Source organism: Pseudogymnoascus destructans, assembly GCF_001641265.1.
Source record: "Pseudogymnoascus destructans isolate 20631-21 unplaced genomic scaffold scaffold_8, whole genome shotgun sequence".
NCBI classification, from domain to species: domain Eukaryota; kingdom Fungi; phylum Ascomycota; class Leotiomycetes; order Thelebolales; family Thelebolaceae; genus Pseudogymnoascus; species Pseudogymnoascus destructans.
Window position 1 is genome coordinate 422 of NW_020167527.1, and position 474,090 is coordinate 474,511.

The window sequence follows — 474,090 nt, forward strand, 5'->3', positions numbered from 1 at the left end:
GGTAGTGGTAGTGGTAGTGGTAGTGGTAGTGGTAGTGGTAGTGGTAGTGGTAGTGTAGTGGTAGGTAGTGGTAGTGGTAGTGGTAGTGGTAGTGGTAGTGTAGTGGTAGTGGTGTAGTGGTAGTGGTAGTGGTAGTGGTAGTGTAGTGGTAGTGGTAGTGGTAGTGGTAGTGGTGGTGGTGGTGGTGGTGGTAGTGGTAGTGGTGGTGTAGTGGTAGTGGTGGTAGTGGTGAATGGGGGAGTCTTGGGGAGACTTGGGGGGTGTTGTCACTCTAGACACTCTAAACCCTCACTAACGTCAACTCCAGTTAGCACTCTGGCTAGCAAGTGAACAGTTGAAACGGCCGAAGCGAGAAATAGAATAGGGGGGTGGAACCTACCAGTAGTGCTGGGCTGTTCCTACCGGAAAAACGACACGACAGTACTCCGTACACTACAGGAACTGGTAAGTTAGATATCCCAACAACAACAACAACAACAACAACGACAACAACAACAACAACAACAACAACAACAACAACAACAGGGAGAAACATTTTGTCTCGGAAATTGAACTTTTTTTGCGAGACCCAAGGCAAAGACATTTTGGTGTAGTTGTAGTTTAATTCCCCCATCAGTCAACCCAGCCCGTTATCCTATTTTTGTCTTGTCCTCTCCACCATCCAGCCTCCTCTCCAACCAGCCTCCTCTCCATCCAGCCTCCTCTTCACTGCATTTTTCTGTGTCCATCTCTCATCTTTCACCCAAACAGTTCTACCGCACCATAACCCTCCTTATCCCCCCCTTCTCCACTCGAAACATTTTTTTAAGATTACACATCACGTGTTCCCCCAATGACCCTCTAGTTACGATTTATCTGAGCCGAGAACGCATAGGTCGGTATAAGACCCCATCATCCTCCCCCCCTACACCCTCCCCCCTAGGTCTACACCTCAACATCTCCCTCGCCACCCCCGTTCCCTCTCCTCAATCTCCGCCTCAATCTCCCTCAACCTCTCCGCCACATCCCTCAACCCCCTCTCTCCCTCCTCCTTCTCCCCTCTTCTCCTCTTCCACACTCCGCTTCGCCAAATCCAGGGCGCCTTCGAACCATTTCCCCAGTCGTGCGTGGGTCATGTAATTGCGTAAAGTGCTGTCCTCAGAAGAGAGGTCAGAGAGGAGGGGGGCGCGAACGCCGGAGTCGAGGGAGCTGTAGCGCGTGTCGAGGGTGGGGTGGTGGTGGAGAGGGAGGAGGGGGTGTAGATGCGGAGGCGGGAGGGGGTTTCGAAGAGGCCTGTTTCTTGTTAGCTTTTGCCCTTGTACTCTCATTACTGCACGCAAACTGCGGCGGGGGGAGGGGGAGAAGAAAAGGTAGAAAGGGGAAAAAACTCACGATCCCGAATACACCCCTTCAACGTCCTATACAGCGCCGTCCCTCCAACCTCCACCTAACCTCCTCATCACTCTTCGCATCCGTATCATTAATCGCCGCCCAATCATCCTCAACATACACCTCCTCCACACGCCCTGCTCCGCCAACTTCAACTCCTCCCCCTCCGTCGGTCCAGCAGCATTCAGCGCCAAAAGCGCATAATGGAACTCCTCCCCCCCCAACACCCCCCTCCCTCCCCCTACTATCCGGACCGAGGAGCGTCAACAGATCCACCACATCCAACGCCCCCATCGCCTTATGCTCAAGCAGCCAGCCTAGCTTCTCATGCAGCACCGTAGCCAACGCCGTTTTCCCGCGGAGAGAAGGGTTATCATAAACCTCGAGCGCAAGCTGTCGCTCAGCTGTATCATCAATCGCCCCCTTCACCGCACCGCGGACATGCTTATGCACAAGTCCCTGAATCCTAATAACCTCCAACTGCGCCTCCGTCTCCCTCATCTCCTCCCCCCCTCCGCGACCCTCAGTCCACTCGCCGCTTGCCCCGCCAATCTCGCCAGTTTCCCAATGCTGAGCTGCACTTTCTTGCTCCACAGGTCGCGTTCGCGGTGAGGCCGAGATCGAGGAGTTCGGCTGCGGCGCGGTGGTAGTCCTTCTCCTGCGTGACCTCGTTGATCCACGAGACCTTCGCGTACTCCTTTTTGCTGCGCAGGAAGGCGGTGAGGTATTTTTGGTGCGTGTCGTTGTCGCTGAGCAGCGCGAAGAGCTCGCCTTCTTTGATGTAGTACGAGTACAGCGACTTCGCCCACTCCATGCCGAAGAGGTCGTAGTAACCCTCTACCTGTGCTTGCAGGCGGGCGACGCGGGCTTTGAGATCCGTGGCGTCGCCGTCGGGTGCGGATTCCGTTTCGGCGATGGCTTCGTTGGTGCGTTGGATTTCCTCGACGATGAGGGGGACGAGGGTGTCGAAGACCCTGTGTTTTCTCCGCTAATTCGATGCCCTCATCCACGAGCCCAATCTCGGAGAGGTTGTAAATCTGCCCCTCCCGCACCTTGAGTACGCGTGCTGCATCTGCAAGCCCTGGCTGTGGCGCTTCTTGTCTCCTGGCCGAGGTACCAGCGGTACTTCTCCGTCGTGGAGCGGCAGGCGAGATCGAGCATCTCGGGGCACTCGGTACGGATCTTGTCGACGACGTCGGGGTCGGGTTGGTTTTCGCCGGCTGCGGGGGCCAGTATTGTCGCACTATTCCGATGGCGAGATCAGTCTGCCTCTTCGCGTTATCCGCCGTATAGAGCTTGCACGTCCACGGTTCCGGAATGTCGTTGTAGTTTTGCATAAGGATCCCGTTCTGGACATCTTCGCCCTGGAGCCCGTATAGAGCTAGGTTTTCGGTCCGGAAGTTGTAGGCGCCAGCCAAGGCCCCGATGAGGAGATCATTAGCCTCGCTGAGAAGCTCGACGATCTTGTGCTGGACGAGCTCGGACTCTTCGTACCTCAACTTTACAGCCTGGAAGGCCCAGGGAACAACCATCTCGAAGCGATGGATGTCGTGGATAAAGTAGTGGCGAACACGGTCTACCTCCCCAAATTCCTTTGACGGCATTAACTTGTACTCCTCGTGCAGGCACTCGACGATGTCGTTCCATAAGCTGCGCTTTTGGCCGGCGGGTTTGGAGCTGATGAGGGTATCGTAGTTGCTCCATGCACCCTTTGCACCGTTTAGTTTCTCCGCGTCCCATAGGAGCTTCCACTTCGTAAGACGGTCAAGCTCGACATTCATCTTCTTGATGTGCGTCGCGAGACTGTGCAGTGCCTGTGCCCGTACCCGTAGATTATGTTCAATCGACGCCGGGATAGAAGGAATATGCGCTGTCGTAGAACTCAAAACCTCGTGACTAAGCTGTAGGGCGGCCTGGCCAACTTCTTCGGGTGAGAATTGTATTTCTGGCCGTCCGGCGAAACTCAATGGGTTGTTCTCGAGAATGCCAAAGAATACCGCTTGGTCCAGCTTGCTCTTAGCCGTGACTTGTGGCGCCTCCCCTGCCGTAAACTTCTTCGGGTCTGTCGTGGCAATACGGATTATACCACCACCCTTCACCAGGAGAACGACAGCTGGGAATTTGGCCTTGTGGCGCCTCGAACGGCTGTCTTCTGTGCCATGGGAGGGTGTATGTGGCTCCTCCAGCCCAGAGCCGGTAATCTCCACACCGGCGTCGGTCCTGAAGTCTACGACATCCTCGAAATAATTGGTTCCCGCACGGAGTTGTTGATCTGGGGATTCTGGTTCATTGACCATTGATGTCACCACGACGGCGCGGTCAAAGACGACAAATGCTGCAACGCCTGGCTTTGGCAGATATAGTCTCGGCTTGGACGTGGATGTGCGGCTGACTGGAGTTGAATAAGAGCGGAGGTGGTGAACGTTGCTGACAATAATCTCCCTTTGACGAAGGAATACCTGCACAAGGGCGTAGTGGCAAATCCCATGCCCACCAAGAGACGTTAGCATGAGAAGCTCCGTGCCATTGTCGTCGCGGTATGTCAAAGCCGTTGAATCTTCCCTATCGCTGGCTTGTGGTGCGAATGAAAAGTCGAGGACTTCAAAGGACTCAAGGTCCAGGCTCTCAAGACTCTTGTCAGTGCGCTTCAACTCGTCCACAATCAACTCCCTGATATCGCCTTCTGCCTCGAGGGTATTGTGGCCGCCTCGGTGAAGACTCCAAGCTTGTAATCTGCCCTTCGAAGATGCGCTCACAATATCACGCTCTCCAGGCTTCAACGACGGACCAGCTCTAGCAGCTGCCAGGTCTCCACGCCAAGAGGAGCTGCTGAGGGCGTTCCTAATGCTTCCAAATATCCCTCCATTGCCTGCTCCGCTCGTGCCGCGCAAGAACTGGACAGATATCGCTGGTCTCCCCTGGCCGTCCCGTACGCTCATATACGCCAACCTTCCGCTGCTGAAAGATAGCAAAAAGCCAGCCGACTCGGCATTCAGGATCTGGATCACAACCTCCCCATGCAGCAGGCCCGAAATCGTTAGCTCGACGCCATGTCGCGGTTGCTGAATGAGGTCCAGGGTGGCTGCGCTCGCGATCGACTCCCAGTATGTGATCTTGCCGCTTGAGGGCATCACCACGACGAGGCCAGGTTCGGGAGTGCTTGCTGAGGCAGAGACTAAGGATCCGAGGGGGAGATGCTCAGATGTGTGTTTCGCTGGGTAGGGTAGGGCGAAGGTAAAGGTCTCTGGGGTCGTGGTGTTGAGAGCGTAGGGCCAGACAATGGCATGGGTGGTTGTGAGAGCGAGGGCATAGCCACTGTCGGAGTATATCGCGCCATACTGTCTACCTGTACATCGAAGGGTCAGTTCATCCTTTATTCAATCCCTAAGATATCCATACCTGTAGTCGTGGATTGTAGGCGATCTGGTAGAGCAGGAAGCCTGCTGACAGTGTAAACATCATTGCTTGTCTGTGACCCCGTTAGCATCCAACTCAGAGCTGTCAATCCAATTAAATCATTTACCAAAACCGTGCTTCCATCTCCCTTGCCAGTTCTTTCGGTAGTCTTGGGCTTCTTGCCTCTAACCGTGAGATCGCGTCTTATTGTTCCCTGAGGTTCTGCGATGCTCTCGTGCCGGGCGACCCCCGGTGCTGGCTTCTTCGCCTTGACCTCCTGCATCTCAGGGGCAGCATCGGGGACAACAAAGGTATTCTCATGTAAGCTGCTGCGTTGCCGTTTGGCTTTGGGTTGTAGCGCAATATTCTCTGAAGATGTTGGGCGCGGCCTGCGCCTGGCGTTGCGAGTATTCGCAGCTGGAGTGCTGTTGGTCGTCGCTGGTGAAAACATGACAAGTTTGGCCCTTTTTGAGGGTCTTGAAGTTGTTCGACTAGTGCTATTGATAGCTAGAGGATGAGGGGATTAGAGATTTCGCATTGTTTGTGTCGAGATGTCGGTGGTTGGTTCTGGTGTTTACATTGGTTTACATTGGTTTGTGTCTGGAGCTCACAACGGAGTAATATTTCTCGTAGCCAAGCGAAACAACGCAACAAAAGTATCATCTACAACAGGCATAGCCCAATGATCCTGAACATAATAAATCGTTATCGGATATATAATTACTCTGCCATAATCAATACGATAGTATATTCTGAAATTGTTTATTTGGCATCAATTCGGATTCATTCTCCTCTTCAGTTCTGCCTCTCCATCGCTTGTTTCCCCAAATCGTCGTCATCGTGTTACAGACCAGACAAACACACAAAACGGAGCCTCAACAACGACGCATGGACCCTCTCATAACAAAATCATACTGGACGACCTAACACTAACCCTTTTTAGCGCCAGGCACAACCTCTTGATATATGTAATTTCCGACTACAAACAATTATTTAAATATGATGAACGGAATTAATGAACCTAAATAGTTAAAAGACAGTAAAGCCCACATCCACATCAGCGTTCCAAGTACCATATTCGTGCCGTGGGATTATTAATGTCCATGGAGAGCCAGAATTATATAGACACTTCTAAGTAGATTAAACATGCAATACAATGGGAGTTGAAGTTTGAAGATATGCGGTAGTGACACCAAGAAAGATAATATTTATTTATTCCTTTTGGTTGGAAACATATACCATTAGCTTCCGAAGCAACGCTATCTATCGCATCCAGCAATCCAACTATTTGCCTACTGTAGCCCTTTGTTTTTGGAGTTGAGACTCGTAGCCATAAATACAGTTCGCAGACATGACCCATCATATACCCCTATATACCTCCCACACAGATACCCCCCCAAACGCCTTCGCCAAAACTTTCATCAAATCAACAAACCACGCCAGACAGACTCTAGTGTGGATCTAAGACTCCAGCCAGTCTAAGAAGCGTGGAGTGAAGTACGACACAACAATCGTAGCACCAGCCCTCAAAATGCCCTCCGTAGACTCAAAAGCCATAGCCTTCAAATCAAAGACACCTGCCTTGGCAGCTGCATGGATCATGGCGTATTCGCCGCTGACCTGATACGCCGCGACTGGCATATCCTTCCCGATCTCCTTAGCATCGCTGATGATATCAAGGTACTGTCCAGCAGGCTTGACCATAATAATGTCCGCCCCCTCAGCAATATCTCTGTGCATCGCGCGGCGCGCCAACCCACGTCCTCCGTGGGGGAGTTGGTAGCACTTCCTGTCTCCGAACGACGGGACGGATCCAGCTGCGTCGCGGAAGGGTCCGTATAAGCAGCCGGAGAACTTGGCAGCGTAGGACATCAAGACGACTCTGTGGGCGATACCCTCTTCGATGAGCTTGAGCTTGATAGCGCGGATACGGCCATCGTTCATGTCTGACGGAGCGACGCAGTGGGCGCCGGCCTGGGCATATGCGACAGCGACATCGGAGATACGATCAACGGACAACTGATTGTTCAAGCTGCCGTCATCGCGGAGGATGCCGCAGTGACCGTGGGATGTGTATTCGCACAGGCAGACGTCGACGGTGATAAAGAGTTGGGGGAAGCGCTGGCGGAGAAGACGGATGGCGGCCATGACGGGGCCTTTTGGGTCGTCGGCGGAGGTGCCGAGGGCGTCTTTGGAGCCGGGGGCGAGGGGGACGCCGAAGAGGATCACGGATTTGAGGCCCTTGCGGATGAGGGGTTCGAGGTGGGGGACGAGTTTGTTGATGCCGCGGCGGTGTTGGTCGGGGAGGGAGGGGATGATGGATTCTTCGTCGTCCTGGTCAGATACGAAGAGGGGGTATATGAGCATTGACTGGAGGGGGGTGTTGTTAGCAATTGAAGTCAGCATTGGGTGAGTGAATGGTCGTGTGCGAACCTTTGTCAATTGTCTCTCGGCTTGCCACGAGCGGGCAAGGGGGTGAGAGTATCCGCCGTGCAATTGACTCGAGATGTCTCCGGAGATGCTGACGCTGGTTGCGCAGGTGCTGGCGTATGACATCGCCCTGGAGACGTGCGATCTCCGATCATCAATGGTAGAAGAGGTTGAGAGGGGACCGCGGGCAGGGCGTCTATCATCATTGGCGTCCCTGAACGACAGATCTTGAACGAGGCTGGAGAACGACATGGTGATAGTGCGAATTCGACGAGCGAGTGCAACAGTGAAGGTATCAGGAAAGAACTTTGCAAAGACTCCGGAAAGCGTGGGGTTTAGAAAGAAGTCAGCGAACATGCATGGGGTGATGGCGAAAAAATGTCGTCGGTGACAGCCGCACTCATGGGGGTTACAGACGGACGGCGAGTGCGGCATGAAGTTGCCGGGCTGGCACGCTTGTTTTGGAATTCACCACATTTTAATTGGCCGAGGTTTCCGAAAGTCCAAACATTTTTCATACCGTAATCGTCAGATCCGCCTGGTCGCTTCGCTCCCAGTCGGAATAAGCAAGTTGGGACAGTATTACTATATTTAAAGTGGTCGCTAAACCTACCACTTTAAATATAGTAATACTGTATAACGTAAGTCGTGGCGTAACGGTGGCATGGCGTAACGCGGTGGAATTTCGAAGAGAACATAACAAATCTATAAATTTAACTACAATCAACGATAATACATGATCCACCGTCGCTCTCTGATTGTTCCCCTGCTTCTTCCTCAATATACTCGTCAATTTAAATGTCTGAGGAGGCGTGCTTATCCTTTGTTTTGCGCTTTTTCTTACTTGGGTTATGTGTCGCCTTTTCCGCCTACACAATTCTTGCGTAGAAACATGAAAGTGGCCCTTCAGAATAACCCTTTTCCCCTCCATACGTACCGTACCGTACGTCGCTTTATAACTGATCGCAGGTTGTTGGCATAGAGTTGGTGGACAATGCTAGGTGCTAGAAGTTGCTCTGACGCAACTGTGAGTTTTTGGATGTACGTCCGCACCGGTGTTGACAGCACCCCACCACCATTAATCGTCGTTGTAAGGAGCGCATTTGCAGAGCATAAGGTCATCCCATCTGGGGTGGAGCTGTTGATAAAGACTCGGGTCAAAAATATCATACTGATGTGGTGTTTTTGGTCGAGCAGCGTACGCAATGCTCGCTGGGGATTAAAAGGAAGCAAGCCAGCGCCACAGTATGCTGACTCAATGTTCTGATGGTTTCATATATCAAGCCGTGCCTGGATGTATGCCTCCATCCATTCATACTTCTGTATGCACGCAAGTTGCGCTTGGTTGAGTTGTAATGGTGGGTGCACCAGATGTGAGAATCTAGCCACCCAAGGAAGGGATGAATTTACTAAGACAACACACTGTCTTAGGTAACAGAGCCAAAGGGTTGTAGCTTAGACTATTCCACAACGTAGCAATCAGGTGTGTGATGTAGTGAAGTGGTTCAGACAAGTTGCAACAAATGTTGAGTCTGGGAACTCAGGGGTAAGTCAGAGGTTAACACCTCACTGACTTTTCAGAAACAAGGAGTAACAAGATGAATGCTTGGAAGCTTGGAAAAGACGTGGAAGTATGTGATAGTCGATTTACTGTATTGTCTGCTTGCCCTTTCTTAAGGAAAGGGCAATCCTATTTATGCTAAAGGAGTGTAGTTCTCTCATTTTCCAAGACTTTCCATGACTTACCAGGCTTGGTAACTGTAGTCGATGTAAGAGAATCCCATAGAACCATCTATTAGGTTCGTAGCCTATAGGAAGTAAAAGGAGGTCCAAGGTCAGAGTACCCCTATAGACAAATTATGTCATAGACAAATTATGTCATAACTTAACCAATCTTGTGGGTAACTAAAGAGCGATGACATGTAATGAATCATAGAGGTTCGTAGGAGCTTTTAGAGCTATCGTTCATGCTCCTAGGCCTCTAGTTGGTAGAGATATGTCATGTGGTAGTATGAGTGATGTCATGTAATGAATCATAGAGGGTTGTAGAGATATGCTATGTGGTAATATCGGCCCAGTAACTAAGGAGCAATGACGTGTAATGAATCATAGATGGTTGTAGCAATCGTTGAGTAGTATTGCTCTTGTTGTTGGTGTGATAAGCCAAAATATGTATAGTGACTTGTAGGTTTGTGTCATACTGACATTCGTTGCACTCAGTTTGCTATCAAACTCAAGAGCAAACTTGGAAATCTCCTCCTCAAACCTACAAGTCACTATACATATTTTGGCTTATCACACCAACAACAAGAGCAATACTACTCAACGATTGCTACAACCATCTATGATTCATTACACGTCATTGCTCCTTAGTTACTGGGCCGATATGACCACATAGCATATCTCTACAACCCTCTATGATTCATTACATGCCATCACTCCTTAGTTACTGGGCTAATACTACACATGACATACCTCTATCAACTAGAGGCCTAGGAACATGAACGATAGCTCCAAAAGCTTCTACAACCCTCTATGATTCATTACACGTCATCGCTCCTTAGTTACCCACAATATTGGTTAAGTTATGACATAATTTGTCTATAGGGGTACTCTGACCTTAGACCTCCTTTCACTTCCTATAGGCTAGGAACCTAGGAGATGGTTCTATGGGATTCTGGTTAGTCATGGAAAGTCTTGGAAAATGAGAGAACTACACTCCTTTAGCATAAATAGGATTGCCCTTTCCTTAAGAAAGGGCAAGCAGACAATACAGTAAATCGACTATCACATACTTCCACGTCTTTTCCAAGCTTCCAAGCATTCATCTTGTTACTCCTTGTTTCTGAAAAGTCAGTGAGGTGTTAACCTCTGACTTACCCCTGAGTTCCCAGACTCAACATTTGTTGCAACTTGTCTGAACCACTTCACTACATCACACACCTGATTGCTACGTTGTGGAATAGTCTAAGCTACAACCCTTTGGCTCTGTTACCTAAGACAGTGTGTTGTCTTAGTAAATTCATCCCTTCCTTGGGTGGCTAGATTCTCACATCTGGTGCACCCACCATTACAGTATGCCAGTAATGTTCACTGCCGTCGGAGAAGACCCGCTACCCCTCACGCCTGACAACCATTATTCAAACCCACAAATTCCAGACCCATGCGTGGAAGTGTCATGGGAGCCAATGACGTTCCCAACAGTCAACCATAATGTTTCCATTCTTGAGGCCCTTGAGCCCATCGCTAACATTTGCTCAATAATACACATGCCGTACTGGACGATCGTTGAGCTGGAATATAATGATGGCCGAGTTTATGAAGCAAAATCTCTACCAGGAACGGTTGGAAATCAAACGATGCTTTATCACCACGAGGAGACCCCATGACATAAAAAGATGAGCCAAAGAACACTAACTTGAATGTTCGATCCTGCCCAACACCAGTCTGGAGCATCTATGGTGATTTCACCACAAGACTGAACAAACTACCTAAAAGAGTTCTCATTTATTAGCCCTGGCTGTCGACTAGAATTAGGATTCGGCACTGAAGGCTCTCTACATGAGACAGTAAACGCCGGTACATCAGCTGGAGTTAAGATCCAGAATCATAACGGGACCGAGGTTCTTACAGTTTCACACCAGGGCTTCTTAGGTTCGAATGATGTCTTCCATCCTACAGCGTCAGGGGAGAAAGTTGGAGAAGTTTAAGGACATTCAAGAACGACTGTTATTTCCAGGCAGAGACCCCAAGGGTACTTTTAAACAGGGCTGCATAAGCCATTAGAGAAATAAGACCGGAGGGCATCCCATCTACTTCTGCCCAGCTTCCTGTCTTCACCAAAGTTCAACAAGCCAAAGCGTCCTCCTGGGCATCCTGACATAAAATACCGCCATTGGAAGGTTGACACAGTAAGTGCAGTTTTTGGTGTTGTAAATGCCATTATTTCTAACGGGATGTGTGGGGCGCCAATCGTTGATTGCAAGACAGGTGGTGTACAGGGTTTTTTTCACTTGTCAGATGGGCTCAACTGCTATGCTGCCCATTTGGATGATTTAGTTGCAGAAGGATGGGAAATTGCTTAGTTAGCAGGGATACTCGTGCGAATGGGTTGAAAGGGGCAGAGCATCACTAAACGTCGTGGAAGAGGTCTCACATAATCGCCGACAGGTCTCTGCATATCCGGGACCTCTATACCATGTGTTAGTATATTGACGAGACTGGATTTTGTCGTCGGTACGTATGCGATGGCCTGGTCAATGGGAGAAAAGGCAAGGTGGCTTTTATCCCGTGCCTCAGAACTCCTACGCATTGGGTTTTAAGCCCAACCCCTTCTGTTACTCGGGGCGTTTGGGTAATAGTTGTAACCAACTTTTCGCTTCGCTCAAGGTTGGAGTAAGCAATGTGAACGCGCCCGAAGCGAGAGGAAGCAATGTGCACACTGTCAAATTGCGACTGTAAGTACCTACACATAGTAATTTATATGTAAAGATACCTAAATAACCTATTCTACGAAATTATCACTTCCTTACTCCCACTCACTCCCACGCTCGCTCCCACGCTTGCTCTCATACTAGCTCTCACACTAGCTCTCATACTGGCTCTCATACTGGCTCTCACACTGGCTTTCATACTCTCTCTCAATTTGGGGGGCTTCTGGGTCAGGAATTGGCTCCTCAAACTCTGGAGGAATTGGGAGCCCCTCTTCGTAGAGCTGGGCAATCATCTTCTTTCAGGCACGCTCTTCCTTCCGTGCCTCAATTCCTGCCCTATGAAGCTGTTTCCGGGCCTGGTTTAAGGCCTGGCGGGCTACCCGGGCTTCTTTAGCTATGAGCTTCTAGGCTTGAAGCTCAGCTTTCTGGGCCCGAAGCTCGTGAGCATGAGCAGCTTGAGCTCACCTCCAAACTGAAGGCGGGCCCGGCTTCGGCTTGCCCGCTTCTTCGACTCCTCAACCTGCCGCCGAGTAGTATATAGGTCAAGCTCTATAAGCTGGCCTGAGGCTACAACCTCTTCTGTTCCAGTAAGCCAGTTCCTATAGCTCTCTTTTGAGGGGCTACTAAAGCCCTCCGGAGCCCGGTTTTTCCAGTGCTGTAGCCCCTCTTCTACCTCCTGAAAAGTTGAGGGTTTTGGGGTAGAAACCCGGATTGGTAGGGTAGTAGGCGTAGGCGTAGGCGTAGGCTGTGAGTAGGTGCGTAGTTTCGTGAGGGCTGTATTACAGCTTATAGGCCAAATACCAGCTTTCTGGAAAGCTGATATTATAGTAGACTCCTTAAAAGTCTGCTCCCGAATGCATGTGAGATCTCTCATGAAGGATTGTAGGTCGTAGGTAACGTCCATATCCCGTATGGCAGTAAGCACAGCTACTTGATGCCAGTGCTTATAAGGCTGGAACACTCCCATGTCTAATGGCTGTAAAACGTGTGTAAGATGTGAGGGAAAGGTGTATATAATAATGTTGTGTTCTTCTGCTGCAATGATGAAGTCATGGCTCGTATGGCTTACATGAGAGTTGAGTAATAGAACCCTTGTATCCTCTGAGGGTGTATGCTTAGCAAAATGCTCTAGCCACCGAAGAGCAAGCTGGCTATTTGAAAACCCAGAGTCGGAGAGTAGTACTAGCTCTGTGCCTTCAAGGTTGGCGTGGTACCAAGAATCCATATGTATTTTGCCCGGAATGATAAGTACTGGTGGTATGACTTTTCCTACTGCAGACACAGCCTCAAGGATAGTAATAGACGTACAGTTTTCAGGGCTTGGAGTATAGAGCTCCTTTGCTGTTCGTGGCACAATAACCTTCTCACCTCCTGGAATTCCAATTCTAAAGCCAGTTTCATCCATATTCCAGATTGACTCTGGCTTTATACTACACCGTAGTGTAAACTCAAGGTAGTCTCGAAACCAAATTATAATACTAGACCCATCTTGAGCTTCCGTACGTAGCTGTGCAATTGGCTTCGTAGTAATAAAGTGGAAGTCTTGAAGCTCATTCCGTATATATTTTGTAAGCCAGCTTGGTGAGGGTGGTGGCTTCGGGCTCCGGAGCTTACAGACAGCAGTAAATATCATAGCTCTCGTAGCTCCGAGCCCTAGGTAATATTGCTCTAGAATCCACTTCTTAATAGCTTCTGTCTGGGCAGTAGAGAGCATCTTATTCTTACCCCCTCGGGGTAGTGGTTGGGCTAGTTGGCGGCGGCTGCTTGAGCGTATAGTTGATGTAGGAACCTTAAAAATCCGACTAGCAGTAGTTGCTGTTTCAGAGGGGTTCTCTGCTAGCCATTTACAGGCATTTGATAGAGGAGTCCCTTCCATTAAATGAATTGCATAGATTTACTATATAAAATAGTATGTGTAGCTATGGTAGAAGTTTTATTAAGGAGTGGCGGTGAACAGACGCACGTTGCGACGGAGCGCACATTGCTTCCCCTCGCTTCGGGCGCGTTCACATTGCTTACTCCAACCTTGAGCGAAGCGAAAAGTTGGTTACGACGATTAGGCCCTCCGAATAACATAAATAATACGTAGGCTCCGTAGATAGTGTAGTAATTCAATTAATCTATTACTGTATCCTACTGTGAAGCTTCTGCTCCGTTGCCCGAAGGATTGATTACGGTAGTCGGAGATTACCACACAAATCTGTGTGTAGTTCCCCAACAATAACAGCGTAGCGGCCGTGACACGCGGTGGCGACACGCCTATCATCTCGCAAAACCTACCCGAATAGTGGCAAGCAATCTAAAAGACGGCCACACATCCCCCAACCTCAAAATTCTAATTCTAAATAATTTGTAATACCCATCCCCCTCCCCAACAAACCCTCTAATCACACAATGGGACTCATCAACGACGCCTCCGGCGCCGTCGGCGGCGCCATCGAACACGTGAGCGGCTCACTGGGCTCCAGCGTAAAATTCGACACCTCATCCATCCCCTCCCAATCCGGCAAAGTAATCCTCGTCACCGGCGGTACGTCTCTCAGCCTCACCTCATTTCACCCCGCGCAGCCTACTAACACAACCCCCAGGCAACATCGGACTAGGCCGCGAAACCTGCCGCGTCCTCGCAGCACACCAGCCGCGTCGGATCTACCTCTGCGCGCGCACCGCCTCCAAAGCAGAAGCTACCATCGCGGAGTTGAAAGAAGCGCAACCCGATGCCCCGCTCAGCTTCCTCCCGCTCGACCTGGCGGATTTGGAATCCGTGAAGGCGTGTGCGAGGGCGTTTGTAGCAAAGGAGGATAGGTTGGATGTGATGGTTTGTAATGCGGGGATTATGGCTGTGCCGGAGGGGCTGACGAGGGAGGGGTACGAGGTGCAGTTTGGGACGAATCATGTGGGGCATGCGCTGCTTGTTAAACTGCTGTTGCCGGTGCTGCAGCGGACGACGGAGGTCGAGGGGGCGGATGTGAGGGTCGTGACGTTGTCGTCCGTGGGACACCACTTGGCGCCGGCGGAAGGGATTGAGTTTGCGGCTCTGAAGGGGGAGATGGGGCATCTTACGACGTGGAATAGGTATGCGCAGAGCAAGCTGGCGAATAGGTTGTTTGCGGCGCAGCTGGCGAAGAGGTATCCGGGGATTATGAGCGTGAGTGTGCACCCCGGGGTTGTGGCGACGAATCTCTACAGTGAGTTTGTGGGGGGTGTGGGGCTGAGGAAGATTGGATACTGGTGGTATAAGGCGCTGTTGTCGGTGTCGGTGGAGGAGGGTTCGAAGAATCAGCTGTGGGCTGCGACGAGTCCGAGGGGGGGGTTGGTGCCGGGGGAGTACTACTTTCCGGTTGGGATATTGGGGAAGGGGAGTCGGCAGGGCGCGGATGAGGAGCTGGGGAAGAGGCTGTGGGAGTGGACTGAGAAGGAGTTGGAGGGGTATACGCTGTGATGCAAATAGAAAAAGACTACGACCATCTTACACCCGTGACCGGCTCAATTCTATTTGCCTACAGCTTACTATAACGCCAAGGCTGCATCCCCACGGCATCCAGCCGGTACTCGAGCAATTCCCATCCCACATCAGCCAGAAACCCTCGTATATGCCCCATACCGGCCAAGCTATTTCGGGAGCCCCAACAGCATCTCGATGTTTCGCTTTGATTCCTGCTAAAGGTATGACAGCATGCCCTCCCCCCCCGCACATCCCGTATCCAGCGCACAGGACCCCTCATACAGGTTACCAGCCGATCTCAGCTCCGAGCAGCAACGTCGCACGCCGTAACCAAGCGTGGATAATCCCTCCGAACGGACTCGACGGCGCCGATCAGCTCGCTCAAAACGAAATGCGCAGACCGCCCGTGGGCAAGCACCGGCTGGTCGTGTCCGTGTTGTGGAAATAACCTTTATTTACCGCACCACCTTGGCAGGAATGAGGCTAAGGTTGGGGTGTGTGGTGAGAGCGCGGTCTAATTAGCCCGCACATCACGATGGGGGGGATACGAGCGAGGCACTCACGTAAGAGCGTACTGCGCAAACTTCCTTTGGCGGGGGTAACACGTCGTATACACATACACCCAAGTCTTGAGCTGAGATGCATTATGCCCCAATTAGCCTGCTCGGTCGGTCACTGGGTTTAAGCCATGGAGGAGGGGTGAGAAAATGTATATAACCATGAACCTCCTCGTGGTTGGGAGATATCTCTTTGCCCACAGCTCACACACTCTTCCCACGCCTTAAGACACCAGAAAAGTTATCAAACCGCCAACATGGTCCAAACCGCATTCACCCTCGTCCTCGCCACGGTAGCTACCCTCGTCAGCGCCTCCCCGGTCACCCTCGACAAGCGCTGCGGCACTACCATCCTGCCCTCCACGCAGATCCAGCTGAAGCAGAGTCAACCAGACACCTCCTTCCCCAACACCGCGCTCACCGACAAGTCCATCTCCATCTCCCAGGGCTCCAACGGCTCTAGTAAGTCTTCCCTCCCCCACTCCCACTCCACTCCTCGTCCCTAGATGGAAGAAACTAACACCCCCCACCAGACAAAGTCAACGAGTTAATCGCCTTCACCGGCGCCGTTGGCGCCTTCGGCTGCTCCCTCGGCATCACTTTCCCCACCGGCTCCGTGATCACCCAGTCCGGCGGCCCCCCAACCCTAAACGTCCACACCGTGCCCACTCCGCTTCCCGGAAACCCAACATTCAACAACATCCACCCCGCCGCGACGCTCTTCGGCACCGTGACCGTGCTAGCTGGCCAAAGCACCGTGATTAACAGCAGGGCCTGCCCCACTGCGGCGGAGGGGGGGCTGGCGTTCGTGTTTGGGTATGCGGATTGGCAGACGCAGACGAGTAGTGTGGGGTGGACGGAGTATGTTAACCCAGCTAATGGGGCGGGGTTGAGGGGGGTGTTTCTTAACTTCAATTGTTAGGTGGGTGGGTGAGGGGTGGTGCTAGAGGAGGAGGGGGGAGGGTAATCAGATTGTTCGGTTTTCTTGGGGGGAGATGGAGTTCATGGGATGGGTGGATTGGGGAGTTAGATTGGTAATTTTTTGGATTAGATGAATGAAATTATGTCAGTTTTGGTACTAGACTTCTTTGGCGATGCATAATGTGATATTCCTTCCGTCTGAAGAATATGGAACATTTCTTGGGAGACACAACCAACGTGGATCGACTGAAACCCTTCTAGACTTCCGTCTAGAAGGGTTTCGTCGGGGGTTTTCTGTCGATCCGCGTCGGTTGTGGCACCCGAAGAATCTTCCATTTCTTTAGACGGAGTTACATCCCTTGTGTGGAGAGCCAGATGATGAATCTCCGATGTATTGGGGATGCCATGTATTACCTCTTGAAACCTGTATGAATATGTATGGCAGTTTCACGTAATACTATGCACCACAGCAGGACGTTGGTTGTTTGTGTTTGAGGTTTGGTTTTTATGTTTGAGGTCTTGTGTGATACTTGGTGATATCACGCATATTCGCAGGTTCTGGAGTTTCTTGATAGATTGGGCCAAGACAGGGGTCCATCCACATATCGATGCAGGCAATGACGTTACTTTTGGGAACGAGTTTATGGGATTTGGCCATGGAAAAATAGACGGAGTAACGGAAGAATTGCGTGAGTTGCTTCTAGAAATGCGTGGATTATAGAAACATCTACTCCATATATAAATATTTATATTTAGATATCACTCACATCTTTTAACTTATTTATTTATATTTATATTTAGATATCGCTCATATCTTGTGACTGAGAGCCGCGACAAAGCTATGCCACACCGTTAAGAAGTTCGTTCCTGATCATGACAAGTCTATACTCTCCCAGCTCAAGAAAACCGCAACATAGCCATGCAAAGTATATCACAACACCAAGCATCATCCAAGCATCATCCACGTAACCCCTACTTCTAACATCGTAAAAATCCTGGTATTGCTATCAAAGTCTACCTCAAACAAACCCAAAGGAAGGGCTCTAAAAAAAAGTAAAATCCGGTGTCCGTTTAGTTTACTCGTAATGATTATCTCGGGGTATCACCTTTGCCAAACGCCGTTCTCCGTCCCTAATCTCGTGCTGTTGAATTCAAGACAGCCTCATGGGGATGGTGTCCTGAAGCTTCTGCTTGTCATTGATGTTTTGAGAAGTCGAAACTCTCAACTCAACCAACACATGCATACCACTCGAGCCCACCCCATCCAGCCCGCCTACACTCAAACCCCCTCAAGCCTTCCCCCCCTTCCTCTTCTCCGCCTCCGTCTCCGTCTCCTCGCTCTCCGCATCTGCCTCCGCATCTGCCTCCGCATCCCCCTTCTCCCCCTCAGCCGCCACATCCGTCACCTCCCCCCACCCCAAATTCGCGCGACTCAACCTCCCATTCCCCGCCGCCGCCTCCCTCTCCTTCGAGCTCACAAGCGGACTACTCGCCCCCGCAATCCCCGCAATACTCCCCGTCACGCTATCCGCCCTCCCATGTCCAAGACGCCCACTATTAATACTCCCGCCATCCCCAATAATGCTCTGTTTGTTGGTGTACAAGCTGTTCCGCTCGCTGGGTAGCGCGGGCGCGACGCCGGTGGCGGAGTAGATGCTCGCGCGCTCGGTGCCGATGCGGGCTTGTAAGGCGGCGCTGGTAGTAGCGCTGGGCGGTGCGTCGATGTTAGCGCTGAGCACGCTGAGGGGGAGGGATTCGCGGCTTCCGCCGAAGAGGGAGGAGGGCGCGAGAGCGCGGACAGAGGCGTCTGTGTCCATTGACCGGCGGCGGCGGCGCTTGGAGGAGGAGGCGAGCGTGAGGATCGAGGCGTTGTCGGTGAGGAGGTTGTTGGCTGTGGCGGTGTTGTAGGTTGCGGGGTGGCCGCCGCTTCCTAGGGGAGGGGCGAGGTGGGAGGGGAGGGCGGAGGGAGGGGGGGAGGTGGGGAATTGGTGCGTGAAGTGCGTGGGGTTTGTGCTTTGGGTTGTGCTTCCGTGGTGGCTGTGGTGGCTGTGGTGGGGTTGGTTGGGGCCTCCGAGGGCTGCTCCGGTGGAGTGGACGGTTGTGAGGGTTGTGGTTAGGGAGCGGAGGGATGGTGCTGGGGAGGAGAAGGTGCTGTCGGCGCCTCTGCTCATGCTGGGGCCGCCGATGGTGGGGGTTGTGCCTTCGGCTGATGATGCGGCGTGCGATTGCGCAGCGAGAGAGCGTGCGGCGTCTCGTTCGGTCGATACGGTCGGCGCGTTGGATCTGTATCCGACGGTGTGGGATGGAAGGTCGTCAATGGATGATCCGAATGATGGCTCGCCGTTGCCATTGGAGGAAGCGCTCGCCGTACGCCTTGTCGGGATGGTAGATGGGGAGTGGCGCCCATTTGGTGGTGACATATATGGGCCATTGTTCTTTTTCTTGGATTGGGTCTTCAGAGCGTAGCCATTGCGTTTTCCGTTTGAGCTGTCGTTTGCGTCGGAGGATGAGGTGTTCTTGAAGTTGGCCAGTTTCTTCATCCATGATGCGAAAGGTCGTCGGCGCCCTTGTCGGTCTGGACTATGGTCAGCTTGGTTCTTCATTCGTAGCTAGTGGAGCTGCTGAGCTGCTCCGCTGGACAGTTCTCGAGGCTGACTGGGGGGAGTTTGGATAGGGCTTACCACGGTGCGGAGGAGTCGCCTTTGGTACTGTATCAGTGGTAGCCATGATTGCAACAATAGCGTCTATCGATGCTATCGGCTATATCCTGAGAAGCGGGAGACGTTCTAGTAGGTTTCGGGGAGTGAAAGTGATGATCCAAAGGTTTGCGACAAAGAGGCTGCCGGAGCGCATGGGTGAACTGGTGAACTGGTGGTGTTGTGGTCACAATAGAGTACCGAGTGTGCATGTGGATGCAGGGATTGGCTCGCGCTCTCACTTCGATATTCGGCGGTAGCCTCCACCCATGAATCGAAGACCACTTTTGATAGACAACTTCACGTGTAATATATGCCAAGTGATGCAGTTTATTCGAATCAAAAAATTAATATACTCTCAGATCTCATCGTCGATGGTTTTTAGGGCATAGGCGGTGTTGGCGCGATACAAGGGTCTTTATTTATAGCAATTTATCTACACGTATCTTACAGAATCATACACTATCGGACTGTGACTCCGGCTTTTCGTTTCCATAATATCGGATCAAATAATCTGCTCCCATTCCCGCTGAAATGACTCCGCCCGTATACAAGCAGCCATTGACAAACCACCACCAACAGTTCTTAGCATCCTTGAGGTTGACTCTCTTGATCATCACAGCAAGCGTCACAGCCGCGCCTCCACAGCTACCGATGAAGAAGGCCGGCCCCGACCCAGCCGCGAATCCAGCCGCAGCTAGGAGCCCAATCTGAGTGACGGCCAACCCAGAGAGAATCGCCTTGGTATCCTTATCGTGAGCGAGGGCGATGCTTTTAATCCCAGCTTTAACGTCGTCTTTGATATCCATGTGCGCATAGACCATGTCGTATAAGACGACCCACGCGTTATTCGACGCGTACAGCAAAGCAGCGGCAGCCAGGGCCGCGTTATTCTGCAGCAAGTCGACGCCAAGAGCTGGGAAGCCCATGATGGCGCCCCAGGAAAAGGTTAATCCCAGGACGAGTTGCGGGTAATATGTGATGCGCTTCATGAGCGGGTAGCTCGCTACAAACGCCAAACTCGGGATGCCGTACCAGAGGCACTGCGTTGGGAATTGCAGGAGGATCGCGAGACCTGCAAAGAGCTGACTGCCAGTGAAGACAAGCGCTTTGAATGGAGTTATGGCACCACGCGCTATTGGCCGGAGACGCGTGCGGCGCACGTGTGGGTCTAGATTCCGGTCCCATAGATCGTTGATTGCGCAGCCTGCGCCGCGCATGATGATGGCGCCGCTGAAGAAGAGGAGGGAGGTCCCGACGACGGAAAGGGGTGTAGCCATGGGCATAGCGAGGGGTGCAGCGAGGAGAGTGGACCACAGACAGGGCCAGTACAGGTAGTAGGTTCCTGTTGGCTTGTCCAGGCGGACTAATTCCGCGTATGGCACCCATGATGCTGGGAGGACAGAGAGGAGACCGGTCGTTGGTGGAGTGTAGGGTGTCACCGGCAATGCATCGGGATCTGCTGCCTCTGCCACTGCTGTTGGGGAGGTGGCGGTCTGCAATACTGATAACTGGCGACGGCTAGTGAGTGCAGTACAGACAGAAGCAGCTTTGGGAGGTCTAGCACGAGAGACGTGATGGTTACTGGTGACTAAGGAACGGAGGGGTTTTGCAGCCCTGGTGTATGCTGGCCAAAGCAGGGCATTGCTGTAGCCTCTTGGGAGGCCGCATAGTGCCTGCTTGACCAACATGGCCCTTGTCCCCTGTATCAGTGAAGTTAGTATTATGCTTTATCAATCGGACGTGACAAAGATTATGGCGCTGGATGATGGCTGAGTAGCCTCGCGGTAGCAATCAGAGCAAGAAATAACAACATAAACTGTATGAATACACCCTCCATATCCAACAAAATAAGTAACGAGCGTCCATTGTCTTTTGAAAGATCTCCTGGAGCTCGTCTCAAGCTTCCCCATCCTCCTCCGAGGAATCCCGTGACTTCTAAAACTTGAATTGAGAGCCAGAAGCTGGCCAAAGGAGACAATAAAACGTTATAATATCCTGTTGGAATGCACATTCTAAATAAAGATCTATCCACTTACAAAGTGACAGGGTTTTTGTCTCGGCGATCTATGGTTTTGATGCTGGAATTCATCATCCCATCACTGAAGATTCCCAGTTGTGGCCAAAGCACCCTAGCAAGACTCAGGCTAGCCTGGTTTGGATGCTCCAAACATTGCAACTCTTACCTCGAGCTCACGGATGCTTGCCTCGGTGGTAAACGTCTTATTACAATCGCACTGCGCGAGTTTACTCTTCAAATAATCTTTGTCTTTACGCAGTGTTTACCGTCTTGCCACAACGCAACTAACGCGAGCTTTCCCGACGTGGTTTCATCAATTTATACACGTCCCACTTGACAGACAACCTTCGAACGGCGCAACCACAGCTCAACTTTACAACCACAGTCTTGTCGCATTCACTACAAACTCCAGCTCTCTACATTTGCCTCCATCACCTCACCCATGATGAATTGCTCTCTGCCATAACTTTCGCGCGCTGAAGTGAAGGGGGGCTTGGCCGGAGATCATACGCGTACTCATCTAGGGACCAAGCAAGATGCCTTCCAATCTCCACCCCCAGGCGATGTTCGATCCCATACCGCCGGATCTCGACCTCAGCACCCTCGTCGAGAAGACGCCCAACTTCGACTATGTGATTCGCATCTCCACTGACCAGATCAGGGAGCTGGGTCTACAGGAATTCGAAAAGCTGGTCCTGCTGCATGTTATCCAGGGCGGCAAACCTCTGGTCGTGGAAGGTTGGGAGAGTGATCTGCCGCCGTGGCTGTACAGCTCGACCTGGATGCAGGATAACTTGGGCAAGAAGCGTCAGTATCCCCGCCTTACTTCAATATCACTTGCTAACATTCAGTAGAGGAGCAAGTTCGAGACATTACAAATCATACCAACATCCCCATGACAACCGGCCATTACCTCAATTCTCTTGAAAAACTGACGAGGCAATGGACGCCTACGAACTTCCGCGACCTCAAGCGACAGCGCCTCTACCTCAAGGATATCGACTGCCCGCAAGCATGGGATCACCAATTACGCGAATACATTCCCCAGACACTCCTCTACCTCAACAATTGCGTCGGAGAGAAGGGTGGCCCAGGATCCGTGCATGAGAGGGACAAATATAATCACCTTGTTATGGGGCAAGGAATTGCTCCAGCCGGCGACTTGATGAGCAATCTACCACCGGACATGCGGGCGGAAAACATGATGTGTTATATCGGCCACGAAGGGACCTACACCCCCGCCCACCGAGAGATGTGCGCAACAGTTGGGCAGAATATCATGGTCGAGACGTCTGATGTAGGCAAGGGCGAGACGCCGGGAAGCTCGATCTGGTTCATGACCGAGACGAAGGACAGGGAGGTTGTTAGCGAGTACTTCTTGTCTATGCTTGGTCACGATATCGAGGTTGAGAACCACTTTGCCCAGATTGTTGCGTGGAAAAAGGCGCCCTTCCCGGTTTACATTGTGGAGCAGAAAGTGGGAGATTTCATTCTCATTCCACCGCTTGCGCCGCACCAGGTCTGGAATAGGGGCACGCGGACCGTGAAGGTGGCCTGGAATCGCACGACGGTAGAAACGCTTGAGATGGCGCTCTCCGAAGCCTTGCCACGTGCCCGCATGGTTTGCAGGGATGAACAATACAAGTGCAAAGCTATTGTATTCTACTCGTTGTTGAGATACTACACCGGTCTACAGAAGGCGGAGAAGGAAGAGGAGTCTGGTTTCGGCGCTTACCAGTCAGAGCCGGTCAGGTTTGCTCCGAGGGTGAGACAGCTACAGCGAGACTTCAAGCGCCTTTTTGGGCTCTACAAGACGATTTTAGTGAGCGAGATGTTTTCCCCTGATATGCCGAAGGAGAACAATGTCGAGTTTATTCAGTTTGATAGCAACGTCACCTGCTCTTACTGTCGGTGCAACATCTTCAATCGGTTCTTGACTTGCAAAACTTGTGTTGGCGAACTCGAGAATGGCGACGAGGATACGTATGATATATGTATGGATTGCTACGCCATGGGTCGATCCTGTGCCTGTTTATCGAATCTTCAATGGGTTGAGCAGTGGCGCTGGCCCGAGTTAACTAAACGCTACGATGTATGGCGTGCGATGGTCTTGTACATTGATGGCTATGTGGATAACACCTCACCTCAAACATTGGAGATAGAGAGAAAGTATTCTGGCAAGAAGCCGATTGCTCAGATATGCCAAGAACAACTCAAAAAGAGGCCATGGCGCGACATAACGAAGCCACATGTACTTGATCCGCTTCCTGGCGACTCTGATGTAGAGCCAGAAGCTGATGACGAAGGTCGACCAAAGAAGAGGAAAGGCAAGCGGCAGTCTCTTGCTGGGAAGAAGCGACAGTCAACTTGCCATATCTGCAAAAAACTCGAGGCGGACTGGAAACTTGCTTTCTGCACTACCTGCCCACTTTCGTATTGTTATGGTACGCTTTGGCGGGCTTTCGACATCAAGCCAGAGAAGATCATGGAGACACTGGACTGGCAATGCCCGAAATGCCAGTTGATCTGCTCCTGCGGCGCATGTCGTAGACTGAACTCATCCAAGCAGATTCCCTATCAGCCGAAAGGCACATTACTTGGCCACGACACACGCATGGTCGCTGATCCGCGCAGTGTGGAAAGCTTGGTCGATTTCAGCCGCACAAACCTCGCTTGGTTGAAGGGGGAGGAGGATACAGCGCCGAAGGATTCGGTAAGGATGAAGAAGTTGATGGAGAAAGCGCAGGCTGAGAAGTCTCGTGACGAGACGCTGGAGGAAGATTCGGAGATGGGTCGGCGTATGGACAGTCAGCATATGGATATTCAGCCTGTGGGCGATGCGATCGACCCCGCGCTGCTATCTGCTGGGGATGGAGGGGCGCCTACTGCACCGATGTTTGGAGGAACAGACGTTTCCAACCTACCCCCGACCATCGATGTAGACGCGAACCCTGCCTTCGTATCCCCAGCCGACTTAATGAAAAATCCCGACTACTCCGTCTACCCAGGCCCACAAGGCATCCCTCGTGAGCGCATGATGGGGATAGGGTACTACCAGCAGCGCAACGACGCCGACAAGATCCTCTTCGACGCCCCCGACGCCACCGCCGACGACGAGCACCAGGACGCCGCATACCCGCGCCTTCAATCCGATACTGAAGATGGGCTTCTAGTGCAGCCGAACAAGAAGCGGCCGCGCGAGAGCCTGAAGGGACGCGTGGATGAGGCGCATTTACAGTTCCAGGCTGCGCAGAAGAAGCAGAAACTCACTGATGCGAAGAGGGAGGGGAAATTCTTCATGACGAAGAATAAGCTTGAAGGCGGGAAGCCGTGTAAAGTCAAGTTGCTGTTGCCGAATCATAAAGAGTTCCTGGGGAGACTGGAGGCGTTTGATGAGGAAGAGGAGGCGCCGAGACATAATCCGAGACCGGGAAGGAGGAGTTTGGCGAGGAAGGAGCAGGTGGCGGTTGATTCTACGGTCGTTACTTCTAATGTTCGCGAGGATGTCGTATACCTTGAGGACGATGAGGAGGAGGAAGAGCTGGAGATCAACACTATTGTTGCGGTAAGGCGTAATCCTCATGTTTCGATATCTGCTCCGCCGGAGAAGGAAGATACCATCGTCGTCGAGCTGCGGAAACCAAAAGGACGACCACCCAAATCCCAGGTTTCAGGACCTGCCGTTCTTTCGCCCACCCTCAGTAACAGTCCAGAGGCCCAGAGGCGCGGACGCGGTCGACTACCGCGCAGATCCGACGTTACTGAACCTGCGTTCGAGCCTGTCCTCAACAACAGTCCAGAAACCCAGAGGCGTGGACCCGGTCGACCCCCCAAATCCCAGATTCCAGAACCTCCATTGCCCGAACCCCACCTCATCAGCGGCCCAGAAAACCAGAGACTCAGACCCGGTCGACCGCGCAGATCGGACATTGCTGTTACGGCGGATCGCACGCCTGAAAACGGCATCACCTCTACAGCAGCAGCAGCAGTTGGGACGCGAATTCGAAGATCTGGGATGCTTCAGAAACCCGCAGTGCCAGCAGCGCCAGCAGCGGCTGCGACTGTCGAACCAGCTAGTAGCAGCCAGAAGAAACCGCCCGGACGACCACCGAGCAAATCTACATCTTTGGGGGTGGATGAGGGAGTACAAGCTAATAAACATCCGCGCTCACCAGAAGCACAAAATATGGAGGCGGATACGAGGCCGGAGAAGAAGAGGAGAGGGTCTATTCTATTCGTTTCCGATGATAGCGATGAGGTCGAGGAGGTGGAGATCACCAACTCGTTTACGGCTGTGAACTCTGTTCCCATCAAAAAGAAGACAGGTGCGGAGAATACACCCAAGGAGACGACGCGAGATGAACCTATCGCCATCTTCCCACCCCGACCGAACTCGACACCAAAAGACGCCGCGCACAGCCCGGGTGCAAGGCCTAGGAGCAGATACATGGACGGAAGCACATCCCTCTCCCCACGCCCCGCGCAGGGTATGAGTACAGATAGTCCCATCCGCTTCGACGGCGGCGACAACGGTGGGGTTGTTTACAACGACAACGACAACGATGATGGGGGATTCTTCTCCTCGCACTCCTCGCACTACCACTCCGCCACCCCTGACGTCGCGGAAGAGCAAGAACGACGCCCCCCCGCCTCAGGAAAAGCGTCCAGCGCGAGCAGTGTCATTTCAAGCAGCTACCGGGATGCGAAGATGGAGGCGATGCGTCTAGCAGAGGAGGGAATGGAGGAGGAGATGGAGAGGGCGAGGGTTAAGCGTGGTGGTGTACCTAAGCCTGCTGCGGTGGGGGGTGGGAGCGCGAGTTTCAAAGCGCAGTTTTTCGCTGAGGAGTCAGTCTCACCACCGCCGCCGCCGCCCCCAGTTAAAGCTGCACCAGTTACAGTTCCGATGACGAAGCTTGGTGAGACTCCCGCCGGGCAGCAGCCCGGGAAATCGGTGACTCCGGCGTCGAGGGGGGGGAGGGGCGGGATGCAGATACGCCTCCCTCGCCATTCGGAACCGAGGGGTGAGAAGGTTGGGAAGGCTGGGAGTCCCACCTCGGAGGAGTCGTCGGATGATGATGAGGATGAGGAGATTCCCGCGCGAAGAGTCGTCCCTGCTAGAGAGGGGATGAAAGGGTTGGGATTTGCTAGGAGGGGTAGGGGGAGAGGGAGGGGAGTATGTAGGGGGGGTTGATGGGGGAGTTATGTTGTGTGGGTGCACGGCACAGCGTTTTCTAGTTTTTGTTTGGGGGAGATAGAGGTGTTGATACGGAGAGATGAGAGGTTACTGACGGGGTGGAATGGGGAGTAGTAGGCTTCAAAGCTTTATCTGGCTTTTGTGGTCTGGTTATGTATGGGTGAGTAGGAAGCGCAGGGGTCAGAGAAGATTAAGGGGCCGATATACTATACGTCCAGCTATCAAAACTCGCAGAATCAATGGGTTAATCGAGCAAGTAGTCAACGCCCCCCCAAACTATGGAAGTGACCCGAGAAGTGAATGATATCCAGCCATCTCCATCTCCAACTCCAGCTCTGCAAACCACCATCCAGAGTAACACCCCATCCATCCAAAGGTGCCTCCAAAGTCCACTAACAAACGCATCACCTCCCACCCATCCCTCTCCCAAAAAAAAAAAAAGGACAGAAAAGGGCAATCCGCGCTCCGGATCTCCCAAACAGGCATTCGCAGCAAGGTAGTAGTGGGGCGGTTGAACGCAGAAAGTGATACCGAGAGCGGAACACCCCAACATGGTCGTCCGGCGGGTTAGCGGCAGGATGGAAACCGTGAGATATGATTGTTTGTCCTCCCTCTGTTTTGGAACCGCCACAATGGGGCGGGGGTGCAGGAGAAATCTAGACGCGTACTCCCCGGGGGGATATAGGAAGGAAGCGGGGGATCGATGGGTATAGGTAGTACAGAGGGATGGAAACGTGAGGTCCTGCAGAAAGGGGACACCGAACGGGGGAAATACCGCCGCGATGGGTCCTTGGAGCAGTATGGGGGACTGGATATGGAGTTTCCGGCGGCAGGAGGCCGGAATGGTTGTTAGGGAGGTGAGAGGCAAGAGGCGACAGATGTGAAGGTGGTACAGAGACCCAAGACGTGTTTTTCTCGCAGAAATGTGAAACACCATCGAAGGAGGCAACAATAGGATAGCAGTGTAAGATAGACGGCTTGACGTGATAGTACCGAAGACGGCGCCTTAACGGCAGGGGAAGTAAGGGAGGAAGGACGGCGAGGATCGTGACAAATACAGAGTGGTGCTGAGTCTAGGCCGGATATTCCTGCAGCAAAAAACGCACGCATACCTCGAACGGGCAAATACTGCCGCAAAGCCGCATCTCATAACTACGATGGAGCTTGAACCGACCGATATGATGTGACGCGACGTCCTCCGGCCGCCTCAACGGCCGCTCAGTAAAGCAAGGACGGATACTGGGAAGTCGATCCGCGATGAACTTCAAAATGCAGGGGAGGTAGCATCCAGCTCCAAGCTCGCAGAACGCACGAATCCCACGGATAGGTACAGAGATGCGATAGCGCGTCTCCCCATCAAGGCAATATCGCCATTATGGGCGCCACCCGAAGTAAGGGATCAGCGTTGGGGCGACGAGCGCGACAAATTCGGAAATAAAGAGTATGATAGATGCTGATACCGAACTGGAGCTTCCAGAACGCGTGAGTCCCGCGGGTAGGGACAGAGATGAGATGGCGCCCCTCCCCTTCGAGGCAATACCGCCTGAATGGGACATAACTGCTGTGGAAATTGGTTGTTGGTGTGAGCTTACCAAGCACCAGGATAGAGGAAGTAAGGGGGAGGTGTTGGGTTATTGGGTGCTGACAATGCTCAGTAACACTCCCACCATTGTCAGCACCCAATGGTGGGAGTGTTACTGAGCTTGAGCTCTAGGATGCTGTGATGGGAACTCGGAAGTAAGGGGTAGTGAGGGAGGGAGGATGACAAATGCAGAACTCGAACGCGAGAGAGTACGTGAACAGGACCGAGGCCCTCGAAGCCCAGAAACATGTTCACCCCTCCAAAAAAAGAGATTTGTGATACCTACCATCCATGGACGGGACACATAGACTTTGACGAGATATGACAGCCCAAAACCCCCTCCCCCCACCGAAAACGGCCGAGAAAAACGTGTCCTCACCCTTGCCGCCGCGAAAATAGGAAATGTGGAATGTGATAGGTGGGCTACGTCCCGAATACGGCGTGAGAAAAACGTGTCCTACCTGTCTGTACTTAGCTTTCAATGAGACCGAAATAATGTGATATGTGACAGCCCACATCCCCAAAACAGAACTCAGACTCGCGAAAAACGTGTCTACCCGAGCTGGGAAATATGAGATGTGACCGCGAAAACGTGCTCCCCCATCGTCTACCTCTAAAACAAAATGATATGTGACCAAGCCGCCCTACGCACGCCGCAGCAGACCCCCCGCCCGACCCCCCCGAAAACGTGGAGACGGTTTGGGGGCGGCACAGCGAGACTTGGCTGGGAATGAAGCGAGATGAGTGTGAGATGTGAAATATGATATGTGATGTGATAGTTATGACGTATTTCACATACGAGCTGCGCATACAAGCGAGCTGTGCACGATGACACCAAAACGCGTCAACTTGACAAAAGTCAACTTATGGCAACACCAACTCAAGCTAAATAATCGAGAGGGTAGAATACTATTAGCTATTCAAGCACTTAAACAACCTTATTTGCAGAGCAGAACATTAAGAGTGGGTTCCGAGCAACAGGACTAGTTCTATAGGAGCTATAGAATGTCCTTTCTCACTTGAATCTACACTTAAGAACTCCAACCCCTCTAATAGTTGAGAGTGGCAATTGGACTTCAAAGACTCCTCAAACTATAAGGGAGTTTGATTTTCAAACAGAGCATATTAAGAACCGTATCGTACGACATTAGAATAGCTCTCCTAGCTCAATTAATGACGCACTAAGCCGACTTGCTAAAGGAGCTTAGGTTATAATACATTCTGCTGTTCTACTTAAGGCAGAAGTCAAGGCTCTACAAGCAGCAAATGAACAGAAAAAGAGGAGGGAAAGGAAGCGTAAGAGGCGTACAATGCAAGGGGGTAGTCTCTCTGTACGAGAGGGAGAGGATACACCCTCCGTATCTCGTATATAGATCCGAGCACATCCATCAGTCGCGAGACACGGGTCGTGCGTGCGTTCCTTTGCTTCGGATACGGACTGCCAACGCATATGGATGTGGATTTTAGCATAACCGCGCGCAGCGCTGTTGGGAGCGAGTCTCGTCACATCACACCGGTCACGCGGCTATCACAATCACACCACCCCTTCCGGTCCTCCGGGTCGGGTTCGTAGCACCGTAAGCTTACAGTCCCGACGCAGGACCCCGAGACCCGGAGCGCGACGCCACGCGGGGTCGTCGGGGACTTTAGATCTTGGGAGCGTCAGCGCGCCATCGTGGGAGGGGATGTGGTAGGGGCGTCGTACTGCATTGTGTGACAGTGTGTGACAGTGTGTGACGGGACGTGGTGGTGGGAGGGGAGTAACCTGGGATGTGTGGTGGTGTTTGTCGACGCACTTTGTCGACGCACACACGGCACGGCTGGGCTGTGGATGGAGCAGGCTGACTACAGTGTGGTGGGCTGGAATAGAGGAATAGAATAGGGAAGGTGCGTTGTTGGAGGCTGTGGGCGTGGAGATAGCCGTGCGTGCTGTGCTGGGGGGGCTGAAAGGAAAGGGTGCTGCGTGTGGCTCGATGCGGACACTGAGGGGTGGAAGTGATTTGGCGTGTGGTTATGGGGAGGCTGTTTGTGTCGGGAGGAAAGGGGGATCGGCGCGGGTTTGTTACACAGCCAGACTTTGTGTGTGTTGGTCGGTCGGTTGGTCGTTGGGCGTGCCGTGCGTGCATCTTTCTCACTTGCAGCACAGAAAGTACAGTGTGCGAGTTTGATGAGAATGAGAAAAAATCGAGTTTCCCCACAATCCCTGCACGCACCACGCCCGTTTCAGATGCCGCGATGACAGTTTATAATTTACTTCTCCACTGTTCCCCAGGTCCGTCAGTGCGTTAAGTTAGCCCGGCTGGAGTTGCTGCTGTGTTGTTTGTTCCTCCACAGTTGCAATCGCACTACCAAACGCTACTAACACCACTAACACAAACTACTAACACAAACCCTCCCCCCTAATCATCCCCCTAATCATCCCCCTAATCATCCCCCTAATCATCCCCAGCCACCACCATCCCCACCTGCACCACTATCCCCATACCCCGCACGCCCTCACCTCCCATCACCTCGACCTCTTCCCCACCCCTCTTAGCAGCCACGCAGCTCTCAGACACTCGACACTTCGTCAAGACACACTCTCGAACGGGAGGAAATACGCGAGCCATGTGTGGGTGAGTGAGCAGTGGGAGTGAGGAGTAAGGAGTGAATGTTCCAGACTATTTACGGATAGTCACCTGGTCTCTGCCCCTGTGCCGATGCGGGAGAGGGAGGGAGAGGGGTGGGCATGGGATCGCAAGGGCGTGGGATGGAAGGATGAGATGTCTCGCTCAACCGTAAACGAGGGGATAGGTACTTTTGCTTTGTCTTGCTCTGTAGTTATATTGCGTCACTCAGTGGAGTCTGCCGCTGCTGCTGCTGCTGCTGCCGTTGCGGGAGGGAGAGCGCGTGGGAGGCGGATGGGATGTCTCGTCTATATGGGAGCGAGAGGGAGAAGGATGACATGTCTCGTCTATGTACGGAAGTAGATGGATGCGATGTCTCGTCTATGTACGGAAGTAGATGGATGAGATGTCTCGTCTATGTACGGAAGTAGATGGATGAGATGTCTCGTCTATGTACGGAAGTAGATGGATGAGATATCTCGCCTATGTACGGAAGTAGGATGAGATATCTCGTCTATGTACGGAAGTAGATGGATGAGATATCTCGCCTATGTACGGAAGTAGGATGAGATATCTCGCCTATGTACGGAAGTAGATGGATGAGACATAATGTAGATGTGATATCACCGAGGAACGCCTAGCGTAGGTTTATCCGAGCCGGTGCAATGAGACGCTCTGAGCACTAGCTCGGATTATTGTCCAGCCGGTCTGCGCACATCCGTCGCAAAATCGGCCGTTAGTTAATCCGAGCTGTCACAACGAGTCGCTCGCTCCGTTTGCTCCTTGCGCCAGCCGGATTAATGTACGACTGATTTTGCGCAACGAGTCGCTTCCTGTGCGCTCGTTGCGCCAAACCGGCCGTGAGTTAATCCGAGCCAGCTGGCGACTCGTTGCGCTAGAGCTGGGTCGGATTAATATCCGGCTGATTTTGCGCACATCCGTCGTAGGACGTGCGCTAAATGGGCAGGCTTGGCACGTAGGAGAGGAGAGCAGGAGAGTGGAAGAGCAGAGCGGAGGGTAGCAGAGCGGAGGGGAGCACATGTTCAGCGTGGCCACCCCACCGAAAGTGCGCAAAACCATTGCTCGGTATGCGACATTTGCGCATATTTGGCGTGTGGCGGTGCGCCTCCAACCAGCCTTGCTGACTACTACTAGTCAGAGGCTGAAAGGACAGGAGGGATGGGAACAAATGCTGTCGCCGTGCCATGAGCAGCAAGGCGACAGCTCACGGCGGCCGACACGCCGAGAAGTGGAAAAGCGCACGCTAAGTGTCGCTTTTGCGCACTTCCACAGGTGTGGCGGTGCAAGGTGCGCCACACCTTGCACTACTGCACCACACGGCCTCCAACCAGCCTTGCCGACCGTTGTAAGGCTGATAGGGAGGCTGGGGAGGGAAGGGAGTAAGGCTGGCCGCCTCACGGCGGCCGACGGCGCCAGGAACGGGCACAAGCGTCGCATAGCTTGCGCTCGTGTGCGTTCTCACAACTGTGGCGGTCGCTAGCACCACCACTCTGTCAGCCTTAGGCGCACTTGAAGGCACAAAGGGGAGAGGGAATGGGGACAGGCGACTGCGCACAGCGGCAGCCGAGAGCACCGAGAACGCGCACAAGCGTTACTCGGTGCGCTTCTGGGCGGATTTTGGCGTGCGCTTCTTGCGCAGATTGATGGGTGGGGAGGTGCAGTCACGTGCGCTGCGCCATCACGCCCGCCTCACCTAGGCCGGCTTACTTGTACTCACTTTCCCACTATATCCGCGACACCATGGGTCCGCAAGGTATCACACACAGGCACACAGACAAGGACGGGTTTTTTTTGTTTCATGTACGTAGGGTAAGGGATGGGTGGGAACACAGCATGGTCGAGACTGAGCTTATCAAATAAATTAATCTGCTCACCTAGTTTTTTTGTGGGATAGTCGTTTTGACGCACTTCCGACATTCCGCCATACCCGTACAGCAGATCGTCAGTCACCCACCTCCCGTCTCCTCTGCCGTTGATAGCGATGCTCCTGCGTGTGTGTCTCATGATGACACTCCCTACGATCTGCCTCCTTACAGCACCCTCCCTGTCGCCCCTTACTTGGTACACCCTCACACCCTCAACTCACAACACCTCTCATCAATTAATACAGTATCTCATCACCACCCAACAATCCCACACCCCATCACCGATTCCGGACCCTCCCTCCCCTCTCCAGGTTTTTCTTCTCTACAACACCTTTCCTGTATCCTAAAAACCAAAAAATCGACATTATTCGCCACCATCAGTCCCCTATGCTCCGTCCCGTGCCGCCCTCCCTAGTCGCTCTGTACTGTACCCCTTCGCCGTGTATCCGCAGCCGTACCGTAGCGTTAACGTAACGCCAAGATGTGGTGTTCGTACTGTACGTAGAGGAGTGGGTGGAGGACAGGAGAGGAGTGGATTGGAAGCCGAAGTGTACGTACATGTCCCTCAGTCCCGCGTTCGCATCGCATCGCCCCCCTGGCACCCTCACAGCCCAGTACTGTATGTAGGTTATTTCGCATTCCAAGCAAGCAGCGTATATCGTATAACCACCGCCCATGAATGGTTAGCACAAACATCCAGCTGCCCACAACAGGACAAGCCCGATCGGATATCAGGGCTGTACAGTACACAGACACAGCCAGCCAGGTAGGACGATGACCAGGACAGGGCAGGGTATGATGCAGATGTGAGAGGATGCGGTGTTAGCCGTACACCCTGGGCGAGTACTGTTTGGTCTTTGGCTCTGGATGTTGTGGGATGGTTCGCGATGGTTCGCGATGGTTCGCGATGGATGGGTTGCTGCACATCTGACTTTGTTGGAACTGGATGGGTGGCCGATGATGCATGCGCGTGGGTTTGTTGGGGTCCTGTATGTGGGAGGATGGGAGGGAGATACGCACCCTCACTGGTTCGCGATGCAGATATGATGGTGTCGGAATCCACGCCATCGCACCCAGCAAGGCGAGAGAGATGCTGCGCGTGGACGGAAGGCTTTCCCTCCCCTCGCCCATTCGTCCATATCACCATCATCATAGCTCGCCACCCCCCAATGACGCCAACACGGGTCGCTGGGTTGGACTACCACGACGCGCACAGGTGGGGTACCGGTGGTCGCTTCGGGAACGAAGGGAGCGAAAGCCTTCGGTGCAGATTGCAGCCGACGAGATGCGGGTGAGACATCTGGATGGCCTTCTCCTGCGCCTGCGTGCGGGCCTGCGTACAGACCAGAAAGCAGACTCGTAAGCGAGAGTCGGAGAATTCGATGGCCGTTATGCATGGTATGGTATAGTAGATTGTCGCAGATTGATAGTGGAGTGAGACGACGGAATGAGGAAACAGAGCCCACACCACCCTGATCGCCGGCTTGACAGCATCCCCGATCTCGAATCCCCCACTGTCGATGGGCTGTGAGGGATGTGAGTGGACGGAGGGGGTGGTGGTAAGGGGGGGTAGGGGGGGGGGACCCCCACTTTTTGGCACGTACTCGGCTCGAAGTAGGAGAAAAGTTAGAGATGGAGACCGGGAATGGGGTATGTACAGCATGTGTGGTGAGCGCGTGATGAAGAAAGCCCGACAGGGACGAACGACAACGGCGAGCGACAACGGCGAGCGATGGCGTCGGCGATGGCGTCGACGATGGCGCCCTCGGTCTTCCAGCTGCACAATCTATAGAGCCCACCCCTTCCCCCTCTGGGTTAGATGCGCGCGCTATACCCCCCCTCCCCTCCCGAGACGTGCTTAGCGACAGGCCTATGCGTGCATGGACCACTGGGGGAGCTGGGCGGACGCTTTTGGGTGGGAGTGCTCGGGAGGGAGATGGGCTGCTGGACTGGACGAGTATCCGCGCATACCGCGCGCAGTAGGGGTACGCCAGATCGCTGGGGGGGTTGGGGGTGAGCCTGATTGAGCCTGATTGAGGTTGTTTATTGATATTAACGATTATGCACGACACGACACAGCACAGCACAGGACGACCCCCACTCCGGCTGGTCTGTGTCCCTGTGTCCCTGTCTGCTGTCTGCTGTCTGTCTGCTGTCTGCTGTCTGCTGTCTGCTGTCTGCTGTCTGCTGTCTGCTGTCTGCTGTCTGCTGTCTGCTGTCTGCTGTCTGCTGTCTGCTGTCTGCTGTCTGCTGTCTGCTGTCTCCCTCTCTCCCTCCCTCTCTGCCTCCCTCTTTTCGCACCAAAACGCACCTGTCCGCTTTAAATGCCCTCTCTCCCGTCCACCCGTCCACCCGTCCACCCGTCCACTCGCACCGTGATTGGGGATGTGGAGCAGACCCTCGAACAGATGGAGTGGCCAATCACAGTGTGCAGTTGGTGGGTAGACCAATCACAGACAGCGACGTAGCACACCCCGAGTTGCTCGCTTACAGCGCGTTGTGGTGTGTGTCGTTGTGGTGGGTGTCGTTGTCGTTGTGGTGGGTGTCGTTGTGGTGGGTGTGTTGGTGTTGCCCTGCAGCTGAGCAGTTTCGCTAGTGGGTCAGGTTTTACACGAAATCGGCGTGGTGCAGGTATATAGTGCCAAGCACTGTCGACACGGGGGAGGGGAGGAGGGGAGGGGAGGGGGGAGGGGGAGGGGGGGAGGGGGAGTGGTGGGTACCGGGATACCTATGACACTTATGACTGGACACACCACTCGCGCCATTTGATGCTGCACCTGCCTGGCTGGTCTGGTTTATGGGTGAGACAGCCATGGGAGCTTTTTCTTATTCCCCGTCTGATGGATGGTCTTTTCTCTATTCTCTTTTCTCTTTTCTCTCTTCTCCGCTCTCCAATGTCTGTGCTAACACTGTAACTACCTCGCGCACAGGCCCTGTCCCCATCCCATCGCCAAGTCTTGCCTCTTTCCATCTTACCCATCCGCTAAACTTATCTGAGAAGGCACTAGCATGGCTGCACCCGCTGCACCCACTCTTCTGTCTCTATCTCCACCCTGTCTCCACTCTTCTGTCTCTGTCTCCACCCTGTCTCCACTCTTCTGTCTCCGTTTCTGTCTCTGTCTCCACCCTGTCTCCACCCTTCTGTCTCCGTTTCTGTCTCTGTCTCCACCCTGTCTCCACTCTTCTGTCTCCGTCTCTGTCTCTGTCTCCACTCTTTTGTCTCTATCTCCACCCTGTCTCCACTACTGTAACCTGCTGCAACCTGCACCTGCTACCCCCCTCGTCCTCGTCCTCGTCCTCGTCCTCATCCTCATCCTCATCAGCCACACCCCCCCCCCACCCCACCCTATCTCCACCCCTCCCTTCCTTCAACCTACACTCCAACTGTCCAGCTTTTGTATATCTTCACCCTCGTCCCCATCCCCATCAAACCCACCCACATTTCATCTCTGTCGCCTTGCTTAATATACTTATCTCTCCCACTCTCTCTCTTTCTTCACACAGGACGAACATCCACATCCACGTCCACATCCACATCCACATCCACATCCACATCGCATCAATCTACCTCTACTGCCTTGGCCCCAATACCGCCGCTACTCCTGCACCTGCCGCCGAAGGGAATGATACCATCTGCACCTCACCTGTCGTCAATCTTCCTCCCCAGCCTTGCCTGTTCGCCATAGCACGCACCCACGTTGTCTCATATCGTCATCAGCATCCACCTCACCATCGCTCACAAACATACTTCATCAACCCTCTCACCCACCTCACCTCACCCCACCTCGTCCACAACCACAACCACAACCATCACCTACACCACATCACCCACCCACAACCACCCACAAACAACCACCCCCAACCAACACAATGGCCCAAGAAATCGACTGGTCCCCCTCCTACTGCCTCGCCTGCGACCGCCAAACCTACACCTCAGCCTACTGCTCCGAATCCTGCCGCCTCGCCGAATACGAATCCTCCGCCTCTCCCTCCTCCCACTCCTCCTCCCCCTCCTGGCCCTCCCACTCGCACACACCCTTCCAGCTCCCCTCCGCCTACGACTTCTCCCAGAAGACCTCTTCCGCTGTCCGCCCCGCCGTGCACGCACGCCCACACTCCCAGCCCCAGCCGCGCCAGCAGGCTACCTACTCTGTGCCAGGCCTCCAGACGAGGCCGGTGCTCACCCCGAGTTCCAGCCAGAGCTCGCTGTTCTCGATGCAGAGTGCTGCGAGTGTGGGAGAGGCGGTGTCGGAGGAGGCGAGGAGGGAGTTGAGGGGGTATGCGAGCGCGTTTGATCAGAGTCGGTATCAGAAGAGGCAGAGCGCTTCGTAGAGGGTGTTTAGTTGACGGCTTTGGCTTTGGCTACCACTCTACTCTTTCGGGCGACTATGCTTCACCTTCACCACTACGTATTCTTATATCTTTTAACTCTTACGACTTATCAACGACTCACGAACCGGCGCATCTCCGCACATACCCATACCACACAACAACGCGCCATGACACGACCACGCACACCCCCCCCCCCCCCCCAATCCATCATCGGTTTGGATTGGGGCTCGCATTTTTCCACTTCTGAACTGTCTTGTCTTACACTTATCATTTTACATCCGCATCATCTTTGGAGGTTTTGCCCTATCTGTCCATCTATCTACACCAACCGGGCTGGCATCTTTGTCCGTTATAAACGCCGACGAGAAAGAGATAGACGGCAGGTAGGAACTAGGGACTGGGGATTGGGAACAAATCGGCGTTACAGCATCGGGCTTTTTTACTCGCCACTTTTTTATATTTTACACCGTCATCATCATCAGAGAAGAAGAAGAGAGAAAGACGACGAAGATTACTTGTACTTGCATACCCCGGCGCCTATCATCAGTCATAAAAGTACCCCCATCTCTCCATACACCACCGGGGGGTTGCTTGCATTGCATAATTTCCTTTGTTCGGGCTTCTGTTCTTCTGCTCAGCTTTTTTTTTGGTGGGAGACAGACAGGGAAGGTTGCATTTATTTTTATTGGGCATCATCATGGGGAGGGGGTCATTCATAGGGAGGCATCGGGATCGGGAAGCGAAGCATGGGGGATATCATACCATTTTGTATTAAGCGTACGCGCGGGGGATTTTGTGTTTGGGAGGGGAGAGGAAGGGGACAGAAGAAGGAGAGAGGGGGAAGGAGGGTTGTACGCATACCCTTACGGCGACCCTTGGCCAGTCGGTCAGGCGATCTTAGATAGCAGATCAGATTAGGCATCAGCGATAGGTGCTTTGTCAAGGAAGAGATTTTGTTCTGTCGCTTTGTTTGTCTTTATCTTGTGAACTGTTGTGAACTGTATTGTGTTGTGATTTGATACCGAGATGTTAACGCAAATGATAGATGATGCCCCGCGTCCACGCCCACAAATACTCGCCAACGCCTCGCCACGTTCTATCACCCCCCTTACCGCGGTTCCGAATCGCCTGGGGATAGTCTTCTCCTTACTAGCCTAGTTTTCGAGATTTGTCAACCAGCTCTCCCTTGCATCCCTCACTCACCACCGTTAAGGCGGCCGGGGTCTAGTATACTGCGCTGTCGTGCCATCACGATGCAGCGCGCGTGCGGTGGTATCACTCTTCTGTGTCTACTGGGGAAGGGGCATCAGATCACAGGGTTCCTGCGCGGCGGCACGATTTCGGTGCCGTCTACAGGGCGGGATATCAGTCCTGATCCCATTCTTTTGGAGGAACGGGGTCCTCTGTGGGACGACCACATTCTAGGCATCTTGGCCTTGGTAGGGGTATCTCATCCATCTCCCCGTTTTCAGATCTGGAATTGTTGGGGATGAACAGGTCCTACGCATCCTAAGCTTGGTAGCACATCTCTCTTCTAGATTTCTGCGTTTGTCATCATCAATCCCCCCCCTTTTACGTCCCTCAACGCCCATCCCAGGGCTCGCCTCATTTCCCCATGCAGTTGCGCGTCATTGCGGTGCTCGTGGGTTGTTGTGTCCGCGGGGTGGGAGATGGCGAGGACGTTACAGCGGCACAGCCCTCGTTCGGGGGGTGCGTGCATTCCTGTCTCTTTTGTGGGCGTCCCGCGCTGGGCGCCACTTTCTTAGGTTGTTGGGATCGAACAGGGTCTAGATATTCTGGCTTGGTGATGTTGGTGTTACCATCGCCTTTCTTTCTCCTCTCGCTCGTCGCCCATTTTCACGTCCCGCTTTGTCACCATCAACACCCCGCCCCCTTACTTCCCTTAGAGCCCATTCCAGCACCCCGTTGCAGAGTATTGCCGCGAGATAGCCATGTTCGTGCCCCTACGGAGGAAGAATCTAGGTGGTTTCATATGCATGCGGTTCCAGCCCATTACAGCGGTTATTCTCCTCCCAGTGGTGTGTGGAGTTTCTCTCCCATCTGCGGGAGGACACGTTTTGGGCGTCCCGGCTGGGGGGAGGGTGGTAGCACATCACTCTTGCATCTCATATCTCCTGCAGCTTATATCTCGTGCATCTCATATCTCTCTTACATCTCCATCCTGGTCGTCAACCTTCCCCCCTTCCCCCTTACTTCCTAGTACAGCGCCTGTTGAACTACCTAGCATGGGGAGAGGAGGAGGATTTGTAAGATCCTGCATGCATGCACGACCATCCCAGTACGGCGGTGTTGGGTTGGTAAGCTATTGATGCTGCAGCATGTATGCATGTGTGCATGCGGGGGGACTTTTGGGGATGGGATCATGGGGGGTTTAGACCGGGGGGGGGGTCTCTTACGGTCTCTTCTATTGGACTGTTGATGTATGTCTCGGATGGCGGCAGGTTCTTCGGCGTGGCCGGGGTGAGGGGTTGGAGAGGGCGGGGGGAGGGGGCGGGGGGTGGTCGTGTTTCCTTGTTGGGTGTTTGGTTGATTGGATGAGGGTGGGTGGCAGTTATGGGAGGAGGGGAGAGGATGGGAGGGAAAGGGGGAGGGAAAGGAGGAGGGGATGGGTCACGTGTGGAAAAGGGGGAGAATTTCAGGAAGAGGGAGAGGAGTGTCCTGGGGCACGATGCTAAGAAGGGGGTAACACCAGGATGGATATAAAACTTGATATTGCACTAACGCTACGGAGAAAAACGAGAAGTCGAGGCAGAAGGACCAGGCCTATACTACAGTCTCCAGTGCGCTAGCTACATGAGTGCACTGTCGCGCGTTCTTGTTGAAGAAAGTTGAAGAACTAAAGAAACAAAAGACGACCTTCAAACTCGGAGACGACGAAGAAATCCCCCTGACAAAGACAGCAGTGCCCGCCGGTGCCGACTAATACCCCTATTGTCCACGTGATACTCCCACAAGGAGTCGCTGTAATTCAGGGGTGTTTTCAATTGCGAACTCCTCCCGAGGTAAGCGTCTTTAACGATCATTAATCGCGACATTGCAGATTGGGAATCCGTCTGTGCAAGAATCCAAAGCCCTTACTTATATGGGAATCCGCTCCATATTTCAAGAGTCGAGACGTTGTCCAAACAGAAGCGTTGTCTACACGTGGAAACCGTGTCAAATCTGGTGGTTTCTTCCAGTCACCGTCCTGGCGTAGAAGATATTCATTGCCCTTGAAGTCAACATTGACAGTGCAAGTCTTGTCGGTGGGATATGGAAACGTGATCGCTAGATTATAGAGTACGTCGGGGACAGCTTAATATGAAATTCTGGGGGAAACGGACGTTCCCGTGCGTGAGATATGGTGGACTTTTACGCCCAAAAATGACAGGTTTTCCCCAGGGAACTGTCCAGCTTCCCAGTTAGCTCACGAGTCAGACAGTGGCGCCAGGCTATTGAAAGCCACTGACTGAGCTCAGCTGAAGCCCAGGGTGTTGGGGGTTTCCCCCAGGCCTACAAATAGCGTACGTAAGCCCGTAGATTAGGCTGTAATCCACTGTACTCTACTGTGAAGCTTCTGCTCCGTTGCCCGAAGAGGCTGATATATGATGTTTCTAAGCTTTGGAGGATTCCAATTACGATCGCCAATCTCACAAACTCTCGCTGACGACGCCATCTCCGGTCTGCATGCCATACATCAGTTGGGAGTATTGCAGGGTGATCCAGCAGCCCGGAACATTCTCGCCCACCCAGATCGGCCAGGAATTACGTGCATTGACTTTGAACGAGCCGGGTTCGTACGCCCACGGGCGGTACTCGGAACTCTATCTCCAAATCGGAAACGAAAGCTTGGCTGGTCTCACGAAGAAGGGAAGTGTCAGAATGGAAAGAGCAGCAAGAAGATACCTGCATCAGAGATAGGTCAAGCTAAGACGGAGCTGGCGAGATTGGTGGTGAAGTAGGAGTAGTCATTTCTACAGATGCCGACCTCATTCGGCCCGGAACGCGTATCCCGAAGAAGTCTGATAGCAGGATGAACTCTCTCCGGAAGTCGTCACTGATGAGCCTCGACACCGACATTTCCGTACGAGACAGTGCCAACTCAGCTCACGAGTTCAATAGACACAAATCACGAGTTCGACGCAGGAAGCCACCTCTCATTCCACAATTTCGACGCCAATTCCGGATGTGAATAACGCGGCGAGATCCGGTGGATACTCGCCGGGCGGTGCTGTCATACTGGATGCAAGACTAGGGCAGACACGAAGAGCTCGAAGACGTCGAAGTATGGGACAAGACCTGAGCCAGAAATGGAAGGACGGCTGCTAGGCGAGTTTGTGCCTGTCGTGTAACAGCTCACACATTTCACAGTAGTGAAAACGAAAGCAACACCCCAAGTCCATGTATGCCCGTTCTTGCTTATGCCCGTGATCTTAGCGCTGCCGGTCCTGCAGAGCTCGCGCTCTCTGCAGGTATAGTCGCCGAGGGCCACGAGGTAGTTGTAGCACGCAATTACGTCGTCGACGTCGGCGACGTATTCGCACCCCTCGCTGGGGGTGCGGCAGCGGGGGGTCACTTGTGTGAATTCATCGTCTCGGGGCGCGACTGTAGATGGTGTGTTGGTTTGCTGGGGTGATATAATGGGGGCGGGAGTGGGTGATGTTATGGGGGTAGGTGTGACTTACGGGCTGAGGGAGACGTGGTGAAGAGCTGCTCGCAAGCCGAGTTCTTCGAGGGAGGGAAGGCGTTTTCCTAGGGTAAACTTGGGGTAGGAGGCCGATGCCACTGCGATCATGGATGCGAGAGCAACGAATATTCTAAGAGGAGCCATTTTAACCATTTTTGTAACGGGAGTCTGAAGTTGGAGTTTTGGGAAGAATCGGACGGGGTGGGGTGATATTGAAATGAGAAGGGATATTCTACGTTATTTAAGGGATTTCATTGTTGTGCTTGCATTTGGGCCGTGATCCTTCGATCCTACGCTCACACTGGTGCAGGCTCGTGGGTTGAATGAATATAAAGGGGGTGCCTATTGTGCCCTACTTGCGAAACTGACCTGTATTCCCACGATTTTGGAGCGAAGGTTGCCCAGAAAACGCATTCCACACATCAATACAAACTCACTCTGATACTTAGCAATGATTGGTCCCTCCGAAGAATAGCTTTGGCGACAAAGATTCTCTTGGTCACCTAGATTCGCTGTTGGGCAGAATTATGAAATCATCGCTCTATTTTCTTCTCCATCAAGTTTGGCTATAACTCGGCCGACGTGAGCCGAAAGCCCCTTCATCCATGTCCTGAGCAGTGGGTATATGATCCGAAAACGCCTGCAAAACAATATCCCCCTTCCCAACGCCTCCCTCCCAAAGAAGCAAAACGCCCCCAACTACCTACTCCTTAGGCTCCTTGGGCTCCTTCTTCTTATACTTCCCCCGCTTCCCGCCCACAATCTGCGTATCGGCATCATCGTCGGCCTCCCCCAATTCCTCGCCCACCAGATTTTCAACCCCCGTCTTCGTGATCTTGTCATCGCTCACATCAACCGCCTTACGCGCAGCATCAATCTCAGCCTTGCGCTCAAACACCTCCTCGATCTTCCCCAGCTTCAGCGGGTCCTTGCGGCACGCGAACTTGAAGTCCTCGAGCTTGACCTTCTGCCGTCCGGCCAGCTGCGCGGGGCGGTCTGCTTCAAAGCACAGCTCAATGATGAAGTCGGAGAGCATCTCGTCGAGCACACGAATTGTGCCGGGGAGGGAATTTGGGACATCGCCGTGGGCATAGAGGAGCATTTGAACTGGAGGGGGTTAAAATGTGAAGTTTGGCAGGGGTGGGGGCGTACGCACGTTCTTGGTCGGTGAAGTTCTGCTGGCCGCGATTTTTGGCGGCGCGAGCCCGGGGCTCCATGGTGAAGTTAGCGGCGAATAACTGTACAAAACGGACACATGTAGAGGTGATTGGATAGTGTATAGAGTAGAGTATAATTTACAAAAATTGCTTACCGGATTCTTGTGAGGTGGTCGAGGGGCCATGGTGACGTCGGCGTCGGCGGGACGATTTCCCGCGTCTCGGTGAATTTGTTGTTGCGGTACCGAGAGACTGAGAGGACAACTTTGTTGCTTGCAACCAGACCTGCCGGGACAGCAGATCAGTTACAAGAAACGGCTTCTCAAGATGGTATGCAAGGTTACCTTTATACCCAGGAATTTGATGCTGACAAACAAACTAGACGGCTCTTTTTAACTTCCAGTCTTTGTTGCTGGTGTTCCTCCTCCTCATCTGCACAAGCGCGTACGCCCACCAGCTGTTTCCAGGGATTATGGACAGGAATAAGAATGGGTAGGTCGCACAACCACAGGTTGAAGATTGATAACTGACGATCGCAGTGTCTTGGGTGTCTTCTGGAAATGCGCGCGGATAGGAGAACGGCTGAGCCCGTATATAAGTATATGTTGCCTGCTCATGGCTGTAAGTCATTCATGCAACCTCCCATGGCCCAGACTGACACCAGATAGGGCTCCCTTCTCATTGGCAACTAAAGCGACTGCGATTAAGAATACTGGCGTTTGGGAATTCACATGGGAGATATACCATTATAGTACGGTATCGATGAGGGACTTCGATGAGAGCATCATAGTCATAATGAAAACGAAGATATTGTGTATATCAGTGTATACTATCGCCTACAGCCATTGAACTATGCATGTGTTTTTATTATTGTGGTATCGATTCAGTTGAGAGCGATGCCTCTGAGTCCTCCCAGATATCTCTGCTCTCCTTCTCCACGGCCTTCATCGCATCGGCGACGACCTGCAGTTTCGCTACCACATCAAGAACTCCACCATTGACCCGCTGGAAATACTCGTCATTGGCTTCTCTCCTTTGGCGGGCCAAGCGTGTGTCTGCGTCCGTCTCCTCGTCCAACGCATCCGTATTCACATCCACCGGAATGCTTCCCGATACACCACTTGCACTCTTTCCTTCAGTTTCTTCTCTCCCTTCACCTGGCAACAAAGAGCCTCGACACCACGTAGCGCTCCTGTCAATGGTCTCAACCGCATCATCGGCTCCGCTCCTGACCCACGCTTGTGCCAATGCAATCTGTGCCATCCGAAGACTGTCCAAGGCCTTCGTATGCTCTGGACCAAACACTTGCATGCCATTGACCGCATTAATCTCAACCTCCTCCAGCGTAGACTGCATCTGAGCCCACAACGCATCCGTCTTATCCGCCTGTTTCTGGCTCTCGGATTCCATGCGGGGCAGGGGACGTGGGATCGTAGAAATGTTCGTGGGGTCATTAAGGCCTTCCCCATTAACACGAGGAACATGCCAATTAGATCGCTGGCGGGTGAGTGGAATGCGACTTCCATTTGAGGATACTGTCATGGCATTGGTGGTTTGCGCAAGGTTTGTGCCCATTTGGGAGGGCCCTGCCAGTGAGATGTTGGAGGCATTTTGAGAAGGTGGCCCCAGAAATAGGGACGGAGGAGGTTCCCTCAACCTGCCCTTATTTGTAGGCGTTTGAGACATGGTGAGTTGGGAACCGTCCTGTCATTATTGGTTTGCATGGTCATGGTCAGTCCTATTTCACGCACGAATCCCCATACCTTGGGAGCTTGACGAGGCTGCCAAGCATTCTTGCCTCGCGAAAGATCCTTGCCGAGCCAGGCCCCAATTTTTCCCACATCACGTGATGCTGAGGAACCGAAACCCTAGTCCCACCACCGAATATTCTTCGCGAAGTTGTATTTCGAGAATCAATCGACAAACGCCAAACCACACCCTCCATTTCTCGCGATCAACACATAAATCGGTATGTAGCGCCTGCATATCCCCCATTCCCAAAAGACATTATTATTCGCGTTTACAAAATCCTTTCGACCGCCTTCGAGTAACGAAACCCCCCCGTCGACAACCGGCCAAGACCCTCGCGAACTTGAATATATTAGCTAACCTACGACTTGTGCAGCAATCATGGGTAAAGGAAAGCCTCGTGGTCTTAACGCCGCTCGCAAGCTCCAAAACCACCGCCGCGAGCAAAGATGGTCCGATCTGTCCTTTAAGAAGCGCGCCCTCGGAACGGCTTTCAAGTCCTCCCCATTCGGTGGCTCTTCCCACGCCAAGGGCATCGTCCTCGAGAAGGTCGGTGTTGAGGCCAAGCAGCCCAACTCCGCCATTCGCAAGTGTGTCAGGGTCCAGTTGATCAAGAACGGAAAGAAGGTTACCGCTTTCGGTATGTTCGCACACGACGATATGCCCAGCGGACAAACGGGATGAGTGGAAGGCTAACACATGATTCTAGTCCCCAACGATGGTTGCTTGAACTTCGTCGACGAGAACGACGAGGTCCTGCTTGCTGGTTTCGGTCGTAAGGGCAAGGCCAAGGGAGATATTCCCGGTGTCCGTTTCAAGGTTGTCAAGGTCTCCGGTGTTGGTCTTTCGGCATTGTGGAAGGAGAAGAAGGAGAAGCCGAGATCGTAGATGCTTCCTTGTGCTTGGTACGACAATGGGCAATGGGTGTTATTTTTGCGATACATGGGCTTTACGCGCGCTCGGATTCATGATAGCAATCTAGAGTAGCGAATAGCTACAGAAGGTCACCAAACAAGAGACATTCACGATCATCCGTTGTGTGTTTCGTCGCCTGTTTTCTACTGTGAGCAGCAGGTTGGCTTGTGATACTGCTAACCATCGATTCAGAGCAAGACATGGCTTGTCGATTTCCCAGTGACTACAGCCCTTTCAGTGTGACATGGACATCCTCGACCAAGGGCAGTGAAAGTTATCTCCACCTCTACTCATCATTTTTCTTACTTCTCTTCATATTTCCATCGTTAAGTCAAGGCATCTTCTGCAGTTCTCTGTACCACCCATAGAAGGCCGTCTGTTACAACTTTGGTAGAGCTACCACCACCTCGCCGTTCTCGATCCAAGGATCACTTCTCCAACGTCTGTCTTCGGATGGATGAACCGAGTTTAGAGATCTAAGGACGGATCTTGAGCAGACAGCCGCCCGTCTTGGGAGGTATGTCGTAATGAGGTGCAACTGTTTCGTTTGAGTTGAACGCTGCCGCCCCATGTGCCACTAGGCGGATGGGGGAACTGGCTACGTTCTTAGTAATGATCCATACATACCTTCTATAGTTGGGGAGGTTTTGAATATAATTTCGTTTCGTCGATACACCTATTTCTGTGGCGATTACTTCATTGTGAGATTTGTGGTATGGGTCCTGCCAAAGAGGTAACTCTGAATTAGCAAGTCTTTGTTCTTATGTTCGAATTAAATGGTCTGATACTCACAACCTACATTTTTAAACCACGAGCTATCTTTGTGTGGCTTCACAATCGCCATTCAGGGTCTCTTTAGGCCTTTTACGCAACCCTATCGCCACGAATTTTGATACAGACTGGATAACAAAATAATATATAATACGATTAATGCCTCCCAACCATTCCCCTCTTTTCCATATTCACTCTCCATACATCCCACTCGACTTCTCAAACCTCTTGACTGCCAACACTCACTATTGGATATCTTCCACCAAAGCACAATTCAAAAGATCCCATTTCAAATCCAACATTATCACAACCCAAACCCCAAAATGTCCGCCCCAGCGACATCCCTCGCTCCTCCCCCCACCTCTCTGGACAACTTCACAGCCGACCTCTTCCTCGCCCTCCACTCCCCCACAACCCCCCAATCCAGCCTCGCCATAACCCGCGCCTTCACCCTCATCCTCCGCGCACACAATCTCTCGTCTCACCTCCGAATCACCCTCCTCCACGAGCACGACTCGCAACAATCATCCAGGGACCAAGTTACATGTGCCACCGATTTCTCGATGCACGACGCTGAGGCGGGGGAGATGGTGCCGGTTGCGTGGGCTGTTAAGGGCGGGATGGTGGTTCCGGTTGAGTATTTTCCGGGCTGGGGAAGAGCGGCGGGGATTGATTTTGAGGGGGCGATGCTGGGAGACTTTGTTAGGGAGTTTGTGGGGGTTGTGAGGGAGTGTGGGCTTGAGGGGGTGGTTGGGTTGAGGTTGGTGCGATAGATGGAGGTGGGCTTGGAGCGAGGAGTTTGGGATTTATACGGTGCTATGGTGTTTGGGTGGCAAATTTATGAGGGAAGTGTGATATTATGGAGTTCAATTTGGAATAGAAGGAGTCTGCTGGTTAGGGAGGTGTTTTATGTAGGTAGTATTTAACCTCCGACACATGGATAACTGTTACATACGACCATAGACTCGATAGAATTGGGAATCCCGTCCTTTGTACTAGCAACTTAGGGGAGCAATTTAAAGCTTGAAAGAACCAAACCCTTTAGCACCTTTGTCATTTATATCACATCTACTTCGCCTGCAGCGCCTTATGCAATTCCTCTGCGAATTCCCCCAGCTGACTCACAAAAGGACAGTGATCCATCTCAATCTCTACGGTTTCCATCCCACAATCCTCTGCCTCCAGCCTCTGCCGCTCCGGTATTGTCATTTCTGCATAGGAAATACGACCCTTTGATCTTCGTCCTCCACAAGTCGCCGACATCCCGCGGCATCTCCGCACGATTCGCATCCAACGCCGCCACGAACGGCGCCGCCGCCTCAGGGACATGCTGTTATAGAAAACCTCGTACGGCGACGACCGAGGGGTCGACGTGGTCACGATCGCAGTCGATCGTGAACCAGGTCGACCCCTCGGTCGCTCGGATCGCGTTCAGGAAGCAGGAGATGAGGATGCTATGAACCAGCCTGACGCTCTCTTCGGCGCTGGCGGAGGCGAGGAACTCGTTAGCAGCGAGAGCGACGGATTGCCCGGATACGCTGTGGCCGACGAGGCAGACGCTGTAGCCGGCGTCGATCTCGGCTTGGAGAATGGCGCGGATGTGTGTTATGTTGGCTTTGAAGGAGGGGGAGGGTCGTGGTGCTCGGTCGTGGGGAGTTTGACAGGTACCACACGGTAGCCGTGGGCCTCAAGGTAGGGGGTAATTGGCTGGAGGTGGAATTTGGTGTGCTAGCTGCTAGCAACAAAGATGATGCTTATCTTCGCTATGTTTGTGACTCTTGATGTAGAGGCGAGAGGAGCTGAGAGAGGTGAGGACGCCTTGGGTAACTTTGGGATTTTTATACTTAGTTCCTGAAACCGCACCTAAATCTAACGTTATAAGCTAGCTATGAACTAGGATATCGACTGCTCCTAAGTGTAGCGTATACGATTTTGGAAGGATTCGCTACTTTAATGGTGGGGGGCGTAAGAAATACATAAACTATGGTATGTTATAACATGCATGTTGTATCACGTAGGCACCTACAAGGCGGGGTATTCAGTTGCTCCTGGCTGCTGCGTCACTGGTTATCTTAGCTATGCCATTTATAAGGGCATCAAAAATCTTGAGGGCAGGAACGCTCACCCACTAGTCTAAATGCCACTGTCTTGAGTTGTATTAATCTACTGAAAGCTTGAGTTCGGTGGACTCGTTGCTGGGTGGGTGACCACCGGCGAACCACTGTTGTATGTTTTTGGCTCTTTTTTGCCGTTTTTATATGTTGAGATATATCGGCCCCTTGAAGTTGAAGTGAGTGCTGGAAGGGTGGTGAACATCGGGAGGGTCGATGGGATAACTTTGGTGTTATACGATTTCAGAGGATAACAAAATAGGCCGCAGACTAGAATCCAAGTCACATCACAAAACTTCTGGCAAACAATCAGTGTAGTAGACATGAACTGACGTTATAGCGTGGTATTTTAATGCTCGTCTCTACCGGTGGCCCAACCAAACGCCATGCTTTCCCCTCATCCTATACAATGCAATACAGCCATGCAAGGCGTAGAGGACCTAAAGCCGCATTATTTTAAAAAGTCATCAAGCTCTACCGTCATCTATTCCTCTCTTGGCTCCCTCGGCTCCCTCGGTTGTCCACCTCCACGTCCACCGCGTCCGCCCCTCTTTCCACCCCTTCCTCCACGCTCCCCACGCTCGCCTCTCTCGCCGCCCTCTCCACCTGCGTTACTTCCTATCGCGTCGGTGCTGCCAAGAGTAATCGCGGCCGTGGCCAGACGCTGCGAGAGATCGATTTGTGTGCGGATGGTGTTGGTGAGGTAGGAGACGACAAGGATGTCTTGGATGTGGTTGTTGAAGTCGCGCTCGATGTCTGCGGCGTCGACCTTTGGTGCTAACGAGAGGGCGTTCATGAGGAACTGGCCCAGGGCGTTGTTTGGCTCGCGCTCCTCGTCGAGAACGGACGAGACGTACTCGGAGACGCGTTCTAACAGGTCCAGAGTGTGCTCAATCGCTCGCTCGAGGCTCTCAGCGTCTGTGACGACTGGTGCTGCGCGGGCATCGACGTCCTTCGCGCCGGAGATCAGCTCGAGGCCGCTCTTCTCTGCCTCGCCGTATCGGATCTCGTATGGGACGGGGATGAAGAGACAGCTCTCAGCCGCACGCTCGGCATTCACGCCTACGGGTGCACTGATGTAAGCCTTGGCCTCGATCTCCTTGCCCGCCTCTGTCGAGACGGTCAAGTGGATGGCCGGGTGTGGGAAGGTGCCGGTCTCGGAGCTGGCGAAGAAGTTCTGGATCAGAGCGCTGAAGTTGTTCAGCTCGAGGCTGGTCGTGTACCATCCAAGGAGGACCTCGCGCGGGTTGGCCTTCAACTGCAGCGCAAGCATGTTCTTCTGGTATTCGACATCGACCTCGACCTGCTCCTCTGTCTCGGTGTGGTTGATGGCGAAACAGTTGCGGACCTCGACCTCCATTCCATCTTCGGAGCGGACACCCAGGAGGGCACCGATAACGCGGTTCGATGCCGGGTCGCGGCGGAGAGCGTGATCTAAGATGGAGAAGACGACCTGGTGGTCCAAATGAGCATAATTTCAGAGCTTCCTGATATGTACAAACAAACCTGTGGCTGGACGATAACATTGAGCGGGGCGGTGGTGGGTTGAATGCCAACTGCCGCGGGCCCGAGTGGCCTGGCGAGATGGAGAAAAGAATCAGCTGCGACCGCCATATTGTGCGAATGGAATGGATCTGTTGAGATCGTAAATGAGTTAGGCGTGAGGCGTCGTGGGGGATCTCCAAACTCTTTCAACCTCGCCGTCGCCGTACTAGTCAATCTTTTGCTGTGGGTGCCAAGAATTTAAGCCCTGATCGCGCTAAGATAACGGAGAAGGATACCAGGCCAGAACGACCCGAGAAGCAACGACGGGCGTGGATATTTGGGAATAAACTCAACGAATTTATTTATTATTGGGGTTTTATGGGGGTTACAAGCTATTCCCTTTCTTTTGGTTTAAATAACCTGAGAATCCAGCCAGTAACGGGAAAACAAGCGGAGGAACGCCAGCATTCCCCAGGCCTGACTCTATTCTTTCGACCCCTCCTATATGAGAGTTTAGATTTACGGCTGCTTTCTCCTCAACTAATCCATGTATTGGAATAATATCTCTTCTCCATATTAAACTTATAAACCAGTCCTATATGGAGCATATCCGGCTATTAATCCCCCATTCCATTACTGAATGAACTCGCGAACGCCCGACATTTGGAACTAACCACCCACTTTCAAAAGGCAGCGTAGGCAAGTACGACAGAACTAGGGAATAAGCAAAAATCATAGGATGGAAGTCAGCCTGGTGGTCTCGTGGTTATTATAGTGCTGCCTCGCCTTTCCCGGCTTGTATTTCGAGCATCAACCGTTCCTTCCCTGCCTATCATACCAAAGTAAATACCCCGCCCAGATAATGCTGCATATATATCCCTCCCCCACCTTCTCTTCGTCGTCAACCCGAACACATCTACGCACAACCTGAACATTACAGCATCCTACAACTGAAAAAGATTCTTTCAAGATCTCGAATACCATCATCTCAAAATGAACCCAGGATCATGCCCCAAGTGCGGTGTTGCCGGTGACGGAACCAAGGCCTGCGGCTCTTGTGGTGCTGTAAGGCTTCATCCTATCTGAGAGCCATGGGTTCCCGCTAACATCGTCACAGAGCTGCCCAAACTAAGAGTATAATCTCTTTTCACACTGTCTTGCCTCCTCGAGAGCGACAAAGCACGAGAAGGCTCGCAGTGATGGCTTTTTGACTTGGTTGCGACGCTAGTCTGTTGGTTGTTTGTTTCATTTATGGTATACCGGGGCTGGTTTACGAGAACAAGACATGATGATTCGGATGGAAGATGCCCTTCTTGTAAATACCTTCTGAGTTTTACAACGCTGATTGCCAATGCTACATCATCCATGGTCGATATCCTTTGCAAGCAGCGGGAGCTTCGAGGCAATCCCATGTGACTTTTTATGAGATGTATGTGATTTGACCTCTTCAAATTCCATTTATCCAGTAAACCCGACCAAGCCCTATGCCATATTTAAAATAATCATATTCCTCTTATGCCTCCCGTAAACTGCTTGAACCAACTCAAAATGACATTTTGACGGGCGCCCACCATAAGACGCTAAGATAAGACACCGTCGGGGACCCCAGCTATCGCCAATAATTTTCTGAGAATCTAATCGCGGCGCCAAAGCAAGCTTCCCAGCCACATCAGACAATGGCATTTCACGGCAACAGAGGCGGCGCTCGAGGTCGAGGGTCTAGCACAGGTGGCCGTGGCGGTCGCGGGGGTAGCAGCAGAGGTGGAGCAAGAGGAGGAGCCCGTGGTGGAGCGCGAGGCGGAGGGGGAGGCAGAGGAGGTGCTAGAGGTGGTAGAGGCAGAGGCAGAGGGAAGCCGATATTCGACAGTGCGAGATTAGCAGAGAAGTAAGCTTGGAGCTAATTGGCATACTGGTGGTACAGTTGCTAATTCCGCATAGTGACGAAGAAAGCGACAGCGAGGAATATTCGGACGAGTCAGCTTCTGAAGAAGAGGCCTCGGACGAGGAGATGTCTGACGACGACATTGTCCAGGCATCGGCTGTGAAGCCTTACGCTGCGCTCTTGCAAAGCCTCACGGCGGATTCGGCACCGGCTGCGAAGCGACGTAAGCTCGATACATCGTCTGGCCAACAAGTGGCTCAGGAAAGCGAGGATGAAGAAGAAGAGATTACCAACGTCGACGACGTGGAAGAAGAGGAGGAAGGGCCGGAGACTGCAGTGGAAAGCGCTCTAGACGAGGATGATGACGAAGATGCCTCCGATCCGTTCGAGGCCAATTTTGCCAATCCTGACAGCAATGTCCTCTCGAGGAGACTTAACAACCTGAAGAACGGGGTGTGGTCGCCGAAAAAAATCATCGTGAAGAACGTTGGGAGGGCTGTCGTTGCCATTCCAGAGAAGGATGCGCCAGAACAGGCCACACTACCTGCGGCAATTAACAGCCCGTCTGGACTCGTCTTGAAGAAGAAGCTTATCGACCCAGTCACGAAACAAAGGGCCTCCTTCGATCCGTTAGAGCAGAATATGGCGGCCTCGATTTTCAACTATCGTGATATATTATTCTGTGACAGGACAGCAGCTAACGCTGAGAACCTCCGCCGTTTGACATGCCTGCACGCTGTCAACCACATTTTCAAGTACGCTTCCCACTTGTCCATCCCTATGCTGCCCACTAACAAATCCCAGGACGAGAGATAAGGTGATCAAGAACAATGCTCGCCTCGCCAAAGAAGAGGGCAATGAAGATCTGGATCTCAGAGATCAAGGATTTACGAGGCCCAAGGTCCTCATGCTCTTGCCGACAAGAGAGTCCTGTGTGCGCATGGTGAACATGATCAACAAACTATGTGAGCCTGAGCAACAGGAAAACAGGAAGCGATTCGACGATTCATACGTCGACAAGGAAGAGAAATTCTCGGATGATAAAACCGAGGATTTCCGAGAACTATTTGCTGGAAACGACGATGACATGTTCCGCCTGGGGCTGAAGTTCACTCGCAAGACCGTAAAGTACTTTTCCCAATTCTACAACTCCGACATAATCCTCGCCAGTCCCTTGGGTCTACGCATGGCCATCGGCACCGAAGACTCCAAGAAGATCGACCACGACTTCCTCAGCTCCATCGAGCTTGTCATAGTCGACCAAGCCGACGCGCTCCTGATGCAGAACTGGGAGCACGTCGAGTATATCTTCTCGCACATGAACCAGCAGCCCAAGGAGGCTCACGGCTGCGACTTCTCCCGTGTCCGCAGCTGGTATCTAGACGATGCCGCGCGTTATTTCCGCCAAACCATCGCCCTCTCCGCATTCAATACCCCCGAGCTAAACGCCCTCTTCCACTCCAAATCCCGCAATTGGCGTGGCAAGGTCCGCATCGGCGCCACCCACCAAGGCGCCCTTCAACAGCTCGGCCTCCGCGTAAAGCAGACCTTCTCCCGTATCGACGCTCCCTCCATCAGCGCCGAGCCTGACGCACGCTTCACCTACTTCACATCCGCGCTCGTCCCGGCGCTAATGAGGCACAAGCACGATTCTGCCGGGACGCTGCTCTTCATACCCAGCTACCTCGACTTTGTGCGCGTGCGTAACTACTTCTCCTCCTCGCCAACAACGGCTACCCTCTCCTTCGGCTGCATCTCCGAGTACACCTCCGTGCGCGAAGTGGCGCGCGCACGCTCTCATTTCCTGACTGGTCGGCACAGCGTGCTGTTGTATACGGAGCGAGCGCATCATTTTCGGCGGTACCAGATTCGGGGGGTGCGGAAGGTTGTAATGTACGGCTTGCCTGATAATCCGATTTTTTACAAGGAGATTGTGGGCGGGTATCTGGGGAGGAGCGTGCAGGAGGGTAGACTGGAGGTGGGGGAGGGGAGCGCGAGGGCTATGTTTAGTAAGTGGGATGTGATGAAGTTGGAGAGAGTTGCGGGGACGGAGAGGGTGGAGAAGATGGTTATGGAGAAGGGGGATACGTTTGATTTCCTGTAGAGCAAAGGAGGTGGTGGGTGTTACGTTTAAATAAAGTTGTTGTATAACCTCTAACAGCACTCGGGGCAATCTTGCAATCTATCATTTATATACTTTGAATTCAACTAACGTTGTTATACATTCTACCTACGTGACAAATCATAAACCTCTCAAGTTCGAATTTGACTTCTGGTCAACTGGCGTATATCTCTCCGCCAACGCCTCCCTAACCGACTTGTTCAGCGGGGAAGCCGCGTCGTACCTTTGCTTCAAGGCCCTCTGCACATCTGTCAGCCCATCTGCCTCCTCGTGTCCACTCGTCCTTCCAATGGCGCTCTCCACAACCTCTTTGCCGCGTGCGACAGTCCTCTTCACTGCCCCAACGACGCCCTCTTCCGTAAGCTTCAGTCCTTCTGCAACCTCCGAAGCCTTTGCAGCCTCGTGGTGTGCCGCGGCCCGCACAGCATGCTCGGCGACCGTCTCAGTAAGACGCAGTCCTTTCTCGATCTCACGTCCCTTCTCAACACCCTTCCTCCAGGCCTCCCTAGCCACAGGCCCCGCATTCTCGAGGCCGTGCTCTGCCTTGTCTCCATAAATGCCCTCTCTCTTGCCAATCTCGTGAGCTGCTTCAGTGCTTTTCTCCCACTGCCGCCTTGCAGCGTGGGCAGCAGATTCTTCCCCGAGTCTCAGCCGCTCCGCAACTTCATGAGACTTCTCCACGCCCTTCCTCCACGCCTCCTTCGCGGTCGCACTCGCATTCTCCAACCCATGCTCGGTCTTCCCCTCAAACTTCGACTCCCTCTCGCTCGTAGCACTCAGCGCCCTCGATGCCGCCCTCTCAGCCGCAACCCTGGACCCATCAAAGCCCATCTTCGCGCCGTGCCTAGCCCTCTCAATCGCCTCCCTAGCAATCGGCCCCGCCTTATCCTCCGCAAGCTGAATCTCCTCTCTCGACTTCTCCAGCCCCGTCCCCAGCGCCTTAGCAACCGCGCCCTCCATCCCCTCCTTCACGTTGCCCCACTCCGCGCCCTGCACCCAGCGCACTGCGTTCTGGATCTCCGCGTTCCAGCGGTCCTTGGCCGTCTCGACGAGCGTCGCGCGGCTCGTGCGTCCGGTCTCCAAGTCGGGGGCGGAGTAGGTGAGGCTTGGGTCGGAGAGGAGCAGGGTGTTGAGGAGGGAGGATTGACTGCGTAGGTTTTCGCCTTGCGCGTTGCGGTTGCGCTCGTGTGCGAGGACGGTGAGATAGGCAATTCCGAGTGTAAGAGTTACGCCGCTGGTCTGGGAGAGGTGGTTAGAATTTTGCTGGGGGGTTTTACGTAGTGGGGGTTGCAATTGGGGGACCTACGAAGCCGGTGGTGAATCCCATCGTGCGGTTGGAGTGGTTAGAGTGGGTAGTAGAGCTTATATAGACACCAAACGGACACTGTATTTTCGCAGGAGTTCCAAACCCTAAATAGTAGCCTGGCGTATAATGTTGTCTACCAATTGAGTCTTTGAATCATTGAAGTGGGAGAAATAGAAAAGAGTGACGTCGGGATCAATAACTTGGTAGCTCCCCGCAACCTCGCCAAATTCACCCGAGCGCCAAGAAAATCGCGGCAGCCCCAATCCGGACATATCAAATACATTTTTTGGCACACGAGCCGCATACCACGCATCCGTCCCAACGCCGCTCCCTCGCACCACACCACCGCGAGGCCCTACATCACGTCCGCCGGAAGAATATTTGCGAGGACTTGACCTGAGGGGTCGGAATAATCTGCAATGGCTGGAGGGCGCATGAAATACCGCCATCTCGGGCGCACATCAGCACACAGACAGGCACTTCTCCGTAACCTGGTCACCTCCCTCTTCACACACGAATCCATCCAGACGACATGGCCGAAGGCAAAGGAGGCGCAGCGGTTAGCTGAGAAACTGATTACGCTGGGGAAGAAGAACACAGAGGCCAGCAAGCGGAGAGCGCTGAGCATTTTCTTCGTAAGTGCTTTTGGATACTCCTATCCCATCCAGATACCTGGATTGGGTTGTATGGAGGTTAGATGGCTTCAAAAGGCTAATTTAATATAGACACCACACTCCCTCCTTCCTAAACTCTTTGGACCGCTTCGCGAACGCTACGCCGAACGCCCGGGTGGATACACAAGGGTGCTGCGCATCGAGCCGTTAAAGGGTGATCAGGCGCCATCAGCGATCCTGGAGCTTGTCGATGGGCCAAAGGACATGCGCTTTGCCATGACTGCAAGGACGCTGGCTAGGGTTCAGGAGGCTGGCCAGGAGGTAAACGACATGACGGCGAAGAATATTTTGAAGGTTACGCGGTACAGACCAGATGCCGACGCAGACCTGCAGAAGATGGTGGCAGATCTGAGGGATTTGGAGATTGAGGACCCGAAGAGAGAGAAGGGCGTGGAGAAGAGGTGGGGTGGAAATATTTAAGGGTATTGAGGGAGAATGATGTTCTGCGAATATGTATCAATACTGGAAGGGAAATAGTGCAAGGCACTTTGTATGTACAGATTAGGGACGGCGTCTATTGTGTCGATTAGATTTCACATGGAAGTTTATATTGTGGATTAACATATTCAAGTCACATAGCGATGCATATTTGAGGTGATTTCACAATCTTCCATTTATTCATAGTAGCAGGGTGATCCGTCATCCCAATAGCCCACCGCGGCCCCTTTTGACACCATTCCCTATGCGAGCTCCATCTATGGTACTACCGAACGCCATCATTGACAAGATATTCGCCTGTGGTCCATTTTAAATTCCAAATTCTTCAGGCAGTTGGTGGTGGCTTGGGGGGTAATGGGCCCATGTTGCCAAAATGTGGGAGATGGTTGTTATTCTGATTCGGGATAGGAACAGGGTTTTGATTGTTGATTATCCCTTGGTGAATCATGGGCCTCGGCGGCATATGTGGTGATGCGTGATAGGATGGCAAAGATGCATTAGAGCTCTGGCGGCTCATGTTATATCCAACGCCGTTGCCGAATTGCTGAGGAGTATTATAGCCAGTATATTGAGGGTGGGGTGACCCCTGGTGGGGTAAGGGTTGCGGCATCGGGGGCCCATTGTTGCCCGGAACAAATGACTGGGTCTTGGGATTGAAGGCGTGCCTGTTGAAACTTCCTGGTATTGGGTGCTGACTTTTGGGGTCGGCCGGGTTGATGGTGCTTGGCAGTTGTCCATATGCGTATGGGATTGTCTGCCCAGCTGGCATGGGTCCGCGAGGCTGGAAGGGTGCTTGATAGCCCATGTGGGGCCATGGCCCTGCCTGCTGCGGAGAGTTTTGCATCATAGGACCGTATGGAAGTACAGATGCGCCGTGGTTCTGGTAGTTTGGGGGGCTAGACCTTGGGAATTGCTATCATGGATGTCAATATCTTGGTTATAAATATATCATCAGTTGGGCTTACCTGTGGCATCTGGTGATAAGCTGTAGGCGCGCCTCCAGCAACCATAGAAGGGTGGAAGTGCGGTGGAGTAGGGCCGTATTGTGGCGCTGCCGGGCCTGAGAATGAATTCTGCAGCACGTTGGTGTACTGCGGGGCACCTATGGTTCCAGGCTGTGTAGGTGTCCACGGCTGTGGCTGTTGTGGAGGAAAGAAGGGCGTGTATTGAGACCGGACATCAAAGCTCTCTGAATCCGTACGATGCTTTTTAACCATCTTTCCTCTCTTAGCTTTTCCAGAAACTGAGCTAGATCGCGAAATGTCGTTGCCATCTTCAGTGTCTATATTTATAGTCAATACACAGGTAGCAGCAATTTTCACATGCGCTTGCTTACCTGGAGTTGCATCGCCGCTCTTCTCTGTGTTTCCAAAAATCCTCTCTCGGGCTTTGTTATATGCAGCTTCACGTTCCTCACGAGACAATCTAGAAATTGTCAGTGTCATCAACTTAGCAATTTAAATAGATGCATTGAGCATACTTCTCTTTTGCAGACAAAGATTTGTCTTTTCCGTCACTGCCCGTCTCAGAGGTCGGTTTTGAAGGGCTACCACCATTGTCACCCCCCCTGCGCATAATTTTCATTGCGGGAACAGTCGGAGGAGGTGTATGTCCAGTAGTTGGAGGATTTGAAATACTCGTGAGTGACTGCGGTAATCGGCAGAACGGCGTCCGGAATATACGGACTGAACCTGCCACAGCATCAAACTGGTGGGTCATATGGTAATAATCGGCCAATTTGTGGGTTAGCATTCTACAAAATGAATTGCAAGGTGGTAGATCGATGAAAGGTTCCCTAGACGAAGTCATGTTAGTTTGTGCAACAAATTAGATCCAACCAATGCAAACTTCAAGGGAATTGCAAGTGTTTAAGATGGAGAGAAACCTACTTCGAATCCTTGACAAATTCTATCACGTCCTGTTCAAGTCGCAACAGAAATATGCGATCCTTTGGAGATTCCAAAGCTTCTATAAGTTTCTCATCGGGAGTGTGCTTATAGAAAAGGTTGAATCCTTCTGCAGCTGCTACAGGGCTGGCCAGAGGCTTCAAGCTGAGATCACCAGCTACTGGGGGTCCAGACGAACCGCTTTGAGGAGTCATAATTCCTTGGGCTCGTGATTCGAGAGCAGGGATTACTGCCCTCCTGTCTGCAATCTCGTGTGTTTGGGCGCGATATGCGCGAGCTATGATTTGAGTTAGAGAATCTGCGCTTATCGTGGAAAACTCAGTCTGGCTTACCGGCAGCTTCTGACCCGATTCGGGAACCAGCTACAATAGAACCACGGCCTGAACACGTATCATCGTCTTCAGCTGCTTTTACACTGGCACTATCATCTGGCCTCAACGATTCTTTCTCGTCCAAGGCAAATGTTGTCCCAGAGGTGATGCTCTTCCCATCAAGGCTCGGTGGTTTTGTCCAGGCATCTGATCCAGAATCCGTGCGTTGAAAAGGATATTCTGCAGACCCCTCTCCAAATATGTCTCTTTCTTCTCCGTCAGCATCTGTGCCTGATCCGTTTACAACAAGGCTTGGAGCTAGGCTAATCGAATTGAATGTGTCCGCCAACTTCTCATCAGCATTCGCCTGTTCATCCGACTTTGTTCCGCCATTGGTTGTTTGTTGTCTCGAACTACCCGTAGCATTCTTGCTACTACTTTCATTTGTCTCTGACAAAGGAGCATTTCGTGCGGGGTTCGCCGCCGCCATTTTAGCATAGGATAATGCAGTATTCTCCTTTACCTCGGAAGCAGCAACCTAGTAATAGTTTAGTGATTGTTCTGCCCCGTAAACTCGAGCTAAACGATGCTGATAAAGGCGGATGATGTCCGTGTGAGGGGTTGCTGTGGTATCCAGAGCAGGACTCACTTCAGCAAACGACAATTGATTCTCGGCTTTTAGCGGCGCAGAGGCCATAGCGATGTGAATAACGCGCTACAGATCTTCAACTAGATGCGTGATGTAAAGACACAAGTCAGCACGGATCGATTCTTACTTGGTGAATGAGTGCGAGGATCGACAGTTTCTCCAGGATTATATTAGGGCAGGTTGTGATCGACGTCGCCCGTTTGGAAGGAAAGAAAGCCTGTAGGCATTGTAGGAATCGTAAAACTTTCTTATGTGTAGTTGATCATCCGTTGGCGAAGGGGAGGTGAAGTCGAAGCCTGAAGGTCGTCGTTTGCCTGTGTCTGGCGAGATGGTACAGCGTTGTGCCCCAGTTTGTTGAAGTTGAACGGGCGCCAACACAGTCGTCGAGGCAATCGAGTCCTCCAAAAGGTAATAGACAAATCGTCCCCTTGATGCCCTGGTATTCAAAGGTATTTTGTTGGGATAGTTGGAGCAAGCTCAACTTCCCTATGCATGAATTCCAGGAGGTTAAGGTAATTCTCTTGATCCTGCTCCCTCGAGGCTGTCTTTAGCGCCTCGGATCCCTGCAACCTTTATACCTGTGGTACAGCAGCGGCACGAGGCTTTAAGGCAGCCAGCCTTCCCTGCCAAACAGTTCAGAGACATTCAGGGCGACTGACGAAAAAGACAAATTGTATTCACTTCAGCTATCGCAAACTCGCAAAATTACGTCGACACTGACCAATTTAACCTGCCCAATGAACTCTTACAGAGGTTCAACGATTGGCGCGCCCTCCAAAGCTACACCATCCACCCTTTGCCAGAAATGCTTGAAACGAGGGCATTATAGCTACGAGTGCAAGGCTGTTGCGCAAGAACGCCCATATGTCTCAAGACCTTCGCGTACCCAGCAACTGTTCAACCCAAAATTAGTTCCGAAGCTTACGAACGATGCGCCCCAAGACCTATCCGGGAGCAAAAGCAAGCAGGACGAACAAGCAGCAAAGACGAAGCTAGAAGAAGATCGTGGGCGAAAGAGAGACCGTGACAGCCGTGATCTTGACAACCAGAGCGAGCCTAAGAGATTAAGGTCGACTTCATCGAGATCTTCTGTGTCTGTTTCAACGGTGTCTACAAATGCGGAAAGGTCACCACCACCCAGTAAAGACAGAAAACGCGATCAGAGGAAACGGCGTCGCTCATCCCCCGGTTTTCAAGCCGACGAACCTCGCTCTTCTCGGGCCCACGGAAGGAAGGATGAGGGCGATATCCCGAGCGGCAGAGGTCGCCGTACAAGTAGGAGTTGGTCCCGTGGCAGCTATTCGTCGCATTCAAGGAGTAGATCCCGGTCACCAAGACGTGATAGATTGAGGGAGAAGCCGCTCGGAAGGTATTCGCGAAGTCAGACGCCGCCTCGTCAGAAAAGAGCCCACTCACCAAAACGGGTTGGTGAGCAAGACCAGCCCCCGAGGAGGAGTATGGAACGCACGGGACCTATCGACGCTACAGGCAGAAGAGATGCGGGACAGGCCAGGGAGTTTAATGGCCGCAATGACACAAGAGCATATCGTGAGAACCAAGCAGAAACGGCACCCCCTAGAAGGTCACGAAGCCCGAGGAATGCGCGTCTAGAACGGTCTCTAAGTCCATTCAGCCAACGGGTGGCTTTAACCAGAGCTTTGGGAAGATAAATAATTAATTGAAATCTTCCACAGCAGCGTTCTTTGCAGCACAATGGTGCAATGATATACCTTTAGACGCCAGACCCCCCGTGCAATGTTTCCCCGCCAGTGACGCCTGAAAATGCTATGATACATCGCTCATGAAGTTACACCATCATCTCGTCGTCCTTTTCTCGCTGTTCCTCCAGCTTCTCCTCCTGCTCGCGCAGTCTGGCGCCCTCCACAAGCGCGATGCCTTCCATGCCAATCTCATCCCCGCCTTGCTCTACAGCTGCAGCTGTAATAGGCCCGCCGCCAGTCTTATCGCCAGCATTTTTCTGAGCCTGCCCAATCCTTTCTCTGACCAGTGCCGCAATCGCATTGTCGGTTCGTACATTAAGGATCTCCAACTTCTTGTCTAGATCGCGCTTGAGATCCCAATTAGGTTTCTTAGGCTGTAATTTGAAGATATCAACGCCCTTGTCATCCTGCTCTTCCTCCTGTGTTTTCTTGCGTATCTCGGCTTCAACCTCTGCTGCTTGTTGTTCGAGAGTATCCTTCTCAAGAGATAGTGTAGGCGGTGCCTCAAACCCAAGCTTCGGGCCTCTGGTTTCCGGATCATAATTGCGCCCTGACAGATGAAGTTTTGAGACGTCTGGTGAGCCTGGGGGTGAGCGGCGGGGTGATGCTGGGGCTGCGTCTTCGTCGCTAGGTTGTTTGCGCTTCAGAGATTTGAGCTTCGCGAGGCGCGATTTGCGCTCGTCGGCCGCAGCACCAAGTGAGCTGTGTGCAGCAGACATGATATGAACTATTGAATAATCCTGTCCCTTTGTTTTGTGTCGCATTAAGCGGGTTGTGGTGTGGATTTTATTTTGGAGCGAGAGCCTCAAGGTTCCCGAGCCGCCCCAATCGCGGCGCGAAAACCTTAATTTCTGCCGCCGACGTCCCTTGAATTTCTAACCTCGTTTTATTGACGGCTTCAACCCAACCGGCAATACGAATCAACACCGGGAAACTCACAGCGAACTCTCTGCAAAAATGGAATGATACTTTGTCGCTCAATATTTTATGCCAGCCATAATCCGTCATAGCCCGTTGGGGGCAGGCTTGTCGCTAGCTGATCTTAACATCCTGCCGTTTCTTGCACCGCGACTCCTGCAAGCATGGCCAAGAAGCCGTCGAGGACAGAGGGCCCAAAGCACTGCCAGTGTAAGATTAGAGAGACCTGCTACACAGCCTCTGAACGGTCACGGCCAGTCATCGAGTGTTAGTGCTGCTTCCCGACAAGCCCCCCCTTCGGGAGACAGAACTCGCCATCCTCAATCACAGTATGGGCCTTCCTATGAGCGGATTGATGGCCGACGAGGGCCAACAATAACGCGGACATCAGCAAAGCCTCCAGCTCTATCACCGGTTGATAATACGAGATTTTACCCTCAAAAGCATACAGGCGATATTGCCAGCAGCAACCAAGACCGCTTTACCCTCACGCACCTACATCAAGAGACCACCGACGAAACCTCGCTAAGACAAGATGAATCCTCCAACCTCACTCGCGAAGATGTTACAGGGTCATATTTTAGCGAGACGCATCTCGACATGTTGAGCGATTTCTTGAAAGCAAATGGGAAGGACAAAGATATAGAGGATAGCAGACAATACCTCGACCGTCATTGGGAGGTTTTCTTTGATGGGATGCGGAATGAAAATCAAAGCAAGCATAGTGGCCATGGCTCAAAACGCTCTCGACAAATGGAATCGATTGCCAACTTTGATCCAAGTGTGGATATTTACGATTTACAGCTCGAGTGGAAGAATATACCACGGAAATATCGGCGAAATTACTGGCCGGGACTAATGCTGGACATCTTGTGCAAGAGACCCGACGATGCCTTGAAATTCCTTGTGGCTACCACTTTGGCCGACCCGCTTCCCAATAGGGCTTGTATAGAAGACTCTTTGGACTACGTCGTCGAGTATCACCTATACCGCCAGAGCCAGTCGCCTATCTCATCGAAGAACTTCGCTGTGCTTTTTGAAGCGATCAACGATCTACTTACCAGGTTTATAACAAGTAAAATCCGGATATCGAGCTACGCTATATATCACCTCTGCAAACATGCAGACCGTCTTCAGGCAGAGACTTTGCTTGAAACATTGAGCCAGCGGGGCCAGGAAGCCAATCCAAATCTGCGGCTACATTTTGTCGATTTCTTAGCACGACGAGGAGCAACGGATTCAGCAGTGACGTTGCTAGGGTCGATGCATCGCGATAAGGTAGTAGACTTCACAGAGCCCCGAGTTGCAAGTATCTGCGCAACACTTTTGAGGTGCAGCCAGCAAAACCCAGAGGCAGTCTATTCCGAATCGCATATCTATTCATTCCTCCTTGAGTGGGGCATCCGGCCAAGCATTATCTTCTACACTATACTGGCTCACAATGCCTTTGAGTCCCGGGATCACGAGACTGCTTGGAAGATTTATGATATGATCATAGAAAACGACATTGTACCTTCGGATCACACATACTCGATATTCCTGCATAATGCGAAATTGCGCAAGGACCAAGAGGCATTGGAGAATATTCTGAAAGGCGTTAAGGCGAACAGCATTAGGAACGAGTACGTCGCAACGGACTTGCTACATGCTATGCTGCTTATACACGAAAACCAAGCGCGGAATCTCCGTGGGGATGAAGCCCGAGCTTCATCTGAATCGTTATTTCAGCGGATGGTGTTGTTATACAGCACATACTTCGAATTGGCTCCCCTCGAGGACTTGGCACCGGAATACTTCACCATCGACAGAAAACTATCTCCTGAGGCTGAAGGTAGACGAATGCACCCTGATTGTGTAACGTTGTCTCTCATGGTGTCAACTGTGATACGCTGCAGAATCGAGCAGTCTGAGCTACCTCTGTTTTATAACCGTTTCAAGAGTCTTGTCGATGCTGGACATCCCGATTTCGTTAATGTTGCCACGGAAGCTAACGTGTTCAATGCCTTTATCAAGGCCATCGGAAAAGACCGGGATATGCTGCCGTTCACGACACAGATTCTGGGAGACATGCTTGGCGCCGAAGCTTCTGGAGTAAAGGCACAATCTACGGATATCGAGTCAAATGATCGCAAGAGGATAGTCTCCCCAACCGTCCAAACATGGTCTATCCTGGTGCACGCGTTCATGACACAAGGTCAGCCCCGCGCTGCCGAGAAGCTTGTGGCTATGATGAAGAGGCGTGGCGTGGATCCAAACAAGGTCACCTGGAATACTCTTATTACGGGATATTTGCAGATGCAGAACATGGCTGGTGCTATGCACTCCTACGATCGTGCCAAGGAGGAGGGCTGGACAATTGATGAGAGTATATGTGGCCATCTGGGCCTATCCAAGCACCAGATAATGCTTGATCAGCAGTCCGAAACTATGCCGCGGACGGCAGAGTCTGGGAGGCCCCGTGGGGAGTCGGAGGAGCAGCCAGAAACTCATTCTCCGTTTTGGAAGCCTGATGGGATACGCTCCCTTCGCCGTGCTGAGTTTCAGACCGGTGAAATGCTGGACTTCTTGCTCGGCGCTGAGTTAAAAAGAGTCGAGATTGTAACGAGGATTGAACGCCTTCTAAGGGGTGCAAAAGGAAACCCGGAATTAGCCGGTAAGAGGTCGTTGCGTCTTAAAAAGGCTTCGAGCGGGTTGAAGAGGCTTGAGAATCTTGTCGATGGCCGTTTGTATGGGTTGGAGAAGGCATCTGGAGTATGATGTGTGTGTGTATGTATATGTGTATAATATTATATCGTGGAGTATGGATATATAGGAGCGAGTGTTTATTCACGTGTATATTTATTTAAATATATTTAAATATTTTATGACTCGATTCGTTATTGGAGATATTTTATTTATATTCACCACCATTGCGTACCGCAGAAACCAGACCTCTAGGACATATTTACTCACTCAGTGGAATATATTATCAACAATACAGTAATCACTGCCTATAGCGGACTCGGCTATAGCGGAAACCTCCCAATACCGGACCCTTTCCTACAATCACGCGAATTTTGTATAGCAATACCGCAAACCTCCTTATACCAGAATTCCGGCCAAGATCCTTAACTTCCGGTATAGAAAATGGCACCTCCACCACCCAAAAAGCCTCGAATCTCAATTACGAATGCACAAAAGCAAGCTTTACGAGCTTGGTACTATGATCCTACAACTCAGAGCACAAAGAAGACTTAGATGCTTCAACTTGGTAGAATGATCAATATGGACATACTTTGAGCTCTTCGACTGCAAGTGAAATACTATCCTCAAAATACGCCTCTCTCGACACTACTACTTCTACAAAAGCATTTGATAATACCAAGACGACAAGGAAACCAAAATGGGAAGTGTTAGAGAAAGCTCTTAGAGAATGGGCTTTACGATTTGATGCTACTCATGGCATTATTACAGGAGATCTTCTACGGATAAAAGCAACAGAATTCTAGATACAGCTACCATAATACCATGGACAAGATTGCCCTACATGGAGTGAAGGATGGCTTGAAGGGTTTAAGAAAAGCGAAATACCTACCTTGTGATGTTTACAATATGGATGAGACTGGATTTTACTAGAAAAAATTACCAAACTTAACAAAACTCGAATTACAGCTAACTGCTATAAAAGTGACAAAGTTCCAATTTGGTTTATAGAACTGCTAAACAACCAAGATGTTTTACTCAAAATCATATCTCGAATCCTGAAAACCTTAGAATACATTAGCAATGGAATTCAACAGCATGGATGAATCATAATTATTGCCAAGATACATCGTTTGGGCGAATTCGAGTCGCATAGTTATATTCCGTAAATTTATTTTCACATGCGTCACGCTACGTAACTTCCTCCCCCTACATCCTCCCTTGGGTTTTGTTTTTGGATCATCGAGGCGCAGCCTGAGTCAGATATCAGATATAATTTTGATATAAAAGCTTATATAGCATCTGGGCGGCTGATGACCTGCGCGCCGAGTACGGATACTGGGGCGGGCCCCTCGTGTCTTTTGTCTGTGGAGTAATTGGCGGGTTATTTGAGGCCGGTTGCAATAATGGAATGCTCGTACTAGGTACTAGGGTACAGCTTGGGGCAGCCTCCGGTAGTTGAGCATCGGCGGGAATTTCCACAGTTTTCCACCTTCGCCCACCTTCACGCGATGTACCTGCAACAGTCATTTTTTGTACCAGAGTACACCTTACTCCGTCTCTCCCACCTCGTTGGTGCCCGTGCCTGTTTTGGGGCGAAACGATCGACTCACCGAAACGATCGACTCACCAGCGAAACTCACCCAGGCCACTACCACACACTACCGAGACTATATGGTATAACAAATGGCGTGGTCCCCGACTGACACCAGCTCTGAGCTGAGGCTGTGATCATCAAGGTTTTTTAAAAAGAGGGGCATTTGTGGTCCTGCTATTCCTTCTATCGCTGCTGATAATCCTACGAGTACCAAAGTGGTGCTCCATCCGTACGTACGTATCACTTACTGTACACTCAATCTCCTGGTCGCCCCCACTATCACGTTCTCTCATCCAACGCGAGCGATCCCTATCGAATTGTCACAAAGGGGTCCAGAGCTGACCATGTATATATAGCTTGAATTCGGCTTTCTCTCCCCTGGCCCCTCTTAGCAAGAGAACGACCTACTTACTTCGACCGACGTCGGTTGAAAATTGGATAGCCATTCCCAGCACATGGCGAGTCAGTGACGTGTTTGTTTGTGGAGACGCAAACTAGAACCGGTTTCTATTTCGAATTCGAATTGGCTCTACCTGCCTCGGCCTAAACCTCCCGATAATTGAACGGGAATTGACGACCCTTTCAACTTCCATCCCATCTAATATATCGCCATAATTATGGCCTTCAGGTCGAGAATCACGAGGGCTGTGGCCTACGGATCTGGAGCTGCTGTCCTCGGTGGCGGTGTCCTATACTACACCTACCGCCCACGAAACATCCCGGGTCTCGAACCGGCGGCGGTGCCACCTCCCGGAGAGCTCCCGCCGAGGTTCCCCAAGGTCAGGTCGAGAGACGAGCAGATCGCCAACCTGAAGAGGAGCGGAGGAATATTCACACCTACATCAACCGCAATCAAGAATGTATTGTTAAATCCGACTGAAGGCGATGAGGTTGCCACCACTACACCCCAAGATGACGATATCTACGATCTCCTCATCATTGGTGGCGGTGCGACCGGTGCCGGTGTTGCGTTGGACGCGGCAACGCGCGGATTGAAGGTCGCAATTGTCGAGAGGGACGATTTCAGTTCCGGTACCAGCAGCAAGAGCACGAAGCTTGTGCACGGTGGCGTGCGATACTTGGAGAAGGCGTTCTGGGAGATGGATTACAACCAGTACAAGTTGGTGAAGGAGGCTCTGCGCGAGCGCAAATACTTCTTGGATACCGCCCCCCATCTGTCGTCGTGGCTCCCAATCATGTTGCCGCTGGACAAGTGGTGGAAGGCACCATACTACTGGGCTGGAACCAAGGCCTACGATCTTTTGGCTGGGTCCGAGGGAATTGAGAGTTCGTACTTCTTGACCAGGAGTAAGGCTCTTGATGCCTTCCCCATGCTGAAGAGGACGGATCTCATTGGTGCGCTTGTCTACTACGATGGTGCGCATAACGATTCGAGGATGAACGTCTCACTGGCTATGACTGCAGCATTGTACGGCGCGACCGTTGTAAACCATCTCGAAGTTACAGGACTGAACAAGGATGCCAATGGCCAGCTTTGCGGCGCACGCGTCAAGGACCTTGTCCGCGAAAAGGATGGCAAGAAGGCGGAGGAGTTCACTATCAGAGCAAGAGGTATTGTCAACGCAACCGGCCCATTCTGCGACTCCATCCGTAAGATGGACGAGCCCAGCATCAAGGAAATCGTCGCCCCCAGCTCTGGAGTACACATCGTGCTCCCCGGATACTACAGCCCGTCGAACATGGGCTTGATTGATCCCAAGACCTCTGATGGCAGAGTTATCTTCTTCTTGCCTTGGCAGGGAAACACCATTGCCGGAACCACCGATGCCCCTACCACGATCCAACAGAACCCCATTGCTGGCGAGGATGAGATTGACTGGATTCTGTCCGAGATCCGTCACTACCTCGCCCCAGACATCAACGTTAGACGCGGTGATGTCCTCGCTGCTTGGTCCGGTATCCGCCCTCTCGTCAAGGACCCCAAGGCCAAGAACACCGAATCCCTCGTCCGTAACCATCTCATCGATATCTCGCAATCTGGCCTCTTGACCTGCGCTGGAGGAAAGTGGACAACTTACCGTCAAATGGCCGAGGAATGCGTCGACGAAGCCATCACTACTTACAAGCTGAAGCCAACCCGCGTCCTCAACGCCCCATGCGTCAGCGGAAGCACCCAGATCGACGACGGCGCAACGCTAGATGGATCATGCCAGACTCACCAAGTCAGACTTATTGGCGCCCACGGCTTCTCCAAGACCCTGTTTATCAACCTAATCCAGCACTACGGCATTGATACCGACGTCGCGAAGCACCTGACTGGTTCATACGGCGACAGGGCCTGGACCGTTGCTGGCCTTTCCGAGCCCACTGAGAAGAGGTTCCCTGTCCGCGGCAAGAGACTGTCCCCGCTGTACCCCTTCATCGATGGTGAGATTCGCTATGCCGTCAGGCACGAGTATGCCCAGACGGCCGTCGATGTTATCGCTCGCCGCACTCGTCTGGCGTTCCTCAACGCTCAGGCCGCTCTCGAGGCGCTCCCGGAAGTCGTTGATGTTATGGCCTCTGAGCTCAACTGGGACAAGAAGAGACAGGAGCTGGAGTGGACAGACAGTGAGCTCCCCCCCCTCAGTTAATGATTAGTTATTAGTGATCTAACATGTGAATGAAGGCTTGAAATTCCTGGAGAGCATGGGACTCCCTAAATCGAAGCTTTCGGCTACGCGTAAGGCTGTTGAGAGCGGAAAGCTGGCCTTCAAGGACTCCGATGAGTATAAGATGTACTCGAGACACAACGTGCCAAGTGAGCCGTTGGCAACCGACGATGGAGAGAGCAAATCTGAGTAATAGATCCAAGGGTTAGAGCGGGAGTGCATGTCAGATGCCAAAGATAGATCTTTCGGGTGTACATACTGTGTTTGTAGAGGTAGATGTATTCACTTAATACTGCATGGCAATGGATTAATAATACCTCGGATATGTCAAGTAGCGTGTTTATATGAAGATTGAATAAGAATGCAAATCACGTGACTACTGATTGGGTACTGACTACGGCATAGCTGACCATGGGGACCGGCAGATTTAAACAATTTATTTTTATTTATCCAGCATAATTTGTCACTCGAACGACGTTGTGCCGCCAAGCGCGAATGGAAGCCAGCATGTGAAGCGAGGCTACTGATGTATACCCGACGGGCGGTCACGGTTACATTGTAGTCTAACCAAGCCTCGGCAACTTCCCCAACTTGCCCCGCAATATGTAGACCCCATGTTACCGAAAGGCCGTGGCGGATATCACATTGCCTGAAGCCTATGGTATTTATGTAGCAAAGGGGGCGCTGTTTGTCATTTTTGATCATACCATTATATCATTATATACCAATCCTAAATAACTACTTCTCGATCAAACCGGACCAAAAGATAATACCACAAACACCTCTTTCCCATCCTCACCCCCTAAACCGCAATCATGGTCCGATCCGCCCCCAGCAAGAGATGCTACGTCCTCGGCGTTGGCATGACCAAGTTCATCAAGCCGCGCGGAAAGGTTGACTACACCGAGCTCGGTTTCGAGGCCGGTGTCAAGGCCATGCTTGACGCCCAGATCAGCTACGACGATGTTGACCAAGGTGTCGCCTGCTACTGCTACGGTGACTCCACCTGCGGCCAGCGCGTCTTCTACCAGTTCGGCATGACCCAAATCCCCATCTACAACGTCAACAACAACTGCTCCACCGGCTCCACCGGCCTCCACATCGGCCGTGACGTCATCTCCAACGGTGGCGCCGACTGCGTCCTCGTTGTCGGCTTCGAGAAGATGAACCCCGGCTCCCTGCAGAGCTTCTGGAACGACCGCGAGAACCCCACCGGCACCTCGGGCATGATGATGGCGGAGACCCGCGGCGTCACCAACGCCCCCGGCGCCGCCCAGATGTTCGGCAACGCCGGCATCGAGTACATGGAGAAGTACGGCGCGTCGAACGACGACTTCGCCGAGATCGCGCGCGTAAACCACGAGCACAGCCAGCGCAACCCCTACTCGCAGTTCCAGCAGGTGTACACGCGCCAGCAGATCCTCGACTCGCCCACCATCTTCGGCCCGCTCACCAAGCTGCAGTGCTGCCCCACCTCCGACGGAGGCGCCGCCGCCGTCCTCGTCTCGGAGGAGTTCCTCAACTCCCGCCCCCACCTCCGCTCCCAGGCCGTCCTCATCGCCGGCCAGGCACTCACCACCGACGCGCCTAGCCTGTTCAGCAGGAGCTCCATCGACCTCATGGGTTACGATATGAGCAAGGTTGCTGCGGAGATCGCGCTGCGCCAGGCTGGTCGCACTACCGCTGACGTCCAGGTCGTCGAGCTCCACGACTGCTTCTCTGCGAACGAGATGGTTACTATTGATGCCCTCGGCCTATCTGAGAAGGGGAAGGCCCACGAGCTCGTCCGTAACGGCGATATCACCTACGGCGGGAAGTACGTCATCAACCCCTCTGGAGGACTCATCTCCAAGGGCCACCCCCTGGGCGCCTCTGGTATCGCGCAGTGCGCCGAGCTGGTGTGGCATCTTCGTGGATGGGCTAACAACCGTCTGGTTCCCTCCGGAACCAAGGTTGCGCTGCAGCACAACCTCGGTCTTGGTGGTGCCGCTGTCGTCACCGTGTACGAGCGTGCCGATGGCCAGACCGCAACCAAGGTCTCGGATGAGCAGGTTGGAAAGCTTAACGGTCTGGGTTACAACCCGGCTGTTGTAGCGAAGGGGTTCACTGCTGAGCAGGCGGCGAAGGTCAGGAGTAAGAACCAGAAGAGCGCGTGGGCGCTTGGTGAGGCTGAGGCGAAGGTTTTGTCCCGCTTTTAGATGAAGTCAGGGGATAGGGGAGGGAGCGAGGGATGTTGTATTTTTTGTATATTTGAAAAAAATTGCTAGCCATGCTATGATGAAGTAGATATTGATATTATATTATACCAGATTATGAATATTTTGACTTTTACGAGCTGTTCTGATGAGACGTGATCTAATGTTTACAGTACCCGTCTCATTTTCTCTACTTGTACGTATGTGCTCCTCCATACAAGACAAGTTGAAATAGGGGTTGCATACTTCTCATATATCGTGTATTTACAACTTGAATCAAGCCATTTTTCAATTCGGAAACTTGGCTACCACGTACCCCCACTTCTAGCATTACGCAAGATCTCCCTCGACAACCTGCGCATATGGTATCGCCGCTACTGTCTGGATTTGCTGTGGTGAAGGTATCGGGGACATCTTATCCTATCTGGCCTTCGTTTTACCTTCTATTGCTTCACTCCGCATTATACCATTAGCCTCGAACATATCGTCTTGTAAACAAGCTCAGAGGAAGCTATGATGGAGGCTTTGGTTGATAATCGTTCCTTCCACATATAAGGCCAGAAAGTTCCGAGGAAGCTACAATGGAAGCTTTGATTGATAATCGTTCTTTCCGTGTATATAAGACCTAAAATTTCCGAGGAAGCTACGATTGAGGATTTGCTTGGTAATCGTTCTTTCCATATATATAACACCTAAAAGATCCGAGGAAGCTACGATTGAGGCCTTGGTTGTTAATCATTCTTTCCATATATAAGGCCTGGAAATTCCGAGGGGGCTACGATGGAGGCTTTGATTGGTAATCGTTCTTTCCAGATAGTATTTGCAAAACTTATTATGAACGATTTAATGCGTTGTCACTGATGTAGGACAAGGTTTGGACACGGTTCTGATTCGATGGGCAGACTGTAGTATCAATCTATTGATAATAATACTTTTGTTTTATTTTTGCCGTTTGATTTATAGGGGCTATCAGCACGTCTAGCAAAAACATGGTAAGAATGACACCACCACCGTTCTCGAAGGTTTCAAATCAAGTTACATGCAATGCTATGAGCATCCTCGTTCTCAATAGGACTAACACAGAATGCACCTCTGGTTATTGTTTGTAAAAAAGAAAGGGGTGGTGGTGAAAAAATTGTAAATGGATAGGGGGTAAAAAAGGGGTCGAAAAAATAGGTTGTGGGTAAAATAAAACAAATCATTGAACAATTATTACGTGCTTTACCATAATTCATCCCATAAACAGTAGCACAACTCACATCAGTCATGAGACATCACATGAGGTCTCCCCCTTTACGAGCTTTGAGCTCTGTGCGTGCACCCTCCAACGAGCCCCTCGGCTCCGACGTGGCTCAACCCCCTCGTTTCCCGTATATTTCGCTCTCCAAATAAGCGCCCAGAAAACATTTCATGTTTCCATTTCATTCCCCACCCCCTCAGCGGCAAAGATAAGATAACCCACGCCCGACCCCACGGTCCTGTCGATTAGCGCCCATGGACGTGGGCCGTAGTCACTCTACCGAGCGCGAAGCCGTTGGCCTGCGTCGATCGGGGTGACGTGTATGGAGCCGCTGAGTTGGGTATCGATGATGCGTGGAGGAGAGGAAGAAGAAGTAGATCGCCACCGGCGCGAAGCCGTTGGCCTGGATCTATCCCCGGGATCGTGTGCATGGACGACACGCAGAGCCGCCGCCGGGGTGGGGGAGTGACGTGCATGAACCTGGGCGTTACGCCGATGCGATGCAGGGACGCTTGCCCTCCCGTTGGCTGGTCCGGCCGAGGCGCCAGTCCGGGTTCTCGGGATAGGGTTGGTTGGTTGGTTGGTGGCGGGGTCGGTAGTCTCGGGCGGCTAGGGGCCGGCTTGTGAGAGGGCGACGAGGGGGGAGGGCGCGTGGGAGACGGAAATGGCATGATGGCATTTTTGAGATGCTGATGCTGATGCTGATGCTGATGACGATTATGATGGGGAAGAGGAGGAGGGCGCGTAGAGGGGCGCCGCCCCAGCGCTTCGGGGCGGGAACCGACTGGTTGGGGGCTGGGCGCTTAGGGGGCGTGGTGGGCGGCTATCGTGCCACGACAACAGGAGCACCACCATTACCACCACCACCACCACCACCACGACTAACCCATAACGTGGTTCAACGGGATAAAATCACGGCGGCTAGAGAGTGAGAAGGAGAGGAAAGGGACGTAAAAAATAGAAAAGGAAATGACGTGAGGAGAAGGAGAGGGGAGAGACGGAAATATATTTTAGATTTTGATGAGAGCGGGAGAATATGCAAGATACCGTTTTTACGCGCCCACGCTGGTTGATGTTTGAGTGGCACTTAACTTAACTGGACCGCATGTTCGTCGAGATCGTGAGTTAGGGCAGGGTGTTTGTAGTCGCTCGGCCAGTGAAAACGCAGATGTTTGTGATCGCATCGACTTGGTGCTTCTTGGATTGATGTTGTCATCATCTCCTGAGCGTCAGCGCTGACACCACTGAAGGAAGTCAATCTCACAGGATGCGCATCACGTGCCGCCCACCATCGCACCCATCGCATCCATCATCCATCCCACCACCCAAATCCCCACCACAAACACCATCGCTTACCCACCATCGCTTACCCACCATCGCTTACCCACCATCGCTTACCCACCCTCGCGTCGCCTCGCGTCGCCTCGCTCGCCTCAGCACGCACCAAGCGCGGAATTCTCGCGGCCCCCCTGCCATCCCATTCCCACTCGCATCCGCACCGCCTTGGCGAACGGGCCAGCGTTTAGGCTGTTCTCCCATCCCATTCAGCGTTGGGTGGTTTGGTGCTTAGGAACTCTATCCCTGGTACTCTATCACTATCAGTGGGCGCGAGACAAGGCAAGGGCAGCCGGCCAGCGGGCAGTGCAGGGATGGCGATGGCGAAGGGGAGAGCAATCTGGTGTTGTGGCCCGGGGGGGGGGGATTAAGTGGAGGGAGGAGGGGGATGGGGCAGGGGGTGGGTGGCTGGGGGTTGTGCCGAGGTCTGTAGTGGGTGGGTGGGGGGCGGTGAGGTGAGGTGAGGTGAGATGCAGGAGGGCTGTGATGGGATGGGATGGGGCGGAGAAGGGAGGAGTGCAACCCTGCCCCTCCCTGCTCACAACCAACACCACTGCCTCCCACCGCATCGCTGCCTCTGCCTCCCTGGGTACTCCCGCCCCTTTCGACGTGAGGGGTGGGTTAAGCGCAGGAGTGAGTGGGATTCTCCGTCAGCGCCCTCTCTCATCCCCGCGGCGCTACTGTGCGTCAATCACCGTCTCCACCCCCGAAGCAAGGGCGTCCTATCACGTTTAATGGTATAGAGTAGACCGGGTTTCGAGAATAAACCTCTCCTCCCCCCCCACCCCGAGCCGTGGATCTTGAAACGACAGAGAGAAGAAATAGAACCAACACCGTCCTATTTATAACCCCCTTCCTCTGACGTTGGACCTTGGCGCAACATTGGGGGCGATCGGACAAGAGCGAGGGTGGGGCAGATCGTGTACCTCCTGTCATTTATGCACTGAACTGTACATACTCTACAAAGACAGAACTGAGATGACAGATAGGGGTAAGCAACAACCAAGCCCACCCCGCTGGCTGCCGCTGACGAAGTGACACGTCCCTCGCATCTCTCTCTGCAGATAGTCAGGGCGCCAGCCTAGCTCGGCTCAGCCCTGGTCTGCTCGGTGATGCATCCCGTCTCGTTCACCTGCTTCTTTCTGCCTTCCTTGCTCTAGACGTGGCTGCATCCGCCCATCGCGGCTGCGGGCGGGTGAACCCCTTTCCCCCCCTCCCTCTTCTCTCCCATCCACCAGCGAGCCAGAAGGGAAGGCCAAACACAGCCCCCTTCCCCGCTCACCTCTCACGGTTACCATACTACGCTACGCGTAGTATGGTACAGCACAGCACAGCACAGCACAGCACAGCACAGCACAGCACAGCACAGCACAGCACAGCACAGCACAGCACAGCACAGCACAGCACAGCACAGCACAGCACAGCACAGCACAGCACGGGAAACAGCTGAGTGAGCAGACAGTATCAGTGCAAGAGGGAAGGCCTCCCAAAACCCCTCCCTCCCTCCCAAAACCCCTCCCTCCCTCCACACAACCCCCCCACCATCCCCAATCCCGTAGTAACCGCCGCGCCGCATGACCTCCCCCTCCAACCCATCCCCTCCAACCCATCCCCTCCAACCCATCCCCTCCAACCAATCACACACTCCCACTCCCGCCTCACCAATCCGCAACACCCTCCCTGCCCAACGCCGGCGCCACTGCGCGCACGCCCAGCCCGCGGCAGGGTATGTGGAGCTGCCGTATCCGCCGCAGGCGAGGGTACGTACAATCCTGTTTCGCTTCCTGGCCTGGTGCTTGTGGAATGGAATACCTGGGTACGTACTGTACATGGTTGGGAAAGGGGAGGAGAGGTAGAGGCAGATGGGAGGGATGGATAGGAGGGATAGGGGGATGGGGGGAGACGGCATGGGGGGACGGCATTCTTCAGTGCTGTGTGTGCTGTGCTGGTACCGTTATGCAGTGCGAGTACAGTGAGCGAGTGAGTGGTAACAACACCACCACCACCAGCACAGCAGCAACAAGCGCATCTCTGCCTGTCTCCGTGCTGGTCACAGACCGAACCACCACCATCACCACCATACCGCCTGCGCTACCATGCGTCTACTCCCCCCCTGTGCGCCGTCTGTGTGCAACACCCAGGCCGAGGCAGACGCGGGGATAAGGCGATACGGGCGCGTGATTGCGGGCGATAGCGACGTGTGTGTGTGGGGAGTGGGCGAGGGCGAGTCGAGGGTGAGCGTCTGCATGTACTGTAATGGATGTGTGGTGGTGGGGAGGAGAGGGGATGGACGGGGGATGGACGGGGGATGGACTGGGGATGGACGGGGGACGGACAGGGGGACGGGTGGGGGGACGGGTCGGCGTGGCAGTTGGGTGTGTGTGGCAGGGGAGGGGTGACTGGGTGGGAGGGGATACGCGGCCCGTGCTGAGTTGAGGGGGTTGAGAGCGCGATAGGCGCGGGTGGGTGGGTGGGTGGAGCGGGCGAGCGAGGGGGGTTTGGATGGGAGGGAGTGGAGGGAGTGGAGGGAGTGGCAGGGAGTGGCAGGGAGTGGCAGGGAGTGGCAGGGAGTGGCAGGGAGTGGCAGGGAGTGGCAGGGAGTGGCAGGGAGTGGCAGGCAGTGGATGGCAGGGAGTGGATGGCAGGGTGGGAGTGGCAGGGAGTGGACGCCAGGGTGGATGAGTAAGTTAGGCAAGTTAGCAAGTTAGCAAGTTAGTGAGGAGGTGCCGTTTTTTTACCTCTTGGGATTGCGGTCATATACTAAAAGGATGGCAGGCGGCAGGCGGCAGGCGGCAGCAAACGCAAGAAAGTACCTTACTACCCTCGGCATTGTCCAGCTTGTCAGCTTGTCAGGGAGTAGCCTTGTTCACATAGTTGGGGTACATCCAAATAGTTAGAGTACATCAACCCCTACTGTCTCTACACCTGGTCAGCAAGTACCACACCAACGTGTGTACATAATCTAGCGAAAAGCGCTAGTTAGTGCCGAAGGCCGATTAGGGGACGCCACTTAGTCACTCGCCGCTAAGCCGCTAACATTCGCCGCTAACTCGCCCAACCAACTGGTGGTTTTTCTTACCCGCGCGACTCTTTCCCGACTCTTTCCCTTCCCCGTCGTCGTCCCTTCCCCGTCGTCATCCCTCCCCATCGGCCCCATCGTCGTCCCTTCCCCTCCCCTACACTACCTACACTATCTACACTACACTACGCTACCTACACTACCTACACTACACTCAGTCCACTACCTACACTACACTACGCTACCTACACTACCTACACTACCTACACTACACTACCTACACTACACTACCTACACTACACTACCTACACTACCTACACTACACTCAGTCCACTACCTACACTATCTTCACTACACTACCTACACTATCTTCACTACACTACCTACACTATCTTCACTACACTACCTACACTATCTTCACTACACTACCTACACTATCTTCACTACACTACCTACACTATACTACCTACACTACACTCAGTCCACTACTTCTCTCCGTACTCTCTCCCACTCATAGTCACATCCCCTTCCCCCTTCCCCCTTCCCCCTTCCCACTCGTACCACCCACCAACTCCTCCCATATTACCCGCGACAGAAAAACAAAACTTCAACTTCAATTACCTAGACACCCTCATCCTATTGTATATCCTTCATCTTATCTCAAATCAATTCATCCCTCTCCAATCATTGTCTATCGTTCGTTCCCACTTGCCGCCCATTTCACACTTCTGCCTGCACTTTTACCGCGTCGGCAGTCTTGTCGCGAAACGAGGCGAGGGCCTATTGCGGGTATTCGAAGCGCCGGCTTATGCTAGGGGCGCTGCGGCGGGAACGAAGGTCGACTCCCAGTTCTTGGGTAACCACCTCGACACCTCGACACCTCGGACACACGCACACTCGTTCACTCCCCTAAAACACAAAACAACAACCTCGTCGTCGTCATACTTGACACCGCCAACGTCTCCATTTAATAATTCCCTCTTCCTTGTATTCAACTTTTCTGGAAACGTTACATACTACACCGCCAGGAACAACCTCTCACTTCCCCGGCCACCAAGCTTTGTTCCTTCCGTCGCAGAAACAGACGCCAGCCGGCATCGTTACGTCGTCAACCTGGGGCTGTGCAGAATTCTTTCCCACAGCTAGCCGCACTTCAACAAAGAACCTCTCACCCCCCGAACAAACATCTATTGTTCTCCACGCTGTCGCAGCTCCGAGACAGCGTGCCTCCCGTTGCCAAGATATCGTCCCTCACGACGGTCTCCACGACGGCGAAAGAAAGGAGCCCCAGCTCGGTACAGCTGGAGCTTGTGGTACTCGCTCGCGAGAGCCTACGAGAGACGGGACGCGTCTCGAGAGACCTCACAGACACCATCACCGTGGAGAGGCCACCGCGCACCAAGCTGCCCGACCCGACCAGTCCGACTCCTCCGGCTGATCCTGCCATCGACGACAGCGACAGCAAGCGTCCGCCACCAGCCGACGCCATGACGGCCGTCGAATCACATACGGCGCAGAGCCCGTTCCTCGACACGCCCGCGGACCCACCGACGTTGCGATTCACCGCTGTCAACAACCGCGAGGCACTGCCATCCGCGGCGCCGACGAACAATGGCAACGGCTCGTCGCGGAGAGCTTCCGAGGATCGTCCTGAGCCACTGGCCCGCACCACTTCGCCAGTTCCCGAGAAGCTGACCATCACCACGACAAGTACGCAGAGAGACAATTGGGCCGACACGGTCAATGGCGACAAGGCTGCCGGCAGCCAGAGCGTCCCACCACCTCCCACCTTCCCGGATGGCGAATCCTCACATAAGCGCAAGCGGTCTGGCTCTGTGGAACGCGACAGCGCCCAGCCGTCCAGCTCCAGCTCGTATCACAAGCACAGTCTGCCAGCACTGAAGCCGAATGAGCAGCGGAAGGGCTCGCCGAACAGCCCCTACCCCGACTCCGCGCAATCGAGCAAGAGAGATGCACAATCGGCGACGCGTGATCCCTATGCCACACCCCAAACGCCGTATCCGCACTACCCCGAGGGGAGCCGCGAGAACAGCGCCGCGTCGTGGTACTCGCATCAGATCGATAACCGGACCCCTGTGGACGGAGGGCACTCTGCCGCTTCGCAGCACCACATGAGCCCTGATGATCAGCTCCGGGAGGCGCTGCAGCGCGAGAACAACAGCGATGGGCAGGGTAATTACAGCGAGACCAGCCCGGCGCAGAACAACGATCATGGTGCGCCTTACCGAGGCGAGTATGGGCAGGTGCAGGTGGACCACAAGAAGCGGAAGCGCAATTTCAGCAACAGGACAAAGACCGGCTGCATGACCTGCCGCAAGCGCAAGAAGAAGTGCGACGAGACGAGACCTGAGTGTAAGTCCCCGCGAGCTACTGTACAACCTTGACTATATCTAATTCGTCCTGAAGGTAACAATTGTATGCGTGGTGGGTTTATCTGCAACGGCTACCCGAGTCGTGGCAATTGGCCCAAGACGGAGCAGAAGCAGGGACCCGTCCCTCTGCAGTCCAAGGACGGCTACGATGCAAGCCCAAGCCAGTACCAGCCGCCGCCGTACCAGCAACAGCAGCAGCCCCAGCAACCCAAACGCGAGCCTCTCCCATCGTATCGCGGCCAGCAGCTACGTGTTGATCCCCTGCAACCGCCCGCTCGGCCAGTTGGCGCGGACGAAGACCGGGGCGCCTCCACCAACCTCGGCGCCTCAGTCGGGAGCCCCGACAAGAGGCTCTCGGCCATCTCGTACACGCAAGTTAATACCTTTCCCACACCGGTAAGCGCAGTCAGCCAGAGCAACTACCCCGATCGTCTTTCTCAAATGGATTACCAGCGCATGCCTCCTCTACTGGACCAGAACCGCAGCGAGCATGACACTGGGACTCCGCAATCGGCACACTCGGTCCCGCACTTCAGCATCCTCCACGCCTCGAATACCAACAGCCCGCACCCGCACACGCCGCAGTCCACGGCCGCCCAGGACGCTGCGCGCCTCGCCCTCTCCCACCCGGCCTCCAACTCGCGCCGCACGCAGAAGGAGGAGATGCTCGCGGGCAACAACTTCTTCCCCTTTGACCGCGAGCTCGTCCTCGAGCGCGAGCGCTGCAACGCCGCATCGTGGCGCTTCAATAACAGCACGAACCCTAATAACGGGAACCTCCCCGAGGACCGCTCCCGTCTCTTCCGCGACATCCTGCAGCCCAAGGAGCTGGCTAGCATGCCGCCGCACCTGGCATCGCCGGTGAATCCGCAGGGGTACGTGGGCGAGCGCTGCGTCGTCGCGGCGCCGTTTACGTGCGATTACGGGTATAACATCGTGATTGGGCAGGACGTGAGTATCGACCGCAACTGCACGATCCTCGACTGCGCGTCGGTCAAGATCGGGGACCGCTGTGTGATTGGACCGAATGTCAGTATCATCACCACGACGGTGCCGATCGATCCGAAGAAGCGGCTGGGCAGCAAGGGCCCGAATCAGGGGAAGCCGATTATCATTGAGGAGGATTGCTTTATTGGGGCGAATGCTACGATTTTGCCGGGGATCACGGTTAAGAGGGGGAGTACGGTTGGGGCGTGCTCGGTTGTTACGAGGGTGAGTTTTGCGATATTGCTTTGGTGAATGAATGAACGGCGGGCTAACGTATCATAGGATGTACCACCCTTCACAGTCGTCAGCGGTAACCCAGCGAGGGTCATGCGCGGCATCTTTCAAGTCCACGACTAACCCCCTCCCATTGACTCCGGAGGAGGTCGCTTAAGGATAAAAACGAATATTTATATACATAATACCACCACCACCACCACCCCCACCCCCCGTCCTACAAAGGCGGTAATATGCTTAGCCGCTCTTTCCTCATTTTCCGGTGTTATGATGGCAACTTGGCGGGTCCAATTCACGATAGTCGCTCTCTCTTTTGCACTCCCCTCCCCACTATTCGTTTCTCGTGTGAGGACCGGATATATGACGTGGGATGATGAGGGGGCAGCTTAGGAAGGAAGGGGAAGGGGAAGGGGGTGAGCGGGAAAAGGAAATGGGAAAGGAAGAAGGGAATGAAGGATGGATGGGAATAGGGAGCGGGAGCGCCCCACCACCACCACGAGAAAAGAAAGAGTGAAAGCTGGAGAGAGAGAAAGCTGGGAAAAATCTCGGCCTATTTCCGGATTTTTTTTACTACGTTTATTGTCCTGTGCTGTCATATCTTATCTGCTTTTATTGTCATCGTCGTTATGTGTGTGCTCTAACCCCCGTTTTACTTTTTTATGATGGGACGGGATGGGATGGGGCAGATGGGAGACGGGTTTTGGCGGGATGGGAAATATCAAGGAAGGAAAGGAAAGGGATGGGACGGGGATGGCGGAAAGCATCGCAAGGATTAGGGAAATATTATTTTTTGCTATCTTTGTTGCCTCTTTATTCGTTTGTTGCTCCCTGCTTTCTGGATGTTTTTGGAGACGGACGCGGGGAGGGGTATTGAGAGAGAGGATTTGGGGGGTGGACTTGCCAGGATTTGTTGGGGGTTTGGCTAGGGAGGAGAAACAGGGTGGGGGATGGAGAGAAGAGAGTGGCTATAGTCGTTTTAACTTAAGTTAACCTTTTTATACAAGATTCATAAAATGGAAGGGGGATTTTAGTGTGTGTTTTTGGGGGTGATGGGGTTTTATGTGGTTGTATCTCCCTACACATCTATTAATCATCTTCGTCTTAGAGTAAGTAACCCGTCTTCTCCTCCCGCTTGCACCTCTGCCCATCACCTCTCCCCTCCCACACCTCAGTACCCCTATAACCGACGACACATGCATACAAACCACCTCACCTTCCCACACCCACTAAGAACCCCCCCCCGGGCAAATTCTAAATCCAATCCATGTCACCCGTAACCCAAGCCATCATCAAAACATCCACCCAACCAACGAAAAATCAACGACACAATAAGATATTCACACCGGGAACATGATTAGCACGCGTTGTGAGGGGGTATTGAGCGAGCGGAAGGCGGCGAACGTCGAGGGGTGGGAGGATGGGCGTGGTGCGGTTTTTTCGAGGTTGCTGGGAGTGCGGTGCCGAGAGGGTATCAATGATGGCGGGTAGGAGTGGTAATCAGCAGTAAGTAGTACTCTTATTCTCACCGTCGTGGATATCTTGTTGTCACCACAAATGGGGAGAGAGCTTATATTGTCTACTCGTCTTCCTGAGCCGAGGCGGCCTCATTCGCTGCCACTGTGATCCTGCTGGCGTTGCCCGCCACTGTTCTGTTTTTCTCCCTTCGTCTTTTTCAATAGGTCAGAAAATAATGCGAATCGGATGAGGCGTGCATGGTTTGGATTTATTTATTTATTGAAACACACGTGGATATCTGATACGACCATGTGCCTGACTATCTTCTACCTTCCCCTTTTCCAGACATCATCCACTACCCCCCTTCACCCCTCCACATCCTAAACGCCTTCCCAAACCCCCCTCCCCCATCCCCATCTCCATTCCCCCCCTTCTTTTCCCCCACCTCACCTCCCCTCTCCATCCCACCAACACCCTCCCCAACCCCAACAAGCGGCACCATACTCGGCCTCCCATGCGCACACAAGAACGGAAACTTACACCCCCCCAACCTCCGCACCAACCTCTCACACTCCCGCGGCTCAAGAACATCATTAAACATCACCGCTCCGCGACAAGCACGCGAATTCAGCATCTCTAATATCCCCGCCGGACAACCCTGCATGCGCGCCACCCAATCTGGGGTAGCTTCTTCCCCACCATCAATCTGCTCTGCGCCTCCATTTCCCCGAACCTGACGTGACGGCCCAGCACCACCCCTTCCATCAAACCCCCACACCTCGCGCCGGACAAGTTCAATAGCCATCTTCGAATCCAGGCGGCACCTCTCCGCGATCCCAGGCGGTAAAGCCGTAAGTATGACTTTATCCATTCCCTCCCCCGGCGGGTTCGGGGGGCGAATGCAATACAGTACGCCCCAATCCGCAAAATGCTGTCGATGGCGCTCCAGCAACTCTGATTCCGCCGCCGGGACTTCAAAGACGATGTTCTTCTCCAGCCTCTCCACACGGACACCAGGGACCAGCTCATCATGCCCCAGTCCCGGCGACGGTGAAGGCGGCAGGCAGAAGTCCGCCATCAGCGCTTCGATGCGACACCGCTCATCAGCAGCGTGCTGATCGATAATAACGAGCATATCCTCCCCACCCACTTTACCATCCGTAGACGCAGCAGCAGCTGGCATCCGTGCAAGTATGAACTTGCGATCGACCTGCGCGATGACGCGAGCGCGCTGGAGTCCCGATTTCGAGAGGCGACCGGTGGAGCTGGTGGCGCTGACCTGGAAGGAAGGGCCAATGGCTGCTTGAGTGCAGGTGTGGTGGTGGCCGTGCAGGATGCTCTGGGTGTGGGTGTCGGTCCAGTCGGGTTGGATTTGGGGGATGGGGGGTTCGGCGGGGGGGAAGACGGGGTTATTCCAGTTGGTGAGGATGCTGTTGAGCCAGGTTCTTGGTTGGTGGGGTTGGGTGGGTGTGTCGTGTGCTGTTGGACCGTACTTTCTGTCGAGTGTTTGGAGTCCATAGCGTGTCTCTGAAGTAGGCTTGCTGCTCAATTTGGGGGTTTGCTGTACCAAGCCAGTGCGCATGTTGACGAAACAGTTTTCCTTTGTAGTTGGGTCTGTCCAAGGGACAAGTTCGTCTTTCTCTATACCGGGAGAAGGAGATTCGCTGATAGGCACTTCTTTTTTGGGGGGGTTTGCAGGTCGCCTGGTTGGCTTTGCCACGTCCATGAAAGGCAGCTGGGATACCGTGCCTGATTTCGAAATTTGCGGAGTCGCCCTGCGCAATATAGGCTTCTCTATCTTAGAAGCAGAATCCTTTCCGACCCCTTTTGGTCCCGCCGGAGCATGCTTTGAAGCCTGGGCGCCTTTTGCTGCTTGAAATCCGTCGTCGACATTGGATAATTCTCTCTTTGACGTCTTGACAAGCGCTGGAACCCTTCCACTTTTGACCCTAGGCCATATATCAAACGGCGATGATGGACGAGGACTTGAGTTCCTTGTCGGAAGTTTGGTGATTGCCCTTTTCTTGGGTGAGCTTGCGGCAACACTCGCTGGACTCTGCGGACGAGATCCAGGCATATCGTAAACAGCTTGAGCAGAGCCTGATGGCTGCAGCCCACCTATGTCAACTTCGCTGCTTTCAGCTTTGCGCTTGGACGGCGAGCCAGGAGGTCGGATAAACTTGGGAGTAAAGTTGTTGCTCAGGAGAAACTCCACAATGACAGCCTGCAGTAACTTCGTAATGGAAGTGAGCGTTTTCTCATCGTCAAAAACATCTTCAACGGGGTCGTGGTTCAGTGTAGGCCCATGAATATCGATCCTCATGTAGAACATTGGCCATCTGTCGACCCCCTTTCCAGACCCCTTCAGCTCCTTGTTGGTAAAACCATCGCTTTTATATCGCCTGTCCTCTGCCCTTCTCTTCTTCTCCGTCTCATCCAGCTGGGGAAGGTCATCCACTATACCAAATGATGAATTGGCAAAAAGACGATTAACCTCTTCAAACAAAATATTGCGTCCATCTTTGTTGCTCAAAGGGTGTATCCCAAAAGACATGAATTGAATGCCTTTGGTGGGTGCAGGATCAAGTGAAATTCCGCTTCTGATGCTCACTGTGGATGTAGAACCGCTTGCAGACACCCAAGACGACGTGTCCACTGAAGGAATGAAAGACGCTTGTGCGAGAGTGCTGCAAATATGTGATATCAGAGCACCATCGTCATTGATATCCCTGCGCCTTGAACTTATGCGCAAAGTTCGCAACTTAGTATTGGATGCAAGCTCTTTTATGGTCACAGAAATCGGACCCTGCCATGATAATATCAAGGCCGTGACTTCTTTTCGACGCGAGTCCCAGTCTTTCGGATTTCTTGACGACTCTGCATTCTCAATAGCACGCTGTTTGACCCGGACCGGCATGTCACCAAAGAGGTTCCGCACTGTAACACGGGTGCCATGGTTTAATGACACTAAATGCTGTGCCTCAGGAGCCGGGGTTTGACGAGATATAACCTGGGATCTGGACAAGCTCATAGAATTATGCGAGCGGTGCAGATGGTGATGCGAAGTGATAGACAGCAATGACAGCGCTGCAAGAGAAGCCAGGAAACAGCCTTGGGTGCCATGCGTTTCAGTATCACTGCCATGTTTGGAGGTATCTATATATATTAGAGCTCTGCCGATTACCAAACTGAGTTTCTTACGATGAAGTTTTGCCAACCCGCCAGCTGGTTGGAATTCGGCTGGTGCTATACCCAGCCCATCATCTTCGACTATGCAGCTGCCATGACCATAGTCAACCTGAACATCGACCTTTCCTGCTGAGGCATCAAGGGAATTTTTCAGTAGCTGAATGATAACCCCATTTACCGATGTGATGGAGACGGAGGATTTTATCTGGGCAACAACTTCAGGTGGCAATGGAGCAATAGTAGTTGAAGAAGCCATGCCGTTGCTGGAATCTTTCAATCGCTGTAATGAATGCAATGCCAAAGCCGACGGATGATGTTCCTTCCGTTATTCAAAGGCTGGATATTCGCCATCGCGTGGAAAGAACGAAGGGCTCAAATCCGGTTTGTTTACATGGCAATCATCTCAGCAGTAAGACGGAGCAATTACACAATACTGGCAGACAAGCAACACTTCAAGCAGAGAAAATTAAAGCAACAGATGCTGTCAATACCATCAATCTCAAGTGGTAACATCGAGTGGCAATTTATAATGCGCTGTCCTCCAGGGTTGGCGCTTTGAACAAGGGAACGGCCGTCGTGAAATTCTGCCGGTTGTCATGTGAGGATGCCCTCACCGCCTTATGTCATACCAGGATGACAGCCCAGTCACGTGATGAGGGTAGAAACAACACCAACAAGCTGACAACAGATCCAGTCAACGACAATATGAGAATGTGAAATCTAGACTTTTCTATTGATATCAAATTCTACGAGCGCCCCAAAGATATTCTTAGCTCTTGTTACTCCACGTGAGAAGCTCATGCAATCCGCTCTTCTGCCTGGGCATCGGCTAACAAACGTTCCAGCCAGATGAAATGGACGTATATCGCCCCGTCTTACCCAGCCACAACACACAGAGAAGCGCTCCAGGTCCTTACTACAGCATATCCCACAGTGGCTTGCCAAGCCCAAGGACTCATTTGCAGACGCAGTACAATTAACCCCAGAATAGGAAACTTAAGAGCACAGCACCCGTCGATCAAAAAAGCCTTTCTTGGCGTACGGTCTGAATGGTATTCCTAATTTTACTTCTGAGGCAGACGATTTCGGTTGGAGGAGGAAGGGAAGTAAGGAGTCCTTCAAATTTGAAGTACTTCGTATTGTGAGTTTCGTGGGTTTGCTTATTGCTTCATCCTTAACTGGAGAATTACGAGAAGGCTCGATGGGCGATGAATTCCCTACGTACTTCCATGTGTTCAGAAGTCTGGAAATACCCAGGGATATGGACGTCAGGTGCCACGGGAAGATTTGCAGTTGACAGGCAGGGAATACAGTGCTTGGGGAATACAGTGTGCTCCGTTCCAGGCACCTAAGCTTCTTCACCACATCGGTTATGGGTTTATGGCTGAGAAAGCCACGACCCCCCATGTTGCATCCTTCGAGCAGAAGCGTAAGGCTGATCAGAGAATTTTCTCACTCAATATGGCTCATAACGACCCTTCAAAAACCAATGACATCTATCATCACGCTCTAAACCCACCCCTCCAGGTCAACGGTGGAGACAGCTGAATCCAATGTGGCTTATCGTAATTTCTGACAGGTAGATCTGGCCCTGTCTCCACCGTGGTTTCCCCGCCGAACCGCTCAGCTGCCTCGCGATCCATTGCTGTCGGGTCAGCAATGCCTCCGCAAGCCCAGCAGGGTCTGACACAACGTTGTTCCCAGGCGCGATCATCATGGTGCCTGCCTGGGCATGCGGGTCGCCCGCTCATTGGTTTGACTCGGGGCGGGTGGGCAGTGCTGTCCCTCAATTCACAGAATAGCTCAAGTCAGCTACGCTCACACCCCTCTCAAACCCTGATCCATTTGAGAGTTGAGAAGTGATAGGGATTGGCGTGAGTACTAATATTCCCCAAGTCCATCTCTATCCTTCTGCTTTTCTTTTTCTCTCCATCCAACTCGAGTCTTCTCTATCCATCTTGTCATCTTCAAACGCTCTTTAAACCACCCCTTACCTTTTTCTCAAACCACCTAACTCCAATCAATATGCGTTTCTCCGTCCTCCTTGCCGCCACCGCGGCCACCATCGTCGCCGCCCAGGCTGACCTCGGAAACGTCCAGAACTGCAAAAACCCCCAAGGCCTCCTTGACTGCGCTAAGCCCTACTTTGTGGACGTCAACAACTGTGGCTCCAACATCCCCTGTCTCTGCAAGGCCGCCACCGGCGGACAACAGTGAGTCTCCTCCGCCCCCTCTACCAACCACCCAAACTAAACCCCACCCAGATGCTTCACCAAGTACTGCCCGGAGGTCACATTCCCCTACTCAGCCGAGCTCCAGAGCGAGTGCGGCAGCAGTGGCAGCGGCAGCGGCAGCGGAACTGGTAGCGGAACTGGCAGCGGTAGCGGCAGTGGCACCAGCTCTGGCAGCAGCACCGGCTCGACCAACGCGCCCACGAACTCCAACTCCAACAACGCTCCCAAGTCCGGCGGTGGTGTTCCGGGTGCCGGAGCCTCCATCTTCGCCCCCGCTGGCAGCCTCCTCGCTGCGATCGTCGCTGTTGCGGCTATGTTGTAAGCGGTGTGTTGGACGAGAGTGTGAGGGACAGGGCAAGTGGGCTGCGCGTGTTGTTTTGGCGTCTGCATCTGCTGCGGTGTTTTGAGACCCGTTGAGCTTTGTACGTTTTTGTTGTTGGATTTTGGGGAACAGATTATTTGGACTGAGTGCTTGGGGAGACTGTGAGAATGTGTGGGGGTAGTTTTCTATGACTTTGAACAACTTCATACGCGATGCTTATAAAAGTGTTGTGAGAACCCATGAAGATCGTTTCATTTCATTCCATTTTAAAGTCCATCCATGCATAATGTCAGTAACACCCATCAAACTTCTCCATCAACCTGCTACTCGTCACTCATAGCCACTGCGTCCCATCTCCTCCGTCTCAAAACACCCCATCCTCAAAATCCACAACCTTCAGCAGCTTCACCAACGGCTTCACACTCTCCACAAACGCAAGATGCACCGGATCCTTCTCCAAATAATACTTCCGATCCGCCTCCGACACAAAATGCGAGATAAACGCATGCGTCAATCCTCCCTATCAATCATTAGCCTTCCTTATCCCCCATCCCTCCCCTCCCCTCCTGCGCAAGAAGAGAGCAAGCAACTCACATCATGACCCTCCGGGCTATTATTCTTCCCCCCCATCCCATTAAACACATACTGCTGCCCATTCTCCGGGTGACGACACGTATTCGACAGGTTCAGCATGCGCTTGCAGATCTAGTGTGCTCGTCAGTCACTCAGGGAGGCTGTTGGTTGCACGTGCTTATCGATAAGGCACCTGGGAGGATAGTGGACATACGTCATTGACGGCCTCAGCGTCGGCGTCGGCGGCGAACTCGAAGAGGACGATGTGGACGATCGTCATGGCTACCTATTTACGTTCTTAATCTGAAAGGTAGGTTGTACGAGTAAAGCGGTATTGGGTGAGGATGAGAAAGTGTTGTTGGAAAAGGAAATGGGCGAGCCGGAGACGGTAGTCTAAGACAAGGTTCTCGGCTACCAGGTGTCTGCCAACTTTCTAAGCGGGCGGGGGGCAGGAACGAACGGATAACAACAACCTTTCTTCTTATCAGGGAAGGGACGTTGGATTTAGGTTTGCTATACCGTCTGTGGATGGAAGGGGCGATCGGATCAGGTTGGGTCGTGCTTGCCTTGATGGGCAGGGGAGGGCGGGTCTGGATGGGGAGGGACGCGTCGGGAGCAGGAGGAGACCGGAGGAAGGTGCGACTGGGGATGACTGGGTTGTGAGAGATGGAGGGTTATACAGTGAGTCAGTTGCTTTGTTTGAACGTGGGACGTTTCGCGTGGTTGTGTAATTTGTGTAATGCTGTGTTCAGTGTATGTAGTCTGACTATCCAACAAACACTTTCAAACGTTTCCGCGAACAATCCAACGCAGCGGGGGCTGTGCGAGGCTGTACGACAATCCCAGTACGGTGCTGCCATGCGGACTATCCATAAATATTCATTTCTGCTCCAGTCTCCCTCTCTTGCCCCTGAGTGCATGCACCGCTTGCGCTTGCCTGTGGCCATGTATACGATCTTGCCCCCCCCCAAACTGGCAAGCATCCAATCGCTCCTTCCCAAAGTAACCGTCTAGGTATAAGATCAAAGCAGCCATCCCAACCGTTCCCATAGCCTAACTTATTAAGCATCATATATAACAGTCGTTCCATCCTGCGCAGTGTCCAATAGCTTCCATGCGCATGTAATGCCCTCCTTCTTGAACTCCGAAATCAAATGATTAGCGATATTCTCAAAGTTGTCCGTTGCCAGCGTCATGATAGTTGGTCCGGCACCGCTCAGGCAAGTACCCAAGAGACCCGGGTGCGACTTGGGCGATATGCTCTGTAGGATCTCTGTCAATCCTGGGATCAAAGTCTTGCGGTATGGCTGGTGGATCTTATCCTGCATCGACAGGTAGATGAACTCTGGGTCTGGCGGCGATTCACCCAGAGCCGTAGGCAGGAGCGCCACGCGCTGCAGGTTAAACACGATATCTGGTCTAGTATAGCTTGTCGGCAACACCTCTCTCGCCTTCGCCGTCGCGACCTCGAAGTCCGGAATCACGACGATACACCTAATCTCCGGCGCCCACTTGAACTTATGGAAGTGCCCAATGTTGAACGGTGGCTCCGGGGGGTTCAGGCCCGTATCCACACCGCCGGTGTTGGAGAGGACTTCGGATATCGGGATCTCGAGGCGCGCGACATCAGCGGGCTTAAGCTCGTTGAGGTAGGTGCCAACAAAGCCACCGTAGAGTGTCGCAGCGATGTTATCGGGGTGGCGCTCGACCATCAGGCAGTAATCGAGGATGCGGGCCTTTGAGAGGCCAAGCTTGCCTGCTTCATTGGCGAGGACGACGCCGGAGACGACGGCGGAGCCAGAGGAGCCGAGGCCGCGGCCGAGGGGGATGGGGTTGATGACGTGGACGTGGGTGTTCTTGGGGAAGACGCGCTGGCCGTGGCAGCGGAGGACGTAGAGGGCGACTTTCGTGATCAGGTTGACCTCTGGGTCGAGGGGGACGTCGGGGGCGCCCTGGCCCTCGTAGGTTATGCGGCAGTTGAGGGGGAGGGAGCTGGTTTCGGAGGGGTCGACGGTGACTTTCAGCTCGAGGTACATTGAGAGGGCGAGGCCGATGACATCGAAGCCAGGGCCAATGTTGGCGGAGGAGCAAGGAGCTCGGACGGTGAATTTAGAGGCGGCCATGGTTTCTAGGTAGATGAGGGCTTGTTCGGTGCTGCGAATTGAAGCGATTGAGAGGCGATGAAAGGGTGCCCTCGGTAGATAATATAATAAAAATGGTGGTGTATATTGCTTTTCCGTCACCTTACCATGCTCGGTAGAGTTCGCGGGAGGTTGATATCCACTATCTTGGTCACTTGAGGTCTGTGGCTCGACTGTGAGGCTAAGAATTTATTTTGGCGGGGAAGAAGTTGGCGCCCATAACCCACCCCACGGCTGTCCGCCATCGGAGAATCGCTCACGTGCGCGTAAACATATTCTAGAATGCGATTCCCCAGAAAGAACAAAATAATATTACTTTATCAATTGCTTAAGATGCATGGTTTAAGGTACAGCTAGTGCTATGCACAACTGCATGACATAAATGGCAGGTGCTCTTGTGCTCTTGTGCTCTCTAGTTGTTATGCGTCTTGATGACGAGAATATTATTCCAGAATCCCCTAAGTTGTGCCAGCAACCATTACAAAAAGCCGCCCAGATCGGAACCCAAATATCAGCGCCATTCCATTGATCGTTATTCGTCATGATTCAACTTTTCCAACCAGTCCTCAAATGTCCTTGCCGCGTCTTCAAACTGCAGATCATTCATTAAATGATGACCGCTTCCCTCCACAGAAGCAAACTCCACCTCCCCCTTTTTAATATCATACCCATCCTTCCCAATCTGTTTCAGCGCCCCAGCATACTCCGCCGTCGTCTTCTCCATTAACTCCATCTTCATTAACTGATCCAGCTCTGCCGCCAACACAAACAGCCTCATACCGCACCCTAGAAGCACCCTCCTCGGATCCACATACCCGCGCCACATCGTACTAATGGGCCACCTCAGACTCTCATACTCCGGCATGAGCTTCTCAAATGGCTTCACCCAATCAATCGGGAACGATGGACAAAAGAACGCCGATTTAACCAGGTCGCTCGACGATAGCGGCGACCGCGGATGCAGCCAGTCCCGCAGGAACATCCGCGGCAGAAACAGCGGATCCAGAGCCCACCACGCGCGGTACACATGGTCACTACACCCACTCCATTAGCACAACTTCCAACCATGGGGAGAACAGAAACTTACGCCCCAAAACTCGGCGTCCCAGCCAGCAACGCCAAGGCCTGTACCCTCGCCAGCTCCTGGTCGCAGACGATCTGCACGAGCCCTCCGCCTGAGCTATGGCCCGCTAACACAACCTCGCCGCGCGCACCGTACAGCGTCTCCAGATGCGCGATGGCGGCGCGGATGTCTGTCGCCAGGGCGTATGCAGTAGTCAGGAAAGTCATGCGGAGGAACCCGGGTGTCCATGAGTGGCCATGCCCGCGGATACTTAGGGCGTGGACGTTATACCCATGGTTAGCGAGGAGGTTGAGCCACGGCAAAAAGACGGCGGCGCAGCCGAAGCCGCCATGGACGAAAAGGATGGGCGATTCGAGGATGGGGGACTGGACGATGCGGGGACGGGTGAGATCGGGGGTTGCGCTGAGGAGCTCGAGGGGGCCGGAGGGGGTGGCGATGAAGGAGCGTGTGATACCTGCGAGGAGGGGCGTGGCGGGTGGGGAGGAGGAGGTCCAGGAGAGGGTCCAGCGGTTTGAGGAGGGCGTTGATGGGGCGGGCATGGTGCATTAGATTTTGATAGAGAAAGAAGAAGGGGATTTTAAGATAGGAACAAGGACGCCGTCGTAGTACAGAAACGTGAGACGTGAGCGCGAAGCTGCTGCTGGCGATGTTATATACCGCTGCGCCGCAACTGGCAGGCGGGGTACAGGGACACAGACGTAGAAAAAAAAAGTGAGAACGATGGGAGTCTAGCAGAAGGCGCGTCGTGAGAGTATGCTTGCTTGCATGCGAAAAGGCCAATTCCGACGATGCCGGCTCGGCGCGCGGGAGAAGTGAACAGTTTGAGGAGAGGAAATGCGACCTACGACGTACAGGGTTGGGAGATCACGAAACTGGGGGACAAATGTGTATGGTACAGGTGGTTGGAGCTGACAGGCGACAGCTCGTTTGCTTATTCGCAGTGATACAAATGAAAGATGGCTGGCTTGGCTCCTTGGGGACATGTGCCGACAAGGGTTGGGATCATGGGAGTTGAGTTGGCACGTGATAGATAGAGGGCTTTGGTGGAAATGGAGGAAAGTTGTAATATTTTCGTACATTAATTCCCAGCTAGTACAATTCTGACTTTCCAGCTGGCTCTGGATTCTGTCATCTTCAAGTGCTCAAGGCCCTATGACCGGGGATGAAGAGGCGCAAGTCATCGCCAGGTATCTAACCAGGAAATTTCGTGAAAGTGGTGATATGCATAATTACAGTCTATAGTCTCCAAAACTATCTGTCTGTCTGTCCGTCTGTGCAAATGTGAGTTATGGAGCCAATCGCTGCTGCCCGGTTCCCGCAAAACGCCGCCCAATGCCGATGCGCCCTCTGTATGAACAGAAAATAAGTGGTATATCAATGTAATCGTTACGCTCAACGTGATGCTCTAGTCTAAACCATGAACGACTCGCCGCAACCGCATTCATCCTCTAGTATAATTGTTAGTATATAGTCTATGGTATTTCCGCGGAGCCACTTACTTATATTAGGGTTCTTGAAGACAAATCTTTCACTGAGCTTGTCCTCCACGTAGTCCATCTCGCTCCCAATGATGCTGAACAAGGCCTTGCTATCAATCAGGACCTTCACGCCGTCCTGCTCGACCGTCTCGTCGAATGCTCCCGCCTTGTCAACGTACTCAAGGTTGTATGAGAGGCCACTGCAGCCACGGTTCTTGACTCCGACCCTGATGAGCTTGGGTTCGGGCTGGCTGAGCAGGTTCCGTATTTGCTGGATAGCTGACGGTGTGAGGGTGATTGCCGCCTTTCGAGCAGCCCGTAGCCTCGAGCGAGACTTTGGCTTTTCTTGTGTCGCTGGTGCAGCGCCTGCGGCCGCGGAGTTGTTTGCCTGGACAGGCTTCGTCTTCTGCGCCTCCTTTTCGGTGATGGCTATTTCCGGTTGTGCTGCTCCTACTTGTTGCCCAGGTATCGGCGGTGGCATTGTGTTGTGGAGTTGCGGGATGCCTCTCCCGGTGGAGGTTTCTCGGGTGCCGCTGCTCCGCGGGGGTGGCGGCGCTTGGGGTTCGAGGGAGTATGCTTGGTATGTGCTGGTTTGCATCTTGCGCTTCGTGGACATGCGTGCAGACTGTGCTTCGGACACTCGTCTCATTGCGTGGCGGCATGGTCGTGCTGGTGTTACTGACGAGGCAAAAGCGCATTGGAACAGCCTCGAGGTTGAGGAAGCCAGCGGCGTCGCAAATCTCGGAGTTGTCATCCTGTGCGATTGACAGGTGCTTGGTCGGATGAGGTATTCGTATATTAGATAAATATAGTATTGGTATTTGGACGAAAAGGCTCTGTCTACTTCATGCCAAATTGAGGTATTAGTCACCAGTTGGGTTTTGAAGGTTGGTGGATAGTTAAAGCAAGTTACTGTACGATGATGGATGCTGGTCGGCTCTGTTCATGGACTTCCACGGGTAGCCGTGACCAATCAGGACAGCGGGTTTGTCATCCCGTCTACCCTGTAAACCCAGTCAATAAGTGGCGGGGCTATAAAGGTACACGGGGGCGATTGCGTACTTAAATGTTCCTCAGCCTCGTCGCCCAGGCTGTCCCGTCTTACTGATTTTGCCCCGACGACCGGATTGCGGGCCTTTGTGGCTTGTTGTGGCAGTGGGAACACACGCAACGTGCGTGTTGATGGAGATATAATTTTACCAGACATCGACAATAGAAATCTGCCCATTTTCCCACTCGGTCCTTGCTCTTCCATTGCGTGTCTAACTAGCGCCGAGCTCGTGGCTACATATAATTGGCATGAGTTATGGAGCCGTCGCCCCTCACCCAGCAGAGCAGACCTGAGGTGTTTCAACAGAAGATCGTCGAGCTGTACGACGCACTCTTCAAGGTAACATTCCGTGCCGGCTTACGCACTGTCGACGCCAATGATTGTATGTTAACTCTTCATCGCAGGATGAGCAAAGCGGCGACAAATCTGAGGGATTCTGGACTGAGTTCTTCCTCCTAAAACCGGACCTTGCGACGCTGAGGCGCATACTGGCTGGATTAAGTCCCTCCGACCTGCTCAACCTTCAAGTTAGTCGCCAGCAAGCATGCTTATGAACAGGACTTACATACTATAGAATCAAACACGAAGCTTATTCCCTCGGGCAATTAAATGCATCAAAGCCGGAAGTGCTCCGGCAGATACCCATGCTCTCGATGTAAGACCATGCCCCGCTCCGACAAGGCTACGGCTAACATACCCAGACCCTTACAGTACTTTTAGCTTCAGTCTTGTCGAAGAAATATAACAACCCGAGTTCAGACATTATAAATGTGCTTGCGGGTTTGGACCAGGTAGACTCTGTCTTCACAGAGTTCGTTGCGGTGCTGGATAATACAATTCGGACAGGGCGCTCTTGTATGCACCCCTTATATACTCTCCCTGATCCAGCAGCACTGACACATTGCCAGTGGATATACGGCAAAAGGCCATCGAAGTAACATTATCCCTGACATCCGGCGCATATCAAACGAGCCTCCTCTCGTATTTCACACATAGGGATTTATTCCCGTCACTGATGAAGGTATGGTTTACCCACGCCTCCCTCGTTCAATAAACTAACCTGGCCAGTTTATACAAGATACTGATTCTATAACCCGAACCTTTGAACCATTTACTCTCCTTGGCTTACTAGCGAATTACAATAAGTTTGAGTTCCAAAATCCATACAGGTTACGGCTTGAGGATTTCGTGAACGAGGCCGCAATACAAAAGATTATCACATCTACCAGCGCCACATGCTCACGGTTACGGACAAAATATCTGGCCGTCCAAAATGACCTCCCAGAAGGGTGGTCACTCGCATCAGCGTTCGGCATGCTCGGTCTCGGCGGCTTAATCGGTGCGAAGCCAGCAGCGCTAGTGATCGACCCAGAAGTCGCCAAGAAGATGTTCGCAGAACTGTCAGTAGCTCCCTCTATTATCCATGGCATCTCCTAACTCCACCACAGTCCCGGCGCCGAAGCATCCGTGCTCCTCGCCACCTACGACTTCGTCCACTCCAACAAGCTCTTCTGCTTCAACCTCGTCACCCTTGAGCTCGAAAACAAGCAATCCGAACCCCCCATAGCAAGCTTCATATCACTAACCTCCTACCTCCTCGAACACGCCTACATCTCGACCCGCACCTCCCTCTACGCCCGCCTCAACCTCCTCACCATCCGCCTCCTCGTCGAAGACCCCAGCCTCTGCAAACGCATTTGCAGTCCCGAGAGCAAAACGCCCATCCGACTCTGCCGCCAGCGCTCCCCGTACCTCCCCCTCATCCGCGGCGATCGCGTGCTTGCTACCGCCCTCTTAGATGCTATGATTGATGGGATCAACCATAACCTCCGGCGCCGCCTTGATGTCGATCTATACGCCCTTTTCCTTGATATCCTGCAGCGCCTGGTTGCGCACCTGGCGCGCACACGCACTCGCCTGCCTTATCACTGGTCTGAGCTCTTCCGCTCCCTGCTGACGCTCATTCGCTTCATGGCTACGTACGCCGCGGATCTAGCGGGGCTACCACGCATCGACGCGCTGCAGGATGCGTTGGTGAATCTCATCGCGCTGGCGCTGTCGGCGGGTGAAGCCTTCCTGCCTACACCAGCGGCGTACGATGATCTCTTCTACAAGCTCGTAGAAACAGGTGACGTGCTCGTCAAATTCAGCGAAGCGTATGGACTTGCAAAACGACCTGGCTGCTCGATCGGGACGCTCGTGAGCGTTAGCGCGCATTACAAGGAGCTGTTGAAAGATGGGGTTCGTGGGAGCGGGGTGAGGAATCTGACGAGTGCGCAGGTGGCGCAGGTGATTAAGCAGGGCTATGAGACGTTGAGTATTCAGACGAGGGAGGGGCTGGATGGGTGGGAGAAGTATAGGGAGGCGGATGAGAGAGTGTTTTTGAAGAAGGTGGCGAGGGCGGCGGTGGCGGATGCGAAGATGTTGGTTGGTGCGCCGTGAGAGTAGATGGGTTTTTGTGTATAAAAGGCGTTTGAATGGGCTGGGATGGGAAGCATGGGCCACGAGTTTTATACCAAAAACAGAATCTGAATCTGAATCTGAATCTGAATCTGAATATGAACAGAGACACTCTGGAGGGGTCTGCATATCCTGTGTCCCCGATATGGAACTGACAAGTGTCATCTCTTATGAGTTTTCATCTTAAGTCTTTACTCAATACTACCAGCAGGCAAACATTCAGCCGCATAAACTCCCTAATCTCCAAAAATAGAACCATTCCCATCGAACCTCCAGCAACCGGGCACTCTTATCGGAGCTCCAAATGACGGATAACGATAAGCGCCGTCAGCAACCGCCAACCAATCGCTCCCCTCTTGGCGGGAACCCTGAAACGGCGCGGCGGGAAGAGTAGACGCCGCGTTGGCAGTGGGTTAGTTGGTGGTTGGCGGTCGTTGCTGCGTTGGCATGCACTGCCACGGTAGGATGGGTGTTGGTTGGGAGGTGCTCATATTTGTCCGTATAACGTCATTTCAAGAGTATGCGGGCCGACGATTGGGTCGCAAGCGCTGTCAGGTTCCAGGGACATGGAAACAGAAACGGAGAGAGCACCACCACAACGCAAGAATGCTGTGGCGACAAGGATGGCTTCTACATTCTAGCTTTGACTCTGAGGAATGTGGGCACAGCCATTAGATCGCCTTTGTGGCAGCCGTCACTTGATCCGGTGATGGTGATGATACTACTATTGTCTCGGTGAAAGCCGGGGAGATTGCGACCTTGGTGGCCACTCGCTCGTCACCCTCTTGGATGGCGGCGTCGTCATCTTTGTTGTATAGGTAGGCATGTTCATTCCATTTTTTTCTTGCTGTTGTTCATTGTCGTCGTGTCCGCGGAGTTGAGGAGGGAGAGGAGGAGAGTGAAGAACCCATGGCGTGTCAGACGGAGCAACCCTTGAACGGATATTATACGCGCCAATCTCGCGGCCTATAAGCTTATTAACATAACACAAACCCCTGATTCTGTTGGAACTTAGCTTGGGCCTCAATCCACCGTCATCTTGCGTTGTCGCGCTTGGTGAATCAGTTGCGGCCTTTCCCAAGGAAACGACTGGCCAGCAGTGCTCAGCGCCTATATTTATCCCAGCGGCTTGACGGCTCGACGGCTCGACGACTCAACGACTCGACAACACACAAAGACAAGACGTTGGAGATTCGGCCTGGTGACCTAGTAGGGGCTTGAAACACTAAACATCTAACAAAAGAAATCGCTTTGTGTAGTAACTGGCGCCGAGTCGCTGTCGCGTTTATTGGGGTACGCACGTGGTGGTGCGTGGGTGACTGTGAGCTGCAATAAAGAGGCGAGTGACTGCAGTTCGCCTGCGGTTTCTCAGTTATTCACCACGCATGCAGGCCATTCGATTGTTTTTTTCTTTCTCATTGTTATTGTCCTTGTCAATTGTCATTTTTCTTTACAATACAAATCACGGCCATTCAGATTTCCTATTGAGTCACCATCATGCACGGTTAATACCTCTCCGACTACAATAATTATTTTCTTGCTTCTCATATACTCAAGATCAGAGATCACAACACACAACCATTCATGCGTTAGTTGCTACTGATAAAATCTTCATTTTCATTCTGTACAAAAACACACTTCATATACTAAAGATGTCTACCTTGGCTGGCCTCAGGAGCATCATGGCACACGTACACATGCCTCCCTCGAAAGCAGACTCCTTTCCCCCGCTCCCGGGGAACCTCGACGCCCGCCATCACGATTTACAGGGCGAATACGCCCGCGACAGCAACGGCCATATCGCACCCGACGCACAATACACTCCATACCTTGGGCTGAGAGCAAAGTTATCACAGGTGTGGATCAACAAATGGACGATCCTGCTGCTGCTCGTCCTCGCAAGAGTCCTCCTGGCCATCCAGGGCCTTGATAACAACATCGCATCCGCCAAAGCCAAAGCTCTCTCGGCATGCACGAGCGTGGAGAATGTGGGCAGCGCTATGGCTTCGATGCCTCACTACATGTCAGGGGGCGTCAACGCCATGGCTGCCAGCGGCGTAACGAAAGCCGTAAATGGTCTTATGAGCATGTTGATGCTTGCGGTTACGGGGGTCGAAGAGATCGTTCTATTCATCATCAACATGATGACCTCGACTTATATTTGCTTGATTACGTTGGTTGTTGGAGGAGCATTGCACGCCGCCTTGGAAGTCATCGATAAGGCAGGCCAGTTCCTCAACAAGACCTTGGGTACCGTTACAGGCGAGATTACGGACGGCATTAATGGTTTCCAAAGCCATATGAACACCTTCCTCAAGGACATCGCTGGAGTCACCGGACTTTTCGGGGGCAAATCAAGCCCGCCAACCATCGATCTCACGTCAGAGATGAACAAGCTGAAGAGCATCAACTTCAATGCCGCCAACCTCGACACCAACGTCAAGGCACTCGATGCCAAGATCCCAGACTTCAGCGAGGTCCACAACTTCACCAACAACCTGATCCGCACGCCCTTTGAGGAGATCAAGAAGCTGATCAACGCGTCGACAATCGGGTACAGGTTTGACAAGTCCGTCTTCCCCGTCGCCCAGAAGGAGGCTCTTACCTTCTGCTCCGACAACAACGGCATCAACGATTTCTTCAATGGTCTTTCTAAAACTGCCGATGTCGCCCGCAAGGCTTTCATCGGTATCGTCGTTGCCCTGGCGATCATCGCCTGTGTGCCCATGGCCTACCGCGAGATTCGGAAGTGGCGCATCACCAAGCAGCGCGCCCTGCTCATCCAGAAGCAGGCGTTCGACCCAATGGACTTGATGTACCTCGTCGCGCGCCCCTACACCTCAACCGCCGGCATCAAAGTAGCCTCTAAAATGAAGACCACTAAAAAACAGGTTCTCATGCGTTGGTTCGTCGCGTACATCACCACCATCCCCGCCCTCTTCGTCCTCCTCCTCGCATTCGCGGGCTTCTTCTCCTGCCTCTGCCAATACATCCTCGTGCGCACAATCGAGAAGGAAGTCCCCGCCCTAACCAACCAAGTCGGCGACTTCAGCCAAAACGTCGTCCTCGCCCTCAACAACGCGTCCGAGCAATGGGCCACCGGCGCCAACAGCGTCATCACCTCCACAAACACCAAGATCAACACCGACGTCTTTGGCTGGGTAACCACCTCCACCACCGCAGTAAACCACACCCTCAACGTCTTCGTGGACATGGTCGACAGCCTCCTCAACGAGACCTTTGGTGGCACCATCCTCTACACCCCCATCCAAGAGAGCCTCAACTGCCTCCTCCTCCTCAAAATCCAGGGTATCGAGAAGGGCCTAACCTGGGTCCACGATAACGCCCACGTCGCCTTCCCGCTTTTTGAAAAGGACGTCTTCTCCCTCGGCGCGGCGGCTTCGTTGTCGGGTGAGCCGGATGCGGAGTCCTTCCTCGCGTCGCCAGGGTCGAGCGCCTCGGATGATATCTCGGGGGCTGTTCAGCACGTGGTGGATTTCATGTACAAGACCATCCGCGAGGAAGCCATCATCGCCACCGTCCTCTTCGCCGTCTACCTTCTCATCGTGCTCACCGGCGCCAGCCGCCTCATGGTCGGGCTCATGACCCGCGACAAGACGCGCGCCGAAGGCGGAGGCGCCCCGGCGTTTTCCCCGCCGTATGAGGAGCGTGAGATGAGGCCGGCGGAGTTTGGCGCGTTTAGAGGGGAGGTGGAGACGCCATTTCCGAGGGATAATCAAGATGGGCCGTGGATGGTGGGTGCGGTTGGGGGGGAGCAGCTGGAGAAGGTCGGGCATGTGGGACATGGAGCGCAGAGGAGTGTGGGGGAGGCGAGTGTGGGGGGGCATGGGAGGGCGAGTAGTTATGGGTTTGTGGGGGAGAAGGGGGGGTGAATAAAGGGTGATTTAGATTTTTGCATGGAGGGGGGTTGGATGGCGTTTTGGTGGGGGGTAATCTTCAAAGGGGGGGTGGTGTGGAGTTTGGGAGTGTATATGTATGTAGAATTTGGTGCCTATAATTTTTTGCACCTGGTGGTATAGAAACATGTGTCGTGTGCTTGGGGCGGAGGGATGCAGAGGGAAGGAGGGTTAGGAATAAAAATGAGACGTAAATAACAAGAATTAAAACGGACTGCTGGAGGTGGCGACTGCGATGGTGCTGTGGTTCTCCATCCATACATTTTCACCCCGGTTTCCTGTTCACAAAATGCCTTTCTCTTGTGAGTCTGGGACACACAGCACAACCAATTCGCGAGCACAGTTGAACCCGAAACTGTAATTGTATTATCTCGTATCCCCATATTTGTGTATCCCCCCTCACGCCTCAACCTTCTTCGTAAACGTCACCTTCTCCACCGCCACACTCTCCGCTCCCTTATCATCGGTCTTAAGCTGATACACGTACAGCGTGAGCGAAATCCCTTGGACCTATATCACAGTCAGCCCCCCCCCCTCTTACAGCAAGGAAGCACACTCACATCCATCAAACAAAAACTCGCCTCCCCCCCCCCAACCCCCGTCCCACTCCCCGGATTCACAAAAAACCTCTCCCCATACTCATACGCATCGAACCTCCCCGTCCCCCCCAACAAAGCACATCAACATCCAACCTCCTCGCCTCCGCCAACAGTGCATCCGCTTCCCCCGGCACCACCACACTAAACCCCTCCAAAAACCCAATTTTCAGACTCCCATGCGTTGCTACGCCGGATAATGGCAAGGAGGGGGCGTCGGCGTCGAAGCGGCCACGGACTAGCTTGAGGTCGGGGGAGATGGAGCGAAGGTAGGTGTAGGTTGCGCTGTCGGTGAGGTTGCCGAGACAGAGGGTTTGTCCGATTTTGCCGGGGGTGAGGAGTTTTTTGAACTAGAGGGGGAGGGTTAGCTGGGATGGATTGGTGGGGAGGGGAGCGGGAGGGGAGGGGGAAGTGCCTTTGCGGGAATGTCGATTGCGCGGTCGGGGATGTGGAGGTCGCCGATTACGAGGACGAGGCGGGATGTCATTTTGGGTGTGGGCGGCGCTGTGGCCAGTTGGTGGTGGGCGTGGTGTTGGTAGTGTAATGAGGGGATTGGAGGGTGTGTGAGGGGCGTGGGTGAGCTGGGTTGAGGCTATGGTGGTGGTGGTGGTGGTGGTGGTGATGGAGGGGAGCTTGGTGAGATGGATGCGAGCGAGGCTGCTAAATACAACCCGGCTCGTTTCCCGTGAGGGTGACAAGGCTGCGTGCGCCACAGCACAGCGGAGATAGGACAGGGACAGGCGTGGCTTACGTAGATGTCACGTGGCACTAGAGTAGTCTCACCATCCATTCTTCCTATAATTAACTGCAACCCTTTTTATACAATATTGATACTTTAGAATCACCATTGACTATTCTAGACTACGTAACGAGCACAGTCTTCCGAAAAAATTGGCGCGGCGCCGATCGAGCGCCCGACCGACCCATCGATAACATGCCCATGTGTTCCATCCGACAACAGTACCACTCATTCCGTAAAATCAACCATCAACATCCCATCACAACCGTTAAAAAACATCCCATCATTTCGGCGGCACATCCCCGCATGCGGAGGGTTGGCTCCCCCTTGCAGTTGAGATCGTAGTTAACTTCGCCGCGGGGGCAACCATGCATCAACAGTGTGTGTGTATCGCGAATTTTATATGCCCGGCGTCTCCGTAACATATTCACAGGCGGGAACAAGTCACTTCTGGGCGCGGCCGCTCTTGACGGTCTGGATGATCTGGTCGACGACGCTGGGGTCGGAGAGCTGGTTTCACATTAGCCATTTGCCCGTCTACAAGGAATCAGTCGGAGGATGGAACTTACAGTAGTGATATCTCCCAACGAGTCCTCCTCGCCCGCCATAATCTTCCTCAAGATCCTACGCATGATCTTTCCACTACGGGTCTTGGGCAGGTCGGAGACGATGATGATGGTCTTGGGCGCCGCGAATGGGCCAATGCTCTTGCGCACCTGTAGGATGAGGTCCTTCCTCAGCTGGTCGTTGATCTCGTTGCCGTCCTTGATGGAGACGAAGGCGTTGACAGCCTGGCCGGTGAGGTCGTCAGCAACGCCGACGACGGCGGCTTCGGCGACGGCGGCGTGCTCGATCAGCGCGGCTTCGATCTCGGCGGTGGAGAGACGGTGGCCGGAGACGTTAACGACGTCGTCGACACGTCCGCGGATCCAGTAGTAGCCGTCGTGGTCACGTCCGGCTCCGTCGCCTGTGAACTAGATGGGGGTTAGGTTTAGCTATGGAATGGGAGCATCAAACTTACGTAGTATCCTGGGTACACGGTCAGGTAGGTCTCCATGTAACGCTTGTGCGCACCCCAGACAGTGCGGGCCATGCTGGGCCAGGCGTGCTTGAAGGCAAGAACGCCCTCGACATCGTTGCCAGCGACCTCCTTGCCAGAGACAGGGTCAATGATGGCAGGCTCGATGCCGAAGAATGGAAGGGAGGCACTGCCGGGCTTGGTGGGGGTAACGCCAGCAAGCGGGGTGATGACGTGGGAGCCGGTCTCGGTTTGCCAGTAGGTATCAACAACCTGGCACTCCTTCTTTCCGACGGTGTCGTGGTACCACTTCCACACATCAGGAGCGATTGGCTCACCGACCGTTCCGAGAACACGGAGGGTCTTCATCTGAGCGGTGATGTGCTGGTCGCCGGCGCGCTTGAGCAGTCTCAGGGCGGTGGGTGCGACGTAGAATTGAGTGATGCCGTGCTTTTCAATGGTATCCCAGTATCTGGAGAAGTTGGGGTACGCGGGGGTTCCCTCGAAGACGACCGTGGCAATACCAAGGAGCAGTGGTGCGTAGACAACGTAGGTGTGGCCGGTAACCCATCCGACATCACCAGCACAGAAGAACTTGTCGGTATCATGGATATCGAAGACGTACTTTCCAGTCATAGCCGCACCGAGAAGGTAGCCACCGGTGCTGTGCATGAGGCCCTTTGGCTTACCAGTGGAACCAGAGGTGTAGAGGAGGAACAGAGGATCCTCGGAGTTCATTGGCTCTGGGGCAATGTAGGCGGGCCACTTCTCGACCTCCTCATGCCACCACCAATCTCTACCGGTGGTCCATGGGACATCGGCTCCGGTGCGCTGGTAAACCAGGCAGCTGGTGACATTTGGGCACTGCTTGAGTGCGTCGTCCACAATCTTCTTGGTGGCAATAACCTTTCCTCCACGCTTGCCCTCGTCGCTGGTGATGACAACCTTGGACTTGGCGTCGTTGACACGGTCGCGCAGGGAATCGGCCGAGAAACCAGCGAAAACGACGGAGTGCACGGCACCGATACGCGCGCAGGCAAGGAATGCGACGAGTGCCTCCGGAATCATGGGAAGGTAGATCGCAACAGTGTCGCCCTTCTGGACGCCCATCTGCTTGAGGACGTGAGCGGTCTTGCAGACCTGGCGGAGAAGCTCGCCATAGGTCAGGGTACGGCCCTCGTTGGGCTCGTCAGCCTCGTAGATGATGGCTGCCTTGTCTGGGTTCTTGATGGCGTGGCGGTCGACACAGTTGTATGAGGCGTTGATCTCGCCCTCCAGGAACCACGCGTTGTCGCCGTCGTTCAGGTTGCCGGTGTGGACGGTCTGGAAGTCTTTCGACCAGGTCAAGTGCTCACGCGCGTGCTTGCCCCAAAACTTCTCTGGCTCCGTAATGGACTCTTTGTACATGGACTCGTATTCCGAAATGCCTAACGCGTAATTAGTATTGGCGCACACATAGCTGAGGAAGTCTAAGACGCGCTTACCATCGATATGGGGCTTGCTGGGGTGCTCTGTTTTGAAAGTTAGCTGTGCTACATTCTATAGCTTGTACTACAGGTGTCATTGTGTTCCTTACTCTCAAACAACTTCGTGGGTGGTGCTGCGAACGAGGTTAGCCACGGTAGTTCTGGGGAGCTTCATCTACCCCTCCATGGAGGGTACTTACGGTATGTTACAACCTCGTGCGCCTCGACGACCACGGGGCCCGCGGTGGGGACAACATCGCCTTCAGACATGGCGAAGGTGAGATCGATGGGTATAGGTTCAAGTGTTCACCGAAGTGAGAAAATCAAGGTTGAAGTGTTGAGCAGCTTGGCTGTGGAAGAAGGTAGCGGTTAGTGAATGGTTGACCGAAAATGCGGGGGTACTTTAAACGTTGGGTGCTTCTGTCTGGGGGTCTGGGCACCGATAAGGGTCCGATCGGGCTTGGGGGCTTGGGGGGGGGCGACGTCGGTCGTGCGGGTGATAAATGCAAAAGCCGAAGGGTCTTACGGAAATTGTTTCTGTGTTCCCAGATCTGACCTGACTTGATGGGGTGAATTCAGAGGTTGCGGCTGCGTACGCGTGGTGATTGTGGAATGTGGTGTTTTGGTTATTGTTTGTTTTCGTGGGTCTGCGACAAGGTGAGCTCTAGGTTCGCCCGTTTGTGCGGAAGAAGATGCGAGATACAGGGAGAGCTCGAGGTAAACAGAGACAGGATGCCGATGAGAACAGAGAGTTGAGATGTATCTGGCAGAGGTCATGTTAGAGAAGTAGAAAGGTATGCTTACGAGGAGGTAGAAGTATAGAGATGTGAGGTTGGTGAGGGTGAAGTGAGGGTGAAGTGAGGTGAAGTGAGGGTGAAGTGAGGGTGAAGTGAGGGTGAAGTGAGGGTGAAAGTGAGGTTGAAAGTGAGGTTGTAAGGAAAGAAAGGTGGAGGGTGGGGGAAGGAAATGGAGGAGGAGGGGAGGACGGGTGGCAATATGTAAGTTATAAGTTAGTACTCGAGGTAACTTAGTTGTAGTACTCTATAACTTTGGGAGGGGATGTGAGACCTTGTTGTCCTCATGCACCAACATCAACAACATCGCATGTATTTCCATTATATTCCAATACATAAAACTATGTTCATTCGGTGGATACTTGTGCCTGTAACTGCAGCTGTAGTCATCCAGCTCAGACTTCATCCAGCTCAGACTTCATCCAGCTCAGACTTCATCCAGCTCACACCTCATCCAGCTCAGACCTCATCCAGCTCAGACTTCATCCAGCTCAGACTTCATCCAGCTCAGACTTCATCCAGCTCAGACTTCATCCAGCTCAGACTTCATCCAGCTCAGACTTCATCCAGCTCACACCTCATCCAGCTCAGACCTCATCCAGCTCAGACTTCATCCAGCTCACACCTCATCCAGCTCAGTCAACTACAACCAACATGAACGAGTACCTCAAGCTACGCCAAGCAACCTGCACAAACCTCAAGGATATGTACCAGATGCGCCATCACCATCGCATCCCTGGCTTGGCTTGCTGTGGTTCTCCTCTACCAGTGCTTCCGGGTCCTTTCCCCATACGGCCTGGCCCATCCGCAGGGCCACCGAGAAAATGGAAGCTGTCGGAAATGGAAGCTGTCGGAAATGGAAGCTGTCGGAAATGGCACTAAAGAAAGGGATCTCACACTAGAAGACCTTCCTTACAGCCCCCCAGAAAGCTGCATCCTGCGGATTGAACGATGGGCGATTTATGTGCGGCGTCGAGCTTCTTACCATCCTCACCACCACACCCACTCCGATATTGCGCCTACAGTGCGTGCTATACGGAGCAAATACAAACCTCGAGAGAGAGTGTTGTCAAGGGCTGTCGCAATGAGCACTCCACCGCGTACCTCGTTTCATCAGGATCACACACACCACACCCTTCCAACCCTTCCAGCCTCTTCTCGCCCATCCTACACATACACAGCCGTCTTCCCTGATTTACACAGCTCACCCGCCGCTTCACAATTCTACCGAACCACGATCCTCAAATCCTCCGTTCTCCGGTAGAACGGTAGAACGGAAGAACAAGCACCCTCTGCGCGCCCCATTGCCGAACAAGCTCCACCCGACTCCCCCCTCCCCCCCCGCACCACACCCCACCAACCGAGCGAGTCACGGCATACCATGTAATTCTTCCCGTCGTGCGATGAAAAAGCCCTGGGATCACCAGAGAAAACGCCTCTGTTGCGTCGGCTATGCCCCTCCTAGCGCTTGGCAAACCTCGGAGCTACTCACGCCTGACCTGCATGAAATGCTGTTGGTTGTCTTGTTCTGCCGGTTGGGGTAGACGCTACGCGCGGGGAGGCTGAGGAGGGGGAAACAAGCATGGATGCTGATGCAGTGCGTGCAATTACCTCCCGTGCGACCTCTCCCATCCTCAAACCCGTATCTTCTCCGTCGACATTCCGATCCAACAGCCTTCGTTCGTTGCTCTCCTCTCACCGAAACTGTGGCGCAGGAGAATGACTGCTTGTGGAACGCAATGTCGTGGTTAGTGGGGGGTGGGGTAACGATACGCAAATGCCCCGTCAGCCGTGCCGACAACCACCAACAAAGTAAGTGTGTGCCGTCGCTAACGACCGTGGTGCAAATGAAGATGTTATAGCAATTGAACAAACATCCAACACGCTCACACGGGGGATCTTTATAACCTTTTATTACGAAGAGCCAATATTTCCTTGCAGGCACCGCACGTTACATACAGGGAATCTAACACCACCAACGAACCCTCTCTCCACATTAAATCCCATGCCTTCCAGAATGGGTGTGGGAGAGGTAACACAACGCAGACCCACTGCGAGCCACCACACGTTGCACCTCATAATCAAGCTCTAGCAGCTTCACGCCTTACCTCCCCATCACCTCCCCTTGCCTCCTGCTGCCCTCATCTACCACCACCACCAAGCCTCCAACTAAATTACAAATTCCACTACAGTGTTGTACGCACTCCCGATGTCGCCGCGACTTCACGCACCAGCACTGCTGCTGCCATTTGACAACCGCAGCTGAGACCGTCGCACGGGAAGTTGGATGCATGAACCAACTGTCGGACAGCAGATGGTTCGGCACCTAGGGTTCCTGGAGCTGATGCGGCGGCCTCGGCGAGGCCGAGTATGCGATTGTCCGGCTAGGTCTGGGTAGTGGCGGCAAGTGGTGTTGTAAGTTGTTGGCCATGCATCGGCACTCGCGCGAGTCGGTGGAATTGCTATTATCAAATTCTCATCCCATAACCCATTCATCTCCATCTCAATCTTGATCCCCCCAAGCCCCCTCCCATCACCTCAACCCAGCTCCAGCTCTAACCCCCCACCCCACTCCCTTCCCCATACCCCTGCCTCCTTCGATCCCTCACCTCCCTCTCCTCCACCTCGGGACTCGACTCATAACTCGAATGCCGATGCGATTGATCCTCTGCCGTCGCGGCAACCTGACTCATACTTCCACCACCACTGTGGCTGGTGCCTCTGACAGCGGACTTGGAGGGAGACGTGCTGGTCGTGGTGTGACTACTACCTATAGTCGTCCCTCCGCATCCGTGCTCAAGCATCGCTTCTCGGTAGCGTCTGTTCTGGTTACGGTGCTCGGTGCGTTCGCGAGAGGTTTTCTGGGCAGCGGAGAGGGCGGGGCCGCGGGGGGGATGGTGTCTGGGTGTGTTAGTTGGTGTTAGTTGGAGTTGGTGTTGGTTGGGGGGGGTTGGGGGGGAAGGGAAAGGTAAGGGGGGAGAGGGGTGTGAAAGCGTACCGCCGAAATTGGGCTTCTGCTCCGTGTTGGGAGAGGTGTAGATGGTGGCTTCTTCGTACCTGGCCGCGGTTAGGGGGCGTGTTGGTGATGGAGATTGGGAGGGAGAGGACGTGCTGGTTTGTGGATTCGCCGCCGGGGGAGGTGTCCATTAGTTTGGTGTTTGTGGGTTGGGGCATTTTTGCGCTTTCAGGGGCTTATGGAGGGTGTTTAAGATGGCTAATTGTAGAGTTTAAGTCGCTGTGGAGTAGAAGGTTTTGGATGCTGGAGATTGATATTTGATCTTATCATTTTTGGTTCCTTAAGTGACGTAGGCACTACGTCTTGATGATATGTGACAGCGAATCAACGAACTCTTCCCTACGTTTCCCATCAGCAAACCCAAAAACAGCGCCTTGAAATGATAAAAGATATTCCCATCCTTCGAATCCAGATTACAACCTCCATAAATCACCTCAACTCTCACATTGAAAACATCATATATCACATGATATTATCACGTGATATTCTCTTTGTGGTTCAACCTGAAACAACCACCATCCTTTCACTTCTCCTTCCGCCCAACAAAAGAAAGCCACCGAATCAAATTTAGAACAATGACAAAAAAACATGTTTCTCTTTTCTTTCATCTGCTAGCCTTTAGCCCTTTCATCTTTAAACCTGTTTCATTATCACTCCCTCTCCACGCATCGATTCGTCATTCCCTCTACCGTACCGCCCGTCAATGCGTTGGCGTTAAGCACTCCGCAGCGAAATGATTCGCTCACAGCCCTCCGTTCTCAACAACCACCGCCCAGACACGCATATAGCGCATCATTACAACCGGTGCGGCCACAATCTGCAAACAACACTGCCGGTCCCCTTTGGATTGGCGGTGATGGGGGTGCATAGGTGGGTTTGGGGAGGGCGGGTTGATGGGTTTGTGGGAGAGGTCAGGTTGGGGCGGTGGAGAGGTAGGTGATGCGTGGTGCTTCGTGATTCTTTCATTCGGTATTTCTGGGTCATCAAGGCGGCCGGTGAGCCACTCGTTTGGCCGTCTGGAGGCGTTTTCGAGGTGCTTGGCGCTGAAACATTGATGGACAAAGCAGGTCCATCGGATGACTCGAGGGGTCGCTCCAACGAGGGGGCCTCGTCCATCCCACGAGGAATCGAAGCGTCGAGATGGGCTTTGTCGGTGAGCGAGCGGGGGTTATAAAGGCGCTTGGGATTCCCATTCCCATTGTGGTGCCTCTTTTTCATCCTCGACAGCAGGCACTGTAGACGATTCTTTGAATAGGCTGGCACTTTTCACGAATCCTCGAACTTTCTGCGATATATATTCTTTCTCTGTACAATACAAGCAAACGTACTTGCTTGTTCCATTCACTTCCTGTTCGATTCTTTGCTTTATATTTTTGGGACGCCCACTTCCATATATCCCCTCCTTTCGCCCCCAACACAAATACAATACAGCTGCTCTGGAAGCACGCATCACGATATTTACATATCATACCAAACTCGATATATCAACAAAACTTTCAACATGAAGTCCTTTTTCACCACCTTCTTCCTGGCCACTATGGCTACAACAACCTTCGCTCACATGGAGATGTCGGACCCGCCGCCTCTCCGTAGCAAGTTCAACAAACTCGCCACCAGCCCCGACTACAGCATGACCTCCCCCCTCGACGCCTCCGGCGCCGACTTCGCCTGCAAAGGCTTCCTCTCTGACCTCGGCACCGCCGCCGGCGGCTCCGTCGCTTCCTGGGCTGCTGGCTCCGAGCAAAATTTTACCATCGTCGGTGGCGCCTCGCACAACGGCGGATCCTGCCAAGCCAGTCTCTCCTTCGACAGCGGCAAGACCTTCAAAGCCATCCACTCCTACATCGGCAACTGCCCGCTAGTCCCAAAATACATGTTCACCGTCCCAGCCGACGCAAAGGCGGGCCCAGCCGTCTTCGCTTGGACCTGGTTCAATAAGGTCGGGAACCGCGAGATGTATATGAACTGCGCCAGTGTCACCATCACAGCCGGCTCGGGCACCCCAGCTGTCGCCTTCTCGGCGCGTCCCGATATGTTCGTTGCGAACACCGGCACCGGCTGCACGACCCTCGAGTCTTCTGATCTCCTGTTCCCCAACCCAGGACCAGACGTCACCAACGACAGCGCCGGCACAGCCGCCCCGGTAGGATCCTGCGCCAGCGGCTCTGGCAGCGGTAGTGGTAGCGGAAGCGGAAGCGGCAAAACAGCCCCCGTCTCCGTAACCCCCCCCGCTTCCGTCGTGGCCCCAACAGCCCCAACAGGCTTCACAACCTCCATCATCCCCTCCTCCACCAACACGGGACAATCCGGATCCACCAACCCCAAAACCCCCACCGGCCCACTCACACCCTCCACGAACGGCGAATGTGGCGGACCCCAAACTTGCGCTGGCTCGGCATTCGGCCAATGCTGCTCCAAATACGGGTACTGCGGCGTGACAGCCGGGCACTGCGGCGAGGGCTGCGATCCCACCCTCGGCACGTGCGGTAGCGCTGGAGCTGCGGGGACAGGGCCTAATGGGACGGCGCCCGTGGTGAGCTCGGGGGCGGCGAATGCGACGGCGAATAGTTTTTTAGCTGTTTCAAACGCCGCTGGGGCTGGTACTAAGCCGGAGGCGGGGGAGATGGTGACGAAGACGGAGACGGGGGTGGTGTATAGCACGGTTTATGTGACGGATAAGGCGGTAGCGACGGGGGCGCAGCAAGCCGCGGTCAATGATGTGGGGGGAAATTCGACGTTTCAGACTGTTACGAGGGGTATGTAGGCGTCGATTCGGGGGAGGGGTCGACCTGGACTAACTCGTGCTTAGCTGAGACGGTGCCGAGGAGCGTTATTACGGTTATCCCTGTGGTGCCGGAGCCGGCGTCTCTACATACCGGATAGGAGGAGTCAGCGGAGTTAAATATACGGAAACATAGGCGCAGAGGTTGTTAGTATTCTGATTCTTACAGTATCTATTTTTTGGTGGGAAGGGGGAAGGGGGAAGGGGGAAGGACGGTTTTGTTTGATAGCTTCTTTTTTGGTTGGAGTTTTTTTGTAGATTTTTTTTGGGGCAGTCATTGCCTAGTTGGACATACAGATTGATTATAGTATGAATATATTTTGTCCTGAATTCTCGATTCTCAAATTGCTTTGACTGCTGTGATCTGTACTGTACGGTTTTGAGGAGGTAAATGTGAGAATCGAGGCACGGACCACCTGCAGATGGACTCGGCGATCCAAGGTCGTGGGCCAAGTCGATCGGGGTGTACATTTCGTTTTTCTCAATTAAGCATAGAAAGCTAGCAATAGAGTATACCATACAGACAAAATAAATTTCATTCCCAATTATGACCATCGCAGTATTGCGCCTCGTCCAAGGCGGGACATTCTATCCGCTGCGGGTGTTGCTATAACAACCCTGCTTATCTATCTCCGTCCCTCATTTCACATCTATAACCACTCTGCAACCTTGCCAAAGTATTCTTACTGCATAGCGCAACACGATACTCCGTCTTTATTCCGATATCTCATACCCAGCGCGCGCCTCAGACTTGAAAAGACTTGAAGTACTGAACGATCGCGCCCAAGCAAAGTGGTATACGAAGGGCCCTGAATCTCGCGAAGGCTGTGCCTCAGCCTCGGCACTCTGCACTTCAAATGCAGCTACTCACGACCACACCCCATACCAGAGCTCCGATGCACCTCTCAAACTTCCTCCTCGCTCTCTCTCCCTCGCTTCTCCTCCTCTCATCCTACGCTACCTCGGCACACGCACACAGCAATGGCGCCGCCCTACCACCCCCCGCACACCTCCCCGAACCGCAGGTCATACAAAGACGGCAGGAGATAGCAGCGCGGATAGGGGCGGGGACGAAGCCGGTCAGGGTGAAGAAGATGACGGAGAATGAGGGGGAGATGTTTTTTAATGAGTATTGGGGGTTTGAGGCGCAGGAAGAAGACGAGGGGGGACAACAGGGCGGGGATGTTTTACGGCGGGAGTACGAATCTGAAGACGACGGAGCATGGGGGAACGCATCAGCGCTCTTCTCATTTCGGCCTGCATTTGCTATACACGAGGCCGAGTCCCCCTCCCCCCGCAACCTACCAGAAGCGCAATCCCGCCACCAGCGCTCCTCCCGCGCCCTCGCCGCCCTCCTCAAGCGCGCCTTCCAATGCCCCACCGGCACCTCAGCCTGCACCTCCATCTCACAACCCAACTACTGCTGCGCCAGCTCCGAATCCTGCGTTTCCATAACCGACACCGGTCTCGGCCCCGTCGGCTGCTGTCCCTCCGGCCAATCCTGCGCGGGAGCAATAACGCACTGTGCGTCTGGGCAAACGGCGTGTCCCCAGAGTTTGGGGGGGGCGTGCTGTGTAGCGGGCTTTGTGTGCTTTGATGTTGGGTGTGTGAGTAGTGTGGTGGTGACGTCGATTACGACTGTTACCCAGACGCCGCTGGTACCGAGTACGACGAGCAAGCCTGTTACGACGACGCCGTCGAGTACGCAGGTGGTGACGACGACGGAGGGGCCAGCGCCGCCGGTGAGGGGGACGGGTGAGAGTTCTACTGTCGCGCCGCCGACGACTTCTCTTACGTCGGATGCGGAGGCGTGTCCAACGGGTTTCTATGCCTGCTCGGCATACTTCCCAGGCGCAGGGTGCTGTCGTGTAGGCCGCGATTGTGCGCAGACTTTTTGTCCGACGACGAGGTCGGTGACGGTGATTAGTGGGGGCGTGACGGTGGCGGTGCCGGAGGGGACGGTGGCGACGACTGCGTCGGGGGCGGGGAAGTGTGCGAGTGGGTGGCAGGGGTGTGACGGAGGGGGGTGTTGTCCGGGGGGTGGGAGTGCGGGGTTAGTTGTGTGAGTGTTGGGGTGGGGGCGACGAGTGTGTTGGCGAAGGGGGCGGAGAATGGGGTTGGGAAGGGGGGGGTGTAGGGGGTTGGGGGGTGGTGGTTGCGGTTTTGGGGATGTTGGTTGGGTGAGCTTGGTGAGTTGGGAGTGAGTTGAGGGAGGGCTGGAGCGGAGTCTCTAACTAGGGGGATGTTGGACATTAGAGGGTTATGATTCATGAATTATTATTGCATTGGGTGGAAGTGGTTGTTATCGTCGAGGCTTGGAGGATATGAGAACTGATCTGAGGCGGCTTAAGCGGATGGCAGGTAATCCAGCATGGCACAGCTCCTGTTCCGATATATGTACCTATAGCGAGCAATACTTCCAATTATAATGAATACGACCTAGCAGCTACTACTTGAACTTTTTTTTTTTTTTCAATTAATAGCCACATGCTTTCTTGTATGATATTCGCTGGAAACTTGGGTCGGGGGACGCCTCGGCCCCGCGCCAGTGTTAAGCGGACTGGAAAAACGTTCCGCCATTGATGACGGAACTTTTACTGGGAGCTTCCCGGAAATTCAAGAATTGTAGGACGGACCTCCGACAACACACGATTACAGTCCACCAGCGACATAATACACCTACCTACGCATACCTGTGCATGGCTCTCTCGCCATAGAAAGCACACTGCGAAATCCGCACATCCGCCAGCCCACATCCCTTCATGAGCTTCGCCGGGCACCTCAACCTGTAACCACACTCCGCGACTCACCCATCCACGAAGCCGGCCAACCCGAGGTCAACTCACCACAATCCTCCCAATGGCATCCGTCATCTCCACCATCCGCGGCCTCACCAGCGCCTCCTCCCCCGTAACCACAGCACCACTCCGCACCTTCTTCTCCGCGCAACCCCTCGGCCTCCGAACCGCCGGGCGCCGGCCTATAAGCACATTCTACTTCTCCGCCAACAGCGGCGCGCGCACCGCTCTCCGCCCTACAAACCCCTTTTCAAAACTACGTTTCCAGCCTCTCCGCTCCCGATTCTTCCACTCCTCGCGCCCCCGCCGCACCGGCGGTGCCGCCGAAGCCGACGCCGCGAATGCCGCGAAGGAGGGCCTGAAAGCGCCGCTCACACTGGGTCAGCGCATGAAGAAGCTGTCCCGCGAGTACGGCTGGTCTGCGCTGGGCGTGTATCTCGCGCTCACGGCGCTGGATTTCCCACTATGCTATCTGCTCGTACAGTGGCTTGGCACGGACCGCGTGGGGCGCTGGGAGCACGCTGTCGTGTCGCGGGTTGCGCCGCTGATTCCGGCGGTGGTGAAGGAGCGGTGGTATGCGTTTAAGGCGTGGATGCATAGTGCTGAGGAGACGATAACGGGGAACGATGATGTGAGTGATGCGGTTGATATGGCGGGGTGGGGGGTGGAGGAGGCGCAGAGGGAGAACAAGAAGGAGGCTAGTTTGGGGACGCAATTGGCGCTCGCGTATGCGATTCATAAGAGTTTTATCTTTTTGAGGGTCCCGGCGACGGTGGCGTTGACGCCGAAGGTGGTCAAGGTGTTGAGGGGGTGGGGGTGGAATATTGGGAAGAGGTCGACGAAGGCGGAGAAGGCGGCGAGGAAGGCGACGAAGGAGGCGAAGGGGGTGAAGGATGTGAAGGTGGTGAAGGAGTAGGGGGGTGGAGGTGTATGTTATGATTATTTTGGGCGCTTGGTGGGGTTTTTAGATGGGAGAAGGGGATGTATAGACTTGATGAGTCGATATGTAGTTGTAAGTACTGTATCCGTATTGGACGTGGAAAATGAAAAATCCCAACAGCCGCCGCAGAAACCACAGACATTCCCCAGACGAAGTCACGCTTATTGATGCCCCTCGCTATAGACAAAGTTATTCAGCCCTTCATGGGTTTTAAGTCGGAAGCTTTTGCCCAGCTCCTACGAATAGGGGTCACACTGGCCGCGCATATCACGTCCATATAGAAGGAAGCTGCAACCCACCCCCCGCACCTTCCCTTATTCCATCTACAATCCAACCTCAAGATCGCTCCTTCCTCACCACCCCCAACCCACCCACTCATCGCACCTTCTTATCTCCAGACACAAGAGCCCCATCCATCTCCCGTCCATAAAATCCCCATCAAAGCCACGATGCCCTCTTCACCTCCATCAATACAAGTCTCATACCCACCACCACACTCACACATACACCCACCAACATTCTCACATCTCACGCCGCACAAACACCCCTCACACAACCCCCATCACACAAAATGGCTCCTCTCAACCCCCCAGCCGCGCAACACGGGCGCCGCGTCATGTTCGTCAGGCGCCGCATGACCCCCCCACCCCTCTTGGGTAGCTACCTTAATTACATCCTCGTCATAATCTTCATCCTCCTCTTCGGGAAGGTCCTCTCCTTCCTCTACACCGCGCATCTGCACTGTGCTGAGCATGATGGGTTGATGTGCTGGAACACACCTCCACGGATTACGGATCTCGATATCTCGGATATCGACGCGGGGGGGGTTAGTGGGCGGGATATCCCGCCGCCCTGTGAAGGGTCTTTTGAGGATGGGGCGGCAGTGTGTAGGAAGGTCGTGGATGGGGTGTGTGTTGCCCATTCGTGTCCGGAGGTCGATGGAGTTGGTGAGCAAAACACCGCTCCGCCTACTGAAGAGCTATCCGGGACACCGACGGTGGATAAAGCCAGTGCATGGTGGTGGCGCGCACAAAGAGTCCAAGGCAGCGGCGCTGCCTGCACCGGGGCATGTAATCCTGACGGCGACGGAAAATTGGTAGACCTCCACCCCCCCCCCCCTCCTCCTATATTCCTCCGCTAACTAACAGCTTCCAGGCTGTCAAGAGACAGTTTATAGGAGACAGGTTTCCCCCGGTGGATATAGCGGGGATGCAGACCCTCTCATCCAAACCTCCCCCACCCGCCACAACGACGACGATGCCGCAGATCAACGGGACGCTGACGAATGGGACGCGTGTGAATGGGACGCCGACGGCGGAGATTCCGCTGGTGACGAATATTAGGGAGAGCGGGCAGGCGAGGGGGTGGTGGGGGGTGTGGCGTGGAATTCGTGTGCTTCTTCTGCGGCGCTGTTGGGGTTGGTGGCGATTGGGGTTGTGGTTTTGTTGTAGGGGGGTGGTTGGTTGGGGTTGAAGGGGGGGAGGTCTTTCTTTGAAGGGGGTGTTTTGTTTTGAAAGGGAGTGATGTCTTGCTCCTAAAGCGTTGCGGATTTGTTGAGAGGTTGGATGGGTTGGATATCCGGCTGACAGCGGCGTTGAGAGGTGTTGGAGGTTTGAGGGGAGATAATGGAATTCCTTCTTTTAATGGCGTCTTTGGAATCTCTTCGTTGGAGTCGCGCCTTTTGAATCGCTTCTTCTGAGCCTTCAAAAGGCAGCACCTGTACCAGATATTCTCGTAATTATCCTCTCCTCCCCCTAGTCGTGCACATGGGAGCATACAAACCCAGAGTAATTAGCATCATATTGAATAGTATACATCTCGTTAGATTTCATACAAGGTATCCGTATCCCACACCTCCCTATCCACCACACCACCCTACCTCACCCCCGCCCCCACCCCCGGAAAACTCCTCGCCGTCAACAACACCCCCTTCACCGCCCTAATCTCCCTCTTCACCCTCCCAATCTCATCATCCTCATCCCTCTTCGCCCCAAACGCCGAGCCCGCCCCATACGAGAACGTCGGCGGACTATACATCAACGAATCGAGATACTTCTTGAGATCATCAATCCCATCCTGCAAGTTACTCGACTCACGCAGCTCCGACGCAATCGTCAAATCAACATCCGACAATATTGCCCCGATATTCGCTGCCTTCTTCGCCTGTGCCTCCGCTACTGAGATCTTCGGCTCCTGAGAGGGAGAGGAGGGGCGCGAGGGGGGGGGGGAGGTCTGCACCCCGATGTCGCGGTGGAACATCTCCGTCGGGTCGCCGTCGGAGTCCCCATCGTCCCTGTCTTCGTAGCGCTCTCCCTGTGCTAACACTGGTTGGGGAACTTCGGAGACAAGAGGCTTCAGCTTGCCAATCAGGGTGTCGAGATGCGCTTGTGCGGCTGCGGCGAGCTCGTGCCGGGAGTCGGAGAGCGCGGAGGACATGGGGGCGACGAGGTAGGTGGAGGTGCCGTAGAGGAGGGCGGAGAGGCCGCCGAAGAGGTAGAGGGTTTTGAGGAGGCGGGAGGCGGTGATGAGGGGTGGGGGGAGGGGGGGGTGGTGAGGAATTCGGGGTAGGTTATTATGGGGGGGCGTCGCGGTAGGGGATGGGGGTCTGGGGTTGGGGTGCTTGAGGTTGTGGGGGTGGTGGTGTGGAGGATGTGACGGGTTGGGGGGGTGCTTGGGTTTTGGGTGAGGCCTGTATTGAGTCAGTTCGTGGTTTCCGGCTTGGGGGGGGTTGGAAGTCTTACTTGGGATTCTGGGCTTGTAGCCTCCAGGTTGCGTGTGATGCCTAGTAGCTGATGTATTTCCTCACTGGTCAATCCCTTGCCTTCCAAAAAGGCAACCTTCTTGTCCGTACTCGCATCCTTAACGTCATCTTCCTCGAGGAACTTTCGCGCATCCTCCAAAACCGACGACCTGGGCTTTACCTCAGGCGACGACGACTCCGAGGCTGGCTTCTCTGAAGCTTCCGGCTTCATCTGCCATGACGGCACGCCTCCTTTTGGTTTTGGCTCGCTATCACTCATGGTGCTGTTTGCGTTGAACGTTGGCAAGATCGCAAGAGTGGCAATGTGGTGGTGTTGCGAGCCGGCGATACCCAAAAGCTCACATGCCTCGGTTGATGATCGCTCTAACTAAGCTAAGTTAAGTTAGTTACCTTAGCTTAACTAAGTTAACGTACTTCATAAGTAAGCTGCGCATACAAGTAAGCTGCGCACACCCCACCAAAATCACGAAATCTACCCTATTCAACCAGTCATGCCTCAACCAAATAGTGCCCAATTGGCCTCCAAAGAGGGCCGAATAGCTCTTGCGATTAATTCATATAAATCAGGCTATTTTACAAGCATTCGTGGTGCTGCAGACGCGTACGACGTACCTGAATCGACATTACGGACGCGCTTGAAGGGCACGCGTCCGCATAATGAAATACGGTCTACAAACCTCAAACTTACGGATACGGAAGAATTAACGCTTGTTAATTGGATCCTATCTATGGATGAGCGAGGCTTACCAGTTCGTACGGCTTCAATTCGAGATATGGCTAACTTATTACTTCAAAAACGGACCGGTACGGACGCGTCTCCTCCGCAACAAGTTGGCGTCCAATGGCCATATAACTTCGTACGACGCCATGACTCTTTACGGGCTTGTTATAATCGCAAATATGATTACAAGCGTGCCTTATGTGAAGACCCGACTATTATTCGAGACTGGTTCCGACTTGTACGAAATACAGTTGCAAAATATGGAATCCGGGACGTGGATATCTATAACTTTGATGAGACGGGCTTTCAAATGGGTGTGATTTCGACCGCAAAAGTCATTACGGCCTCTGATCGTACGTCACGGCCCGTAACAGTCCAACCTGGGAACCGCGAATGGACTACGGCTATTGAGTGTATTAATGCGGACGGTTGGTCGCTTCCTCCGATGATTATACTTAAAGGCAAACTCCATATCTCTACCTGGTATATAAACGCTTTACCGTCTAATTGGGAAATTGCGGTTAGTGATAACGGCTGGACTACGGACCAATTAGGCCTTATTTGGCTTACAGACGTCTTCGAAAAACATACAAAGGATCGTACGGAAGGAGTATATCGACTTCTTATTCTTGACGGACATGGAAGTCATATTACGGCTGAATTTGACTTGTTTTGCAAGGACCGTAATATCATTACTCTTTGTATGCCTCCGCATTCCTCACATTTACTTCAACCTCTTGATGTGAGCTGTTTTGCGGTCCTAAAACGGTCATACGGGCGACAAATTGAAGATCTTATGCGGGCTGGAGTTAATCATATTGATAAGTCTGATTTCCTTCAAGCTTATTTTACGGCCCGTACGGAAGCTTTAACCTCACGTACGATCCGTAGCGGGTTCGTAGCTGCTGGATTGGTCCCGTACGACCCAGAACGTGTTCTCTCAAAGCTTAATACTCAATTACGGACGCCTACCCCTCCTCCTCCTCCTACGACCGAACAAGCGCCTTGGGTCCCAGAGACGCCACACAATATACAAGAGCTAGAATCTCAAGCTAAGGCAATTGGAGACTTTGTACAACGCCGTACGGCCGGGTCTTCAAGTCCTACAGATCGTGCAGTTCGGCAGTTAGTTAAGGGCTGTCAAATGGCTATGCATTCTGCAGTCCTCCTTGCGGATGAAAACAAGAAGCTACGGGCCGCGAACGAACGCCAGAAGAAGAAGAGAGCTGTACGGAGGTCGTATATTGCTACGGGAGGTGTTTTGACAGTCCAGGAGGGCTTGGATCGATCCGTAGCTGCAAATATAGAGCGTACGGGTCAGTCTACAGGTGGGGCTCAAAAGCGACAAATCCGCGCACCACGGACGTGTAGTATTTGCAGATCACTTGAACACACGGCCCGTACGTGCCCAGATAGGGTTAATTCGAATTAGATTGGTTTAATAATAGTAATCTTAATTTGTTGTTGAATTATTAGTTCCTAAAGCCATGATTTTGGTGGGCTGTGCGCAGCTTACTTGTATGCGCAGCTTACTTATGAAGTACGTTAGTTACTTTAGTTGCTGATGTAATCCGGGGATGGGAGGACGATAAGTTAAACCCTGAGCGTTAAGGCAGTAACTAACTATCTCTTTTAAAAAAAAGATATATGTTTCCCTGAAAATTAAGGTTAACGCATTTCATAGGCGAAGCGATCACCAGGGCGAAGCGATCACTGAACTTCCCACCTAGAATTGAGAAATTAATTCATAATATATTCCAAAAATGTGTGTGTATCCTTATAGTAGATATTGAAATATAAAGACCTAGTCTAGATTTCAGTGCCTAAAGTTAATATCTTAAGAACTAGTTACTGAATAGACTGAATAGATTATTCCTAAATGATTAGGTTAGGTACAAATTGAAATACGTTAACTTATCCATAATTTTAATTTTCATGTGGTTAAAGGCAGAATTTATTTGCATGTGATTGAGGGCAGTTTCTAGTTCACGCACTAAACCCCAAAACAGTCTAGTCCCGTAGCTTACGGTTCATCTTCATAGACTTTGCCGGGGTTCTCCCTCTGATCTCCTCCACTCCATCCACCCCCGTCCACCCCCGTCCACCCCCGTCCACCCCCGTCCACCCCCGTCCAACCCCGTTCCACCCCCATCCAACCCCATCCAACCCCATCCAACCCCATCCAACCCCATCTACCTCCATCCACTCCATCCACTCCCTCCAGTCCATCCACCTCCATCCACCCTCCATCCACCCTCCATCCACCTCCCACTCATCCTCTGCCCCTACCCCATACCAATCCCATACCAACTACTCTATCCCCACACTCCACTATTCTAACCCTCCTACCCTCCACCCACCCTCCCCCTCCACCCTCCACCCTCCACCCTCCGCTCTTCTCCGCCTCCTTTCCCAAAACACCCCCCCCCTCCCGATTGATCCCACAAGTTCAGGTTCATTATCTTGGTGTAGCTAACCCTCGTTCATTTTGTCCTCCTCATCAATTTATCCCCCCTCGCTCATTTTGTCCTCCTCATCAATTTATCCCCCCTCATCAATTTATCCTCCTCCATCCCTACAAAACAAAACATCTCCCCCCGCCTCATATTGCCTGAAACAGACAACAGAGAACAGAGCATCATCATCTGTGGCAACTCGATTCGCGCTTGCTTCGAGTTCTACTTCAGGTTTCTGGCCTCGAGGGTCGTGCCTTGGTGACTGTAACGACGGCCACCATACATCTCCTCCGCCGCTTTGCGTCTTCTCACGACGAACGCAACCTGTGTCTTTGACACCCACCCCTCCAGGATCGTTACGGTTGGCGCCCATGCTCGCCGTCCAACGCCCCATGTCGAAGCTGCCGCACCACATGTTATTTGGCTGTAGGTTTCTCCCCCATTCGAGACTGCTGTTGTGTTGTGTTGGAAGAACCGTTGCAAGGGCTTTACTGACACGTTTGCCCAGACTCCGTCGATTCCTCAAACTCCTTATACCGCTTACCCTCACCCCCGCCTCTTGCGCCGGGTCCGTCGTTATTAGATGACACCGACACCCGCTTCCTTGACAGCTTCTTCGACGGAGTGAGCTCCGACCAGTATCTCCTCAACGATCCGAACGATGCGTGGAACTATGACTGGCAAGACCTCCCCCCCGACTTCCTCGGGACCACCTCCTCATTCGGCCCGCAAGTCGAACCCGTCACGAACGATATCCAGCACCTCACCTTCCCGGAATTTAGAAACAGCCTCGGATTCCTACCAGAACAATTAAGTCCATCAGAAGATGTCATGTCCGCAGCCTCTGCACTACGAAACGGCAATAATAACCACCAAAACAACAACCAAAACAACAACCAAAATACCCACATCAATGGCCACCACAGCAATGCCTTCATGGCCCTCGCCTCGCGCACCCAACACACGAGCCCACCCTTCAACAACCACGGCCTAATAAAACCCGAGCAGCCCGCCCCGCAACAGCGCAAAATGTCCAACCGCCCCGAAGACTACATCCGCCACGCCTCCATGAGCGAAGCAATGTACGCCCCCAACCCAACTTCCTACGCCCCCCACCCCTCCAACAAAAAGAAAGTCGAGATCAAATGGGGTTCCGACTCCGGCTTCAACACCGGGCGTCGCTTCGTGGCGCCGCCGAATACGATAACACTCGATGAGATCGATGAGAGCATTATTAGCACACTAGAGTGCCTGCAGCCAGGGAGTAATGTGAGTACCCGCGCGTCTAGCCCGCGGGGGGGGAAGATGCCGCAGGGGGGGGACAGGAGGTTGGAGATGATTTCGGAGGGCGCGAGGGATGATGATGAGGAGAGGCCGAAGAAGAGGAAGAAGAATAAAGGAAAAGAAGGCGTATACGAATCCGACGCCCTCGAGCAACCCCAAAGTACGCCCAACACCAAACTCCCCCGCAAGCGCCGCCCCAAATCCTTCGGCACCCCGGGGAGCGACACACCCAACCGCGCACCCCCCCCTGTCCACAAACGACTAAAACCCACGACAGGGATGTCCCTATCGACTCCCAAAATGGCGAGGGAAAACCTGACGGAGGACCAGAAGCGGGAGAATCACATTAAGAGCGAGCAGAAGCGGCGGACGCTTATCAAGGAGGGGTTTGAGGATCTGAATGAGCTTGTGCCGGAACTGAGGGGGGGAGGGTTTAGTAAGAGTGCTGTGTTGATTATGGCTGCCGATTGGCTTGAGGAGTTGGTGGGGAAGAATGAGGGGTTGAGGGGGATGGTTGCGGAGTTGGAGGCGAGGGGGGGGATGTGAGAGAAATGGGGATCAAAGCTGTGTGTGGGTATGATGAGAAACAGGGTGTGAGACTTTGTTTTGAGGGGGGATTTTTCGGGATTGGCGTTCGGGGAGGGAGATATCCAGGGGGGAAGGAAGGGAAACAAGTTTAGGCTTTTCAAGAAGTGTAATTAGTAAAGACTTGAATATGAGGAGGTGGGGAATTTGGAGCGGTTTATGTACTCTGAACTGTGGTACACTCAAAAAAATCAAAACATGGATTCTTGCTACGAGCACAACGTCTTCTATTTCCCCCCCCCCCAACCTGTTAACAGACTCCAACCACCAACCCACCCACCCACTACACCTCCTCAACCACCCTCCCAGCAAACAACCTCCCAGCGGGACTCTCCACCATCTCCGTCGGTACATAGATCTTATTCCCCTCCTTATTGCTGATCCAACGCACATAAGCGGAGTTAGGCCTTCCCGGCTCGCCGTCGGGACCGACCTCGCCGGTGAGACCGTTCAGGTCGCGGCGGCGGGCGTTAGTTTTGGGGGCTTGTTTTTTGAGGAGTTTGTTGATCGTTTCCATCTGTTGGGGGGGGTATTAGTAGAGGGAAGATGGGAGGGAGAGGAACGGGGGGGAGGGGATGTACTTTTTCTTCTTCATTCCGCTTCTCGCTGAGGTTCTTGCGGCGACGTGCCATTTCGGCGCGGCGCATGGCGTGTTCTTCTGCTGTGAGGTGTTTCTTGACTTGTACCTCTGTGACGGGGTTAGTATACTATGTATTATAAAGTGGAGTATAGGGTGGGCAAGACGAACCATCGGGTAGTGCCATGAGGTGTCCACTCCCACTCTCATCAAGCCTCGCTCGTTGTCTCTTCGTTAACTTGCTCAGGTCGGGCGTTGAACCTCTGCTCCCCCCACCAGCCTCCTCATCACTATCAAGCTCATCTTCTTCCTCTTCCTCCTCCACCTCGATCTCCTCATCTTCTCCCTCAGCATCCTCATCGTTGCCGACCTGCATTGTCTCCTCATCCTCCTCATCCTCGCTCTCCAGATCGCTCAATTCCTCATCATCGCTCGGCTCGGTCGTAGCCACGACCCTAACATCCTTCTTCCCCGCAGTCTTAACAGTAATCGAATGTTTCTCCTTCGTCGGCTTCGAGATCTTAAGGGTAGGAGGCGGCAAGCCAGCCATCTCCATATCATCATCCCCATCCGCATCTTCCTCCCCCTCAGCATCCTCATCAAGATCCATATCCTCATCCTCCTCCCCCTCCGCATCCTCCTCCTCCTCCTCATCCCCCAAATCCTCCATCTCCTCATCCTCCTCCTCAGTCTCGCTCTCAACCACATAACTCTTCTTCACCCCCCTCGCCCTCGTACTCTCCCTCGTCTCCCCCGCAAACCCTCTCCCACTCCCACTACTCGGCCTCCCACCACTAGTCCGCGACGACCCACCCGTCGCGGCGCGCAGCTTGCTGGCGGGCATCTTGACGGTGAGGCGGAGGGAGAGGTTGGGGGGCGATGAGGGCGGGTCGTTGCGGGATAGCGTGGCGCGGGAATGGGAACTGCTGTCTGGATCGCGGCGCGCGCGAGACATAATAATATCTGAGGTGCAGTCAGCGGCGATTGCTTCGCGGGCTTTGAGGGCTGCGGAGCGGCGGCTCCGTCCGGTCATTGTGGGATGAGTGGAGTAAAGTAAAATGTAGGATAGGATGAAATGTGTAGACGGGTAGGGTGAAATGAAGTCGTGTGCAGGATATGGGATTGGTTGATAGGCAGGAATTGCAGGGTTCGTGACGAATTCACCAGCTTCGACATGCGATTAAATGCTAATGCCGTCGTATAATCCATGTTCGTGTTGTGGTCTCGCACGCACACGAGAGGTCGTCAAAGAGACGTGGACTATCTTGCAAACGGCTTACTTCCAAGCGCATGCAAGGCCACACACACAACAGGCTGTAGTCGCACTTGGTCCCGGCCCCAAACATATTTGGCGCCACAACCAAACAAAGATGCAGGAATCGGGGATTGGTTGATTGTTGGGACACTGGGGGATGGGATCCTTGCTGGACAAGACAGCGAATGGAATGCGCGGACTCACGTGTTTCGTGCTTCGTGTTTAAATACGATGTTCCCTGTCCCGCTATGTATTTCGGGCAGGTTTATCTTGTTTGTTTACTTGATTCCAGTTTGATCAGGGCTTTGCTTTCTGGGCGGGTGATGGATGGCGGATGGCGGTTCTGATACGTTCTTTCTGGGCGAGAGACTCGATTTGGCCTCAGAACGCTTACTTGCAGGTGGATGATATGCGCGAGTATGTCGGCAGCCCGTAAGGAATGATGTACACTCCACAGAGAAACCAAATAACCGGTCGAGTTGCGAATTGAGATGCTGGTGATGTCAAAAACGTGAACTCCCAGACATTTCCCGTGACCTCCCTACCCAAAGCCCAGATGTTCCAGACGACGCGCCCCAGCACGTGACATATTTAGAACTTAAAGCAAAGTAAATTGTAGCCTTATATTTCAGGTATCTATAATATGTGATTCCACCTTGGTACTACAGTCAACTCCCGTTAAGTCGATACAATTGGTGACACGTGTAAATATCGTAAAAGTGAAAATATCGTTATATTGGAATGCCAAGTATTATGTAATCCACCTATCCAATGTCTCCTGAACCAATGAATTAAGCTGAATTGCCTCAATTTCACCCTCCAAATGCTCTAATGCCCTGAGGTGATTGGCTTGGAGAGCATCCTGACACTCCGTCATCATTTTGAGTAGGATCACTAAAATGCTCATCCAAAATCTCCTGTAGTATACCCTCCTCATCTGTTGTAACTTCTGTATTGTTGATTTGCTCGTCAATAGGATTTAAAAAGTTCGAAATAGTGTAATGGTGGGTGCACCAGATGTTAGAATCTAGCCACCCAAGGAAGGGTGATTTTACTAAGACAAAACACACTGTCTTAGAAAAAGAGCCAAAGGGTCGTAGCTTAGACTATTCCACAACGCAGCAATCAGGTGTATGATATAGTGGAGTGGTTTAGACAAGTTGTAACAAATGTTGAGTCTGAGAACTCAGGGATAAGTCGGAGGTTAGCACCTCATTGACTTTTCAGAAACAAGGAGTAACAAGATCAATGCTTGGAAGCTTGGAAAAGACGTGGAAGTATGTGATAGTCGATTTACTGTATTGTCTGCTTGCCCTTTTTTAAGGAAAGGGCAATCCTATTTATGCTAAAGGAGTGTAGTTCTCTCATTTTCCAAGACTTTCCATGACTTCACCAGGCTTGGTAACTGTAGTCAACATAAGAGAACCCCATAGAACCATCTCCTAGGTTCCTAGCCTATAGGAAGTGAAAGGAGGTCCAAGGTCAGAGTACCCCTATAGACAAATTATGTCATAACTTAACCAATCTTGTGGGTAACTAAGGAGCCATGACGTGTAATGAATCATAGACGGTTGTAGAAGCTTTTGGAGCTATCGTTCATGTTCCTAGGCCTCTAGTTGATAGAGATATGTCATGTGTAGTATTAGCCCAGTAACTAAGGAGTGATGTCATGTAATGAATCATAGAGGGTTGTAGAGATATGCTATGTGGTCATATCGGCCCAGTAAGTAAGGAGCAATGACGTGTAATGAATCATAGAGGGTTGTAGCAATCGTTGAGTAGTATTGCTCTTGTTGTTGGTGTGACAAGCCAAAATATGTATAGTGACTTGTAGGTTTGAGGAGGAGATTTCTAAGTTTGCTCTTGAGTTTGATAGCAAACTGAGTGCAACAAATGTCAGTATGACAAATAGCCATTGAATCATGTATATTGCCAGCTTGGATAACTTGTTCGTATAGTTGTGAAAGGTCTATCGGTGTAATTGAGGTTGGAAGAGTGATTAGAGTTGTAAGAAGTGTTGATTTTCGAAAGCAATTGTATATAGTTGATTGTAAAACTTGTTGATTCCAGCTTCGTAAGATCCAGCGAATAAGCTTGCTTGCTTAATCGGATCCAGATTCAAATTATAACATTCAAGCATAAAACAGAGCCATTGTCGACGGTAATAAGCTTTAAGAGATTGAATAATGCCTTGATCAAGAGGCTGGAATCGACTAGTACTATTAGCTGGAAGCCAACAGATCTGAATATTAGGAGGTGGGGGACAAAGCTCAACACCAGATATGTGTGCAGAAAAGTTGTCCATTGTAAGAAGGACTTGTCAAGTAAAGCCAATATGTTGATAAAATGCTTGAAGCCAGTCAATCATAATTGTTGAATTCATCCAAGCCTTTTTATTCCACCTCCACTCAGCTCCCATTGTAGATATATTAATATTGCGTAAAGATCGAGGTGTTTTTGCTTTGCCGATAATCCAGATTGGAAGCCGGTCAGATCCAGAAGCATTTGTACAAAGAGTAAGTGTAATTCGAGCTTTTTCCTTCTTGAATCCAGGTAATGATTGCGATGCTAGTCCTCAAGATGGCATCATCTTCCAGTAGAGCCCAGTTTTGTCCATATTATAGATATTCTTGTCATACTGACATTTGTTGCACTCAGTTTGCTATCAAACTCAAGAGCAAACTTAGAAATCTCCTCCTCAAACCTACAAGTCACCATACATATCTTGGCTTATCACACCAACAACAGAAGCAATACTACTCAACGATTGCTGCAAACTCTTTTACTACATCTGTTTATGCTACATACATCACGGCATATCATTTGGACACTCATTGAACAAGTTATTAAGAAAATCTCCTCCTTAAGGGGGTGGGCCAATACTACCACATGGCATATCTCTACCAACTAGAGGCCTAGGAACATGAACGATAGCTCTAGAAGCTTCTACAACCCTCTATGATTCATTACACGTCATCGCTCCTTAGTTACCCACAAGATTGGTTAAGTTATGACATAATTTGTCTATAGGTACTCTGACCTTGGACCTCCTTTTCACTTCCTATAGGCTAGGAACCCAAGAGATGGTTCTATGGGATTCTCTTACGTTCACTACATGATTAGCAAGCTAGTTGTGGGTCGCACTTGATTTCTAATACATTTACCAAGCCTGGTTAGTCATGGAAAGTCATGGAAAATGAGAGAACTACACTCCTTTGGCATAAATAGGATTGCCCTTTCCTTAAGAAAGGGCAAGCAGACAATACAGTAAATCGACTAGCACATACTTCTACGTCTTTTCCAAGCTTCCAAGCATTGATCTTGTTATTCTCTGTTTTTGAAAAGTCAGTGAGGTGCTAACCTCTGACTTACCCCTGAGTTCTCAGACTCAACATTTGTTGCAACTTGTCTAAACCACTTCACCACATCATACACCTGATTGCTGCGTTGTGGAATAGTCTAAGCTACAACCCTTTGGCTCTGCTTCCTAAGACAGTGTGTTGTCTTAGTAAATTCATCCCTTCCTTGGGTGGCTAGATTCTCATATCTGGTGCACCCACCATTACACATGAGGCCATTGGTGAACCTTACCAGAAAGGATCAGATATTCGAATGGACTCATGCATGCCAAACTGTATTCGAGCTGTTGAAACAAACAGTCACAGAAGCTCCTGTCTTGAGGCATTTCGATAGAAACAAGACAGCCTATGTCGAAGCAGATTCCTCAGACTTCATCTCATCAGGAGTCTTGTCACAAAAAGATGATCAAGGGGTTCTACATCCAGTTGCATACTTCTCAAAAAAGCTAGCACCTGCAGAATGCAATTACGAGATATATGACAAGGAATTGCTTGCAATCATCAGATGTTTCGAAGCATGGAGACCAGAACTTGAAGGGACAGATTTTCCAGTCCAAGTCTTGTCTGATCAAAAGCTTGGAATACTTCATGTCCACCAAGAAGCTGACAAGAAGACAAGCTCGATGGGCTGAATTCCTCTCTCGATACAACTTCCAGATCATCTATAGGCCTGGGAAGCAAAATGGAAAAGCAGATGCTTTGACTCGAAGGCCTGGTGACAGACCAGAAGGCAATGATGAGGATGATCGACAAAAGCAACAGCTTCAGGTGTTGCTACCACCTTCGAGGCTACATCCAGACATTCAGAAACTCAAAGAACAAGGCCAAACAGCTCAGCTAGCTCCAGTGGAAACTCATATCAGAGAAATGACAATTCTTGAGAAAATCCAAAAGTCTCAACTGGAAGACAAATTCTGCAAGGCTACACTACAGAAGCTTGAGAATGGTGATCGAACAAGCAAAGAGGTTGCATTGGCTTATTGCGAACTCAAAAACGGCATGCTAGAATATCAAAATCGAGTTTGGGTGCCAGAAACCATTCAGGTGGACTTGTTGAGAGAAGTTCATGAACAACCTTCTATGGGACATCCAGGAGCTGGAAAGATGCTGCGAGTCATGAAACAGCACTATTACTGGCCAAACATGGACAAAACAATAATTCGATATATCAAAAACTGCCATAGTTGTCGAAGATCGAAACCATCTCGAGATTCCTACAATGGACTTCTACAACCAATCCCTATTGACAGTCGACCATGGATGGATATATCAATGGATTTCGTGACAGGATTACCACTCTGTGAAGGGAACAATGCTATCTTGGTTGTTGCATGCAGGTTGACGAAAGAAAGACATTTCATTCCGTGTTTCGCTGGGCAAGAAGGGACTACTGCAGAAGCTACAGCACAGCTCTTACTTCGACATGTATGAAAGCACCATGGTCTACCAAACTCGATAATATCAGACAGAGGTCCTCAGTTCATTGCAGAAGTCTGGAGTTTGCTCTGCAAAATTTGGAAAATTTCAGCCAAACTTTCAACTGCCTTCCACCCAGAAACAGATGGACAGACTGAGCGATTCAATGCAGAGCTCGAACGCTACTTGCGAGCTCATGTGAACTATCTTCAAGACAATTGGGTTTCATACTTGTGCATGGCGGAGTTTGCTGCCAACAGTTTGCCATCAGATGCAACCAAGACAAGTGCGTTTTTTGCGAACAAGGGCTATGAACCAAGAATGAGCTTCGATACAGAGCAGCAAGCATATCACGAAGCCAAACAAGAGCACAAGAACATAGCTCAGACCATGGCAAAGGTTTGGGAGTTTCTGCAGGATGAAATCACGCTCTCGCAAGCAAAAATGGAACATTTCGCAAACAAGAAAAGGAAACCTGCACCACGCTATCAAGTGGGAGACAGAGTATGGCTTTCAACTCGAAATATAAAGACACAGAGGCCATCAAAGAAGCTAGACCACAAGCAAGTGGGACCTTTTGAAATTCTAGAGCGAATTGGGCAAGTTGCATATCGGCTCAAACTTCCAAACAGCATGAAGATTCATCCAGTATTTCATGCCAATCTATTAAGACTTGACTCGAATGATGCAATCGAAGGGCAGCAACAGGAGCCAGAGCCTCCAGTCATTGTCAATGGCGAAGAGGAGTGGGAAGTGGACGAAATCCTCGACTCAAAAGTTATTCGAAAGAAGCTTTTCTACAAGGCAGCTTGGAAGAACTATCCACCAGATGAGACATGGTATACTGCAGAGAGCTTTGAAAATTCTCCAGAAGTTACCCAAGCATATCACAGAAAATACCCTCAGAAACCAAAATGAGAGCTGGAGACGATTGTTTTTTTTTTAAAATGGGATTTCTTGATCAGGAGATCAACTCTGGAGTAGGGGGGGGGTAGTGTTACGATATCAAGTGCGCCTTGCAGCTCGAGTGGGGGTTCAGGGGTGTGGGGAGCTTTCCGGGGTTGGAGCGAAGTTTTCAGTTGTGGAGTGAATTCTCAGAACTGGTCTCGCTAAAGAGAATTCACTCCACAATAGCTGTATATAGATCGAGCCACTGCTCGAGTGCTCCTCTTCTCTTTCCTTTCTTCTCTAGATTGAGTTTAATTCATAATACCCAACTGGCGCCCTATGCCTTGGTGAACCGTGACACTTGGGTGGCTAGATTCTCATATCTGGTGCACCCAACATTACAATTCTCCTCCTCAAACTCGCTAGCAATTGTCCGAAGCCCTTTCATCTCTTCTTCAAATAATTCCGGGATAGATCCTGCTTCGCCGTGATGTGTATGTATCTTAATATTATGTCGTGATTTAAATTGTGTAAGCCAGCCAGAGCTAAAGTTGGGAACTGGCTGATCTGCATACTGTGGAAGCCTTCTCCAGATCTCCCTCGCCTTTTCTTGAAGTATATCACCAGATGTAAAGCCACCGCAGCTATCAATTTGTCGCTGAAAGTTGTAGAGAATTTGGTTGAGGCCATTGGCCAGTTTGTAATGGTGGGTGCACCAGATGTGAGAATCTAGCCACCCAAGGAAGGGATGAATTTACTAAGACAACACACTGTCTTAGAAAACAGAGCCAAAGGGTCGTAGCTTAGACTATTCCACAACGCAGCAATCAGGTGTGTGATGTAGTGAAGTGGTTCAGACAAGTTGCAACAAATGTTGAGTCTGGGAACTCAGGGGTAAGTCAGAGGTTAACACCTCACTGACTTTTCAGAAACAAGGAGTAACAAGATGAATGCTTGGAAGCGTGGAAAAGACGTGGAAGTATGTGATAGTCGATTTACTGTATTGTCTGCTTGCCCTTTCTTAAGGAAAGGGCAATCCTATTTATGCTAAAGGAGTGTAGTTCTCTCATTTTCCAAGACTTTCCATGATTACCAGGCTTGGTAACTGTAGTCGACGTAAGAGAATCCCATAGAACCATCTCTTAGGTTCGTAGCCTATAGGAAGTAAAAGGAGGTCCAAGGTCAGAGTACCCCTATAGACAAATTATGTCATAGACAAATTATGTCATAGACAAATTATGTCATAGACAAATTATGTCATAGACAAATTATGTCATAACTTAACCAATCTTGTGGGTAACTAAAGAGCGATGACATGTAATGAATCATAGAGGTTCGTAGGAGCTTTTAGAGCTATCGTTCATGCTCCTAGGCCTCTAGTTGGTAGAGATATGTCATGTGGTAGTATGAGTGATGTCATGTAATGAATCATAGAGGGTTGTAGAGATATGCTATGTGGTAATATCGGCCCAGTAACTAAGGAGCGATGACGTGTAATGAATCATAGATGGTTGTAGCAATCGTTGAGTAGTATTGCTCTTGTTGTTGGTGTGATAAGCCAAAATATGTATAGTGACTTGTAGGTTTGAGGAGGAGATTTCCAAGTTTGCTCTTGAGTTTGATAGCAAACTGAGTGCAACGAATGTCAGTATGACACAGTTCGATTTCGTTGTCGAGTTGTTGTCGAGTTGTTGTCGAGTTGTTGTCGAGTTGTCGATGTTATGATGGTCATAGAGGTCATGATGCCAGTCCAGGAAAAGTAATCTAGATTGAATCTAAAGAGAGAAGAAGAAGAAGAAGAAGGAAGGAAGGTGAGGCTATTTGTCATACTGACATTTGTTGCACTCAGTTTGCTATCAAACTCAAGAGCAAACTTAGAAATCTCCTCCTCAAACCTACAAGTCACTATACATATTTTGGCTTGTCACACCAACAACAAGAGCAATACTACTCAACGATTGCTACAACCCTCTATGATTCATTACTATTCTTTGTTTCTAAAAAGTCAATGAGGTGCTAACCTCTGACTTACCCCTGAGTTCTCAGACTCAACATTTGTTACAACTTGTCTAAACCACTTCACTACATCATATCTGGTTGTTACGGCTACAGTAACATGATGTCATGGTTACAGGGCCAGGGCCTAGTAACGTGACGTGTGAGTCACAGTGGGAAGCGGGGTAGGCTGCCATGTGACATGGCTAATGGATAGTTGCAGAAACCAGTGGATATTGGATAGTTGAGCTATCCACGAACTATCCTGAATATCTAGCTATCCGCCAACTATCCAGATTACCCATGAGGCACGACGCCACTATATAAGTAGATAGTATTTCCTTAGATAGGAGCTTCGTGCTCAACTCAATATAGTATTCTTTACAATACTGTAACGTGTTACTTGGAAAGCCTTTGTGTCTAATCCCCTGCCTCCTCTGTCAAGTCAACCTTACGCAAGAAACCTCTGTGTCTTCTATCGTTTAGAAGTCAGCGTTACACTGGTGCACCCACCATTACACTGACCCTAAACTGATCCTCCCAAAGGAGTTCCATGAATATCTCGATGTGTTCTCAAAGCAGGGTGCAGATGAACTCCCCCCTCACTGATATGCAGACCACCACATCGTCTTAGAACAAGATTCAAAATTAGGACATGCGCCCCTTTACAACATGTCAAAGGAGGAACTTGATCTTGTGAAGAAATATATTGACGACAACTTGTCGAAAGGATTTATTGAAGCTAGTAAAGCTCCCTTTGCCTCTCCTGTCCTTTTCGTCCGCAAACCAGGTGGCGGACTTCGATTCTGTGTTGATTATCGCAAGTTAAATGCCATTACAAGAAAAGACTCATACCCGCTACCCCTCATCGATGAAACATTGGCTCAGATCACAGATGCCAAATATCTTACAAAGATTAACATTCGTCATGCATTTAATCGGATCCGTATGCAAACAAAAGAAGATGAAGATCTCACTACCTTTAAGATGAGATTTGGATCATACAAGTACAAGGTCCTCCCTTTTGGCCTTACAAATGGCCCTGCAACATTCCAGCGATATATGAATGAAACCCTTAAGTACAAATTCTGTGTACTTTTTGAACCACTTGACAAGCAGGCTCCTCTTGGGCTTGCGTATGCTGCTGTGCAATAGGCTTTGTAGTGATAAAATGGAATTCTAGAATCTGGAATGCCAGATATACTTAGTGAGCCAGGTCTGTGACGGTAGAGGCAGTGGGCTCTGTAGGTGGCATACTGCCCCGTAAACCATATGCCTATTAGCTCCTAGCCCTAGGTAATACTGCTCTAAAATCCATTCCTTAAGGGCTTCTGTCTAAGCTGTAGAAAGCACCCTATTCTTACCCCCTCGTAACGGCTTCTGTAGGCGTAGGCGGCCGAGGCTTGACTCTATGGTCGACCTAGGGATGTGGAAAATCCGACTTGCAACACCTGCAGGTTTTCTAACGGCCATTTACAGGCATTTGATAAAGGAGTCTCTTCCATTATATGAGTTACACTTAATTACTATATAAAATACTATGTACAGGAATGCTGAGGGTTTTGGTGAGGAGTAGCGGTGAACATATGCAGGTTGAATTTGAGTTGCCGCATATTGCTTCCCCTCGCTTCGAGTAACCATAGCTAGGTCTACTGCACAAAACCCATCCTATACAAACAACACACAACCAGCTCCTACCAGCTCCTACCTACCTCGCCACGATCTGCGACAATACATCCCATAAAGAGCTCCAATGTCACTATAATTCACAATATTCACAATATTCACAATATTCACAATATTCACAATATTCACAATATTCACAATATTCACAATACGTGCAGATGCATCGCACTCACTTGGAATAGCGCAGCATCGCATACGGGAAGCGCAAGCCACTCACTTCACTACCCCGCCACCACCGCACCGCGAAGCTCCAACCCCTCACATCATGGGGCAACAACCAAGGAAACCCAGCCAGTCCGGTGACAAGCACCCCATCGACGATGCAGCCGCCACAGCTACCACGGCCCAGGGCGATGACCTCAATAGTATCCGCGGGGATGAGATCAATCCCTCACCACCACCGAATTCCGAGCTCGTCGGTCAACCAGCCGCTGGATTAAGCGCTGCGCAACAAATACTACCTGTCACTGCCGCTATTGTGTCTGAGAGCGTCGATGTTGTCGATGCTCCCAATGTGGCGTCGCCGACGACAGAGTCCAGGCCTCCAGAGAGCCACGAGACCTTCCTGCAAGGGGCCGATCCAACGGGCCGTAAGTCGCTCCAAACCCCCTTCCTTCCCTTCCCTCCAACAAACGCCACGAAGCAAGTAATCCGCGTAGACGGCACCGAGCATATAAGTACAACCAGCTAACCCACGCTCCCCGCCATCCAGTCGCCAACCCCGCATTAATCGTTCGAACCTCCGCAACCCCCCCCTTCTCCACGCCCTTCGCGGACGCCAATGCGCCGCCGCCGCTCTCCCCATCCAGTCCCCCCAGCCTCGCCTTCCCAACGCGCAGCAACACCGAGTTCATCGCCTCCTTCCCCCAGACCACCACCACCACCACCACGGGCACCACAAACAGCAGCATGCTCTTCATCCCCAACGACGCCGGCGCCGCGCACCGCCGCCGCTCCATGGCCAACACCCCCGCCCTGACCGAGTACGAAGCGGACCTAACCAGCAAAGACCGCCTCAAGCAAAAAGAAGCCGTGCGCGCCATCCTCGCCTCCAAAATCCGCACCGACTGGTCCTTCCCCGACAAAGTCTCCTCCACCGCGCTAGAACCCTCAGAAGACGCCCTCCCTGAAACTGACGACCCGGCAGAGCAGCTTACGACCTGGGTCGAGCGTGCGGACTGGCTGAGTGAGCTCTCCGAGAGCGAGGATAGCGACGCGGGACTGGCGCAGACGAGTACGAATTCTACGAGCGGATCGGCCAAGGCCCCTAAATCTAAGAAGAAGAAAATCAACCCCTTCCGCTTCGACTCCCCCGACGGCGTGGGCGAGGCGCTCCGCCGGTCAGCGGACAGGAGAAAACTCCATCGCCAGCGGAAACTACAGGAGGAACTGGCATACAACGAGGGACTGCGCTGCTTCACCGCTCGCCGGAACGCTTGGACGAACGCGCGGATCGTGCGGCGTCCACGATGCCCGCCCACATCCCCTATCTCACCCTCTGCCGAGAAACCCCCCGCCGCCGCCGACGACGATGGAGAAGCAATCCTCGACACCCTCGTCCCCATCGCCGCCCCCCTCCTCCCCCCCTCCACCCCGATGCGCCGCAACATCACCAGTCGCGCGCACAGCACCATCTACGACAAGGTCGTGATACAGAGCCAGACCCCCATGTGTCCGATTAATCTGCAGACTGTGGTGAGTAGCTGCGTGGACGGGTGGAAGAGGGATGGCGAGTGGCCGCCTAGGGGGACGGAGCCGGAAGCTGCGGTGGCGCGAAGGAGGGGGGATGCGGCGGGGCAAGCGCAGAATGGGGTGTGGAAGAGGAGTTTGCAGAAGGTTTTTGGGAGGGGGGCGTGACGGAGATTGTGTAGCGGGGTGGGGGGGCGGGGTTGGATGGCGTTTTTGGGGTGGGGAGGGATATTGTTTAGGCCATGCATGATTTTATGGGTTTTGGGTTTTGGGTTTTGAAGATGGGGGCGGGAGGGGGGTTGCGTGTCATATAGTGGGTGATATCGTATTGTCTAATACTTGTGCTGCCCAAAAGTCGGGAGGCGAACTGCTTGTGGCTGAGGAATGGTGGTAGTAATTTACGCTGATAGGATTTTCTAGCTCTATTCCTGGGTAAACTGTCTTATTCGTTGTAGCCCTAGGTGATTGTGAATGGACACTTTTACTATAGATAGATACTGTTGTTATGCAGTCTCCATTCACTTCACACTTTTGGACAGCGCGCGTGTACTCATACCTGATATCGTATTCTCCAACTCCACCTCTACCACTAAATATTCTAAATTCTAACAATCTTAAAAACTCCCGGTAAATGCCTCCCTCTTCCCATCTCTACATATCCACAACCCTCCCCAATATAATACACATATAATACACATATAATACGCCCCTTCCCCAATCACGTCAACCCCCGCATCAAAACGCAAAACCACTCAAACACCCACTCCCTTCCCCACCTCCCTCTGCCTAACCCTCGCACCCTCCTCATCCACCCCCTCCTTCTCCCTCCCAAATCCCATCGCAGTCTTCTTCTTCCGTCCCTTGCGATCTCCATACCTCTCATCAAACTTCCTAATCGCAGCAAGAGTCGCCATGTCCTCGCTAACACTCGCTGAAATCTCCTGGATCGCGATGTCGAAATGTCTCTTCCCGATCGTCCGCTTAGCGGGGTACGACAAGTTCTTCGACAGTGCAGAGACGTCTTCCCCTGTCGCGGCGGAGGAGGCGGCGCATGCTGTTGCAGTAGCGGTTTCCTCGCGCACGCACGCCAACGCCGCGGCGACGCTGAGGTTCTTGAGGTCCGAGCCAGAGTAAAACGGCGTATTTGCCGCCAGCGCCGCTAAATCCACCTCATCCTCCAAATCCTCTCCCTGGAGATGAATCTTCAGTATCGCCTCCCTATCTACCTCAACAGGTAGATCAATCAACAGCCGTCTCGGCAGCCGTCTCAGAATCGCCTCATCAAGATCAAACGGCCGATTCGTAGCGACCATAATGAAAGCGGAGAGATCGTTCATCCCGTCCCATTCGCGGAGGAATTCATTGATGATCTCGCGATGACTCGCGCGCTGGCTCCCTGCTCCTCGGTCGCCGAAGATCGCATCCGCCTCGTCGATGAAGACGATGCAGGGCGCCAGTTTCTTGGCGAGCGAGAAGACGGCTTTAACGTTCTTCTCGCCCTCGCCGACGTACTTGTCGTAGATCTCCGACCCGCTCACTTCGAGGACTGTGGTATCGCTTTCCTTGGCGAGGGCTTTGGCAAGCATCGTTTTGCCCGTACCGGGGGGACCGTAGAGGAGGACTCCGGGGATCTTGTCTTTAGCGAGGACGCCGTAGGAGAATGCCTCTGGCCGGACGAGGGAGAGGCTCGTGAGAGTCTTGAGGGCGTCGATGGTGTCTGCCGGGGCGCGGACGTCGGAGAATGTGACTTTGATGTTTTCGGGGTGCACGACTCCGCCGAGGAGTTTCTTCTCGCGCAGCGTGGCGTTTACCTTGATCTGTTTGCGTTTTTGGTCGGCGAGGGTGTCTTTGAATGATGATGCGGTGGTAGATGACGACTTTTTCCGATCGTCTTTCTTCATCCAGAGCGCTTTCTCTTCGTCGCTAGCAGCGATTATGTCGTAGGCGGCGATGAGGGAGGAGTTGCAGGCGTGGGTGTGGTCGATGGATGCGGATCCGATCATGACTGTTGCGAGGCGGTGGACGCGGGGGTATGGCCAGATGGACTCTTCCAGATCTTCTACCATTTTGGTGTGTAGGTCGCTCCATACTTGGGGTTCTGAGGGAGGGGCAACGTTGCGTGTTGATAGGAAAATTTCGAGGATGTTGTCTATCAATGCTGCAGCTTCTCCATTGGATAACTTGGAAACCATATCCTTCAGGTGACGAATATTCACACGGCGATTGCGGTGTTTTTCGTCAATTTTTAGGGCTTCCATGTCCTGGGTCTTTGCTGGGGTTACCATTATGGTCCGTTGGTCGCCGAAAACAACGTCGGATTGGAGCTGGACTATGGAGTCGAGAGTGGTCGCGGGGACTGGGTCTCCTGCTGTCGTGGTTCCGACAATGGCAATATGCCTTCCTTCCAGCCACCTCTTCTTAACGATGTCGCGCAGCATCTTGAGGATGTTAATGCCGGCATCGATTTTGCCCATCTCCTTGTACTGGTTGATTTGGATGATAGTAGGCTTTGGTGAAGGAGTTTCTGTGCTGCTGGGATCCGCCGTAGATGCTGCGGCTGCTGACTTAGCCGCATTGTTATATGAAGCATCAACAAGCGCTTCCAACGCAGCAGTGAGCTTAAAATTAGACCAACTCTCCGAAGATGAAGTAGACCGGGTTGGGCTTTGATTGGGTCCTTGGCCGAAGAGCTCGTCGAATGACATTGGCTTTGATAGCGACCTTTGGGTACCAGCACTGGGTATGATAGTGAGACCGCGAAGTTTTGAACTGCCAGCTTTCAAGGCTGAAGTCAATGCCGAAAGGCTAGGCAAGTCTGGTTTTTGGGGATCCTCCCCCTCGTCCATTTCCAAATCTTCTTCTTCTTCTGTCCTATTCATCTCCTCCTCGTATCGACCAACTTTGTCCAGCTCATATCCAAGTAGAGAGGTTGTGCATGGGGTCCACGCTAGGTTCTCTCCCATGTACTCTCCGACTATTTGTGCAATATCATCCGGGTCCAGCCTCACCACGTCAGCGTTCAACTTAAACGCAACGGTATCGACAACCTGGTTCATAAACCCGCTTGCATCACGCTGCGGACACTGGAGAAGAATATCAGGCCTAATTATCTCCTTGGGGTCGACTCCTTTGGGCGGCCGTATCGATAATATAGCTTCAATGTTTGACTGTAGTTCCTGAAAGACAATGTTCTTCATGCTATAACGAACTTTTTGGTTCGGGCCCAAAGCAGAATCCGCGGCATGTTCCTCCGGTTTGGGAGCTGGCTCATCGCCAGTCTTTATAGTCGCCGGTTCGACAGGCTCCTGCTCTTTTTCAGGGGCGGTTCTGTCCTCCAACAATAATATCCGCTCCACATTGTCGTTCGCCCCACTGGGTCTTAGGTTGTGGTCCAAAAACCAATCCGGCAGCACCATAGGGGGAACCTCCTTTACTCGTACATTTCTGTTCGCTCGTCGCGCCGCAGACCCATAATCGCCTCGTTTCGTCCGTTGTCCGCTCGTCGCCATATCCGTTTTCGCCACAGGCTCACTCGGCGCAGGCTCTCCAGGCGCTGCATTCGACTCCTCCTCCGCCGTATTATTAGGGCTTCCATTTTCCGCGCCCGTCTTCGGATCTGCAGGGTCATCAGGTATCCGGTAGGCAATGGCCGATCTGTGGAAATTTCTCGACGGCAGAGGTCGACGAACGCCAGCTATGACGCGGCAGGTGCGCCATAATTGGGGTCTTCGAGTCGTTCGAAGGGCTCCCCATGCGGCTGCATGCATTCGATAAGATGAACGCCTCGTAAGCGCCGGTTTCGTGCAATTGGGTTGTGGCGACCAATTCGGTGGTCGGTGGAATATTTGGGATGGAAAGGGTTGCGGCTCTGCGGAAAGGCCCCACTAGCGGCAGTAGTGGATCTTTCAGATCGCCAGGCTACTGGTACATACCGTGCTTTTGTATCAAATACCGTAGAGAACAGAGGCAATTGACAAGATGGTCGTGAACATTTGGAAATTCGTAGGTTTTTGGGAATTTCTTTTTATTCTGTGTCTTATGTATAACCCCGACCTATATTGATTTAATGAGTATTGATGATGGAAGTATAGGGGACTAATTTCGATATTAATTAATTTCAACTGAGAATTAAAATTCAAGTTGAGATCAAATAAAGATGAGATACGGTAATATTGACACAAAAATGACATTTATAATACTAATCTGTCTAACCTAATCGTGTCTATGGTTCTTCCAGGGTGATTCTCGTACGCCATGCCAATTGACCAAGTTGCTTCACACCTTACATAATCCATCCTCTATACCCGCCTGGCATTTCTCGAGTACGCCTCCTTTTTGGATATTTCCTGGTTTACCAGACCCAACATCATATTGATTTTATGCTGCACCTCTGGCGGAGCTGCCCAGTATAAAGTGGACAAGAGATCACGATGGTTCCGAAGCGAAGTAGTGTTTGTAGCTTTAGAAGGCCCCTCTTGATACTGGAGGTCATGGTTCGGAAGGAGGCGTGTAACGAGATTCCGTATCTCTTTTGCCTCGCCAGCCTCGCGCAACTGCTTAATAGCCGAGTGAACAATCTTCAGAAATATATGGAAGCATTGGTCTTCGGAATCAATGGCTGAGGAGAGTGCACCATCCAGGTCATTGATAAATTCTGGCGAGGTGGCCATCATTTCGCCCCCTATATGAGAGAATCCGTAAGAGGCGAAGAAGTCGAAAAATGTTCCCACAATCGAACCATAGCGACGCCAGCCCCATACCTGAATCAAGTGATGGCATCGGCTAAAGGTTGCTTGGTAGTACTTATTGAAATTTCGGGGTTGCTCTGTATCAGACGCATACAACTCGAACAATCTTTTCGCTATCTTTTGGGGCAATACCCAATTCTCTGCCGTTGCGCGATACCTCGAGCGTGTGACGAGGACCCCAAGCTCATTAAATTCCATGAGCGGGAGCAATGAAAATGCTGAGTACCATGTTTTCTCAAGTACCCGAGCATCGCCTTCTATGCTTATATTTTCTAGCAACTGCAAGTTGACAGCATCCCAAAAGGTAACGCGTGGGATTCGAGCCGCATGCATGATATGCATTAGTATTACCCACGCCTGGGTAGGGCTTTCGGAACTTTTGATGCCTGCTTCGCGCGATGCAAGATATTGGAGGTCGTCATATAGGCTTTGCACCGACGATAAGCCAACAATAAAGAGCAGCTTCACCGAAGTTGTAGCTGTTCTTTGCAGCAAAGTTTCCAGTTGGCCAGTGGTACGTTGGCTTACATTGCCACCATGTGTTGCCGACATCCGAAGCGTCAGGAAAATAAGAACAACCTCAAAAACAGACAAATCCATGATTCGGCGATTATTGAAGTCATCTCGAAAATCCAGGGTGCTGACGAGTACCTCGAGGCATTGCGTGAGTCGTTCCATGACTTCGGTCATGCTTTGCAGACACATGTCCTGCTCTTCGCGACTTTCAAAAGCCAGGGTGTTTTGGAAATAGTCTATCATGAATAGCATGCACCGGACCGTATCTTCTTCCACGTCGCTCTTCACTCCGTTCAGAGATGCCGTACCGAACGAATTCAGTCGACTAACAATCCAGTCGAAGTATATACCGATTTCCGACGACACATTGGCATCCCACACGTCCCACTTTACGTGCTGCGTGCCAAATTGAGCTGAAACATAGCCTCTGGGATGGCCATAACACCTAGAAGATTCCGTCCCAATGGCCTTGGCAAGCGTTCCTTGGCCGATAAACGTAGATTCGTGAAAATAAACCCCTGATCGTAGAGGGAAGATATCGAAATCGATGGGATAATCGGTATCAGCACCACCAAGTCCGTATAGCTTGCCACCATAATCATGTACGGCCTTAGACGAGGTCGGTATTTCGATTGGAGCAATAAGCATAGGTTTATCTGGTTGCCGAAACCTCGCTGCAGTGGCGTCGAGTTGTTTAGGAGTGCGTTTCCTTTGGCGGCGAGCTTGCGGAATGCCTTTGTCGACAATATTTATTATTCCCTCCCCGTCTCGATTTCCAGTTTCTGCCTCTGAAGTGCCATTCCTGTTGCCAACAAAACCTTCGTTGGCCAGAAACCTGGCGAGAGGTATGTGGTTTTCTGTAGCAGAGCCATTTTGATATCTTTCGTACGACTTGTCTAAATTTCGTTTCGTAGATCCAAATGCCGACCGGCGATCACGATTACTATAATCAGCTTCGGATATTTCAAGCTGCGCAGATCTTGGCTGGGGCGCCGAACGCGGGGCACGATTGGAAGTCGGCCTTGTGGAGTATTGTTTGCTGCGTTTGTTATGCCCCAATTTCACACGCGATTCTACCTGTGGGTTCGTAGACGCCCAAGATATCTTCGTTTGGTGATTTGTGACGCGAACCTTTGGGTAATTGCCAGGGCGTCTTGTTGTGCGGCTCACGGCTGGTACCTTGACGGTATTCGACGAGAGGCTCCTTTGATTTCCGGATTCTTCAGAGATAAGGGGTGACCTGGGGGTAAATGATGGTGTTCGGTATTTCGCATGTTTCCCTCTCCATTCTCGCAAGACAGTCTGGGCATCGATAGTATCTTCGCGATTATCGAGCCGTACAAACTTTCTGACTGGTCCCTGTCTTCCAAGCGCATGTCTGGACCCGGCACTACGAGCAGCAATCCGAATGAACCTTGGTTGATGCGTAACAGGTTCACTAAAATTAGGCATGACCTCTTGGATCTTGCGCGGCGAAGGTCTTGATCGGGAAGTAATCTTTGCCAAAACTTCTTGTGCCAATGATGGCCCATTAACCCTGCTAACTGAGCTCCGCTGTGTGGAAACAGGTGAGCGACATGGATCTGGAAGCAATTCCGAGATTCTGGGTTGGTAGGAGGGTGTACCATGCGTGGGCTTAAATAAAGAAGTGACGACCCTTCTTTTCTTTCGATTTCCAACGTTAGAAAAGAGGGTTCGTTGGCGCTTCCTTGGTACAATCATCGGGTCAATTGCATTGTCCTCAGTCGCAAATCCAAAGTCCGACTGAGTAAAAACCGACTGGGAATCTTGACCCGACTCTTTGACAATCCCATGGCTTCCAAAGTCTTCCTCATCGGACTCGTCGGAGAGGAAGCCCAGCCCCGTTCTTGGATTAGCAGGAGCTGAAGCCGTCATTTCATCAGCTACCCTCGGCAGGGCTATTCCCCGTCGGATTTCAGGCAGAAGTGGCGAATGATTGAAGCTGTCCCTGGCTGCTGTTCTAGGTGCATTTTGTTGAATCCCCCGAGTTTGTGGATTAACACGAATATGCGATGCAGGAAGCACTCCTCTGAGCAGCTTTCGCACCTTAGTGGGCTCTTTTGGTGGAGACGACTGAGGTGCCTCTCCTTCACTGCTTGATATAAAAGGGTCATCTCCAATTACACAAATTTCATCGGAGTGATCATTTGTGCGCTTAACAGAGCTCGTCGCTGGTGTCGGGAGATCAGTAACTCCTAGGCGATGTCGTACATTGCAACGGTTTGCTACAGATTCTACAGTCATATCGGATCCACGCCCTGAGACGGTTCCTTCTGTGGTGCCAGCCCAGGCAGTGAGTGACGGGATAGGAGGGCTCGTCATAGGTGGCGACTGGGGTACATCAAAAACGTCGATTATTGTTGGCAAGGGGTTTTTGGATGCGTTAGACGTAAGTTGGGAACCGTTTGGCCGCGAATGGGCAGCACCATGAGTTCGTTTGCGACTACTATTGCCGATCTTTTTGGTGCCAACAACGCCTCTACGCGCTTGATCTATAAGAGTGCTTATATCGGGGAGTTCGACGTCGTCTGAATCTAACCCGTCCGACCTGAAGCTTGACGGAAGTGACTGTAGCCCATCATCAACCTCCACAGCAGATCTATGAGCACGTCTAGGCGATGACATCAAATTTTGGCTTGAGCCAAAAATGTCGTAGCTATCTTCGATTCCGGTTTTCTGACTGTCTTCCTCTACTTCGAACTCGGTATCCTGAGAATCTCCATTCTGAGGTGCGCCTTGGGTCGTCTGTTGGGCCGGTGTGAACCGCATGGGTCGTAATCCTCGCGCCATAAAGTCTCTGCGGTGACGCTCACTGTCTAGAAGATAGGGGTGCAATTGTATCTCCGTTCGTGGTCGAAAGGAGCGTCGATAAGCCGGTTCGAAAGTATTCGCATCGTCGAAGATCAACGTCCCTTGGTGCCTGACCTCCTCAAAGGACAGGCCCAGTGCTGCATAGGACCCCTCGGACTGCTCTTCGTTACCTGGCGGCAGGATGCTAGATCTGTAAGGGCTTTGCGTTGGCGTTGAACCCAATGAAGAGAGGCTTGAAGTGGGCGATGACAACAGGCCAACATAGCTTCGAGATACCTCTTCCTGGGCTGTGTTTTCTACTAAGCCAGGAGTGCTTTGCCTCACCGCTGCCAGCACCGGGCTGGACTGCGGCTGAGGGCCCTGCCTGGGCCCCGAGCCGGCCAACGGGTTTGGAGAACTGCCATTTTGCAGCTGTGTTCCAGACCGTATTTCCGGTGGTAGTTCTCCAGTTACGAGCTCTTGGGAGATCACATTAGTCTGGGAACAGTTTGGATGCTCGCCGAAGATGTCATCTACAGATGTAGCTTCTGTCTCCGCTTCAACATGAAGTAGGGTCGGATTCACGTCAGGTATTGCATCAATATCGTCGTGTTGCTCGGGATTCAATGTAGTTTGCGAGTCCAAAGAGTCGTCCTCTTCATCCGAGTCGGGCACAACTCCTATTTCCTTCCAAGTAGTCGTCATTGCCGGGATTCATCGTGGCCCTATTTGAACACATGTGCCAAACATATTCATGGGACAACGTTAATTTTGTGAATCTTTAGATACTGGAGGACGCGTCCAGGTTCGGTTGACGCGACTAAAGTATACGCCGCTTTACGTTCCCGTTAGCTACCCCCCACAAATATAAAAGCGGCAATGTCCCGAAAGTTAAAATATTTCGGATAAATTTATCGCCGGGATCACGTGAATTGTTTTTATTGAAATCGCTCCAACGTCGAGGATAGTCAAATCACGAGCATCTCGCTGAAACGTATGTACAATGTCCAAAGGTCGCGCGTTCATTCCAGTTGTCTTTGCGGTTGGTTTTGGAGTTGCCAATGGTATGTTTGCTTAATTACATGATTTGTCACATGTGCTAAAAGATACAAGCTCTCTGGGCTTTCGGTCCAGCACTCGAGGAGCAAGCTCAAGAGCGGGCGGAGAAGGCTAGGTTTGTTGCTCTACTTATTACATTATATTGAACAATGCTGATATATTTTTAGGAGGCTAGAGGAAGGTGAAAAGCCGCTGGACAAGGAGGTTACCGCATCGATAAAAGCGGCAGCTGATGCTAGCCGTTCAGAGGCAACTGCTGAAGCTTTGCAAAGCAAATCAAACGTTTGGCAGACAGCAGCAAAGTTCTGGGATAAACCTTCAAATGTTTCATCCCCCACCAATGAAGTATCGCAGACAATTACGAAGGACCAAAGACCTGATGAGTCGTCCAAACAGTAGCTGAGCTGGGCTTAGAACGGAAGTTTGACGTGTCACATTCGGAAGAGCGTTGTATTATGTTAGACTGGGTCATTTTGCGATGGGAGGCTCTATGTCGAGTACATCCTGGTGCTTTACTGGGGAGAGTTCTAAGCATATAAGTGTATAATAGGTGGATGTTGAATGACGGTTTTTCTCCACTAGCTGGGAAAATCGACCACGAATTAATAGCCATTAAACGGTTAGAGACACTCCTGGACCCTGCCGCAGCCTGGAGTGTTTACGGCTGCTGCGAATAGAATGAAACTCAGATACCCAAAGCTATGGATAGCCTATGGGCTCTGCCGCAACTTTAAGTGTTTACAGTAATCAATAAAATACGTGCTCTTGATAACTGAAGGCTATGATTATTATATTGTAGTATTTTAATAAGCTAGTTACTTGTAATCTAACCTTAAGTAAAAAATTATATCAGTTTTAATCGCAAGGATCAATTATCACCTGTACAAGGGTCCCTTGGGACAACAAGTATGTGTCAGCCTCGTCATTGTTTACTGTAAAGGACTTCTTGGCGAGTAGGGCAGTGGGAAGTCACGGGAAGGAATATACGTAGAATCCTGGTCTATTGATACGAAGACTGAACGCTGACCCTCCTCCGAAGGTCCGCGTTCCTACTGTGTCCGGACCGACATGCCTCCGTCTTGGCACTGAAGGGCACGTGAGTATTGCCCGCACGTGATTCAGTTCGTGACATTTACAGCGTAATCGCGGGGAAATGCAGCCTTGCGTTGCAGCCTTCCAATCAAGTCCTGTGCATCACACTTTCAACCCAACCAGGATTTGAACGAACTGTAAGGTGACGTCGATGACGTTGGTTTGCTAGAGAACACACTGAACAACAGCATCAAGCTATTTCGTCTTCGCTTTCGCATTTCAAGGCCGCCCTGTGGCACATTGGGCATGTAATATAGCTCCGTTCTGTACTATAATGTAGCGTTGATAAGAGAATCAACATGTCTGCAAGAGCGGGAAACGAGGAGGAGGATGGCCATAGTGACCAAGGAAATGACCTGAAGACCCTCCTATCTGGGGAGCAGCGAGAGGGGTTTACCTTTCTCGTGGCAGATATTATGGAGCTCATGAAAAAGAGGACCTTGGATACATTTGATGCGTCTTTTACGTCTGAGAAGCCTCAGGACCCAAACCTCGAAGGCCGGAATCCGAATGCGGATCAGAATCAAGCTTCCAGTGAAGAGCAGGAAAAGGCTCAAGCTTTACGGGAGAAACGAGAAAAAGAGATATCGGGGCCAAAGATGCAAGAGCTGAAGAAATTAGCATTGCAACACTTTCAAAAATGGGAGATGTCTGTAGTGGGAAGAGTTGGGGATGTCCTCAATACCCCAGAGGCTGCGGGTAGCAAGCGCGAAGAAGCAAAGAGTTTCGTACCTGCAGCGTCAGGCCCTGCGGCGAGACCAGAATACAAGGTTGTTGGGATGTCTGATATATTCAAAAGTGCGTACCCATTTCTTCCTGCATTACCCCCGTTTCACCTCTCCATATATGTCAGTTCCATCCAGTGCTGACAGACTTTATTTCTGAAGAATCAAAAGACAATGTCAATACCGAAGAACCTGACGAAGAAGACAATGACAGGGCTGACGCAGCTCTTATCCACATTTATCCACCAGTATCAACTACATTGCTGTCACTGCCGAAGAAGAAGCGGGTTCTCATATTGAATTCAACCCTTTTGCTGCTACTATCACTGGAGCATTATGAAGCCCATTCTAGAATTCTACTCCTCTACATGGCTTCATCGCTCCATCTACCACTCGAGACCCTCACTGAAGACGAAGTCAAAATTGCCAAAACACTTCTTGAGGCGGCAGAACACATGTCCGCGGAAGAAGAAGCCAAGAAGAGAGGCGAAGAGAACCAAACGGCACGAAGATGGAAAGTAGGGCTTGCTGGAATTGCAGGAGCTGCTTTAATTGGAATTACAGGTGGCCTTGCTGCCCCTCTGGTAGCAGCTGGACTCGGGACAATAATGGGAGGTCTCGGCCTCGGCGCAACAGCTGCAGCAGGCCTCCTCGGTGCACTGGCCCAGAGCGGAGTTATAGTTGGAGCGTTATTCGGAGCCTATGGTGGGAGGATGACTGGACAGATGATGGACTTGTACGCCAAAGAGGTTGAGGACTTCGCGTTTCTTCCGCTGCGAGGCTCAACGAGAAAAGCAAAGAAAACTGCAGAAATCCCCGCCGAAGATAGACGACTGCGCGTGACGATCGGTATTAGTGGGTGGCTTACCCAGAGAGAGGATATCATCAGCCCGTGGAGAGCACTTGGTCATCAGAGCGAGATATTCGCCCTCCGATGGGAACTGAAAGCACTAATGAACCTTGGTACATCCATGGAGTCTGTTCTGAAATCTGCAGCGTGGATGGTGGCAAAGAAAGAGATCATTGCGCGGACAATTTTTGGAAGTTTGATGTTCGCTCTCTGGCCACTGAGCTTTTTGAAAGCCAGCAAGGTTTTGGACAATCCATTCAGTGTTGCGAAGAACCGAGCGGATAAGGCGGGCTTGGTGCTTGCAGATGCAATAATCAACAAGGCACAGGGGGAGCGGCCAGTAACTCTGATCGGCTACAGCTTAGGCGCAAGAGTAATATACTCTTGCCTGATGTCCTTGGCAGAAAGAAAAGCATTTGGACTTGTCGAATCCGCGGTGCTGATAGGCGCGCCTTGTCCTTCTGATGCTCCTTTCTGGCGCGCTATGAAAAGTGTTGTCAGTGGAAGGCTTGTGAATGTCTACTCTGAGAACGACTATATTCTTGGATTCCTATACCGCACCAGCAGCATTCAACTTGGCGTTGCTGGCCTACAACAGATTGGAGACGTCAGCGGGATTGAGAATGTAAACGTTAGTGGTATAGTTTCTGGCCATCTGAGATATCAATATCTTGTTGGCGTTATCCTTCAGAAGATTGGTTGGGAAGACATTGACCGTGGGGAGGTGGCAAGGGAAGCAGAAACGATTGCCTTGCTTGACAGGGAGGATGAGGAGAAGCTACGAGAGATAACTGGTCCTGATGAGGATCTTATTGATTTCGGCGAAGACAAGCCAGTTGCTGAGGCGAAGACTGAAAAGGACAGGGATGACTCTGAGCAGGATAAATCTCGGGTCAACATAGACGAAGACGTTAAGTCAGTTTCTAAGACAGACGAGAAGAGCAAGAATGAAAACCCAGAGCAGGATAAATCGCAGGCCAACATAGACAATTCGAGAGAAATCACAACCCTGGGGAAACACGTTCAGCAGGCCTGAGCGAACAGGAGCTGGGGAGGACGACGACAAGCTGCATGAGCCAATTGAGCAGATGCACTTCTGAGGTTGTTTATTTATGTTTTTGAGATTTTAGTACATGAGAGTTTAGCTAGGATACCAATGAATTTATGTCTCCCTTTGCTTGTGATGTTACAATTAGTCCTTCTTATTCTTAACGACGAAGTATTCCCCAGCCGTTCTGTTAGCTGTGGAGAGCGGTTTCCACTGGCGATCCATCTTTTGGGGTTCGCTCTCTAATCTCCTTGGCCTCTCGATCTCCTTATAATTTATCTCTTTGGGTTCGCCCCCTCTTCTCCTTGGCCTCTTCATCTTCCCTTTGAACTCTTCCTGTGCCAATGCATCCTCGAGCGTTTCCAGACCAATAGTACGTTCTGCCAACGCCTCCTTAGTCTCTTCGCGGATAGCCTGGAGAGGCTCTACACCCGTAGTATCAACCTTTTGTATCTCCCTGACAAAGTGAAGTTGTGATTCTAGCATTGCGATCATGCTTTCTTCCTCAGCAGCATCTTTTGGTTGTGGCAATGCTGACAATCGGAGGAGGTGAGAGAGTTGCGCAGGCGTGGTTGAGGGCGTGGTAGTCGCATCTGAGGCTGACGGAAGGAGAGATTGAACAGACCAGCTGGGTTTTGAGAGGAATTCCGCCGTGTCAGCTTCGTTTTCTAGTACTCGTTTGGCGGAGTATGTCCTTGTCAAGGATGTTCTAGTTTTTGGTGCAAATGCTGCGAAGCGCAGACTCGCCCTGGAGCGAAGGCATACTGCCCCTGGCATCATATACAATATATATGGCGGCTATAATAATATTAGCCACGCATCTCCAATTAGGATATGTTCATTCGTACCTTTCGATGTTGGTCATGGCACCTTGATGGGATTCTGATGTGAAAATGACGCTAAGGCGTGAAGTATCCATGCCACCGCGTCAGAGCCAAGCTTGGCTTGGTGCGACATGTGAACAACCACCCCTCCTTTTGATACACTAAAGTCCAACAAACACAGAGCACACATAAATAATCACATTTAGGGATTATCACATCCTCAAAGTAAAATGGCACAAGATCCACGTGCCCTTCTACAGAAGGTATGCTTCATCATTTGCGTCCTATATACCCCGCAGCGCTACAACCAGAAGCTCAGACTGACACCGACTCCAGGCGGACAAGGCAGCATCAGGAGCTGGCGGAGGCTTCAGTATTTTCGGCGGGCGGGGAGAAAAATGGGAAAATGCAGCAGATCTCTACACACAAGCGGCCAACGCATTTCGAATGCAGAAGATGAGTACGTCGCATACGAACACCTAGACATAACCAGGATCCCACTAACCCTACGCCATAGCTAAGGAAGCTGGCCAAGCGTTCGAGAGCGCGGCCTCTATCCAGTTGTCGAAGCTTTCCGAGCCGGACGATGCTGCGAACACATATGTCGAGGCGTTCAAGGTGTACCGCAAGTCGGATCCGCTGGATGCGGCGAGATGCCTGGATATCGCCATCAACCACTACACATCAAAGGGCAACTTCCGCCGGGCAGCAACACATAAGCAAAATCTCGCAGAGCTCTATGAGCAGGAAGTAGGCGACCAGAAGAAGGCAATCGAGAGCTACGAGCTAGCTGCTAGCTGGTTTGAGAGCGATAATGCTGAGGCGTACGTAACGACCCAGACTATCCCGATAATAGACTTCGCTAACATGTGCTTGTTCAGATTGGCAAATAAGCTGTACCTCAAGGTTGGGGACCTAGCTGCTCTCGATGGCGACTACTACAAGGCGGTCGAGCATTTCGAGAAGGTGGCTACCTCCGCCGTAAGCAACAACCTCATGAAGTGGTCTGTAAAGGATTACTTCTTGAAGGCAGGCCTCTGCCTGTTGGTTATTGGCGATATGGTTGCTGTTAACCGTGCCTTCGAAAAGTACCGGACTATGGATTCTACGTTTGCGAGCACCAAGGAGCACCAGCTATTGGTTGACCTGGCTGAGGCAGTTGACGCAGGCGACCAGGTGGCATTTGGAGACAAGCTGTTTCAGTACGATCAGATGAGCAAGTTGGATAACTGGAAGACAGCGATTCTGTTGAAGATTAAGAATGCGATTGAAGAGAAGGAAGAGGACTTCTCATAGAGAGATCGGGGGTGGTAACGACGTCGGTAGCTACGGCGTTGGTTTAATTATTTGTTGGTTGGTTATTTGGAGCAAACAGAACAATCGAGGTTCCCATGGTGCGCCTTGTTTTAATAAAGGAGTAGGCTTATTATTTAAACTAACTCGCAGTCATTCTTCCTGTTATGCCTTTGTCATGAAGGCAGCAATATCCCAAGTGATACCTTCCTACCCACCCCTGATAACGCCAAACAATGCTAAGCCGAGAAGCTGAAAATCTGCCAACGGATATTACAGTCAAACTCAGGCGCCTCCCTTCTTCGCAAAGCGACCCAGTGCAGGTCCCAGTTCCTGCTCCGCCTCCTTGATCTTCTTCTCACTCTGACTATTCCTCAGCTCCATAATCTTGAGCTTCTTCTCATCTATGATGTTCCTGCCACCCTTCTTCCTGAGGTATTTCCTCAGACTGCTATTCTTGCCTCTCCCTCTATTCTTGACATCAGCCAAAAGCTCCGCCGGTGCCTTATCCAGATCCTTGTCAGCCTTGCGCTGCTCATCGGTCTGGAGATTGAGGTTTCCGATGAATTCTGGGTTAAGAGAGATCATCTCTGGTTGCAGCTTGTTGAGCAGCGTCCTGACCTCGGTCTCCTGTCTCTGCTTGGTGTTCTCGTATGGGTTGATTTCCAGAGCATCGTAGTTGGCCTCTCCGGCTCCTGGTACGATGATCGAAGAGAACCCAGCGTCGTGAGATACACCGAGGACATCCTCAAACGGACACCAGCGCACGCGCTCAATATTCTTACCCTCGCCACCCCAAGCCATATATGGGCTTTGGACCTTCTCTTGGTCCAGAGCGTGCTTGGTGAACAGGCCGCGCCAAATCGAGGTCTGCGTCCCCCAGCCGATTGCCGTGAGGCCAGTATCTGAGATAGCTACGGAGGAAGCGGGTCGACGGGTAAAGTAGCTGTTAACCTCCTTGAACATGCGGATATCCCACACGGACATCTTCATGTCCTGGCCAGTGGAGACCATGTAACGTCCCTCGCGATCGATATCTATCGAGCGGACGGGTCCGCGATGAGCGAGAAGTTTAACAAGAGGAGTGGTAGAGTTGGGCGACCAGAGTGTGACGGTGCCGTTTTGGTGACCCATGTGGAGGATTGCATTGTGGGGGTTTTGTTTGAGCGAGGTGGGGGATCCAAGGCGGGTTGGGATTTCGATAACAACTTGCCCAGTTGACGTGTCTTGGTATTTGAGATACCCAGCATTACCCTGAGTTGTATTAGCAAATTGACTGTAAATATTGACTATTTAAACTTACCACCGTAGCTAATAGGTAGTGGTATGGGAGGAACTCCATGTTGGTGACCTCAATATGCTTCTTCAAGCAATGTATCTCAACGCCGTGGCTGTCGTATATGTAGACATACTTTTTCTGCGCAACCGCAAACATCTGGTTATTGTGAAGCCACTTCGCATCTCGAACTGTCTCTCCGAGTTGCAGCTCGCATCCGAGCTTCCCATCGCGCCAGTCCATTGTTGCGACATGACCTTTCCTGCCTGCAAGCAGCAAGCCCCTTCCGGTTCTCGTGTAGTCGAACACATACGGTCCTAGGCTATCCAGTTTCAATTCAAACCCCTTCTTTGCGGTTTCGAGCGCTACGCTGCCCTTGATGTCGTCCTGCTTAACTTTGTACGTCCTTTCGAGGTCATTTTCCGGTTCGAGGAACCCCCCCTCGTTCTCGAGCAGGATCTCGGCATCCTTCGCTTTCAATGTCGCATTTTTGTATTTGCTCTCAAGAAGCTTGAGATTTCCTCGTAATTTCTTGTCTTTAATTCCCTTCACGGGTATTCTGCGACCGCGGCCATAGTCTCGTTGCGCCTCTTGCCGCCTCCGCAGCTGAGATACTTGATCTTTTCCGAAAGCCGGAGTGCGTTGCGTCCTTATCGGGCTAGCATTATTCGAGCTGACCTCCGTGACCGTGTTGTCAATTGTATCTACAGCGTCCGACATAGCGGAATCTTAATCGGCGTGGTTTTGGGAAATGTTCGTGGCTCTCGTCGCAAGAAGAGGCTGGATTGTGAACTTTTTTGGTTGCCAAGATTTCGGGGATCTAATCGCTCTTATCGGGCAGCGACTCGCGCACAGATAATAATTTTTTGGACAGAGACTGGACTTCCCCACGTTGACGCCCCTCCAAAATCCGTAGCAGTACACGATTTCTGCACGTCAAGGTGGCCTCACTAAATTTACCGTACAGATTCAAAGCCGGAGGCAGCGGCAAGATGCCTGCAACTGTTGGTCACTCCCATAGGAGCACCACTAAGGTGGCGCACAAGTCTTTCAAGGCGCGCAAATCCACCAAAAGTGCCTTGAAGGAGATTATGAAGGGTATGATTTTGGTACAACATTAAATAATAAATACTGACATTTTATAGGTAAGGTCCAAGATGGATCCTCAGCTCGGAAAACTCCTCACCAGCAACTTATGTCGAAACTGGACCGACGAAACCAGGCCCGCCAGAAGCAACTCACCAAGCACAAGGAACACCTGAGGGACGGCAGCGTATTCAATGGCCGCGAGGGCGCACCGAGAATAATTGCGGTCGTACCGCTCTGCGAAGATGCAGACGCCGCCAAAGCTGTAGAGAAGCTGAACGGAAGCCTGGATGTCGAAGCTGAGGTTCCAGAGGAGGGTATCTGTCGCACCAATATCGATCGGTTCAAGCAGAAGATCCAATATATTGTTCTTAAGAGGGACTTGGCGGCTTGCATGGACGCCTGCAGAATCGCGGATTTTGTCATGGTTATCTTGTCGCCAGAGCAGGAGGTGGATGATCTAGGAGAGCTTATTCTACGAAGTATCGAAAGCCAAGGACTCTCGACACTGCTCACTGTTGTGCAAAACCTGGACACAATCGAACCACCAAAACGCCGCGGCCAGGTTCAAGGATCCTTGAAATCTTACATCACACATTTCCATCCCGAGCAAGAGAAGGTTCACAGCTTAGACTCAAGGCAAGAGTGCGCCAACTTGATGCGATCCCTGTGCACCACATCACCAAAGGGCGTAAGGTGGCGCGAAGACAGGAGTTGGATGCTGGTTGAGGACGCACAATGGCCGGAAGTCGATGGCGAGAATGTCGTACTCACAGGTATTGTCCGTGGCAAAGGACTCAAGGCCGACAGACTCGTTCAGGTTGGCGACTGGGGCTCTTTCCAGATCGACAAGATTGTCGCAGCCCCTCTTGCAACGAAGAAAAGCCATAATAAGACCGAAGATATGACTGTGGACACAGACGCATCAGAGGCGGAGAACGTTTTGGATAGACCAACAGAAGAGCAGGACGACCTTGACGAACTGGCCCCTGAGGAAGTTATGATGGACAATACTGACATTGATACCGGAGTATCTGTCGCGGGAACCGAAAAGCGAGGTGTGCTACTTGATGATCACCACTATTTCTCAGACGATGAGACACATTTGCCTGCTGCTCCAAAGCGCCTTCCAAAGGGTACATCGAATTACCAAGCTGCTTGGTACTTGGGCTACGATGGATCTGAGGACTCTGATTTCGAGGACGTTGAAGAAGAGGATACGGCTATGGAGACACAGGCTCTACCCCAGGATGGTGTTGAGGGGATGGCTCAACGTGAACCGACAGAGTACGCCGCGTCAGAATACCCCCAATCGGAGCTGTTCTTGGACAGGTCGGCAGAGCAGGAAGCGGAGCAAATCGCTGCCTTCAGAAAGAGGAAGGTCAACGAAGCAGACGAGGACGCTGAATTCCCAGATGAGATTGAGCTCCAACCTCAAGTTCTAGCTCGCGAACGTTTGGCCAGATATCGTGGCCTCAAGAGCTTACGGACAAGTCACTGGGAGGAAGATGAGGATAGGGTTCACGAGCCCGAAGATTGGAGGAGGCTTCTGCAAATACAAGATTACAACTCATCGAAGGCCCGTGTTACTCGCGAGGGCCTTGTTGGTGGTGTCCCGGCTGGTGCACGCGTCCATGTGTACCTACGCAACGTCCCTCTGAGCCTCCGCGAGTCGTTCAAGGCTTCTAAGCCAGCGACCATGTTCTCATTACTACGCCATGAACACAAGCGCGCAGTTTTGAACTTCAAGATCACGCTCAGCTCAGACTACCCAGAGCCCATCCGCTCAAAGCAAGAGATGATCATGCAAGTGGGCCCAAGGAGATTCGTTATTAACCCAGTCTTTTCCCAAGCTGGCAACCCCCAGAATAACGTCCATAAGTTCGATCGCTTCCTGCACCCAGGTCGCTCGGCTGTGGCGTCCTTTATTGGACCTCTTACCTGGGGCTCCGTTCCTGCATTATTCTTTACTCGCCCGTCGGCAGAGACTTTGGCTTCGGATCCAAAGGCAGCTGAGATGCCACTCATTCTCATTGGAACGGGCACATCTCTTCCCCCATCCTCCTCCCGCGTCGTCGCCAAGCGCATCATCCTCACTGGCCATCCATTCAAGATCCACAAGAAGCTTGTTACCATCCGTTACATGTTCTTCAACCGTGAAGACGTGGAGTGGTTCAAGGCCCTGCAATTATGGACCAAGCGTGGCCGCAGTGGATATATCAAAGAGCCGCTTGGTACGCACGGATACTTCAAGGCTACATTCGATGGCAAGATCAACCCACAGGATTCCGTGGGGGTCAGTCTGTACAAGAGAGTCTGGCCAAGGAACGCGAGGGTATGGAGGGGAGTTGATGGGGAGGTGCCTAGCCTAGTGGAGGATTTGGAAGGCATGGAATTGCAGGATGCGGATATGGACGGTGGTGTTGCGATCTAGAGATAAACGGCATTCGGAATGCTCATGCTTTTATGACGAACCTAGAACTATTTTCTCAAATTGACAAATTGCTCACAACTTTCCCCCCTAGACCCTTAGGGCTCTACTTCTAGTCAATTACGCATTATAACCCCCATCTCCATCCATTCCTACTCCTTTGGGGCATCCTTAGGTGGTGATGGAGGCCTCAACTCCCTAACGGCCGGATCTAGGCCCCTAAGACAGCACTTTTGCTCGCCCCTAGGAACCACAATCACCATCCAACCTCAATCGCACTTCTAAGAGACAGCAGAAGACACTTAGTACTAACAATGTGCCCCCTCTACACCTTAGCTTAGGTGAAAGCGCGCCTAACAGTCACGAAACAACATGTCATACTGACATTCGTTGCACTCAGTTTGCTATCAAACTCAAGAGCAAACTTAGAAATCTCCTCCTCAAACCTACAAGTCACTATACATATTTTGGCTTATCACACCAACAACAAGAGCAATACTACTCAACGATTGCTACAACCCTCTATGACATACTGACATTCGTTGCACTCAGTTTGCTATCAAACTCAAGAGCAAACTTAGAAATCTCCTCCTCAAACCTACAAGTCACCATACATATCTTGGCTTATCACACCAACAACAGAAGCAATACTACTCAACGATTGCTGCAAACTCTTCTACTACATCTGTTTATGCTACATACATCACGGCATATCATTTGGACACTCATTGAACAAGTTATTAAGAAAATCTCCTCCTTAAGGGGGTGGGCCAATACTACCACATGGCATATCTCTACCAACTAGAGGCCTAGGAACATGAACGATAGTTCTAGAAGCTTCTACAACCCTCTATGATTCATTACACGTCATCGCTCCTTAGTTACCCACAAGATTGGTTAAGTTACGACATAATTTGTCTATAGGTACTCTGACCTTGGACCTCCTTTTCACTTCCTATAGGCTAGGAACCCAAGAGATGGTTCTATGGGATTCTCTTACGTTCACTACATGATTAGCAAGCTAGTTGTGGGTCGCACTTGATTTCTAATACATTTACCAAGCCTGGTTAGTCATGGAAAGTCATGGAAAATGAGAGAACTACACTCCTTTGGCATAAATAGGATTGCCCTTTCCTTAAGAAAGGGCAAGCAGACAATACAGTAAATCGACTAGCACATACTTCTACGTCTTTTCCAAGCTTCCAAGCATTGATCTTGTTATTCTCTGTTTTTGAAAAGTCAGTGAGGTGCTAACCTCTGACTTACCCCTGAGTTCTCAGACTCAACATTTGTTGCAACTTGTCTAAACCACTTCACCACATCATACACCTGATTGCTGCGTTGTGGAATAGTCTAAGCTACAACCCTTTGGCTCTGTTTCCTAAGACAGTGTGTTGTCTTAGTAAATTCATCCCTTCCTTGGGTGGCTAGATTCTCATATCTGGTGCACCCACCATTACAGCATAGTAGACAAGTTTGTGTCCTCCTACAAGCTCCTAGAGCATCGCACTTTCGCCTACAACCTCTATAACAAGGTAGTTAGCTTTCTCACTGCCTCTCTATATGTAGAAACTTCTAACTACACCCCTATCTACCTTAGAAGCTTAGCCCTCACTAGCAGCTACCTCTATAGGACCAAAATCTATTAGCTAGGCGGATGTGGCTAAGACCCTAAAAAACTTAGAGGCTTCTCTTTAGGGAGCTAGGGCCCCTAGCTCATCTGTTTCTAGCAGCAGAGTGTAACGCTGACTTCTAAACGATAGAAGACACAGAGGCTTCTTGCGTAAGGTTGACTTGACAGAGGAGGCAGGGGATTAGACACAAAGGCTTTCCAAGTAACACGTTACAGTATTGTAAAGAATACTATATTGAGTTGAGCACGAAGCTCCTACAGTCGAGTCTCGATAAGTCGATTCTCGATTCGCGGTAAGTCAATATATTTCAGTGGTCCAAAATCCCCTGTTTGTAATGGTGGGTGCACCAGATGTGAGAATCTAGCCACCCAAGGAAGGGATGAATTTACTAAGACAACACACTGTCTTAGAAAACAGAGCCAAAGGGTCGTAGCTTAGACTATTCCACAACGCAGCAATCAGGTGTGTGATGTAGTGAAGTGGTTCAGACAAGCAGTGTTCCCATTAGTATAATACTTAAGTATTCGGGCCATTATGATACGGGCCGTATCAATACGGTACGGGTGAAGCTTGATATGATACTAGTGAGCTCTGTATCAATACTTAAGTATTAATACGGGCAATACTTAAGTATTTCATGTAATGTTAAAAAAAATTGAAGCTGTAAAAACTGTATACTCTATAACCCTGTGAATTTCAGAACATATTGAACTAGCTAGATATCATAGTCATCGCTGCCTCTTGCAACAATGTATCTGGGAGTGTTGACAGCTCATCATCTACAAACGGCAAAGCTGTACTCTTATTCTTCTTAAACCAAGACTTCAAGCACTCAACAGCTTGAATTGCCATAATACCTAGCCTGTTCCTACGGTCGGAAATCGTGATTTTCGCACCAGAGAACAGCCTTTCAGGCGCTGCAGACATTGAGGGTATTGATAACAAATCTAATGCCATTACACTTAAGTTTGGAAATGTAGCCCGTTGAGTAGGCTCAGCCCACCATGCTCTCGCATCATCAGTTTTAACAATTGGGGCTTGTAAATACTGAGTATATTCATCTTGAATAACGTCAATACCCCGCTTTTGTGTACGCCATGTAAGAAACTCATTCGAAAGCGGCTTCTCAGTATCTTCACCTTCAACTTCTGCGATCTCTGCACTAACTGCCAATGCTTTGTATTTGTTGACCCACAGCTCCTCAACCTTGACACGTGCTTCAGCAACCCAATCAGCCTCCCATTCTGATTTGAAGTAAGTCCACTTCCATTGTGGGCATAATACTAACGCCGCTGTATATGCCGAAGTCCTGTCTGTCATACTGTAGTATTTATCCAACTTCTTCCACCCAGCATTACAACAAGGACCAAGGAACGGGTCCATTGCATAATCATTCTTCGCAGTTTCAAACACGTGAAGTAAGAAGTCCATCGATTGGAGTGTTAAATCAATGCTCGAGGCATAACCTTCTGTAGCAAGTGTTGCATCTGCAAAGTTCTTGAGAATACAGGCCATATTTCGAAGGTCCTGCCAGTCCCCTTGTGAAACTACTTAAATATTAGTAAATAATTAAATTTAAGAGACATAAATATGTACTTACGGAGGTCATTCTCATTCTCCTTGAATTTTACGCAGAACAGTTCTATAGCATGTTGTACCCGTAGCGCCCGTTGTAGCATTGAATACCAGCTATTCCAACGTGTTGAATTATCTCTCAACAAACATAGGTTATTGCTCATCAACTTAAAGCTGGCGATACGTTGTGGGCTGTGTTGGATATAAACTACAATGTTATGTAGTTTACCAAGTGGACCTTTCTTTCTCCACTGCTCCATCTCTATTTCTGTCGGCGACGACAATAGCTCCGTATTATTATCCTGTGAGAGGTCCTCCTCATCACCTGCAAAGAGAAAGGCTTGAACAGCGAGGTTGATCACATGGCCGTTACACCGTAATCTATGTCGCCTAGGGTCCCATATTATCTCATGCTCCTCTTTCAGCTTTTTCGAAAGCTCCTTGATCATTGTATCATTATTTGTTGCATTGTCCATTACAAAATAACCAACTTTTGAAGCAATGCCATAGTCGTTGATAACATCAAGAATTTCCACAGCTTGGTTCTCACCAGAATGCTCGCCATTAACTTCTCGTAGTGCAAGAACAGAGTTATCTAGATTACCAGTTGCTGATATATAGTGAGCGACAATGCCGAGGATTGCAAGGGAATTTGGAGAAGTCCATAAGTCCACTGTAAAGTGTATATTTGTAAGGGCAGCTTGAACAGCCTGTCGAATGATGACCTTCTCTTCTGTATATTTACGAAGGACCCAATCGTGAATTGTTGTCGAGCTATGAGGCAGCCATTCATTGATGGCTGGATTTAAATAGTGAAGCATGCTATATATATATTAATAAAAGCCTTAAATCATGAAAGGTAATACTACTTACGTGCGGAACTCGGGGATTGAAACCATTCGGAATGCAATTCCACATGCTACTATCCAGCGCACATAGAGATCTTCAAGAACACGTGGATCTAAAGGCCTAACAGCAGTGACATCGTTGAGTCTACGGCGTTTATGATTGATTGTGTGTGGCCTGGCAAAGGCTACAGCTATTGTGGATTGATATCCATCAATGCGTTGCTCTTGTGGTGTTTTCAAGTCAATGGAATGGCGCTCCTTTAAGTGCTTGATGATGATATTAGTGCCCCCACCAACAGTATACTCCTTAGAACAGAACTTGCAACACCAGGACTCCTTGCCGTAGATATTGAAGGTTATTTCATAACGTCCTACTTTTGTAAAGTCCCATATCGGTGATGTGCGTAGCTTAGCTACCTTTGACGTAGTACGGGAGGTAGATTGGGACGGAATAGAGCAGCCAATAGTTGATGAGGTTGTAGTATCCTGTTCAAACTGATTAAATTGTTCACTTTCGATAGTAGATACAACATCAGAAGGTTCAGAAGCCATGATGTAGGCTGAATCATAAGACGTAAGGATAAAATGCAGAGTTTTCACGACGACCTGAAAATTGTGAAAGGATCACGTGAAATACTTAAGTATTGCCAGTATAATACTGAAGTATGGCCAGCAATACTTAAGTATAATACTAGCGGCGAAGAGGTGTTATGATACGGGTCGTATGAATACTTAAGTATAATACGGGCCCGTATACGAGAGCCTCCCGTATACGGGCAATACTACTGAAAACACTGCAGACAAGTTGCAACAAATGTTGAGTCTGGGAACTCAGGGGTAAGTCAGAGGTTAACACCTCACTGACTTTTCAGAAACAAGGAGTAACAAGATCAATGCTTGAAAGCTTGGAAAAGACGTGGAAGTATGTAATAGTCGATTTACTGTATTGTCTGCTTGCCCTTTCTTAAGGAAAGGGCAATCCTATTTATGCTAAAGGAATGTAGTTCTCTCATTTTCCAAGACTTTCCATGACTTACCAGGCTTGGTAACTGTAGTCGATGTAAGAGAATCCCATAGAACCATCTCTTAGGTTCGTAGCCTATAGGAAGTAAAAGGAGGTCCAAGGTCAGAGTACCCCTATAGACAAATTATGTCATAGACAAATTATGTCATAGACAAATTATGTCATAACTTAACCAATCATGTGGGTAACTAAAGAGCGATGACATGTAATGAATCATAGAGGTTCGTAGGAGCTTTTAGAGCCATCGTTCATGCTCCTAGGCCTCTAGTTGGTAGAGATATGCCATGTGGTAGTATGAGTGATGTCATGTAATGAATCATAGAGGGTTGTAGAGATATGCTATGTGGTAATATCGGCCCAGTAACTAAGGAGCGATGACGTGTAATGAATCATAGATGGTTGTAGCAATCGTTGAGTAGTATTGCTCTTGTTGTTGGTGTGATAAGCCAAAATATGTATAGTGACTTGTAGGTTTGAGGAGGAGATTTCCAATGTTATCCATCATGTGAGGTTGCAGCCGTAAGCGCTAGCCATAGCACTAGCACTTAGCTGTAACACAGAGCAGCTAATGTAACCTCCTATGCTATAGGCTCTAGCTATAGCTATAGGACTGCCCTAAAGCAGGACATAAGACTCCTTATTACAGTAGAGCAGGGTGCTCTACTCTAGCGACCTAAACCCTTCGCACTACGCTAGGAACTTAGCACTAAAATCACTAGCCTCACCCTAGCCTTAGTCCTAACTATCACCCCTATACATTGTAAGGATACCTTCTCGTCTCTCATTCTAGGGAGTAGACTCTGGGTAGCTGCGGGGTCACGTGTGATCATTTGGGTGGGCTAACCGAGTCGGAACTGAGTCGGATGGGTTTCGGGTACTTGAGACAATCGACTCACGGGGTTCCCCCATCATCTTTTTTGTATCCTTCGTAGTAGGCCTATAGGATAGCATCCGTTTAGCCTCCGACTCGCACTCTCATATGCTATTACTGTGAGCTGGGTGCCCTGTGTCCTTAACACTAACCAAAACCCAGAATACCTTAAGTCTATAAACGACAAGAAAACTTCAGCAGATGAGTCTAAGAAGAGAGATGAACTTTAAGATGATTTCCTTAGAGCTTAAGAAGATTTCAAGAGAATGGGCAAAACAGCTAAAGAAAGACGCTAGTCTGTGCTATCAAACGGTTACTAAACGAAGACATGGAATGTAGACACCTACATCAAGTTCTAACAGCTGTTACTAAATGGCTAGGAATATGCTTAGTCGATGTTGAAGGCTATTATGAAGGACTACTTTATGCTTTATGCTAGCATCTACATTCCTTAGTAGTATATAGGCCGCTAGCATCTGGGGGAGTGGCCATTTTATAGAAGTCGAAAGCGGCGGCAGGCACGTGCACGCGCGTTCCCCGATTAGGGCTCGAACACCACGATCTCTAAGTTATTATAAGAAGTAAAATGGGAAGTAACCGATCGTAAAACACTATATAGCCTAAGAAAGCCATAGCTTCCGCCAGCGCTATAGGGGCTCTAGGTTAACGCGACATAGTCCCGGAGGATACCTACTCTATATTTTCGCAAACTAGCAGTCGGGGTCTAGGTCAAACACCCCTACACTCCCTTCAAAGACACTATACTTTGTTCAAAGACACCTATTTCTAATTTTCCTACTATGTTACCACCTGCTACCAAGCTACAGAGCTGCAACTCCGTAGCAAGGCCGTAGGGCACACTACACACCACACTCGCAGTGGCTCATAACATCAGACCAACTGGTCCTGCATACACCCCCTTTCGGGAGAAGCTCTTAAGGCACCGCCCTCTACTAGCAAACCTAACACCATCCCAACTGGCGGGGAAGGCGCTTAGTCAACGGGCCTTACAGCCACGCAAACACGCAAGAACTGCTCTCTAGGTCATATTCTGTACATAAACCTATAGCTTAGCACGTCCCCATACCCTTCGGGAGGTCTTAGGGACGCGGGTTACACCCGCATCCCGCTAGACGTAAATAAATATCATCATCATCATCATCATCATGCTTTTATAAGGCGTCTTAGGAAGAAAAGAATATGATCTAACCTGTTACAATGATAAAACGCCCAAACCTTCTTTAGTGCGATCTGTGTTATCCGATAAGATTAGATCTTGCGATCCAGGAACAAGGAACGGGAAACCACGTTGTGGCTATAATTTTGGTCACTATATTACCAATAAACCAAGAAACTAATGCCCTGACTCATCTAGATATTAATCCTTCTATTTTTTTTATATTATCCATTATATTACAGTATTATCAAGCCATCCAAAAATAAATATAGTATCACGTGTCGAGTGTGGGAGAATTGATTCGCGTGGGTCGTTTCGTATCAACCTTGCAAGGTCTTGGATATCCTTCTCTACCCACCCCCCTCGACTCCTCTGCAACCGCAGCAACTCGACACCACTGAACCATCCTTGGGGTCGATATAAACAGGCACCATAATGCCTCACTCTACAGCGACGACCGTGAAATCGAAGTCGAAAGCCAACGGCAATGCTGTCGCGAAGACTGCTAAGGGGAACGGGGAGAAGGCCGCGTCAACACCCAAAGATAACGAGAATTATGAGCATTTCTTCTGGACATACACCGAAGAACCGCACCGAACGCGGAGAATGGCTATTATCAAAGCCCATCCAGAGGTACGGGCACTCAATTGATCCTCCCCCTCCTGCATCCACTAACAGCCCCCCCAGGTCACCAAACTCTGCGGTCCAGAGCCCCGAACCAAATACATTGTCACCTGCGTCGTCGCCCTCCAAATCACCTGCGCCTACCTCCTGCGCAACACCCCCTTCTTCTCGTGGAAGTTCTTCCTAACCGCCTACATCATCGGCGCGACCGCAAACCAGAACTGCTTCCTCGCCATCCACGAAATCAGCCACAACCTCGCCTTCCGCTCCCCGCTCGCCAACCGCCTCTTCGCCATCTTCGCAAACATCCCCATCGGCATCCCCTACTCCGCCTCCTTCCGCCCCTACCACCTCACGCACCACAAGTCGCTCGGCGTCGATGGGCTGGATACCGATATGCCCACCGCTTTCGAGGCTGTGTTTCTGGATTCTATCCTGGGGAAGGCGTTCTTCTGCACGTTTCAGATCCTGTTTTATGCGCTGCGCCCGATGATGATATACCAGATCCCGTTGACGAATATCCACTTCCTCAATATCGCCGTGCAGGTCGCTTTTGATATCGGTCTCGTCAAGTACGCTAGCGGTAACGCCCTCCTCTACTTCATCCTCTCCAGTTTCCTGGCGGGGAGCCTGCACCCCCTCGCCGGCCACTTCATCGCCGAGCACTACGTCTTCGCGCACCTCTCCCGCGAGGCTCGGGACCCACGCACCAAGCTCGACACCCCCGTGCCAGAGACGTACTCGTACTACGGCCCCCTGAACTTCTTCACCTGGAACGTAGGGCTACACAATGAGCACCATGATTTCCCCGCCGTGCCGTGGAGTCGGCTGCCGGCTGTGTATGAGATCGCTAAGGAGTTCTATGAGGATCTGCCGAGGCATGAGAGCTGGGTGTATGTTATTTGGCAGTTTATTTGGGATAAAGAGGTGGGGATGAGCTGTAGGGTTAAGAGGAAGGAGGGGGGGAGGAAGGTTGGGGGTGGGGCTGTGGCGGCGGCGTGGACGGAGCAGGAGATTCAGGCTTGATGAGATATAATACGAAGTGTATATGGCCGTGGCTATTTACGGGGTTAAGTGTACTTGTACGATCATTTTCACTGTAAAACTAGAGTTAGTTGCATACGCCGTACGTTAATTCACAAGATAAAAGTTTCAAGTATTATCAGGCAATGACTCGTATTAGAATTATGGAATCATGATCATGAATCCCCCCTCCTCGTAAAGAACCTAAAAAAAAGATGCTGTGGTGGTCGAAAGAACTATAAAAGGAATTTGGAGCCGGTAGAAAACACGAAGCTCATGCAGGGCATTCAACGTACTGTGGACGCATTACCAGTACCCTAGCCACCGCGCTCGCTCGCCATCTTGTACGTAGGGGCCTTAAAAGTGCATAATAGGAAAAAGAGAGAGCCGATTTTGTGTTCTCATCACGGTAGTAGTGATTTCTGCCAAAAGCACGCCCTGTGTGGGTGTAATGGACATGACATGACGTCCCTCTTCGCAGCCTCAGCTTTTTATATCCCAAGTCGTCACGCCGAAAGAAGCACGTAGGGGTCTGTCTGAGCGCGTATAGGTTTCGAAAATGCTACAATCCATCCCTCCATCGTCACATCGCCCCGGAGCTCCTCGATACGTGGTCTGGATCGCCAGGTACGCGTTGGGGTATATTCAGTCTAGAAGAAGAAGTAGGCGATCAGGAAGGTGAGGAGACAGAGCGCGGCGGTGATGTGAACGGGGACTCCCTCTTGCGACGTAGTTCTGATAGCCGCCTGTGCTGCTGGGACGACTTCGTCGACGCCTAGGGCGTTGCCGGCCTTGCGTAATCTCAAGCCGCCCTCTTGGCCGTATGAGGCAATCGTGGCTTGTGCCTGCGACAGCTGGGCCTTGAGCTCCTCGACTGAGTTGGGAAGGGCGGAGGAGACGGCAGCTGGGATCGCCTTAATGTTCTCCTTGGCATTGGCCTTTGAAACGGCTGGCTCGGCGGTTTGCGGAGAGCTCTCGGCCCTGAGTTGTGAAGATTTGGAGTCAGAGACCGATCTGTTGCCGGTGGCTTCGGAGAGGGGTGCCGATCGTTGAGGCGTGGATTCTTCTTGGTATGGGGAGTGGTAAAGGGGAGCAGCCGCATTGGGAGTCGTATCGTTCTGGAAGGCCAGCAGTTAGAACTGTAGATTCGGTAGAAGGAGCCAGTAAAGGGGACTTACGAGACTGGTGTTCACACCGTTTCTAAGAGGCGTAGAAACAGCTGGTAGGTTCTGGCCGGCGCTCACCTCCGCAAGGAAGACGACTCTAATCTTCTTCTCCTGGATCGACGACTTCTCTGCTTGATCGATTTGCTGCCACTGCGACTGGGTTAGGGGGCTTCTCCGACATGGTGGGACAAGACTGTCTTACGATCTGGGAAATGTTGGTAAACTCCTTATCAGCGGTGACTGCCACAGATTGCACAAGGAACTTGTCGCGGCATCTCGTATCGGCAGGTGGCTCGACTTTCATGGCCTGTAGGAGGACTTTGTACGACGGTTAGTGGACAGCGCATTTTCGGGTGCGCGGAGCGAGCTGAACAAACCTGAAACCTCGACTTCCTTTCCCGGCTCTATCCTGCCAGAGTTTGGTCTGACGCAGTACCTGTAGATGTTTGTTAGCATGACATGGCAGAAGTTGCGCGCTGGGGGGTGGTCGCATGGATCGCATACTGTTTTGGTGCCGTAGTCTTGACCTACAGATTAAATGCGTCAGTAATATACCTTGAAGCACCTAGATGGAGACAATACCTTGAATGCAATGGGAGTAAGGTTCGGGTTCCTGATCTTGAGGACTTGCGACACCTCCCTTGTGAAGGGGCCTAGAACTATCTTCAGTTATCCATCCTAAACTGTTGGGGGATCGAGCCACGTACGGTGGAAGCCGAGCTCTTGCGGATCGATTTCGACGGACATATTTGCGAGTTTCGTAGAGGCTGTAAGGTGTAGGCTGCGTTGAGTAATGCGGCGCGTTGAGTAATGCGGCGAGCAGAGGTTGAAGCTCCAAACTTTGGCTGGATAGCGTTGAGGTTGATTGATGTTTGGGAGTAGGTAGCTGAGGCGAGAAGTGGATCGGGGGTGGACGGGGGTGGAGGGGGCAAGATACAGGCGGGCGAGGGAGAGTTTTGTTGCTGAAGATGCTACTATATAGTATTGTAGGTGACCGCAATCAATAAAATGTACGAGGAGGAGGAAACTTGGAGAAGAAAAGGTGAGGAATAATTGATCGTGGGGAGGGCAGGCAGTAGTTGTGTTGGATTCTACGAGACTAAGAGGTCGGATCTCCGTAGTATTGTACGGTATTACGGCGGGTAATACACCCTTCCCCCAGATTTCTTACACATGACGTTACCCGGAGGCGAAAAACGTGTTTGCTCTGTATGCACATTTCCACCTTGGTGGGTTGTGGGATAGGATACAGCTATAATGATCGTTCTGCATCTTCCCAAACTTCACCAGTCACTCAAATAGATAAATAAATCTAGTCATCTTCAGGCTACGATATACAACTTCGATATTTTATTTCTCGATCCTTCTCTTATCTTCCTCCACAACACTACCCAACGCTACCCCGCTGAGCATCCACAACCATGGCATCGTCTGACCTCGATGTCCTCGTGGACATGGGTTTCGATAAGGAGAGGGCCGACATGGCAGTCAAGAAGACCGGTGGCCGTAAGTTTGTTTATATACACCCTTACCCTTGTCATAAAAAAACGCCATTCACTGACTTTCAACCAATAGTCCAAGGTGCTCTCCAGTGGCTGGAGGACAACCAGGACAAGTCGCTAGAGGACATTAAGGCCGCAGCTGCATCAAAGAAGGCCGATGCCGCCATCGAAGATGCGAACGAAGAGCCACCCGCACTGCAGGAGGGCGAGGTAGCGCGATCACTCATATGCAACGGATGTGAAAAGCGCTTCCGGAGCACAGCACAAGCCGAGTTCCATGCTTCGAAAACGTGCGTGAGCCTCCTTACCTTGCGATACCTCATTACAGCTTCACCCATTCCAACTTTACGATACTTTAACCTATCATACTAACACCCCCACCCAGTGAACACCAAGACTTCGCCGAATCAACCGAAGAAATCAAACCCCTCACCGAAGAAGAAAAAAAGGCCCGCCTCGATGAGCTCCGCACCGCCCTCGCGACAAAACGCGCCAAGCAATCCGCCATCGACAAAGAAGAAGCCAAGCGCAACGAGAAGATCCGCATGAAGTCCACTCGCGAGGTGCAGGACGCCAAGGAAGAACTCGCCAAGAAAGAGCAAATCAAAGAGGCCTCCGCAAAGCGCAAGGAGAAGCTCAATGACATCGCTGCCAAGAAGCGCATCCAGGAGAAGATCGCAGCTGACAAGGAGGAGCGGAGAATCAAAGCCGAGAAAGCGAAGGCGGAGAGGGAGGGAAGGGCGCCCCCTGTTGATCCTCCGGTTACGGCAGCACAGGCAGTGCCGGTGGTGAAGCAACCGACTGCGAATCACACGGAGGCAAGGCTGAGGCTGCAGACGGCGAAGGGGAATATACAGAAGACGTTTGCGGCTGAGACGACGCTGTTTGAGGTTGCGGAGGCGATCTTGGTGGAGAATGGGACGGCGGTGTCGAGCTTCACGCAGAACTTTCCGAAGAAGACATATACGACTGAAGACTTTGGGATGACGCTGAAGGAGGTGGGCCAGGTGCCGAGTGGGGTCTTGATTGTGAAATAAATTGGAACAAAATAGGTTCTATCAGAGGGCGGATTCAGATACGGTGGGCTGTAACCATGTCTTAAAAGAGAATGACTTGGAATGCCTCATGAATCAAACGAGAATGAAGAAAGATAATTATAGACACTTCAAACCCAGTGTGACTAGCTGGTTGTCATAAAGATGTATCTTCTGTGTTGTCTAATAATTTGCAATATGAGAAACGCTAGCAAAACAGCAGCCATAGTTGGGCACTTGGATATCTTTCCATTTTCTTCTCCACAAGGTCATTAGACATATCCGATCCCTTCCAAAAACGCCAGATTTGGCCCATCACAGCTTCATGCCGTTGAACACCCCCCCCAAACTCCTAACAACAAACCCCTGACTCACCTATCCACCCGCCTCAAGGACCACTCATCCTCTGCCTCTTAACCTCATGCCCCCCCCACCCCCCACCCCCCCATTCATCGGCACCTCCCCCAACGGCAACCTATCCCCTGCCCCTCCCACATCACCCGGCCTCTTCCCCACCATAGTAGGCGGTTTATAACTCCCCCTATTCCCCAACGGACTCGGGCTCCCCGGCGCCCCCACGCGCCTCGTCGCATCAAGCTGCGGATTCACCACATTGATATTACCCCTCACCGGCACCACAGCAGCCGTGCCCGGAGGTTGGTTGGGTGCCTGCTTAAAATTCCTATTCACGGGAATCGTTTTTGTATGATCGATACCGGGAGTCTTCCGGATGGAGGGGGACTCGGAGTGTGGGTTAAAAACCGCGGTTTTCGGAAGGACGGTGGAGGAGCCGTCGGGTGCTTGGCCGTCGGTGGGCAGCAGAGCGGCTTTCGCGGAGAAGAAACCGATGGGGGGGTTGCCGTCGGGAGGGGGGTGGAAGGGTTGGTTGGTTGGGTCGGAGTCGGGGTTTTGGGGTCTGGTGAAACTGGGGGATGCTGAGCCGTTTGGTGGGGGAGGGGGGGTTCGTTGTCTGTTTGGCTGGTTGAGCACTCGACCGTGTCCTGGGACGGCGCCTTGGGGGATGCCGGTTGGGTTCGCGGTTGGTGGCTGCGGCATGGCACGCCCGGCGCCTGAACTTGACCTTGACAAGCTGCCATTTGGTGTTTGGGGCTGTGATGGGTGTTGTGGACGTGGTTGTGGGGGACGAGCACCAGCCATCTGGGCATTGTTTTGAGGTTGCGGCCGAGATGGAGCTTGCATCTGCTGTGGTCGAGATTGAGGCTGTCTAGCCTGGTTCGGCACAGCATTGTTATGTGCAGACTGCCCAGCTGCTGTTAGACCAGGGCCATTAACTGGTCGACCAGGACTGTTGTGACGAGCCGCTGGCGGAGGCGCGTCTGGGAGCGCTATCTCGTCAGGATGGGAATCAGGATCGTACGCCGAAGTAAAGTCAGTCTCGTCGAATGCCCCATCATCAAACTCATCCTCAAATGACCCCCTAGCTGTCGGGCTTGAAATCGAATCCGGTTCCTGCTTGAAAACCGGGACGTCAGGCGCTGTTTCCTCTTTCTTCGTAGCATAAGTCCCATGCCTATAAAGGTTGTCGACTTCCCATTTGGTCGGCGCTACTTTCACTTTAGTCACCTTGGCCAGGTACTCCTTGTCGTAGATACAATTCCCCAGGACATTTCCAAAGTTCCTCAGCGCTCTTTTCATAGCATCTGTCGTGCCTTCCTTTTTCGCCTTCTCGAACGCGGCGGCTTTGCCCTTGCAGTTTTCGATATGCCCGTAGCCAATGTCCTCGTGGAATGTCCCATCTCGCAAGCTGACTCGGACGATGACGGAGAGGCCCAGGTTGACTTTGCCTGTGGTAGGGTTCTCGTCCAGGAAATCCACCTGGAGATCCTTGATTTGACTAGACCAGCCGTTGAAGCCAAAGACTTCGTTGGCAAGTTGGATGCATTTGTCTGCTGGGATATAGTGTAGCTTCTGGCCTCCTGGACCGGATCTGGATGATATGTATTCTGGGCCTAACTGCTTTTGTAACCTGCTTTGGAGACTGGCAATCTCTTGAGCTGTGTATTCGGATATATGTGATTTAACTTCTTCAAATGGATTCGCAGTATTATTCCCGCCATTGTGCTGGTCGCCTGGCCTGCAAGACATTAGGGATCAGCTAAATAAGATACAAGTCTCCAGGACTCACGCGGGCATATCGGCGACGGTAACTAGCAAGTGGGATATAGCAAATATATCGAGACCATTGATGTGAGATCGTCTGTGTCGTGGGTTATCTCCTAACTCTGGAATGGAGGCCTGTTGACATTGGGGTTACAAGTCGCGTTACGATTCCCCACTAGAGCTCCAGGTAGACACGAACCATATGCGCGGTCAGGTGATCATACGGACATTACTTGGCCTCTGGTTTGGGAAGTCCATTCTCAGATCACGATTCGACTTTATTCTAATTAATCATGTCGAATCCGAACACGCCCGCCGCCCCTCGAGGCGGGCTGTCGCTCTACGCAAATCTACTCGATCCCTCATCCTCATCCAACACGGCTGCCATCATATCCCGCGCGCCTGTCGCATTCAACACGGACAGTGGCGCCGCAGACGACGAAGCTTCAGCGAAGAAGCAACAGATCAATGCTGGTAGATATTGAACACCCCTCTAGGCATTCTAGCTTGTAGACCTTCAGAATTGCTCACGTTTGGTTGCTTTGCGAACGAATAGCCGCACTACGATTTCAGCCAACTAAGCGTCCGCAATTATCATCGCAGAAGGGAAAGCCAAAACCCGGATTCCCAAGGCCCTCTGCACCTGTCGATCCGGATTCCAACAAGCAGACTGCTGGCAGTACTGCCCCTCCGTCTAGACCCCCCGCGAAGAGCACATTGGCCGACTGGGCTGTGGCGGGGGAAGACGAAGATGTGAATGGATTCTATGGTGGCGGAGAGAAGCGACAACGCGGGGGACGCAAACGCCGGAAGAAGAACCGCGAGGAATACGCTGTTGCGCAGGACTGGGATGATATATACGACCCCTCACGGCCGAGTAGTTACGATGAATACAGACACAGCGATGAGCAGATCCGGGAGGTGATGGAGTGGAAGGATAGGCTTTATGCCCATCGGAAGAGTAGGAACTACTATAGTGATATTGAGAGTGATGAGGAACCTGCACGCCCAAGCATCAGCAGTAAGTATTCCTGTATTCAGTCGTGGATAGTCACTAATTGCGTACAGACCAATTCGCCCCTCCCCCGTCCTTTGCACCACCCCCGTCCTTCGCGCCTCCATCGAGTTACGCACCTCCCCCTCCACCACCAGACGGCGCACCCGAGTCAGCTCCAGGGAGATCATCACCCGCCTACTCCCCTCCACCACCACCGGAACCCCTCCCAGCAGCCGTCATATCCCGGGCCCCAGTCCGCTACAACCTCCCCCCCGCCCCCTCCGAAATCCCCGCCTCAGAAGCCGAACTCGCCCTTGCCCTCGGCGAAGGCGCCGACGAAGAGGAATCTTCTGGCGACCAGCCACGCTCGAGCCGCCCCGGCCAAGCCGGCTTCGCGCAAAGGTTAATGTCCAAGTACGGCTGGTCCAAGGGCAGTGGTCTTGGCGCCGATGAATCGGGGATCGTGAACGCGCTACACGTGCAAGTTCAGAAGCGGAAGAAGAAACCTGATTCCGAGGGCGGCGGGTTTGTGGATCCACAGGCTATCGGGAAGATAGTAGGGGGCAAGCGTAAGGCGGCTGCTGGGGAAGAGGGGGGGGGTTCGGCGCGATGTCCGAGGTGGTGGTGTTGGAGGGGATGGTGGATGGTATGGATTTAGACTCCGAAGTGGAGGGGGCGGGGGATGGAGGGATCATGCAAGAAATTGGGGAGGAGTGTGGAGAGAAGTATGGGAATGTGGAGAGGGTGTTTATTCACCGCCGAGAGGGGTGGAGGGGGACTGTGTTTGTAAAGTTTACGAGCCAGTTGAGTGGGTTGAGGGCGGTGAATGCGTTGGAGGGGAGGATGTTTAATGGGAATACTATAAGTGCGAGGTTTTACGACCCGGAGAAGTTTGAGGAGGGCATTTACGAATAGGTTATTCCATGTTTAGTCTAAGTAGTGGTTGTTTAGGCTGCTAAACCCAACAGCTTCTTACGCTGCTTAAGCCACTGTGATACCTTCTTCTAACACACCTGCCATGTGGACGCTAACCAAGTCTTTGGAGCTGCCACACTTAGTGGATGCTCATGGGGAAATTCAAAGGCTTTCGGATTGCCCTTCCATATTCATCTATCATGGCCGGAAGTATGGACCTTGTAGTGGTCGACTGAGGAGACATTCATGAATAGCACGGAGTAGCGAAGCCATTCTCCCCAGACAGTTATTTACAATTACGTGCTTATTATCCCCCTCGCGCTCTACAATTTCGCAGAGAGAAGCCGTTTCTAACGATTCACCAACTTAATTATGACGACCACTTGCGGAGGCCGAAGAGATTGGCATATTCTTAATATTGCACATGAGCTTGATGATGTTTCTTGTAAAATTCCTCCGGTCCCTCTCAGTTGGGTTGAAGTCGTCGGTCGAGACGTTCCCACCCATATTATACAGCACAAACCGAGCCATTGGATCGAGTAAATCGTTAATATTGAAATGGGACTCCTCAGAGGTAGGATCCCTCTGGTCATTAGGACGAGCCTCTTCTATCCTAAGTAGGCGTGCTTCCAGTTGTGCTTGATGTTCGGCGCGAGTTTGTTCACCAATCAAGGATTGGTGTCCCCATCTATCTCTGAGCATCTGGACGATTTCGTCTAAAGAAGGAACGAGCCTCGCGGTGTCCGTGACACGGTTACCCCCACGGATCCAAAGCCCCACTTGTTCTGCTTGAAGTAACCGTCCTAACATGCGTTGCTGAGTAGTGGCATAGTAGACTGCCATGAGAGAAGACGTTAGGATAAGTACAAAAGCTCCTCGAGCAACCCAATGGGTCTGGCTTAACGAATCTAATGATAATCCCGTAATAGCAATTTGGGCTACAATAGCTGCCTAATCGATGTCAGTGAAGTCCCAAGGGGTTAATGGATAGACAAACAGCTACTGAAATCATAGTGCATTCATCAAGGATCGATTTTTTGAAAGTCGTCGCATCCTCTTCTTTGAGTTGGCCCAGAACCTGGGCTTCTATTCGCCATGTAGCGCGGCTTCCAAAGAGAAAAAGGAATATGCTAGAAGGCCCGTATAACGTAAATAGATGAAGGATCGAATAGCAGACCTGGCGAGTAAATCAACGGTATCAAGCGTGAAGCTTGAGGAAAGGATCAAAGCTGAAAGTATATCGGCCATCCCGAGGTTTCATGGAAGTCGTTAACCGGTAGTTAGAATTACTATGAGTCGGGAGACTTCTAAGTATCGGAGGGACTGGAGGAACGGAAGCTGAAATATTATGCCCTGTCGCGGCGGCTATCGACAAAGTAGCTAAGCCAATCATTCCCTCCTGCACACTGCAATAGAACACGCCTTTCTCTCATGGAGTTTCAGCTCTAGCGTTATTTCTCTATAAAAAAATTATAAGTTTTGCTAGACGCTTAGGAGTCGCTGTCTTAGGCGCACTTCCGAGTACGACACCTCACCAAGCCACGCCCCTGTACGCTCGAGTATAGAACCCCTATAAACGTACGCTCCTCTAAGAACCAACAATCTACTTACATAGTAGCGTCGTGCCAAAAGGAATAGTTTGAATAGCACTCTCTCTTTAAGAGAGTCTCTTACTCATCTCACTATTTCCACACAAACAAATCACATGTTAAAGCCATCTATAACTTTAGAATTTGATTTTTTTTAACTTGTTGTCAAAACTTTTTATATATACAAACTTGTTCCCCTTAGCACATCACACACACACACAGATAATTTACCCCGCCCCAGCAGCAGCAGCAGCAGCAGCAGGCAAAACCAAAAGCGCTGCTGCTGCCGCTGCTGATATTTGTATCTCCACTCTCCGCATCTCGCTTCAAGCAGGAATCGACCAACAAATCCGCTGAGCCACCCCGTCCACCCGCTACATGCGAACTCATATGCTCTGAGTATCAACGCCAAAACGCTTTCCATCCATAGTCTGCCCAAAATAGGCCCTTCCCCGCCACGCCGTATGTGTATTGAATCTTCCCCATATCACCCCAAGATATCTACATGTGTCCCATCCATCCATCCTTCCCAGTACTGTTAAATCGCAGATCCTATCCTGCGGCCAAAAGTTCATATCGCCGATTTCCGCTGCGCCTCAGAGCGCGTCTTCACGAGGTAATTCATCACATACTCGTATGTTAACATCGTCGTCGTAGCAGCAGGGACAGCACGCATCATATTCGTGCCCATCCCCGCGTAAAACGCGCGCCACCCCTCTTCTCGCAGGATTGTCTTGGCGGTCGTCACGATGCCCTTGTAGCGGGGTAAAGCATTCTTCGCCACCGCAGCGTTCGACGGGCCCTCCGCAGTTAGGGGTTTGAAGGGTGCGTATTCGGTTGACGGGCCAGGTGCGAGTTTCCGCTGCGTCTGCAGCCTCGTCCGGATTACCTCATGCGGGTAGGTAGCGGAGCTAGCCATGATCTTGCTGAGGACGCTGGCGGAGAGGATGCCGATCCACTGGGACTTCTTCTCGCCGTCGTGGTGGACGCCCATTCCCTGGCCGGTGAATTTCTTCTTTAGGAACTCGTAGGCCGGGAACTGGACGGCGACGTGGGTGAGGCCGAGGAGGGCGGGGGTGAGGCCCGAGTAGAAGGAGAGGATGCCTTCGGTCTTGTACATCTTCCAGAAGGCGTCGAAGGTGTTGTTGTAGTGCCAGGGGGGGCGCGAGTCGTGGGATGATGAGGTCGCGCTCACCTGTGACATGAGGCGGGTCTTGACGACCCAGATGGGGTTTGTGCAGAGCGTTGAGCACGAACCCGCGATAATCGAGGACCAAAAATTAGTTACGAACTCTGAACCTATTTGCGACGGTTAGCTCGGATCCCCGCGGAACGACAAGAACACCCCCCGCCCCTCCCCCCCCAAAAAAACGAAAACCTGCACATACTATCTGTAGTCGAAATATACGTCTTCGCCTTCCCATACACCGTAAACCACACCGCCCAAGTCGGCAAATACCCCAAAATAATCGGCCCCAACCCTCTATACAACCCCCTTATTCCCTCCTCCGTCAGAATCACCTTCCCCGTCCCTAACATCCCATTATACACCGCCGCCTTCTGCGGGACCTTGAGCCTCGCCTGCGCCGCCCGGAACCCGCCCTGCGCTTGCAGTTTCGTCTTGATCACATCGAGCGGACACGTCACGATGCCGGACATGAAGCCGCCCGTCGCGCCCGCAAACGCATGGAACGCCGAGTCCGAGCGGTCCGTGATGAAGCGGTCCCACGCCGTGGCGGGGACACGGTCATCGTCGGCGGCGTCCCGGCGGGATGGCGTGGAGGCGCGGGGGAAGTGCTCGGGCAGCGGAGAGACGAAGGACTCGTGGGACCCGATCGGTGTCGGCGTGCTGCTGCGGTCGTGAGGCATGGTGGTGGATGAGGCAGCGGGGTGCGGCGCTGCGGGTGGAACGCGAGAGGCTGCTGGAGGAGATGGGCAGCTGGGCCTCGTCGTGGGCGAGGAGCGGTGGTTGGAGGAGGATGCCCTGTCTCGTGCCTCGGTGTGCGGGGAAGACTCCCACGCAGCACGCCTGTGACACGGAGATTAATGGTTGTCGCAGGCCATTGACGTGGGGAGCTGGATTGGGTATTTGGTTATGTTGGTATGCGGAGAGGGGGAGTTGGTCCCTTTTTGGTTGATAGGTGACGATATCAAAAATGTTGGGGGTGAGTGAGAGAGAGGGCTTTGTATGGTCGTTTCGGTGAAGCTGTCTCTCCGAGTTCCGTCGCTTGGTCTTGGTAGTTTGATGGGCGTGAAAATACCTTGTGTAGGTAGGAACCAAGTAATTTAGGAAACAAGTAGAAAACAAGTAGGAAACAAGTAGGAAACAAGTAGGAAACAAGTAGGAAACAAGTAGGAAACAAGTAGGAAACAGTCATGGATAAGGACGATTATCGGAGAATAACGGACGCCGATTGGCTACACCCACCAATTCTCGACTCCGTGGTATTACCGTAGTACATAACCCAAGTCCCCCCCATCCACAACCAAAGAAAATCCACGCTTACCCATATTAAGCCTAGATCCAAAATCCATCCCGAACCTTTCTTTCGCCTGTGTCATTGCCAATCCACGACGACGACGACGACGAAGACTGACGACGAGATCCCCCCCCACAGCGAAAGAACATCATTGACGACGACTGCCATCATGTCTCAACCATCCCTCGCGCCCTACGTGCTCAAGCGCCCCTTCCTCCAGCGCTTCCTCACCCCCTTCGCCAACTGGTACGCCAATGCCGCCGGCTACAGAAAGCTCGGGTTGAGGTAAGGTCCTCCCCAACCCCAATTGTCCCCGCCGGATGTCGTGGAGGGAGCATAAAATCTAACAGTCTGTGTTACAGAGCCGATGACCTCATCCCAGAGGAGTCCGACGTCGTTCTCCAGGCCATCAAGCGCCTCCCGCCCAAGGAGTCCTACGATCGCGTCTTCCGCCTCCGCCGCGCCTTCCAGGTACGCATACTCGCTGACCACACTTCAGTCGACGTAGGATATACTAACACCCCGCTGCAGTGCTCGCTCTCTCACCAGCTGTTGCCAAAGGAGCAGCAGACTCCCCCCGAGGAGGTACTTATGCGCCACCCCCCAACCGGGACGAAGAGGAGAAGGCTGACACATAACAGGATACCCCATACCTCTCGCCCATCATCCGCGAGATCGAGGCCGAGCTGAAGGAGCGCAATGATTTGGATTCGCTGGCTGTGAAGCGTCGTTAAGTGTGAGGAGAGGAGGGGTGTGTGTATAAAGGAATAGAGGGAGGGGGGAAATAGTGGATGTTTTGGATGGGGAGAGCCTGGCTTTGTGGGGGCCAGTGTTGTATTGTATCGGGTTGATCAGAGAGATTTGAAGCTATAGATGAATCAAACGATGTCGTTACAGAATGGATGCGGTGGTTTGGGGGGGGGGTGTGACTGGTTTGTGATGTTTGTAAGGTGTGTTGTCCGCCTCACATGACGCATTGATATTTGGGATCACGTCCTACGACCGAACAGTTGCCTTGTAAGAATGCCGGCCTTCAATGGAAATATAATATTTTTGTTACATCTCGACGACGATGCTTACGAATTCCAGCAATCTCATTGGCTTTAACCGCCAAGGAGACATTACCGATATTGTCTACAAATGCCACAAATGAGGCTCCAAATATTACCCTTCCAATTATCTCACATTCTCTCATCAGCATTCTCGTAATAAACATATCTACAGAGAACGAGCGCCGAGTAGAACCACCCGGCAAGTCTGTACAGGCTATGACCTCCCCACATCCCTAACGACAACACGCAGCAACAGCCACGCCGTCAACCTAGCATACCCGAGAAAGTGAGAGGAAAAAGACAGGCCTCGCGCTCTACCCCTCTAAAACAGCGCATCATCCATGAGGCCCTCCCGTCTCGTCCGTCAAACTGTTATACAAGCCAGCCAAGTAGAATGGCGACTTGAGTCCCCCATTCACATCCCATCCTCATCCTCATCCTCGAGCCCCATCTGGTACGGTAGACATTCCTTCGCCCCTGTCCACTTCCAGTAAAATCCACCAGCCAGCCAGAGCGTCAAGGCAATCGCCCAATCCGCCCATCAATATCATTCTTCATTCTTCATACAAACAGTTTTTTCCCCTATTCTGTACAAAAAAACCACCCATTATTCCGCCGCCGTCCCGGATTAAAATAAAATAAAAGAAGAAGAAAAAAAGGTATTAGCGCGGCTTCTCGTCCGTGTCGATGTGCCAGACGACGTAGTTGGGGAGGCCGACGACTTCGTATTTCGCGCGCTTGGCCATCTTTGCGAAGCCCTCCGTCTCGGCCTGGTTCTCGAAGGCGTAGCAGGGGAAGTTGATGCCTAGGGGGGAGTTAGGCCTCGTGCTTCTTGCCAAGTCTAAAGGGGAGGGGACGTACCAGACTTGTGGACGTCGGCTTTGACGACAATGTTGACGCCTCCAATGCCGTCGAGCTGCCACTCGACGTCCTTGTCTTCGCGATAGTCGCCTTCTGTCGTCATATACCGCCTGCCGGTATCATAATGTTCCTTGTAACCTGTCCCTACCATCAGCCTCATACCGCACACATAAGAAAGGACACCTCTCAAGCCTACCTTCCACAAGAATATCATCCTTCGCCAACTTCGCCGCCAGCTTCCTCCCCTTATCCGTCTCAATCCACGAATTATAATCAAACCTGCCCTCCACATCCACCATCTTCCCATCCACCTCCTTATACCGATGAAACCAGATATTCGGCACAATCACATCCTTATCATGCGCAATCAGGTCCTCCAAGACCTCCGGCGCGCTCTCCGCGATATCCGCGTCCCGCCAGTACACCCACGAGTGCTCCGGCTTCATCGTCGCATACAGCAGGTAGTTGCGCGCCCGCGCCATCGACTTCCGCCGCGGCGCCTGCGCCTTGAACCCGTGCCGGTTGTCGACGTCCATGCCCACGATCCCAGCGGCGCCGAAGTCCTTCTCGATGATCGTCACGCTGTTGAAAGATACGCTGTCCTGGCGCTTCTGGATGCGCTCGAGCTCGGCGGAGAGAACGGCGAGGGTGTCATCTGTGGAGTCGCCGACGAGGAAGCCCAGGTCGATGAGGTGGTGCGGGTAGGTGAGTTGGGAGATGAGGTCGAAGTATTTGCTGAGGTAGCGGGAGGCGTCGCGGAGGGGGGTGAGGAGGAGGACGCGCTCGCCGTTGGAGGCCGCGGTGGGGGTGGAGGTGAAGGTGTTCATGTCGATGCGTTGGATGCTGGATGAGTTGACAACGATGGGGGCGTGGTGGTTAAACAGCACCGGCGTCTGGAGATTGCGTGTCCACTCGCTGTACTCATTCGCCGACATATGCATGGGCGACTTGGACGGTCCCCAGCAGTAAAACCTATTCCCATATCATCAGCAAATATCCATATTTTTTTTTTCTCAAAAGGGGTCATAGTTGAAAGATTGCGCCATAACTTACCTCTGCATATCCGCCGCCGAAGCTCGAATACTCCTCCATGTCAAAAGCACAACCCCAAACAGCGCCACTCCAAGCAGAAACCTCGTCCTCGTAACGAAAACCCACACCGCGCGCGAGGGCGGGAAGCGGGAGCGCGCCGACTTCCACGTCGTCGCGCCGCCTTTAGGGAGGAGCATGGGATTGGAGAGCGGGTCGCCCGCGGCGAAACGAAGCAAGGGGGTGTCGTGGCTGAACGAGGGGTCCTTTTGATGCAAGGGGTGGGGTGTTTGTACGCCACGAGGGGCAGGCGTGTGATATCAAGAGTTGGAGTAACGACCGTTGGGGGGATTGGGAAATGAATTGATGACGAACTTTCTTGTGTGCTGTGCTGGGCGAGGCTGTCGTCACCCTTGAAGGAATGATGCCAAGCGCTCGATTTGATGAATTAATCCGAGACGAGGCTACTGTAGGGTGGGTGGCCTCGAGCTGGAGCTGGTGCAGCAGAAGAAGTACGTATTTCGTGGTATCGGTGGTGGTATCGGTGGTGGTATCGGTGGTGGTATCGGTGGTCGTATCGGTGGTGGTATCGGTGGTCGTATCGGTCATAAGCGAGAGGATGATAAAGCCATCTGAGAGATTTCTCTCGAGCTTCCAGATGAACAGTCTAGCGAATATATCTAATAAGTATGTAATGTATAGAACCACCGTTCGTCCAACGTTGTACAATACAGAAACAAATCTTCAACAACAACTGCTACTGTTGACCCGTCGCGCCTGCCACGTTTTTCTCAACAGGGTTCATTTCAAATCAGGCCCTTTCGTGTACTACATACTCGAGTACTCGCTCACGCAATCACGTGAACCCATCTCCCCACGTCACGTCGTCCTCAAGGTAATCACCCATGGCATCCCTCGCCGGCCATATCTCGAAGCTCAAAGCTAAGGGAAGATGGAAGTGGAAATACGGAGTTACATGTCTGATAAACCCTTTATAAATACCACATCCAGAAAGCATGTCAGGCATAACCACATAACACCTCAAAGGTCCGTATGTAGTTCCCAAAGTAGACCCCCCGAATGGGAGATGGGGTTTGATGGGATGGGGTGATGGGGGATGGGGTTGATGGGATGGGGTTGATGGGATGGGGTTGATGGGATGGGGTTGATGGGATGGGGTTGATGGGATGGGGTTGATGGGATGGGGTTGATGGGATGGGGTGATGGGAGATGGGAGATGGGGTGATGGTGATGGGAGATGGGGTGATGGTGGCGTCCTTGGATGACATCAGAGGCGATGCAGGCGTTTGTGTTTATTTTTATGTACCGAGTACGGGAGTATGCACTAGACAGACGACGTTAGCTGCGGGCACCATGGTGAGACCGTCCCCATCCATCTTGTTTCGCTATGGAGTCGAGTCGGCTTTGGTTGCGGATGCTTTTGGGGACAGGGGGGATGTACTGGCTGTGTACGGAGTAGTGTACACCTGAGTAGTGAGGTACGAGCACATGACTGGACGACGAGCACATGACTGGACGACGACGCTCGGCAGGGGTATGATTGTGGATATGACTGGACGACGTGGATGATTGTGGATGATTGTGGATGACTGTGGATGACTGGACGATGTGGATGATGACTGGATGATGACTGACGAAGCTTGTTTCTATTGTGTACGGTGTACGGTGTACGGTGTACGTATAATTCCGATAGTCCTGTACAACAGGTTTTTCCCCATTGTGTCCGTCTCCTGCTACTTGGTACTGTACCTCATCCTACCTCCATCGGTACCTGACTACACACCCCACCCGCTGCCAATTTCCTCGTACCTGAACCACCTTGTTGTGGTGTCTTGCTATGTCTTTGAGCCCTACCATTCCCAGTCCGTCGCTCTTTCCCTCCTGAGCCCTACCATTCCCAGTCCGTTAGTGCCTGTCCCTGTCTCCTTCTCCTCTCCCTTCTCCTCTCCCTTCTCCTCTCCCTACTCCTCTCCCTACTCCTCTCCCTTCTCCTCTCCCTTCTCCTCTCCCTCCCTTCTCTTCCTCTCCCTCTCCTTCTCTCCTTCCTTCCTTCCTTCCTTCCCTCCAAGCCAAATATTCCATCTGCAGCGACTTCGTCCGTCCTGCCACTTCCCTTTTTGATTGTGAGACTTGTTCACACGACATTCGTTTAACTACATATCGTCTTCAACTCTTCCTTCCAACAACTTCAATTCTTGGATCCGCCTTCTTCCAATTCACTCCATCCCGAGTTCATTTTCTTCGCTGTTGTACCCCACACACAGCCCATATACTTCCCCTAACGGATAGACAGAAGTAATCAACTTTCCATCAAAAGGTATTATTCCAGAACCTCCAGATCGAACTCGCAGATACCATCATCATCATCATCATAATCATCGTCGTCGTCATCATCATCATCATCATCGACATCAACATCAACATCACCTCGCGTCGCTGCCATCCTCTGAATCAATTCGTCGACGCGCCATCGCAGTCCCGTCCCTATCCGCAAAACACAATTTGACACATCAATTGACCACACAACTGACACTTCCTCAGTATCCTTCCTTCACAATGCTCGCCAACTACTTGGTGCCGGCCCTCGCGGTCCTCGGCATGGTCTCTGCCGGTGAGTTTTTCTCTACAATAACTAAAGGGGCAGAATCTTCGGGTTCTGCCACCGGTCAAAACAATTTACTGATTGAACCTCTCTACAGCTCCCACAAACCCCGTCTGCAAGCAAACACTGGTGACCATCAGCAGCCAGTCCGATGCTGATGCCCTCAGCGGCTGCACGACCTTCACCGGTAACATCGAGATCTCCGCCAAGGTCCCATCCGGAAGCATTGGTCTCAACGGCATCCAACAGATCAACGGTGACTTGATTGCCAACAACGCCGTCAAGCTGACTGCCCTTTCCGCCACCTCGCTCGGCTCCGTCAGCGGAACCATCAAGTTCACCAGCTTGACCACCATGTCCAGCCTCGAGTTCCCATCGCTGTCCCAGGTCGGCGCCATCTCGTGGACGACCCTCAATGCTCTCCAGTCGCTCACCTTCACCACTGGTGTCACCAAGGCCAAGTCCGTCTTCATCACTGATACTGCTCTTACCACCCTCGACGGTATCAACCTTGCCACCGTCGACAGCTTCGAGATCACCAACAACGCCTACCTCCGCAAGATCGACACCCAGGTTGGCAACATCTCCCAGGCGCTCATCATCAACAACAACGGCCCCAACTTGGAGCTTACCTTCCCCAACCTGATCTGGGCCTTCAACATGACCGTCCGCAACGTTTCCAGCATCAGCATTCCTTCCCTGACGGTTGTCAACTCCACCTTTGGTGTCTACGGATCCTACATGCAGTCGGTTATTGCCCCCAACTTGACCAAGGTCGGAGGTGACGTTGCTTTCGTTGCCGACTCTTCGTTGACCAACATCTCCATGCCTCTTCTCCAGACCATCGGAGGTGGTCTCTTGATCGCCAACAACAGCAAGCTTCTGGACATCACCGGATTCAACTCCCTCAAGAGCACTGCTGGTGCCATCAGCATCTCCGGAAACTTCACCAAGTATGTCCTTGCGGCCTCCTAATAACGTAAATGAACAATGCTGACAATTTCCACAGGGCTGCCTTCCCCGCCCTCGCCGATGTCCAGGGTACGTTCAACGCCCAGACCTCGGCCAAGTTCTCCTGCAACGACTTCAACAAGCTCCACGATGCCCAGGTCGTCAAGGGTGACGTCTTCTGCCAGGCCCAGAGCGACAACGTCCAGGACAAGCCCACCGGCTCCACCAGCGGCCAGACCGACTCCGGAAGCAGCGACACCAAGAAGGATGCCGCTGCTGGCCTCAAGGTCTCGAGCGTCTTCGTTGTCGGCATGGCCGTTATTGGTGGTCTTCTCGCATTGTAAATGTAGCTATTTTTTTCGCGAGAGAGAGAGAGAAGGATATGAGTTGTTGAGTCGAGGATGGCGTTTTGTCGTCGTTTTTTTTTGTTATTAGTAGTGCAGTCGAGCTAGACAAGGACATAATATGTTACGACCTCTTCGTTGTGGGACCTTCTTGAAGTGTTGTGAGAGGGGTGGGGTGGGACAGCGAAACTCGGGATTTGAGGCCGAGAACTATCTGTCTTTACTTGCCATGCCTTTAGGACTCGTTGCTGGGGAGGATCTATCATTTTTCTGTGCATGCTTGACTTGACATTCGCTCTGCTCTGATGGTTGACGAGATGGGTGCATGATTGTGTTGTGGCATCTTTCTCTGTATTGTGGTTTTTGTTGACGGGCTGGGTGGGTAATGGGAGAGGAGGGGTTATCATGGGGGTGAGGGCGTGAGGGAGGAAGTGAGGAGAGGGGAGAGCGGGGGGGTTGCGTAGGTTGAGTCGAGGGAATTGCATGATAATTCCTGTATGCTTTTTTTTATTGTAAACTTTTGACTTGGTTGATTGATAAGGAGGGGTTAAGAGGCGCCGGTGTGTGTGCGAGCATGTGTATATGTGTGTGTATGTACAAAGTTATGGTAATGTTAAATACCCAGCTCATCGCCTGCGAATCCGCTGTTCTGTCCCCGTACTTTTCAGAAAATACCCCAACCAGAGCCAGCATGGAGCCCCAAACTTGATGGTCCTGGAGTACGTGCTAGTGTTTATAACTGGCACCAGCATCAGATTCGGCGAGGCGCATCCGTAACCGCTATTGAGGTGCCGTGCTGTGCTGAGCGGGGGGATGGTTGCCGTCGTCAGGTTCCTATCAGCGATATGCAGTCTTGTCGTCAGGGCCTTGGTGCCATCTAGTTTCCTCGGCGTATTCCCATCTATCCCTCGATGGCCAAGCGGGGCAGCACTCCTCTGGCAGCATCCTGGTTGCGTAGAAATGTAAGAATATTTTTTGCCCGCGAGTGCTTTGTTGGCTATGATAATCCTTGGGTGAGTTGGAATGGGACGTCGGGGGTAGTAGGCGGGGGGAAACTATGATGTGGTGTGGTGTATGTCCTCTTCTACGTCGACATTGTGGACTCTGTGGACTGTGTGGAGGTCTGTGTTGGGGCGTGGGCTGGGGATGGCTGGGTTTGAGGATTTTGATATCGCGGTGTTAAGGCTCGGGGTGGGGTGGCTGGGGTGGGGGGGTTGATCTGGAAACCGGTTTCGTTCCTCTAAGAGCCTAGAGCGCGGTGGTGTAGGGCGGATGGTGTTTTGATAGAGGTCTTGGGGGAGGGGGGGGGAGGGTGGGCAGAGCTTGTGAGAATGGGCAGAGGTGATACATAGCCAGTTGTCTGACTCCTGTGTCGTCCCTTTGATATCTAATATAGTATTATAATACTGTACCACTTTGGACTCACTTTCATACCCATCCGTTTACCAACTACTTTCTAGCAGACGACGTGCAAAACACCAGAGAAAGTCGACCTCACTACTACAATACCATGCTATCAATCTGATTATCTGTACCAGCATCAAACTCCGTGAGGCGCATAACTAATCGCAGGGACTCGCCTCTTCTAATGAGGTGCTGGGTGAGGCTATATTCGAGGAGGCAAAAGGTCGCCTAGAGCAGTTCATCGCACAGTTGCCTCTATAAGGCGGTGGTGGCAGCTACGTTGTTGCGGTTGATCTGAAAGCGGGACTATCTTCATTGTTGGTGTAGGATGAATGAATGGTCAGTGGATCGAGGTGACGGGTGATATTAAATAGAGGGCGCAGAGGTGATACCGGCATGGTCGGCGCTGCCTGTTGAGAGCGGGTGGAATGCTGGGTTTGTGGAAAGTAGGATGGAGGGTTTAATAGCTGATGTAGCTATTAGGAAGGTAGTGGGGAGGATGGAGACGCCGTATCATGTGAATAACAGCAAGTGTATATGCACAGTACCAACCTTTCCTTTCCATGACAGTAGTAAATCCCAGTCGCAGACCCCCATTATGCCCCCCTTGAATCGACTTATAACCCGCATAACGACCACCTCGACCCCTTACCGTGCCATACCTTGATAGTTTCCTGCCCGATTTCGAGGACGAGATACGTGTCCCCGATGATAATAAGAACGGAAGAGGACGTGCAGATAATGATGCCGAGGCTATGGAGGCTGGTGCGTGTGTAGTGGGGGGAGAAGAGGTGGAAGGGGAGGGGGAGTTGTTGGGGCAGTGGCGAGGGTGCTGGGAGGGTGTTGGTTGGTTGCTGGGGCGCTTGCTGGAGCTGATTAAGGGGGTGAGGGCGGCGGCAATGGTAACGGAGGAGGGGGGAGGGGGTGGGTTTGTGCTTGAGCTGTTTTTGGCTTTGGATTTGAACACATGTCCAGGGGAATAATGGAGGGGGAGTGTGTGTGTTCGTATGGGATAAGTACGAGGTACTCTTTCTTGGTGGCCGTGATCGAGGGTGCCACTGGTGGTTGATGAGCTGATAAGATGTGAGAACCGGGGGTTCAGGTGACCGCTGCCATGACTGTTGGAGTGCAGTTGATTTGACCTGGATAATTGCAAGATGAATAGAATAGATGACACCTGATTTCCCGGCTTTCCCGGTTATACATACTGAAATGTGCGAGAGGGAAGACACATGAGAGGGTGCTGGTTCTAGGAATGCAAGACCTCTGGCTCTCCGGTTGTTCTGGACTCACCTAGTCCCTTGGGTTTTTCTCCTTCCCCTCCTCGCATGGGATGACTAGAACTCTATTAAGTCGGCTATCCACTCTGTATCCACTTCATCTCCATTTCCTCATGCTACTAACAACGCAGTAGTGCTTATTCCCAGCAACCAGCTTGAGATGTATTAGCTGACAATGTTAAACTCAACTCTACGTCTGTGATAACCAAAACATACTCACGAAGCCAATAAAATCACTCAACAGTCATATCACTTGCAAACAACTTTGATAGCTGATATGGAATTGCAGCTGTTGTTCTAAAATACTACCAATTTTGGCCAAGTACGCCTTGGCCCCAGCCGTCGAACTGTCGTGTAATCCCCCAATTGTTCTGGAACAACAAGACAAGACGCCATGTTGCGGCAACCACTCACTTAGCCGTCTTAGCACACCACACCATATACGCCACATACACCACCCCTCATTCAATGTTCCTGTCTCTAAAGGAATTTTGGCTAAATACCCGTTGCCAACACTACCGTCGTCGAATCGAATGATGGGGTTGAGTCGGACTTATTGAACAGGGTCTAATTTCGACGGGTTGTTGGTGTCAAAACACACTCATACCCTTCACCTGAGTCCACAACTCTGCCAATCACTTCCCATGTCCGCCGTTGAACTTCTCAAAACAGACCTGGGTAAATGCGTCTAGGCAGAGTAGTGTCCAATTATTGAAGCTTGATTTGGTATGCACGGCTTCTTGGTATGATTGATGGCTAAATCCTCGGGAAAAGGCAGATGTTCCATCACTCCCGGGTGGCGCTTTTGAGCTGTGCATACAGGTTGGCTTGCTCAGTCGGCTGCTGCCGCCACCAAATTATCACAACTTAGCAGAGCCAGCGGTGAGATTTTCATGCCAACCATGTGATTACACAAACGTGGTTCGATATCCTAACTCACGGCCCGGCTGAAAGATGCCTAGCTTCCGAAGAACATGAGAAGTAGCAAATATAGAGAGCCAGAGTCAAGGCACTTCACAGGGTAAATACTGCACCCCGGCACCTTAGCCATTCCCCGGACATATATGGGCATGCATCGCCTCGATTTGGGGGAGACCGGATTATCGAAGTTGGTTCTTCCCTCTAGTTAGGCCTTGAATTCGACAGCTACTAGCTCCCTTACCAGTGCTCCAAATTTATACCCCAATTGCTCTATTTTGCTCATCAGTATGGTGAAAGCTCCAGAAATCGGCGCCAAAGCCGCGGAGGACAAGGCCCAGGTTGCCCAGGCAGAGGCACCGGACTTTGAGAAGGTCTATTGGAGGTCAGAGCCTCACTTGAGGAAGCTCTATTCCCTTGGTTTTGTCTTGATGATTGCCTCTGCTACCAGTGGTTACGATGGGTATGCCTCCCTAATCCACGCCACTCTCAAAAGGAGCTCCTCAGAAATCCTCAAGCTTAACAACCTCATACGCAGGCTCTTCATACGGATGCGCACTACCTTAATTAGCTCCTCCCCTACTCACCCTCAGTTCACAAACTCACCTCTTCAACGCCCCAACCGCCCGTCTAACCACCTCCTCCCCCTGACACAGCGCCTCGACCCTCACCTCCTCCACCTCCTCGAGCTTCCCCACACTCCCAATAGCAGGTTTCGCTGCATCCCCAGGACGGAACTGGCCTGTGCCGAGGGTGGTCCAGCAGACTTCGGTGTAAGATCCCGGACCAGGGTAGCGGCCGGCGCCGGCTGCGAAGATGGCGGTTTTGCAGGCGGAGAGGGAGGAGGGGGGAACGAAGAAGATTAGTTTGTAGCGGGTTAGGGTGGTGGCGGTGGTGCTAGCCATGGTGGTGGTTTGGTGTTGGATTGGTAGAAGTTGGTGTGAGGTGGTGGATAGAGTTGGTGTGAAGTCGTGGAGGGAAGTGGTAGGAAAAAGTACTATATGTAAGTCGGCTTACAGCCTAGCTCCTGAGAAGTGATTGACGGGAGCGCTAATGCGGGAGAGCTAAATGACCCACAACCCACTCCCTATACGGCGACTCCTCGTCCTTCAGCTTCATTATTCAGCCTCGTCGCGTAAGAGTGCTCCGCCCACTAAAAAGGGATCCTACGCTAAGTGATGGTGGCGATGTTAATCGGACCTCATTTCTAGTGTTCCAGCGGTTCCCAGGTCATTCTCGGGCAAGCAAATACCCCTATACGATGCTGAGGACGGTGCTACAGGTACTTCTTACGAAAAGGGCTCATATAACGCTCCCAACATGGCGTCCGTTTAACTGCAAACTCTTGACCAACAAGGCTCCTCATTAGCTGTATTAAGCTCAGTTTCCCCATCTACAGACAGGCGGTCTACGAGGACAGCGGAGACCTCTTTACCTAGAACTTCGGTATATTCGCCTAGATCATCACTACAGCAGCAGCAGCAGCAGCAATATCGACTTTCACAAGAGCGAAGACGACTTTGCTCTCAATCATTCGTAGAAGATGCTCGTGAAGCGATACAACAGTAGAGGCTCACGAAGTGCCACAACAATTGCCAACACAAGCGCAACAGGAACCGCAAGGAAACGAGAATGACATCCTGCCATCTCTGTGGTCTAAAATTGTTGAAAGGCTCCTCATTGTGGCAGTTCTTGCGTTCATTCTTGGGCTTAGGGGTATGGTCCGCTGCAAAGGACTACCAGGACTGGTGCAAGAGTGAACAGGTAGGCTCCTGTATCTGGCATTATAGGGGATGAAGCTGACAAGAGCATCGCCTAGAGCATTAGTCATACCCTCACCGATGCCTGCACACTTATCATAGATCGGCCATTACCCCCACCTCCTGGACTGAACCAGGTGTTTTAAGGGCATTAGACGGCGAGATGGTGAGAGTGTTGACGCTTCCGCTTGGAGCCACCTGACAGATAAGGAGTTGAAAGCATTTTACTCGGTGATGCTCTTTAGCTTTAGCATGCTAGCGATAGGGTTTAAAGGCAAAGACGTCGAATTAATTGCCTGCTCAGTTTCTATGGGTTATCTCATAGAAGAAGCATAGTTTACGGTGCCTTTAAGGAGCATATTTCTCATCATATACTTTATATGGGAGCCGTCGTTCACATTTCACTTAGGGTATGTATTTCTCTTGATGGACCAGACCTTTTTTCTAGTGGATGGAGGCGACGAAGAACCACCGTGGATAGGCCTGGCTGTGGTACTTAACACCTGCCGTATCGGATACACGAGTAAAAAATCCAGGGGGTTTCAATATCTCATGTTCTACGTCCGTTCTACTCGCTGGGCTGAGTTGCAAGGACAGGCTCGTGGCTATGTACTGTACCAATTTTCGACAGGCATACAGCGGGTAATACAACATTTCTTTCTATATCGATATTAAAATACATAAAATGGTTCCGGCCTTTAGTCGATTTGGTGGGCTCCAGCTAGACTTGGGAGTCGAACACCACACCGAGATGAGAATTGTAGCCACGAGAAACATGGCATCCAAGATACTACAAGACGATATTACATACACTCTTTCTTTTCCTTAACTCGGCTTGTATTGCCACCGCTGTAGATGACGAACAAGTCCAAGCTTGCAACTTCATTATTGCTTCATTACCAGCCTCCCCAAAGCATTATTTGATTGTATCAGGTTCAAAAGCACTTGGGAGCATGCATTAATTGATATTGTGGCCGTATGGTGAGGCGCTTCGCATTATGGGGTTTGCGTATGTGCATGGCTTGATGCATGCAGTGCGGGAGGAGACACAGGTGCAGGTTATAATGAATGATTATATGTTGACGAGAGCTCCGATTGAGCTCTTTATTCTAGCCTTTACTTAATAATTTGTTTGCTGTTTCGATCTGTCCGTTTGTTTGCCCCCTATCGGTCTGCTTGTATGTTCAGGGTTAGATAGGAGGCGAACCCTTTGTTCCTATCTTCCTTATAAGAAATCGAATATCCCTTAGCCCTGTAAATAAAACAACAAACACAAAACGTCTACCTTTTTTTACAACACAGATTACTAGTAATGATCTGAACCATTTTGAACTTCTCCCTAGCCAACACTTTCTGTCACTATGAAAGGTGACAATACCGCCTCCCCTGGGAACAGCCCATCGAGCTCATCGTCAAGCTCATCGAGCTCAAGTACATGGTCAAAAGTCCCAGAACAAACCCCAGAAGATGCTCGTCTGTTTGACTATCATCTCGACCTTTTGAGGCCCGGCTCTGCCCAGCGAGGATTTCAGGATGTCACGACGACACCGGTATTTTCCATGCCTGTTCTCAAGCAAGCCGTAGCCGAAGCTATTGCCGCCGGGGATTCCTCACCAGCATTTCCACAATACGGTCTACTTGCTGGCATGGCTGAAGGCGCACCAAATGAGTCAAAATCCAAAGAGGGAGACAGGTCATCCATCCATGATCCTCGAGTCTTCTTCAATGTTGCTGCTCCATCGAGCACTTTCATCTGTGGCTCTCAGGGTTCCGGCAAGAGCCACACGCTCTCATGCTTGCTGGAGAATTGCTTGATTCCGTCTGATGCCAACAAGCTTCCCCGCCCCCTTACTGGCCTTGTTTTTCATTATGACACCTTCATCTCAGACGGGGGTGGATCCCCTTGCGAGGCGGCCTACCTATCTTCGGATCCGAATATAAAAGTGAAGGTCTTATGCTCGCCGACAAACTATCGCACGATCAAAGTAAGTTCACTGACGTCTTCTACCCATTTTGATTTCCCACTGACCTTTGCAGCGAACATACCATGCCTTCAGCAACATTACAGTTGAGCCGCTGCGAATCAGCGAAGAGAATCTCAACACAAAGCGCATGCTCGATTTGATGGCTGTGAGCCGCGGCGACGGGCCAATGCCTCTGTATTTGCACGCCGTCTACCGCATCCTGCGAGAGATGCGAATCGAGCAACAGGAGATGGGAACGGGCTTTAGCTACGCCACGTTCAAGGACCGCGTTGCGAAAACAGAAATGACTCCAGCTCAACTCAGTCCACTCACACAGCGACTTGATACTCTTCAGAGTTTCATGCCGAATACCGAGACTGGAGTCTTTATCCAACAGCGAAAGGGCAAGTCGATGAGACAGTATGGAAATGACTGGACCTCCAAGGTATGTGGGTGCGTTGTGATATTTGATCTCTACCTTCTAACAGTTATAGCCCGGTTCTCTTACTATCGTCGATCTTTCATGCCCCTGCGTCACACCGGAGGGGGCTTGCTCACTGTTCAACATCTGCCTGAGTATTTTCCTCGACCAGGACACGGCGGGTCGCCGGGTGATTGCCTTGGATGAGGCACACAAGGTAAGCAATAATATTCGAGGCAAAATCCCTGTTCTAACCCTCAGCTTTAGTTCATGAATGAGTCGGCCGAGGCCCAGACCCTCACGGCGACGCTGCTCACCATAATCCGATTGCAACGCCACCTCGGCGCCCGAATCATTATTAGCACGCAAGAGCCCACCATCTCACCGGAGCTCCTTGACCTTTGCTCGGTTACCATTGTTCACCGCTTCACGTCCCCTGAATGGATGAAAAGTCTCAAAGCGCACCTAGCAGCAGCGGCGTCCGACATTACTGATCCGGAGCCCGATGCGGGCGATCGAGACACAGAGTCGATCCCAGGGGCAAAGGTCCAGACGGCGAGCATGATCTTCAAGAAGATCGTTGGTCTTGAAGTTGGAGAGGCACTTTTGTTCTCGCCCAGCGCAATGGTTGGTGTCGATGTGGCGAGCGGAAGTGGCAGGTATGCAAGGCTCGGGGCGGGGTTTCTGAAGGTCAGGGTGAGGAGTAGGTTGACGACCGATGGGGGCAAGAGTATTTTGGCCGCATAGAGAAACCGTGATAAGGTGTTGGATTATTGAGATAAACAGCTACTATAGCGTATGAATGAAGTCAGCCGTCCTCTTCAGAGTCTATTCATCAACCGTCTGTTAAGTTCCTCTGCAAACCCACAACTCTCTATGCTCTCCTTATCAACCTTGTGATTATCGCACCAGCATTTATTGTTCCCACGTTGATACTCATGGGTAACTAGCGGACTACGTTCAATTCTCTCCACAGAGAACTGCACGTCGACAGCGTCCAGCTTCAATTTCGAGAAAACTCGTAGCGGCACTTGCGTACAAATCCACTTGACAAAATCCGCAAGACAAAACGGACACTTGCATACATATACTCTTCGCCACCAGTGCTCTGTGTTATTCATCATTATTTCCCACCCGTGATTTACGGATCTGGCAAAAGAGAACTCGCAGTCGTCTGAAAAAGGAGGTATGAACTTGTTGCGGCCAGTTGTAGGTCTAACGATAGCGACCGGACCATCGACGGCTTGATAAAAGTCTCTGGTGACTGGAACATGAATGCGGACAGGCAAAACACGTTGTCAAACGCGAGGCATAGGTTTGCGTAGAAATTGGGACGGGCTTCGGCGTAGATTTGGCGGTTTGTGAGCAGCCAGATGAGTGGATTGGCAGTTAGTTTGGCTTTCGAAGAGCGGGGTTTGCGTTTCTTGTTGGTGGGTGGCAGAGGGGGAATAGCAAAGCTAAATCTGGCAACTTGCTCTAGTGGACCAAATGTGAGGGAATCTGCGCATACGAGAATTGGCCCCGAACAAATGGCAACGGCTTCCCAGATCATGCATCGTACTTCTGGAGGGAGGGTGAGTAATGAGGGCCGTTGAGAGATTGTTCCGTCGGCGCCTAACGCGAATTAGAACCCGGAGAAGAATATCTATGGAGCTTACTACCTTCCATTGCTTAAATAGGTGTTCCTGCGGGAAGCTATAGAAATTCTTGTTGGTCATTGAGATGGCAATCTCGAGTAATAATGAAAATAGGAGATATGGAGATAATACATACCACGCTATACGCTGTAACCGAACCGGACTTTCTGATTATAGCTGCAAAGATTTCTCATCATCTTGATTGTGCAGTTTCCCGTCTTCATTTTATGTCTGCCTGTTGATAATGGATGCGGTTGTCAGTCGTACACCCTGACCACGTCAAGCCTCGAGTGTAGGAATGGCCAAGAGACTCGGCCTTCTTACAAAAACAGCGTATTCGAAATATGTATGTATCTAATAACAAGACCCTTTTTAGATGACTTCCCAATATTACATACCTGACTCATGTATGCACACCCAGACGCCAGACCCTCAATATGAATACACCGCCGCCGCCGCCGCCGCCGCCCCCACCGTCACCCACCTACTCCTTCCTCACCCTACTACTCTTCGCCGCCTCTCTAACCCTATCCTCCTCCTCAGACCTCACAACTTTCTCCCCCTCCGCCCCCTCCCTCGCCGCCTTCTCCCCAAGCAGCTGCTTCACAGTACTCTTCGACTCCGGCGCCGCCAGCGCCCCATGCCTCCGCAGTGACTCATTGCGCCAGCTAATCTGTCCCCCGTCTGCCTCGCGGTGCATCTGCGCATTGCGCTTCGCTGCTGTGATGGATGTGCGCGCGTATCTGCCCCTTGTTAGCCGGCACGCGATAGGAGTGTGGGGGTGGCGGCATACACGAAGAGGAGAGTGGCCATGCAGAATGCCGCGAGGGGCGTGGCTATCGTCTAGCGGGTAGAGTTAGCAGGCGGCGCCTATGCGTGTTTAAAGAGTCTGGAGAGGGCAATTGCATACCCGAGCATTGAGATTGTATTTACGTCCTCCCATAGTTGCGGTGATGATGGGTCGTGTGTAGACGAGGCTGAGGGTTTCACGACGGGCTGTTGTTTTGCTTCGGGAGCTACCCCAAAGTACCAAGCTAGTTTCCCCAGATCTCGGCAATCGGGATTTGGCATCTTGGACGACAATCGTAGGGATGTGACTCAAGACGCGATCTCATGAATCACTCGGTGAAGGTTCTGCCGAGAGGATTGGTATTTATAAGTATGTGCATTTCGCATAATTCATTAATGCTACCGCTATAAACAAGAAACTACAAACGCTGCTATATAAACTACCCCCCTTCATGGCTCACTCTCCGCTACATATGGAGTCTCCACTGGCCTCTCAGCCTGAGGGATGCGCGCCAAATGCCTCCTCACTACGCCGCCACGCTTGTGGCTGAACTCGGCTTGCTCGATGCCGGAGTGGACGGCCTTGAGGCCGTGGAGGCGCTGCTTGATGGCGGGCGAGAGGCGGTTGTAGGCCTCGACTTGGTTGACGAAGGCGGTGTCGCCGCCGGTCTCGGGGGTGTCGAAGACGTAGAGGAAGGTGGTTCCGGGGGGTTGCGCCTCGTAGGAGACATTGCGGCCGGCGAAGAAGTTGTCCAGCTCACCTTTGCTGCCGACGCGGTGGACGAGGTGGATCTAGGGGTAGCCCTCTGGGGCGCCGGAGGTGGGGGGATGTGGTAGCGGACGAAGTAGCTGCCGAAGTTGAGGGCGTCTTTGATGGGGAGATCGGCAAAGTCCTGGTCACGGAATGCGACGACCTTGCGCTGGGCGACGAGGGCGAGTTGGTCCTTGCCGGCGGCGGAGAGCTGGCTGAGTTGCACGCCGCTGACTTCGGAGCCGGTTGCGGGGGCCAGCTTGGTGTATTTTGCTACCCTCGACAAGGAGATCCTTGAAGGTTGGGTCGGTGCCAACACCGTGATCTACGTGCTCGAATGGCTCGAGCGGCGCGTACTTCTGGTCATAGTAGTAAACCGGAAGGTAGTGTGGGTTTTTTGCTGTGGTAGTTCCTCCCTCTTCGTCGATTTGCCTGCGGACTCTTCGGGCTGGAGCATCTGCCGATGTCTCTGTTGAGCCTCTGGTACTGCGACTACTGGTGCTTGCTTGGTGACGACTGGAGCGACCTGCTCTTGTTGGATTTCTGCGACGGAAGGAGCCATTTTGAAAGAGTATTGTTTTTTTACTTTGACGTGTTTGCGGCATTGAACTGTTGTGTCACGACTGAAACTACCCCATCAACCTCGTGGGCGACGGTTTTATATAACCGCCATTCATGATATTTCACTTGATGATTTTGTCGGCCATCACGGCGTCTGCAAGCACCGCGAAGTCTTTCGCAAGTTCATCATATTTCGACCATTCTTTGCACAATCCGTGGACGGGATGGTGAGATTGGAGAAGATACCGACGGCGTAGTCGGGCAATCTACTAGCGATCCGTGGGTTCGATTTCAAAGAGCGGCTCAAGAGCGATGGTGCGTTTCGACGACGTGTTTCGAACAGAATCACGGCGAAAGTTGTCACGGATTCACTGATGAAAGCAGGGACATCGTGGATCACGTCGTCGATTACGAGCTCGATTTGACCAGGAAACGTATCCACGAGAAAACACCATCGCGGTGGTAGGCGTCGAAAGTTACCGTCGCCGATAATTTAGTGTATTTCGCACATCTTCCAAGTTACAGATAAGAGGAGTAAGTCGCATCTTTCCATATGGTCTCAGTTTGCTACAGATGACGTTATTTGAGCTGCTTATCCATCCAACTGCATCGTGGAATAAAGTAGTGAATTGCTGGAGTAAATTCCTACAGTAACGTCTTCGGCAATCGGCAATTGCACCATCATGAGAGTTCATGTACGGCAGTTATGTCCGCCTATATCCCCAGCTAGGCAATTCAACTACTCCATTTATTATTATTCTTTATTTGATTATCATACGGCAATGATACTGTAGTCCCCAGACATTAAATAGACCCCGAGTTATGCGACCATCAAGATGTTGCGTCACATGACCACGCCCCCTCTACACACCCCCTACAGTGCGAACAGGGGTATGGCTTGCTGGGGGGTTTCAATGTCTGTTGCTCCATAAAAAGAACATAGAGCATGTCTTATAATACTCTAGCATTGTGTATAGGTGCTCGTACATACTGATCTTCGGCATCTGTCTGGCTTTGGTCAACGGCATTAAGACAAATGGCATTTCACATATTTCAAGTTGAACAAACGGATGAACCTCTCTCAAGCGCCCTCCCTATCACTATCTCTGAAGTTACTCCCTTACGGGCCTCTTGGCTTAATTGGGAACTCTACATGCAAATGCCGGTTCCCACTATCCGATGATGGCATCCTAAACTTCAATGACGAAGATTCCAGCGTATTGTTGATCGTGTTTCAACCAATTGTCAGCATCCATACGCACGTCCTCCCCAGACCGAGACCGGATCCTCATGTGTCGTCCGCGTGTGGAAAGGGATTCATGTCTGAATACAACTCTGTAGCATGGGCATGCACCCCACGCCGGCGAGAGCCGGCCAAGGATGGAGTTTGGGAGCAAGTTAGACATTTCCTTGTCGTTTCTTATCTTTTCATAGTTCCTCTGGGCGGATGGTAAGCCTTGGCAAACGATGCATCGTCAATTTTGTTGGAAACATAGCCCGAAAATCCCTATCTACGGCAGTCCCGAGACTGCGCCGGGGGTGCACGTTGATCACCTCATATGCCGAGAGTATTGTACATGCCTCTCTGTCCACCTCTTGATGCTACATGTATAAAAATATATAAACCCTTTCCTCGTCATTCATGGAGTGGCAACACGGTCGAGAACTGTGGTAGCAAAAGCTCCAGATAGATCTTCATCCCAACAAAAATGGGTTCAGCTTCAATCGGAAGCAGACGCGGGGATGACTCCGACAGAATGTCGGTGTCATCCGAGGGAAAGCCGGGCGTCATTCCTGGAAACCTCCTGGACGGCGTCCAGATAGTCACCAAGGGCGGCAACCTCGTCACCAAGGATGGCGTCTCGACGCAAGAATCAGACACCAGTCCGTCGACCAACGTGTTTGCCGACCCGGAGATTAGGGACCTCTATGTCAAGATGTACGAAAAGGCAAGATACGAGTGTCGCCATGTATTTGACGCAGACCTCACATGGACCGCCGAGGAAGAGAAGAAACTTATACGTAAGGTTGACTGGCGAAGTAAGATATGTTGCCATCCCCTTAAGTTGGATATTGCTAAACTACGATATAGTCTGCTCATGGGCTTGCATTATGTTTTTCTCCCTATAACTTGATAGGGGGAACATGGTACAAGCTGTCTTGGGGACGCTCTTCAAGGACTAGCACCTCAACACAAATGGTAAGTTCCCAAGTGCGCTATTCCCTTCAGCCATTAACATTCAACCCCAAGATTACAACCATGAAAATACGATCTTCGCCGCGTCTTTCCTAGTCGCCGAGCTGCCGTCTCAACTCGTATCGAAGAAAATCGGCCCCGACATATGGATTCCGATGGAGATCTGCCTCTGGTCGATTGTCGCCATGAGCCAAGCCGCCATGACAAGCCGATCAGGATTTTTTGCAACGCGTGCACTATTGGGTATCCTCGAGGGCGGTTTCATCCCCGAACTCATCCTCTTCCTGAGCTACTTTTACACCTCCAAAGAACTGCCTATCCGCCTAAGCTTCTTCTGGACCGCGCTTAGTGTAACTGGCATCATCAGCTCTCTCCTTGCTTTTGGGATTTTTCACCTTGAGGGTGCCCATGGAGTGGCTGGCTGGAAATGGCTGTTCTTACTGGGAGGGCTGATCACTCTTGTAATTGGGATCGCTTCATTTTTCATGATGCCCGCTTCGGCCGTCCAGACGAAGACTTGGTTTAGGCGGCTGGTTTACTTCCCGCGAGGAGGCTATTCTGGTTAACCGCATCCTGCGCGATGACCCCTCCAAGGGATCCATGATGAACCGCAAGGCCATCACACCGTCGCCTCTGGCGCGGACTCACAGACTATGATCTGTGGCCAGTACATATACCCCTCTCCCATTACCAAGCACGAACTCCACTAACTTATCCCAGATCTACGCCCTCGGAATAATCATCTACACCCCCCAAAACCTACCCAGCCTCTACCTAACCCTCACCCTCCGCTCCTTCGGCTTCTGCACCTTCAACGCCAACCTCCTCATCATCCCCCACACCGTGGTCCACATCTTCACCCTCCTGACCATAACCTGTTTCTCCGGGAAATTCAACCAGCGCGCCCTTGTCGCCATCTTCCAGCTCATCTGGACCCTTCCTGTCCTGATCTTCCTGGCTGTCTGGCCGGGGCTCATCAGTAACCAATGGGGCACCTACGCCGCCACCGCCGTGCTACTGTCGTACCCGTACTGTCACGCTATTGTTGGTGGCTGGGTGAGCTCGAACTCCAATGATGTCGCCGCGCGCGCTCCATCTCAGCATTGCTGTACAACATGTCTGTCCAGCTCGGTGGGATCTGTACGACCTTCGTGTACCCCGAGGATGATAAACCGTACTACCGCCGGGGCAACAAGGACGTTGATTGCGACCAATGTGTTGGGGATTGGGCTGTTCTTGTTTGCGAAGGCGTATTATGTGTGGAAGAATAAGGTGAGGGACAAGAAGTGGAATGCGATGACGAAGGAGGAGCAGAATGATTATATTGCTAGATTTTAGATTTATGCATTGAGGCGTTGGATAGGGGAAGTGGGGGGGGTGTTTAACTGGTCTGGATTAAATAATACCATGAGAATTACTAAAGATATTAGTTTGATGCTGCATTTCGTTAGGTGAGAATATTAAATGTCTAATTTATCACACATATGCGTCCTGTACTGTAAGTGAAGCCTGGCCAATCGGAAACCTTGCCATCCTGTAGGTGGCGTCTCCCCGCTCATGAGTCACATGATATGGAGGCGTCAACAAGCTCTAGCAAGGACTACAGACCATATATATCATATTTATAACACCTAAACGGCTCTATTCTATATATATATTAGTGTATAAGTTACCATGCCCCCATCCGCAGACCTAGCAACCCAACCCCCGGCCGAGGCACCGCCTAAAACCGCCCCGAAGCAAGCGCCGCACGCTCAGGGCTCCGAAGAGAAGACCCCCTTACAAGCCATAAGCCATGGCATTTTGATGGACGGTAGGAACTAAATAGCCCATTACCATATCCCCCCCAGAATACGGGCACGTACTAACTCCAACAGGCATCCCAACCTTCTCCTCCCTTGCCGAGCACCGCAAACACATCCTCATCCACACTGCCGCCACCTTCCGCGACTTCGCGCGCAAAGGCTTCACCGAAGGCCAAGCGGGCCACATCAGCGTCCGTGACCCGGAGTTCGAGGATTACATCTGGATGAACCCTCTCGGGCGGCACTTCGGTCTCATGACAGCCGGCGACATGATCTGTTTAGATATGCACACCGGTGCGGTCGTAGGTGGTAACAATGTACGCGTCCCCTTTCCCAAATTTATATATTGTATGGTTAAAGCATGTACCGGCGTCCCCCCCCCCCTTGCTAACCCCGAACCGGACCTAGACCCGCCCCGCCAACGCCGTAGGCTTCCAAATCCATTCCGCGATCCACAAGGCGCGGCCGGATGTCGCGGCCATCTGCCACGCGCACACGAATGCGGGCCGCGCGTGGAGCGTGTTTGCACGGCCGTTGGAGATGCTGAATCAGGATGTTTGTAATTTCTATCAGGCGCATGCGGTGTATGCGGAGTATGGGGGAATTGTGTTTGCGGAGGAGGGGGGGAGGAATATTGCGAGGGCTTTGGGGGAGGGGAATAAGGTGAGTTTTCTCTCTATTTTTTTTATTTCTTCGATTTTGGGGGGTTTTGAGAGCGGGAGGGGGAGGAGAGGCTAATGAATGGGGAACTAGGGAGTTATCCTGATGAACCACGGGTTACTCACCGTCGGCCACACAGTCGATGAAGCGGGCTACATGTTCGGCCTCCTCGACCGCGGCTGCCGTATCCAGCTCGACGTCGAGGCAGCGTGTGCGGGTAATCCGGGGCTGAAGCGGAATATCATTTCTGACGAGGAGGCGTCGTATAACATGAAGATGGCGAGTGAGAAGCATGTTTTGTATCGGGAGGCGCAGCCGGATCTGGATTATATCTTTGAGACGCAGGGGATGGAGGTCGTGGCGAGGGGGGTGGATAATATGGTTATTGATGGGCCGGGTGGGGATTAATACGGTGGGATGGATGCTTGAGTGGGTTGTTTGTTCGGCGAGTGGGCGGTGGTGAGGAGGAGCTTTTTTGATAACAGTACGTATCCTTATGTCCTCGTATATAATCACATATAGACCAATCTAAAAATATATCAAGACGGCTAGCCACGGCGGACATCGCTATAAAAACGCCGACACCGTTCCACTCTCGCTACTTAAGAGCGAAATCCGAAAACCGAAAGACCGAAATCCCCACTGTATAGATTTTTGATAGTGGGGCGGGTGGAAGTAGCGTGGATGTTTGGAGATGGCAGGGTTCATCCGGTTAGGACGGGATCGACTTTTTACCGTATGCACAAGGTACGTACCGCTAACGCTCTCTTGCGTCATGGTTTGTAGAAATTAATTTTGAAGGAAAATGGAGGCGATGAGGATTGAACTGGATTGTTAAGCTGGGGGATTATGGAGAAAGAAGTAAACGCCTAAAATCTATGGGAAGTATATATGTTTTATAACCACTGGTTACTATTTCAATATCCAATATATAAAACCTCCCGCGCTGAACTGGCGTGCCGAGGCAAGGCACGCCGAGGCAAGGCACGCCAGTTCAGCGCGGGAGGTTTTATGTTCTAGCCTAGCCTCGTCCCTGAAAAGGTTTAAGACGGTCTGGTCCATGACACCATTCGCCCATTCGAGCCAGAAAATTGGCCACTTCATTAAGGAACTCGGCAGAGATTGCCTCTTATTTGATATAAATTCCACATTGCTAGAAAGATCTCTTGCCCTGCACTAAAAATACTCTCTATGTCGCTGTTTACTACATGTCGCTGTTTACTACTAAGCCTTTTCCTTCCGCTCTTTTCTGAATCCATCGCCATAAGCTCGACGGTGGGGCGATAAATAAAAAAGGACATCTTTCGAAACAGAGATATAGACAACCTACCTCGCCCACGGCTGCTGATCTCTCAAACGCAGACAAACACGGCAAAGGGGTCCCTCGAATATATTTGCTCACCACCTGGCGATACGGTGACCAGATATGGACTCCACCGACCGCGAGCTCGCCGCCGCAGGCGCAGATATCCCCTCCGAGCGCCCCCCGATGACCAGCGGCCGCCAATTGAGCCATGAAGCCCAAAGGATAGGCTCCGGATACTCTTCGAATTCCTCCTCCTCGGATCAGCCATATCCCAACCCTGTTGGTCTGAGCAGGACACACTCGACCCAGACGGACCTCGAGCGTCGCCATATGTCTATAAGCCGCATACAGACAGCGCGGACGCAGCACAGCAGCACTGTGGGGAGAGGAGTCGAGTATAAGGAGCCCAAGAAGCCGCTGCCAAATTTTGGGTATGGGAAGTCTTATCCGCCGCCGCTGCCGGCGAAGGAGGAATATGTCGTTGAGTTTGACGGCCCGGATGATCCTCTGCATGCGCAGAACTGGCCGCTTAAGAAGAAGTACGTCTGATCGACTGCGCTCGAGTTTTCTCGTACCATGCTGACCGTTTTTTGTAGGCTGTATACGGCTGTGATGCTCGGTCTTACCACGCTGACTTCGGCGTTCGCTTCCAGTGTTTTTTCGGCTGCGATTTCTGCTGTCTCAAAACAATTCCATGTCGGAGAGGTGGTTGGGACACTCGGTGTATCTCTCTATGTTCTCGGCTTCGCTACTGGACCGACGCTGTGGGCGCCGCTGTCCGAGTTGAAGGGACGACGACTCCCTATTCTCATCTCCATGTTCGGGTTCGCCATTTTTCAATTCGCAGTGGCCGTCGCCAAGGACCTGCAGACGGTTCTCATATGTCGATTCTGGGGAGGATTCTTCGGTGCATGTCCTCTATCCGTCGTTGCGGCAGTGTTCTCGGATATGTTTGACAATAAAACGAGAGGACTGGCAATCACGGTGTTCTCCGTGACGGTTTTCAGCGGTCCGCTCATTGCCCCATTCATTGGAGGTTTCATCACCGAATCTTATCTTGGCTGGCGCTGGACCGAGTACATCCCTGGTATCATGGGAATTGCGTGCTTCATTCTGGATCTCATATGGTTAGAGGAGACCTATCCCCCCGTCGTCTTGATCGAGAAGGCTGCGGAGCTTCGTCGCCGAACCAAGAACTGGGGTATCCACGCGAAACAGGAGGAAATCGAGCTTGATTTCAAGGAGCTCGTAACGAAGAATTTCAGTCGTCCTATGCGCCTGCTCTTCACCGAGCCCATTATCTTCCTTCTCTCACTCTACATGGCCTTCATCTACGGCCTTCTCTATCTCTTCCTGACAGCCTACCCAGTCGTCTTCCAGGGCGTCCATGGCATGTCGCCCGGTATTGGCGGCCTGCCATACTTTGGCATGGTCATAGGACAGCTGTTCGCTGGAGCCTACATTTTCTACATCCAGCCGGCTTATAACCGCAAGCTGGATGCGAACAACGGCGTCCCGATTCCCGAATGGCGTCTCCCTACCGTGGTTATTGGAGGTGCCGCTTTCGCTATTGGATTGTTTTTCTTTGGCTGGACGGGATATACCAAGAATATCCACTGGATTTTTCCCACGCTGTCGGGCTTGTTCACCGGATTCGGTCTTCTGACAATCTTCCTACAATCTTTCAATTATCTCATTGACGCCTACCTCATGTTGTAAGTTTTGTCCAGCAGCCCCTATCAATATGTTAGACTAACCATCTCAGTGCCGCCTCCGCAATCGCAGCAAACACCTTCCTCCGTTCCCTCGCAGGTGCCGGATTCCCCCTATTCGCTCGTCAAATGTTCAAGGCCTTGGGAGTAAATTGGACTGGGACACTCCTCGGATGTGTGGCCATGGTGCTTGTGCCAATTCCAGCGGCTTTCTGGTACTACGGAGAGCGCATCCGTGCAAGAAGCCCTTATGCTCCCGCCGCTGCCCTAAACCTTGGTGAGGATTCTCATGACGAAGAAGAATTGCAGGGAGAGGCCGATTCTCATGGTGAAGGAGCAGGCCTTGAGGAGGTCGAAAAATCACGTAGCAGCGAACGCAATGCTCGTACCAATACTGGTGATAACGCTGTGTAAAGTCTTGTCTTGCGTCGATGCCAACTGTGTAGAATCTGTGTTGGGGGTTCGTATCAAGTTGTATAAATCGGATGGTTAATTTGCAGTATGGGGTCTTTTAATTTTGGATACCAGTTAGCGGGCACGGCTTCGTCTTGCCATACTTAGCAAATTTATAAAGATATTTGATTGACAAGATTGCATTGAAACATACCGATGAAGCGGGACGTCGTAGTAGAGTTGCTAAGTGACACCTGTAAGATTAACAACAGCCTTGCTGCAAGGCTGATGACGCTTGGACCAACAAGTACCACCAAAGGCCCCTCTGTCATCGGTCGTCCTCAGACCAGCCTCGTCCGATGGCTACCCTTGCCAAACATCATAAAGATTGACTTCACAATACCGCCAGCATGGCTGACAGAGCCCAAGACCCTCTAATGGGTGGGGATGAGCACGACTACGATGACCCCGAATCGGTCAGCGAGCACGACTACGATGACCCCGAGTCGGTCAGCGAGCACGAAGACCCAAGTTCCACACCCACCCTCTTCGTCTGGCTCCTAACGCTCTCCGCCGGCATCAGCGGCCTCTTATTTGGCTACGATACAGGCGTAATCTCAGCTACCCTCGTCTCCATCGGCACCTCCCTCTCCTCTCGCGCCCTCACCACCCTTGATAAATCCCTAATCGCAGCATCCACCTCCCTCTTCGCCCTCCTCGTATCTCCCATCAGTGGTCTCCTCGCCGATTCTCTGGGGCGCAAACGCGTCATCCTCATAGCAGACCTTCTTTTCATTCTCGGTGCGCTGGTGCAGGCTGTCGCGACGTCGGTATGGATTATGGTCGCTGGCCGATCGATCGTTGGTCTCGCTGTCGGCGCAGCGAGTTTCGTCACGCCGTTGTATATTGCTGAGTTGGCGCCGTCGATGTTTCGGGGGAGGCTGGTGACGTTGAATGTTCTATTCATCACGCTGGGACAGGTTGTGGCGTATCTGATTGGATGGGCATTTGCGGAGCTGGGTGGGGAGACGGGGTGGAGGTGGATGGTGGGGTTAGGTGCGTTACCAGCGGCGCTGCAGTGTTTGGTTATGATTGCTATGCCCGAGACGCCGAGGTGGCTGGCCCAGGCTGGACGGACGGAGGAGGCCAAGGCTGTTTTGCAGAAGGTTTTCGGTGCTGCGGATATGAGGAGGACTGTTCAGCCGGTGATGAAGGCTATTGAGCGAGAGGTGCGACAGGAAGAGGAAGCGAAGCGGGAGAGGGCTAGAGGGTCGACAACGAGGGACGGGGGATGGTTCTCTGACAGCTGGTCTGAGTTGTTTGGTGTGCCTGGGAATGTCAGGGCCTTGACCATCGCATGTTTATTGCAGGGTCTCCAGCAACTATGCGGATTTGTGAGTTTCACGCCCCTTTTCCCCAAGCACTACTAATACAAACAGAACTCCCTAATGTACTTCTCCGCCACACTCTTCTCCCTACTCGGCTTCGCCACACCAACCCTAACCTCCCTCTCCGTCGCCGCCACCAACGCCATCTTTACCATCCTCTCCCTCCTCCTGATCGACCGCTTCGGCCGCCGCCTCCTCCTCCTCCTCTCCATCCCCGTCATGGTCTTCGCCCTGATCTGCTGCGCCGCAACCTTCCACTACATCATCCTCCCCACCGACACCAACTCGCACAACCCCTCCGTCGACGCCCCCCCCCCAATCACAAGCCGCACCTCCCCCCTCCTCGTCGTCGCCTCCATCATCCTCTACGTCGCCGGCTACGCCACCGGCCTCGGCAACGTCCCGTGGCAGCAGAGCGAGCTCTTCCCCCTAAACATCCGCAGTCTCGGGTCGAGCCTGGCGACGGCGGTGAATTGGGGGAGTAATACGGTGGTGGGGTTGACGTTTTTGCAGATGCTGGATGGGTTGGGGCCGAGCTGGACGTTTTTGATTTATGCGTTTGTGTGTTTGGTGGGGTGGTTTGCGATTTGGTTGGTTTATCCGGAGACGAGGGGGTTGACGCTGGAGGAGACGGGGGAGTTGTTGAAGGAGGGGTGGGGTGTGCAGAGGGGGGTGGGAGGTTGGGGAGGGGGGTGGGGGCGGGGGCGGAGGATGGGGAGGGGTAGTTGGTGTAATATATTGGTCTGTAATGTAAATTGGGAACGTTTCCCAACTCACCTTAATTCCGATATAGACCAAATTTTATATTGCTTAAACCCGCAGCTGCACCGCTGCAGCAGAGTCTTGCGGTTCAGTCTCTAGCCTAACTCTGACGGATAATAAGTTTAGTGCGTGGCACTGGGTGTCAGATGCGGCACCCGCGAGGTCCGTCAACAACCATGTATTTATTACCGTTGAGTATCGCGTTTCCCTGTTAAGTTAAGATGCAGGGGTTTGAATCCCAATTTATTTTGGTATTTTGAAATATTTTTATTTCAATAACCTCTTGAGTGCCACTGTAGAAAGATGCACGACATACAGTAGTACTGTTCGTTGCCTTTTGTCCATATCTGTGGCTTTCAACACACGTCAACTTTCCCCCTGCGTTGCTGCATCAAGAGCTATGAACAGCTGTCAGATTAAAATGTTATTTATATTTTTGGGGTACCTCTATTCTCTATACCCTTCTAAAGTGTATATCTAAAAGTAGGGGCCCTGTCGCCCATCTTCGCAATCTCGTCATCGTTAATGTCCGCACCATCGCTCTCATCCCTATCCCTCTGCGCATTAATCCTCGCATAGTTCCACCTCAGCGTCAGCACCGCCGCAATACCCAGGGACACAATCCCAATATTCAGCGCATGCCCCAAGATAAACTGAGGCTTGTCCCTCTTACGATAGAAGTTCGACGCCATCGCGCCGGAGAGGTTACCGATTCCGATTTGGAAGCCCATTCCCGCTGCGCGCTTGTATGAGCCCGCCAGGTTGTTAGCAATCCATGTAATGTTTCCAGGAACGGCCGGGTAGATGCCGCATGTTGTGATGAAGACGCCGGCGTAGACAACTCCGGGGATACCGCCGTGTGCTGATGCGGCGAGCGCGATGATGAAGCCAACTAGGATCGCAATCATGGGCCAGAAGATGTACGGCCAGCGGGAATTCCCGGCCTTCGCAGCGCGGTCGGAGAGCTTGCTGGTGCCGATGCACATAATTGCGGCCGAGATATAGATGGGAATGGTAAGGAGTTGCGCGGTGGCAGCCTTGTAGCCGAGTTGGTTGATGATGGTGGGCAGGAACAGGGAGATACTGTAAAGGGGGCAGACAATCCCGATGAACATCATCGTGCCTAGCCACACCTGCCAGTCCAGCACTGCGGCCTTCACGAAGCGCCACTCGAACTTATCACTCTCTGCAATCATCCTTCCGGATCTCTTGCTGCCTTGGTACTTGAGGCGGTGGGATGCCCATGCACGTTCCTGGGGTGTGAGGAATGATGCCGTATCCGGAAAATCGTACATTATGAAGTACGCGCTAGAAGCCACCACGACTGTCAAGAGGCCCTCCAAGATGAAGATCCAGCGCCAGCCCTCGTAGCCACCCACCCCATCCATCTTAGCGATAGCAAAAGCCAGCAGCCCGGAGAAGGCGCCGGCCATGGAAGCGGCGGAGAAAAAGAGGCCTTGCCGGATGGCTAGCTCCTCCGAGCAATACCACATTGTGAGATAATATGATACTCCGGGAAATAATCCAGCTTCAGCGAGACCTAGGAAGACACGGACGGAAATGAGGCCGGCGTAGTTGTTTGTCACGCCTAGACATATGGTGCAGGTGCCCCACGCAACCATTATGGATGGCAACCATACTGACGGACGGAGTTTCTTTAAGAGGAGGTTTGATGGCAGCTCGAAAACTAATTGAGTCAGCAAGAAGGCTTCAACTAAAAGATAAACAGGGAAGTGTCCAAGATTAGGTTATCTTTTTGAAAGGAACAATCGCATCGAGAGAACAAATGGAAATATACATACGAGCATACGTGAAAAAGAATACTGTTAGGCAGAGAGCATACTGAGTATCAGTCAAGCGTAGGTCCTCTGACAATCCCTGAATATTGGCATTGCCAATGTTTCTGTAGTCAAACTTCCGTCAGCCAAGAAACACACGGTGGAGCCTTCCCCATACTCTCGCCACAACGAACACCAGTCGCCACTCAAAGGGGAAGGTGATAACTTACCCTCTATCCAAGAAACTCAGCAAGTAGAGTAACGCAAGTACAGGAATCAAGCGCATGTCCATTTTGCGAAGGACGGCAGCTCTATCGACGCCGGAGAAGTCGGCATCAGGACCATCCCATTGCCCTTCGTCCTTCACAGGGGCCGAATTGGTTATCACACCAGGTTCCTGGTGCTCGGTGTGTACCGCATCGTGGTACGGCTTCTCCCTATCGGAGAGGGAGGAGTCTGCCATGCTTTTTTCGTGTTTGGAGGTCTTGTGCGGCGAGGTCTGGGTAAAGGATCGCGCAACACAGAGGAATGATATCAAGGTCTGAGAACTGGGAAAGGGTGTAGGGGAAACAGGGGACCTTTTATTTGATACAGAGGATGGTATCACCACCAGATGTCTTGTGTTCCCCCGCACTCTCCCCACGTCTCCTCGCCTCCGTTCGTGGTTGGAGCATCTCGTTGGCCATCTTCTCCATCATCATCACATTCCCCGCGTTCTCCACCTTCTCCGCTTCAATATCTGGGGATTGCGGAGGCGGAACAGGTCCGTATGACGGCTCGGGCGCTGAAATCCAAGACTCGCGCTTGCTTCTGAACAACCGTTCGACTAGATGTTGGTCGCAAGTTTACTCAGTGGGGACCTGCCAAGCAATATCAGGTTTCACATGCCATTTCACATTTCATCTAGACTGTTAGACTGAGGTTATCGTTATATTTCAGTTGGCAGGCGGAGGGGTAGTGATTAGCTCTCCAGAAGAGGAATAAGGTGAGCGGCTCAACAATTATTGGCTGGATCGGCTAAGTTAGATCTCTTAGATCTTGAGATTTGAGGTGGAGAGCGCGTACATAGTAATTTAGCAACTGAATTACTGTCGCAGTGTGGTGTCGGTGTGTATTTTGATGTGTGGGGTGAGGAGTGCGGGGTTGAGGAGTGCGGAGTGCGGTGGACAAGCCTAGCTCATCTCCTTTCCCCATCTTCCCCCTTCCCTCCCCCCGCACTCCAATTAGAAGGGCCAGGTCACTTGGAGTTGTGTAAATGCCAATTTAAGCTACGCCGAAACTAGCAAGTCCCCCACCACGTCGGTTACAAGATATTGAAGTCTCACAATGCTGTACCACCACCTCGGACCACCTCGCGTTACTCAGACAGATGTCAACCAAATTCCGACGCCAGGATCACAGCAGCTAGGGTGCGAGCTTCTGTGCCAGCTGTATGGTAGATTCGGATCCCGAAGCTTGAATCATCTCAAACCAAATATTGATACGGAGTATGCAATTAACTATTCTACTTGATACATGTCTACTATTTGTCACGTCCACCTCCAACCCCCCTTCTACTAAGCGGTCAGCTCCTTGATCCTCCTCTCGATTTCCGGAATCTGCCGAAGCTGGAGGTCCAGCTCATCCTTTTCATCCTCTAGTTCAAGCCATTTCTTGGCATCCAACTTTGTGAACACAAACTTCCCGTGCCCATCAAACTGCAGAATCCGCGTGTGGTACTTCCACAGACTCCTCCTGTGGCTGACTGTCATGAGCGTGATACCGAGGCTCTTGGCCGTCTCGTACATGACCTTCTCTGTCTCGAGCGTTACACTCGACGTGCATTCGTCTAGAATGGCGTACTTGGGCTTATGGTAGTACAACCGCGCCATCGCGATGCGCTGTTGCAGCCCACCGGAGAGCGTCTCACGCCATTCCGCCTCGGCTTCCCAGCCATCTGGGTACGAAGCAACGAGGAACTCAAGGCCGAGGACTTTAAGAATATCGAAGAGGTGCGCGTCCGTCACACCCTTGGCTCGCATATGCCTCACAGAGTCGGGATAGATGACTTGTTGACGCAGGGAGCCGCGACTCAGATAAGGGCGCTGGGGAATGTAGAAGATATCGGAAAACGGCGGCTTGCGTACCGTCCCGCCGTAGACGGGCCACAGGCCACCAAGGATGCGGAAGAGGGATGATTTACCACAGCCATTCGGCCCGACGACGAGAAGGTGGTCGCCGGGTTTGAGGGAGAAGGAGAGGGCTTTGACGAGAACATCGCCGTTAGGTGAGATAATTGGCCTATAATCGTAAGTAAGGGGTTTTGAAACATTTCCGATAGAAAACTTACACGTTAATGAACTCAATGTCTTCGCTTTCAACGACTTTGCCTCGCCCGCGAAGCATCGCCGCATTCTCCTCTGTGCTAGCCGAAGAGACGAGTTCCTTCTCAAACTTTCCGGCTTGAATGTCGTCCATAACATCCAATAGCGATGCCACTCTCGAGGTATAACCCGCGAGCTCCATAACTTCTTTGTACGAAAACATTACGCGGCCAAACGCGTCAGAGGAGGACAGCAGCATTCGCCTATTGGTGACGAAATTCTGTGTCCTGTCACCCATAGTTGAAGCTGCTGGCGCCCCAGGGATTTTGACGAACACAGGGACACTGCAGAGTATTAATCCTAGAGCACCCCACACGTACTTGAGCACGTAATCCTCCATGATTCCGTGGTAGAATCGTCGCCGTAGGATGTAATTGACGTGCTTAATGAGCGTGAAGTAACCCCTGTCCAGGGTATCCTTCTCTGCTTCATGTCCGGAGTAGAGAGCAACCTCTTCCGAGTAATCTATTAACCGAGAGTGTTGGAAGCGGAACTCTCCCTCCAGCCGCGCTTCTTCTGCGACGTATTTTCCGAACGGTGGCGTGAGCATTCTCATCACACTGGCTGATAACTGCACGAGCAGAGACATGAAGAACAAGCCTTCACCTCCAACGCTCCGGGATAGCGAATAGTTGTAGATGCTCTATAGACCTGTTAGCACATGTCCTGGCCTCCACATGATATATACTTACCATATCCAATATCGGCTTCGCCAAATTAGAGTACAACTCCGCCAGACTATTCGAAAACTTTGTAACATCAACGGTGATTAACTGGTCGGCGTTCTTTATCCGATCGTCAAGTGCTGAGATTCCGTAGAAAGTCATATTTGACAGATATTTGTCGTGTATATGGTTTGTGAGTCGGCTTCGATATTGTAGCGCGAGTCTACATTGGTGATATGATAACTTAATGCAAGTTAGCCCGCATTCCTTCACTTGATATCACTCACTTACCATAGAATTGGTGAAGGTCGCCGGCACGGCAACCATCATCCACCAGACAATCCCAATCAGGAAGTCCTTCCCCTTCCCACGGACCAGATTGCTGACAAGCTTTCCATCCAAATCCGCCACGTATACACTGAGGAGCGTCCGTACGACAAGAAAGAAGCTGTGGCTTATGAGTAGCCTCACTTCGGTGCTCTTCCATCCCGGAATGATAATCTTCAACAGCCTGAACAGACTCTTGAAGAACTCCCGGTTCAGCTCCACCTTCTTCCGCCTTTGGTTCGGATCGTCGGTTGCAGCTGTGCCTCCATACTTCTTGGACTGGCTATGCCGTATCGAGGCTGCCTTCTGTTCGTTTATAGCACTCCGTATCCGGTTTATGAGCGATATGAACAGAGTCAGATAAACGGTTCGTGATATCGCCGTGCGGTGTTTGAGGTATAAGGTTGTGAGTTCTCTAATAATAGACTTGACTGTCCGCTCAGGGAGAATCTTTGATTGTGCAGCCATGGCTGGTGGCCCTCAGGCTTGGAAGGGGCGGCTCCCTCGAGCGTGGGGATGACGTTGTGCTCGTACCCAGTCTCGGCCGTTGCCATGCACAAACTAGGCCTTGGGAAGATTATTCCATTGGTTGCTCCAACAAGTCGGTACTCGAGTGTTAACTACTCTTCTTTGCGCAGAGCAGTCACTGCTAAATTTCTAGCTGTAGCGATGCGTTGAGGTGTTGTGTTGTTGAGAATAGGGCCTCCTCGGCTGCCAATTGTGAAATCCGGGGTACTGATAAACGTCGATTGGTTGGATTCCCGTTCATGACATGTGCTTATGCATTGATGCCTTAATCGCAAGGCTTCAATTTTTTTTTTTTGGGACAACTCTAACCATCAAGGATTTTATGGTAGTCACCAAAAGCCACAATTTCGCGGATTTGTACTCTCTTTACAACACAACAGTTCACAAATTAAAAATTGTACAATATGGCTGAAAACTTTTACGACGAGATCGAAATTGAAGATATGACCTACGATGGGACCCTGCAAATCTACCACTACCCATGCCCGTGTGGCGATAGGTTCGAAATCGGCGTTGCGGATTTACTGGACGGTGAAGATATCGGTGTCTGCCCCAGCTGCAGTCTGATGATTAAGGTGATATTTGAAGTGGTAAGAACTTTGAAAGAAATGTGTAAATTACCCCTCTAATATGTATCTAGGACGATCTTCCTCAACCCCCACCTAGTCCTAGCCAAGCTGCCCCTCCAGTGCCGGTTTGAACATCAAATGAAAGAGAAATGAAACCAGAACCAATATTGAGCGTTGCTCAACGGCAAATCGAATGAGATATTCTCCAGGGTATGGGCTGTCCAAATAACAAGAGCCGCAACGAGGCCAGGTCCGAGGAGTCTAGCTGTTAGGCCAACATAAAGCGCCCCGACAGGCTGGATTCTGAAGGTCTACACCAGGAAGGCAGTCCAAAAACAGGACGGTCTCCTGTGAGGGAAGTAAGTCAGCATGGGACGGATAGACTTCCGATATAGTTTCTGAAGACGGTACTCGTGCCGCCCCAAAGTCCGAAGAGGGGCTGTATCTAGCTGAGGATTGATACTACCAAGCCAATAGGATTTATCGCCTTTGCTCTAATTCAGTAATTGGGAGTCTCTATTTCAATGACAGTTGCTGTAGTCACTACTATCATGCATAGTCCCTCCGCGGACTTCGGGTATGGCTGGTGGGAGAGATGATGGCGTGGACTAGCTGGATGCCTGATAGCTGTTGGCCTCAGGAGTACGCTACAGTTGCAAAAGAAGTAATTTAGACAGAGCCTTTGGTTAAAGCCACCATACACAGCCACTTGTTTCATTTATTGTGTAAAACGTTGGTGATCTTTCTGCCAGCTTCTGCAATACAATACATAAATCCTTGATCATACAGTGGAACAATCCGAGTTAGTCGATGACTTCCGTAAGATCAACGCCGACCTCCTTCTCCAACATCTCGTTCAGTGTTGATCCATCTCTAATATAAACCCATTTCCCTTGGCCCCCACCCTCCTTCTGGTTTTGCGACTCGCCCGAAACAACCCAGTCGTAACGCTTCGGTCCTGATATTGGGGACGAAAGCCATATCTGCTTGTTGGGCGGCTGCTTGTTGATAACGTATGTGCCAATCGGAGGGAATATAAGAGTTAAAACGCCAGCCTGGAGTTGCTATTAGTATAATGGCGTGTGATAGCGGTTGAAGGGAAACTTACGCTGTACTCAACATCGACATCTTCTCTGGCTTCTTGAAGCTCTTCAAAGGTTGCCACAAGATGGTCTATGCAAGTATCTGCTGCCTCGTGGTACTCCTCGATGGTGAGTTCCGTGGGTTCGTGGGCCTTTGCCTCGGGTTCTAGGGTCTTTGCTGGTGGGTTGTCCGTCTCTGGGTAAATGCCCTTCGAAGTGGCTTGCGAGCATGATAAATTTCTAACAGGGCCTGATATGCATGACTTATTGGCGGCAACCACGGGCAAGATTGTCTTTGTGCTCAGAGCTCGAACTGCTGGTACCTGGCATCGTTGTGACGTAAACAGAACATTGCGGTTTGCCAACCTGGATATTCTGAGAATGTTGACGCGCGACATGGAGAATATAGATGCCCAGCCGGTAATACAGTTCTTGGATAGGTGTCTGTGAGAGCAACGGTCGTCAATGAGGAACCCGTAAGGTGAATTTGTGACGATGCCGAGCCCAAGCTCTCTGGTGCTCCAACCCCACAATGTCGAATGGTACCCCTGCAAGCGACTTTTGTAGATATCTCCGCCTTGTCGGCGAGGGGCCGATGGGACAATCAGTCGCCTCTTAACGCAGAAAAGCTCTCAGGTGAACACAAACTCGTACCTAAAAAAGGGATTTTGTGTTGGAAACCGCGTCGCTACATCTTTACAACTTAACCTTTGGGCTTGGTCAAGATGATTAACGCCGTTCTTGTCTTCAACAACGCTGGGCAGCCGAGGCTGACGAAGTTCTACACCCAACTGGTTCGCATCGATGGCTCGACCTAAAACACGTTTGGATGCTAATACAGACAGGAAACAAGTGTACAACAGAGGCTGATCTCCGAAATATTCACGCTGGTCTCAAATCGCTCGCCTGGGTCCTGCAACTTTCTGCCACTGCCACCCCTCCTCTCCTCTCAGTCCACTCCGTCTCATGCGGCTTCCACAACACCATCAAATGACGTGCCGTCACTCGTAACATACCGGCACTATGCGACACTCTATTTTATCATTATATCCACATCGACCGAGTCGCCTTTAGCACTAATCGACCTTATCCAGGTTTATGTCGAGGCTTTGGACAGGCTATTTGAGAACGTCTGCGAGCTAGATCTTATCTTCAACTTCGAAACTCTACACGCAACACTGAGCGAGATTATCGTCGGGGGGGTAGTGGTGGAAACGGGGCTGGATAAGGTCGTCGAAGGGGTGAGGAGTCAAGGGAAGATCCCAAGGCGGCCGGTAAATGAAGGTGGCCTGGGAGGCGGGTTCTCGTCATGGACAGGCAGGTGAAAGTCTCAACCGAGCAGGAAATACCACAAAGACGTCCCCTGGACGAGGCCGGCCGATGAGCGGGCTATTGATTCGGGGTTCTCACTCATAGAGGGCGACATGGAGACATATGGAGAGGAACCACGGGGGTCTCATAATTAAAGCCCCAAGGTCTCCAGGATGGACCAACAATATCGTATAACTATCTCTCTACGCAGCTCCAGAGTAGAGTTTATCTCATACAGGAACCAGGCTCCATAAATAATACAAAAAGCCAACGCCCCAGATCAATATAACTCCTGGCCCTCTATGCAATATTTCCACAAGATCTCATCCCCGACTATTGTACATTTGGTTTAGAACCAGCCCCCTCTGCTCCTTCTCGTCGCTGCCCTCTTTCCGGCTTCGTCGTCCATATTGAGCCCGTCAATTCGCGGAATTTGTTTCGCAGCTGCAACTGGTAAGCTTATCGTCGTTATGCAGGATTGGAAGTACTGACCCCTTGAAATGGTTCATTTTCTTGCTTCCAGTCGGCGAATAATACACCGTAGACGGTAACAACTGCAGGCTGAATTAGACAATATCCCATAGCTCCATACGAGGCCACATACAAACTATGCTGCCTAATTGTGCAATCTTCACAGCCTTTGTCCACTTTGGCCTGGCCCACTTCAGCTTGCTCCTTCGTCGATATCGTCGTTCCAAACGGAATTGATGCTTAGTAGAGAGCTTCTCGAAATCCGGCGGCCAAAGTCGCTTCGCCCTATACACATTCGTATCGATATAGGTCGGTCCTTTCTCCAGGGCCCTCAATACTGGCGTGCGAAACATCGTAATTGCGCTTCAACACAGCTCAGCATTTCAGATTTGGCCTTCGATATCCGTGAGGCCAAAACTTAGTGCCAGGACCACAAGGCTCACCGCCTAAATTTTGCCGCGGGGAACACCACCGCCCACCACCCACCACCGATTTTAGTGACTACAACCACAGCCCCTCTTCTCAGCTTGTGACTTGTCGCAAGGCTTCGAAAATATAGTAGGATAAGGCCTGGCAATACTGTCAGGACTTCTTCTATCGACTCGCCAATATGGCAGCTTCAGATGCTGCGGCGAAAGCCTTAGACGATCTCCATCTCTCAAAAACCAAAGAATTGAAGGGTGTACGTATAAATTCAGCTATGAAAATGTTTCCACCTCTGACTGTTACAGACTGAGAAAAGAGACTCTCTTATTGCTGTCGAAAAGAAATATCAAAAGAAGTGGCAAGATGATGCGGTTTTCCAGCCAAATGCTCCAAGCATCACCGATATACCCCTCAGTGCGCTATCGGCCAAGGAAGTCCGCGAGAAGCACCCGAAATTTTTCGGTACGATGGCTTATCCATACATGAACGGTACTCTCCATGCGGGCCACAGTTTCTCTGTCAGCAAGATCGAGTTCACTGCGGGATGGGCAAGAATGCAGGGCAAGAGAGCTCTGTTCCCCATGGGTTTCCATTGCACAGGCATGCCCATTAAAGCCTGCGCAGACAAGCTTATTAACGAGATCAAGCTGTTTGGCAAGGACTTCTCTGGATATTCTGAGGAAGATGAAGCCAGCGACAAGTTGAAGGAGAAAAGCCCGCCCGCACCAACCTCTGCTCGTGAAGATGTCACAAAATTCACAGCCAAAAAGGGAAAGGCTGCTGCAAAGGTCGTGAAGATGAAATATCAGTTCCAGATCATGCGCGCCCAAGGCATCCCAAATGAGCAGATTCACGAATTTGCCGACCCAAGCCATTGGCTGGACTTCTTCCCCCCGCTCTGCAAGCAAGATCTTACCAACTTCGGCTGCAGAATCGATTGGAGGCGATCCTTCGTCACCACCGATGCCAACCCCTATTACGATTCATTTATCAGATGGCAAATGAACCGTCTTCGCGAACTGAAGAAAATCAAGTACGGCAAGCGTTATACAATCTACTCTCCCAAGGATGGCCAGCCCTGCATGGACCACGACCGAAGTGAAGGCGAGGCCGTCGGACCACAAGAATATACAGCTCTCAAGCTGAAGGTGTTGGAATGGGCACCAGAGGCGAAGAAGGCGGTCGCCGGTAAGCTGCCACAGGGGTCAGATGCCTTCTTTGTGCCAGCCACTCTCCGACCAGAGACCATGTACGGTCAAAACTGCTGTTTTGTAGGGCCCAAGATTACCTATGGCGTTTATAAAGTGTCAGAGAAGGAGTACTATATCATCACCGAGAGAGCTGCCCGCAACATGGCGTATCAAGGTGTGTTCCCGGTGAACGGCGTTTATGAGAAGGTTGCGGAGGTTACTGGTGCGGACTGCGTTGGCACTCTTGTCAATGCTCCGCTATCTATTCACACGGAGGGTATTCGAATCCTCCCTATGGATTCCGCCTTACCCACCAAGGGTACAGGAGTTGTTACCTGTGTACCTTCGGATTCTCCAGATGATTTTGCCACGATTATAGATCTAGCAAAGAAGGCTGAGTACTATGGCATCAAAAAAGAATGGGCGGAGTTGGAAATCTTGCCTATTATCGATACGCCTAGCTTTAGCAACCTCACTGCTCCGTTCTTGGTTAAGAAGCTCAAGATTGCCTCACCAAAGGACACAAAGCAACTTGAGGAGGCAAAGGAGTTGGCATACAAGGAAGGTTATTACCAAGGTACCATGTGTTACGGTCCATTCACTGGAGAAAAGGTCGAGGACGCGAAGCCAAAGGTCAGACAACAACTGCTTGACTCTGGTGGTGCCTTCGCCTATTCCGAGCCAGAGAAGCGTGTTGTCAGCCGATCTGGAGATGACTGTTGTGTTGCGCTAATGGACCAATGGTACTTGGATTACGGAGAGGAGTCCTGGAGGAAGGTTGCGCTTAAGCATGTTGACAATGCCGATGGAAATGGCCTCGAGACTTACTCGCAAGAGACAAAGAATGGCTTCGAGGGCGTTCTCAACTGGCTCAACCAATGGGCGTGCGCTCGTAGCTTCGGTCTCGGATCCAAGCTCCCATGGGACCCTCAATTCTTAGTCGAGAGTTTGAGTGATTCTACGATTTATATGGCTTACTACACCGTTGCCCATCTCCTCCACGGAGACATCTTCGGCAAAACTCCAGGTCTTATCAAGGACCTCAAGCCAGAACAGATGACTGATGAAGTCTGGGACTACATCTTTGCCCGCCGCGAGGTTAGCGAAGATGTTCTTCAGAGCAAGATTTCCCTGGAAGGCCTGGAGACGATGCGCAGAGAGTTCGAGTACTGGTATCCTTTGGATCTCCGAGTATCTGGAAAGGATCTGATCCCCAACCATCTCACTTTCTTCATCTATATCCACATCGCCCTCTTCCCTCCGGAATACTGGCCAAAGGGTGTCCGTGCCAACGGCCATCTCACCTTGAACGGTGAGAAGATGTCGAAGTCTACCGGAAACTTCATGACTCTCGACGAGATGGTTAAGAAATACGGAGCTGATGCCAGTCGTATCGCTCTTGCTGATGCCGGTGATGGAGTCGCCGACGCCAACTTCGAGGAAGATGTTGCCGATAACAACGTCCTCCGTCTGTTCACATTAAGAGAGTGGATCGAAGAGCAAGTGAAGGAGCAGGAGACCCTCCGCACTGGCGACAAGAACGACTTCCTCGACCGTCTGTTCGACAACGAGATGAACGCCATTGCCCGCGAAGCTAAGGGACACTTTGATGACACCAACTACAAGCTGGCTCTCAAGTCTGGCCTCTACGACTTCATCGGCGCCCGTGACTTCTACAGAGAGGCATCTACCGCTGCTGGCATCAAGATGCACAAGGATCTTGTCTTCAAGTACATTGAACTCCAGGCACTTCTCCTCGCTGTCATCGCGCCCCATTGGTCCGAGTACATCTGGCTCGAGGTCCTCAACAAGTCCGCAACTGTCCAGGATGCTCTCTTCCCAGAGATCCCAGCACCAGATGCCAGTCTGTCCGCTATGCGCGAGTACGTCCGTACCACGGCATCCAACATCACTTCAGCAGAGGCTGCTCAGCAGAAGAAGAAGGCAAAGGGCAAGGATATCAGCTTCGACCCCAAGAAGCCCAAGAAGCTTACCATCTTCGCCGCGAAGAGCTTCCCCGCCTGGCAGGAGAAGTACATTGATCTCGTCCGCGAGGTCTTCGACCCCTCCACCAAGGCCTTCAACGACAAGGAGCTCACCCCCAGGATCTCAAAGATGGGAGAGATGAAGAAGGCAATGCCTTTCGTGCAGGGCCTCAAGAAGCGTCTCACCGGAGGAGAGAAGCCAGAGACTGTGTTTGACAGGAGATTGGCATTCGACGAATCAAAGACGCTGTTGCAGATGGTTCCTGGATTGAAGAAGGCGGCTGGATTGAAGATAGTGGATATTGTCGAGGTTGCTGAGGGTGGGGCTACGGGCGTCCTGGTTGGTGGTGGGGAGGCTGCTTCCCTCCCGCCGCCTGCTGCGGGGGCTGTTCCTGGGGTCCCGACTTTTCACTTTGAGAATGTTGAAGAATAGATTCTAGATATAAGCAAAGAGGTAGTGAGTAGTAGTATAACGTAAAAGTTGTTTAGATGCAGTCATAATTGAATCTGTTGAAATAACAATAACAATAACCACATGTGATCATTTCCTTGGCTACCATGGAGTGATGCTCCCCAGCGATTTACGTGTGTACCCGAGTTATTCCACCATCCAGCGATAGGGGTTGAAGCTCTACCTTATCCAGAATTCTCACAAGCCGAGGTTCGTTCCCCACATTTAAGGTCCGCCGTTGCGTTGCCGGTGCGTTGTGTTCGGATAAGGTTCTTTGGTCCCAAGAAACCACATTGGTTTCGTTTATAAACCCCAAGGTCCCAACCTCCTCAGCATTGACAGTAAACAGCATCTAACGAAGACATACCATACCATCAATTCAGAAACCATCATCAACCACACTCACACCGCGAAACCAACCCCATCCACCCCGCCAAAATGCCACCCCCCTCCAAAGTCGCCCCAACTGGCAAAGTAACAACCTACACCGGCCCCAAGACCTTCTCCCACCGCCTGATCGGCGGCCTCATACTCTTCTACTCCGTCTCCTACGCCGCCAAGGGCTACATCATCCCCGGCACCGCGCTGTACGAAGCGCTGCAGAAATCCTGGCCGGGCGGCGCAGTGCACTACTTGTGGCTGCAGGAGAAGATCGTCATCCCCGTCATCGCGATCCATGGCGTTGAGACGGCGATTATGGCGTATCGACTTGCGGGCGCGGGGGTGGGCGCGGGGAGTGGGCTGTGGTGGAAGTGGATTGCGAGTTGTTTGATTGAGGGGGTGGGGAGCCATCAGAGGCTTTCGGCGTTGATTAAGGGGGAGTAAATGGAGGGTGAGGAGCTGGGAGAAGGTGCATTTATGGTGGGATAGATGTACGTAGTTATGAGAATTAGAACTTGGGGAGAGAGAACAACGCCGTATAATTGCACCCTTACATTGTATCTAGTGAAATAGAAATAGAGGACTAGCGGACAACGCTATGGTATGGTATGTACAGATTGATTTATGAAAATTTCCAAAGAGTGTTTGTCCCGAAACCCAGGGAACCCGAGAAGACCTATTATGTACGCAATATTAAAACAGTGTTATAAAAAGAAGTTTCCAAGCTATCCCCGTCCGCCTGCCAGAAGTGATGACGACGATCTCTCCGATTTCCAAACTCCTGCTTTGCCCGATAACTTGCCCCGTGCTTCGCTCGATCGTGGGTATATTTAAGTGTAGATTTCGATATTTGATTATAAGATTATATATAGTGGTCCTCCATTATATCCCGAGCCGGTGCTGGGCTCGACATAAATGTGTAGATGATGCTGATTGTGTGTTTATTCCTTGCTCTCGTCGCTCTCGCTCTCGCTCGCGCCGGGGGTGGGTGGTCGTGCGCCAGGCATCGGTGGTAGGTTTGTGTTCTGGGTGGGGGATGGGATGGGCTTTCTGGCCGTGCCGGGGCGGCTGGCTGTCTTGGGCCTCTCGGCGAAGCTGGGGGCGTTCAGGGTCTTGTCGTCTTGAGGGTTGTCGAAGGTGTCGCCGCTGATAGCCTTGCGAGAGCGAGGGCTTGGGGCACGGTCGGGGAGGGCGGAGGTGGCCTTAAGGCGCTCTTCGGTCTCGCGGAGTGCTTCCTCGAGGGCTTTGAGTTCGGACGTGTGTGTTGAGACGAGTCTCTTCCTTGAGTGTGTTAGTAAATGTTGAGCCGCTGAAGCGTCGGTCAAGGGACTGAGGGAAGGCTGCATACTTTTGGTCAACTGCAGCATCGAGGTCTGCGATGCTGTTGTCCATCTTGAATAAATCGTCTAGAGTGATGGAAAAATGGCGAGCCATGGTGGATTGCGGTCGGCGTCCGCTGGGCTTCCATTCCCTGTCCAACTCTTCGTCTGAGCGTCGGGTAATAGACATAATGGGCAATGAGGGGGTGTTGGGTGTTTGGTTGTATGTGAGAAAGTCGCAAGACAGATCAGAGGCTAGAAAGTTGCTTAATGAACCTTGTCGCAAGATGGTATAATAGAACTACCCGACTTGATAAAATGTTGAGAAGAACAAGAAAGCAGAATTATAGAGAGGGGGGGCAGGGGGTGATTTGGGAGTGGAAGGAGTGGAAGGGGAAGGTATCAGCAGTCGGTGATTATTGAAGCCACTAATCCGGGGTCAGGTTGCAAGAAAGGGGCGGCGGGGCTAGCGTTAAGCGTCAGCAGGAGAATGTGCAAGTACGAGAACGGAAAGGGGATGCGGGGAGATGAGGATTTGATATTTAACAAGAAATAGAGCGGTATCTATCCATCTGTGCCGTTTTTATTGGTATGGATAACTTATATGATGATGAAGAGATGAGATGACGACGTTTTGTCCAGTTGATCTGATTGATCTGGCCTGCACGTGATTAGACATCCTAAAAGTTTGTCTCCTCGTGCACCTTCCAACTACAACACCAAAGAGAAAGAGAAAGAGAAAGAGCCGACCAATCCACCCTCGAGCCTACCGAACACACTTCATCTCAGGATTTCGAAGCCGCAAAGGTCGTCCCGTTCAAAGACGATCTGCTGTTGCTTCGAAACCACCCCCCAGAGTCAGCCGTGGCTCCTATTCACCCTCACGCACGACGCGACAGTCTCCTCGACGGCTGGCGGGGAGGCTATCGTGGAATGAATAATATAACGGCCTACACTCCCCTTGAATCGCTACTACTGTTTCAATCCTTGGCCGTCTTTGGGACCGAAGCGAACGTGTTCGCACGAATCTCGGACCTCCTCAAGAACAATATCCTCGTACGAGATGGCGACCGATACGACCCAGGCCGACTCAGCCCTGATTCCCTTCACGAACTGTATCTGCAGCTACTGCGCGAAGAGCTGAAGAGCGAACTAGAAAGTGAGACACCTGGCGACGCGAGCCCGTCAAAGAAGCGCAAGATCCAGAGCCCGCCGCTCCCGACAATCAAGGATGCGAAGGAATACAGTGGAAAGCTTCCGCAGCTGGTAGATAGACTATATGCAAGATACAGAGATCAAACCATACAGGCCATTCGGGATGACGAGCGGAGATACGATGTGCTCAAACGAGAGCTCAAGGAAATCGAGCGTGGGGAGTGGGACGAAAGGATCATGAAAGACGAACGACGCGGGCAACAAACATCCAGCGAAGATCCCCGGCGGGCACCAAGTGTACCAATTGTCTCTGAAAAGCCTGAAAGGCCCGCGTCCCGAGGTGCAGAACTCCAGACGGCACCAGCAGCCTCTCCGCTGGCTTCACCACGGACGGAGCAAAGACATGAAGGCTTGGCAATCAGCGACGTTCTCAGCACTCAAGAAGTTCCCGCATCGCCTCGACCCCTTGAAAAGGATTCGGTGCCTCGTGTACGGAATGGAAATGTCCCACCCATAAACCACCACAGGACGCCTAGCATCGACCGCCCCCATGGACCTTCTCCACTACAACCGGACCAAAGACCGCCCTCTCTTGACCGAAAGTGGGAGAATTACCAACCTCCTCCAACCCAGCCATATTCTCCTCATACTCCGACTCCACACGGATATTCGCCTTACCCACAGGGGCAATATGCCCCGGTGTATCCCCAGCGAGGCTCTTTCTCTGGTCCTTTGCCACCCGCTCGCGGCCCAGTTCCTTCTTCCCCTCACGCGGCACAGCCTATAGTCTTGCCGCCTTCAGGCCAGCAAGGCCCTGGCTCCCCAGCAAAGCCCTTAGATCAGTTAGCAGAAGTGGCTGAGCAACAATACCGACCGCAACAGCAAGGCCAGGGGCAACAAATGGCTCAGTACCCTCGAACCCCTGGCCAACAAACGGGACCATACCCACCCGGTTCTGGCCTTCAAGTGTCCCAATATTCCCCAGCCCAGTATGCTCAACCTCCCCCACAGCAACCATTCAGAGGCAACGGGCAGCATCCGCAAGGGCAACTGCCTGCACACTGGAACCAGTACCAACAGCTTCCACCTGCAAACTACTACCCTGCGCCTGCTCCACAGCCCGGGCAACGGCCGTTCCCAGTTAGGCCAGAAATTGCACAGCCGGAGCAAAGGCAGTACAACTCGCCATACAATCCAAGTGGTGGCCAGCCTCCGGCTTTCAAATCAGCCCCCGCTCCCAAGCCTCTGCTACGCGATACTCAACCAAACACACCAGTTACAAGGCCGGTTCTCAGCACTGGAAGGGCTACCAGATGGACACCAGTGGCGACTCCCGGAACTCCCAAAGCATCTATTTCCCCCGATGCACCAGCTTTCGAACCTCTGAGCCCGCAGCCCAAATCTTCTACCTTGCCCAAGGACAAGGCAAAGAAGCCTCGTGGCCGACCACCCCGCATCAGGGCTGGCAGCACAGCCTCGCCTGCGCCGCCGCCAGCACCACCATCGCAAGTTGCAGATGCCAAGGTGAAGAAAGAAACGCCTGGCCTCCGCTCTCTCCAAGATCTCGCACTCGCTACTTCCGCCGAAGACACGGCAGGAGCAACAACCGACGAGACCCCCGTCCCCACTTCCTCACCTCTTCGCAAGCGCAAACGCAGCCCTGCGCACGCACCGTCAAAGCCTCCTACCCACGTCCTCTGGACGCGCAACTTCTCCAGAATCTCGGCGTCGGCACTCGAGCGTATCGGTGCCCACCGCTGCGCGAGCACTTTCGCCAATCCCATCAAGGAGCGCGACGCGCCGGGTTACAAAGATGTGATTCTACGCCCGCAAGACTTGAAGTCGATCCGCTCTGCAATCACGGCTGGCTCACGCGCTGGGCTCGCCGCGGTGGCTAGTATGGATGAGGAGAGTGATAAGGGGCAAGCGAGTCTGCAGCTCGCTATCAGCGAAGAGCTCGTGCCGCCGAAGGGTATCGTGAACAATGCGCAGCTGGAGAAGGAGCTCATGCTCATGTTTGCGAATGCGATCATGTTCAACCCCGATCCTGATCACGGCTTCGGCCGCGCATTCTCAGCGAGAAAGGGAGCCCTTGCGGAAGTTGAAGATAATAGAGGGTATACGCTTGATGAGGATGGAGTGGTGCAGGATACGAGGACGATGTTTGCGGATGTGGAGAAGATTATTGGGGAGCTGAGGAGCGCGGAGCAGAGGAAGAGCGAGGAGAAGGAGGGGCTTGAGAGGAGGGCGAGGGAGAGCGAGAGTGTGGATGATGTGGACCAGGAGGGGCCGGGGAAGAAGAGGAAGAGGGGTTAGGTGGTTGATTCTTGTACGATGATGGCGCGAATTGGTGTGCGGTTGGTAATTTTAGGGGGGGGCTCTTGGTTAGGCGCAGTTGCTAACGGGATATGGCCCAATAAGCAAGGATAGTAATTCCGTTGAGCTGTGTGCTTCTGTAGAATTAACCACATACGATGGGGCGACAATATATATTTTGAACCTCTGCTACGTGTGTCTTCATGTTCGAGTTCATACAGTCCAATGTATGAAATAGGAGCATGCATACGGATGTGGCGTAGTTCTGTTTCCCACGACGCTTGATCTTCGGAACTAACAATGCATCATCCATCTGCCTTCTTCAACCAAGGCATTTTCCACTACAACATAAACTCCACGACCTAAAATGCAGCCACGGCTCCCATTCGACTTCTCACACGCGCCTCCCTGATGGCTCTTAATCGAACAACCAGAGTCCTGGCCGGATGGAATCGATGAATGGGTTACGGGCCTACGAACCTCGGCTTCGAACCTTTTTGGCCGTTTTCCACGAGCGTGAAGATGCCTTTATGCAGGAAGGCAGGCTTGATGAGAACCACAGACTCTCGCTGCCTATGCGGGAAAGCTGGGAGAGTGGCGATTTCTGGGTCGTGTATGCTGCGAGCAAGAGTTTTGCTTTTTATGCGGTATTTTGGAAGTATTTGGATACGCGCTTTTCTGGGCCTGCAGCTGAATTAGATGGGGATGAGTGGGAGAGGAGGACTGGGTTGCTGGATGAGGAGGAGGTTATGGAAATTGACAGCTTTATCGACCAGAAAGTTGATGAATTGAAAAACTCCGGTCTTGGCATGGGAACCTGGCTAAGTTAATTTAGCGTATATACGATATTATATATGAATCTACCCCATATTAGAGCTATATTTCCCCATCTCCCTGATCCGAGGCCCATAAAACCAAAAGACGAACGGGATCGGAATATTCAACACCGAGACGATGGCGAGCACACTGAACGCCCAATCATTCCCCAGACTTCGGAACATCGACGGGACAATAAGCGGGAATGCAGCAGCGAGCACGCTTCGCATGAATGTGTTTGCGGCTACGGCGCTGGCGCCCCATCGCTGGAAGGTGTCGACGAGGTAGTTTAGGGCGCTGGTGAAAATTGTGTAGTAACCGAAGCCCATCATGGTAACTCCTATTACGGCTGCTATCCATGGGAGCTGTGGGGAAGCAGTCCATCCTATGATGAATAGTCCGCCGGATAGAATAACTGAGGCAATCATCATTGGCGGCAGTCGAGCCTCGGGTACCGGTTTGAAGTCGTTGGCTTCGTAGGCGATGTTATAGTATTTTTGATTTAGGGCGCTGAGTGCTGCTCCCATAATGATTCCTATAAGCACACCAAGGAACGGAAGAGATCCTACGAGCTCGTTCCATCCTCGTGCCTCTTGGAAGATGATGGGGAACGACGCCAGACTGGCATAGAACGTTCCATAGATGAAAGAGGAGTAAATAGTAACTGAGAGGCAAACTGGCGTCAGTAGCATCTGTAGAGGTCGCAGGCCAAACTTTATAGCGAGTGCCTTGATGGAAACAGCGGTTTCTTCCCATTCAGCATGCAGGGCCCAGTTCCCCGTGTTTTGTCTCAGCCTGCGTGCCTTTCTAACGAGCAATATCGGCACATAGGATTCTTCGATGAATATTAGACCTGGAATAAGTATCGAGGCCTGCAAGATGCCGGTAGTCTGATGCTTATGTTAATTAAGTTCTTCGCGCAATGATTCCCGGAACTCAGTTACATACATATTCAGTCCATCTCCAATTTGTGCCACTATAAATAATAGCGCCCCCAACGATGGGTCCCAGGGACTTGTAATTCTGTTAATGGCAATCAAATTTGCAGATCTGCTTCAACCTACCGGGCCTCCACAGACGGCGAGCGTGTAGCCGACAATAGCATTTCCCCGTTGAGATGCATCCCATATGTCAACGTAGACTCCTCCGGTGCAGGTGATCGGAGCAGCTCCAAAGAATCCCGTAAAGAACCGAGTAATCAGGACGGTTTGGATATCCTTCGCCGTCGCCGTCCCAAATGACATCACGATGGAGACGAAGAATGGGATCAAGACAGGCCATTTCCGGCCGTAAACCTCTGACAGCGGCGCCCAGAGTAGCGGTCCAAATCCCCAGCTGTTTGGTAAATCAGCAGTGGTCACTATGATACCAGTAGCTGGACTGACCCCAAGAGTAAGAGACTTGTCCCGATGATGGCCACATCTGGTGACACATTGAACTCATCGGCGACCTTGCTATTGGCAGGAGAGTAACTTATAGATCGATTAGCAACTTGGATACAACTTTGGATTCACAAGCTTTCTAACGCTGTGCTTGCCCACACGGATCCGAGGCTTGTCAGACTGTAAAGACCGCTCGTAACCACTTTTCTTGAGAACGACCAGTTCAGTGGGTTCGCTGTATCAGAAGGGCCATCGAAGTCAACAATACTGCCTTCGCTTGAATCATCTATATTGTCATGTGCAGCAGTGGAAGGCGACTGCCGCGAAATCTTCTCCGAGGGTGGTAATTCGGCCATATAGATAATTATTGATAATCAAAGTTTAAAGTTTACACAAATCCGCCACCGTGACATCCTTTATAACCCGAGCACTAAAATCTCACCAATGCAGGGATGCACAGACAGGAAGGTAGTGAATGGGCTTGATACTGAGAACTGGAGGTAAAGCTACTCTAATAACGCATGGAAGCTAAGGTGAAAGCGGTAGCGGCGTGATGGTTGGTGTCGGCCCTCTGATATCACGGGTCGGGTTAATAATTTGCCTGTTTGACGTCCATCATCCTCGACTCGACAACCACATGAGCCTTTGCTGTAATTGTCATATGCGCCATATTTTAATCTGGCAATGGATTGAAATTCATACTGGACGCAGTTTATTTTTTCTTGCGTCGGATATTGCGTAAGTTCTTTGCAGGGCCTTTCTAATACAGCACAATGGCTTCGACTGAGGGACTCGCACCGAGAGGCTCCCCTTGACTTGATGGACAACGCAACATCGCGTGACAAAGAAGATGCGTGTGTTTTATTATAATATAATATAATATAGTATATTATATTATATTACATAACAATACCCATGACAGCTTCGATTCTTGCTTTCCTCTCCTCGCGCGCTTTGGATATGGGAATACCATAAACTGCGTGATCATGCCGCTGTAGCCTCATTCTGCAAATACCACGACTTGAATCGGATCCCGGGGAGTGGCGGGTTGCACAGCCAATCAAATGCAGCTAATATCTACGACAGGATTGACGGGCCAGGTGAGCGGTATGCGAAACGGTGTCCGAACTTAGTGCAAGGCAAGGCTCCCAATATGGGGATGGTAACACCCAGGCATATTCGGCTTCAGCTAATATTTAGCACTGGCCAATTATGGCTTAAGTTCCTTGGAAGGAACGATACGAGACCTTGGCCAAAATTGGCCAAGGTCTTGTATCTATTAAGGTTGGATCCCTGGGAAGTGAGAAACGATGGAGGATTTCGCTACTGCTATGATTTCCCAGCGTCCATATAATTATGCTCCCAACCCTGTGTGGAGGAATCTATGACCCAGTTTCTCTGAGAATGCAGTCACGAACCGAAATTATGACCTCTTGCCAGGTCCTCCTTTTTGGCGACTTGGCCATTCGTTTCGAAGACGAGCTTCGCCAACTAGTTCACGTCGGGGGGAATGAGAGTCTTCGTTCGTTTTTCGATCAAGTTAGCTATGCTCTTCGGCAGGAATTTGGAAATCTTCCCCGCAGCCAGCAAGATCTATTTCCCCGGTTTACTACACTTGTTGATCTTGTCTCAAAGTTGGCGGAAACAGAAGGGAACCCCGTTTTGAGATTTACCCTTCTTCCAGTTTGCGAAATAGGCCAGTTCATTAGGTAAACTTGGAAATCCGGCCTTCCATGGACAAAATACTGACGAGACCCTGATAGATACTTTGGGGAGGGGTCAAGGCTGTACCCCAGTGCCACCGACAGCTACTGTTTGGGGCTCTGTGCAGGTGGATTTGCCGCTGCAGCTGTCAGCACATCCCATACTTTGGCGGAGTTGATCCCGGCAGGAGTCGAAGCTGTTATAACTGCCTTTCGAACCGCTCTCTGCACAGTAGGAATTTGCAATGATATAGAAGGGCCGAATCATGATAGACATCATCAGTCTTGGTCTGCGGTGGTAAATATCCAGGACGACGAAGCTTCTAAATTGATTAAACAATTTATTTTAGAAAAGGTGAGTGAGGACGAAGTGATACCCAACAACGACGGTTTAATAGGGGCTAACCAAAACCGTTGATCAAGGGTCTCCCCCATATTTCTAAACCGTATTTAAGTGCCATAACACCGTCGAATGTAACTATCAGCGGTCCTCCAAGCATCTTAAAGGAGTTCTTTGCAGCATATTCCTTGAAATTTTACTACATACCTGTCGAATTACCGTACCATGCGCCTCACCTTTTCCACCCGCGCGACGTTGATGAAATCATCTGCCGGTTTGATGACAAATTACTTGGTTCGTACAAGCCACGAATTCCCATTTGGTCTCCAGCATCTGGCAAGCCCATTCTTGCCGAAAACTTCAAGGCTCTGTTACATAAAGTCGTGACAGACACCTTACGCGGACCAGTTCAATGGAAGAATATTCTTGAATCAACCGCCAAGCTCCTCGGGTACAGGGATTTCCAAGAATGTGCAATCCACGCGCTATCATCCAATGCTTCCTCTCTCCTTTCATCGGCCATCTCAAGGGGCACCAAAATGCTCGTCACCGTTATTGACTTGTCTGCGAAAACCGGATCACTACCGCAACCTCGGAGACACTGTGGACGTTTGGACCAGTCAAAGATTGCCGTAGTTGGGTATTCAGGTCGTTTTCCAGACTCGGCGTCAAATGAGGAATTTTGGGAATTGCTGCATGCCGGGAAGGATGTCCACCGCCTTGTCCCTAAAGATCGTTTTGACTGGGAAGCACATTATGACCCTACTGGAAAAACCAAAAACACCAGTCGGGTCAAATATGGCTGCTTTATCAAGGAACCCGGGCTATTTGATGCTCGCTTTTTCAACATTTCTCCAAGAGAAGCTGAGAACACAGATCCAGCTCAAAGATTAGCCATCACAACTACCTATGAGGCTCTTGAAATGGCAGGAATGGTGCCCAATAGAACGCCATCAACGCAGCAGGACCGCATCGGCGTCTTCTACGGTGTCACCAGCGATGACTGGAGAGAAGTTAACAGTGGCCAAGATGTAGAAACCTATTTTATCCCCGGTGGAAACCGTGCATTTGTTCCAGGGAGGATTAGGTATGACATTTTGAAATACTGAGTTCGTATTTACTAATTCCAGATGATAGCTATTTTTTCAGGTTCTCCGGCCCCAGCTTAAGTATAGACACTGCTTGCTCCTCTAGCTTCGCCGCAGTTCAAATTGCTTGCAGTAATCTGTGGAGAGGAGAGTGCGACACTGCCATTGCAGGTGGAACCAATGTTCTGACGAACCCCGACAATTTTGCTGGCCTTGATCGAGGCCATTTCCTAACGACTACAGGTATTTTAACCCATCATTATAATAGGTCAGGTGAACCAGTTTAACCATGCATTTTCATAGGCAATTGTAATGCTTTTGACGATAAAGCTAGTGGCTATTGCCGCGCTGATGCTGTGGGTTCTGTCATTCTCAAAAGACTGGAGGATGCTCAAGCGGACAATGACCCTATTTTCGGTGTCATTGTAGGGGCATACACAAACCACTGTGGACAAACGGATTCCATCACTAGACCTCATGAAGGCGACCAAACATCTGTCTTCAAGCGCATCATTCGACACGCCAATGTGAACCCACTCGATATTAGTTACGTCGAAATGCACGGAACAGGGACTCAAGCTGGAGATGCGACAGAAATGAATTCTGTATTATCAGTATTTGTCCCTGAAAGGAAACGAATGCCAGATCATCCTCTCTATTTAGGTTCAGTCAAAGCCAATATTGGCCATGCGGAATCAGCATCCGGGGTCACTTCGCTCATCAAGGTGTTGATGATGATGAAGCACAATGAAATCCCACCCCATTGCGGAATAAAAACACGGATTAACCACAAATATCCCCTCGACCTGAAAGAGCGAAATGTTAATATAGCCGCTACGTCCGTTCCTTGGCATCGAACTGCTTCTGGGAAGCGGTCCGTTTTCTTGAACAATTTCAGTGCTGCAGGAGGTAACACAGCCGTACTCTTGGAAGATGCTCCAGTATTATCACATTCAAACGATATTAGCAGTGATCCTCGCAGCACCCATCTCGTTGCCATTACTGGAAAGTCTGCAAAGTCGTTGAACGATAATATCAAGTCTCTTATTAAATTCCTTGAGCTGAATCCAGACACCCCGCTACCTGCACTATCATACACGACTACAGCAAGGCGAATGCACTACTCACATAGGACAATCTTTTCAGGATCAGACATAAAATCTATCTCAGATGCATTAAAGAACAGGGCGGCAGATTCGGACTTGAAGCCACTTTCAAACACAGCAAGCAATCCAAAAATAGCATTTGCTTTCTCGGGCCAAGGCAGCCTCTACTCCGGCATTGGAAGACAATTATTTGAGTCCCATCCTGGCTTTAAGGCGAATATACTCCGTTTTGATTGCATAGCACAGCAGCAGGGATTTCCAAGCTTTTTGCCTGTAGTTGATGGCACTGCTTCAGATGTAGATGGTGTCGAGACTGTCGCAGCTCACCTTGCCCTCAGCTGCATACAAATGGCAATTTGTCGCCTTTGGATCTCATGGGGTGTTCAACCGAATTTAACAATTGGCCACAGCCTAGGAGAATATGCCGCCCTACAAGCTGCAGGTGTTTTAACACCCAGCGATGTCATATATCTAGTCGGTACTAGAGCCCAGCTATTGTCAAGCCACTGTCGCCGAGGAACCCACACCATGTTGTCTATAAAGGCATCGTCAGATGATATTAAACCCTGCTTGGTAGAATCAGCTTGTGAAATAGCCTGTATTAACCAGCCTACAAATAATGTGATTAGCGGACCGAGCGAGGAGGTAAACCGTTTAATGCTTTCGTTTCAATCGAAGGGTTATGAGTGCATCAAGCTTGATATCCCGTTCGCCTTTCATTCGGCCCAGGTGGATCCCATTCTAGAGGGATTTGAATCAGCAGCCGGGAGCATTCGTTATCAAATTCCATCATTACCGTATATATCGCCTTTACTCGGATTAGTTATTTCAGATGGGTGTACATTAAACGCATCATACGTCGCTCGGGCATGTCGAAGTGCAGTAAATTTCCAAGGAGCTCTGAAGTCAGCTGAAGAAGCCTCCCTTATTGATCACCAAACTATCTGGATCGAAATTGGATCACACCCTGCATGCTCTGGCATGATCAAAGGGACGATCGGTCCACAGTCGACGACAATTCCATCCTTGAAAAAAGATGTTGATACGTGGAAAGTCCTAACTAGAGGCCTCGAAACGCTATATCTCAACCGCGTTAACATAGAGTGGAATGAGTGGCATCGAGATTTTAAGAGCTCACACACTGTTCTCCAACTCCCAAGATATAACTGGGACTTGAAGAACTACTGGATCCAGTACCGAAATAACTTTTGTCTTACCAAAGGAGAGGGAGCAGCGGTTATTGATGTGCCTCCTGTCGAGACGAGGCCCAACTTTGTTTATTTGTCACCATCTGTTCAACGTATCCTAGAAGAGCACCACGCTGCGGACATCTCGAATATTCTCGTTGAGTCAGACATCCAAGACCCGCGGCTGGCACCTGTCTTTCAAGGCCACAAGGTCAATGGCACACCTCTCGGCCCCTCAGTATGTTGCACCTCCAATAAATTTGTTTTTAATTACAACTAATCGTTTCCAGTCTCTTTACGCGGACATTGCCATGACGATTGCCAACTACATGATGAAGGAAATCAATATGCAAGGTAGCGATACAGGCCTAGACATTGGAGGTATGAAAGTCGACAAGCCTCTCATAGCACTTCCGGCTGGTAATCCGCAGCTGTTCCGGGTTTCTGGGTTGGCTAATTGGGCGTTAAAAACCATTTCACTTGCATTCTACAGCGTCGACGACCAAGGCGGCAAGAAAGCGGACCATGCCACATGCCATGTCAAACTCACCTCCAACCAAACTTGGCTCCAGGATTGGAAACGAAATGCGTATCTGATTAAGAGCCGGATCGCTTCCCTGCAGAAAGATGTAGACGGAGGTGAGTCAAACAAGCTAAAGCGCGGACTAGTCTACAAGCTATTTGGGGCAATTGTAGACTATGATAATCAGTACCAAGGCATGCAAGAAGTAATTTTAGATAGTAATGAGCTCGAAGCTACGGCGAAGGTTACATTCCAGGTCGGCGACGGAGGTTATTGTTTCAGTCCTCATTGGGTAGACAGTCTTGGGCATATTGCTGGGTTTATTATGAATGGAAATGACAATGTTGGGTCCAAAAACCAGGTTTTTATCAATCATGGCTGGGACGCAATGCGCTGTGCAACGACTTTCGCGCATGGCAAAACTTATCAAACGTACAATAAGATGCAGCTTGTGGAAGGGGCGTTGTATGCAGGGGACACATATATTCTTGAAGAAGGCAATATTGTTGCCATTTTCGAAGGTGTTAAGGTATGACTTGCTATTTTCCATGAAACTGCGGTTCATTCTGATAGTATATAGTTTCTAGGGATTCCACGAAGAGTTCTAGATCAGGTTTTGCCTTTGAAGCCCAGGGTAGTAAAAAATGCTGCCGTGCCTCGAAGGCCAATGGCGGGTACCAGCCCCATCTCAGCAGCAAAGCAATTGCCAAAGCTTCCAATAGCACCCGGTGCAAATATTACCAAGCTCACATCGAATGATATCATCTCTCAAGTCATGGCAATAGTCTCAGATGAGGCCCGCATCGACCCATCAGAACTCAAGCCCGAGACGGAGTTTGCAGATTTTGGCATTGACTCTCTTCTCTCTCTAACAATACTGGGTAGATTGCGGGACGACGCTGGGCTCGACCTGCCATCAACACTTTTTGCAGATTATCCAACCGTCGAGAAGCTCCAGAACTTCATCGGTGTGGACCGGAGTCCATCCCTATCGTCGGTATCTTCAAGTCAAGATGATATGGACGTGTTGACAGCGGAGCTAGTATCTGAGCCAGACACCGACAGGGTTGCTGATATTATCCGCAGCACTATCTCAGAGGAGACTGGCGTTCCCATCGAAGAGCTCACCGTTTCCGCCAGGCTCTCAGAACTCGGCATAGATTCTCTCCTTGCCTTGACAACCATGGGCAAGCTCAGCGAAGCCCTCGATATCGAATTGCCACAGTCACTCTTCGTCGAGAACGACACATTACACGACCTTGAACTAGCGTTGGACATGACGATAAAGCGCACAAGCATCAAGATTTGCCCCAATGCCGCGAAACTTCAGACCATTCAGGAAGTCAACAACGTCGACACAGCTCCTTACGCAACCTCAGTCCTCCTCCAAGGAAATTCCAAAACACCAACAAAGAAACTCTTCCTGTTCCCAGACGGCTCCGGATCCGCTACATCATACAGCTCCCTAGCTCGCATCTCTCCCAACATCGCCGTATACGGCCTAAACTGCCCATGGATGAAGACGCCCGAAGACATGACAGTCCCACTAGAACAACTAACTTCCAAATACCTCCTCGAAATCCGCCGTCTACAACCCCACGGCCCTTACTACCTCGGCGGCTGGTCCGCAGGCGGAATCTGCGCCTACGAGGCCGCACAGCAACTGTCCCATGCCGGCGAGTCGACAGCACGTCTCATCCTCATCGACTCTCCCAACCCCGTCGGGTTAGAAAACCCCCCGCAGCAAATGTACGATTTCTTCGATAGTCTCGGGATTTTTGGCGAAGGCGGTAAGCCGCCCCCGAGCTGGCTTCGGCCGCATTTTGACGCGTTTATTCGCCTGCTGGATGAGTATAAGGTTAAGGCCTTTAATGGCAAGTTGGAGACGCATATGGTGTATGCTCGAGACGGGATTTGCAAGTTGCCGTCTGATCCTAGGCCTGAGATTCGCCCTGATGATCCGAGGGAGATGCTGTGGTTGTTGAATAATCGGACTGATTTTAGTGGGAGCGGGTGGTGTGAGTTGGTGGGGAGGGAGAATATGAGAATTACGGTTTTGGATGATGTGAATCATTTCACGATGATGGAGGCAGGGCCGGAAATTGGCAAGTTGAGCGCTTTTATTAGGAAGGCTGTGGAGTGAGGTATTGTTTCTTTTCGGATATTTTTGCTTTTGGGCAAGGCAGATGAGAATCTAAACGCAAATTTATTTTTCCTCGAATCTAAATATATATATATTTGAACCTACAGCCGAATCAATTCAGGCAGAAGCCGGAATCCTTTGAATAGACCGAATCGTTCAAGACATCCCTTGCAAAAGCACGGGATGTCTCCCTATTCCTAGAAAGAGCCATCACAATTATCCAAGTGACACAAAGTGAACTGGGGTGTCTGCCTCTGCCTTGGCCACAAACAAATCCAGCTTGGGTTTCCGAAGGACATGCCCAAGGTCTATACTCGGAATAGATGTCATCGATCACTCAGGTCAGTATTATGGCCAAGCCAATCCCACAAAAATCGAAGTTAAAGATAATCATTCCATTAAGTTTAATTCAGGCAATAAATTTTAGCTACACACGCCCCCCGAAACACCTTAGTTATATATTCCCCCCTTCAAACACCAAATTCCAGCAATACTAGCAACATTAGCAATACTAGCGCTTGACTGCCAGCACAGCCCACCCCAGAAGTCGATACACAACAACAATCCCAATCAAGATCCCCACCCAAGTGCCAGTCTGACCCGTGTGCATCCCAAACGTTGTAAGGACCCCCTTTCCAGAGATCATGCATTGCGAGGCCAGTTCCGTAGTATACATGCAGTGACAGTCCTGGTCGCAATTGTACGTTCGGTCGGCGAACTCGTTGACCAGCAGCCCCTGAAAGACGTAGGCCTGGTAATCGATGTAGTGGAACAGGTATTTCCAGAAGACGTTCAGGAGAGGCGTGGGGATTAGGAAGCCGCCGACGCACATCCAGAGCCCGTTCACGAAGGCTGTGAGTGCGAGGGCGACGACGAAGTTGGGGAAGATGGAGGACATTAGGACGACTAAGCTCTCTGCGGCTACCATGTCGAGGAACACCCACATGACGAAAGTGAAGAATGCAGGAGCGGTATTGTGGAAGCCGGTAAGCCAGTATGAAATGCATGTAAAAATAAGTGCAATGCCGAATAAGTATGGGAGGCCAATTATGAAGTTGGCGACTGTGAAGGCGGCGGCACCGTAGAGGCCATTTGAGCGCTCTTTGATAAAAGTTAACCTGTCTTCGAGGAATGATGGCACGTAAGCGACGGCCATGAATGATAAGAATGAAGCGCCAAAGAATATAGCGTTGATGAAAGGCTGGATGGACGTCTGGGCGGGGCTGAGGCGTAGCCAAACTGTCCCGCTCATGATGGCAAGGCAGCTGTACATTGCCAGACGTATTCCGTATGCCACGACGTCGCGATAGGACTTGATAAAAGAGCGATGAACGAGAGTAACTGTGACCGCCACAAAATTGGCATGGGAGCTAGTCTTTGAATTGTGTGTTCTGCCTTCACCCGCAGTTATGAGATGGGAGGTGATCTGGCTGGAAATCGCCTCGGAACGCGGACTAGAAGACCAGGCGGCCTGAAGCTTGGATAATTCTTCTTCTGCCTCAACTGGGTCGGTTCCGAAATCCTTGTTAGTCAATTCCAATGCATGTTCCGCAGGGTTCATGTGCAATGGCACTGGGTAGTCGATCTCCATATAGTATGGAACCACATCATCCACAGGCCCGAAATAGTGCGGCTTGCCTGCTGATAGGAGTAGCAGCTTATCAAAGAGTGAGAACGTTTGTGTAGATGGCTGGTGGATGCTGGCAATCACAATCAACTGCATGTCCGTCAGATATCATCGGACGATGCGTATTCGCCTGACTTACATTGTTTTGCTTTGCTAATGTCCTAATGAAGGAGACAACCTCGAAGCTAGCTGCGGAGTCCAGACCACTGGTTGGCTCATCCAAGAACAGGATCTTTGGCGCCGTAATAAGTTGGCTTGCTACGCTGACTCGGCGCTTCTGCCCACCGCTGATGCCCTGGCGGATTGGTGTTCCAATGATGGCATCTTCCTGTTTCCGGAGACCAAAGGAGTCAATCAAGCCATTGATTCTCATGATACGGTCTTTCTTGGTGAGACTGCGGAAGACCACATGTCAGCATGCCTAGTTGGGCAAGTTGGAAGTGAGTGAGGCTTACCCAGGGTTTGACAAGCGTGCAGCAAAGTTCATAGTCTCTCTGACCGTCAAAGACCCAATCAAGGCATCCTCTTGCTCAACGTAGGTGCTCATCTTCCTGAACTCGTTGAGGGACAAGGCGTCTCCATTGATGGAGGCGATGCCAGTGGTATCAGCTCCAGAGTTGTCGCGTCTGGCGAGGGAGTTCAAGAGAGTTGTCTTTCCAGAGCCACTTGGGCCCATCAAAGCACACATCTCGCCTGGGTGGGGCTCATGTCAGTATACAAATCCAACGTGGTATAACAGGGAATAGTATCAGACCAGCTAAGACAACTCCATCCACGTTCTCTAAGATTGCCTTGGGCTGCTTGGTGGCCCGGTCCTGCACCGTTACTGTGACATCCTGCCAAATGAAATGCTTGACAGTAGTATTCTTCAGCTGCGCGTGATGCTCATAGCCTCGCTCAGAATCTGACGAGAACGCGTCTGGGGCCACGCCGCTCTTCAGCTGCGTCGAGGGATTGCTGCGACGCCCTGGCATCTTCAGTCTGCTTGGAAGTGGCCAACGGATATTAATATTCACGGACAGAAGTAGGTCCCAGTTCAGGGAAACTAGCCGGCTTTGAAGAATGACTAGAAGGGGTATTCATGCAAATTTTATTTTGAAATCAGTCAGAACGTGTAGTAGGGTTTGGGCGTTTGCTGTGGAAGCCGCGAGTGAGGGGTTTAAGTTTGACAAGACGTCTCAAGAGGTAGGTGTAAGTCAGATGAGACACGGGAAACGATACCAAGACACAGTAAATCCACCTGGGGAGTGATTCACGGCATGAGGTATTAGAGCAAGCAGGTGCCAGACGCCGACTGAGGCACAACCTCTTCATTCGCACGCGACTGAGACTAATATGTAAGCTGAGTGCATACATACAAACGAATAAAACGTCTATGAGTATCTTCCGGTGTACAGTTCAGAGTAGCAGTGTATCTGTTTATCCGGTCATGTTTGGCTGGGGTTTTCAGCGCCAACTCCCTCATAACTGCCTTCCCAAAACCCACCTTGGCTGCATGTAGGATTTGTCGCGCTGGCATCATCTACAGACAATGAATTCCCGAGTAGATACCGGCTTGCTACATCCATACTGCTGTCGTTGGATGATGTCGTTGGATGATGCCGTTGGATGCCGTTGGATGCCCAGATGAAAAAGTGAATATGTAACAGAATAAGATGATATGTAACATCTCGCATACAGATAATACAGATACCCGTCTTGCATAACCACATTCCCGCGCTGTAGCTTCACTTTTGACTGGCCACAAGGGTTTGAGGTCTGACAAGACATCACCGTGGAAGATTGTCTCCTAATAATTTGTCCCTTGCTCCCTCCCTTGCTCTGTGACCCGTTCCTTCCTTCTCTTCAAAACAACTCCAGGTCCGGCAAGCCCGATGCGGCGTGGAAGAATGTTACACTGGTCTCACCACATCACCATCCCGTTACACGATCGAGGCCCCATCGGAATTTACATGAATTGATCAACTCTGTTTCCCGGACCGGGATCGGGTTACTATGCAGCTGGCCCCAAATGTTGGAACGATCCCCTTCCCTTCCGTAGTGCAAGCCACCCGTGGCGATGTGCTACCCGTACACAGTCGCTGCATCGAAAATCGCTCGCATTCAGACCATCATGGGAATGCGCATCTAGAGTCTTAGAGCAGTTCATTCACCATTCGGGCTTACTTTACCGTGCGACGTGTCAAAACGGGGTTTCTAGAAGATGGAGGCAGCGCGATGCAAACGCTGCGGAGGAATTGAGATTTTGCATGGGCAGGCCATGGATACTATTTACGGCCGTACTATTTATCATACCAGGCCTCTATTATCAACCCGCATTGGGCGTCTATCACAGTGTTGGATCTCATGAAAGCCGAAAGCCCAAGGGATTCATCCTTTGGACAAGTCGAGGCGGCTGTCAGGTCAACTTCACAAGCATGTTCATCTATCTAAATGACAAGATTTCCGTGAAGTGGAGACAAATGAGAGGCACATGAGGTGCAATGAGACGTCTAGAGACATGTGTATACTCGACTATGTTATGTCTCTGAGCTTGCTTCCTCTCACATGCCAATGTGGATTGTTATAATTTTTTTTTCTCGAGGACCCGGCACATGTTTGCAGGTGGGAATCCCACGCCAAAACCGCCAGCGGCACCGGGCGATCTGATGCCGTTCCGGATCCCAGCCAGTGCATATCAACGAAGCGCTAATCGGTACATGTGAATGTATCCTCTCCAAAAATCTCCAAAATCTCCAAAAATGAAGCAAAATCAAATAATTCAAATATAAACACTGTCTTCTCGTGCTCAAATTGATTTACCCCTCTATATTATTGTGCATATCCCCATACTCCCCATACTCTCCATACTCCCCATACCCCCCCCTTTTCCCCCCCATACTCCGGAAAGCGGCGAGGGACGGACATGGCCCAGCGAGTCCATATTAGTGGGCCAAGACCCTGAGCCTCGGTATATCCAGCCAAGATTTGGGGTTTTTGGGGTTTTGGATGATGTAAGTGGGTTCGCCATTGGAACACTGCACGACAACTGGTCAGATGCTGATAAAATTGACCGAGGGCCGATTATCTCCTTTGAAACTCCTATAATAGACTGCTGTGCCCATTCCAAGAAGCTATTCTAACCAATATACCCCATCTCCATTTCTAGTACCACTCGCTCAAAATGGTTGCTCCTCCTCCAGACTGGGTCGCGAAGTTGACGCCCTCCGGGCCGCAGGGCAGTGAGCTCCTCGCAACGGAGCGTGCGAAGAGTAACATCAACATTGACAAGCTGTCCAGCTTCATGTTCGGCAAGGAGGCTTTGGAGAATGAGGCCAAGATCTTGGCCATCCTCCAGTCGGAGAAGGTGTTCGACAAGTCGCAAAATGCCTTCATGGGAAGAGTCGAGAAGTTCCCGGTTGCTCTCGCCAGGGCGAAGAAGCTGAGGCAGCTGCAAGTCAAGCACAACTGGAGCATCGACGACTACAGAGTCGCCGATGGCCTGATCTCCGAGCCCGGCCCATACGGACTTCACGCATCTATGTTCTTGGTATGTTCTTCAGAGTGGTACCCTTACCTACAGTGCATTACCTAATTTATCTAGACTGCCCTCAGAGACCAGGGAACTCCCGAACAACACAAGCTCTTCCTTGAGCCAGCAGAGAACTACAAATACATTGGTTGCTACGCCCAGACCGAGTTGGGACACGGCTCCAACGTTCGTGGTCTTGAGACCACCGCGACCTGGGACCCAGCCGACCAGACCTTCGTCATTCACTCTCCCCATCTCACTGCCTCCAAATGGTGGATTGGCTCTTTGGGCCGCACCGCAAACCACGCTGTGGTTATGGCGCAGCTCGTTCTCAACGGAAAGTCCTTCGGACCACACCCTTTCGTTGTCCAAGTCCGAGACTTGAAGACTCACCAGCCCCTCGACGGTATTTACGTCGGAGATATTGGACCAAAATTCGTAAGTAACTGCACGGAGGCCAATAAATGGAAGTACAGAAGCTAACAGCCGTATTAGGGATACAACACCATGGATAACGGTTTCATCCTCTTCAACAAGGTCAAGATCCCCCACGTCAACATGTTGGCAAAGTACTCCAGCGTCGACGTAAAGACCAACAAGTATGTCCGCCCAGCAGCTGCCTCGTTGGTTTACGGAACCATGACCTGGGTTCGCTCCACCATTGTGCTCCAGTCTGGCCAGACCCTGGCAAGAGGTGTGACCATCGCCACCAGGTATTGTGCTGTTCGCAGGCAATTCCAGGACCGCGATGATGTCTCCAACGACGTCACCGAGAACCAAGTTCTCAACTACAGCATGGTGCAATTCCGTCTTCTCCCTCTCCTCGCATCCACCTTCGCTCTCCACTTCACTGGCAAGGCCATGATGGAGATGTACACACAGAACCAGGAGAGGATGAAGAAGGCTGTTGCAAATACCAGAAGAGGAGCTGGCCCAGAGGAGCTTCAGTCAGGCAGCGACATGCTTGCTGATCTCCACGCCACTTCTTGTGGTCTTAAGGCGCTTGGCAGCACCATTGCTGCTGAGGGTCTGGAGGTGTGCAGAAGAGCTTGCGGTGGCCACGGTTACTCTCAGTTCTCTGGTATCGGCAGCTGGTATGCCGATTACCTCCCAACCACCACCTGGGAGGGAGACAACTACATGTTGACCCAGCAGGTTGCACGCTACCTCCTCAAGTCTGCACGTGCCGTCCTCAAGGGCAAGGCACCCGCCAACGACACCACCGAGATCTTCCGCACCTTCTTGGACGCACAGGACAAGGGCTGCGCCTTCGACATCCTCTCCAACGACGGCGATATCGTCGCCGCCTTCGCCTGGCGCACATCCTACCTCACCTTCGAGGCCCTCAAGCACCGCGACGTCGAGAAGCAGTCGTGGAACTCTCTCCTCGTCGACTTCTGGCGCCTCTCCACCGCGCACTCGCAGTACCTCGTCGTCAAGAACTTCTACGACGCCCTGCAATCCTCCTCCCTCACCTACGAGCTCGACTCCGTCTCCATCACCACCATGCACCAGCTCTTCCGCCTCTTCGCCCTCAGCACCCTCGAGAAGGAGGCCTCAGAGTTCTACTCCTCCTCCGCCCTCACAGTCCGCCAGATCCAGCTCGTCCGCACAAAGTCGGTTATGCAGCTCCTCGCGGACATCAGGCCGCATGCCCTGCGCCTGGTTGACGCGTGGCAGTTCCATGATTGGCAGCTGGACAGCAGTCTGGGCCGCAAGGATGGAAAGGTTTATGAGGATATGTTCTACAGGGCTAGCCAGCTGAACCCGCTGAACGGTCTGACTGTAGACCCTTACCCGGAGAGCGATGTGTTGATCAAGAAGGATGAGACGAACCGTGGCCTCCAGGCTAAGTTGTAAAGTGGGGTCGATGAATGGTGGGGATGTGTATATGGGTCGTTCTACAAGTTTTCTTTTGTTTATGGGTTAGATGATTTAGACCGGTTGGGCGTGTAGAATAAACACAGGGGCGGAGGCATAAGGGCATGTTTCGATATGTATATATCACGATACAATAAAATAAATATTTCATAATAGCTATGTTTTAATTTGCAGGTGGTCGAACCAAAGGCGACTTAGCAATTATTGCCTCTTATTTGTGTCCTTTTGGTTACTATTATATCGCCAGTTGATCAAGATAAATGATAGCGGATATTCCAGACCAGCGGTCAAAGAGCCAATCAACCAAATCAATCCGATCGACGAGAGCCAGCAGCAACGGGCGCTACTTCGTAAGCCGCTGACAAAACCACAGTTAAGCTTAACATACACCCCCATTATCAAAAATGCCAAAATCACCACTACATACTTCTAATACCACCTACCTAATATCATGACCATATAACCACATCACTATGCCCCGCACCCCCGAAGCCGAATCCTTCTTCCACGCCGTCTACGCCGCCATCCAAGAGATCCCCCCCGGCCGCGTAACAAGCTACGCCCACATCGCAAAACTAATCGGGACTCGTAAGGCTTCCCCCCTCCCCCATCTTCCCCCACTCCACAACTCCCCAAACCCACATCATGACCTCAGATCATGACCCCAGCTAACACCCCCACAGCCCAACGACCTCGCCAAGTAGGCGTATGCCTCAAACTCCTCCCCGATGATCCGGCGCAGCGGTTTAATAACCAGACTGTACCGTGGCAGCGCGTTATAAGTGCTAAGGGCATGATTTCTCCACGGCAAGTCCCCCATCTACTCTTGCCCACTTCTTCAGTATCATTTTGTTCGTATTTGGTGATCTAATACGGGAACAGCGGTCATCCGTCAGGTGCAGCGAATCAGGCGACGGTGTTGAGAGGGGAGGGGGTAACTGTTAGCACAGGCGCGTTGGGGGAGTACTTGGTTGATTTTGGGGAGTTTGGGTGGTTCCCGAGGCAGTTGCCTTCGGATGTGGAGGCGGGGGTGGAGTTGAGTAGTGAGGAGGAGGATTGAGGAGGGTGTGCACTGTGTGGAAATCACGGAACGGTGATCAGGATGTATGGTTAAGCCAAGACTACGTCCTGGGGCATCAGTAAACGCTGGCGCATATCACATCAGACAGGAACATCAGCTTATGTGGCAACTGGCATTACTCAAATGTGGATTCTAGTGTTGGGGATCCTCCACTTATATTGTCTGCCTTTGCCGGCTAGGAGAATATGTTATAAGAGCTAATGTATTTGAATCAATCTGACCATGTTCCGTACCCCTCACGCTTGCTCTCCCTCGCTACTGCTTGCCCCCTCGATAGATATAACACCACCAAAGGCATGGTCCCTCCCTTCCTCCTAACTGGTACTATTGGCCAAAAAAAAGGAGCGCCTCCGTTCCTCTTTGGCCAGGGTTTTTTGTCGAACCTGGGTGGTGATGCCCATATTATCGACCGTAACAAAGTATCCAGTCAACCATTTTACCCTCTGGTTCTCGCCTTGAACCGCCCAAAGGCTAGCCCGCCCCGCAGACCTCATGCGTAATGTTCTGATGTCCTGTTGATGCAACCTAGCTATGCAATGATATTTTTTTTAATTCGATGGTGCAACCCCCGGATGATATCGATACATATTTGATGTCTGCAGGGATCAATAACTCCGCGTGGAGCGTAGTACCCATATGCCCAAGGTGGCATTCACCTGGCCTCATCTCCGTCTGCGGCCGGGCGTTGTGGGCCAGTTGGAGTTTGGCTCTGCTGCGCTTGGGGGTGAGGGCCGTTGTGTTGGTGGTAGCCTTTGTTGAAGCTACCGTTTGGTCCTCCTCGCTGCGGCTGACTATACTGCGGCATCTGGGGGCTGGTTCCAAATTGCTGTCCCTGCGGCGGATAGACACGCATGTTTGGCACTAGCTAATGTTAGAAAAGTTCAACCGGTTGTGTGCCATTAACTTACTTTGTCCTGGAGGTTGTTGAGCATATATTGGTTGTCCATACTGCATGCCTGGGCTCATTCCGTATGCCTGTTGCCCTTGTTGAGAGCCGCCTGGCATCATCATGGGCGCAGAGCGACCGGGGCTAGGGTAGCCGTTAGATCCCGCCATGGGTGGTGGGGGTCCATTTCCTTGGGGTGCGAAGTGTGCCTGGTTTACAGGGTACAACATAGGTGGGCCCGGAGCCATCAGATTCGGGTTTCCAATGAAAGATCCGGCTGGACCCTGAATCATGACAGGACCGCCCATGTGGGTCGGCTGTTGTGGCATAAATTGATGGCCACCAGAATAAGATCTAAACTGCGCCATCTGAGGTCCACCTGGACCTACGGGATATTGCATTCCAGGTTGCTGGAAGGACAATTGTGCAGGCTGGCCCATTGGAGATGGATACGCCACGTTCACCTGCGCCAGGCGAGGAGATGCGTATGATTGAGCCGAGTGAGATGGCACCATTCGATGGTCATCGTTCGAATGGAACTGAGCATTCTGTTGCATGGACTGGTTGTTGTGCATATGAAGGGGTGGTTGTCTTGGTGATGGTCTCTGGGTATGGGCACCCTGCTGCAAGTGGAACGGCAGCTGATGCTGATGTGCAACTTGAGGATGCGCCGAGGATGGCTGTTGTGGAGACATTGGCTGTCCCGAAAAGCGAGCGTTCTCGAACAGTTTAGCATAATTCAAGTTCATTGTCGATGATTGTGGCTCGTCGTCTTTGAGTTGTCTCCAAGTTGGGGGGGTATCATAGGCTGGCTTAATCCCGCCATTCGAGGACCAGTCGCGACCTTGAGGAGGCGTCTCCTTCGCTAAGCGCTCAATGATGTCCAGGACAGGTCCATCAGTCTTGGCTTTCGAGGGTGTGCCTAGCTTTCTGCGTAGAAGAGTTCCTGAGGCGGATGGGATGCCCTGACTGGCTGTAGCAGATGCCGAACGAGGGCTGGATGCATTGCTTGGGTTGCCATTGGGGTTAAAAGCCGCAGCAAATGGACTTGGGCGAAACTCATGGCTGTTTGGGTTAAGCTTTCCAAGTAGAGCCGTCGCACTTGTTCGCCTCGGAGCCGAAGTATCAGGGCCATGGGCTGGTCCTGTTGGCGGCTGTCGGGTATCAGCCCCTGGAGCTGGTGAAGCCAGTACATTCTTGCTTTGCTCAATATTTCTCAGCCTCGTCGATAAGGGAGGTGTTGGGTGTCCCTGCTGGGAGCCTGAAACCTGAGAACGAGTGGAGCGATCCTGTCGGAACGGTTGGTTGTTGTGGTAGGGCCCTTGAGGAGGATAACCGCCACGCCCTGGGGCTTGTCGGTTCGAGGTGGCCGAAGTGGATGCGGTTCCAGTGCCAGCGCCAGAGCGTTGAGTTGTCCTCTGATCCGAGGCTGCTAACCCCGATCTCGGGACCTGAATGGCGTCAGCCTTCATCTGTTTTTCCTGCTGAACCTCTTCCGCCTGACGTCTAGCATTTTCTTGAATTGCACGCTGCTTCGCTGGGTCCTTCGCGATAATGGCAACTAGATCATTAGGAAGGGGTGAATGCAATTTGAAACTAGAAGCAAACGCCTTGAGCTCCTGCAGTTTCTCCTCTTTATCTGCCTTTGCCTTGCTCAAGCGCAGCTTATCAGCTTGTGTCCTTTGTTGAGCCGCAAAACCACGAAACGCTGTAACAACATCACGCTCGACTGTCGCAGTTGCATTTGGCGTGGCAATTACCTTTGTATGAGGCGATGCTGCGCCACTTGCAGATGTCGATGTATTCGTGGGAGTTGCCTTCGGCTCTGGTGTTACTACAGGACTGGACTCCGTGGTGGTAGGAGGGGCCGATACCTCTGGTCCACCAACCTTCGGTGTGTGTTTTGGCTTGGTAGTACTCGTAGATGGAGCTTCCAAAGGGGGTCGTGCGAGCTGTGATGAGATAATGGCTGGGTCCACGGGTGCGCCACTGACAGTTGCCTTTCCTGAAGGGGCCCTTCTGGCAGGTGGTGTGTACCTATCAGCCCGGCCAGTCACGGATAGTGGAGGGAAATCCTGCCTCTGAACACCGCTGTATCTGGAAGTCGTTGTTAGTGCGACAACAATTCAAACAGCTGCTAGATCTTACTTGTCCTCTTCATCAAGGCCACTGTCGTCTACCGCGAGGTTGTCTGCCACCCGCTCCTCCTCAACGTGTCTGTTGTTGGCCACACTGTTTTCAATCTCTCTGGCCTTTCTATCGGCTGCTGCATATCGCTTGCTATATTCTGGGTGACTCTTGTCGATCGCTGTGGTGTAAATGGTCTCATCATAATCGGTCTTCAACCCGAACAAGCGCTCGTTCACTGCAAACTGATCCCAGCCACCTCCGGATTGCTTGCCGGTGGACTCAAGAGCCATGTTCACGGGGATGTTTTCATCTGGTACCCATGGCTGCAAGACACGCTCACCTTGTTGGCGATTGCCCGAGATCGCGCTGTCAGTCCGGAAACCTGTAGCAAGACACCCCCTGGTCAGTAGAGAATATGACGGCTGTGGGAGTGGGTTGAGTATACCATTTCCATTTCGCTGCCTGGATTCCCCCGAATCTTGCTTGGAGAAAGACATGTTGGGCAGGTCCCTGTTTGGCCTCGTAGACCCGTTCGCGTTGTTTATTGAAGCAGGGTGTTGTTTCGGCGGGACCATCTCCTGGTCAAGGATAAGCCTGGCGTGCGTAATGCTACGTCTTCAAGTTCACTACTGCGCTATGAAGAGAGATTCGCTCCCACCCCTTATGGGCGACGTATTGTTGTGAGGTTCGATAGTTTCATAAGCTTGCGCGCTGCGAGCCGAGTAAATTATCAACCACACTGCGGAAAGGGTCAGCCAATTTCCTCGTTGCCGCGAGTGAACGTGCATGGTTCGTGGATGGGGTTGAGTGCCAGGAATGGGAATACTAACCTCTTGCAAGGGACGACAGCCTTCTCTTTGGGCAGCACCTTCAGGCTGTGGAGTCAGGTCCGCCTCGTTTGTATTTATTCGGATGGAGCTCCCTCTCGCCCGAATTGACACCAGAAGCCCAGGCTTTCTGGAGTGCTGGCTGTCTATTAATGGGGAAAGTAGAGTTAGCAACTTTTCCTTCAAGGTGTGCAGCTCCTCATCGTCACGGATGAATTTGTGCGAAGGAGTGCGAAAGGGTTTGAGCTTTTTCCCCGTGGTGACGAAGAGACAGGAGGAGCACGCTCCAGGTGGGAGAAGCTCACCTTAGGCCAATGTAAGCAGCTGAGGAGGACCAGAGTATATCTGGCTCTGCATTCGAAGAGGTCGTTGATGTTGACTGCCCTCGTGGTTGTTCCTGTGGGAATGGTGAGGATGGGCAGATGAAGTGGTATGAAGATGCGCTTGGGGATTGTCGTTGTCAATTGGACAGCCGGGGCGTGCCATCTCGCTCTTTTTGCAAGGGTGCGGTAGCGAGCGAGCGTAGTAGTACGAGTAGCCAGCCAGCGAACGAACTCTGGCCCGAAACGACAGTGCATGGTCTAAGAGTAACAAGTCCAAACCTCACGAAATAAATCATGAAACAAAAGGCTCAAGGTGGTAAGTTTTTGTGTAAATCAACAGGTCAAAAATAGCAATTTTCGGTATTCTTTCATATAGCGCAAAGCAGGAATACCCAATATCTGGTACTTAATACATATAGTAGTGTAGTTTAGTAGTGTAGTTTAGTATTGTAGTGTATTTAATACACATAGTAGTGTAGTTTAGTAGTGTAGTACTATATCTACCCTATACATGCGGGATATGGCTCTATTCCACTTTCTCGTCCTCTACAAATACAGTACAGACTGGACTAGTATATCGCGTCTATACTACTAGGATTGCTATACTAGGATTGCTGTACTACTATACTAACATTGCTATACTAGGATTGCTATACTACTATACTAACATTGCTATAACTACTGCTATACTAGCATTTCTATACTAGCATTTCTATACTAGCATTTCTATACTAGCATTGCTATACTAGCATTGCTATACTAGCATCGCTACTAGCATCGTCAGCACCGTATCTCTGTGTATATATACATGCTCCATACGTATAGACGTCGTGCCCATGTGACCACAGTCTCGTTGTCTATACCTACACCTGAGAATTAATACCAGCAAGGCTCGCTGGCTCTATTCTCTATTCTACGTAGCAGGCTTGATGAATCGCGATAGTTTAACAGTATAAGGATCAGTATAAGGATTATCTCTATCTTTATTACGCCAGAGATAGCAAAGTCTGGTCTCGTGATATGATCATCCCCCACTCCTAGAGGTACCTGCCGTTAACTCAATGCCGTTAAGTTAAACAGTTGAGCTGCTGCGGCCCGTATCTTTTAAAACATCCAATCCAGCAAGTGACCCCGGATTCTGTCGTAGCGAATCTCAGCCGCGCCAAGCATTAGCGACGTCTCCCCCTTCACGCCCTGGTATATTCAACAGCCAGAACGAAGAAGTCAAGACAGATTGTTCTGTGTCGCATTCACTCACATCATCCCATCAACCCCTCACTCTATCCGACATCTCCACCAAAACTTCGTTGTATATCGTCTTGTTGCTCTGTACACGTGGCTTGTTTTGATTTCATCACCCACACGTCGCAGCGACCCGGCCGGAGATAATGGTCTGTTGAAGTGCCACCGAGTCCGCGAGACACCAGAGAGGTTTGAATGATGCAGGCACCTCAGCCCTCTCAGCGCTCAATACAACGGAGGTTGCCCGCGGCAGATCCAGGGCCGCCTCCAAGCATACCGGCTCGGGCTATGTCCCCTACGTTAGTGTCGCAATCCAGGGTTTCCACCACCTCGGCGCGAACAACTGGTACTGGGAGTAGTAGCCGGAGGCAAAATGTAGGATGTGCCCAGCGTCTCTTGGGGTGAACTTTGGTGATCTGAACAAATCTAACGTGAATCATGCAGGGCGCCACGCATGGGACCAATTCGGGTCCCCCACTGTCACAGATAGAGAAGAGCGTCACCCACCTTCTCGTTGCAACGAAGCAGCTCCTCGAAACATTGACGCGATGGTCCCGGCATGAAGCAACGGATACAAATGTGTCTGATGTCTATGTGAGGCTTGGATATGAGTTTAACATCGCTTGTCGGGCCTTTGCTGCCATCGGCGTGGATACTTCCGACCTTGGAAATGTGCCAGAACTCTTGCGCGAAATTCTGGAGTCGACACTGAGCCAGGAAGCCAGCCCCGAAGGCCTAGACCGATACCTACCAAAGATTCGAGACATAATCATCACTCTACTTCATGGGTTGAAACGCAAGCAACAGAAGCTACGACAGAAGCAGTCGAAAGAGAGTTCTTCCCATAATTCCGAGATCAACGTCCCGAGAAACACAAGCACGAGCAGTGTTGCCAGTGCGAACACGGGCATTACTACCCTTCTGAATGAAGGGATAGACCCAAATTATATGCCAGACGACAGGATGATTGTCGATGGCAAAGTAGTCACAAAACCAGAAGTCAACCAGGTCCCGCCGCGAGGATCATCAATGTCGACGTCCCCGCAACGTCGTGGGGTGCCCCAAAGGGGACTTTCATCACGCCACTCCATGTCCTCAGAACACTCTTCGTTATCAAGCACGACGATGCAAAATATGCCAGTTCTCGCTCCCTTCTCGGGGGACGAAGCCGCATTGCCTCCCAGGCCTGGCTCTGGAGATCTTACTATGGATGCATTCCCACCACCACCACCTCCGCCGCCGCCGCCTCCGAAGCAGAACGCACTGGCTGCGTTGCAAAGGGGGGGCGATCTTGAGCGGAGAGCATCAAGAAGATATTCGGCATATCATATATCCAAGCACCTAGGTGCTCAAGCCCCCATGCCGATGCTCCCACCTCAAAACTCCCCTATACCAAATCGCGGCAGAGACCTCCGCGAGACAATGAATGCTGTCCGCGGGCGTGGATCAACTGTGCATAGTAAGCAGCTTTCGACCAGCCCAGTTATTACTGAAGAAAATTCAAACCGAGTTCCAAGCCGAATTTCAGAAACTACGGAACCTAGTTCGACTGAAGAAACCCCAAGCGCAAACACTGATCAGCAAAATGCTGAAGCTAAGACGCCTCAAAATAAAGGCCGGAAAGCCAGTAACGACCTCGATTGGCAAGGCTCCGCAGAAGCAAATCGGATTTCGGGTGCCACTCTACAAGGGCCGCCAACTGGTGCTTTGCCCGTTTTCGCCCCTGGTTTATATGAGGCCAAAGAAAACGATGCCCCTTCCACCCCCATCACCGCAGCTAGGCAATCACCAACAACCTATACGGGGCCGAGCGAGAATAGAGAATTTGTGCCAGAGCAGTCTCCTCAGCCTGGTAAAGAGCTTACTCTATTCCTACAATACAAAACGAGAATCAAGAAGTTCGTCATGGCGGATGGCTACAATGATCTGTCCATGGCGCGACTTCAATTGGCATTTATCGAGAAATTTGCATGGAATACGCATAATAACGGTGTGGACTTGCCGGAAATATATATACAGGATCCCGTGTCCGGAGTTCGACACGAGCTTGAAGATCTCTCCGACATCAAAGACCGTTCAGTTCTGGTCCTTAATGTCGAGGCTCTTGATGAGGTCAAACGCCATATCGATGAAGGTCTGGGAGGGCTGAGGAAAATGGTGGAGGGAGTGAAGATAGCTATTGATGACCAAAAGGCGACAATGCAAAGGGTATCCGAACGCCAACAAGATGCGGCTAAAGAGATAACCCGTCTTAGCATGATGCCCCAGATTGCGGCACCGCTCCCAGAACCTTCCGCCAGGGGCATTCCACCCCATTCCCCAAAGAACGAGGGTAACAAGGCCGATATCAATGAGCTGCAAAGCCTGCGCAGGAATTTGGCTGTTGTTAGACAAACCTTCTCATCTTTTCAGGCCAACATGGAGAGTTCAATGTCTGCCATCCGGACAAAGGCCAGCTCTGTGAGCGATGCAGCGATCAGGGCTGCTGTTCCAAACATGAAGAACGATTCTGGTCGTTCATACGTCAATACTGGAAAGAAGACACTCAATGACGACTCCGATAAACTTGTTGGCCGTGTGGATGACTTGCAAGATATTGTCGAAGACCTACGCAAGGATGTTGTTCTCCGTGGTGTCCGACCCCTTCCACGCCAACTCGAGGGTGTCGCCAAGGATCTTTCTATCGCAACACAGGAACTCCGGAAAATGCAAGAATTCCTCAAGCGTGAGCGGCCAATCTGGACCAAGATCTGGGAGAAGGAGCTTGAAACCGTGTGCAACGACCGTGAAGAACTCACCATGCAAGAAGATCTGGCCACCGATCTTCAGGACGACTTAGAGAAGGCAACACAGACCTTTGCACTTGTGGAACAAGCAACAAAGGAACAGATGAAGGACCTTCCAGGAGGAAACCCTGGTGGTCGTGTGCCGTTAAAGAGTTTGAATCATGTCACGCTTGCTGACCCGACAGTCGCCAAAGAGGGAGTCTTGGGCGAAGTTCGAGCACTACAGCCGAACCATGAGGGTAGGCTAGAAGCCATCGAACGTGCAGAAAAACTACGACAGAAAGAGCTTGAAGGGCGGAAAGGAGGGGAATTTCAGAAAGAGCTTGGGAATTTTGTCGAGGGAGGGAAGCTGAAGAAGGCCGGTGGCTTTGAGGAAGTCGAGAGGGCGCGAAAGGCGAAGGATGAAAAGGCACGAAGAGAAGTCTGGGAGCGGCAAAACGGAATCACACAAGCCGACGCAGATATAGCTCCCCATCTTCCACGGATAGCATTGGAGGGCGAAGATGAGCTTGGTGTACAAGAGGATCAACCACCGGTAATATAACGGGCCTAGGGTGGCATTGTAAGAGAGCACTTTGGGAAGACTTTAATATTGTTCGAATGGCAGTGCTGCATCTAGATGGGGGATGCAGGTTCTTGGTAATATGGGTTTCCCGTCCATTGAGCAAGGCGTTGGGGAGGATTTGCGTGGGTTGGGCTGCGTCTACACTACGAATTTGAAATCTATATGATAAAGTATCATTTTCCCTGGCCTTCAGGCCTTACATAGTGAATAGAAGACTATTTTAATGTGCATTAATGTCGCAGATAGAGTAGAGTCGAGCTTGTCGAGCAATGCCCAATCACTAGCGCTAACGACGCTAGTGAACCCATACCAAATATTTTAGGGCGGGCTGCATCGTGACGTGGGGTATCGGCAGCCCCTCAAAAGTAGATGCTTCTCCATCGTTGACTTTCCATAACCAACAATCTGCGTAGATCCTTCTCGTCACATTCGTGCAGGTAGCATTCCCGTCACTGGGCACACTTGACGTCGCATTCAAAGCCACGTACCCGAGATAAACAGATTCTGCAGGAGCCGCGGAGTGGCAAAATCGATAAAGAGTGGCCCAGCTCTCTCTCTTTCATACCTTCCCAGAATCCAGCCTCGTGAACACAGCGACAGGATTCGTGAAGTGGTTATTTCAACACTCGCATCAACTTCATCGCGATAATCAGAATGGCAATGCCACATTCCGGCGCAGGGGATTCGTCAACGGCACAGAGAGGCGCAACTGCCGTAGCGTCGAGTATTTCACAGACGACTGCCGTAGTGTCGAGTAGTTCACAGACGACGACAATTCACTCGACAATTCACTCACCGTCAACACGACAACAACATCCTGTGTTAAGGCTTCGTGGAGCAATGAGGAGCCCCGGAGGGAGGAGCGACAGGAGGATACAATGGGCAGAGGACGTGATTGACAATGAAGGCCTGGGAAGGAAAAGCAGTAAAGGTATGTCGCACCCCTTCCGCCATTCACCACTTCTTCATACCAGTTATCCAGATGAGGCGTGCACGAACAATAACTAACAACAATACAGTCTGCTGTATCTACCACCCTCCAAAAGCCTCAATCGATTCCTCCTCCGACGAGAGCTCCGACTCCTCATCCTCCGACTCCGACAGCGACGACGGATCCGCTCGCCCCGCCGGCGGCAAGAGGCGCACCAACGCTCGACACAAGCATGCCCACGACCACGACCCCAGCGGAGAATGTCACCATAATGGGAAAACAAAGAAGTCACGGAGGTCGCGAAGCCCGAATGCATACGAGAAGATTCCAAAGCCGAAAGAGAGCGGGCCTGCCTAGATGGACAAATTGTTTATGAATGAAGTTATATGAGCGACGTTTTGTATGAAGTTGGGGGTACTGGATAAGGCGTATGGATGGGGATAGCGTGGCGATGTACATACTTCCGCTGTATGGAGTGATTATGGCAATTATCGATTCTCGGTGAACTCAGGAAATGGATCAGCAGGATTATTAAGACCGAATTGCAGAAGTCAATAGAGCAGATACAGAATCAGTATTCTATGGGGCTTCAATTGCTTCATATTCATACACCCACTGCCCACATTTAAGGGCCCTTTGCCCAGCGCCTGATCATACAGAATGCTCCCTGGCTAAATCGTTCAAACGACAAATCCCCCGTCCATCCGTCCATCCCATGTGTTCATCTAGATATCACACATATATCCCCCCTACCCATAGTTACCGTACGCCATAGTCGCTGCAGAATCCTTCCAGCTCTTAAAACACCCCGCCCAGTAAAAATATAATCCCACTTATGCACCAACGCCAGGCACAGCTACTTTCATCCTCCCTCCTACCAAACCGCGTCTATTCCTCCCAGTACGCCCTCGTCCGAGCCAGTTCAGCTTCAATGCCTTACACAGCCGGTCCATCTTGTCCTGCGCCACTTCATCCTCAACCAAAGCCGTACTATATCCCCTTGCTCTCCCTCCGGTTCCAGTGTCTGTAGGCGTTGCCTGTTTCTGCACCTTGACCTCGCTGCCATCTCCTGCAATAATGCCTACTGCAGCAAGAACACTCATGCATTGCAGCATCCTACCTACTGTCTCGGTAACGTGCTTGGAATCTTCGGCATTGACTTCCCTCTGGCTTGTCGTTGCACCAATCGTGCTTCCTGATAGGCCCAAACCGCTACCTGAGAGCATAGGGCTAGGTGCAAACGGTCTGGTGGACTGTGCATATACAGCTTCTCGTTGGTCACTGCCAAAGCTAACATTGCTGACACCGCGGCTTCTTGCGCCTACGCTGTCACTGCCTGCCCCGCTGCCATTCAGTAGTGTTGTAGATTGCGAGCCATACGACGAGAATGCAGGGTCGAGAGACATTGCGGTCCCTGGCCGACCATCTGGCGGAGAGGTGGACAGCGAGGATGGGAGTATTGGCGACTGCGAATACGACGGCTGAGAAGGGAAATTGATGCTCTCTAGGCTCAGGCGAGAGAATAATGTCTGTAGAATCTCGAAGCGCGGAAGAATCACTACGTCTCTATAGGTGGTGAGAACCAGGCGACGGATAGAGAGCAGAAAATGTGCTGGTACTGGGGTCGGGTTGCTGCCGCCGTGGGATAGGCTTGATATCGGCAAGGCTCCCCAGAACTCCCTAGCAGCTGTTTTGCTCATCAAGGGCCCGCATCCTTCAAACTCGAGATCAAGGGGTAGAAAGACAGATTGCAGGTTAGGAAGTACAGACGTGAAAACGAAGAGCCACATTTCGACAAGGCGCGGGATTAATCGATCGTCAGTAGTTACACGGAGGGTGGCATCGATAGATAGGAATCCTGTGGCGAGCAGATCGCGGATATCATCTATAATAAGATTTGGTGCACGCTTCACAATGCAGCGTTGAATATGTATTCTGCATTGGCTAGGTTAGACATAATTGAAAAGGTAATAAGGATCACTTACGAGACAAGTCGATTGAAATCCTCGATTGGTAGTTTCAAGTCCTCTCCCTGAAATACAGCAAATATCTTGCTTTTCAAAAGTGGCCACGCATCATCAGGGCCCATATTATTCAGCCCATACCTGGCCAGGTCAGGTATATCTCCCCCATATATGCTGGCCGGATAAGCTGAGGGCGGCAACCCTGCATAAGGCAACAGCGCAGCTGTAGAGCTCATAGACGAGGTGCCAACCCAGTCGCTGGTGGCTTCGCTCTCCCTTAACACGGACTCCTGGAAGCTGTGGTTGGCAGCGCTCTTTTCTTCTCTTTTCTTTTCACGTAGCGCACGGCCACCATGGCGGAGATCGAGACCGCTCATTGACTTGCTAAAACTCGTTGCTGTTGGACCCGGGCTAGGGGGGAGGTTGAAATTGTAAAAGCTGCTCGGCGCATTTGGGTCTACAGGCCGCGAATTTGAGTTCGCAGATGATAATGGTAGGTGGTGGTCATCCTTTCCACTTAGCTTCTGTTTTTGTCGTGACAGAAAGTGGTGGTGCTTCTTTTCCTTTCCCGGCTCCTTCTCGGCCACAGAGGTGTCGATAGGGCGAATAGTAGCACTGCTAGAGTTTGCAAGACTGTACATACTACTCGCGCCACTCATATTGGAATCCGCCAGGTTGTGAGTACTCATGTTGCCTCTCTGGGGCTGATGGGTGCCGAAACCCAACTTGCTCGGGCTGCCCATCTGCTTATCCTTGCTATCTTTCTCCTTCCCGAGTCCACTTAGCTTTCCCGGCCGCGAAAAGAGCTTAACTTTGCTTTTTTCTGCCTTTGCTGGCTTCTCAGGCTCCTTATACTGTTGCTGTTGCTGTTGTTGCATGGACTCAACAGTCGCAAGGTTCGGGCTTGTCTGCGGGCTCCTCGCAAACACCACGTTTGCAGCTGTCGTGGCCGCATTCACACTACCACCAAGAAGTCCATTGCGATACACCTGCCCACTATGAACAAGTCCCTGTCTGGCCTGAGGCGCACCAAAGCCATTCTGACGCTCCCCAGATGCCTCCGTCAAACTCAATAGCGGTGGGCTCACAGGCCCGCGTGATGGTCGCCTTTGTCCGCCGTATACATTCTCTACCGGTAGGGTCTGGCTGCGTCTCCGCTGGTGGTTCTGATGCTGCATAGCAGCTTGGGCGGCGATCTGGCTTGCGCTCAGAGCCTGTTGCGGAGATTGGGCCGGATCCATTATGGCGGAGCTGCCACCAGGATTGGGGCTGGGAATAGAGATTGTTGGTATCGAGGGTTCAAAGAAGCCCTGGGTATGTGCGTGTTTTCGTTGGTGCACGCGAACTTCGCCTGTTGATGGGCTGTGCGGTCGCGGCGAAGAGTCGGAATGAAATGGCGGAACCGGTGGCTGTATAACTAAATTGGGTTCCCGGTAGGGGTAGCTCAGATTGCCAGCCTTTGAAACCGGACTTTGGTATGAACTGTCGTGAAAGGCGTATGAAGACTGAGTCGGAGGCCACTCGGGCGATGCATCCTGGGGATTGTCTGCGCTGTATGTATAACGCCCAGTCGCGGGCGAGGCGGGCTCTAAATCGGCAGATTCGACTCTACAGATTTGTTGGCGCGTTTGCTGCGATGAGAGAGAGGGCGAGGATGAGGCTGCCATGGGATTGAAAGCTCCAAGTACTCGCTGGCCTGTGCTTGATGAGGCTGACGGTTGCATTATGCGCGTTGTCTCGAACGGACATGGGTTGGAAGGACGAGATAGTGGGGGTAGTGCTAGGCCACTACGAGACGATTTTTGACATCAGCATAGTCGAGTAGCCGTTGCTGATAGTATAGAGAAGCAGCTCTTTAAATGTTGTTGTCGGCGATGTAGCAGAAATATCAAGGAAGGAAAGGGTGGCGCAAGGAGGAGGATTCAGCCAACGTTGTGTACAAACAAACGACACTTGCATTCTAGAGCGACTTTCAAGGTAAAAGGTAAGTTACTTGGTTTCTTGGTTCCAAGTACCCCACTACCCACCAGCCAGCCCACTTTACTCTACTCAATACACCCCTCATTCCTCATTTTTAACAACAGCTTCGAACGACACCAACATAAATGTACGATATACATATATACAGCTGTTAATATTCTCAGACAAGCTTCACAGACAAGCAGCTCGCAATGGCAGACTCATCCCAGACCCTTCGTGCCACTTATAACTCCCCAACAAACCCGACTTTCTCACACACCGCCGAAATACCGTTCTCAACCTCAAATACCACCTCCGAACGCATCAGTTACCTCTCCGCCCTTCGAAATGAAACCAGAAAACTGCAAGACCTGATCAATGCAGAGTTGACGACCCGGATGGAAAATGACAAGGCTCAGCAAGCCTCCGACTTGGCTCCTTCGGCCAAGAACAGCGTAGTTGACGAAATCGCAGAAGAGGAGAACTACGGCGAGGAGGTCATGGAGGAGATTTAAAAGCAGTTCACTCCGTCTCTGCATACGCATACTTGTCTTCAACTCGGCATGGTATTATCTCTGCCCTTGCCCTTGCTCGGCGATTCACTATTCTATACAATAACGCCCCGCGTCATGAAACTGTTCTATTGAGGCCGCGCCTGGCACTTCCTCCATTCCTCTTCAAAGCACCCAACCCGCCGTCAAGGTTCACACCCCGTTGCACCGCACGCTTCGAGCAAGCATAATGCACAACTGTATTGTCTGGCAGCACGGAGACAACACTGCGACCCAGGCGCTTGTGACACACGCCGCACACCCGTTCTTCACCAACAACAACGTGACGGTTTCTACCACTGCCAGCTCCGACTGCGTTGAAGGAACCAGTCGAGTCTGCTCTTCCATCACTCCCCTCGTCTTCTCCTAGAAGAAGACCTGCTTGAGCCCTGACCACCTCGGATTTCCTCAAGCCAGTGACAACTCGTGCCTCGTTTACAACCGAATTCGCAGCACGTATCCTACCGCAGAAATAGCTTTCCAAATCTTTAACTAGAAGGTTGGCGGGGATTAATGTTAATGTGTTTGATGCGGGAAGCCTCGAGCCATGCTTAGAAAGGAGATCAAGCGCTGGCACCCAATTTGGCTCTTGGGGTGGTGGAGGTGTGAGGTACAGTGACAGGAGCGTATGGTATATTGATGGCGAGGAGTCGGTGGAATTTGAGGTCGATTCAAGACGATTGGTAGATGAGTCGGAAGATTGAGACTGGAGATAAACAGAATTGCAGTAACTAAACGTATCGAATAAGATTAGTTATTAAAGGAAGGGGAGGGGTTAATCACATACTTTTCGGCCTTCTCGAAATCTTTTATTTTAAATACGTAGATCTCCAAAGCTTGTTTGTGCTGCTCCATGCTGCTGAGAACCACAGCTTGGGCCTCGTAGAAGTCAGGGTCTGCTCTTTAATTAGTACCATTTCTCCATTATGCTCATGGTTACGTACCATCGCGGGGTATGGATCCAAATGCCTTCAAGGGAGAGTACTGTTTACTCAAACGTAAGAAGGCAAGACACTGCTGCATTAGGGTCTTCCAGGTCTCAGAATCTCTGTCCTTTCGACTTGATAACCCCTGTATGTACGCATTGGAGAGTCGGTTGTGAAAGCTTGGTGTGAGGTCATTGAGTTCATTGATCACATGCTCCAGATACTTTACAACGAGGCTGGCATCAATGCCTTCCAGGAAATCCACGACTTTATCTCGCGGCAAGGTCTCCGCATTCTCCGTATCCGCAAGAAAGACCTCCATTCCGAGATCCGGGTCAGTTCGTAGCGGCCATTCGGCAAACTCAAGGATGAGATCAATTGTATCAGGCTGCAAATTCTGGAGGTACCCAACGGTCCTTTGAGGCCCTTGGAGAGTGGGGCCTGGTTCTTCTGATGTTTCGGCCTCCCCGAACCTCTTTAGAAGTTCTAGAGCCTCTCGGTGTAGTTTTTTTCCGTGGAAGAAGTCCACAAGGTCGTTGTAGCGGTTATTTTCAAGTAATTTCTCGTTAACCACATCCGGTTCACAAAAGTTGGGCAGACGGAATAGTGATCCAGCGAGAGAAGGCTGGACGAGCATATATGCTCTGAAAAGTGTTGTATCCACAAGCTTGGCAGTCTCAATCAGTTTCTGCTCGATCTCGGTGTCTTCTGATGAATAAGGAGACACAAGTAGAGACTCGAAAGCCGCCTTGGAGGTCCCATTTTGGGCACTGGCTGGATGGATTTTCAATCCCCCGCCCCCTGGTTCAATAAATCGTTGTAGACGGGTTCGGGTGTCGACCAGGAACGCGTTGAGCTCACGGACAGCAGACACCAAATCCTTCCCTTCCAGCCGGCCATCTTCTGCTTGCTTGGTTTTAACGCTTGCAGTTTCGCTACCGTCAGAGTCGCCCTTTTGGCCAGGCTTAAGGGACGTTATTGATGCGGCGTCGGAGAGAGTTTTTTTGTGCTGTTTCATAAAACTATTAACGAAGCCTTTCATGGGTGATCCCACGGTTGATAGATCTGCTGCTTGGTCGTCTTGCCCTCTCCCATCCTCATCGTGGTCACCCTCGTCTTCAGGCTCCTCGGGATCAGGAATAGTGGACAGGTTCCCGGCGATGACTTTGGGGTACAGCCGAATGACTCTTTCTGGGGGCGCAGATACTTCTGTGAAGAGTCCAAGAGCAGCACGATATTTTCGTTGGTCGAATAAGAGCTGCGCCTTCTGCATTTTTATCTCTCTTAAACGGCCCTCTTTATCTTGCAGGAGAGCATCCTCCAGAGTGTCCAGGATTGTAATCGCTTCATCATATTGGCCGCCGTCAACCAACTCAGTGATCTGAGAATCGTAATCCGTAGCTTCCATTCTCCAGATGCATCGTTCACTAGCCACATGGAACCCTTTGCCAGCATGTGAGAGGCTTACTGTTGGAGGAGGAAAGTGTAATATACTCGCGCTCGGCAAACTCACTTGCTGGAGGACCGATAGGGTCTCCGGGTTTCGTATTTCAAGGACCCCCTTTAATGCCGGCTGTAGCGACAGCAAATATGGATATGAATATCCTATTGACTCTGGCGCTTGCTGCCATGGGATTTGCCTTTTTTCAAGTGGCTTTCCGGATGTATCTGTAAATAAGGAGTTGATATCCTTGGCCAACAATATTTCACCATCTCTAAGACGAGTGATGAGAGGCTTGGGCGTGTATCCGCCGAGGCCCATGTATCCCATACTGGTTGACCCAACACCCCCAAATCGGCCAACATCAGAAGCCCCAGGGCCTCCGATAGCTCCCGGTCCTACAATGTCCTCAATTTTCTGGCTAAGGATATCAACAATCACGTATCCAGTGTTCATACCACATATTATTTTTGTCGCAGATGCCCAACTCAGTGTACGAATAGCGGCAGCAAGAGTGATCTCGACAATGTCTGGGGACAGCTCCGATTCGTGCCATGACCACACGAGGAGTCGCCGTTTGACAGCAACACCTAGTCTAGATATGATCTCAGGTATTCCGGTGGTGGTATCCTTCACAATATTTGACGTGATCGCGAAGGTTGTGGCATTTTTAGTCTTCGGTAGTTGCTCCTGAAGCTCGTAGGTATTCAGGTCGTGGATGGAGACGACGTAGTTCGAAAGGGAAATAAGTATGTTGGCCTCTTTAATTCTTGACAGCTGCTCAATTGCCCTTGGTGAGAATTTCTCGAGCTCACGAAGGAGGTCTACCGGTTTTGCGGTCGAGGGCGCCGTAGGCTCCCCCGAACTGGGCCCCTCTCTATTGTGGTTTTGGACGTCGACTGTAGGCTCGTTCACCCGATATATTCGAAGGCTGCCAGTACTTAGTCCAGCTATTAACCTATCGCCTACCGATATGTTAGTAACGTATAGATTATGGGGTTGTTATCAGGTAGTCCCAACCATATGCGAGTATGGATTCGATTTTCGACTTATCTCGTGCCTTGAGCTCGACTATAGGCCGAGCTATAAAGGCGGATAGCATGGCGTTATGCCAGCCTTTAAACACTTGATATAGACGCCCAGCAGCACGATCATCGAAGGTATACGGTTATTGTTGCTGTATCATGGTGAATATGTTTCAGTGTTTATGGCGAGGCGCAAAGGTACACTCCTTATCGTTGGGAAGCTCCAATGACGTTGCCGAGGCGAATGGGGACGGCTGGCGAGACCCGCCATACGCTAAGCTCTACCATGCTACAGGCTCAAAACATCATCCTGTGCCAACATCTGGTTTCACCGAGACTTCAATAATAGATATTCTTGGAAAATAATATTAACCTGGCTATAGATCATGGCACTCGGGTGTTTTATTTGAATTTATTAGGTTTTCTGACTTGCAATAACATTACTTCTCATATCTTTTTGAACATATAAGAATATTACTACAAGACGGGCTGGATTGATGTATTTTCATTCAGCATGAGATACCAGTCCAGCTCGTTGGAATACTTTAGGGCGAGCCAAACTAATAATTGCTGGTCTTGAAAGGCTTAAAGTAAACAATTATCAAAAGCAATCAAATATCACGAGATGGAGTGTGGGACTCATAAACAATCAGATGGTATAAACGCGCCTAATCTCGAGTCAACCGCTCATGCTCAGATCTAAACCATGTTAACAGTGATGTTGCCACGCTACTAATCCATAACTATTGCGATGAGAGCGATGGGATATCTGCGCGTGTTCTCTCTTCGACCTGGCCCAAGTCCAGATGCAACCGATTATCCTTTCCATTTCCGCCAACGCCAGCTGTCTTGCCCAAGCCCATAGCAGCCCTAATCGGTGATATACAAAAAATATAAGCGCCAAGTAGCGACACCATCGCCATCCGTCTGAGCCAACCCAAACAAACAGAGACCAAATAAAACGCCTGCGCCGCACCTGTATATCAATCATTTGCCACATCTCCACAATCTCTAACAATGAGCCGCTACTGCCCATGAAGCTATTGCTCCCCGCGCTCTTACTTCGCCAGCACATCATGCAGGACCCCCTTTTTGTCTCTTTCCACCAATCCGAGGACTGGGCTTAACCTTGCTGCCAGTATTTGCTACCTGGCCTTGAGTTTGACCCCCAGCCTGACCCGCACCCCCTTGTTTTCCTGGTGGAGCGCCATTAACATGACTCATCTCCTCACTGGGCCTCCTGCGTTTGTTGCTGGTATTCGGACTTGTATTTGCAGACACCCCACTGCTACTTCCTTGATGGGACTGCTGTAATGCCATTGCTGTAGGCTGCATATTCCCCGACCCCATGTTCATATTCTGCATTGGGTTTGTACCATCTGGCAGCGAAATCTGAGCTGCCGCTGGGCTCGATAGTGTAAATGCGTTTAAAGATGGGGTCCTTGATCCCGGAGGGAGGGTAGATGGGTTTAGGGAAGCGGCCTGTGAGACGTGCGCAACGTATTGATCGAGGGCAGAGTAAGGAGCAAGAGACGAATGTTGATGCGAATAGGAGAAGAGGGGGTTCATCTGACCCATGACTTCTGCCAACTGCTTGTTCTTAGTACATGGTTGTAAACGTGAATTACGTCGACTTACCTCAAGGAAGCGGAAGACACTGGGTGTGATGCCCATATTCAATTTAACTTTTGAATCCGGGGTATCTATGTCTGGAGGTTGACTGGGTGGTGATTTCAACGGCCTTGCTTTCCCCTTCTTGTTAATTTCTGGAGATTGTTTACCATCAGCTGGCGCATTTTTTTTTTGCCAGTCTTTCTGCCATTCGTGGAGTAGCCGTGCTGCATCGACTACCTTGGTTCGTGGGAGGTACTCTTCGTGGTTGTTGGTTTCGAACTCTAATAGTTCAATCATCTGGTTGGCATCGAACTGAGCCTTCAGCTTTCCATTGGCAACCAACTAAACTTGATTAGACCCATAGGAACACCGAATTCAAGCCGATTTGTTTGCACTTACTTGTGAGCCGTTCTCGAACCAATAAATGAAACTCGACTTCTCACTCGAGATATAATTGCAGTGATTTGGGAGCTCCTTTTCGGTCCCCTTTTCCATAATCAACTGCATATTCTTCACCCCACTCTCAAAATGTGTACAAAAGTACCTCGCCAGCGCTGGAAAAGTGATCTCATACTGCTTCGTAGTTTGCTCGTCGACAATCCACACTGAATGGCGCAATACCCCTATAGGAGAGAAAAAAGTCTCCACAAAGTTGGTCCAGTAACTGAGATCGCTTTGTTGTTTAGTTGCCTGCGCGTTCAGTTTAATAAGTTGATTAAGTTAAATATATGGTTGATTTCCACTTACCACAAACTGACTGAGGTGATCGCCGAATTGCATCAGTCTCAGTAGGCATTGGCCTTTTAGCATTTGATTCCGTGGTCGAGCTTGCATCATTGCCGCCGCCGCTGCTGCTTGTTGGTGTTGTTGATGTTGGTGTTGTTGTTGTTGTTGCTGCTGCTGAGGTGGAGGTTGCTGCTGCTGTGCCGGAGGCTGCTGCTGTTGCTGCTGAGGTTGAGGCCCCTGTTGATTCTGTGGGGCTGGAGTTTGAGGTTGTTGGGCAGCAGCAGCTGCTGCTGCGGCTTGTTGTTGCTGCTGATGCTGTTGCTGCTGCTGTTGCTGTTGATGCTGTTGTTGTTGGTGCTGCTGGTGCTGCTGTTGCTGTTGATGCTGTTGCTGTTGCTGTTGCTGGTGTGCATGTTGTTGCTGCTGGGCTGCGGCTATTTGGAGATTTTGAAGTTGCTGGGGGTTCATTTGGCTTGGTTGGCCTTGACCTCCGCTGTGAGCCCCAGAGTTTTGCATCTGTTGCATGGCTAGGAGTTGCTATAGCACGAATATATGTTAGCTGTTACACTTAACTTTCTCGCAGTATGGAACAAGAACAGGTTACGTGCCTGGTGCTGTTGGTGCTGCTGCGCTTGGGCCTGCTGTTGTTCCATGGCTTGCGCCTGTTGCTGTTGTTGCTGAAGGTGCTGAGGGAGCGGAACCGGTTGCATCCCTCTCGGGACAGCCTGGCGCATTGCAGCAAATTGCACGGCATTTAACCCCGGGCTCATCCCGTTCACCATATTCATTGGCATGCCGCTATTATACTGCTGGGCCATAATCGCCTGTCGGGCCGCCTGGCGCGCTTGGTTCTGCTGCTGGAGAAGGTGCTGTTGTGCCATTTGCTGCATTTGGGGAGTGGCGACTGTGACGCACATTAGCTTGACACTCTTTCTCTGTGGTGACTTGTAGGGGAGTCGGGGTGTCTGGAAATCAAAGGGTACACGTACAGGCCATCTGCGGCTGTTGTTGTTGCTGTTGATACATGGCTTGGCTTGGTGTTAAATGCTGTAAAGCGTGCGCATTCGGTCCGCCAGGTCCGTTGACCCCCGGAGACATACCCGACATCATTGTCCCTGGTTGACTGACTTGTGGAACTCCTGGCCCAGAAACACCCATATGGAAGGTTTGTTGAGGCATTCCAGGACCTGGTGGACCGCCTTGCTGGATGTGCACTCCGGCCATCTGATGCCCCTGTGCAACTCCTGGATACTGTGGCAACCCAGTCGGATGTGGAGAGTACGATTGCGCGACGCTCGTCATCATTGTGGTTCCCACTGCGCGCCCGTGAACGGAGACCCTCTTGATGTCCTGAAGGTGATCTGACGATGCGAATAGATTAGCTCACGTGACATGTGGCTGGAGTGTCTCGGACCCGTTTGAATCGTTCCCATTCTGCCATGCTGGACTTGGCCATTTTGGCGAGAAATGGGAGAGCTGCGGAAACCGGAGTTCAGCTATGACCCGACAAGGGAAATTACTAGTAAATTGTATGTAATTCTCCCCATCCGGCCATACCCCCCACGGCGTTCCTTTGTAATCCCCCACGTGACGTAGAGCCGCCCTTTGTTCCCTCTGTAGAATACTGGCCTTTAATTAATTTTTCTACTCCAGTAAGTGCTTCGGAACAGGGCGAGCGAAGGGACTAACTTCTGTACGCTCCTAATTTGGGTGCGTACAGAAGTCACTTCTGTCGCAATATTTTAAAAAATTGCCAGGTAGATAGATGTGTTTGCTACTGTAGGTAGCTTAGTTACCCGTCAAACACCTACCGGCAATTTTTTGAATATTGCGACAGAAGTGACTTCTGTACGCACCCAAATTAGGAGCGTACAGAAGTACTACATGGAAAATCAAAATCGTGGCGTCAACCCGAAGAGTGTAGCAGTCGCAAAATGCACCTTCCTTACTGTAAAATTCCAAAGGTACTTAAATTTGTATGTAAATTGTATATAAAATGAAGTACCTAAAAAAATCGAAAAAATTAATCTTCCATTTGAAGCGCATTACCAACTGCCTGCATATAAATCTGCTCTGCCGAGAGCTGGAGTACAGTATTTGTAGCCTCAGATAATTGACCAAGCCACCACGCAACTAGCTCCTCAGATTGGGGCATTCCTACTAGATCTGCCTCAATTTTATAGAATCTAGACCTAATTAAGTCTAGATTCTCCTTTATCTCAAGCTTCTGATTGGCTAGAGCACGCTCCTCTGTAGTAGGTGCCTGAGGCACTACTAAATTTCCCATTGTCTCATATACCTCAAGGGGTTGTGAGGTCCGGCGCTCGGAGGAGCTCCTATTTCTCGCCAAAATGGCTAAGTCCAGCATGGCAGAATGGGAACGATTCAAACGGGTCCGAGTGTCTCCAGACGCCTAGTGATTTTTAAGCGAGTTTTGATGGGACCAAATATAAATCGCTATTGCCGCAGATAATTTTTCTTTCTACTACCACAACCAATTCCTACCTCTCTCAGCACCCAGCACCATAACTGGAACTGGATTTAAACATGTGAGGCCATCCAATCGTCGTCTGAGCTACGGGTATGTGATCTTTTTATACATCGCCCTTCCCTTTTTCCTTCTGATCTGGAATGATGAGAGCAATATTATATTGTCTTCTTTCCCAGAATTAATCGACCATGATTAAAACATTGGGTCTTCCAGACATGGTTGACCTGCTACTTGCCAGTACATTCTGTCTGACCCAGATCACAATTAATCTGCAATTGTTCAACCAAATCATCTTGTTTTGGCTTACCATCTAACTAACTTGGAAACAGTACAGTATTTTTCTATTGCGAATCCAAACTTGCTACGATCCTCGAGCAGTTTCACAAATTCATTTGAATGTACTCAATAAGAGCTGCATGCTCTTCTTGAGGATGTTTCCACACCAATCTGGGTGCTCTCGAATTCCATAATGGACGCAAAAGGTCAGTGATAAAAAAAAAATCTGTTATACTCCCTACCATGTCATGATGAAAACCGTACCACATTCGCAGTTTCTACTCGAGCTTCATTTGAACCTATTTCGAAGCAGATGAGGGGCATTTCTTCCTTGGATGTCTGAACATGAACAACATTACCATTGTTTCAAAAGTGTCATAGATGAATCAGTTTCACTAACAGCACAGTAGGCTTCTCGCTCTCTTTGCAGTTCACTGGTGGTTCATCTGCCACAGTGACGAAACTCCTTTCGAATACAGGTAGCGACGTTCTTTCGGTGTCATTTTCCTTATTTGTAAATTCCACTTGCCAAACACTCTGGCCCTTACCTCCTTTCCTTCGTGGATCGGTTCAACCTATGGTATAGGCCTATTTTTGCGTGCAAGAAGACCAATGCACAGATTACTCACCGCGACGTCCAGCCTTCGTGGCAAAATGGGCGTAAGAGGTCCTACATACTATTGTCAACATGATCCTTCTACCGTGAAAATTGCTGTCTCGGTTTCTCAACTGGAAACGTGAAGCGAGTTGTAAAATTATTTAGATTATCAACATGTTCACAATATTTTAATTGAATCTACTTTAAATAATATTGTGCAGCTTATGTAGTGATAACTTCAAAGTAGATTCAATAAATAATATTGTACAGCTTATGTAGTGATAACTTCATTGGTTTTCGCATTGAAATGATACATCCTTGCTCCCTTGCTTCTAAATATCACCATTGGTATTTCCCTCTCCCATGCTGGTCAGTCCGCTGACTAGTCCCAGCATTCGTCTGCCAAGCAGATCGTCTTCGCTTGCCAAGCTGACTGAAGAGCTCTTCTTGCGTGTCAATCTTCCCCTATCTCTACGTGTCCTCCTGCCCCTCGTTGCGCCCTCGTCCGATACCCCTCCCAAGGTCTCCTGGAGAAGGCGTTCCTTTAGTTCTTGCTCGGCCCTTAATTTCGCAGTCAATGGCATCCTCATTTCCAAGGCTTCGTCGCCAGAGGATTCGGTGCGATTGTGGTGATAGCCCGCGCCACCCCCCCTACCAAACCTAGCATCTCCGCCCTGGCGGCGCAAGCCCGTTGCTTTAACCCCAGAACTCACTGTGCTAGATGTGGTGGCTTTCATTTTTTCGTTTGTATCGGAAAGCTCGAAGAGCTCATCAATCCAGCGCGCGCAACGGAAGATGTGATTCCAGCCCTCAGGGAAGGCAGCAGCAAATTGCATAAAGCCATGTGAAATCCCGGGTATCAAGGCCACCTCTACCACGTCCCTGTCGTCGAATTCCTTTGCTAAATGCTCGCCCCTCTCCTTTTCCTTCTCGTAAGCTTCGGCCTTGGCTTTCCGCAACCGGCCTGCGAATATTACGGTGTCGTCGACCAAAGGATCGCGCTCGCCTGTGAGGAAGTATGTTTTTGGAAATCGAGCAAGTAATGCTGGCGGGGCAAGGGTGGGAGAAAGGTAGTAGTCATCGGCGAACGAAGGTCTGTTGTGGGGTCCAACGTAGAGCAATATCATGGATCTCATTGTTGCGGGGTCGAGGATACGGTCATTGATATAGGATATCATAGATGTAATCGCGAGACGGGTGCCTGGTGTCGGTGTTGGTGGCACCAGAGGTTCTTTGTTGGGATTGGGATGTTCGGGAAGTGAAGCAGAGCCTGGGATCGACCTAGGACGCACTTTAGGAGATAGAGCTGTAAAATCTTCGCCCTCGGAATGATGGGGGGTGCCAGCGAGATGGTTATATTGCATGCTCTTTAGTCGCAGCATGTCCCGGTTCGTCTTTCGCATCCGGCGGTCTTTGAAGAGAGACATATGCTCCTCGCTCATCCAATTGACAATATTGAAATCCAAGCCCGGATATATCAAGATGAGACCCTCGGGCATTGGCAGTGGAACTTCGCTGTCTGAGGAAATCGATCCAGAGTGCTCAATGATTTTGAGCACTGTTCCCGTTGCAAGGTTCCCCCCAGCACTGTCGCCGCAAATCACGATTTTTGGCATCACTTTTCCAGACAAACCGACAAGTCTACCACGGCTAGCGACGACCGCGCGATAGACATCGAAACATTCGTTAAGCGCATAAGGATATGGATACTCCGGTGCCTTTTTATAGTCCAAACTGAGCACTGGTAAGCCAGTTTTGCCAGCCCATGCGAATAGTTTATCATCATGGGCTCGTGGATCCATGGCGACAAATCCGCCACCAGGAACGTCAAGAACAATCTTGGTGTGGTCCTTGAGTGCACTCAGAGGCCCATCAAAATATAGCCATGCCTGCACTGGTTCTCCCCCTGGTCGTGGTATGCGTATTGCACGCGGTGGGTACTTCATAAGTCGTGGGCGTAACAATGCTGAGACAAATTTGAGGTACGGTGTGTTGCCCTTATTCCAGCTCACCCTGAGATGATCCAGTGTCAACATCCCTCTCACTTTCCTTACTTTCTCGTCCGCTCTCTCCGCCGCTATCAGATAGTATAATGAGAAGATGATGCTTGACAAGTCCCGGAGCCACTTCCTGCGGATGCGCATAGCAGTCCAGAACCCGGCATCGAGTGCGGTCGTCACCCATGTTGCACGGAAGTAAGAGCGAGTATAGAGGTTCGCAAGCGGCTCGGGGCATTCGAGATCGAGGAGAGAGTCGAAGTTGCGAGCGATGTACAGGTAAAGCAGCGTGATCATTACCGTTTGCCACGGGGTGAAAAGGCCAGAGCATGCCCGCGAGAGCTTGCGGAGTTTCGGAGGTCCATGCTTGTTTCCTCTTTCACGGTATTAGTATAGGAATAGAAACGGGGAATTGAGGCTCGAGGACTTACTTAGCGAGATAAAAAGACCAGAAAGAAACGACTACAAGCACATGGAATTTGCGAAACTGCACTGACGGCCGACCAAGGACGTGGTCAAATCGATGAGGTCAGCTTGAGGGTTCTCGAGTTTGCTTGTGAAGCTGGAGGCATACCAATCATACTGGCGACCGACTTCTCAATGAAGAAGGCAGCAGCCGTGCCTGGTTCTGCAGCTATACGTGGCGAAAGGAGGGAAGAAAAGAAGTTATTCCCTGCCCTGGCCGTAGGTTGACCTTGCAGTTATTCCATCAGAAAGGGCTACCCATAGCACAGCAAGCACAGCAGAGCATTTACTTTTTGTAGAGCCAGACAAGTTGGAAGTTTAGGCGATCGGCATGTGCATGAGTAGTGATGGCACTACTGAGGATAGCACTACTGAATATATGTTTATACTCCGTAGAGACCTCCGTATCTCCGTATACTCTTTCCTTAGTTGAACCGTTGTAGGCGGGTGGTTGGCAGTGGGGTCGTCATGAGACTGAGTTATAAGTAAGTTTGCATGTGATTGAGGGCCATTTCAAGCTTGGGACTAAGATCAGAGTGGAATAGGTCGGTGTATGTACTCCACCTCGTACCTCGCCCTTCACCGTTCATCGTTTTGTGGAGGTTCGACCCCATAGCACGTGACCATACGCCCAAAATACAGTCTCAGCCTCGCCAAACGGCCCGTCATTGCTACCCTAGCTTCCACCACTCGAGCGAGCCAAGAAAGTTTACACAACACCTCAGTTGCACCACACTGGGCCAACGCTTTGAAAATGGCAGACACACCACCAACGACGTCATCCCCAGGGGGCACCCCTTCTTCCAGCGCTTCCGAGCAAGCGCGTATTCGCCGAGAGCGCCGTGAGGCTAAAATAAAAGCTGGAGGGACGTCGAGGTTAAACAAAATCACAGGGCTCGGTGGTGGCTTACAACGAGGTTCGTTCACAACCTTGCTGGCAATGTTCAGCGCAACGTTCCATTTCTGACTGTGCCTCACAGATATAAAGCCTGCGGCTGCAGTACCCCAAGTAGCATCCGTCTCTCACGCGGACCCTGACGAAGTTGACATCAGCGAGCACTTTTACGAACCACCGCCGAATATCCGCCCCCAAAATGCTCCGCCGAACCCCAATCGTCCATATCCCGGCCTGTCATCGGATCCTAGTCAGTTGGATGACCAGGCTCTTCGAGCCATGATGCTCGGTTTCCCCCCGCCTAACGGAAGTTCTCAACCCCAATCCAACCCATTTGGTGGACCACCGAACCCGTTCGCGGCAATGGGCAACCCTGATGGCACCGGTGATCCGGCCAATGATCCCATGATGGCTATGCTGCAACAGATGATGGGAGGTGAGCCAGGAGCTATGCCATCCTTCCCTGGCCTACCACCTATGGGGTTTCCTGGGAACGATGCCAACGGAGCACCGGCAGTAAAGACATCCGCTTATATATGGCGCATCGTTCATGCCATATTTGCCTTGGGATTTGGCCTATACATCGCCTTTACTACAGAGTTTGGTAGAAAAGCTGACCGTCTGAATGGCATGGAAAGTGAGATAATAGATCTGAGAGCATTTTACGTGTTCGCAACAGTGGAAGCGATACTGCAAGGAACTCGGTTTATCTTCGACAGAGGACAAGACAGCCAAACTGGAATTATAGGGACGGTTTTGCGGTTCTTGCCCCAGCCATTTGGAGGATATCTTCGGATGTTTATGAACTATCGAAGTATCTGGACTACGACAAGTGCCGATACCTTGGTTGTGGTGTTTGTTCTCGTGGCTGCTAACCATTGGAGAATCTCCAACGAGGATGGTAGCGGGCTTTTCGGCAGCACTCATGGTATCAAATTAGCCTAAAAAAAATTGGTTAATAAGGCTCACAGAGGACATGTTTGAATATTTTATGTGCACTGTATTCGCATCGTAGTTTATTATTTTGTCGTTTAAAAGGGTTAATATGTCAGATAAGTTGCCAACTTGCATCTCAAGTTGAGCGAGCAAGTTAACATAACGTAGAGTACAGTCAACTCCCGTTAAGTTGATACAATTGGTGACACGTGTAAATATCGTAAAAGTGAAAATATCGTTATATTGAAGGGCAAAAGGTTTATATACCCTGCATTTGACGTGATAAGTTTTATATACCCTACATAATATGAAACCCCCTGCGACCAGTAAAAACCCCCCAATTCCCCCCCCGTAGCCTCCCGTAGCCCCCTCGCCGTCGCCCCCTCGCTGTCGCTCCTTTCGACGGCCTCATTCGGCCCAGTCGTAAGGACTCTCGACCAGGCGTCTAGGTCGAGGTAGAGCTGACCGTTCATAGGAACGGTCAGCTCGCCAAGAGAAGCCATCCTCGTGGGCCTGAGCCGAGCTCAGGACTTCCGATGCCTCGCGACGAGGGCTTCCGAAGAGTCGTCGAGTGCCTCAGTGAGGGCAGCGGCTAGCGAGTCAGCTGGGACAGCGAGGAGGGCGACGGCGAGGGGGAGCAACCGCGAGGGAGGCAACGCGAGGGAGGGAGGCAACGCGCCGAGCGCGTTGAGTGGTTTCCTGCTTAGTAAGAATCACCATGGTATATAAAACTTATTTATGAACTTACCGGGTATATAAAACTTTTGCCCTACTCTATCCCTGCACCTCTGGGGAAAAGGAATTGAACCAATCACAGTCATCCGTTTCTAATCTCCACCACAAAATAAGCGGGTCTCCTGCTCGATAACGTCATATCTGGGCTTTTTTATGGCTTTTATGGATCTTATCGCTTTATCTTGACCCTTGTGACCATTGGATGTATTAAAGTGGGTCTCTATTCCCTAGCTTCGGCCACACTTCCCGTGTTCCCGTGCCTCAAAAGATACTTTTGGTTATCCAAGCGCGCTGCAATCCACTACGGTAGCCGCCGTACCACTACTACTAAGATTACTGAAGCTCGTCCCGATTGTCTACAGTCAACAACAACCTCCTCTTGGTCCCATCGCTGTCGCCTTCAATCCTCATCGCCGTGTGCATCTCTGCTGCTTCATCAGTCACTATACCCATACGCCACCACTGCGCACTCTGTCGATGTCTGTCCGCCCTCGGTCTCCCGCTCTACACTCGCAGCATACGCTATCCGACCCTCTTTTGAGTTCGCCCCGTCCGTCGAACCCGCGTTGAGTCTCCCGCAAGGCTCTCATGCCCAAGCGGTGACTGAGAAGCGTCAGCACACGCCGTCTCCGCTCTCGAACTCTCCGTGTATCATCATTTATCGGGATTGTATATACACGGACATCGCATACTTCACTCCCCGCACTTGCCACAATCAGACACTCTATCGCCACTCTCCTCGACCGTCCACCTACTGCCTCCAGCTTCATATGAGTAAACCACCAGCCACCTCACGACTCCACCGCTCACACGACCTCCTAATCACCCCTCCGCCACCATGCGGGGCCTCCTACTCAACCACTCCGACCCCAAAGAGGGCTCCAGCCACTCCCTGACCTCCAACTCCCCCGGCTTCTACGACACCCCCGCCTCCTTCAACGGCGAGCCCTTCTACGAGAAAACCCGCCGCCGCTCCTTCCCCCACCAATTCATCGACAGCTTCCGCCGCGACCCGAACCGCCACATCATCAACCCCCTCGGCGATGTCGATCACCAGGACTGGGTCTACGACCCGAACCAGGCCATATTGAGGACCGCGAACACCAGACTGGCTAGGAAGCTGAAGGGCAGGCATCTGCAGATGATTGCTATTGGTGGGTGTATTGGGACGGGGCTGTTTGTTGCGTCTGGGCGCTCGCTCAATGCCGGCGGCCCTGCGTCGTTGCTTATCTCGTTCTTGTTGACGGGGTGTATGCTTTACTGCACGGTTCACGCGCTGGGCGAGATGGCTGTGTTATATCCCGTTTCAGGGTCTTTCTCGGCGTACTCGTCTAGATTTCTCGACCCGGCTTGGGGATTTGCTATGGGCTGGAAGTGAGTCGACTCCTATTCGATAATGATGAGTTTTACTGATTGAAGCAGCTATGCCATGCAATGGCTTATTATTCTTCCCGTGGAAATTATTGCAGCTACTATAACGATAGAGTATTGGAATAAGAGTATCAACCCCTCAGTATTTGTTACGGTGTTCCTGCTGCTCATCATTTCGATCAATCTATTTGGCGTCAAAGGCTACGGAGAAGCTGAATTCTTCTTCTCGATCGTCAAAGTCGTCGCAATAATCGGCTTCATCCTGCTGGGCATCATCATCAACTGTGTTGGTGGACCCACCACCGGCTACATTGGTGGCAAGTTCTGGGTCGACCCCGGACCCTTCCATGCCGGTTTCAAGGGCCTCTGCTCTGTCTTCGTCAACGCTGCCTTCGCCTTCGCTGGCACCGAACTCGTCGGACTCGGCGCGGCCGAGACAGCAAACCCCCGAAAATCGCTCCCCACAGCCATCAAGCAGGTCTTCTGGCGCATCACCCTCTTCTACATCGTCAGCCTGACCCTCGTCGGCCTCCTCGTCCCCTACAACGACACCCGCCTCCTCACCAGCAGCCAAAGCCGCGGCAACAGCGCCTCCAGCCCCTTCGTCATCGCCATTGAAGACGCCGGAATCGCCGTCCTCCCCTCGGTAATGAACGCCGTAATCCTCATCGCCGTCCTCTCCGTCGGCAACTCCTCCGTCTTCGGCTCCTCACGCACCCTCGCCGCCCTCGCCGACCAGGGCCAAGCACCCAAGATCCTCGGCTACGTAGACCGCAAGGGCCGCCCTTTCGTCGCTATCTGCGTCTCCTCCGCTCTCGGATTCATCGCGTACGCTGCTAACTCCGATCAGCAGAACGCGGTTCTGAATTGGATGCTTGCTCTCTCGGGACTCAGCTCGATCTTCACTTGGGCCTCCATATGCCTCGCGCACATCCGCTTCCGCCGCGCCTGGCGCATCCAGGGGCGCTCGCTCGACGAGCTGGCGTTCGTCTCGCAGCCGGGGGTCGTGGGTAGCTGGATCGGATTCATCTTCAACTGCCTCGTGCTCATGGCGCATTTCTGGACCGGGGCGTGGCCAGTGGGCTACGGTAACATGACGATGGGAGCGCAGGTGCGGAATTTCTTCGTGGGGTACCTGGCGGCGCCGATTGTGATTGTCATGTTTGTGGGGTATAAGTGGTGGTATAAGACAAAGGTGTGGAGGTGTCATGAGATGGACCTTCAGACGGGGATTAGGGAGTTGAATTTGGCGGAGATGTTGAAGGTGGAACGGGCGGAGAGGGCGGAGTGGCCGAAGTGGAAGAGGTATTATCATGTTATTTGCTGAAGGACCCCCCCAAAGGGGGTTTGGCATGGATTTTTATGGCTTATGTTTTATTGGGGTGGAAGCGATACTTTTTGGGGGGCGTGGTCGGGGCCGGTAAACGGCGTTCAGGGTAGGGAATAATCGTTGGTTCTCAAACCACCGCCTGGAGGCGGTTGGCGAAAGCGAACTGGGACGCGAAAGCGATTATGGGACACTTCCGGAGCGGACTCGCGACGCGACCGACCATTAACACGACTGACAACGAGCACAACTACAACCACAACTATGCCGGTAGTTCAAATGAATAAAAATGAAGCTCTTTTAAATGCCATTGAATTTTTAAATGGAAACCCAACAGAGAAGAGTGCTACAGTAGCACGGATGTACAGAGTAAACCCAAGTACACTCCGGACTATACGACTACGACAACGACGCGCATCACCACAACGCACCGCTGTGCCACGCGGAGGCCAGAACAGAGTGCTGTCTGATGTACAAGTTACAGCTATACAAAGATATATCCAACGCTCATACGAAAATGGGTACGGTGCAACTAAGCCTATGGTGTTCAGTGCCATCTGCCAACTACGTGCAGCAGAAACTCCAACGCGTGCACCACCGTCACAACGGTGGTTCCAGACATGGATTAAGACACAACAACACAACTTCCATACAATAAAAACCTGGCCAATTGAAGCAGCACGGGTTGCATCTCATGAAGTATCAGCTATTAAAGAATAGTTTTATGAATTTAAAGATGTGTGTAATCAACTAGATATTACTGCGGGTGATATCTACAACTTTGATGAAGTTGGATTCCATGTAGGAATGAGCACTGGTGAACATGTGTTGGTACCATCTACAGTAAAGGAGGTAAGTTGTTTCTAATATTTATAGCTTTGTTACAAGCTCCAGAGAACAGACAAGGTCTTACAGTTATAGAGACAATTGCAGCTGCTGGCATTGCACTTCCACCGTTCCTTATTATACAAGGAAAATTACACATGGAAAGTTGGTACCATGACAATCTACACAGTGATGAGAAAGTTGCAGTATCCGATTCTGGATATACAAACTCTGAGCTTGCAATGGAATATTTACAGCATTTTATTCAACATACACTGTCTATAAGAACAAAATTGTTAATAATGGACTCTCATATCTCACATGAAGTTCCAGAGTTTATAATACTTGCACATCAACACAATATACACTTACATGTGTTTCCGTCTCATCTTACGCATATTCTACAACCACTAGATGTTACTGTGTTAATATAAACATTGGCACCAACTTGTAACTCAACAAGCAATCCATAATTTTGATACAGATTATAATGTTATATCTTTCTTTAGAGACTTGTCTACTATCCATAAGCAGACATTTACAAAGGGTAACTGTATGAAGTCTTTTAGAGATGCAGGTATTTGGCCACCTAACTATGAAAAGATTCAAGAGAAGGTTGCTATATATGCAAAACCAGAAGTTTTAGAAACACCACAACGCGCATTTCAAGCAAGTTATGATCTTTCAACATGGAGTCAAACATTTGATAAGATCCTTAGTTCACCGTCACGGCAAAAGTGGGCGCCTCCTTATACTGAAATCCAAACTCAATTAACAGAGGCTGAGCTGTTCCGGTCAGAGCTTGTACAAATTACTACTATTATGACTGAGCAACGACAGCAGAAGGTTAGAAGTCGGAAATCTATTCAAAAAGGTGGTGCTATTACAGTTGAACATGCACGGCAAAGGATTTATGAGAAGAAGGTAAAGGAGCAACTTTTAGAAGAAGCACGGGAGAAAAGAGAGAGAACACGCATGGTGAACATTGAGCGTAAGATGCAGCTCCATGCTGGCATCAATGCACAGAAGGCAGAACGTACATGGAAAAAGGACCTACATGAATTTCAAAAAAGTAACCCAGACACGGAGCCACCAATTGGCTTACGTACAGAAATCATTGACCTGGACGTTACACAGAAGAAATGTAAGGAGAAGGAGGAGGAGGACTGGCTGTTAGCTGTCACGGTTCACCAAGGCATAGGGCGCCAGTTGGGTATTATGAATTAAACTCAATCTAGAGAAGGAAGGAAAGAGAAGAGGAGCACTCGAGCAGTGGCTCGATCTATATACAGCTATGTTGTTGTGGAGTAAATTCTCTTTAGCGAGACCAGTTCTTGTAAGGACACAGGGCACCCAGCTCACAGTAATAGCATATGAGAGTGCGAGTCAGAGGCTAAACGGATGCTATCCTATAGGTCTACTACGAAGGATACAAAAAAGATGATGGGGGAACCCCGTCAGTCGATTTTCTCAAGTATCCGAAACCCATCTGACTCGGTTCCGACTCGGTTAGGCCACCCAAATGATCACACGTGACCCCGCAGCTACCCGGAGTCTACTCCCTAGAATGAGAGACGAGAAGGCATCCTTACACTACCCCCCTCCTGAGAGAGTGCTTTGTCCGCAAGGCACGCGGCTAGTATCATGTCCGCAACGTCTCCGAATCGTCTCCGTATCGTCTCCGTGAACGGAGCGTTTCTTGTTATCATAATGTTGGCTGGTAATTGCGTCCGGAACAACTTCGTTTGTCGTGTGTGTCGGGAAGGTGCTTTGTTTGCCACCGTAGTCATCCCGAGGTGGTATCGCGTTAGGGTCCGTGTGGCATGCGAAACTGGAGTTCGCTTTTGTTGGATCTCACGTTCGTTCTTGGGGTCCGAAACAGTACCGGAAGGTGTCCGCTACCCGTTTGAGTAGAATTTTTGTAAAACGTGAAAGAAGAAGTGGCTGCGCTAACCCGATTCGGCGTTCATTGTTGTAAGCCAACATTTGAGTATTCCGCTTCGCCCACTTCCTCTTGTTTTTACCTTACAACAACAACGCCAGCAACCCTCCCACCCGAGACCGGTAAGTGGCCCCTCCCTGTCCGTTTGTTTATGATACTGATAGATTGTATAGTATACTCCAATCCAAAGAACAAGTAGGTGATGGGAGCGCGTTGGCGCAGTGTTGATAACTTGTGCTGGGCTGACGGAATCACAGATTCCAAATTTGAAGATGCCGGTTCCCACCCCCCTCCGGGGCTCTTACTGTCGCCTTCCATGTGCTCTGTTTGCACTGCCTTCAGGCCAAAGCCCGTGGGATCCAGTCCCACGACTGCGTCTGGTCCCCGACCAGTTCAAAGTGTGGGTACTGCACGTCGCAGCACTCGCCTTGCGTCCCGGTAGGTTTTCTTGTGGGGTTCGGAGTTTGGTTTTTGGTTGGCCGTTGCTGACTTTGGTGAAAGCTGCCCTGGTTCCTTGGGGAAGAATTTGCGGCCCTCCTGGCCACCCAGAGCGTGACCTCTACGAGGAGGCACGCGCCACTCGGGCTGCCCTCGAGTTGGGGCTGGCCGTGAGTAGACCCCCTTCCCCTTGTGACTCGGTGTGGTTCCGATGCTGACTCTGGGCAGCAAATTCGGTCGTCGCTGCGCCGTCTCCGGACGGAACAGGAGAGCGTTCCTGCTCTCTTGGGGGAGTTGGTGGCTGCTGTGGGCAAACTGCCCACCGCTGCCGCTCCCGCGGTCGCTCCGACTCAGGGTGATGGAAGGAGGGAGGGGGAGGATGGGGAAGTTGGGGCGGCCTATGGGGCCTAGGTGGGGGAAGACCTTGTGTCGGAGGGGACTCGGGCCTGGCCCTTCGCGTGGGGTCACTTCGACCCTTCGTCTCTCATGGTGGTAGCCGCTTGTTGCGACGCCGGTGAGACGTTTGGGAAGGGTGGCTCCTGCAAGGGTTACGCTGGTGAGTGCGCCCTGGCTCGGAGGGTATTTTAGTTTAGAGTCGCAGACAGCAACGACTCTGTTTCTTCCGCTTTGTCTTTCCCTCCGTGATCGTAGTTTTGTTCCTTTCCCGTCTCCCCTGCCGTAACCCCTCCGAGTAGTTCTTGAGGTGGACCTGGTAAATCTGGGTATTCCGTATGAAACTCTCTGAGTTTCTGGGGAGAGTTCATGAAGTTTGACGCTGGGTACCACTCCGGGTCCAGATCGTATCCGACCCAACTAACCCTGTATTGTAGTTGCTTCCGGTGGAGCCTTACGGCGAGGATCTTTTCCACTTCCCATTCCTCTATGCCATCTATCACTTCGCTGCTAGGCTCAGGCGGATCCTGACCAGGTAGGGGGTTGTTCGGATCCTTCATGAGGACATCTGGTGAGAACACATTGTGTATTTGAGAACCGGTAGGTAGTTCCAATCAAAACGCGTGCCCAATCCATTCCAGCACCGTATATGGTCTGACCCATTATTGGCCCAACTTGCGGCTAGGGTGAGAGTTTTTCAAATTTTTGGTCAATAGTGTAACGCTGACTTCTAAATGATAGAAGACACAGAGGTTCTCTTGCGTAAAGGTTTACTTATCAGAGGAGGCAGGGGATCAGACACAGAGGCTTCAAGTAACACGTTACTAGTATATAACAAATACTGTATTGAGTTGAGCACGAAGCTCCTATCTAAGGAAATACTATCTACTTATATAGTGGCGTCGTGCCTAGTGGACTCCTGGGAACTCACTCGAGTCCTCGGAGTCCTGGACTCTTAGGATTCTTCTCATCATCCTGCGAGTCCGTCACGTGCCTAGTGGACTCCTGGGAACTTACTCGAGTCCTCGGAGTCCTGGACTCTTAGGACTCTTCTCATCATCCTGCGAGTCCGTCACGTGATACTTTCGGAACTACTATTCCCCGCTGCCCCTCCAGGTAACAGGGCCGGTCTCATGCGACCTCCCTCCTTCCTGTCCTGTAGTTGGCCAGCCTTCTTGTTCCGTCGTAACAAATAGGTACACTCTATTCCCTACGTCCCAGTTGATGGCACTTCGGCGTCGATTCGTGTGCTTAGACATTTTCTCTTGTGCCTTTGCCATGTTTTCCTTTGCGTGGACCCATGCGGTATGCATTCGGTCTGCAACCGCCTTGGCTTCCTCAAAGACGGTTTTCCATACTGTCTTTGATTTTGCTAATTAGGGTGACACGATTCTCATTTGTCATACTGGCCACTCGAACTTGGCCGAGAGCTACCACACATAGTAGAACAAATTGAGGACTGGAGTTACCGAGGACGTTGTATAAAAATTCTTTATAACGTTTTGTTTTTCCAGAAGGTTGTGCCGTTTGTAACATCTCAACAGCCTCTGAAGTGCGTAGTGCCTCTGCATCGCTCAACCTTCCGAGTACTGAGAGGTTCTTGCTAGCGCCAGCAAGCCTATCCCAAGCCTCTTCGGTATCGAGTGGCTTGTAACGAGAATGCTTTTCCATCACGCCAAGGCGATGATTGAAAGGGCTGGGAGTTCCGATGGAACATAGGGACTGATGGTAGATCGATGGTAGATTGATGACATCAAATGCCAGCAATCTTCCCTTTTTAAAGGGAAGATTGCTGGCATTTGATGGTGATCTTGAGCTGATGGTGCCCTTCAAAAGAAGTTGAGAGGACGATGGTGGTTTAATGAGGGATAGTCCGATGAAAGTTTGGGATTACAGACGTTAGGTTGATGGTAGATTGATGGAGATAATGTGGGAGATTGTGTATATGCCAATAAGAGAACACGTGCCACTAGCGCGTCCAATCATATTACACGAGCCATGAACAATGGGTATCGCATCGTATCCGCACCCTAGAGCGCTTCTTACTGTACGAGAACTACATGGTTTAGACGCTTTCCCCAACGTTCTTACATCCAAATGCAATGAATGTCTCCCTTCAATTGTGCCGCTATTCCTGTGCTGATGCGCCCTGCTGCAACTATGGGCTGCAGGTTCGTCAAGCAGATCTTAGAAATCTAGCCTGAAAACTCTCAGTCTCACATCAATCCTGCACAAGGCTGCACGATAAATCGGTCTCGCCAGCATCTTCCCCAACACTGTCTTGGAGATATGTGCTTCTCTCCGCGTTGTTTGTATGCACCCTTGGACCTTTTTGATTTTTGGATTTCATGATGCTGCAACCGTAGGCTGCTGGTGATCCTGAACGAAGAAGGACCAGCTTCCCTCACCCCCCCCAACCGTTGTTGGTTTACAGGGGGGTTTGGTCTTCAATTGACACGGGCAAAGAATTGAGAAATATATAAGGGCGTGCGATTCCCCAGAAGTTCAATCACAACCTCTGCAGTCTTCAAATCGTCACTCATCTTTAAGCTTCTTACTTTTGTCTATATCTCCCACCACGCATATCAAGCCAGCTGCCAACACTCCACTCTGATCATGGCTCCAACAGAGAATTCAAATCGGCCTTTCGCAGTGCAATCCAAGGCCAGCCACCCCACCCAGTTCCCCGACGATGAGCGATGAGGATGCTAGTGAGATTCTCGCCGCTATGAAAATGCACCCCACGTCTCCAGACCCTCATCGGTCTGAATTGTTGTCTTTCGCCCAACAGTTCTTGGACATTGTCAAGTCTCTCAATTCCGCGCAGAGCGCCCCCGCAGTGCCTGCTGCCGCAAACGACGTTGAAGCCAAAGACCCTCCAGCTCGGGCTTCCAAGCTTGAATTTAAAGCGGTCAATGAAGTGTTAGTCTTCGTAGCAAGTCCAATCTTGAAGGAGCTAACACCGTTTATGCAGTTGGGACGCCAAGGCATACAAGTATAAGGTCGTAGAATCAGTCACGCCAACGGATGAAGCAGATGAACTGAATCAATATGTGTTTGTGGTTCGTGGACGAATTGGTTAGTTTCTCAGCCCACAGTGGAATCCACCTACTTACAAATATATCCCAGACAAGGATACGAAAATCACATACCATGTTGATATCAAGTCAGAGATGTTGCGAGATGCATTGAGAAACGTCTTAAAAGATGCCCACGCAGTCAGTACAAAGGAGAACAATCTTTCGGTGAGTCCATACGGTCTACGTCTACCATGCAAATTCGACTGCTGACACGCGCGCAGGTTGAGCAAAATCTCTTGTATCACTACATCCCCGAGCTTGAAACATGCCGAAACTGGAATGGCATCGATTTCCAGGACCAAGCTAGCGCGACGCACGTCAGTCTTCTTCTCAACTACCTGAAGGAGAAGTATCCAGAACTCAAGTCACTTCTCAAGACCGGCGAGATCACATATGACATGCTCTGGGCACTGTTCAGACCGAACGGACCAGTATTCACCACCTGCCACGGAACCCACAAGCCGCGTTGCGTGAGATTCGATTTCGGTGAGGAGAAGAAAACCAACTCTGGGTTCATATACTGGAAACTCGAGTGTCGATATCTCGATTTTGATGGGAAAGAATATGGAAACGTACCAATCGAGCTAGGGATCCCTAAATTTCGCGGAACGAAACGAATAAACCTCCTTGAAACGTTTCCGCTCCAGCATCACCCGGACTCTATTAAGGTAAAGGCTAACCTTATTGAGAATGGTCGGAAGTTCATGTCCCTAAATGGATCCCACCATCGCAAGTACAACGGCCTGGCCTTCTTCATGGATGACGGCGTCCCTGTGGAGTTTAATGTCGATGGCCGAGTTATGATTGATGCAAAGTTCTTTCAAAAGATCAATCCCAACTATTCCCGACTAAAGATCACCGAGCCAATCAATTCACTGGCAGAAATTGATCTATTTAATAACTGGATTGACATTTCCAACATTTGTGATCCTGCAAGGGAGCCAGCCGTCTGGTCCAGTTACAAGCAGTAGTACTGTTGACCCAGCCGACGTGTCCGAGGACGACTTTTTGATTTGCTGTCCCACGGTACGAGGGTTCAGCTTTGCAGACAAGCAGTGGGGTAAGAGTACCTTTTTCAAGAACGAATTATTGCAAACTAACTATAAACTACAGCTGAATTTGCAGTGGCTGACCTCGACGAAATCCAGTGGTCCTCTGATCCTTTCGATTGTTTGGTGATTAAGGATGAGGACAGAGAGGTGATCATGGCCTTGTGGAGGCTCGCAATGGTCAAGCCACCAAGAGTCGGATTTCTCATTCGATGACTTCGTTTCAGGAAAGGGGCGAGGCCTCAACATTCTCTTACAGTATGATGGCTCACTCCCCACCTTATCACATGCGCTAACTCTCCATTAAGTGGCAACCCTGGGCTCGGAAAGACCTTGACAGCTGAAGCCGCAGCCGAGCATCTAAAGAGGCCGCTGTATTCGGTACGGTGCCTAATCCCATATCGCATTAAGATGTGACTATTTAGATTTCTGCTGGAGAGTTAAGTACCGATGCTGCAAAGTTGGAAGCACAGCTTAGTCAGATCTTTCAGATCGCAAAGAACTGGGGTGCTGTTCTTCTCCTAGATGAAGCCGACGTTTACTTCGAGCGACGGTCAAACCATGACCTGATCCGTAACAGTCTGGTTGCGGTATTCCTCCGCAAGCTAAAATATTGCGAGGGTATCATGTTTTTGACAACGAATCGCGTCTCGCAATTCGACGAAGCAATCCTCAGCCGGGTACATATCACATTGAGATACGATGACCTGGACAAAGATACCAAGGAACAGATATGGAAGCAATTCCTTGATCGGGCCAACACCAGTCAAAGTCCCACCAATGTTAGTCGGTCGGAGCTGAAGAGCTTGACTGCAGGCAAATACAATGGCCGCCAGGTAAGAACCCATACAAAATCTCCCCTAATGTCTGTCTTATGCTCACTATGTTTTCTACAGATCAAGAACATTGTCGCAACAGCCCATGCTTTGGCGACGAAGCAAAGGTGCTGCATACGTTTCGCACACCTTCAAAGGGCTGTCGCAATTAATGAGAGATTTGTGCAGGAGTTCTATGTAGTGTGCGTCACGGGGGACCTACCCCATCGGTCCCCCGACCCCAGACCGGACCATGGTCCGGTCCGGTCTGAAGCTCATAACCCACGGTTCCCCATCGGTCTGCCAAGAAACCGGTCACGGGACTAGGGTTGGTTAACAATCACGTGTAGATAATACGTATAATGACTTATTTTCCATGTGCAATTTGTAGTAGATGGCAATTACTATAATTATTGCTATAGATCTATATTACGCCATGACCCCTGAATTTCCCGACCAGACCGAGACTTATTACGGACTTGGCTCAACTCAATTGTTTCAACTACTTCCCCCTGAGGCAACTGGGCCCTATTGTCATTCTATGGCCTTGCAAGTGAAGGTAGGGTGTAATCACACCCGTCTTGGCTTGGGGGTAGCCCCTCTAAATCTTCTAGCTCCGGGTCAATTAAGTCAAATGTTGATGTATTAGCCTGACTTTGGTAACGAACTTGGCGGCGTTGCCCTCAGTGCTGGGGCTGTAATCACTGTACCCTTGGTAACGTATAAAGGCCTCGTTGTGATTGAATAAAATCAAACCAGTCTTGGTTCCGCTTTGTCCTATCACAGGTATTTGGCTGCCTTGGGTTACAGTTTGGAATATACTGTAGCATCATCTTCTCTTGGATATTATCAATTAGATATTCAAACAATATTTCCTCATCATTCACATAAGTTGAATCAATGATATCTGCAACAGAGTAGTGTTCAAATAGCTGTTCCTGTTCAATTTTCTGGCGGTAGAAGACAAGCATGAAGGATCTTGGCCATTGCCTCCTCCTCCTCTTCCTACAAACGGCGCTCTTTGCATTCAAGCTTGTCCTAGTCTCTAATAGAGGGACCACTAGTCAACCTTACGCAAGAAACCTCTATGTCTTCTATCATCTAGAAGTCAGCATTACAGGATGGCCCCTAGATGTCGCTATGTATCCTGTTAAGGGGGGCCATCACATGCTCTAATGCCTTCTGATTAATAACCTACATACTCTTATTAAGCAGGCACTCTCTACACGGGTCCGCAAGGTTACCGTCAACCATGGTGTAAGCCAGTCTTAGACTCCTTGAGCTTAGGTGTCTAAAGCGCTAGTGCTAAAGCATGGCTTCTTTTGGTAACATCGCCACTATGCGCAACGTAGTGATGGCGCTTTCCTAGGTGCTGCTAAGGATGTAGGAGGGCCTGATTTAATTAGCTACGCTAACGACTTGCCCCCTAAGCTCTAGGAGCATCTTGCTGCCACTAGTTGTCCTTGTCATGATACCCCTATCCTAGAGGTAGGGGACCGAGATGAGGCTTCTAGTGAGCTTCAGTACATATAGTACCTTGTAGAGCTAGATACGGCACCTGTTGCCCTTAACAGCTATTTCGAAGCTAACAGCTCCTTTAGCAATGGCCTGGATTTCCATCCTGTTTGCTAGTCTAACTAGAATCGGCTTGTCTAGGATGGTATAGCTGACAAACGCCTCTTTAGCATACGTCATATAGCAAGAGCAGCCTAAATCCATGATCTAAATCCTACTTTAGGCCTGCCTGTCACTAACCTAGCATGTATCAACACTACAGAAGTCATTGATCATGGCGATCCAGGACGTCTTGGTGACAGGGGCAGCCTAGATGTAGGCTGTGTTCGCCCCCTCTAGTAGAGGCAGTGACAACCCCTTTCTACTGCTAGGGGCAGCAAGGGGTCTAGTCAACTGCCCTGCCATCTTTGGCTCTCCTCTCTTCTTTGCGTTATAGTCCTGGCGAATATATCTAGTCTTCCTACAGTGGTAACACGTATAGGTGTCCTTCTAAGAGGATTTGTCTCTGTCACCCCATCTACTGTCTTTGCCCCTCATATCTCTAGTATCTATAGAGGCTTGCTAGGCAGATTTGGTGACAGGCTTTAAAGCCTTAGTCTGCTCCTCGATATCGACAAACTAGCCGATGATATCTTGGTAATCCGTGATTTTTGCCACCCTAATCTAGGTGCTAGCAATGTCATATTTGCTGCTACGGCTTCTTATAATCACTAGGAGCCAGCTGACCTTCCTTAGTCTGAGGGCCTGTCTTCTAGCTCTATTGCTACGATACCGTCCTAGAGCTGGTTTAGCATCATAGCGACATCAAACACCAGTGTAGTCGCTAGCGGAAGGTAGCTACTAAAGGCCTCATTTTTCGAGTCTAGCTGCTACAGCCCGTCGTAAGCATGCACTTAAGCTTGTCCTAGACCTCTCTGGCTGTTATGAGATAACCCAGTTGACAATCAACGGGATACAGCTTTCTAGAATGATTCTTCTAGCTCAATTGTCACAGAAGAAGGCGAGCTGCTCCTTACAGACAGTTACGACTCTGTAGTCTCTTCCTTTTTGGGCTTATCGAGCTTATATTCGAGCATAGCGTTGATGGCACTCTAGACTTTCCTGTCAATAAGCTCGATCTAGATTTAGAGAGCCCAATTTCAATAGTTAGACCAGACTGAGACTGCTCAATGTGTTCTAACTCCATTTTTGTGAGCCGTTATCACTTTCCGGCTTATGGAGCTGAACCGCCACAGCTAAGTCAATGGTTTACTTTACAGGCTTCTTTCAGCGAGTAGCTTAGACTCTCACTTTTTTGATGTGAGACTTCAGAATCAATTCCTTGGTTCAAATACAAAGCTTCCTAAGTGTCGCTAGGCTCATAACCTGTTAGGAGAGGGACCGAGATATTATGACAATCGTGTGATGTTTTGGTGACTAGGCCTTCAGCTTTTGTGCAATGGGCAGGAAAACTTGACAGTAGACTACAGTATATAGAATGAATGGATTGAATTGAATTACTACCCTACTAATGGAGCCTACATATTATTTATGTTATTTAGAGGGCCTACCTAAACACCCTAAGTAACAGAAGGGTTTGGGCCTAAAACCTAATAGAGCAATTTAGCAACTGTTACTGTTACACTTTTAGCGTGTAACAGTAACATATTTGGTAAGGCGTACCTAATGCCAAGGTGCCTACTCTAGCCCTACATGCCCAAATAGGAAAGGGGACTGTCACACTATAACAGAACTCTGTCGCACTATGACAGAGCCATTTCTAGCCTAGTAAATTAGTAGTGTAGTTAGCCATAATCAACAATTTGAACAACATCCTATGCTTGAAATAGGTGAATACTGTATATTACTCTATAATAACTATAGAAGCTAAACCTCACAGCATCTAGCAAACTGCCTAGCTTGCTATGCGGATAGCAAGCCAACTCTCTAAACTTATTAGAGAGTCTATTAAGAGCCCTAGCCCTGGCCTCAACCGGCTTAGCCTGCCCTAGCCCTGAGAGGAACCCCCTAACTTCCCGCCTATCCTATCTATAGATTTCCCCCTCTCCCCTAAAGGGCCTAGCCAGCCCCTATGACAACAATGGCACTACTAGCACTGCCCCTAGCATCACCTATGGCGGTCAAAACCATATGACTGCTAAGGACATGCTCTTTGTCATGCGGCTCTACATTGAGCAGCAGGCCACATACAGCCACTAGTCTAACCAAGCATTTTAGAAGCGGATTGCCAAGCACCTTATGGTAGACTGGGGAAAAGAGCACCAAACCTTAGCTAGGCTGTAGCCAAGCTTGTCTGCGAGCATAGGGCGTATATCGCTAAGCTTGATAGCAGTAGCAAGACACCTAGTCGTCTATGACAGATGCTCTAGACTCCTAGATCACCATGCTTGATGCTTGAGAGGAGGTCAAGCAAGCTCGGCAAGAGGCGTAGGGCACTGCTAATGTAGAGACAACTACATTAGCAGCCTAGTAGCAGGCCTCTCTTACGCTCTAGGTGTTACGATATCAAGTGCACCTTGCAGCTCGAGTGAGGGTTCAGGGGTGTGGGGAGCTTTCCGGAGTTGGAGTGAATTCTCAGAACTGGTCTCGCTAAAGAGAATTCACTCCACAACAACATAGCTGTATATAGATCGAGCCACTGCTCGAGTGCTCCTCTTCTCTTTCTCTAGATTGAGTTTAATTCATAATACCCAACTGGCGCCCTATGCCTTGGTGAACCGTGACACTAGGCACACAAGACACAGCTCTTAAGAGCTGCTTCTCATGCCTACTAGAAAGAGGACGAGGAGGACAAGAGCAGCACTGCCCCTAAGACCCAAACCCTGCAACTACAGACCCTACAACCTAACGATGACGACCAGCCACCCTAGCACCAGTTATAGCCCTCGAGGGGGATCCTATCGCTATAGGACTTGAACACCTCTTTAGCATTGTCAAGAGGGCTGCGAGTCAGATAGGCAGTGCCCTAAAGGAGGAGGAGAGGGAGGAAAAGGATGCTGCTGTCGAGAAGCAGCTTAAGGACCTAGAGTCTAAGGTTAGCACTGTTAACGACAATGTCACACAGATGCTAGCGATGATGCAGTAGAGGGGGAATTAGGAGGGGAATTAGGGGGAGGGGGGACAATAGGGATGTACATACCTATGATAGATAGGACTCTACTATAGGTGGAGTTAATCTAAACTGGTTCCTCTACTCTCGCCCCTGTAGGCATGTCTGCACATTCATAAGCCAGACAGTGACGACTGTCACGGTTCACCAAGGCATAGGGCGCCAGTTGGGTATTATGAATTAAACCCAATCTAGAGAAGAAAGGAAAGAGAAGAGGAGCACTCGAGCAGTGGCTCGATCTATATACAGCTATGTTGTTGTGGAGTGAATTCTCTTTAGCGAGACCAGTTCTGAGAATTCACTCCAACTCCGGAAAGCTCCCCACACCCCTGAACCCTCACTCGAGCTGCATGTCATACTGACATTCGTTGCACTCAGTTTGCTATCAAACTCAAGAGCAAACTTAGAAATCTCCTCCTCAAACCTACAAGTCACCATACATATCTTGGCTTATCACACCAACAACAGAAGCAATACTACTCAACGATTGCTGCAAACTCTTCTACTACATCTGTTTATGCTACATACATCACGGCATATCATTTGAACACTCATTGAACAAGTTATTAAGAAAATCTCCTCCTTAAGGGGGTGGGCCAATACTACCACATGGCATATCTCTACCAACTAGAGGCCTAGGAACATGAACGATAGCTCTAGAAGCTTCTACAACCCTCTATGATTCATTACACGTCATCGCTCCTTAGTTACCCACAAGATTGGTTAAGTTATGACATAATTTATCTATAGGTACTCTGACCTTGGACCTCCTTTTCACTTCCTATAGGCTAGGAACCCAAGAGATGGCTCTATGGGATTCTCTTACGTTCACTACATGATTAGCAAGCTAGTTGTGGGTCGCACTTGATTTCTAATACATTTACCAAGCCTGGTTAGTCATGGAAAGTCATGGAAAATGAGAGAACTACACTCCTTTGGCATAAATAGGATTGCCCTTTCCTTAAGAAAGGGCAAGCAGGCAATAACGTAGGTCATGGCGTAATGGGGGTAATGGCGTAATGGGGGTAGTGGGGTCAGAACCACCCCATCAAACCTACAACCCTATTAACTACTACTACTACTATGCTAGAATGGTCCGTCAGAAGAGTATAAAGGCTCAAGAACGCGAAATTCAAATTCAAAAAGCTATATTAGCTATTAAATCAAATCAATACAAATCAATATATGCTGCTGCAAAAGCTTTAGGGCTACCAGAGGAGACCCTCCGCTGTCGCATAAATGGAAGGCACACACGTGTAGAAGCACGCCAGCACCAGCAACTCCTATCAAAAACTCAAGAGCAGACCCTCTCAAAGTGGATTAAAGAGCTTACTGGAAGTGGTTAAGCTCCTAGCCATCGGATATTACGTGAGGTTGCAGAGGAAGTCCGGTGAAACAAGTGTCGGGTCTTCCAAACCCAGGTGAGCCGACCTACAGAGTTAGTTGACCAGCTCAGTCAGGTCAACTACCAACCCATCAAACCTGCTATAGACTGGCAGACTCGGCTATTTCTAACTAGTGGCTTGGCAGACCCCATCAAACCAACCGGCTCAGCAGCAGATCCGACCAACCCAGCAGACCCGACCGACTCAGCAGTCCCGACCGACTCAGCAGACCCGACCAACTCAGCAGACCCGACCAACTCAACAGACACAACCTCAAATCCCTAACTTACCTCTTGGGCAAGAGTGGGTGCCACGGTTCATTCAAAGGCATCCTAACTTACGTGTTAAGTTAGGAAGGAGGGTTGAGGCACAAAGGATGAATGGGGTCACAAAGCAGGTGTTGAAGGCGTGGTTTGACGCGTACAAGAGCCTCACAACAGAGCTAAAAATCGAAAATCACAACACCTACAACATGGATGAGACTGGGTTTTCAATTGGAACAATGCAATCAACAAGAATTATCGTGGATTCAAGCCTTAGGACGCGTTTTCAAGCCCATCTAGGCCGGCAGGAATGGGTGTCTGCTGTTGAGTGCATCTGCATGGATGGAACAACCACCGACCCCCTCATTATCTTCAAGGGACAGAATATACTACAGAGCTGGATTCCAAAGGAGGTTATAAGCAAATGGCACTTCTCTGCAAATACAAAAGGGTGGACAAGCAATCTTCATGGATTAGAGTGGCTAAAACGCGTTTTTGAGCCCTCTACAAGAGCAAAAGCAACACTTCCAAATGGACAACTACAACAAAGGCTCCTTATTTGTGATGGCCATGACAGCCATATAAGCGGGAGCTTCATATCACACTGCATACAGAATCACATATCGCTACTTATACTACCTCCACATACCTCTCATGTGTTACAGCCACTTGATGTTGCAATTTTTGGACCTTTGAAAAAACACCTCACAACAGCCCTCTCGCACCTTAATGAGGCGCAGCTCCTACGCATACAGAAAGCAGAATGGATGGATGCATACATACAAGCAAGAGCAGCTGCATTTTCAAATTCAAATATAACTTCTGCTTGGAGAGGGAGTGGGCTACAGCCGTTCCAGCCACAAACAGTCATACGTGCAGCGACGCTTCCTACAACAGACGTAGCAGAACGGCCAAGGACTCCAACAGAGCATGATATTTTTGAGAAAGTATTTTTGAATAGCAGTCCTCTTCATTTTCAGACACTTTACAAAGCAAATACAGTTCTCTCTTCTACAATAAGTCGTGGTGGTGTTTTGAACACTCCTACAAAGCGATATATTCATAAGTTAGCAGATGAGACAGAGAGGCTTAACACACGCCACATACTACAGCAAAGAGAGACGGATAACTTGCGCAACATAATTCAGAAAAGAAGGGAGCAAAAGAAGGGTAAAAGAGCTGTTTTGAAGGGTCAATTCCACATCTCTACAGAAGAACTCCGGTCGCAAGTAGCAGAAGCAGAAGCAGCAACAGCAACAGCTTTACAGAGGCCTAGAACAACACCACGACTTATAGAGGAAGCTACAATTGAGGAAATAGACAGAGAGGGTGAAGAAGAGATATATGACAGCGATTTAGATGAATTAGCCTAGTAGTAATTGAACAATTTCAATTTTTTAAAGGTGGTAGTGGTTTGATGGGGTGGTTCCGACCCCACTACCCCCGTTACGCCATTACCCCCGTTACGCCATGACCTACGTTACAGTAAATCGACTATCACATACTTCCCCGTCTTTTACAAGCTTTCAAGCATTCATCTTGTTACTCCTTGTTTCTGAAAAGTCAGTGAGGTGTTAACCTCTGACTTACCCCTGAGTTCCCAGACTCAACATTTGTTGCAACTTGTCTGAACAACTTCACTACATCACACACCTGATTGCTGCGTTGTGGAATAGTCTAAGCTACAACCCTTTGGCTCTGTTTCCTAAGACAGTGTGTTGTCTTAGTAAAATCATCCCTTCCTTGGGTGGCTAGATTCTCACATCTGGTGCACCCACCATTACACTGCAAGGTGCACTTGATATTGTAACAATGACAAAGTATGTAGCAACAGGCTGCATACCAGCCCTTAGCCCCTTGCCAAAGGCAGTATACGTCTAGCTTTGCTAGACAGAGCTAAAGACTCTCTCAACCTCAATCCTAACAGAGGACAGAGTAGTGTTCCATCGCTACTAGTCCTTAGGCTAGCTAAACCGCCTAAGCAGATGCTCCAACAGGCATGTAGTGCTAAAGGCAGCTGAGTAGGCTAGGTTGCCAAAGACATAGAGGGTCTCATAACCCTCTATGGTCACCTCCTTGATACAGAGCAGGGGAATCAGCTGGCATGGTTCCTGTTCCGTAAACCAGAACAGGCGCTATGCATTACCTAGGGGCAGGTCCCCTAGGCAGAACGACTGGTGTTCATAAATGAACACTAGCTGCTGAACCACTCGTAGCAACTGCTGCTGCTGCTTAATTAGGCAGTGACGATACATTGTCGCTGCCTAGGCTGTTGCTACCATGAGCAGCAACAGCAGGAGCACCTCCCCCTCATCCCACCCTCATCCTCCTTATGTGTTACCACCTAGTGCTAGTCTTTGGCCTCGACAAGGAGGGCTTCTAAGTGCCTTGCGATGAGTGTAAGGACAGTTCGAACCGAGGCTGACCTTCAAGTCTGCAGAAGTATCCAAAGTATAATGTGAAGACTTCGATACTCGAAGCAGTAGGACAAGGTATAGTAATTCAGGCTCCAAAGCATATAGTTACTTTATACCACAGGGGTCAAGTGGTGAGACTAACAGGTTGGCCAAGTGGTTCGACTCGAAGTAACGTAACTCGTGGCGTAACGGGACGGATGGCGTAACGGGACGCTTTGCCAGAGCCACCCGCACCCCACCAAAATAAGGTCACATGACCAAAATTAAAACGTTAATAACTTTTGTAATAACGTAGGTCGTGGTCAGACTGGCTACATGGCCAGACTGGCTATTAGTACCATCACATACAAATTTGTATGTGGAGGTACTTATGCTTGCGAAAATTAGAACCTTAATAACTCCTTTAATAAAAAGGCTAGAGCATATTCCTTGTATATATAGGAACTTTAAATAGTCATCTACTATATCTAAAGACGCTAATAATACTAGTGTCTTTTTACATAAGTTACTAAAGGTTTTAACTTTTGCCATATAAATTTTTAGTATAGCAAATCTAAAATTGTTAATAACTACCTAATAAGGCTAGCTTACATGCTAGCGTTTTTAATTATAACGTATAAGTATATAAATTATGTAAGTTTAATAACATTAAGCTCTAGCAAGTCAATTAAAGTAATTATTACAAGTTTGAATTATATATCACGTGATGTGAATTTGCTTGTGAATTTACCTGTAAAATTGAAATAGCCGGTCTGGCCATGTAGCTGGTCTGACCATGATCTACGTTATTGCTAGCGCTTTGATATATAAACTATTGTTATATATAGTCCTTAGTTAACGTAGGTCGTGGCCATACCGGGATGGTGGGGTAAGCCACCCCTTCAAAATATGAGCAGCTTCGAAATAATTGAAAATAGTTCTACCATTACCATGCTAATTCATCTATATCACTGTCAAATAGCTCCTCCTCACTCCCATCATCAATTAGATCAATTATAGATGTTGTAACTTGTGGAGTTGTTGATATTTTCGACTTTTGTGATGTAGCTGTTGTTGCTGCTTCTGCTTCTGCTAGTTAAAGGCACATTACTGCATCTACGCCATTGCTGCATCTACGCCATGACCTACGTTACTCTCTTCTACAATAGTTAAGTCGTGGCATTCTCAACACTCCTACAAAGCGATATATCCATAAGTTAGCAGATGAGACAGAGAAGCTTAACACATGCCACATACTAATGTAGGTCGTGGCGTAGATGCAGCAATGGCGTAGATGCAGTAATGTCCCTTTACATACAAATTCATATGCAAAGGTACTTTACACTTGCAAAATTAAAAGCTTAAGTAGCTCTACTAATAAAAATCGTAAGGCTTAGCTACTTAATATATATGTTCTATATAACGTACATGTATAGCGAAAGCGCCAAACAAGTGAAAGCGCCAAAATTATCTACCCTCACGACAAACATTGCGATAAATCTACCACAACATTAGAAATCAATTGAAACTACTCGGAGTCCTCTTCCTCAGAGGTGTCTATTACAATCTGACACGTGCGCGCATTGTGCCCAGTCTCACCACACTTGCCACAGCGACGGGCACGGGTTTCTTCCCTTGGCTTCCGACCACGGCTTGCCCTTATTTCCTGCTCTACCTGCTGCACAACATCCCTCTCATCCTGTAGCTCTTGCGCCCCTTGTTGACTAAGTGATCCTCCTTGCTGTAGTCGTGTTTTCCTAGCTCTCCGGCGCTTGCTCAGTACTTCATTTGCCTGTCGTAGGTTTTGGTTCTCTCCCTTTAGCAGTGCTAATTGATGCATTATTTGCGATGCACCCTTTGTAAACTGGTCAACAGCTGCATAGATTGAGGTTGGAGAGCTATTTTGATGGCGTGAAATCCGAGTTTTAATAAATGTAGACTGTGACATAGCTTCAATTGGGTTGTTTGGTGTCTGAGAAACCCAAGGTTGAGCAGTACCTGGGCGGGAGCTTGGAGGCGTTGGTGTCCTTAACTTAAGATCAAGTGTAGATATCACTCTCTCAGGGTCAAATGGAAGAAGCCCTGCCCCTCGGAACCCGCCTCGAATGTTACTTTCCGTCATTGTAGTGTTAAATGCAGCGTGGAAGGCAGGAAAGAAGTCATCCTTTGTAATATGAGAAATATGAGCCTGCATCATATCTTCAATTTGCCGACCATAGGCCTGCTTTAACGGGCCGAAACAGCCAACATCAAGTGGCTGGAGTAGATGAGAAGAGTGAGCAGGCATACAAAGCGTAATAATGTTGTGTTCCTTGCAGTACTCCTCAAACTCATCTGAGTGGTGGCTCTCATGACCATCAAGGACTAACAAGCGATAACCACCAACACTCCGGGCCTTTGTATGCTTCTCAAAGTGCTGAATCCAATCCATGCCTCTCTCGTTTGTAGTCCAGCCATTTTCAGTAACAGAAATCACCCAATCGCTTGAAAATCCACTATTCTCATACCAAGATGTAAGGTGGTTTTTGCCTGCAACAATGATAAATGGTGGTACTGCCCAACCTTGAGAACTAACGCCTTGGATTACTGTAACCCATTCCCGATTACCAGGCTGTACCTTCTTTGCTTTTGCCCGCCCGTCTGAGCTTGTTACAACCATACCAGTTGAGATAACGCCCATCATAAACCCAGTCTCATCAAAGTTGTAGATATCTGCTTCATCGATACCATATTTCGCAATTGTGTTACGCACAAGCTCAAACCAGCCATTAATAACTTCTGGATCTTCGCACTTAGCCCTCTGGTAGTCGTATTTGCGCTGAAAGCGTGTCTGGAGCTCTACACGCCGCTTAACAAAGTTTGAAGCCCAACGCGACCCAACGCGTGACGCGTCGCGTGTTGCAAGTAGTCGACTTGCCATATCTTCAACAACAGACAGCCGAGGAGGAAACCCTTTGGCAGCTAGGTCGAGTATATACTGAACAAGGACGGACTCCTCTAGGTTAGTTAATTTCTGTGAGTTGGCTTGGATATCGCGTCGTGAAGGTACACCTTCTAGACGACGACCTAGCTTGCGGTGGTCCACAGAATAGATCCTAGCAGCAACTCGAAGGCGTAACTTTGGGTCGCTTTGCATAGCCTGGATAGCTAGCACTAATTGGCTTTCATCGTTTTTATGGGGCATGTTTTGTTGTTGAGGAATTTAACATTTAGTTGGGGGGTTTGGTCACCGCATCATTTTGGCGCTTTCGCTTGTTTGGCGCTTTCGCTATACATGTACGTTATAGCTTTTTATAATATATAAGAAGTTTAGCAGTGCTAGTTCCATGGTTATTATTCTATTAATATAATAAAATATCCTGTATAAATATTTGTATAACGTAACTCGTGGCGTAACGGGACGGATGGCGTAACGGGACGCTTTGCCAGAGCCACCCGCACCCCACCAAAATCAAGGTCACATGACCAAAATTAAAATGTTAATAACTTTTGTAATAATGCTTATAACGCTTAATCCTCTTAGACTATTACTCTTTATATCATACTCTAACATGTGTAAAAATGCTAGTAGTACTACTTTTGTTTTACAAAAGATAATAAGGCTTATATTTTACTATATAAAATATAAATAACTACTTAATAAGAAGAGCTTAACGTAGGTCGTGGCCATACCGGGGCCATGGCCATACCGGGATGGTGAGGTAAGCGAGCACTTAACTAACCCATCAAACCCATCAACCAACACACCAAACCTATCAATTACCCCATTATTATGGTACGCAAACGGAGTTTAAAAGCTCAAGAACGCGATATTCTAATACTTGAAGCAGTAGCTGGAGTAAAATCTGGTTTATATAAAACTGCAAATGCTGCTGCAAAGGCCTTACATCTAAGGCCTGATACAGTTGTTAGCCGCATTAAAGGGCGACATACCTCACATAAAGAAGCACATTTAAAACATCAATTACTCTCCCAAACCCAAGAAAAGACCCTTTTAAAATGGATCAAAAATCTTACTGCAAGTGGTTACGCTCCTAGCCATCGCATATTACGTGAGGTTGCAGAGGAAGTGCGGTCAAACAAGTGTCGGGTCTTCCAAACCCAGGTGAGCCAACCTACAGAGTTAGTTGACCAGCTCAGTCAGGTCAACTACCAACCCATCAAACCTGCCATAGACTGGCAGACTCGGCTATTTCTAACTAGTGGCTTGGCAGACCCCATCAAACCAACCGGCTCAGCAGCAGTCCCGACCAACTCAGCAGTCCCGACCGACTCAGCAGTCCCGATCAACTCAGCAGACCCGACCAACTCAGCAGACCCGACCAACTCAACAGACACAAACTCAACAACCACAACTCCAACTACCTAACTTACCTCTTGGGCAAGAGTGGGTGCCACGGTTCATTCAAAGGCATCCTAACTTACGTGTTAAGTTAGGAAGGAGGGTTGAGGCACAAAGGATGAATGGGGTCACAAAGCAGGTGTTGAAGGCGTGGTTTGACGCATACAAGAGCCCCACAACAGAGCAAAAAATCGAAAACTACAACACCTACAATATGGATGAGACTGGGTTTTCAATTGGAACAATGCAATCTACACGAATTATAGTCGATTCTACACTTAGGACACATTTTCAGGCACATCCAGGAAGGCAGGAATGGGTCTCTGCTGTTGAGTGCATCTGGAACAACCACCGACCCCCTCATTATCTTCAAGGGACAGAATGTACTACAGAGCTGGATTCCAAAGGATGTTATAAGCAAATGGCACTTCTCTGCAAATACAAAAGGATGGACAAGCAATCTTCATGGATATGAGTGGCTAAAACGCGTTTTTGAGCCTTCTACAAGAGCAAAAGCAACACTTCCAAATGGACAACTACAACAAAGGCTCCTTATTTGTGATGGCCATGACAGCAATATAAGTGGGAGCCTCATATCACACTGCATACAGAATCGCATATCGCTCCTTATACTACCTCCACATACCTCACATATACTCCAACCACTTGATGTTGCAATTTTTGGACCTTTGAAAAGACACCTCACAACAGCCCTCTCACACCTTAATGAGGCGCAGCTCCTACGCATACAGAAAGCAGAATGGATGGATGCATACATACAAGCAAGAGCAGCTGCATTTTCAAATTCAAATATAACTTCTGCTTGGAGAGGGAGTGGGCTACAGCCGTTCCAGCCATAGACAGTCATACGCGCAGCTACACTTCCTACAACAGATGCACCCTTAGAACGGCCAAGGACTCCAACAGAGCATGATATTAGAAAGTATTTTTGAATAGCAGTCCTCCTCATTTTCAGACACTTCACAAAGCAAATACAGTTCTCTCTTCTACAATAAGTCGTGGTGGTGTTTTGAACACTCCTACAAAGCGATATATTCATAAGTTAGCAGACGAGACAGAGCGGCTCAATACATGCCACATACTACAACAAAGGGAGACAGATAACTTGCGCTCAATTATTCAGAAGCGCAGAGTACAAAATAAGGGCAAGAGAGCAGTTTTGAAGGGTCAATTCCACATCACAACTGAGGAGTTGCAGTCGCAAGTAGCAGAAGCAGAAGCAGCAACAGCAACAGCTTCACAGAGGCCTAGAACAACACCACGACTTATAGAGGAAGCTACAATTGAGGAAATAGACAGAGAGGGTGAAGAAGAGATATATGACAGCGATTTAGATGAATTAGCCTAGTAGTAATTGAACAATTTCAATTTTTTAAAGGTGGTAGTGGTTTGATGGGGTGGTTACGACCCCACTAAGTTACCCCCGTTACGCCATTACCCCCGTTACGCCATGACCTACGTTACATATATAAAACCTAAACATTGAATAGTCAAGCCCTATAATTTTTATTAATGGAGATATGTAGGTTTTTAGTTTTGGAAGTGTGAAGTACCTTTGCATATGAATTTGTATGTAAAGGTACATTACTGCATCTACGCCATTGCTGCATCTACGCCACGACCTACGTTACATTAATTTCATAATTGGAAATTTTGATATCGTGCAGCTGATAATTGCCGATTTTAGGCCAAACAATAACTTAATGATTGAACTAACGTAAGTCGTGGCGTAACGGGACGGATGGCGTAACGGGACGCTTTGCCAGAGCCACCCGCACCCCACCAAATTCACACACCTATCCACCAATTATGGTACGCAAAAAAAGTCGAAAATCAGAGGATTTAGAAGTTCTATTAGCTCAAGCTATCTTAGGCATCCAAAATAAGGAGTATAAGTCATCATATGAGGCTGCTAAGGCCTTGGGGCTGAGCTGCAATACTGTTCAAAAACAGCAATTATTATCAAAAAATCAAGAAACCACTCTCTTAAAGTGGATTAAGGACCTTACTACAAGTGGCTATGCTCCAAGCCATCGCATATTACGTGAGGTTGCAGAGGAAGTGCGGTCAAATAAGTGTCGGGTCTTCCAAACCCAGGTGAGCTAACCCGTGGAGTGGACCACCTCAGTCAAGTCAACCACCAACCCATCAAACCTGCCATAGACTGGCAGACTCGGCTATTTCTAACTAGTGGCTTGGCAGACCCCATCAAACCAACCGGCCCAGCAGCAGACCCGACCGACCCAGCAGACCCGACCGACTCAGCAGTCCCGATCAACTCAGCAGACCCGACCAACTCAGCAGACCCGACCAACTCAACAGACACAAACTCAACAACCACAACTCCAACTACCTAAGTTACCACTTGGGCAAGATTGGGTGCCACGGTTCATTCAGAGGCATCCTAACTTACGTGTTAAGCTAGGAAGAAGGGTTGAGGCACAAAGGATGAATGGGGTCACAAAGCAGGTGTTGAAGGGGTGGTTTGACGCGTACAAGAGCCTCACAACAGAGCTAAAAATCGAAAACTACAACACCTACAACATGGATGAGACTGGATTTTCAATTGGAACAATGCAATCTACACGAATTATAGTCGATTCTACACTTAGGACACGTTTTCAGGCACATCCAGGAAGGCAGGAATGGGTCTCTGCTGTTGAGTGCATCTGCATGGATGGAACAACCACCGACCCCCTCATTATCTTCAAGGGACAGAATATACTACAGAGCTGGATTCCAAAGGAGGTTATAAGCAAATGGCACTTCTCTGCAAATACAAAGGGATGGACAAGCAATCTTCATGGATTAGAGTGGCTAAAACGTGTTTTTGAGCCCTCTACAAGAGCAAAAGCAACACTTCCAAATGGACAACTACAACAAAGGCTCCTTATTTGTGATGGCCATGACAGCCATATAAGTGGGAGCTTCATATCACACTGCATACAGAATCGCATATCGCTACTTATACTACCTCCACATACCTCTCATGTGTTACAGCCACTTGATGTTGCAATTTTTGGACCTTTGAAAAAACACCTCACAACAGCCCTCTCACACATTAATGAGGCGCAACTCCTACGCATACAGAAGTCGGAATGGATGGATGCATACATACAAGCAAGAGCAGCTGCATTTTCAAATTCAAATATAACTTCTGCTTGGAGAGGGAGTGGGCTACAGCCATTCCAGCCACAAACAGTCATTCGAGCAGCTACACTTCCTACAATAGATGCAGTAATAGTGCGGCCAAAGACTCCAACAGAGCATGACATTTTTGAGAAAGTATTTCTCAATAGTAGTCCACCTGATTTTAATACCCTTCAAAAAGCAAATTCTGTGCTCCCTACAGCTCTAAATCAAGGTGTTTTGAACACTCCTACAAAGCGATATATTCAAAAAGTTAGCAGATGAGACAGAGAAGCTTAATACACGCCACATACTGCAACAAAGAGAGACGGATAACTTGCGCAGTATAATCCAGAAGCGCAGAGAACAGAACAAGGGCAAAAGAGCAGTTTTGAAGGGTCAATTCCATATCTCTACAAAGGAGTTGCAGTCGCAAGTAGCAGATGCAGAAGCAGCAACAACAGCAACACAAAAGTCGAAAACATCAACAACACCACATGCTACAGCATCTCTAATTGATTTAATTGATGATAGCAGTGAAGAGGAGATGTATGATAGTGATTTAGATGAATTAGCATAGTAATGGTAGAATTATTTGCAATTTTTGGTGGTAGTGGTAGTCTGGTAGTTTGGTGGGGTGCGGGTGGCTCTGGCAAAGCGTCCCGTTACGCCATCCGTCCCGTTAGTTACGCCACGACTTACGTTAATTGTTCGCTTCATTTTATATATGCTAAGTTAACCAAGTGAAGTTGATATAAAGATAGATTTAGCCAAAAGGCAACTTAAAAAATATATGCCTATCCTGCTTGCGCCAAACTCCCGTAAACTTACGTCATGATTTTGGTTTAAGTTCAGTTAGTAATTAACTGATTGATTGAAACTTCGAGACCAAAGAAACCTGTTTCTCTTCCCAGGATCGGTACCTGTGGTGGCAGCCTCTAATGATACGCTTCGGTTGTGTATCTCCTAATTTGTTGTTAGCAGGCTGTGCTGGTTGATTCATGGAGGCTACTTACATCCTCATCCGCAGAAATGAAGCAGTCTAATATGATTTCCCTTGCATTGTCGTGCTTCTCCAGAATCACAGGTGTACTGTGACTCTTCATAATAGGCAGTATGACCCCTCCAAATACCTCAAACTTTGACCAATTGATACGGTCTCCCTTCGGCCCGACAAAGGTCTTGCCTCCTTCGTCCGCCGAGGCCAAGTCACGTCGGGACAGAGGCACGTATGGTATCCGTGGCAGCGTTGAATTTTGCCAGGCCAGTCGATACGCAAAATGGCTCCTTCGGACCCCCATCAATATCTCGAGTCCCATAAACTGTTTCCGGCATTCATCACTGATCAAGGCTTGCGTCTGTGCGAGTCGTCCAACCGCTGTGTTCTGAATCCCCGCCATAACGGCGGCCAGGCCATTATAGTTGTTCATTTGCCTTAATTTCCATGCGATACGCATAAATTTCTCCAGTATCTGCGCCCGGTGCTTTGCCTTGTCTCTTAAGAGAATCAAGTTGGTCACCCACCATGCCACATGATTAAAGTGGTTGATGGCGCGGGTGACATTGACGAGGCTTTTGCATTTGGCCTTTTGTTTTGCTGAAAGGCTCACATCACGAACCAGATCTCGTACGCGGACTGACGAAAACATGATCCAATCCATTCTAGTGATTTCGTCTGCGAAATCATCATCCGAAATCTCCATGCAGTTGTGATACAGGAGCTTCGTCAGTAGGTGCTTTCTTGACGGTACGAAAGTCGCAGCTTCAATTTCATAATCTCTCACTGTATGAAAGGCTGAAGGTTGACCACCAGTCGCCGGGGCAGCGTCACTCGATGATACTGACACAGTCTCGGAATGTCGACGATCTCGTTTGGCGTTCTTCTCACCAGCTAGAGACACATTGCTGGTGTTCTTGCTTGGAACAGTACTCCGTGAGCTGCGTGTCGAAGATGTGACTGGAACGAGTTCGTTCGTTTCCTCCACGTCAGAGTTTACCTCTAGATCACTCTTCTCCCACCGAGTATCGTCATCTTCCACGACGTGAAAGCGAAGCATAGTCCTCATCTCTTGAACGGCGTAATTGAAAGCTGGTTCAGTGGAAATCTGCTCGACAAAAGCGCTGAATTTCTGATTCGTCTGTGGAGCGGCGAAATCGCCTGGATACTGCGAAATCCATTTGGTAAGGACAGCGATAATCCGAAGCTGCACGGTAGTTCGGGTCAGGAAATGTTGACCTTTCTCAGTCGTAGATTTTTCCAACCGGGATAAAGTGGCAGACAGTAACATCCCGGGAGACGCAAACTTTCTATACATGCACAGGAATATGTCCGTAAAATTCGCATCTGCCTTCGACATAGGCTGGCTTAACAGGCGATCGACAAGCTCGTCAAATGTGAACCCAGACACCTTGGCATGTCTGTCTGGAGTAACCTCATCACTTCGCTGGAGTATGGGAATATCGTCCGAGTAGCGGGGAGTGTCAATTTCAGAGTCTTCTAGATCGACACTCGAAAGAACGCCTCCAGAACGCTTCTTCTCTGGCGTATCATCTTCGTCATCGGTTTCTGGGGTAGCTATCGTAGTGGTGTTGCTCTCCAATTGGCCTTGCGACAACCGTGTTTGGCCGGTCGTTGGGACATCTGCCTTCTCCTGGAAGACCTGAACTGTGTCCGTGTCAACCTTTTGGCGCGTCGGTATAGTACGACTAGACATTTGAGGTGGTGGAATCGCCTTTGGCATCGCCTTTGGCATCGAGAACTCGGAGCGAACACTGTTTGTGACAGCTTAGACCTAGGCCTTGGCATGCATCACTGCCTGCCCCGGCTTCAGTTGATGAGCCTGCTCAAGGTTTAACTGCGACCGAAATAACGAGGTGAGAATCGAGGATTCGTGGGCATGGGCCTGCGGTGGACGAACTCAGAACTGGTATCCACGTTATGGCTTCAGTTGAGGTTGACGTTAATCGGCGGCTACTTCGGGATAGACGCTCAGGCCCGTCTATGTGGGGTAAGCAAGGGTGAAGGGTGACGGGTGCTCTGACGGGCTCGGCTAGATTTCTTTCCGTTAGGAAAGTGAGGAGCAGACACCATGATTGTCTCAGAAATGGACAATTATTTTTTGAGTTTTAATTCTTGTACAGAAGTTAATGCGTGGTGTTTCTAGATAATGCCATCAACGTCGAAGCTACTTCACAAGCTCACATAACATACGATACTTCAGTAGTCGTGGAATAATTGCTACTAATCGCTAACCATATACGCCATGTAGTGGAATACTGGCAAAATTAGGAGGACCGGAGGGCATAGAAATTTGATTTCTAATATGCATCTCCGTTGAGGAGCTGCGCGATGATCGTTGCGTTTTCCTCAGCAACCTCGTCCTGGACCAGTCGAGCAACATCAACGCCGTCTGCCGCGACAAGCTTCAAAACGAGGTTAGCATACTCTCTTACACCCTCACCGGGCTTTCCAAACTCCAGCTTAGCCTTGCCCAACGCATCTATCCCATCCTGTGTCCCTCGATCGCTGTTCCATGGTCCTGGCCTTGAATTGCCTCTGCCCATTCCCCCCCTTCCACCTCCCCTACCTCTCTGGAACTGAGGAAACGAATGATCGTTGTTCGACTCAAGCGTATTTGGATCATCCGTCGGCGGAAGAGTAGCACTGTATATCTCTCGTAGTTGGGAGCGTAGACGAGGGTACATGGTAAAGAGTGACTGTAACTTTTGAGAACTCTCCAACACTGAAAATATGTTGCCCTGGGTGGAACCTGCAACGGTTCCTGGCAATGGTCTTATTGATCCATTCTGCGTTGCAGGTTCAGCAGCAAGAGGAGTCAGATTTCTGGTCACTGGTGTCTCACAAGGGACGGCTCTGTGTAGAGTTGCACAGGCCACAGAACAACTACCAACTGTTAGATTTATCGTAGGTAACTGGTAATCGAAGCCCTCACTATGGAATTTCACATCGAGAACATTTATACTTGGCCTGCTGGTCGTTGCACACCCCACACACCTTGCTGCTCAAGCTTGCTTTTGGGGGACTCTGGTCTTTAGTGATGGTGGCTTCTGAAACTTCACCGACTTCTTCAAGATTGCCATGGTCTACCTCGGTTTGTGGTATATCCAGATTTTGGGGAGACTGCGATTTGGCCGACCTATCCAAAACCTCGCCATCGCCGCCAAGGTCAGCAGTGGTGGGCTCCATGGCTAGTATTCAGAGCAGACGGTGGTCTGGATCCGTGATGGCGGTGGAAAGTTGAAGGGTCGGGTCACGTGCACGAAGTATAAATAGTGCTGAGTCATATGCCGTCATTCCAGAAATCTGCCAGAGATCGACCGGACATTAAATTGTCTGGGCTGTGGTAAATATTATAGAACTCCTACTGCTTACGAAGAGTGTTTTTTGTGAAAGAAATATCCACAAACAGCACAATGGCATCATGTCGAGCGCTCAGCACAGTGGCATCGTCCACAAGGATGCTGAGGCCAACCATAATAACCCCAAGGGTTCCAATCACATCCGCATACAGATGTCTTCACCAAACCGGAAGACTACCGTCGATGGGGGCGACAAATTCATCGAGGAGACCAACCCTACAGCCATTGCACCAGCCATCAACTATACTCCGCCCAGCGGCTGCGGCTGGAGGTAGCCGTACTATATTTATTCAGACGGAGAATACACCCAACCCGGATGCTCTCAAGTTTCTCCCCAACCAGCGGGTTCTACCCGAGGGCCTCTCGACGCCTTTCATTGAATATATGTCGCCGCGCTCAACTCTGGCGCCTCCACATCCCTCTCCGTTGGCAGCAAACTTGATGAACATCGACGGGATCACATCTGTGTTCTATGGAGTAGATTTCATAACCGTCACGAAGGCCGCCGATGCCAACTGGGCGCATATCAAACCCGAAGTTTTCAGCCTCATCACTGAAGCCGTTACTTCCGGACAGCATATGGTGAACATTACAGAGAATAAACCAGGAGAGCAACAACATGAGGGTGCGGAGGAGGACAGTCTTGCATATAACGAAAATGATAGTGAGGTTGTTGGAATGATCAAGGAACTCCTGGAAACACGGATAAGACCTGCGATTCAAGAAGACGGTGGAGATATCGACTTCAAGGGGTTTGAAGGGGGGAATGTATTGCTCAAGCTCAGAGGTGCCTGCCGTACATGCGATTCGAGCACGGTCACATTGAAGAATGGTATTGAGGGAATGCTGATGCACTATGTGAGTGAACCCCCCCCCTTTTTGACAAGAATCACTTTCCAACATCAAGCACAGATTGAAGAGGTAAAGGGCGTTGTTCAGGTTGTAGACCAGGAAGAGGAAGTGGCTCTAGCCGAGTTTGCAAAGTTTGAGGAGAAACTGAAACAGCAAAAGGGAAGTGTGCCAGCATCAACAGAAGGCAAGGACAGCCTAGACAGTGTGCCGGGTTGAAGCATCACGTACACTGTAGACTGTATAGTATGGCGAGGATTGGATGTATACCAGAACAAAATCACAGGGATGGGACATGCGTGTATATACCCAAATGAAGCATTGTGCAGACATAATTGGCCAGGGTGCCACTTCCCGGCTTTCTCGGTGTGCAGGGCCCATCTCGACCGAAGCCGAAGCCGAAGCCGAAGCCTTCTTGTAAGGTGGTGCTGAATTGACGTAGTGGTGGGAAGAGTAGAAACACGGCCTGGAAAAGTAATGCTGTGGAAGGATAGGTTATATCAAAGAGTCACGAGGGGTGGGTTAAACAGTGGTAGTAAGTTTTGTGTTACCGTGAATCCAACGCCAACCGCCGTCAACCAGTCAACATCAGCCAGTGCTACCAGAGACTTGGGCTTTGTCGAGCTCTTTCTCGTGGTTCCCACCCCACCACACTTTGTTCGAAATATGAACGGAAATAGCTAGGTGCAGTAGAGAAGATGGATGGCATTGACGACAGATGGGACTGTGATGTAATATATAGAGATCGATAATGGACTTTGGCGGCTCAGTACCCGTTGTATTGTGAAGTTTTGGAGAGATGATTGCTAGGGGACCAAGCAGTGCAGAAACGACAGGTAGAGAAGGGCAGAACTGCGTGGAGGGGAAAGAGGGGTGGATTGATTAATCATGGGGCACATGGGAGATGGGTGGAGAAGGGAGATGGGTGGAGGAGGGAGATGGATGGGGATGGATAGAGAAGTAGAGAGAGTACACAACATGAGGGTACAGCACGAATATATACCAACAGACAGCAAGACTAAAAGCTGTTCTTGCAATTGTCGATTCGATGGTGAGGGTTGTCGAGTAGCAGTCAAGGTACGGATACTGTGCTGTAGTGTGCTGTAATGGAGCAAGTACCATCTCTAGAGATGTACATACTCGAGCAAACGGAGTACTCTCTGTGACTGTTGACTGTTGACTGTTGACTCTCGACTGTTGACTCTCGACTCTCGACTCTCGACTCTGCTCCCCCGCAGTTTACCAAGACACACGCTAACGGTTAGTGCCATCAGTGTTACCCCCGTTCGAGTCTAGTGCTACGGTAGCCCCTCTATCTCCGCAATATCACCAAAGTATACAGTACGAGCAGAGGCAAACGGGAAGAGAAGAGTAAAACGATCAGCGTACTTTACTATAATACCCCATAAATACTGTCGCCACCCAAACATCAAGGCAGTCAGTGTTTTAGAGGCTCATACCTACGAGAACAGAACCATTCAAAGTAGCATAGATCACTCTAGAGTTGTACTTCTACGGGTACCCAGACAGCCACACCCTCCATATGTACCCAGTACTTGCCTCACCTACTGACCTACTGTAACTCACCTACTGACCTAACTCACCTAACTCACCTAACTCACCTAACTCACCTAACTCACCTAACTCTACGGAGTAACTCACCTAACTCACCTAACTCTACGGAGTAACTCACCTAACTCACCTAACTCACCTAACTCACCTAACTCACCTAACTCACCTAACTCACCTAACTCACCTAACTCTAACTCACCCAACTCACCTAACCCCTACACCCCCGATTAGGCCCAGGCGACAGAACAGTCGACCCACCATTCCAAAGTGGAGAAAGTCTTCTACATTACCTCCCCTTCATCTTTCCACCTCCCCCAAACCCCACACCTATCGTCCATCATTTGCACACTTTCATACTTACTCTTACTTTACATACTACATACACACACATACATACCGTTGCCTGCGCCATCTTCTCTCCTCGACATTCAATCCGTCTGTCTAAATTCTCTTACCTATCTCGCTCTCCGCCTACTGTCTCATCGATCGCCACCCGCCGCCGTTACAAAGCTTAGGCTCCATCCCCCACAAAGCTCTCGCGTGTCGCCTTTCAAAAGCTCATTGCCACAAACAATCGATCCGCCACAACATATCCTGTGTCGCGTTGACCTTGCAATACCCTGAGAGAGTCTGATCTGACAATTTCGACCCCATACCTCACATACGCCGACTGCCATTATTGCGACGGGATATAACTCCCTAGGCTAGGCTGTCGCGTCCCCTCTCTCCAGACGACAATGGGCAATGAATAGTTGAGGCGAATTCAGCCTTCTTTATCCTCTCAGGGGGCCCGAACATTTCATTCGGGTTATTAGAATAGGAGAATCTAGACTTTGAAAGGATCGCGATCTGCATTGGCGGAGGAATATATCACTCCTCGGCCGTACAACATATTAATACGACATGAACTCTGGAGCGAAAACCCGGCCGGCGGGCAAATTCAACCAGTCATCCTACCCCACCACAATGTCAGCAAGCAACCCCTCCATTTTGCTCGACAAAGTCAACGGGAGACGATCCACTCCTGACTCTGAGGCTCTGGCAAGCTCTGACGATGAGGGTGACACCCAGCAGCGGCAGGAGAATACCATACCGACAGCAGCGCCTCATAAGCCTGTTCGTCGCGCCTCCTGGCTGAATGATACCACCCAGCCTTTGAGCCAGCCTCGTAAGGGCTCTTTCGCAAGCAGCACAATTTCACCAACAACCTCACATCCCACTACCCCATCTACCGAGACAGGCGCATGGGGTGCGCATACGTCCACATCATCTGCTACAGCTACTGGCCGCGTCCCTCCTGGATCCACATCATTTCCCTGGGGATCTGGGATCTGGAATACTGAAGCCAGAAAAGACGCACCCCATAGGTTGTCAGAGGTCCTTCCGTCACCAACCAGTCTGACAGGCGGATTCGCCAATAATGGCCTCTTCAACACAGACAACAGTAATTCTCAGGGCCTCGCTACCTCTCGCGATGCACCTGCAGAGACAACAATACCTTTCGCAATTCCTCTTCATCCAACCCCGAAGACATATCGCTCCCAGTCCTACTCTGTCGGGCAACTCGACTCCGAGAGCAATGTTCCTGGTGCGGGCATTCTGCCAGGCCCTGGCTTCAACGCCCGCGTACGCGGAATGCACCATTCAGGGTTACAGCACCGACCATCAAGGCCCAGCATGCTAAGTGAGGTATCAGGTGACGGAACTGGGCTGGGAAAGCTTAAGGAAGTTGACGACGACGACCTGGAAGAGTTTGACAACATGGCCCACGGCTCGCAGCTGCAGGACCAGGCCAAGGTGCTGGAGGCACTGGCGCGAGAGAATGCAATGCTCCGTAAGCAGAACTATCACAACTCAAGGCTTAGGCCGAGAGCTGCTACCAGCACATCCCTTGCTTCCTTCCAGCCCGGCTATACATACGGGTTGCAAGATATGTTGCCAGAAGAATCCGACTATGCCATCGATGAGATGGATGAGATGGGCGAGCTTCAAGACATCGGAAATAAATCGATGCTTGCACGCCGACTGAGCGAATATGGTGAGGGCCAACTAGGAAGAGGAGGATATGGCGCAGCCGAGAACCAGAAACTTGAGAATGTGAAAAAGGCGATTTGGCAGAGCTCATTGGGGTTTGGTGGATTATCAGACATCTCTCAAAGTCGCAGACACTCGTTTGCTGACGTCCCGACCCGCCATGCTTCTGTAGGCTCTGTGGGAGAACAGATGCCAGGCCGTGAAAATGGCCATCAAGAGCAAATATTGCCTCAAGATGTGCAGTCACGCTATGCTGACTCCACTGATTATACGATTAATGATCATGGTAAGCTTGCACCTTCTACAACCGCTCACCATTTCCTTTCGCCTGGGGCCAATTATTCACGCGGGGGAAATACAGCAGTATCATATTTCGGCGGCGCACCCGTCCAAGCAAGAAATACCGAGGCATATGGATTACCGCCCTATCAACAAGCCTCTGCCTATCAACCTTACCCTGTGGCCCCAGCCTATGGCAGCGCGCAGCCAACCTCTCCTCATCGCAACATCTACAGTGTACCTCAGCCACGGCAGAATCAACTTCTCTATATCGTGCTCTTCAAGTGCTCAAGAGCCGACGTTTTCTACGTCCAAGAAGGAACTGGGCTCTCTGTCAAACCCGGTGACCTTGTGATTGTAGAGGCGGATCGTGGAACTGATCTAGGCACGGTATCCCAAGACAATGTTGACTGGGCCACAGCGAAAGAATTGAAAGAGCATTACGCTGAAGAACACTACAAGTGGCTTATGATGTACTCGCAAGGTGCAGTTGGCACTGCCGATGGAACAGGCGCGGGTTTGATGGCCGCCTCAAATGGACTTCAGGGAAGTGCCGTTGGTGGGATGGGTCCTCCCACTCAACATGGAATGCAAGAGCCAAATCCTGGAGAACTAAAGCCAAAAATCATCAAGCGTTTGGCGCAGAACCATGAGATACAGGCTCTCCGGGACAAGGAAGGGAATGAAGCCAAGGCAAAGAGAGTTTGCATGCAGAAAGTAAAAGAGCACGGTCTCCACATGGAAATCCTTGATGCTGAATTTCAAATGTAAGTCTCATGCTATTTCTTACTTCGTTCTTAACTAACAATACATTAGGGATTGGAAAAAGCTCACTTTCTATTACTTTGCGGATGCTTATATCAACTTCAACTCCCTGGTTACGGATTTGTTCAAGGTCTATAAGACCAGAATCTGGATGTCTGCCATAAATCCGGCGTCATTTGCTACCCCAAGCCTGGGACTTCAAGCCCCTAGCGGAGTCGGCCCAGGTGCAGTTGGTGCGAATAGACACACCCAGGTCGAGAGAAGACCACAGCAGCCACCCCAGCAAGAGCAGCCCAACTTCAATACCTTGAACCAAGGTGGTCGAGGATACAAGCCCGGGGCTGCTAATGCTTTTCAGCCCACACTTGATAAGCCCAGCGTGTCCCAAACTTCGTTTCAGCAGCCGTTCACTTACGGCCATTCGGCATTCACCCCAGCCCCACGTAACGCTCCAGGCAATTATGGCCCGAATATGATGCAGCAGATGGAGTCGTTTTCTCAATTGCCAACTGCAGCAGATTATCACGGAGTGCCTGATCGCTTCCTACCATCCCATACAACTGGTAATGGCCAAGATCCTGGCGATTTTAGCCGACCAGGGGGTGACAACGAGGGCTGGATGAATTCTTTTCAACGACTGTCGCTCAACAGCCGTTGATTGACCAGTTTTATTCGCCGTTAGTTTGATATACATTTCCTACTGGCCTCCCCGTCGGAGGCCATCTGCGATTCTTTGCTTTAATACGATACACCACCATAAGGCCGTAACCCTGACGGTGAGGATTTCGGGTACTTCATTGGTCGCTCATTTTTAAGCACCTTCTTTACCGGTATACCACACACAGAAATGGGAAGGGCCAATTAACGACTGATGAAGGGAGATCGCTAGGGAGGTAGTTATAGATAGATTTGCAATTGGGGGCGTCGTCGTTTTTTCACCGTAAACAGAGTTGGGTATACAGAGGCTTTCGTGCTGGGCTCAAAAGGGGTATCTGCATGGTGTTTCAATTGTCTGCCTTTTTGATAAATTTGGGCAATTTGATGGCGGGATTTGCGTTTAGTGGGTTGACTAGTTACACAACTATGATATGAATGGATATTCTAGACTGCTACTCTATTTTTCTATCGTGAGAAAGACGGATCACGTGCTCGGTGCATCCAAAAAGACGGTGTCGAAACACTTTGCTGCCCAATTGCTTGTAGTTTCTTGGGGCAATTGATATTGGATGTGTATTCACGAGTGCCAATGCAGAAGCAAACATGTATGTCACCCAGAAGTCACAAGTTAAATCATAAATCGTGATATATAGTTCACACAATCAATATAAATTGATGAGGCCTTTTAGTATTGTGGTAGGCACCCTACACGACTGCTAAGATGCAATATAAACTACACGCAGAGCTAACCATCGCGCAAAACATCCTCGAAATCTCCTTCCTAATGACTCCCAGACTATCTGTAGCGCTGGAGGTTGAGGGTGTTGTGGCGCTTCCAGGTCTTGCGGCGACCGGCGGTGGTGTGGTTGAAGCCGTGACCCTTTCCGAGACCACGGGACTTCTTGCCGGTGGCGGTGAGGCCACGCGACTCGCGGTGCTTGTGGACGGGGGCGACGATCCAGTTGATGCGGGGATCGCGGCGGATGGCCTTGTGTTGGGGATCGACGAGGATGACCTCGAAGTACTTGTAGGTGGAGTCCTGGTTGATCCAGTACGAGTTCAGGACGCGCAAGTTAGCACAGCGGCGGCCGACACGCTCCTCAGCGGTCGACTTGAGGGAGCGCTGGTACTTCAGCTGGTTAACTCCCTGGTTGGTGGGCTTGCCTAAAAAGAGAAAATTCGTTAGTTGGAAAGTTTCGACGAAAATATAGTCGGGATTGGGAGGCCATACCGAAAGTGGCACCCTTGGACACTGGCTTCTTGCGTCCACCACGGCGAACACGGACGCGGTAGATGACATAGCCCTGCTTGGCCTTGTAACCCAGACGGCGGGCCTTGTCTGGTCGCGATGGGCGGGATGCGCGGTGAATGACATTCAGTTGGCGAAGCTATATTATGCACTCTCAGCAATGTTCAACGAGTGTATAGCAGAGACATAGAAATGTCCACAGTATGTATTTTGGAGACCTCGAAAACCCTATAGCAATGCCGAAGTGATCGAGGTCGTCGGACAAGGTATTATCTTACCTCCCAGCAGCGGACACGGAGAAGGAAGCGCAGCACATCAGACTGCTTCTTCTTCTGAAGTTCTTCGACGTACTTAAGGGCACCCATCTAATTGCCTCAGAGTCAGCTGTATGTTCCAGTATCAATCCTTTGGGGTTGGTGAGCTCACTTTCGATTGTGATGGGGTTGCGATGGTCGTCAGTTGTCGTGTGGAATCTCGGAATGAAATTTCAATATTGCAGGGACGAAATGTGCGTCGCTTCGCGGCACCAAAAATTTAGGGCACCGCTAGCGCAACGCTAGTGCAGCCGCGCGACTATAATCAACAACACCTGCATTTACAAGAATTCGTCAAGACAGCTTCGATGGAGACCTACGACGTTCTCGACTTGTTATACTTGCATCATTTATTAATGGGCAAAAACTCCATATACCCAGTAAAACAATAAATAAATTCTGTATACCCAGTTCCATCCCACGTGACTCGCCCAAGCCCAATCTAGAAACTCCCCCCGTTCTCATATGAGAATGGGCTGTAAACCCCCCGTAAACCCCCGTAAACCCCCCTGTTCTCATATAATAATGGGTCAATTATGAGGCCTGCGGCAAGTCCTGGCATTATGCCCAGGCTCGCCGCAGGTGCCGCAGCGTGTGCGGACCAAGTCCGGCACGGCGGCAGAAGTCCTCTGTGATCCCGGCGAGCCCAGCGTCCTCGAGGACGCCAGGCATCCTCCCTCCGAACCCTCTCTTTTCGCGGTCGGCCGCAGGGGATTCGGGTGACCGGAGGCACAGACTCCTCCTGAGGCGTTAGGGTCTACGAGAAGACCCTCGGCAGAGATCGGAGGCAGAGGCAGTTGATACTGCCTCTGCCAGCACACAGCAGACAGTTCTGTCGGGAGAAAGGAAGTCAATTGACTCCCTTGTTGAAAGATAAGAGTCATGGCGTGCCCACAAGGCACGCCATTCTCTTGGTATCGACGGCAAGAACTTTGTTCTTGCCGTCAGGTCAACGAGGTAGATCCTGCCTCTGGCTGGACTACCTGTGCGTCCGTTAGCGAGGACATCTGGAGCCCGTTGCAACGGGCCCCGTTCCTTCCCCTCCTCCATCATCGCGCGAGGGCTTCCGAAGGGGGTTTCCAGGGGGTCGGAGGAGGGAGGGAGCCTGGGAGGTGTCAGCGGGGTTCTGTGGTGGAGGGGAGGAAGAAGGGGGAGGAAGTTTGGGGGTCTCAATTGACCCCCGACTTACCGTGCAATTGAGCTGGTATATTGCTAGCTCAATTGCTTCAAAAAGGCCATATGAGAGCACGTACTCTCAAATGAGAGTACGCCTCTCATTGGCTCGTTAACCTTTCCAAAGGAGGGTTAGCGGCCGACTGGGTAGATGGAGTTTTCTTACCAGTTTACTGGGTATATCGAGTTTTTGCCCTTTATAATAACCTTGTGGTAATTTCGTCATGGCGACCAGCAGCAGATGAAGACATTTTATTGTTTGAATTCCCCAGTGTTAGCTTTTAATGGGGCAATTGACTTCTCATGCCCCTTCACTGATTACGAGGAGGGACTATATGGGGAAGCTCTTTAGCTATTATATATCGTAAAAGCTACAAAATCTGCAATACCCCATCCAGTTCTGTCTTTATAATGGCAGTAGCTCCTCCGTGTGTGTAAAAGCCAATCCCCTCCTGAAACCACATGGCATTGATCAATCACAGGGAAATGCTGAAGCAAGTTTCCCGACTGCTTTTCCTTGTTTCGCCGCAACGTCTGCCCATGTCAACCTTCCCTGGTCATCCGTTGCATCGTCAAATAGTGCACTAGAAGCTTCATCGTCGCCGCTTTGGAAGTCTTGCATCTGGAGACCGGTCAACAGAGTGGCGGCCCTGGCTTCTCCTTCACGCTTTCCACCTTCCAGTATGCCCTCCAGACTCCAAACATTCTGACTCCACTCCTGTTCCTTAGTTTGAGTTGACAACATGTGTGAGCCGAGCTCCAGGCCCAAATGATCGACCGCAGCAAGAAGCTGATGGCCATTTTCCGTGATTGACGTGCTTGCACCCTTCAGAGAGATCAGACGACCATGGCGGGTTCCCCCTATACAGAGGATGTCGCTCATAACCATCTGGTGCGATTCAACGAAAAAATATGAAAATTGGGCCTCCAAGCTCAAACTAAAAGACTCGGTCAACTTAGAAACGAAACATCCAGGATATCATCACGTACGATTGGTGAGCAATTGCCCCAAGATTTCCCGTAATTTCAGCCTGGCCATCCACTATGTGCTTGATGTCTTCCAAATACTTGACGCCTTTCTTCATCCCTTTATTCTTCTTGCTTGTCTTCAAAGCCTCGATGGAGCGTCTGGAATAGGGTCAGCGCAAACCTTCACCCATCCAACTAATACTTAGGAAATAACGTACTGGTTATCTGTCTTGCCTTCTTCTTCATATGAGGATGCAAATTTGACTTGGTTTGATTTCACAGCTTTGTCTTTCTTCCTTTCGCGATCCCGTTGTGCATGGGGTTGCTTCACAAAGAGCCCGCCTGTGTCGCGCTCAATCTCAATCTCAACATCTTCATAACTGTCCACCTCCAGAGCCTTGAAACTTGTAGGGTATGCACTCATTTGCCGCTTGGCTGCTCCCTGTTTTCCATGGCTGTCTACGCGGTATCAGCTCTTGGTTTGCCCGCCCTGGGTTATCACCTTTCAGACGAATTTGATCCGAAGTTGAAGATACACACCTTCCGGCTTTCGTCTTCTGCTCATCTTCCTATCCTGGATGGAGAGTAGGACTGGCCAGCAATAAGACCTTGGTGGATGGGCAGTTTGGACAGTTATGGGTCGCTCGTTGAAATATAGTATCGAATTTAAAACATCAGAAGTTGGGTTTGGGGTGCCAAAGCCTTGGGCAAACTTCATCCCCTTGGTCCAACCTATATAGTACCTTTGTGCTTTATTTGCGACTAATCTCCTTCTCTCCGTTAACAAACAGTGGTTGTAATGAATGAATGGGAGGGATTACACGTTGACAGAAATGAAGGCACAATTAGGCGAATGGAGACCAGTCAAACTTACAACATACAGACAGCATTGCAATCCCAATTTAGGAACCACACAGTAGCCTGACAATAAGAAACTTAAAATAATTACGGATATTTGAGGACATTATAGAATAAAAACGGAAATAAAAAGGTGATGCACAAACGCTTAAGTGAAAGTTGAATATCTTCCTTCACTATGTCTGGATTGGCAACGGAAACGTTGTTTAGTCTTTAAAAAACATTAAAAGGAGGAAGTCAACTCAAATGGGCATATCGGGGCATGTTCTCGAAGCAGAAATGATGAATTAATAGGCATTCACTCGTAGCTAAAAAGGCATTCAATGGATGAAGCTCATTGTGCTATCTGACGGCTGTGAAGTGTCAACTTCCTGCTCCGACCTATTCATGTCCCCGGCGATTTCTATCACTCGACCAAACGCGCTACTGTTCAGCCCAACCTTTTTGAATAAAAACATATGGAGCCGTATCCGATGCAAAGAGCAGAGGTAAGCGCATATTTAAGATGCTGGGGCAGCACCGCCGCGTCCACGTCCGAAACCACCACGGCTATAAATATGTAAGTCAACTTATCTCTTAACCAGGGACTTGAATAACTTACAACGAAGGGGCGAACTCTCCTGGGGCACCACCCTCCTTGCCCTCTCCGGCATCACGGCGACGGTAACCACCCTCGCGATCGCCGCCCTCACGGCCACCACGACCACCACGTCCTCCAAATGGCTTGCGCTCTGGGCGGTCACCCTCACCACCCATCATTCCGCGGGGAGGTGCGTGCGAGCGCTGCTGCTTGATGTGGGTAGCAGGAACGATCTCAGCTGGGAGATGGAGCCACTCGCGGAGGTAGTCGAGACCCTCGGGGGTCAGGGTGTAGTAGTAGTATTGCCACGAGAACTGGGTCTTGACATATCCGCGGGAGGTGAGGGACTGGCAAGCCTTGACGACGTACAAGTTCTTTGTGTCGATGTCGTTGTGCTTTGGCAAGTTGTAGTCCTTCTTGGCGACGAGGACACCCTCACGGAAGAGGTACTCGTGGATCTTCTTGCGGTCGGCCTTGGGGATGAGCCTGCCAGGAAAGTTGCGTTAGTATTGCCATCGCACACAATCTCTCCCGATACGCCTTAGTATAGAAGGTGTACATACATTTCGGCGGTTTTGAGTCGTTGACGAAGGAGGCTGGTGGTTGAAGCTCGACTTAGACAAAGCAATACCGAAAGTTCGCGATTGGGGTTTGGAGCCCTGACGGGAAATTTCTCGCTTACTATTTTCGCTTAGATAGCGCCTATGGTGAGAACCCCCCATGCAGGCATAAATGCGCTAGCTGGTGCATGTGGCTAGTGGCTTTCTTATGTACGGAGAACGATGTACCTTGTGGGTCCTTATCGCCATAGAGCCGCTCAGCCTCAAGGTAAATCGCCAGACGGGCTTTCATAGGCATAATAAACTCAGAAATATAACACACACAACCGCACTGGGCGATCTTCTACACCATGGCTCCGACGACTATCAACGTACTCCTTACCTCATTCCCAGGCCTCAACCTCCCCAAAACTCTTGTCCTCCCGATTCCATCAACTGCATCAGTGGCGGAGCTTTGCTATCAGCTTGCTGAACGCATCCCTCCTTTCAATGACCGACTTATTCTCACCACCTCCTCAAACAAGCAGCTTGAACTGAATTCCAGCGAACAAATATCAAGTCTCGTTTCCTCCGATAGCGATGCATTCGTATCCTTGCGCCTCTCCGCGCGTCTCTGTGGTGGCAAGGGTGGCTTTGGTTCCCAGCTTCGCGCAGCTGGCGGGCGCATGTCATCAAAGAAGAAGAGAAACCAGGGTGAAAACAACGGGTCAAGTCGCAACTTGGATGGCCGAAGGCTTCGGACGGTTACAGAGGCGAAGGCTCTAGCGGAGTATTTGGCGATAAAGCCGGATATGGAGAAGAAGGAGAAGGAACAACGCCGCAAACGCTGGGAACAAGTGGTGGAACTTGCGGAGAAGAGGGAGGAAGAAATTAAATCTGGATCCAAGGGGAAGCTTGACGGCAAGTGGGTGGAGGACAAGGAAGAGGCCGGAGAACGAACGAGAGAGGCAGTTCAGGCGGCCATAAGATCGGGCGACTACAGAGACAACCTCTCGAGCCGTCCTAAGTTGACAGCCAGCAGCTCATCTTCCGACGACAATATGGAGAGTGGAAGTTCGTTGGCGACTGACGTTGATTCAAAGATGTCTACACCACCATCAGGGTCAGATCAACGTAAACAGTTTTCAGTGTCATTTTTGGGGTTTGACGAGGACGATGACTTTATGAGCGACGATGAAAGTGAAGATATGGAAAATGAGGACAGGGAAAAAGTGCCAAAGGATGATGAGATGGAGCTGAGTCTTGAGGAACCACCAAAGGGCGAGGAGACGGACCTGGTCCCTGAGGTTCCAACCTCAATCCCCAAACCAAAGAAAGGGAAGGGCAAGGTGAAGTCAAAGTTAGACACAACAGAAACTGTGACGAAAACAAGAAGCAGTGCGAGGCGGAAGGCTTAATGTGTTTACGAGTATGTTTACAAGTCGTGCGGAAATGGAGTTAAGCCGTGTATAAATAGGTTAGAATGCCACTTTTAAGTTCAGCCTGCATTCCGTCAATTGAGCGGAGATGTCTCCTGTGTGATTCTGCCATCCACACCAGACGTAATAATAGCCTATGGCGGAAGTCACCGGGAAGCCCGTTGCCAACAATATAGTCTGGCTTCCTGTTGCCTGCAAGCCATGCCATGAACATCAACCGGAATCTGGGATTCAGGTGGCAACTGCGTTCTCGAACTATAAATTTAATGCAACAGAGTGCTCTTCGCCTCTACGGTCCGACTATACTGGACTCCCAGATGCAGACAAAGTAATATACGTAGATATTATATATGCAACACTTCTCCAGGCACTGTGATAGAACAAGAACTGCGTTTGATGTCCAGGTTTAAGCTCATACATTTATATCGCATATATAGCTGTAGCAAACATATCAATGAAGCAACCGGTGATAATAACAGGCGTAGCCAATGAATTTGTTCTACCGACTTCTACTCTACAATGTCCATCCTTCGTTTCCTGTTTGAGAGCCAACCAACATCATGACCTCCGCCAAACCTGTTCATGATGCACTAATCCAAACGGGCTGGGAAGGTGTTGTTTTCTAATATATATTGTCAGCTACAATCCATCGACACTTATCGGGGCTCCATACCGCGCTGATCGTCCCAGCGTTCAACCCAGCCACTTGGGCACAATGATCGGTATGCCAAAAAGAACTATGCTGTCAGCAAAAGTCGCCCTGCGGTCTCTCCGAGAGGAATTGGCATACCTGGCGGCAAGGAGCGAAGTCCTCTCCCTTAGCAATGATGCACTTGTGGTAGTCGACATAGTTTTGCCAGCAATGTTTCGTTTGGTTCTGGTTTGGGAAGCGCGCATCGAACCCTGTCAGAGAGGTGAGTTCAAGCCCAGGCATCACTCGTGCCAATTAAGGCAACCTGAGTAGAGGAAGGCATACCAGCTATATATCAATCAGCATGCGCTCCCAATTCAAGGAACAACTCATCAAGCGGGTGCCCGCGGAAAAACTTGGGGCGCGAACTTACCAGTCACAAACTTGAAGGGCTTGGTCTCTCTGTCGTCGTCAGACATGTTTGCGAAGTCCGTATGGAATGATAGTTAAGTGATGAGGTAGTGCCTGCAAGTCAATTGCTGAATTCTGTTTTAGCAAGTCGGCGAGGACTGGAGTACGTCGGCACCTTCAGATTCAGACGAGCTCGGCTAGCCAATTATGTTAGCGCGTAAATGGAGCTTCCGATATCTCGCTCAGACCACAGACAGAACTTCCAGAACAACATCACGAAGAACAGGAATTGCAACTGTCCACCACAGTCACGATGCGGTCGTCTACCCCTCTCAACATGTTTCAGCCGACAAGGCGAATGATGGTCCCTGTCCCTGTATGGCTCACCACACCACCCTCAATTGCCACTTCTAGGTGCACATGCTAACAGACTCCGAACAGAAGGAAGACCAAAGCGGTAAGGCAATCCGATAGACTCTAGACATGCAACTATATCTATTGCCCCCCCAATCTGGATGCCACTTTCTTGAAAGATTGTCGAGACTGATTCTAGATATCACAGCACATACCATCTCCCAGCGTCTCCGCCAGTGGAGAAGAATTCCTCCGGAGTTGGTCCCATTGGGTAGGTTAAGAATCATCCGCAATGCCAAAAGGTCAATAACTAAGTACTATAACCTGTAGGAATCGTCGTGGGCGTTGCTGTGGCCTTTGGTGCCTATTCGTTGGGCACCAAGTTGATGGACAAGCAGATGCGTCTGTCCCGCCAAAACAGGGGCCACGATTAGATCCCAGAACTGGAAAGGGTGGAATGGGGGACTAGGGATGGGCTTGTGGATCGTGGAGAGAACCCAATGTTGATACAATGTTAAAATGACGTGATCAGAAAGGTGGCGTCCCAATGTCAAACCTCTAGGGACTTTGTATATCAAATGGCATTTATTTCTAGTATGGCTGCTCAAGCAGTGATTGCTACCAGAACTTCATGAATTGAGATCCCCTCTTATCGAAAGACAAAGCATTGTCTGCAATTATACTCATGCAGACCGTCGATCAGAAACCATTGCAAGCCCTCTATTAACGCCGTTTTATGCCACCCCTCGGCGCCATGCTATACCACTTCCAAATTACTCGTCCTTTCCAGTGCCGTCACAAGTCATCTAGCTTTAGGCCCCGCAACGTCTAATCCTTCAAGCCCCTGCATGGGATCATCTGGCCTTTCTTCCGTGCCATGTCCATGGTCTGTTGTGAGCCTATCCTCTTCATCGACTGCATTCTCTGCCAACCATCCTTCCTTTGTGCCCAGCCAAGTCAGTAAAAAACACCGCATATATGCAACAAGGAGAGTGTATTAAGGATATTTACCTGTTCCCACACTGCAGTCTTGCTCCCTAGGCCTTCATTTGCATTCTTTTGAGGCTTAGCTGCCGAGACTTTAATGACTCGCCCAAATAGCTCGGCCTGGTCCATATTATCGATAGCTTCCAGTGCATCTGAAGGATCCTCAAATTCTACATAACCAAAGCCCCGGTGGAGGTCTGTTGATAAAGGAGCTTCTGGCTTTGGAAGTGAAACGCCGACTATCTCTCCGAATGGGATGAAGGCTGCATGAAGGCTCGCGGCGTCCACTACCGGCGCAAGGCCACCAACGTAAACCGTTCCCTTCAACCGTGCTTGCTCCGTCATTTCAGAGGTAGACCGTCTTCGTACAGGTTATATGTGGTTTTGTGTGATTTGGGTGGGAGTGAAGTGAACTGATAAAACGCTCAGCTTCTGAAAGAAGAGTCACGTGAATTTAACTTCCAAGTCACCGCTATCCATAACCCTTGTATCTTGGCAACCCGAACGTGTCTTTAATTCCACAGTGGCATCCAGGCTTACATCACCTCTTAACATAGCTGATCCAATCTTTAATGGTGACAGCTTCACCTCTCCAGCCTTCTTCTAACCACTTCAATCGGCATCCACACGACCGAACTTTATACTTCCTTTACCACCATCATCACTGATCCACACAACCACTTAACTCGGCGACCAAAACAACTTGGACGGCGCTATGGTCCGGTTAAGGGAGATACCCAGAACAGCTGCTTTCGCGTGGTCGCCTGGCACTGGACTGCCCATACTAGTCACCGGAACCAGGGCAGGTGCTGTGGATGCAGACTTTTCGGACGAGACGAAATTAGAGCTATGGGACTTGAACCTGGACAATTTGGAACAGGGGGTTGAACTCCAGCCTATTGCTAGTATCAGCACAGATTCGAGGTGAGGACAAATGCAATCTACTATTAAATATCCCGGCACAGCTGATTTTCTCGGCTGGCAGGTTCCATGATATCGCCTGGGCACCTCCAAACGAAGACCACCCCAAGGGTATCATTGCGGGGGCACTTGATAATGGCTCCTTGGACTTATGGGATGCACAAAAGCTCCTTGAAGGATCAAGCGATGCTTTTATGTCCCGAACGTCAACACATGCTGCCGCGATCAAGTCTCTTCAATTCAATCCCTTGAAGCCCGATATTTTGGCCACCGCGGGCGCGAAAGGGGAACTATACATTTACGATGTTAATGATATGTCGAACGCTTCCAAACTTGGCAACCCCCAGGCGCGGTCCGATGATTTGGAATGCATTGCTTGGAATAGAAAAGTCCCCCATATTCTGGCCACTGGTTCAGTCGCTGGGTTTGTGACAGTGTGGGACTTGAAAACAAAGAAAGCAACTTTAACTCTAAATAATAGCCGCAAAGCTGTGGGAGCTATTGCATGGGATCCGAATAATCCTACGAAGTTATTAACGGCTACGCCGGACGATTCTACTCCTGTTATCCAACTCTGGGACCTCCGGAACTCGAATGCCCCTGAGAGAACATTACAGGGACATGAGCAAGGTGTCCTTTCACTTTCGTGGTGCGAACAAGATAGCGATATTTTACTCTCTTCTGGTAAAGATAACAAGACGTTATGTTGGAATCCCCAGACCGGCGAACTTCTTGGAGAATTTCCTGAAGCCACAAATTGGACCTTTCAGACGCGATTCAGCCCACACAACCCCAATTTGTCCGCAACAGCATCGTTTGACGGCAGGATCTCCATCCAGACCCTGCAAAACACCAACCAGCTTGTCGGCCAAGGGGCAACCAATGGTCTTACAGATGGCGAGGACTTCTTCAACAAGGCGCAAACCCAGCCGCAAGGATCATCGTTCACTTTAACGAAGGCCCCGAAATGGAGCGAGCGTCCTATAGGTGCTTCGTTCGGATTTGGGGGCAAGCTGGTTATATTCAGCCAGCAGCCGACGGCGGCAGGGGGGCAGCGTTCCTCGAAAATACAACTATCAAAGTTTTCAGCCGATTCCGGTGTTGCCGCAGCCACAGAGGCATTCGAAACATCTTTGGAGTCCGGCGACATATTAGGAATCTGCAAATCCCATATTGAGTTGGCGAATACAGAAGAGGAAAGTGCTGATTGGGAAGTCATCAAAGCTCTTGTTGCTGAGAGCCCCCGCAAGAGTGTCACAGAGTATCTTGGATTCTCAGAGACCGAAGATGCGTCGACTGACGTTAAGGATGCCACAACTCTCGATGCCGATGCCGCAAAAGACTCTGAAACAACACCAGATTTGACATCTAAGGCCAAAAATAACAGGCTGTCAACGTTTTTCAACGACAGCCCGGATACCGATGATTTTCTGTCGGATCTGTCGCCAATGAAGACAGCCAAAACCAACAATCCATTTCACTTACTTTCGGATTCAGACTCGCAATCAGACCGCGACATAACAAGAGCACTCATGCTTGGCCAGTTCGAGCATGCCATGTCCATATGTCTGAAGGATGATAAAATGGCCGATGCTTTCGTCATTGCCAATTGCGGGGGCAAGGAGCTACTGGCTAAGGCTCAAAAAGCGTATCTGGCAAGGGCGGCTAAAGGACCTAAATATTTACGCCTCCTTGCTGCAGTAACCGACAAAAACTTGTGGGATATTGTGTACAATGCCGACTTTACAAACTGGAAAGATTCGATGGCTACCTTGTGCACATACGCCGATCCAACAGAATTTCCTGATTTGTGCGAGGCTCTAGGTGACCGGATACTTGATTCTGGTGGCTCCCGCAGGAACGCCTCGTTTTGCTACTTGGTTGGATCAAAGCTGGATAAAGTCGTTGGTATCTGGATATCTGAACTTCATGAGCAAAAACAGGAAGGCTTGCAAAAAGATGGCCATGATACGAATTTCTCCGTACATGCACATCTGTTGCAGAATTTCATTGAGAAAGTTACGGTTTTCCGCAAGGTAACAAACTTTGCGGATACTGAGCAAGATTCAAGTGATGGGTGGAAGCTCGGGCCCCTGTACGAGAGATATGTGGAATACGCAGATATTCTGGCGTCTCATGGCTTCCTTGATACAGCAGACAAATATCTCAATCTTCTTCCGGCTCAGTATTTGGCGGGTGATGTTGCGCGGAACCGAGTTAAGCAGGCCTCGAAGAAGGCAACACTACAGTCTCAACCCCGTCAACAGCAGCCTGAAGTATCGAGAACAGTTCCCAGACCCCAGCAAACTAGCTCGTTTCCTTCTCAGCAGCGCCCCGTGGAACCCTCTAGGGTAGCAAACCCCTACGCGCCTTCCCCATTGGCACATGCGCCAAATCCATATGCTCCTCCAGCGCCAGCATACGGGTCTCAACAGGCATATGGTTCAAACCAACCGCAAGGAAATTATGGGTCTCCGTCGATGCCTCCTCCTACATGCTTCTCTCAGGACAACGCGTATGGCCAATTTGGAGCTCCTCCTAGGAACATAACTCCCTCGCAGCCTCCTCCGTCCAAAGCAAAGGAAATGACCAACTGGAATGATACGCCAATGGTGACAAAGCCATCCATATCTAGAAGAGGAACCCCAGGAACAGCTCCAGCTCCCATCACTTCGCCATTCCCCAATCAGCCAAACCTCGCTTTACCACCATCGGCTCCACCGTTTGGCGCGCCGCCAAGGGGCACTCCTACACCTCCCCCGCCACCTCCAAAGAGGTCCATGGCACCCAGAGTAGCATCGCCACTGGGTGCTGGGCATCCTCCGCCGTTTGGACAGGCTTCTCGGCCATCTCCTAACCTTAATGCCTATGCGCCACCGCATGCACAAGGTGGGCAAGGCTATTCTCAGGCCGCCCCACCGCCAGCGATCGCTCGAGGACCGTCGCCATATAATGCTCCGCCGTCAGGCCCACCCCCCACAAACCGCTATGCACCAGCTCCCGCTACTCAGAAGCCTTCTCAACAAGTGCCAGGCCAGGTCCCACCGCCTCCACAGGCAGGTTTCCGACCTCCACCACCGTCCAACCCATATGCCCCCCAGCAAGTTCCCCAGGCAACTCATAACCAGCAACAGTTCCAGCATACACAGCCAGGTCCGGCCCAAACAGAGCCACCTCGTGGCACAGTGTCAACTTCGAGGCCCGGCACTGCACAGGGACAGGTGCCCAAGCCACCTGCTTCCTCATCAAAATACCCAACGGGTGACCGGTCACATATACCTGCGTTCGCTCAGGATATGGTAGGTATATTGAGCAATAATATGCAGCGAGTCGCTAGCAAAGCACCTCCGAATTTCGCTGCTCAGGTGAAAGATACACAGAAGCGACTAAACATATTGTTTGACAATCTTAATAATGGGGAGCTTGTTAAGCCAGATACAATCGAAAAACTTGACGAACTAGCCCAGGCTCTTCAAGCAAAGGACTACGATACGGCTTCAAGGATCCAGGTGGATATCCAACGAGAGAAGCTGGATGAGTGTGGAAACTGGATGGTAAGGACAGCACATCCTGCGTGTCGGCTGCGTTGCTAACTTTATGTCTAGGTTGGTGTTAAGCGTCTGATAAACATGAGTAAAGTAACCCCATAGATCATGACTAAAAGGCAGCCAGCCCGCACTTGATTATCAGCGCGATCCATTCTGCTGGTGGAAGTGTGTTTCCGACCAAGGAAGGATTCAAGCGATTACAATCTATGTGTTTAGCATTATGACGAAACATCCGAAGTAGCATATAGCGTGCTGCTTTTCTGCGTTCGAAAAATCACAAAGAGTTTGAGAATATTAGTTTTCCGTTGCATAGACAATGTATGCACCACCAACACGATATTGAGTGACAGTATTGCACCCGGGTGGTATTGAAGTCATCGGTAGCTCTACCTATGACCCAATTGGGTCCATATGCGGCCAAGTATCACGTATAATATGCTTAAATAATTCGAAGCCATCTCATCGATCGAGCTATAGTGAGCTGATCAATCTACACGACCAACAAATAGTTGAACATAGATATAATACGTAGGCGGGTAAACTGTGGCTAGTCATGGCCCATAGGAAGGCAACCAACTGGCTGCTCGCAGGGTTATGAAGATAGTACACTTGATAAATCATCCCTTCGTTGTACGTTGGTGGACTGGGTGCGTATAACAAAACAAACATCTGGTTGGTGGTTGGTTCCGTTTGGAGCTGTCGCGTAGGCTGACAAATGAATATGTAGTCCCCGCCAATATTTACATAAGATCGATGATGGGGTGCCTTGCATAGCCCGGGTGCTGAAAAGTGCCAGTCCAAGGTCGACCTTGCCAAAATATGAGGTAGTGACGACGTGAAGCTTCCGACTAGTCCCCACCAAACCTCGCGACAAAGTTACACGAGTCAATATGAATGCAAGCCAGCCCTTATCCACAGAAGGGCAAGAGGCCCCCCAGTTGCCAGAAACAGGTCTCTTCCGGCGTGCCTATGATGCACCTCCAGTATATATACCAGACCAAAGGCCAGTAACAATTCATGGCAGAAACGGACAGCAGCCACTGGGTCGTGGAAGATCCATGAGCCACTCTTACCCATCAACACCACACGGCAAGAAAAAAGGCCACGGGTACCATACGGCCATGGAGACTGGTTCGGGTGACAGCAACAACAGAGCTATGTTCAGTGCCTTAACGCTTCAGAGTCCCTTGAAGCCCGGAGCGAGCAGATCTGCCAGGGCCCAACAAGATCGAGATTTGACGACGGGGAAATGCATGACTTGCGACTCGATGGTTCGATGGCCCAAAGAACTGGCCGTATTTCGATGCTCTGTATGTGTAACTATAAATGATCTGACACCGATCAGTACAGTTCAAGATTCCGGAAGCGACCATCGTAGACATCGCACGAGAGAATCTGGCCCCTCTCGAAATTCTTCTCTATCCAGAGGTAGGCAAGCATACAGCTGTTGCCAGAATCAAATTCATTATATCTGACTGATTTGTAGTAGCGTCGCCGATAACTACTCGTAAGACGAGCACTTTGATTGAGCGATGCATCCAGTCCTACATCGTGTCTCGGCTTGGAGGTGATAAAGACTCTTACTTTGCATGGAACAAACATGTATCTGACGCCCTACCGTGCCATGCAGCGTCGGAAGACAATATACTTGTCGATTCAGAGCCCGATGCTACATTGAAGCCTATGTGCATTGCTACAGGAATCTCAGAAGACTCTACTAAGGCGAAGGAAACTTCTTGCTCGGAGTTCAACCATGTAGGCTGCGAGCGCTGTTTTAATACAGAGGATTCGAAGGTGCCTACTGTTGGCAACCAGTATGGTACGTCGGTGAAGGACCCCCCCCATCCTGCTGAGCGAATCGACAAGACGCATGTCCCATGTCCCAACGACGGAACAAGAAATATTTTCAGGCCACTGGAAAATTATATAGTTGCATCTTTCCAATCGCATGATTGCATCAATGGATCATTTTCTACCAAACTGGCGTCATTCGAATCCAAGCGCCCAAGTGAAGGAAGCTTGAACTTTACAGGGCCAGTCGAGGATGGAAAACGGCGACGTACTCACGATTTATTGCCGCCAATGGTTACTAAGACGCTCCCCAGAGATCTCAGAGAGAATGAAGCATGGCGTATTGAAGGTTATGCCATCCCAAGCCATCCTAACGGATCGGTACCACAAAGGGGAAACACAGCAATTGCAAATGGGGCCAACGCTCTCAACGAAGTCAACAAAAGCTCGCCCCGGATCGATTGGGGTGAAATTTTCCAGTGGTATGATCTAATAATACACGTTGGTGATGACTGGCGCCATCATATGGCCGAGATCCTCCATTCTGTTGGTTTGGGTTTTAATAGTCCATCAGTTGACGAAATGAACCATATAGAAGGAGAAGTCTTTGGGGCACAACGGCACATAAGGCGTGTTCTATTAAAAGCCACGGAAGGCCTCTTAAAAAGGCCGGGGGGATTATTGAATGAAGCAAGCGACATCAGGTTTCTTCTGATTATTTTGGCCAACCCGCTTCTTTACCCGTCATCTTCGCCAATACCAAGGGGCGGTGTTCGAGTGTCTCGAGCCCCCCCTGAGTGTCCTGATCCCATAAAAATCGCAGCATTGGCGAGTTTCTCGAAAAACAAAAGTCCATTAAGGCCTCTATTGATAACAGAAGACACTGGCACTGGGCCTGGGCATCATTCGGGAATTATCAAGCGCATACTCGGACTACTTTCAAACCTCCCCAACGAGTGTCATCATCATCTGGTATCATGGTTTTCAGAGTTCTCCGAAGTCCATTTCCAACGAATAACCGAGTTAGTTGGCAGTTTTGTAACATATCGCCTAACAAGGCAAAATAATCGAAGGCACGATACTAGCCATGATCCTACTGGTGGCTTAGTCCCAAACATGCCTTCATCTGGCCACAGGACCATGGCAGCATTCCATGCCGAGTTTAATGGAAGAGGGCAAGGTGCAAAATTCTCTATGGAAAAGCAGAATAATGTCAAGTACAGTGATGACTGGCAAATTCGAGCGGCAGCCCGAGTCATGTCGTTACTATTTGCGGCAAACAACTATGGTAGTCATCGCCGCAATGGCCTATTGCTGCATCTCTCACATAGGGAGCACCACATTTTTCCAATACCTCATGAACACACATATCATCGCAAGCAGATACTTCCCACTAGCCACTTCTACAACACCTTACTCGACTATTCGGACTTAATAGCAGATTTCGAAGCCTGGGAGGCCAAGAAAGGGAAGTTCACATTTTGTCAATACCCCTTTTTTCTGAGTATCTGGGCAAAGATACAAATAATGGAACATGATGCTCGACGCCAGATGGAAATAAAGGCCAGAGAGGCTTTTTTTGACAGTATAATGACCCGCAAGAGTGTCAATCAGTATTTGGTACTGAAAGTACGTCGGGATTGCCTGGTCGAGGACAGTCTCAAAGGCGTGAGCGAGGTTGTGGGCGCTAGCGGCGAAGAAATCAAGAAGGGTCTTCGGATAGAATTTAAAGGCGAGGAAGGTATTGATGCAGGGGGGTTACGAAAGGAATGGTTTCTTTTGCTCGTCAGAGACGTGTTAAACCCCGAACATGGTATGTCACGGTTATAATGGATTCCTAAATGTGACTGACAGTTTGTACAGGAATGTTTGTCTACGACGAAGAGTCTCACGTTTGCTACTTTAACCCTAGTAGCTTTGAAACTTCTGATCAGTTTTTCCTCGTCGGTGTGGTCCTAGGCCTTGCTATCTACAACTCGACCATCTTAGACGTTGCACTTCCGCCTTTTGCTTTTAGGAAACTGTTGGCCGCTGGTCCTAGTTCTCTTCCAGGGTCTCCTTCTCATGCAAAACCTACTATGGTTTATACTCTGGACGATCTTGCGGAATATCGCCCTTCTCTTGCACATGGGCTCCGCCAACTACTAGAATTTGATGGCGATGTCGAGGAGACATTTTGCCGTGATTTTGTAGCGGATGTCGAGAAATATGGGAAGATCCACCAAGTACCGCTTTGCCCCGATGGCGAAAAACGAGCCGTCAATAACTCAAACCGCAGGGAATTTGTAAATCTCTATGTGAAATATCTTCTGGATACTTCTGTCGTTCGGCAATTCGAGCCATTCAAACGGGGGTTTTACACCGTGTGTAGTGGCAACGCGCTCTCCCTGTTTCGACCCGAAGAGATTGAACTTCTTGTTCGAGGTTCAGATGAACCGTTGGATATTTCCTCACTTGAAGCGGTGTCTGTTTGTGAAAATTGGGGCGTCCCAAACCCGGCTGAAATGGAACCGGTCATTCAATGGTTCTGGCAATCGTTCAAGAATGCAGACCCTAAAGACCAGAGAAAGCTTCTATCTTTTATAACAGGCAGCGATCGAATACCTGCTATGGGTGCGGCCAATCTGGTCATTAAGCTTTCGTGCCTTGGTGACGATAGCTTACGATTCCCGATAGCTCGAACATGTTTCAACATGCTGTTGCTGTGGCGATACAGCTCTCGTACAAAGTTTGAGCGGTTGCTCTGGCGGGCCGTCAATGAAAGTGAGGGGTTTGGCTTGAAATGATGTATGCGATCCCCACTACATTGATTGAATCGTTCGTGCTAGCCACAGGGGACAATAGCCAAGTTAATTCAGATCAGATATACATATTATACATAAATACATTGCTTGAGCCCCACGGCCATTACCAAAAAGTAATAGGACTCCATAGCATGGTCTGGTAATACTAACGTACACTAAACGCCGCATCTGGTCTTACACCCCTACTCCATGCCAGTATTTTACAGGATATCATCAAGCTGCTGATCGGGCCTGTGCTAGGATGGCTTCTTCCCGCTTCTTCTCTGCGTTAAAAATGCGATGCCTGGCAGAGTCTCTCTCGCCCACTTCCTTGAGGGCTGCGAGCTTTTGAAGTTGCTCCACCTCTTCGGGAGTAGGCTCCACGGGAACGGCATTTGTCAAGGCGAGTAATTGTGACAGTATCTCAGACTCGTGCCTGTGCTTCATATTGATTGTCACCACGCGCTGTTGACTCGAGGCTGGAGGTTCGGTTTGGGTACCAGCCACAGGCGCGGATGGGGTTTGGGGATGTGTAGCGTCATCGAAGTAAACCGTCATAAGTGCCGGGCCTTCCTGGTTTGTGGTTCTCTCCAAAGTCATGGATACTGTAGGGTTGTGGTACTTTAGGCGTGGGAGGCATGAATGCCAAAATTTCCTGGTCAATTCAGTACAGTGCCCATATTGCGGTCGAGAGATTGGGCATTTCTACCTTGGTCCGTAATGTCCATCGTTCATCCTCTTCGCAAATTCCATGTGCAGCTTGGTGACATTCTTAGGTAAAACGGCAGCTCCTGGCCCTAACTTAATAGCAAGCAGCTAGATGTGTCTGTCAACGTGTGGCCCTGCGTTCGTTTTGAGGAAATAAAATACCTTCTGAATCGGGTCAACGTTAGCAATGGATTGATTGGGCCACAACGGAGAGGATAATTACTTACAGCGCGAAGCTTGGTCATCCGCCTCAATATACTGACCATGTTTGCAAAAATGAGCGTTCGGAATGCTAAGTAGGACTATGCGAAGGGAAAGATTGTGAATTGGTGGTCCAAATAATTTCGGTTTGGCGTCAAACGTCGGTGCTCGGAACATTTCCCCGGATTTTTGGAAGCGCTACTGCTGGCGTAGTAATATTTGAGTTCAACTCCGTATCTCGCGCCTCCCTTCACGGAAAAGAAACAGGAACCAATAAACGCACAAAAACGACTTCAATGAAGCTGTAGTGTACTGCATTTTAACAATGGCGGGTATACGAGCAGGATCCAAACTATCTGTATCTGCTGGAAGAGTTGAGCTCTTTGCTGGCATTGATTTGCCACACTTTCTCTGTCCAGCCTTGCTCTCAAGCACCCGGTCCCTTACCCGATTTAAGGCGTCTTCTCGCGCTCTGCAGACGCCCTCGCAGCGATCACAAACACGATGCCTCTCTATACTACCCCGGGCGGCAGCAGTTAAAGATTATTCACGCTTTGAAAACCGCGTCCCCGAATTACCACAACGATGCGCCGGGTGCGGGTCGTTTTCCCAAACCTCCGATGCCACTGCACCCGGTTTCTACACCTTGACAAGGAGATCAGTGGAGGCCTACCTGCAAGGAGAAGCGAAAGGCCTTGCCAAAGGCCAATCTGTGGACGCCCATGCGCTCGAATCTGCATTGGGCCGAGTTGATGGGACTGTTCTCGACTCACTGAAGACCCAGGCAGTTGTCCCAGCACAAAATATCGCAGATCCTGTCTGTGATCGCTGCCACAAACTCAAACATCACCACTCGGGACAATCTATACAGCATCCGTCCATCCAATCGATCCAAGACACGATATTAGAGTCACCTCATAAATATAACCACATATACCATGTGGTTGACGCGGCAGACTTCCCGATGTCCTTGGTACCTGGGTTATATCAACTACTTCATTTAACACCTCAACGATCCATGAATCGGCGTTCGAAAACAGGCCGATTTTACCATGGCAAGAAGACTGAAATAAGCTTCATTATTACTCGCTCGGATCTCCTAGCCCCTGTTAAGGCTCAAGTCGATTCGTTGATGCCACGCTTGGTTGAAATATTGAGGGATGCCCTTGGGTCATTGGGGAAAGATGTCCGACTTGGAAACGTGAGGTGTGTTAGCGCACGTAGAGATTGGTGGACGAAAGACTTGAAAGAGGATATCTGGGAACGGGGTGGCGGGGGTTGGATGGTTGGAAAGGTGAACGTCGGCAAGAGCAGTCTTTTTGCGAGTGTCTTTCCTAAAGGGAGGCGCGGGGCTGCTCACCAAGTCCCATCATTTTCGACGCCGACCTCGAAGCCTATCATGGATACCGCGTTGGGAAAATACGACAGCTCCCTTGGAGTCACGGGATTGCTGGACCCCCTGACCCTTCTTCCTCCAGCTGTAGAGGAGGTCGATTATCCTGCCATGCCTTTGGTCCACCCATTGCCGGGTACAACGGCTTCTCCTATCCGGGTTCCTTTTGGCGGAGGGAAAGGCGAGTTAATAGATCTTCCTGGCCTCGCCCGTGGCGACCTTGAATTGCATGTTCAAGAACCTCATCGACTGTCCTTGGTAATGCGATCTCGAGTGGTTCCAGAGCAGCAGGTCATTAAGCCTGGCCAGTCTCTTCTACTTGGCGGTTTTATTCGCATTACTCCGGTTGGCCCAGAATGCACAATTCTTGGTTATGCGTTCACACCAATATCATCACACCTAACAAGTACGGAGAAGGCTATCGGAATTCAAACGCAGTCGCTAGAGACAGGGGTTGAGAATATTTCTGTTACCGGGACTGGCGAAAAGATCAAATCTGCGGGTACGTTCCAACTCAAATGGGATGTAACGAAGCAACGGTCTGGGCCTATTACCGCATCAGATGCAGCGGGTATCACGGCTGATAGGCTGCCGTATTGTATATTATCTACGGATATTCTCATTGAAGGTTGCGGATGGGTGGAGCTTGTATGCCAGGTGCGCAAAAGGCAATTAGAGCCTTCCGGCGTACTGGGTGGAAATGGGAATGACGACAGCAACAGCCTCGAACAAGCCTCTGCCAATGTTAACTGGCCTGAAGTAGAAGTTTTCAGCCCTGACGGCAAATTTATTGCATCGAGGAGGCCACTAAACGGCTGGCTGAATGGAGGGCCAAAAAAACCTAACTCCAACGTCAAAGGTCGGCCCCGGAAGAGTATGAAGGGTGCGAAAAAGAGGATGAAGACTGCCATGAGGGAGGCAAGCCGCTAGTCATAGAGGGGTGCTTTTTGGGGGGGAGGGCAAACTGTTGATAAACCGGAACTTATATATATCTATGCCGACAACACTCTAATAATATACAACTAAACTAATACACTATCCATCCGTCATCATGGAGCGGGAGATGTAGGCTTGGGAACCTCCGGCACTGCTTCGGCAGCGGATACAGGAGGTGTCATAGGTAATGGTACGGCTCGTCGAGGCCTTTTCAACTCCTCCATTGTAACTCCATCCAACTTCGTAACTCCAACAACGGCAGGATCGCCCTTCTTCACAAACTCATACATACCTAATATCAGTAGTTAGCCACTATAAATACAGGTATTTACATAATTGAGTGGCGAAGGGCTTACCTGGCATTTTGTTCCCTGCCAGCCTGAATGCATCACGTGCCACCTGCTCGTGAATGTCTCCCTTCAACTCAAAGATGACCTTGCTGACCGCAATTCTCGAAGCCCAGTGATCAAACGATCCCTTTCCTTTTCCCATGCGAACCTAACAGGTTAATATTAGCATTGGGCCCTTCCATTCCTTGATGTATATGCCGTACCTCATTGCCGCTGGCATACACTCCAATGCTAGCACAAACTCTCTTGAACAATCGATATCGCATCCCTCGCAGCCTGACTTTTATAGCCTCTTCTCCGTTCTTTAACTGCAACGCACTAACTCTGCGATGGTGGTCGCACATCCGCAATCCATAGTCGCCCCAGACCACGGTAGTGCCGCGAGAGGACCCGCCAGTCGGAACACGAGGTCGGCCTTTGCGAGATCTTTTTTTTTCGGGCTGCGTAGGTAAAAGCCAGTCTCCCAATACGGCTGGCGTACTAGAGAAAGTTCTACGGGTTGTGGACGAGGTCAAAAAGGAGGAGGGGGTCGCAGGTGCTTTCGAGAGGGCTGAGATGGCCCTGGGTATTATCGAAGGGCGATAGGCCGACGAATTGAGTGTTAGGCGCTCAACGCATGCTGATAAGGTGAGTGTTGATGAGATCGAGGCCTTCATATTTATCAAGTGGTGGTTGTGACGTTGAGCCAATTCAGCCTATAATTTGTCGTCGAAGTTGAGCCGCAGAATAATAAAGGTTCCAAAAGGATAGCGCTAAAACGGAACTTACCCTCGCTCTTGGTACCCATGGAGGAGGTGGTTGCCTTTGACGCGTCGGCACATGACTTGATACGTTCCACGCCTACCCTGACGCCTTCGTTAATTAAATCGCGACTCGAGTATCTTCATTGCCAATTACTTATAGGCAAAGTCAACAGTTACAAGACAGAGCTCCACGAGCATGTGAGATACATATAGCTTCATTTGGCCGAATTAAACAATTGCATCAGTCCGAATTTGTTCTAGACGGTGCAGCAGCGCCAACATGCCTGCAGATATACGGAACTTTTTTGGTGGTAAGGGAGCTGTCCCAGCGCCCAAGAAGGAGAAGGTCAGTAGCATTTCTATGTTATTATAGTCTATCTCTGTCAGTGCTTGCGACAGGACTTACTTTCTCGGCGAAATTGCAATTGTATGGCGCTGTTGTATCTCTTTAGGCTTATTGTGCACGGAATTTGATCGTCTAACTAACATCATCCACAGGCTGAAGCTCCCAGTTCGCGACGGAAGCAAACCCGTAAAATTATAGACGAAAGCGATGGGGACGAAAATGAAGTAAAAAAGATCGCCACTCCAAAGAAAGCTATGTCAAAAAAGCTGTCGAATAAGACCTCACCGAAAGGCGAAGAGACCACCACTAGTGATTATTTCGCATCGAAAGGATCGAAGAAGATTGCAAAAAGCACACCAGATCCAATGAAGTTGACAGCACTGTCCCCACGCCCAAAGACAAAGTTATCAACTACAAACCTCGTTGAGCAAAAACCGCTAAAGGCCAAGTCGCAAGGAAAGGTCTACAAGAACGCGGAGGACGACGACGAAGGGGCATTCGTGGATAACGACGACCTCGATGCAGGCGATGATATTTTTGCTGCAGCTGTGAATACTGGTGGGAGGCGGAAAGAGGAAGATGATTACATGGAGATTGATGGCGACTCCGACGATGATGTGGTTGTTACCAAGATGTCCAAGAACGGCAAGCTTGCACCAAGAAGTAGGAAGCGGAAGTCAGCATCGCTAGACCCGGATGACTCTGGCGAGTTCGACGCACCCAAGAAAGGATCCAAAGTGAATGATGAGAAGAAACCACCTGCAAAAAAACCTCGGGCTGCACCAAAGAAAGAAGCTATTCCTGAGAGCGCAGAAATGCAAGCAGTACTTGATAGCATTCCGACTGTGGAAGCTCCACCTCCCCCATCGAAAAGTGCAGATGGCAAGAAATTTAATTGGAGGAAGGCCGCTGCTGGCGGAGGTAATTCGGGCCCACCTCCAGGAGCTGGCCCAAAGGAGTTGCCGGTGGGAGCGGATAACTGTCTGGCTGGACTGACCTTTGTTTTCACTGGCCTTCTCGAGACAATTTCTCGCGAAGAAGGACAGGAGCTTGTCAAAAAATATGGTGGAAAGGTAACTGGAGCACCCAGTGGAAAAACGAGCTATGTTGTTCTTGGGTCGGATGCCGGGCCAAGTAAACTGGAGAAGATTGCGAGCCTTAAAATAAAGACAATCAATGAACATGGGCTCTTCGCTCTGGTTTGTGCCACCTCAGAGCACTTGACACAAACCGGAGGCACAACACGGGCAGCTGAGAAGGCACTCGAAAAACAGAAAGAAGCCGAAAAGAAGATGAAAATTGAAGCAGAAGAAGAGGAGAGGCAGGAACGTATAAGAGCAGCTGAATCTGAAAATGCAGCACGCAAAGCTGCTGAATCACGGGGACTTGCTCCACCTGCGAATAAAAATCTCGCAGGCTCTCAGTTATGGACTGTTAAATACGCGCCCTCGAAGATGAATCAAATATGCGGCAACAAAGGCCAGGTCGATAAAATCCAGACTTGGTTACAAGGCTGGCCTAAAGCGCACAAACTTGGTTTTCAATTGCCTGGCAAAGATGGTCTTGGTATATACAGGTCAATTGTTATCTACGGGCCCCCCGGAATTGGCAAAACTACAGCCGCTCACCTTGCATCCAAACTCGAGGGCTACGACGTTATAGAGAGCAACGCCAGCGATACAAGGAGCAAGAAGCTCGTAGAGTTCGGCTTCCAGGATGTACTCAATAACAACTCCTTGCTGGGCTTCTTTGCAGGACATGACGAGCCGGTGGACTCTAAAAAGAAGAAAATCGTGCTTATCATGGACGAAGTAGATGGAATGTCTGCCGGTGACCGTGGTGGAGTAGGTGCACTTGCTAAGATATGCAAGAAGACCGACATTCCCATCATTCTCATATGCAATGAGTTCAGAATACCGAAGATGAATCCATTCCGTCACGTAGTGGCCGAAGTCCCATTCAGACGGCCTACGGTTGATCAGGTCCGGTCTCGTGTCGCGACCATCTGCCACAGAGAAGGGCTGAAACTGTCTAGGGAGGCTATGGACGCACTGATCGAGGGAAGTAACAAGGACATAAGACAAGTTGTTAACATGCTATCCAGCGCCAAACTAGATCAGGCCGCCATGGATTTCGATCAAACCAAATCTATGTCGAAGCAATGGGAGAAGCATGTCGTTTTAAAACCCTGGGATATCTGCCACAAGTTACTAGGGAGTGGTATGTTTGCACCTTCAAGCAAATCTACCCTCAACGACAAAATAGAACTCTACTTCAACGACCATGAGTTTAGCTACTTGATGATTCAGGAAAACTATCTGAGAACGAGGCCTCTAATGCCCCCAAACCAAAACTTGTCGCCGAGGGAACAGCGATTGAAAACTCTGGAACTAGCGGACAAGGCGGCTGAAAGTATCAGTGATGGCGACCTTGTTGATCGAATGATCCACGGCTCTCAGCAACAGTGGAGCTTGATGCCTGTACATGCAGTATTTAGTTCAGTTCGGCCTGCCAGCTTTATGTCAGGCGCCGTAACCGGAGAAATGCCGTTCACAACCTGGCTTGGGAACAATAGCAAGCATGGCAAACTCAGCCGTTTTGTGAAGGAAATTCAGTCCCACATGCGCCTTCGGACTTCAGGAGACAGGCATGAGATTCGGCAACAATACCTGCCCACGCTCTGGACCCAGCTTATCAAACGGCTAGAGATAGAGGGCAAAGATTCGGTTGACGACGTTATCGATTTGATGGACAGCTATTTCCTAACACGAGACGATTTTGATGCTATTATGGAACTCGGAGTTGGACCTCAACGACAGGAATTGGTAACGTTGGAGACTCAGACAAAGTCAACGTTTACTAGGCTGTAAGCTATACCACGTCTCTTACACACTTGAAGTTGTTAAATAACTTGACTTCAATAGATACAATAGCCGCACCCACCCAATGCCTTTCATGAAAGCTAGTAATGTGGTTGCTCCTGCTAAGGCCACCAAGGAGATGCCGGACCTAGAAGAGGCCATCGAAGAAAGCGATAGTGGCGAAGTTCTAGTTGAGACACCAGACGACAACGAAGATGAGGACATGGATATTTCGAAAGATAAATATATCAAGAAACCAAAAGCCAAGAAGGCAGCGGCGAAGAAACCAGCAGGGAAGAAATCTAAGAAAAATGATGGTGCTGCTGACGGTAATGAAGGCGACTCCCAAGATGAAGTCATGCCCAAAAAGCCCCGAGCCAGCAAGCCCAAGGCCACTGGTGCTAAAACAAAGGCGAAAAAGTAGAAAAGAGGCTGTTATTTTCGCATCACTTCTGCGGCCGTGATGAGCCTGGTGGACTAGTAACTTCTTATACAGCCCGCGATAATACCTCTTTAGGAATGGAAGTGCCATTCCCAAATTCTTTACCGCTATATAGCACAGCGATGTACCTGTGTTTGTTCTCTATGACATGAATTGCGAATTAATGTGCATCAACCGTTGATATTGTTGTTTTTTGTTGTATGCTTTCGTACTCGAACTTGATTCATGGAGGGTAGTTCCACTGGATCGCCTGAGAAAGTGCCTTTCAACTGTTGCCCTTTATTCTACAGTTCGCCTCCATTTCTAGCGGGCCAACCAACCCCTTTGTTATCTACTCTCAAGAATATCGTTTGATCCTTCAGCTCACATATTGCTTTCAATTACAGCTCACTACCATATTGCCTTCGTCCAAAGCTCACGTCCACTTCGCCTTCAACCAGAGCTCACTTCCATGTGGATATCGCCTTCACCTACAGTTAACGTCCACATCGCCTTTGGCCACCGTTCGCATTCATATTGCCTTCACCCAAAGAGCAGTGATCATGGCGTTAATAACTCGGAGAAAACCAAGCGACTGTATGTATAGAGAATATATTGGCTCTGAAGGTTCTACCCCACGTGGGCTCGGGTTTATCGTACCAGAAGAAGAAACACTACTGGAGGGTGGCTCACGACTCGAAACACCCCCTTCTAGACAGTATGATAGCCCGCAAGTTGAGTCCGCCAGTCAGGAACAAAACTCGCCAGAATCGGGACCGCAGCAAACTCTGACAAAGACAATGCTGGATACATACGCACTCATGCGAGGACGCCTGGGACGAGGAGAACGGGGACCGCTTTATCAAGAAGGGTTTACCTACAGAACGTGGGAACCAAGGCCAGAAGACGATGACCCAAAACTTAGCCCGACAATCCCTTGGGAAACTTAGTAAGGAAGCCTATGAGATACAAACACCGATTATGTATTAACACCAACCAGTGACCATGAAGACAAGGAGAGTAAGAGACTACAGGAAGCACCAACTCCAGATCTCGACTGTGTCAGAGAACCAAGGGAAAGAACCTTCTCTGAGAGACTGGGACAAATCGGGTATGTGAAGATCAACGGTCAGGTCACCGACCCGGATAGTAAGACAGACGTCTTAAATGCCCTCAACGGAATCCGCGGCTACCCACCTCGAGTCCCGGGCTTTCACGACCCTCTCCTGTCTCAAGTCATGAACGACACGGAACTGGGTGAATACTACACTCAGTTCCTTCGCGATGTTGATAACGAAGAGGATCCTGAACGGGACAACGAAGGGAACCCTTTGGATAATCGCATCAGCCCAGTCACGTTTATGAAATGGGCATCTGGTGTACAGAAGAAAGTCAGGGTCAACACGGCCGAAATCGAGGGGGAGGTTGTAGAACGGGCTAGACAAGAAGAGCTTAAGGGGGAGAAGCCGCCAGGAAACCATCGACCGTTGGTATGGTCTGCCCTGAAACCGCAATTCGATCAAGAATTAGGTGGTGCGATTTCCCCGGCATATTCAGTCGACGAGTATCCTAGCCCACTGATGTCACCACGAGGTAAGCTGGCAGATTTGTGTATACCCGTGCCGCTCGGAAGTGTCAGGAGAAGCTGTGCACAGCTGTGTGTTTACAGCAACTATGATAAATCCAAGGCGCCGTCACCAAGGGCTGCCATCAATAAGCTAGTCACTCAGAATTGGAACTAAAGTGATAAAGTCTATTGGTTTAAGTTGCTGGCGTCGACCCTGAGCTGTAGACTGTCCTTCTATAGACTTTGGGCGGCACGAAAATTTGGAAAAAGAATACAGCTGACATCAATGCAGGAGTTAACTTGACCAACGTACCCGGCATGTTCTATCATATGCTGCCGGAGTTCAATGTGGTGCTTGCTCGTGCAGCATTTCATGATGGCGGGATTGATTTATCTACAAAGGCATCGTCAGAAACTGAAATTACCACAGATGTGAGTGAGTACCATGAATACTAACATCAACTTAACTAATTCAGGCCAGTGGCAACTAGCAGACGCTCTTGGAGACGGTAACAGGGAGCTTGGAATGCATAGAATCGATGTCATCCAGGTGGAATTCCAGAACCTTATGGCAGAACGTGACGTCGAAGTCGGGAAGGCAACCGAAAAGATGTTGCAATTGAACTCAGCAAGGGATACAATCACTCGGTTAGGGGAGATGATTTGCGCTCGACGCTATGAGATGACCATTCTGAAACGTCGTGCTCGAGCAGACCAGTTACTCGGCGAGTGGAGAGAACACCTCCGCCAACAGACAGCGAGAGCTGTGAATATGGCCAAATCATGGGGGGATGAGCTCGACGAACTGCGTGATGTCAATGTTAAACTCGTTGGCGAACTACAAGACCTCGATCAGAATTCGGAGAACGATGAAAGATCGGCTGTGGTCTGAATTTTTGGTCTTTGTTCTGGCTGAGATTCTGGACGAGAGCAGGTATACCAAGGGGCCATATTTGGATATGAAATACCGACTAGCCCTTGTGGGACGTCGTTGGGATTTGGTATCAGCAGAGGCTATTCGTTTTTGGGCAAAAAAGGAAGTTTGTCACGAAAGCTACCATTGGGCGCTAGTACCGTCTAGTATTTTATGCTTCTATTATGATGGGGCGGTTTCCGCAAAACTTGTCATACCCCTTTAGGTTCGTTCATTGTACAATAATAAAACATGCCGTCCCACCAAATTGATCCGAGTCCAACGCACTCCTTGGATGCCGCTAAGAGGGGAGGGATATATATACATTCATAAGAAAACGCCATCCATCATTCCAAGCCTGATATATAATAAAAGTACACTCCAGATGGCGTTAAAGAGTTTGTTGGGTTCCTGGGCTCAGGTGTTTCTCACGACTCCGACTTGTGCGGCACGCATGGTGCGGCCGTTCAACTTCCATCCCTTACGCTGAGTCAACACCACGGTGTTGTCCTCCTTTCCAGCCATTGGTGTCATGAACATGGCCTCCATGAAGTTGGGGTCAAACTTCTCCTCCACTGCCGGGTTGATGCGCTCAAGTCCGTGCTTAAGAAGTGTCTGCATCATAATACCCTCAGTCATCTTCAGACCATCGTAGAGGCTGATTAGATCGTTCACGTGCTCGTTCTTTTCGATCGGAGATAGCTTCTCTTCTGGAACCATCGCCAGAGCTCTGTCCAGGTTGTCGACACTCTCGACTAAATCCTTGGCGAACTTTTGGATGGCGAAATCCTTTGTGGACTGGATCTCTCGCTTTGTGCGCTCTTGGAGGTTGCGGTAATCGGCGACAGATCTCAGGTATTTATCCTACAGAAAAATGGTTAGCAAATTGACAAGGTAAAGAAAACGCGAAGGCGAATAGCTTGTAGCGACATACCTTGAGCTCTACGATCTCCTTGTTTTTGGCCTCAAGATCTTTTGCGGCGGCATCCTCAGGTGCTGCAGCGCCCTCTTCAGCTGCCTTACTGGCCTCTCCGTTGGTTGCGTAGCATCTCGCGGATAGTGCTAACCGTGGGCTTTGCGCAACATATTGCGAAGACCTAATTAAGGATCCTGCAAGGAACGGCTTCGGTGCCGTCCGCACTGCTGTCGACCTGACTTGTTTGAGGAGAATTCGTTGAATCATGGTTGTTTTTGGTTATGTTGCAATGATGAAGGTGCTCTCTGGAATTTATTCGCGGCCATGATGGATGGACATGGACAGAAACTAATTAGCGGTCTTGGCGTGGAATGGCATAGCAGGGGGGTTATGTAAACCGAGGAAGTGCCGAGTCCCGCGAGTTTGTTGGCGTAACGTAAGTCATGGTGTAACCGGGACCATGGTAAAATAAAAACCTTAATAACTCTTTCAATAGTGCTTATAAAGATTAACCCTCTTATATTAATGATCTTCATATAGCTATCTAATATATATAAAAACGCTAGTAGCACTAGTTTTTATTTAGAAGAGATATTAAGGTTTAAACTTTTGCTAACGTGGTTGTACACCGAGTCGTGAATGTCACCGAGTCGTGAAACTTTTTTATACCCACCACTGTAAGGTATAATTAAACAACCACAACATGTATTAAAACTAAAACTATTCAGAATCTGATGAGCTAAGTACTTCTATGACCTCCTGACAAGTTCGTGCATTATGGCCAGCCCCCCCGCAAGTGCCACAATGTCGTACACCTGGTTGCCCCTCATTCCTACCAACCCCTCCAGAGCGCTTCTCGCGATTTATTTGCTCCGTAACTGCCCTTTGGGACAAATCATCATGTGCATCCCCTACAGAAAGTGCACACCCTTGACGGACACGAGACTTTTTAGCCCTCCGGCGTTTGCTAAGAGCTTCGTTTGCTGCTCGAAGGGTGCGGACTTCAGCTGACAATAAAGTCATTTCATGTGCCAAAATCTCTGTCCCTTTAGCTAATGCAGTAACAGTAGCAAAAATGGGGGTTGGCGAGCTTCCTTGGTGCCGTGCAATGCGATTTTTAACTAGAGTAGTCTGTGAGAGAGCATCTATTGGGTTGCGAGGCGTTTGAGAAACCCAAGGATCAGCGTCTATAGAGGGGGGTCCTGTAGGTGTAGGAGTCCGCAACTTGACGTCTAGCTTTGAAATGATTACTTGCGGATCAAAGGGCACTAAACCAGCTCCGCGAAATCCAGCTTTGGCGTTTTGAGTTGTTATTGACTGGTTATAAGCTGCGTGGAAAGCTATAAAAAACTCAACCTTTGTAATATGGTTTATATGAGCCTTAATAAAGGTCTCAATTTGACGCCCATACATGTGTTTAAGAACACTAAAGCACCCAACATCAAGTGGCTGAGTTAGGTGAGACGAGTGAGGAGGTAGACAGAGAGTTATGATGTTGTTTGCTTTGCAATATTCCTGAAACGCAGCTGATTCGTGACTTTCATGCCCGTCTAAAACCAACATCCGATATGGTCCTTTTGCACAACTGCAAGTATGTTTATCGAAATGATGAAGCCATTCTAGACCTGTCTCGTTGTTGGTCCATCCATTGCTTGTTGGTTTAATTACCCAATTGTGAGGAAGGCCGCCTTCAGTATACCAACTTGAAAGGTGACATTTCCCTTGAACTACTAAAAACGGAGGGATACTCCCGCCTTCAGCATTCACACAAACAATTGCTGTAGCCCATTCCCGATTGCCAGGCTGAACTGCCTTGCCTCTTCCACGTCGATCGGTGCGCGTAACAACTAAAGCTGAGCTAATAACGCCCATCATGAAGCCCGTCTCGTCAAAGTTGTAGAAATCGCAGTCTTGGATGCCGTACTTTGCTCTCATGTTCTGCACAAGTTGAAACCACGCTCCAATAAGCTCAGGATCTTCGCACAAGGCTCTTTGAAAGTCATAAATGCGATTAAAATGCGTCTTTAACTCGGGGCGGCGTTGTATAAATCGATATGCCCACCGCGTCCCAACGTGCTTTCCCCCACGCGATTCAAGGATATAATTTGCCATATCCTCCACACTAGCAGGCCGAGGTGCAAATCCTCTTGCATCCATATCCAATATATTTCGAATAATCACTTCCTCTTCTAGCTCAGTCAATTTATGACTATTGGCTTTGGTTTCGCGTCGAGAAGGTCGGCCGGCCATTCTATCAGTAAGCGTAGAATAAGGCACTTTATATAGTATTGATGCAGACCTGCGATTAAGCGATTTACATGTTTGAAGAGCCTCAATAGCTAGAATGATTCGCGCTTCTTGGGTTTGGATTTCCATTGGTAGTTGTGGAGGAAACGCGTGTTGAAGTTCGTAGGTAGCTAAGTAGGGAAAAGTTCACGACTCAGTCACATTCACGACTCGGTGTACAACCACGTTATACAAAATATTTATAACGTGGTTTATCAGTACGTCGGACATATGAGTACCTCGGACACTTTTCCCGAATTTCCTACCCTCTAACTTCACAACGCATTTTTTCCACCTTTTATTATGTCAGTGATTACCCAAGAAGCAAAAATCATTCTAGCTATCGAGGCTATCCGAACATCAAAAAATCTAAGTCGTCGGAAGGCTGCTAAGCTCTATGAAGTACCTCATTCTACACTCTGCGACAGAATGAACTGTAAGGACACAGGGCACCCAGCTCACAGTAATAGCATATGAGAGTGCGAGTCGGAGGCTAAACGGATGCTATCCTATAGGTCTACTACGAAGGATACAAAAAAGATGAAGGGGGAACCCCGTTGAGTCTGTTTCCTTAACTCCCGAAACGGGCCCGACTCGGTTATCCCAACCCTAGCCCTGAACCTTCCACCGCAACAGGTCTACATCGGCCCTGAACCCTATACACTTACCATCCCCCACTATAGTGTAACTCGCTATATGCTCCTCTACTGGTTCGAAACCCCACCGAGTCGGATTCCATGCTTGTAGTGACCGTAACAGTTCTGAGACAGGTTCTTCGAGTATCTAGGTACAGAGGCATCCTTACACTACCCCCCGTCATAAGAGAGTGCTTTGTCCGCAAAGCACGCTGCCCGCCTATGGTCCGGAACCCATCCGGGTAGCGTCAGTGACTTGGGCGTTCTTTGTCGTAGGGTTTGCGCGCGTGGCCGCATTAGTGACAACCGCATTGGTCTGATGTGCCGGGAGATGGAAAAAAATAATCCTGGAGCAGTACTACCGTATCAGCTCCGTCTGGTATGCGACTACTTTTTGTTTTCTTTGTTCAATCTCTAGCTTAGTGGTGATGGTCCGAATGAGCACCGGGAGGTATCCGCTACAGGTACGCGTCGAAAGTTCCCCATCGCGCAAGGAGGGTAGCTGCGCTAACCCGATTCGGGTGTCATTGTTGTAAGCCAAATCTGAGTTCAGAGCTTCGCCCACTTTCTCGTTTTTTATTGCTTCACAACAACAACGCCCACAAACCGACCTCCGAGACCAGTAAATGGCCACTCCCCGTCCGTTTCTTGATCGTCTACTAACTGATTGTATAGGATATCCACAATCTGAACGAACGAGTAGGTGATGGGAGCGCGTTGGCGCGCTGGTGATAACTTGGGCTTGGCTAACGGAATCGCAGATTCCATTCAAATCCAAAGAATCGAAGATGCCGGTTCCGACCCCCTCCGGGGCCCTTACGGTTGCCTTCCGTGTGCTCTGTTTGCGCTGCCTTCGGGCCAAAGCCCGTGGGATCCAGTCCCACGACTGCGTCTGGTCCTCGACCAGTTCGAAGTGTGGGTACTGCACCGCGCAGCACTCGCCTTGCGTCCCGGTAGGTTTTCTTCTGGGGTTCGGTGTTTGGTTTGGTTGGCTGTTGCTGACTTTGGTGGAAGCTGCCCTGGTTCCTCGGGGAAGAGTTTGCGGCCCTCCTGGCCGCCGAAGAGGCCACCCCGCTCATCCCCGCCGAAGTCGTCGCCGCCGCCACCGAGGCCAATCGGGTGGCCCTCCTGGCCGCCCAGAGCGTGCCAAAGTTCCGCTCCGAGGCGGAGCGTGACCTCTACGAGGAGGCACGCGCCACTCGGGCTGCCCTCGAGTTGGGGCTGGCCGTGAGTATCCCCCCTTCCCCTTGTGACTCGGTATGGTTTTGATGCTGACTCTGGGCAGCAAATTCAGTCGTCGCTGCGCCGTCTTCGGACGGAACAGGAGAGCGTTCCTGCTCTCTTGGGGGAGTTGGTGGCTGCTGTGGGCAAACTGCCCACCGCTGCCGCTCCTGTGGTCGCTCCGACTTGGAGTGATGGAAGGAGGGAGGAGGAGGATGGGGAAGTTGGGGCGGCCTACGGGGCCTAGGTGGGGGAAGACCTTGTGTCGGAGGGGACTCGGGCCTGGCCCTTCGCGTGGGGTCACTTCGACCCTTCGTCTCTCATGGTGGTAGCCGCTTGTTGCGACGCCGGTGAGACGTTTGGGAAGGGTGGCTCCCGCAAGGGTTATGGTGGTGAGTGCGCCCTGGCTCGGAGGGTATATTTAGTTTAGAGTCGCAGACAGCAATGACTCTGTTTCTTCCGCTTTGTCTTTCCATGATCGTAGTTTTGTTTCTTTCCCGTCTCCCCTGCCGTAACACCTCCTAGTAGTTCGTGAGGTGGACCTGGTAAGTCTGGGTATTCCGTATGAAACTCTCTGAGTTTCTGGGGAGAGTTCATGAAGTTTGACGCTGGGTACCACTCCGGGTCCAGATCGTATCCGACCCAACTAACCCGGTATTGTAGTTGCTTCCGGTGGACCCTTACGGCGAGGATCTTTTCCACTTCCCATTCCTCTACGCCGTCTATCACTTCGCTGCTAGGCTCAGGCGGATCCTGACCAGGTAGGGGATTGTTCGGATCCTTCATAAGTACGTCTGGTGAGAACACATTGTGTATTTGAGAACCGCTAGGTAGTTCCAATCGAAATGCGTGCCCAATCCGTTCCACCACCGTATATGGTCCGACCCATTGTTGGCCCAGCTTGCGGCTAGGACGAGAGTTTTTCAAATTTTTGGTCGATAGGTACACTCTATCTCCTACATCCCAGTCGATGGCCCTTTGGCGTCGATTCGCGTGCTTAGACATTTCCTCTTGTGCCTTTGCCATGTTTTCCTTTGCGTGGACCCATGCGGTATGCATTCGGTCTGCCACCGCCTTGGCTTCCTCTCGGTTTAGGGTCTCCCGGGGGTTGGTGCTTTTCAGAGTGTTCCAATCCCAACTCGTACGCGGATCGGTTCCGTACTTGAGTCGGTAGGGGGTCATGTCATACTGACATTCGTTGCACTCAGTTTGCTATCAAACTCAAGAGCAAACTTAGAAATCTCCTCCTCAAACCTACAAGTCACCATACATATCTGGGCTTATCACACCAACAACAGAAGCAATACTACTCAACGATTGCTGAAAACTCTTCTACTACATCTGTTTATGCTACATACATCACGGCATATCATTTGGACACTCATTGAACAAGTTATTAAGAAAATCTCCTCCTTAAGGGGGTGGGCCAATACTACCACATGGCATATCTCTACCAACTAGAGGCCTAGGAACATGAACGATAGCTCTAGAAGCTTCTACAACCCTCTATGATTCATTACACGTCATCGCTCCTTAGTTACCCACAAGATTGGTTAAGTTATGACATAATTTGTCTATAGGTACTCTGACCTTGGACCTCCTTTTCACTTCCTATAGGCTAGGAACCCAAGAGATGGTTCTATGGGATTCTCTTACGTTCACTACATGATTAGCAAGCTAGTTGTGGGTCGCACTTGATTTCTAATACATTTACCAAGCCTGGTTAGTCATGGAAAGTCATGGAAAATAAGAGAACTACACTCCTTTGGCATAAATAGGATTGCCCTTTCCTTAAGAAAGGGCAAGCAGGCAATACAGTAAATCGACTAGCACATACTTCTACGTCTTTTCCAAGCTTCCAAGCATTGATCTTGTTATTCTCTGTTTTTGAAAAGTCAGTGAGGTGCTAACCTCTGACTTACCCCTGAGTTCTCAGACTCAACATTTGTTGCAACTTGTCTAAACCACTTCACCACATCATACACCTGATTGCTGCGTTGTGGAATAGTCTAAGCTACAACCCTTTGGCTCTGTTTCCTAAGACAGTGTGTTGTCTTAGTAAATTCATCCCTTCCTTGGGTGGCTAGATTCTCATATCTGGTGCACCCACCATTACAGGTCATGCCAATGGATGCGTGGGGGAGTGTCATTTGCACGCGGTCCATTATGTGGATGAGCTCGCTCCAGTTATCCTGATAATAGGATACGAAGGGCCTCAGTCTCTGATCGATGTATCGGTTCATGATTTCCATCTGCCTGTCGGTCTGCTTATGATAGGCAGTCGACAGCTTAACCTTAACGCTGATAATTCGACAGAACTCTTGCCAAAAGGATGATACGAATTGGGGTCCGCGGTCGCTTACAATCGACTCCGGAGTGTGTCCGAATCGGTATATCCATTCGATGAACAATTGCGCCATCTGGCGGGCAGTTATGGTCTTGTAGCAAGGTATTGTCACCGAACTCTTTCTGAGTCGGTCCATAAACACTAAGATGCTATCGTATCCATGCTTGTCCCTTGGGAACTCCTTGAAGTCCATGGTGAGGTGTTGCATAGGGTACTCGGGTATGGGTAGTGGGTGTAGAAATCCTTGTTGCTTAGTGACATTGGTGTGAGAAAGCTGGCATTTCACGCAGTTTCGTACATACCGCAAACAGTCCGCTTCCATCCCGACCCAATGATACTTTGGGGCGAGCAATTGGTAGGTTTTCCTGCCACTTGGGTGTGCTGACGACACTTGATCGTGCGCTTCCCGGATCAGTTTCGTACATAGGTCAGTGTGGCGATTCACACATAGGCGGCCTTTGTATAGGAGGAGCTGGTCGTTCATCGCGAATCCGTCCGGTAGGGGTTGTTTCGCGCGAGTCTCAGTGAACGACTTCCGATTGTCCGCACATAGCGCCTCTATTAAATTGAAGGGCACCTGGGGCTTGGCGGTGTCCATTGAATTAATGGATGCTATGTAGCTCTCGGCGAGTTCGGTGCTGATTCGGGGGTGTAGGCGGCTTGGACCTAACAATACCCTCGCCCTACTATCAAGTTTGACTTTCTGCTGCGTTACCAGGTCTTGGTCTCTTCGGCTCAGAATATCAGCCTTCTGATTATTCTTGCCTGCGGTGTACGTGATGCAGAAATTGAAGTCGGAGAGTAGCTCCATCCACCGAACCTGTTTCGCTGTGAGAATCTTGGTAGACATATTCCAACGAACGGTGATCAGTGTAGACGTCAACTCGGTGGCGTACCGAAGCCAACTCGGGCCTCCATTTTCCAAAGGCTTTCACGATTGCGAATAGTTCCTTGTTGTGGATCTCCCAGTTGATCTCATGTCCGGATAGGACGTGACTGTAGAAGCTTACTGGGTACCATCGCTTGTCAGGGTGTTCTTGAGACAGGACACCAGCTACCACTCCATCAGAGGAGTCGGTCTCCAGCTTCGTAGGCAATTCGGGGTTGAAGTGGTGAAGTGCCTGTACCGCTAAAAGTTGTTGTCGCAATTCCTCGAACGCATCCTCACATTCGTCTGTCCACCGGAACGGCTCCGAGGGACTAGTGATGGTGGTGAGGGGCTTTGCTATTTTGCCGAAATTACGAATGAATTGTCTATAGAAGCCACAGAATCCTAGGTAGGACTTCACACCCGTAACAGTGGTCGGTCGGATCCAGTTACGAAGGGGTTCGATTTTGTCAGGGTCCGCTTCGACACCGGAGGTAGTGAGAACATAACCCAAGTATTTTGTCCTGGTGACATTGAACTCGCATTTGTTCAAATCAGCTTGGAGTCCAGCTTCTCGGAGACGCTGTAGGACCTTATGCACATGGTCTATGTGTTCCGTAGGGTCCTCTGAATAGATTAGGATGTCGTCTAAGTATGCGGTACAGAAGTCGTCTAAGTATTGCATCAGGACGTCATTCATATACCGCTGATAGGTTGTGGGACCGTTCGTCAGTCCAAATGGCAGCACTTTGCACTTATAGGATCCATAGCGAGTCCGAAAGGTCGTGTACTCTTCTGAGTCGGGGTGCATCCGTATACGATGGAAGGCTTGTCTGATATCTAGCTTCGTGAAGATTTTTGCTTTCAACACCCGTCCTAGTAGTTCATCGATACGCGGGATGGGGTAGGGATCATTCCGGGTGAGACCATTTAACTTCCGGTAATCAATGCAAAATCTTAATTTGCCATCCGCTTTCTTTACGAATAGGATAGGGGATGCAAAGGGGCTGTTGCTGTTGACGATGAATCCCTTTTCCAGGTTTTCCAGCAGGTATTGCTTGGTAGCCTTAAGCTCTTCGGTGCCCTGTCGATATAACGGGGAGAAAGCATTTGGTAAAGGGGCTTCGAGCTGTATCTTGTGGTCGTATATGCGGTGGGGGGGATTCGATCCGATTCCAACTTCGAAAATACATCGGTGTACCTCCGGTGCATATGCGGAAGCTTCTGCTGGATGAGGCGGAGCGTTTCTTTGTCCTCTACCAACTCCTTTTCATGAATGATCTGATCGATTTCGTAGATGCTAGTTTGAAAAAACTCGGAGTCGTTTCGCATCATCTCGTGGTGGAAAGCATTTGCACTGATTTCGCATATATGCATGGGCGTAAACCTATGTATTAGGGTTTTCTGCGGTGGGGGAGAAACCTCCTGGTTTTGTGGTGGGTTCGATGGCGTATCGGTGATCTCTTCATAGTCGGAAGTTATCACTTTCATTTCCATTGAACGTCCGCCTGCGCGGCGTCTGTCTTCGCGGTGGATTGCGAAATCCCGGCGATTCGCATCCGACTGGTATGCAGGATGTTTAATGGACGTTTCGCGTGAGTGGTAGGGCAAGGTGATCTCCTTGCTCCAGCTAGGAGTCGGCGGGTACTCCTTTGGCCATACTAACTGGCTCTTTGCAGAGTCGAGTAGTATTCGGAAGCGGCTGAAAAGCTTCTTCCCAATTATCACATCTTGTGCTCCGAGGTCCAGGAGTACAAAGGGGCAGTTATATATTCGGCGTCCTTCGACTGTTAAGTGTAACCGAATATACTCCGATACGTGGCCTTGGATTTTGCGCTGAAATCCACGTATGGGTACAGAGTAGGGTAGTTTCCGTATAGGGCTCTGAAGCGCTTTCGACAGTCGTATTGCGAAAGGCTTGTTAATGACGAGGTAGCCGTTTGCTCCTGTGTCTGCTAGAGTGGTATCTCATGGTCATAAGGCTGGTGCTTTGGCAGAATTGATGCCTTTGCCTTGTCAAAAAGATGTTGGTAGTCTTGGTATGCTAAAGGCAAAATGACCTCCTGAGATGATCTCCAAATCTGAAGTAGCTGCTATCTCCAGGACAGGTTGGAAAGGTTTAATCCATATCAGAGATGATATATCGTCCATAGTTTGGTCAAAATCCTTGATCTGGGACAAGTTTGAGTCTTGGACCTGAATAGGGGTAACTGAGGCTTGAAGGGTTTTTTCAGTATTGAGCTCAGGATTTGAGCTAAACCCAAGCGATAAATGCTTCCAATTGATAGTTGGATCATGCCTTTGAAGCCATGGAAGACCTAGGATAACTGGGTACTTCATTGGTATAACATCTAAAGAGATGGTGTCTGAAAATGTTGATTTTCCTAGGGGAATCTCAAGTTTGAGTACTGGGGTGTTGCAGGTAATGGAACCTGAACTGATAGGAGTTCCATCAATGACTCGGAGCAACTCTGGAGTGCGTTTGGGAATTGTAGGTAACTGGTGTGTCAAGATGAGGTCTTGAGATATAAAGTTGCCTGTTGCCCCTGAGTCTATCATAGCCCTTGTAGACAACACCTGTTGTTTGAAATGGAGTTGAATAGGGATTAACAGGTGTGTGAGACTCTGAGAAAGCACCATCGACACATCTTTGTTGTCTAGGGGAGAAGTTATAGTCTCAGTTGAAGTTGTGCCTGCTAGGGATTTTTCAAGTTTTTCAGGAATAGCAGTTGTGACTGTGTCTGAGGCTGCTATATGTTTTGAATCAGCACTCCCCCGTGCTGAATAGCACTCCTGAATTCTGTGTCCCCCTTTGCCACAGTATAAACAAAGGTTGTTGTCCATTCTGTGTTTTCTTTCTTGAGGGGTAAGTTTACCCCTTTTCAGTTTTTGAGGGTATCCTGTAGGCTGAGGTGCTGGATTTGCTGTAGATCTCTTTATAGAGGCGTCTAAGTCCATAGGTTCAGGTGCTGAGTCCTTAGCAGTTGGTGTAGAGGTGTAATTGTTGAAATTTCTTGTTGGATGCCAGTCTTGGTTCTTCTCCTTTCTTCTTTCAAAAAGCCTATCATCAAGTCTGACAGCTTTCTCTATAAGCGTTTGAAGTGTTGTAGGGCGTTCTTCTTTGCTGAGTTCATCCTTAATAGAGCTCTTGAGCCCTTGGTAGTAAGTGAAGACTAAGGCTTCTTCATTCCAAGTCAAGTGAGAAGTGATTCTCCTAAATTCTGTTGTATACTGAGCAGCAGAGGTCTTTTGACATAGCTTCTGTAGCTCTCTTTCTGCTGTAGCAGTTTCGTTGATGTCTCCAAAGGTCCTGGTAAGTTCCTCTTGAAACTGGTCATAAGAGGTAATCAAAGGTGTAGTGGTATTTTGGTTGTTGCCACTAAGTCTTCTAAGATATGGCTCAAAGAAGTTGAATGCAGATCCACGGAGGTAGCTGGCAGCGAAATAGATCTTCTGAATGTCTGAGGTGAACTGATGAGGCCTGAGGGTGAAGTAGATGTCCAGTTGCATAAGAAATCCCTTCAACTTCCTCCTGTCTCCATGGTATAAATCTGGTGTTTGCACTTTAGGAAGTGCACCTGGGGTACTCGAAATAGCCAGAGGAGCTGTGGGAAGCTCTGTATGATGTGTCTGAGTTGAAGATTGTGTTGCTGAAGTGTTGGCTTGAAAGGTGTTTTCCAAATTCTCAAGTTTGTTTGCTATAGTTTGTATAAAGGCAAACAGTTGTTGCATCTGCTGTTCAGCAGTAGTTGTAGGAGCTTGGTCGTCCTCCATTGTAGTATCGAAGTGCTGCTATAGAAATAGTTGAAGCTTGAAGCAGGCAAGATGTAATGGTGGGTGCACCAGATATGAGAATCTAGCCACCCAAGGAAGGGATGAATTTACTAAGACAACACACTGTCTTAGGAAACAGAGCCAAAGGGTTGTAGCTTAGACTATTCCACAACGCAGCAATCAGGTGTATGATGTGGTGAAGTGGTTTAGACAAGTTGCAACAAATGTTGAGTCTGAGAACTCAGGGGTAAGTCAGAGGTTAGCACCTCACTGACTTTTCAAAAACAGAGAATAACAAGATCAATGCTTGGAAGCTTGGAAAAGACGTAGAAGTATGTGCTAGTCGATTTACTGTATTGCCTGCTTGCCCTTTCTTAAGGAAAGGGCAATCCTATTTATGCCAAAGGAGTGTAGTTCTCTTATTTTCCATGACTTTCCATGACTAACCAGGCTTGGTAAATGTATTAGAAATCAAGTGCGACCCACAACTAGCTTGCTAATCATGTAGTGAACGTAAGAGAATCCCATAGAACCATCTCTTGGGTTCCTAGCCTATAGGAAGTGAAAAGGAGGTCCAAGGTCAGAGTACCTATAGACAAATTATGTCATAACTTAACCAATCTTGTGGGTAACTAAGGAGCGATGACGTGTAATGAATCATAGAGGGTTGTAGAAGCTTCTAGAGCTATCGTTCATGTTCCTAGGCCTCTAGTTGGTAGAGATATGCCATGTGGTAGTATTGGCCCACCCCCTTAAGGAGGAGATTTTCTTAATAACTTGTTCAATGAGTGTTCAAATGATATGCCATGATGTATGTAGCATAAACAGATGTAGTAGAAGAGTTTGCAGCAATCGTTGAGTAGTATTGCTTCTGTTGTTGGTGTGATAAGCCAAGATATGTATGGTGACTTGTAGGTTTGAGGAGGAGATTTCTAAGTTTGCTCTTGAGTTTGATAGCAAACTGAGTGCAACGAATGTCAGTATGACACATCCTTACATGAACGGCCGAACTACTGTCTACGAACGCCGGCCTGCAATGATGAAATTAACTATACTAGAAGAGGAGGTGGTTATTCGGAATATACTTGATATGGATTCAAGAGGATTTGCACCCCGGCTTGCTGGTGTAGAAGATATGGCAAATTTTATACTCGAATCGCGTGGAGGGAGGCGCGTCGGGAAGCTCTGGGCCCACCGATTTGTACAACGACGTCCAGAATTAAAGACGCGTTTTAATCGCGTTTACGACTTCCAAAGGGCCTTGTGCGAAGATCCTGAACTAATTGGCGCGTGGTTTCGACTAGTGGAAAATATGAGGGCAAAATATGGTGTTTTGGACTGCGACTTCTATAACTTTGACGAAACTGGGTTTATGATGGGTGTGATTTGCCCTGCAATGGTTGTTACCCATGCAGATCGACTTGGCAGAGGTAAGGCAGTTCAGCCAGGGAATCAGGAATGGGCTACAGCGATTGCTTGTATCAACAGTGATGGCTGGAGTATTCCTCCATTTTTGGTAGTTAAAGGCAAGAATCATCTTGCAAATTGGTATACAGACGGCGGCCTTCCACACAACTGGGTTGTTAAACTGACAAGCAATGGATGGACAAACAATGAGACGGGTCTAGAATGGTTGAAACACTTCGACAAACATACTGCTGTTCGTGCAAGGGGTCCATATCGAATGCTGGTGTTAGACGGGCACGAGAGTCATGAATCGGCCGAGTTCCAAGAGTACTGCAAGGCACACAACATTATAACTCTTGGACTACCTCCCCACTCGTCTCATTTAACTCAGCCACTTGATGTCGGGTGCTTTAGTGTGTTGAAGCGGGCATATGGTCGGCAGATTGAGACCTTCATTAAGGCTCATATCAACCACATTACCAAGGTCGAGTTCTTTCTCGCCTTTAGAGCAGCATATCTGGAATCCATGACAGCCCAAAACGCCCAGTCCGGGTTCCGCGGAGCTGGCTTAGTGCCTTTCAACCTGCAAGCAGTGCTTTCAAAGCTTGACGTGAGGTTACGGACTCCAACTCCCTCTAGACCCTCTACTGCCAACACCAACCCTTGGGTCTCCCAGACCCCTTCCAACCCAACTGAAGCTCTTTCACAAACAACCCTCGTTCGAAATCGAATTGCCCGTCACCAAGGAAGCTCGCCAACTCCACTCTTCAGGACAGTTATTGCATTGGCAAAGGGTACGGAGCGACTAGCACATGAGAAAACCTTCTGTCTGCTGAGGTACGTACCCTTCGAGCAGCCAACGAAGCCCTTAGCAAACGCCGCAGGGCTAAAAAGGCTTGTGTCCGTGAAGGAGGTGCACTTATAGTAGAGGATGCACAGGCTATTATCGCACAGAAGGATGTGGATGAGCAGGGCGTCTTCTTATACTGAAATCCAAACTCAGTTAACAGAGGCTGAGCTGTTCCAGTCAGAGCTTGTACAAATTACTACTGCTAAGAGCGTCAGCTCTTGCATTCTCAGAGCCCTTGCAATATGTAATCGTGAAGTTGTAGGCACCAAGGAGGGGCAACCGTCTAGGTGATGCTGTGGGATCTGTGGAAAAGCTGGTCATAATGCGCGAACTTGTCAAGAAGCTATAGATATGTCTAGTTCATCTGATTCCGCTTAGTTATAGTTAATTTAATATGTTATGGTTGATTTATTGATATTCAAAGTAGAATGCCAATGAAAAGTGTCCGAGGTACTGATATGTCCGACGTACTGATAAACCACGTTAACGTACATGTATAGCGAAAGCGCCAAACAAGCAAAAGCGCCAAAATGATGCGGTGACCAAACCCCCCAACTAAATGTTAAATTCCTCAACAACAAAACATGCCCCATAAAAACGATGAAAGCCAATTAGTGCTAGCTATCCAGGCTATGCAAAGCGACCCAAAGTTACGCCTTCGAGTTGCTGCTAGGATCTATTCTGTGGACCACCGCAAGCTAGGTCGTCGTCTAGAAGGTGTACCTTCACGACGCGATATCCAAGCCAACTCACGGAAATTAACTAACCTAGAGGAGTCCGTCCTTGTTCAGTATATACTCGACCTAGCTGCCAAAGGGTTTCCTCCTCGGCTGTCTGTTGTTGAAGATATGGCAAGTCGACTACTTGCAACACGCGACGCGTCACGCGTTGGGTCGCGTTGGGCTTCAAACTTTGTTAAGCGGCGTGTAGAGCTCCAGACACGCTTTCAGCGCAAATACGACTACCAGAGGGCTAAGTGCGAAGATCCAGAAGTTATTAATGGCTGGTTTGAGCTTGTGCGTAACACAATTGCGAAATATGGTATCGATGAAGCAGATATCTACAACTTTGATGAGACTGGGTTTATGATGGGCGTTATCTCAACTGCTATGGTTGTAACAAGCTCAGACGGGCGGGCAAAAGCAAAGAAGGTACAGCCTGGTAATCGGGAATGGGTTACAGTAATCCAAGGCGTTAGTTCTCAAGGTTGGGCAGTACCACCATTTATCATTGTTGCAGGCAAAAACCACCTTACATCTTGGTATGAGAATAGTGGATTTTCAAGCGATTGGGTGATTTCTGTTACTGAAAATGGCTGGACTACAAACGAGAGAGGCATGGATTGGATTCAGCACTTTGAGAAGCATACAAAGGCCCGGAGTGTTGGTGGTTATCGCTTGTTAGTCCTTGATGGTCATGAGAGCCACCACTCAGATGAGTTTGAGGAGTACTGCAAGGAACACAACATTATTACGCTTTGTATGCCTGCTCACTCTTCTCATCTACTCCAGCCACTTGATGTTGGCTGTTTCGGCCCGTTAAAGCAGGCCTATGGTCGGCAAATTGAAGATATGATGCAGGCTCATATTTCTCATATTACAAAGGATGACTTCTTTCCTGCCTTCCACGCTGCATTTAACACTACAATGACGGAAAGTAACATTCGAGGCGGGTTCCGAGGGGCAGGGCTTCTTCCATTTGACCCTGAGAGAGTGATATCTACACTTGATCTTAAGTTAAGGACACCAACGCCTCCAAGCTCCCGCCCAGGTACTGCTCAACCTTGGGTTTCTCAGACACCAAACAACCCAATTGAAGCTATGTCACAGTCTACATTTATTAAAACTCGGATTTCACGCCATCAAAATAGCTCTCCAACCTCAATCTATGCAGCTGTTGACCAGTTTACAAAGGGTGCATCGCAAATAATGCATCAATTAGCACTGCTAAAGGGAGAGAACCAAAACCTACGACAGGCAAATGAAGTACTAAGCAAGCGCCGGAGAGCTAGGAAAACACGACTACAGCAAGGAGGATCACTTAGTCAACAAGGGGCGGAAGAGCTACAGGATGAGAGGGATGTTGTGCAGCAGGTAGAGCAGGAAATAAGGGCAAGCCGTGGTCGGAAGCCAAGGGAAGAAACCCGTGCCCGTCGCTGTGGCAAGTGTGGTGAGACTGGGCACAATGCGCGCACGTGTCAGATTGTAATAGACACCTCTGAGGAAGAGGACTCCGAGTAGTTTCAATTGATTTCTAATGTTGTGGTAGATTTATCGCAATGTTTGTCGTGAGGGTAGATAATTTTGGCGCTTTCGCTTGTTTGGCGCTTTCGCTATACATGTACGTTATAGCAAAACTTGAACTATAAATAACTCTTTAATAAGACTACCTTGCACTCTAACGAATTTAACAATAGTGTATAGGTAGATAAAGAGTATTGCAAAAGTTAATAAGGTTTTTATTTTAGTCATGTGACCCTTAATTTGGCGGTGGTGGCTGGATTCCGGTTACACCATGACCTACGTTAAACGTTATATTCAACATGAGTCGCAAAAAATGAACTTGGCACTATTAACAAATAATAAACAATTATTAATGTATACAATGTAAGTTTACTTGTACATGAAATTGATTACATTTATTTATTTTACAAGATAAGGTGGCAAAATATGCTTCGCTATCCCCCTATTCTGTCCCAGTATCGATAGGAGAGTTTCAACTACCTCAGCTCAACTCCAAACCTCTCCACCAGCTCCTTTCTGACGCGATCATGGTACTTGTTGGCCTCGTCGTTTGTCAATGTCCTCTCCAGGCTCCTGTAATTGATCCTGTAACATAGACTCTTCCTCCCTGTTCTAGGATGAGTGAACTCATCGATGGCCTTGACGTCTTCCACTGTATCACCTGCAATATCTCTCAAAATTTCCATCATATCGTTCTCGTGAAAATCTTGGCTGTTCATTTTCGTCCCGCCGCCTGCAGCAGATGAAGTAGATCGCAGCCAGAATGCTACATCTTTATAGCAGGCTGGGTGTTTAGAAAATGGAACAAACCTCTTCATGAGTGCTAGATCATCCGAGACCCCCTTGAACTGTCCGAGAAATCTCTCGTCTCTCGACCAGAACAACCGGATATCAGGGATCTCAAATAAAAGCATCGCTATCCGTTCGAGTCCGATGCCAAACGCCCATCCGAGTTGATCAGGCATGCCTGAGTTTGTAAAAATTTTCTGGTTGATGACGCCCGAGCCGAGAACCTCCAACCAGTCACCCTGCCAGAAAACCTCCAGTTCCCATGAAGGACTCGTAAATGGAAAGAAAGCCTCTACCCAACGGATTCTGAGCGGTTCCGCCGTTGAGACAGCATCAGCGTTTCCGCTGGATGCTCTTGCACGAGAGAAGATCTCCGCAACCATCAACTCCAACGATCTCTTCAAATGAGCAGAGATGGCCTCCGATTCGGCGGCGGTGTGAGGAGCTTGTAAAGGATTCCTCTCTGCGTGATGGGGCGGGTTTGGATCTTCGACCTTCATGTCGTGTTTGGGTAGTTTTGCAATATCTTCCCAGACTGCTTTGACAATGTCACCGCCTGGAACCTTTGTCCTATCCCACATGCGGGCACCTTCCATTTGGTGGAAAATCGGATAATGGCTGCGATCGATCGCATCTCGTCTGTACACATCCGCGCTTATGAGAAATCCTTCGCTTTCGTTCCGGCGAAAGGTATCTGCTTGATGCGCGCTGGTATGGGTACGCAGCACGGTATCTTTGTTGACATAGTAAGTGTCCGTTTTGCTTCGGCCTGGGTGGTCTTGGGCAAATTCGAGCGAATCGAAGTTTTGATGTGTTGTTGCGACAGGAAAGAGATTGTTATGGTACTTGTATGTAGGAGCAGGAAAGACCGACTCGATTATTTGGCGTGTAATGGAGATGGGGTGGTCCTTTTCCAGGTGCAGCTGGCGCCCAACGGCGGTATAGATTGTCGAAGGGACATTGTGCCACTCGTCCGTTTGATATTTCTTTCCCCCAATTTCAACGGTTTCAGGTATTTTGAAGGCTTGTGGGAGCGGGGTAGGTGCTGCAACTAGAAGTAGCACCAGTTAGTACATTGACGTCAACGCAGACGGAGGAATAAGATATACCAGTTGCGAGGCGCCTACGCCCCAAGCACACATTAACACTGGATCTACTTGCTGTGCCCCCCAGCCCTATGATAATGCATAGCACATCACTGCCGGCACGTATTGGCGACCTGGTCACCGAATTAGGTCGCATGGCTTGACCTTCAACGGACCAAAGTCCAATCACTACGAGTATTAGGATAGGTATAACAATATAATATCTACTATTGACGTTTCTATGTTATCGCGATAACATTTATCCGAGACCGGCCTTGAATTAATTTAGGGGACCCGAGAGCCGATCGGAAATATTAAGCCGAGCGAGATGGAGGATTGGCGGTGCCTTGACTGACGTAGTGTGGCTGATTTCGAATCTCCGATTATACAAATATACGAAATGCCTCGCGTGAACCAATTGGCAGTATGACGTCCTCCAAGGCCAACCAGGCGAAGCAAGAGCTGTCGCGGAAGCAGGCATGGGATAGAGCCCATATTCGCTACCCGTTCTGGTTTGGAGGCAGCGCGAGTTGTTTCGCCGCATGCGTAACGCATCCGCTGGATCTTGGTAAGTTGAGCTGGAATCTTTTATATATATTTATGTGCTAATTTCTCAATAGTTAAGGTACGTCATATGCGACGTTAATGCGCGAACGCAGAAGCTCCGTACTCGGAAACCCCCCAATCTAACTTCAAGTCAAGGTCCGCCTCCAGACTCGCAGCGCCAATGCCCCAACTACCATGATCGCGACGTTTGGCCATGTCGTGAAGAATGATGGATTCCCAGGACTGTACCGTGGTCTATCCGCGTCCCTCCTCCGACAAATCACCTACTCAACGACCCGTTTCGGCGTTTACGAGGAGCTTAAGGCCGCCGCTACAACCCCGACATCGACGCCCTCCTTCCCTGTACTAATAGCCATCGCCTCTGCTTCTGGATTTCTCGGTGGATTTGCAGGGAACCCTGCTGATGTCCTGAACGTCCGCATGCAGCACGACGCAGCACTCCCAGCTGCTGAGCGCAGGAACTACAAAAATGCCATCGACGGCCTGATCCGCATGACCCGCGAGGAAGGATGGAAATCCCTATTCCGCGGCGTCTGGCCCAACAGCATGCGCGCTGTCCTCATGACAGCATCGCAGCTCGCCTCATACGACGCTTTCAAGCAAGCCTTGATCGTGCATACCCCTCTTACGGATAACCTGACCACGCATTTCACGGCCTCCTTTGTGGCTGGTTTCGTGGCTACGACGGTCTGCTCTCCAGTGGATGTGATCAAGACCCGTATTATGTCATCGACGGAGAGTAATGGCGTGGGGAAGCTGCTGAAGGATGTGTGTAAGTCTGAGGGGGTCAAGTGGATGTTCCGCGGGTGGGTCCCAAGTTTTATACGTCTGGGCCCACATACTATTGCGACGTTCTTATTCTTGGAACAGCACAAGAAGATCTATCGAAAGGCCAAGGGGCTTCATGATGTGAACCTGGCGTAATGATGGTGGTGAAGAGAAAGGGTGGCCGCAGGCTCCACTCCTGTATTATTTACACACAAGGTCTGGCGTTTGATCTGAAAGAGAGGCTTAGAGTTTAGTGGCCACACCACACGCATTGCATATATCGGCGTTAGTTTAGATACTTTTGTATAGACGTCAAGAGGCACCATATTGAATAGACATCAAAATGTGTTATATTATGTGCCTATTTCTCCTAATCGACGTGCACTTAACGTAACACCTTGGATCCGCTTCATACGCGTCCAATAAATAACCTTTTTGACGCCCGCTGTCCATGCAATGAGTCTTGGAACTGTTGGTACAATGTAGTAAAGCGGCCTCTGGCCTGTTGCAGGCCAGAGGCCGCTTTACTTCAAACTGGGCCATCTCTGCAAAAGATGGCCCAGTTTGAGGTTACTCTGCCCCCGTGGCTGATTACCTCTTTCTCTCAGCAGGTTACCAAAATGGTAGCAACTTTGCTACTGAACATCATCAGTCCCACCCACTCGGCGCTGCTGGCTGCCCGTAGGGGGTCGCTCCGTATGGAGTAGCAGCACCCTGCCCTCCCCATGCGCTCGCATTTCCTCCATTACCATACGGAGTCGTATAACCTGCATCACCCCAACCAGCGTTCCCACCAGCAAATTCTGGGCTGCGAGGTGCAAATGAGTCGCCTCCGTTCATGCCATTCTCCATGCCACCGCCATCACTCAAGCCCGCGATAATAGTCGCAAGCTTCTGTTGAAGGACCTTGATGCCTTCCTGGACAACCGCATCTGGCTCCAAATTTCCCGCGCTCTCGAGCTCGAAATAAAAGCTACCAGGTACGGCATCGTAATCGAAAGGCTCGCCTTCTTGAGCTGGCTCCTCCCAGTCGGCGTATTTAGATTTCGGCCTGTATGCACGTTAGATTTCGCTTCTTCACTGATCATCCTGTCCAGCGGTGATAACATACCATTCCTTAGCTGGATCCTCCTCGAACCAAAGATCCATATGGCGTAATTTGTTATGAGGATCATACTCGAATCCAACCGCTGCGGTTGGTGCCCACTTTGCATGCTCTTTCGCAATCCCTTTCTTGGCAATGCACTTCATCTTCAGTTCTTGCCCTTTCCTGAGTTTACATATGACTGGTCCATTGCCCCCCTCATCCGTAAAGATAGGATTCCCCACCCAGGCATTAGCCTTGAGCGAGTCAACCACCAGGTCTCGGGCGTAAACTTTCATGATTTCGTCGCTGTCGCATTTCGCGTTCAGGAACAAAGTGACGCTGCATTGCTCGCAGTATTGCTCGCATTCGCAATCCCGAGAGTAGTTGACATCCGCGGCATTCTTCGAGTTGAGGGGGATGAGACCGAGACGGTGAGCTAAGAATTCATCGGCGAGGACAGAGGTATTTGCCTCCACTTCGACAAGATCGATGGCCATGGTGGGCACCTCTGCCAAGATGACACGGCGAAGGGAGTTGGCGAAGGACAGGTCGACATTGGAGAGCTCAAAGTCCACCCTCAGATTATCCGCCTAGGTTTTCGAGTTAGCAGTTACGGCGCAGATGGAGCGACAGCTAGCAGGGAGGATGCTTACATCGGATATCTTGACCTGTGGTCCAACGGCCTCATCCAGATTCATGGGATCGTAATCCATCTTGCCTGTGCGCGCGGGGTCACGAGCGAAAGACTAAACGGGACGATTGGAGCAGTGAAGCTATGCAGAGTCGCAAGCCTACAAAGCCTCCGCCGACACCTGCGTCTTGCGACCACAAGGGAAGCTGAGGGGTGGATCAGGGCCGCAAGTATTGGTGATGGAAGATCCGGTGGCTTTGCAACTGTGGCTGCCGCAGTCGTCGTCAGTTGCTGTCGTGTGGTGGTGGGATAGTGGAGTCCTAATGGTGTTGATATCGTGAAGAGTAATATGAAGCTGCGCCGACTGAACAAGGCTGTCCACGATGCGCTGAATAGGCGTCTAGGTTGTGCCTAGCCTAGGCGCGTGCACGTTCCTTTACACGTTAAATTCCATTGTCACGTTGTCACTGTCACTGTCACGTGCTTTGAATTCACTACACAGTCACCACCTTTTACGCATAACTTACTACTGTTTTTCAAAGAGACTATGATAATATATCAGAGGAAGCGCAGAGCACAGGAAATTAAGAACAAGTTGTCTTTCTAGGTGTTCATTGTAAGGCATCATTTTCTCTTACTACTTAATGCTGTACCTATATCTAGTTGATGTTAGTCCCGTGACTTGGCGCCGTGTACAAGTGTACCTTAGAGCATGGCGGGGGCGCAGCAGCCCACCCATGACGCTTGCTTCGGTTTCGCTGTCGCCGACCACTTGCCACCGCCCCCCCCCGCCGTCCTCCTTGACTCGATCCTCAACAATTTGCTGCGGCTACTGGACTTCCCAAAAGCCGTAGAGAAAGCCAAAACGGAAGGACGGAGCGCTGACAGACCTCCACCATACCCACCACCCTCGTATATATTCACTCTTCCTCGCCCACCTTCAGTCAACACCTTCAGAAATCGGATCTGAGATCTAGACAACAGAAGCAAATCCCTGCGAACAAAACCACGAATAAACCCACATACCAGCCTTACTAGGACTACTTCTCTCACCACACTATAACACAACATCTACACTACAAGCACCATGACGACCCAGTCAAGTCCAGAGTCCTCGCGAGCATCCACACGCTCACGCACCCCTCTCAGCCTCGATATTTCCGCAGTCCCGGCTCTCCAGCAGCCTACTCCTCCATCCAACACCCTCATTATCACAAACCTGAACGGCCTAGAAATATTCCGACCCGATAACCTCCAAACGATCAGAGAGCTCATCAACTCCTCAGCACCAATTCACTCTTGGGCACCTCTCAAATCATTCCGCCGCATCATCGTATCCTTCTTTGAGGAGGAGTCAGCAATCCGCATACGACAGATCCTCGATGGCGAGTCCATTATGGGCGAGTGTGTGAGGGTGTATTTTGGCCAGCCAACATCCATAGAGACAAAAGACGAACACCTACCCCTGCCGGACGCAGGCAAGCTCTTCTTCATCTCTCCTCCGCCATCCCCACCACACGGCTGGGAGGTGAAGCTTGAGGACGCACCAAACAAGCAAGTCCACGCAGAGGATTTGGCAGAGGCGCTGGCAAAGCTACACCACAGACCAAACACTGATCTCCCATCGTCTCCATTGAGTGAAACCGATGGCGAGGGCCGGAAACGAAGTGGCAGCACTACAATGATCTACCACCCGCAAGACCACGGCGATAGCCCTGCACTGCCAGCCATCGCGGTTGAGGATTTCACCGACGAGCCTGAGTCAAACAGTGATATGGATATCGATAGGCCGATTTTGGCCCACACTTCGAGGCCGCCCGTCGAGCTAATGTAGGGTGGCTAAAATTGGCATTTTAATTTGGGCGTTGAGTGAAGCATGGCATTGGGGGCATTTTATTGGATGGCGTTAAGAGGTGACAAACTAGTCAGGGCGATTCCCAACTATGAGCTGTAGTCAACTATGTTGGCCGTATCGGAGTAATAAAATATATATAATCCGGACTATTTAACTTACCTGTTTTTTAATTTGATGTCAGTGACCTGCCACCCGGTACGAGCTTCACCAGAGCAAAATAAAATCATGACACAAAAGTTTTCTCCGCTCTTGTGAAAGAACAACTTCCCTAGACGTAATAGTAGATGGAACAAGTAGATTAAAGTTCTCAATTTTCATATACATTGCATCTCAACCTAGGTCACAGCTAGTCTATTGATACACCTCTCTCGTTCCCAAAACATTCGAACTCTATCTTCCGTCTGACCAGACATTTACAAAGTATCAGTGAGAAGCTTGTTCATCTTCGAGATACGGGATGAAACGCTGAGGTCGATGGTGCGGTCGCCAATCTCAACAACGAGGCCGCCGAGGATATCGGAGTTGACCTTGTTGGTGACCTTGAGCTTCTTGCCCTGGCCAACGTACTGGGACTTGGCAACGGCAGACTCGAGGCGGGTGAGGGTCTTGTTGTCGAGAGGCTAGTGTTCCAGTCAGTTTAAATCCACCCGTAGCTTTATCGGGAAGGGGGAACATACAGTAGCGCTGGTGACAGTAAGCTCAATCTCGCCCCTGGCGGCACCCATCAGCTCGCCAAACTTGGTGCAGACACCTTCGAGGAGAGCTAGGCGGTTGTTCTCGGCGAGAGTGTTGAGGAAGTTCTTGACGGTGTCGGCCTTGTCCTGGCCACCGGTGTGCTTCTGGAGCTCAGCGATGATGGCGGACTTGTCCTCGGAGGTGAGGGTAGGCGCCTGCATGATGTTGGAGAGCTTTGGGTCCTTGACATAGACCTCCTGGAGGGCGCTGAGGGCCTTGGCCACGGTCTCGAGAGACTGCGTCTTCACGGCAGCAGTGTACTGTGGGAGGTAAATGTCAGCATCGTCACATGCATTATGGGCTATCAGGCCGCCGGGCGATTGGTATGGCCAGCCATTGATTCATGGGTATGGTGTTATAGAGATGAATTGACGTACCAGAGCACTGGCATAGGTGCCATCGAGGCCATAGAGGGCGACAGGAGGCTTGGTGTCGGCGCTGGAGGCCGGAGTTGCGTACGAGCGGATTGCCGGCTGAGCGGCGGCTCTGCGCACAATTGTCACGCGTGTTGCTGAGGTGTTCGCAGCCCGAACAAATGCCCTTGAAACGTTCATCTTGATGACTGCAATTGAGTGCCTGCGTGGGGTGGAAGTAGTCGTCGGAAAGAGATTCGATGGCTGTCGTCCGGCTACACCCAAGGTTTTCGAGGTCTTGGCGTCCGGTCCCAAGCCGCATTGACGCGCTAGGTTAAATTGGGAACATGGGCTTGGCGAGGGTCCAGATATTACAATTAACATGAATTTAGGATCAGAAAACACTCAAAAGCATGTTGGTTCTTCATGAACTATGTCGTTCAACGGGTAACTGATTTAGTAACTACAGCGAGCACTGAAGTTGTTCGCGTGGAACGCAACGGTCTCCCATTGCGCTATAAATCCTCTTGGTCAAATAGGGAGAGCACGTTATCCACCGCGGATCATGAACAACTCATTCTGCTAATACGCCAGCAACCCCTCCTGTAAACGCCATAATTCCCTCTCTACCCTTCCTCATAACTCCATTCTGCCGTGCTGTCCTAATCACTCCTGAGCATACTCTCGACCAGGTCACCGAGTGGACCCCAGAAATCCTTGCCGCTAGCTAAGTTGTGCTCATCAATAAAAAGCACGTAGTGCTTGAAGCTTGTGTTCAAATGGGCCTCTAAACCCAGCTCTCTCACGACAGGGTAGTGGTGGCAATATATGTGTGCATACACTCGGTACATCCTCTTGAAAACCTGTCGAATCATCGATGGGAACGACTTTGGGAACGGGACACCTGGAACTATCAGTAGCTGCATTGCTAAATATGCCAAAATAGGTACACTCACCAATACGACTTGGGAATACAGCCTCATTGTCGATGTTGCTCTGAACCCATACCATCAGGTGCTCGATGTAGGTCGGGGCAGGCATCTTGGTTGGCCGTTTATAGTTCTCGGAGTCTTGCCAGAGGTATTCGAACCTGTCTCTCGTCAGAGTTATTATAAACCTGGGTTTATCGACATATTCACTCGTCTGTGGCTTTCATCTCTGGGCAAGACTGTGGAGAGCAGAACTCTGTTATCGACCCATAGAGTAGATTGATGTGGTTATAGAAATCGACCACTACATGAGGAATTAGTCTCGTAATATTTGCAATATCAAGGAGCGCATGGCAACATACTGTTGACTGCAAGCCATTCGTTCTCATCCTCCCCCTCTGGAAGTTTTACGATCTTCCGGAGGCTGCCACCTCCCAGGGTTGCTTCGGCATACTGACGTAGTTGGTAACTACTCGTTCCCTTCGTTGCGTTCCTTGGTCTGAACTGGTTTCGGGTTCTTTGGTTACTATAAGTCTCTTTATGTCAGCTGAGAGAAATGTATATAGCAGCTTCGGGTCTTGGGGAAAATAGCTCCGGCCAGTATTTCGCTGCACCGTCTCAGACAGATGTTTGGTTGCAAATATAAAATAGACGTCGAGTATCAAATATGGATATGGAAAGGCATATTTGAATGCTAGGGTAGTACTGACACGGTGGTAATGAAGGAAGTCATCTTGGTTGCCCGCTTGGTGGGGTGAGCCCCAAAATCTAACATCCCAGCTGTTAGCACAACAATTTGATAGTTGAACAAACTCACTCGAGAGCAAAGGAAGATAAAGACGCGAGAGGTGGGTAAACAATTCCGAGGGGAGTTAAATACCTTGAGCAACTAGAAACCTCAGGTCCTTCGTTCTTGGATTTTTGAGCGGACGTGGGTGAGTTGCAGCTCTGTTTACTTGTGAACCCCCCTGCCGGACTGAGCAACAATCGTACGATAGACGGGGGTCGTCCCTTGCGCCTAACATATTAGGCACAAACCACTCGAGCTGGTCCGCTCGTACCTCACGAGGTTCCCTTTATCCTCTTTAACAATGGTTGCGTCCCTTCCTGCGTCCCATTATTCATAATTTCTTGAATAATATAACTATGTTAATTTATCAATTAAATCCAGCGCGCCTCCAATTGCATCCATGAGCGCCGTCACAAAGCTTCTTCGAGTGGAAGGAGCGATCTTAAACAGACCCCTAAGATGCCTCCGCCGACTTCAAACATTCGAGTCTGCGTAGAGTGGTCACAATCGACAGTTTTCGCAGGCGAGGAAGTCGGATGCAACATAACATTTAAGAATATTGCCGCCATACCAGGGATCCAACGCATACCGGCGAACCCCTCTGGAACCCACGGACCGTCTCCGCTAGGAGAACGGCACCGAAAGACAAAGACAACCACCTCCTCACAAATATCAGATGGGCGGGGAAGAGCTAGCAATGTCTCTAATTCACTCTCCTTGCCCAACAAACGTGGGCATCGTTCAGCATTATCTCTGAATGTTCCAGCGCTAGGAAATTTCCAACAGCCCGATACACGTCCAGGAAACGACAATATCTCCGAGGCCGCCCCCCGAAGTAAAGGCCATAGTCACCGACGATCCGTTTCAATCATATCCTTGGGAGCGAATGATACCGCCCGCAGTGATATCTTAGGCTCAAATTCAAATGAACCGCCCCGGGTTCCATACAGGCGGCATGGGAGGGCAGCCAGTCTGCAGATTGTGCCTCGTCGGCCATATCCAAATGGCAATGGTCCCAAATCAGCATCAGCATCAGCCCCGCCCCATAGGTCGGCAACTCAGCCATCACCGCTGTTCCAGAACCATTCATTATCGGATATATCGACTTTGCGAGGGGAACTTGAACCACATAGAAAGTCTACCAACAGCTTGAACACCCTAACGTCTTCGAGCGCACCTGCTGCACAAAGATTTAGGCCTGCCAGAAGACAAGCATCTGCATCACCTTCCCAACAAGGCTTTAAGTTTCCTAATACTACGTTCCGATTCCCGGCCACCAGTGGTCCAGGAGTTGATGAACAGTCGCCGCTGGAAGCTACAGAGAATGACCAGAATGGGTCTATTCATAGCCCAAAGGCGTCCAATAGCCTCCTTTACCCTCCATCCAAAGATGATATGCCTCCTGGACGGGACCCAACCACCCTCTCGGCTCGAATTCTCTCGCCTATGAACAACAACGGCGAGACACCCAGGAACAGTGGCGAGTTTTACTCTCTGAGTAACAATTCAACCGAAACATTAGCGTCCGAATATATTGCTCCACGGGCAGGGCTCCTCGGATCTCGTTCGGACCATGCCCGCCAGGTTTCAGCAGTCTCTGACGTAAGCCAGTACCGGCCTACAGTGGAGAGTCTCATGATGGGTTATGCACAAATCCAAGGGTCTTTCACTCTTGATGGCTCCTTGATCGACCAGGAACCATTTGAAGAAGTCAAGAGGAAAGGCGTCGTTGGTGGCCAAGGAGGTGGCGTGATTGGCATCGAAAAAAACAAGAGAGAAAGCGGTTTGCTCCGCGGATTTGGCTGGGGCAATATCACCGAATCTCTAGGTGGTCTCCTGGGTGGGAGCGACCTCAGTAGTATCAGAGATATGCGAGGAATAGCTAACTCACGACCGGTCCCTCTTTTGTCGACTCCTCAGTCCATACTTTTTGTTGACTTGAGACTGGCGCCCGAGGAATCAAAGTCTTTCCAGTACAAATTCAAATTGCCCAGAGGGCTACCGCCCACGCATCGAGGAAGGGCCATCAAAATATCTTACCAGCTAGTCCTCGGAACCCAAAGGCCCGGAGGTTCAAAAGAACAGCAAATAAAGTCTGTGGAAGTGCCATTTAGGGTACTTGGGAGTGTGAATGATCGTGGCGAACTCCTTGGTCACGATCTCATGTCACCATATATAATCTTAAAAGACCAAGCATCTATTCGGTCTATTTTGGATCGGGCAACTGGCACTGTGGAACAATCATCCAAAACACCGGTGTCAAATAAGAAAGCCCAATCGTCACACGATGAATTTCTCTCTTATGTGGATGACCTATTAACAACGCCTAACCAGCAACCAGACCTTTCGCTCCTCTCTCCAACAGCAAATTTGCAACGACGTCGACTCTCAAGTATACCAGGACCTGCGTCAGCAAAAGAAGCTATAGACATGGCAATACTACGAAGTAATCTTGCAACGGACATGCAGCAGAGTGCAAATCGTTTCGAGATCGCTCGCGGCGGGCAAAGGATTGCGGTTGTCATGCTTGCTCGACCAGCATATCGCCTTGGAGAAACCGTCACCGCTATTATTGAGTTCGCCGATGCAGAAATCGCATGCTACGCCGTGCACGCGTCGCTAGAATCATCTGAAAAGGTAGATCAGTCGATAGCGTTGCGGTCAGATGTCAGTATAAACCGCGTCACCCGCAAAACGCACGCCTCGCACTCAGAATCAGCATTGTTTGCGAGAAGAATCGTGTTCTCGCCATCGATACCCGTAGCTGCAACACCAAGCTTCATCACCAGTGGCGTGTCCCTGGATTGGAAGATTCTAATTGAGTTTGTAACTCCACGTGTCGATCGCACAAGGGAGGGGAACCCTACCTACGACTCTGAATTGCTTGAAGAGGTTTCGCGGGATGATCGTGGCGCTGTCTTAGCAGCAGCAGAAATGTTAAACTGTGAGAGTTTTGAGATTGCGGTGCCTCTGCGTGTTTATGGCACGGTAAGTTCAAATGACAAAGAGGGCGTGGAAGAGCATAAGGTATGAGGATAACAGATGGAGATGTAGCGTATGGATATCATCAACCGGTCCCTAGAATAGAGTAATTAATGCCTTCAAGGCGGATTTGATAGAAGTTATTACTACGATACTGTATGTCTACCCGTGATATTTTGTTGCCAAGGGAACCAGAACTGTGGATTAGATACCAGCAAATCGTTATCCAACAACCTCAGGTTTGGCTGTACCGTAAAATAGTAAATAGCTGTTAATTAAACCAACGGTGATATTAATATTATATAAGTACCGTACCCAGAAGACTGGTTGTTAGAATCGTCGTGCAGACTCCAAAGAGCTTATAGTTCTTCCACCCCGGAATTGCAGGCATTATATATGTAATCACCTCCGCTCTCTAAAACGCTTCGCTTGGTGAACAAACTGCCAGCCTTGCCCCACCATCAAGGACCGTCCCAACTTCACCAGGATTAATGACCACAGCCGCATCTCTCTTTCATTATAGGATCCTTCCAGCGCAAGCTGCACCGAAATCTTTACTTTTATAGCTGGCAACATCTTAAGCTCATCTGCGAATACCACCACGACAGTTCGTCGAATCGTTGACGCCATGGCGCTATCCATCGCCGAGCTGGACGCGACCGTCCGAACCTTCTATGAAGGCCGAGGAGAGCAGGTTAGTTAGCAGGCATCTCCTGGCACTCATAATCGTCTCGAACAACTCACTAATTCACTGATGGATAGCAAAAAGCTGCTCAGGCTACGATGAACCAGGTAAACCGACCCCTGCCTCATGGAGCTTCGGCCAGCAGCTAATATCCCGGCATAGTTCAAAGAAGATCAAGATGCTTGGCTGCTTGTTGATAAGATACTTCAAGAGGCCACATACCCACAGACAAAGTGTATGTCCCGGGCCCCTTGTGATGGAGTTATAGCAGGGCGCGGCTAACGGATACAGACCTTGGCTTACAGGTGCTCGACAATGTGATTATGACGCGTTGGAAGGTTCTGCCAAAGGAGCAGTGTCAAGGTTTGCCTTCTCTACTGGTCTTTCATTCAGCTTGATGCTGACTGTGCCCAGGTATCCGCAACTTTGTGGTTAACTACATCATCCAATGCTCCTCGTCGGAGGAGTCTTTGAAGACGCAGCGGACCCTTCTCAACAAGCTCAACCTGGTCCTCGTCTCTATCCTCAAGCAAGAATGGCCTCACAACTGGCCTACGTTTATCAACGAGATCGTTTCGTCCTGCCGCACGAGCCTGTCGATCTGCGAGAACAACATGTCTATATTACGCTTGCTTTCAGAAGAAGTGTTCGACTATTCGGCCGATGCCATGACATCTACGAAGACCAAGAACCTAAAAAGCACCATGTGCCTCGAGTTCTCGTCGATTTTCTCGCTGTGCAACGAAGTTTTGACTACCGCTAACCAACCTAGTCTCATCAAGGCAACCCTCGAGACGCTCCTTCGATTCTTCAACTGGATCCCCCTGGGCTATATTTTCGAGACGCCGATTATCGACACCCTCCGTACTCGATTCCTGAAGACACCTGAGTTTCGAAATATTACACTGAAGGGCCTCACAGAAATCGGTGGTTTGAAAACCGAGGGCCATGGGCTCTACGACGAGAAGCAGGTGCAGATGTTCACTGAGGTCTTAACCACCATTTCGGAAATTATTCCCCTGTCGCTGGATTTGAAGTCTACGTACAGCTCCAGCAACTCAAAAGATCAAGAGTTTATCCAGAACTTAGCGCTATTCCTGTGCAACTTCTTCTCTGTGCACCTCAACCTCATCGAAAACTTACCGAACCGAGACTTCCTCACACATGCGCACTTCTATCTTATTCGAATTTCTCAGATTGACGACCGCGAGATATTCAAGATCTGCCTAGAGTACTGGACCAAGCTTGTTCAGGAATTATATGAGGAGATGCAGTCGTTACCGATTACAGATGTGAACCCCTTAGTCAACATGGGCGTCGGCGGTCTGTCCAATGGCGGAGCATTGAACCCGAATGTACTGGCTAACTACCCATTACGAAAGCACAAGTACAACGAGGTTCTCTCGAACTTGAGGACAGTCATGATCGAGAAGATGGTTCGGCCAGAAGAGGTTTTGATTGTGGAGAATGAGGAGGGAGAGATTGTTCGTGAATTCGTCAAGGAGAGCGACACCATTCAATTATACAAGACAACCCGCGAGTGCCTGGTTTACCTCACTCACTTGGACGTCGTTGATACTGAGAATATTATGACTGAGAAGCTGTCTCGGCAAGTCGATGGCAGCGAATGGTCCTGGGCCAACTGCAATACGCTATGCTGGGCTATCGGATCGATTTCTATGGCCATGAATGAAGAGACCGAGAAACGATTCTTGGTTACTGTCATTAAAGACCTCCTTGGCTTAACGGAAATGAAGAGAGGGAAGGACAACAAGGCTGTCGTCGCCAGTAATATCATGTATATTGTCGGACAGTATCCGCGGTTCTTGAAGGCCCACTGGAAGTTCTTAAAGACTGTTGTGAACAAGCTTTTTGAGTTCATGCACGAGTCGCACGAGGGGGTTCAGGATATGGCATGTGATACATTTATCAAAATTGCTCGGCAATGCAAGCGCCACTTTGTTGCCCTTCAGCCAGGCGAGCAAGAGCCGTTTATTGAGGAGATCGTGAGGACAATGCGGAAAATCACTTGCGACCTATCTCCTCAGCAAGTTCATACATTCTACGAGGCATGCGGTTACATGATTGCTGCCCAGCCACAAAAGAATGCCCAGGAAAGGCTGATCGCTGAGCTCATGTCCTATCCAAATGCCGCTTGGGACACCATTATTGGCCAGGCTACGGCAAATCCAGCGATATTGCAAGACGGAGATACGATTAAGGTCATTGGCAACGTCATGAAGACCAACGTATCCGCCTGCACATCTATCGGAAGTTATTTCTACCCTCAGATTGGGAAGATCTACCTCGATATGCTTTCCATGTACAGGGCAACCAGTCAGATGATTTCTGAGGCAGTGGCTAGGGATGGCGAGATTGCCACCAGGACACCCAAGGTCCGTGGCCTTCGCACGATCAAGAAGGAGATCTTGAAGCTTATCGAGACCTATGTCGAGAGAGCAGATGACCTCGAAATGGTACGCACCAACATTGTGCCTGCCCTGTTAGACGCTGTCTTGGTCGATTACAACCGCAACGTGGCAAACGCGAGGGACGCTGAAGTCCTGAAGGTCATGTCCATCATCATCCAGAAGCTCTCTGGACTTATGGAAGATCAAGTACCGGTCATTATGGAGAACGTCTTCGAGTGCACCCTAAACATGATAAACAAGGATTTCTCCGAGTTCCCAGAGCACCGTGTGGAATTCTTCTCGCTGCTACGCGCCATCAACATGCACTGCTTCCCAGCACTCCTCAAGTTGGATAACAGGCAATTCAAGTTCGTCATCGATTCATGCATGTGGGCAAGCAAGCACGACAACCGCGAGGTCGAATATGCAGGCCTTAACATGTGTCTCGAGCTTATCACAAACATTGCCGACACTGACCCGCAGACTTCAAGCGCTTTCTTCCAGCAATTCTTCCTTCCTATTCTCCAGGACGTCTTCTTTGTTCTCTGTGATAACGACCACAAGGCTGGGTTCAAGTCGCAGTCAACACTTCTATCTCGCATGTTCTACTTCGTCCACCCAGGTGACGGCACCCAACCTAAGATCCAGGGTCCCATCTACCCCGCCGACCAAGCCCCATCAGGCACCAGCAACAAGGACTTCCTCGGTGGTTTCGTAGCAAACCTTCTCCAGACCGCATTCACCAACCTCGCCCCGTAAGTCCCCCCACCCCCCCACTTCGCATCACACCTACTAACCCACCTTCACAGTCTCCAAATCAAGTCCTTCGTTGAGGGCCTCTTCACCCTCAACCACCTGACCGATAAGTTCAAGCTCAGCCTCCGCGACTTCCTGATCCAGCTCAAGGAATTCTCAGGCGACAACACGGAGCTCTACGCCGAAGAGAAGGAGCAGCAAGAGTCCGCTGCACGTGCCGCCGAGCGCGAGCGCCTGTCGAAGGTCGGTGGGCTCTTGAAGCCGTCCGAGCTCGATGAGGATGATGAGCTATAAATGGAACGGGGATGTAGGGTGCGTAGGGTAGCGACGCTCGTTTGACCCCCTCCCCCGCTGGGTCTCTCGGTGGTCCGAAGGGTACTGCTCTATGATAATGAGGGCGTTCATAAGTTCCGCTTTTAATTTTTGAGTCTGAAAAAGGGGGTTGCTTTCTGCCGGGGCCCCGATGATTTTATTTTTACTTTCTAGAGTTGGTGTCTCGCTCGGCCGATTTTGTGGGCAGCGAAGAGGGAAGGATGGTGGGTGGTGGGAGAGAGGAGGGGGGTGGGTCATGATGATGCGGATGGATTATTTTCTTGTTTCGATGGTGTATGTACATGCCTGGAAAAGATAATTTACTCGCACAGTGGTTCTTAGTTAAGGTAGTAAATGATACCGTTGGTTGGCGTTTTATCGTCGATGCAATTTATTATGAGACTGGTTTTTAATTTGCTTGGGTGGTGAGTGATGGCGTAGATCAATGTGTTATTCGCCAAGTCGATTTATTTATTATAAGACTGGTGATCGGTTTTATCAGATGGTTATAGTTACAGGAGCAAGTGATCGGTTGGTTGACGTTGTCTTCGTGCGCCTTGGTTTATTAGTCGGATTTATATTCATTTTTATATTCGATTACTATATTCGATTACTATCCTATAATCAAAACCCGTGGAATTATAAATATAATCAATCAGTTCCTATCCCTCGTAAGTTTACGCAGGAGCAGGAGGGTGATGATCGATTCCACAGACTTGTTGTCTCTCACCGGGTATATCTAGCGATATAACCCACTCCTCCCATCAAAAACGGATCCGAACTGGTGTATCGGTAACATATCCGCCTCTCATGATCATTGATCAGAACCCGCGGTTGCGCGGGGTTCGACTCCCCGGTTCGGAAATCTTCAGAACCATCTACTCTCAAGTAGGTAGGCGTCATATTCTTTTGCCTTTTTTGCCTTTTTTGCCTTTTTTGCCTTTTTTTGCCTTTTCTTGCCTTTTTTTGCCTTTTCTTGCCTTTTTTTGCCTTTTCTCCCCTTTTCTCCCCTTTTCTCCCCTTTTCTCCCCTTTTCTCCCCTTTTCTCCCCTTTTTTCCCCTTTTCTTGCCTATTCTCCCCTTTTCTCCCCTTTTCTCCCCTTTTCTCCCCTTTCTCCCCTTTTCTCCCCTTTTCTCCCCTTTTCTCCCCTTTTCTCCCCTTTTCTTGCCTATTCTCCCCTTTTCTCCCCTTTTCTTGCCTATTCTTTTCTTGTTGGAGTCTGTCGATTGAATTATACTCTTACGGTAGTTAAAAATCCCGATGCCGAGCAAGGCTGATGTCACGTGCACCGGGCGCTTACGTGAGCCTGGCCTCGACGGGAGCGGGAGGTACAGGTACTCAGCCTGCCTGGCTGCCACCCAGCGACCAGTACTAGGAGTACGTACTCAACTCACTCACTGTGGCTAGCCTCACATCAGCTTACGACTGCTTTCGGCGCAGACGCAGACGCAGACGTCAATTGTTCCGGTGGTTCCGCTCATGTTGCATCAACAGTGGCTTGGCTTTATTTGTGTGTCTGGTGGGCGTCTGGTGGGCGTCGGTGGGCGTCGGTGGATATCATAGGTATCATAATAGCATGTACACCCCCTACTCGCCAGCGAAGGCTGTGCTGGCTGGGCGGCTTGTTGATAACCAACCAAACCTCAAACCTGAGACTTGGGTCTCCCCAAACCAAAACTTAACCCTCTTACTATTATGCTGTGCTGTTCCCTCATTCCTCTCTCTAACACATCCTTACTCTGTTAATATATTCTCCCATCGTTTTCTACAGCATCTATTATTCCTTTGTCGCTCGTTAAATCAAAAGGCTTTGTACGCCTGAAACATACCAAGACCCCTAGAGCGCCAGGACACCACACCTTGCTGGGGACAAAAAAACGAAACCAACAGACACTCGCTGCATGACCGGTATATACGTGCTATTTAATCGCCCTGGGTTGTTGGGCTATTCGTCCGTTGCTCGCCGAAGTCGGGCGTGTGGTCTCAGGTGTATATAGCGTCATATTCTGTGCGTTATGAGGTTATTAAGATGCGTCGCGGCGGCCCTCGTCAGCGCCGGCTTCTCCCATATCGCCCAAGGTATGTTTACCCAGCCGTCATATTCGCCGGGCAGGTCCTGACAGAAATGATCCAGCACATTCCGTCAAACGAGCTCCTCTCTCATATCTTTCGATTGTCGATGAACCGGTAATACACACGCCGTCGCATCGTGTACATGCATACTCCTCTTTCGATCTTTCGTTCCATCTCCATGCCCGGCAGCAGTATATCAAGCTGACGCTGGACCCCAATGACGACGTTATAGTCGAGGGGGCAACGGTGAACTATATTGGGGCTGATGGGCAGGTGCGGGAGGTGGAACTGATAGAGCGGTCGGACCACAGGGTTTTCAAGGGTCATGCGTGGGTTCGCACTCATGAGGATACACAATGGACACACGCGGGATGGGCGAGAGTGGTGATACATCGGGACGGCGTGGATCCGCTTTTTGAAGGAGCATTCAGGATCGATGGGAACCATCATCATATTCACCCGAGGAATTCATACGTCGCGACGAAGCATGAGTTGGACCCGTATGTGGAGGATGACCGAGAGGATATTATGGTTGTCTGGAGGGATTCCGACATCACGCCTGATGAATCCAACAGGGGAGAGCTCAAGAGAGATGTGAATACGGGGTCGTGCTTGTCGGATGATCTGATATTCAACTTGATGCCCGAGCATCCAGTGTATAATCAAGTGTATTCTCAGTCTCCTGTCCTGAGGAGGGGCGAATCCTACTGGGGATCCATCTCCTCAGGATCGATATTCGGCAGAGACATCGACCCCACCGGAAACCTACCTGGAAACGGAGCGGCTGTCAACCTCATGAACAGCATCGGAAACCCAGCCGGCTGTCCCACCTCCCGAAAGGTCGCCCTGGTTGGAATCGCAACGGATTGTACATACACCAAATTCTTCAACTCGTCGTCATCAGTACGCGCCAACATAATCACGCAGATGAACTCGGCATCAGTGCTGTACGAGGAGAGCTTTAACATCTCTCTCGGGATCCAGAACCTCACAATCACCGACGGTACATGCCCAGGAGTCTCGCAGGTCAACACACCATGGAACCGAGACTGCAACTCTGGTCTTCAGATCCAAGACCGCCTCAATCTCTTCTCAGCCTGGCGAGGCGCGAGCCAAGATACCAATGCCTACTGGAGTAAGTCTAGCCCCCGCACCTGATACTTCCCTCCTAACATCCCCAGCCCTCCTCACAACCTGCGGCACCGGCTCCGCCGTCGGCCTCTCCTGGCTCGGCCAAGCCTGCGTCAACACCGCCCAACCCTCCACCCAAGGCGGCTCCAACGACACCGTGTCCGGCGCCAACGTCGTCGTCAAGACAGACACGGAGTGGCTCGTCATCGCCCACGAAGTCGGGCACACCTTCGGCGCCGTCCACGACTGCGACTCCACCACCTGCGCGGACGGCAAAACAGTCGCAGCGCAACAATGCTGTCCCCTCTCCAAAAACTCCTGCTCAGCGGGCGGCAAATACGTCATGAACCCCTCCACCGGCGTGGGAATCACGAATTTCTCGCCCTGCAGCATCGGCAACATCTGCAGCGCCATCGGCGGACAATCGGTGAAGACGAACTGTCTGACGAGCAACCGCAACGTCCCCACCATCACCGGCTCACAGTGCGGCAATGGCATCGTGGAGATGGGCGAGGACTGCGATTGTGGCGGCGCGACAGGGTGTGGCGATAACCCCTGTTGCAACCCCACGACGTGTAAATTCAAAACCCAGAACAACGCCGTCTGCGACCCCTCAAACGAAGATTGCTGTCTCTCCACCTGCCAATTCGCTACCCAAGGCACCATATGTCGCGCCTCGACGAGCGACTGCGATCCCCAGGAAACGTGTTCCGGAACCGCCGCCTCGTGTCCGGCGGATACGCACGCGGATGAGGGATCGAGCTGTGGTGCTAGCGGTGACGGACTGACCTGCGCGAGCGGACAGTGCACATCGAGGGATAAACAGTGTAAGACTCTTATGGGACCGCAGTACTACCAGTGCAGCGACGATGGGTGCCAGCTCTTTTGCGCGACTGACGCCTCGCAATACTACTGCGAGGGGCTGACCCAGAATTTCCTCGACGGAACGAAGTGTGGTGGGGGAGGGAAATGCAGTAACGGTGCCTGCAAGGGGTCTACTGTCGGCGGACGCATAAAGGAGTGGGTGGACCAGCATAAACCCCTCGTTATCGGCCTTAGCGCCAGCGTCGGAGGACTACTGTTATTGGCGATTATCAGCTGTATCTTCAGCTCCTGTAAGCGCAGGAGTCGACAGCGGAAGTACGCCCCTAATGCGCCTCCTCCACCGAGAGGGCGGGCGGGCTGGGCGCCACAGGGACAGGGGAGGGGGTATGCGGTTGTGCCGACACCGCGGATGCAGCAGCGAGGCATGGGGGGGATGGGGATGGGCGCGCCGCCGCCGCAGTATGAGTATGGCGCGGGCGGGCAGCAGTATGATGGGCAGTGGAATGTGCCGCAGAGGGCGTATGGGGGGGCGCCGGTTAGGTATGCGTAGTAAGTGTATCTTGGCGTGCTTTTTAAGGGTCTTGTTCTTGTTGTTTGCGAAAATAGCATGGAAGGCTGGGTTTGGGATTGGGATATATTTTTAAGGGGGGTATGGGAATGGGTTGCATGGGGTGGGTGTTGTGTTGTGATACATATTGGAGGGGGAGAGATAGAGATGTCCACGGCCTCTTGTATAGGATGGATGAGGTGTGATGAATACCCACGAAACGAATTACCTAATTTGTCGTCGTCGTCAAAAATGCCGTGATCGTCGTGTGTCTAACTGTGTATACCCCAAACTCCTTGCTTGTCCCTTACCCTTACCCCAAACCTAGACCACTACCCCAACTCCAAGCTCCAATCCCAGACTTGAACCCAACTCCAAGCCCTCAAGCCAAACTCCAAACCCGAACCCAAACCACGCCGTTATTCACTCCTTAACCTTCACTCCTTAACCTTCACTCCTTAACCCCCCTCCCCGACCTTCTCGCCTTCGCCTTCTTCGTCTTCCGCGGCGAATCCTCATACCCACACAGCAGTTTCGTGAAGTGCAGCCTCGTCGAAGGTATCGTCTGTACCGCCGCACCGTCAGCTTTAGAGTACAGGGGGAAGAAATTGGGGGGGGTGGGGCGAACATCCTGCCTAGCCTGCGCATGCATCATCAACAGCTCCGGACAATCCAATATCGTGGCTGCCCACCTCCTCCTCTCGACCGCCTCATAAGAATCATCCGTATAACTCACTTTCCTATCATTCGTCAGCCTCTCATCCTCTCCTCTCCTCATCCCATTTCCCCCACACCTTCTCCCCACCCCCCCATCCCACTCCCAGCACAAATAACAATACGGAAGAACGACCGACATACTCTTCCCTAACTTCTTTTTCATTCCCCTCCCCCGCACCCCCATCATTGCCACACCACACAGCCTCCCCACTCTTGGGACTTTTATTCCTCGCCTGCCTATCCCGCTGCGCGGCTTTCAGACTCGATATTGATGTCGACGTCGCAGCTTGTGTCGCGGTTGGCGTTTGTGTCGAAGATGATGTGGTAGTAGTGGTGTGTGGTTCCGTAGCACTGGAAGAGAGGAGGGGGGTTGGGATACTCGTCGGGGTTGGGGTTGGGGTGTGTGAGCTTGATGGGGGGGATGACATTGCTGCGCGGGGGGGGTTAGCTGGCGTGTTTGTGTAGAGGGACAGAGGGGGGTGGGGTACCTTGGGTGACTTTGCGGTTGATGGGGTTAATGGGTGTAGTTGTGGTGATATATATCGATGTTGCTCGTACACCAGCTCCAGCTCCAGCTCCAGCTTGAGCTGTAGCTGTGGTCGTCGTCGGTACCCCACAAACCCACGCGGTGGTGCTATAAGCGATGATCTGCGGGCGGATATTAGCGAGGGAGGCAAAAGGTGGTGAAGCTTAAGTCGTCCGTCCATCTAGCTAGCGCATGGAGTCTCGATGGGAAAACATATATATATATTATTCAAGAGACAATAATACATATTAAATCCCCTGAAGGTATACGGTTCCCGTTCTCACTATATTTGCAAACGGCCCATAAAAAATTGCCATCTCCCAGTAACGCATGTCTAGCAAATAATCACAATTAAAACCCCCCCAACATCTCGCCAAAATTATGATGTATGTAACTTCTATTTCCATAGAAAATCCCTATATGTATATCGCAACTCAAACACGCCTTCCTCGCCAAAAACCACAAAACTACATTCCGGAATCCCAAAACTCATTCCAATTCTACCCATACACGTGTGCGTACAACCCCCTCCCCGTTGCCCCTTCCCCCATCCCCGAACGATTTATCGTACAAAAAGGGTATTTCGAATAATCGCTCACCCACCACCGCCGTTCCCCCGCCGCCGTCCCCGGCGCCTTTTCAAATAGAAATACATTGGCTACGGCATAACACAACCCCCATCCCCCCCTTTTCCTGTTTTCGAATCTGTGTATTTCATCCCCTCCGTACTCCGTTATGTATTGCATCCGTTAATGACCCAATCCCGATGCCCCCCGCCCTCGCCCTCGTTGTGAAATAGAGATGCTGAGCCGGAAAGGAGTCCAACTCCAGAAAACTAGGCGTTTCCGGATATATTAAGTGACTGTAACCTCCCCCGAAGGTCAATTAACAGCCACATCCGTAACTCCAGGAATGAATTTGATCACAGCAAGCTATTTCAAAGCATGTCAGCTCCAGCACCAAAGCAAGAAGGACTCAATCACGACGCTAGAATAACTTACCATGCTATTAACCCCATACGCCAATCTCTTCCCATCCGAGTCCCAGCACAAGCAATGATGGTACTCCTCCAACGCCGCCCCATTCATCTTCGGGCTCTGCCAGCCCGGCTCTTGGCCTCTAACCCAGCGTGCCCTGGGGAAACTAGGATCCGCCATATTCCAGATCAGGATATGAGAATTCGTCGTAGCCGCCAGGAAAGCGCCGTCGGGTGTGAATGCCAGCGCGAGGACGGCGGCGTCCATCGTCATCGTCTCCACTGGCTTCTTGAAGTCTGAGCGGGAGTTCCAGATGTTGATGGAGCCGTCTTCGCTGGAGCTGGCGAGGAGGCGCTCGGTTTGGTCGTCGGACGAGCTGGGGATTGGCTGCCACTTCATTGACGTTATGGCACCTTTGTGCGTAGCCATGCCGACGCGAGTAGCCGAGGAATCAAATATCTAACAACGATTAGTTGAGGAAGCTTATTATCATAAGTGTTACTTACATCAATAACACCATCGTCGTTGGCAGCTGCGAGAAGATTGCAGTATGGGTCATATGCGAGACTTGTCGGCCCTGCTTCCTTCCGAATGTCGTAGGTTTTGGTGCGGGTTATTATGTCTCCTTCGGAAAGATTGAAGCTCGCGAGAGACTCTCCATTGCACACAACGAAACCAGACGGGCCAGTCCACACAGCATCCAATGGCTGGAAGTTAGGCCCTAGATCGAAAGTCGCTGATTCCTGGTTTGGCGTAGTAAAGACAGTTGCCCAGCTGCTCGCCCCCTTACCATCGGTGGAAGTCAATGCCAGCAGAGTCCGGTCTGACGCGCCCCATCGGAGACAGATGACTGGAGGGTAACCAAGGGAGTTAAACTGCACAATCCGCGAACCATCTTTACTCCAGATGTTGATCTTACCAGTCCCATCACAGTCGCTAGCAACCGCCAATGCCTCGCCATCCGACGTCCAAGAAATCGAACTGATCGCCGCCCGATGCTCATCCTCGTCGACCAGGTCCCGAAAAGCGGGTGGTGGCACGTGACCGTCAATTTGTGGGGAAGGCGTACGCGAGGGGACCGTCCATAAGCGAGCTAGCGTATCCATACCCGCTGTGGCCAGACGTTTGGGATCTCGTGGGTTCCACTCGCAGTGCAGGAGAATCGGGTGGTTTGTCGTCGACGTCTGCGCCAGCGTGAGATACGTCGTTTCGGCGCTGAGTTCGGCGACCTTTTCTATCTGCGTGCCCTTCTCGGGCCCGCTGGTGACTCGCGCCGGCGTCGGGACCCGCTCTACCTCGACTTCTCGAGGTGAGGGATACGCGTGACCATTGGTGATCGCGGCCGGCGCCGCTTCGTCGAGATCCATAGGCGTAGTAGTAGAGTCAATGCCATTTCCGTAGCCATTGCTGAGCCTAATACGCTTTGCTGGTGATTCTTGCCGTGCCTGCTGAGACCTCTCCTCCGTAGAGCGCTTGCGCGCGTTTGCGATCTCGTCACTGGACGCCAGTGGCGGTGACAACGGGGCGACAGGGCCAAAGAATCCCGTCGCAGGCGCACCAGCGACGGCGCCACGACGCGACTACCAAGAGTCAAATTGCTGCCCGACTTGCCACTCCATCATAGGCATTAATTGGGGACTGCGACATACCTGGGCGGATAGGCGCTCTGCTTCATGATACAGAAGGCCGCGCTGCAAAACAGCCACTAGCGCATGGTTGTTGACATGGGGCGCAAAGTCAAGAGACTGCGGATCGCTCACGTCCCACTCCGACTGTAACTTGACAGCAGTCTCGCGATAGTCTACAGCAGATTGTTAATACAGAAAACGTGATGCAGACACAGGGCCTGGAGATCACGGGGGTAGAGGGGGATCTGGTTTAGGTGGGACATACTTGACTCTTGCAGATACCTTTCCGGACAGTGTTAGCGACTGACTTGGCTGTGTGTGTATGTGTGTAGCTGCAAAAAACCAGAGCGGGTGGAAGAATGATGGGAGTGATGGGGGGGATGAGGAGGGGGGGGGGGGGGGGGGGGGGTAGGTTGACATGTACATACCTCCAGACGAGATAGTTGATCCTGTCAGAGTTGAGCTCCTCTTTGGTCATGGCTTTAGGGGAAGCTGCCCTTGCATGGGAAGCAAAAGCGCGACGGTGGGGAGATGTTTCCTTTGGGGGTGATGGGTGATGGGTGATGGGTGGTGGGTGATGGGTGATGAGGTTGTTGAAGAGTGGGTTGAGGAGGGAGGAGGAGGGAGGAGGAGCGAGTGATGGACGTAGCGTAGACGAAGGTAGTAGGGTAGTAGAGGTAGTAGTAAGGGTAGTTTAGTAGTAGGAGAAGGTAGAGGTAGGAGGTAGAGTAGGAGGTAGGAGGTAGAGGTAGGAGTAGAGTAGGAGGTAGGAGGTAAGGAAGGTGTCGGGTAGGGTCGAGACGAATATGTGAAGTAGAAGCGTGGATGTTTGCTGGCTAGTAGAGTAGTAGAGTAGTAGAGTAGTAGAGTAGAGTAGTAGAGTAGTAGAGTGTAGAGTTGAGTGGAGTGAAGTACCAGTTAGAGTAATTTGCAGTAGGAAATAGCAGTGGAGTTACAGTACAAGTACAAGCAGCGGGTGTGGGTGCGAGTACACGTACGGAGTACAGCCAGTTTAGTACAAATTCAGTTTGCGGTACTAGTGGGCGCCAAGGAAGTTTCTGTGTCAGCGGCCGGTACTCTAACCGCAAGGATCCGAACTGGCGCCGATGCCGAAAACACCACGCAACAGCCACCACCAAGCCAGGTCTGAGGGTCTGAGGGAGAAGGCTTTTTTTGCTTTTTTTTATCACGTGCCTGAGTTTGACGCACGTCATGATCCCTCTCTTCTGTTGCTGTGCAGTCCACCCGGAGAGCGGAGAGCGGAGAGCGGAGAGCGGTACGTACCCTTACTCTAACCGGGTACGAAGAGAAGGCTGTGATGTGAGTCAAGGGAGGGAAGAGGCTGCTTCCGTCACATTTTCCTCGCCTAACCCCCCTACCCTAATCCACCCTAGCGCCCTTGGACCAACATCCCGACAGAACAATGCCATGCCATAACACAAAGCAAGGGCAAAACGACATGTGACCTGGTGAAACCTGAGGCACGCAGCCAACCGTAGTGAAACCTCAGGCACCCAAGGGGAGAGGCCTCGCCTCGTCCCCCCTGTCTGCGCTCCCAAAGGTGGAGCCTGTCGAGACGGACGGGACGTGGTAAAAGGCTCCAGCCGCAACAGCGCAGCCTCACCTACGAATAAATAAGTTTCGAGTACGTATAGATCAACAACCAACACCTCCCTCTTTACGACTACACCACGACACAACAGCGAACGGCCACGGCCACGGCGACGACGACAACCACCACCACCACCACCACCACCCCCCACCATGGCAATCCGCCTCAACCTCCCCCCCATCACGCGCGGCCTCCTCCTCCTCTTGATCTTCCAATCCCTCCTCTCAGCCGCGGTCCACTTCCAGAGCCCAGCCGAGGACCTAGTGATCCCCTACATAACCCTCATCCCGTCGATGTCGCTCATCTACCCCTGGACCTTGGTCACGTCCACTTTCGTCGAGACCAACATCCTCTCCCTCGCCATCTCGGTGCTGACGATCTGGCATGGAGGGCGCTACCTCGAGCGCGCGTGGACGTCGAGGGAGTTTGCGAAGTTTGTGGCGATGGTCGCGTTGGTTCCTAATGTGTATACATTCTCCACGCTGGTGGTTATGTACGCCATTACCGGCGACGTGACTTGGTCGTACGTCCCCCATTTCCTTCCCCCTTCACCACCCCCCCACCCAAAATCCCCCAACCAAGCTAACCCCCCACCGCAGCCTCACCCCCATCTCCGGCACCACCGCCCTCCAAGTCGCCCTCCTAACCGGCCTCTCCCAACTTCTCCCCACGCACACCATAACCCTCTTCCGTGGCATCCTCTCCCTCCGCCTCCCCCGCCTCCCCCTCCTCCACCTGCTCCTCGTCACCCTCCTCGCCCTCCTCCCCATCTACACCGTCGCCGCCCCCCTGCTCTCCCTCTCCGGTTTCCTCACCGCCTGGGCACACCTGCGTTTCCTGCGCCTCCCCCTGCCCGACCTCGACTCTCCCGGCCCCCTGCGCGGCGACGCCTCGGATGCATTCGCGTTGGCGCAGTTCTTTCCCGAGCCGGCGCGTCCAGCTGTCGAGGCGGCGGGGGATGTGTTGGCGAAGCTGGGGTTGGCGCCGAAGACACCGGTGGTTGTGGCGAGTGCGGGTTCGAATCAGGGAGGAGGAGGGGGAGGGGGGAGGGGAGGGGGGAGAGCAGAGAATGAGAGGAGGAGGGCACTAGCGCTCAAGGAGCTAGATTTGAGGTTGCAGGCTGCGACGGCGGCGAGGGCGGGGAAGACGGGGGAGGCGAGTGGGGTGAAGCAGCCGGAGGTGGGGGAGGTTATGAAGGCGCCTGAGGGGGGGGGGCAGGCGTAGGGGGTTTGTTTTTGTAGGGTGTGTTTGATTTTAAGGGGTTGTACGATGGGATTAGGATGAGGAGTGTATATGAGGGAGGAGAATGAACAAGGTGATGGCAGACGGCCGTGTCAGCTTCTCGGTATGTTTGGGTGGGTTTGTATACCAATTCGTTTATCTGTAGTGTATTTCATATATCCAAGCCTGTCAGCCCCTTATCCGCCGTCGGTGTAAGACCGGGCCGTAAAACCTGCACGGCGCAATCCCGAACTTTTGTCTGTGTATCGGCACTGCAGTGCAGTGCAGTGCACTGCGGTACACTCTGCGCTGTGTGTTCTCCAATGCATACTACTCTCCTATGCATGGTCTCCTATGCACGACGCACCGCAGATGCATATATATACCCCCCGTCGCACCGCAGGTATGTGAGCCGCAGGTATGTGGGCCCCCACCCACCGTCCAGCTGTCACCTGTACAGTAGATGTGGCCATCACTCAAGTGTCCTGGAGAGAGTGTACGCGGTTCGGCCATGTCAGACAGGCGGAGAAGCCAATGCGGGCACACAGGCACGGGTGTTGGTGTTAAACAGCTTCCCCCGTTCTCGGCGATTCTCAGACACTGGGAGATGCTAGGGAGATGAGATGCTAGACAGACGGGGACAAGCAGTACTGGTGTCGCGTTTACGGTCACCTTTTCTTTTCCTTTTACTCGGTTGGTTTGGTGGCTGGAGCGTAGTGGCTGGTGAAGTGGTCATCCTCGGTATACTGAACTGGGTGGCGGCGGTGGTGGTGATGGTGGGTTGTGTACTCTCTCCATGCCCATGGTGATGCTCACCCTCATGTAAAAGGTACTGTCGCAGGGCAGGGCAGGGCAGGGCAGGGCAGGGCAGGGCAGGGCAGGGCTGCATCGAAGGACGATGGTGGCCTGGCGGTGCTTGGCGGGGGGGTGGGCGGTGCTTGGCGGGAGGGTGGGGGTTGGGTGGGTTGGGTGGGTTGGGTGGGTTTTGCTTTTGGAGTGGCTGGTTGTTGTGGCTTGGGAGCGGGAGATGCGACGATATGTACTACCGGGGGGAACGAGATGGATGGATGCCTGAGGCAGGGATGGGACTTGAGGAGGGTGTAAGGAGACGAGGGACCGAGGATGTAGATGACGGATGGATAGACGACGGCTGCGGTTATGTGTGGTGGGTGTCTTGGTAGGGGGGTACAAGGATAGTAAGTAGGGAGTAGAGTAAGTAGAGTACAGTATAGTTATGTATGCACTGTACCTGTGGTGCAAGCAGTACAGTAGCGGATAGTGGATACAGATATGTACTCCGTACAGTAGTAGAGAAAAGAAGTGGACACGGAGCGACATCCACCCCATCACCCCATCACCCCATCCACCCCATCCACCCCATCCACCCCATCCACCCCATCCACCCCATCCACCCATCCACCCCATCCACCCCAACCCCCAGTACGGGAGGTACCTAACACGCTCATCGTACGGAGTACAGAGTCGCATAACCCAACCCTGCACTACAGTGTGTGGGCTAGCTGGGGCTAGTTGGGGTTAGTTGGGGCTAGTTGGGGCTAGCTGGGGCTAGCTGGGGTTACCTGCAGTGAGATGCCCGAGTCCCCTAGCGCGGGTGGGTGGGTTAGGGGAGTTTGAGTGTGTGTGTGTGTGGGTGGGTTAGGGGAGTTTGGGAAAGGGAGGGGGAAGGGGGTGTGATGGTGTTGCAGTTGGGGGAGTGGATGGGTACGTAGTGGATGGATGGTAGTGGATGGATGGGATGGGTAGTGGATGGTAGTGGATGGTAGTGGATGTAGTGGATGTAGTGGATGTATGGATGTAGTGGATGTAGTGAGATGTAGTGGATATAGTGGATGTAGTGGATATAGTGGATGTAGTGGATATAGTGGATATAGTGGATGTAGTGGATGGGTACGGGGAGGGGACTTGGACGATGTAATCGTATGCAGGTGTACTCTGTACCCTCCCGCGTCTACTCCGTCCAACTCCCTGCTTCTACTATCGCTATACTAATCCCACTAATCACACTAATACCTTAACTCGCCCTTCCCGCCTTGTTCTTGTTCGCTCGGTCTTTCCCTTTTTTCTCCTCCATCCGTCAACCAACCTATAACCCATACCCACTCCCACTCCCCATCCACTACTCCCACTCCCCCCCTCCCNTCCCCCATCTATCCCCTTCTTCATCTTCGCCTTCTTGTTCTTCTTCTTCTTCTTACCTTCCACGCCTTACCACGTCAACAACAATCACCCATCCACCACCACTTCCACCAACCTCAACCTCTTCCATTTACTTCTTCTCTTCTTTCATTACAACACCCTTTTCACTTTTCAACACTATCCATCATCGCCCTCATCACCAACAGCCGCCCATCCTCACTTCTCCAACTCCCAACTCAACCCAAACACATCGTCCGAGAGCTCGACCATCGACTGGACCCTCACCCCAGCCGCAATTCAACACTCTCCCTCCCATTGACACCAGACACGAAGTGCGCGGGCCACACTAGCAGCCTCACCACACTCTGCGTTCTGCGCATTGCGTCGCGACAACGCCGCCAACTTCTTGCCGCCTTGCGGTCAAACACCCGTGCCCTCGATATTGATGGCGTCACACCACCCCTCGCCTCCAGGTGCCATGCACCGGATGGCCCCTCACCACCCCTCGCCCACCGCGGCGCTTCACATGGGGCAACAGCACCAGGGCGGCCCGCCGAATGGCCCTCCCGGCCCCGGGCAACAAGGCCCGTGGCCAACTGGACCGCCGTCGCAGAACCTCCCCGCGATGAACGAGGCGGTCTGGATGCAGATTGGTAGGCTCACACGCTCGCTGGTAATGAGATGCACGCGCTGACTGACCTTGCGCAGGGAGCTTCCTCGAACTCCTCAATACCTCGGATGAGGCGATCGTCGCGTACGAGCACGCGCTGCGTGCCAACCCGCACTCGATTGCGGCCATGACGGCCATCGCGGGCATTCTGCGACACCAGGAGCAGTTCCCCAAGGCCGTGGACTTCATCCAGAATATCCTCAAGCTCGACCCGAGCAATGGCGAGATCTGGGGCAGTCTAGGTAGGCAATCAAGATTCATGTCATGTACGCTCAGGGCGAAAACTGACACCCACAGGACACTGCTACCTCATGATGGATGACCTCCACCAAGCTTATGCTGCTTATCAGCAAGCGCTGTATCACCTTCGCGATCCCAAGGTTTGTGTTTGCCAGATCTCTCCTGGAATTGCCCGGTCTAACGGGAACTGCAGGAACCTCGACTCTGGTATGGCATTGGCATTCTCTACGATAGATATGGGTCATACGAGCACGCAGAGGAGGCCTTTTCGCAGGTCATGCACATGGCGCCAGACTTTGAGAAATCCAACGAAATCTATTTCCGCCTCGGTATAATTTACAAGCAACAACAGAAATACGGCCTGTCTCTCGAGGTATGTGTTTCTCTCTTCTTTCCTACAAGGCGCGTTTCTCACGGGTCCGGCAGTGCTTCAAATACATCGTTTCGAACCCTCCAGCTCCGCTCACTGAGGAGGACATCTGGTTCCAGATTGGCCATGTCCACGAGCAGCAAAAAGATGTGAGTTGGACCATTCCTGGACAACCAGGGCACACCTAACGTTTCATAGGTCGACAACGCCAAGCTTGCATACAGGCGTGTGCTGGATCGCGATCCGAATCACGCAAAGGTCCTCCAGCAGCTCGGCTGGCTGCATCATCAGCAGAGCCCGAGCTTCGCCAGCCAAGAGCAGGCGATTGAGTACCTGGAGAAGTCGGTCAATTCCGGTATGTCTTCCCCCTTCATATTTCAGCTCCAATGCGACACCGATTTAACACGTGGCAGACAACAACGACGCGCAGAGTTGGTACCTCTTGGGCAGATGTTACATGTCACAGCAGAAGTATCCCAAGGCATACGAGGCCTACCAACAAGCTGTCTACCGTGATGGCCGGAACCCGACCTTCTGGTGCTCCATCGGCGTCTTGTATTACCAGATCAACCAGTACCGGGACGCACTCGATGCGTACTCCCGCGCGATACGCCTCAACCCGTACATTTCCGAGGTCTGGTACGACCTTGGCACCCTGGTAAGCTACATCCTCCCGTGCACGCTGATCTCGTTGGGGACATTGCTAACCACACCTGCAGTATGAGTCGTGCAACAATCAGATCAGCGATGCGCTCGATGCGTACCAGCGCGCGAACGAGCTGGATCCCAGCAACGTCCACATCAAGGCACGCCTGCAGCTTCTCCGAAGTGGACAAGGCATGCCGACCATGAACACTGCCGCACCGATTCCGCAGGACGTGCATCCCAATGCGTACCAGCCCACCAACGCCGTGGGTCCGCCAGGGCCTCAATGGGGAGGCCCCTCGCAAGCAGCGCCGCCAGCACCATCTGGACCCCCAGCCGGCCCCGGCCCCGGCCCGGGAAACTGGCCCACCAACAGGCTGGCTGAGATCAACCCTCCTCCGCAGCCACCGAACCCGTACGAGCACCGTGAGGCAGCCCGAGCCCCGCCGCCACCACCTCGCCAAGCGAGCCCAAGGGCGGCGGATCAGCAGATGCGGCCGTACCAAGAGCCGCGCTACCTGGGCCCGGTGCCACCGCACGGTGCGGCCTCTCCTCATCCTCTTCCTGGACCATACCCAGGACCGGGTGTCCAGCACCCACCAACGATCCAGCACCAACAGCCGCCCCTTGCGCCACCGCAGCCACACGCGCCTCCATCTGGCCCCGTGCGTGTCCTGAATCCAAACTACGGTGGCCCGGCACCGAACATCCTTCCTCCCGCACCACCGAACGGACTGAACGGGCCTCCACCTCCAGGCGGCCCAGGACCGATCCCGCCGTTTGGCCGCGGGAACAGCCCACACCCTGAGGTGCGCCCGATTCTCGATAACAGGATCTCGTCACCCACCGCAGCCTACCCCCACCAACAATACCAACAACCTCACGCCGAGACCCCCGCAAACGGTGGCATCGCCAACGGTGCCCCCGCGCCCGCCTCTGCGCTCGCCGCCGCCGAAGCCGCAGCCGCCGAGCGTAGGGACGAGGGTCCCCCCCCTGTAGGCCCCAAACGCGTCCGCGAATGGGAAGACGAGCTGCCACCAGTGCAGAAGAAGCCCGCCTCAGAAGAGACCCGCGCACACATGAACGACGTGCACCACCGCCGTCCGTCCACCCCGCCGCGCGAGCCCTACCGCCGCAACTCCTCCGAGACGCGTCGCGAGGACCAGCGCAGGGCGAATGAGAATTACCACCCGAGCGAGGCGGCGCATCACCCGCTGACGCACTCGGTGCCGACGACTACGCAGTTGCCGCCTATGCAGCCCGCTGCTCCGCCAACAAGGGAGTCCCTCCCGCCCCCACCATCGGTGAGCAAGGATTACCCAATGGTTGACGTCCATGCGGAACGCAGGAGCCCGCAACAGCTTCCTCCGCCCCCACCACCACCAGCGCAAGCCCAGCCGCAGCCACCACAGCCGCAGCAGGCTAGCCCGCCGACGCCTGTTGCGGCGCCGGCGGTAGCGGAGGAGCGCGCGGCGAGGAAGATGGATGTAGATGAGAATTATGATGATGAAGGGGAGGAGGAGAAGAAGGCGCCTAGCGCGAATGGAGCACCGCCTTCGGCACCGGGGTCGGCGGGTGGTGCGCCCGCGGTGGAGGGGAAGACGGAGTCTCCCGAGAGGGCGAATGGAGCGGGTGCGGGTTTTTTGGCGAATGGACAGAATGGCATGCCGAAGCAGGCGGCTACTAAGGTTGAGGGGACCGCGTGAGGATTATGTAGTAGCCAGTGGGGGGTTATGAGGAGGATAAGAGGAGGGAGGTTGTTTTACGGCATACAATTACATTCTTGATGAGAGAACCCTTTTCTTTGTTTAGCGCGGGTCAACTTCTGGGAAGGGGGGATAGGAGGGGGAATTTGGGGGATAGGGGGGTCATGGTATGATAGGCTAGGCTAAGGTAGAAAGCGAATAGGGATATTTGATTCTGAGTTGGATTTTTTGATGCAAAAGACGGATGGAGGATGGGTGGGGTGGGGTGGGGTGGTGTATTAGTTTTTACTTGTTTCTTGGGGGTTGGGTGGAGCAATTGGAGAATGAAATACTATTGTGCTCTTATTCTTCCGTGTACCGTCGTCGTATTTGTGTCGTAACATGTTTGCGTCGTAACATGTTGATTTTCACCTCGTGGTTTCGTTCCTTTTACTACCAAGGTCAGGCGGATATCACGTGTACCAACCCGTCCTTATCCAACGTAGGACGCGGCCGCTAGTTTGAGAACAGACGACTAGACTAAAGCAGAACACAGCGGACGAACCTACAAATAAGCCCTACTGGCTACAGAAAGGGTCTGAGACGTACATTAAAATGGCCACCCAGGCAGAAGACGCCATGGCGAAGCTCGCGTGTTCGTCCAACTCCCCCACCAACAAGCGCTTGACCTCCAAGCTGACCAGCACACAGTGAGCGAAAACCAGGGCGAAGCTGCTACCCCAGCAGCACCCCCCGCCACAAAACCCGAAGCAGAAGACTCCGATGACGAAGATGAGGCCCCCGCAGCCGACGGATCCGCTCCCACCGCCGCCAAAAAGAAGCGCAAGCGAAAGCCCAAGAAGAAGACCAAAACCCCCACCGCCCAAACCTCCCCCCCCAGCGTCCCCCTCACCACGCTCTTCCCCTCCGGCGACTACCCCGTCGGCGAAGAGAGCCCCTACCGCGACGACAACAGCTTCCGCACCACGAGCGAAGAGAAGCGCCACCTCGACCGCCTGGATATGACATACCTCAGCGACTTCCGGCGCGGGGCGGAGGTGCATAGACAGGTGCGGCAGTGGGCGCAGGGCTGGATTAAGCCGGGGATGGGACTTACTGAGATTGCGGAGGGGATTGAGGGGAGTGTGAGGGCGTTGACGGGGCATCAGGGGTTGGAGGATGGGGATAATATCGCGGGAGGGGTGGCGTTTCCGACGGGGTTGAATATTAATCATATCGCTGCGCATTATAGTCCTAATGCGGGGAACAAGACGGTCGTTAAGCAGGAGGATGTCATGTGTGTTGATTTCGGCGTCCACATCAACGGCCGTATCGTCGATTCCGCGTTTACGATGAGCTGGGACCCCGTCTACGACCCGCTCCTCGAGGCGGTTAGGGCTGCGACGAACACGGGCGTTGCGGCGGCGGGGATTGATGTCCGCATGTGCGATATTGGAGAGCAGATCCAGGAGGTGATGGAGAGTTATGAGGTGACGATTGGGAAGGAGACGCACCCGGTGAAGTGTATTCGCAATCTGAATGGGCATAATATCGGGCAGTGGAAGATTCATGGGGGGAAGAGCGTGCCGATTGTGAAGAATAATGATACGACCAAGATGGAGGAGGGGGAGGTGTTTGCGATTGAGACGTTTGGGAGTACGGGAGTGGGGTATGTGAGGGATGATGTGAGTTTTGCCCCTTTTCTTCCCTCTTTTCATTCCAGCCTTTCCCCGTTCCCGTCACGGAGTTCTTTATACTAATAACCCCCCCAGCTTGAGTGCTCGCACTATGCCAAAGCCGCCGACGCACCACACGTCGACCTACGCCTCACATCCGCCAAGAACCTCCTCAAAGTAATCAACAAGTCCTTCGGCACCCTCCCCTTCTGCCGGCGCTACCTCGACCGCCTGGGGCAGGACAAGTACCTCCTCGGGCTGAACAACCTCGTCTCCCAGGGCATCGTGGAGGCGTACCCGCCGCTGGTCGACAAGAAGGGCTCGTATACGGCGCAGTTTGAGCATACGTTTTTGTTGAGGCCGAATTGTAAGGAGGTGCTGAGTCGGGGGGTTGATTATTAGATGGTTTTTTTGGGGGGGGGGATAGATGGGGAATATAGGATTGCATAGGCCAGGGAGAAAAGTTATGAATATGAATCAAAAACGACGAGCTGATTCGCGGATTTTTTACGTCGGAGATGGGGGCGGCATGGACTGGCCTTATCATGTCGTTGCTTTGGCTGGAGGGATTCCTGGGGCTTAGTAGAGCTTCGAGGGCTTTTCCAACAGAGGCGTGGGTATGATAAGGATAGTGTTTGGCGCTCGCGTCGTCGATAGGTCTGTGGGATTGGCTTGCGTAATCTCACCTCTATTATGGTGTCTAATGCGCATGAAGGTGTTTTGAGTCGGATCCTTAGTGGCTGATCGAAGAGTTCCACGATGCCCATGCAGGTAGGTCTCACCATTACAGTATCCAAGTCCAAGATTCAATTGGTAGTCATGATAAAGTATATCGTCGTGACATTATAACCCCATTACCATCGTGCAGAAACCCTAAACCAGTAGTGACCTTTTAACTTCAAAGTTGTTATAACTATTCGAGGCCTCGTCACGATCGACCACAACGAAAGCAACGGCATAGATAGAGCAGTTCCAATCGCATGAGAAACCCAGAAAGCAAAGCCAGCTATCTGGGTTTCTCATGCAATTGGAAGCACCTTCTATCCCCCCCTCCTACAAAACGCACACACTTCCCAACTAACCCAAACCCCCCATTCCCAGCCCATCCCCCCAATCACGCCTACCCGCACACGATTTGCCCATTCCCATCCAATACCTCGACGCCGACTAACTCTCGACACTCAACGCCTTCGCCCCCACCAACCTCCCCTCCTCCCCCTCCTCCACGCCAACAACCCAGTACTCGACCCTCGTCGCGCCGCGGGGGACGCGGTAGACGCGCACGTCTCCGCCGCTGGCGGCGTCGCGGATGGCGTCGACGATGGGCTTGTACTCGCCCCTCTCGTCCCACTGGCTGATATCTAGGATTTCGATTTCGCAGCCGGCGGGGGAGCCGATTAGGTCCGCGAAGGATTCTATGCGGGGTGTTAGCACGCCGTTCTCTTTCATATGCGTGGTGAGAAAACAACAGAGGTAAGATAAGAAACAAAATACAGAAAGTAGAGGGGACTTGGAGGCAATGAAATGAGAGAGATATACCACCATCAACCATCCCCCTCCCCCCCGTCCCCAAGCTCACCCCCTCAAACCCCTCATCCGCCTCACTAACATACACCACCCCCTCAATCGCCTTCCGAATCACCCCCGGCACCTTCGCCCCCTCATCCACAGTCTTAAACCCCTTCTTCCCCGATCCACTGGCCTGCGCCTCGCTGCCCCCTCCTCCTAAAGGTGCATTCGCCTTCTCCAGGAAGGAGAGGTACGATGCGTCGTCTACCATTCCTCGTTTCTGCTGCCGCGGCGGCGCGCGAGCTGCTGGGGGTGCCTGTGCTGGTATTGAAGCTGCTACTGCTGGAGCGGTAGTCCGTGAACGCGATGACAGCGCTGCGAAGACGCGGGGGGGGAGGCGTGCGCCCGCGATTGTGCCTGAGGTGGAGCGGATGTGGGAGATGCGTCGAGGGAGGATATCGAGCTCGTCTGTTTCTTGGACTGGTGGTTGTGAGCTGCGGTTGCGGGCGGACGGTGTGGAAGAGGGAGAGGATGACGGGTTTGTGTTGCGCTGGGGGCGGTGTGGGGTGGGTGGGGTATGACGCAGGTTGGTTGTGTGTCTTGGCGGATGCGGCGATTGAGTGATGGGGCTCACGATGGGTGGCACGTGACCGGGTGCGGGAGGAGGTTTTTTTTACAGAGATTTGAAGATTTGGATTTTCGAGATTCACGATGGGATTTTTAGAAGGCACAGCGCATCCACATGAGGGGAATCGGAAGCATTTTTGTGATATGCTCATCTAGCATGTGTTTTCATGTCTAGCTAAGCACCACGCGAGGATATCGATTTGCACACCGTTACGGCAAACACATGATGCCCCGAAAACCTCCCGCTCCCCGCCCAGAAAAAAAAAAACGATTTTCCCTTAGTACACCAACCAGCGCGACAACAGACGACAACATGAGCGACAGGCTTACGACTGCTGCACGAGATCCTTCTTGAGGGTACCGAGGAAGGCACGCTTCTCGGCGGGGGTCTGGTAAGCACCGTGGCCGAACTTGGACGAGGTGTCGATCCACTTGAGGTCGACCTTCTCGAGGGCCTTGCGCGAGGTGTGGGTCCACATGGACTTGCGGAGGGTCATGACACGCTTCTTAACACCGGGGACGGAGCCCTTGACCATGACGAAGTCGTTCTTGACCTCACCGTAGCGGACGAAACCACCCATACTGCGATGTTGTTAGTTTGTGTTGAATTACACATAGAAGCCTTCGGTGGGAACTTACGGGGTGATGGTCTTCTTGGAGACATCGAACTCAGTCGAGGCGTTACCCTCGTCAGTTCCGGAACCAACACGGTAAACCTTGTGGTTGCACGAGGTACGGTGATGGTATCCATCTTGACCGGCACGGGCAACAGTCCATTGGACGTGCGACGGATGCCAGGCACCGATACAGGCGACCTTACGGAGACCCTTGTGCGTCTTTCTGGGGAGCTTCTTGGTTCCCCAACGGCTGGTGACACCGGAGAAACCCTTACCCTTGGTGACGGCGATAACGTCAATCATCTCATCCTGCTCGAAGATGGAGGCGACCTCGACTGGCTTCTCGAAGAGACCAGATGCGAACTCGACCTTCTCGGCGACAGAGCCACCGTTGATCTGGACCTCCATAAGGTGGGCCTTCTTTTGCTTGAGCGGGGTCTTGCGGATCTGGGTGTGGGCGAGGACACGGACGACGGTGCAGTACTTCTTGATGCGCTCGAGCTCGCGGGTGATGGAGGAGCCGGAAGCCTCGGAGTGCTTCTTGGCGTACTTGGTGAAGGCCTTCTTCTTGGACTTGTACCAGTTCTTGTAGAAGCGGCGCTTCAGGTCGTCGGACAGATGCTCGGCCCAGACGGTGGTGAGGGATCGGAGACCACGGGGAGTCTCAATGTAGCCAACAAGACCAACAACGATCATCTATAGAGATGTTAGCCATAGGCACAAAGCCAAGCGGGCTGCGTTGCTCGTACTGGTGGTGTCTCAATGACAGTGACAGCCTCAACAACCTCCTTCTTGTGAGACTTCGCGCCGGGACGGTCGAGGTCGCGGACGATGGTAGTCATACCAGCCTTGTAGCCCATAGTGGCAGTAAGGTGGACTGGCTTCTTTGCGTCATCCTTGGGGAACCTGGACAGAACCGCAAAAGTCAGTTCAGATCCTTCAAAAGACTTGAACCCGTTCCTTCGACGACCAAAGGCCGCCGATATGTTATCTGGGACAGGGAGAACTCACGACTTGACCTTTCCGCGGTGACGGGCGGCCCTCTTGCGAGGAAGGTATGCCAGAGAACCGTGGCGGGGCGCTGTAGATATTGTCAGGAACTGCTTCTTGAATGAATGTCAAGGGGCACGAGATGCAATCATATGTCGCGGCTGCGCTTTCCAGGTCGAAAGAGCCCGCGACTTCGATATAAGGCGTCCCAATACCAGGAAAGATTGAAATGCGTACCTTCGAACTTTCTGTGAGACATGGCGATTGTCGTTGTTGTCGATTGAAGAGCTGGAGGAAGAAGTCCAAGTCCGCCGCAATCGAAAATATTGAGTATATTGTTGTTGTGTGTGGGCCGATAAAAGTAAGCGAAAAGAGGTTAACTATAAGTGGATTAGCGTGAGCGTGGGCTCAATTCCGCCGAGTCTCCAATGAGACACGACCGTTATCAACGACATCAACGAGACGGACGATTATCTTTTTATTTATTTACTACTATATTCTCGTTATATATATGTTATCTCACTTAGGGGATTGCGCCGACATAGTAGCTTTCTTCACCAAATAATACAAGTATCAATTCGCATCGTAAGATTTGCTATACCAAAACCTATCAAAGTCTGTCTTGTCTTTTGCCTTTCATACATGTCCGCTTTCGCATTGCTCTATTTCCAAATATACCATCTAAAGCATCCAAGCAAAATATCAAACAATAAACCCCTATTTCGTATCAACATTTTCAAACCTCTCCTCCGTTGTCACAAACCCAATACTATCCTCGTCATCCCTCCCCGCATACGCTTCCACAAGCATATGATCCCCCTTTCCCGTCAAACCAGCGTTCTTCCCTCCCCCCTCCTCCCAAACCCAAGTTCCCTGTTTATCCAATGTCCACCTCCCTCCCTTTGGGACCAGCCCGCTCTTCCCCTTCACCGAGCTTAACTGTATAAGCTCCACGTCATCATCAGCGACAACCTCCCCCCTCTCCCTCTTCCTCCCCAACTTCCTAAACACCTTTGGCAGCGCAGCTGGCATCTTGAGATTTTTCATATTAATCTTCACCACCTTCAAATCAACTACTTTCTTCTGCTCCTCCATCGGTGATAACGTCCTAACCTCCTCCGCATGCCCTGGCATCACGAACGCCGCGGCCGCATTGGACGAACTCGTAGCCAAACAGGAGACGGGGCCCATATTAGCCCCAAGACACGGAAACTCAGCTCGCAGCAGCGCCTTGCGGTTGAGGCGGCGATTGATGCCGGCGCAGGTGAATGCAAAGAAGATGCATATGACAAAGACGACGAGGGTGCCGATGCCGAAGGCCCATGAGGGATATTTGTACGGCGGCACGGGTTCGGGCTCAATGTTGGGGACTTCGCCGGTGGTGTCGTCCGGCATGTCGCGGCTGAGTAGTTGGACAGCTAGGAGGTAGGGGAGGGGGAGGAGGTTTGTGGGAGGCATTAAGGTAGGTTGGATGTGATGTGTGTGGTGGCTCCGGGGTTGGATGTTTTGTTTGCTTGGTGACTTGCTCGTTTGCCGATGATCTCGAGAGATCACGGCTCAAGCTTTGTGAAGGTTCGCCAGATGGGGTGATGTTATAAATCGAATATATGGGATTTGTATCTATGAGGACAATTTTTGATGAGATTGGTATGATGAGCCTGTCATGCAGACAAAACAAGAGAAAGAGGGCATGGTGCGAGAGATATACGGAAGTATTTTGAAATGGACTAGGTGTTGGTGTGTTCTAATCGTTGCTCTAACTATCGTATGATAATATTTTAGCTTCATTGGCACACCCCGTGGGGAGCTAACGAGTTGAGTTACCCCAGCCCAACTCAACGGAGTCAAATCGATCGAACGTGGGGTAACTTTTTATTCGCTCAAATTCTCAAATTCGTGATATCGCTCATGAGCGGCCATCGCAAAAGCTGGCATAATTGCGTTGCAGATCGAGCACTTGCCCGAGTCTGATTCTTCGTTCATGTAGAGAGTCTCATCGTCGACAGCATCCTGCGTCATTGGTATTACATCCTCAGAGCCCGTAGCGCCCTTCATGATAGCGTCATTGCCAGCACTTGGCTCGGCTCTAAAGAGAGCGTGTGACCTACCACCATCATTAGTTCCGTGGTGTTCAGCAACCCAATCGGGCGGCACGTCTTTATCCTCGACCTTCCACTCCTTTAGCACTGCTTCTTGGTGCTTAAACATGCGGCTAATATCGCGCCCTCGACCTTTGACGGTCTCGCTAGCCGTCTCTACCATGTTTGCGACGCAAATGTTGATAAGGTTTAAGCTCCAACCCTTACCGTCGTGGAGGCGGTGAAACAGAGGGATTAGAGTTTCCACCACAAGCTTTTCAACTAACGCGTCCACACCCTCCCGCAAACTAAAAATGAAGTTTGGGAGAGGGCAAGAACGGGAAATCCGGTTGAAACCCCTCGGCCGAGTCCCGTCTGGATTCCGCGGAAGTTGGGGACGGGTTGAGATTCGGATCGTCTTAGGATGCGCCAACCATCGTTTCTTCCCAGGGTTGTCTTCGTCAGATTCCAGAAGGTCTGTATGCATTCTGTTGATGAGACTAGTAGCGAGGGCCCGTAGCTCCTTCCGTACTTCAGGGAGGGTACTGATACCTCTATAACTGTCTTCAATAGATATCTGGGTCGGAACTGGCTTGAGTGTCTGGACTTCTGATTCATCGATGCCGTTTATCAGTGCCCATGCCTTCGCGCCAATGCCACGTTCAGCACCTAACCCCCCTAGAATCTCGTCTAGAAGCTCTGGCCCCATGCCCGGAAAGAGGCGGACGTCGCGAACCGAAACAGAGTCCTTCACTACGCGAGAGTCGGTCTCATCTTTCAAGTCGACTTTTCGTGCAAGAACATGATCGCTTATCTTCTGCGACATCTTGAACCCAACCCCAGGGATTTTTCCGATATCGTGGCTGTCCAAAAATGCTATAATAGTGCTAGTTTGTTCTGTCGGATCCTCATGGGAAGTACTTTCGTATGGAGGCATCAATGTTGTCTGTGCCTTGGGTTTATGCAAGTTGCCGGCCAGCTTAGCCAGCAATTTCGAGGTCGAAATTCCAACTGTTGAAGTATACCCCTTGTCTTCCTCTAGCCGATGCCGAAGATGCTGCGCCAGATGTGAACCTATTCTCAGCTGTATGAGGAGCTCTTGATCTTTCGCTGAGATTTCAGCGGAAGCTTCGGAGAGGCCGGGATATTCATGGCCAGCAGTGCGAGACGCATCGAAGGAAAAACCAATCGTCGGGTCATCGCGGGACAGGTTGAAGAATGCGTGGCTGAGGTCGTTCGGGTTCAGCAGTGACTGGTTGTATGCTACAATGTCGGTGACGTCGAGGAAGACCTCATCGAAGCCAAGCTTCTCAACCTTGTTGTTCCAGGTGAAGGACTCCAAGAACTTGTAGAGCATTTTCGAGGCATCCCGAAAGCGATCCAGCTGCTCGCCGAGCACAATCACCATGTGCGGGCATTTTTTCTTCGCCTCCGAAACGAGCTGCAGTTTGTGGAGTCCTCGTCGGCGAGCTTCGTAGTTGCAGGTCACAATAATCTGCTTCTGCTGCACACCGAGCGGGACACTTTTTAGGGCGGGATTCTCGACTTCGAAAACGGACGCGTAGAAGCAGTCGTAGTCCTGGAAATTTGTCAGATTCAACTTTTGTCAGCCTGCCTGGTCGGGAAGCCCTTACAAAGTGGATAATGATCCTGCCATCGTTTCTCTTCAGCGGTGGCTGCGCCGTTGCGGTCATTGGCATCTCATTGTAAGTGATACATGTATTACTCTGCCCAGTTGATAATAGACTGCTTGGAGTGCAGTACTACTCGAAAAATGTCCGTGATGTCTCTTTCAACAAGAACGAGGTCGTCTTTCGTACCAGTGACAGGGCACGCGACGGATTCACGTGAGTCCGCGTTAATTGACCTGAACCTTATCTTATCAGGATCAGGTACGGAGTACAGTTAGTGCTGTAAATACAGTCACGAGGTACAAGGGCTTTATCTCCAAAGCAACGCCAGGAACAAACGGCTAGTTATGTCTTGAGAGCTTGAGAGGGGAAATAATATATGGGCAAAAGTTTTATATACCCTGCATTTGACGTGATAAGTTTTATATACCCTACATAATATGAAACCCCCTGCGACCAGTAAAAACCCCCCAATCCCCCCCCCCCGTAGCCCCCCGTAGCCCCCTCGCCGTCGGCCCCTCGCTGTCGCTCCTTTCGACGGCCTCATTCGGCCCAGTCGTTAAGGGCTCTCGACCAGGCGTCTAGGTCGAGGTAGAGCTGACCGTTTCATAGGAACGGTCAGCTCGCCAAGAGAAGCCATCCTCGTGGGCCTGAGCCGAGCTCAGGACTTCCGATGCCTCGCGACGAGGGCTTCCGAAGAGTCGTCGAGTGCCTCAGTGAGGGCAGCGGCTAGCGAGTCAGCTGGGACAGCGAGGAGTGACGGCGAGGGGGAGCAACGGCGAGGGAGGCAACGCGAGGGAGGGAGGCAACGCGCCGAGCGCGTTGAGTGGTTTCCTGCTTAGTAAGAATCACCATGGTATATAAAACTTATTTATGAACTTACCGGGTATATAAAACTTTTGCCCATAATATATACTGTACATAGTAGAGGAAGTGTCGTCGTGTTCCCCTCAAACACATCTCCAAAGGACATCTCTCGCTGGCGTTATCAAGTCCCTCACGATAAACTGGAGTACCGAAGAGTCCATTGTTCTATAACAGTTCTTTAATATGCATGGGTGTGAGTTTGCCATTCCTGTGTTTCTCGCACGCCATCCAACCCCCCTGTAGCGCTCACATCGCACAAATTCCCCCTCAAACAACCTGGAACAAAACACAATTCTGACGTGTCTTCGACCAAGATCCCGGCCGATCCAGCAATCGACGATGGCGCTTCGCGCTTCTATCCTTGCTCGCGCTCTTCCCTTCGCCGAGCGTTGAAGCCGGCATCTTCCTATCCCGACATGGTTCAAGAGGGGCGGTGGCGAGTGAGAGCTCGATATGTAGCAGTATTGGAATAGATCTCATAAGGCGCGGCGTGAGTTCTCATCTTGGTTGCAGGGTTTCTAGTCATGCTAATTATCTTTTAAGGGCAATGCTGCAGACGCCGCAGTTGGCACGACGTTATGTGTGGGAGTTATCGGAATGTATCACAGCGGCATCGGTGGCGGCGGTTTTATGCTCGTGCGCAGCGAGACGGGCGAGTATGAGGACGTTGATTTCCGGGAAACGGCGCCGGCTGCTGCATATGAGGATATGTACGCCAATTTCACGATCGGCAGCATAGTTGGCGGGGATGCAAGCGGGGTTCCAGGCGAACTAAAGGGCTTCGAATATGTACATAAGAAGTATGGGGTAAGTAATGTCTCATAGTAACGGGACGAGTAGAATGCGAGCTAACGTTGCACAGAAACTACCGTGGGCAATGGTTGTAATGCCTGCAGCCGAGGTTGCAGAGAGAGGGTTTCCAGGTACGTAAGAGTACAGACCGCAAACGCAACCCTTCGGAGGCATAGCATGTCTTTGACTTTAGTATGACTAGGACTGGGAAATAATATGCTAACTTTTTAATAGTGACCGAAGATCTTTTTGGATTCATGACCAGTACGGTCAAGAAAGGACAGCATTTTCTCACAGAAGATCCCAGCTGGGCAATAGATTTTGCTCCAAATGGCACACTCCTCCAACCAGGCGAAATAATGACACGGAAACGGTTTGGCAAGACCCTACGAACGATTGCTCAGCAAGGGGCAAGTGCTTTCTACGATGGACCTATTGCGGAGGCCACTATCCGGGCTGTCCAACTCGCAAATGGCTCCATGACCCTAGATGATATGTCACAATATGATATTATCTCGCGCGAACCTGTCAGCATAGACTATAGAGGATATAAGATGTTCTCGACTGGTGCCCCGAGCAGTGGAGCAGTGGCGCTGAATACCTTTAAAATTATTGAAGGGTATAACATGAGTGACCCCGATAATTTGAAGCTGAACACCCACAGACTAGACGAAGCTATCAAGTTCTCATACGGTAGCCGCAACGAACTCGGCGACCCAGACTTTGTGGAAGGCATAGCCGATTTCCAAGCCCAAATGCTGAACACATCAAACGCCCACGCGACTAGGCACAGGATATCAGACAATCACACTCTAGACCCCACCGACTACAACCCGAAACTCCTCTCCAACCCCGACAGCCACGGAACATCACACATCGTGACGACCGACTCATTAGGCCTATCCATCACGCTCACCACAACCATAAACCTATCCTTCGGCAGCCGGCTCTGCGTCCCCGAAACCGGCATCATCATGAACAACGAAATGAACGACTTCTCCATCCCCGGCGTCTCCAACGAATTCGGCTTCGTCCCCTCCCGCAACAACTTCATCCGCCCCGGCAAACGCCCCCTCTCCTCCATCACCCCCATCATCGTCGAGAAGGCCGACGGCAGCCTCTACGTCGTCACCGGCGCCGCGGGCGGCTCCCGCATCATCACCGCTACCATTCAGGCGCTCTGGCATGTCCTCGATCACGGTATGACGATGCCTGAGGCGCTGGCGCAGCCGAGGTTGCATGACCAGCTGCTGCCGGCGCAGGTGCGTTTCGAGGTGGGGTATGATAATGCTACGACGGCGTATATGCGTGAGAGGGGGCATAATATTACGTGGACGAGCGAATTGCTTAGTAAGATGCAGGGGATTAGGAGGTTGGAGAATGGGACGTTTGAGGCGGCGGCGGAGCCGAGGCAGAAGAATAGTGGGGGGTTTGCGGTGTAGAGGAATGTTGGATACTCGTGATCTATGCGTGGTACTTAGAAGTATGAGGGACTGTATATGAAGATGAGAAGATATTAGCAAATATACATTTATATAGGTTCTACCCGCCCGTGATATCCATCTGTCGGGATTTTCCGAGCAGAAGCGGCAGCAGAATAGTCACCACTGGGACCAGAGAGTATTCTAGAGGGGGTTAGGGAAGACATTGAGTTGTTTCTATACGTAGCGCCGAAGAGCGCTCCTGGTGTCACCACCTCTAACTGTCACCACCGCCAACCGATCCGCCCCCCATTCTTCCCGCTTCCATTCCGGGTGGTTGAGTCGGAGGGCCGTTCGCGGACCTTTGCTTTCTTGGGGTTCAGTCTAATCCGCCTTCAAGCCAGACGTGGAAAGTAGTGTTCGTGTAGAAAACAAGATTGGCCAATGAATCTACTCCCCTGGAAAGATTGGCCAATGAATCTACTCCCTAGTGTCATCGCCTTAGCTGGACCATGATTCGCAGCAAACCGTCCTGGGTCTATCTATTATGTAGGTAGCCCTTTATTGGGCGACACGAGCAGTGCAGATGGAGCGGGATAGAGGACGGGGAGGATAGTGAGGATTTGGAGATAGGACTTGAACTGAGAACATGAAATCTGAAGCTTCGTGTTTTGCCAAACTACTGTGGTGATTGCTCAACAATCACTATTGAAGATTAAATGGATAGCATCCTTACCATATTTAGAAAGACTTAGAGACGAAAATGACAGTATGCAACAACATCAATAACCAAGTTACCACCCCTCCCCTCCGTAAACCCCACCAATCCCTACGATCAGGCCGACGTTCGACCCCTTAACAACAACCTTCATCAACCACTGCAGCGCCCCCTCCGGCTCATCTTGCGCAACACGATGTCCGGCATTGTGAAAAGTATAGTAACTCAGCCCCCTCTCCTCGCGCCCTTGGCTGACTTGTTGTCCCTTGGAATTGCGCAACACGTCGCTGGTCGGAGGGCGCGAGAAGCCTTGGGACCCGGCCCAGGTCGTGTTCTGGAGTACTAGTTCCTGGCCTATGTGCGGTATCACGTAGTCGAGGACGCCGTTGAAGATGTGGACCTTGACACCTTGGGAGATGAGGTTGGGGACGATGGTGTAGGCGGCTGGCTGGGGGTGATATTTTCTGTCGTTTGTGGTGAGCGTGCGGGAGAGGACACCGTTGCAGGCGCTGAAGTCAATGCGGGGAGCGTGGATGGCGGCTTGGACGTCGGCACGGTTGAGGTAGGCGATATAAGAACCGTCGCAGTAGAGGCCAGCGTAGCCGTGCTCGTTGATGTTGTAGGCTAAGAAGTCGCGGTTTAAGGTGGGAGAGGAATAGTAGTTGTATGCTGCGTCAGAAGGGTCGCAGACGCCGTAGCAGTCATTACCAGTGTGGTCCATGATGTAGGCAAGGCGCTCGGGGGTGTCGGTGCCGCCGCCACCGAAGTCGCAGTTATCAGGAATGTAGCCGGGCGGTACGGGAAAGTCGCGTTTGAAGTTCCCGCCAGATGGGTTGCCAGGGATGCGGATGGGGCCGGAGGGGGGATATTTGATTTGGGCGCGTACAGCGGGGAAGCCGCAGTCTTTATCGCCTTGTTTGAGCACATCATACATGTTGGAGGCACTGCTACTGTTAGGATTGTGGGTGTGTAAAAGGAGGGGGGTTGGGGCTTACATATTGGTTCCGAAGTTCGATCGGTGTGCGTCAATGTATGCGAATGCGGCTACGTTGTTCATCGCTGCCCAGTTTCCCCATAACGCATCTCCCAGACTGAGAGAGGAGAGATATGCCTTCAAAGTCGACTTCTGCGCCTGGATCTCCTCGGCGATATATGGGAGAAATATGCCCGCGTAGCTCTCACCCATCAGATGGATCTTCTTGGACCGCATCTCCGGGAATACATTGAAGAAGGAGTCAAGCCATTTCACAACAGCAGCAGTATTGTGTTCATTATCCGTGTTGTTAGATGTGCCAGAACTAAAGCCTGTCCCAATGGGCTGGTCGACGTACACGACATTTGCCGCTCTGGTCCACGAATAGGGGTTGCGCTGCGGCTTTGTGGCCGTCCTGGGAAACGTGACCGGGCCATGAATTTTGAAGAGTCCAAGCAAAGAGCTGCACGCTGGGCCTCCATTAAACCAGATAATGAGGTCATTCTTGCCCTGCTGGGTCTCGGCCTCCCATAGCCAGAAAAAAAGGGAGTTGGTGCCGAAACCTGAACCGACCTTCAGACTGCCAGCCCATGATTTTGGAATTTTGAAGTTGACTTTAGGCAGAGACTTCACCAAGTATTCTACGTACAAGTCAGCGGCTGATTATTTATTTTCTTATTTCAGGAATTTGTGGGTGTCACTTACGGTCAGCTGCATTACCAGCGTTAATGACAGGCGGCAGCCCAGCCGCCCCCACGGCAAGTAGCGCGATAGACGCGAGAGTAAACAACAACTTCATGATGGACGTATCGGAGGTTGCGGAGCCAAGAAAGCTCCGACGGATGAATTTGAGGAAGGAGTTCCGATGAGGGACATGACGACGTTTTTAAGTCTTCTAGAAGAAATTTGAGCCCCTTTGGAAGTCTCGAGGTCGGACGTGGTGGAACCAGTGGAATGGTTCGAAGCCCGAACCGACGGTGAAGAACAATAGTAAGAACGGATGTCTTGGCGGGATAACAATCGTAAGGCACCGGACAATACTAAGGGAAGGGCCGCTAACGTCCAACTTAAATGAAGGAGGTCCACGAGGATCATAAGAGGCTGCAGCTTGTGTGCAGCTGGCGAAGCAAGGGGGTGAAACTACTGAGAGAACAATGCATCGCTATCATCTCTCATTCGTAGAATTCTGCACCCTGTCTGTACCACGACTCAATCACAGCAACACAATATTGGTTCTTGCATATTAATCACTCTCAAATAGGAAGCTTCGTCTGAGAACCAACACAGCTGATAGCTATTCGTACGTGATGCTCAAGGAAAGCCCACGAAAGCAGTAAGACACTAGTATAACTCTGCAACATGGCCCAATTAATGCTCAGTTTTGATTTCCATAACTATGATATCGGTTCCTATAATTAGTTGCCTCGTTAAAGAAGCAAGTGGCGGTCAGTAAGACACAGCAAGAGTAAAAGCAAATGGGTATAGTATGCAGCAAAGGCCAGTCCTCCTCGTCGTGAAGGATGCCACCTGACAAACGCCAGAATCAATGTTATGCACCTCTGCAAACGAAGATGTTTGGCATTACACGTTGATAGTGTAATGCCAAACATCTCCCCAGCACCCTGTTATGGACAAACCCCATCCCCTCATCAAATAGCAAGTCCAGTCGACGCTGGCTTGTTGACCATCGCAACCCCTCGATAAAAATATCCCGGCTACTCCATCTCCCGCACAGTAACCCAGTTCAGTAGAATCCTCCAAACCCCCCATATCTCTCATCGTCGAACCATGGTTGATGATAGCTGCTATGATCCCGCACGCCGCTCAACCCAAGCTGGCGCGCAACGTTGACGTATCCCTCTTTGTTCTTCGCTCGATGTTTGCCAATCTTTTTAGTGGCATCCTCATCCTCCTTCCAAACGGTACGACAGTATACGCATTTAACCGGCCCAGGCTTGCTCTTCGCCCACTGGTCAAAGCAGGTCTTGTGGATATTGTTCCCGCATGCAGCTTTGCACCACAGGATTTCATCGCTGGGCTTGAATTCTATGACACACATTGGACAGTCACCCTCGATCGGCTTTCGCTTTCCCAGGTGTGATGTATCTTCGGAGCCATTGGAAGACTGGGGCGTAACAGGGGCGTGTTCGAATATCTGTTTGAGTTCTGTAGAAAGCAGAGTCTGTTGGTATTGAAGATGCTCTGGAGCTTTCAGAACATTGACGAGAACCTAAGCACTCGTTAGCCCCAAGTCGCCTTGTGAGTGAGCCTTGCGTATCTACTCAAAAGATGATTCTCGCATCCATGCATGTGCATTTTGGCTTCTTGTCAATCGTAACTTCATATAGATTCCCAGTCGACCCAGCCATATCAAACTTCTCCACTTCATGCGTTCCATCGCTATTCAATTTTATCTCTCGATCAATGAGGAACATTGGCTGGGATATGGCACGGTCCAATCTGTCCTGGAACTTACAAGGCGCCCTCTCACGGAACTTTCGACACGGCTCTCCCCCCCAGGATTGGGCTTCCGCTTCCGCTTCGGTGCTTTACTTAGATGCTTTGCCATAGACTTTCGCATGGATGTCAGCGAATTGGTCCGGGCCACGGAATTTGCGTCATCGGAGTCATCAGAGATATTTATGACCACCGGTTCGCTGATGGTCCCCCGCTTCCGCTTCTTGGACGTCACGCCCTGGGGAAAGACAGAAGTCGGACCAGGATTATCGTCAATAGGGATCGCATTGGATACTGTAGGGCCGAGCGTATCGGCCCCTGGGAAACCTCTCACACTTCCTGTGGAGGTGCCTCTAGCGCTTGCTTGGGTGAAGGACGTGTAAGACGCCATAAAATCTCTCATATTTCCTATTGAGGCAGCTCCAGCGCTTGCCTGCATGGAGGCTTTGGTGCTTTGAGCTGGCTCTGAATTGGTGGTGTAAGACATCTTCCGGGTGGAGGCAGCTGTGGGTGCCCCGGAGAATCAGGTTAAATCAGGGTTGCGTTGAAGCACTTCACCGCCAGCTCTGGTAAAATGGAAAGAGTGTCGAGCATTGAATGAGCTGACTGTGATGCTAATGTGAAGAGGCGTCGATTGGAAAGCTGAAGTTGATCATTGTTGCCCGACCTGTGATTTGATAATGTCGTCACTAATTGGGACACGAACTGAACGCCTAATCACGTGAATTTGGCCAATTGGAACGCGTCGAACGCGACAACGAAGACAACGGAACAACGAAACACAACGATGCCAATTGATATAGCTAGAAATGAAGCTCTTCAAAATGCCATTGACTTTCTAAATGATAACCCAACGGAGACTATTGCCGTAGCAGCTCGGATCTACCGTGTAAACCCGGTTACATTCTGTATGCGACGCACTCCTCCGCGACGACCTCCCAACAAGCCACCGAAGCCTCGCGGAGGTAACAACAAAATACTTTCTGATATCCAAGTTATAGCTATACAAAGATACATACAACTTACTCCTCAAGAAAGAAAACACAGAATGGACAACAACCTTTGTTTATACTGTGGCAAAGGGGGGCACAGAATTCAGGAGTGCTATTCAGCACGGGGGAGTGCTGATTCAAAACATATAGCAGCCTCAGACACAGTCACAGCTGCTATTCCTGAAAAACTTGAAAAATCCCCACCAGGCACAACTTCAACTGAGACTACAACTTCTCCCCTAGACAACAAAGATGTGTCGATGGTGCTTTCTCAGAGTTTCACACACCTGTTAATCCCTATTCAACTCCATTTCAAACAACAGGTGTTATCTACAAGGGCTATGATAGACTCAGGGGCAACAGGCAACTTTATATCTCAAGACCTCATCTTGACACACCAGTTACCTACAATTCCCAAACGCACTCCAGAGTTGCTCCGAGTCATTGATGGAACTCCTATCAGTTCAGGTTCCATTACCTGCAACACCCCAGTACTCAAACTTGAGATTCCCCTAGGAAAATCAACATTTTCAGACACCATCTCTTTAGATGTTATACCAATGAAGTACCCAGTCATCCTAGGTCTTCCATGGCTTCAAAGGCATGATCCAACTATCAATTGGAAGCATTTATCGCTTGGGTTTAGCTCAAATCCTGAGCTCAATACTGAAAAAACCCTTCAAGCCTCAGTTACCCCTATTCAGGTCCAAGACTCAGACTTGTCCCAGATCAAGGATTTTGACCAAACTATGGACGATATATCATCTCTGATATGGGTTAAACCTTTCCAACCTGTCCTGGAGATAGCAGCTACTTCAGATTTGGAGAAATCATCTCAGGAGGTCATTTTGCCTTTAGCATACCAAGACTGTAAGGATGCCTCCGTACCTAGATACTCGAAGAACCTGTCTCAGAACTGTTACGGTCACTACAAGCATGGAATCCGACTCGGTGGGGTTTCGAACCAGTAGAGGAGCATATAGCGAGTTACACTATAGTGGGGGACGGTAAGTGTATAGGGTTCAGGGCTGATGTAGACCTGTTGCGGTGGAAGGTTCAGGGCTAGGGTTGGGATAACCGAGTCGGGCCCGTTTCGGGAGTTAAGGAAACAGACTCAACGGGGTTCCCCCTTCATCTTTTTTGTATCCTTCGTAGTAGACCTATAGGATAGCATCCGTTTAGCCTCCGACTCGCACTCTCATATGCTATTACTGTGAGCTGGGTGCCCTGTGTCCTTACATTATACAAAAAAGATCACGCCTGCCGGGGACGGCCGTACTTAAATAATATCCCACAACGGAATGACTCAGGAGAACTACCGTTGCACCATCGACTGCGACTCGGTGATGTTTCGGAGGAGAGACCTGACGACTTCAAATAGCCGTGATTCCAGAGATCTCACGGACAGCCAGTGGATCAGGGTTTGATTCTTCAGAACAAGCTGGTAAAGTCGCCGACGCGTTGGCGCCAAATAGGATACGAGATCCTTAAGAACCCCCTCATAGCACAGAGGAAATTGTGGACAAGAGCGTTGATAGCTACGAGCTACCGGAAGTCAAGCTCTTTCGTATCGGTACTGATACACACCCGAGGCAATATGTCGAAAAAGCCGACATCAAACATACCCCAAGACAACGACGGTCAACTGCCCAGAATGACTACCAGACAAACCACCGCTGCAGCTACAACGTCTGTGCCATCCGAAGACATCCCGAGTCGAATGGCCCACCTCGAAGCACAGATACAGGAGGTCAAGGATCTACTAGTTATCCTGTCGGCATCCCAGACCAGAATCCCGTCCACACCGCCGGTGGACGCCCCCATACCCACAGTCGAAGTTACGGAGCAACGAACGCCTCGTACACGAAACACACCCGAGACGGTTCAATTGCTGCCTCTTCGGAACACTCGTTCTCCCTCGATTCCAGGGTCATCACGAATGCACACCGAGGACCCTCCGAATCGCTATAAGAAATCAACCATCTCTGAGAAAATCCTTCCTCTCAGCGATGGGGTAGAACATACCTTCTTACAATGGAGCGCTTCGATTCGGGACCGACTCGTAGTTAATGAGGATCACTATCTTACCGACGTCTCGAGAAGAGCGTTGATATGGGGAACTACGACCGGCCTGGCGAAGACCTACCTAGAGCCCCAATACCTGTCCGCTACGCATGGGTTCCGCAGTGCTGAGGAGATGATGGATCTACTAGGTTCATACTACCTCACAGGCAACGAGACGGAACAGGCCAGGAACCTCTTCGACGACCTGCAAATGGGAGAGAAAGGGCATGCTAGCGAAACCTTCCCAGAGTTCAAGGCTCGTTTCCAAAGTGCAGCTATCACAGGACAAGTCTCCGAGTCGGAATGGTTTCGGTACATGTGGAACAAGTTGACTCCTCAATTCCGCAGCCGCGTTGCGATCATCAAAAACCAATGGAAGGGAGAATACCAGACCATGGTACGAGAACTTACCGCCTTCGACCAGGAACGGCGCCGGAACAACAAATTGAATCCGCTACCCGCTCTCGCAAGGACGTCCACACGTACCACGGATACGGCAAAGGCGTCATCAGCGTCGAAGCTGACTCGAGCCACATCCGCTCTGTTCACCCGAACCACGTTCCTCCCCAAGCCAGCCATACCGGAACGTCCGAGAACCGCAGTCCCTGCGCCCTCAGGAAACTGTTTCAAGTGTGGCAAGCCCGGCCATTTCCAGGACAAATGCCCCCTTAACGCTACTATCAAGGAAATGGACCGTAACGACCCCGAGGCAGAAGAACAATGGGAAGAAGCTGTGGAACTTCAATCGGATGCGTCCCTCGAGGAAAACGACGAGGCCTAGGAGAAGGCTCCTTCCTAGGTCTACGCAAATGTGACCTGCGAGGACTAGACTTACGAGAACTCCTGGGAGGCACCCAGTTCTTAGTCGACACGACCCTGAGTATGAATGGACTCGGTGTGCAAACAAAGTCCCTAGCAGACACAGGAGCAAACGGCTACCTCGTCATTAACAAGCCTTTCGCAATACGACTGTCGAAAGTGCTTCAGAGCCCTATACGGAAACTACCCTACTCTGTACCCATACGTGGATTTCAGCGCAAAATCCAAGGCCACATATCGGAGTATATTCGGTTACACTTAACAGTCGAAGGACGCTGAATATATAACTGCCCCTTTGTACTCACACAAGATGTGATAATTGGGAAGAAGCTTTTCAGCCGCTTCCGAATACTACTCGACTCTGCAAAGAGCCAGTTAGTATGGCCAAAGGAGTACCCGCCGACTCCTAGCTGGAGCAAGGAGATCACCTTGCCCTACCACTCACGCGAAACGTCCATTAAACATCCTGCATACCAGTCGGATGCGAATCGCCGGGATTTCGCAATCCACCGCGAAGACAGACGCCGCGCAGGCGGACGTTCAATGGAAATGAAAGTGATAACTTCCGACTATGAAGAGATCACCGATACGCCATCGAACCCACCACAAAACCAGGAGGTTTCTCCCCCACCGCAGAAAACCCTAATACATAGGTTTACGCCCATGCATATATGCGAAATCAGTGCAAATGCTTTCCACCACGAGATGATGCGAAACGACTCCGAGTTTTTTCAAACTAGCATCTACGAAATCGATCAGATCATTCATGAAAAGGAGTTGGTAGAGGACGAAGAAACGCTCCGCCTTATCCAGCAGAAGCTTCCGCATATGCACCGGAGGTACACCGATGTCTTTTCGAAGTTGGAATCGGATCGAATCCCCCCCACCGCATATACGACCACAAGATACAGCTCGAAGCCCCTTTACCAAATGCTTTCTCCCCGTTATATCGACAGGGCACCGAAGAGCTTAAGGCTACCAAGCAATACCTGCTGGAAAACCTGGAAAAGGGATTCATCGTCAACAGCAACAGCCCCTTTGCATCCCCTATCCTATTCGTAAAGAAAGCGGATGGCAAATTAAGATTTTGCATTGATTACCGGAAGTTAAATGGTCTCACCCGGAATGAGCCCTACCCAATCCCGCGTATCGATGAACTACTAGGACGGGTGTCGAAAGCAAAAATCTTCACGAAGCTAGATATCAGACAAGCCTTCCATCGTATACGGATGCACCCCGACTCGGAAGAGTACACGACCTTTCGGACTCGCTATGGATCCTATAAGTGCAAAGTGCTGCCATTTGGACTGACGAACGGTCCCGCAACCTATCAGCGGTATATGAATGACGTCCTGATGCAATACTTAGACGACTTCTGTACCGCATACTTAGACGACATCCTAATCTATTCAGAGGACCCTACGGAACACATAGACCATGTGCATAAGGTCCTACAGCGTCTCCGAGAAGCTGGACTCCAAGCTGATTTGAACAAATGCGAGTTCAACGTCACCAGGACAAAATACTTGGGTTATGTTCTCACTACCTCCGGTGTCGAAGCGGACCCTGACAAAATCGAACCCCTTCGTAACTGGATCCGACCGACCACTGTTACGGGTGTGAAGTCCTACCTAGGATTCTGTGGCTTCTATAGACAATTCATTCGTAATTTCGGCAAAATAGCAAAGCCCCTCACCACCATCACTAGTCCCTCGGAGCCGTTCCGGTGGACAGACGAATGTGAGGATGCGTTCGAGGAATTGTGACAACAACTTTTAGCGGTACAGGCACTTCACCACTTCAACCCCGAATTGCCTACGAAGCTGGAGACCGACTCCTCTGATGGAGTGGTAGCTGGTGTCCTGTCTCAAGAACACCCTGACAAGCGATGGTACCCAGTAAGCTTCTACAGTCACGTCCTATCCGGACATGAGATCAACTGGGAGATCCACGACAAGGAACTATTCGCAATCGTGAAAGCCTTTGGAAAATGGAGGCCCGAGTTGGCTTCGGTACGCCACCGAGTTGACGTCTACACTGACCACCGTTCGTTGGAATATTTCATGTCTACCAAGATTCTCACAGCGAAACAGGTTCGGTGGATGGAGCTACTCTCCGACTTCAATTTCTGCATCATGTACACCGCAGGCAAGAATAATCAGAAGGCTGATATTCTGAGCCGAAGAGACCAAGACCTGGTAACGCAGCAGAAAGTCAAACTTGATAGTAGGGCGAGGGTATTGTTAGGTCCAAGCCGCCTACACCCCCGAATCAGCACCGAACTCGCCGAGAGCTACATAGCATCCATTAATTCAATGGACACCGCCAAGCCCCAGGTGCCCTTCAATTTAATAGAGGCGCTATGTGCGGACAATCGGAAGTCGTTCACTGAGACTCGCGCGAAACAACCCCTACCCGACGGATTCGCGATAAACGACCAGCTCCTCCTATACAAAGGCCGCCTATGTGTGAATCGCCACACTGACCTATGTACGAAACTGATCCGGGAAGCGCACGATCAAGTGTCGTCAGCACACCCAAGTGGCAGGAAAACCTACCAATTGCTCGCCCCAAAGTATCATTGGGTCGGGATGGAAGCGGACTGTTTGCGGTATGTACGAAACTGCGTGAAATGCCAGCTTTCTCACACCAATGTCACTAAGCAACAAGGATTTCTACACCCACTACCCGTACCCGAGTACCCTATGCAACACCTCACCATGGACTTCAAGGAGTTCCCAAGGGACAAGCATGGATACGATAGCATCTTAGTGTTTATGGACCGACTCAGAAAGAGTTCAGTGACAATACCTTGCTACAAGACCATAACTGCCCGCCAGATGGCGCAATTGTTCATCGAATGGATATACCGATTCGGACACACTCCGGAGTCGATTGTAAGCGACCGCGGACCCCAATTCGTATCATCCTTTTGGCAAGAGTTCTGTCGAATTATCAGCGTTAAGGTTAAGCTGTCGACTGCCTATCATAAGCAGACCGACAGGCAGATGGAAATCATGAACCGATACATCGATCAGAGACTGAGGCCCTTCGTATCCTATTATCAGGATAACTGGAGCGAGCTCATCCACATAATGGACCGCGTGCAAATGACACTCCCCCACGCATCCATTGGCATGACCCCCTACCGACTCAAGTACGGAACCGATCCGCGTACGAGTTGGGATTGGAACACTCTGAAAAGCACCAACCCCCGGGAGACCCTAAACCGAGAGGAAGCCAAGGCGGTGGCAGACCGAATGCATACCGCATGGGTCCACGCAAAGGAAAACATGGCAAAGGCACAAGAGGAAATGTCTAAGCACGCGAATCGACGCCGAAGGGCCATCGACTGGGATGTAGGAGATAGAGTGTACCTATCGACCAAAAATTTGAAAAACTCTCGTCCTAGCCGCAAGCTGGGCCAACAATGGGTCGGACCATATACGGTGGTGGAACGGATTGGGCACGCATTTCGATTGGAACTACCTAGCGGTTCTCAAATACACAATGTGTTCTCACCAGACGTACTTATGAAGGATCCGAACAATCCCCTACCTGGTCAGGATCCGCCTGAGCCTAGCAGCGAAGTGATAGATGGCGTAGAGGAATGGGAAGTGGAAAAGATCCTTGCCATAAGGGTCCACCGGAAGCAACTACAATACCGGGTTAGTTGGGTCGGATACGATCCGGACCCGGAGTGGTACCCAGCGTCAAACTTCATGAACTCTCCCCAGAAACTCAGAGAGTTTCATATGGAATACCCAGACTTACCAGGTCCACCTCACAAACTACTAGGAGGTGTTACGGCAGGGAAGACGGGAAAGGAACAAAACTACGATCACGGAGGGAAAGACAAAGCGGAAGAAACAGAGTCATTGCTGTCTGCGACTCTAAACTAAATATACCCTCTGAGCCAGGGCGCACTCACCACCGTAACCCTTGCGGGAGCCACCCTTCCCAAACGTCTCACCGGCGTCGCAACAAGCGGCTACCACCATGAGAGACGAAGGGTCGAAGTGACCCCACGCGAAGGGCCAGGCCCGAGTCCCCTCCGACACAAGGTCTTCCCCCACCTAGGCCCCGTAGGCTGCCCCAACTTCCCCATCCTTCCCCTCCCTCCTTCCATCACCCCGAGTCGGAGCGACCGCGGGAGCGGCAGCGGTGGGCAGTTTGCCCACAGCAGCCACCAACTCCCCCAAGAGAGCAGGAACGCTCTCCTGTTCCGTCCGAAGACGGCGCAGCGATGACCGAATTTGCTGTCCAGAGTCAGCATCGAAACCATACCGAGTCACAAGGGGAAGGGGGGATACTCACAGCCAGCCCCAACTCGAGGGCAGCCCGAGTGGCGCGTGCCTCCTCGTAGAGGTCACGCTCTGCCTCGGAGCGGAACTTTGGCACGCTCTGGGCGGCCAGGAGGGCCACCCGATTGGCCTCGGTGGCGGCGGCGATGACTTCGGCGGGGATGAGGGGGGTGGCCTCTTCGGCGGCCAGGAGGGCCGCAAACTCTTCCCCGAGGAACCAGGGCAGCTTCCACCAAAGTCAGCAATGGCCAACCAAACCAAACACTGAACCCCAGAAGAAAACCTACCGGGATGCAAGGCGAGTGCTGCGCGGTGCAGTACCCACACTTCGAACTGGTCGAGGACCAGACGCAGTCGTGGGACTGGATCCCACGGGCTTTGGCCCGAAGGCAGCGCAAACAGAGCACACGGAAGGCAACCGTAAGGGCCCCGGAGGGGGTCGGAACCGGCATCTTCGATTCTTTGGATTTGAATGGAATCTGCGATTCCGTTAGCCAAGCCCAAGTTATCACCAGCGCGCCAACGCGCTCCCATCACCTACTCGTTCGTTCAGATTGTGGATATCCTATACAATCAGTTAGTAGATGATCAAGAAACGGATGGGGAGTGGCCACTTACTGGTCTCGGAGGTCGGTTTGTGGGCGTTGTTGTTGTGAAACAAAGAATAAAAAACGAGAAAGTGGGCGAAGCTCTGAACTCAGATTTGGCTTACAACAATGACACCCGAATCGGGTTAGCGCAGCTACCCTCCTTGCGCGATGGGGAACTTTCGACGCGTACCTGTAGCGGATACCTCCCGGTGCTCATTCGGACCATCACCACTAAGCTAGAGATTGAACAAAGAAAACAAAAAGTAGTCGCATACCAGATGGAGCTGATACGGTAGTACTGCTCCAGGATTATTTTTTTCCATCTCCCGGCACATCAGACCAATGCGGTTGTCACTAATGCGGCCATGCGCGCAAACCCTACGACAAAGAACGCCCAAGTCACTGACGCTACCCGGATGGGTTCCGGACCATAGGCGGGCGGCGTGCTTTGCGGACAAAGCACTCTCTTACGACGGGGGGTAGTGTAAGGATGCCTCCGTACCTAGATACTCGAAGAACCTGTCTCAGAACTGTTACGGTCACTACAAGCATGGAATCCGACTCGGTGGGGTTTCGAACCAGTAGAGGAGCATATAGCGAGTTACACTATAGTGGGGGACGGTAAGTGTATAGGGTTCAGGGCCGATGTAGACCTGTTGCGGTGGAAGGTTCAGGGCTAGGGTTGGGATAACCGAGTCGGGCCCGTTTCGGGAGTTAAGGAAACAGACTCAACGGGGTTCCCCCTTCATCTTTTTTGTATCCTTCGTAGTAGACCTATAGGATAGCATCCGTTTAGCCTCCGACTCACACTCTCATATGCTATTACTGTGAGCTGGGTGCCCTGTGTCCTTACAAAGACTACCAACATCTTTTTGACAAGGCAAAGGCATCAATTCTGCCAAAGCACCAGCCTTATGACCATGAGATACCACTCGCAGAAGGCTCAATGCCTCCCTACGGCCCTATCTACTCTCTATCTGAATTAGAGCTGAAAACTCTCAGAGAATACCTAGATGAGAACCTTAGTTCTGGCTTTATCAGACCTTCTTCCTCACCAGCAGGAGCTCCCATTCTCTTTGTCAAGAAGAAAGATGGCTCCTTGCGTCTCTGTGTTGATTATAGGGGCCTTAATGCAGTCACTGTTAAAAACAGATATGCTTTACCCCTTATCCCTGAGCTCATAGATAGGCTCTCTTCAGCAAGGATCTTTACCAAGTTAGATCTCAGGGGAGCTTATAACCTGATACGCATCAAGGAAGGTGATGAGTGGAAGACAGCATTCAGAACACGCTATGGTCATTTTGAATACCAGGTAATGCCTTTTGGGCTTGCCAATGCACCTGCTTCTTTCCAAGCTCTCATGAATGATATTCTAAGACCTTACTTGGATATCTTTGTTGTTGTCTACTTAGACGACATTCTTATATACTCTTTAGACACTCAAGAGCATGTTCTACATGTTAGACAAGTCTTAGAGAAGCTATCTCAAGCACAACTCTTTTGCAAACTTGAGAAATGTCTTTTCCATATGTCTCAAGTTGATTTCTTGGGACATAGAATTTCAATAGAAGGCATTCAGATGGACCCTGAAAAGACAAAAGCAGTACAAACGTGGCCTATTCCTTCCAGCATTAAAGAGGTTCAGTCTTTCCTTGGGTTTGCCAACTATTACAGGAGGTTTATACCAAGATATACATCCTTGGCTTTACCCCTTACTCAATTACTTCACAAGGACACTTTGTATCACTGGGATAAGACACAGCAAGATGCTTTCGATGCTCTTAAAGGAGAATTTAAAGAAGGGAAAATGTTACTACACTTTAACCCCTTGAAACCTGCCACTCTTGAGACAGATGCCTCAGATTTTGCTATTTCTGGAATCTTATACCAAGCTCCAAAAGACAAACAAGAAGAGCTACAGCCTGTGGCATTTTACTCAAGAAAGCTATCAGCAGCTGAACAAAACTATCCCATTACAGACAAGGAACTGCTTGCCATAGTATGTTCTCTAAAGCATTGGAGATGCTACCTTGAAGGGGCAAACTATCCTATCACTATTTACAGTGACCATTCAAACCTCTTGACCTTTACAACCACTAAACAGCTCAATAGACGACAAGCAAGGTGGTCTGAACAACTAGGAGGTTTTGACTTTGTTATAAAACATGTCTCAGGGGCCAAGAATCAAAGAGCAGATCTCCTCTCAAGAAGACATGACTACCAAGATTCTGCTAAAACTAGCAATACAAAGGCTCTGCTAGACTCAGCAAAGCTTATAGCAGCATCTTTAAGCAACCCTAGTACTACAGAGGACTTAGGGGTAAACTTATCCTCTCAACACCAAGTTGCCCCCATTACCTCTTCTCAGGAACCAGAGACCTTTAAAGACTATACACCCTCAGCAACACTTCTTAAAGCATTCAAAGATGCTTACAACCATGATCCCTTTGCGAAAAGAACTTTGGAATACCTCCAGAAGAAAGGTTCCTCTCTTGAGAAAGTTGGACTACAGAATTTCTCAAAAAATCAGCATGGACTTCTCTTATTCAAGAACTATATCTATGTCCCAAGGGATAAACGATTACAGCTACACCTCCTACAGAAGTTCCATGATGCTCCAGCTGCAGGGCACTTTGGCTTTGCAAAAACTTATGAACTTCTAACAAGAAAGTTCTACTGGCCTAGTCTAAGGACTACTCTTCAAGACTATATATCTTCTTGCACTACTTGCAACTTGAACAAACCTACATGGCAAAAGCCCTATGGCCACTTGCAGCCTCTACCTATACCAGAACGCCCATGGGACTCCATATCCATTGACTTTATAGTCAAGTTGCCTCCTTCTATCCCAAAAGGGGGTGCTACCCCTTATGACTCTATCCTTGTGGTAGTAGAAAGGCTCACAAAAATGGCACACTTTGAGCCTTGCAATGAGACTATCACAGCTTCTGAACTTGCGTGGCTATTCCTCAAGGTGGTCTTTAAATATCATGGAATTCCTGGACACTGGATCTCAGATAGGGGAGCAGTTTTCACTTCAAACTTTTTTAAGGAGTTCTCTAAACTCTTAAACATGGAACAACGCTTTTCTACAGCTTATCACCCTCAAACAGATGGCCAGACAGAGAGAGTCAACTCTGTACTTGAACAATATCTAAGAATTTATACAAACTATGCTCAAGACAACTGGGCAGATCATCTCCATCTTGCAGAATTTGCTTACAACAACACGGTCTCTAACACCACAAAAGAGACACCTTTCTATGCAAACTATGGTTATCACCCTAGGTTTGAAGTGGCAGAACTTAATTGTCCTGAAAATCTCAAAAACCCTTCTGCTACTGAAAGAATCATCTACCTTAAGGGCCTCCAGGACTATCTCAAGGTCCAAATACAGTGTGCACAAGGCGAGCAGGCTCAGGCCTTTAACAGGGGGGTGGTTGCACCACAATTCAAAGTTGGTGATCAAGTCTTTTTGTCTAGAAGACATATCACAACTACTAGACCATCAGACAAACTTGATACTAAAAGACTTGGACCCTTTAATATCACAAGGACTATTGGCAAGAATGCTTTCGAGCTTGCATTACCACCTACTTGGACTATCCATAATGTCTTCCATGCATCTATCTTGTCTAAGGCACAAGAAAGTTCCTTAAAACCACTTCAGTCTCCTCCACCTCCTGTTCTGATTTTGGATCAACCAGAATATGAAGTAGAGTCTATCCTTGACAAAAAGACACTTAGAGGTCCGGACTACTTCCTCGTTAAGTGGAAAGGTTATCCTACAAGTGACAACACTTGGGAACCTAAGAGAAATCTAAAAAATGCATCCAAGCTGATTCTAGAATTTCTTTCTAAGAAAGCCACCTGGCTAAAGGGCAAGCACACAGCTAACAAACGTCCTTAAGAGGGGTATCATGTCATACTGACATTCGTTGCACTCAGTTTGCTATCAAACTCAAGAGCAAACTTGGAAATCTCCTCCTCAAACCTACAAGTCACTATACATATTTTGGCTTATCACACCAACAACAAGAGCAATACTACTCAACGATTGCTACAACCATCTATGATTCATTACACATCATCGCTCCTTAGTTACTGGGCCGATATTACCACATAGCATATCTCTACAACCCTCTATGATTCATTACATGACATCACTCATACTACCACATGACATATCTCTACCAACTAGAGGCCTAGGGGCATGAACGATAGCTCTAAAAGCTCCTACGAACCTCTATGATTCATTACATGTCATCGCTCTTTAGTTACCCACAAGATTGGTTAAGTTATGACATAATTTGTCTATGACATAATTTGTCTATAGGGGTACTCTGACCTTGGACCTCCTTTTACTTCCTATAGGCTACGAACCTAAGAGATGGTTCTATGGGATTCTCTTACGTCGACTACAGTTACCAAGCCTGGTAAGTCATGGAAAGTCTTGGAAAATGAGAGAACTACACTCCTTTAGCATAAATAGGATTGCCCTTTCCTTAAGAAAGGGCAAGCAGACAATACAGTAAATCGACTATCACATACTTCCACATCTTTTCCAAGCTTCCAAGCATTGATCTTGTTACTCCTTGTTTCTGAAAAGTCAGTGAGGTGCTAACCTCTGACTTACCCCTGAGTTCTCAGACTCAACATTTGTTACAACTTGTCTAAACCACTCCACTACATCATACACCTGATTGCTGCATTGTGGAATAGTCTAAGCTACGACCCATTGGCTCTGTTTTCTAAGACAGTGTGTTGTCTTAGTAAATTCATCCCTTCCTTGGGTGGCTAGATTCTCACATCTGGTGCACCCACCATTACACCAAAGGGTTGTAGCTTAGACTATTCCACAATGCAGCAATCAGGTGTGTGATGTAGTGAAGTGGTTCAGACAAGTTGCAACAAATGTTGAGTCTGGGAACTCAGGGGTAAGTCAGAGGTTAGCACCTCACTGACTTTTCAGAAACAAGGAGTAACAAGATCAATGCTTGGAAGCTTGGAAAAGATGTGGAAGTATGTGATAGTCGATTTACTGTATTGTCTGCTTGCCCTTTCTTAAGGAAAGGGCAATCCTATTTATGCTAAAGGAGTGTAGTTCTCTCATTTTCCAAGCTTTCCATGACTAACCAGGCTTGGTAACTGTAGTCGACGTAAGAGAATCCCATAGAACCATCTCTTAGGTTCGTAGCCTATAGGAAGTGAAAGGAGGTCCAAGGTCAGAGTACCCCTATAGACAGATTATGTCATAACTTAACCAATCTTGTAGGTAACTAAGGAGCGATGACGTGTAATGAATCATAGAGGGTTGTAGAAGCTTTTGGAGCTATCGTTCATGTTCCTAGGCCTCTAGTTGATAGAGATATGTCATGTGTAGTATTAGCCCAGTAACTAAGGAGTGATGTCATGTAATGAATCATAGAGGGTTGTAGAGATATGCTATGTGGTCATATCAGCCCAGTAACTAAGGAGCAATGACGTGTAATGAATCATAGAGGGTTGTAGCAATCGTTGAGTAGTATTGCTCTTGTTGTTGGTGTGACAAGCCAAAATATGTATAGTGACTTGTAGGTTTGAGGAGGAGATTTCCAAGTTTGCTCTTGAGTTTGATAGCAAACTGAGTGCAACGAATGTCAGTATGACACTGACAAGGGGGCATCCTTGGGGGCTTAAGCTATTATATACACACCTTAGCATCCTGAGTAGTAACGGGCCTAGAAGCAGGTACAAGATGATACGCTAGAAGCCTCTACATCCGTGCCGGGACGTCACAGACTAAAGGGGGGGGTAATTGTAACGGGTGCCGCCGTTACAGTACATGTGGTATATAAAGCGTGTTACGCGTATTCCAGGCGAGCCGGAATACTGTAGTCTTTTTGGCTCAGTGGGATGTAGCGCGAGCGTAACTGTACATCGTTACAATTCGTGCGCGAAACCGATTTGTGCTTTGTGTGGTGCCCATTCAATGGTGTGGTGGGTAGCGGTCCATCGGAGCCACGCTTCTTCTTCTTCGGCGGTTATTTATCCATCTGTTCGAAGGTCTTCTCGATGTCGGCAAGCTTCCTCTTATCTCTATCCGAAACAAGCTCAGCCCCATTGGCGTCCAGTCCAGCGGTCAACGGCGTCATAGGAGAGGTGGATCGACTGTCGTCTTCCGCGTTGTAGACTTCCTGTCGCCCTTCACTCGCATCGCGGCTATTCGTGGCATGGCTAGTGAGAGCCATTCTGCACCCGAGAGCGAGGTCGCGAATGGTAGGCGAAAAGAAAGATGTAGAGGGGTTGTCCCACATTGCCTTAGATGACTGCAGAAGACTTTCCTTAGATAAGTCTAGACGCTCGAATAAGTACCAACAGTAGCTATGAATACGGAATCGACTTGATTTGCCAAATCTTCCGAGTCTTCTGATTTCGAGCCTTCTGATTTCGAGTCTTCTGATTCCGAGTCTTCTGATTCTGAGACTTTATCAAGCAAGGCAAGGCTTAGCCTTGCTTCGGAAGAACAGGAAGATAGCTGTGGAAGGTTGAATGTAGAGCCGCATAGCATGCATTGCTGTTTCGATGTCGAGTCCATAGTCGTGGCAATCGAAGAGGTTTTCAAACGTCCGACTGTCGATAGAATCTCAGCAAATGAGAGGCTTCTTTTCAGGAAACAATCTTTATACAAGGAGTACGCTCTCTCATGGATTGTCCAGGAATCAGACATGAAGTTGAAGTTATGTATGACGTTTAAGGTTGCACAGCAGTGGCTTAACATAAGTCGTGGCGTAACGCGGGGGATGGCGTAACGCGGTGGAATTTTGAAGAGAACACAACAAATCTGTAAATTTAACTACAATCAACGATAATACATGATCCACCGTCACTCTTAGATTGTTCCCCTGCTTCTTCCTCAATATACTCGTCAATTTCAATGTCTGAGGAGGCGTTCTTATCCTTTGTTTTGCGCTTTTTCTTACTTGGGTTATGTGTTGCCTTTTCCGCCTCCATCACCGCATCACACAACTCTTGCATAGAAACATGAAAGTGACCCTTCAGAATAACCCTTTTCCCCTTCGTACGTACCGTACGTTGCTTTATAACTGATCGCAGGTTGTTGGCATCGAGTTGGTGGACAATGCTGCATGCTCAAAGTTGCTCTGATGCAACTGTGAGTTTTTGGATGTACGTCTGCACTGGTGTTGACAGCACCCCACCACTATTAATCGTAGTTGTAAGGAGCGCATTTGCAGAGTGTAAGGTCATCCCATCTGGGGGGGAGCTGTTGATAAAGACTCGGTCAAAAATATCATACTGATGTGGTGTTTTTGGTCGGTCAGCCTCGACTGATGGTTCAGCATTGAGCAGCGTACGCAATGCTCGCTGGGGATTAAAAGGAAACAAGCCAGCACCACGGTATGCTGACTCAATGTTCTGATGGTTGCATACATCAAGCCGTGCCTGGATGTATGCCTCCATCCATTCATACTTCTGTATGCGCGCAAGTTGCGCTTGGTTGTGTGGGGAGAGCACTGCTGTCAGATGCTTTTTTAGCGGGCCGAATATCGCAACATCCAGTGGTTGTAGTAAGTGCGATGTATGAGGGGGAAGTATCAGTAATACAATATGGTTCTGCATGCAATGCACAATGAAACTCCCGCTAATGTGTGAGTCGTGGCCATCACATATAAGAAGCTTGTGCTGACCATCTGCTTTTGTACGTGTTGTTGGCTTGAAGATGCGTTTTAACCACTCCAACCCATGGAGGTTGCTTGTCCAGCCTTTCGTATTCGCAGAGAAGAACCACTGGTTGATGACTGCAGGCGGAATCCATGATTGGAGAACGTTCTTGCCCTTAAAGATTCCGAGGGGTGGGAGGATGGTTCCGTCTGCACAGATGCACTCGACCATCGAAACCCATTCCTGACGGCCAGGATGCGCTTGATGCTTCGTACGAAGTGTTGAATCAAGTATAATTCGAGTAGATTCCATTGTCCCAATCGAAAATCTGGATTCATCCATGTTATATGTGTTCTCTTGCGTGATTCCAAACTCTTGAACCACCTTGGTGTACGTGTTAAACCATGCCGTAAGCACTGGTTTTGTTGCACCGTCCATGCATACAGTTTCGATCCGTCGCCCAATAGCGACCTGTAGATGGGGATGTCGTTGTATGAATCGTGGTACCCAGTCGCGACCGAGGGAAAATCGTGGTTGGGGTAGAAGTAAGTTTGGCGTCGCGTCGTCAAAATTGAGTGACCGGTGCGACCGGAGTTCTTCAGCTATTTCCTTCAACAACCGATGCCCTGGAGAATAGCCGCTGATTGTTAGGTTTTTAATCCACTTTAGAAGTATCTGTTCTTGCGCGCCTGATAAATTCTGCTGTTTCTGGCGGGCTTGGGAGCGTGTCAAACCTCCATTGACGCGTCGCGTCACTGAACTCTTCGGCAGCCCCAGCACTTTCTCAGCATGATATACACTCTTATACTTCTTAGATTGGACGTCTAATACTGCCTGGGCTATTAAAGTTTCACGCTCAGCAACACCCAGGCTTTTACAGCGAACCATTGTTGAGTTATTCACAGTTATCAGAAGTCGGCGGGGTGAATTCCCCGCGTTACACCATCCCCCGCGTTACGCCACGACTTACGTTATGTAATCAGTTATCCTCCAGCTAAGCGTTGTTGCACGGACGACGACACTGAGCGTGCACCTCCCGTTTTGTTTTGACCAACTCCTCTCTTCATGCAGTAACTTTACAAAAAAAAAACCGGAATCGGTGTGAAATAAGGTGTGGACAAGGTTAATGATGGCGGGCGCCAGAAAGACAGGGTCACTGACCCACAACACGCGTAGCCGGGGTTTTATGCAACCAATACAGACCACACGTCAAAACGCACAGGGTCTTTATAATGATGGGATGGACGACGCGTATGTTCACATCTATCTATGCATGGCGTAAGGGTCATTCATGGGGATGTTAAGCCGGACATTTTTATGATCCGCGCATCAGTTATATGTGACTCAAACTTTTAACTGGCAAACACCTGTGCTATACGCATGTGATTCAAGGCGACATTCTACTTTGACTTTACAGCTTCGAGTACAGCGGTAATTAACCGTTGAAGAAAGCGGGTTTGTTGACTTTACGGACCTAAACTCCGACATGATTCACAGTGTAAGTGACGATAGCAGTGATAATGAATCACTGCCCGAGAATATAGATCCTAACTTATTTAATTGATTGATTATATATACCTATGTACGGATGGATCGGGTGGGAACTGCAAGGGAGCCACGAGTACTCTTAACCATCAGTTGAAATAAATCAATCAAGCATAACCACATATATCTCCACTGATCTCCAGCGGAAACGTTGAGTTGCGTTCCACTAACAGATACAAGGTACAAAATCCCATGTTGATATCGATGGACTGGTGCCAGCTGGTCGGCATCTGAGACCCAGGAAAGCGATGAGGAAGGTAAAGTGAGTTGCACAAGCATACCCACCTGTGGCTTTGACACGGAGATCAATCATATATGCACAGCACGCTGCATACTCGAGTCAGCAACCGACGCGCTCGGCCCGGTGGCTTACCAACCTCCTGTTACTCTAAATGCAATGATACGTCGTGAAGCCGGCCCCCTGGTTTTCTTTAATGCCGCCCGCCTCATTTGCCCCCAACGGGACAAAAAGGGGCGACAACCGCGCGAGTCGTGCCGATATCCATGCAAACCCGAGCAGAGGACTCGGTAGCAGTGTTGCCCTGTGCAAGGCAGCGGTGTGCAAAGTTGTTTGCTTTCTCGAGACGGCGTGACGGAACTGACGGAACTGACGGTTGCAGGTGGAATGCGAGAGATAGCGATAAAGCCGACAAACGTGACCAGCCGTTTGCACTTGTATTGTGTAGCTCTCCCTGGACCTTTTACGGATGTCTACTATAGGCAAAAATGGAAGTACTGTGCCGTGGTTTACGTCTCTCCTTGCCTGACGCCTGGAGGAACCCGTGCAGTGGACGTGTTTGGTACGGGGTTATCAGGTCTGGGATCGCTAGGCTCCGTCTCACAACGGTAGGTTGAAGGCACGGGAGAGAAGGTTACTGGGATCCAAGAGACGTCAGCTTGGTACGCTGTAGGTGTGGTGGCTAATCCCCGAGGCAAACAGTTTTCACCATCATGATTGATTGTTGCCCCTCGTTTTAATTTCTTGTGCGAATGTTTTAGCATTGCTTGTGGAGGGCTGGCCGCCGTCCTGTTACCTGGTTTTCAGTTGGGAATAGAATACGATACTACACTCGCTTTTATTTCGGTCGTTATTGCGGACTTAGCGTTTTGTGCTTTTCGTTTTCCCCTACTGTCTCTGAGGAGCTTCTGACCATACAGCCTATGTGTTCGTACTGTACATTCCGCTCGTCCATATATGCATGAGCATCTGTTTATGGCCCCTCCAACACAAGCCTTTGCAAAGTCTGTCATACTAGGGATTCTGTTTCAGCCCAGTTGCTGCACGCACCCGCCCAAGAGAAAATGACCAGAAGTTGTGTTGCCCTTGGTCCGGGCTGAGGGTCAAGAAAGCGAATACTAAAACTCTGGTATGGGCATAGACTACAACTTGTTCTCACCCAATTCAGAGGAACAATACTCAAAATAGCGGAGTATCTGAACGCCTAAAGTCCCGAGGTTTGCGCAACATTTGGGAATTGCAAGGCGTGGATGCACATGGATTGGAAGGATACAATGGAAACACCAGATGGGAACGGCAAGGAGCAGGGTAGTGATATGGTGGCCGATCATAATAGCTCAAACACGGAAAAAGTTACCACTGGCGTCAAGACGTTGAACTCGACCTCGCAGAATCCAGAAACGCCGCGGGAGGGTTGTGGAAACCGAAGGCCAAGAACCATGATATGGGAATCACTTTATGGAGTCGGTCTATATGGGCTGGGGAACTCGCCAATGAAGGGCAAGCCGGCACTGTCCAGAACAGATGATGTTGCCCAAAACGAAGCTCCAGACATCAACACAAGTCTGGCACAGAGCTGTTCAATAAACGGGGAAAAGTCTTCCAGCACCAGTACCGTATCAGTATTAGAAGGAAATAAGACGGCAAATGACTCCGGGGATACCCTATTGGAGCCTCCAGTAACCAAGGAGGTGCTTGCTGAGTTGGAAATCGCAATGGTTATCAGCAATCCGAAATTCCGGCATGATTTTAACTTCGGCTGCAAAATCCCATACGTTCCAAAGCGGCGGAAGCAGAAATCAGATGAATTTTGGCGCACTCTCCAGCTCCAGATATCAGAGCTTTGGTCGGACCGTGAAGCATTCATAGCGAAGCATCCTGGTAACACCTGGACATTACCACTATTATTGAAGGCGATTGGCGAAATACTCACAGAATTACTGCCGCAAAGAGACAGTTCTCTGATCGAAGAGACCCTAGATGTCGATTTACTTATGCAACAATTGACAAAAGGCCAATTGAACTTGGGGCAGCTTGCAGACTTTTTCTCGGAGACGCTGAGAAAGCATTGTACTCCTGAGCGTGATTGTGACGTCTTTGAGATGGCCAAACAATTAACGACCGGGTTCCGTAGTGGTAATGTCGACATTCTAGTAGATGGTTTGGTGCAGCTCCTTACAACCATCGAAGCAATGAGACTGGTATGTACATGCCACAGTAACTTATGGATAGAACTAACGGGTCCAGGATGTTACCAATCACCAAATTAACCACCTAACTCTCATCCAAAGCTTCGTTAGCTTCCAGCAAACAAATTTTTTAAGGATGATTCCAACAGGAGATATCGATATTTATGAGTCCTATGCCTGGTTTGACTCATATCGAATCCCAGATGAGATTACGGCACTCTGTCGTGAATGGGGGATCTGGAAATTCTTCCGTGCATTTGTAGATCTGCTTCGCCATTCCAACAGGGAGGCCCCTATACCCGATACACTACAGTTGGATAATGAGCGAATTGCGGATCTACGCATGAAGTTGCTCAGTGCCGTCAACATACACGTTTGTATGACTTTCTTCAATATAATCGATCAAACGGTCATCTCACCGAAAATTTCGGCCAGCGAAGGCCGTATCCACGCGTCTTCTCAGCTGCACTCTGACTCGAACACAATCGAACACAACCGTAGGGTCGACCATGTGCGTTCCACTTTACATGCGATTGTAGACGACTACTCGAATCCTGACATCGACTCATCTCCTCCCCCAACCTCATCGCCGCTAGACTTTGACCCATGGAAGGTTGCTGCTCCCTCACTGGCGCTTGAGATGCTACGAAAAGCCAATGGGTCTCTTTCCAATCCATACTTCGAGAAGTCCTTCATCGCATCATTATCCAACCTTTCAAACCCAGTCTTCAAAGAAAGCGAACGTGTTATAGTTGCGCAGTTGGGGGAGCTTGTTCAGGAATATGTGGACGCATGGCAACCACTCGACAGCGTGGCTCTATACAAAGTGGCTCCAGTATGTCCAAGGGGATGTAAGATGCATGGCAAATCCATAGAATTCGAGCCTTTGGACGAAATTGCGAGGGTCATAGCTTATTTGGGATTTTGCACTGGAATGTTTGGGGAAAGATCGTGTACTTGGTTAATCCCAACGAGCACCCCCACCACTCGAGTGAGATAGACTGGGATACCGTGGAATTTACCAACGGAAGATAGTCTGTCAACAATCAGGATGGATATTCAAGCAGCATCCGTCCCCGCTTGATGAAGTGGCGAATACTCATATATATCAAGGAGAGGGGTGACTGCCACAATGCTTGACGGCTGCGGAGGGCGTTCCAAATAACACAGGTTGAGGCCTCCCCATCGCACAACCCAGGAAGTCGCCGCGGCCAACGACACAACAGAACTATTTGGCGTGTGGTAATGGGATAGAGGGTTAGGCTGATGAATCCTGAGAGAAGTAGTCAGTCTAACCCTAGAGTATGCTGCTGGGCACGATTTCAAACCATTCTATCCACAGCGGAGAGCCTCTCGATGGAGTCTGGGGCTTTTATGTCAGTTGCTTTGTCGAATGTGCCGTCGTACAGCAAGGCCTATATTTTTGTATGACTTACACAGGGGAGCACTATTCACTGGATTCCGCGCTTATTGAACCGATAACCAGGAGTTTCATGTATTTACGGTGTGCTGTGTATTCTACCGACGGATGATGTCAGATGGCCACAAATGACTCTATTTCCTTGGACATGGAGATCCTGCAGGTCAGATTAATTTGATTTCCGAAAAGTAAGAGTCTGGCAGAACTCTTGAGCATTATAATAGCTCTTTAAGGAGAACAAAGAGTCGAGGGGAAAAATGGGCACAATATATGAGACAATGGAATAAATATTTATTTATTTTTTAGCAGGTAACAATACATAACCATTCGTAATTTAATCTGCCTCTGATAAGTTATTACGTATCGAAAGACATGAATTTGAAGTTGTACACCGTTGTACACATTTGATTCCCCCTATTGCCCCTGAGCAGCCTCGTGACTGATGTGGTCGCCATCCGTACCATGCCGCATTCGACGCCGACAATAGCTCACACCAAAGGCTGAACCTCAGCCTCCGAACCCACCAACACTCGTTCGACAACACCACAATTCCACAGCGACAATGCTGCGATAGAAATGCGCGGCCAAAGCTAGCGAACAAACCCGGTCGAAGAGCTAGCTATTATGAACCGCCACGGCGCCAACGGCGAGAATAATGGCCTCCTGGGCGGCAGCGACTGGGAGGAGCTGAACGAATATCCCAGCCGTGCGGGCTCGCACTCGCCATCTCTGCAGGGCGACGATGATGCGAACGCGAAAGAGGACGAGACAAGGAGCGGGTCGCGCACGCGGCCTACCCCGAGGACGCCTATGAAAGTGCACTTCAATATCCCCCGCGACGACGACTCGCTCGCCGAAGCGGGCTATATGAATAGAGGAGACGCCCACGAGGGGAGAGGCGGGGCTATAAGGAGTTCGGACCATCTAGACGAGGATGATGACCATCACGACGACGAAGAGGGCCACGATGCGCCGCTGCTCCCCAGCGCAAGCACTCCAATCGACTCCGCGCTCGAGAACCCAGATGACCGCCCGACCTCGTCGCTGCAGGCTGCGATCTCGAATATGTCGAACTCGATTCTGGGCGCGGGGATAATCGGGCAGCCGTACGCGCTGAAGGAGGCGGGGCTGGCTGCTGGTGTGACGTTGCTGGTCGTCCTCACTGTGGTCGTAGATTGGACCATCCGGCTGATTGTTATAAACTCCAAGATGTCGGGGCGGAATACGTTCCAGGGGACGGTGGAGTTTTGCTTTGGCTGGTGGGGACTGCTGGCTATTAGCTTTGCGCAGTGGGCGTTTGCTTTTGGGGGTATGGTGGCGTTTGCGGTGATTGTGGGGGATAGCATTCCCCCAGTGATCGAGGCCATTTGGCCAGGCATGAAGGATATTAGATACCTGGGATGGTTGGCGGGGAGGTCTGGCGCGATTGTGGTGTTTATTGGGTGTATCAGCTGGCCTTTGAGTTTGTATAGGGATATTTCGAAGGTTAGTGCAGACCCTGAATTTCTCATACGAGAAGCTACCGCTAGAGGCTATGAGAACGAGAATGAGAACAAGAATGTAGCTAATTATCTTCACACAGCTGGCAAAAGCGAGCACATTGGCGTTATTCAGTATGCTGGTTATCATCGGGACGGTAGTGACGCAAGGATTCTCAGTCCCCGCCGAGCTGCGAGGAACGTTCGATTTACCACTCTGGACAATCAACGTCGGAATCTTCCAAGCCATCGGCGTAATCTCCTTTGGTGCACCCCTTCCCCCTCTCTTCCCCCTTCCACCAACCCATCTAACACCCTCCAGCCTTCGTCTGCCACCACAACACCCTCCTCATCTACTCCTCCCTCTCCACGCCCACCCTGACCCGCTTCTCCCTCCTCACCCACATCAGCACCATCATCTCCCTCTTCGCCTGCCTCGCCATGGCCCTCTCCGGCTTCCTCACCTTCGGCTCCCTCACCGACGGCAACGTGCTCAACAACTTCCCCAACTCACCCCTCGTCAACCTCGCCCGCTTCTGCTTCGGCCTGAACATGCTCACCACTCTCCCCCTCGAAGCCTTCGTCTGCCGCGAGGTAATGGTGAATTTCTTCGCCCCCTCCGCCGCTGCCGATGCCCCCGCCACGGACTCCCGTAACTCTTCGGCGCACCACACCAGCACCGTCGTCCACGTCGCGCTGACCACTGGGTTGGTCTGGAGTGCGGCGCTCATCGCGACGCAGGTGTGTGATCTCGGCACGGTGTTTGAGATCATCGGCGCCACGTCCGCGAGTATCCTGGCGTATATCCTCCCGCCGCTTTGCTACCTCAAGCTGAGCAAGAAGAAGGACTGGCGGAGGCCGGTGGCGTGGGGGGTTGTCGCGTTTGGGTGCACGGTGGCGGCGATGACGCTGCTGCTTTCGGCGGTGAAGTTTTGGACGGGCGAGCATGCCGTGGTAAAAAAATGCCACGGTTAAGAAGTGCAGATAGAGTAGTCGGCCCCCTGGGTCAGAAAATGGGCGGCGAAGGGACCGGTTTGATAGATGTTACGATATACGAGCGGCCGTTTTTGTGTAGATAGATTATGGATACTTTGGATGTAGAAACAATAGAAAATGGCTTACTGCCAGGTTGATATCTCTAATATGTTTGTACAAGTCGTGTTCCGTCGCCACTCCCGCTACTCCTGAGTACTTTGAACCCCTCCTACTGGAAAGCAACCTGGTCGAAGAGCTCATGGAAATCTGCGAGGCAAGGATATCCACAACCCTCGGCCATATCCCATCCTTGTGACTGTTGTGGCGCATGGTCGCGACGCAAATCGGCACCTCAAACCAAAGCAGCTAACCGACCTTGGGAATCGTATAATGACCCATACCATTGGGATTCACGGTTGCCACTTCACAACATCGTCTGAACTGGGTTGTATCTCGACTTCAGCTCCATACGTTAAGGCTTTGCATCTTTGCATCTTTGCTACAGGCAATAGCAAGAGCCGACTTAACGACCTCACAGCACAAGTTCATACCCAGGCAGCAGGCCGAAAGAAATATCCAGAATGAGTGAAGCATCATGGGCCGATTCTCAAATCACCGAACTCGTCGCCCAACACGGCACAGTCCCCCCCCCCTACTTCAAGCACCCCAACATCCACCCACTTGAAATATTCTGGCGCATGGGCACCGGTGAGGGCTACATCATGGTCTATTGGGCATGGTGGAAGCGCCAAAAACCCTTGATGGACGAGACGCAACGGATTGAATATTTTCGGCAGTTCCCGCCTCCGCCGCTGTGGCCTACCTGGATGATTAATCTGCTCTGGGTGCTGGAGGATGAGGAGATGGATTTGGATCCTGAAGAGGCGGGTTATTTTAAGTATTTTTTGCGCACGAAGGCGTTGGGGATTGGGACGGAGAGTGAGTGTAAGCGGGCTTGGTTTTTGCATAATGAGGAGATGGAGGCGGAGTTTAAGGATAAGGAGGAGGAGGATGAAGATGATGAGTAGGGAGAGGTCACAGCATATGACTGATACAGATCTTTAGCACAAGAAAAGGGTTCAAAATAATGCCTAGCACAAGACTGAGAATATAGAATCCGTCCCCTCCCCACAACGCAACTACAAAAGTTTCCCATGTCGCACCCTCGGTAGTAATCCCGAGCCTGACGCCTGCCGCAATGAAGGTATAAATAATATAATACAAGAACCCTTCATCTCACTCCCCCCTCTTTCCATCTCAAACACTCGCGCCCTACTTCGGCACCACACTACTCACACTCGCACTCCTACTCCCCCCAGCCGCACTCCCCGGCGCACTCCCCTCCTCAGCCTGCCTCTCCAAAAACCCCGTCCACAGCTCCGCCAAGCTCTCCTTCGGCGCGCCCTGCAGATCGGGGAAGAACTCGGCATTCAAGCTCGGCGTGCTGGGCGTGCGGTGGAATGGGATCTGCGGGACGCGTAGCGAGTATCCAGCGGTGCCAGGGCGCGCCAGTCCGGCTTGCTCTTTTTGCTCTTCGGTCCAGGAGAGGAGGGAGGCGATGACTTGGAGGATCTGAAATTTCTTGGGGTCGGAGCGGTCGAGGGCGAGGAAGCGGAGGAAGTAGTTTGTGACGATATGGCTGGGGGGTGTTAGTATGCTTCTTCTGGAGTAGGAGGGGGGGGGGAAGGGGGAGGACTAACCGGTCAACGTTATCTTCTGGCTTGGCTTTCTTGAGGAAGCGGAGGGCTTTGGCGAGGTGGTCGTTTAGGACTATGGCTTCGTGACGCAACTTTCCGAGAAGGATATTTTTCTCCTTTACTTCCTTCTCGAATGGAGCCAATCGCTCCAGCTGCGCCGTCAAGTCCTCCTTAGCCGCCTCCGCCGCCGTCGCTCTCGTATCAGCTTCAGCGACGACCCTGTTAAGTGCCTCGAGCTGCGCCTGCGTCGTCTCCACCATCTCGCGGAGTTCGACTCTACGCGCCTCCTGAATCTCCTGTAGCGCCCGCTGCAGCCCATCCACAGCCTGCGACTGGCTATCCCGCTCCGAGGCCGCGCGCTCAAACGACTCACGCTGCGTGGATAGCTGGTCCTCCAACTCGGCGACGCGGTCGGCTAGGCCCTCGCGGATAGACCGCTCCTCCATAGCCAGAACCTCCCAGTCTCCCATCGCCTCCTTGGCAGCCTCTGCCTCCTCCCTCAGGTGCTTCGTCTGGGTCAAGAGGTCCTCGCGCTCGCGAAGCCAGTTCTGCTGGGACAGATTACTGCGATTCCGCAGCGTGGAGAGCTCCTTCGAGTTCTCCGATTCCTGGGCCGAAAGCTGCGTAACCTCCTGCTCCGCCTTGTCAGCCGCAGCCTTGAGTTGCGCATTCTGCGTCTCTAGCTCCTCAATCTGGTCTTTTGCCTCGGACAGCTCCTGCCTATCAGCCGCCAGACGTTCCCCAAGCGTCGACTTGATCGTGTTCACTCTGCCCAGGAGATTCTGGTACTGCGACTGCGCCTGCTCCTTAGCTTGCTCGCTCTCCTCCAGCTCCGAGCGGACACTCGATAGTTCCTCCTTGTGCCGCTCCTGGATGTCCTCTAGCGACCTGCGCAGTTTCTCGACTTCCGCCCGCAGCGCTTCGCGGTCCTGTGACATGGCTTCGAGCCGGACACTCGCATCTGTGGCGTTGGAGGCGTTGCTCCCTACGCTCTCGTCGAACACTTCTCGTGCGGGTGACACGTTGCCTTGTTTCGTATCTGCGGGGGACCCGTGGCCATTCGTATGCCCGTCCGTTTGCCCGTTCGTTTTGGCGTCGGCTGTCTCGTCTGATTGTTCCGCTGCGGTGGATGTGGTCTGTAAATTCATCAGCGGGCGCTCGTCGGGGCGCTGGTGGACAGGTGGCTTCCGTACCACAACTGGGGAATTGGGCTGTGCCTCATCCTCGTCATCTTCAGCAGGGCCACTTCCGTTCGCTGGCGTAATTGATGGCTTGGCTAGGTCGCCGTTGAGTTTTGACTTGGACTTTTTCTTTTTGTTTGCCTTCTTCTTTGGCGCTGCGAGTCGTGGGGGATCAGCTTTGGGGAGTCTTTTAAATCGGCTGGAAATGGCGAATTGTAGGAGTAGCGAGGGGGAATAGAGATTGACGACGAACCTAAAGAAGAAACCTGAGGGTTATCTGAGGGCGCAATTGCGGACATGATTGCTGATGTCTGAAGACTGCCAGAGCATCGTACTGTACAGCGTTTGTCGTACTGTATATAGCGGACTTGTGTTTCGTTATCAGGACAACTCGTAACGGGACAGCTCGCTTCGATAAAGTAAGTTAGTGCCGACCTTCAACTTCCCTGTCCGCTGAAACAGACGAATCGTCGCCCAGCCTTGCACACATGGAACTTCGTTTTGCGTTACGTGACCATTTTACTCCCAAAGTAAAATACCAACAAGCCGTCGTTGCCTAAGCCTTGACTATCTAGGTGATGTATTGCCTTTGTAGGGCAAATACACACAGGCAATTTATACGCAATGTTGCCCATATAGAAGTGGAACCGGCTTTTCGCCATGCCTTTTCAAAATCGCCATTCGAGAAGTCGAGACGGGGATTGAGCACTTTCAACGCTCTGCGCATGCAACAGACTTCACGTCACTTGCAAAGGTCGACAGACGCGGAAGGTGAATCCTCTGCATATACGACCACACCCACTTCCGAGAGCGAGAAGGCGACGCTTTCACAAGAGGGTAGCCATGCTCCAGCGCCGGCTTTTTTCGAAATCACACCTGATATAATAGACCAATTGGCGGCAGGGGCTGTAAAAGATACCCCGAAAAGAGCCGAACAACCTATCGAGCGCGAGTACCGGGAGCGGGCACCTGAGTGGCACACAAACAGGAGGGAAACCCCTGACAAGTTTGCCAGGAAGCCTTTCAACAGAGAAGCTCCTACGAATTCATACCAGGACGATTCTCCCGCCCCTCGAAAGAACTTCCGTTCCAAGCATACAGAGGAAGCCGAGGCTCCTACCCGCTTTCCCAAGAAGTCTGCCAAAAAAGAAGAAGACGACTGGACGCCACCCCCCCGCCTCCCCTGGCAAAGCCAAAAAGCCGCCCTCCAAGAAAAATTCTCCGAAGGCTGGGCCCCCCGAAAGCGCCTCTCCCCCGACGCCCTAGCCGGCATCCGCGCCATCAACGCGCAGTTCCCCGACCAATACACCGTCCCCGTGCTCGCTGCCAAGTTCGAGGTCTCGCCAGAAGCTATTCGCAGGATCCTGAAGAGCAATTGGCGGCCGGATGAAGAGGAGGAGGAGGATCGCAAGAGGAGGTGGTATAAGAGGGGGCGGCAGGTGTGGACGAGGTATGCGGAGTTGGGGCTGAAGCCGCCGAGGAAGTGGAGGGATGAGGGGATTGGGAAGAGGGAGAAGGGGTGGAAGAGTAGGGAGAAGGAGGAGAGGGATAAGGAGAGGGAGACGCTGAGTACGACTTGGAATCCGAGGTTGACGAGGAAGCCGGAGGGGGATGGGTTTGTTTGATGTGGAATAGAGGGAGCAGGGTGTAAGATATGGGAGGGATGCATTTAGCTGAGGCGCAAGGGAAGGTTATTGTAGGATATTATGTAGAATACTATTGTAGGATATTGTAGGATATAGATACCAGCGGTCCGCTTGAAACAGATATATAAAAACTCAAGTTTATATGGCCGACGCCTTTAATTCTTCTAATCGCCAGCTACCAAGCACATCTATCTATCACAATCTATTGGATATACTTCCTCAGACCCCTCAGTCTCTCCTTAGCCGTATCCAAAACATCATCATTTTTGCAAACCGCAAACCGCAGATAATCCTCCGCCAAGTGCGCATTCTGTTCAGTATAAAACTCCGTTGGTGGAATAGCCGCCACACCCACCTCCTGGATCAAAAACCAGCAAAGCTTGAAGTCCCGTGGCCTGTTCGCAACATGGGCAGGGAAGGGGTAATCGTCTGGCAGCTTGACCTTGCTGAAGTTGACGAGCACGAAGTAACCGCCCTCAGGCTCGGAGTAAGGCAGTCCTAGCTCGGGCCAGATGTCATTGAAGCGGTCCATCTTGGCCTTCATCTCGGCGTTGGCTTCGGTCCAGAACCCGTTCTTGTCGGCTTCGTTGAAGCCGATGGCGCAGGCCTCTTGGAGCGGAGACACAGAGCTGTAGCAGATGCGGGTGTGGGCTGCGGCGACGTACTTGATGAGGTGGGGTTGCCCGATGAGCCAGCCGACGCGCCAGCCTGTGGCGTAGAAGTTCTTGCCAGCTGAGCCGACGGTGAGGGTTAGGCGCTCGATTTCGGGGGAGAGCGTGGCGATGCGGGTGAATGGGACATAGTAGAGGCGATCATAGACTTCGTCGGAGAGGATGATGATGTTGTTTTCGACGCACAGCTGGCCGATCTTGAGGAGCTCGTCTTTGGAGAAGACTTTGCCGACGGGGTTGTGGGGGGTGTTGAGGACGATCATCTTGGTTTTTGTGGTTACGGCGGCCTTGAGCTCATCGAAGTCGATGGACCATTCTCCTGCTGAGGAGGTCTCGGTGGCACCGTTTGCAGGTGGGTGAAGAGGGACGTATACGACCTTTCCGCCGGGCATGGCGATGTTGCTGATGTATTGGTCGAAGAACGGCTCGAACACAATAACCTCGTCTCCCGGCTCGATGAAGCCCATGAATGCACTCAGCATGCCTATTATCATTAGCATTGTAGGCGTTATGGTCATTGCGTTGCATACCCTCATTTGCACCAGTGGTGATTGTGACCTCAGTGACAGGGTCGATTTCTCTGCCCCAGAATGGAGAGTAGGCATCGGCAAGTGCCTTCTTTAGAGAGGGACGACCCGTCGTGGGAGAGTATTGGTTGCATTCGACTCTATCCAGAGAAGCTTTGGCAGCGTCGGTAATGAACTTGGGGGGGTTGTATCCGAAGAAGCCCTGTCCCATGTTGACAATTGGCTGCTTTGGAGACGCCGCAGCAGCCTCATTCACAATTGTCCTGTTTGGGTCAGTATGGATATAGAATTTAAGCAGGCCAAGGCGCCAGGAATCACAGGTAGCTCGAGGAAGCACCAAACATACCACACATCTTGTCTGTTATTGGAGACCCTAGCCGCGGGTAGCAGCTTCGCTCTGTTGTCCATTGTCGTGCTGAAGCTTCTCACAGCCAGGCACTTAGCTTGTGTATGTTCGGTCCTTCTCAATGCAAGGAAGCTGGAGAGAATGGGAGAGCTTCGTTGAAGTTTCATGAATAGCTCTCCTGCTGCAAAGGGTTCAGATCAAGAGGACGGTGAGGGGCAACGAGGCTATGGCGGGGGAAGAAGAGGGGGTTATTCAACTGTCAAGAGTGAGTTGTGAACAATTATAAGAGGGGGGGTCATACACGACGGTAACTTACGTTTTAGAATTCTAGTTCCGTCCTCATCTGCCAGTAATAGTTGGGGTAACATTGCGGGGTAGAGTATGATGTCCCAAGGTTCCACTACTCCGTAAATCGAGGCCGGAATCGGCGGAACTATGTTGCCCAAAACCCGTAAAACCTGTCAGCCTTGCGTTGTTGGCTTCAGGCTGCGGAGCTTCAACTTCATCATCGCGTCCACGCCTATTGTATATACGCATATCGCCAACTTACTGCGATTGACCTACCCCTGCCTCTGCTTGGGATTTATGCTACTCCAACTGATTAACATTGCATGCGAAACCCCGAAGCTCTACCACCGGCCACGAGGCCGCAACATCCTCTCTCCTCCACGGTGACAGTGACAAACACACAACCATGGAGGAACCAACCACCGCCCCGCCACCAAAGGCCGAAGCCCCTTTCCCCCTCACAGTCCGCTTCACCACCTCCCTCCCCGACCTCGACCTCGACATCCCCCTCCCCAGCCGCACCACAATCATAACCCTCAAATCACTCATCCGTGCCTCCCTCCCTCCCTCCCACTCCCTCAACCGCCTCCGCCTCATATACTCCGGCCGCCTCCTCCCCGACTCCTCCCTCCTCACCACCGTTCTCAAACCCCCGCCTCCCCCACCGCCCCAAGCTGACCGAAAAGGCAAAGCCCCCGTCCCGCCCACACAACGCATCTACATCAACTGCTCTATCGGCGACGCCCTCTCAGCCGCCGACCTCGCCTCCGAAGCTAGCAGCGCGCGGGCCCCCTCACCCGCCGCCCCTGTCGCTGCACCCACCACGACAGCGGCGCAGCCGCGCGGTTTCGACAGGTTGTTGACCTCGTCGTTTACCCCGGCGGAGGTGGGCGCGCTGCGGCTGCAGTTCATGGCTGTGCAGGCGTCGATGCATACCCCTGATACGATGCCGTCGCCGACGACGCTGCGGAGGATGGAGGATGCGTGGCTGGATGATAACGGGAGTGGGGGTGGGGTGGCGGAGGTGGAGGCTGCGGGGGGGCGTTGGATGATTTGTTGTGGGGGCATGTGATGGGGTTTTTGTGGCCGTTGGGGGCGCTGGGATGGTTGGGGAGGGAGGAGTGGGCGTGGAGTGAACGAAGGAGGATGGCGGTTTGGAGTGGGGTGGTGTTGGGGATGGGGTTTGGGTTGATGAGGATGATGGGGTAGGGGGAGAGGGCCGACCGTTGTGTACTCTATGATGAATGGAGAGAGGGAGGTGGTATAATAGGGCAGCGTAGCATTGTGTTTGGGTTTGCGCACCTTTTGAGATATTGTGCAACAAACAAGCCAGACAGATCAGCCCCGACTTCTCCGAGAAGGACGACAGATCAGCCCCGACTTCTCCGGGAAGGACGACAGATCAGCCGCCTCGACTTCTCAGGGAAGGACGACAGATCAGCCGCCCCGACTTCTCCGAGAAGGACGAATGTGATATTGGTCCGAGGGTATGAAAATCACAGTACGGGACTAGAGAATCAGTTATGACGGTGATCGCCTGGGATCAGTGCGCTGCTAGGTCTCACATCGCCTGAAACGAAAGAAATTTCAGGGTGGAGACGAGACCCTGTTTGCGCGGTGACGCTACAGGTGCTGCTTATGGGTGGTCGTCGCTGCTTTTCCGGTCTAAAAGAGCCTGTAGACACACCAGGTACTTCCAGTACCGTACTACAATGGGTGTACTGCGTGGTACCGTACATGCCCATGTGAGGTTGGTGGCGGAAAGGCCGTCTACGCTCTAAATTTAGCGAATGAGCCAGTCACAAACCCCCGTGATTTGTGCTATTCTTCTCTGGACCGACTTTCAAGGTTTCATTGCAAGTCTAAGACCCGAAGGGCTCATGCAATGACGACTCACACTCTCTTTTGACCTTGGATCAGCTACTTCGCCTTCGCCAGCTCGTCACTCTTCATATCCTCTCGTCGCTCGTCTTGCATTCACGTTCTCTTCAACTATACTCCGTACAGTACCTGCAGTCTTGCACCCCGCAGCTTCTTGCTCAGCCTTACGACTACGCCGCCTTCCTCGTGATCTATGACACCTCCCAGTATTACAACTACGCCTCTTCGCGTGATACACGCTCCACCGACTCGAGAGCTTCCAGTTGCTTTGACTCGACAGCTCTGAAGCAAACCGTACTGCCCACGGACAAAGCGGAGCACGGTGCGCTCTCAAGTCACACACGACCTTTTCGACACACGACGACACCTTTTCCCACAAACCCAAACAAAGCAACCATGAAGGAAATACCTGAGCACCAAGACTCGCCCGACGAGACCACGAACCAGCCCACACCGCCGGACAACATGGTCGAAGACACCTCGTTCGAGGACGCCCAGCCCTCTCACGAGGACAGCCAACGCTCGCTCCCACCACGCATCGCAGCGCGGTTCTACCGGCCCTCATTCAGCCGCCGCAAGTCGTCCGCCGCGTCGTCACGCCGGAACTCCATATCATCCATGCAGTCACACCACTCGCACGCCTCAAACCTCTCGCTCCACGGCGGACCGCAGAGCAACCACATCGCGCAGCACCTGCGCCGCGCGTCCATCATCGAGGACCGCCGAGCGCGGCTCGCAGACCGCGCCGCACACGCGGAGAAAGTGCGATTGCGGGCCGCGCTGGCCAAGGCGGCGCCGCGGAGCACGAATAACTCGGAAGAGCGAGCGCTGGCGGCGCAGCAGGCGCGAGAGAAGAATTTAGCAGAGATTGTGGCGAGCTGTGCGGAGGAGGTTAAGAGGGCGAAGGGGATTGCGGAGAGCATGAAGGAGAAGCGCGAGGCGGAAGGGAAGAAGCTGAGGAGGCATATGGAGGAGAGATTGGCGGAGGCGGAGCGGAGGAGGGAGGAGATTTTGAATCGCGGGCATGGACATGGGAAGAGGGGGAGGACTTCGAGTATGGCGAGGGATTCGTCGCCGAGCGCGAATAAGTGCCTCTCGCCGATGCCAGAAGCTCTGGAACCTATATCTGAAGATACGGCTGCCAGCCGTATCCAGAACTCTTGGAGGACGCATATACGCTGGAAGGCTTTGAAGGAGTTTACTGAGCTTGGGTTGACGATTGAAAAAGCTCGGGATACTTCCTTTGAGGATGTAGTAACCCTGCTGGCCCAGGAGAAGGTCCTCCTAAGCACTGCTCAGATACTTCGGATATGTGGTCTGAAGGAAGGGGAGAGCGGATCTGTCAATGAAATGACCGCAGTGCGGACATTTCTCAGTGCCTTCCTCATCCTCGGACACCCGACTCAAGTGCTGAGCAGTAAAGGGGGTAATGGGGAGCAAGAGCAGGTGGGAGCGGCCCCAAGCGCGCCTATGTGCCGTGATGACCTTGCTAATCCACAGTTACAGGAGCTTGTTGCGAAGGCCGGGGATTTACTCATATCCTTCGAGAACGTTATATCGCGGTTAACTGCCTTCAATAACTATACCCCCCCGCCTAGACAGCTTGCTCCGTTGTCGGAGTCGTATGCGACGTTTTACAATGCCTTCATTGCATGGAAGGCTCGCGACTCTAATACATTGGTTGACATGATGGTCTTGCAGTTTGTTGAGCTCGACGCTATATGGGAGACTGTCAAGGATAGCACAGAGGAGGCTGTTACGGCTTCTTACCGTGATGGCATTCGAGCGAATCAGCTGAAACTCATGGTCAGGATCAAGAAGTTGGCAGGCCCTGTGCACGGCAAGCGACTCATATCCAATGCCATTAAAGAAGCCCGGAAGGCAAGGGCAACCAAGCCGACTGGGGATTCTCGCCCAAGAGCAAGCGTAATAAGCTCAACTCCGACGCCTGATCTTCAGGAGCTGGCCAAGTCGGAGCAGACGGTGGAGAAGCACCTCCAGACCATGACGCCTCCGGCGACGCCTACGCGGTCCGCACCTGTCGCTGATGCGAATCATGCGGAGCGGCTCAAGACGGTGCAATCATTGCTGCCCGACAACCGCAATGTCATCCATGAACTGGCGATCGATAAGGAGTATCGTATCGCGATGGAGGACTGCCTAGAGCAGCGCGGCGTGGTCAACCGCGCGATCTTCGACGCTATGCGCCGTGAGGTCGCCACTGGCAACAGTGATCCGTGGACTCTGGCCATGGCGGAGAACATCAAGGGCAAGCTTCACAGGCTGCTGCAGCCTAACACGTCGCTGCACAACTTGATTAGTGGGGTGTTGGATGTTGATGTCGTTCGTCAGGAGCTCCGCGCTGGTAGCTTCTCATACGAGAAGTTCTTCTCATTCATGAGCACCATCCTGCCCAAGCTCTGCGCCCCGATCCGCGACGAAGAGGTCAAGGACCTAGTCCAGAACAAGCTCCAGAACGAAGACCTAGTCACTCGTCTAGAGGCGCTCATGCATTTCATCGACGTAATGCAGCTCGACTACGCGAACTACATGCTCTCCGAGTCCTCCCCAGAGCTCATCAAACACGCCATCCCCTACGAGCAAAAGCATTTCGCTGACAGTCTCGAACAGGGTCTGCACACCCTCGAGCACACTGAAACCTGGTGGAACTCCGCGCGCACTAAAGTCCTCGACGAAACCGCCCGCCGTGACCCCGAAGGCATCAATCTCCCGCGTAGTCGTCCGACTCCCGAGAAATTTTACTCCCAAATGCTCATCGATGTCTTTACCGATATTAGCGCGGAGTCTGGGCCGCATCTCCCTGAGACCCTGCAACTCGACGCACGCCGCATTAAGCACGTGCGCGCTGACTTGCTGCGTATCCTCTGCGCCGGCGCAGTGCTCATCCAGGCAAAGAACCTGCTCAAGCGCGACGTGCGCAGCCAGTGGAAGACCGAGGCGTCGCGCATCCTCAGCGTGCTCGAGGGCGCCAAGTCGGCTGCCTCGGCGAAAGACGGGATTCAAGCCGCCCTTGAATCTTGCAGAAGTATGCCGTCAGCCACCAAGGCGCATCTGCGCGAACTGGTCGCCAGGGTCGCGGAGAATACCTACGAGCTCGGCTTGATGGAGACGGCCACGCTGAGGGAGCCGGTCATGAGATTGTTGCTGAAGAGGCTGAGGACCCATGTCCTAGCCCGTGTGTCGGCGACGACGGCGAGCGAGAAGGTGAAGGCTACCACGACGGCGAGTGAGGGGCTCGCGACGCTGGGCTTGCCGGAGTTCGTGGCGCCGATTGGAAAGATTGTGGAGGAGATTGCGAGGGTGGGTGCTGTGGATCGGGAGGCGCATGCGTTGTGGTATGAGATTTTGGAGAAGAAGGCTGCGGCGGGGCAGGAGGATTTGGTGCGTGCTTAGGTTTAGGTTGGGAGGCTGGAAGGCTGGGAGGTTTGGGGGATCGGATGGGAGGATGGGGGGATTTTGGGTGTTTTATTGTTTTGGGAATGGCATTGGATGGGTTCGGATTGGATGGCGTTTGGGATAGGGAGGCGGCTTGGGATGGGCTGGTTTAGATTCCCCTGGGTTGTTTTGAATTGTATGAATGGGTTTGGATTTGGCACTTTGGAAGGGGGGTGCCGATAGCGTTGGCATTTGGAGATTATAGAGAGAAGGCTTGTTAGAGGCAGAGCGAGAAGCATACTGCAATATATTGCATCAGCGTTGCCGATTGGCATTTCAAGTTGTTGCTGTCTTTTATGGAAATCTTTTGTGTTTTTGTTGTTGTGGCAGATGGGGGTCTTCAAAGACGCTACAGTTAACTAACCCTTTGTATAAGGGTCCTGCAGATAAGGATACCTAAATTATTAAGAACTTTGATCTCAGTCCTGCCTCATGGATCTTATAGTATGAGCCCGTAAACTATAATAAAACAAGTATCTGCCAAGGCGAGGCTCCAGAAGTTGACCAGACCAGCCCGCTTCATTGGCCCCCGCAACAAAGCTATAAAAAATAATTCACGTGACCCAGAGATTAGAGGAAATTTATTTCTCGCCAGCATCCAGCGATGATAATAAATCGCAACTCTCCCCGGTGAAATCCAACGCTCACCTCACCTCTCAAAGCGTGTCACCCACCCACCGTCACTTACCTGGCTCCGACCAGCGGACACACGAGACACAATGTCGACCAAGCGCAAGCTCCCCTCCAAACTCGCGGCGCCGGTGGTGAAGCCCGCGCGTACACCGAGCAAACAGATTCTCTCCGAAGCACGCGCTGTTGTTACCGGGTCAGCGCTAGACCTCGACTCTCCATCCGTCCAACTTAACGGCTCAAACCACCTCGATCTCACCCACCTCTCCTCTGATAACTCCTCCTCCGACGATGATGAGGACGAAGACCCAGCGAACTTCCACGCCGAAGGGCCCACAGACGACGCAGACGACATCTCCATGGCCGACGCCGCGGAGCCGAGCTTCGGCGACCTAATCTTCGCGCACACCAGCGAGCCCATCTCCGTCTCCTCCTCCTTCCCCGCCACGAAAACCGCGTCCTCTGCTCTCGCTGCTCCCTCGGGCGCCAGTCTGGGAGTTGCGCTCAGCCAGGCGCTGAAGACGTCTGATCACGCCTTGTTGGAGAGCTGTCTGCAGACGTCTGACTTGCCGACTATTCGCGCTACGATCCAGAGGCTGGCGGCGCCGTTGGCGACGCCGCTGTTGAGCTTGTTGGCGGGGAGGTTGCATAGACGGCCGGGACGGGCGGGGAGTCTGATGGTGTGGATCCAGTGGACGCTTGTTACGCATGGAGGGTACCTGGCGACGCAGCCGCAGGTTGTGGCGAAGCTGGCGGAGCTGAATAGGGTTATTGAGGAGAGGGCGAGGGGGTTGCAGGGGTTGTTGGCGTTGAAGGGGAAGTTGGATTTGTTGGATGCGCAGATGCAGTTGAGGAAGAGTGTGAGGGAGGCGAGGATGGGGGAGGAGGAGGAGGAGGATGAGGATGTGGTGTATGTGGAGGGCGAGGAGAGCGAGGCGGAGGCGGTGGAGGGGAAGAGTAAGAAGTTGAAGAGGAGTGAGGAGTTTGGGGATAGTGAGAGTGAGATGTCGGATGATATGCCTGATACCCTTGGCGATCGCATTATTGCAGATTCGGATGATGAGGAGGAGGATAGTGATGATGAGGGTGGGCTGCTGGATGATGAGGCGGAGGAGACGGATGATGATAGCGGGGATGACGAGGAGGAGGTGGACTTTGATGACGCCGATGAGGATGAAGAGGACAGCGATGACGCTGCCGCCGCCACGCCTGTGCGCTCGTCAAAAATGGCAAAGGTCAATGGTATGTTTGGGAAGTCGAGATAAACAAAAGTGGGCCTACATATGCGATTGCAGCTAGACGGGGAAGGCTGGGGCGGGGTGCATCGGATACTGGGGAATGTGAGAGAGCCTGAGAAGCGGCGGATCGGGAAGCGTAATGTTATGCATGGGCCGGCGTTGTTTCTGCACTCGTTTTCTACCCCGTCCGATCAGAGAGGGGACGTTGTTCATATAGTTGAATGTGCGGCATTGCTGCATGGCATGTGTAGCGTTAGATGGGACTGGAATTAGGAATACGAAAGGCACTGAGGAAAGAATCTCGTGTTCATTGTTTGAAAGTGAAATGTACAGAAAAAAACAGGCAGTGCTGCATAAACGAGAAATTGCTGATTTGCTAAAGGACAGTCAAACTACGGTTGGTAAATAGACAAAGCAATATAACTCGAAACCGGGAACACTGTCCTTCCGCCCACCGCCCTGGCTGAGAAATAGCATCCCTAATGCACTCCCCATTATAAGAATCTTCTATTGTTCCTGTACCGCGGCGGCGTATAAACCTTGTCAAACGGCACCGGCCTCCCACTGCCACTTCCCCCCTGCCCCTGGGGCCTTAAACTACACCAAATCTTTCCATGGACATCCTCCCCCTCCCCCTCCCCGTCGAAAAACGATCTGATAGTCCTATAATCCGGAAAGTCCCGCGCCTGGGGATCGTCCCCCCCATAATGCATCATGAGTTGTGACGGGACCCTAAAATCTGGCCGCATAGCGTTGTCGATGACCGCCTTCTTCAGCCTCATTATCGTCATTTGATACGCGACCTTCAGTGTCAATTGGCCTACTCTATCCTCCACCCCGGGCGTCGGCTTGATGTATATAGTCAGCAGGAGCGACCTCGCGAGCCCCCCAGGCACAAACGCCGGCGTGGCCATTTTGCGGAAGCACTCCAGATGCGCGCTGCGCACGCGCGGCGCCGGCCCATATCCCAGGTCCGCGAGCGGCTTGCTCAGGGGCAGTTCCTGTGGCGTCCCGGGCCGGGCGAACCTGCAACGCACGGCGAGCGCGACGCCGCTGCTCTCGTCTGCCGTCATGACCCGCAGCAGATCTCGGATGGTGGCGCTGATGGGGATGGCGAAGATGCGCATCTGGGCCACGGGCTCGTCGGCGGGGTTGGGTAGTGGCCCAGGCCAGATCCGCACGGGCATTAGGAAGTCCTGCTCTGCTGTTGGCGGCTGGGGGACTGGCACCGCTGCGCGATTGAGATCGACGGAGTGGAGCCAATTGTTCATCATGTCGATTTGGCGGATAGGCGCCGGCTCGCTCTGCCGCGACCTCTTGGGATCCGGCGCCGGCCCCTGGGAGGGCCGTTTTTGTGGCCGTGGAACTTTGGCTGGGGGAGGGCATTTTATGCCTTTCACTACCTTACCCCAGTCTGGCTCCTTTGGGGGTGCGTTACCGGCCGCCGCCGGTTTCGATTTTCTGGGAACCTTCCCATCGAGGATATCAATGGGCTGCGTGAACTTGTCCCCTGGCCAAGGTTTGTGGTGTACGACGGGCTCGGTGTTCGCCGAAGGCTGCTGCGCTTGAGTCGTACCACTTGGTCCCGCTGCGGGAGGCGCTCTAGGCTGATTATTGTTCACGGGTGGATTCTGCCCTGTGGTCGGGCCAGGAGGAGGGTCAGCGCCCTGGTTACCGGCTGGGGGAGGATTCTGTCCTGTGGCCGGGCCACCAGGAGGGTTACCCCCCTGGTTATTGGCCGTGGGAGGATTCTGTGGAGTGTACTTCTTCGCGAGGTCGACCTGATGCGCCTGCCGGCGACGCAGGTTCACGACCTCTTCCATTTCAGGGATCCGCTGAGGCCATACGACACTCGGGTTCTGTCCAAACCATCGATCGAGCATCAAAGTGTCGACGGGTTTGAGCTTCTCATATATTTTCGAAGCTGTGGCTCCCCAGGGGTTGATGCGTTTGAGGCCGTCTCGTGTCCTCCTGAGCAATTCCACGGCGGTGGGTCGATAGCGCGGATCCAAGTGTAGACATTCGGCGGCGAGGCCTCGCAAAGTTCTGCTAAGTCTGGTTTCCAATTCCAGATCTTGTCCTCCCATAGTTCTGTGCATCTTATTTCGCCCTGTGAGGGTCGTCCAGGTAGGAGGGTCATAATCGGGGAAAATATTAGTTTGCATTAGGCAATACATTATGCACCCAATCTGAAAAATATTCGTGCATGCTGCGTATCGTCGTCTGGCACGTGGAAGTTTTCCTTGTTGTTCCTAAGTAATATCAGCATACTAGAGCCAAAGCTAGCGAAAGGGGAGATGGCCGTACCGGCGCCCTAAAAATAACAGTTCCCACCTCTTCATACTCCTTTAAGATGACATCGTGATCTCTGTGGGGCCCATTCCGTTCGTTGGGGAGAACCTCGGAGATCCCAAAGTCTGAGATCACAACCCGCTTAGCACCGATATGTTCATCATTATCACGCACCGTAATCAGCGCATTGTCGGGCTTGATATCGAAGTGCACTACCTCACGCTCGTGACCCCACGGCTCCCTACGCGAAAACCGAGATTCCGAGTCCTGTTCATGCCCACGCTCCAGAACCACGATCGCTTTCGCGAAGCAGTGGAACCACGACCACAGATCAGTCTCGGGGGTGAGGTTGCCATGGTAAGAGCTATCATTGATGTAAGCGGCAAGGCTACCCCCCGCGCAGAACTCCATGAATATGCGATGCACCTCCCTCCTCTTCTGATCAACCGATACCCGATCCTGCTGCCCGACATCGCGGTGAATGCGGCCATAGATTTGAGGAAAGTGTCTCGACCCCGTCTTGGTCAGCATTTCCATGATAAATGCCTCGTTGATCAAACCTTTACTAGTCACCGCGCTCGCCTGCTTGACAACGATATCGTGAATCTCCCCCTGCACATACCCCATTTTATGTGCACCCTCTGCCTCATATCGCCAGTGGCCAGCAATCCCGTAGCCACCAGCCCCTAGGACACGGATAGCCACCCACCCCTCCGGGAAGCTCTTGTTCCACTTATCCGAGCCATACAGCCAGTCGCTAGCGCGTGGGTCGGCCTCGTCAATCAGAGTCTCCGCCGAATCTCCGATCAAGCCCTCTGGGGGATTCCCGACTTGGTTCCACTGGAAGGCGCTGATTTTGCGATCCCTGATCGCCCTGTAGTTCTTTGTGTTTATCGGAGTGGTCCCCCATTTCGAGTGTAGCCATAGGGCCATGTTGTATGATTTGAACCCCAAACTTGGGTATGGTGTTGCTGGATAGACCGATATATGAGAGGACACGAAGATCGGTGATCTGCCAGAAAGAACGAGGTTATGAATATGCAGAAAATGTGTCCAACTCCAAATGCGCCCTCAGAGAACTTTAATGCCATGAAGACAATGAAATAGTTCGGTGACTTTCCTTCCTTTGTGCCGCCCAAAAAGATCCTTTTATTCGAGTCTGCTCCACCGCAAACATTATCCGCAACCGTCGGAGGAACAAAGACGAGTCGACGCGACCAATAGGCACTCCCCGAACTTCTTTTCAGAAATATCGTGATTTTCAACCACAAACACACGACACTGATCCACCAGCCACCCCTCTCCGGAACAGTCACGTGTTAACGCCCCCTCAACCTCCCAATATCCCCCTTAACCTCCTCAACCTCCCCCTCCATCTCCTCCCACACCCTAGCAATCTCCCTCATAATCCTCTCTTTCCCCCCCTCCTCCCTACCAACCCCATACCTGCCCAACTCCCTCTCCGCCCCCCCTTTCCTACTCTCCATCCTCACTTTCCCATCCCTTAAATGCTCTCGGTACACCTGCAACGCTCTGACCGCTTCGGGCCCGTAGACGAGGTCTGCTGCTATGCGCGATTTGGACTCGGCTTCCGCTGCTGTGGTGGCGCAGGATAAGGAGAGCATCTCAGCGTGGGCGCGGGAGTGCCGGGAGAGGCAGCCGTGGGTTGTTTGTTCGAGGATGCGGATTACTGTTGCTGCCTGCGCGGTGTAGAGGTGCAGTAACTTTACAGCGAGATCGGTGAGGGTGGTGCGTTTCGCCGCCAGGCGGAGACGAAGGCCGGTGACATGATCACGCAGGGCGATGATAGAAATGGCGAGACTGGGGATCTGACGATGAAGGAAAGAGGGATTGGTATGTGGATTCATCAACCTAGTTAGCGGGAGAGCATGGGACGTGAGGTGAGTTGACACGAGCGCAGCGATGGCCTGGATATTGGCGGATAAGTTTGGAAGTGGAAGTGCGGTTGGCGAGCGGAGAGAGAGGGTGAGTAGGATGATTAACTCCGTTAGCTTTGCAGGCAGTGGGATTTCCGTAACGGGTGTGGATTGCCGACTTGATGATGTCTTTGTAGACGCCGGAGCGGGAGAGGTGAGAGGGAGCTCTTCAAGGGCTTTCTGCAGGACCTTGGCCCGCGTAAACTTTAGACGGAGGGTTTTAAGTTCCTGGACTTCTATTAGGTAGGTGTCTTCTCTAGCAGGAATGGGGGACACACAGTAGCCTGCGCATGACGCTCCCACTCCTTGGGATGATTCCTCGTCCCCCCATCCGGTTTGAGGTGTTTCGTCACCAGCGTCTTATGCAACAATGCAAACTTGGGGTTTGCTGCCAGGACGGCGCTGTCAATTGGGGGTATCATTGCGGATGTTTTTGTGTATGGGTGGTGGACAGACAGCGTTGAGGGGGGAGGGGAGTTGTTTACTGGGAGCGAGGCTGCCAGGCACACGTGGTGAGGGAGACGCGCTGGGTGGAGATCCACAGCGGGTAGATCCGCTGGGTGGGTGTATGGCAAGGGCCCTGACGGCTACTGTACGAGTTTATAAATTAATTTACAGTTTACAGTAAGTTAGTTAAGTTACACTCCCGGTCATGATTCTTGGAGTAACGCGCATGTAACTCTCCATCCTCCAAGCTAAGTATAGGCCACATCCATCCATCCCACTCCCACTCCCACACACCGCATCAAAAGCTGAAAAAGCTTGCCGCATCCTTCCCAGCTTTCCGTACCAATCAAGTCCGCTTCCCGGTAGAATGGGTACATATTCCCATCCCAGGATGCGGGGCAGGGGACTGGGGGAAGGGCTATCAAACCAAGGATCCCGGCAATAGTATGTATGTTGTTGGATAAGGGAAAGGGGGGGATTGCGGCTCTGCGGAGACAGGGAGGGGAGGGTGATGTATATGAGGGGGGGTTGGGGAGTTTTGGGTGGCCTCGGTAGGTGATTTTCTGGTTTATCATCTTATAAAAAATTTAAAGTGTTTGCGTGTTTGCGTGTTTGCGGATTGTTTTCGAGGAGGATTGCAATATATGGTTTGACTATTCACTTCAGAGTCAAGGCATAGGACTGAACCCAGAGGGTAAAGATCTATACTCACCACGAAGATACCTGGATTAACAGTACAGGGGTAAGTGAGAAACAGAACTGGATTGCGAAAGCTCAGGTCCATACTCACCACAGAAAGCACAGATACAGACTCACCTTTTTGGGCAGAGTCAACTCACCTTGTCGTACCAGAAAGGCATTCCAAAGACACCACCTCGCCACTCACCCACAACTTACCAACCCCACCACCAAACCATGGACCTCACCCCCACCGCCATACCCCTCGTCATCCACCCAACCGCCGCATTCACCACCTCCCCCCCTCCTTCTCCACCATCACCCACCATACTCCCCTGGCCCCTCCCCCCCCTCAACCCCTCCACACGAATCAACAGCCTCACCCCCGTCCTCAACCCTCACTGGCGCCTCGACCTCTGCAGCTCCCAAGGAACCCAATTCCACACCACCCCCCTCACCCACCCTCTCCCACCCCCCCTTTTTATCACCACCACCATCCCACCTCCCTCCGCACACCCAACTCTCTCGCACCTCCTCGACCTCCCCCAAGCATTCAGCTGCCGCGGCGACTCCATCCAGAGGCTCGGGATCGCTCAGCACGTTCTCCGCGCCTTGGAGCACTATTCAGCCACACACCCTCGCTTTGAAGAGACATACCGCACCCTTCCCTTCGGCTCCCAAATCGTCATCTCGCGCCTACACAAAGACGTTAGCAAATGCCACATCACCCTCCTTCGCAACACGCAGTTAGAGCACACGCTCCTCACCCCCTCTGCGCTCGCCGCGCTCGCCCCTGAGATCCCTTCCGCGGACTGGCCGGAAGCACTGAATATAACCTCGTTGACCCTAGTGCGTCAGATCCATGACAGCGTCTGCGTCGTCGCTCTCCCATCTTCCGGGTTAGGAGAGCCGCGGGAACTGGTCATGAAAGCTGTGACGGGTGATCCAAAGTACTTGTACCACGAGCTGATTTCGCTACTTTCCCTCCCAGCGCATCGCAACATTATCCGCCCGCTCTACCTCACGACGAAGAAATGCAGGTTTGGCGGCAAGGTAGGTGTTGTGGGGATGCTGCTCCCGTTCCACCGCGCAGGAAGCCTTCGGGATGTGCTACCCCTTCGTTCTCTAACTGGGACATTGGGCTGGAACGATCAAATGTGCTGGGCAAAGGGATTAGCCACCGCACTTGTGCATATTGTGCGCCAAGGGGGATATTATTCCGACCTGAGGGTTGATAATGTGGTGCTTGCCGAGAACGGGGAGGCTGTTTTGGTGGATTTTGAGCAGAGGGGTGTGTGGGTGGGATTTTCGGCGCCAGAGGTCGCATGTATCGAGAATTTAGCTATCATTGCGATGAGTGCCCATGGGGAGGTGCCGGAGGGAGTCAGGGCCGAGTATCGTGCGAAGATGGATCGGTTCGTGCCCGGGTGGAGGGGCGTAGGGAAGGGGGCGCACAAGGGGAAGACCGAGGGGTTTGCATTGGGGTGGTTGGCGATGGACGCGGAGGAGAGGGAGGCAGCGATGGTATATATGCTTGGTAGGGCACTGTGGTGTATATTCGAGGGAGTGGGAATGCCAGAGCGAGCAGTGTGGAGGCAGGGTGGAGAAGGAGGGATGGAATTCCCAGCATATAGGAGGGCGGGGCAGAGGGAGAGGGAGTTGATTGATAGGTGCACGATGGGAAGGGTGGAGGGGAGGAGAGAGCAAGGAGTGGTGAGATCGGGGGGAAGGATTGTGTTGAAGGAAGGAGATGGGACGGAGAGTGCGGAGGTGGTGCAAAGGGCTGCGAAGGAGTGGTGGATTGAGGAGCTGGGGAGGGGAGAAAGGTTCTTGGAGGAGAGAGAGATAATGAGGGAGGAGAGAAGAGAAAGGGGGGTGACTGGAGGTTCTTCTATGTTTGGTGGGAGGCCGAGATTGGAGGAGGTGCTTGATATTTTGGAGAGTTGGGAGATGTGATGTGTGAAGTTGGCCGATTGGGTAACGGGTTAGGTGTTGGTGATGGACTCCACAGCGGTCTGTGATTCCCGAGATGCCGGGAGAGAAAAGGATTGGATGTTGGTCCATTGGATATTGATGCCCACCGGTTGGTGAAGCGGGAAGGAGCGAGTTCGTGAGATGCTGGAATGGTGGACGCAATCTTATTGGATACGGGATTTTATTGAATCAAGTATGTTTTGGAGCGAGGCTCATTCCCATAGTTCCCTTTGAACTCGTGTTCCCAAAGCCCGGTGAAGATCGAGAATTGCAATCGAGACTCTCGTCTTGTGTCCCACGCGCCGGCGAGAATGAGGTCTTCGCAACCCATGAACGTTTATTTCCGGCTCATATAATCGAAGTGACGATGAGCATGACAGATCATACTCTCACCACCCTGGCTCCTTCCTTCCTCGCTGACCGGTCCATAAAGCCGTTGCGTTTCACAGCATCGAAAGCACGTTGCCCCTCTCTGGTCTCTGCTCTCTGCTCTATTGACGCTCACCGGTGTCCATCACGGTAACCTGACGGTCCGATTCATCTCCATCTCCATCTTCATCGGTCTAGGCTTGGCCGACGGCGGAAGTGTCTCCGATCAGTGTCTTCGATTGACCGGTGTGGCAGTGAATGTTGTCTGTAGCCATTCGTCCGTTCTAATGCTGTGATCGTCAGCGTCATGCATATCCAACAACGCTGTGATGTAGCTGTTGATGCAACTGTGTATACTTGGACCCTGACCTATATGAGGCTCTCTCCCTCCTGTCCAGTTCCCCAGCTCCCCGTCCCCGCTTCATCCCTGGCTCCCGCGCCTTCCCCGACTCCACTGCGCCTCCACAGTGGTTCCTTCTCCCGCCACCATCAGCAGTAGTATCCATCACCACCATCCTTCTCATATCATCGAATCGAAACTCCGTATATCCCTATATCATAACCACCTGTTTATGACCCCTCTATTACCATCGTGTCACACAGAATCTAGCACTTGTATATCGTGACTACAAGTGCGAATTAGTTCCTTCGTGGCCCTGCCCAGCCTTGTTGGCTGTAGCTGTCACCGTCCACAGAATGTCTGTCCACAGCATGCCTGTTCATCCCCACAAGAGAACACCCGGCGATCAAGCATGTAGCTACTCATAAAATATGCAGATACTTATAATACTTATTATGCAGCTATCTTGGTCGGGTGTTTGTGCGGCTGAACTACTTGCGCTTCCATACCACACCGGTGAGCCAGCCTTGTTGTAACCCTGGAACCGGTGAGAAACAACCACATCGAACCTCCGCATCTACAACCAACACAATCCGACGCAACGCGATCTGCCCAACCCCACGGCATTTGCGGCCAACAATCCCACTTTGCTTCTCTGGATGTCTTTATATCTCTCTCTCTGAAACACTTGATTGCTCTGTACTCCACAACCGCAACTACAATCACAATCAACCAACCCATCACCACAACCGCTTCCGCTTCCACTTCCACCGCCACTCCTATTCCCAGCCTTGTCCTTGCTTTGCTTACTATCCCTTCCTTTCCAATTACCCTCTCTTCCCTGGATATCACCTACCCAGGTGCGACGCCACTGTCACTGCCCTGTCGCCCTGAGGACCCATACTGAGCCACTACCACTTCCTCCTACCCTACGGAGCATTCATGTCCTGTGTCCCCTCTGGCTTCGTTGCATGGTCCGACGTCTCATCCCGGCAGCACACAGAATAAATATGTCACTAGACCGAAACAGCCGGATCCCAACTGGAAGTGACGTCTCAGCTAAGATGGTAAGTTATTCACTCACTGACCGGCTCGCTCTTGATTCACTCTCTCGGCGATATAGTCTATATCTAAGCCTCTCCTCCCTTCGGCGAACAACATCAACCCACCCAAACCACCCATGCTTCTCCATAAACCAACCGCATCAATCTAACCCCATCCAGGCCAACTGCAAGAGAAAACACGACGTCGTCGTCGTCGACCCTACCAACCCCTCCACCTCCAAGCGTCCTAGATCCACCCACCCACAGCACTTCAACCTCGCACCCACAGAGGAGCGGGTTCGCCGAGCAGCTACTCTACTACGAATGCCCGTGACACGCCTGCGGTCAGTTATCTCCGACCTCGAGGAGGAAGAGCCTGAGCAGGAGCCCGAGCAGTTTGTGCCGTACTATGACTGGCCGCTTTCTCACCAACCACTCAGAATGAAACGCGCAATGGGCCGGGGGAGGAGCACCCCGAAGCCTCGGTCAACTGGTTCTATGGGCGAGAAAGCTGTGGGTGGGGAGATAAATAATTACACGGGAGGACAAGGAGAGAAGTCAGTGCCACAGTGGATGGGCCAAATGGATGGCTCGTCAGAATTTTTGGAACCTGCAAGTCAAGGTGGAAGAGATAATACCTTTTGTTTCCCGAAGGAGGTTTTGGTGGATTTCTTCTCAAATTGGTGCTCTGTGGACGACGAACCTTCACATGGCAATGGATACGGTAAGTGATTGGTGAGATTGGAAGAGGTTAGCTGATGGTGGCTACAGAAAATCAATCGATGCTACCACCTGCTTCGGCTTCGGCACCTCAGTTTGTGGGAGCTCAGTTCATGGACAGCTACTCCCCGAACTATGGAACCTCGATGACTAGCCTTCCCTATGCCTACGACAGTGGAGGCCATAATAGCTTTGCTATGGTATGCCTCCCAAACGGTTCCCTTGTAGCTTAACTAATGCTGCCAGGAAACGTCCTTTAGCTGTGACACCCCTGAATTCGGCGGTCCATGGATGCAGCCCCTCCAACAATACCAAGTTCAGACCCAACCTCTTAAGCAGGAGATGACCTATCTCCAGCTTCCTAGCTATACAGAATTCAACCCATCCTTTGCGAATACCAATGGATATCTCGAAGTACCACCCCCAGACTCTGGCTTTGTCTCCGATGCCAACCTTTCGCAACGGAAGTCAGAGACCAGACACGGCTCCGACAGCGGCCGTAGTATAGAAGATACAGAGTCATCAGTGACTACTGTACCAACGCGCCGAGGGCCATTCAAGAGCCAGCATGACCGAGACCAGACCGCGCAGACTCGGAAGGACGGGTGTTGCCTCCGCTGCCGGCACCAAAAAATACGTGTATGTCTCCCCTTTCAAAATTCTAAATCCCTGGTGTTACACGTCGCTAACGAAACCAGTGCATCCCGGATCCTGCCGACCCCAAAGGCGTCTGCCTCACCTGCAAGAACGTGAAGGCGGCCAACATGAAGGTTCAGAAGCCGACGTGTATCCGCCACAGGATCACAGATGTTCGCCTCTACAAGATGGGGCAAGTCCCAGGGTTCGAGTGGAGCCAACGGTGGTCGAACCGGACGCTGAAGGAAATGGGTACGTGGGCGAGCGTGGATACGATCACCATACAGGTTAGCGAGGGATATACTTCCACGCCGCTGAAGTTGGTGGTTTCCCAGTTTAAGCCGATGAAGGGAGATGTGCTGGAACGCAGTTGGGTGAGTAGTGCGGGCGTGAAGAAGAAGGTTGCGATCCCTTCATACGCTATCAAGGACCTGGCTGCGGCACGAGACGCATATAAGAACTACATTAATCAAGGCGGACCGGAATTCTTCCAGGGAGCTCTAGACCCCAAGGACAGGTTCCTCTGGATGACGTATAATATGGCCATTACCACCTCTAATGATCCGGATGTTGTAAGTTTCTCTTATTCTCGCCCATAAGCCGCGTCCACACTAACCATCCGTAGCCAATGGTCCAACGCAAACTCCTCACGATGGTCCTCCAACTTTGGGTTGCCATCCGCCTGAATACAAAGTCGACCAACATAGTCGGCCCCGAGACCCTCGGCATGACCCCCGACATCTTTGATGCCACGCACCCAACGCCAGGCCGCATCCCCATCCCGCCCATAATGGGTAACCAGATCGAACTGATCCTATCTCGGGACATCCAAGACCCGCTGCGGTCCGACATTCTCGATGCGCTGCAAAAGTTGATATATTCTAACAAGCCCGGGTTCTGGTTCACAATCTACTTGTGCACGTTCATCTTGCTGCATAACTGCTCTATGATCACCAAGCATGACTCGGCATACGCGAGGAAGCATGGGTTACAGGTACGTCAACCCCTATTTTCCCTTCACCTGGTAATTGATCAACCAACCAAACCATCCCCAAACAAAAAAAACCAACAAACGCATATATCATGCTAACCCGACCCCATAGGCCCGATTCGCACGACCGGCAATGGTGGCGGAATATCATGCCGGAGCCATGGCACTGCTTGCGCATTTCCACCTTTGCAATAAGGGCTCGTACCCGTTCAGCGCGGCGGCGGGCGAGAGGGCGGATATTTTGACTAACGCGGGGTTGACGGAGAAACAGAGCAAGTTCATTGAATCGACGAGAAAATTCGTTAATGTTAATGGTGAGTAACTAACTACATGCCCCTCGCCTTACCCGTCCCCACCAGCATTTTTCTCCGCGGAGATGTGAGAATGCAATCTTGGCTAACAGGGGCTAGCGGTCCGTTTTGAGGAGTTCCGATGGGCAGAAGCATTCGATAATGACTACTATTTCATATCCCAGTTGTACGAGCAAGACTGGAAACCTCGTATCAAGATCTGAGTTTCTTTGGCTGAGGAGGCTCCTACAGCACACCACACACTTTTATAAGAGTCATGGGGCCCAAGCATGCAGTCATTGATGAGAGTTATTATGAAATATGAAACAGCCGGAATGCTACGTATACATTGCACTTGCATTGCATGGCATGGCATCCACATGCAGTTCGCCGAGCTTGGACGAGCAAACAAATACGTTTTCTACTTCATTGCTTTTTTTGTGCTTTAAAAATATGTATAATAGCAAACAAGCCCAATCAGCAGGATTCTGGGAAAATACCCAGGGAACTGACGATCCTGCGGATGGAGAAATGGAGTCCGGAGGAATCTGTATGTCTAACCTATCGCGAATGGTAGCTCTTTCCATAATCCAAGAACGCTGGATAGGAAATATAGGCAGCTAGCCGAAACACCAGAAACCCACTTATCCCAATCCTCCAATCCCGCCGCACTCCCACCCAACTAAACCCATCACCCAAGCAACATACACCCCATCCAACAACAACCCAAACGCTCATTGGATAGATAATATAGGCATCCACGCCTCCATGGATTCTGAGGCTCAAGTGTCGGGATGGTGATTGGGAGACGCGTCGTGAGTGGGGGAGGAGTCATGTGTGTGGGTTTGCGTGATGACGATTCCTGTGCGAGGGTTTGAGGCTCTGTGGGTGGCAGGGCTAAAGTGGGTCGGCGGCGGGATGGGGGGGGTTGTTCGTTTCGTTTCATTTCAGTTTATGGTTTAGTGATAGGGACGGAGGAAGGGATGAAGAAAAAGGAGGGGGGGGGGAAGGGTTAAGATTCTCGGATCTTTTAGGGGGATGGGGGGGGGGTTATGCCTTGATTTGGATATCCGTGTCTGTCTGGATATTATGTTTGCAGGCCGGCGCAAGTGATTAAGAGGCGTGAATAAGCTTACGTCGCTTTGGAGCGCGTTGATTGAGTTGAGTCTGTCATGTGCAAGATATGATAGTAGTTATGGTGTGTGTATGGTCTGGTAAATTTTTGGGAAGGAGGGGGGTGCATCACGCATGAGGTGCTAAGATGGCTGGGATATTCGGAATTTGCAATCAATCTGCAAGGAAAACCGAGAAAGGTAGCTGATAGCAGATAGCTGCTGGGAGCTATAGGCAGCTATAGATAAACGGAATATAAATACTTGACTTGCTCCGCTTCAACCTTCTTCTTTCTTCTTCCTTATTCAACACCAGACAGATATATATCAGTCTTTACTCCGGCTTCGACCTTTCTTCTTCTCTATCCATCACCAATATCCACCAGGCCTACAACCCGATTCCTTCTTCTCTATTCATCACCAGCCACCAGTATCCTCGAGGTTCGAGCCACAACCTCACAAACATGGCACTCGTCCACCCAACCCTACCTCCCTCCACAACCTCACCCTCAGAACCCTACGACCTCCCCCCTTCCTTCCCCTCCTCCATCTCCTCACCTCTAGCCTGGACCGGCGCAGACCTCGCAGACGAGAGTTACATATACCACCTCACCCCCGCCTACCTCTCCGAGATCAAATATGCATTAGCAGTATTCAAATGCACGTCCCCCATTTCCCCCCTCTCCTGTCACCCAATAACCCCAGCGGGCCGTCCCGTCTCCCGCCCCGCCTCCCGGGCCTATCCGTAACCTAAAGATGGTTACACAGGGCCACATATACAGGCAGTTGAACAAAGACTAACCTCTTCTAGCACATAACCTAAACGGCGACCTTGCCACCCCCGCGACCTTCCCTCTCCCAACCCTCGGCCCAAAACTCCGCCTCCTCTCAAACGAACTATACGGCGGGAGGGGTGTATGCCTTATCCGCGGCTTGACGCCCGAGATGTATGAGCCGGAGGAGGAGATGGTGGTGTTTATGGGGGTGCAGAGTTATATGGCGAGGGGGAAGGGGAGGCAGGATGGGAGGGGGAATATGATTGGTGAGTCTCTTCGATTTTATTTTTGCGTTGGAAGGGGTTAGGGGATAAGGTGGCTAACGAAAGGGATAGTTCATATTACGCCGTCGGAATATGACGCAAAGCATTCGAGGCATTCGATGGATAGTTTGGTATGTCGCCCCTTTCTTCTCCACCTCCCCACTTTCCCATACCCCGCCCCCTATCCCGACCACCCACCCACTCACCAAACCTTTAACCCCACCAAACCTAACACCATCACAGCCCTTCCACACCGAAGCCACCGGCGACATCCTAGCCTGGCAAACCCGCGCCGCCGCCGCCGAAGGCGGGAAATTCATCGTCGCATCCGCATACACAGCCTACAACCTTCTCGCTGCCACCTGTCCCGAGGTTATCCACACGCTAGCTAAGCCAGATTGGCCGTTCGCATAGTAAGTCATCCTTCCACTTCCCCATCCTCCCCCCTCCCTCCTGTTTCACCTCCCACCCTCCACCCCGCATCAATGCACAGTAACAAGCTAACCACCCCTCCAGCCCAACCCTCCACCACCGCCGCATCCTCTACTACCACGCCTCAAACCTCCTCATCAACTTCTCCCCCTCCGCCCTCCTCTCCACCCCCTCCCACCCCCGCGCCCCCCACCTCCCCTCCCTCACCCCCTCCCAACTCTCCGCCCTCAACGCCCTCCAAGCCGTCGCCCGGGCTACCGAATTACACATCACTACCAAGGCGGGGGATTTGCATTTTGTGAATAACCTTGCGATTATGCATCGGCGGTCTGCGTTTTCTGCTTCTACCACCAAGGCAGTGGGTGAAGTGGATGGGGGGATGGAAGGAGGAGAAATAGAGCCAAAACGGCATCTGGTCCGCATGCGCCTCCGCTGCCCGGAGAAGGGGTGGGAAATACCAAGGGAGCTGGCGCCGGCGTGGGAGGAGGCGTTTGGGGAGGAGGGGGAGAGGGAGTGGCATCTTTTTCCGATGCCGGAGGGGTATTTTCCGTTGAGGAAGTATCCAGAGTGAGTTGCGGCACTTCTTGCTCCCTCATCGGGGTTTTGTGGAGTGCGAGTGGGATTGGGTTGGGGTTTTTCTAGGCTTCAATTCTTGGGTGGTTAGGGGTGTGACGTTTGAGGCTGGATACGGTACCTCACGGCTGTAACCCCCTTTTTCTATTTCTCGGTGGCCTTGAAGGCAGGGGTTTCTTGGGTGTTTCTCATTTTTGCGAGGACTTTGATACCATTTTCGGCGTGAATACCCCTTTATTTATTTTCCTGGTTTCGGTTGGGGTACCTTCAACGAGCTGTGCGCAGTTCGCATCTCGGGGTAACAGGGGAAGACTGTAGTGGTTGTACGATGAACGAGGCAGCGCCTCGGAAAACGCCTTGTGATGATATTTTCCCCGAGGGGCGGAGTGAAAAAGGGCGAGATTGTCTGAAGTACAAGGCTTTCGGGTGGCGAATATTGATCGGTTGCCTTGGGATCGGTGTGCACAGCGATGGATTTTTCATAGCAAGGATTTTTTTAATGATAATTGAATCATGACCGATGAGATTCAGCAGAGTTTTGGCATCTTGGCTTGATGAACAGGGTAAAAATTGACGACCACACTCAATAATATTGAAAACACCTCTTATGGACTTCTAAATCCAGGTATCTACCAAAAATGCAAGAATGAGAGATAAAATCCAAACAAATGCTTTAACCCCCCCCCGTATGTATTTCCTGTAAATGACGCCCTCCACAAATAATTGATATCCCATATGCCCCCGCGCCCCATCTCCCTATTCCCCCGCTAATATATGCATTCCCAAACCCCTGTATTGTTTCGCGATAGAACGCGTCTGTTCTGATTCTGAGCGTTGGTGGAATCGGTTCGTAGACGAGATAAAATCTCGGTATATCCAAGGTGGTAATTTTGAAATTGTAGACCCCCTTAGGTGTGTTGGTTAGGGTGTAATACCATGTATGTGTGATGTCGGAGTTGTGATGTGTTGTATCTTCTGTATGTAGTATGCCGATGCAGTATGCCGCTATGTAGGATGCTGATGAAATCGTTGTATGTGTTGTCTGTTTGTTGTATGTTCCGCGCCGATGATGATTGGTTTTCTTGTATATGTACCCTCTTGTAATTCTCTTGGTAACACGCATACCCTCTATAGTATGCGTGTAATCTTTCAAAGCAAACCTTCCCTCGTCCCATATATAACCCTCAACACCAGTTGTCGTCCTCCTCTTATCCCTAAACACCAAACCTGTCCGATGAACCACACATGTTATGCAGGTTCATCGACCCTCTCTTGACTGCCACTGACGTGCCCAACATCCAGTTCCCCTCATGGGCAAAACATACACTTGCACCTTTTCAACCCATTCCCCACCATCACCACATGCTTCTCGACCGCGACCGTCAACTCCAGCGCCTCCAAGCTCTTCTGCCTGAAGCAATCTCGCTCCCACTTCTCCGGCGGCTGGAGGTTGCGAAATTGCGCCGGCACTGCTGTTACAGAGACGTGGTGGTCGGTCATTGTCTGTCGGTTTTTGACTGTCTTTAGCGAGAGCTTTTTTGAGATGGCGAGGTAGACGAATTGGAGGTGGATGGGACGAAGGGTCGGGGCGGGGATGTCGAGGACGTTGGATGGGATGGAGTGGTAGGCGAAACCGTCGTTGGCGATGGTGTGGGGGTAAGGGTCCTGGGACCCTTGGAGGTAGGGGACCTGATTGTCCCCATGGTGGTTCGGAAGGGTGGAGTCCTCGAAACTCGAGGAGTAGTATGTTGGCCGAAATCTGTGCGCGGGGATATCGCTCCTGTTGGCGCGCGCAGTAGCGTTGCGCCAGGCGTTGCGGTCGGCGACACGGAGGGCCGAGCAAGCGACGACGACTGCGGTGCCGTGGCTTGCTTGGCTTATGGCTTCGTGAATGATTGCAGCGAGGATTTCGGCGTGGCGATTATCGTTGACGACGCCGCTGTTTGCCTTTTCCTGTTTAGTGAGGAACTGTGAGAGTTAGCTTGCTGTTGGGACGGACGGAAGGGACATAGATGGAGATGGAGACTCACGTCGTCGCCTTCAACGAAGATGAAACCTAGTTTGGCGCATAGGTATTTCCCAACTCTAGACTTGCCAGCGCCCGAGGGCCCGGTTATGACCCAGATGTTGGGGGTGGCCGGCAGGGCGACCTGGGGTTGATCCCACGACGGCGGAAGCATGTCGGCCGTGCGATAGCGTTTCGTTCTTCGGTTTGGTCGTCGAGACTCCAATATTGTAGAGTTGAAAACGGTATGGGTGGTCCCATCCTCTTCTCTTCCTATAGAGCCTGGTGCTGGGGCGCTGATATTATATATGTCGAGCATTCCTGGCGATCAGGCGGAGGAGGAAAAAGGGCGGGCGTTGGAAGTGAGAGTGGAATTACAAAGTTGGGTAGGGAGGAGATGGTGACAATGCCAAGACCTGGGTGGTTATTCCCCAGACATGGGTCGCACAGTATCCCAGTATTAATACACCCCATTTGCCTCCAGTCAGCCTACTGTAGGACGGGTGTGACCATAGTAGGCTCTGATGCGCCTTGAGGTTGACGCTGACAGCTCGCGATCTCAGGGCACCAAGGAGGCTAAGTCGACGGACTCAGACGGACTTAACGGAGTGTGTGGGGAAAGGGGAGGGGGGAGGGAAGTCATGCTTTCCAACTATTCAACCCGTCCAATCCCCTCCTCCTCAGCGCCTGCGGACCAAATATGGTCACCGTGATGTGTGTGATGGTGACCACACATGGCTCGGACAGACACCTCGACGTCGTACCTGTTGGTATCCGCAAAAAGTAATACTATCAACGGGCGTGATTGCGAACTTCCGGTTTTCTTTTGCCCTGATCACAACCACCCCGGGCGCAGGGCGAATCGGTGGACGCTCGGTGGCGAAATTCAGAAATCTCTTCTTCTCGGTGAGCGGATTTGGAAGGGAGTATGAGAACATATCTTGGAGGTTGAGGGCGTTTGAGGGTCACCATGTTTCAGCCTCTCTGAGGGGATTGGGTTTCCGTTGCAGGTGATAGGCCCGGATCTCGCCATGAACACCATGCTCGCTCCAAGGCATTTTGATGGCTTTTTTTCTCAATCATTTTTGCGTACCTTTCTGGCCCCCACTGAAAACTGTGTATGGTGGTCTCGGAGCGAGAGAAGGCTGTGTATTTTTATCGCTACATAGTAGATACTTGTACAAGTACAGAGGAAGGGACGCCGTCTATGAAAGTCTAACAAGCCCCCAAAAAACCAGATCCGGGCTTAAACGGTCTAGATGCGCGCCAACGCTGACATTCTCCGCCCACCACCGACACGATTGACAAATCGTCAAAACACGATTTCTAACAAACCCGCTTAGCCCTTGACGGCGTAGATGGCCTTTGCGAGCCTCTTGACGTTGTCGGATGTGATGCCCGCAACCGAGATACGGCCGTCCTTGGTGGCGTAGACGGAGTGCTCCTGAGCAAGGGTCGTCATCTGCTCGGGCGTGAGGCCAGTGTAGGCGAACATGCCGATCTGGCTGGTGATGTGGGACCAGTCGTGCTTGGAGCCGAGCTGCTCGAGGTTGTCCTTGAGGAGCGCGCGCATCTCGATGATGCGGTCGGCCATGCCCTTGACCTCACCAAGCCACTGCTGGTTCAGCTCGGGGTTGTTGAGGATCTCGGCGGCGATGCGCGCGCCGTGCACGGGGGGGTTGGAGTAGAGCGGGCGAACGATGATCTTGACCTGCGAGTCGACGCGCTTCTTCTCGGCGGCGTCCTCGCAGACGATGGAGAAGGTGCCGGCACGCTCACCGTAGAGACCCTGTGATTGTGTTAGTGATGATCGTCATATGTACAACCAGAGCCAACCTACCATGTTCTTGGCGAACGAGGTCGCGAGGCAGATGTTGTGGCCCTGCTCGACGAAGAGGCGGACTGGGAAGGCGTCCTTGTTGGTGTCACCGGACGCGAAGCCCTGGTAAGCCATGTCGAAGAAGGCGAAGTGCTCGCCTTCCTTGACGGCATCGCTGATCTGCTTCCACTGCTCTGGGGTTGGGTCGATACCAGTGGGGTTGTGTGCGCAGGCGTGGAGGAGGAAGACGCTGCCCTTGTCGGCGGCCTTAATGTCGGCGACCATACCCTCGAAGTCGAGGCCGATGGTGTCCTTGTTGTAGTACCTGTACTTCTGAACCTCAAGTCCAGACTCGGTGAAGATGGCGCCGTGGTTTGCCCATGATGGCGTAGGGATGTAGATCTTCTTCGCGCCCGGGTAGAACTTGGCCAGGAACTCACCTCCGATGCGGAGAGCACCAGTTCCGGAGATGGATTGTGTGATGACGAGGCGGTCGAGAGCGTTGGAGCCCTCACCGTAGGCAAGGACGGCCGCGGCCTTGGTGAACTCGGGGACACCGGTTATTCCGGCATACTCCTTGTTGAGCTTGGCGGCGATGACCTTGTCCTCAGCGGTGCGAACGGATGGGAGAACGTATGGCTTTCCCGCGTCGTCACGGTAGGCGCCAACACCTGGATTGTATCAGTATAGTCGTAGATTCGGATTCGAAGAGCATACCAAGGTTGATCTTCTCTGGGAGGGTATCGGCCTTGAATGCCTCGGTGATACCTGTGCGTTGTTAGTCGCCGCGCAAAAATATTCACTGATGACAACATACCTAGGATGGCCTTTCACACGAACGTTTCATTAGCAATTGATTATCACGGTACATATCATCCGGGTTCTTACATCCTATCACATGTTAGCTGATACACAAGAGTAACACGTCGATGCAAACTCACTGGTGGACCTTGGGGAACGTTCGCCCAGGTCGAGGCCTGGCGAGAAGCTCCGACAACGCGACACGCCGCACCACGAATGGCCACCTGCCTGCTTGCGACTCTGACTGTGCTAAGCATTATGTGATGGAATTTGAGGCAAAGCGAGGATGGAAATGAAGAGCTTAGAGAGAAGATGTTCAATATGTCAGGAGATGCAATTGAAAAAGATGGAGATGTGATTCACAAAATTGGAGATGCTGCAGTACACACTTCCCGGGTAGGCTGGGCCTCGGCGGCTCCGCAGGGGTTTTTTGGGGTTTTGCGCGCAGTGGGGGCTCCACTGTGACTTTTGCCTGTGATTGTCATGAGGCTAATTTGGAAATAAGTAAGTTAACTTAATATTTTTGGATTTTATTTCTTATCTACTGTACTCTGTACTACATTTAACTATAAATACTGGGGAAGCTGGCAAAGAAAAAAAGAATTATGTTTCCTTCTATAGGGCTTAATATCGCCCACTGGATCAAGTACTCTACTGGTGCTAACAGGTTTTTGGTAAAAATTAATTCACGTGACGAGTGATGAAGCAGGCGGTGAGTAACAATTACGTGGGCTCAGATTAGATTATACTGCCAGTCATAGGAGGTTAGCTGGTTCCATCTCCATCACCCCACTCAATACTCCGTAATACCTTCTCAATTCCATATTCTCCCCACAGAGTCCTGTGTTTTCATTATGACAGAATTGACATCACGGAGGTGACGGGAGCTTCCTTTTTTGAGCTATTTATATTTACGTTAGAGGCATGGCCGTAGTGGTCGGCCTCTCTGGGGCGTCGAGCTCTGGAAAGACAACCTTGGCTAGGCTTTTGCGCGATATCTTCCCAAATAGCTTTATCTTGCACGAAGATGACTTCTACAGGGAAGATAAAGAGTGAGTTTTGATATACACCCTCTGGACGAGCCTATGACGCTACATCTCTACCACTTCTCCACCTCCTTCAGAGCTAATATACACGAACCCAAGGCTTCCAACCAAGAACGGCCTCCTGGACTGGGACTGCGCCGAAGCCCTCTCTATCCCCGACATCAAAGCCTCCCTAAGCCACATCCAAGACCACGGCACGTTCCCCGTAGGTCCGTCCCACTCCAAGCTCCGCTCCCGCCCCGAACCCAATCTGAACGCAGCCCAGCCGCAATTCGACTCCAAAGAAGACCGCAACGACGTCGGCCAGTGCCCCGTCTCCGACGCCGTGATCGCGGGGCTGAAGGGTAGAGTTGCTGCGTGGACACAGCCAGGTAGGCCGGGGCATGGGATACTCACTTCGTCGGAGTCGGCGCTTCGTCTCTGTATCTTTGATGGATTCCTACTGTATGCGCCGTCTATGGCGGAGATACAGCCGCATATAGATATCAAGCTGTTCCTGCGTGTGGGGTATGAGAAGGCGAAGGCGAGGAGGGAGGCGCGCACGGGGTATGCGACGATTGAGGGGTGGTGGGCGGATCCGCCGGGGTATGTGGATAAGATCGTTTGGCCGAACTATGTTGAGGATCATGCGTGGATGTTTGAGGATGGGAATGTGGAGGGGAAGTTCAGGGAGGATATCTTGAAGGAGACGGGCATTCATGCACAGTCGCAGCAGGGGCCGGATGTGGACATGGAGACCACGCTTGTGTGGACCGTGGATGTCATTATGAAGTCTTTGGAGGAGATATCATCAAGTCATGTACTGGATAGGGATATTCAAATATAGAAGGAATTATTCTGCAATAATGAACTGGTACAACCCAACTCAATCATTAGCGTGGAGCTCCAATGCAAGGACCAGTTTCCCGCTCATTATAATGCATCTACCCGCAATCATCCCGTCACATATCGAACCATTAAACCAAAAAAAGAAAACATAACACCGCCTTGTCAAACAGTCGCAGTTGCTTTATGCCACGTTGGACCAGGATGGCGCAACGTGAGGCGGCTAGGTTAATCCCGCTTGGGTTTCCGGGGAGACAGAGTCTTGGCAGTTGGGACCCAGGCTGAATGCTTGGGCTGCCAATCTGCCAATCTGCCAATCTGCCAATCTGCAAACGACTGCGCTCCTATCTCAAGAAATTCAACTCTTCAAACACCCTCTCCAGCACTCTCCAAATTCGCGAAACAACACCCCATGGGCAAGCCATAACCAACGCCCAGTCGCACACAACCCAGAACGCCTCATCGCCAGCCTCCTCGCCCCAGGAAAAGGCAAGGCGCATGTGTAAGCTACCAACGAACCACACCACCGCGACCCCAACAGCCTCGACAAACTCGATGTCACAAATATAGATACAACACCCCCTCCCTTCGCGACACCCTCCTTCACAAAAATGCCAGTCCAACACGCCTACCAACCGCGCCGCACGCCCCTCCGGCCCACCCCTCGCCGCCTCGTCCACCTCATAATCGGCACCATCATCGTCCTCTCCATCCTGCTCCTCATCTCCCGCCGCTCCACACCGCACCTCCCCAAACTCCCACCCGTCCTGCGCCCCTTCCGACCCTCCGCGCACGCGCCCCCGATACAACCAAACAGCACAAGCGGCGACGCGCGCTGGCACCAGAGCTGGGACTGGCTCCGCCCCTTCTCATCCGCGATCACGCTCGACGAGCACCGCTCCGTGCTTCCGCCGCTGGTGGAGCGGGTGCCCATATACACATACTACGACTCCGAGAGCGCGGGGGGCGCGGAGACGGAGGAAGTGCTGAATCAGGTTCTTCTTACGTGGCGGCGGGCGTGGTGGGCGCAGGGGTTTCGGCCGGTGATACTGGGGAGGGCAGAGGCGAGGAGGAGTGCGCTGTTTGAAGGGGCGAAGGGGAAAGGGGGGGGAGAGGAGGTGCTGAGGTGGTTGGCGTGGGAGAGTATGGGGGGGGGATATTGTGCAGTTATTTGGCGTTGCCGATGGGGGCGTTTGAGGATCCGGTGATTTCGTACTTGAGGGCGGGGGAGTTTGGGAATCTTACGAGGTTTGAGGGGTTGGCGGGTGGGTTGTATGTTGGGCCGAAGGAGGGGGTGATGGCGGCTATCAAGGCTGCGCTGGCGGCTCCGGAGATTTCAAAGGCGAAGGAGATATCCGATGTGGTTCCGAAGGAGATGTTCAAAGTCGACGCATTCCCAGGCTCGATCGCATACTACGCCATGGGTGTGGTGAAAGCCAAGTACCCCAAGATCTCAGAGGAACTCCCAGTCTCGACATCCAAAGGCATGAGGCTCCTCAACAAACTCATCAACTCACACCTCCACAACAACTGGCGCACCCTCTTCTCCGACGGCATCGCCGTCCTCAAACCCATCCGCACACACATGACCGCCATCGTCGAGCCCGCCGTCCAGCTCGCCGAGTACCTCGCCCAATGCCCCTCATCCCCCATCATGTCCTCCTGCCCCCCCAACGACAAGAACTGCAAGCCATGCGTCGCCGCAGCACCAATGCGCATCTCCACCCCTCCCATCTTCCGCAACAACTCCAAGCTCTACACCATCGGCGTTGTCCCGCACCCCTGGACAACAACCTCCTCCGACGCCTTCACAACCGCCATCGACATACCCTTCATCCGCCGCCGCAGCAACCGCGACCACTGGCTCACCCTCGCCACCAAAGAGCTCCTCGGCACCGGCGTCTCGACCTCCCCGCGCCTCGTCAAATTCAAAGAAGCAGTCGCCTCCCCCTACGGCGCCGCGCACTCCGTCTGGTTCACGGCCGAGAAGGAATATCCCGACGACATAGACTGGCACTTTGGGTTCCTAGTCCCCCGCCAGTCCGCGCACGACGGGAAATCCCAAACCCCCGTCCCGGGCCCGGAACGGCGCCCAGCGGACCCAGCGCGCGACCCGCTCGATGGGGTGCTGCCAAGCGAGAAGGAGCTGAAGAAGGAGAGGGAGTTACTTGAGTTTGCGAAGATGATGGGGACGACGCCCGAACAGCAGCGGTTGATTCGTGCGATCGAGGCGTGGAATTTGGGGGATGTGGAGGCGTGGAGGTTTGCGAGGGCGTTTATGGCGAGGAGGAGTGTGGAGAGAAGGGGGTGGGAGGAGGAGGAGAGGTGGGTTACGGGGGGGAAGGGGAGTGAGAAGTGAGATGGAGGGGAGTGAGGGAGTGGTGGAAAATGCACATAGGGGGGGGTAGGCTGTATATGTTCCGGCCCAGTCGCGAATAATTCATATTCGCGAATGGGCCAGCCCAACCACGAATATGAACCTCCGCGAGCGGGCCGGCCTATTCGCGAATGGGCCGGCCCAACCACGAATAATAGTAATAGTAAAGTAGTAATTAAGAATCTATATAGTATTACCAACAGTGTCTGCTCTTGCTCGCTTCCTTCGTGGCCTCTCAACTCGTGGCCTCTCAACTAAAGCTATTTCCGTACGAGTAGCTAGACCTGATAAATTACCACAGTCGTGGTCATCATTATGACACTGTACGCTATAGCCCTTTACTTCCTTATAACACCGACACCTCTTTGAATTGCATTGACCCTTACATTGACATGATATTCCAACCCATGCACTTGTAGAAGCCTCTCTAGATGCAAGTGCAAGTGTTACTTGCTTTGTAGAAGTAGGAATAGTAATATCAGACCAAAGAGCTTGCTCTACAGCTTGAAGTGATTTTGTAGGTATAAGGCGTTGTATAATACCAGAGAGTGTTATAACCTGATACCGGTGTGGATAGGGCTCTTCTAAAATGCGTGCAAAGAGCCTCTTATTATCAGTTGAGGTTCTATCCTCTCGAGGAACCTTGATAGAGACTATAGCTCCAATATCGAAGTGTTGGATATTATGCCTCTTACTATACTTTTGTATCATAAGAACCCTTGCCTTTTGAGTTGCTACTGTAGCCCGCTCAATTATAGAATCAATGGGGGCTCTAAGCTCAGTTCTAGGCTGGGCTGCTACTCGACTCCGGCTCCCACGCCGGAGCTCAGAATGAAGCTGCTCTTGCGCTTGCTCGGAATTGATCGATTCTGCCAGCTCAGAATTGAGTGAGAGTGAGAGTGCTCGCTCGGAATTGGGTGAGAGCGCTAGCTTAGAATTGAGTGAGAATGCTCGCTCGGAATTGGGTGAGAGCGCTAGCTTAGAATTGAGTGAGAATGCTCGCTCGGAATTGGGTAGGAGCGCCAGCTCAGAATTGAGCGAGAGAAGTAGCTCAGAATTGATTGAGAGCGCCAGCTCAGAATTGATCGAGGGTGCCAGCTCAGAATTGATCGATAGCGCTAGCTCAGAATTGATCGATAGCGCCAGCTCAGAATTGATCGAGAGCTCTCGCTCTTGCTGGAGCTCACTCTCAAGAATCGGTGCCATCGTTGGGTCTTCCTGCTCAACTCCAATTGAGAGATCCTTCCGCGCCTGGCTATTAAGCCAGTTAATATGAGAGCTCCTATCTCGGAATAGTAGCTCAGCTGGTGCACATCCAATTGTCGAGTGGATTTGAGTATTCATTGCAAGCATAACCTCGAGTAGCCCATCCTTCCACTCCATAGATCCATGATCCATTTTCCATGCTCGTAGCTTTGCTTCAACAACCCCATTGGCTTGCTCAACTAGGCCTTGTGTCTGTGGTGACCGTGGCGCTCCATTTATCACTTGAATTCCATACTTGCGTAGTAGGATAAGTAGGGCTCCCTTGAATTCCTTTCCGTTATCAGCTTGCATAATCTTTGGAGGTAAGAAAGCTGTGATAAATTGAGCAAAGCAGTCTGCAATTGGCCCTGCGTGCTTGCTCTTTAATGGGTATAGCTGTGTATACTTTGAGAAATGGTCCTTTATATGCAGAATCCATTTATATTGCCCTGAAGGCTCATGGCGCATATCAATTAGATCAATTTGAACCCGCTCCCACGCTCGCCCACTTATAATAGGGACTAACGGAGCTTTTGTAGTAGATGGTCGGTTTAGAGTACAGTTCTTACACTGCTTTATAATGAACTCTACTTCTTCTCTCTTTAGTCCATAGAACTTTTGTTGTATGATATTCCATGTTTTTGTACGGCCTGCGTGTAGGAGTTGTAGATGTTCGTTGATAATAGTATCAAATGCATCGCTCTCAAGAATTACACATCGTGGGTTTTGAAATCTAGTAGTAGGCTTATAGACTCCTCGTAAGCGTCAAGCATGGTGATCTAGGAGTCTAGAGCGTCTGTTATAGACGACTAGGCATCTTGCTCACTGCTATCAAGCTTGCCAATATACGCCCTATGCTCATGGACAAGCTTGGCTACAGCCCAGCTAAGCGTTTAGTGCTCTTTGCCCTAGCACAGCAACTGTTTGAAAAATTGGTGTTGGAGAGCTACCTTGATGACATGCAATACGACGCCCTACGCTCGTGGACAAGCTTGGCTACAGCCCAGCTAAGCATTTAGTGCTCTTTACCCTAGTGTAAGGACACAGGGCACCCAGCTCACAGTAATAGCATATGAGAGTGTGAGTCGGAGGCTAAACGGATGCTATCCTATAGGTCTACTACGAAGGATACAAAAAAGATGAAGAGAGGAACCCCAGTTGGGTCAATCTCCTTAAGTACCTGAAACGGGTCCGACTCGGCTAACCTGCCTTCACTCTCACCACGTGACCGTAACTTGTCCGACTCTGATACCTTCCGTCACTGAGGGAGAGGGACCCCATTGGGTCAATCCCCTTAAGTACCCGAAACGGGTCCTACTCGGCTAACCTGCCTTAACTCTTATCATGTGACCGTAACCTGTCCGACTCAGATCCTTTCTGTCACTGAGGGACAGGCATCCTTATACTACCCCCCCTCTGAGAGTGTTTTGTCCGCGAAACACGCTGTGAGAATCATTTCCGCAACATCTCCGAATGGTATCCGTGAGAAGAGAGCATTCTTGTAAGGACACAGGGCACCCAGCTCACAGTAATAGCATATGAGAGTGCGAGTCGGAGGCTAAACGGATGCTATCCTATAGGTCTACTACGAAGGATACAAAAAAGATGAAGGGGGAACCCCGTGAGTCAATTCCCTTAAGTACCCGAAACCCATCCGACTCGGTTAGCCCACCAGCTCTGAAGAATGAACCAGGACACCACTCTCACAGTCGACTGTGAGCTCGGATTCCAGACCCTCCAATCCTCACAGATGGGATAGAGCCAGCATTTGAAGACTGGGTTGTGAAAATTCGCCTCAAGCTCGAAGCCAACATTGATCATTTTCCAACACAGACTTTACAAATGAGCTACATTCAGAGTCGACTGGGAGGACTGTCAGTTCGACATGTCAATCCAAGGCTTCGACCAAACTCTACAAACCCCAATGACCAGGGGGAACCTCGTGAGTCATTTCCCTCAAGTACCCGAAACCCATCCGACTCGGTTAGCCTGCCCAAATGATCACACATGACCCGCAGCTACTCAGAGTCTGCTCCTTAGAGTGAGAGACGAGAAGGCATCCTTACAATTCTATGTTGGTGGTAATTCTGTTTATAATTGAATCTGTAACAACCCTGTTTATATTCCGTGTCAGGAAGGTGCATTGTATGTCATGCTAGAGTTGTGCTGTATCGACTGCGTTTAGTGTGTGAAACCAGAGTTCGCTTTGTTCGCTCTGGGGTACATTCCTGTTGGTCCGAGTGGGTTCCGAATCATATCCGCGAAGCGTTCAGGTTGAACTTTCTGACGTATGTAAGGCGAAGTGGCCGCGCTAACCCAATTCAGAGTTCATTGTTGTAAGCCAGACTATGGTGCATGGGTGATAACGTGTGCTGTGTTGACGGGATTCGCAGAATTCCAACTTTTGTTTTTTTACAATGCCGATTCCGACCCCTCCAAGGACAGTAAGTGACCCCTTCTCGTGGATTGTCTGACAGTGTACTAATAAATTGGATAGTATAATTGCAATCCACAAGAACGAGTAGGTGATGGGAACGCGTTGGTGCGTGGGCGAGTGCGTGGGCGATAACGTGTGCTGTGCTGACGGGATTCGCAGAATTCAAACTTTTTTTTTTTTACGATGCCGATTCCGACGCCCTCTGGGGCCCTTTCGGCTGCATTCCGGGTGCTCTGTCTGTGTTGCCTTCGGGCAAAAGCTCGTGGGATCCAATCTCACGAGTGCGTCTGGTCCGCCGCCAGCTACAAGTGCGGGTACTGCACCGTGCAGCACTTGGCTTGCGTCCCGGTAGGTTTTATTGTGGGATTCGGTGTTGGGGTTGGTTGGCTGGTGCTGATCTTGGTGAAAATAGCTGCCCTGGTTCCTTGGGGAAGAGTTTGAAGCCCTCCACACCGCCGAAGAGGCCACCCCCCTTGTTCCCGCCGACGTCGCCACCGCCGCCACCGAGGCAAATCAGGTGGCCCTCCTGGCCGCCCAGACCATGCCAAAGTTCCGCTCCGAGGTGGAGCGTGACCTCTACGAGGAGGCATGCACCACTCGGGCTGCCCTTGAGTCAGGGCTTGCCATGAGTAGACCCCCTTCCCCTTGTGTTGTTTCGGTGCTGACTCTGGGCAGCAAATTCGGTCGTCACTGCGCTGTCTGCGGACGGAACAGGAGAGCGTCCCGGCTCTCTTGGGGGAGTTGGTGGCTGCTGTGGGAAACTGCCCACCACTGCCGCTCCCGTGGTCACTCCGACTCGGGGTGATGGGAGGAAGGAGGGGGAGGATGGAAAAGTTGGGGCGGCCTACGGGGCCTAGGTGGGGGAAGACCCTGTGTCGGAGGGGACTCGGGCCTGGAACTTCGCGTGGGGTCACTTCGACCCTTTGTCTTTCATGGTGGTAGCCGCTTGTTGCGACGCCAGTGAGACGTTTGGGAAGGGTGACTCCTGCAAGGGTTACGGTGGTGAGTGTGCCCTGGCTCGGAGGGTATTTAGTTTACAGTCGTAGATAGCAACGACTCTGTTTCTTCCGCTTTGTCTTCCCTCCCGTGATCATAGTTTTGTTCCTCGGCCATCTCCCATGCCGTAACGCATCCGAGTAGTTCTCGAGGTAGACCTGGTAAATCTGGGTATTCCGTGTAAAACTCTCTGAGTTTATGGGGAGAGTTCATGAAGTTCGACACTGGGTACCACTCTGGGTCCGGATCGTATCCAACCCAACTAACCTGGTATTGTAGTTGCTTCCATCAGAGCCTCACGGTGAGGATCTTTTCCACTTCCCATTCCTCTATGCCGTCTATCACTTCACTGCTAGGCTCAGGCGGATCCTGACCAGGTAGGGGGTTGTTCGGATCCTTCATGAGGACGTCTGGTGAGAACACATCATGTATTTGAGAACCGGTAGGTAATTCCAATCGAAACGCGTGCCCAATCCGTTCCAACACCGTATATGGTCCGACCCATTGTTGGCCCAACTTACGGCTAGGGTAGGAGTTCTTCAAATTTTTGGTCAATAGGCACACTCTATCTCCTATGTCCCAGTCGATTGCCCTTCGGCGTCGATTCACGTGCTTAGACATTTCCTCTTGTGCCTTTGACATGTTTTCCTTTGTATGGACCCATGCGGTATGCATTCGGTCTGCAACCGCCTTGGCTTCATCTGGTTTAGGGTCTCCCGGGGGTTGGTGTTTTTCGGGGTGTTCCAATCCCAACTTGTACGCGGATCGGTTCCGTACTTGAGTCAGTAGGGGGTCATGCCAATAGAGGTGTGGGGGAGTGTCATTTACATGCGGTCCATTATGGGGATGAGTTCACTCCAGTTATCCTGGTAATGGGATACGAAACCTCAGTCTCTGATCAATGTATCAGTTCATGATTTCCGTCTGTCTGTCGGTCTGCTTATGATAGGCAGTCGACAGCTTAACCTTAACACTGATAATTCGACAGAACTCCTGCCAAAAGGATGAAACGAATTGGGGTCCGCAGTAGCTTACAATTGACTCCGGAGTGTGTCCGAATCAGTATATCCATTCGATGAACAATTGTGCCATTTGCCGGGCAGTTGTGGTTTTGTAGCAAGGTATGGTCACCGAACTCTTTCCGAGTCAGTCCATAAACACTAAGATGCTGTCATATCCATGCTTGTCCCTTAGGAACTCCTTGAAGTCCATGGTGAGGTATTGCATAGGATATTCGGGTACAGGCAGCAGGTGTAGGAATCCTTGTTGCTTGGTGACATTGGTATGAGAAAGCTGACATGTCACACAATTCCTCACATAGCGCAAACAATCTGCTTCCATCCCGACCCAGTGGTACTTCGCGGCAATCAATTGATAGGTTTTCTGGCCGCTAGGATGTGCCACCGACACCTGGTCATGCGCTTCTCAGATTAGTTTCGTACATAACTCGCTGTGACGGTTCACACATAGCCGGCCTTTGTATAGAAGAAGAAATCAAGTGCAATCCACAACTAGCTTGCTAATCATGTAGTGAACGTAAGAGAATCCCATAGAACCATCTCTTGGGTTCCTAGCCTATAGGAAGTGAAAAGGAGGTCCAAGGTCAGAGTACCTATAGACAAATTATGTCATAACTTAACCAATCTTGTGGGTAACTAAGGAGCGATGACGTGTAATGAATCATAGAGGGTTGTAGAAGCTTCTAGAGCTATCGTTCATGTTCCTAGGCCTCTAGTTGGTAGAGATATGCCATGTGGTAGTATTGGCCCACCCCCTTAAGGAGGAGATTTTCTTAATAACTTGTTCAATAAGTGTCCAAATAATATGCCGTGATGTATGTAGCATAAACAGATGTAGTAGAAGAGTTTGCAGCAATCGTTGAGTAGTATTGCTTCTGTTGTTGGTGTGATAAGCCAAGATATATATGGTGACTTGTAGGTTTGAGGATCAGATTTCTAAGTTTGCTCTTGAGTTTGATAGCAAACTGAGTGCAATGAATGTCAGTATGACACATTCCGCACCCACTATGGCTTGTTCGAATACTTGGTTATGCCCTTTGGTCTAACAAACGCACCAGCATCCATGCAGAGGCTCATGAATGCAGCTCTCCATGAATACTTGGATGTGTTTGTTATCGTCTACCTAGACGATATCTTAGTCTACTCAGGAGACCCAACGGAACACATTGGTCATGTTCGGAAGGTATTACAGAAGTTAAAGGAGAATCGGTGACTCGTCAAGCCGGAAAAATGCGAATTCCACAAGGATCAAGTAGAATTCTTAGGCTACATTGTCGGAACGCATGGCATCAAAATGGACCAAGCAAAGGTCACAGCAGTGTTGGAATGGCCAACACCAACCACGGTCAAAGAAGTACAAGCCTTCTTAGGCTCCCCCAACTTCTACCGGAGGTTTATTATGGGATATTCCAAGGTAGCTCAACCACTTACAGAGCTTACAAGGAAAGACCTTACGTTCAAATGGACAAGCAAGGCAGAGGCTGCTTTTCAGGAACTTAAGACGAAGTTCACAGAAGCACCTATCCTAGTCACATTCGACCCTGCAAAGAAGATTGTCCTCGAAACGGACTCCTCTCACTTCACGATTGGAGCCTGTCGAAGTCAGCCAGACAAAGATGAGAAGCTTAAGCCAGTTGCATATTACTCTAGAAAACTGTCACCCGCAGAGCTCAATTATGACATCCATGACAAGGAGCTGATAGCTATTGTCGTTGCTTTTGAGCAATGGCGAGTATATCTTGAGGGATCAACCTACCCCGTGCAGGTATGGACGGATCATAAGAATCTCATATACTTCACCACAACCAAGGTTCTAAACTACAGACAAGTCCGATGGGCAGAGACACTCGCAGCCTACAACTTCACGATTACATATTGCAAGGGCTCTGAGAATGCAAGAGCCGACGCTCTTAGCAGAAGGACTGACTACATCGGCCCTAAAGAGGAAAGACCTAGAGCCATATTGAAGAAAACAGATGCAGGAATGCAATACAACGAGTTGCTAGCCATGATTGCCACTGTGGAGAACTCGGAGTTGGAAGAAAGACTCAAGAAAGCTTATGCAACAGATGAATGTGCAAAGCGAGTCTTAATAAAAACCGAAGGCGACTTTAGCCATCGATGAACAAGGATTGATCCGATTCAAAGGATTAGTGTATGTCCCAAACAAAATGAGACGCCCGCTAGTGCAAGAACAACACTCGCTACCAGCACACGGCCATCAGGGAGTAACACGCACCTTCGAACGAATCACCCGACACTACTACTTCCCAGGTATGAGGAAGCAGGTGGAAACGGTAGTAAGAGAGTGCGACATTTGCAGCAAATCCAAAACCAATAGGCACTTGCCATATGGACAGCTGAAATCGACTCCAGTACCAACAGGAGCGTGGAAATCTATAGCTTTGGACTTCATTGTCAAGCTACCACCCTCTCGGGACCCGTTAACAGGAGTAGTATTTGACGCTATCCTGGTTATTACGGAAAGACTCACGAAATATGGAATATTTGTGCCATATTTAGAAGCTAGCGATGCTGAAGCACTCGCATACACCTTTCTTCGAGTCATATTAGCCGATCACGGATTACCGGAAGAAATCATCTCAGACAGAGACAAGCTTTTTACTTCGAAATTTTGGAAATCTTTAATGGCGCTTTTGGGAACAAATCATAAGCTATCAACAGCTTTCCATCCCCAAACAGACGGTCAAACAGAAAGACTGAATCAAACCCTTAAACAATACCTACGGAGTTATGTCAACCACCAACAAGACAATTGGGTTCAGATATTACCCATCGCACAGTTCGCATATAACAGCGCGATGACCGAAGCAACAAAAGTCTCATCGTTCTTTGCCAATTACGGCTATCAGCCAGAGGCATATAGACAACCACGACCGGATGAATCAAGAGCAGAACAAGCTATGATCACCATGGAACAACTCAAATCGTTCCATGAACAACTCAAATCGTTCCATGAACAACTCGCGACAGACATCCAATTCTTAAATGAACGATCTGCCGTATGCAAACAAGAAGCGCAGTATGGAACCTGCCTTCAAGGAGGGGGATAAAGTATATCTACTCCGGAAACACATCAAAACGAAACGACCAAGTACAAAGTTGGACTTCAAGAAATTGGGACCATTCAAAATATTGAACAAAGTCAGCTCAGTTAATTACAGACTGCAGCTACCCAAGAAGTCTAGACTACACCCGGTATTTCATGTCTCACTACTGGAACCAGCAAGAGGAAGCACCCCAATTGCGACCGATACAGAACTTCAACCAGAGAATGAGATTGTTGAATACGAAGTTGAAGCGATCCTAGATAGAAGGTTAGTAGGACGCAAAGAAGAGTTTTTGATAAAATGGAAAGGTTATGAACCTACGGACAATTCATGGGAAACGGTCAGAAACCTTAGCTGTCCAGAGCTACTGGAGGCGTTTCGCCGTCGACACCCAAGCGATCAAAGAAGCCAGGAGACAGGGCCATGAAAAGGTCCTGGTCAGGGGCAGCACCCTCGGAAACGGCAGTAGAAGGGCTGTGCAAGAGAGTCCCTTTGACCTCTGCCTCCCTACACTCCTTCTCCTCTGCTTCATCCAATTCGTCCAAAGATTTCAGACCACGATGCAGCATCTCAACACCGCGGGTTTTGAGAGCCTTCTGCTGTTTGCGAAGACGCATGCGACGGGCATATGCTTCTTGAGCGCAGAGGTGAGCCTCTCGCTCCTGAGATGCCGCCGCTTCCTCTTCTACCTCAAGACGCTCTTCTTCTTTTCGAAGCTTCTCCCAATCAGTTGGAGAAGGGGCGCAAGCGTTGCATTTGGAATTGCGACGAGTACATTCACTACAACGATGACTACCAGCAACAACAATACAGAATTGATTGTTGTGAAGACAGCTGGAACATGGCGACATTAGGTTGCCGTTCTTTTCAATACGGTCTGCAAGAAGATGACGTTCTTTGATTTTTATGTGTCTACTAGAAGACATGGTAAGCAGCGCAACCTGCTCGACAATTAAGTGGGCATCACCCTACTTAAGTAAGCGATTCCTTAATTAGCAAGACCTAAGGGACTAGGCCTTTTGGAGGAGGACCTAGTGTTATGGCTACGGTAACGTGACGTCATGGTTACAGGACCAGGGCCTAGTAACGTGACGTGTGAGTCACAGGGGGCAAGCGGGGTAGGCTGCCATGTGACGGGGCTAATGGATAGTTGCAGAAACTAGTGGATATTGGATAGTTGAGCTATCCATGAACTATCCTGAATATCTAGCTATCCGCCAACTATCCAGATTACCCATGAGGCATGACGCCACTATATAAGTAGATAGTATTTCCTTAGATAGGAGCTTCGTGCTCAACTCAATATAGTATTCTTTACAATACTGTAACGTGTTACTTGGAAAAGCCTTTGTGTCTAATCCCCTGCCTCCTCTGTCAAGTCAACCTTACGCAAGAAACCTCTGTGTCTTCTATCGTTTAGAAGTCAGCGTTACACCTCTATGATTCATTACACATCATCAGTCCTTACTTACTGGGCTAATACTACCACATGACATATCTCTACCAACTAGAGGCCTAGGAACATAAACGATAGCTCCAAAAGCTTCTACAACCCTCTATGATTC

General features: G+C 51.1%; 167 protein-coding genes and 1 non-coding gene across 168 annotated transcripts; 88 read left to right on the top strand and 80 right to left on the bottom strand.

Moving 5' to 3' along the window:
• Positions 1-977: 977 nt before the first annotated feature.
• On the bottom strand, positions 978-1,880 carry VC83_03664 (uncharacterized protein; the record flags this gene model as incomplete). Its single annotated transcript, XM_024467307.1, has 2 exons — positions 1,421-1,880; positions 978-1,272 (listed from the first exon to the last, which is right to left on the bottom strand). Exons 1-2 carry the CDS (start codon positions 1,867-1,869, stop codon positions 978-980), a joined length of 744 nt encoding a protein of 247 aa, XP_024324874.1. The 5' UTR covers positions 1,870-1,880.
• Positions 1,881-1,891: 11 nt separating this feature from the next.
• On the bottom strand, positions 1,892-5,393 carry VC83_03665 (uncharacterized protein; the record flags this gene model as incomplete). Its single annotated transcript, XM_024467308.1, has 5 exons — positions 4,892-5,393; positions 4,768-4,837; positions 2,613-4,714; positions 2,486-2,550; positions 1,892-2,342 (listed from the first exon to the last, which is right to left on the bottom strand). Exons 1-5 carry the CDS (start codon positions 5,213-5,215, stop codon positions 1,892-1,894), a joined length of 3,012 nt encoding a protein of 1,003 aa, XP_024324875.1. The 5' UTR covers positions 5,216-5,393.
• Positions 5,394-5,945: 552 nt separating this feature from the next.
• HEM2_1 (Aminolevulinate dehydratase) lies at positions 5,946-7,744 on the bottom strand. Its single transcript, XM_024467309.1, has 2 exons — positions 7,198-7,744; positions 5,946-7,134 (listed from the first exon to the last, which is right to left on the bottom strand). Exons 1-2 carry the CDS (start codon positions 7,627-7,629, stop codon positions 6,226-6,228), a joined length of 1,341 nt encoding a protein of 446 aa, XP_024324876.1. The 5' UTR covers positions 7,630-7,744; the 3' UTR covers positions 5,946-6,225.
• Positions 7,745-13,748: 6,004 nt separating this feature from the next.
• VC83_03667 (uncharacterized protein) lies at positions 13,749-15,069 on the top strand (the record flags this gene model as incomplete). Its single annotated transcript, XM_024467310.1, has 2 exons — positions 13,749-14,157; positions 14,216-15,069. Exons 1-2 carry the CDS (start codon positions 14,022-14,024, stop codon positions 15,067-15,069), a joined length of 990 nt encoding a protein of 329 aa, XP_024324877.1. The 5' UTR covers positions 13,749-14,021.
• An 817-nt stretch (positions 15,070-15,886) lies between these two features.
• VC83_03668 (uncharacterized protein) lies at positions 15,887-16,551 on the top strand (the record flags this gene model as incomplete). The annotated part of the gene is made up of 2 exons (XM_024467311.1): positions 15,887-16,091; positions 16,163-16,551. The coding sequence occupies 2 exons, from the start codon at positions 15,887-15,889 to the stop codon at positions 16,549-16,551; spliced, it is 594 nt and encodes a 197-aa protein (XP_024324872.1).
• A 1,288-nt stretch (positions 16,552-17,839) lies between these two features.
• Positions 17,840-19,608, bottom strand: VC83_03669 (uncharacterized protein; the record flags this gene model as incomplete). Its single annotated transcript, XM_024467312.1, has 2 exons — positions 19,232-19,608; positions 17,840-19,125 (listed from the first exon to the last, which is right to left on the bottom strand). The coding sequence occupies exons 1-2, from the start codon at positions 19,275-19,277 to the stop codon at positions 17,840-17,842; spliced, it is 1,332 nt and encodes a 443-aa protein (XP_024324873.1). The 5' UTR covers positions 19,278-19,608.
• Positions 19,609-19,657: 49 nt separating this feature from the next.
• COQ2 (Para-hydroxybenzoate--polyprenyltransferase, mitochondrial precursor (PHB:polyprenyltransferase)) lies at positions 19,658-21,334 on the bottom strand. Its single transcript, XM_024467313.1, has 2 exons — positions 21,286-21,334; positions 19,658-20,949 (listed from the first exon to the last, which is right to left on the bottom strand). The coding sequence occupies exon 2, from the start codon at positions 20,935-20,937 to the stop codon at positions 19,702-19,704; it is 1,236 nt and encodes a 411-aa protein (XP_024325107.1). The 5' UTR covers positions 20,938-20,949; positions 21,286-21,334; the 3' UTR covers positions 19,658-19,701.
• A 124-nt stretch (positions 21,335-21,458) lies between these two features.
• Positions 21,459-26,457, top strand: VC83_03671 (uncharacterized protein; the record flags this gene model as incomplete). The annotated part of the gene is made up of 2 exons (XM_024467314.1): positions 21,459-22,073; positions 22,121-26,457. The coding sequence occupies exons 1-2, from the start codon at positions 21,803-21,805 to the stop codon at positions 26,455-26,457; spliced, it is 4,608 nt and encodes a 1,535-aa protein (XP_024325106.1). The 5' UTR covers positions 21,459-21,802.
• A 6,019-nt stretch (positions 26,458-32,476) lies between these two features.
• On the top strand, positions 32,477-34,797 carry VC83_03672 (uncharacterized protein). The gene is made up of 3 exons (XM_024467315.1): positions 32,477-33,523; positions 33,576-33,893; positions 34,232-34,797. The coding sequence occupies exons 1-3, from the start codon at positions 33,402-33,404 to the stop codon at positions 34,515-34,517; spliced, it is 726 nt and encodes a 241-aa protein (XP_024325105.1). The 5' UTR covers positions 32,477-33,401; the 3' UTR covers positions 34,518-34,797.
• A 1,258-nt stretch (positions 34,798-36,055) lies between these two features.
• Positions 36,056-37,062, top strand: VC83_03673 (uncharacterized protein). Its single transcript, XM_024467316.1, has one exon. It carries the CDS (start codon positions 36,405-36,407, stop codon positions 36,864-36,866), a length of 462 nt encoding a protein of 153 aa, XP_024325104.1. The 5' UTR covers positions 36,056-36,404; the 3' UTR covers positions 36,867-37,062.
• Positions 37,063-40,474: 3,412 nt separating this feature from the next.
• Positions 40,475-40,988, top strand: VC83_03674 (uncharacterized protein; the record flags this gene model as incomplete). Its single annotated transcript, XM_024467317.1, has 1 exon — positions 40,475-40,988. The coding sequence occupies one exon, from the start codon at positions 40,475-40,477 to the stop codon at positions 40,826-40,828; it is 354 nt and encodes a 117-aa protein (XP_024325103.1). The 3' UTR covers positions 40,829-40,988.
• Positions 40,989-41,100: 112 nt separating this feature from the next.
• On the bottom strand, positions 41,101-41,697 carry VC83_03675 (uncharacterized protein; the record flags this gene model as incomplete). Its single annotated transcript, XM_024467318.1, has 2 exons — positions 41,101-41,416; positions 41,552-41,697. The coding sequence occupies 2 exons, from the start codon at positions 41,695-41,697 to the stop codon at positions 41,101-41,103; spliced, it is 462 nt and encodes a 153-aa protein (XP_024325102.1).
• A 171-nt stretch (positions 41,698-41,868) lies between these two features.
• Positions 41,869-42,858, bottom strand: VC83_03676 (uncharacterized protein). The gene is made up of 2 exons (XM_024467319.1): positions 42,710-42,858; positions 41,869-42,660 (listed from the first exon to the last, which is right to left on the bottom strand). The coding sequence occupies exons 1-2, from the start codon at positions 42,768-42,770 to the stop codon at positions 42,257-42,259; spliced, it is 465 nt and encodes a 154-aa protein (XP_024325101.1). The 5' UTR covers positions 42,771-42,858; the 3' UTR covers positions 41,869-42,256.
• Positions 42,859-43,015: 157 nt separating this feature from the next.
• Positions 43,016-43,536, top strand: VC83_03677 (uncharacterized protein). Its single transcript, XM_024467320.1, has 4 exons — positions 43,016-43,040; positions 43,093-43,202; positions 43,250-43,331; positions 43,379-43,536. The coding sequence occupies exons 1-4, from the start codon at positions 43,038-43,040 to the stop codon at positions 43,400-43,402; spliced, it is 219 nt and encodes a 72-aa protein (XP_024325100.1). The 5' UTR covers positions 43,016-43,037; the 3' UTR covers positions 43,403-43,536.
• A 41-nt stretch (positions 43,537-43,577) lies between these two features.
• VC83_03678 (uncharacterized protein) lies at positions 43,578-44,396 on the bottom strand (the record flags this gene model as incomplete). Its single annotated transcript, XM_024467321.1, has 1 exon — positions 43,578-44,396. The coding sequence occupies one exon, from the start codon at positions 44,394-44,396 to the stop codon at positions 43,578-43,580; it is 819 nt and encodes a 272-aa protein (XP_024325099.1).
• Positions 44,397-44,617: 221 nt separating this feature from the next.
• On the top strand, positions 44,618-45,490 carry RPS23 (40S ribosomal protein S23). The gene is made up of 3 exons (XM_024467322.1): positions 44,618-44,679; positions 44,836-45,099; positions 45,169-45,490. Exons 2-3 carry the CDS (start codon positions 44,841-44,843, stop codon positions 45,345-45,347), a joined length of 438 nt encoding a protein of 145 aa, XP_024325098.1. The 5' UTR covers positions 44,618-44,679; positions 44,836-44,840; the 3' UTR covers positions 45,348-45,490.
• Positions 45,491-46,307: 817 nt separating this feature from the next.
• Positions 46,308-48,240, top strand: VC83_03680 (uncharacterized protein). The gene has a single exon (XM_024467323.1). The coding sequence runs from the start codon at positions 46,469-46,471 to the stop codon at positions 46,916-46,918; it is 450 nt and encodes a 149-aa protein (XP_024324889.1). The 5' UTR covers positions 46,308-46,468; the 3' UTR covers positions 46,919-48,240.
• A 318-nt stretch (positions 48,241-48,558) lies between these two features.
• VC83_03681 (uncharacterized protein) lies at positions 48,559-50,501 on the bottom strand. Its single transcript, XM_024467324.1, has 2 exons — positions 49,763-50,501; positions 48,559-49,709 (listed from the first exon to the last, which is right to left on the bottom strand). The coding sequence occupies exons 1-2, from the start codon at positions 49,868-49,870 to the stop codon at positions 48,741-48,743; spliced, it is 1,077 nt and encodes a 358-aa protein (XP_024324890.1). The 5' UTR covers positions 49,871-50,501; the 3' UTR covers positions 48,559-48,740.
• Positions 50,502-51,251: 750 nt separating this feature from the next.
• Positions 51,252-54,804, top strand: UTP25 (rRNA-binding ribosome biosynthesis protein utp25). The gene is made up of 3 exons (XM_024467325.1): positions 51,252-51,626; positions 51,680-52,378; positions 52,428-54,804. The coding sequence occupies exons 1-3, from the start codon at positions 51,418-51,420 to the stop codon at positions 53,725-53,727; spliced, it is 2,208 nt and encodes a 735-aa protein (XP_024324887.1). The 5' UTR covers positions 51,252-51,417; the 3' UTR covers positions 53,728-54,804.
• Positions 53,866-55,232, bottom strand: VC83_03683 (uncharacterized protein; the record flags this gene model as incomplete). The annotated part of the gene is made up of 2 exons (XM_024467326.1): positions 55,052-55,232; positions 53,866-54,984 (listed from the first exon to the last, which is right to left on the bottom strand). Exons 1-2 carry the CDS (start codon positions 55,070-55,072, stop codon positions 53,866-53,868), a joined length of 1,140 nt encoding a protein of 379 aa, XP_024324888.1. The 5' UTR covers positions 55,073-55,232.
• A 54-nt stretch (positions 55,233-55,286) lies between these two features.
• VC83_03684 (uncharacterized protein) lies at positions 55,287-56,310 on the top strand. The gene is made up of 2 exons (XM_024467327.1): positions 55,287-55,686; positions 55,777-56,310. Exons 1-2 carry the CDS (start codon positions 55,471-55,473, stop codon positions 56,143-56,145), a joined length of 585 nt encoding a protein of 194 aa, XP_024324893.1. The 5' UTR covers positions 55,287-55,470; the 3' UTR covers positions 56,146-56,310.
• Positions 56,311-56,332: 22 nt separating this feature from the next.
• Positions 56,333-59,555, bottom strand: VC83_03685 (uncharacterized protein). Its single transcript, XM_024467328.1, has 7 exons — positions 59,031-59,555; positions 58,403-58,919; positions 58,053-58,347; positions 57,644-57,958; positions 57,500-57,588; positions 57,129-57,445; positions 56,333-57,076 (listed from the first exon to the last, which is right to left on the bottom strand). The coding sequence occupies exons 1-7, from the start codon at positions 59,076-59,078 to the stop codon at positions 56,489-56,491; spliced, it is 2,169 nt and encodes a 722-aa protein (XP_024324894.1). The 5' UTR covers positions 59,079-59,555; the 3' UTR covers positions 56,333-56,488.
• A 102-nt stretch (positions 59,556-59,657) lies between these two features.
• Positions 59,658-60,700, top strand: VC83_03686 (uncharacterized protein; the record flags this gene model as incomplete). The annotated part of the gene is made up of 1 exon (XM_024467329.1): positions 59,658-60,700. The coding sequence occupies exon 1, from the start codon at positions 59,768-59,770 to the stop codon at positions 60,698-60,700; it is 933 nt and encodes a 310-aa protein (XP_024324891.1). The 5' UTR covers positions 59,658-59,767.
• Positions 60,701-60,837: 137 nt separating this feature from the next.
• Positions 60,838-61,470, bottom strand: VC83_03687 (uncharacterized protein; the record flags this gene model as incomplete). The annotated part of the gene is made up of 1 exon (XM_024467330.1): positions 60,838-61,470. The coding sequence occupies one exon, from the start codon at positions 61,468-61,470 to the stop codon at positions 60,838-60,840; it is 633 nt and encodes a 210-aa protein (XP_024324892.1).
• Positions 61,471-61,616: 146 nt separating this feature from the next.
• VC83_03688 (uncharacterized protein) lies at positions 61,617-64,554 on the top strand. The gene has a single exon (XM_024467331.1). It carries the CDS (start codon positions 61,739-61,741, stop codon positions 64,424-64,426), a length of 2,688 nt encoding a protein of 895 aa, XP_024324895.1. The 5' UTR covers positions 61,617-61,738; the 3' UTR covers positions 64,427-64,554.
• Positions 64,555-64,738: 184 nt separating this feature from the next.
• On the top strand, positions 64,739-68,891 carry GUT2 (mitochondrial glycerol-3-phosphate dehydrogenase). The gene is made up of 2 exons (XM_024467332.1): positions 64,739-68,519; positions 68,578-68,891. Exons 1-2 carry the CDS (start codon positions 66,566-66,568, stop codon positions 68,751-68,753), a joined length of 2,130 nt encoding a protein of 709 aa, XP_024324896.1. The 5' UTR covers positions 64,739-66,565; the 3' UTR covers positions 68,754-68,891.
• A 284-nt stretch (positions 68,892-69,175) lies between these two features.
• Positions 69,176-70,869, top strand: VC83_03690 (uncharacterized protein). Its single transcript, XM_024467333.1, has one exon. The coding sequence runs from the start codon at positions 69,376-69,378 to the stop codon at positions 70,756-70,758; it is 1,383 nt and encodes a 460-aa protein (XP_024325121.1). The 5' UTR covers positions 69,176-69,375; the 3' UTR covers positions 70,759-70,869.
• Positions 70,870-71,782: 913 nt separating this feature from the next.
• VC83_03691 (uncharacterized protein) lies at positions 71,783-72,666 on the bottom strand (the record flags this gene model as incomplete). Its single annotated transcript, XM_024467334.1, has 1 exon — positions 71,783-72,666. The coding sequence occupies one exon, from the start codon at positions 72,664-72,666 to the stop codon at positions 72,241-72,243; it is 426 nt and encodes a 141-aa protein (XP_024325120.1). The 3' UTR covers positions 71,783-72,240.
• Positions 72,667-77,823: 5,157 nt separating this feature from the next.
• On the top strand, positions 77,824-80,086 carry CAS91 (Maltose acetyltransferase; the record flags this gene model as incomplete). The annotated part of the gene is made up of 4 exons (XM_024467335.1): positions 77,824-78,722; positions 78,777-79,138; positions 79,196-79,954; positions 80,012-80,086. Exons 1-4 carry the CDS (start codon positions 77,837-77,839, stop codon positions 80,084-80,086), a joined length of 2,082 nt encoding a protein of 693 aa, XP_024325123.1. The 5' UTR covers positions 77,824-77,836.
• A 549-nt stretch (positions 80,087-80,635) lies between these two features.
• Positions 80,636-80,953, top strand: VC83_03693 (uncharacterized protein; the record flags this gene model as incomplete). Its single annotated transcript, XM_024467336.1, has 1 exon — positions 80,636-80,953. The coding sequence occupies one exon, from the start codon at positions 80,636-80,638 to the stop codon at positions 80,951-80,953; it is 318 nt and encodes a 105-aa protein (XP_024325122.1).
• Positions 80,954-81,773: 820 nt separating this feature from the next.
• Positions 81,774-85,146, bottom strand: MLH3 (DNA mismatch repair protein; the record flags this gene model as incomplete). Its single annotated transcript, XM_024467337.1, has 2 exons — positions 84,620-85,146; positions 81,774-84,574 (listed from the first exon to the last, which is right to left on the bottom strand). The coding sequence occupies exons 1-2, from the start codon at positions 84,861-84,863 to the stop codon at positions 81,774-81,776; spliced, it is 3,045 nt and encodes a 1,014-aa protein (XP_024325125.1). The 5' UTR covers positions 84,864-85,146.
• A 1,486-nt stretch (positions 85,147-86,632) lies between these two features.
• Positions 86,633-87,163, top strand: VC83_03695 (uncharacterized protein; the record flags this gene model as incomplete). Its single annotated transcript, XM_024467338.1, has 2 exons — positions 86,633-86,820; positions 86,872-87,163. The coding sequence occupies 2 exons, from the start codon at positions 86,633-86,635 to the stop codon at positions 87,161-87,163; spliced, it is 480 nt and encodes a 159-aa protein (XP_024325124.1).
• Positions 87,164-87,527: 364 nt separating this feature from the next.
• On the bottom strand, positions 87,528-88,016 carry VC83_03696 (uncharacterized protein; the record flags this gene model as incomplete). Its single annotated transcript, XM_024467339.1, has 3 exons — positions 87,528-87,683; positions 87,758-87,868; positions 87,951-88,016. The coding sequence occupies 3 exons, from the start codon at positions 88,014-88,016 to the stop codon at positions 87,528-87,530; spliced, it is 333 nt and encodes a 110-aa protein (XP_024325127.1).
• Positions 88,017-88,320: 304 nt separating this feature from the next.
• Positions 88,321-90,044, bottom strand: VC83_03697 (uncharacterized protein). The gene has a single exon (XM_024467340.1). The coding sequence runs from the start codon at positions 89,857-89,859 to the stop codon at positions 88,798-88,800; it is 1,062 nt and encodes a 353-aa protein (XP_024325126.1). The 5' UTR covers positions 89,860-90,044; the 3' UTR covers positions 88,321-88,797.
• Positions 90,045-90,268: 224 nt separating this feature from the next.
• On the bottom strand, positions 90,269-92,010 carry VC83_03698 (uncharacterized protein). The gene is made up of 2 exons (XM_024467341.1): positions 90,965-92,010; positions 90,269-90,911 (listed from the first exon to the last, which is right to left on the bottom strand). The coding sequence occupies exons 1-2, from the start codon at positions 91,498-91,500 to the stop codon at positions 90,410-90,412; spliced, it is 1,038 nt and encodes a 345-aa protein (XP_024325129.1). The 5' UTR covers positions 91,501-92,010; the 3' UTR covers positions 90,269-90,409.
• On the bottom strand, positions 92,011-93,388 carry ISA1 (Iron-sulfur assembly protein 1). Its single transcript, XM_024467342.1, has 2 exons — positions 92,461-93,388; positions 92,011-92,409 (listed from the first exon to the last, which is right to left on the bottom strand). The coding sequence occupies exons 1-2, from the start codon at positions 93,191-93,193 to the stop codon at positions 92,372-92,374; spliced, it is 771 nt and encodes a 256-aa protein (XP_024325128.1). The 5' UTR covers positions 93,194-93,388; the 3' UTR covers positions 92,011-92,371.
• A 145-nt stretch (positions 93,389-93,533) lies between these two features.
• Positions 93,534-96,048, top strand: VC83_03700 (uncharacterized protein). Its single transcript, XM_024467343.1, has 7 exons — positions 93,534-93,829; positions 93,895-94,017; positions 94,065-94,145; positions 94,192-94,345; positions 94,399-94,511; positions 94,559-94,890; positions 94,939-96,048. Exons 1-7 carry the CDS (start codon positions 93,746-93,748, stop codon positions 95,930-95,932), a joined length of 1,881 nt encoding a protein of 626 aa, XP_024324930.1. The 5' UTR covers positions 93,534-93,745; the 3' UTR covers positions 95,933-96,048.
• A 1,470-nt stretch (positions 96,049-97,518) lies between these two features.
• PRM1 (plasma membrane fusion protein prm1) lies at positions 97,519-99,843 on the top strand (the record flags this gene model as incomplete). Its single annotated transcript, XM_024467344.1, has 2 exons — positions 97,519-97,538; positions 97,626-99,843. Exon 2 carries the CDS (start codon positions 97,633-97,635, stop codon positions 99,841-99,843), a length of 2,211 nt encoding a protein of 736 aa, XP_024324929.1. The 5' UTR covers positions 97,519-97,538; positions 97,626-97,632.
• A 616-nt stretch (positions 99,844-100,459) lies between these two features.
• Positions 100,460-101,082, bottom strand: VPS29 (vacuolar protein sorting-associated protein 29). Its single transcript, XM_024467345.1, has 2 exons — positions 100,879-101,082; positions 100,460-100,813 (listed from the first exon to the last, which is right to left on the bottom strand). Exons 1-2 carry the CDS (start codon positions 100,948-100,950, stop codon positions 100,484-100,486), a joined length of 402 nt encoding a protein of 133 aa, XP_024324928.1. The 5' UTR covers positions 100,951-101,082; the 3' UTR covers positions 100,460-100,483.
• A 1,071-nt stretch (positions 101,083-102,153) lies between these two features.
• ACS1_2 (acetyl-CoA synthetase) lies at positions 102,154-104,545 on the bottom strand. Its single transcript, XM_024467346.1, has 6 exons — positions 104,491-104,545; positions 104,213-104,333; positions 103,887-104,036; positions 103,797-103,820; positions 103,705-103,731; positions 102,154-103,647 (listed from the first exon to the last, which is right to left on the bottom strand). The coding sequence occupies exons 3-6, from the start codon at positions 103,954-103,956 to the stop codon at positions 102,194-102,196; spliced, it is 1,575 nt and encodes a 524-aa protein (XP_024324927.1). The 5' UTR covers positions 103,957-104,036; positions 104,213-104,333; positions 104,491-104,545; the 3' UTR covers positions 102,154-102,193.
• A 2,490-nt stretch (positions 104,546-107,035) lies between these two features.
• On the bottom strand, positions 107,036-107,654 carry VC83_03704 (uncharacterized protein; the record flags this gene model as incomplete). The annotated part of the gene is made up of 2 exons (XM_024467347.1): positions 107,036-107,381; positions 107,479-107,654. 2 exons carry the CDS (start codon positions 107,652-107,654, stop codon positions 107,036-107,038), a joined length of 522 nt encoding a protein of 173 aa, XP_024324934.1.
• A 384-nt stretch (positions 107,655-108,038) lies between these two features.
• On the bottom strand, positions 108,039-108,714 carry VC83_03705 (uncharacterized protein; the record flags this gene model as incomplete). Its single annotated transcript, XM_024467348.1, has 1 exon — positions 108,039-108,714. The coding sequence occupies one exon, from the start codon at positions 108,712-108,714 to the stop codon at positions 108,292-108,294; it is 423 nt and encodes a 140-aa protein (XP_024324933.1). The 3' UTR covers positions 108,039-108,291.
• A 283-nt stretch (positions 108,715-108,997) lies between these two features.
• VC83_03706 (uncharacterized protein) lies at positions 108,998-110,680 on the top strand (the record flags this gene model as incomplete). The annotated part of the gene is made up of 2 exons (XM_024467349.1): positions 108,998-110,252; positions 110,306-110,680. 2 exons carry the CDS (start codon positions 108,998-109,000, stop codon positions 110,377-110,379), a joined length of 1,329 nt encoding a protein of 442 aa, XP_024324932.1. The 3' UTR covers positions 110,380-110,680.
• Positions 110,681-110,798: 118 nt separating this feature from the next.
• VC83_03707 (uncharacterized protein) lies at positions 110,799-112,344 on the top strand (the record flags this gene model as incomplete). The annotated part of the gene is made up of 1 exon (XM_024467350.1): positions 110,799-112,344. The coding sequence occupies exon 1, from the start codon at positions 111,136-111,138 to the stop codon at positions 112,342-112,344; it is 1,209 nt and encodes a 402-aa protein (XP_024324931.1). The 5' UTR covers positions 110,799-111,135.
• Positions 112,345-112,835: 491 nt separating this feature from the next.
• Positions 112,836-114,306, top strand: VC83_03708 (uncharacterized protein). Its single transcript, XM_024467351.1, has 2 exons — positions 112,836-114,088; positions 114,146-114,306. Exon 1 carries the CDS (start codon positions 113,138-113,140, stop codon positions 113,990-113,992), a length of 855 nt encoding a protein of 284 aa, XP_024324936.1. The 5' UTR covers positions 112,836-113,137; the 3' UTR covers positions 113,993-114,088; positions 114,146-114,306.
• Positions 114,307-115,237: 931 nt separating this feature from the next.
• VC83_03709 (uncharacterized protein) lies at positions 115,238-115,792 on the bottom strand (the record flags this gene model as incomplete). Its single annotated transcript, XM_024467352.1, has 1 exon — positions 115,238-115,792. One exon carries the CDS (start codon positions 115,790-115,792, stop codon positions 115,238-115,240), a length of 555 nt encoding a protein of 184 aa, XP_024324935.1.
• A 99-nt stretch (positions 115,793-115,891) lies between these two features.
• VC83_03710 (uncharacterized protein) lies at positions 115,892-116,548 on the bottom strand (the record flags this gene model as incomplete). The annotated part of the gene is made up of 1 exon (XM_024467353.1): positions 115,892-116,548. Exon 1 carries the CDS (start codon positions 116,450-116,452, stop codon positions 115,892-115,894), a length of 561 nt encoding a protein of 186 aa, XP_024324724.1. The 5' UTR covers positions 116,453-116,548.
• A 3,426-nt stretch (positions 116,549-119,974) lies between these two features.
• Positions 119,975-122,026, top strand: VC83_03711 (uncharacterized protein). Its single transcript, XM_024467354.1, has 2 exons — positions 119,975-120,380; positions 120,463-122,026. The coding sequence occupies exons 1-2, from the start codon at positions 120,326-120,328 to the stop codon at positions 121,782-121,784; spliced, it is 1,377 nt and encodes a 458-aa protein (XP_024324725.1). The 5' UTR covers positions 119,975-120,325; the 3' UTR covers positions 121,785-122,026.
• Positions 122,027-122,106: 80 nt separating this feature from the next.
• VC83_03712 (uncharacterized protein) lies at positions 122,107-124,238 on the bottom strand (the record flags this gene model as incomplete). The annotated part of the gene is made up of 4 exons (XM_024467355.1): positions 123,860-124,238; positions 122,572-123,363; positions 122,405-122,511; positions 122,107-122,340 (listed from the first exon to the last, which is right to left on the bottom strand). Exons 2-4 carry the CDS (start codon positions 123,353-123,355, stop codon positions 122,107-122,109), a joined length of 1,125 nt encoding a protein of 374 aa, XP_024324726.1. The 5' UTR covers positions 123,356-123,363; positions 123,860-124,238.
• An 8,769-nt stretch (positions 124,239-133,007) lies between these two features.
• On the top strand, positions 133,008-134,856 carry VC83_03713 (uncharacterized protein; the record flags this gene model as incomplete). Its single annotated transcript, XM_024467356.1, has 2 exons — positions 133,008-133,589; positions 133,712-134,856. The coding sequence occupies exons 1-2, from the start codon at positions 133,265-133,267 to the stop codon at positions 134,854-134,856; spliced, it is 1,470 nt and encodes a 489-aa protein (XP_024324727.1). The 5' UTR covers positions 133,008-133,264.
• Positions 134,857-135,014: 158 nt separating this feature from the next.
• VC83_03714 (uncharacterized protein) lies at positions 135,015-138,643 on the bottom strand. Its single transcript, XM_024467357.1, has one exon. It carries the CDS (start codon positions 138,453-138,455, stop codon positions 135,441-135,443), a length of 3,015 nt encoding a protein of 1,004 aa, XP_024324720.1. The 5' UTR covers positions 138,456-138,643; the 3' UTR covers positions 135,015-135,440.
• A 343-nt stretch (positions 138,644-138,986) lies between these two features.
• VC83_03715 (uncharacterized protein) lies at positions 138,987-143,468 on the bottom strand (the record flags this gene model as incomplete). Its single annotated transcript, XM_024467358.1, has 1 exon — positions 138,987-143,468. The coding sequence occupies one exon, from the start codon at positions 143,466-143,468 to the stop codon at positions 138,987-138,989; it is 4,482 nt and encodes a 1,493-aa protein (XP_024324721.1).
• A 272-nt stretch (positions 143,469-143,740) lies between these two features.
• Positions 143,741-144,518, top strand: VC83_03716 (uncharacterized protein). Its single transcript, XM_024467359.1, has 3 exons — positions 143,741-143,827; positions 143,877-143,937; positions 143,990-144,518. The coding sequence occupies exons 1-3, from the start codon at positions 143,767-143,769 to the stop codon at positions 144,219-144,221; spliced, it is 354 nt and encodes a 117-aa protein (XP_024324722.1). The 5' UTR covers positions 143,741-143,766; the 3' UTR covers positions 144,222-144,518.
• A 695-nt stretch (positions 144,519-145,213) lies between these two features.
• On the top strand, positions 145,214-147,525 carry VC83_03717 (uncharacterized protein; the record flags this gene model as incomplete). Its single annotated transcript, XM_024467360.1, has 2 exons — positions 145,214-145,712; positions 145,802-147,525. The coding sequence occupies 2 exons, from the start codon at positions 145,214-145,216 to the stop codon at positions 147,523-147,525; spliced, it is 2,223 nt and encodes a 740-aa protein (XP_024324723.1).
• A 156-nt stretch (positions 147,526-147,681) lies between these two features.
• VC83_03718 (uncharacterized protein) lies at positions 147,682-148,314 on the bottom strand (the record flags this gene model as incomplete). The annotated part of the gene is made up of 1 exon (XM_024467361.1): positions 147,682-148,314. One exon carries the CDS (start codon positions 148,312-148,314, stop codon positions 147,682-147,684), a length of 633 nt encoding a protein of 210 aa, XP_024324719.1.
• A 128-nt stretch (positions 148,315-148,442) lies between these two features.
• Positions 148,443-149,799, top strand: SEC17 (vesicular-fusion protein S17). Its single transcript, XM_024467362.1, has 4 exons — positions 148,443-148,624; positions 148,698-148,821; positions 148,879-149,185; positions 149,243-149,799. Exons 1-4 carry the CDS (start codon positions 148,592-148,594, stop codon positions 149,655-149,657), a joined length of 879 nt encoding a protein of 292 aa, XP_024324763.1. The 5' UTR covers positions 148,443-148,591; the 3' UTR covers positions 149,658-149,799.
• A 140-nt stretch (positions 149,800-149,939) lies between these two features.
• Positions 149,940-151,650, bottom strand: UTP7 (Small subunit (SSU) processome component; the record flags this gene model as incomplete). The annotated part of the gene is made up of 2 exons (XM_024467363.1): positions 149,940-150,908; positions 150,958-151,650. The coding sequence occupies 2 exons, from the start codon at positions 151,648-151,650 to the stop codon at positions 149,940-149,942; spliced, it is 1,662 nt and encodes a 553-aa protein (XP_024324717.1).
• A 272-nt stretch (positions 151,651-151,922) lies between these two features.
• Positions 151,923-154,450, top strand: VC83_03721 (uncharacterized protein; the record flags this gene model as incomplete). The annotated part of the gene is made up of 2 exons (XM_024467364.1): positions 151,923-152,028; positions 152,076-154,450. The coding sequence occupies 2 exons, from the start codon at positions 151,923-151,925 to the stop codon at positions 154,448-154,450; spliced, it is 2,481 nt and encodes an 826-aa protein (XP_024324918.1).
• Positions 154,451-161,765: 7,315 nt separating this feature from the next.
• On the top strand, positions 161,766-163,226 carry VC83_03722 (uncharacterized protein; the record flags this gene model as incomplete). The annotated part of the gene is made up of 2 exons (XM_024467365.1): positions 161,766-162,209; positions 162,264-163,226. The coding sequence occupies exons 1-2, from the start codon at positions 162,012-162,014 to the stop codon at positions 163,224-163,226; spliced, it is 1,161 nt and encodes a 386-aa protein (XP_024324920.1). The 5' UTR covers positions 161,766-162,011.
• A 141-nt stretch (positions 163,227-163,367) lies between these two features.
• Positions 163,368-165,472, bottom strand: SCS2 (phosphatidylinositol-binding protein scs2). Its single transcript, XM_024467366.1, has 7 exons — positions 165,097-165,472; positions 164,972-165,042; positions 164,894-164,916; positions 164,767-164,825; positions 164,592-164,707; positions 164,402-164,539; positions 163,368-164,341 (listed from the first exon to the last, which is right to left on the bottom strand). Exons 1-7 carry the CDS (start codon positions 165,134-165,136, stop codon positions 163,874-163,876), a joined length of 915 nt encoding a protein of 304 aa, XP_024324919.1. The 5' UTR covers positions 165,137-165,472; the 3' UTR covers positions 163,368-163,873.
• On the top strand, positions 165,473-167,047 carry VC83_03724 (uncharacterized protein). The gene is made up of 3 exons (XM_024467367.1): positions 165,473-165,895; positions 165,965-166,181; positions 166,277-167,047. Exons 1-3 carry the CDS (start codon positions 165,811-165,813, stop codon positions 166,926-166,928), a joined length of 954 nt encoding a protein of 317 aa, XP_024324922.1. The 5' UTR covers positions 165,473-165,810; the 3' UTR covers positions 166,929-167,047.
• On the bottom strand, positions 167,048-169,316 carry RAD52 (DNA repair protein). The gene is made up of 2 exons (XM_024467368.1): positions 169,072-169,316; positions 167,048-169,020 (listed from the first exon to the last, which is right to left on the bottom strand). The coding sequence occupies exons 1-2, from the start codon at positions 169,077-169,079 to the stop codon at positions 167,325-167,327; spliced, it is 1,704 nt and encodes a 567-aa protein (XP_024324921.1). The 5' UTR covers positions 169,080-169,316; the 3' UTR covers positions 167,048-167,324.
• A 6-nt stretch (positions 169,317-169,322) lies between these two features.
• VC83_03726 (uncharacterized protein) lies at positions 169,323-170,669 on the top strand. The gene is made up of 2 exons (XM_024467369.1): positions 169,323-169,520; positions 169,603-170,669. The coding sequence occupies exons 1-2, from the start codon at positions 169,340-169,342 to the stop codon at positions 170,448-170,450; spliced, it is 1,029 nt and encodes a 342-aa protein (XP_024324718.1). The 5' UTR covers positions 169,323-169,339; the 3' UTR covers positions 170,451-170,669.
• VC83_03727 (uncharacterized protein) lies at positions 170,670-172,404 on the bottom strand. The gene is made up of 2 exons (XM_024467370.1): positions 171,956-172,404; positions 170,670-171,909 (listed from the first exon to the last, which is right to left on the bottom strand). The coding sequence occupies exons 1-2, from the start codon at positions 171,968-171,970 to the stop codon at positions 171,325-171,327; spliced, it is 600 nt and encodes a 199-aa protein (XP_024324923.1). The 5' UTR covers positions 171,971-172,404; the 3' UTR covers positions 170,670-171,324.
• Positions 172,405-172,705: 301 nt separating this feature from the next.
• Positions 172,706-174,920, bottom strand: VC83_03728 (uncharacterized protein). Its single transcript, XM_024467371.1, has 2 exons — positions 173,936-174,920; positions 172,706-173,846 (listed from the first exon to the last, which is right to left on the bottom strand). Exons 1-2 carry the CDS (start codon positions 174,414-174,416, stop codon positions 173,119-173,121), a joined length of 1,209 nt encoding a protein of 402 aa, XP_024324917.1. The 5' UTR covers positions 174,417-174,920; the 3' UTR covers positions 172,706-173,118.
• A 205-nt stretch (positions 174,921-175,125) lies between these two features.
• QCR7 (Cytochrome b-c1 complex subunit 7) lies at positions 175,126-175,876 on the top strand. Its single transcript, XM_024467372.1, has 4 exons — positions 175,126-175,312; positions 175,390-175,498; positions 175,559-175,612; positions 175,669-175,876. Exons 1-4 carry the CDS (start codon positions 175,197-175,199, stop codon positions 175,759-175,761), a joined length of 372 nt encoding a protein of 123 aa, XP_024324916.1. The 5' UTR covers positions 175,126-175,196; the 3' UTR covers positions 175,762-175,876.
• A 280-nt stretch (positions 175,877-176,156) lies between these two features.
• VC83_03730 (uncharacterized protein) lies at positions 176,157-178,516 on the bottom strand. The gene is made up of 4 exons (XM_024467373.1): positions 177,994-178,516; positions 177,137-177,912; positions 176,941-177,078; positions 176,157-176,884 (listed from the first exon to the last, which is right to left on the bottom strand). Exons 1-4 carry the CDS (start codon positions 178,167-178,169, stop codon positions 176,742-176,744), a joined length of 1,233 nt encoding a protein of 410 aa, XP_024325138.1. The 5' UTR covers positions 178,170-178,516; the 3' UTR covers positions 176,157-176,741.
• A 1,158-nt stretch (positions 178,517-179,674) lies between these two features.
• VC83_03731 (uncharacterized protein) lies at positions 179,675-182,270 on the top strand. Its single transcript, XM_024467374.1, has 4 exons — positions 179,675-180,307; positions 180,532-180,601; positions 180,690-181,545; positions 181,602-182,270. The coding sequence occupies exons 2-4, from the start codon at positions 180,547-180,549 to the stop codon at positions 181,885-181,887; spliced, it is 1,197 nt and encodes a 398-aa protein (XP_024325139.1). The 5' UTR covers positions 179,675-180,307; positions 180,532-180,546; the 3' UTR covers positions 181,888-182,270.
• A 2,626-nt stretch (positions 182,271-184,896) lies between these two features.
• On the bottom strand, positions 184,897-186,458 carry VC83_03732 (uncharacterized protein). The gene is made up of 2 exons (XM_024467375.1): positions 186,096-186,458; positions 184,897-186,047 (listed from the first exon to the last, which is right to left on the bottom strand). The coding sequence occupies exons 1-2, from the start codon at positions 186,392-186,394 to the stop codon at positions 185,993-185,995; spliced, it is 354 nt and encodes a 117-aa protein (XP_024325136.1). The 5' UTR covers positions 186,395-186,458; the 3' UTR covers positions 184,897-185,992.
• Positions 186,459-188,303: 1,845 nt separating this feature from the next.
• On the top strand, positions 188,304-190,381 carry VC83_03733 (uncharacterized protein; the record flags this gene model as incomplete). Its single annotated transcript, XM_024467376.1, has 4 exons — positions 188,304-189,234; positions 189,287-189,658; positions 189,708-189,851; positions 189,902-190,381. The coding sequence occupies exons 1-4, from the start codon at positions 188,611-188,613 to the stop codon at positions 190,379-190,381; spliced, it is 1,620 nt and encodes a 539-aa protein (XP_024325137.1). The 5' UTR covers positions 188,304-188,610.
• A 44-nt stretch (positions 190,382-190,425) lies between these two features.
• On the bottom strand, positions 190,426-191,602 carry VC83_03734 (uncharacterized protein). Its single transcript, XM_024467377.1, has 3 exons — positions 191,408-191,602; positions 191,296-191,340; positions 190,426-191,248 (listed from the first exon to the last, which is right to left on the bottom strand). Exons 2-3 carry the CDS (start codon positions 191,300-191,302, stop codon positions 190,776-190,778), a joined length of 480 nt encoding a protein of 159 aa, XP_024325142.1. The 5' UTR covers positions 191,303-191,340; positions 191,408-191,602; the 3' UTR covers positions 190,426-190,775.
• On the bottom strand, positions 191,603-192,268 carry VC83_03735 (uncharacterized protein). Its single transcript, XM_024467378.1, has 3 exons — positions 192,182-192,268; positions 192,065-192,114; positions 191,603-192,014 (listed from the first exon to the last, which is right to left on the bottom strand). The coding sequence occupies exons 1-3, from the start codon at positions 192,212-192,214 to the stop codon at positions 191,756-191,758; spliced, it is 342 nt and encodes a 113-aa protein (XP_024325143.1). The 5' UTR covers positions 192,215-192,268; the 3' UTR covers positions 191,603-191,755.
• Positions 192,269-192,510: 242 nt separating this feature from the next.
• VC83_03736 (uncharacterized protein) lies at positions 192,511-193,373 on the bottom strand (the record flags this gene model as incomplete). Its single annotated transcript, XM_024467379.1, has 3 exons — positions 192,511-192,852; positions 192,903-193,084; positions 193,169-193,373. The coding sequence occupies 3 exons, from the start codon at positions 193,371-193,373 to the stop codon at positions 192,511-192,513; spliced, it is 729 nt and encodes a 242-aa protein (XP_024325140.1).
• A 1,708-nt stretch (positions 193,374-195,081) lies between these two features.
• VC83_03737 (uncharacterized protein) lies at positions 195,082-195,502 on the top strand (the record flags this gene model as incomplete). The annotated part of the gene is made up of 2 exons (XM_024467380.1): positions 195,082-195,412; positions 195,465-195,502. 2 exons carry the CDS (start codon positions 195,082-195,084, stop codon positions 195,500-195,502), a joined length of 369 nt encoding a protein of 122 aa, XP_024325141.1.
• A 222-nt stretch (positions 195,503-195,724) lies between these two features.
• VC83_03738 (uncharacterized protein) lies at positions 195,725-196,135 on the top strand (the record flags this gene model as incomplete). Its single annotated transcript, XM_024467381.1, has 1 exon — positions 195,725-196,135. The coding sequence occupies one exon, from the start codon at positions 195,725-195,727 to the stop codon at positions 196,133-196,135; it is 411 nt and encodes a 136-aa protein (XP_024325134.1).
• Positions 196,136-197,243: 1,108 nt separating this feature from the next.
• Positions 197,244-198,442, top strand: VC83_03739 (uncharacterized protein; the record flags this gene model as incomplete). Its single annotated transcript, XM_024467382.1, has 4 exons — positions 197,244-197,382; positions 197,447-197,691; positions 197,783-198,037; positions 198,128-198,442. 4 exons carry the CDS (start codon positions 197,244-197,246, stop codon positions 198,440-198,442), a joined length of 954 nt encoding a protein of 317 aa, XP_024325135.1.
• Positions 198,443-198,994: 552 nt separating this feature from the next.
• On the top strand, positions 198,995-201,642 carry VC83_03740 (uncharacterized protein). The gene is made up of 3 exons (XM_024467383.1): positions 198,995-199,879; positions 199,937-201,055; positions 201,106-201,642. Exons 1-3 carry the CDS (start codon positions 199,461-199,463, stop codon positions 201,464-201,466), a joined length of 1,899 nt encoding a protein of 632 aa, XP_024324988.1. The 5' UTR covers positions 198,995-199,460; the 3' UTR covers positions 201,467-201,642.
• A 123-nt stretch (positions 201,643-201,765) lies between these two features.
• VC83_03741 (uncharacterized protein) lies at positions 201,766-203,815 on the top strand (the record flags this gene model as incomplete). Its single annotated transcript, XM_024467384.1, has 3 exons — positions 201,766-202,839; positions 202,885-203,505; positions 203,717-203,815. The coding sequence occupies exons 1-3, from the start codon at positions 201,856-201,858 to the stop codon at positions 203,813-203,815; spliced, it is 1,704 nt and encodes a 567-aa protein (XP_024324839.1). The 5' UTR covers positions 201,766-201,855.
• Positions 203,816-204,038: 223 nt separating this feature from the next.
• VC83_03742 (uncharacterized protein) lies at positions 204,039-206,721 on the bottom strand. Its single transcript, XM_024467385.1, has 4 exons — positions 206,439-206,721; positions 205,604-206,381; positions 205,398-205,498; positions 204,039-205,282 (listed from the first exon to the last, which is right to left on the bottom strand). Exons 2-4 carry the CDS (start codon positions 205,834-205,836, stop codon positions 204,060-204,062), a joined length of 1,557 nt encoding a protein of 518 aa, XP_024324982.1. The 5' UTR covers positions 205,837-206,381; positions 206,439-206,721; the 3' UTR covers positions 204,039-204,059.
• A 151-nt stretch (positions 206,722-206,872) lies between these two features.
• Positions 206,873-209,559, bottom strand: VC83_03743 (uncharacterized protein). The gene is made up of 4 exons (XM_024467386.1): positions 208,693-209,559; positions 208,429-208,644; positions 207,703-208,379; positions 206,873-207,653 (listed from the first exon to the last, which is right to left on the bottom strand). Exons 1-4 carry the CDS (start codon positions 209,194-209,196, stop codon positions 206,930-206,932), a joined length of 2,121 nt encoding a protein of 706 aa, XP_024324981.1. The 5' UTR covers positions 209,197-209,559; the 3' UTR covers positions 206,873-206,929.
• A 39-nt stretch (positions 209,560-209,598) lies between these two features.
• Positions 209,599-210,524, top strand: DPH3 (Diphthamide biosynthesis protein 3). The gene is made up of 2 exons (XM_024467387.1): positions 209,599-209,846; positions 209,897-210,524. Exons 1-2 carry the CDS (start codon positions 209,661-209,663, stop codon positions 209,954-209,956), a joined length of 246 nt encoding a protein of 81 aa, XP_024324980.1. The 5' UTR covers positions 209,599-209,660; the 3' UTR covers positions 209,957-210,524.
• FRR4 (Mitochondrial chaperone Frataxin) lies at positions 210,525-211,431 on the bottom strand. Its single transcript, XM_024467388.1, has 2 exons — positions 210,934-211,431; positions 210,525-210,880 (listed from the first exon to the last, which is right to left on the bottom strand). Exons 1-2 carry the CDS (start codon positions 211,303-211,305, stop codon positions 210,629-210,631), a joined length of 624 nt encoding a protein of 207 aa, XP_024324979.1. The 5' UTR covers positions 211,306-211,431; the 3' UTR covers positions 210,525-210,628.
• Positions 211,432-211,632: 201 nt separating this feature from the next.
• On the top strand, positions 211,633-212,232 carry APS3 (Sigma-adaptin 3A; the record flags this gene model as incomplete). The annotated part of the gene is made up of 2 exons (XM_024467389.1): positions 211,633-211,701; positions 211,753-212,232. The coding sequence occupies 2 exons, from the start codon at positions 211,633-211,635 to the stop codon at positions 212,230-212,232; spliced, it is 549 nt and encodes a 182-aa protein (XP_024324978.1).
• Positions 212,233-212,551: 319 nt separating this feature from the next.
• VC83_03747 (uncharacterized protein) lies at positions 212,552-213,042 on the bottom strand (the record flags this gene model as incomplete). Its single annotated transcript, XM_024467390.1, has 3 exons — positions 212,552-212,662; positions 212,711-212,772; positions 212,823-213,042. The coding sequence occupies 3 exons, from the start codon at positions 213,040-213,042 to the stop codon at positions 212,552-212,554; spliced, it is 393 nt and encodes a 130-aa protein (XP_024324838.1).
• Positions 213,043-213,201: 159 nt separating this feature from the next.
• On the top strand, positions 213,202-216,803 carry CDC60 (cytosolic leucyl tRNA synthetase). The gene is made up of 2 exons (XM_024467391.1): positions 213,202-213,371; positions 213,421-216,803. Exons 1-2 carry the CDS (start codon positions 213,300-213,302, stop codon positions 216,721-216,723), a joined length of 3,375 nt encoding a protein of 1,124 aa, XP_024324969.1. The 5' UTR covers positions 213,202-213,299; the 3' UTR covers positions 216,724-216,803.
• Positions 216,804-216,837: 34 nt separating this feature from the next.
• Positions 216,838-217,727, top strand: VC83_03749 (uncharacterized protein). The gene has a single exon (XM_024467392.1). It carries the CDS (start codon positions 217,180-217,182, stop codon positions 217,564-217,566), a length of 387 nt encoding a protein of 128 aa, XP_024324968.1. The 5' UTR covers positions 216,838-217,179; the 3' UTR covers positions 217,567-217,727.
• Positions 217,728-218,063: 336 nt separating this feature from the next.
• Positions 218,064-218,631, bottom strand: VC83_03750 (uncharacterized protein; the record flags this gene model as incomplete). Its single annotated transcript, XM_024467393.1, has 2 exons — positions 218,064-218,403; positions 218,471-218,631. 2 exons carry the CDS (start codon positions 218,629-218,631, stop codon positions 218,064-218,066), a joined length of 501 nt encoding a protein of 166 aa, XP_024324924.1.
• A 743-nt stretch (positions 218,632-219,374) lies between these two features.
• On the top strand, positions 219,375-221,912 carry VC83_03751 (uncharacterized protein; the record flags this gene model as incomplete). Its single annotated transcript, XM_024467394.1, has 1 exon — positions 219,375-221,912. The coding sequence occupies one exon, from the start codon at positions 219,375-219,377 to the stop codon at positions 221,910-221,912; it is 2,538 nt and encodes an 845-aa protein (XP_024324925.1).
• A 455-nt stretch (positions 221,913-222,367) lies between these two features.
• Positions 222,368-222,742, top strand: VC83_03752 (uncharacterized protein; the record flags this gene model as incomplete). Its single annotated transcript, XM_024467395.1, has 1 exon — positions 222,368-222,742. One exon carries the CDS (start codon positions 222,368-222,370, stop codon positions 222,740-222,742), a length of 375 nt encoding a protein of 124 aa, XP_024324758.1.
• Positions 222,743-222,772: 30 nt separating this feature from the next.
• VC83_03753 (uncharacterized protein) lies at positions 222,773-224,466 on the bottom strand (the record flags this gene model as incomplete). The annotated part of the gene is made up of 5 exons (XM_024467396.1): positions 222,773-223,618; positions 223,677-223,742; positions 223,793-224,063; positions 224,114-224,200; positions 224,255-224,466. 5 exons carry the CDS (start codon positions 224,464-224,466, stop codon positions 222,773-222,775), a joined length of 1,482 nt encoding a protein of 493 aa, XP_024324926.1.
• Positions 224,467-224,744: 278 nt separating this feature from the next.
• On the top strand, positions 224,745-232,552 carry VC83_03754 (Type I Iterative Polyketide synthase (PKS)). The gene is made up of 8 exons (XM_024467397.1): positions 224,745-224,848; positions 225,197-225,819; positions 225,874-226,168; positions 226,237-227,240; positions 227,291-227,484; positions 227,545-229,772; positions 229,825-230,586; positions 230,638-232,552. The coding sequence occupies exons 2-8, from the start codon at positions 225,467-225,469 to the stop codon at positions 232,198-232,200; spliced, it is 6,399 nt and encodes a 2,132-aa protein (XP_024324759.1). The 5' UTR covers positions 224,745-224,848; positions 225,197-225,466; the 3' UTR covers positions 232,201-232,552.
• Positions 232,553-232,610: 58 nt separating this feature from the next.
• VC83_03755 (uncharacterized protein) lies at positions 232,611-235,462 on the bottom strand. Its single transcript, XM_024467398.1, has 4 exons — positions 234,582-235,462; positions 234,283-234,520; positions 233,967-234,222; positions 232,611-233,917 (listed from the first exon to the last, which is right to left on the bottom strand). The coding sequence occupies exons 1-4, from the start codon at positions 234,799-234,801 to the stop codon at positions 232,712-232,714; spliced, it is 1,920 nt and encodes a 639-aa protein (XP_024324760.1). The 5' UTR covers positions 234,802-235,462; the 3' UTR covers positions 232,611-232,711.
• Positions 235,463-236,843: 1,381 nt separating this feature from the next.
• POX1 (fatty-acyl coenzyme A oxidase) lies at positions 236,844-239,378 on the top strand. The gene is made up of 3 exons (XM_024467399.1): positions 236,844-237,356; positions 237,411-237,776; positions 237,834-239,378. The coding sequence occupies exons 1-3, from the start codon at positions 236,991-236,993 to the stop codon at positions 239,196-239,198; spliced, it is 2,097 nt and encodes a 698-aa protein (XP_024324761.1). The 5' UTR covers positions 236,844-236,990; the 3' UTR covers positions 239,199-239,378.
• A 314-nt stretch (positions 239,379-239,692) lies between these two features.
• Positions 239,693-240,279, top strand: VC83_03757 (uncharacterized protein; the record flags this gene model as incomplete). The annotated part of the gene is made up of 3 exons (XM_024467400.1): positions 239,693-239,807; positions 239,903-240,026; positions 240,102-240,279. 3 exons carry the CDS (start codon positions 239,693-239,695, stop codon positions 240,277-240,279), a joined length of 417 nt encoding a protein of 138 aa, XP_024324762.1.
• Positions 240,280-240,952: 673 nt separating this feature from the next.
• VC83_03758 (uncharacterized protein) lies at positions 240,953-243,813 on the bottom strand (the record flags this gene model as incomplete). Its single annotated transcript, XM_024467401.1, has 4 exons — positions 240,953-241,161; positions 241,209-243,283; positions 243,335-243,698; positions 243,762-243,813. The coding sequence occupies 4 exons, from the start codon at positions 243,811-243,813 to the stop codon at positions 240,953-240,955; spliced, it is 2,700 nt and encodes an 899-aa protein (XP_024324756.1).
• Positions 243,814-245,531: 1,718 nt separating this feature from the next.
• Positions 245,532-249,287, top strand: BUD6 (Bud site selection protein 6). The gene has a single exon (XM_024467402.1). It carries the CDS (start codon positions 246,147-246,149, stop codon positions 249,036-249,038), a length of 2,892 nt encoding a protein of 963 aa, XP_024324757.1. The 5' UTR covers positions 245,532-246,146; the 3' UTR covers positions 249,039-249,287.
• Positions 249,288-249,296: 9 nt separating this feature from the next.
• YPI1 (Type 1 phosphatases regulator ypi1) lies at positions 249,297-250,554 on the top strand. Its single transcript, XM_024467403.1, has 2 exons — positions 249,297-249,990; positions 250,079-250,554. The coding sequence occupies exons 1-2, from the start codon at positions 249,714-249,716 to the stop codon at positions 250,345-250,347; spliced, it is 546 nt and encodes a 181-aa protein (XP_024324950.1). The 5' UTR covers positions 249,297-249,713; the 3' UTR covers positions 250,348-250,554.
• A 269-nt stretch (positions 250,555-250,823) lies between these two features.
• On the bottom strand, positions 250,824-253,678 carry VC83_03761 (uncharacterized protein; the record flags this gene model as incomplete). The annotated part of the gene is made up of 2 exons (XM_024467404.1): positions 250,824-251,925; positions 251,976-253,678. 2 exons carry the CDS (start codon positions 253,676-253,678, stop codon positions 250,824-250,826), a joined length of 2,805 nt encoding a protein of 934 aa, XP_024324949.1.
• A 447-nt stretch (positions 253,679-254,125) lies between these two features.
• On the top strand, positions 254,126-254,428 carry VC83_03762 (uncharacterized protein; the record flags this gene model as incomplete). The annotated part of the gene is made up of 1 exon (XM_024467405.1): positions 254,126-254,428. One exon carries the CDS (start codon positions 254,126-254,128, stop codon positions 254,426-254,428), a length of 303 nt encoding a protein of 100 aa, XP_024324952.1.
• A 112-nt stretch (positions 254,429-254,540) lies between these two features.
• VAM6 (Vacuolar morphogenesis protein 6) lies at positions 254,541-257,933 on the bottom strand (the record flags this gene model as incomplete). Its single annotated transcript, XM_024467406.1, has 4 exons — positions 254,541-255,195; positions 255,252-255,360; positions 255,409-257,796; positions 257,852-257,933. 4 exons carry the CDS (start codon positions 257,931-257,933, stop codon positions 254,541-254,543), a joined length of 3,234 nt encoding a protein of 1,077 aa, XP_024324951.1.
• Positions 257,934-258,493: 560 nt separating this feature from the next.
• On the bottom strand, positions 258,494-261,902 carry VC83_03764 (uncharacterized protein). The gene is made up of 6 exons (XM_024467407.1): positions 261,186-261,902; positions 260,805-261,100; positions 260,218-260,733; positions 259,870-260,160; positions 259,495-259,812; positions 258,494-259,446 (listed from the first exon to the last, which is right to left on the bottom strand). The coding sequence occupies exons 1-6, from the start codon at positions 261,499-261,501 to the stop codon at positions 258,931-258,933; spliced, it is 2,253 nt and encodes a 750-aa protein (XP_024324946.1). The 5' UTR covers positions 261,502-261,902; the 3' UTR covers positions 258,494-258,930.
• A 1,991-nt stretch (positions 261,903-263,893) lies between these two features.
• Positions 263,894-266,139, bottom strand: VC83_03765 (uncharacterized protein; the record flags this gene model as incomplete). The annotated part of the gene is made up of 3 exons (XM_024467408.1): positions 263,894-265,934; positions 265,990-266,050; positions 266,133-266,139. The coding sequence occupies 3 exons, from the start codon at positions 266,137-266,139 to the stop codon at positions 263,894-263,896; spliced, it is 2,109 nt and encodes a 702-aa protein (XP_024324945.1).
• Positions 266,140-266,777: 638 nt separating this feature from the next.
• Positions 266,778-267,863, top strand: VC83_03766 (uncharacterized protein; the record flags this gene model as incomplete). Its single annotated transcript, XM_024467409.1, has 2 exons — positions 266,778-266,940; positions 267,004-267,863. 2 exons carry the CDS (start codon positions 266,778-266,780, stop codon positions 267,861-267,863), a joined length of 1,023 nt encoding a protein of 340 aa, XP_024324948.1.
• A 1,037-nt stretch (positions 267,864-268,900) lies between these two features.
• On the top strand, positions 268,901-272,495 carry GAP1_1 (glyceraldehyde-3-phosphate dehydrogenase 1). Its single transcript, XM_024467410.1, has 3 exons — positions 268,901-269,963; positions 270,012-272,139; positions 272,209-272,495. Exons 1-2 carry the CDS (start codon positions 269,428-269,430, stop codon positions 271,285-271,287), a joined length of 1,812 nt encoding a protein of 603 aa, XP_024324947.1. The 5' UTR covers positions 268,901-269,427; the 3' UTR covers positions 271,288-272,139; positions 272,209-272,495.
• A 1,831-nt stretch (positions 272,496-274,326) lies between these two features.
• Positions 274,327-274,903, top strand: VC83_03768 (uncharacterized protein; the record flags this gene model as incomplete). Its single annotated transcript, XM_024467411.1, has 3 exons — positions 274,327-274,492; positions 274,556-274,662; positions 274,721-274,903. 3 exons carry the CDS (start codon positions 274,327-274,329, stop codon positions 274,901-274,903), a joined length of 456 nt encoding a protein of 151 aa, XP_024324954.1.
• A 2,068-nt stretch (positions 274,904-276,971) lies between these two features.
• VC83_03769 (uncharacterized protein) lies at positions 276,972-280,225 on the top strand. Its single transcript, XM_024467412.1, has 6 exons — positions 276,972-277,807; positions 277,860-277,963; positions 278,015-278,130; positions 278,187-279,272; positions 279,323-279,850; positions 279,911-280,225. Exons 1-4 carry the CDS (start codon positions 277,578-277,580, stop codon positions 278,934-278,936), a joined length of 1,200 nt encoding a protein of 399 aa, XP_024324953.1. The 5' UTR covers positions 276,972-277,577; the 3' UTR covers positions 278,937-279,272; positions 279,323-279,850; positions 279,911-280,225.
• A 3,509-nt stretch (positions 280,226-283,734) lies between these two features.
• Positions 283,735-284,429, top strand: VC83_03770 (uncharacterized protein; the record flags this gene model as incomplete). The annotated part of the gene is made up of 2 exons (XM_024467413.1): positions 283,735-283,771; positions 284,206-284,429. 2 exons carry the CDS (start codon positions 283,735-283,737, stop codon positions 284,427-284,429), a joined length of 261 nt encoding a protein of 86 aa, XP_024324742.1.
• Positions 284,430-285,433: 1,004 nt separating this feature from the next.
• VC83_09626 (uncharacterized protein) lies at positions 285,434-287,524 on the top strand. The gene is made up of 2 exons (XM_024473039.1): positions 285,434-285,874; positions 285,984-287,524. Exon 2 carries the CDS (start codon positions 286,215-286,217, stop codon positions 287,472-287,474), a length of 1,260 nt encoding a protein of 419 aa, XP_024328807.1. The 5' UTR covers positions 285,434-285,874; positions 285,984-286,214; the 3' UTR covers positions 287,475-287,524.
• A 7,625-nt stretch (positions 287,525-295,149) lies between these two features.
• Positions 295,150-299,054, bottom strand: VC83_03771 (uncharacterized protein). Its single transcript, XM_024467414.1, has 2 exons — positions 297,006-299,054; positions 295,150-296,955 (listed from the first exon to the last, which is right to left on the bottom strand). The coding sequence occupies exons 1-2, from the start codon at positions 298,740-298,742 to the stop codon at positions 296,845-296,847; spliced, it is 1,848 nt and encodes a 615-aa protein (XP_024324743.1). The 5' UTR covers positions 298,743-299,054; the 3' UTR covers positions 295,150-296,844.
• Positions 299,035-300,207, bottom strand: VC83_03772 (uncharacterized protein). The gene is made up of 2 exons (XM_024467415.1): positions 299,943-300,207; positions 299,035-299,893 (listed from the first exon to the last, which is right to left on the bottom strand). Exons 1-2 carry the CDS (start codon positions 300,194-300,196, stop codon positions 299,308-299,310), a joined length of 840 nt encoding a protein of 279 aa, XP_024324740.1. The 5' UTR covers positions 300,197-300,207; the 3' UTR covers positions 299,035-299,307.
• Positions 300,208-300,235: 28 nt separating this feature from the next.
• Positions 300,236-302,163, top strand: VC83_03773 (uncharacterized protein). Its single transcript, XM_024467416.1, has one exon. It carries the CDS (start codon positions 300,424-300,426, stop codon positions 301,435-301,437), a length of 1,014 nt encoding a protein of 337 aa, XP_024324741.1. The 5' UTR covers positions 300,236-300,423; the 3' UTR covers positions 301,438-302,163.
• Positions 302,164-302,957: 794 nt separating this feature from the next.
• On the top strand, positions 302,958-306,976 carry VC83_03774 (uncharacterized protein). Its single transcript, XM_024467417.1, has one exon. The coding sequence runs from the start codon at positions 303,694-303,696 to the stop codon at positions 305,872-305,874; it is 2,181 nt and encodes a 726-aa protein (XP_024324738.1). The 5' UTR covers positions 302,958-303,693; the 3' UTR covers positions 305,875-306,976.
• RPL15 (60S ribosomal protein L15) lies at positions 306,977-308,245 on the bottom strand. Its single transcript, XM_024467418.1, has 4 exons — positions 308,201-308,245; positions 308,053-308,139; positions 307,757-307,913; positions 306,977-307,689 (listed from the first exon to the last, which is right to left on the bottom strand). Exons 2-4 carry the CDS (start codon positions 308,137-308,139, stop codon positions 307,322-307,324), a joined length of 612 nt encoding a protein of 203 aa, XP_024324739.1. The 5' UTR covers positions 308,201-308,245; the 3' UTR covers positions 306,977-307,321.
• Positions 308,246-308,649: 404 nt separating this feature from the next.
• On the bottom strand, positions 308,650-309,512 carry VC83_03776 (uncharacterized protein; the record flags this gene model as incomplete). The annotated part of the gene is made up of 3 exons (XM_024467419.1): positions 308,650-308,830; positions 308,858-309,193; positions 309,469-309,512. The coding sequence occupies 3 exons, from the start codon at positions 309,510-309,512 to the stop codon at positions 308,650-308,652; spliced, it is 561 nt and encodes a 186-aa protein (XP_024324736.1).
• Positions 309,408-311,021, bottom strand: VC83_03777 (uncharacterized protein). Its single transcript, XM_024467420.1, has 3 exons — positions 310,449-311,021; positions 310,252-310,389; positions 309,408-310,199 (listed from the first exon to the last, which is right to left on the bottom strand). The coding sequence occupies exons 1-3, from the start codon at positions 310,652-310,654 to the stop codon at positions 309,734-309,736; spliced, it is 810 nt and encodes a 269-aa protein (XP_024324737.1). The 5' UTR covers positions 310,655-311,021; the 3' UTR covers positions 309,408-309,733.
• Positions 311,022-311,236: 215 nt separating this feature from the next.
• VC83_03778 (uncharacterized protein) lies at positions 311,237-312,526 on the bottom strand (the record flags this gene model as incomplete). Its single annotated transcript, XM_024467421.1, has 4 exons — positions 311,237-311,637; positions 311,690-312,154; positions 312,232-312,349; positions 312,457-312,526. 4 exons carry the CDS (start codon positions 312,524-312,526, stop codon positions 311,589-311,591), a joined length of 702 nt encoding a protein of 233 aa, XP_024324744.1. The 3' UTR covers positions 311,237-311,588.
• VC83_03779 (uncharacterized protein) lies at positions 312,514-313,642 on the top strand. Its single transcript, XM_024467422.1, has one exon. It carries the CDS (start codon positions 312,579-312,581, stop codon positions 313,623-313,625), a length of 1,047 nt encoding a protein of 348 aa, XP_024324745.1. The 5' UTR covers positions 312,514-312,578; the 3' UTR covers positions 313,626-313,642.
• COX12 (Cytochrome c oxidase polypeptide vib) lies at positions 313,643-314,944 on the bottom strand. The gene is made up of 5 exons (XM_024467423.1): positions 314,711-314,944; positions 314,623-314,625; positions 314,437-314,549; positions 314,320-314,383; positions 313,643-314,268 (listed from the first exon to the last, which is right to left on the bottom strand). Exons 1-5 carry the CDS (start codon positions 314,754-314,756, stop codon positions 314,237-314,239), a joined length of 258 nt encoding a protein of 85 aa, XP_024325009.1. The 5' UTR covers positions 314,757-314,944; the 3' UTR covers positions 313,643-314,236.
• VC83_03781 (uncharacterized protein) lies at positions 314,945-315,654 on the top strand. The gene is made up of 4 exons (XM_024467424.1): positions 314,945-315,064; positions 315,130-315,145; positions 315,251-315,313; positions 315,373-315,654. Exons 1-4 carry the CDS (start codon positions 315,002-315,004, stop codon positions 315,474-315,476), a joined length of 246 nt encoding a protein of 81 aa, XP_024325008.1. The 5' UTR covers positions 314,945-315,001; the 3' UTR covers positions 315,477-315,654.
• VC83_03782 (uncharacterized protein) lies at positions 315,655-316,541 on the bottom strand. Its single transcript, XM_024467425.1, has 2 exons — positions 316,054-316,541; positions 315,655-315,982 (listed from the first exon to the last, which is right to left on the bottom strand). The coding sequence occupies exons 1-2, from the start codon at positions 316,372-316,374 to the stop codon at positions 315,845-315,847; spliced, it is 459 nt and encodes a 152-aa protein (XP_024325007.1). The 5' UTR covers positions 316,375-316,541; the 3' UTR covers positions 315,655-315,844.
• Positions 316,542-316,557: 16 nt separating this feature from the next.
• Positions 316,558-321,227, top strand: SEC31 (protein transport protein S31). Its single transcript, XM_024467426.1, has 3 exons — positions 316,558-316,953; positions 317,015-320,504; positions 320,556-321,227. Exons 1-3 carry the CDS (start codon positions 316,745-316,747, stop codon positions 320,598-320,600), a joined length of 3,744 nt encoding a protein of 1,247 aa, XP_024325006.1. The 5' UTR covers positions 316,558-316,744; the 3' UTR covers positions 320,601-321,227.
• A 2,652-nt stretch (positions 321,228-323,879) lies between these two features.
• Positions 323,880-325,075, top strand: HUL4 (Putative E3 ubiquitin-protein ligase; the record flags this gene model as incomplete). The annotated part of the gene is made up of 2 exons (XM_024467427.1): positions 323,880-324,102; positions 324,153-325,075. The coding sequence occupies 2 exons, from the start codon at positions 323,880-323,882 to the stop codon at positions 325,073-325,075; spliced, it is 1,146 nt and encodes a 381-aa protein (XP_024325013.1).
• Positions 325,076-325,306: 231 nt separating this feature from the next.
• VC83_03785 (uncharacterized protein) lies at positions 325,307-326,046 on the bottom strand (the record flags this gene model as incomplete). The annotated part of the gene is made up of 3 exons (XM_024467428.1): positions 325,307-325,727; positions 325,782-325,888; positions 326,008-326,046. 3 exons carry the CDS (start codon positions 326,044-326,046, stop codon positions 325,307-325,309), a joined length of 567 nt encoding a protein of 188 aa, XP_024325012.1.
• A 201-nt stretch (positions 326,047-326,247) lies between these two features.
• On the top strand, positions 326,248-328,316 carry VC83_03786 (uncharacterized protein). Its single transcript, XM_024467429.1, has one exon. It carries the CDS (start codon positions 326,307-326,309, stop codon positions 328,302-328,304), a length of 1,998 nt encoding a protein of 665 aa, XP_024325011.1. The 5' UTR covers positions 326,248-326,306; the 3' UTR covers positions 328,305-328,316.
• Positions 328,317-328,423: 107 nt separating this feature from the next.
• MRPL16 (mitochondrial ribosomal large subunit component) lies at positions 328,424-329,316 on the bottom strand (the record flags this gene model as incomplete). The annotated part of the gene is made up of 3 exons (XM_024467430.1): positions 328,424-328,602; positions 328,667-328,808; positions 328,864-329,316. The coding sequence occupies 3 exons, from the start codon at positions 329,314-329,316 to the stop codon at positions 328,424-328,426; spliced, it is 774 nt and encodes a 257-aa protein (XP_024325010.1).
• A 59-nt stretch (positions 329,317-329,375) lies between these two features.
• Positions 329,376-333,980, top strand: VC83_03788 (uncharacterized protein). The gene is made up of 3 exons (XM_024467431.1): positions 329,376-329,749; positions 329,902-332,615; positions 332,674-333,980. Exons 1-3 carry the CDS (start codon positions 329,684-329,686, stop codon positions 333,032-333,034), a joined length of 3,141 nt encoding a protein of 1,046 aa, XP_024325005.1. The 5' UTR covers positions 329,376-329,683; the 3' UTR covers positions 333,035-333,980.
• On the top strand, positions 333,853-335,490 carry VC83_03789 (uncharacterized protein; the record flags this gene model as incomplete). The annotated part of the gene is made up of 4 exons (XM_024467432.1): positions 333,853-333,980; positions 334,032-334,624; positions 334,891-335,030; positions 335,080-335,490. The coding sequence occupies 4 exons, from the start codon at positions 333,853-333,855 to the stop codon at positions 335,488-335,490; spliced, it is 1,272 nt and encodes a 423-aa protein (XP_024325004.1).
• Positions 335,491-335,928: 438 nt separating this feature from the next.
• On the bottom strand, positions 335,929-336,694 carry MGE1 (Mitochondrial matrix cochaperone; the record flags this gene model as incomplete). Its single annotated transcript, XM_024467433.1, has 2 exons — positions 335,929-336,375; positions 336,446-336,694. 2 exons carry the CDS (start codon positions 336,692-336,694, stop codon positions 335,929-335,931), a joined length of 696 nt encoding a protein of 231 aa, XP_024325032.1.
• A 15,694-nt stretch (positions 336,695-352,388) lies between these two features.
• VC83_03791 (uncharacterized protein) lies at positions 352,389-354,285 on the bottom strand. The gene is made up of 2 exons (XM_024467434.1): positions 353,957-354,285; positions 352,389-353,898 (listed from the first exon to the last, which is right to left on the bottom strand). Exons 1-2 carry the CDS (start codon positions 354,087-354,089, stop codon positions 352,535-352,537), a joined length of 1,497 nt encoding a protein of 498 aa, XP_024324787.1. The 5' UTR covers positions 354,090-354,285; the 3' UTR covers positions 352,389-352,534.
• A 213-nt stretch (positions 354,286-354,498) lies between these two features.
• DIC1 (Mitochondrial dicarboxylate transporter) lies at positions 354,499-355,615 on the top strand. The gene has a single exon (XM_024467435.1). The coding sequence runs from the start codon at positions 354,674-354,676 to the stop codon at positions 355,421-355,423; it is 750 nt and encodes a 249-aa protein (XP_024324788.1). The 5' UTR covers positions 354,499-354,673; the 3' UTR covers positions 355,424-355,615.
• RPB3 (45 kDa subunit of RNA polymerase II) lies at positions 355,601-357,494 on the bottom strand. Its single transcript, XM_024467436.1, has 3 exons — positions 357,008-357,494; positions 356,379-356,944; positions 355,601-356,318 (listed from the first exon to the last, which is right to left on the bottom strand). The coding sequence occupies exons 1-3, from the start codon at positions 357,065-357,067 to the stop codon at positions 355,916-355,918; spliced, it is 1,029 nt and encodes a 342-aa protein (XP_024324789.1). The 5' UTR covers positions 357,068-357,494; the 3' UTR covers positions 355,601-355,915.
• A 144-nt stretch (positions 357,495-357,638) lies between these two features.
• VC83_03794 (uncharacterized protein) lies at positions 357,639-359,110 on the top strand. The gene has a single exon (XM_024467437.1). The coding sequence runs from the start codon at positions 358,073-358,075 to the stop codon at positions 358,817-358,819; it is 747 nt and encodes a 248-aa protein (XP_024324784.1). The 5' UTR covers positions 357,639-358,072; the 3' UTR covers positions 358,820-359,110.
• A 143-nt stretch (positions 359,111-359,253) lies between these two features.
• ATP5 (ATP synthase F0 subcomplex subunit OSCP atp5) lies at positions 359,254-360,129 on the bottom strand (the record flags this gene model as incomplete). The annotated part of the gene is made up of 3 exons (XM_024467438.1): positions 359,254-359,460; positions 359,518-359,835; positions 359,953-360,129. The coding sequence occupies 3 exons, from the start codon at positions 360,127-360,129 to the stop codon at positions 359,254-359,256; spliced, it is 702 nt and encodes a 233-aa protein (XP_024325109.1).
• Positions 360,130-360,590: 461 nt separating this feature from the next.
• Positions 360,591-360,969, bottom strand: MOB1 (Mitotic exit network component; the record flags this gene model as incomplete). Its single annotated transcript, XM_024467439.1, has 2 exons — positions 360,591-360,832; positions 360,885-360,969. 2 exons carry the CDS (start codon positions 360,967-360,969, stop codon positions 360,591-360,593), a joined length of 327 nt encoding a protein of 108 aa, XP_024324785.1.
• Positions 360,970-361,946: 977 nt separating this feature from the next.
• VC83_03797 (uncharacterized protein) lies at positions 361,947-364,765 on the top strand. The gene has a single exon (XM_024467440.1). It carries the CDS (start codon positions 362,107-362,109, stop codon positions 364,678-364,680), a length of 2,574 nt encoding a protein of 857 aa, XP_024324786.1. The 5' UTR covers positions 361,947-362,106; the 3' UTR covers positions 364,681-364,765.
• Positions 364,766-364,996: 231 nt separating this feature from the next.
• CRM1 (Karyopherin transporter) lies at positions 364,997-369,014 on the top strand. Its single transcript, XM_024467441.1, has 6 exons — positions 364,997-365,323; positions 365,392-365,421; positions 365,477-365,549; positions 365,606-365,677; positions 365,729-368,480; positions 368,535-369,014. Exons 1-6 carry the CDS (start codon positions 365,258-365,260, stop codon positions 368,773-368,775), a joined length of 3,234 nt encoding a protein of 1,077 aa, XP_024324790.1. The 5' UTR covers positions 364,997-365,257; the 3' UTR covers positions 368,776-369,014.
• A 553-nt stretch (positions 369,015-369,567) lies between these two features.
• Positions 369,568-369,657, top strand: VC83_03799 (the record flags this gene model as incomplete). The annotated part of the gene is made up of 1 exon: positions 369,568-369,657. It is a non-coding gene; the product is annotated as a tRNA-Glu (tRNA).
• Positions 369,658-369,949: 292 nt separating this feature from the next.
• VC83_03800 (uncharacterized protein) lies at positions 369,950-373,373 on the top strand (the record flags this gene model as incomplete). Its single annotated transcript, XM_024467442.1, has 3 exons — positions 369,950-370,873; positions 370,929-372,002; positions 372,049-373,373. Exons 1-3 carry the CDS (start codon positions 370,810-370,812, stop codon positions 373,371-373,373), a joined length of 2,463 nt encoding a protein of 820 aa, XP_024324866.1. The 5' UTR covers positions 369,950-370,809.
• Positions 373,374-373,821: 448 nt separating this feature from the next.
• Positions 373,822-374,871, bottom strand: VC83_03801 (uncharacterized protein; the record flags this gene model as incomplete). The annotated part of the gene is made up of 4 exons (XM_024467443.1): positions 374,576-374,871; positions 374,229-374,517; positions 373,999-374,110; positions 373,822-373,935 (listed from the first exon to the last, which is right to left on the bottom strand). Exons 2-4 carry the CDS (start codon positions 374,513-374,515, stop codon positions 373,822-373,824), a joined length of 513 nt encoding a protein of 170 aa, XP_024324867.1. The 5' UTR covers positions 374,516-374,517; positions 374,576-374,871.
• A 425-nt stretch (positions 374,872-375,296) lies between these two features.
• On the bottom strand, positions 375,297-378,099 carry VC83_03802 (uncharacterized protein). The gene is made up of 6 exons (XM_024467444.1): positions 377,647-378,099; positions 377,484-377,500; positions 377,240-377,391; positions 376,097-377,170; positions 375,615-376,049; positions 375,297-375,545 (listed from the first exon to the last, which is right to left on the bottom strand). Exons 1-6 carry the CDS (start codon positions 377,694-377,696, stop codon positions 375,495-375,497), a joined length of 1,779 nt encoding a protein of 592 aa, XP_024324868.1. The 5' UTR covers positions 377,697-378,099; the 3' UTR covers positions 375,297-375,494.
• A 296-nt stretch (positions 378,100-378,395) lies between these two features.
• On the top strand, positions 378,396-380,835 carry VC83_03803 (uncharacterized protein). Its single transcript, XM_024467445.1, has 3 exons — positions 378,396-378,538; positions 378,638-379,353; positions 379,430-380,835. The coding sequence occupies exons 2-3, from the start codon at positions 378,983-378,985 to the stop codon at positions 380,052-380,054; spliced, it is 996 nt and encodes a 331-aa protein (XP_024324869.1). The 5' UTR covers positions 378,396-378,538; positions 378,638-378,982; the 3' UTR covers positions 380,055-380,835.
• A 1,372-nt stretch (positions 380,836-382,207) lies between these two features.
• VC83_03804 (uncharacterized protein) lies at positions 382,208-385,964 on the top strand. Its single transcript, XM_024467446.1, has 8 exons — positions 382,208-382,861; positions 382,917-383,120; positions 383,176-383,258; positions 383,312-383,491; positions 383,545-383,637; positions 383,687-383,843; positions 383,902-384,146; positions 384,208-385,964. Exons 1-8 carry the CDS (start codon positions 382,654-382,656, stop codon positions 385,837-385,839), a joined length of 2,802 nt encoding a protein of 933 aa, XP_024324862.1. The 5' UTR covers positions 382,208-382,653; the 3' UTR covers positions 385,840-385,964.
• A 339-nt stretch (positions 385,965-386,303) lies between these two features.
• On the top strand, positions 386,304-388,306 carry MAP2 (Methionine aminopeptidase 2). The gene is made up of 3 exons (XM_024467447.1): positions 386,304-386,473; positions 386,530-387,503; positions 387,591-388,306. The coding sequence occupies exons 1-3, from the start codon at positions 386,434-386,436 to the stop codon at positions 387,894-387,896; spliced, it is 1,320 nt and encodes a 439-aa protein (XP_024324863.1). The 5' UTR covers positions 386,304-386,433; the 3' UTR covers positions 387,897-388,306.
• A 302-nt stretch (positions 388,307-388,608) lies between these two features.
• RPL3 (ribosomal 60S subunit protein L3) lies at positions 388,609-391,496 on the bottom strand (the record flags this gene model as incomplete). Its single annotated transcript, XM_024467448.1, has 8 exons — positions 388,609-388,614; positions 388,674-388,909; positions 389,034-389,497; positions 389,961-390,212; positions 390,270-390,943; positions 390,997-391,153; positions 391,259-391,328; positions 391,475-391,496. The coding sequence occupies 8 exons, from the start codon at positions 391,494-391,496 to the stop codon at positions 388,609-388,611; spliced, it is 1,881 nt and encodes a 626-aa protein (XP_024324864.1).
• A 458-nt stretch (positions 391,497-391,954) lies between these two features.
• Positions 391,955-392,695, bottom strand: VC83_03807 (uncharacterized protein; the record flags this gene model as incomplete). The annotated part of the gene is made up of 1 exon (XM_024467449.1): positions 391,955-392,695. One exon carries the CDS (start codon positions 392,693-392,695, stop codon positions 391,955-391,957), a length of 741 nt encoding a protein of 246 aa, XP_024324865.1.
• Positions 392,696-393,109: 414 nt separating this feature from the next.
• Positions 393,110-395,015, bottom strand: VC83_03808 (uncharacterized protein; the record flags this gene model as incomplete). Its single annotated transcript, XM_024467450.1, has 2 exons — positions 393,110-394,894; positions 394,950-395,015. 2 exons carry the CDS (start codon positions 395,013-395,015, stop codon positions 393,110-393,112), a joined length of 1,851 nt encoding a protein of 616 aa, XP_024324870.1.
• A 433-nt stretch (positions 395,016-395,448) lies between these two features.
• On the top strand, positions 395,449-398,150 carry VC83_03809 (uncharacterized protein). Its single transcript, XM_024467451.1, has 5 exons — positions 395,449-396,006; positions 396,128-396,303; positions 396,357-396,620; positions 396,676-396,736; positions 396,840-398,150. Exons 1-5 carry the CDS (start codon positions 395,997-395,999, stop codon positions 398,045-398,047), a joined length of 1,719 nt encoding a protein of 572 aa, XP_024324871.1. The 5' UTR covers positions 395,449-395,996; the 3' UTR covers positions 398,048-398,150.
• Positions 398,151-398,688: 538 nt separating this feature from the next.
• On the bottom strand, positions 398,689-400,408 carry VC83_03810 (uncharacterized protein). The gene is made up of 2 exons (XM_024467452.1): positions 399,740-400,408; positions 398,689-399,688 (listed from the first exon to the last, which is right to left on the bottom strand). Exons 1-2 carry the CDS (start codon positions 399,952-399,954, stop codon positions 398,821-398,823), a joined length of 1,083 nt encoding a protein of 360 aa, XP_024325093.1. The 5' UTR covers positions 399,955-400,408; the 3' UTR covers positions 398,689-398,820.
• A 671-nt stretch (positions 400,409-401,079) lies between these two features.
• VC83_03811 (uncharacterized protein) lies at positions 401,080-402,020 on the bottom strand. The gene has a single exon (XM_024467453.1). It carries the CDS (start codon positions 401,774-401,776, stop codon positions 401,462-401,464), a length of 315 nt encoding a protein of 104 aa, XP_024325092.1. The 5' UTR covers positions 401,777-402,020; the 3' UTR covers positions 401,080-401,461.
• A 14,946-nt stretch (positions 402,021-416,966) lies between these two features.
• VC83_03812 (uncharacterized protein) lies at positions 416,967-417,520 on the bottom strand (the record flags this gene model as incomplete). The annotated part of the gene is made up of 2 exons (XM_024467454.1): positions 416,967-417,251; positions 417,302-417,520. 2 exons carry the CDS (start codon positions 417,518-417,520, stop codon positions 416,967-416,969), a joined length of 504 nt encoding a protein of 167 aa, XP_024325091.1.
• A 4,038-nt stretch (positions 417,521-421,558) lies between these two features.
• VC83_03813 (uncharacterized protein) lies at positions 421,559-424,273 on the top strand. The gene is made up of 2 exons (XM_024467455.1): positions 421,559-422,589; positions 422,636-424,273. Exons 1-2 carry the CDS (start codon positions 421,639-421,641, stop codon positions 423,575-423,577), a joined length of 1,893 nt encoding a protein of 630 aa, XP_024325090.1. The 5' UTR covers positions 421,559-421,638; the 3' UTR covers positions 423,578-424,273.
• Positions 424,274-424,338: 65 nt separating this feature from the next.
• Positions 424,339-426,155, top strand: VC83_03814 (uncharacterized protein). Its single transcript, XM_024467456.1, has 2 exons — positions 424,339-425,482; positions 425,580-426,155. The coding sequence occupies exons 1-2, from the start codon at positions 424,622-424,624 to the stop codon at positions 426,129-426,131; spliced, it is 1,413 nt and encodes a 470-aa protein (XP_024325097.1). The 5' UTR covers positions 424,339-424,621; the 3' UTR covers positions 426,132-426,155.
• A 488-nt stretch (positions 426,156-426,643) lies between these two features.
• Positions 426,644-427,529, top strand: VC83_03815 (uncharacterized protein). Its single transcript, XM_024467457.1, has one exon. It carries the CDS (start codon positions 427,032-427,034, stop codon positions 427,476-427,478), a length of 447 nt encoding a protein of 148 aa, XP_024325096.1. The 5' UTR covers positions 426,644-427,031; the 3' UTR covers positions 427,479-427,529.
• On the bottom strand, positions 427,530-429,803 carry VC83_03816 (uncharacterized protein). Its single transcript, XM_024467458.1, has 4 exons — positions 429,582-429,803; positions 429,341-429,483; positions 428,151-429,283; positions 427,530-428,089 (listed from the first exon to the last, which is right to left on the bottom strand). The coding sequence occupies exons 1-4, from the start codon at positions 429,625-429,627 to the stop codon at positions 427,723-427,725; spliced, it is 1,689 nt and encodes a 562-aa protein (XP_024325095.1). The 5' UTR covers positions 429,628-429,803; the 3' UTR covers positions 427,530-427,722.
• Positions 429,804-430,070: 267 nt separating this feature from the next.
• VC83_03817 (uncharacterized protein) lies at positions 430,071-430,997 on the bottom strand (the record flags this gene model as incomplete). Its single annotated transcript, XM_024467459.1, has 1 exon — positions 430,071-430,997. One exon carries the CDS (start codon positions 430,995-430,997, stop codon positions 430,071-430,073), a length of 927 nt encoding a protein of 308 aa, XP_024325094.1.
• Positions 430,998-431,176: 179 nt separating this feature from the next.
• VC83_03818 (uncharacterized protein) lies at positions 431,177-433,606 on the bottom strand (the record flags this gene model as incomplete). The annotated part of the gene is made up of 4 exons (XM_024467460.1): positions 432,835-433,606; positions 432,519-432,774; positions 432,176-432,435; positions 431,177-432,129 (listed from the first exon to the last, which is right to left on the bottom strand). The coding sequence occupies exons 2-4, from the start codon at positions 432,683-432,685 to the stop codon at positions 431,177-431,179; spliced, it is 1,380 nt and encodes a 459-aa protein (XP_024325089.1). The 5' UTR covers positions 432,686-432,774; positions 432,835-433,606.
• On the top strand, positions 433,213-434,274 carry VC83_03819 (uncharacterized protein; the record flags this gene model as incomplete). Its single annotated transcript, XM_024467461.1, has 1 exon — positions 433,213-434,274. The coding sequence occupies one exon, from the start codon at positions 433,213-433,215 to the stop codon at positions 433,876-433,878; it is 666 nt and encodes a 221-aa protein (XP_024325088.1). The 3' UTR covers positions 433,879-434,274.
• Positions 434,251-438,571, top strand: VC83_03820 (uncharacterized protein). Its single transcript, XM_024467462.1, has 2 exons — positions 434,251-436,133; positions 436,194-438,571. Exons 1-2 carry the CDS (start codon positions 435,084-435,086, stop codon positions 438,099-438,101), a joined length of 2,958 nt encoding a protein of 985 aa, XP_024324842.1. The 5' UTR covers positions 434,251-435,083; the 3' UTR covers positions 438,102-438,571.
• A 102-nt stretch (positions 438,572-438,673) lies between these two features.
• UTP5 (Small subunit (SSU) processome component) lies at positions 438,674-440,306 on the top strand. Its single transcript, XM_024467463.1, has one exon. It carries the CDS (start codon positions 438,863-438,865, stop codon positions 440,036-440,038), a length of 1,176 nt encoding a protein of 391 aa, XP_024324843.1. The 5' UTR covers positions 438,674-438,862; the 3' UTR covers positions 440,039-440,306.
• Positions 440,307-440,311: 5 nt separating this feature from the next.
• Positions 440,312-443,236, bottom strand: KIN3_2 (G2-specific serine/threonine protein kinase; the record flags this gene model as incomplete). The annotated part of the gene is made up of 2 exons (XM_024467464.1): positions 440,312-442,263; positions 442,319-443,236. The coding sequence occupies 2 exons, from the start codon at positions 443,234-443,236 to the stop codon at positions 440,506-440,508; spliced, it is 2,676 nt and encodes an 891-aa protein (XP_024324840.1). The 3' UTR covers positions 440,312-440,505.
• Positions 443,237-443,622: 386 nt separating this feature from the next.
• On the bottom strand, positions 443,623-444,757 carry VC83_03823 (uncharacterized protein; the record flags this gene model as incomplete). Its single annotated transcript, XM_024467465.1, has 2 exons — positions 444,519-444,757; positions 443,623-444,468 (listed from the first exon to the last, which is right to left on the bottom strand). The coding sequence occupies exons 1-2, from the start codon at positions 444,660-444,662 to the stop codon at positions 443,623-443,625; spliced, it is 990 nt and encodes a 329-aa protein (XP_024324841.1). The 5' UTR covers positions 444,663-444,757.
• A 477-nt stretch (positions 444,758-445,234) lies between these two features.
• VC83_03824 (uncharacterized protein) lies at positions 445,235-447,552 on the top strand. Its single transcript, XM_024467466.1, has 2 exons — positions 445,235-445,429; positions 445,492-447,552. The coding sequence occupies exon 2, from the start codon at positions 445,603-445,605 to the stop codon at positions 447,319-447,321; it is 1,719 nt and encodes a 572-aa protein (XP_024324846.1). The 5' UTR covers positions 445,235-445,429; positions 445,492-445,602; the 3' UTR covers positions 447,322-447,552.
• A 1,064-nt stretch (positions 447,553-448,616) lies between these two features.
• On the top strand, positions 448,617-452,710 carry VC83_03825 (uncharacterized protein). Its single transcript, XM_024467467.1, has 8 exons — positions 448,617-449,115; positions 449,272-449,815; positions 449,863-450,011; positions 450,058-450,450; positions 450,510-451,019; positions 451,073-451,441; positions 451,551-451,752; positions 451,849-452,710. The coding sequence occupies exons 1-8, from the start codon at positions 449,020-449,022 to the stop codon at positions 451,950-451,952; spliced, it is 2,367 nt and encodes a 788-aa protein (XP_024324847.1). The 5' UTR covers positions 448,617-449,019; the 3' UTR covers positions 451,953-452,710.
• Positions 452,711-452,784: 74 nt separating this feature from the next.
• VC83_03826 (uncharacterized protein) lies at positions 452,785-455,623 on the top strand. The gene is made up of 5 exons (XM_024467468.1): positions 452,785-453,500; positions 453,652-453,882; positions 453,952-454,010; positions 454,123-454,292; positions 454,396-455,623. The coding sequence occupies exons 1-5, from the start codon at positions 453,305-453,307 to the stop codon at positions 454,880-454,882; spliced, it is 1,143 nt and encodes a 380-aa protein (XP_024324844.1). The 5' UTR covers positions 452,785-453,304; the 3' UTR covers positions 454,883-455,623.
• A 13-nt stretch (positions 455,624-455,636) lies between these two features.
• On the bottom strand, positions 455,637-458,019 carry VC83_03827 (uncharacterized protein). The gene is made up of 2 exons (XM_024467469.1): positions 456,915-458,019; positions 455,637-456,852 (listed from the first exon to the last, which is right to left on the bottom strand). The coding sequence occupies exons 1-2, from the start codon at positions 457,206-457,208 to the stop codon at positions 456,193-456,195; spliced, it is 954 nt and encodes a 317-aa protein (XP_024324845.1). The 5' UTR covers positions 457,209-458,019; the 3' UTR covers positions 455,637-456,192.
• Positions 458,020-460,028, bottom strand: AAT1 (aspartate transaminase aat1). Its single transcript, XM_024467470.1, has 6 exons — positions 459,650-460,028; positions 459,597-459,599; positions 459,526-459,535; positions 459,426-459,476; positions 458,730-459,379; positions 458,020-458,678 (listed from the first exon to the last, which is right to left on the bottom strand). Exons 1-6 carry the CDS (start codon positions 459,764-459,766, stop codon positions 458,229-458,231), a joined length of 1,281 nt encoding a protein of 426 aa, XP_024324848.1. The 5' UTR covers positions 459,767-460,028; the 3' UTR covers positions 458,020-458,228.
• A 253-nt stretch (positions 460,029-460,281) lies between these two features.
• Positions 460,282-461,565, top strand: NRK1_1 (ribosylnicotinamide kinase). Its single transcript, XM_024467471.1, has 2 exons — positions 460,282-460,561; positions 460,655-461,565. Exons 1-2 carry the CDS (start codon positions 460,434-460,436, stop codon positions 461,379-461,381), a joined length of 855 nt encoding a protein of 284 aa, XP_024324849.1. The 5' UTR covers positions 460,282-460,433; the 3' UTR covers positions 461,382-461,565.
• A 998-nt stretch (positions 461,566-462,563) lies between these two features.
• VC83_03830 (uncharacterized protein) lies at positions 462,564-463,739 on the top strand (the record flags this gene model as incomplete). The annotated part of the gene is made up of 1 exon (XM_024467472.1): positions 462,564-463,739. The coding sequence occupies one exon, from the start codon at positions 462,564-462,566 to the stop codon at positions 463,737-463,739; it is 1,176 nt and encodes a 391-aa protein (XP_024325069.1).
• Positions 463,740-474,090: the final 10,351 nt, after the last annotated feature.

Excerpts from the sequence above, each read along its gene's own strand:
- HEM2_1 (XM_024467309.1), bottom strand. The coding sequence starts at position 7,629 with ATGCCGCACTCGCCGTCCGTCTGTAACCCCCATGAGTGCGGCTGTCAC. Across the intron at positions 7,135-7,197 it reads CCGAGAGACAATTGACAAAG|TCAATGCTCATATACCCCCT; the intron begins GTTCGCACACGA and ends ACCCCCCTCCAG.
- COQ2 (XM_024467313.1), bottom strand. The coding sequence starts at position 20,937 with ATGTTGGTCAAGCAGGCACTATGCGGCCTCCCAAGAGGCTACAGCAAT.
- VC83_03672 (XM_024467315.1), top strand. The coding sequence starts at position 33,402 with ATGTTGTGGGATGGTTCGCGATGGTTCGCGATGGTTCGCGATGGATGG. Across the intron at positions 33,524-33,575 it reads CGTGGGTTTGTTGGGGTCCT|ATATGATGGTGTCGGAATCC; the intron begins GTATGTGGGAGG and ends TTCGCGATGCAG. Across the intron at positions 33,894-34,231 it reads ACAGACCAGAAAGCAGACTC|GGACGAACGACAACGGCGAG; the intron begins GTAAGCGAGAGT and ends AAAGCCCGACAG.
- VC83_03673 (XM_024467316.1), top strand. The coding sequence starts at position 36,405 with ATGGCCCAAGAAATCGACTGGTCCCCCTCCTACTGCCTCGCCTGCGAC.
- VC83_03676 (XM_024467319.1), bottom strand. The coding sequence starts at position 42,770 with ATGGAGCCCCGGGCTCGCGCCGCCAAAAATCGCGGCCAGCAGAACTTC. Across the intron at positions 42,661-42,709 it reads GAACTTCACCGACCAAGAAC|TTCAAATGCTCCTCTATGCC; the intron begins GTGCGTACGCCC and ends AACCCCCTCCAG.
- VC83_03677 (XM_024467320.1), top strand. Across the intron at positions 43,203-43,249 it reads ATGGACAGGAATAAGAATGG|TGTCTTGGGTGTCTTCTGGA; the intron begins GTAGGTCGCACA and ends TGACGATCGCAG. Across the intron at positions 43,332-43,378 it reads TATGTTGCCTGCTCATGGCT|GGCTCCCTTCTCATTGGCAA; the intron begins GTAAGTCATTCA and ends GACACCAGATAG.
- RPS23 (XM_024467322.1), top strand. The coding sequence starts at position 44,841 with ATGGGTAAAGGAAAGCCTCGTGGTCTTAACGCCGCTCGCAAGCTCCAA. Across the intron at positions 45,100-45,168 it reads AAAGAAGGTTACCGCTTTCG|TCCCCAACGATGGTTGCTTG; the intron begins GTATGTTCGCAC and ends ACATGATTCTAG.
- VC83_03680 (XM_024467323.1), top strand. The coding sequence starts at position 46,469 with ATGTCCGCCCCAGCGACATCCCTCGCTCCTCCCCCCACCTCTCTGGAC.
- VC83_03681 (XM_024467324.1), bottom strand. The coding sequence starts at position 49,870 with ATGGCGGTCGCAGCTGATTCTTTTCTCCATCTCGCCAGGCCACTCGGG. Across the intron at positions 49,710-49,762 it reads ATGTTATCGTCCAGCCACAG|GTCGTCTTCTCCATCTTAGA; the intron begins GTTTGTTTGTAC and ends TTGGACCACCAG.
- UTP25 (XM_024467325.1), top strand. The coding sequence starts at position 51,418 with ATGGCATTTCACGGCAACAGAGGCGGCGCTCGAGGTCGAGGGTCTAGC. Across the intron at positions 51,627-51,679 it reads AGTGCGAGATTAGCAGAGAA|TGACGAAGAAAGCGACAGCG; the intron begins GTAAGCTTGGAG and ends AATTCCGCATAG. Across the intron at positions 52,379-52,427 it reads GCTGTCAACCACATTTTCAA|GACGAGAGATAAGGTGATCA; the intron begins GTACGCTTCCCA and ends AACAAATCCCAG.
- VC83_03684 (XM_024467327.1), top strand. The coding sequence starts at position 55,471 with ATGGCTGGAGGGCGCATGAAATACCGCCATCTCGGGCGCACATCAGCA. Across the intron at positions 55,687-55,776 it reads GAGCGCTGAGCATTTTCTTC|ACACCACACTCCCTCCTTCC; the intron begins GTAAGTGCTTTT and ends AATTTAATATAG.
- VC83_03685 (XM_024467328.1), bottom strand. The coding sequence starts at position 59,078 with ATGGCCTCTGCGCCGCTAAAAGCCGAGAATCAATTGTCGTTTGCTGAA. Across the intron at positions 57,959-58,052 it reads GAATTTGTCAAGGATTCGAA|GGAACCTTTCATCGATCTAC; the intron begins GTAGGTTTCTCT and ends GACTTCGTCTAG. Across the intron at positions 57,077-57,128 it reads CTTATCACCAGATGCCACAG|CAATTCCCAAGGTCTAGCCC; the intron begins GTAAGCCCAACT and ends CATCCATGATAG.
- VC83_03688 (XM_024467331.1), top strand. The coding sequence starts at position 61,739 with ATGCCAGCCATAATCCGTCATAGCCCGTTGGGGGCAGGCTTGTCGCTA.
- GUT2 (XM_024467332.1), top strand. The coding sequence starts at position 66,566 with ATGGCCTTCAGGTCGAGAATCACGAGGGCTGTGGCCTACGGATCTGGA. Across the intron at positions 68,520-68,577 it reads GGAGCTGGAGTGGACAGACA|GCTTGAAATTCCTGGAGAGC; the intron begins GTGAGCTCCCCC and ends ATGTGAATGAAG.
- VC83_03690 (XM_024467333.1), top strand. The coding sequence starts at position 69,376 with ATGGTCCGATCCGCCCCCAGCAAGAGATGCTACGTCCTCGGCGTTGGC.
- VC83_03697 (XM_024467340.1), bottom strand. The coding sequence starts at position 89,859 with ATGGCCGCCTCTAAATTCACCGTCCGAGCTCCTTGCTCCTCCGCCAAC.
- VC83_03698 (XM_024467341.1), bottom strand. The coding sequence starts at position 91,500 with ATGCCCGCCCCATCAACGCCCTCCTCAAACCGCTGGACCCTCTCCTGG. Across the intron at positions 90,912-90,964 it reads GGGACGCCGAGTTTTGGGGC|TGACCATGTGTACCGCGCGT; the intron begins GTAAGTTTCTGT and ends GAGTGGGTGTAG.
- ISA1 (XM_024467342.1), bottom strand. The coding sequence starts at position 93,193 with ATGACAACTCCGAGATTTGCGACGCCGCTGGCTTCCTCAACCTCGAGG. Across the intron at positions 92,410-92,460 it reads CTTCAAGAACCCTAATATAA|AGGATGAATGCGGTTGCGGC; the intron begins GTAAGTGGCTCC and ends CAATTATACTAG.
- VC83_03700 (XM_024467343.1), top strand. The coding sequence starts at position 93,746 with ATGGAGCCGTCGCCCCTCACCCAGCAGAGCAGACCTGAGGTGTTTCAA. Across the intron at positions 94,146-94,191 it reads CAGATACCCATGCTCTCGAT|ACCCTTACAGTACTTTTAGC; the intron begins GTAAGACCATGC and ends TAACATACCCAG. Across the intron at positions 94,891-94,938 it reads AAGAAGATGTTCGCAGAACT|TCCCGGCGCCGAAGCATCCG; the intron begins GTCAGTAGCTCC and ends ACTCCACCACAG.
- VPS29 (XM_024467345.1), bottom strand. The coding sequence starts at position 100,950 with ATGACATCCCGCCTCGTCCTCGTAATCGGCGACCTCCACATCCCCGAC. Across the intron at positions 100,814-100,878 it reads CAATCGACATTCCCGCAAAG|TTCAAAAAACTCCTCACCCC; the intron begins GCACTTCCCCCT and ends CTCCCCCTCTAG.
- ACS1_2 (XM_024467346.1), bottom strand. The coding sequence starts at position 103,956 with ATGTCTGAAGGCGATGTTGTCCCCACCGCGGGCCCCGTGGTCGTCGAG. Across the intron at positions 103,732-103,796 it reads ACCCACGAAGTTGTTTGAGA|AGCACCCCAGCAAGCCCCAT; the intron begins GTAAGGAACACA and ends CTTTCAAAACAG. Across the intron at positions 103,648-103,704 it reads CAGCAAGCCCCATATCGATG|GCATTTCGGAATACGAGTCC; the intron begins GTAAGCGCGTCT and ends ATTACGCGTTAG.
- VC83_03708 (XM_024467351.1), top strand. The coding sequence starts at position 113,138 with ATGGCATCCGTCATCTCCACCATCCGCGGCCTCACCAGCGCCTCCTCC.
- VC83_03711 (XM_024467354.1), top strand. The coding sequence starts at position 120,326 with ATGCTCGCCGTCCAACGCCCCATGTCGAAGCTGCCGCACCACATGTTA. Across the intron at positions 120,381-120,462 it reads GCACCACATGTTATTTGGCT|ACTCCGTCGATTCCTCAAAC; the intron begins GTAGGTTTCTCC and ends ACGTTTGCCCAG.
- VC83_03714 (XM_024467357.1), bottom strand. The coding sequence starts at position 138,455 with ATGCATGCAGCCGCATGGGGAGCCCTTCGAACGACTCGAAGACCCCAA.
- VC83_03716 (XM_024467359.1), top strand. The coding sequence starts at position 143,767 with ATGTCCAAAGGTCGCGCGTTCATTCCAGTTGTCTTTGCGGTTGGTTTT. Across the intron at positions 143,828-143,876 it reads TGGTTTTGGAGTTGCCAATG|CTCTCTGGGCTTTCGGTCCA; the intron begins GTATGTTTGCTT and ends AAAAGATACAAG. Across the intron at positions 143,938-143,989 it reads GAGCGGGCGGAGAAGGCTAG|GAGGCTAGAGGAAGGTGAAA; the intron begins GTTTGTTGCTCT and ends ATATATTTTTAG.
- SEC17 (XM_024467362.1), top strand. The coding sequence starts at position 148,592 with ATGGCACAAGATCCACGTGCCCTTCTACAGAAG. Across the intron at positions 148,625-148,697 it reads CACGTGCCCTTCTACAGAAG|GCGGACAAGGCAGCATCAGG; the intron begins GTATGCTTCATC and ends CACCGACTCCAG. Across the intron at positions 149,186-149,242 it reads GAGAGCGATAATGCTGAGGC|ATTGGCAAATAAGCTGTACC; the intron begins GTACGTAACGAC and ends GTGCTTGTTCAG.
- SCS2 (XM_024467366.1), bottom strand. The coding sequence starts at position 165,136 with ATGTCCGTCGAAATCGATCCGCAAGAGCTCGGCTTCCACC. Across the intron at positions 164,917-164,971 it reads TTACTCCCATTGCATTCAAG|GTCAAGACTACGGCACCAAA; the intron begins GTATTGTCTCCA and ends TTTAATCTGTAG. Across the intron at positions 164,540-164,591 it reads TTACCAACATTTCCCAGATC|TGGCAGCAAATCGATCAAGC; the intron begins GTAAGACAGTCT and ends ACCCAGTCGCAG.
- VC83_03724 (XM_024467367.1), top strand. The coding sequence starts at position 165,811 with ATGGCATCGTCTGACCTCGATGTCCTCGTGGACATGGGTTTCGATAAG. Across the intron at positions 165,896-165,964 it reads AGTCAAGAAGACCGGTGGCC|TCCAAGGTGCTCTCCAGTGG; the intron begins GTAAGTTTGTTT and ends TTCAACCAATAG. Across the intron at positions 166,182-166,276 it reads GAGTTCCATGCTTCGAAAAC|TGAACACCAAGACTTCGCCG; the intron begins GTGCGTGAGCCT and ends ACCCCCACCCAG.
- VC83_03726 (XM_024467369.1), top strand. The coding sequence starts at position 169,340 with ATGTCGAATCCGAACACGCCCGCCGCCCCTCGAGGCGGGCTGTCGCTC. Across the intron at positions 169,521-169,602 it reads GAAGCAACAGATCAATGCTG|CCGCACTACGATTTCAGCCA; the intron begins GTAGATATTGAA and ends GCGAACGAATAG.
- VC83_03728 (XM_024467371.1), bottom strand. The coding sequence starts at position 174,416 with ATGCCTCACGACCGCAGCAGCACGCCGACACCGATCGGGTCCCACGAG. Across the intron at positions 173,847-173,935 it reads GTATATTTCGACTACAGATA|GTTCAGAGTTCGTAACTAAT; the intron begins GTATGTGCAGGT and ends CGTCGCAAATAG.
- QCR7 (XM_024467372.1), top strand. The coding sequence starts at position 175,197 with ATGTCTCAACCATCCCTCGCGCCCTACGTGCTCAAGCGCCCCTTCCTC. Across the intron at positions 175,499-175,558 it reads GCCTCCGCCGCGCCTTCCAG|TGCTCGCTCTCTCACCAGCT; the intron begins GTACGCATACTC and ends ACCCCGCTGCAG. Across the intron at positions 175,613-175,668 it reads AGCAGACTCCCCCCGAGGAG|GATACCCCATACCTCTCGCC; the intron begins GTACTTATGCGC and ends GACACATAACAG.
- VC83_03730 (XM_024467373.1), bottom strand. The coding sequence starts at position 178,169 with ATGCTCCTCCCTAAAGGCGGCGCGACGACGTGGAAGTCGGCGCGCTCC. Across the intron at positions 177,913-177,993 it reads TCGGCGGCGGATATGCAGAG|GTTTTACTGCTGGGGACCGT; the intron begins GTAAGTTATGGC and ends ATATGGGAATAG. Across the intron at positions 177,079-177,136 it reads GGATGATATTCTTGTGGAAG|GTTACAAGGAACATTATGAT; the intron begins GTAGGCTTGAGA and ends TGGTAGGGACAG.
- VC83_03731 (XM_024467374.1), top strand. The coding sequence starts at position 180,547 with ATGCTCGCCAACTACTTGGTGCCGGCCCTCGCGGTCCTCGGCATGGTC. Across the intron at positions 180,602-180,689 it reads CCTCGGCATGGTCTCTGCCG|CTCCCACAAACCCCGTCTGC; the intron begins GTGAGTTTTTCT and ends ACCTCTCTACAG. Across the intron at positions 181,546-181,601 it reads ATCTCCGGAAACTTCACCAA|GGCTGCCTTCCCCGCCCTCG; the intron begins GTATGTCCTTGC and ends CAATTTCCACAG.
- VC83_03732 (XM_024467375.1), bottom strand. The coding sequence starts at position 186,394 with ATGGCTAGCACCACCGCCACCACCCTAACCCGCTACAAACTAATCTTC. Across the intron at positions 186,048-186,095 it reads GCGGTTGGGGCGTTGAAGAG|TGCGCATCCGTATGAAGAGC; the intron begins GTGAGTTTGTGA and ends TAATTAAGGTAG.
- VC83_03735 (XM_024467378.1), bottom strand. The coding sequence starts at position 192,214 with ATGGGAGGACGTAAATACAATCTCAATGCTCGG. Across the intron at positions 192,115-192,181 it reads AATACAATCTCAATGCTCGG|ACGATAGCCACGCCCCTCGC; the intron begins GTATGCAATTGC and ends TCTACCCGCTAG. Across the intron at positions 192,015-192,064 it reads ATGGCCACTCTCCTCTTCGT|ATACGCGCGCACATCCATCA; the intron begins GTATGCCGCCAC and ends AACAAGGGGCAG.
- VC83_03740 (XM_024467383.1), top strand. The coding sequence starts at position 199,461 with ATGGACTCCACCGACCGCGAGCTCGCCGCCGCAGGCGCAGATATCCCC. Across the intron at positions 199,880-199,936 it reads AACTGGCCGCTTAAGAAGAA|GCTGTATACGGCTGTGATGC; the intron begins GTACGTCTGATC and ends CGTTTTTTGTAG. Across the intron at positions 201,056-201,105 it reads ATTGACGCCTACCTCATGTT|TGCCGCCTCCGCAATCGCAG; the intron begins GTAAGTTTTGTC and ends TAACCATCTCAG.
- VC83_03742 (XM_024467385.1), bottom strand. The coding sequence starts at position 205,836 with ATGGCAGACTCCTCCCTCTCCGATAGGGAGAAGCCGTACCACGATGCG. Across the intron at positions 205,499-205,603 it reads CTGAGTTTCTTGGATAGAGG|AAACATTGGCAATGCCAATA; the intron begins GTAAGTTATCAC and ends GTTTGACTACAG. Across the intron at positions 205,283-205,397 it reads ATTCTTTTTCACGTATGCTC|TTTTCGAGCTGCCATCAAAC; the intron begins GTATGTATATTT and ends TGACTCAATTAG.
- VC83_03743 (XM_024467386.1), bottom strand. The coding sequence starts at position 209,196 with ATGGCTGCACAATCAAAGATTCTCCCTGAGCGGACAGTCAAGTCTATT. Across the intron at positions 208,645-208,692 it reads CGACCTTCACCAATTCTATG|TTATCATATCACCAATGTAG; the intron begins GTAAGTGAGTGA and ends ACTTGCATTAAG. Across the intron at positions 207,654-207,702 it reads GACATTGAGTTCATTAACGT|GCCAATTATCTCACCTAACG; the intron begins GTAAGTTTTCTA and ends TTACGATTATAG.
- DPH3 (XM_024467387.1), top strand. The coding sequence starts at position 209,661 with ATGGCTGAAAACTTTTACGACGAGATCGAAATTGAAGATATGACCTAC. Across the intron at positions 209,847-209,896 it reads TTAAGGTGATATTTGAAGTG|GACGATCTTCCTCAACCCCC; the intron begins GTAAGAACTTTG and ends ATATGTATCTAG.
- FRR4 (XM_024467388.1), bottom strand. The coding sequence starts at position 211,305 with ATGTCGCGCGTCAACATTCTCAGAATATCCAGGTTGGCAAACCGCAAT. Across the intron at positions 210,881-210,933 it reads ATGTCGATGTTGAGTACAGC|GCTGGCGTTTTAACTCTTAT; the intron begins GTAAGTTTCCCT and ends TAGCAACTCCAG.
- CDC60 (XM_024467391.1), top strand. The coding sequence starts at position 213,300 with ATGGCAGCTTCAGATGCTGCGGCGAAAGCCTTAGACGATCTCCATCTC. Across the intron at positions 213,372-213,420 it reads AAACCAAAGAATTGAAGGGT|ACTGAGAAAAGAGACTCTCT; the intron begins GTACGTATAAAT and ends TGACTGTTACAG.
- VC83_03749 (XM_024467392.1), top strand. The coding sequence starts at position 217,180 with ATGCCACCCCCCTCCAAAGTCGCCCCAACTGGCAAAGTAACAACCTAC.
- VC83_03754 (XM_024467397.1), top strand. The coding sequence starts at position 225,467 with ATGCTCCCAACCCTGTGTGGAGGAATCTATGACCCAGTTTCTCTGAGA. Across the intron at positions 229,773-229,824 it reads GCACACCTCTCGGCCCCTCA|TCTCTTTACGCGGACATTGC; the intron begins GTATGTTGCACC and ends AATCGTTTCCAG. Across the intron at positions 230,587-230,637 it reads CCATTTTCGAAGGTGTTAAG|TTTCTAGGGATTCCACGAAG; the intron begins GTATGACTTGCT and ends GATAGTATATAG.
- VC83_03755 (XM_024467398.1), bottom strand. The coding sequence starts at position 234,801 with ATGCCAGGGCGTCGCAGCAATCCCTCGACGCAGCTGAAGAGCGGCGTG. Across the intron at positions 234,223-234,282 it reads GCACGCTTGTCAAACCCTGG|TCTCACCAAGAAAGACCGTA; the intron begins GTAAGCCTCACT and ends GGTCTTCCGCAG. Across the intron at positions 233,918-233,966 it reads CATTAGCAAAGCAAAACAAT|TTGATTGTGATTGCCAGCAT; the intron begins GTAAGTCAGGCG and ends ACGGACATGCAG.
- POX1 (XM_024467399.1), top strand. The coding sequence starts at position 236,991 with ATGGTTGCTCCTCCTCCAGACTGGGTCGCGAAGTTGACGCCCTCCGGG. Across the intron at positions 237,357-237,410 it reads TTCACGCATCTATGTTCTTG|ACTGCCCTCAGAGACCAGGG; the intron begins GTATGTTCTTCA and ends TAATTTATCTAG. Across the intron at positions 237,777-237,833 it reads GAGATATTGGACCAAAATTC|GGATACAACACCATGGATAA; the intron begins GTAAGTAACTGC and ends CAGCCGTATTAG.
- BUD6 (XM_024467402.1), top strand. The coding sequence starts at position 246,147 with ATGCAGGGCGCCACGCATGGGACCAATTCGGGTCCCCCACTGTCACAG.
- YPI1 (XM_024467403.1), top strand. The coding sequence starts at position 249,714 with ATGGCAATGCCACATTCCGGCGCAGGGGATTCGTCAACGGCACAGAGA. Across the intron at positions 249,991-250,078 it reads GGGAAGGAAAAGCAGTAAAG|TCTGCTGTATCTACCACCCT; the intron begins GTATGTCGCACC and ends ACAACAATACAG.
- VC83_03764 (XM_024467407.1), bottom strand. The coding sequence starts at position 261,501 with ATGATGACGAGCGTCGCGCAATCGTACTCTCCACATCCGACTGGGTTG. Across the intron at positions 260,734-260,804 it reads AGCAGCACCAACAGCACCAG|CAACTCCTAGCCATGCAACA; the intron begins GCACGTAACCTG and ends TTCGTGCTATAG. Across the intron at positions 259,813-259,869 it reads GGTTCGAGAACGGCTCACAA|TTGGTTGCCAATGGAAAGCT; the intron begins GTAAGTGCAAAC and ends AATCAAGTTTAG.
- GAP1_1 (XM_024467410.1), top strand. The coding sequence starts at position 269,428 with ATGCGGGGCCTCCTACTCAACCACTCCGACCCCAAAGAGGGCTCCAGC. Across the intron at positions 269,964-270,011 it reads GGATTTGCTATGGGCTGGAA|CTATGCCATGCAATGGCTTA; the intron begins GTGAGTCGACTC and ends TGATTGAAGCAG.
- VC83_03769 (XM_024467412.1), top strand. The coding sequence starts at position 277,578 with ATGAGCGATGAGGATGCTAGTGAGATTCTCGCCGCTATGAAAATGCAC. Across the intron at positions 277,808-277,859 it reads TTTAAAGCGGTCAATGAAGT|TTGGGACGCCAAGGCATACA; the intron begins GTTAGTCTTCGT and ends CCGTTTATGCAG. Across the intron at positions 278,131-278,186 it reads CAAAGGAGAACAATCTTTCG|GTTGAGCAAAATCTCTTGTA; the intron begins GTGAGTCCATAC and ends ACACGCGCGCAG.
- VC83_09626 (XM_024473039.1), top strand. The coding sequence starts at position 286,215 with ATGAATGGGGTCACAAAGCAGGTGTTGAAGGCGTGGTTTGACGCGTAC.
- VC83_03771 (XM_024467414.1), bottom strand. The coding sequence starts at position 298,742 with ATGCCAAAGGCGATGCCAAAGGCGATTCCACCACCTCAAATGTCTAGT. Across the intron at positions 296,956-297,005 it reads TCATTTCTGCGGATGAGGAT|GAGATACACAACCGAAGCGT; the intron begins GTAAGTAGCCTC and ends ACAACAAATTAG.
- VC83_03772 (XM_024467415.1), bottom strand. The coding sequence starts at position 300,196 with ATGGAGCCCACCACTGCTGACCTTGGCGGCGATGGCGAGGTTTTGGAT. Across the intron at positions 299,894-299,942 it reads TCTCGATGTGAAATTCCATA|TTGTTCTGTGGCCTGTGCAA; the intron begins GTGAGGGCTTCG and ends AACAGTTGGTAG.
- VC83_03773 (XM_024467416.1), top strand. The coding sequence starts at position 300,424 with ATGGCATCATGTCGAGCGCTCAGCACAGTGGCATCGTCCACAAGGATG.
- VC83_03774 (XM_024467417.1), top strand. The coding sequence starts at position 303,694 with ATGAACTCTGGAGCGAAAACCCGGCCGGCGGGCAAATTCAACCAGTCA.
- RPL15 (XM_024467418.1), bottom strand. The coding sequence starts at position 308,139 with ATGGGTGCCCTTAAGTACGTCGAAGAACTTCAGAAGAAGAAGCAGTCT. Across the intron at positions 307,914-308,052 it reads TCCGTGTCCGCTGCTGGGAG|CTTCGCCAACTGAATGTCAT; the intron begins GTAAGATAATAC and ends TGCATAATATAG. Across the intron at positions 307,690-307,756 it reads GTCCAAGGGTGCCACTTTCG|GCAAGCCCACCAACCAGGGA; the intron begins GTATGGCCTCCC and ends TTCTCTTTTTAG.
- VC83_03777 (XM_024467420.1), bottom strand. The coding sequence starts at position 310,654 with ATGAGTGCATACCCTACAAGTTTCAAGGCTCTGGAGGTGGACAGTTAT. Across the intron at positions 310,390-310,448 it reads GAAGGCAAGACAGATAACCA|ACGCTCCATCGAGGCTTTGA; the intron begins GTACGTTATTTC and ends ACCCTATTCCAG. Across the intron at positions 310,200-310,251 it reads GGGGCAATTGCTCACCAATC|TTTGAGCTTGGAGGCCCAAT; the intron begins GTACGTGATGAT and ends CGAGTCTTTTAG.
- VC83_03779 (XM_024467422.1), top strand. The coding sequence starts at position 312,579 with ATGGCTCCGACGACTATCAACGTACTCCTTACCTCATTCCCAGGCCTC.
- COX12 (XM_024467423.1), bottom strand. The coding sequence starts at position 314,756 with ATGTCTGACGACGACAGAGAGACCAAGCCCTTCAAGTTTGTGACTG. Across the intron at positions 314,384-314,436 it reads ACTTCGCTCCTTGCCGCCAG|TTCTTTTTGGCATACCGATC; the intron begins GTATGCCAATTC and ends CTGACAGCATAG. Across the intron at positions 314,269-314,319 it reads ACGCTGGGACGATCAGCGCG|AAAACAACACCTTCCCAGCC; the intron begins GTATGGAGCCCC and ends AATATATATTAG.
- VC83_03781 (XM_024467424.1), top strand. The coding sequence starts at position 315,002 with ATGCGGTCGTCTACCCCTCTCAACATGTTTCAGCCGACAAGGCGAATG. Across the intron at positions 315,314-315,372 it reads TCCGGAGTTGGTCCCATTGG|GAATCGTCGTGGGCGTTGCT; the intron begins GTAGGTTAAGAA and ends TATAACCTGTAG.
- VC83_03782 (XM_024467425.1), bottom strand. The coding sequence starts at position 316,374 with ATGACGGAGCAAGCACGGTTGAAGGGAACGGTTTACGTTGGTGGCCTT. Across the intron at positions 315,983-316,053 it reads AGACTGCAGTGTGGGAACAG|GAAGGATGGTTGGCAGAGAA; the intron begins GTAAATATCCTT and ends CTGGGCACAAAG.
- SEC31 (XM_024467426.1), top strand. The coding sequence starts at position 316,745 with ATGGTCCGGTTAAGGGAGATACCCAGAACAGCTGCTTTCGCGTGGTCG. Across the intron at positions 316,954-317,014 it reads AGTATCAGCACAGATTCGAG|GTTCCATGATATCGCCTGGG; the intron begins GTGAGGACAAAT and ends CTCGGCTGGCAG. Across the intron at positions 320,505-320,555 it reads ATGAGTGTGGAAACTGGATG|GTTGGTGTTAAGCGTCTGAT; the intron begins GTAAGGACAGCA and ends CTTTATGTCTAG.
- VC83_03786 (XM_024467429.1), top strand. The coding sequence starts at position 326,307 with ATGGCGGGTATACGAGCAGGATCCAAACTATCTGTATCTGCTGGAAGA.
- VC83_03788 (XM_024467431.1), top strand. The coding sequence starts at position 329,684 with ATGCCTGCAGATATACGGAACTTTTTTGGTGGTAAGGGAGCTGTCCCA. Across the intron at positions 329,750-329,901 it reads CAGCGCCCAAGAAGGAGAAG|GCTGAAGCTCCCAGTTCGCG; the intron begins GTCAGTAGCATT and ends CATCATCCACAG. Across the intron at positions 332,616-332,673 it reads AAGTCAACGTTTACTAGGCT|ATACAATAGCCGCACCCACC; the intron begins GTAAGCTATACC and ends TGACTTCAATAG.
- VC83_03791 (XM_024467434.1), bottom strand. The coding sequence starts at position 354,089 with ATGCGACCTAATTCGGTGACCAGGTCGCCAATACGTGCCGGCAGTGAT. Across the intron at positions 353,899-353,956 it reads GCGTAGGCGCCTCGCAACTG|TTGCAGCACCTACCCCGCTC; the intron begins GTATATCTTATT and ends TGCTACTTCTAG.
- DIC1 (XM_024467435.1), top strand. The coding sequence starts at position 354,674 with ATGATCGCGACGTTTGGCCATGTCGTGAAGAATGATGGATTCCCAGGA.
- RPB3 (XM_024467436.1), bottom strand. The coding sequence starts at position 357,067 with ATGGATTACGATCCCATGAATCTGGATGAGGCCGTTGGACCACAGGTC. Across the intron at positions 356,945-357,007 it reads CACAGGTCAAGATATCCGAT|GCGGATAATCTGAGGGTGGA; the intron begins GTAAGCATCCTC and ends TCGAAAACCTAG. Across the intron at positions 356,319-356,378 it reads GAGGATCCAGCTAAGGAATG|GCCGAAATCTAAATACGCCG; the intron begins GTATGTTATCAC and ends ACGTGCATACAG.
- VC83_03794 (XM_024467437.1), top strand. The coding sequence starts at position 358,073 with ATGACGACCCAGTCAAGTCCAGAGTCCTCGCGAGCATCCACACGCTCA.
- VC83_03797 (XM_024467440.1), top strand. The coding sequence starts at position 362,107 with ATGCCTCCGCCGACTTCAAACATTCGAGTCTGCGTAGAGTGGTCACAA.
- CRM1 (XM_024467441.1), top strand. The coding sequence starts at position 365,258 with ATGGCGCTATCCATCGCCGAGCTGGACGCGACCGTCCGAACCTTCTAT. Across the intron at positions 365,324-365,391 it reads ATGAAGGCCGAGGAGAGCAG|CAAAAAGCTGCTCAGGCTAC; the intron begins GTTAGTTAGCAG and ends ACTGATGGATAG. Across the intron at positions 365,550-365,605 it reads CACATACCCACAGACAAAGT|ACCTTGGCTTACAGGTGCTC; the intron begins GTATGTCCCGGG and ends TAACGGATACAG.
- VC83_03802 (XM_024467444.1), bottom strand. The coding sequence starts at position 377,696 with ATGACCAAAGAGGAGCTCAACTCTGACAGGATCAACTATCTCGTCTGG. Across the intron at positions 377,171-377,239 it reads CAGAGCGCCTATCCGCCCAG|TCGCGTCGTGGCGCCGTCGC; the intron begins GTATGTCGCAGT and ends GACTCTTGGTAG. Across the intron at positions 375,546-375,614 it reads CGTATGGGGTTAATAGCATG|CTTGCTGTGATCAAATTCAT; the intron begins GTAAGTTATTCT and ends GCTTTGAAATAG.
- VC83_03803 (XM_024467445.1), top strand. The coding sequence starts at position 378,983 with ATGGCAATCCGCCTCAACCTCCCCCCCATCACGCGCGGCCTCCTCCTC. Across the intron at positions 379,354-379,429 it reads ACCGGCGACGTGACTTGGTC|CCTCACCCCCATCTCCGGCA; the intron begins GTACGTCCCCCA and ends CCCCCACCGCAG.
- VC83_03804 (XM_024467446.1), top strand. The coding sequence starts at position 382,654 with ATGGCGTCACACCACCCCTCGCCTCCAGGTGCCATGCACCGGATGGCC. Across the intron at positions 383,121-383,175 it reads CGAGATCTGGGGCAGTCTAG|GACACTGCTACCTCATGATG; the intron begins GTAGGCAATCAA and ends TGACACCCACAG. Across the intron at positions 383,492-383,544 it reads AATACGGCCTGTCTCTCGAG|TGCTTCAAATACATCGTTTC; the intron begins GTATGTGTTTCT and ends CGGGTCCGGCAG.
- MAP2 (XM_024467447.1), top strand. The coding sequence starts at position 386,434 with ATGGCCACCCAGGCAGAAGACGCCATGGCGAAGCTCGCGT. Across the intron at positions 386,474-386,529 it reads CGCCATGGCGAAGCTCGCGT|TGAGCGAAAACCAGGGCGAA; the intron begins GTTCGTCCAACT and ends ACCAGCACACAG. Across the intron at positions 387,504-387,590 it reads TGGGGTATGTGAGGGATGAT|CTTGAGTGCTCGCACTATGC; the intron begins GTGAGTTTTGCC and ends TAACCCCCCCAG.
- VC83_03809 (XM_024467451.1), top strand. Across the intron at positions 396,621-396,675 it reads ATGTACATAAGAAGTATGGG|AAACTACCGTGGGCAATGGT; the intron begins GTAAGTAATGTC and ends AACGTTGCACAG. Across the intron at positions 396,737-396,839 it reads TGCAGAGAGAGGGTTTCCAG|TGACCGAAGATCTTTTTGGA; the intron begins GTACGTAAGAGT and ends ACTTTTTAATAG.
- VC83_03810 (XM_024467452.1), bottom strand. The coding sequence starts at position 399,954 with ATGCGGTCCAAGAAGATCCATCTGATGGGTGAGAGCTACGCGGGCATA. Across the intron at positions 399,689-399,739 it reads TCGAACTTCGGAACCAATAT|TGCCTCCAACATGTATGATG; the intron begins GTAAGCCCCAAC and ends TAACAGTAGCAG.
- VC83_03811 (XM_024467453.1), bottom strand. The coding sequence starts at position 401,776 with ATGTGTGTCATAGAATTCAAGCCCAGCGATGAAATCCTGTGGTGCAAA.
- VC83_03813 (XM_024467455.1), top strand. The coding sequence starts at position 421,639 with ATGCACATGGATTGGAAGGATACAATGGAAACACCAGATGGGAACGGC. Across the intron at positions 422,590-422,635 it reads CCATCGAAGCAATGAGACTG|GATGTTACCAATCACCAAAT; the intron begins GTATGTACATGC and ends TAACGGGTCCAG.
- VC83_03814 (XM_024467456.1), top strand. The coding sequence starts at position 424,622 with ATGAACCGCCACGGCGCCAACGGCGAGAATAATGGCCTCCTGGGCGGC. Across the intron at positions 425,483-425,579 it reads TGTATAGGGATATTTCGAAG|CTGGCAAAAGCGAGCACATT; the intron begins GTTAGTGCAGAC and ends ATCTTCACACAG.
- VC83_03815 (XM_024467457.1), top strand. The coding sequence starts at position 427,032 with ATGAGTGAAGCATCATGGGCCGATTCTCAAATCACCGAACTCGTCGCC.
- VC83_03816 (XM_024467458.1), bottom strand. The coding sequence starts at position 429,627 with ATGTCCGCAATTGCGCCCTCAGATAACCCTCAGGTTTCTTCTTTAG. Across the intron at positions 429,484-429,581 it reads CCCTCAGGTTTCTTCTTTAG|CGCCAAAGAAGAAGGCAAAC; the intron begins GTTCGTCGTCAA and ends CACGACTCGCAG. Across the intron at positions 429,284-429,340 it reads AGCCCAATTCCCCAGTTGTG|ACCACATCCACCGCAGCGGA; the intron begins GTACGGAAGCCA and ends ATGAATTTACAG.
- VC83_03820 (XM_024467462.1), top strand. The coding sequence starts at position 435,084 with ATGAAGGAAATACCTGAGCACCAAGACTCGCCCGACGAGACCACGAAC. Across the intron at positions 436,134-436,193 it reads GTAATGGGGAGCAAGAGCAG|GAGCTTGTTGCGAAGGCCGG; the intron begins GTGGGAGCGGCC and ends CCACAGTTACAG.
- UTP5 (XM_024467463.1), top strand. The coding sequence starts at position 438,863 with ATGTCGACCAAGCGCAAGCTCCCCTCCAAACTCGCGGCGCCGGTGGTG.
- VC83_03824 (XM_024467466.1), top strand. The coding sequence starts at position 445,603 with ATGGACCTCACCCCCACCGCCATACCCCTCGTCATCCACCCAACCGCC.
- VC83_03825 (XM_024467467.1), top strand. The coding sequence starts at position 449,020 with ATGGTCCGACGTCTCATCCCGGCAGCACACAGAATAAATATGTCACTA. Across the intron at positions 449,816-449,862 it reads TTCACATGGCAATGGATACG|AAAATCAATCGATGCTACCA; the intron begins GTAAGTGATTGG and ends TGGTGGCTACAG. Across the intron at positions 451,020-451,072 it reads CCTCTAATGATCCGGATGTT|CCAATGGTCCAACGCAAACT; the intron begins GTAAGTTTCTCT and ends AACCATCCGTAG.
- VC83_03826 (XM_024467468.1), top strand. The coding sequence starts at position 453,305 with ATGGCACTCGTCCACCCAACCCTACCTCCCTCCACAACCTCACCCTCA. Across the intron at positions 453,883-453,951 it reads TGGGAGGGGGAATATGATTG|TTCATATTACGCCGTCGGAA; the intron begins GTGAGTCTCTTC and ends CGAAAGGGATAG. Across the intron at positions 454,011-454,122 it reads GGCATTCGATGGATAGTTTG|CCCTTCCACACCGAAGCCAC; the intron begins GTATGTCGCCCC and ends ACACCATCACAG.
- VC83_03827 (XM_024467469.1), bottom strand. The coding sequence starts at position 457,208 with ATGCTCGACATATATAATATCAGCGCCCCAGCACCAGGCTCTATAGGA. Across the intron at positions 456,853-456,914 it reads TCTTCGTTGAAGGCGACGAC|TTCCTCACTAAACAGGAAAA; the intron begins GTGAGTCTCCAT and ends TAACTCTCACAG.
- AAT1 (XM_024467470.1), bottom strand. The coding sequence starts at position 459,766 with ATGCTTAGCACAGTCAGAGTCGCAAGCAGGCAGGTGGCCATTCGTGGT. Across the intron at positions 459,380-459,425 it reads CCCAGAGAAGATCAACCTTG|GTGTTGGCGCCTACCGTGAC; the intron begins GTATGCTCTTCG and ends GATACAATCCAG. Across the intron at positions 458,679-458,729 it reads CCTCGTTCGCCAAGAACATG|GGTCTCTACGGTGAGCGTGC; the intron begins GTAGGTTGGCTC and ends ACACAATCACAG.
- NRK1_1 (XM_024467471.1), top strand. The coding sequence starts at position 460,434 with ATGGCCGTAGTGGTCGGCCTCTCTGGGGCGTCGAGCTCTGGAAAGACA. Across the intron at positions 460,562-460,654 it reads TTCTACAGGGAAGATAAAGA|GCTTCCAACCAAGAACGGCC; the intron begins GTGAGTTTTGAT and ends CACGAACCCAAG.